Genomic DNA, 552,734 nt, shown 5'->3' with positions numbered 1-552,734 from the left:
TGTAATTCCCCTTTTTCCGACAATTAATGTGTGTGTGTAATAGTTTCTTTACAAGAGACCCACTGTATTGCATTATTGCATAATGTTAAAGCACACTGACCTTGCATGTGCCTTTACAAGGTTTATTTGTGTGATTGTGTGAACTGATGGTCTGATGAGATGCCTTCGTCCTTGCATTCCCTCTGTCCAACCACGATATTTGCAGCACTTAAGACCACGGAGTATTAAAATGTTATATTCCACTGAAATGAAAATAAAATTTAAAAAAATTCTGTCTTCTTTCCGGTCATTCTCATTATATTTTTGTACCTAATTGTGTTAAGATACTAGGGATAGGGACATGTGTGCATCTGTTTTTATGTGGCTTACTGACACATTAGCCTTTAACTTGAAGTACCGAGTGCTGCCGTATTGCAGTGTGAACGGATCACTTTCTAAGTTGTGCAGTATGATGGTTGTGATGGAAGAGGTGTTGTTTAATTCAGCAAGAATGAGCCGTGTGATCTGGTGAACTGATCCTATTAATATACTAATTCTAGAGATTTAGTACACTGAAATTATCTGCTGTTCTCATCACTAGTTTGCAAGCAACTTGGTACATTACTGCCACCTTAAGTTTAAAAATGTGTTATTGGCAGGTGAAAAGAGAAAAATAATGATTATAGCATTGTATTTACCAGTTAAAAGTATTTTCCTATTGGGGTGCTGTGGTGGCGCAGGGGCAAAGCATGACCCACGTTGAGGCCTTAGTCCTTGTAGCGGTGGTCGTAGGTTCGATTCCTGGCCTGGCGACGTTTGCCGCATGTCTTCCCCCTCTCTGATTACCCTGTTTCCTGTCAAACTACTTTCAAATAAAGGCCACTAGAGCCAACAAAACCTTAAAAAAAAAAAAAAAAAAGTATTTTCCTATTGAGAAATAGGTTTGCAGCCTGTACACACATAAAATCATACCAAGACATCAATACATAGTCAAAACAATAGTCTTTTTTGTAGCAATTAACTATTTGAATACTCTGTACCTTTTGTATAGCAGACTTAATTGTAAATAATTTAATTGAGAATTAAATTAGGCAAAATGGTTAAGTACTGGCCTGGAAAACAACTAAATTCATTTACTAAAGTATTTTCCTTTTAGCTTATAAACACAAAAATATTGAAAAACCCTCCTTCCGTTGTTGAGTCACTACTTTGTCAGGCAAAAAAGACTCTTTATATTAGAAGAAGCGGTACTGAAAATTGTGCTTTTTGTTCACAAAAGTAAACTTTTCATGGAGGCCACACACAGTCACCTTTTCTGAACTGATGATTGTGGGTATTACTATGATTAAAACCTAATAAAGAAGAGGGTTATTCACTGTTTGTCTGTGTTTGCAACAGACTCATCAGGCTTTTGTGTTGCTGTTGTGTAAACCCTGCAGGTAAGCATTTCACACAGCTCTCTAAGTCCTAGCTCAGGGCCATTAATGGTTAGGAATGAGGGGGGAGAACAATGGATTTTGTGGGAGGTGTATCTTCTGTGTTTATCATGTCAGGCTCAAGAAGCATTAAGTAATTTTGTTCAGATGAAGACCTGAAAACCTGAATATCCACTAACAATGACCTAACAATGACCACTGATTACGTTCTCTAGGTCATCAAAATAAATTAGGGCTTATGAACAAGAAAAAATATTTTAGATCTTTTGTGATTCCTAGAAAAAAAATTCTTGTGACTAATAGACTAATTATGTGTATAATACTCATTGCATCAATGGACTAAAAATTAAATGCTTGGTTTATATAGAAGGTGTCCTCTACAACAAGTCTGAAAACGTTTGAATGCATGACGTGACCTCAAAAAAGTTGCTATGATTTTCAGTTTTCAGCACTAAAGAACTGTCCAATTTTCTGAGACATCTAAAAAACAGTTTTGGGTCATTTCAGAAAAGCAACATTAGATCAAATGTAGCAATCAATTCTTGGTCCTAAATAATAATGAAAAACGGAATAAGACTCTTCTTTTCTGCAAGATGCAAAAAGACAGTAGATTTTGTGTTAACTAATCAAAGGCAGAAAAGACAAATCTGAAAATCATTTTATATTCAAGCGGTGGGTTTTATTCCATTAAGCTCTCCATGTAGAAGTTTTCTGCATAAAGAGGCTTAAAACAACTAAAAATAGAATCAGCTAACCAAGTTCATCACAGTTTCAAAAGTCTCGTCCTTCAACTTTCCTGGATTAAAAAAGAGATGGAAAATTTTGTTTTTTGTGATTTGAAACAAATATTGATGTGCAAATAAGACTTCAACAATTCTCGATACCCTGGAAAAGAAAATGTAATACAATCTCTAGGAACGAAGAAGTTCATGACCAAGAAAATGCAAAGAAAATTACCTTCAAGTTTAACTGTAAGAGAATGAAGGTGAGAAAGGAGATAGTGTTCCATCATCTGCAACCGTTTGTGTTATGAAGGACCTAAAATTGTATTTCAGGTATTGTTAACAAATTTTTAACATGAACTTTTAGCAAGTACAGTGGAGCTAAAACTGAAATAAATCAGTGTATTTTCTAAACTTCATTGTATCTGTTTAGCATACCTTGAATGGCATTGATGTTATTTGTTAAGATAGAGAAAAACAATTATATAAATGTATACTTGTGTTCCTTCATTGGTTCAAGCAATTTAGAGTCAACTTCTCCTCGAGTGACATGGAGCAGTCAAAACTAAATTCATGCCACTTGATAACAGAGATGATGATTATTTCTTTGTTTTTTCTGTGTGAAATAAAACTGGAATCAATACTCAGCTTATATCAAGAAACCAATTGACTAATGTGACACATAATTTGTTTCAGTGGGGACATATATAAAGTAAGCATAAAAAAGGGTTTGAGGAACCTTGAGGAAGTTAATATGACTTCATATTTTCATATTCATGGCCCATCTCACCCCAGTGGCTTTGAACAGTGTTTTATTCTCACATTTCACAGAGAGTAGGCTTCAGAGCAAGCTTTACCCTTTTAATGCAGAAATTAGAATGTTTTGCCAGCACAGGATGTGGATGAAAGTGGCTCTCCCATCTCAAACCTCATCAGTGGGCAAGTGTCACTAAAACAAAAGCTCAACTATTTTACATAGGTGAGAAGAAAAAAAGCCCTATAAAAGTAAAAATGCTGAATAAATGTCTTTACATTCCTCACAAGGTCAATTGATTCAACACTCCCCAGTGACAATAAATGAACTATTTAGTGACAATTAACATTTAACTTTAGACAATGCTAAACTCTAGAGTTACTTTTAAACCTCTGTAATCAAAAGAAAATGGTTGGAAATAATGAGACACAGGTCTATAAAGTAGGACCTAAATATAGAGCTAAATAAAAAATAAATGTAACTTAATTGCCAATGTTTTTCTTTATGGAAACAAATTGAAAAGCACAGATCTGGAGAGCAACTAAAGAAGAGCAGAAATCTCAGTGGAGACTGAGAATGACAAACAGTTTGTGAATTACAAGCTGATGAAGAAAGAATGGCAATGAGAGATGTTAGAAAATTGTTGGGTGAGTGGGGATAAACAAAAACAAAATGGAAAATGGGAGACAGAGGAGAGCAGGCGTTGATAAGAAATCAAGTTGTGTCATGAAGATTGAAAATGTGGGTTACAAAGAGGTGGACAGTGAGGTAGAGAGGATGATAAAGGAGAAGAGAGGAAGACAGATGATCAGGGAAAAACAAGGGAGGAGGCATGATCCAGAAATAAACACCAACAGAAGGTGGGCACGAAGCCACCGGCAGCAGGTGAACCTGAGCCGAGAGCAGGAGAGCCTGGAGGAAATGAAGGCTCAAATCCACCTAATACAACCTGCTGCTGCTATACCATGCTGCTGACTCCCTACTGCTCAATGGTGGGGGTCGCTCAGCTGATTATTATGTTCTTCTGACTGACTTACAGTTGGATAAAATGTCACCAATGTCCCTTAACACCAAGTAAATGTCTGATTTATGCCTCATAGCTTCACAATGACAATCCAATGACTGAACAGAATAAAGGCTATGATATACATAAAAACATTTTTTGACATGTTTGAAAGGAATCATGCTTTTCTTTTAATTCTTTGTGTATGTTTGCTGTGGAATACATTATTTTCCTTCGCTTAATATGGAAGTAAACAGTAATTCGAATTTGTTAATGATACGATTGAATTCAGACATCTTTGAAATGTCGACAACCTGGACCTGAGCTACACATTACATTAAAACTCTGAAAGTTTTAATGCCACCCAACCACATTGCTGCTACCATAGTTATTTAATTGGTGACAGTTTGTTTGTAATTGAAGTGCAGAGCTTAGGTTTTGTTATATTACGTTAAATGTTAAGAAAAAGGTGCATCACTCTGCAACTAAAATTAATTTCTGACAGGCAAGACTCCAAAACATACTGGGAAAGCTGATCAGATATTAATTATTTTCCTGTATAAATATGGATTCTGGTGGCAGCAGGTCATAATTTAGGATTCAGGTAAACAATGTGACTGGATTCAAAAGCCACTGTTTTTACTCAGGTGCCCGCAGAGACCTCTACGCAGCTGCATGCAGTGTTCGTAGTTTGGAGTTCCAAAATAATTTGAATAATTACAACTTTTGCTCCATAAGTTAAAATCCTAAATGATAAAGCAATGAGCTCCTGAAATAATTTAGTGGAATAACTTTTTTATTGACTAATTTGTTTTCATTTTCTCATAATTCAACTCAAATACATTTTAAAGCATATTTGTAAAATAATTCACGTTGCTCAAAGCGTAACAAAATCTCCATATTAGTATAGGAAAGCACCAGACCTGAAACGTCTTTTAAACAAACAAAAAGTTATTGAAAATGAGTCTAAGTTTCACAGGAAATCAATAATAACAAGCTGAAATTGGTTTAATAGGATATTTTAATTTAATATATTAATAAGAAGCCTCCTATAGGATTTTTCTCCCTGACTTCAACTTCAAATACTTGTGAAGCAGGAATTATACCTCCATAATTCCTGCTTTAAAATGTTATTTGCTGTGTTGAATGTGAGTATCCTACTGCATCAGATAATAAGGACAATCAGGAATCATAGCTGGTAAGCAAGTGCTTTGCAGGTCAAAGTTCATGTTAGCAAAGACCAACTTAAGTGTAGATGAGTAATTGCCAAAGCACCACAACATCCAGATAAAACAGTCTTTTGAGTTGATGGTTTTCAAAGGCAAAGCAAACAGAACAAACCCATCTTTTGTTACTCTGTGGTACCATTCTGGATCTTGAACCTAATTTTGATCCTTTTGATAACTAATATTCATTATGCACATATCTGCAGTTCCATATGAAAACCACAGAAATACCTACATTTATCTTTCTGTCCATCACAATTTGACTTTAGGCACACTATTTGAAATCCTTAAGCTTGCCAGTTTTTCTGCTTGTAGCGAATGATCTTCAAAGACAAAATGTTCACTTATTGCTCAACATATCCAACTGACTGCCAGCAATCTCTGTAATAAGAAAATCAATGTTGTTTTTTTTCTAGTTCGCCTGTCAGTAGTTTATTATGCTTGGGGCGCTATGGTGTCAGATTATGCTAAACTACATGTGCAGAGCTGTGAGGATAAAAAAAGTATTGTGTTGCAAACTCTTGTGAGTAGAAGCAAAATGTCTCTACCTTGATTTACAGGGACCACCAATCAGAGTTTGTAAAACTCAAAGTTACTTGCAGGGTGGATCAAATCATGTTCAGAGATGCACAGGCAGGTTTTCTACTTGCTAATATGTCAGGGCTGTCAGAGGTCTTCAGTGTGAATGAACCATGAAAGAATTTGCCATGAATGTTTTCTCTGTGTTTGGGTCAAATTTTGAACAAGAGACATACTGTAAGTGTAAGGAGCTCTAGCAAATCAAACCAGTTGAAAATTACAGAATCTGTTGGAAAACAGACAGACTCAAATGTCAAGTAACATAATCTCATTGGCAAAGAAGTTTGAAAATGAACATCATTTTAGTGGAAATAAGTTTTCTGCTGTGATGCAGAAAACTTATTTTCTGCATCACAGCAATGCAATTTGATAACCGGTTCAAATTGCACCCTCCTGTGATATGATGTGCAGATAGAAGCAGTTGTTTCTTTGGACTGTAAAAGTAAATTGCTTCTTTAAATCCATTATTACAGAAAATGCCATTTGAACATAAGTTTTATGATGGCAGAAAAAAGGAAAACAACAATTAAGCTCCACCTTAATCTTGTCACCAACATGCAATAGCCAGAACTTATCTGAGAATAAACTGTTGATACAGCAATAGCAAAATCTAGGCATGATTCAGACTTTGCAACATTTAGTCAGAATTTTTTTGATGCGACTTTTACCCTTGGCCAATCAAGTAAAATACCCTAATGCGCAGTTCACCTCACACTTTTAAAGAACACTGATACAACAAGTAAAAACAACCCGTTTTTACTGTTTATGAAACAATAAACAACCTATTGATTGCTGATTTTTTCTAGTGGTGACAAAAAGTAACAAATCCAGAAATCTGTGTGTAATGTTTTTTTATTGGCCATAAAATTACCAATTGTAGTCATATTTTCAATAATGGGATGCAATTTAAACATAACAGCTAATTTTTGGTTTAAGTTTCAAAAGAGGACCATAGAACAATAAAAAAGACCTTAAGTGCTTTTATTAGAGAATTTAGGAAAATACCTGGAGTTAATATTGAGCTTTTGTCATGACTAGTTGACTGGGGGAAGCAAGTTTTCATTTAAGCTGATCTCTGTGTAAACGTTCAAGTTCTTCAGTTCAGCCGTGTCCTCCTCGTGTTCCACTCTGTCACATTCACATTGATGTTTAGTGAAAGGATGACTGTCACCACAAGTCTTCCCCACAAGTCTGCAGGGAATTTAATGGACCCAGAGTTTTGAATAGACCCCAGCTGACCTTTTTTTTTTAAAGCATGTCAGAGTGTCTGTCAACAAGTTCACCTCTTTGCACGCTTACCTGTCACAAGCAGCAAGGAATTCAGGAATTTAGGGTCTGGACAAGGTTAGGGGGGCCAAGGGGGAACAAAATGGAGGTTTAATTAAATGTTTTGGTCAGAACAAAAGAGGAAAGTGATTTATTCCATGGCCATTAACTGGTGCCTTTTCTTAACCTAAGACATTTCTCAATGAATTTGATTTATTTAACCACTTTGACAAGCTGTCATGTTCTTCCCATTTAAGCTTCAGTGGATGTTGATGGAGTCAGGCGCATAATGTTTTTGATCCTGTGGCAGTTCAACTGTAAACTCCCATGAGATCTAGATAGATAAACATAAAAAAATAAGCCTGAATACCTCCAGACAACAGCGTGACATTCATGGTAATGTGGTGTCTTTTTTGTGATTTCAGAACTTCTTTTACCGTGCAAACAATCAGTGATAAAACCAATGATAAAAACTCAACAAGGCCGTAAATCTGATGTGTCTCATGGTGGTGAATCTTAAATATACTGTGTGCTTATTTAAAAAAATCTATGAGCCAAAGCAGGCAAGCAATACATGGGGATGTTTCTTTTCTAAACTAAAACTTCTGTCTTTGAGTCCTTGGTAGTTTTTTGTCTAACACTTCCACACTTCTCTCACTCTATAAAAGATGTAAAATTATCAGACCTTGTAGGAGTGCCTTTGATTTACAGTTGCCCCCACCTCACCTGACGCCAATCCAGACAGCCTGATAAGAATCATGCAAGCAGCAGCAAGACCCTGTTCATCCAATAAGAACAGATGGTATTCTGGGAAACAAGACCAAGTTCTGGTCACTGTTAAGAGGTCCCTAATTTGGGGACATTAGCATTGGTTCCGAGACTCTAGAGATCAACTTGATAAATCGATTTTCCATTTTGTGCTAACTTCAAAGACTTACCTAATTTCTGCAGAAACAACATTTGACTTTAAAGCATCTCCATAATATTACTAAAGCTACATTTTTATACACTTTTGACTACTTCTGATTCATCAAGTGAAAAAAAATCTGGGGTAAGGGGTGGTACGAGGCTAGAAAAGGCCCAATAAACTTTACTTAATTTCACATGTACTGCAAAAGAAAAAATGATAACCTTAGAGCAGAGCTTTTGATTGATGGTACTCCCTAACTCCGCCTTTATCTTGTCCTGAGCTATCTCTGCGTTTATGCTGCATAGGTTTAGGCTGCTGGAGGACAAACTGACCACTTTTTCTCCTTTTCTCCTTTGGCTACTATTATTTGCTGTTATTTCACCTATTATCTTTAAGTTTTCTCTCTGTGTTTTTTTTTCTCTCCATATGAGTTGCATCTGGTCTTTCATTCTGCATCTAAGTCCCAAAAGCTATTGTTTCTCTGTTTAAAGTTTTTGTAACAAAAAGAATAATTTAGTTTCACATTGATGATCGATGGTGCAATATGCCTTTAATATTGAATTTTCTCTCCAGTAATACATATATATTCCTGTTTATTTTTGTATGATTTTTTTTCTTCTTTTTGCTGTTGTTGTTTTTGAAGTGTGTTTAAGGAGATGGTATTTAGTTTCTCTGAGGCTATTAATCATGTCAGTGTAGGATACTGCAAGGATCACATCTGAATGATAATATCAACCAGAACCACAAATATTTACACATACCATCAACTGTGGGATTAGGATATACAGGTTCTTGCACAAGACAGTATGACATGGATACATACTAAAGGTAACCTGATCGAGTTTTTTACTTAACATTTGTATGAGCTGTCCTGAAAGATCACAATCTTTCTGCCTCTGGCTCTGAGGGATAGGTGGCAAGAGAGGATGAAATTGAAGCAGGATTAAAAAAAGTTTGTAAAAAATGGCAAATAGATGCAATTTCCAAATAATTCACATTAAACTATTGCAAACTAAGAATCAATCAAAGATCAAATGTATTTGCTAAAGTGATGGAGTTTTCATGAATCATTTAAAAACAGGAATGTTGTGAATTTGGAACTTCTTGTAAATCTCTTCAGTTCCTCTTTGGTGAATGAAGTACATCCACAGCCAAATGAATGAAAGTAATGTCTACATCAAACAAAACTACTACATTGAATTATGTCTAGGGCAGATGAAATAAGACTACAACAAATTTCAAAAACATAAAAACATTGATGTTATGTTAATAAACAGCTACCTTTTTTCCAAACCAAAAACGTTTTTTTTAAATTCTCCCCTCCATGGGGTCTTTTGTAGCCTCTAGTGTCCCTTATATGAAAGTAGGCTGACAGTAAAGGGGGAAGGAGAGGGGGAAAGACATGCGGCAAATGTCGTCGGGTCCGGGAATCAACCCGGACCCGACGTCCGGCCGCGTCGGCCGCGTCGAGGACTCAAGGCCTCCAAACGTGGGTCGCGCTATCCCCTATGCCACCACAGCACGCCCTTAAATGTTTTTTTAAGACAACACTGCTTTTCATTTTCTGACAAACCTTTACAAATCAAGTTTGATACTTATAGCCTTCAGAGATCTTGCATTTCTTCACTGTCGTGAAAATACACCCTGCTGTCTGTGCAGTACCAAACAAACGCTCTCTTTTAGGTGTTATCTTGTCCTGGCTATGGCCTTGTGCTCCTCCACCAGAAAAAAACAATTTTTTTTTCCGTTTCTTGCCAATCGTCAGCCTCTGCCTGAGCAACCTGAGCATGGGATCTTACATTTCACACAATTGTGGATAAAGAAAGTGCATAAAAAAATTCTGTCTGATACACTGGAATGTAAAATAACCTCCCTCATGAAGTACTGATTCTTGAAGGTAAGCATCATTGGTGAGGCTGAAGCTTTGACTAAACAAGTTGGACTGTGTGGACACTGGGCTTATGTTAATGGTATGATGAAGTATGATGCATTAGGAGTTGGCCAGTATGAGATTCTCATTCTCTAAAATTGTAAAAATAACACTAAGATTTAATATTAGAGTATTAACCTAAACATTTTCAATGAAAATTATAACATGAAGAAATAGCCTTTGAATAAAACATGGAATAAAAAATTATTTGTATACTACAGCTAAACTTTTTTAGCAGACTGAATATTGCAGTTATAAAATTCTATGTAGATTTTTTATTTTTTTTTGCATTTGTATAAGTAGACCTAAGTAAAAATTAGGAATCAAAAACTTTAAGATTTAGTAGAAATGTTAACTCCATAAATGCATATTTTTGTTCTGCGCTTTGTTCTGCTCCATGTAGCAACACTATTTATTTTCCCTGCTGATGATTGGCTGCACCCACAAGAGCGGAGGTAAGGAAGAATGTGGATGTTATCTTCTGCAGTAGTCCCAAGACAGACAAGACATTAGTGCATATTATGGTGTTTGAAATATTAAAATAGGCAGTAATAATTCAAATATTGAATTAACATTAATGGCTGCCTCGTTCACTTGGGCATTTCTCTCTTCGCAGTGGGGGAGAGTAGTTTACAGCGCAAGCAATTTTCGCTAAGCTTCATACCATCAAAACGGCGCATTACATACAGTATATCACGTCCAAATGTAAAAAATTAAAAAATTTAAATTTAAAATTTCAACATCATCCACACCTCCGGCAAGAAAGAATTTCTCCATAGAGCAAGGGTACAGACCTTCTGTGTGAAGCAAATCTGAAAAAAAAGAGTAGTTTTTACCAGGCTATACACAGACAGTTGCACAATGCAACAACCTAGCCTCATGCAAACCCAAAATATAAACATTAATAAAGTTTGTCAACTGCTGGTAATGTTATCTCAGGTATCTACAAGGGATCCTCTGTGTCTAGTGACCTTCATTCACCATTTTGACTGTTAAAGATATTTACCTCATTCTTATGCACTGTTTTTTGTCAATAACAATACATTTCTGCTTGGAGTTCACTTGCTGAGAGGTAAAGCCATTAGTGTTCCACCTGGCACTCAGACAGAATGGGACCCATAAATATTACTAAGATACACCTGCAGGACCTCTCCAGGAGAAAACAGACATCTGTCTTAGCGTGGAACATAAATTGTGGTTGACTGACAACATTAGTCTTTTCTGAAGCCCTGGAAATGCTTTTTTAACTGCCGCTCTGACGTGTAGCTATATAGAAAGAGAGATAGACAGATGGATGAATGGACAGTGTGTCATATGTGTCAGTGAAGCAGAACTGCTGAGAATTTGCTCCTTGTTTCCTGGAACCTACTGTGTTCACACACATGGACACTTCAGCCATAAGGTGTACACTGACACAGACATTTATACTCACACACACATACACATAGGAGTTTTGGGCAGTCCTGTACCTCCTGCTTCAGCACCATCTGCCCACTTGATTTATGGGCATACCAACCCAAGGCCCCACTCTCAGACACTGTTTTAAGAAAAACTTTTATGGATATTCATAAAGAAACACTAAATCTGTTTCACATCCGAATGCATCCTACTTCTTAAACCAAAACTGCAGGTTGCAAGTGTTTGGTTTTGCCAACTCACAATTGATTTTAAGCTTAATTGCGACATTAGCAGATAGTCTGGTACAAATTTAGGAGAAAAATGATTTGTGAAGGAAATTTTTGGTCCTGGTCTACTGCTTCTAGACATAGTCCAAGAGCTAAAAATAACATCCAGCTGCTTTCCCCCCCTTATTAGCAATAAATAAATGTGCCAAAACTGTAATGAAAATGTTTTGTTCAAGAAAGCATAATGTGTCTCCTTTAAAAGAAAAATAGTAAAAAAAAATAGCTCTTTTAAAGAAAGCATATTTGCTGAAGTGACATGATCTACTGGTAAAAGGTGTAAACAAATCTGACTTTAAATTTCAGTAGTTTCATAGTATGCCCACATTCTTGTATTAATATGTTTTTGAATTGGTTTGATGCAACATTCTAATCTAAGAAATTCAATATCATGTCAACAGCTTTTGGGAGGAGTGCATTTTACAAAACTTACTTCTTGAACTTTATATCATGTTATAATGTCATTCTCTCATCAAAAACATAGAGTTTTGCTTTGAGTCATTCACTCATGTTTGAGGAGTACTTGAGTCTTCTGTGGCAGCCATTCATGGTTAATGACTTCTCAAACAATGTGGCAACTATTTACCCAAAGCTCTACCTTGGCACTTCACTCTCAGCAGCAGCAACAGTAGCTCGCAAAATTCAGATAAGTGGAAATAATTTGCACTATTGAAGGCATTTTCAACAGAACCTCTGCAGCACACTGACAGGGTCAGAACATTCGGGGTTGTTGTGTTCTAACCACAGATGAGGAGTGGACAAAAAAGTGACATTTTTGGTCATCTCTTCTTTTTCTATGACAGCGCAGGCACCGTTTTACAACAGAGGAAGCCACAAACCATCAGTCCAGCTTCAACTCATCCACTTGAGCCAATAACTGAGCCATGACATGGATATCATTATTCATGTATTAGTGTATAGATTTATAGATCAGTCCTTCTCTACCAACTGCAGTTTCTCACAGAGTAGAATAGGATGCCCCCTCTGTTATTTATTTGTACTAAAGTTAGATAACCGAAGCAGTCAAGACCATCAGTGTGATGGGAAATAACTGCAACCATTTGGGTTATGTGAGAGTTGTGCCTAAATTGTGTCAGAAAGCAACAATTGAAATGAATCTGACATCTCTAAAAGCTTGTCTTGGACCAAGCCTGCTGCCTGGCATGGGCTCAATGCCCTTTATCTCACAGTGCTTGCTGTGGAAGATATTGGCATTTTCTTCAAGTGAAGCAAAGCAGTTTTTAACCATTTTTAAAGGTCAAAGAGAGTATGAATGTTACAAAAGGGCATGTAAGAGTGATCATTACATTCATTAAGATTTGCTTTGATCAAGGCTTTCAAATCCTGCAAAAGTAGGATAAAGCTACATACTGTAGATCACTGGAGGGCTTATTCCAGGGCCAAATAAAAAACCCATATCTGGATTTGTTGTTTCACTTAGACATAATATTTAAGACACTTGCCCTTGAGGGAATATTTACACTGGTGAGTATATATCTAAATATCTATTAATATAGATGGAGTAATTTTGGTACATCAGCCATGCCTGAGAAAAATTATCCAGTATTCCATGTTTTCTCCACCTGTGGATAATAACTCTCATTGTGGCTCAAAAAACCTAGGAAGAGGTTTTGTTACAATTTTCCTACTAACAGATATCAATCATTTTTGTTTCTTGCTGATTGCTGAATTTCATTCACTGGCCATTGTTTGTTAATTTTTGGGATGTTTTAGTCTACTTCATTGTTTTCTTACAGGTTCTAAGTGATTTTCTGTTTTTTTTTTTTTTTTACAGGTCTGTGTTTATGAGAAATCTCATGACAGCTCTGGTTCATGATGCATACATTTCTGTTTTTGGAGGGTAAGATTTGATTTTTGTTTGGTTCTGTTTTTTTTTCTTCTCACATCAATTAGCTCTCTATGACATAAACATGAGGAATAGTATGCTTTGAAGGCTTCCCTTATTTTCATTTTAAATTTAAGACTTTGGCTGTTATTCCTACCACTCCTTAGATGTCAAGGCATATTTTCTCTTTTCATTCTCTTTAATTGTTAAATACCTTCTTTGAACTGCCAGCTGTGCGATTTGTATTAATGACAACACTTATAGCGCAATAAGTGCTTCTCCCTCAACATGTATCTGTGACGCATGGCTGCATGAAACAACATGTTTTTGAGTAGATAGTGGAAGGTTTTACAGATATACTGATTTATCAGATGTCTAACACTGTTTTAAGTGCTATGAATCTCTGTGTGCATAAACATTTATCCTCTTCCCAGTGTCCATATGATGAGGAACATTCACATCAGTTGCAGGAATCACTTTTTTATTGTGTAGATGCAGCTTTTCCTAATTCATATACCACCTTGATGTGTCCAGTGGTATTTTCTGTATCTTAGATGAGCTTTGACATAGGCTGCCTCTGTGGATGTGTGTAACTTAAGCCGGTTAATTCCAGTAAAAATCCTTTCTCTGTGAATGATGTGGAACACAATACGAAGATTTAGGTTTTCAGAAATAGCTCAAAGAGAACTCTCAAAGACTTGCACTTCAATACAAATTTCTTTAGGTGTCCCGAAGCCAAACACATTGTTGAACAAAAAATGTATCCAAGTTGCAAGCAGGCATCTTTTATAGCAGCAACAAAGTGGGTTAATGTCATGTTTTTCATGCATACCAAAAAAGCTGAAGCAAGAATTTGGTGTGGCAGAAATTAAGAGAGGTTATAGATAAGAACTCGTTGGTTTCAAGGAAGTTAAAACAATTTGTTGACTCAGAAAAGGAAAATGGGGGTGAGAATATTTCAAAGATGCTGGAGCCTCTGGGCCTTGTGGAGCCAACCAATCAGACTTGTTTCTTCACTGTCTCCTGGTACAACACTTGAGCACCAGGTTTTAACCTTGGACTGGTGTGGCAGTCCCAGGTTTTAAGAGGCTTGGCCAAGCAGTTTGCTCCTACTGTTGAGGGATCTTCTCAGCCTCCCTGGGAAAGTTTACAACGGGGTGTTAAAAAGGAGGCTGACTGCCAAACTTCATGTTCAGAAAACACTGAGTGGTTTTTGTCCTTGCTGTTGAAACAATGGAGCAGATTAGCTACTAGATTGTTGCAAAGTGGTTGAAAGTCTACTTTGTAAGCAATCTCTACATTTATTTTGTAAATGGAGTGTTAGTGTTAGGGAGCACAGAATCTGAATTGACTCAATGGGACATTCTGGTCTTATGTTATAATACTTAAATTATCTTTTCATTAGCTCTATATCATATTAATAAAATTAAATCAAAATAAACACATAGAATGTACCACATTGTGTGTAGTAAGGCTGAATATGAATTACAAATTAGCTTTGAAACATTATTCTTGTTTATTAAAATAAACAAATGTTCCTCACTGACTCAAAGGAACTCTCTGGAGGACAAAACATTGTCAATAGCTTTTCTTTCCCACTATGTCACTAAAAAGAAAAACTTCTCCCCCAATACAAATGTGTAAATATAATTGTGTCCCTAGAGTGTATAAAAACAAACACGCAAACACATGATCAGCGCAACTGAACACTGAGCAAACATAATGTAGTTGGAGAATGATCAAGGGACTTTTCACTTGTGCAATGTTGGTGAAGCGTGTCTGACCTTCCTGAAAACACACTTGTAAAAGATGGACAAGAACTCTGCCAACATCTCACGCACCCTCAAACACATGAGCATTTCACTGTGCTGCATATTCTCAAGCCTCTCTTGACAGTTTTAATTTTAATGGCAGCTCTGTCTTTTCAGTCAGGATAATGGCTCATATTTTTTAACTCCCTGTTAGATCAATTGTTTGCTAGAGTGTGATGAAGCACAATACGGTTCCTTCATGCAAATTAGCCTTTTATGAGACTCCTGAACTCCCTGCTCTATAAAGCTCAACAGAGTCGAGTTCACTGCAGATGAATAGGTATTAATCACCTTTATTTCACATGAACACAAAGCCATTTTAAAGTGGCAGGTGATGCTATTTTCTTAAGTTTATATACAAAAAACTAAACACAAAACTTCTAAATTATGCATTTACCCTACAGATTTCAACCAACAGTGAAAAGGCCTAATGGTTCTGAATGACAGTTTTCATACACACAATCAGAGTTGCTTAATAACTGAGAAACATAATCATTTTCTGAAACTGTCTTTTATCTTGAAAATAAGCAGTCTCTCTACATCCAATCATCAGGGAGTCATGGGCCAATCACTTATAAGGCCTAAGTTAATAAATGCATAAACAAAAATAACTCTTTGTTGCCACAGCACACCAAGACTGCTTCCATGGTAATTACATTTAATTAGTAGACATTAATTAATGATTCAAATGTGTAAGCAACAAACGCAAAAGGCTATTTAGAAAGAGAAGCTGGTGCAATGATAGTACCCAAAGTTTACAGTGTCCAAAACAAAGAGAAATTACAAAAAAGAAACAAGAGCTCCATAATGCACTCTACTGAGTTTCCATGTTAAAGGTTAAAATTTATGAAAGCACATTAAAAAAATTTTTTTTAAAAAAACATGTCTTGCTTGAAGCCAAAGCCTTTTTAATTAATATATTATGGCCACTTCACTTATGTTTACAAAGTTGCTTCTTAATGGCCTACAAATCTTCTGGAACAATGTTATTGGGACAAATGAAACCAATACTGGAGACATCTTTCAAGAAAACTAATCAAAACACAGCTGAACAAACCCTCACCACAGCTGTCTGGTAAAGTGGTAGAGAGATGATTATTTGGGCATCTGGTCACATTGTAGTCATTAACAAACTCTCTCATTATCACCACAATGATGACACAGCAGCAAATCTCAATATGAACAGCAAAAAGGTGGTGTCAGTATGGGACTAGGCACCATACTAGGCATCCACAGCTTAAAAAAATACTAATGACTGAGGTCCAAAGATCTGTTGTTTAAATGTACTTTAACACAATACTTTATGTATGTTGCTATGGTAGTAATTGATGTTTATCAGATGATGCACTGCATAGCAGCTTACTTGTTGTTGGAATGTTGTAAAGAACTTCCTTTACAGTATTGTAATGAATGATTGAAGGTAAAAAGGCTTCTGATTCATGTTTTTGCAGCTAAAAGGGGTTTCACAGGTTACTTTCTCATTTCACAGAACACTTCAAGTTAGAATAAAGGCATTTTCTTGATTTCTCATTTACCTTTTCAAAAAGGTAAATGCAGTGGGGGTGGTTGAAGTCAACCCGCATCTGTTAATTCCCTGATTTGTCAAGGAGTTAGTCACAGTCTCCTGTATGAGTTGGTGTGTGTAAAAGCAGGCTAGGGAGTGAGGCAGTGAAGATGTACGATTTGTGCAACAATCCATCCACAGGATCTAAGGGCATACACAAGAATCAGATTCATGTCCCATGAAAATGTTAGGAATATGAGAATTTATGTTTTAAATGCTTCATCAGTCAGAAACAAAATCCTTACACTGAGTTCACCCAATATTAGGACTTTGAAAATAATTGTACAGAGAGAATTCAGATACAAACTGTGTGGGATCATGTTGTCTCCAACTGTGATTTAAGAATGACCAGCGTCAGGTGCTACGGTGCTGCAGGGGGCAGAGTACAACCCATGGACAGAGGCCTCAGTCCTGGATCCAGCTTCCATTTCCATCAGCTTTGACCACCTATCACTAAGCTCTGAAAGGTACCAAGCTATTTTTCATATCATTAAATGCTAAATGTAAGTTTAGCATTTAATTGTGGGTAATAGATCATTAATCACTTCTTAGAAAGCTAAGAACAAAGATGATTCAACCATAACTACATTTTCTTACACAAGTTCTCTGAAATGGGTAAATGAGGCAGAACATTTTCAAAATGAAAGAACAACAATAACCTAGAGGGACTGTCATGTATTGACTATGCACTATTGATTCTGTGTGTAGAGCTTTTTCTCCCCTACCAAAGGTGCAGTAAATAGAGGAGAGACGTTAAACTTGAAGTCCTGTTTGTGTGTCAACAAAATGCTATGAATGATGTATTACAATAAGACTGAAAAATAAAGAGGTGAAATATTTCATCTGATGAAATCAGTTTTTTACATCATCACAAAAATCACAACTGGCTTGGACCTTGATAAGTTCTAACAACGTGGGGCAAGTATCATATTGTTGTTTATTTTGTCAAATATGAAGTAATTCATGGCTTAGACACTTTCTCCGTTCTTTAGTGCCCCCTGTCATTATGCTGTGAACTACAGGCCACAGGGGAGGAAGCCCCTAAACTTTCCTAGTTACTGCCTTGTGTTTCATCAAGTTCAATAGCTACACGACTAAGACTTGATGTCTTTCTAAACGTGATACTAATACATGTGACAGAAAAAAAGGTCAGGAATGGCAGGTCAACTGGATATGAACATCTTAATTTATTTTAGCTTCCAGAGAAAAGTCTAAATGTAGATTAACAAGATTAACAAAAATCTTGCTTAAGTACTTATACAACTAATTTCTGATTTATTTTTGATTGGTGGTTCTGTCATCACAGATTAAACGGAATTAAATTATTCAGTTAAATACAATAAAATAAAATAAGTAGCATTTTTCCGATTTTGGTGGGAAAAATGCTACTTTATCTAAATGAACACCAGGGCAAGAAATATATTGCGACCTTATGTATTGATTTCTTTAAACTTAAAAAATTTTTTTTTTAAAAAAGCATTCTGATTTTTATCATTCCCTACTGCTCTATTTGTGTTCTTAAGATCCAGCAATTGAGAGACCTGATCTTAGGACAGCATGAGATGAATATGTCCTTTTGTACTGTTTACTAACCTCTGACACTGAGCAAAGCAGTTTCTACTTTGATAATACAGCTTGTCAGCATGATTTACAATTCCATTTGAGGGTGGAATTTCACATTAAAGCAGTTGAGCTTTTTCTAAATAGCAAGAAACAGTCCCTAATTACAGCCCTTCTGAACAAGAATAATCAGCTTTTCCCAGAGAAAATTATCCTCATTGTTCTTTGTTGGTGCCCCGCAGAGAAGAGCTTAGATGTTGACATGTTGGCTCGGATCCCCTGAGCTTGGAGACAATATCTACAGTAACTATTTTGGTAACACTGCTTTTTTTAGGCATGACAGGTTTGTCCAAACCTGTTCAGTTATGAGAGCTGTCTATTTGACATTGTGAAAGAAAGTGATTCCAAATGCATTCCTTGATCTTCTGAGTCTGTATCCGCATGTTTCTTCTGGTCCGTATCGCCACTAAGCTCTTTTTTTCCCTGTTTTTGTTGGAAGGCTCTTTTAATCTTTCTGCTTCACTCAGATTTTCTTCCTCCTTATTGAAACTGATCCTCTCTACAGCTGAGATGAAGTTCCTTAAAGGGAAACTAATAAAATCTCCAGTTTGTCTCAGTTTATTATTTATATTGTCTGAAGGCTAGTTAAAATGAATAAAACACATAGCATAACAGAATAAAAGGTTCAAAGCTATTGTTATTGGTGATCTGTCGAAAGGTCACAATACAATTACATGGGAAGCAGACATCACAAATTTGTCATGTAATTCCTGCACTATAGATTTAAAAACTCTTCATTGTCGAGCAGTTGTTCCTGAAGCAGTTTTTCTGTCACACCTGACAATTCACAGCACAAATGCTGACAATTTCATTATTATTATTATGGTTTATTGTGGTTCCATCATCATGTGTGCTAGAGAGAAAGTCCGAGTTTAATAATCGGAAAGCCCCTGCTGAAATTACTGACGCTGTGAGAGTTACGATAAATTACTATCAATGTTTTGACAATGCTTGACATGAGCGTCATTTCTGGTTTTACGGGAGAGCAAGAGTGTAATTACCTTGTTAGTACAGGAACAAAAAAATAGGTAAGTGGATGAAAGAACGTTGCTGTAGCTACATTCACAAATAGCTGATATTGTTATATGCAATTATAATGATAGATTTGTTAATAATTAGCACTGACTGTTTAAATACTGAAGCTGGAGATCTAATCAGCAAACATTATCTGTACAAATTAAAATAAATTATAGTTTAAAGAGGTAACAAATTAATAAATTCCTGCTTATTGCATTCTGTTGCTTATAAAATTAATTGTTTCTGCCTCAGAGGCTGACCTGTTTATAAGGAATGATGGGAAATTATAAAATGAAGAAGACTTTCTTGAACAGACTGACATTTTTGATAAACCTGCACCACAGATAAGTGTAATGAGATCATTTCTTTTAAAGCTGGTCAGGCAATGACACCAATCAAACACAATGTTGTAATTACATTTACTAATTTATTTATAAGGTGCTTGTGTTTGATTTTTTATTTAAATGTTCTAAGACATTTACAAATATACCGGTATATTAATCGAGGATTAAAGGGACAACAATAAACTGGCATTTACAACTTCTGGCCAGGAAAAACATTGAAGACATGTATAACAACAGGCACAAAATACAATATAGTGTCCAATTAACCTAGCATACATATTTATGAGGGAAGTCAGAGTACATGAAACTGCACATGCATGAGACTGGATCGATAGTTTCCCTTCCAGCTCCTCATATGCATCATAATAATATTTTATGGGCAGACTTTCAATTATCTTTGGTTGAAAACTTTACTACAAAAACCTGTCTTGAATAACAGAATCAGAAATTGGTAAAAGATTTGAGTGGATCACTGTGTGAAATGCCATACCTTGCTACAACACAGTCTCATGCCACTAATGCTGTATAAATTTCAAAAATGCATTTTTTACTTTGACAATTATGTGGCTTTTTTAGGTTTTGGTCTTGTGTTTTCCTTTTTTGATGAGTAGACAGCAGCAAGTGCTGACTGCCATCTCTGGCAACAGTTACTGTACATATCCCCCATTTTAAAAGAGTGACCCATTGACAATTAACAGCTGTTATACATGTTTCCTCAGTTTTGGGTAAACAAAGACGACAAAAAGACCTATTTAATATATCGTTAATAGACTGAGCACCATGTGAGTATCATCATAAGAAACTAAAGATTATAATCTGAGAATGTAAGACATTGTTAATACCCACTTTACCTGCCATTACTTGACTTGCATTTTAAATGTTTTGTTTCTTTTGAAGAATACAAGCAGGACGAAAAAATAAATTAAGTAGGTTTGAAAGATCTAGGGATGTTTTTCTCAAGAAAAAAACATTTTTGTTTCATAGGAATATTTTTAACATCAGCATGATTATTGCAACGCCAGTATAATGATCCCACCTGCAGAAAATCGTATGGGTTGCCTTTAAACTCACTTTCTTAATCTCCCTTGCTTCAATAATATTCAAGTTCCACTTCATAACACAGCTTATCCAGGTCCAATGCTAATACAAACAGATCCACACTGGAAGCTGTAAAGTTAAACTACCCTTCCTTGAGGTTGTTTTTCTGCTGAAAGTGCCCCCAATGGCAATACTGCAAGAAAAACTTTCCCCCATAATCTGTTTTTTGAAAGATCAAAGTAAACTTTATTCAATAATCACATTGCTTTGGGCAACCAGAAACACTAGCAAGCAGAGGTCTGAGGATTTTAAGCTGGAACTCTCTCCTAGCTGCAGGCTATAAAAGTTCAAGCAAACACATATCAATATAAAGAATAAATGCTACATTTTGAGCCAAGTCATCAACAATCTATCATTATCTTTCTTTTGGCAAGTAACCTTAGGTTTAATATGATGTTTAGAAAATGTCATTATATAAATATCAATGCAGAAACAGGATTTATTATGTTCTTTTAGATCTGTACACAGGAAGACAAGCTTCAATCTCCCTCCTATCATCAGTCAGTGTTTAACATTCACTAGATTACACTGAGCCAAGAAGTAGATCAAAGTGTGCTTTCAGTAATGGAAACAAAGAAAATCGTACCTAATATTGCCAGTGATATTAAATCCTAATGAAAGACATGGAAGTTTGTGGTTGTAAAGTGCGATCATACTTGAGAATGTGGCTGTCTTGAGATACCAGCTTAAATCGTCTTTGAGACTTAAACCTGTAAATTTTCACATTTGTGTTTCTCAACAACTTTGCATCACAGTTCTTTCAGAGTCCATCTGGTCCAGGTAATAACGGCGTTTTTGGGAATGGCTATGATCCGAACTGGCCTGGTGAGAATTCAGGCCTTGGAAAGAGCAGCTGCAAGTGATTGGGAGACAACAGTCTGTGGTTTCTGCCCAGAAAATGTTCTGAATCATTAAGTGCAGTTACGGTTTGAAACTCACAAAACAACCAACAAATTGAAGCCTGTTAAAAAAGAAAAGAAAAAGTCTCAATTTCAAATAGTTGCATAAAACATACCTGCAATGTTTTGCAATCCCATTTGCACAATGCAAAGCCTTTTCTGTTTGAATTTGTGAAAAAAACTCTGCTTCCAGCATTTGATGTTTCCTCACCTCCATGCTGATATTTAGTCATCCAGCAGCAGTAATAAATTCTCTGATTAACGCATGTAACATCTGCAAAATAAGACCTAATTTTATGCCTGAATAATGTTTGTTGTCAGATCGTAGCATCTGCTCATAAATTCTGATTTTGTTTGATATTTTTCAAATTCCCTCTAGTTTGTCTTTGAAGAATTTTCTTGCACTATGTGATATTTGATGCAATACCTTGATTGTACTTGTGGTGAGAACGCTCTAAAAATGATATCTCAGTTTTGCAGAGTCTTTTTCAAATTCATTTAATTTGTTCCTAAAGAAAAATCATGAAATCTTCTTCCATTTATCTAAAAATATTCTACAATATAAATGTTTTTAATAATTTTAATATCATAAAGCAAATGGAGAATTACACCATAGGTGTGTACATTTTTTAAAAAAATTATCTTCCAAATCTGGGCAAAATTGTTAAATATTTTTAAAACCAGTGAAAGTGTTTCCTGCATTTTTACAGCTATAAATAACAGAAGTGCTTCAAAGATACAAGGTCATGTTGCTCATGTGATTATTTCTAAAGGTCACAAACTAATTTCCATGCAAAAAATAATCCATTTGTACCATCAGCATGGCAGCAAACTAAAACTTGTCAAACCATATGTTTTTCCATATGGAAATGCTTCAGTCTTTGCCAGGACTGAAAGAGTGGATGCATATTGTAAATGTCACACAGAGAGAGCAAAACAATTTCAATGCCATATTGTTACCTTGTCCTGAACTGTTCCAGTTTAAGTAAAAATGAAATCACAGTTTAAACACATTACATGAGCATCTTTATCTCTGTGACCTGTTATTTTATTCCTGAACCTTCCATCAGTGTATTTCAATTTTTCATTCCTGCAGAACAGCAGGATATCAACCACCACTGCCAAGTGCAACCCAGCCAGTATGTCGCAATAATTGTTTTACACTGTGGATTAAAATTTCGGATAAAATAATGTTACAGTTGCAAATTTACCAAGACAAAATACATGTTCAAAAAAAGCAATTTAAATGCAAACTGACTTGAAGTCAAAACTACATTGAAATAAAAGTCATAAAAAAAATTATTTTTCTTATCTGTGCACTATAAAACAGACCAAACCTTACCATTTATACTTTACCTACCACAAAAATACTGTGAACTAGTGAAGAATATCCAAGATATACTATCAATAAAAAAAACTGTATAGGGGTCAAGTAGATAGTTTAAACACACACAAGGATTTCCTGCACTGTTCACATGTACCTGTATGTCAAATCTTAGTTAGCAGATTCTAAAATACATCATTTGGCCTTCAAATATACGTTTAACAGTTATTGAGCAAGACAGCAGGACAGCAAATCAGCCGCGAGGCAATCCGTCACCACCTGATGACTTCAGCCTGACAGGGTAGTCAGGTGTTGATTGGTCAGTGGCATCTTTAACCTTTTATTGCATTTGTTGGGTCTTGTTTTTCCAACTTCACCTGTTAGTAGCATGTGTCATCCATCAGTCATATGCTGGACTGCTGAGAGCTCCCAGTCAATCAGCTTTTGTTTAAATATGAGGCAGACACCGTGTGAAAAACAAGAGGTCAAGAATCAAGGAGTGACGAGGAAGTCAAGATGGTACAGCCTGTTGGGAGAGGATGGAGAGTTGGGTGTGAAATTAAAGATGGAAAAGACCAAATATAGTATTTTATTAAGCGCCTCGTCTTTCCCCAAAGCTCATTCTTAGATCTGCAGTTTTCTGCGCAGCTTCTGGCTTACAGAGCACCCCTTCCCCAGGACTCGATATGATCAGGTATACTCGTTTTATTAAATACCTTTTAGCACTTACTTGTGTAATTTTTTGGATGGCTGCTTTTTACTTTTACTAGAGTAGAAATATGTTGAAGTAGTACTACTGTTATTTGAGTAAAACGTTTGGGTACTATACCCACTCCTGCCCAGTATTCTTCAGTCCAACATGCACCAACCCACTCTCACACTCTCACACCTCTTCCACTGGTTCTCATAAATAAGAGTGATGGAAGAGAAGTTGTTCTGTAGAGTTATGCCGAGAGATTTAATGCAGAGCATGACCCCACCTTCACTCCTCAGCAGCATCTGTCAGTGCAACTTAATGCAGTGCAGGGACAAACTCGTTTCCTTACAACTTGTTTATCACCTGCAGTCATGGGTACTGCCCATGGACCTTAATCAAAGCATTAAGGCAATATTAAATAAATGATTTATAGATAGACGTGTTACTTTTTTGATGGAAAAACAAAGGAAGTGGAGATGGTTGAGTGAGCCCCAGGTTATTTGATTGTTGCTCCGACATTGATCTCGTCAAATTTTATTGGAGCCTAATCCATATCCATGTTTTACACTTGTCTAACCCTTTTGACCACAAGAAGCTGGTTTAAAAAGATGCAAGAGGACCTCATCTGTGATTATGAAAATATATTTAAAAACGAAAACCGAATTAAAGCAAAAAGGAATGCCTGTTTTAAGGGCAGAGGTAGCGGGTGCTGTGCATGTAATACCTGTCTCATTCCAAATATGTCTGAATACATATAATGATCAGTATTGTATACTTCTTATTCACACAGATTGGAAACAGATGAGGGTTTGTAGAACAAGCCGTGTCTCACACCACAGAGTTTGCTTCCCCATAAATAAAGCGAAACATTCATTTCCTTTCCTTATTTCACACCTGTATTATCTGCCATCACTTTCCAAAGAAGATGACATATTTTATTTAGTTTTGAAGTATTCTAATCTCACAGTAAGTCATAGCTGAAAATAAACCACAAACCAATGGGCACATCCTCCTAGAGCAGGCATGTCCAAAGTCCGGCCCGAGGGCCAATCACGGCCCGCGGTCAGATTTCATACGGCCCGCAGCTTCGGTCTTATAATGTATTATTTATGGCCCGCCTGCACTGTGAAACAGAATAAATAAATCATAAAACTTGAAACTGTAATTCCTCCTTTCACCAAATGGTGGCAGCACCACTTTAATACTATCAGTCTCTGCCTCGGTGCAGCGAACCCCTCTCCACTCATTTCTGCCATGGCCACTGCAAAGAAAACGAGGAAAGTTTACAGTGAGGGCCGCCGCTTTCAAGAGAGATGGGAATTAATACTTCTTTTCTGAAAATCAAGGCAATTATGCTTGTCTAATTTGTAATGAGACGGTTGCCTTGTTTAAGGATTTTGACGTAAAGAGACACTACCAGACTAAACATGCCAACACATACAACAAGCTAACAGAGAGTGACCGTGCTGAAAAACTGAAGCAGCTCCAAGCTGCACTGGCATCACAACAGCGATTTCTTTAGGCCTGAGTCAAAAGAAAATACCACCAAAGCAAGCTACGATGTTAATGTTAATAGCTAAACATGGCAAACCTTTTACTGAAGATACATTTATCAAAACTGTGTTATGAAAATGGTGGAGAACATTTGCCCTGAGAAGAAGCAAGAATTTGCAAATGTTTGCCTGGCACGTAACAGTGTGGCACTGAGAGTTGAGGACATAAAACTGAGTGTTTTGAACGGTAACGTCTGTCACTATCAGCAGTGAAGAGCCAAAAGAACATTTATGCATTTGGGTTTATGGCACTTATTTTTATTAAACTCTTGAGTAAGATTTGGTTATGAACCTGTAGATGTGATACAAACTATTACTTTCTGAAAGATATTGTAAATGACAAGAGCAAAATTCACTTGTTTTAAGATTTAATAATAACAGACAACTTTGCATTACTTATAACTCCTGTTTAAAATGTTCTTGAGGCAAAGATATTTTTAAACTCATGTAAATTTAAAGTATTTCATACAGTTTGTTCAATGTTATCTGACTCTCCAGATATGAAAGAAAAGCAGAATTTGTGTTTTTAGAGTTGTTCTCATCTGCCTGAGTGGCTTATATTTGGTTATTTTGTCATTTGAAAAATAAAGATAATTGTGACAATGAAAATTGTTTTATAACAGTGTGTATTTGCATGACACTTTTGTAGTTAAAAAATGTCCGAACAAACTATTGGCCCCCGCGCATCTTGACTTTATCAAATCTGGCCCTCTTTGCAAAAAGTTTGGACACCCCTGTCCTAGAGGTTTTGAGCAGTCCATCCATTTACAGTCTTTTTGCTAATGGAATAAACATATGATTTTGCTCATCAGATCTTTATTTGCCAAATAGTTTCTCTCATCCTTACTGGAAACAATTTACTGGCTGACATATCTTTCATGAAGCATTCAACCTTCAAACACTTTGACTTATTTTCACTTATAAATAGTTAGACCATTTTTGGAAACTTTTGGAAACATAAAACAAACTTCCTGTCTACATGCCTGGACTTAGTTGAAGACACCTGAGTTTAACATACAAATATGTTTTCTTCAGGGGACAAAGAGGCCAAGACCACACATTCCCTCTTTCTGAGGCAGTCTGTCCTCGAGGCACATTCACTTCTAGTACAGTCAAACATGTCTACACGCACCACCTGAAACCTTCTCAAATGTTGCAAGAGTTAGACTCATAAGCTTGAACCCTAAAATCATTATTAGTTTGTTGGCTTGGACTATGATGTGGCTCCAGTTAACAGCAGTAAATAAAATGTATGTCACCATTTCTGCTTGCATCTGTTTGACTTCACATTGTTTGACTCTAGTCTAGTACAACGACCTGCTCTGACTCACCCAGATCAAAAGGCTGAGTACCTCTTCAGGATGTCATTATGTTCTGCAGAGGCCTGTTAAATAATCCACTAATGTGATTCTGGAATGTTGAAATTGGGACACATTTCATCATTAAAGGACACTGGTGCCTATGGACCAGAGCTTAACACTGTGCTGTAGTTCATGAGAGAAGTGCCAGTACATTACAACATTACATAACATCCACATTTTAGATAAATGATAAAGTTTGTTCTCAACCGAGAACAGCAAGAACTAGTTTGGATGTCTACAGGCACCTTAAAGCCAAGTTATTATATAATTTCTATATCATTAAATTTCTGTTTCCTCCTTCTTTGTATTGTAGGCAGTTAGTGTCCATCTACACAAATTGCCATATAATGTGCATGACAAGAAATGATTAACCTCATGTCAAAGTCATGTGACTTGTTGCTTCCTGCGTTTTTTGAGGTAGTAAAGTCAACTTACACTGATCATGCATATCAATATGACCATCCACTCAGTGGTATGTTGGTTCCCTTTATGCTCCCAAAACTGGTCCCATTGAGGCTCTGACTTTACTAGATCCTGGGATTTGTGCTGTTGCATCTGGAAGCAAGCTTTTAGCAGTAGATCCTTTAAGTCCTGTAAGCTGTGGGAGGAGTCATCCATAGATTGGTGTTTGTGCAGCAGAACCCATTGGTGATTGAGTGGATTGAATTTTAGAGAGTTTAGAGGCCAAGTCAACACATGAGATTACTTATCCTCTATCAAACCATTGACAAACAATTATTTGTTTTGGATGCTTTATAGTTATTATAGTGGCCACACGTAAGGATTTGAGTGAGTTTGACAAGTGCCAAGTTGTTTACAACTACATTCTCATTGGGGGATATAGTTTTTAAGAAAGTCTTAGCATGGTTAACAACTTGGCACTTGTCAAACTCACTCAAATCCTTACACATGCCCCCTTTTAGAACATGAATTTTAAGTGCAAAATGTTCACCTGATGCTAAGTATACTCACTAACAGGTGCCACGATGAAGGGATATTATTCACTTCACTTGTCAGAAGTCATCATTTCAAGCTTAATTGGTGTAAGTAAACATTGGTGTTCTGTTTAAAGTACTGTAAGTATCTGGGTTGAACCCATCTATCTACCTTGATGAGGAGCTTGTTAAAAATAGAACCAGTTGCATTATTTGCTTTTAGACCAAAATGTGGACTAGAGTGCAAATGATCAGTCAGCTGATAATTTAGATGTATTTGTGTTCCTTTTTTTTGGTTTCCAATGTTAACCATATATGATCATTCTCAATCTCAACTTTACCTATTAGCATCATTACTGCTACACTTGACACCATGTTCATCTGTTTGTATGCACCAACCTTACCGCAAATTTGCAGATATACTTGTAATGTTTGTAGGCCTATTATATTATTGCTTTAAATGATCTCACAGGAAAACAAACACATTTTTGAAATGCGGTTGTAGCATATTTATAAGAATAACAATATTCTATATTGTTATTCAATATAATTGGATTTTGACCAAAAAGGTAAATGGCTAGTTTTTTTCCTCAGAAGATTAGTACCACTCAAAAAGAGCAGGTAGGCTGGAAATTGTAGTTGCAAGTTGTTTATATTTGCAATGTGAATAATATATATACATATTTACAATAGCATTGGGAACATCCAAATGGCCATTAACAACATAAGGGGAAAAAAAATAAAAAACACAACAACAAAGGAAACTAAATCAATCAATTGTTCCCAAAGTTCCACAATTGAGAGGCCACACCTGTTAGTCCATTCATCCCAAATTGGGATTAATTAGGGCTCTCAAGATAATTATACTTTGCTTGGTTCAAATCCTTGTAGGAAACTGACGTCTTCGATCACCCCAAAAAAGTGAATTCTTTCTTTGGCTCTATGCCCGATCTTCTAGCTCGCCATCAACCTGGCCTGAATAACAAAACAGGACCATTTCCTTAATATATATATATATAATCTAAACATCTAGTGTATACACAATTCAATAAATAGCACTCTTTATACTATAAATAATTCTAAACAATCATGTTTAGTCAATTGCAATAAATCTAAAATTCAGTATAAATTACATTCATGAAATATTCAATAAATATACACCATGTAATCAATAAACATAAAATATAAAATCTAATTTAAACCAGTGTTTAATAAATACTTAAGCCACCTTTTTGCTTATCAAAAGCAGTGTACAGTCAATAATTTAGCGGCTACACAATAGCAGTGATTATAAGCCAACGCCAAGTCACTGACGAAATCACCAGTTCCGCAGTTTTATCTCACCCTACCGGGTTTTTTCATCTCCCTTCTGGCTCACACCAGTTGGCTCCTATGGTTTAGCACATTAAGTGAGCATCGTACAGATTTACGGGAAATGAATAACAAAACACTTAACTGACCTGCAGCTCTGCTCCTTTCAACGTGTTCTAACCTTCATGCCTCCCCGCTCCAGCTAATCTGGTAACGCTGCAGCGGTACACGTGACCCCAATACTCAATCCCAATTGGCTAATTAATAGTCTCGCGAGAATCGCCAATCATTCTATTAAAAGCATCGCGAGGTTTGAGATATAAAAAGGTTAAAAGACTGGAAAATCGGAGAAGGAGGAAATAAAGGTTAAAATTTACACCCGGGTTACACCGTTATTGGAAATTATTGACTTTAAATATCCATATGATGTAACTGAATTGAACGTTCAAATTGGTTGGATTTTTCTTTTCTTTTTTTTTTAAGCAAAGAAGCCAGACTCTTTGTATCTTGTGATGGTGGAATGGAGTGGGAGTTGATTAGACATACTGAAGCCTCTTTTAACAGCAATTTGTTCAGGTCTGTCATGTTGAAGAGAGAGACTACAGGGTATGTTTACCTTCGGTCATCAGATATGATCACATTCCAAGGCTGATTGGTTGTAAAGACTCTCATCATTATGTGGTTCTGCAAAGCTTGCCTACCCATACATGAGTGGACTGCTAAGGTGCTGCCACTACTTTGCTTGAAAGGACAACAAAGCTAACTTCCCTTCAGTCTTCTTAAATCCCACAGAGATGTCCAGAAAGTATTCAAGTCCAACATAAATTATTTTTTGAAATGGCTAGCACTGCATGGAGCAATAAGCAGAATTTGATTTAGAGTCCTTGTTTCACCACCATTAACAGTGTTTCAGTACATATTTGGTGGAATCAGGGAGAGGGAACCAACTTTAATGGTTTTTGATTTAAAGCAGTCATTAAAAAATTATTACTTGCTTACATTTATTTGTGAACAAACTAAGCTCAAACATAGAGATTAAATTCATAACATCAGACTCTATGTTAACATCACATTAGAAGCTAAAACTTACTAATTACTTTAAATATTCACTGTAAATTTGATAAAGTTTTATTTCTTTTAATTTATCTATGCTGAACAAAACTTAAAGCATTGTCTTTACTTAATAGACACATAAAAACTATATGTCAGAAGTATGGTCTGTGTTAAAATGCAAGTATTTGTAGGAGGTCCCTGATAATTACTTTACATTGAATATGATTAAAAAATTACGTGGAGTTCCCCAAGGCTTCATATTGGGGCCCCTCCTGTTTAATACCTACATTCTCCCATTAGCTCAGGCTATATCAAATAATTAATAATTACACCGCTTTACATTACAATCTCACCAGGGGACTATCAACCCATTCAAGCTTTGAGTAGATGCATGAAGCAAATCATTGTATGGATTACAAAATGGAAACAACCAAGAGTCAGAACACAGTTTCAGTTATCATAGAAACAACTGATCAAGCCCCAAATCTGGGTGTAGTCATGTAGAGAAGATAAAGTAGTCCAACTTTAACTTCTTTTAATATTTTACTGTAATTTACTCTTTTATGTTTTTATCATGTAAAGGACTTTGAATTGCCTTGTTGCTAAAATGTTAGACACAAACAAACTTGCCAAGCCTTAGCAGTGGCTGGTACACTTCTGTCTACAGCAGTTGCCATCAACTCTTATTTTATTGCTACTAGAATAAGATGCAACTAAGTCCAGTGCAATAACAAGTTACTCAAGCATTCACATATTTATCAGGTCAAAATGTGACACTATGGAGTCAATAGTTTTATAAAATGCCTATACAGTAAAGGTTTAGAAATAATTTATCACACTTTGAGGTGTCCTGGCTTGACGTCCTATAGCTTTTTGAATATAAACTGATTTTCAAAGAAACATTCAATAGTCCTTTAAAAAATGTTTGCTGACAAGACATTGAGCTCTGCTCTCTTTTGCCTTTAAAATTTCATCAAATCGAAGTTTTCAAATCATCAACAATCACTTGGTTCAGTCAGGGCTTTGCTCTTTAAGTGGATTCTCACTGAATTATCAACAAAGAAAGGATTTCTGCTCTATCCGCCAAGGACAAAAATGAATGTCCTACAAATAGAAATGAGCTCACAGCAAGTAGCACCAGTTAGAGTAGGCTACTGTGTTTATTCCATCAGCCTGCATCTCTGAAGGATTTTATACAACTTAAATCAACTGGGAAATAACTGGAAGAAGGAAAAAGTCTCAGCGTTAAGTAAAAAAAATATTACATTTGCACCTAAAATTGGGTTTAAGAAGTGAGGATTGACTAGATCAATATAAGATTCTTAAAAAAAGCTACAGACAGATGGACTAACCTTAAACATTAACTAGAAATAATGGCACAAGCTACAGAACCTCAAGTGAAAGATTTAAAATGACTGTCTCTATTGCATGTCATTAAAAATAAAATGAATCTGTTTTTCATACTGTGACTCATTCCAAACAAATTATTGATATTTATAAAATGTACTCTTGGATGGAGCGATTCATGCAATTGCAGAATAACCCGGAGCTCCAGCTATGGATGTAGCATGTGTCTCCTCTGTGCCTGGACTAAAATGTCACTGTGGCTCAGGTGGAAAGGTTTAAGCCATCGACCCGAGGCTATAGCTTGCTCTGTCAGTCAGGCTTCCAGTCAATCATGGCTTCCAGGTATGAAAGTGGCCATGGACTACTTAAACTGCTGCCTCCATCTCTTTCTTTCTCCTATGAACAGCAGAATACATTCAGCGGATGCATTGGAAGCTGGATTATTAGTCTATGAGTGCTGGGAGGCTGCACTGTGGTGCTGGGCTACATTGTGAAAATTCAATAAAGTGCCTCAGTACACCTTTAGAGTTGTGAATACAGTATGGGAGAAAGCAGATGGAGAGATCTCCAAATGACCTGTGAGTTCCAGAGGTCAGGAAAGGATACATGAGAGGAAAGAGTATTGAGTTGAAAAACTACATTTAAAATTATTGCGATGCCTTTCTTTACTGCTCTAACAATGTTAAATAAATGCTTCCTGAATGCTTTGAGTTGTTGTCCAATTACCCTGCTACACCAGCAAAAGCAGAATTATTAAAATAAATTTATGATGTAGGATATAAAAAGTCAAGCACTATGAGCGGGAAAAAAGAATGCAATTGTTAAAAAAAGAAATTACCTTTGGCCTACAATATTATTAAAGTTACTGACTGAAAGAGTAGTGTGATTTTTTTCAGTCTTGGAAATTATAAAATTTTAACAACATCTCCATCTAGTGGTTAAAAGAAAAAAACTAACTCAACATGTTCAGAAATTGAAGGAAATTTAAATGTGCATTTTGAAGTTTACATTTAAAGTTATGATTATAATTTCAGTTTAATTGATCATGATATGCAAGCATAAATAAAATAAACATTTTTATCACAAATCAGTTTTGCAAGGGCTCCAAAAAGACTCACATTAAAGAGCGCAGTGGGAATGATCTAATATTGGCTTTCAATTATCGGATGAAAATTGTAGTTGAAATTACTTTTTAACTTGATTGAATTTGAAAGCGATGCTACTAAAACTTATAGATTTAAAAAATGGATTTGAATTCAACTTGTTTATATGAAGATGGCTCTGAGATGACTAAAGAAAATATAGCTCTATACAAACAAACAGAATTCAATTATAAGACCGGCTGGTTTCCTTGAAGTACAACTTTCTGACTGTTACTATGGATGTTAAAATAAATAGAAAATATTTGCTATAAAAGACTTGAAAATGAGAATCAAAGATTCAATAGTCCATTTACATACAATAAAAAAACCGGGGAAGGTTCACCACTCTCCAAAAAAGAAAAATCAACAAGAGAACTACTGCTTTTTAGATATATAAACTCAGTTGAAAATTAGCCTATCAATTTTAATCATAAAAAAGTTTTAAAACTTTGCTTCTTTGTAAATTTAACCATGTGTTTCTAGAGAGCAATAGTTAACGCTGTTTACTTGACTAGATCCACCATAACATTTGCTCAAGCAGCCAGGATAGATGCAAACAAAAGGAAACTGCAATCATCCCAATTAAATTTACAAACAGTTACTCAAAAATACTTAAAACACAAAAGATGGGTTTTTTTCAGTTTTATTCATTATTTCTGATGAGTGGAGCCGTTTCAAGTTTCATCACAAACTAAGCTGACATGGCAAGAAAAGTATTTGTAGTCAAAATAAAAGATGCAGACATTATGAGCTTCAACATTCATGAGTGCAACAATAAGTCATCAATTTAAGCTCTGATATAGTTAGCTGCGATTTCATGATTAACACTGTATTAAAGAATTCACCAATAGGAATTCAACATTGCTGACTGGGGACAATCACATAATGACGAAAATAGGAAAAACAATTAACAATTGGGTTCGATAGGAGGCCTCATGAGAGATTAATTTCATAACAGTTTTAAATCAAACAGTATTTTTATAGCAAAACAATCTAAAACTCTAAATTAACGCCTTTGCACTTATAAGGGTTTTGCAAAATTTAGAATCCAATCCACATACTGATGTCATTTCAAGATAAAATAAAAATAAATCAGAAAATCCTAGCCAACACACAGCCATACACATTACCGTAACTAAGAAGCTTCTAAGCACACACACCCTTATTCATATTACATCCGTTAGTATAGGCAAACTGCAGAAATCACGAGATGATTGTGTGATTATTATAAATTGACAGCAGCTCAATTTCCCTTTTTCATGTATGAATGTTCTGATAAACGCTTTCAAAAAAAAGATGCCTAACCATCTTTACCTTTTTTTAGAGATTAAACCCAAATTCTTTTCAAATGCCTTTTTTAATATTTCTAGATTAACTTATTTTCCAGCCACTGAGTTAAACATAATTAGAAATAGCTAGATGCTGCTTTACCCACTTCTTTCTAACAGTTTGAAACAAAGAAAAATTAGAACTAAGAACTGCAGACTTTAAACAGTATCCATCCTTTGACACTTTAAGCAACAACGCATAAAAAAAAAAAAACAAGCATGAAAACCCCAGACAGCTACTAAAGTTTGTTCCAACACAGATCCACGTGAAACAAAACAAACTCAAAACTTCGAAGAGGAAGCTTCAGAGTTTCTGGTTTTCAGAAAGAGAACGGCAGTAACACAAAAACGCTAAAAACAAATAAAACTTGTTCTTCTCACCTTGATCGGGGTCACAGGTCAAACACTTTTTATATTTTTATTTTACTAGATTAATTCCTTTTTACATTTTGAAAGAGCAGTTTTTGCCTGGTAGAGCTTTTCTTTGTAAAAAGAAGTAAAAAACAGTTGGAAGACAAAAATAAATACCTAAATCATGATGTCATTATTAACTTTTGTAGAACAGGTGGCTTAAAAAAAAACAGCCTGATTTTTTACAGACTGAATTCCATGTTTGTTTCAACTTTAACCCTGCAATAAATGAACAAGCACAGAAAAATCAGCATTTAGGGTCACTGAAGATGTCACCACTCGTCCTCCACCTTCATCCCATGATTCACTCGTAATGCAGTGCTTTAAAAGTTATAAACATTTATACAATCTCCATTAAAAAGTTCACATTGAATGCGCTCGTTCTGTCATCTGGGAACAGTTCATTCCACAACAAAGCTCCACCTTTGTGACGAGTTTCCGCTCTCTGCTCAGTAGAACCTCTTGTTTCTCTCCTGTCTCTTCTGGAAAACCACAGCTCCTACCACCGCGCACACGACAATTCCCAGCAGAGCGCACAGCAGGAGCAGGAACACCTTCCAACCTGTGAGGGGCGTGCCCCGGAAGTTTCCAGTAGGATCATCAATGTTGTCTGTGGAAAAACAGGAGAAATAATCAATTTCAATGCACTTTGTGATGTCTTATCATTAGTTTAAACTTCCACTACTTCCATGTTATCAGTGGTTTTGCTTTTATTCTCATCCTTTATTTATCATTTTGACTTTCATGTTAGAAATCTCAAATGATTGCTTTTAATCTTTGTATTATTAATCTCGGTTTAGTTTTAATTTGTCCTCTAGATGGTTTTGGACAAAAGTTTCTATGCAACTAACACCAACTTATCCACAAATTTGAGGTGAAATTAAAGAATATGAAAGCAGTTCTCCATAAATAAACCAATACTACAGGTGTAACAAAACAAACAGTTCTGATACAATATCAATACTAGAAAAACTACTCCTATAATGATCTGTTTACATTCAGGCAGATTGTTTTCTCTTTGAAGCAAAAATATGAAAAACAAGAAAACCCTAGTTTTTTTTCTCCTATGTTCAATTATTGAGCCGCCAAACAGATTTTTAATTATACACTACACAAAATTGGAAAAAAGGCATAACCATCGTTTACTTTCTATTTTTTTTTCTTTTCATTTTTTTGCAAGTGGCCTGACCCGGAAGTTCCCTATGCCCTGAACACACCATGCAAATTTAAGTACTTTTACATTGAAGACATTTTTGAAACGACTTGGTTATTTGCTATAAATATCAAAAAACTGTAATTAATAACAGTATGATTATATCATCTGATTAGTGCAAAACCAAGATGTAGCAGGGAAGTCATCAGCCATTTAGTTCACAATGTAATAACTCAAGTGTTAATTTACTGTATTGTTAGACAGAAAAGAATGGATAATAACCTTGATGGAAGCATGTACCTTGGATTCACTTCAATAAGTAATTGGAAAACAGATGCAAGTATTGATTTCTATTTTGCTAAAAAATTATGTTTGTTTCTCTGAAATCCTGATCTACCTTTGGGGGACTTGAAAAGGCTGACGCTGGGCTCGATTTTAGTCCAGTCTAAGTTCTCCTCTTCAGGGGAGTGGTCCACCATCAGCTGGTAGAGTTTCATAGAGATGACATCATGATTATCTGGAACAAATGAGAATGAACTGTTAAGTATACCTTCAAGATTTAAATATGCAATTTCAAATAAAATGTCTCCAAACTAAAACCATGGAAGTACCACAGAATTGCTTTAAAAGGTCAATTAAATCATACTTATTTTCATCTTTGTTGTCGAACGTGCCAGTTCTGACTTTACCTGAGAGATCTCCAGTTGCTGCTGATGCACCGAAGAAATATCCAGTAGGAAGACGAACACCTCCGATGTCAATGCACTCTTTCCACTCGTTCTTGTCATCCACGTCAACCATCACCTGCAGACATACAGAGACATAACATTAAATCATTTAGGTATATAAAAAAAGACGTGGTTCAGTGATTTCCCTCATTATGCAATAAGTAAAGATTTTACACTTTGAAACCCAAAGAGCTCAAAATGAAAAGCTGCTGTTTAGATTTCTTTATATAAGAAAAGTGAGGATCAACTTGGGCATAAACTGGCATTAGCATGGGAGCCTTATATAAGTACAAGGCTCCTTTCATGTGTTTGTAGAAATCAGTGTAAGAGAACTATTCTTGAAAAACCCAGAATCTATTCCCTTTATGAAACCATTTCTTGACTTAAAGAAATAAAAAGGAAAACTATACAGAAATGACCGGGTGAAAATAACGTTGTAATTCTCTATTATTAGTTTTAAACATGTTTTTTTTAGCTATGGGACCTGAGAATCTTTAGATTTTATATGTGTCTCTGCTTTTGCATGTTTGTATCAAATATTTAATATATTAGAACTTGGCTGTGTGCCGAGAAGGCATCCAATCATTTGATTCAGAAAACCAAGAGAAAAAAAAGGAACCGTAAGGTTTCACTGCTTACCGTCAGTCTTCCTCTAGAATAGCGGATAGCGAGATACGTGTCAAAGTCTCTGTTTCTAATGTCAGCTGAGCAGCCTCCCAGCTCCGATGAGCGGCCATCTTTACCATGATCATAACTCACTGTGCCGTTGTTTACCATGGCCGAGATGTAAGGGAAGGAGCGCTGGTGATTGGACAAATCATTGGATAAAAAAGTACAATATTAAGGAGTGCTACAGTCAAATTAATAATGAAAATGAGACGCAAATGAATGCAAAATAAATTGTGCAAATGGAACAACTTAAGAGTTCAAGCACTCCTTTACTTATATGCAGCACTGAAAACTGATTCCAGCATGCAAAACTGAGCTAATGGTTTCAGATCTAATTTTGTACCAGCCATAACAAAAAGCAGCTGCAGTTTTTAACTAAATTATCTCGTTTTTTTTTTTTTTTAGATTTTATTACAGTTTAACAGAACTATAGTAGATAATTTTCTTTAAGTAACATACATAATAAACTTTTTATGAGTTTTAGATGCTGACATGCTCCACATTCTGACACCATGCTGCTTTACAAAAAAGAAAGCAAACTCAGCACTGAAATGAGACTAAGAGCATGCCGACAGGAACCACTCACATCCGTCGAATCATCATTAGAGTAAGTATCTATAAAAACAGCCAGCCCGTGGAAGTGAGCATTGTTGGAAAACACAGGCCCTGCAAAGAAACAAGCGGATCAATCCACAGGTGCCACACTCTGCACACTTACATCCATTCCATGGAGGTCATTGCGGAAGGTATCCAAAAAAATAGCCAGGCCATGAAACTGATCTTGGTTTCCAAACACAGTGCCTAGGATGGAGGCAGAGATGATGCAAGACATGAGCAGACAATGACACACACTGTGTGAACAGCGAATATGAGAAGAAACTGAGACAGTGGAAACAAACACCAGGATACTGTATGATGGAGTCACAATGGCAGCGAGGATCATTCAATATGATGGAAAATGATTGGATTTAGATTTTTACATCTCGGTTAATTATATATTGTCTATAATCAAGTCTGTATTTCATCATAATTGCAATTCTTTAATGTTCCTATTTTACCGTCAAAATCTCAATGACTTTTTAACCAACTTAAATCACTTATTTTAGCAAAAACACTTCAAGCTATCCTTGTCTCTTATCCAATGACTGAAGACAGGCACCAGACTCCCTGCAAGAATAAACAGGTATAGACGGATGGATGGATGAATTGTCCCCATTTTGCTGTGCCTGATAATCCATCCTGCTTTTTTTAAAAAGCTATTTTTGGAATATGGTTTTCCTAAATTTTCTATGCTAAAGCAAGTTTATTGATTCAGCACATTTCAGCAACAAGGCAGCTCAAAGTGCTTCAAATGACAAAAAAAACAACAAAAGAAAGACATAAGTTATTGATGAAACTATGTAGTTAATGCATCATATACATAATTTTTTTAATGACAAAAGTACTACTTCTAAAATAAAGGTCCTACCAGACTTTCCTCTTCAAAACTATATTAGGAAAAAAGTTTGATTTCTAAAATTTTTGAAATCCAAAAATATGTTTAAACTTTGCAGAACAAAAGCACAGTTGTTTTGTATTATTAAATCCAAACATGATTGCAACAATGACCAAATAAAAAAGCTCAGCCATGAGTTTCTTCCATAAAACACCTCGGCAGAAACGGGGAATGAGATTAAAAATGTACCTGGATGCAGTCTGTCCTTCGTGTACCAGATAGCGATGCCATCGCCATGGAGATTCTTCTTTCCTGATCCGTGAACTTTAAACTGCACATGCATCTCCCAATCCTTCAGGTAACAAGGCTGCAAGGAATTTGCATAAACACTGAAGTGAGAACAAAGACTCAGATCTGACTGTTCAATGACAATAAAACTGCTTTCAACAAATTCCTTTAAAATATTATTGACAGGCCTTTTAAGATTTGGCCTAAACCACATCATGCATGCAGACACTGTCCCTGAGTATTCAAAATATCAATATTTATTACCTCAAGCTGTTATGCATAAACGATACATTGTCTAAGCCTTCAAAAGTGAATCTTATTTACATATTTTGCAAATTCTTGACACATTTTAAAATAATCTGTGATTAGTAAAGCTTAAATATACAATATTCTGTTAGTCTGAAATATAAACCCACCTTCTTAGTCTTTAAAATTATGAATGTAAAAGCAGCTCCAGTCACAAGACAATTTTAGCTGCCCATATGTATTAATATTATTGGCTTCTCTTAAGTTTTGAGGAATGTGATCTGAACATATGATATGTAAATATATGAATTAAATATGCATATATAATTAATATATGAATATGAAGGAGGGAGAATTCCTGTTTCAGACACATTTTTGGGTCGATGTTTGACAGATCACTGAGGCCGATAGATTCAAATGATCAATCAATTCAAATGGAAAATGTTTGTTGGATTTTTACACTAATACAATTATGAGACTTATGATTTCTGAAGTTTTAGTACTTTAAATCTTTCAGTCAACATAATCAAAATCAACAAGAGTCCACTTGTTGCTCTACTTATTTGGTAGTTTAACTCTGGATTTAGTTTTTTGTGACTCCTCTTGATCAAAGTGTAAAACAAATCATGCAAGTACTTCATTTCAGAGAGCATACATTATAAATTTTCCTCACCACAGTATTCCATATGGATCCCTGTTTGCTCCGCTCATCTGGAGTAAGCCGGACATATGAGCTCGTCACCAGTGTGCTTCCCCAGAAATCCCACTGATTGCCAACACCTTTAGAAGAAACACGTGAAAACCAAAATGAAATCAGCAACCCCAGAAGGTGCAGTCTACAACAATATCATTTTTTGAGCCAAGAACCAGAGCTTTTAAATTAACAATTGTGTTTTTTAACCTGCAAGACTATCATGGCATTATAAGCTGAACACAAGTTGCTTCCACAGCAGGGTAATTTGAAGTTCTGACAATATTTCTGGATTGTAAAAACCTAAAATTACCCATTTTTTGTTCATGGAGAAGTTCAACTTCTACATTATTGGCTTGAATTTATCTCATGATACATGATTGTTATATTAGTTCAGGTGAGTTTCTAAGATGAAAATATTCGTCTTAATGATTATTAATGCCCAGAAGAGCTTATGAAACCAAAAAGATGAACTAAAGAACAATGTTCATGGTCTCCTTTCACTCTCAATGTACCATTGCCTAAACAAATATGATACAGCTGTAAATCCACAAAGGTACAACAGTTGCACACCAACAAATAAGGCTCAAGTCCAGTTGTTTTAATTTTATTAGTAGTAATTAAAGTTCTGAAAATATAAGGTACCAATGCACATAAAAAAGAAATCACAAAAACTCACTCAAATAAAATTAACTAGTTACTTATGTTTTCATTCAACTTGCATAAAGCCTTGGTAAGGCTATATAGAAAAATAACACTTAAGCAATAATATATTTTCCGCAGTACAAATACAATTTGTTTGAGAAAACAATTAAAAGACAGTTGTGAAATTAAAATACACAAACACAGGCCATAATATATTAGGATTTGTGTGTTATTCTATAACAGTAATTAGTTGTGTCCATAAAACAAACACTCGGTGTTTGAACTGCGTTTTGATGACTGTTTACATAGCCTGACAGATATGAAGACTAGATCCGCGTAGGATGGGGCTTTCACCAGGCTGCTACAGGAAACAACGCCAGGCAGTTATAAAGCTGCTCTTCAAGCTCAGCAACCTCATTCTTTAGGCTCCTGTTTCAAGTATAAACCAAAAATCTGTCATATTCAGGAGCAAACAAATAGATCTTCACTTAGTGTGAAAATAAAATTCTCCTAAACCTGCTCAGCACGTTAAAGCAAAAACAGAATTAGAGTAATAAAATACAAATATATGAAAAACACAACATAAGATGCTGTATAACACTTATTTAAAAAAAAAAAAAAACTGAATTAGAGCAATAAAATATAAAACTTAGTTACACCTGCTCTGTTTTTCTTTTTGGCAGATCTAGCTAATATACAAAAATTTGGAGTATTAAATAAAGATTTACAGATACGCCGGTGTAGATTACCACTCATCCAGATTGTGACAAACCTAAGTGCTTAAGCAGAAGGAAATTGAACTTATTTTGTTTGCTAAAAACATTTTACCTAAAGAAGCCTTTTGAATGAGAGTTTGAAACATACACACATGTACACCCCTTCTTTTTAAGCACTTAGGGTCTACACATGTGTAAAAGATAAGTACCTAAGATTAAAAAAAAGAAAAACATGTAAACTGCACTTCTATCGAGTCTTTTGTGCTATTATTTAAGCCAATACCTGGTAACTTGACTTCAAAGTTCAAACTAAGACTGCAGAGAATATGTTTGGGCAACAGAAAACACGAGTCCGTGTTGTGTTCAGCTATCTCGTGTTGTTGACGTTGCTACGTCTTTATCCACTACCTTATTATTTGACACATTCGATGTAACATGTTAAAACTTCCAGAATTTTTTTATTTGAGCAGGTGAGACCACTGGAAACCTTCTGAGACGCGGTGGAAGAAGAAAACAGTCCGACCATCCGCTTGGCTAGCTCCTCTTACCTTGGTAAGGCTTCGTCAGAGAGTGTTCCCTCTTCAGATGCTCCGCGTTTCCGTCCGTTATATCACAATCAACCAGGCAGCACTCCACCAGGAAGAAAATAAATATTGAGCTTAGAAATGTTTTAAATCCGCTCATTTTGCCAAAACACCCTCAGGTGGAAGCTCTCACAACAACTTCGATGTCCCAAACTCCTTTCGCTTTTCTCCTCCGACAAGAAACAAGAGCACCTCCTCGTTTATAAACCACGCCTCAGCTCCAAGCGATCATGTTTTCAGTTGCTAATCCGTAAGTTAAAATAGGCTTAGACATACATTTTATAATGACTAAAACTAATAATTTTTGTAACATGATTTTACTTAAATAATGGCAGAAAATAGTTCAGTTTCCGTTGTTTCTGTACGGAAACTTTAAAATTCACGGTGTGCATTTAAGAGCCAATCAGAAAGAAGCACATCGCAAATTAGGCCAATCGGAGAAAAGATGTTTTTCACAATTTTCCCACGAGATGGAGACATAGGGTAAAAAACAAAAACCAGCAGCCGCTCAAGAATAGATTCAATTTTGCCAGGCGCTTTGGTGCATTTCGCACATCAGCCTTTACATCTGCACAACAACGAGAGCATTTCTCAACCAGTTACAAACTACAAGCCCTGATTGATGACCTACAAAGTCTGTCACTTGCTCAAAATTGATCATTATTAATCAATTCCAGAAAAGCAAACATGTCAATAATAGTGTGTCAGTGTCTGCAAAGCAAAAGTCCTACCATTATGTTCATGAACAAGACAGTCAAATGGCTTGAACATATTTTTATTACGAAAATTTACTCTGTTTCCCATTGCAAAAAGTCTGATTTTGGTTACGGTACCTAAAATGTTCAAGATAGTGTATTTGCACAGCCATTTGAAATCTATACATAAGTTATGCATTACTGTATTGATGGCTGGATGGATGCTGTTTGCTACTCTGATGTTCAAAGCATTGTGCAAATGCAAAGTAGAACAAATATGTAAGAAAACCCCTTAGGGTAAAGCTGTGAACAGCTGTAAACAAAATTGCAGTACTGTAAATTATTCTTGGACATCCCAAAAGAAATGCTGCACAGTATAACCACTTAGAGCTGAATGGTTCACACCTTATCAGTGTAAAAAGTTAGATTTACCTGAGAAGAACGGTTTAGTTTGGGAAACATATTTTAGGAAAGAATGCTAAAGAAATGTATAGAATTAGCTTGACAGATTTTGTCAAGCTATTCAACATTTTTGGCTCAATCAACAAAATGAGGACTTAAAATTTTGTAGGGCAAGACCTTTCAGTTTTTGCAAGTAGATGTTGATTTTGATGGACATGAGCAAAGAACAATGCTCAAAAGCAGTAGAGAATTGTATGGAAACAATTGATGGATGTGCAAAAGCATTTGGAACTTTTTTTTAGAATGAATAAGAAACTGCCTCTGTGATGTGCACAAAAGTTGTGGAGGTTAAAGTAACAGTTGTGAGAACATATTGTTCAAATGTTCAACCAAAATAAAAATTAAAAAAATCATGAAAAAAAGCAGTAAGTTGTTAACTAAGAAAATGTATAAAAATTCAACATGCGGCAAAGCTATTTAACTTGACTACAGACTTTTTAGACATGAAACATCAGATTAAGACATTGTTAAAATGTCAGTTTTATGTATTTACATAACATTTTTAATATTACAAATGACACAGTGACATGCTTAAAATTACCACCTCTAATTTCTCTAATAATTCTTTGCCAAGTTTTCATTGACAGTGGTTAAATTATTTTGTTGCTCTAGTGTTCATACATTATCTTATCTAAATGAGAGGTGTTTTATTTTTATTAGATTTACTGGGTGACTGACATCATACTTTTGGTTCCTCGTTTGGTTCTAGACAGACAGATAGCAAAACACATAATGAAAAGAATCACCAGCTAAAGCAAATTAAATAATACATTATTTTTTCTATTTAATTAAGACTGTGCTTCCCAAATACAATCGTAAATACCATAACCCTCTGATTATCACAATTACAATCTTAGGTAAGAAAACAAACATGTCAAACTTTGTTCACGACAAATAAACAAACACACGCACACACACACACAGAAGAAGAGTCCAGGAGTGCCTCATAGGGTATACCCATAGGGAAAAGGCAAAACAACACATAAATCCTGATGACGCAAACAGTAGAAAGTTGGTTGAGACTAAGGTCAATTGATTGAGCAGGCCAACCTTAAATTTTCTCTATCTGGCTCTGCCTCTGACTGAACCATAAATGTCATTGGAGTTCTACCGTCAGCTCTGAGTCACCAGGCTGAAGGAAAATTGAGCATTTTAACAGCACAGTATCCTGATTTTATTGGACAGAACCCTTTAGGAAATCAGATGTATGATGAGAAGTTCACCAACAGGTTTCTTTAAATGATACAGCTTAACTCTGGTGTAAAAACGCTCCTTCCCCATCAGTATCTTGGTGCTATGCAACATGAGTCAAAAAGTAGCAAAGGCAGCATGGACTACCTTCGGCCCTCCTAGTGTTAAGAGTCTGCATCAGTTTGGACACAGATTGCAGAATATATTATTCTGTAAAAGATACATTTATATGGCACACTGTAAAACTGGGCAGAGAATTTTACATCTAAAACAGTTTGCAGCTCAAAATGTTCAACAGATTTCGCAGCACCTCTAGTGCTTGTAAAGTTTTGATGAACTAGTTCCTCATAAATACACCTGCTCATTTACATGAACAGCAAGAAACACTGAATGAAAACACAGTGTCTGCAAAAGTATTCAACTTTTTCCCACATTTTATTATATTACAACCAAAACTTTTTGATAGTATTTTGTGTGATAGACCAACATCCATTTAATTCAATCTCATTATTGATCCAGCTGTTCTATGAGACCTAATAATTTTGTTAGAGACCATTAGTAAGCAAACTGCATCACTAAAGATTACAGAGAACAGACGTCAGGTTATGGACTTAATTGGTGAACAGTTTAAAGCTGAGTTAGGTTGTAAAATAACACACCAAATATTGCTCATTTCACACAGCCCTGTCAAAACTATTCACTGAAAAAAGAAAGAAAGAGGGAGGTTGTTACTACTGTAAACCTATCAAGACATAGCAGTGGCCAGTTTTTGTTGTAAAATATATTGTTTAAAAACTTTGGGAGGGTTTGAATACTTTTTAAATCATGTTATGTTCTAGCATACTGCAACTGATTCAGTTCGCCACCTGTTGTAGGCTCTTTTCTTTATCAATTCTTTATCAATCAAAATGTTAGCATTGTTCTTAAGCCTATCACTTCACACACGCTTTGTGTGAAACATTTAAATGATTAGTGAGGCTATGTTTCTGTTTATTTTGTTTAATCATTACTACCAATTTTCTAATATGGCAACAATAACTTTTTTAATTCAATTTTGCTTTATTTTTACCACAGTCGTTCACAACAAAATGTTGTCTCAGTTACCTTAATTGAAAAGGTTTCCTTCTATATCAATAATAAGGATTTAAATCACCTGATTTAGTCTCTTCCATCCCAAACTAATTTAATTACATCTCACTCCAGTTCATTTGTTTAAATTTGAACTCCAAGTCAGATTCACAAATTGTCCAAGCTGTAAACAAATGTTATTGAAGACAGTCAGTTTCAGAAATGCTAACTATTAAAAATGCTCAATTAAGCAGTATTGAGCAAAAACCTCATAGCTTTAATGTTTTTAAATCCATCTTTAAAAGCTGTTTGAAAGACAACTTTGGGAATCTGGGGAGTTTAACTCCCATGATCCAGTCCAGGATAAAACGCAAAGAGCACTCTGAATTTACTGTCAAGGCAAATAGAGGACAGGTTTTGAATCACAGAAAAGGAAGGAAGGAAGGAAGGAAGGAAGGAAGGAAGGAAGGAAGGAAGGAAGGAAGGAAGGAAGGAAGGAAGGAAGGAAGGAAGGAAGGAAGGAAGGAAGGAAGGAAGGAAGGAAGGAAGGAAGGAAGGAAGGAAGGAAGGAAGGAAGGAAGGAAGGAAGGAAGGAAGGAAGGAAGGAAGGAAGGAAGGAAGGAAGGAAGGAAGGAAGGAAGGATGGATCGATGGACTTTAGCATTCCCAAGTCAGCTATGGGATGTAATAATTTCTCCAGTGGGTATGTGCTATACCCTGAGGGCTCCTCTCAGTGGGACATATTAAAGCACTTTCTGCTGGGAGTCATCTAAAAGGAATCCCTACCAGATGCTGGAACCTTCTCAACTGGCTGTCATACAACTGGGACAATCCTACAACTGCTTGAACAAAATCCACTCATATTTGTTATCCTGTTTGTTCAGCAATGAAAAATACCTCATTACCATGTGAGGATTAGAACATAAATCAAACAGTAGCATGGCAGATTGTTTGCTTTGGCTTATTTTTGCTTTATTGATTTTGACTTATCTTTGTTGCAACATGGCAGGAGCCTGGAGATGTCTGTAAATTCATATGGTATCTGACACTGCTTGTCCAAGCTTCAGACAGAAAACTAATTGCAATGGTTTTACAGCAGCAATGATTGTTTCAGTTGTAGACACTTTTGTTGCAGTGTCTGTATTTAAAAAGCTTTGTAACAGTCAGCATAGATTCAAGCTATTTTTGGGTGCATCTCTGAAAATAAATTACCATTCAGTCCAGAGGGTCATTTCATTTTTTCTTAATTTTAGACGATATTGTCCTCAAAACTTCTATATCATTGACAAGTTGCAGCAATTTCTTTGCATTCATGCAGATTTGTTATCATTTCAGAGAGTCTGGAAACTCTCATCATATATCTGTCAAGCTCTATATTTCTCTAATCGTTTCCCACTGAGTCTGGGAACCTTTGGTCTAGCCCTGATAGTACCATATGCAGGCCTGCGACCACTTTTGTCCACTCTGTATTTCCCATGAAATGACCCTGACTTGTTGTTGGGTTTTGCGTCTGATTTGAACCCTGGTACATCTGTGTAAACAGACTGGTACATTTTGATGTGGATCATAGGGAACCAGATGGTTTTGTGGCTCAGTGAGCTTGCACGTCCAACATGCCCTTGTACTTAAATTCAGTCTGGTAGAGGCAGACGACATATTGGTGAGATACTGTCTCTAAACATCTGGTACATGTATGGGAACAAATCGGCCAATCAGCAAGGTTCATTTTAATCACTGCCAGAATGATATGGCAGATGTATCACACTGATATCCTGGATCTAGTCCTGAATATTGAAACCCAATTATCAAAAAGTGATAAAACATGCTTAACATGGAAAACACTGATAAGGAAACAACTTTATTTGTTTTTGCAGCATCATAATTTTACGCTTAATCTCATGTTAAGTAATATTTCGTTTCATAGCCAATCTTGTGAACCACAATTATTTCCAGTCTTGCACTGAATAATTTGCACAAGCCGTTTTGCCAGTATGACAGAACTTAGTCGATTTGTATAACGCCTGACAGTTTTGGAGCTTTCTCAGTCATGCATCAGAAATGGCACAGAGAGGATGTTTCATTATATGTCGGATTAAGCATTTTAATGTTGATTTAGTCTGTTGAATGATCCAAATGACACAGTATACAATTTACTTTATTTTAAAATGTCATGATGTTTTAAAATTTTGTGTTTAAAGAAATATCACATGTACATGTCACCAAGGTTAAAAAACCTCAATTACTACTGATGGTCAGTGCATAGTCTATTTGTCTATCTGATCAAATAAAATCCTCTCATTATGCTTCACATTTAGTGCAATGTCCAATGTCACAAAATTACACCTGCATCACACATATCTTTGTAATTTCTCTCCTTTAATGTGTGATTTATGTGATGGAGTGTCTGTGAGAGTTTTTCATTCTCTCAGCCCTGAAGGCTCACAGAGCCATGGAAAATCTTTTCAGGCCAAATCAATTCTCTGACCTATTAGGGATAAATATTGATTGGGCCCCAGAGAATTAAAGATTGGTGTCAATTTGATGGGACTGCAGGGATGGTTATTCTATGACTCGCTCACTCTGTTTATGTCTGAGTGAACTGGCAATCATGCAACACAATTGAGTCGATAAAGAACGATGAAAAAGCAAAAATATATTTATATTTCTTATAAATTAAACAGTGAGTTGGCAAGCCTTTTTTGAGCTGTTGATGTCAGTCTCTGTGGCCTCTTCATGATTTAGTTTAATTTTAACACTGTCAGTCATGTCTAAATCAGCAGACAACCTCATTAATGTGCAGTCAACATCTTTTTTTAGAACACTTCTCTTTGAAAGAAGAAAAAAAATTGGGGAAATTGTGATTACAGCCCTTTTAAAACTCATTAAGACACTCACTGCTACCTCCAGTCACTGCACTGGTCAACAAAACACTAGGAAACATTTATGAGATTCTTTCAAAAACGAAAGACTGATGTGATACAGAAAGATAATCATATATAGAAAATTATTTGCTCATGAGCATACTTTGAGTTTATGTGGGAGTTCTGAGCAGGAAGCAAATGTACTTAAATGTCATTTTAAAACAGATTTGATTATAAAATATCTGCTCTGATATAACAATATGTCTTGAGATTGCTTTTTTACTGTTTCTGGCTACTGAGAGAAAGTAATGTACAACACAAAATAATAAATATTTGCTTCAAAATGAAATCTGAGTTGTGGTACATTGACTTTGACAACTCTACTTCAGCTTTGTGGCAGTTCGGAAATATAAGGCCAGGAGACCCTCATCAGTGTCTCAAATGAGCTAAAACAAAAACGTTCAGAAAGAAATATGTATTTTATAGGTTGTGTTGCATATTTGGTGCTGCCATGAGTAGGAGGTTCAGTTCAGTTCATTTCAATTTAGCTTGAGAAGCTAGTGACAGGAATCCATATGTGCAATACGGGCATTTTCCCAGGGCGACACATAGCACTACATAACAACCTACCGTGGACCAGAGATAAAATGTTGCATGTTGGCTAAATTTAAAACTGTTGACTCATACTGGAGTTAAAACCCTAGCCCTTAATATTTTAACCTGACTTGAATATCTACACAAAAAGCATTGAAATATATATATGTCTAAATTCCATTAATATTTTCAAGATTTTCAAAATATTGAGCAAAAGTATTGAGTGCGCCTTTATTCCTTTAAAATTTGAACACTTTTCAAAAAGGTAAAAAAAAACGGTTTAAGATCACTTAAAGGACAGATAATTCTGAAAAACATAAAAAAGAGTAACAGTGGAATAAAACTTGTATAAGCTCTACTTTTTAGGATGTTGGATTCACTCCTCCCATTCCGCTAGGGGGCTCTGTAGTTGCTTTGCATTGGTATGGGAGGGGAGGTGAAACAAGAGAAGAAACTTACGGCAGGCCAGTAATGCACTGAGACTGCCGTTAGCTGAAGCTAACAAGTTGAATCTACCATAAAATCACATCCTACTGGCGTTCATGAGTGTTGCCCTACGTGGTGAGTTATATTAATGCTGTAAGCTGTGGGGAGATGAGTTTTTGTTATCTGTTCTGAGCTGAGCTTGCTGAATTTGCTAGAGCTAATTAGCCAAATGCTAGCTGTGTTTGCTGCACTGTGATATTTGAATGCCAATGTTTATTATATTACGAAGTGTTCTAAGAGTAAACTTTGCCTTATAACCGGTTAGTCAAATCAAGCCTAGCTAATAAATCTATGTTTAAGTTTGTGTTTATTGAATACTGCAGTACTAAGTATTGATGTTTTGTTTTTACTTTACAGTTTAACCGGACGGCATGTCCGTGTAAAAGCAAATAACAACAACAACAACGGCTATCTTATGTTCTTTGTAACATAAGATTTTGTTCTAGAAGCCCAAACTTATTTTTTTACCATCCTCCATTACTTAATGTTTGCCTTTAATCCATGTTTGCAATTTTTATACAACTGGATTTAATATTCAATATTCAAATGATATTAACTGCTCCTGCAAAACTCACATGATATTTGTTTTCTGAAAGGAGAGGCAGAGTTCACAGACTGATTACTGAGTAAATTTGATGGAAGCAAAAGCTGTTAAATTAGACTGATGGTCTAATTTCACCCATGGTGAGCCCGCTGGGGATGTACAGCCTCTAGAGTCAGTCTGATCTGAGTGTAAATATTAAAGCCAAAATTAATTAAAGAAACAAAACCAGGATGGATGTGTCTGGGAGCTGTACATGCAGACAAATTGTTTCAGGCAAAAGGATGATTGATTGGCTGTAGAATCTCAAAAGGGGAAGTTTGGGTAGTATGAGTCACATATTTCAAAAAGTGATTTTGCATTTCTTATCCACTGTACTATTGATTAAAAACAGCCCTGTTTCCCTTCAGATCCTCATTCATTGTGTTCTTTTCTGTCTACATCTCTGGCCCCTCCTCAATGTGAATGGAGTTCATCTGTATATTGTCGATAACGATTATTATGTGAACTGAATGAAGCGATTCCAAGCCAGTGACCCTTTAGACATGTGAGCACGCTGTGAGCCCAAAGCCAGCCTTCGTCCTCTCATGCCAGGCCCCTGCTGCAGCAAGATAGGGCTCAGTGTTAGCTGCTGGCGTTTGATAGATGGCTGCACACATGTAAACTGGAACGCTAAGGAACAAAAGGTCAAACAGCAAGTGTGGCCATAAACAATGGTTAAATAAAGCTCATTGTTAATTATTCCAATTGCATAGGCTGTGGTGGTAGAAGAAGAGTACATTCTCTTTAATTCCTTGGGTTTTATAGATCAGAATGTAATAAAAATGCCATAGTGTTACCAGTTATACTGTAAATCTAATATAAAGCAAACACATCAGATTCTATACTCTACATTGTCAATATTTTAGCTCATGAAGACAAGGAATGATTTTATTGTGTACATATAATAAAATTAGGACTATATTATAAAGATACTTCTGATTAACATTTAGTTCTGATATTTTGATTCTACAGCAAGATATGCTATCATTTTCAAAGAAGTCCTAACTAATGCGCTGCTGGTAATCTGACATACATTTAACTGTCTCTAAATTCTACTTTCATCCTGCAAACCGGGCAAGTGTGTAATGCTGCCAAACGTGTAATACTCTACACCCAAAATTGTAGATGATGCAGCCCCAATTCAAAACAACAGTCACTGCATTATTTAGATAAATATGCTAATCCTAAAAATCCTACATCAAGCAGACAGTAACTTTGTTACATTATTTTTTTGAAACCCCATTTCCACATAAAAGATGATATGTGACTATGTCTGGTTTACTGCCGTGAACAGCCGTCTTTATCAATTATGAATATGATCTATAGAATCGATTTTTTTCAAAATGTCTGATGCTTTAAGAAGGACCTTGGACAAACACTTATTGATGTGGCTGATGTTTGGATAGGTAGTCGGGAGTTAATGACTCCAGAAAAGAGAAGGTTTCTCCTTCACAAACACATGATCATGGTGTGAACATCAGGCTTCATACTTTGAGAACCAGAATTGTTTGCAGGTTTTTCCTCTTTGTAAAATGGGTCTCATGCCTTTTATTCTTCATTATTAACCTGCAGCTTTGTTTGCTGGTAAAGAATGACGCATGTGGACTCCCAGAGGACATGATAAACCTTCTTATCTTTCTAGCCCTCCCTTTCTGCTCATCTCATTGAAGGTCTGTGCAATTTAAGCACCCCATGCAGATCCAATTTAAAGTCCAACCTCTGTAGTCATAGTGACAGAGTCCTCACTGAGCAAAGACCCTATATATGCTATCCTTTTCAATAAAGAAAAAATAAGAATTTTATTTATAAGTATGCAAGACAAGGAGTCGAGTGGCAGCTGTTCAGACTTGGAGCTTAAGTGTTTGTTTCCCTTTTGTTCCATGTCAGCTTTTATTCTGTGTAATGATGTCTACACAATGTTGATGAATATTTACACCACAGTCTACCTGAGTATTGTTGCTGACCATGTCTATCCCTTTATTACCACAGTCTCCACATCTACTTATGTTTACTTCCAATATTTTTTTTAAAATAACAGCTTGAAATGATTTCAAACTGTTTTAACAGGACAATTAGCACTCTGGATCGCTAGATCTCAGTCCAACTTAGAATGCAATGGTGATGCAAGCATGTTATTGCTTTGTAGTTAGATGTGATTCTAGTTTCATAATCATTTTCTGTTACATTCTCTTTTTGGCTAGATCAGTCTTGATATATCACCAGGAGACAACGATATTATCCTGAAAGCAAAGAGAAGGAGGAGATAAAACAGAAATGTGCCAAAAGGGAGATAACATGAAAAGAGCTGCATATTGAAGTGATTGATTGCACCATCTTTGCAGGTGATTACCCCATCTTCTCACTGGACATGATAAATACTCACATATCCCCTTGTCAGTCTTTTGTGGAGGATCAGACAAAAATTAAAGATAAGTCGATTAGTGAGGATTTACTCAACTAAAGACGTGCCTATGGTGGACTGAATTTACACCATATAGATGGTAAGTAAAATAATAAAAGAAAAAATGAGCCAATTTAAAACTGCAATGAGTCACCAGAGAATTATATGCTGCAAGAAGGTTCTAGCAGCACCATTTCTTTCTTTTTGACTAATTGTCCATATGTCCTTGCTTGTTTACCTGTACTGGCATATACTCGCCCAATTCAATCTTTCTCCTTGTCATTAGAGAAAACAATAGCTATGTTTAGACACAAATGACATGGCCTAATCTTACCATGGTGCACAATTCCCCACTGAAACACAGTCAGGACTTACTTCAGACTGCTCCTTCTTAGATAATGATTATTGAATGTCAAAACTTTTGCCCCAGAAGACCCAGACTGTGATGGATTTTTCTATTTTTGTCAAACACACGTCAGGATTCTAGCAAGGTGTCTATCATTTATTCAAATTTCTAATTACTCCTTATGCACAGACGTCCTCTACCCCTCTCCTTCTCTTTTAGAGTAGGACAAACCTCAGCAGGAAGAAGGAGAGGTAATGAGGTGTAACAGCATTCGTTTCGTGCAAGGAAAAAAAAAAACAGCGGGAAACCTCAAACTCTTCATTATGTTGTAGGAGTCAGAGAGGTAGCAGGCAAAGACAAACAAAGTTCAGGTGATGATGAGGCCCAGAAGATTTGTGGAGCTTGTTTTTAATCGGCCTGTACCTGAAGCAGTGTTCTATTTTCCAACAACATAGTTTCCCTATGCGCTAAGAAGGGGGCAAAATGGAAGCTTCACCTTGTTGTGGAGAAATTTTTACAAACTTCAGGGCTCAAATAACTCAGATAATTGACCCTCAACATAATGCTTGATACCTGCTATTTATAATGTGTTTTACTAATATGCTGTGATTAGTTTTCACCAAACATGGTGTTGCACATTAATTATGGCCAGGTATCTCAACTTTGCTCTCTACAATAGAAATTGTTCCAGAAATCTTGTTTTTAATTCCGACACAACTTTGGAAACCAAAGTTGAATTGTAAATGTGTTCATAACTGATGTGACATAATATCTTATCACTTGTTTTATTCATTGTATTTTATTATATAGTATTTTGGAAGATCAATATTTTAAGTATTTTAACTATTTGAGGCAATTTTATTTGTGTTTGTGTCCAGTATGTATGCATGTGTTGATTTTAATTTTGTTTACATATTTAAATGAATGCATGTCTCCCTTGTCTGGAAGACAAATAGGTCTATAAAATCCCCTTATGTCTCATGCGTTTGTTATGACAGGTAAGGTAATATTTGTTCATTTGTGAATAATGTCTGTCTTTAGAATGATGGACTTGAGATAGTTTGGGGCTTAATGCTTCACACATTGGTGAGTAGCAGCAATTGCTTTTATATGTTCATTAGTGATGCCTTTCCATCTTGACTCTTTATTGCCATACCTGTATGTTCCATGCCAACAAAACTACTTTTCTAGAAGTAGTCCCAAGGGTTAAATAGGGCTGGGGCTGTCAGGGTCTGAGCCCTGGCAAGTATGGTATTACTGCATCATGGGACACATCTGAGGTAATTGCATTTTTTATGTGTTTAGATAATTAAAACAGTGTATTTTAACAGTTAAGGTTATCATTGAAGCTCCTTTGTTGCAGCGGAACACCAAGAACTCATCATCAAAGATTTTTAAGCATAAGCAAAATTTCCCCTGTACATTTTTTCCCTTATCCTCTTGTTTAAGCAACGTAGAAGTTGGTGAGGATAATGGCTTGACTAAAGTACTATGCTGATTTTTAGTTGCCGTTTTGCGGACTCAATGTAAACTTAAGAGAAAATGGAAAACCCAATGTATAATTTAAGAAAAGCTTATTCTATTTCTGAAAACAACTAAAAAAGTTTTGAAGGTTGTAAAATCAATATTCACATGTACAATAACGGGCTGACAGGGCAGAAAAAGTTTCAAAATAATGGTTGAAAATAAAAACTTCAGTCCAGTTTCGACCAGTGTCCCTTAGATCATGATTAAACATAATTAAAAATCCTTCAATGCAGGGAAATAGCTTTTCACTAAAGCTACGAATAGGATGCTTTTTTTCATCACTCTGTCCATCAGTCTCCAGATGGAGAATAGGGAGCTAGAAGCAAAGGTAATATGCAATATTAATAAAAGTTGCTGCTTTGGCACATCTCTAAACTTTTTAATAACTAAAAATATTAATCTGACATCATGTCCAGCCCACAGACACTGTCTGGCTCAAGCAGGTGGGCTGTTTATACTTTGAGCCCCCCTCAAAAGCTCATGACATAAAAAAAGCTCATGCATGATTTTAAGTTAGCATGTTGATCAAATTAACACTTTCTGAAAGTCATGTCACTAAAATTATTTATGATTCTGGTCGTTTGTCATTTGTTTTGTCTCTTTGGTGTAATCTTCCCCATGCTTTTTGCATTAAACCCCAACTCTGCTGCCTTTTTTTTCTCTTCCAAACTTCCTCATTCAGTTGCTTTAACAAGATATGAGTTGTAATTTTTAACTGCTGACCAAATTTAATGTTACATACACTAGTATTTTTTTCAGAGCTTTGACATGTCTAGTTATATGTGAACACCCAAAATGTGTGACCTTACTCTAAAACAGGGTTTGCATTTTGAGTTTATAATTGATGTTTCCTACCAAATTGGTCAAATTCAATGAAATTCTTATACATTCTGCTGTTCATCAGCGTTTGTGTGAATATGACTTGCTGAAAGAGACTTGATAGATAATGTTTATATTAAAATAAATTCAAAAATGAGTATTCTTAATTTTTATGATGCCATAAAATGAAACTACAGGTGAGCTGCTAAATTTTATATTACTGCTTATTTATGGGCTGCCAATTAAATAAATTTCAGGCAGTCATAGTTATATCTGCTTAATCTATATGTTGTCATAGTTTCTTTTTCTATAGCAGGTGGCCCTTAAATTGTAATAACTATGCTGTGGATGCTTGGTGGAGACCTGTTTGACAGGCAGATATAGCATTGCTTAATTAACCCGATATTAAAGGAATCAACAAGGATTGAATTCAGATTATGTAAAATTTGTTGAAAAAAGCCCAAAGTTACCCTTAATTATGTTTTAATCTCTAGATTCTTTAGCTAATTAGATTGTTTGGTTGATTTGGTCTGGGACTTGGAGTCTGTGCTGACGGCATTTTATTCCATAAAGCTGTGTTTTATCAGGGGATCTTTGATAACACTGTTAATTATGCATTTGGATGAGTGCATTATGTTGAGAATAGTGAAGGCGGTATTTGGGACCTTGATTATGTTGTTTTTTTAAATACAAAACTGCTGTGAAAATATATGTGGTCAGCAGTTGTCATGTTAAAGGTAGGTTGTTTTTCTTTATCTGTGCAACACAGAACACCAGGGATTTGACTTTTCGCCCATACAAACTGTTTCTCTCCCAATTACCTTCAAAATATCCTTGACATGATTGGGGTGGTCATAAATATCTCTCATGCATGATGCAAGGCTGTATGAAAAAAAGACAATGGATAAAAATTAACTAACAAATCAGACCGTTTAGTATTGTCCTTGTGAAGGTAAAACATAGCGTGTCTTTGTTGCGGTCTTAAATTTAAAATACTCAGTGCTCGAAATAAATCTTAAATCAGGTGTCTGTCTTTTTAACCTTTCTGTGTTTGCTCTCCCAACATATTTCTGGGTTTTAAATTTTATGTCTGGAAACTCTTCACACAGATCTGTAATGTGTGTGAAAATTGTTTATCCAGCATCCCCTTTACATTCTCACAAAATTGGCTATTTAGTTTTATGCTGGAATTCTGTCTTAGGAGGTTCACCTTACAGACAGTCCATCTGAAAGTCTGTGCCTCTTTTTTTTTCCCTGTACTTTAAAAAGAAAGTGTCTGTGCAGAGTCAAAGGAACGTCTACACCAAATTTTTTGTGGCATCTTATTTCAAAGATGCCCAGTCCTCTTTTTATGTTTTAAGGTGCATTTATAGATGCACCTTTCTCTCCATTTGTGCAGCTTTTACCAAACTCACTGAATGACAATAACTTTTAACTAATGCAGAGCCAATGCAGAACATCTCGATGGATTCCCTACCAAAAGCTAATGGGATATTGCCTCTGGCATTGAGGCAAAAGCAGGTTGAATGTTGAGCAGGTGAAAGTTTTCTTTAAGGAATAGAAGCAAATGCACTGAAAGGAAGTACTCAAATCTGGTACTTCCTTTGACATAACCAAATATACAGCCATATATAAACTAGTTTAAGAAAACTAAAGCACAGGATGGCAGAGATTAAGGAGATTACATGGTCAATGAATATAATTTCCATCAACTATTATCTGAATTGATAAAGAGAAGAATGAAATAGGGCCACAATTAATTTTTTGCATTCATTCAAAAGGGCGTTTTGGACACCATAATGACATAAAATTTTATTTAATATGATTCTCAGTCTTTGAGTCACCAGAGTCACAGTGGAACAGTTTCACATTGTGTCACATTGTGCCTTGAGGCTGGTTGGCTTGTCTCCGAACAACTGAAGTGATGTGTGTCATTTTTGAGCTGGAGCTTTTAGAGGTGACTCGCTGGAGCCGAAAGCAGTGTTGATATGAAATAATCATCTGTCAGAGTTAATACTAAGGCCTGTCTGTTGTGTTCTGCCGTATGTCCACAGACTGACAGTAATGCCGATTTAAGCATTCATTCACAGACCTGTACAGTGATTTGAAAGGTAATAGCCATGTCACTTTCCTGAAGAGAGAACACAGGGTTTCAAACACTGATCATTGCTGCAAGTTGACCAAACACTGTGCTGCCCATGTAAAAGATGGATATTTAAGAAACATATTTAAGATAAATGGTAAATGGGCTGAACTTATATAGCGCTTATCCAGTCATTTTGACCACTCAAGGTACTTTGCACTAGAGTCACATTCACTCATTCGCACTCAAACGCATACACATTTATACTCCTATACGCAGATCAGTAGACAACTTGAGGTTAAGTGCCTTGTCCAGGGGCACATTGACATGCGAAAGCTGAAATTAAACCAACAATTTTCTGATCACAAGACAACTATTCAACCCACAGAGCCACAGTCACCCTCTGTAGTTAAAGCTTTGATGGTTTATAATGAATTTTGTCATTCTAATACATGATTTAATAAATCAAAATGTTTTACTTGCCTAACTAAGTGTAAAATCAAACTTCTTTTAGAAAGTCACAGCAACTAAACTTGGTTAAATTGATAAAATATTCTATTCATTTTTTATACTTTGTCCTCCTATAATGTCAATAATGGATCTTGCTGAGAATATTCCATAACATCAATCAAAGGTTTATTTGCATAGCACATTTCAGCAACAATGCAATTAGAAGTGCTCCAACTGCATAAAAACACAAAAATTACAAAGTCATAAAAGACACCACACAGTCAGCAATTGAGAAAACCAGTAAACATTACATTTTACAAAGTGCCATCATTACAACATCCCCCTTGTATCTATTGTTGTCAATAGATGGGGTGGAAAGGATCTATTGCTGCAATAAATTAGATAAAATTGTTTTGGAATTGTTGCAGTCCTTGAGGCCAAAGCTTGTTTCAGTGCAAACACAGCTTCCAGTTCCATTATGATTCTATGAAAGAAGTTTGACAGTGTATGTTCAGAAAAAAATATTAGCACCAGTAGTATTGCTACTTTAATCTCAGACTGTCTTAATTATATACATATACATGTTTTTTTCTCATAAAAATTTATCTCAATTGGAAGACACAAGATATCATTGAATCAGATTTTATATTTCTGAGCCATCACCCAAACTCTGTTAACCATCTGTTGAGTTGTAACAGGAACAGGCCTGGGCTCAGACACTTTGTTAGTGTAATATACTGCTATACAGATGCTCCTATTTATTCCCATCTCCTGACATGTCATCACTGCAGTTCACTTGTCATACATCATCTATTACATTTCCCCACATTTTATGTCTCTCACATAACTACTAAGTATACAAATCCACAAAAAATACCACTGCTTATTCTACTGAAATAACACAAGCTGTATGCCAAACCAGACTTCCTCCCAATCTTTGCAATGGCATGAAAAAGCAGTCCTCATCTCCTCTTGTTTTTGGCAGGGAAGAGCAACATGAGTAAAGGTAATGTACCGTTACAATTAGAGAAGTAGAAAATGAATCAAATGAAAGTGAATAAAATAGTGTGGCTCAAAAAAGGAGAAATGTGTTTTTGTTTCAAAACATCTTAAACTGTAGAAGAACAAGGATAAGAATCTTAATTTTAGTGAATGTTCGGATTTAACCTTCTGACCGACATGCAGAATCAGAGTCCAAATCATGAATTGATTTTATTTTCAAAGAAATAAACTGACAGATCTTGATCCTTCAGGAGGATGGAAAGGGTCACGAGACTGGTGGCATCTGGAATGAGTGGAATAAATGGTGGCCAGAAACGATTGATCAGGGATGAAATAAAAGAGAACTTACTTTAGAATGATTTAGAGTGAGGCGTGGAGGAAAGGATGGCCAGGGTCCTGTGTAGAGAATGGTTGATGGTGAATCCTCAGATTAGTATGAGGAGGGTGGAACCAGGGGTCTGATGAAGTAGGGTGGAGGAATGATGAACGGCAGAGCAGGCAGGTAACTTGCAGGTAGATCCACAGGAGGAGAAACAGCGGAACTGATTCTTCGTAGAAATCCAATGAGACAACCTAGAGGCAGCAAACACAAGGACTATAAAACTTCTGGCAAATGCACAGGAAATAGTCAACACCTTGTGACAGGTAACTACAAGAGGGGGCCAAAGAGACTACCGGTAAACACTAATCATCCAGCACTGAGTGCAGGCTCTGCCGCTCTTTTATTCCCAGTACTCTGATGAGCTCCACCTGTGTAGGCTGCCCAGGTTCTCCACTAAGATCTTCACTGGAAAAGATGCATCACTCGCACTCTCACACACACACAGGAACCTTGACATCTAGTCTGCTTTTTTCCCACAGGAAATCACAGCAGCTTAATGTCAGCCCAAGAAAAATAGCTTTACCACATTAAAATCCTGCAGAACATGTCAAGATAATACTGACATTTTTTAGATGAAGAACATTTTATAGATGAGTATATCTGGATATGAATAAATGCCTGTTTAATTGCTGCTGACATCAGTGTTAGATGTCTAATCTTAACACCCAACAGCAATTATCAGGCTCAGGTAGGGGTCTGCAAGAAAAACATTGTGCCACTTGTCCTACTTATGATTACCACAAGGAGGCCAATGTCGATTGTTTTTCACAGTCGGTATTAATGGTAAATTATACAGGGATGATAACAGACTCCTCAGGGGATTTAAACAATCCTATTTTAAGTTTGCAGAAACTACATAAAGAAAAGTTGACAGTTTGCAGAAAAGGGCCAATCTTTTTTGTATCTAAGAACTAATCTAACATTTTGAGTTTTAATTAGCTTTGAGTACATCAAAATAAGTTTGTCACAGCTCAATTGTTGCTGGCTGAGCTATTATCTGTGGAAATCTTGAAATTTCTCCATCAATCCATTTAGCAGACTGATTTTGCTAAAGAGATTCAGATGGGCTTTGCGTATTTGTCTTTGAGTATTGGCAACAGTTACAGCCAAAGAAAGGTTTGTACCCATCATTGTTTGACTTAACATGCTCAAATTAGCTCCACATTTAAAAACAAGATTAAGGTTTTGGAGTCTGCAGACTGAGGATTTTTGGATAATTGAATCTTCTTCAGAAAAATCAAAGTGTCATGACTATAAGGGTCAGTTACCTCTGACCTTTTTGATGATTTCACTGGCTTGCATGAAATAAATTCATATGGAAACAGCACAAAAATGGGTTTTATTCTAATAGAACTTTACAGGGTTAGGGGGGTTCATTGGGAGGGGGTTGAAGAGGAGGGTTACCACAAAGCACTTGTTGTTAGGGCAGCCAAATGACTAGCCATCCTCTATTACTGGAGACAATGATGTTATTTCTAGTAGTTTGCAAAACAAATGGAGTTGTTGGAGAGGATTTCAATGACTCTGACATGTGGGCTGGAATCCTCTTTAGGAAAACTTTGAAAATGTCACGCTAAGATCATCCAGACCACAGGGAGATACAAAGAAAGACTTGGTGGGCGGTAGAATTTTGTGTTAATTTAGTTGAATTATGTGATTAGGAACCACAAAATGGATTAATCACAGTCAGTCCAGGCATTGTTTCAATTTTCAGTCAGTGCAATTAGGAATTTTGGATTCTGGACACCATAAAGAAGTATTGTAATTTTGCCATCCGTTTATAAAGTTAGAAGTGTGGTAACCAGTGTTGGGAACTTGATTAAGCTTTCCAGTACTCATTACTACCAACTATTAATATAACATTCAAGTAAATGTGGAACTATATGTGAAGTTTGCATGGGTAATATTTTTTTATTGTACTGAAACTTATTTAGAGTACCAAAATGAGCATGTGAACCCTAACAGCCCAACTCAGATATGTTTGCAATTATGCCTTAAGAGACATCTGACAGGCCCAGATCTTGTTGCTCTGCAGAAGAAAACAGCAAGCTTAGCTCAGCAGGATGTACAGAGACACTTTTGATTTGCCCCCAAAAAAGAAGATAGACATGGAAAATAAGGAGCTCTGAATGCGAAGTAAGGCTTTTAAAATACCAGCAGTCGTAACAGGAGCCATGTCAATGAGCAGTACTAGATTTGGGCGTGTGCAGGCATGCAGAAAAAGAATAAGGAGAGCACTTGAGGCTTAAGTGCACCTTCATGATAAAAAGGGTGTCATGTGCAGCAGCACATTTGGATTGGACTGTCTGAAATAGCCTGGTGGTTTTGCTTCATTAAACACAGTCGGTAATGTGGATAATTTGAAAATATCCACCTCACACTGGCCTTGAATTAGCCTCTGAATCCCCAGCAATGGTTCGAGGTTTGTTAATCTCTCCATAGTGGTTCAATGATTCATAAATCCTGCCAGTTTAAAGAAAAACGTAAGAACATACTAAAATTAGAAGACAACATGGTAGGCTAAAAAGCCATTGCAATTATCCAAAACCTGGCAACCTTGCAAACTAGCTACAAACAAAACATGTGAAACATAAAATGAAATTCAAAATTACAGAAACACTTGCAAAAATAAACAATGTTCAAAATGTAAATATATTTAAATTTTATGCAAGAATAAATGTATTTTTTTTGTTTTTGTTTTTAAGAAGTCTTTTAGCTCCTTGCCTCTACAATAACAATGCACTCATGTTTCATTTTTGCTGCATTAATTTTTTTACATTCTTCATATATTTTTTTCTTTCAAAACAATAGTTTATTTTCTTTGTTTACTAAATAGTTTTGTAAATGTGAGAATTTACCTTTTAAGCTTTGTTGTTTTCATGAGGAGGGCCACATTTACTGTACATTGTAATTGTGACTATGGGTGTTCCAAAATTAATCCTAAAATTGTTCTACAGTCATACAAGCTTTTGTAATGTAAAAGTTGATGTTGTTTAGGATACAGATGTTACAAAACCCCAGTGGCACTTAATGACAACAGTTATAGTCATTGATGTTCATGATACACATCATATTTATAAAGGTTCATGACACCCTTATGTTACCCACTTGAAAAAAAATTGTTTCCATCATTTTAGCCATTTTTGTCACTCTTTTCAATAGAAAGTCAGTTACTTCTGCCAGTTTCACAGTTTTAGTCACTGTGTGAACGCACACTAAGACCAATAGGCAAGCAGTGAAGAGACTATTTAAAAGCAGGGTTGGATTTCTGAGTCTACCTGGGCATCATGTCCAGAGTCCTAAGAGTTCAGGAACCAGTAATCTACTGTAAAACTGGCTCACATTGGATTTGTTCATTCCCCTTCTGAATCCTGTCCATTTGTATCCACACTATTCCACAGCATCTATCATTTCAGGGGCTATTTTTTTGACATCTTTGCTTCTTCTGTCTTCTTTAAACCTCTTTCAAAATGTTTCTTAAAACTAATTTATGTTACTCTTTTTTCCTTTTTTAATGGATTTGTTGCTTTGTAACCAAAACTTCCTATACAGCCGTTTCTGCCTTTTTTTTAAACCTTGCTCTCTGTGGGGGAGCCAATTTCTTTCTGTCATACAGTAAGCTATAAAAAGCCCTTAGATTGTGGCCAGCAGTGTACTGCATTTCTTTTGACAAAGCAAATACATGCATAAACAGGAATTAGTGTGAATCCTCATAGATTGAGCTCAAAGCTCTACTTATTTCCTCAGTGACAAATACATCTTCTCTGTAAATAATTGAGCTATTTTAACAACTTTGATTGTGTGATGCTGTTTAACCCAGCAGTTCTCAGTAACTCCAGATCACAAGATAAAACCACAGTTAAATGCAGAAAAATGCAGAAGCTGATACACTCTGTAGAAAATGTAAGATATCTTGGTTGGGGAAGAAACAAGTCAGAGAAAAACAGAGAAGACAGACTGAACTTTGTATAACTTTCCAGTAAAGGTTGAAATCATTAGAACTGTAGAAAAACAACTCTTTTAAGGCGCTTCAGAGAAAAAAGTTGAAGAAACAAAATACACAATTTCAAATGTGTGATTTAGTTGTATATGAGTCAAACATTTCAAAATTCTTTAAGGAGTTACACTTCTTTGCAAAAGAATAAATGTGCAGTTTGAAAATTTCATAAAGCTTCTTTTTTATATAAGGTTTATATCAGACCATTTTAAAAGTTAAACACATCCAATTGGGAACCAGACTTCAACTGTTGTCAATGTTTACATTATGCACCAGCAGAAGGGATTTGACTACCCCAGCACCATGTGATTTGAAGCCTGTTGACAATGTCCACCACATCAGACTTGGTTCATTAAATCTAAATGATGTAATGAGTCAATAATTAGCCTGATTAGGCTTGGCCTTGTGCACCCAAGAAACTATGCTCAAAAGGATTCATATGGTTGAAAACATTTCAGAAATGTAAGAGGCTTTTTCACCTTGAAATGTATGACCTGTGTGCCAGTTTCTTTCAGCTAAAAATGTCACATACTGAGGAGAATATTTGGACATGGCAGCAATCCAGTTTTGCTTCAAGACACAGACTGTAGCAGATGTTCGCTGTCACGTTAGCTTAAATCTGACCCCCCCGATCTCTCAGGTCACTAGACATATCAGATGCAACTTTTTACCCTTTATAAAATCTGCTTCTCTGTCAAATGATGCATGCTCAAATTTCACTGGAACACGTAAAAAACTGAGGGTAAAAGGTAACATAACAATTAAAGGAGAAGCCACACAGCACATTGAACAGCTGAGAAACAGTTCAAAATGTTGCATTCTTCTCAGGGTGTCAGAAATATTTAGTCAGAACAGACAGAAATATGCCAGGAAAAAAATATCAATGCATTGATACAATTAATTGATCAATGCACTGATTTGGTTTAATATTACTGAGGCAGTTCACAATGTCAATCATCTGATACAGTTATTAAAAAGACCTTATTTACATAGCATTAGAGCACAACTGCTAAAAATATAGTACATGCTCTTTTCTTTAAAGGGATTTATTGTACATATTAGGAAATAGAAAACAAACACCACAGTTTTCAGATCTGTTTCTAGTGTGTTTTAGAATTTATACAAATTCTGAATCAATGAAAAGTTAAAAATAGTATGATAATCAAAAATTTTCATAATTTATGAAACATTTACAGTCCAAAGTGCATTGTGCTTTAACACACAAAGTTCTTCTATGATACTTTAAAGCAGAGATCCTCAACTCTGCTCCTCAGAGCCCACGTCCTGCATGTTTTATGTGTTTCCCTGCTGCTGCACACCTGGCTTAGATTAATGGGTGATTAATGGCTTCTGCAGCAGTTGGAGCCATGCTAAGGAGGTAAGGCAATCATGTGAATCGGGTGTACTGTAGCAGGGATACATCTAAAACATGCTGGACAGTAAATATATATATATATTGCTAGCTGATTGACAAACAAATTTGTCATAAAATAAAACTATAAAATAACTGAAAAAAAGGTTGGTGTCACAAAATTAATCTACTAACTTAGTAATACAACTGAAGATTTTGTGAACTTCCATCAATTAATATGTACCTGTAAATAGCAATACATACTTCGTATCAAATGTGCTCAAGTAGTCCATTGCTGGTCTGAAGTGATTGATAAGTTTTTTTTACAAATGGTTGAGATGTTGTAGCCTTTCAGAGCTTGGAGCTCTTAGTGAGCCGGTTTGGATTCCAAGTAGGAAATGTCCATTGTCAGTTTCTTGAGCTACTGCTCCTAAACTAATTGACCTTGCCACAAGAGTCAACGTGTCTCTATTGGTTGAGCTTCTGTCAATCCTGTGATTAATGAGGCTCGATTATCATTGTAATGGCAGACAGGAATTCATAACAGCAAAACTTCCACAGCAATTAAAAGTATTAAATAAAAGAGGAAGAATAAACTGATAGAGGTAATGAGGTTGTATAATGTCACAGCAAAATATTTTAAATGTGCCGTATAGCCTAAAGTAATTGTTATCTCTGAATAGGGAACACCCTATTCAAAATTGCTCTAAATTCAAAACTGAATTTAGAGAAAAATTTCCTTGAAAAACTTATTTCTCCTGTAAAATGTTCAAATCTTAATAAGCTTTGTCTGAAAGGAATGAAGTTGAAAGCTTTAATTATTGAATCATGAGGACTGCTAAATAACCTGAGCATCATGTGCAGCAAAAAGAAACATTAAAGACTCCAGTAATGAAAATTAAGCATTAGTGGCACAGCAACACAGATTCTTCATTATGAAAAGTACACTGGCATATACTCTAAGCATCCAAACGACATCTAGATTTTATCTCATGGAAATTTGGTGAGCCTAAGATGCCACCCTTTCTCTGTAGCAGTTTCTTAACTTCCTTTACTGCCCTTCCCTCTGTGCATAGTAACAAAAAAAAGAAGAATGGCCAGATGATAAGAGACCTGGACCTGCGTCTCACATTTTATTTCTAGTCCAGGAAAATAGAAAATTGTGTATCACTCATTCAAAATTCAGTTAGTGTTATAGAAGTTTATTGGAGTAGAAACTGTGCCACTGGGGATTCTGTGAAAGCAGTTATTTTTTTAATATTGGAATGTGTCCCCCTCTGAACAAACACAAAAATGGTTGGCCTTTTTTCAATTCTTGTGAGATTTCCCACATCTATACCAGGGGAGCCAATACATTTGGAGAGCACTGTATACCAAGGTTGTTTTTTACCCCAAGAGGCTGACATTTAGGAGCGTCGAGGTTTTTTACCCGGTGGAAGTGTAAATGTATTTTGTGAATTGTGTGTGTGAGACCTTGTCTGAGAAGGTTCACAAGTCACTTTAACTGAAAGGACAACAATCAAACAGACACTTGATGGTTCACAGCTCAGTGATTGACACCTGACCTCAAAGCTGCCCTGCTCAGAGAGACATTCAAAACCCTCAAACTCCCTTTGTCCTCTGAAATAATGTCTGGTTGGAAGCAGGGTGTTTGCATGCAATGAATTTAGCACTGTGAGTCACATCTGTTAAATGTCAGAGCTTAGAGACCCTCATCGAAGTGTGACTGCCTTTGCTTTCAGAGAGCCTTCACTCTCCATGCTCATGTGGTTGTCAGTGAATGTCATAATTTTCTGTGTAGTGTGTCATACTATAAACAAACTGATTACCTGCTTTTTTTGTTGTTATTTTTTTCTCCAGGTTATTTCCAGAACCAAACTCACACTGTTGGTCCGTTATCTCTAAGATGCATTGCAATAAAAACTGAAACCGTCAGTTCCAACCTCAAAATTGAATCTTTCTTCATGTTTCTCCATCTGATAGATCATAGTCAGCACTGTGTTTGACTTGAGTCAGCCTTGAGCCTCTCCTCACAAGAATATGTCGACTAAGCACAACTCTGCAGTGGCTTAGAAGTTGGTGTATACTTGAACTTTAAATTTACTTCTACAACATCCCCTCCCAATCAACATTGTAACCAGTGGCAGTTGATCTATAGGGGATGCTGGGACACTGCCCCACTCAGGTATGGAGAGGGAGAAAAAAGTCTAAAAATGATCTATATAAATGAGTAAAAAACGGTATTATACATACCAGTTTCCTTAATTTTGTGTACCTAAATGTAATCTAACAGTTTGTGGGTATTCTCATCTACAAGCTCCCAAAATCAGGGTTTCTTTGTAGAATATAAACCCCTGAACCCTGGTTTGTACAAAGCTTTCAGTGGAAAGGAAGATAGCTAAAGATTTTTTATTGGAAAAAAATGTTTCTCAGTTGAAACACCCTTCATATACCTATACATTCACTGAAGCTCAGTCCATAAGGATTAACATAGTTCTAATGCCATGAAAAAAAGAAGAAATTCTTTGACACATCCTTTTTCCATTATCTACATGTGTTAAAGTTTTACAGAAACATGGCTCTGCATTATGCAAATAGGAAAAAATCATCTCAGAAAAACTAGATGAGCTTTGATGGAAATTGAGAAAACAAAGCCCCAGGCTGCTATTTACCCAGACTCTTTGGAATTATATGATGCCAAATTTACTTTGAAGAACAGCCAATAAGTCCTGTTCCAGTAAGATGCTCAGCCCTGACATTAAACAGTATTAGCACTTCATATTAAAAACCCATTCACACACTCCTCGTTTCACATCAGCTCAGCATATGAAACGACATGACAGCCAACTGGACAGACGGACAGCTGATGTTCCCTTGAAATGCACTTAATGGGATGTCTTCTTTGAAGACTTCAAAACCCTATTCATTATAATCAGTTAGAATTTATTGGTCAAGTTGTTGCACAAAAACAAGAAATTTGACATCAGTTTCACACTCTCACAGCATACAGACATTAAATATATTTAAAAAGTTACATAGAATGATAGAAAAATATGTACACATCTCTATGTAAGAACACAAAATATGTACATACTTTAAAAAGACAGGTTAGAATAGTGCAATATGTTAATTTTTGTTTCAAAGTAGGGTAACTGTTTACTCTGGCTCTAAAGTGTCCATTGGTTTCAATTTGACACCTTACTAAAATAATGGCTCATGTCATTTTTTTTTTTGCAAAAAGTTTTTTTTTTTTTTTTTTTACATTCATTTTCTTTTGGTAATAAGAAACCAACTTGAATCTTACTTTGGTCTGTTGTAGATCTCATTGTTGTGCGATCTGACTCTGTTTTCTTTTCCTCTGAGTAGATATGTTAACACTTAAGTGACAGGTAAAATGTGGGAAAGAATATTCCTGACTTGGTGTACGGTCATTTTCAATAAATTAGAATATGCATAAAAATGAGGCTAATTTGTCCTATTTAAAGCACCTTTTGAACATTTTTGTATTGAAAATTGCATTTTTGTTAGTCAAATATTCTAACATTAAAACTCTTGGTTTTGTAAATGAAGAATCATCATAATTAATAGAAATAAAGACTTGAAAATCTGTGTGGGTAATTAATCTATAATTTGTGTTTCACCTAATGAATTGAGTTGCTGAAATAAATTGAATTTTCTATAATCAGTCATTCTAATTTCTTGACTACTACTGTAGTAATCGTAGTTCAGACAAATCTAGAAGCAAATATATTAGTCAGTTGAAAAGACCAAACAAGATGACTGAAAAACAGAAATAAAGGTTGTTTTCAAATAGTCTTTGGCAGCCATGCAATTTCTGGAGTTTCTTTACACTTCCAGTGAAAAAGGTTGATTCATGTTTTGCTATGAGGGAATCAATCAACACAGAGATACTGCCAGCTGCAGTATGAAAACTGCCTGCCTCCAATGAGCCGCTGGGATCCACACTGACAACAGAAAACATCTCGCTTATCCACAGCTTACCTCCCATCAGAAACATGTCAAACACATACTTTAATTACACAGACTCATTCACAAGCGTGTTGTGCTATATGTCTGAATGTGTATCAGATGTTTACAATCTTGTACAAACTAAGATACCAGTGAGAGATATGAGAACATGCATGCGTCATTCAAATTACAATTTTGAAAAATGTAGCTCTATAGTATGTAACCTTGAATGACAAAAGACGACTAATAAATTATCCATCTATATTTACATTTATATGTGATTTTTTTTATATGTGCTTTTACAAACTGACTTGCCCTGGTTGTTGTCTAACAAAGGTAAAGATAATTTCCCCACCCAAAAGACCTTCTCCCCTCACTTGAACCAAATTTTGACAAGGAGTGACAGTACTTTGAAATAATTTGGAGTTTTTCACTTTTCTATTGTCAAATATTTTCCAAAATGAAAACAAAAATAAACAATGAGATGAAGAATTCTGACTCCATTTTTTGTCAGTCTATAATCAACTCATTATTTTTGATTGACCTAAATGCAACTTTGTTAAAACTGTAGGAACATTTATATACAAATATGTGGTTCAGAAATGTGGGGAAAGAAGCTGTTCTACAGGCTGCGGCAGGCATCATTTTGTAACAACGGTATCTGAGTTATCAGACATTACAATCATTGTCTACCTGCGTGAAATTTTTTTTTAAATTACCCATGTGACGATTAGGCTTCTTCTTTTTGTCACCTGATGGGAACAGATGGTGTTTTGGAAGACATTTAGCCTCAGAAATACACTTGCAAACTTTCAAAAAATCTTCAAAAGTTCTTTCTTTGGGAAAAGTCAAAGCAAGTTTAAGCATTGCAGCAAAGATGGGGGAAGGCCTCCAGTTGGAAGTGTCCTCTTACAGACACTCAATCAACTGTAACTGGCCTTGGTCAAACTCTGGTTCCCTGCCTTTGCTCGTTAGAGAAAGTCATTGCTCCCAATGTGAAAATATTTGTGTAACTAGGCAAACTGAGGAAGAATAAATGGTTGGGAGTCTAAATGGTGAAATGGGAGACACTCTAAGAAGGTGGTCAGGAGTGGATGAAATTATACTGAGGACAAAATTAAAACTAGGAAAACAAAGCAAATAACTGCTATTTAAATTTGATTATGATGTCCTTCAGCTAAACTCTAATCTGAAATACTTTAAAATGCTAATGTTAGAGCAGGCCATTTTATATTTTCTCCGTTTTTGTTTTATTAGCTTCTATGGCGAACTTGATTTCTCAGTTTCTGTCCAATTAGAAGACATTTAGTAACCAGATTCTATAAATGTTTTCAAATGATTTTGTTTACATTTTGCTTCTGTTTGTTTTAGTTGCTTCAGGCTTCTCAAGGGTTGTCATACATGGAGAATTCAAGATTAAATTTAAATATATATGTTTAAATGTCAGTCCAGCAAGTCATAGGAGTTGGATAATTTCTTTCAACCATATCAAAGGGGAAACACAGATCTGGTTTTAAAACAGTTTAAAATCCTGAATTCATGCAGACTCAAAGTTTTTATGATAACATCCTGCATCATTCATCACACCTGGAGAACCAAATCCTTTTTAGGTTCTCACAGTATGTCTGTTTTTGGAGGGCTGCAAACTCCATAAACAGTAACAGCATGAGCACTTAAACAGTTTAAATTAAACATAGCGATCCAAAGAGTTGGTGCTTAGTCAGTTGCACTGACAACAAATCTCTGAGGGTCTCCCACCTGTTGTTCCTGAAGGCTTCACATTTCCAATTGTGGGTGAGTGTGTGGGGGAAACAGATCAGAAAGAGGCAGGGGGCTTTAATAGGAATACAAGTAGTGGTATGATTGCTTTGGACAAAATTGGGAACAAATTACTGACAGACAAATAAAAAGGAGAAGACAAATGAGAGCTTCTCTGGTTAAGAGAGTTCAGATAACGTGTGGGCCGGAGTAAAATTCATCTGCTGCTGTGTGAACAAAGTTCTTCTGAGTCCTTTTGTGAGATCACTTTCAGGTCTGGAAAAACTATTTCACCTTCTGTAAATTCATTCAATTTAGTATGAATTACTTATATCATCTCTGTAGATGGTATCAAGTAGCAAACACACATAAATAGGAGTAAAATTAGCTAAATATTTTCTGGTTTGTTAAACAAGACAGGAAGAACAAGCAAATGTAATCAAAAGATTTAATCAATGTTTAACTCGGGTTCTAATACAGAAGAATGTGAGGTAACAGGTCAAAATCACAATGGGACTTACTAAAATAAATCATATAAATAAACCAAACATGTACCCATGAAAAAGAATCAATCAACATCAACTCTATTAGGTCAAAGAAAATGTAAAATTAAAAAAGACCCATTAGACCTTATTACAAGACCTCCAAAGACACATCAGCCTCACATGTTTTCCTTCTTAAAATCATCACTGTCAATTATACAGCTTGATTAAAACACTGTCATTGTATATAAATATGCAAACAATGGAAAACTATGATTACTTCAGTAAAATTGCAAAAAACTGTTCCAAAAAAACTGAATATAAAACCAAATATAACATTTCAGCCTGTCTTACTTCTGTTGACCGAGTCAACGGATTGACAATCAATGTTCACATGTTATTTGCAACCCAATCTGACTGAGTCTGTTGTGCTTTACAAATGTAGGCAAGATATTCAGCTAGTAACCATGCTAACTAGTTAAAATCATTCTCCAAAAGACTTGCATCGGAATTTGATATGAAACGTAACTCTACAAAATATTGACTCAGAAGTTCTGAATAAAAAAAAATCAAGCCAAGCTTTTTCTAATTTTCATTGAGAACTAGATGAATTAAATCACAAATGGCTAAAAAGAATTTTCCAGGCACGTCCTGGAAAACTGCAAGTTTTATTTCATGCTAATATTTAAAACCACAATATATGTTTTTGCATTGAGTGTGTGTTTATGTGCTTTTCATGCCCAAATGTTTAATTTGTTTTAAACAGAGAAGCTGAAAATGAAAATCTCCAGTCGACAATGCATTTATTTCCTATTTCCATTTCATTTTAAAACTTGTTTTTCACACTGTTACAATATTCATGTTTAACATAGTTTTAGATTGACATTGATTGAAAATTTTAAATTAAATCAAGCTTCACAACTTCTTTGCATTAAATCTGATAAGACACAAAATTAGTGGAGCAAAAGCTGAGTCCCTCGTTTTATCCCCTTCACAGCCCTGAAATGTTTCCTCCTATATTGGAATATTTATTCCATCTAAATGTCCAACAGTTTCTGAATCGACTAATTGGAAACATGAGACAGGTTCTTCTCAGCAACAAGCAGCAGCAGGGAGCCGCCGAGCCCTTTCAAATCACTTCTGTTTCTGCTCAGAGACTCAGATTAAAGAGCTAATTATGTTTGTGAACAGCAGTCCAGCCGTTCAATGCACATTGAAGCAAGCATGAGCACACAAGCACACCTGCATTAGCACAGCACAACCACTAATTCATCAGTACGTGTGCTAATGAACTAACAGATGAGCACAGGGTCCTATTGTCACTTATTGGACACCCTGTCCATGAATGGATTTTTGTTTTGAAAAAGGAGCCACATTTGCAACTTCGGTTTTGTGTTTAGGATTTTCTACAGAGGTCTCTGCATTTCCAGCTGCAGTGGCAAATGCACTATTTGAAAGCCATTGCTTCCCATAAGGTGTCTGAACTGTGCTCTGTTGCACAAAAGGCTCTAGATCAATAGTGTTGTTCCTGTCAGTCTAGTGAACGTGTAAGCAGGGATCTAACGGCAGGCACAGCCAATTCTATATACAGTGACTTCTAGCTATTCTCAAACTCTGCCCTGCACAAAATTCTGGACAGCTTGTGTTTCTCTGCATAGTAATTTATGTTACTAACATGCATTGTCTACAGGGGTGTCCAAAGTCGGTCCTCAAGGGCTGGCATCCTGCATGTTTTTGTTCTCTCCCTGGTTGTAGTAACAACCTTCTCAGCTTGTCCATGTTCTCCTAAGGCCTCTAATGAGTCATCATTTGATCCAGGTGCGTTAAACCAGGGAGAGAACTATAACACGCAGGATGGCGGCCCTCGAGGACCGACTTTGGACACCTCAACACTATCAACATGGGCTGAACATTTTATATTTAAAATTATATTTAAAACTTTTCCCTTTTTGATTTTGTAAATATGTTGGTCAGTAATTAAATACACACAGGTGCTTCTCAGTAATTAGTGTGATAATGTTGCATGACATGGAGATTAGCATGTAGCACTGCTAAAGTGTTACAGAAGTCTAGGTTGCTTAAATACCAACCTTCCTCTCATCCACATTCTTGGTTCTTGCTTGTACACCCTGAAATCTGTCTGGAGTTCATGTCAGGCCAATTTGCTAGCCAGTCAAGCACAGTGATAGATGGTCATTAAACCAGGCACTGGAACCTGTGGCAGTTTGAGCAGATGCCAAGTCCTGGTGGAAAATAAAATCAACATCTCCCTTAAGCTTGTCAGTGGAGTAAAGCTTGAAGTGCACTACAATTTGCTCATAGACGGTGGTGCTGACTTTGGAGCCAAAGACATGGCTTCTCAAATCATCGTTGACTGTGAAAACTGCACACTTGACCTCAGGAGCTTGGATTCTGTTTGTGGAAGTCTAAGCCACGCACAGACATGTATTTTGATCCAACTACATCCAAACACATCCTTACATATCATTATAAAAAACAGACATGGACACTTGAAGTACATCACAGTGCTTAATGAATCTCTAAAAGTTTGTATTTATTGCGTTTTAGGTGTACTTACTTTTTTGCAGATCTCTTAACTTGGGGTTAGTTTCTGTTCATCATTTTATGATGAAACTTCAAAGTTGAAAAAGGTGGACAGTTTTTATCACTGTATCTTGTGAGCAAATATAGTGAGTGACTGAAAGAATGAGGGATTTTTTCAAGCATAACAACATGCCACAAAAAGTCTGAAGAGTGTGTTTTAGTAGTTTAGTAGTTTAATTCTCACATTGTAAGGCACAATTCTCCAACAAAAAAAAGAAGTCAGTGGAAAAAAAATCCTTGTGAAGATAGACAGACATACTCTGTGTGTGTGCATATGTAGGCGGGGAGGGGCGTGTGTGTGTGTGTTCGTGACACTTAATTACCTTCTCTATGTGCATCCGGCTGTACTGAGCTTGCTCAACTGGAACAATGGTGAACTGGTCAACTTGTCGAATATAAATTGGGTACGGAATGGTTCAGACTATTACAGCCAATCTTCATACTTCCTGTCTGCCCTTATTTGGACTGGAGAAACAAGAAAATAGAGAACCCTCAGTTAAAGAATAGAAGGTGGTTTATTTACCTCTTTCCCATGTGACTTTTCTACAAAAGCTGGTTTTAATTGGGTTATTCCTCTCCTGATACACACCAATTTCTGCTGCAGGAAAATGCACCAAATACATTTTTAGTTATATATGCTTATGCAATAGGAGAAAGAAGTAAAAACAAATAAAAATCCCTTCAGACATTGGGTTCATTGCGAAGTTAACCTTTTAAGCTTTGTACCTGCTTATCGCAGTCTTGTGATGCTGTTACATTCACACATTCTCTCCAGGAATGTTATTACACCTTCAATTAAATGTTAATGCATTTTCATCTATAAAAGGATAAAAAAGATATAAAAGGAATTTTGTAGCATTTTATAAAATAAAATGTTATAAAATTTTGCTCACAACAAACAAGCCTGCTACAAAAATATGAGCACCAGGGTCACAGCTCAGGGATGCATTCAAAAAATATTTCTCTTGAAATAAGGTTTGTGAGGAATATAAAAAAATTATAAAAACAATAAAATAATTGACAATTTATACACAATGTAGGAGCTGTTCAGTCGTACATAGAGCCTGGTTCATGAAAGTTCCTTGTAAGTTCCAGGAAAACACCTAATGAATTCCAGAAACCTGGTAACCTATAAGTTTTAGGAAAGCTACAAGAAAGTTCAAGGAAATTAAGCTGTAGTTCCCAGGAAAGTTTTAAAGGAATGACTCACTAAATTCGAGCCTGGTAAAAAGAATATATTCTAGTCCCAATATTTTACACTTTCTGATCATCATATGTTCTGCATACTCATGAAGGCAGACATTCTAAACTTATTGTGCCTGCAATAAATTTAGCAGGCACTAAATTTTCTTGTTTGTGTGTTGTCTTTAGATCATGTTTGCATGCTGCCAAAAATTTTTTATATGAACAATCCTTTACAAGGTCAGGCCCAAAGTGTTTGAAAGTGCAAAATAATTATTTTTACATAGTCTGCTGCTGCTGTAATTCTTGGTCTGGCTTTAAAAAAAAAGATTTTTGAAAAACAAACAAGTCTGCAATTACCAAAAGATTAAACTGAATTTGAAATGAAGCAGGCGTGGTCTAAATGGATTTTATAAAGCATTTCCCTAAGAACATTTACTTCTTGAAGTCATCAGTTCTCATAAATCACATGTAATTTTTATGCACGACAAGACTTTCACGTGGCTGAAAGTCAACATTTAAATGGTGAGTCATGACCTCTCAGGTTTAATCTGTTCATTACTGACCGAGTTAACATGCTGCAGGTGAGAGGCTTGCAGCGAAACCTTGCTGCATGCTGTCGAATAACAGGAATGTTCTGAAAAAGCAGAAACAAGGATAAGCTCTGGTGTTCACAGAAGCTACATGCATCAGCAAGTACAGTGACAAAATGTTTAAGAGTGACTTTAAATCTATTTTAATGAATGTTGGGAAGAATATGGTTTGCATGCCATGTATTGTGTAACTCTCAAAAAACTGTTCATCGCTTGTGCATTCCAGTTTTCTAGATGATGTCCAAAACCAAATTTTGAGCAATAAATCAAAAATGCTTCACGTTTTCAAAATGTTTGAGATAGACAATGAAAGCTGGACAGTTGTTTCAAAATGTCTTTGTTTTGAAATATATTCAAGGTGAATTTATATGTTTTACCCATCAGTTTAGCCAGTAATGTTGGGCTGAGGCAGTGATGATCTTTTCAGTAAAAATCTCACAAAAAACAACATTCGATCAGAAATCATTTGCTTTCTGTGTTGTTTTCTTGCTGTTTCATGGACACTGTATAATACATTTTTAACATGGAAATCAGAGGTTTATTTCTCTCTGACATCAGGAGGTAAGCGGACAAACTGAGAATCACAGAAGATTTTCACCAGAATCAGATGAAGAGATTGCAGTCCAGACACTCACAAAAAAAAAAAACCATGAAGAACCTCTCTCTACAGCTAAAAGTAATGTAACCAAGCTGTGTCTTATTACTTATCAATTTCTAGAAATTACAGAAAATTATTTTACACCATCCGTTTTACCTACACCAGAGAGCATTTATTTTTTGCAAACATTCAGTACATCTTAGAACAAATATTCAAGAAAATGTAATTCTAACAGCTACAAAATGTATATTGAAAGGTGATAGTTATTCAGTTATTTTAAGATCAAGCTAAAATGAAGTGAAACGTTGTCAAGACAACAAGTGCATCGCACTGTGCCCTTCTTGTTAGATTTCAGCTTCAGCTTCCAGTCATGATCACAAATCATGTTTCTTTTACAAAAACAGTGACACTTCAAATAAGATGCAACATCATTGCAGGCTTTTTTGAGGAAAGTATTTTTGCATAAAAAGCACACAATCACAGAAGATGTTTGCAGAAGCAATTAGGCTGCATTTTGGGCTGCAATGACTCAGAGCTGAGCAAAGACATCCCTGTGTACTTTGGTAGGACCACAAACCTTAATATATGTTAGTGAGAAACACTCACATGAAGTAGTGCATAGTTGCAAAGTGGAATGATAATAAACTCATGCAGGTGGAATTTCTCTACAAACCTAATCTCAAAAGTGTGGTATCCAAGTTTATTCAGCCCTGCTTTGGGCGTAATTTTTAGAGTCAGTAGTTTAGTAGCAGTAGTTTGTTTTGTTGAGATTTTACTACCATGGTTACAAATCTAGAGAAATTTTTTCCTGTTTTTTCCTCAAAATTGTCTGACAGTGTAGATAATACCAGCAATTTTTAAGTGCTGTCACAGACTGTCAGTGGGCTTTTACTGGGACATTCTAACATATGACTACAGTTTGATCTAAACCATTCTTTGTAGCCCTGGCTGTGTGTTCAGGGTTGTTGTCTTGCAACTTTAAAAGTGGAACTCTGCGTGGATTCTTTTAAACCTTTTAACCGGTTTTCCTGTATTTAGCTCCATCCATCTACCACTAACACTGACCAGCTTCCCTTTCCCCCACTGAAGGAGAGCATGCAATGCTTCACCCCAGTTTAAAGCATTGCATGCTTTAAACCTTTTCAGCTGACTGATGTTTTCCCAAAATGTTTCATCACCTTTAAGCATGCAATGCTTAAAGCATGCATGCTTTAAGCATTGCATGCTTTAAACTGGGGTGAGTGTCTCGATGTGATGTGAAGTGTTCATTTTCTGCCATGCACAGCATTTTGCACCTACGCCACCTGACCAGAGTAGTTTTGTCCACATGCTCTTTTTCATTCCTTCATAAAGGTCAGATTTGTGGAATGCACAATAGCTTTTCCCACCTGCAGTGTGAATCTTTTGCAGCTGTTCCACAGTTACCCCAGGCATCTCAGCCTTTTTTTCTGATTAATGCTCTCCTTGCTTGGCCTCAGTTTATGTGGATGGACATGTCTTGGTAGATTTGCAGCTTTAATAAACTCTTTCCATTTTCAGACGATGAATTGAGCAGTGATGTGAAGTCCAAAGCTTGATTTTAAAAACTAACCCTGTTTCAAGCATTACACAAATTGATCACAATATTCTAGTATTACTTTCTAATTAAATTTGATAGAAATAATATACAAACACCATACTTCATTTTAAATCAGATATGTCAAACTTGTTTAAACAGCAAATTTCAGGGGAGATTTCTACTCCATACTTTTTCACTCAAGGCTCTGGATGTAATTTTGGGGTTTGTTTCTTGCTGAAAGCTCTTTGCTGTCTTTGGAAGACCTTTTCAGCTGACTGATGTTTTCCCAAAATGTTTCATCACCGTTTTCTCCTAAAAAAGGAAATTTACTGCCGTAGGCTTAAAATCCGGACCACCCTAATTTTAATCCATCCATTTACAAATTCCAGTGGTGAAATCTTAGAGTTTCATTTTCTTTTTAAGTGAATCACAAAAGCACCTAGTTATACAAGCCTATAGAAAACCCCTGAGAAATGCTCATGAAGCCAACAGTGATTTAAAAAAAAGCTCCAATGAGGAATGAAGTTCCACCAAAATTGTAAAATAACTCAAACTAGAACCAAAGAATGGTGTAATTCAATTAATATTTTTGTTTTGTTTTGTTTTATTTGATCCCTTTTTAAAAGTAAAAGTTTATATAAGAAAATATTCTAAGAAGAAAATAATGGCATGAGCAGTTCAATTAACTTATCCTTTTACTGCCTCTTCACACACAATTTACTGCTAGCAAACTAAGCAAATCAAATGTCAATATGGGAAGTGTTAAATTAAAGTTCCTGTTAGTTTGTTCATATGTTGATTATAATTAGCTCAAAGTGCTGCTTTTCCTCAGCATATGGTGAGATGTATTGTTAGTAAACTATGTTTTTTCTTGTGTCTTTGGAATTTCTTTTCTTTCTTTCTGTGGTTAATAGGTCTAATCCACCTACAAGAATTAAAGGTGACCCAGTTTGAAATGACTTCACTCCAAACTAAATGTTTGCTCTGGGCTGGCTCAGTAAAAGTCTATTTCAGAAAAAGTTGCTGCAAGGTCACAAATTGGAAACTCATTTTCTGCAGAGCCAGGCTAAAAGTGGCTGAATCTCCCAGGGAAGGGCAAAAACGTACATTTATAAGTGTATGTGTTTGGACAACAGGTTCTCACTTATCAGATGCATACAGCGGCTCCAAATGTATTGGAAATGCCTTGGGGTCTTTCATTGTTTTTCTTTATTTGTTTTTTCCCCATCCCTCCATTTGCTCATAATTGTTCTGACTATGTGATTTATATTCAGAGCCAATCTCCTGAGTTCAGCATTTCAAAGAATCACCTTTTTCTGCAATTACACTTCAGTCTTTTGCTCTATATCTCTACCAGCTTTGAAAGTCCAGACACTGAAATATTTCCCCCTTAGTCTGCTAAAGAGCTCAGTAAGACTGAATGGAGAATATCTTTGAAAAGCTAATTTTCAGTCTTGCCTCAGATTACAGCTGAATGCAGGCGATGGAATGCAAGGTTATTTCTAGAGCACAAAGACATACATTATTCAAAGTGAGGAAAAATAAAAAGAGCACATATAATAGGAACTACAACCTGTCCAATGTTAAAAAAAATAGCACTATTGTTATCATTGTTGCTTTGCAGCAAGAAGGTCCTGGGTTTAAATCCTAACATGGAGCCGTTTTGCATACATTTTCGATGCTCTGTCTATACAGTATATGGATGGGTTGTCTCCTGGTACTCTGGTTTCCTCTCACAATCTAACCACTGTAATTAGGCTAAGATAAATTGTTCAAACCCATGGCAGATTTAGATCAGATTATCAGTAGCCGCTGGGATGATAAAATAGTTCAATGCTGCAAAAGAAAAAGCCCCTCTACTAAGTTCAAGTCCAATTTCAGCTCATAGAAGCTTTTTAAGGGCTTTTTTAGACGTTCTGGTTCAAATACTTTGTTTACAAGCTTATGATTCTTAATCAATCATTTGCCAGTCAATATGACCTTAATTTGACAGAGATGTTAAGTAACATGATGTGGTCAAAAATTTGGCTGCACCTAACTTCTGTGCTGGTCCACCTATGAAATAAACATTTGGTGCACCAGTGCAAAAAGCTGTAGGGCCTTGAGAACCTGAGCTACAGAATCAAACTTTACCTGATCATTTTTTTGAGATGGGAGATGGATAAAAACCATGAAACTGGAAAACTCATAATGGGAAGTCATTACACTACATCACAAAGTTCTACTTCCATTTGTGAAGATCAGGAGAGATGAAAGTTTGGTTGAGGTTTCTGTGCACCTTCCAGCATCTAATGCACTATATATTTTGGTAGTTAGGAGTCTATATGGAGCTATTACAAACCAGGAGAGGCGGAGAGGTTGGAGGTTACTACTCAGTGAAGTCAGCACAAAAAATGCACATCTTTCATGTAAGCATGAGTGTGGAGAAGAGATCATATTTTCTGTGTAGCCCAAAATAAACTTTATTAGTAATATTAAAAGTTTCCACTGCACTGAAATAATAATGGCTATCAAAGAATGGCAATATTTTTAATCAAAATTCTTCCATTTTATTAGTCTGATAATTTGACAAAGGGTTTGGGTCTATTTTTCTTTTTATTCCATCCTTTTAGTTATTTGATCTATCATGTTGTCTTGTTTTGTCCTTTAATGTCCTATAGAGCAGCTTGTATTATTGCATTGTCCATTGATGCTACATTTATTTCTATCGAGAAATACTGGCATAGGTCTTTTGATCTGACTATGCAGATATGTTACTTAAAAAACAACTTTTTCAGACCTGGTTACCTGTACAACAATTTAGATAAGATAAGATAAGATAAATCTTTATTGTCATTGTCACAAGAACAACAAAATTTAAAAAGTGCCATCAGTCAGTGCATATGCTTAAAAACAAAAAATAACTGTCTCACAATTCACACACAATTTAGAAGAGTAAAAAAAAATATTATACTGCAATAGTCTCCCTGTCTACAAGTAAAATAATTTACACAAAATGAAACAATTATGGTTCATTTAATCCACATTTCCTAAAGATGTTTGCTCTTCCCACTCTCTTTACTGACTTGACACTTGACACAAATTTCCATTCTTATTACCCTTAATGTTGGCAATAACTTAATGTTTCATAGATTTGTCAAATCTGTTCTGCCTCTTTTATTTTACTTGATTAATCATGTAATGCTTTCTCCTTTATGTCTGTGCAAAATCACCTCTGTGCAAAACCCTAGAAAATTAGATTTTGACATGTTGGATTTCTAAACACACTACACCTAAAAATGACTTGGACAAAAGTGATAAGCCAGTGCTGTAGTTCACTTTAGATGTTGTTTTCTGTACTCATCTTCAAGTAAAAAAAAGTTGAAGAATCCAGTATATTTACAATTGACATCCAGGCAGGTTAAAAAAAACAGACACACATACAAAAAAAACCCAAACCCCCCACCCCCTCAAAAAAACTCCAGCACCTTCATAGTAACTCAGAAGTCCATCACCATCAGTGTGATTTGTTTGAGGGTTTAAACTCAGACTGACTCCATGGTGCAGAGCCCTAATTTGTATTCACAGGCTCCGCCCATAAGGAGACAAAAACAAAACAGAACAAGAAAAAAAAAAACAATTACTTCTAACTCAAGTAAACTCTTATCAAAGTATAGAAAATAAATAAAATAATAATAACACTGAAAAAAGAAAACTGTAACCAAAAACAATTTATTAGAAACAAGTAATACAACTTACTGATGGCATCATAGTTATATCATCACCCGACTCTCTCCCGGCACACTTTAATCCGGAAATAGTTTTGTTTGGATATCTAGATTGGAAAAAATGTTTGACACTGAGATCTAATTCAAGCACTTATAAAATATTTAAAAGACACAAAGTTAGCTGGAAGAATGTAATATGTATTTATTTAGTGAATTACTTAATTGAAGATATAGGGTGAGTTAAATTTGTGTGTTACACCTCAGTCCAGTTGATGGAGCTAAACTTAGTTTCTAAGCTGCCACAAAAAAACGTCATGGAAGAAGAAGCTGTTTGACACTGGAAACTACAAACTAAGATGAACATGACTGAGGCAGAAACACCGTATGTGCACCACGCCAATTTGTGCTGAACCAAAAAGTAAGTTGTGTTGGGTGTGTGTGCAAGGATGTCGGCAAGAACCTTTCTGTAGGAATATGGCCCACCTCGTGACGGCTCCTCCATCACAAACTGATTACTTAAACCAATAAATATCTAATTACTTTATGAAATATTAGTAAAAGAGAAGCTGATTCCTGAGCCAATTTATTAAACCTTTGAAGATTGTGCCACACATTTATCCTTGCTACTCAATCACATGTACAAATAGACATCTCATAATTATAATTTAATTTTGTTCTCTTTGTTTTATTGCAACTAATATAGCAAATAAAATGTTTAAAAAATCACATTAGCATGAATATTTTCTAGTTTTATCACCCTTTTAACACAATTCTTTAATTACAACTTGGTACTTTTTAAATTGCATTTATGTGACCCATAAAACTGCTGACCTTATCTACATCCCTCCCAACAACAGTCCTTATTCACTTACAAAGGTGTCATTAGTTTGCCTTTGTGAAGTCTCCTTTTGACTGAATCATAAAACAAACATACTCAGAAACAGTCACAGCTTGCTTTTATTGTTTTTGAGAAGCTTGTTAGTGACTAGTTAAGCTCATTAGAATGAGATAAACAGAAATGATGTTCAGTGTTTGACCTATTGGATGAGGCACAAATTAAACAAACATGAATAATTATTTTTTGAGAAAAAAACTTCATATCTAGATATGAAGTACTTATGCACATATTTAACAAAAAACATTTTCATTGAAAAGAGGAACAACTGGGACCTGTACTCAATCTTGAATAAGTAGATAATGGATGTACGGACAGATGTAACTCTTAACTTTATTGAAGTAAACTAATTGTGCTTTTGAAATTTTTTGATTACCTTTGTACATTTCTCTTTAATTATGAAGATTTGAATGTTTTCTTTAATTGATGTATATAAATATTTAGCTCGATATTTTAAAACTGTGTTATTCCAGAGTGGAGATCAAATGTTAAAGATAAACTGCTGCTGATGATTTTAATTTAGAAACTGGAATAAAGATACCAAAAGACAAGGGCACACTGCACAGATACATTAATATCTAACCTCAAGATATTAAGCTTGAGGTTAGAATTAAGCTGCTACATTCAGATCTCAATGTGAACATAACATTTTATAGCTGAGAAAAAATCTTCAAAGAGATACATATAAAAACAAAAAACCTGAGAATAAGCAGGCAGTCAGACTTTAAACATTTGTAAGTAAATGCCCTGCTCTAAGCTCTTTCTTTTAGTTTACACTTCTCCTTCTCCCTTCTCCCTCTTACTCTTTACAAGAGTCTGAGATAAGAAGCTGACATCACTTTGCATGAGCTTATTTTACTTGAAGCCAATGAAGTTCAGGTTGCACCCAAAGAGGTGAAGCAGGAGGACAAAAAACATGTTTCTGTCACAATAATCAACCTCATGAAGAAGTGACTTCATATTTTATCGCCTGATACTGACATACTTCAGCAGTGAATGCTCAGTTTATTTGTTTTTCTTTGTAGTCTAATGAGACACATGCTTCAGCAGTGCAGACAACTCCAAGACATAGAGACAATGGTGATGTTGATAATCAGATGCTTTATGTGTTGCATTGTGGTGCATCAGCCTTCATAGAGAAATAAGTGGATGGTTATAGATACTTTAAATGCAATCAGCAGTCAAGTCTCTATTTGGATTTGATTATCTGCATGAGACATATGATTCATATCATCCAGCTCAGACGTCAGTGCAGCCAAAATGCTTTTAGTCGCACTGCACAATTTCTTATGCAAATGCACTTTCTGTAATCTAACAGTCCGGAACAGCTCACAACCAGCTGTAGCTATGAGATGAATGTCTAACTGCTGGTTTATCACCTCATTTTCCAAAATGTATATATATGTATGCAACACACATGGAAGTTTGTTTAGTTTTCTGAAAAGAGCAGGGTAGCTTTTTCTTTTTGTTTCATCTTCACACCTTCATCTCAGCTGCCAAGCTGATCTGGCTCTGAGAGGACAAAGATCAGGTTTTTCTTTACAAACATTGGTCATGTAGGTTTTGTTCTGTTTCTTTTGTGCATGTCTTGCATTCCCTCTGCATGGAGCCTTAACCACACTCCAGATGTATATAGAAAAACACAAAACAATATTTTGTACAGCCTTCTTTCCCACTTGACTGCACAATATTAAGAATGATTTTCATTGCTTTAAAGCAATTTATTATAAAGTATGTTTGAATCAGATTTTTTGTTATTGTTTTTTTTTTTTTTTTTTTTTGAATGGAGGTAATTTTGAAGTGCTCCTCGAGTAGCATGTTACTGCATGGACTAGTAACACCTATTGATTTATAGCACAGAAGGGAGACAAAGACACTCATAAATGTCATCTTTACCATTTGCCTTTAAATTATTGCTTTTCCCTTCAACAAGTCTAGCAACATTAAAGGGCTATTACTACTTTCTTGGTTTTGTAATTACAAACTCAGATCTGTTGCATAAAACAAATCTCTCACTTTCTAATCAGGATTTATATTAGTTGTTTTATATTTTTCTGCCTGACAGCTATTAGTTTTTATTTGAAGAAAGTAATATAAACTGCCACCAAATGGAATAAGTGCTGGCTAAATACTCAGTTCTTGTACATAATATTTGTTTTAGTTTATTTAGTTTAGTTGAGAAATTATTGTTTTTAAGAGTTTTAAATATTTCTCTAAAGTTTGGTTTGAGTAAATATCCAAAAATTTAAATGTGTATTCCCTAAGAAACGTTGGTTTTCCTTAAAACCGTGACTTATATTACATTGCAAAATGTGTGTTTGTTACATTGAGAATAATATACATGCATGCTGTGTACTCTACATGTCAAAAAAATTAAGTTGTTGTTGTCTAAGTCAGTTTATTTTTTCCAAATTGCTGTCACATCAGTGCTTGAAAAAAAGTCACATTCTTTTTTTTATTTTTAGATGGATTTGGCGAAAATGAGATTGTGACTCAGAGTGAGAGGAGGAAGCTTCTGCTGCTTGTTAGTTGAGGTCATTTTTTGCTATCTGTCAGGGATAAATCGTAGGTGGGACAATGAATTGGCCTTGAGCTATCTCTCCTTCCGTCATCCAGCAGACATCACTGATCAAATTTTTGGCAAAACTTTACAGAGTATTATTTGTCATTGGGTTGAACTGTTACTCTTAAACTACTGTTTGGCCTAAAGGAGGAGATAATTCTGTCACATATAACATGACAAAATGTTGCATGTTGTTATTACATTTAGACTCTTGTACTAAATTTACATTCATGTGCAACCAATTAAATTAGGTTGTTCAACCATGCATTGTAGATACAGTTGAGTTTTTATTTTATTAGTTTCCTGAAAAAATAATACAAACAAATAGTTGGATGGAGTTAAAAGACACACTGAGAGGATAACACAGATCAGATCTGTTCACACCATAAAATATGTTGAATGGAGAAGTGAGTAGGAGATGAAGATTGGACAGATGCCAGGAAGAAACTGGGACTAATGAGCCAGAGACGGGTTAGGGTTCAACAGTTTATGATGAGAGGGAGGGAACCTTTCTTTCACCTTTTCTTTTTCCTGACCTGTACAGATCTTGCTTTTATCTTATAATACCTCTGGACAGACACAAGGACGTTCACTTAATTTTCAAGTAAGAAAGATGTTTTCTCATGACTTTCATGACTCTTAACAGCAGACCTTCAAATGAAAGCTACAACAATGTAATCAAGTAAAAATACTAAAACTAAGGATCAAACCAGGATCTATATGATAACGTTTTTAAGTTGTTCCTCATTACTAAAATCTTCTCTTGCCCCTTATTGCTTAATCAGTATTCTCATAGGGTTAAATGTAAAATACTTTTTTTTTTCAAAGTCTAACACATTGTGCCACCTGGTGTTCAGGTAAGGCTGAACTAAAACTGAAGGAGAAACCGCACTGACTTTGATCTGCAAAAGGTGTCAAAGTTCCTGCTGAGAATAAAAAAGGGGAAATGTTAATAAGGTGCTTTTAAATGCATGTAACTGCGCTAATGAGCAATGCTGTCTTTAATTTAAGCCCGGAGGGAAGTTTGGCGTGATTATAATTGCTTGTCTAATTAGACATCTTCTTATTAGAGAAACTTTTAAAACTTTTAATACTGCTACTACTGTTCAGGAAATCTTCTAGCAAGAATTTGTGAAATGTATTTAACTGAATAATCAAATAATCAAACCATTAAGTGCAACACCAGCAACAATAGTTTAAGGTGTGAAAAAGTTTACTGGAATTTTTGTCGAACAGATAAAATTCTGTGGAAGCCAGCTCTTTTCCAAAGCTTTTACGTCTGTTTCAATATTTGAATGAGAAATGAAATAAAATATGTAGGTCGCATAAGGTTTACATTTCTTCTGTTAATATATGTACACTGTGCAGTAAAAAATGCTGTTCCCTTTTGGCTTTTTTGTGACAATTTTTCATGTCATAATAAAAAGCTGTAAGATTTTAAATATGAGCAAATCTGTTTAAGACCATGGCATGACTTTTTATAATCCAATTTAAGTCTGGATTTTGACTAGGCAACTTCACAACTTTTATGAGTTTTGAAGAACTTAAATTAAAATGTTTTGACAAACTGAATGTGTTTTTTTATTACTTGTGGCCATAAATGAACCAAACATAAATGGTTAACTATGTTACTTTGTAAAATACACAAGTTTCTCTTTTTGAACTGAATTCAGAAAATTTATCTAACTTTTTATTAATTTATCTGCTTCATCTAAGTGTTGTTTTCTGGACACTGACTAAAAGAACAAAATTACAAAAAGTTGCATTTTGTTGTAGATCAACAAAAATCATACATTTTTTGTACACTCAAGGTTTGTCTTTAAATGAAAGTTAAAGTTTGCCTCTTTACACGTGCACAGGTCATTTCAATCAGTAGCGCGTCAGCAGGGACAGCCTCGGCCAAATGGATCGTGTTAGTTAAATGTAGTGTGTCGGTGACGGAGACTGCGAGAAAGAATGAGCGCTTCCGTTACTTCAGGGCTGAAGAAGGGAGGAGGGACTTGACCGGAGCAGTTTAATGTCCACTGTGAGTTCACACAAAGCGAAACGGCGTCAACTCCTCCGCAGCAGACTGTCCGGACACAATCCGCGTTCCTTTAAAAACCTTCGAGGTTCCCCCAACTCTCTGCAGGGGTTTCTGCACTCTTCTTTTTACAGAGTGTCCCTCCAGCGTCCCAACCAGCAGTGCGCTCTTCAGCTCGCCGGCTTTTTGCGCACGGACGTGTCTCCAAATTCCGCCACTGGTCTTTGCTGCGCTGCGCTCCTTCCACTCAGCTGAGCAGTCCCGACCGTCAACTACAGTCAGCGGTTTCTTTCTTTTTTTTGCTCTCACTATTGCTTATCTGTTGTTTTACTGAAGAGCAGCGGGGTTTTGGCTCATGGGTATTTAGTGTCGTGACATGCTTTCAGGACCCGGCGCCTTCACAGAGAAATGGTGAGTGAACTCCACTTCTTTCTGCCAGGCATTTCTGTGTCCGCTTCCAGTTTGTTTATGTTCTGCGTGAAAGGGTGAGCTTTTCAGATAAGCTGTCGCTCACACTAAAGAACGCGTTGCCTCCACCTGTCATGTGCAACCACTTTTAGAGTGTCGGAATTCCCAAATGAGTGAACATATTAGGAATACAGAAAATTTGATTTCTTTATTTTTTTTTTGTATCTCTGTGTTTCACCAGGTCTAATTCAGGGATTTATAATCCATAAATATTTTTTCTTCATTCAGAAGGATTTAGTGGATAATCCCCTATAACGTTGAATGGTGTTTGTTGCCAAATTTCATCTCACTTTCACTGTAAAATGCACCAAAACAGTTTAAATCTAAATGCATGTTTTCCATACATTTGACCCCTGCACATCCAGGCGGACTTGTAGCTACCCTTTTAAATCGATCAGTGATCCATTGATAAGGAGGGCTGTGGATACATGCACGGAGTGAACTGTCACATGCTTCTTGCCTGTTGAAGCAGGAGGCTGTGTGGGGACACCAAATCCTGTAAGTTGAACAGCCAGTATTTTCAATTCTGTTCAATTTTTGAATAATGGATTGTTTAATGTGTAGTTCATTTGGTTTAGATTGTATTACAAGTTTGATCATGACAGGTTACAGTAGAACATTCTTCATTTATCAAGTTTTGATTGTCATGCTGATAGGACATTACCAGTGTTTGAATGAAAGTAGATGATTTGGGCTGTGGAGGTCAATCATTTTAAAATGTTTTTTTCACATTAGAGGTAATTTTATGTTTCAGAAATGGAGTATGAGGTGCTGTGATTTTATATTTTGAATTCATCACTCTGTTACAGCAGTTTTGCCTTCTCTCTGCGCAAATGTTTTCACAATGACTTGGGCTAAGGCCTGTGATTGCAATCTTTTATGTAATATTTATGATCTAATCACGCAGACAATCCATTTTCCATCGATCAAAGGTTGAGGTACAATGTGTCGTTTCATTGGCTCAGATGTTGATTGGAGGATCACAGTTTTATGATTTACAGTTTACAGTCTGGAGCTCGCCTTTAACAACTCTTCTAGATGAGCTGGAGAGCAGCCTAACTGCAATTTTACACACAAATGACTCCAGGTGTTAGTATAGGGGATAGATCTCCTTAGACAACATTTTTTTTATGTGATACTGTTGAGCAAAGAAAATTTACTACTTTCTACCTTCCTTGCTTGTGGAGAGAGCTCTGCAATAAATGCATCTGATTGTGAAAGTCCCTTAGACACAGTTCAATATAGAACAAAAATAAAAAAAGTGAAATATTGTGCTCTGCAAAATTTTTGAGGCATTTTGTTGTAAATGTTTTGTTTTATGCTGTGTGGTTAACTATGAGCTGACCCACTGGTAAGATTTTATATTGCATCCACCTTTGAATCCCTGCAGGGGAATTCTAAGCAGTGATGGAAAGTACTGTGCTGTGTATAGTGGCTGTCTGTTTCTGTGGGGATGGTACCAAAGGGTCGCACTCAGAAAACAGATGCGTCTCCAGTGGCAAAACCTTTGTTGGCTTGTTTTTGGTTAGGTAACGTTTGTGATTCATGATTGCAAATAAACCTAAGCTTGTTGAAAATATAGATGGAGTTATAGTTGGCATAAAACTGTCATTTTTATTCATCAACCATTCTTTATGCATATATTTTTTTCTGTGCTTGAAGGCTTTCTCAGGTATTCCACTAGAGGGCCCATAATCGTATATAAACTACATTTCTAAGCAGGAACTTTGTGGAAATAGGCTGTGCTTTGAATGAGCAAATGTTTACGCACTCCCTGAATGTCTGGTACAGGAGATTCAAGGATTTCTCAAACATGCATGAATCAGAGCAACACTCCAGGTGTGTTTTTGATGAGGGAACAACATTAAAACATAATATCAAGCTCAAAAAAGTTTTTGCCCCCTTTGGTCCTGTCGGAGTATGATTCCTGAACCTGAAATCTAGCAACTGACATGTTTTATTACAATGTGGACACCATTGGTTCTTCCAGTGGTGGTTGAGGATATTATTCAAGCTCAAAGTCTTCATTGACAAAGTCAACAATAATGCCCTGCCTTCATGGCCCTAAACAGTAGTTACAACTCAGACTTACCCTACTTATCTACAACAAATGGTAAATTATATAACATGATGGCAGGTTTTGCCAAGATTGTATCTTTTAAAATGACAAAATTATGAATTTAGTACCCAAAAAGAACAATGAAGCAATTTTAAAGCCACTAATTGAGTGTCTAAAGTTGTTGTATGTGGATTAAAATATTTCAGATAATTATTTTGCCCCTCTTCATGTAATGCATTTTTATACATATCTACTACTGACCTACCTATTATTCCACCTTATTTTGATTCATCTGCAAAGTAAATAAATTCAATTCAATTAGGGGAAAACTCTAAAGAGCTGCAGTATGTGTGGGCGTGCACATGTTTGTGTATGTGTGTGTTTGATAATGAAAACATGTTGAGAGTGCATATCGGCATTGAGGCTGCATATCAGTCTGAATGCTGATATGCAGTTTTTCTTATCTTATTTATATCAATGCAAGATTTAAGTTGGAGTGATTTGCTCTTTATACTAAAATGCACATTGTGTGTCTGGGATCAGTATGCAGCAACAGGGTTTAACCAGGATGCGTTACCATGTTGTTGTATAGAACTGTCAATATAGGAAGCAATAGAGGACTTTTGATGCTAAGTGGTTTGGTAACACACAGTCTGGTACACATTGTACAGAACAACAAGAAACTTTAGGGGCAGAATAACTCTGCATGCAGGGTGGATGATGTAAATATGAAGCTGACAAGGCTGGAGGGAGCCACAACAACACTGCAGATGGTGACTGATGGTGGTGGACTTTATGCAATGAAGCTCCTACTATGTTTTGATAATTACTTTATATTGCAGCTATGAAAGACATTTGTGATGCTGTTTATGATAAAGATTTTCTTACACGCATAATACCAACCTAATATTTGATTTGCGTAAAATATCAAGTTCCGCCATCTTTTGCTTAGTCATCTACAAGCTTCTGGCATCAGTCTGACTGAAAGTTTTACCACTTTTCATGGCAAAATTTGAGTTCATTTTATTTGTTAGGTTTTCTGGCACAGACCTTAACACATTTGAAATGGGGTAGGGCTTTGGGGAGGTTATTCCAGAAGCTTAGGGTGCATTTACTGTATCCATTTCAAAACCACTTTAGGTGTGTTTGAGATCATTGTGCTGGTCAAAGTTTCAACCATCTAGCTGTTGATTTTAGTAAAGTTTACAAAGATAAGTCTTCCTACTTTATTATTTAATGCTTTATGTGTCAAGTTTTAGTATATTCATCAGTAAAACAACCCCACAGCATGATACAATCACTACCGAACCAGTCCTAATCTGGACTAATCCTTTGAGATTTCAAAGTCTCACCTTAAATCATTGGAACATTGGTCTTGTCATTGGGGCTAAACTGCTCAGTCTTTCTTATCTAAGCATAAACAATTCTTCCAAGGCGCATTTGGCTCATCTGTGCCACTCATGAGCTGCTGCAAATTTCAGCCGGGCTTGAATGTAAACTTTTTGGAATATATACTGTTCTACAGCACGCGTTTTATCAAACATACAGACATGGTTCATGACGTCACAGAATATCAGAATTATTAAAAAAAGAGAGAGAATGTTGTACTGACATGGCCGTCCATGATGCCATATGGAATTGGAATATACAAACCATAAGAATGGCTTTTAAACCCTAGGTACATTTCCCAGAACTGAGGAGGAAATGCAGCTGGCAATAAATTTTTTTTTAAAGACCCTGGTATTAAGGTGTCCTCATAGCGGAGACCATCGTAAAAGCAGGTATTATTTTGTATCTCTGCGGATTACTTGTTCACCTTTGTATTAAATCAGCTCCGCTTCTGCTTGCCCTTCTGTGAATTGACCAGCTGCATCTGCAGTCACAATTTCTTATATAATAAGAGTCTTGTTTAACATGAACTTGTTTTTGGTGTTTAGAAATGCTGCTTCCTTTCCTTATCGGTCTCTTGTTTAAGGACTGTTACACAATAAAGAAGGTTTTCAATAGGAATAAATTAATAGTTTGTTATTTTTCTGATAGATTTTTTTGGGTTGATTTGACAGAGTTGCGACCAGCACAGCAATAATGGCAACAGAAGAAGAGTTTGTCTCAGTATACTGTATTATACAAAATACTTTCTTTGTTTACAGACTTAATGGCATGCATTTAAAGTGCTAGTAGTACATTAAGAAATAGTAGTTATTTCTTGTGTTGAAAATTGGGGTTGTGAGCAATTGTATTTTCACATCAAGCCCCTCCTGAAACATTTCTCCTGTAACTCAGTTTTTTGGAATGCACGGATAAAAACTTTATTTGACGTTCTTAGATGTTTGCAGGAATGGGTGGGCTGAAATATCATCACAAAAGACTGATAAAAGTAGTCTTGATTCCAGTTCTTTTATTGTTCAGTTTGACAGTGAGCTCATGTTTGTTGCCTCCAGTGTGGGTGGGTGGCACTGTTTCTGTCTCTTTCACGGTTTCATTTTAAACTCTGCCACAAACTTTCAAGTCAAGGAGGCATCTCGTTTTGCTAAATTTGTGTGGAAAAATCCTCCAGTGAAAAGGAAAATGTCTTTCTGTTATTAGATTTTGACAACTAATTTTATAATAATTTGTTTTCTGACAGCTCTGCTGTGTAGGGTGAGGCCCAGGGTTTAAATGAACAAAGGTTGTGGTCTATTGCTGAATTATCAATAATTTTCGGTGCCAATCATTCTGTGACAAACATGACTCACTCACATCCATATCGGTTCCTGCAGTCTTAGCTTAAGCTTGAACTACATTTTTGTAAATAGATTTCAAGATTATGCTTTGTTATTGTTGGTGGTAACAGTGGTAGGAGCTTGTCCCATAATTGGTGGGTTGCTGGTTTGAATCCCTGCTCCAGTTGTCTCAGTTGTTGTGTCTTTGGCAGACACTTCACCAGCCTTGTCTGCTGGTGGTGGTCAGAGGGCCCGGTGGCACCGGTACATGCCAACCTCACCCTGATATGAGGCAGGGGTTTGTCAGACTGCCCTAGGGCAGCTGTGGCTACTATCCAGTAGCTTTCTACTTGCAGTGTATGAATATGTGAATGACTGAATGTAGTGTGAAGCTCTTTGGAATCCCCTGGACATGAAAGAGTTAAACAAGTACAGCCCATTTATCATTTGTTGTTGCTTATTTAGCTCCAAAATGGAGATATAAATAATTTGGGGCTTGCATTTTAAATGCATCGTGGAGGAAAGACACTTTCCTCCATGGGGATATGAGGCAGGGGTCAGTTGCTTATTCTGGTGGACACACACAAATAATTGACTATCTCCACAGGATCAATAGTCACTTTCTTTACTTCCCTCATACCAATGTCTTAATTGCCATTCTATGCTTCTGTGACAATTCTGTGTAACACATCTGGCTCTACATCTGCTGTGTCCCAAGGAGCTATTCTGGTTAATCAACTGTATTAAATTCACAATCAACTGCAGTGTCTGCACTTTGATAAAATGCATTTTCAGCACCTGCCAGGATGTAATAGGCACGTCCCATAGAGGTGACCGTACAAGAATATGATGGGAGTTTTGTAATCAGAAATTTAAGCAGTTTTTCTATAGCTCCCATCAGGTATAAGTTTATGAAATTCAGGATTCTCTTAAATGCACATTCTGTGAGAGCTTAAGGTGAAAATTCAACAATATCTCCACCTTAAACTATAGGCATTCTGCACTTCAAGATCTATAGAAATTATTAGCACAATCTAAACTAACAACTTTACACTATATTTTGATGAGTCAAAGTGAAATGGTGCTATCAACAAAAATACAATATAACATAAAGATCATCACCAACAGAATGAAGCTTGTAAGTGTATTGACATTTAAAGTCCAATCTAAAAAAACATCTTACTGCTTGCAAAAAAATACACTTTGGTCCTCAGTAGGTGCAATTGATTTTAAATCCATGTGGAAACAGAGTATACCTTATTCTTATCTAAAGTTTTTGCAAAAAAGTGGCTTAAAAGATTTTATTGGGGGCATTTTTAAAGTGACAACCCAATATTAAATTGTTCAAAAATAAAAGAACAAGCTAATATTTCAAATGACTTAAGTTTTTTTTGCCAATTTTGTACAACTCAGCTCCTTTATTCCTTTATATAGAAAATGAGACAAATGTTTTTATCTTGTTTTTAGACAAACTAAAAGAGGGAAATTGAGCAGAAAAGTTGGAATGAATTTAGTAGAAGTTTAGTTTCTGTGTTGACTGCTCTTTCTTGAAATCTGATAGAATAGAGAGGATTGGCTTCACAGTAGCAAATGTAGCATAAAATCCTTTCTGTGCCATTGTCTGAGTGACCATTATTATCGCTCCAATCGCCAAGAGTGCGGTTATTTCCTAGAGCAGCGAAAGGTGGATGCTCATGGCAAAACAATAATGTGTCTCACCAGGGAGCAACGAGGCTGCAGAGACATTCCCATTAAGCCTAGCAGTCCCGGTTTAGGAGTCTGTCAGAAGCATTGCAGATATGAAAGAAATGAGACCAATCTAGGCTCCAACGCAGCCTATGAATGGATTGATTCTACTCTCCAGGCTGTTCGGTTTCCTTTTGGTGGAAAATTCAAAGATTTTCGCCATACTTCTATTGTCGTCTGTCTTTTTAATGATGTGATGATGAACATGCATCATACTAACAGTAAACTTCTAGCAGTAGTGAAAAAGTTGAGTAAGGATATTCACTGAAACTTAAATAAAATATGATTAATACTTCTGAAATATTATGAATGCATACAAACATACAAGCCATATAATTTAGATCAACATCAACAAGACAGCTGGAGTTTTTCTCCCTCTTATGCACATCATTTGTTTAATTTGATTACATTGCTGGAAAAACTGTTTTTGCTCATTAAACTAGTCTTTGTAGTTATGATTATCTTTGCCTGTAATGCACTGACAGTGTATTTATACTTTTATCAACCATTTATCATTTTGCTGTAAAGAAACACATCAGGAAAGCACCTGAATGCATCAGAAATGTAGAACACTTAAAATACCAGAAAATGTTGTCAAGCGTACTTAATTAACAGGATTTTATTGAAATATTGAATGGATTAATAATAGTTTCATTTTTCTTGGAAGTATTTCTTCAGAATCTTTCCAGATTTCAACAAATATTATGAGTAAAATGTCATTACCTGCAAACATAAAAGACAATCCTGACTTTTTCTTAAAAATCACCCAAGTCATTGTTTTTTACTGATTTTTTTTTGTAATTAAAAAGTGCCATATGAAATAGGATATAAATTTAATTTTAACACTTCAAGATATAACAATAATGTAAAGGTCAAAGAACAGTGAAAAGCCAATGAGTATTAATGTGTTTCAGCTGTGGTTCATAAACTGTCTGGGCATTTTACTAACACTGTATTTCCACTAACAGTTTTCCAGATTCTCAAATGAATTCAAGATGAGCACCTCAGTTGCAATGAAGAAGACTTTACATTGTCTTTTGACACCAAAATCACAACTTAATCAAACCGGACTGATCAACAAACACCAACGCAGTCTCCTTCTGAGTAGTTTACTTTGGAATAATCATACCATTAATGTAAAGCTTGCTCAGCTTTGGCATCAGGGGGATGTAAGACAATTTGCATGCACAATAAGTAAAAGACTTTTGGAGGGCAGTCATGTAACAGGAAGAAAAGCAGAACAGCCACCTCTAAGACAAACATCAAAGGCAAACTGAAATTCTGCAAAAGCTACAAAGACTGGTAGAAAACTGGTGCAAATTAATTTTTAATATAAAATCCTTAATCTGATTGTTTGGTCCATCTGAAAATGTATAGACTTCTCATGAACACTAACATGAAACATTTGATTAAAAGATTACAAAAGTGACAGAAGAGGTTTTTTGTAGAAACATAAAAAGATCAAAATGCTAAAAATAGTAGACACAATATGTGCAATACATCACTTGACCCCAGCTAAAACATTTAAGATGTGCTACATGGTGCACACTAGAGAGTGGAACACTTGGCCAGATTCCCACGATCACCAAATTGTTATGTGGCTGAACATCTCTGATGTGTTTTTGAGAAGATAAATAACCACTTCCTCTTTCTATCATCTCTGAAATAGCTTGAATATGTTATGCTTGATGAAAAGGTTAAAACTCCCTGGAACCACTGGCCAAAATCACAACTTAATCAAACCGAGAACATAATTTAAACGTGTCATTTGAGGATTTGTAAATGTGTTAAATCGATTTTGCCAAGACTTAGCTTGAGATACTAGTAATCTTCTGTTTAGCGTAACAAACACGTTCACTACAGCTTCACATGCAGAGGATGCGATTTGCATGTTGTTGAGCAGAGTCAAAATGTTAAACTCTCTCCCTGGTCCTCTGTTGTCTGTGCTGGAGCAGCTGAATAGGGGTAATTAGCTCTATTCAATGGCTGTCAGATTGGCCTCTGAATGGAGCCTCAATGAGCCACACTCAATGTCTGGTATAACGAATCTGAATCAAAGCTGTATTAGAAAAAAACAGCAGAAAATTAAGATGGATTTTTTTCTTTTTTTATGTAGCTCCTTTTCAAGGCATAACTGGGACTTTAAGTCATAGAAATAAAAACAGAACATGTCAGAAAACCTTTATGTCCTGCATGGAGCCACTTACTGCCATTATATGTTCTTTGGAGCACTCTGGATGAAATGTGTGAAGCGTAGGTGAGCCACTACAAAACACTTCAAAAGTTGCATGTATGCTGCGACAGACACTTTTATAAACATACCTCCAGACATATTTTTATAAATGTTTTCAGAACTAATGTATACAGATGGGACTTAAATGGCCCAGACATAAATGAAAAAAGTAATATATCTTATGCTCTAATACTTGCAACATGTAAACACAATTATCAAGTAGTCCAGCTTTATGCCGGAACATCTGTTCCAACGCATGAATGATCTGGGTTATAACTGCTTGAATTATTGTCAGAAGTGAAATGGAAGAATGCAGATGTTCACTGTAGAAAGCTCTCATTCACAGTTTTATTGTTCAAGTAGCTGAACTGAAAGAAATGTGCAAAACATATATCATTAAAATATCATAATATAGCATAGGCTCATTTGGAATGTGGTATTTGTTGGCTGCTCTTTTTAAGGTATCGTATACAGTGCTGTCAAAAGGGTATTTGTCCCCTTACAAATTTTTTCATTTTCATTTTGCCACATTTTTCCAGGTCATCTAACAAATCGTGATCAGTCAAGGGTTAGGAAAAACAAAGGACAGTTTTCAAATGATGAATACACTTAATACGGGAAAAACACTACTAAACCAATTAATTAATTTTTCTGTGGTTAGTGGCAATAGCAGCTGTAAAGCCTTTGCATTGCAGATATGTTTTAATTTAGTCATGGCATTTAAGTTTAGACTTTGACTAGGCCAGCTCAAAACCTTAATTTTTCTTGGCTTTGGCATTGTCTTGCTGAATATTCTGAGTACATGTGATTTTAAAGTCATTAACTAAAGGTCTGACATTCACCCTCAAGATTCTCTGGTACAGATCAGAACTCATTTTATCAACTTGCTCAAGTCCTGGAGTGCCAAAGATGTCCCTGGCCTCTGCACTACTCATGTTTGATTGTGAATATGCTGTATGTGTTTTATGCCAGATATCACAGAATGCAAACCTTCTGAAAGGTTTGCATCCTTTTTTTATTACATGTGAAAACTAGGGTTTGGATTTTAAATAATTCATTAAATAGATTTAAAGATATTAAAAATCTTATCTGAATTAATTGCATATTTTTACATGCAAAAGGTAAGAGTGGAGCACTTGCGTGTTTCTGGTATGCCTGTAAACTTGACACACAAGCGACAAATGCAAACAACAGCAATCAATGACAAAGTTGCTACTCTTGGCCCACCGAGGGTTAATTTTTTCTTCAAAAACAACCTGGAATGACTCTGGAAATGACTTGTCCTGTGCAAAGCTATTTAAGGCTAAATTACCATCACAATGCACAACATGTTCCAGCAGCACAAACGTCCCCAATGCTAATGTCAGAATCCAAAAGTTCACATTTATTTTTTTCAAATAAGTTAAATGAAAGCTAAATAGGTATAATAGCACTTTGTACCAATCTGATGGTTGAATAACCTAAATAACAGATTAAAAATAATAAACATTTTTGATGTTGTTCTCATGTGATTATTTATTCAATGATTTAGCGTCACAAAGGGGTTTTTAATTGAGAATGCTTATGGTTTCAATATGATTTTAGAGTCCCACCACTAGCAAAAATATGGCCAGTACCATTTCACGGAAATCCTTTGAAAGTAAAATAATAATAATAATAAAAAAAAATGAGTATGAGGGATACTATTGACATGCCTGGAGTTGTTTGGTTCAATGACAAAAGAATATTGAAAAGGAGAAAACCAGAAGAGCCTGTGAAAAATACAGAACATGTATGTCACTCAGGCATTCAGAGAGAAAAAACCCAATGAGAAACATTGATTTAAAGCTAAAAATGTTTGGAAAACCTACAGAGGGCATCAGAATTCATTGAAAGGCAAAGAAAAGAGACATACTGTAAATGTAAGAGCAAATGAAATACAAACTTAAAAAGGCAGACACAGAGGACAGTGATGACAGGCAGCTTTAAAGTAGAAGTAAACCAGCTTTTAATTTTAGTCATCTGAAACACTTTTAGTTGAATATTTTGTTTATAAATTGTTACAAAATGTTAATTCTCCAATTACTAGATAACTTGTAACATATTTAATATGTACAAGTTATTGTACATATAATAACTTGTACAGGTTATTATACAATAACTTGTACAAGTATGCTATAAGTATGCTTTTCATATATTAGATGAAAAGCATATTTTTCATCTAATATATGAAAAGTATGCTATACAAATATTTTTTCTATATCATGGATACATTTGTTTTTTGTTGCAAATTAGTTTAAGATCTTGTCTCCAGGGAAACTACATCTTGAACAAATGTCCTTCTAAGTGACATATGTGTAGAGATGCAAGCAATCAAAGCATTAACCTTGTGAACTGGTGTAACTCATTTAAGACATTAGGAATTGCATAAATGCTGTTGTTTTAGAGAAGTACCCTGAGTTTGATAGTTTGCACACTCTGTCCTCAGAGGCCAAGCAGTGGGAAGGTAGCAGTTTCAAAGTTCATGCCAAATAATTTATGTGTGCAAAAGAATTATGGCAGCTGTGAGAGTCCAGTTCAAAATGGGAATCCAATCTGAAACACAGAGTAACACATTTAATCCTAGAATTAAATGTGACTGAAAGTGAAAGCTGTGTTGGTTGGGTTTAGGCTATGCAGTTAAGACTGTGCTGTCAGATGCAGGGAAAAAATAATAATTCACATACGACTGATGCTCTAAGCATGGTGCAGACATGGAGTTAGAGCATAAAAATGCAAAAAGCATGATAGAGTTTTTTTCCCCAGTGTGTTAATGCCTCCTAATGCCTCTGTTAAAGGCTTAATTGCTAATCCCTGTTGCAACTTTTTAAAAATTTCTTCTGACAAGTTCAATTTCAAATCCAGTCAATGTGGGCAGATCTGTTGCTTTATCCAAAAATGGAGTTGCTCTATCCCTTCAAAAAATTCTCAGGTGAAAAAAACCTCAGATTAATTCAAGTTTAATTTAACTATTTAGATACAACATATAATTTACTGTAAGCTGAGGGAATATGTACATTTAGCAAGTCTGCAAAATGTACCAAACATCCATTATATTTCCAAATGTCAGTCATTAATGTCTTGCCTGCCAGTCATATATTTGGATGAAAATCTAATTACCTGGATGCTTCTGCCTGATTAAGATAAAAGTGGCCAAGATTTTAAGGACAGTGTTCCAAGTTCCTCAATGACAAATCAAGAATGACATTTTGTATCACATCCCAAGTCCGATGCTTCTGATAAACAACTTCCTCCACAATTTGAAGCCAAATACTACCACGGTAATTTTGTATGTTTGGGATTGGATTAACATATAAAATTAATTTTAAATTTAGGTTAAATTTAACCTAAATTTAGGTTAAATTTAATTTAGGTTCAATTAAATTGAACCTAAATTAATGCTGTGATGATTTGATGTGTGATCATAGCACATCAAACTGTGCTATGATTGCACAGTTTGGCAATCATAGCCAAACTGTGTTTGAAAATCCTGGTATCTATGTGTTTGTTTACTTTAACCTTCCAATGCTGAGATGTTTTAGTTCAGTTTGCTCTTTAATCTTCTTATTTACAGTTGTATTAAAACCTTTCCAGTCATTCCACAACACTGCCTCTTCCCACCACATTCTTCATTTAAATTAATAAAATAATTCACTTGTCATTAGCAAACTACAAACATTACCTTCTTTTTTGTAAAAGAAGAAGAAGAATATAAACACTGGTGTTTTGAGGAGTACAATTAACATGTTTTATGTAAATCTGTGAATTGAAATACAAATTTCTTCATATTTAATGCAAATATGGCTTTCATGAGTTATTTTGAAATATTTATGTATGCATAATTTATTTGTGCATGTTTCTATCTGGATGATCACATATAAGGATCATCATATATCTTTTTATGTACCATCTTATTTGGTACATAGAAATAGGATCCTGATGCCTATGCTGCAGTGTAGGTTTCACTGGAACCACTTTACATGTGACTCAAAATGCAGAGCTGATTCAATGATCCTCACAGACAGAGATTGCTCTGCAAAGAGATAAAAATAATCTGGTTTCCTCCAGTCATCAGTGGGTGAAAAAGGATCAAATTCTTCTGCCTGAAAACATTAAGTATAGATTCATCGCACAGAGAGATATGTTTCAGTTGTTTATTTCTGGGAATTTTAATAATTATGGTGTATAGCTGACAAAATCACAAAATTCAGATACTTAGAAAATTAGAATATTAATTTTGATAAATTTAAATGTTTGGCTTTTGAAGTATTGACTCAAGCTGATCTCTAGACTCCTTGTAAATCTCACTAGAACTCTTAAACTTTGTTTTACCAGTTTCTCAGGGCCACTGATTTTCCTCTAATGATAGACGTTTTTCTACCAAACCTTTTGCTTCCACTCAACTTTCCTTGAACTTGCTGTTACCCAACCAGCCGACATCCGCCTTCTTTCAAGAAAGACTTTCATAGCTTACCATCCAAAGTTTTTGAAAGGGCAAAATGGCTCAAACTGTTCAACAACTATAAAATATAGTGCCATATTTATTTCGATTTAAAATTTTCTCCATCATGTTATGGCTTTTTTTTTTAACAAAATAGATTGACTTTGATATGCACTCTTCTTTTCTGTTCTTGTTAAGGTGTTAACCTTGCTGCTTGCTCCGTTTTGATGCTGCTCCAGATAAGTGCATAAGCCAAGTTCCCTAAATGTGAAAAAGCAAATATAGTTCCTCATTATTTATGCATGCATTCAGGCTTCAGGCCGATGGAGCCTGCCTTCACCTCCAATAACACTCAGACACCTTTTTAAACTGAAACACACAATTATATTTTGCTATGTGTTTGTTTCTTTCGTGCTCTAAACATTCTGCATTGATATATCTTCAAATGTAATTTTCAAATGCTTTGCATTAATTTTTTGGAGCTTCTCTAGTTCCATTTTATTCATGCATTTCTTTTTTTATTGTTCAAGATGAGCTGATTAAAAAAACATGATTTGTCCTTTACAGCAATTCCTGCGAAAATGTCAGCTGAAAACTCAGCATTTTAAAAAACCATTGGAATGGTGTAGGTGGAGTAAACCTCTGTAATGTTGTTCTGGAAACCCATATTTTCTTCCTTTGTGCATTTTAAACCATTTTAATTTTATTTTAAGTAATGCAAGAGCCTTGCCTACATTGCCAAACCCAGCATATTCCTTAAGAAAGGATGAAACTGACCAACTTTGGTTTAATATGTCCAGCCTCCATGTTATCTTCTGGATACCTTACTCTCACTCTGTTTCTCTCTCATTGAAAAAAATGGACTGCAAATATGTCTTAACATGTAAAAAATATATATTTTTTACATAGCTTCTTGCACTATTTGCGTGTCTTCTAACTTCCTGTTATACACTTTCCTATACTAACTACAAATTTGTCTTATTTGTAATTACAGCAGTTACATCAAAGGATCTTGTTACAACCTTGTAGTATGGTGCATTCACAAAGTAGACAAAGATCTGATTTGTGAGTTACTGATAACCAGGTCAGCAGTCAGGGTAGATTCAGCTGAAAATTGGATGACTTGTTTGTATATCGTTGTTGTTTTTGTAGCAAATACTATCAGAGCTGGAAATGTAAGCTGCTGTAAGAGATATATCCATGGAAACTTGTTTCTGAATGACAAAATGATTGCAAAAGTTGGATTAGGAAGATTTATATTTTCCATACATGTGTAAAAAATATATTGGAGTTTTTGCGGTTCCACATGTTTGTATCCATGCATTTTATCAAGTGAGAATCAGAATACATATAGCAACTTTAAGTAACATAAAAACTCAGTAGGAAAAAAAATATTCTTAAACATTTTGCAGCCATTGCACATTCTCTTATCTTATGATTATATGGACACTCGGTTTTTATCTCAGAGTGGAATATTTCCACAAGAAGTCTTGAAAGAATTCTGCAGACAATTTTGTTTCACATTATATTGCTCTGAGATTTTTGGGAATGTTTCTGCAGTGGACATATGGAAGTTGATGCGATTTAAATTCATGCACCTTGTGAGTTTTTTCTGTTCTTTTGGCTTTCTGTAAATTAAACTGCAGCTCTGTTGACTGATTTGAGTAACTTCCATTACTGTGAAATAAATGTGTTGGCTCTACTTTTCTTTAGCTTACATGTGAGATATTATTTTTGTTGTAGATAAAAATGTTTTATTCATTATGGTGCTTGTGCAGCTTTGGCTCAATTTCCCATTCTGTCTATATTATTGTTATTGTACAAACAGAATCCAACCACTTGGACTTAGTCAAAAAAAAATGAAGCTTCTTATTTTGTAGAAATGCTGATTAATGTTATCTGTCCTATTTTAACTGTTATTCTGATTGAAATATTGCATTGACTAAAAATGTTGTTGCTTCAAAACTGTCTTATCAGTATTTGACAGATAGGCAGAAAAATTTGGACATGATTGTAATTCTGATTTCTGACCTTGTTGGTAGCACAAATTCTGATTAACAACCCAGACGCCAGCTGGTGATCTTACCTCTGTTTCACTTCCAAAAACACACAGATAATCTTTAGTTTGGCTATGTACGTTCTAACACAAAATTAGCCAATAAGTACAATTTATGGTTTTTCCATAGGTTATAGGCTCTCTTTTTATGTGGATGATGACCTGAGATGTTGATGGTTAATGAAGTGAGTTTTATGAGCACTTTGCTTCATTCACATAGCAAATGTTGCATGGTGATGTGATCTGAACAGCAATCCATTTACTCCTCTCCATTTCTGAGGAGATGCTCACCCTGGGGAGTAGAGTCAAGATTCACTTTGATTTTTGACAAGCTCCTCACATTAAACCAGAAGCTAAACAGAGCAGAATGAATCCGCCAAGGCGGAAGGAGAAATGCTTTCGGAAGATTCTGGAGGCAAATTTTTTTTAAAAAACTTTGCAAACAGAACATTTAATATTTTATACAATGTTACATTTAGATTTCATCACTATTAAATCGAAATATTCTTATGTAAATAAAATTAGTTTTAATGCTCAAAAATTTTTATTCAATAACTAAATGTGTTAAAATGGAGGCTTCTCTGCTATATCAGATTGTCGCCATCTGTACGATGGTTTAGCTTTGTTTTTGTTGCCTTCTGGCTCAGTTTGTGTTAATCAAAATTTCAGAGATTTAGGTTCAGCAATGTCAGGCTTGGCAAGCAAAATGTACTCTTCCTACATTTACAAATAATGAAATGCATAAAATCACAATGATATGCAAAACTATAACCATAATCTTTATGAAACAGTTTTGTCATATTCAATAAATTAGAATAAATATCCCAATAAGTCTTGTTTGTGTTAAACACATTTTTTTAAGCTCACAGTTTTGTTTTTAAAGTAATATTTTTATTGATTCGTTATGATATTCTAATTTTAAATGCTGTGTTTTCATTACCGTTGAGCAGAAAATCATAATGATTAAGAGAAATTGAGGTATTAAAACATCAGCCTGTGTAATTAATTTACATAGTGTTTCACTTGATGATGGCATTACTGAATTAAATGTATTTCTCAGTAATCTAGTTTTTTGAATGGGTCTGTGTTTTTCTACGTCTGACTTTCTGCAGTACACCTCAATTATCCGAGAAAATATCAATCTTTGACTCTTAATGTGTCGGTCAATAAGTTCATCTCTTTGAGTCTTAGTGGCGTTGCAGTGCTTACTTATGGTGTGTGGTTCTTTTTTCGTTACATCTCCTTTTGGGCCCTGATCGGTGACTGGACTGTCACCGATCAGGGCCAGGAAAATAGACCAGTTCCTGTGACCCACTGGTTTTGCAGTTCATATCTAGTCATTTACAGTACCTGGCTGCATATCTAAACATTTAAACTTAAAGCACACCTGTGGCTTGAGAGAAATAACGATATAGAACTATCAAGTGACTACAAATTTCTGGGAATTGAGTGTGCGTGCGTGTGGATGTTTTCTCAACATGGTGGACCATTTATCATACTGCTGAGAACAAATGTCTCCTTTTTTCACATATTGAAGAAAAGAGATATAAATATTTCTAACCTATAACTTAGCTTATATGTGCTTTTGAACATATTTAGTCTTTTTGTCAATTAGTTTCTATATTCCTTATCCAGATGCTTAAAAAAGATCAAAAGTCAAACATTAAACTCTGCCCTATTTATTTTTCATAAATGCCAGAGCTGTCCACATAATGCAGTTGCAAAAAAGGCAAAAAAATAAGTAAATAAAAAAAAAAAAAAGTTTAACAGTGGCTATTTTTTTCATATTGTAAGAGTTATTATATGACCCTGAGAAGCAGTTTGATTTATAGTATTTAGTTGTTATTCCAGTATGTTAAGTGTCTGGGGAAAATGCAGACAAGGGACTTATGGTAAAATCCATGCTGGCATAAAAAGAAAAAAAAACAAATCCTCTTCAGAGCTGTTTTTAGTTAGACTGGTTTAACCAAGGGCTGATACTGGGAGAGTGGATGTCTGGCAGGTTCCTCCTGGAAATCTCATAAAGATAAAATCAAAAGGTTTAACTTTAGACCTTATCTTTTTTTTTTAATAAGAATAACCTTACATTTTCAATGCCTTTGTCTGGTGAAATAGGCAGTGAACAATCCCTTGCTACCTTTGAGTTGTTTGCTCTGCTGTATCTTGGATATCATATAGAAACAACAAACATTGACAGATTGACAGATGAAACAAATGTGCTGCAAACCCAAAGCTTACAAACAATGCTCAAGGTGGCAAACACTTTTCAGGTTGTTTTTAACTGCTAGTGACAGATAATTTCACTACTATTCAAGGATATGGATTTCATTTAATTTCACTGAGTCCAAAATATAAAATACTTCACTGATCAAATGTGACTTGGATTAAAGAGAACTAGACCTCTTTATTCCAATGATTATTTCAGTAATCGATTATTCTATTGATTCATTCTGACCATTAATCAATTAATCAGATGCAAAATTTGGAAACATCTGTAGATTTCTTTATTTAATTAATCGTTTAATATTTTTTCTTTTATCAGAAATATACTGGGCCATTTGTAGCATAATATATGTGGAGGTTTGTTTGCTTTGTATAGTTTGAAGTTAAAATTACTTATTTTTTTAGATCTTGGGAACAGCCTCTTTAATATTTGTATGCCAAAGCTTTAGGACTGACTGAACGTGTACGTTCTTCTTACTATAACAGTATACTTCGAAACAAAAACATTTCCAGTCACGGAATTAAACCGCTCAGTTGATTGTGCAACAATGTCACATCTGAGTGCTTTCTCATTTTATGTAAGTCTTTTCCAAAGTGCTTTGGCCTTTTTGGAAATGAAAGAGAAAAGGATGTAGTTCTCTCTAATAATACAACCAACATAAGAAATATTGAAAAAGCCAAAGAGAAAGACGACACAAACAGAAGTGAAATTATTCCAAAAATAGATGAGATGGATAAATATTAAGACTAGTACCTGTGCAGGAAATATGTGTTTGCAGTACATCTGGCAGTGTGGAATGCATTTAGTTCCAAATCTTGTTTGTTGGCTGACAGGTAATCAGAAAGCGATCATCCAGATGGAAAAAAAAAAAATGCACAAGAGGATTACAATCCAACCCCATAACCCAGTTCTGGAATAGACATGAGTGAAATAGAAAATCATAATAACAAAGCCGTTTTCCAGAATTCACCTTACAGTTTTAATGCAAAAGACGTGAAATCAAACTTAACAATATACACATTTGGAACTCATCTATGACTGTTTACTAACATATTTGTATGTATTCTTATGGCTTCATGTACTTTCAGGAACTTGCCTTTTACATTATTTAAATTTATGGCTGTCTTTACTACGTAATGACCCCATTACTTCAATTTAAGTACCAAGCAAGTTTAGAAAAGTACCTGGTAAGTTTAGGGGAAGTACCTGGTAATTTCCACAAAAGTACAATTGAAGTTACTGGAAATAATTTCATTATGTCACCTCATAGTACAGATTGTCAGCTGACAATTCCCTGTAAGTTGTAGGAAATTGGAGTCAGTTCCAACAAAGTACTTACCATGTTTCAGAAACTAGCTATTCTTGCTTTCTAAATTAATTCTACCCAAATATTGATTCATATTTTCTTTTCTTAATAAATCTGAATATCAAAGAAAAACCAAAGTTTTGGTCTAGGCAGAGTTCTTGCCAAAATGAAATTGCATTCATTGCTCTTATTTCTGTTGCAATCTAATCTGTACAATGGAGCAGAAACATTAGTCTTTTTTCAGAAACATATTTTTATGCTTTTGTCTAATATATCAACAAAAGGGACATTTATGGTTATGCATGTTGTTTGTAACGGTTTGAAATTGTCAACAACCTCTACATTGAACATTTTTCCAATCAACTGCTGAAAACCAGCTCTAGACTTTTCCAAACAACTCCACTTGTGGTTGGAGCCAAAGTGCTTCCACTAGTGCAGTAGGAGAGACAAATAGTACTCAACTGGCTTCAGCTCAGGGCCTCTCTTTGTTAGTTGTCCAGGTATAATTTCCATGACTGATGGAAAATGTTAGCTATGTGAAACATGGAGAGTACATAGAGCTTGAGTATAACTTTATTTGACAAGTGTATGATGAGAGACTGTGATGAGAGTTGATGTCATTTACTCTGGTGAATGTGAGCTAAGAGAGTTTAGATTCTGGTTAGGTTTTTTTTGCAAATATAATGGCATTGTATGTGGTTGTGATGAAACATAAAAATGTTTTTGCACCATTTTATATCATAATAGATATGATTCTATATCTATGTGATGTTTGATTTGATTGTACATTTAAATTAGTCATTTAAATCAGCACATTTAATGTCACTGTCACAGACAGATGTAATAAAAAAATTGTATATATATTTCTCTGAATGTGGAGAAATCTAAGTTTACTCAGTATTGGCTGAAAACATTTTAAAAGAAATATGTCAAACTGTAAATAAACAGCTAATGTTGAAGACATTCCAAAAAGATAAGGAAAGCATTTGTATAAATGAAAACATTTTAATTCTTTGCAGATGACAGGTGTGCTCTAGATAATTGGATAATATTCAACGATATGTTTAGGTCCTAAGAACAAGATAAAAAACAAACTTTACATTTGCACATCTCACTGCAGGCTCAGTTGATTACATACAGCAGTTTATCACAGATGGCTGACCTTTTCTTTTATTCTTTAATTTTTTGAAAATTCATCCACACAGTGGAAATGCATATTTTTTCACTGAAAGTAAAAGAAGAAAGCAGATAAAAACAATTTTTGAAAAATGCATGAAAATCAAAACATACACAAGAGAACAATAAAATAAATACTTTTATGAAATGTTATGTCAGTTTTCCTGGTCACTAATGACATCACAGTCACAGACTGAGTTTATTGGTCTTACAGACACAGACAGAGTTTATTGGTCAGTCACACTGGGTTTCTGCTTCACATGAAATTCGGGCCCTCAGAAAACTGTCAGTGCTCACATGGAAAGAGATCACTTTGAGGAGAGACTTTACCCAAGGAAATGCAGCACTTCAGCTCTTCAAGTCCCTGGAGAGGAAAAAACAGACAGAGAGAGAGAAAAGCATTCCTCGAGCTGACACTTGAACATCAGTTCCTGAATGTCCGTCTGCAAAGGATCTCTATTTACCTTAGGCTGCAAGGATGGTGAGAACTCATCAGTGCATCTTGCCAGCCCCTGTCTAGATAGTCCATTCATGAGGCAGTAATAATATGTCAGAATCTGACTGAAAACAAAACACACAACCTCAAATCGCAATTTCTTTTTTGTTTTAGGCTCTTAACATTAAGACTTTTGTTAAATATACAGAAACATGCGATACAAAGAATTAAGATATTTCTACTAAAGCATGATGTAGAGGTAAGGTAAAATCATATAAAAGTTAATAATTTCTTACTTGGGGAGAGTTAAGAGAATCGGAAGTGACTGTGATGGCGACAGTTATAAAAAGGTTGTTAATATGTTTTACACATATGGACAACAATCTAATCGATGATCAAGTAAAAAACAAACAAACTGAGTTGCAGCAAATGCCACTTTATGCATACACCTGACTTTTCTAAGGATGTCTTTGGAATTTAAGAGATTAAAATAAAATCATTTTATTTTATTTTATTTCAATAAAATGTATTAACTGTCCTGGTTAAGCTTTGATTTTAAATTGATTCTTTCATTAAATATAAATGTAAGCAAATTATGTAGACTTTTGCATCCTTTGTTTATTCATTCATACTTGGAGTATTACACTGTATTAATCAATTAGTTCTCAGATATACAATATCCAAGATTGCGTAAATATTATTTCAATGTTTTACCTTTTAAATGAGACAGTATTTTGTCCTCAGTGATTAATCAAATATGCATAAATGCTCATGTGCTGCCTCATGATTTTGTCTAGAGACTGCAGCTGCATCATAATTCATCTGACAGGTTTGATCATACAACCCTGATGCACATTTCTGCCATTGTTCAAGTTCCAAACTGAATAAATCAAGTGTTCCTCAAACACCCCTGTTGTCTGAAACTATTTTCAAAAGAGTACAGAGAATTGATCATGAAATAAATAATTTATGTTGCGTTAAATGCTTTTAAGAATGTTGTGACCAACACACATTCAGCCCCAGTCTTTCTAACCATATCACTTCTGCTAAAGTGTCACAAAAAAACTCATGCTGATTACCACTCAACTGTGACATTTTGTGTGAGACAGGTTTGTAGGCTTTATTCTGAATGGGAATTTATTTTTATTTTTCTGTATATGTATGACTTCATTGTGTTGAAAACTGCATTTATGAACATTTCAACTTCCAAAGTAAGAGTTTACAAACAAATGTAATCTTTGAATTGTTTTAAACAAGGAACTATCTATTTTCCAGGCACATAGTTCCATTTTACAGCACAATCAAGCAACTTTGCTAACCTTAGTTGTTGAGTAAAATGACATAGGTATCAAAAACAACTTAAAAGAAATTTGACTTTGCATCATACCCTTTCTGACCTACAATGCCCCCTACAACACGTCTCCATGCTGTCCTTTGATGCTGCTTGTAACCGTTCTTTGGAGCATTGTAGTTTGTATGATGAGCAGACATGCAGTTCCAGCAGGTGTTTGGTAATTGGTGCTGCCACTAGTCTGGTAGAACTGAGTTTGGTTGAGGGTTGCTTTCTGGGGCCGGAGTTCGGCTGGAAATTGAAGGTCCAAGGCAGAGCTTTGGATAAATAGGTTGCTCATTGTATCAGTAAATGTTAAGGCACCCCTGAAATGCTGACATGCCGCTCCATGTAATCATGTGTTTGATGAGGAAATGACATTATAAGATGATAAGAAGGTGAAACATGTCAGTTTTGCACAATATGCCCCTATAAGCAAATCAAATAATCATCTCTGTCTCTGTTTCCATCCGAGCAAATGACCTTTATTAAATTGATCCTTTATTATATATATCTAACTGTTTGACACATTGATTGAAAAGCAGTTTATCATGCCTATGTATGCTTTTGTTTCTCAAAGTAAGCTTATACAAGAAGTGTCCATGTTTCCCCCTAGGAGAAGACTTGCTACAGACAGATGTCATCTCCTTCTCACTCAGTTTTCTCACTGTCAGTGACACGAACAGTGTCTGCCAGCTGTCTTCCCGCTTTGCTCCAAGAATGTCAGAATCAAGTCATTTATGGTACGTTAGGCTAAAAATTGATTTTCCTAGCACTTGATTTGAATAAATATGTTATGAAGGTGGTTGTCCCCTAAAATTTTACGGCTTATTATTTAAATGTTGCTGCAAAAGAAACTTTTTTTCTTCTCTTTTAGCATTTTAATGACTCACTCCTCAAACACCCTTTTATGGAAAGATACACAAAGTCTTTTAAAAGAAAATACGCTTTCACAAAAAAAGTTATTAAGTGCTGTCATGGTATCCTTTAACTTTAATAAGGGTTTGAGATTTAGTCGAGGCAGCTAACACAAATAAACCATGATTCTGACATCATCGTACACTGCTCCAGTTTTTCAGCAGAACATTTACTTTCCACAGCAGCCACTTCAGTACTATCCCAATATGTTTTTTTATCATTTCATCCCATAAAGTTAAAAATGTGACACATTTACTGAGTAACTGTGGGTTTTTGAAAGCTTCTCTATTGGATCCACCTGGCGTCTATTAACATCTTGGATCATTATCAAGAGGAACAGTTTTACCTCATCTGACCCTTTGAGGGTTTACTTTTGTGTTTGTAAGACAGAACAGTGTGATGATCCTGTGCATACAAGGTACTTTTATGCCCCATTGAATATCAGTTTCTATCATTTGACTTTCATAGAAGAAGAAATGAGACGGTTTAAGTGTGATTGCTAAAACTTTTGTTGTTTTTAACTATGCATCTGATCTCTTTAGTAATATATTTTGAAGTGTGATTTTAGGTATCAAATTGCTTGGTGGTGAATAAAGTGAAAGTTTTTGGAACTTTGCATGTTTCATCTAGCATAAAACTAACAGATGTTCTCTGAAAGGGAATGCCATAGCAACAGTGAGGTATGGTGGAGGTCATGTGACCATCTAGGGGTGCTCATCTGCAACAGGAGCTGTAAGAGTTTGTGGGTGATATTTACTTTTTGTGATATGGATGGTGTCTCACTTATGGAAGTTTTACTTTGCACATATCCAAAAATAATTGCACTGTTGTGACAATACATTTAATTTCCAGTGACCATTGCTGGCCATAATAATAAAAGTGAGCCTTTCAGTGCTGCTAATGCTACTAATGTTTGTACTGCAATCAGACCTGCTGGCAGCATGTTGTGGGTCAGGGGCAGAGAGCATCTTGCCTCATTCAGCTTGCAGCTGATTTTGCTGTTCTTGACACTCAAAATGGTATTGCAATCATAATCTCAGCACAATTGTGCACAAAACAAATTCTGCAACCAGGACTTCCAAAGTTTGCTTTTTCTGCGTCTGTGGTCTGTCCCACCTGTGGAATGGAAGCAGTGATCATCAGCTGCTTCCATTCCTATAATTTTCTTTGTTTTCCAATTATAGTCCACTTGCAAAAAAACACAATTTGAATGCAAATCGCACCAAACAACAACAACAACAAAATAATTAAGTCTGCTTTTGATCCAGAACAAACAAGTGGGCCAAAGGACTTTCCTTGTGTGAATACACCCTTAAGCAGTATGACAGAGAACACACATGGCTAGAGTTGCACACTGAAATGTCAAGTTTGCATCACTGCTTGAGTGTTTAAATTGAAGTCTGGTGAGCGGTGTCTTATTACTGACCAGTTGGAATGAGTCAGCCTGAAACCCCAGCCCATGCACTTGTGACAAGCTGATGTAATGCATCCTATTTTTACCTGAGATACACTCTGTCCACTTGTCTACTTTGCATATGTCCTGGAAGTCTGACAGTTCTGTTAAAATAACAAACGCCTGCCTGCTGGATATATTTTAAAAAATGCTCATCAGGAATGCAGAACTATGCACTTTGATTTATTATATTAACAGAAGCTAGATGTGTTTATTCATTTGTGTTGCAGTTATCTAGGACATAATTTTGTTTTTATGACTCATGATAAGAAGGAAGTACAACTGTTTTCTATTCTTTGCTTTTACATATGAGAAAAAAAATCATGTATTTGTTTATCTGGTTATGAAATTTTTTAAATCTATTCTGAAGTTTACCAAATAGACAATATATTCCTCACTGTTCTTACAATTGATAAATGGCGTCACAATTGAAGATGTACGTGTGAAAAACAATGTCCATATTTCATGTTTTCAGATGATTCAATAAGTATAGTAGCAGTTAGGTGCGACTGCACCTATAAAAGCGGAAGTTTTGGCAAGCCGCTGATCAAGATCATACAGGTTACAGTGTCAAGGGGGAAATACATTAGAGAAAGAAACTGCTGGCATTCAATCTGGAAAAGATTACATGGTCATTTCCAAAGAAACTACAGTTAATCATCATACAGAGAAAAAACAGACATCTAAGACAGCTGACAATCTTCCATGGGATTTATGTCAAAGTAAATTCACCCCAAGCTGAAGCTGTGTACTGCAGAGAGAAATGACAAGAAATTAATCGCCTGCAGCATCTCAGTTTAGGCCTCAGTCAGCCTGTATAAATGTTACAGGCTGACTGAGATTTGCTAAATGTTAAAACACATGACAGCACAATTTGAAAAATACTCAACAGATACTGTATGGCTTGTTTGGAATTGTTTAGAAAGAGTCTCTTCTCTATATGGCAGGAAGACATTGGTTTGCAAAGCTGCATCTAAATAAACCACAAGACTTCTGGAACAATTTGTTTTACACACGAGAAGTAGAAATTTTAAATCATTATATGTACAGTACAATATTTTTAAACAAAAAGCATCATGCAGATAAGCAGAATAACATCACAGCAGATGTCACGGACAGTGGTGGAGGGCAGATGATTTCAGCCTGCAGTCATGGAATCGACAGTGAGCTACTCTGCAAACATGACATGCAAAAGAATTTCAGAGTCAAATATGAGGCCATCTGTCTGACAGCTTAAACTTGGCCCAAACTGGGTCATCAACAGGTCAGTGATCCCAAACACGGCAGCAAATCTACAATAGAATGGCTGAAAAAAAAAAAAGTTTTACACTCAGAGCTTTTTCTTTTTGGCAAGATGTTTGTTTAATAAATAATGACAAAATGGAATCCTTTAGTTTCTTGATACAAAAACATCAGAACTGAAAGCGGGTATTGATGTCTATTTACCATGACTGCAAATATCTAGGTAGTACCATCACAGGATCTAGTTTTAGCAGCAACATGCCAAGCGCTAAGCACCTCTCAGACATACAATGACTAAATTATTATTGATTTATACCCAAAGAACAAAAATTTGAATGCGTCATGCCAGAGTTTTGTGACTATTTTATAAGTGAGGTCTAAGCCCTGACCTTTAACATCACTTTGGATTTGAATTGCATTGGAGTTTTCCTACAACTAATTGAGATGTAAGTCAAAGAAACATGGTTATTGAAGTAAAAACAATCTTCATTAAAACCACAATTCACTTGAAAAAGTTGGAGTTATTTGATAATCTTGTGGTTTTAGGTAAATATCCTCATAGTGAACTGCTTTTAAAAGATATGCCAGATGTCTGTGCTACCACACTTGTAAAGTCTAAGTAGCATATTCACCACAATGACCATTTGTTCTTTTTTTTTATAAAAGCCTTGCTGGCAAAGGCAAGATAATTTGCACATTTTTATGTTTTTATTGGTCCAAGTTTCCAGTTCTCAGCAGATAGAGAACATAATCAAATAGCGAGTCATTGCTTTGTAGATAGATGACTTATAACATTATCTCAGACACTTGGAGGTGCACTGAGGTCAAATTTAGGTGATAATTTCTGAGCCACTGTGCTAGGAAGTAGCTTCATAATAATGCAAGAATTATAGTACTATAATAAAGATTTGGAAACACCTTCATGAACAAAAAGATAGTTAAAAACAAGGAAACAAGTGGGAAAATGAGAAGATAAATTGACTAATATAAACACACCTATGTTTCGACATGCATTCACATTTAAAACTAAACTATGCTTACAGTACATTTAAAGTAACTTACTTTTTAAATTAGAAGTGTCACTAAAAAAATAATTTGAAATCATCTACACATCAGTTTTTAGTTACACCTAGCGAGTTCCTGGATTGGATCATCTTTTGCTTTCAGAATTGCTGTCATTCTTTATTGCTTGGAAACAAGGTAATGGACAAGGTAGTGAGTCAACATAATGAAGTCATGCAGTTGTGGCAGATTTGTTAGACTGATAGTGCTAATCTCCTGTTCTGCCACATCGAAGTACCTCTTTTCTGGAACTCAGTGTCATGTTCCAGAAACAGGTTTGAGATGATTTGATCTTGCATGACTTGCATTTTTCTTCTACAAGTAGCCATCAGAAGATTATTACACCGGTGATGTAAAGCATAGATGTCAAACTCCTGTCTTCAACGGCCAATGCCCTGAAACCTTTGGATACGTTCCAAGTCCAACACACCTGAGTCAAATGACTGAATTATATTGTCGTGCAGCCTAGTCCTGCAAACTCCCTCTAATGACCTAATTATTTTATTCTGGTGTGTTGAGGCAGAGTGACATCTTACCCTTGATGGACACTGAGCTATAAAGACTGGAGTTTAACCTCTGACAAACAGCATTAATACAAAATTATAAAAATAACATAAAATAAAATAACCTTCTCAGATCTTTTCTGATTTTTTTTTTATTCTAGTGAACATTTCAAATGGTTAAATTAAAACTTATTGGCATTTTGGCATTGGTAATAATAATGCAATACATATATATTTTATTCAACCAGCACCCAGAATCTTTTTCCTCATTCTCTCAGAGATTCTTTCTAGAGCTGGCTAGACGGCACTATCTAGGCCAATTTCTGATGGTTCCAAACACCCTCCAATTAGTATTCCAATTATTTAGGTCACTGAGGTCCTGGGAACATTCAAGGCTTTAGAAATAGGTTTACACTCTTCTCCCTATCTCGTGGATACAGTTTTGTCTGGACTTAGTGAGAATTGTAAAACTGAGCATCCACATACATATATCATATGTATTCAAACTAAAACTGTAGTCACATCAATTGTATTTATAACAAAACATCTCAAAATTAGTACTTATGACTTTACTTTGTATAAGGGTTTGAAATTGCTGCCTTGATAACATTGGTTATTTAAAATTTCTTTATCATATATTTGCTTATTTCAAAAATGGACTAATTGGTTTATTAATTTAATTTAAATGTACAAACAAATATGTTTAAATATTTGTTTGATGTTAGTTTCCTTTTATATTAATTTATCTTTGTATAGAAGTAAAGAGGAAAAACATGTTCCTTAAAGGTTTGTGTTGCATTCAGAGGATTGCTGGGTAGCAATTTAAAAGGTGAACAAATTCTTGTCTAAATAAAAGGCGTATCTGTACAATTTATTCAAAAACTGACTGCACAATTTTCTTGCCATGAGTTTTTTTTTTTTTTTTTACTCTGGCCGACTTATTCAGGTACACTTTTGATGGTCACTAATGAGCTGTAGTTGTCTGCAGGCATGTCTGTGACCTACATGCTTGTAGTTCCTTTTGATGCGGGTCAAAAGAAACAACCAGTGAAGCTAATGGGATTGGGAACACATGCTGACTGTGGTTGAACCATCCCCGCTGTTCTCTTGTGTCTGTGGATTCTCTTTGTGTTTACAGGCCTTTATGTCACTTTCTAATGGTTTGCTCTGGTTGAGTCTTTAATGGGCTTTTGGTTTCCAAACAAGTCTTTGGTGACAGAGTCACTCTGCGGCAGAATTCATCTTCATGCTTAGAATAACTCTGAGTAAAAAGTTGTTATTTTAAAATAAGATTGCACACCTTTTAATTCTGAGAACAAACCTGATGTACTTGAAGAAGGCTACATTTTTAAAGTGCTATGATAGTTTCCATAGTTTTTCAAAAGCTTCAAAGAAAGAAATAGAGTTTAGTTTGGTTGACTAGCATGCCTGTTAAAAAAAAAGTCAGTTGGGTGTTTTTTTTTAGCAATTCATTAGAACAAAAATGGTTTAAAAATGCATCTGACTTTCCATCCATTGGATGTATTTTCATCCTCCTACATTACAATCAACCAACCATCTGTTTATGTATCTGTCTGTCTGTCAATCCATCCATCCAGCCCACTATCAGGTGCTTCCAAGGATTGGATACGGACATCCAATAATAGAATTGATGAAAGTAATTTACTCTCTTAGTTCTTATGCAGAAATTCACTTGTAATGATTTGTTTATGGCAATCAATATTTTCTTTAGATTTTTTTTGTTAAACTTTACACTGTAACTGTTACTCTGCTAGTTTAATTGAGAAATTAATTCTTTTTCATCTTAAAGTTTAATCACTTCAAGGACTTTGCAAAAAATAATAATGGTTTAGAAGAGTAATATTGTGTTAGAAGATTTTAGGTAATGTTACTGAGTGGACAAATTATGTCTTTTCATCATTTTATAAGCAGTATTTTATTTACAGTGCCTCCTGTCTGTCTGCTACCATCCCAGATATGAAGAAATTCTTGTCTTTATCTTAAGGGAAAAGGAACTCTGTAAATTTTTTATTATTATTTTCAAAGACACAGGGGAGGCGATGACTTACTACATAACCCCAACCTACAGAAGTGTCCTGTAAAATCATCATCACATTCCCTAACATTTGTCTTCCATCTGCTGTGCTCTTCTACTCTTCTCTTTATGGTACCTATTAAAGTTCAGCTTTGCTTTTACACCGCAACTAACTGACCGTGGCATTTATATTACTGATGCTTCAAAGGTGTTGTTTTTTTCAGTGTGTATGAGAGGCTCTCTGGTTATAGATTTTACAATCCTCAGTGACAAAGTTTATATGGTTGTGAGTCACTCTCTCGTTGTGCACTTTGGACAGTGGAGCAGCTTTTTATGGCCTCTTTTGTTTAGGTCTCTGTTTAGGTGGCATGCTGAAGTTACCCTCCAGCATGGCACTTAGAAAGGTCCTGTGGATTTACACAGCAACCATCAATAGACAGACAGTAAGATGGACAGCCAGAGAGTCAGTTTGTAGGAAAGGTCAGATTTTTGATGTCTGCTCAGAGTGCATGTGCCAACAGGTAATAACATCTGTTATCGAGTGTTCTGACATTCAGTTCAAGCCAATATCTGAGCCAAATACCAGCTGACGTACATTTTTGCCCTTGGGTGTTTTTAGGTCCCCAGCATATAATGAAGCAGATAATGAAAAATCTTCTAAATGTTGTCAAGAATGATGGTACAAAACAAGACTAAGATACACAAAATTATTTTCTGACACTTTTATATCAGAAGAAAAAAGGACATGAACAGGTGTTTTATACTGAAACAGGTACATCTCATTGAATCAGAGTATCATAAAAAATTTCACTGGTTTCAATAATTCTGTCAAAAAAGTTAAATTCATAGTTTATCTGCCATAGAGTAACATAATGTTTATTTCTGATAATATTTATGATTATGATTTAAAGCAAATACTGAAAAGTATTGTATAATATATGTACTCATTCTTTGGTTGTGGTTCTTTGGTTGTGGCTTCTTTTGCATGAATGTTTGCATTAATGTGGCAAGGATTAGAGGTGGGGGCATTAAGCTAGCCAAAACTGCTTTAAAATGTCCTTTTTTGTGTTTGTGTACACTATCTTTCTCTTGAGTATGCTCATAGATTATATATGGAGTTACATTTTCCTGGTCAGTCAAAACTATGAAGTCATAGTGATTAAGCCAGGTGATTGTACTTTTGCCAAGGTGCCACGTCCTTCTGGAAAATGAAATCAGCATTTCCATGTTGTCAGCAGAGAAGAGCATGAAGTGTTTTGAAATAACCTGATAGACAGCTGACCTTGGAGTTAATAAAACACAGCGGACCAACACCAGCACATGACACAGCTCCCTAAACCATCACTGACAATGATGACAAGCTTGAACTCAATCTTGTATTATGTGCCTCTCCACTCCTCATCCAGACTCTGGAACCTTAATTTTGAAATTAAATGCAGCATTTACTTTAATCTGAAAAATAACTTTGGACCCCTGAGCTACAATCCATTTTTTTTTTTAACAAAGCTAACTTATATTAGCTTCTGGTTGAAGAGTAGCTTAATACAATGAATTTGACAGCTGAAGCAGATGTCTTGGATCCATGATGTGAAATTGTTCTTGAAGCACCGACTCCATCTGCAGTCCACACCTTGTGAATTTCCCCACCATTTTTCAGAAGGCCTGAGATGGACGGTTACTCTGTTTATGCTGACGAAGACACCACATTATATACAACCCTTGTTGCTTTACAGACAGAAATTAACTCAAATGTTCATTTTACAGAGTATCCTTTGCCCAATATTTTCCACTTTCTGATGTCCTGCATGTATTTTGCATATTCATGAAGGCAGACGTGCTAAGCTTATTGCAACTGCCATTCTTCTCATCATAATGTCACAATCCAGTTTGTAGATCAGGTTTGTGTGTGCTATCAAGTTTGCATCTATTTCAATGATTTTCAGCTTGTCGAGTATAAAAACTATCTTTGTAATGGAAATTATTTTGTGTAATTATAACAAAGAACACATACATGACGTATATTACACCAATATATGTCACTCCTTATGTAATAATTAAAAACAATATGAATTTCACTTTTCTACTAAATTATTGAAATAAATGATATTCTTTTTTATTCACCTGTAAAGCTTTGTTATCTAATGCTCCAGTAGTCATTTTAAATGAGCAATTTTTGTCTTTCTGTAATTGAAATGTCTCCTATGACATTTTGTCGGCAAATTCTGTGTTGGAAGAATTCTACTCATAAGTAAAAAAAAAAAATCTTTAATTACATGACCTCTTTTTTTGCCATCAAGTCAGAGTTTATTCTCAGTCAGAGATCTTTAACGGAGTTCATACTGACATTTACAGGGATCAGTGTCCTTGAAGCATAATACCATGTCGGGTAAAATTAGAAATCAATAGCATGAAAAGACACAGACTCAAATAACTTCTGGTTACCTCCAATGTGTTCATTTCAACCCTATTGCCCTTTTGCCCCCTGTCTTTTTATTTTTAGTGCCTGTTTCCTCATTGATATTTACTATCTGTGGCTCTATCTCCTCAACTTCTACTGCACTTGGTATTTTAAAATTTCTCTCCTTTACCCTTTTCTATCTCCCTGTTATATACGTCCATAAATGATTCAGGAGCTCATTCCAATTCTGTGATCAATACTTAAATGAGTATGGAACAGCAACATACAAATATAAATTGTATAAAAGACTCAGTAGATTTCATCAGTGGAGGTAAAGAGACTATGAGCTGCACAGCATCCTAACATGTACCTAGAGACCACAGGACGCTCGTTATTATCCGTTTAGCAAATTGGGCGTAACACTCCTACTGCTGAGGCCTCCATGTGAAGAAGAGGTGCTGAAGGAATCACCAGAATGAAAAGAGGCTTACTCAAGCTAAATACAACGCAGCAACCAGAGGAGGCGCATCCATCTGCTTATTCAAAGAGAGGAGCCCCAAGACTGCCATCAAACTCAAATTAGCATTTAAATTAAATTGGAAAATTCATCAGAAGGTGTGGAAGTGTATTCAGGAGAACAGCATCCTCTCTGCCAGAATGGCGGCATAGGGTAGCTTTGTGCTGGCCATGTCTGTTCACACTGTGTCACTGCCACTGTGAAATATTACCCAGGCTACAAGTCCACACAGTTGACAGCTGAACTGTGCCTCCCCAACAGTCAGACAAATTTAATTACAGCTGTCAAATGCAAACAAACAGAGTTATAGGTGTCCCTTTACTTTGACAGAAACTCTGTCCAGATGTCCAGTGGGTAATTACAACTGCCTCCAGGAAACTGTGACAGGGAAAAGGATAGGCGATGAGAGTTTGCTCTGGTTTTGGCCTTCAGACCATTGGAGCCAGATGATAATTGATCTAGTTAGAAATAGGGTTAGGATCCCAGATGGTTTACTAAACAAAACGCAAAGCAGATAATATATATAAAATGCAAATGGCTGTGGTCATTTGCATTGCTGTTTATTATAAGCATATTTACTTTAAGATTGAAAGCATTTGAATATTTGATTTTGATATTTAGTGTTTAAACACAGTCTGGGTAGGTTTCTTCTTTCACTAAAACATGTTGTAATAGTTAGGTTTGTGGAGAACCCCTTTTACTGTCTGCTAGGATTTTCATTCTGGTTGATTACCCCCTGACTGCCCTCAGGTCATTTCACTCCAACAGTTCAGATATTTAATCAGTGCTCATTGGGGGGATAGACAAACGATGGTGTAATTAAAAAAACAAACAAAACAAAACACATTGGTGGAACATAAAGACAAACTCATAAGCAGGCATAAGCTACATCAGGGTAATTGATGGGTGCATACAGTATGTGAACATGTAATTTGAGTCTGGTATTTGGCTACCGAAGAAATACCTGCCCACATTTACATTTAAGATCAACATTAGATTATTTTGCTCATTTTTTGGTTTGTTATTTTGTTTGTATTTCCTTTTAATTCTTGTAAAGCACTTTATATTGCCTCATTGCTGGAAATGTGCTATATAAATAAAAATACCTTTTTTTTTTTACCACATAACCAATGTTTATATGCAGAATTGAGTGCACAATGTAACATTCTGCAATGCAACTTTTAAAAAAATCAGAACTAAAAATTTGGAGAGGACTCATGAATTAAATGTTTTATCTGGTAAGATAAAGGTCTATCGTGCAGCTACAGTGGGGAAGGAATGGTGGACCGAATGGTTTTCAGCTGCTTACTGGGTTCCAGTGACATGACCCGGATGACGTGCGAAATTCAGATGGAGGTCCGGAAGTGGATTTCTCTGTTTCAAAACATAGCAAAATGGATCTCAACGAGTGCATTAATGCCCTAAATAGGCTGGAAAAGACAAGGCATCTTGTAAAAATATGTGTATATTTAGGATATGATCCATATTATTTTGGTAAAAAAAGACTTCTCTTACATTCTTGAGGATTTACCTGGTGTCGAGGCGATCCACATATCTAACTAGCAGGTTCTGCAGAGTTTATATTATACAAGTCAGATGAAAGTTTTCAAAACCCTGGAGCATTCAATTATTTTGTTTCAGGTAGAGTTAACCAATTAGGATCAAAAGAAGCATTAAATGACTGTCGACTTGTTTCTGCCAGGTGAGTAGTGAGTTGTACTATTTTAAGTAATTAGTCTATGATAACAATGCTATCGCTAACAACATGTTATTTCTATGTGGTTGGATCTCCTGGTAAATAATTTATTTAGCTCTGTAAATATGTATTAAGTTCTGTAAACTCAAATTCATGCTGAAGTTGTACATTAATATTGAGTTGATGTGGGACGCTGGATTCAAGTACGAAGTAGGTCAACCATTAGCAGCGTTCTACAAAAACCTCCATGTTCGTGTCTGGCCACGAACTATATTCGTGGCCAGACACGAACCATGTCGGGGAATAGTCACAGCTCACTGTGACTGTATGGCTGGGTAGGTTATATTTATTTTCTGTCTGGGACTTGGCACTGAGTGAGCTGCTAACAACATTAGCACTCTGGGGACTACCAAGCTAGGGCGTAAAAATAATATATCTTACCTTACATATGAATGCTTGTCCTTCTAAGTAACTGTCCAATAAGATATCTGAAAATACACTTTAAACAATGAGATTGTTACCTGTTAGAAAGTGGACGCTGAAAACTCTGACATTGTTAGTTTTCACACCGCCTGGTTTTAGCCTTAGATTGTTGATCCACTTTTCTCCTCTATTTTGGTAGCTTTTTAAAATTAACTCCCTTGTGACCAACTACCTTCGAAACACAAAAATAACGTTCGCCTTTCTCTCTATTAGAATGGTTGGAACAACCCTACAGGACACTTTAGACATTTTGATGCTAGATCAAAAGAAATAAATGGGCTGCATTTACTTCCTGCCCTCCATCTGCATTGGGTGACGTCAATGCTACGAGCAATATGGTATAATGGGACGTCCACCCTGCTGATGCAGTTTTTAAACTTTTTCAAGCCTTTGTATACTATGACACCTTAGAACTGGCCATTGCCCAAAATCTCCAATTATTTAGACATTAGTATTTAGACATTTGGTCTTCCCAGATTTTTGCAGAAACCAGAAGTAGCAGAAATTAAAATGTACTCCACTGTCCTCATCAGATGGCTCTGCTGATTGCTGCTTCCATGTAACTTTAAAGTTAGTCTCCACTTTCATTTTAAGTTTTATGTGACTCTAGTAATTCTGCAGCCAAATAGAGAATGTTTACACTTTCTTACTTATGGTGGGGATTAGGTTTTCATTGCCGACATTTAAAAATGCATGAGCATTTGTGGAGACAATTAAGAAGGGGAGCATTTCCATAAATGTCATTTGACTCATCTCATTAATGCAGAGTGCCACCCACTGTGCATGAAAGTACTGAGCTGTGCCATGTTTCCGCCATGCAGCTTGACTTCCAGGAAATAGAAATACAGAAGTCACTGCAGATGTAAAAAAAATTTCAAAGAACCTGGTTAGGTCTGCTGGTTGCAACACACATGATGAAAAGGAGTGAATTGGAAATGAAACTCACGCTGACATCAAAAGAAAAGTAGAATAGATGAATAGAAGGTGGTGGTGGTGGATCGGCAACTGTTCTAGTCTTCACCGGTTGAATTTTGGCCCCACAAGTTTAAAAAAATAGAAAGGTAAAAATAATTTTTTTTGAGAAGTTACATGCAAAAGAAATTCTAAGTTTCCACAACTGATACATTAATTTTTAACATAGTTGCAGCCAATTCCTTTCCACCACACCTTCACATTCTATCAAAAATATTTATAAAGAAATAATAGAAAAAATATGATGAAAAAAGCATAAAAAGTTTTAAAGACTCAATTTGCCTCCAGAAAAATAAATGTTGGTGAATTTAATTAGAAATATACATAAAAAACAGAAATAAGGGTTCTTATATTATGTCTTTTTAAATTTGCTGTTAAATTTTCATTTATTTAAATTTCCATTGTTTAACTTGCCTTTTATGCTTTTATAGAGAGCAATTGGTAACAAGAACACCAAAACAGATGCAGTAAATGCAGAAAAGTAATGACAAAAATGCATATTTGAAAAGTGGTATAACTAAGCAATGATGAGATATCTTTATCTGTATTCAAGTAAATTTTGTCTATGAAAAAATAGACATAAATTTTTCATAGACAAAACTTTGAATGCCTAATATTTTTAGGCATTCAAAAATATTCTCCATATTTTGAATGCCTAACTTAGGCTTACTTTTAATGCTTTATATCTTGTCTTAACTTTATATCGTAACTTAAAGACTATCTTGTCTTGTATCTGTTCATATTGTTTTTATTATTCACTGTAATCTCTTCTCAGTTAGTTTTTTCCACTTCATCTGTTTTCATTTTTAGTTTATACTTTTTTTTGTTTTGTTTTTTGTCCTTGGGTGTCTTGAAAGGTGCTATCAAATAAAATGTGTTATTCTTTTTAGCTGCCAACCACAATTACATCTCTTTCTTACACCTAGATTTGCACTGCTTATTTGATAAAAGATGTAATGAAAGACAGATTGTTGGTTTAGTCTTTGAAGATGCAGCTTTTTTTCATGTTGTGTTCTGTGAGAGCACCATTATTTGGAGAGACTCATTTATTGGGAGTCATTTAAAGTCTTCTCTTAATTTTGGTTGCTGAAATTAAGCGTTCAGTCTAATTTAAATTTCAGCTGGCTAATCAGTTGTCTTCAGCTACTTAATTCATAATTGGAAAATAAAAAGATTGATAATTAACATATAATTGGCATTGTGCTGTTACGTTGAGACCAAGTACTTCACTCTCCGGTTAATTAGGTTGCTTCTGGCTGTAGGAGGCAGGAGATTGACCTTCAGATTTTTATTTTTGTGAAGCATTGAACATATATTATGCCTTCTTACTTCCCTCTTCCTATTGAAGGTAAATCAGAGATTAATTGCATTAAAGTTATTCAGAACAAGAGAAGATCTTAAGGAACAAAATGCAGATTATACAATTATAAAATACTAATAGAGATAAGAAAATGCATAACATTTTAATTGTAATTGATGCTTTAATTTTTATGTGATTTTCTAAGCTTGGGAGATTCTATTTGAAATACTTTGTAATTCTCAAGTTATGTTGTTTAAAAATACCATGTTATGATGCATTAAACTGAAAAACGGTTGACTGTTATATCTGACATTTGTTGAAATAATTGATAAAATATTGTTTTATATTTCTATGCTTTGTTGATCTGTACTTGTGTTAGAACTGAATTCTGAGTTTGTCTCCCAACTGTGACTGAGATTTAGTCTGAAAGCTTCTGTTTGACAAAGAGCTGTTCCCGTCACTGGTTAATGTTTTCTAATGTGATTGGATGTTTCTCTAGAAAATATAATGTGTACACTTCTCAGTTGTTCTTTAATGCTTTTTCCCATGAGACTATTGAAGCCATGATAAGTTTTGAAAAAAATAATTTAGTACTTTCTACTAGCTAGAAAAAAGTTTTGCAGCTCTTTGGTGTTGTGAAGTAAAAGTAATCAAATCATCAATTTTGATCATCACAACAATTGTTGATTTCAAATTGAAAATCAACAATAATCACAACATTGCAGAATGATTAGGTTATTACAGTTATTGCCATTGAAATTATTACCGGAATTGTCATGGTATTTATATCCAATATTTACTGATGTGATATGATTTTTCATAATGTAGATACATAAACAAAATCAATATATTTGAATATGCAAATGAAAAATGTTGCATATGTTTGTTATTTAAGAAAATATGCTAAAATATTCTAACTGTACATACTACTATACTTTTTGCTTTTCATGAAATAATAAAAGTATAGCCAATCGTTATTAGCTGGTTAATTAGTCAAACTATCTGCACAAGTACCCAGTTGCTTAACCAACATGTCACTCTAAGCTGGTCAACTTTAGTTTTAATCTATATATCTGTATTTCCAACAACCAGAGGAAACTTCAGTTACTCATGTACTTTCTCTGCCATCTTATTGTAAAGACTTTAAGCCCCATGAACAATACATTGTTTATTATTAAAAAATAAATAAATAAATTTTAAAATATCTTCATAAATTTGAAATCTACCAGAATTAAACTAATTCCTATTAGGAAGACACCAGCAGTGTGTGTGAATTATAAATACTAAAAAATTTGCACAGTGTATGAGTCATGCACTATGTTCTTACAAAATAACTTTTAGTGTGTAAAAGTTGTCTGAATATTGATTGATGATGAAATTGGTCTGGAAAAAGTGAAATTATATCTTAAATTAACAGATTGTGCAAAACATGTTTATATTGACCTGTTGTAAATGGCAATGTAAAGTGTTAGGATATTGCAGCCATATGCTGTGTACAGGAGAGTGCATAACTGCTTGCTTTAATTCCTTGATGAGGCCTCTGTATTGAGGTCAGGCAGTGTTTGCTGTGCACAGGAGCGTAGTTTTGATAATTACCCCCATCTTTACTAGAAACCTTTGGCTGAACCTCAGGAGACCTGAACTCATTCCAAGCTGGAGTTTGACAAACAGAGATGAACTCTCCACCCACACAATATTCCAGTCAGTCAGTCAGTCTGAGGTTGTCTAGAGTTTTCAGTAATTTTGCTATTTGTGCTCACAGCTTCTGTCCTTTGGTAATTTTCTCATTCCCTTTTAGTTGTTTTTCAGCAACAAATGTTTGATTTTCATTCAGTAAGTTCAATATTTCTCTCTGTCCTCTGCCACTTTGTCAAATTTGCTATATAATCCTGCAATTGTGGTGACAGCACTATTCATTTATATTTATAACTTCTAGGGGAAGTTATAAAATATAAAGAGTGTAAGCTGAATTGACAAGGGATGAGATCATAAGGACTAGATTATTTTATGTTTTACTGAGACATTGCCGCTGAAAAGTATTCCATAACCTAGCACATCTCAAACTTGTTTCCAGAATATACAAGCAGACATAAACTGCAGACAAGCTAGTGATGGTAAAGTTGTAGTGTTTGCAGAGATTGGCCGGGAAAGATGATGTCATTCTTTCAGATTTACTGCGAAAGAAAGTCTCTGGAGCCCAGACGTTATGTTTTTCGCTTTGGGTTTACAAGAGAGTCCCACATTTTTTTCTGCAAATATGTCTTAGAGAAGGAAAAGACCCATACCTCTCAAGTAGTTGTTGACCTGAGTTGCTGAAGTTGCTGAATATTGTTGACGAGCCTCTTCAGTGTTACCTGGAAAATGGCAGGGGATCACATCTCTCTGTGTTCTTTGGAAAATCTACTTAAGGGTGTTAAAGAGAAGGCTCCAATCAATTGTTTAACTTCAATTAAGGAGGAGCAGGTTATTCTTTGTAGGTTATGGAACAGTGAACCAGATCTGTATCTTTGTTGTTCTCTTAATTAGATCATTTAGGTTAACTTTTAAGTTCAGGTGTTTTTTGTTGTTTCCAAATGGCCTTTCAACCATTTCCACTTCAGCCATTTCTGTGGGTGAATTGTTAGTTTTTAAATTGATGGTTTAATTTTAGGGTATCATCGAAACAAGAGCCATGTCTGCCTTTTTGGCACAATGTTGAGCTGATGTTTTTTGTTTGCACTTCACCTGGACTTCGCTTTGTCACTGATGATATTTGTTGTGCTCATAATCATGATCTTCAGAAATAATCTTAGAGTGAAAGGTGTCTGGTTTGGAAATCTATGCATATTTATTACTTGCAATAACAGGAGTACCTATCCATCCTGTCAAAGTGAAGAAGAAGGTGAATCGAAAAGCAAGGCTCTTGATTTTTATGTGCCCATATTAAACTAGCAGAGTGGTCCACAGTGATTGCTGATTCCTGTTATATATAAAGCTCTTGACTTACCGCTTCATTTACTTTCCAGCTCTACCCTTTGGTCATGATACATTAATCATGTTTAGAAGAACATGATTCTGTATACAGGCTACTTAAATGGGTTTCCTGTGTTGGCTGGTTGGGCTGAACCTTAGTGATAAGGTGCTGTTCTTTCTGCTTGGTAATAGCACTTCTGAATTGCACTTTGAAAGGAGTCTATTGAGGTGGTTTGGACAGGTGGTTTGGGATGCTTCCTAAATGCTGCCTTTTGTAGGTTTTATGGGTTTGCCCCACTGGGAGTAGAACACGAGAGCAGACCCAGTCCTTAATGGAGGAGCTTCATATCTCCACTAATAAAAGTATAGCAAGCTGATCCACCAGGATACATCAGAATTCCCCTTAAGGATAAAATTTAGATATTTAGAAGATAGGGATGACTCGGATTTCCTCCTCAAACTGTAATATCTTCCTTTCCACTTAAATATCAAGTAAGTGGAAACAAATATTACAATTATTTGTTTTTATCTTAACTTATACCTTTTTAAACTTTTTAACATTTCACTTCTTAGAATTTTATCAACTTGTGCCTCAGAGAAAACTAAGTATTTATTTTGTACAGAAAAAAAATGAGGCTAGTGTGTGTTTAGTTCAAGTTAAATGAGGGTCAGTACAGTAGGTCATCATTTCTACCACAATATCCTTTCATAATAAGTCACTTTGGTATTGTATTTTGTAAAAAACAATATGCCTTCCTCTTAAGAGTTATTAAAGGGCCGATAAACAAAACAACAAAAAGCAGATGTACAGCTGGCACTTGGATCCATTTCTCTAGCAGAAAACGTAGAGTAGGATTAACGTAGTCTCTGGATAGGAATATTACATCAATCTAGGAACATCCTGGCATGACTTTATTCAGACTCAGAGGAGCAGCTGCTGGCTGAACGTTTAATATTGTATGTGATGCTGTCTGCCAGCTTGATTCTCAATTGCCGTAGGGAAAACAGTGTGCAAGGTAAACACACTTACAGGTTAACACAAACTCATGCTATCAAAGGCTCTTTACTATTACAAACTGGAAGTTAGCTCATCTGTTTCCAGAGATGGTGTCAGGGATTTTTTTTAAGAAAGTACTTTTGACAGCATCTTTGCAAAATATTTCCGTCTAGTTGTGAGTTTCTAACAATGTGTTCAATGTGTGTTTCATCAATTTTCTGCTTTAAATTGTTACAGTGGATTCTGTTGGCATCAAAACTAGCCAAAAATGCAATGCAGCACTAGCTTTAGCAATAAAATGGGAAACCAAATATATATCCAACAGGTCGTTTTGCATATACATTATCCATAATGTATGCATTCACCATAAAGTTGTTGGTGAATGCAAATTCCAAGCCATTCAAACTCAGCATTCCTTTTCACTTTCCCATTTACCTCATTATCTGTCACTTTCCTCAAATATCATATTTTTTTCTGAATTCTACTTTCTCTAACTTTGTGTGATTGGATCAGAGCTGACAGGCTCCAGCAAACCCTCTGAGCAGCCTCTCCCATTAGCTCTGTCATGCGTTGAGCTTGCCTCCCCTCCCCTGTCGCGTCTTTTATAAAACATACTCAGTAGGACTGGTATGACCTCAAGATGGGTCCAAGGAGAGTTCAGGCTTGTGGAAACTCCTGGTCTCATGATCAGATTTCTTTTTTCTGCATCATTGTTGGGTATGTTGGGTAGCTTCACCTGTATTTTATATGTTTGGAACTAAAGAGAATTATTATCATATGAATTGTACAAAATAGGGTTCAGCCTAAGAAAATACAATTTTTAAAAGAAATGTATTCAACAATGAAATGTATAACTTTTGAAAAATGAAAATAGGTTTCTATCTGTACAAAAATAAATGTAAAAAGACCCTCTAATTTCACCAAGAACTTGTTGAGAATTAAGGAAGGAAAAATAAGGGGCACCATGTGCTTCAGTGACAGAGCACATGCACAATATGCAGTACTAGGTTTGATTCCCAGCCTTGGGGCCATTTACTGCATGTCTGCCCTTCTCTCTCTGCCCTTTTCTCTGTTGAGCTACTCATGAATAAAGGCCACCAGTGACAACACATCTTTTAAAAAAGAAAAAAGAAACAGTTTATTTGTAAGCAGTTTTGATAGGAATATCTTTATTCTGGCAATGTTTTAATATGGCAAAAGGGGGATTTAGTAAAATGCTTTTATGAGTAAGAAACTCCAGATATGATCTTTTCATGCCCAATTAAAAATAAGTTCTGTTTAAGATCCAAACCAACCTAGCACAGTGCCAGACAATCAGTGAGCATCTTATGGCCAATTGTGTGAAACATTCATGATATCAGCGAAAATGCTTCTGTTTGCAACATAGTTTCACGGGTCACTCTCTATTGAGTTTGTTAGAAATGTTTTGCCACTGTAGATCAACAACAGGTAAACCTTTATGATTTTCTTAACGTCATTTATTCTCGAGGACATTCCTTTACAAATTGACTATTTCTCATCAGGCACATTATTGTGGCAGACAGAAATTTGTTCAGTAAGTGAAGACACTTTTATTTACTGTTTCCTTTAAAAGGGTTGGGAAGGTGGGTTCTTGATTCCACTATAAAATGGCACTGTGTGCCTGGAAAATACAAAATATCTCCCCTCTAATTATTTTTTCAAAACATAAATATACTTTACTGTAACTAAGATACAGCCTTAATTCTGTGTTTTGGGACATTAGTGGAAACATGGCGTACAAAAATTACAAAAATTAAAGCACTGACCCCTAAATTGGTGTAAATATAAAAAAATAAACTGTCATTGCTTTTACTAAGCAGGTTGTGAAAATGGTTCAGGAAGTTACTATCTGACTCTTGTTCTCAAGCTATATGGTGATGCACTACAGTGATAGATGTGTTGCTGCCAGTGGCTTGTTTCACATTTCTATCCAGCCATATAGTTATCAGAAAATGATCTGACACAGCAGAAAGAAACTATTATGCTCCTGGCATACCATCCTAGTTTCTTTTACCACTCACCATTCCCATACCTGACCTTCAGTTACAATTTGTAAAGCAAACATAGATGGGCTATTTCTTTTTCAGGATTATGTTAAAACCACTTCAATATGTGATACATTTTTTATATCATTATAAAGAAGCTATCTCTGATTTATTTTTTTTGTACATCACTCTTTAGACATAAATCTCAGGTTCTTTATGATGATATCTTGTATGTCCAGGTATTAAGGATAGGAATTTCATTTCCTCTGACTTAACATAGATTTACCCTATAATGCCATCGGCTCCTGGTCTTATCTGATTTTTAAGCTCGGACCTCATCTCTTTCCAACCTATGGGTAGAAAATCTTTACTGTCCTTTGTCAAAGAAAGCCTAAAGGTTTGACCATTCCTTTCTGTTTTCAAGTGAATCAGTCATTTGAAAGTTGGAGGAGATGTTTATTTCAGGTTAAAAACTGCACTTCCCTGTAAAACACAATATTTTAAGAAGTTTTTCTTAAAACAAATAGGTTTTCCCCCACTTACTTTTTATTTGGAATGTATTTGTTTACCTAGTCTTACTGTCTATAATGCTTAAGTTTCTTTTATTATTTTAAAAGTTTCTTTGTTTAAAATTAATCTAAAAATAATTATTTCAGGTAACAGTTGTTAATTCAAGCATGCTTGATAAGCTATCTCAACTTGACATGTGCTCCAGTTGTCATTTCACTACAAATTGTTTCACTCCCAGAATAAAATATGAAGCTTTTACACTAGCATCACAGTAAATTCATCTATGTGCATGCACAATTTTCTACATAAAATATTGAACCAACTTTTGATGGCATATTTTGCCATCATCAAAATCTTAGGAATGTTAAATCACAGTCATTTTTGAAAACTGTATTTTTTTAGTTTTATTTTAAGCAAATAAAGCAGTGTTTCCAAAAGCAACTTCAATTAAACTGTCATAAGAGCAGTTGGTGATCAAAACCAAAATATTTCTTTACTCAGGCTCGGATAGAAGCCACTTGGAAACTTCTGATTGTAAGAAATGTCTTAATCCTATAAAGCCACAGCACCCCCATATGTTGCTGACATTGGGTACATTAAAGGGACAAAAGCACAAAGATATTAGTAGGAGAAAATCTAAAACTCCAGTTAAAGATTTAGGTAAAACTTGAATTTGCACATTCAACTTATTCCAAACCTATGTGCAAAGGCAGATTGGCTACACAAGAATATCTGCAAAGCCAAGTGCTGATGCAAATTTTATATATTTAAATGAGGCACTTTCCTTCCATTTAAAAGAAAAATCAACCATATTTATGTAAATCATAGCCAGAGCAAACAACCTCTCTTTCATGAAAGCCAAAATTGTGGCATGAATATTTTGCTGGAAAAAAAACAAGAGCTGGTAAAAACCTTTCACAATTTTGGCTCAACAAAAAATAAAAACACAAAATTGGCCACAGCTGTATTGGTTGGGGAGTTTTTCCTGTCTTCTGGTAAGGTTTCTCAGATATTTATAAAAAATATTATAATATTGAAACATTTCCTAAGTCTTTCTTAAAATTGTTGGTTTATTTTTTTTAACCAGAATACAGCTCTTATGATTGTAAAATGTTCCAATAGTACTTAACAAGCTGAGATTGATAAATTCAAAGCAACTCTGCAAAGAACAGAGTTGCTTTGAACAGTTTATATTGCTTGAGTTAGGGGAGGTGCTCTAATGAATCTATGCTGTATGTCAATATTGCACTGTATTAGAGATTAGGGACTGGCAAGAGCTTGGTTATCTGGTGGAGGTTTTCATGATTTATTAAGTGATACTAGAATGGTTTAATTGGACACAAGAAGGCATGCTGATGTGAGTGAATCATCATCACTTCCAACAGTGTCTACATATTGTTGTATGGAACTGAGACTCATTATTATTGTGTCTCTGCTAAGAAATTGTATCACACATATATATTTTGCGACAGTGGTGACAAGCTTTTGGCATGTTTAAAAAATATTTTGCTATAGCTATAAATCTAATTGCAGATGCTACAGCATTAGATTCCTTGGAAGGCAATACTGCAGCTTTGTTTACGTGAAGCTGTTTATCTTTATTTGTGGTAGAACACAAAGCAGATATGTAACTATGTGATGCCATGACATTATATAAGAAAGATGATTTTGAAGGATGGTCTTTAACTCCTAACCATGTCTTAATTACACATGAAATACACATAAATACATTTTTACTTCTGGAATTTCTTCCTGTGAAAAAGATTGAATATGTAAAAGTAAACTTTGGATATACAGTACTTCCAAATTCCACTGGTGCACCTGGTTGTAAAATTTTGTCTACAAGAATAGTGTAGACGTGTTCCAATAGTACTTAACAAGTACTATTGGCAACAGCTGTATTGGTCTGTGTGAAACTTGACTGAAAGGTCTCGATCAGGAGCTCAGATAAAGCTCTGAGAGAGCAAAGCTAAGTTAGTTTTCTCTTGGTGACAGCAGAGTGCTGCTTCGGCTTGTGTTCAGCTACTAGGGAATCTATGTGTGTCTGCTTGTGTGAAGATGAGTCTAAACTGGAGGAGGTGGAGACCACCGTGTTTTCATCACTATTGCTGCAAAACATTGTTCAGTCACACTTATTTTTATTAATATCTGGCTTTAGTTTTATTGAAAAACACCCAGTAAGCAGTGTAACTGTTGAGAAAATATTTCCATGATTCTACCTGCATATTGTCCTGGTCTGTAGGTGTTTTTCCCCCCTATACACCATTTCACATGAATTAATCTATCTACAATTTTTTTGGTGGAACTGTGGACTTGTATCTTTGTCATCTTTCTCTCCATGCTAACCCTGTGCTGAACTTGTGACACAGCCAAAGTGTATCCTGCCTCTTTCCCTATTACAGCTGGGAAACGTTCCAGCCAATGCATGATACTAAACAGGTAGGGAAATGAATGACTTAACAAAAACAACCACAGGAAAAAGCCCCAATCCATCTAGATTGAGACTGTTGAAAATCACCCAGAATTTGGATGGCCTTTACAAAGATGTTCAGATAGCCGTGGGCTCCCAGTTACTTGTGATAGTGCATTAGGTTTCTCTTAAGGCTGGATTTGATGCTTTGGGGAAAAAAATAGATACATTTAAATGGATAGAGTTAGATATCATGGTAGCTGACATTGTGTAGTTTAACTTGGAATGCAAAAACACATAATCCTATAGTTAACTGTTATACTTTTAACACCTAATAAATTCCTTTAAATTATTGCACCAGCACTTTAGTGGGAAGGTGTGCTTTTGGACTGTTTTTGGAAGACCTCTCTTTAGTATCCTGCCAGATCTTTTTTGTCAGCAAAACAAACAGAAAAAAAAATGAAGGAGTCTTATAGTCCTATTTAAATTAAGAGTTTTTTGAAGAGTGGATATTTTACCTTTAGTTTTAAAAGTCATTTTTATTGCGACATGAACACAAATATTCAAGCAAAATTCTAAAATAACTAGTTGGAGAAAATTACAAAAACTATTCATTATTTGTAAAAAAAAAAAAAAAAAAAAAAAAAAAAAAATGAGAAGCCTTATTTTCAGATTTTATCACCAAAGTTGCTCATGTTGCCAAGTTCAAATGATGAAAATAAGAAGTTTATTTTACAAAATATTGCAGTACATGTGAGCCCATCCTTGAGTCCATTAGTACAAGAAGTAATTATGCAATGTACAGCTCCATTGAATGTGCTGTACATGTTTTATAGCTGTTTCTTCTTTGTTGTTTATGTCACAAGTTGCATAACACAACATGCACCATCCTCTGCCTGAGGCATTACGGTGTATTTTGTTACACTTTATAATGCAGATATAACAAGTTTTTGCTCATTTTGCTGTCGGCCTCATACACAGGAATGTTAGCTTTAAGTGACCACATGACGTACCGGTTCTGACAGCTACCCATATGGTTGAAGCATAACAAGATTTTTTATTCCGGGAATGAATGAGGTCAGAATCCTCCGCTGTCTCCAACCTCTCCACCAGGCTGACCTTCCCTGTCCAAACTCTGTATCTCACTTGCATGTCACTGGAAATGTTATCAAAGGGAATGTCTTGTTCAGTCTCTGTACTGGTTGACTTTTACACATGAAATATAAAATATGAGGAGAAATCTCACATGTGTTTGAGCTATGTGAGTGTAAGCAGGCTTGCTGATTAATTTATCACAATAGACATTTTTTTTTGCAGGCGTAGATATTGTAGTATGATTTAGCATTGCGCCTTAGGACAAATTGTCTACTTTAAAAGCAAAGATCTAATTTTGCAGTGAAAACAGATTTACACAATGTGGTACTAAAATGTCAAACGGAGGTATTAAATTTGCATAATCGTGATGCAGTTTAATACATTTATGTTAATGCAATCTTCTGAGAAGGAATTGCTTGATAATAGCAATTTAAAGTTCTCTTTTAATAATATAAGTGATTATGATGATTCTTTAACTTTCACTGTGTGTCTGCAGGGACTCTCTGCATTTATGGTTACATGAATGCCAGCGCTGCAGGCCAGATGCCGGTGATGGAGGAGCTTGTCAGTGAGAGGTAAGAATTAATCAACGTTTATGTTGTGTAATCATTGTCATTGTGATTAAGCTTCCTAAAAATGATCACGCTGCATAATGCACCACACACAAAGAAAGTTACTTATCTCCGATAACTTTTACAATATATCACAAATAGTACAAATAATTTCCCTGCTGGGATGAATAAAGTAATTCTATTCTATTCTATTCTATTCTATTCTATTCTATTCTATTCTAAATATGAATAACTACTGATCATAAAAGAGAATGTGTACAGATGGTGACAAGTTTGTTGGCTTCCTAAGTAAAACCATATTATCAAATTCAGCCATTACTGCAGTTGATAAATCTCACACAAAAATAAATAAATAAATTGAAGTTCATTTATTTAGTGAGGAAAAAAAACACTAAAGTAGTACTACATTGCGTGGCACAATACAATGTATTGTACAAATGACAAGTTCTCTAAAACATACTAGTTTTGTAATCACATTTTACTTTTTTAAAGTCTATCAAAGTTTTTTTAGAACTTCCAATCATGAGTTTATGATTTTCTATTTCCTCTGGGATATAAATTTGATGTGGCACAGAGACCCATTTCCTTTAATAACTGACCAATATTCAGGACAAGGACTTGACAAGGAGTTTAAAATGAAGCCACCCACATTGAAGAGGATATGCGGGAGATTAAAGACATCTGCAAAGATCGTGGTTAGAAAACTGCACCAAAAAATAATATTTTGATGTCACCAATTCTCCAGGAAGCCAGTAAATGATATCTCCATGCCAATCAGTTAAATTTTCTTTTAGATTTTTTCCCTCATTGAATAGAAATATTGTAATCAAATGTTAGGTTTTTCACTGAGAGTAAGCTACTGCAATTGAACATTAATAAAAATAAATCACTTCTCAATGAGAATCAATAAATTGGTCTTTGTCAGCTACATGCGTGAAATTGTCTGATATGTATTTTCATGTAGTCCATTCTTCCATAATGTTGCTATTAAACTACCATATAATAGCACGCAATATGTAAGTGGTCATGTTCTTATGTCAGCTCAGCTCAGTGACCTTAATTAACACAGATGCTGTGAGATACTATTTCTTGAGATCTAGATCTCTCTGAACTGAACATCCACACTGATGTTCACATGCTTACTGGGTGTCAAATAAAATATAAAGTACTATGCTATCGCATCTCTGTAAGATGTTATTGCAATGTGCAAAACAGCTTGTTGTATGGCATATCTGTAAAACTTTACCAGGGGCAGTTAAATCCGCATAGCTGTTGAGCACTTGTTTGTTGTTTGTTGATGGTGGGAGCTGTGTAACACATTCCTCCACACCATAAAATTCCCATTATTGTCATCCTAATGTGACCAGTCACTGACCCGTAATGGTCTGTATTCACTCTCAATGCAACTGCAAACAGGTCAAAGAGGGAGCTTTCTAGTTTTCAGCTTAAGAAACAAAACAACTCTTTAAATAGTTTCATTTGTTTACTTGCGTTCTTTATTATCAAGGAGCTTAGATGAGAAGCTTCTTCTCTAGTTGTCCTTTGCATTGAAAGAAAATCCTTTTGTTCTTGTGTTGAGAACATATACTATATAATGCTACAAGCTCAACGGGTCAGAAAAATGTGTTTAAATTCATCTTAATTCATAATAAGATATATGTGGTTTTTAAAATGTTAACATAGGCACTTATAAATGTTTTCAGTGGGAGATTCAAGTATTCATAGATATTACCTGGGGTCTGTGATCACTTACTTCTGCAAATACTGGGGCTTACTGGAACTTATATCTCATCTGCTCTTTTTCTCTTCTGAGAGCAAGTAGTAAATTTGTATAATCACTTAAGTGTTCAGTTCACTTTAAAAGCTTAGCTTGTTACTTGTTTTATTCTATTCTATTTGTTTGCAGTACTTGTCAAACAAAAACACTAAATGTTAACTGTGTTCTTTTTACTATTTAATATATGTTAAAGTGATCAAGTTTTGTTATTCATAGGGCTGCCTAAAATTAAAAATGCCTCAACTGCAGGAATTTGGGTTGTGTATTTTTATTTATTTATTTATTTTAATCCATAATCATTCATGTCCAGATCTCAGTACCATCAAAAATTGATTTTATAACCTATCCTCAATCTTTATGGACATAAACTTGTGTGCAGAAATAAAGCTGAATATGTCCTTCAGCAGTCATTTAATTTCAGCATAAAAACACAAAATAAATATATTATATGTTAAGTTATTTATTTTAGTGAGCACTTACTATCTTTGTCTTTGTGGTAAAACTGCAGCCGTTGATAGTGTAGTGTCAAGTACAGCAGTTCAGAAGTCTGCAGCTCAAAAATGAATTGGCAGTCCTGATTCCTGCTTCAGGCTTATTCTCATCTTCTTAAGGAGCGTTTGGCTCTGCTGAGGAAACAATGGGCTTTGTGGGATTTCTGCTTCACTACTCACTGCCTCTGTAGTCGTTTTCCCCCTCAGGCTTGTTGATTTCATTTGAACACAGATCACGTTAAAACTGTTGGGTGGTATTTTTTCTGCTTTGGATTGTAAAAATAGCAGTTTCCTCTGCTTGGTAAAGTTTCAAACATTTCAAGGTGCAGATGAGACATGAGAACTTTTTTTTACTAGCCACAGTTTGCCGGTATTTTTCTTACTGTTGCTTTGATACACAAAGTGATGTTGAAAAGAGAAACGGGTAGAGGGCAAAAGCGATACACATTGCTACAATACTCCAAAGGTATATTTTTGAGCATTTTATTCTAACACTTATCCCAAGTGTTATTTTATACTACGGAGCCCTCTAGGGGACAAAAAAAATTCCCCATGTCCCCTAGGGGGCTCCGTATTATACGGAGCCCCCTAGGGGAATTTTTTTTCTTTTGCGTTACCTCGCAATACTTTTGCGTTACCTCGCAAAACTTTTGCGTTACCTCGCAATACTGTACTGGTCAGTTATGCAGCATAATTGAATACTGCAAGCCTTTCTTACGGTGGGCGCCGTATTTTCTGCTTTAATATAAGGTTATGTGAGGTTTTTCCATCAATGTTAATATCTTTTTGTCAAATATCTGAAGTTTTATATCTGTCTTTAGGATAGAAAGGCGCCACAAACCTACGATATAAACAGAAACTTTCCGTAAGTAGGAAAGAAATAAAAACACATCCTAATTTGGACTATTTCTGAGTTATTATCGCGGGGTAATAAATCATCTGACAGTTTTGATTGTGTCTCTGTTGTGTTCGTAGTCTGAATGGTTTAAAGAGCTGCTTTCAGTGTCGCTCCATCTTAGCCTTAACAGACATAAACATACAGTAATAAATCGATTTTCAATCAGTTTTTTGCACCAAACAGTTTTTACTATTAACAAGTTTTTATTATTAAAAACACGACAAACTAATGATGGTAAAGGGCCGCACTGGGTTAACTCGGGGAATCTCATCTGTCCGTGTATCAATCAACTCCAAACCTCTTCTTTGTTCTGTCACAATTATCGATTTATTCCATTTTGATGATTATGCTCCAAACTTTGTAAGGACTGACCGCCCCGCTCACCGCTTCCTAATACACACAAAGCCAGTATCCTTTCCATTCATACCTGGTGACGTCACTCCCACTTCGACACACCTAAGTGCCAAAGCCGCCTGCTCCTGTCATATCAATAATTACTTATTTCATTCATATGGCTCTTACAGAGCCTCAGTGAAAACTTGTTTATTATTATTAACTGTTTGGTGCAAAACACTGATTTAAAATCGATTTTTTTTACTGCGTGTTTATGTCTGTTAGGCTAAGATGGAGCGGCACTGAAAGCAGCTCTTTAAACCATTCAGACTACGAACACAACAGAGACACAATCAAAGCTGTCAGATGACTTATTACCCGCGATAATAACTCAGAAATAGTCCAAATTAGGTTGTATTTTTTATTTCTTTCCTACTTACGGAAAGTTTCTGTTTATATCGTAGGTTTGTGGTGCCTTTCTATCCTAAAGAAAGATATAAAACTTCAGATATTTCACAAAAAGATTCTAACATTCACGGAAAAACCTCACATAACCTTATATTAAAGCATAAAGTACGGCGCCCACCGTAAGAAAGGCTTACAGTATTCAATTATGCTGCATAACTGACCAGTACAGTATTGCGAGGTAACGCAAAAGTTTTGCGAGGTAACGCAAAAGTATTGCGAGGTAACGCAAAAGGTTTTGCGAGGTAACGCAAAAGTATTGCGAGGGAACGCAAAAGTATTGCGAGGTAACGCAAAAGAAAAAAAAATTCCCCATGTCCGGCTCCGTAATTTTATATTCAAATGTGAAATTATACTCTCATATCATATTAAAACAGTAAATAATGTTTTCATACTGAATGCAGTTTTAAGGTATTCATTATTTTCAAATATATGTTGTTGGGCTATGACCAGCTTTGGTTACTACCCTTTCCCTGCTTTACCAGGAAGATGACAATCCCTGACAAACATGGAAGTTAAATTTTTCATGCATGTAGTTTGAGGAGTACAAACATTCAAATGACCACAACTTCAAATATTTTAGGATTTCCTTATATAAGACATAATAAAACCAGACCTTCAAAATGTATGTCTGTCTGACACTGGATTCTTCAGTAGCATATGAGGAAATTGAGTGACTTGAACCAGCAGGAGTGACTTATTGTTTACTTTCATCTCAGTTGGTCCATTTTCCATCATATATGCATATTAGTTACATTTTCCCATTTGTCCTTCATATTAATTAAAAATGAAAAACAAAATGATACTCATTCTTCCTGAAAACTGAAAATCCTTTCAATTTTGTTAATTTGGTTAGCTTTAAGAATAATGTGATGGATACACTGAAGTGTATGTATTAATGAAAACTGTGTTTGAGGAAATGTTTGTGTCCTTTAGTCTGGTGGCATCTGAATAATAAATGTAGGAGTGATACCACACTGGTGTTAGTTTAATTTTATGGAAATCCTGCTATTGCCTTTAAGAAACCATGACAGACAGTTTTGTCACAAATGCAGAAGCACATATATAGCACTGCAATGCACTAATAATTTATTATTTTATCATTAAAAAAACATTTACAGTGCAGTTATTTTTGTGTTGTGGAAGTTCATCCCTCAGAAATTTCAAGTTTGGTTCATACAAAGTATAGCTGAATAATTTATGTTCACAATTTCTAAGCCTAATTCTGAGCTAAACTCACATCCCTGACATAAACCATTCAGGTTTATTAATTTTTCACAAAATAAACTATTCTAAAACCCCTGGTAACTGTTAGCAAACGCTATTACCAAACCTCCAAGTGCAGAGCTGGGCATGTTTATTGGCACCATTGGTAAAGATGTTTAGTGAAAAAGCAGGAAGTGGTCTCTTCTTGCTAGGGTATTTTTTTCACATTGAACATTTTAGAAAAATCTAGTTTTTTTTTCATTTAAATGCATTTATTCAGTGGATAAAGAAGTTTTTGCCTATTGTCTTCTGTTCTCTCCTATTTATAGTATGCAATCCTTTCTCAATAGAGCTGCTACTAATCAGAATTGCTTTCATTCTATCACCTATGTGTTTGCATTCAGTGTCTGAGACAATATTTCCTCAAAATCAACCATCTTATTTTATTTCATAAGTTGCAATTTTTTACATACCACAAATCAAAATGTAAACAAATATTTGCACTTTATTGTATTAAAAGCAACACCTTCAGTATGGCAAAAATAATAATTTTGCATTTTACTATGAATGAAAAACCTGGATATGAAGAATGACACATATCATAAGTAACTTTCAAATGGCCACATTTTCAGACATCATTGTAAAGCTTAGAAACCAGATATCTAGGATGTGCTAGTAACTTCATTCTTGTTCCTGATTCCTTCATGGCTGGACACATGTACTGTATATGCATCAATTATTAACACAGTAATTATTGAGAGAGAACATATTCATTATTTATGTAGTTTGTAGTTTTAAAGTTTGACATTTGCTGTATTAGTAACTCTGTGATTAAGTGATGAAAACAAACTTGTCCATTAAAACTGGAACACCACTCAGCCCTGGGGTTAAAGGTCAGAGAGCTGACTACATCTTGTGATACCACTCTTCTGCTTTATGCACAAAGCGCAGAGTAAAATTTTCCATTGCAACACAGACCAAAAAATCTGAAAGTCTCCGTTACGTAAAATATTGTCACTCTTGTACAACAAATCGCTGTGGTTTACCCAAAGATTCTATCACTTTACAGCAGCTTTTCACACTCAAACAGAACTAGATTTAGTTACAGTACCAGAAGCTTTGCTGAGCTTTTCAATTTAAAACACAGCCTTGTTAAGTTAAATAATGGCATAAATGCTCAAGGTTACTTATTATTGATCTCCCCAAAACACATTTGTGCACAGCACGGTTTCCTTTTAGCATATAAAAGTCAGTAACTACTCACAAAATTATTTGTTTTTTCAGTTTAGCTTTAGTTGCAGCATCATTGAGTTTACATCTAAATACAAAGAGTCTATATTAAATTTTGCATTCAAAATAAGAGATCTAACAAGAACATTTACATATTTTTTGCCATCAAAGTTTCATTAATATTTAATTACCCAAAATAGCTTACAACGCAAAACATGAATCTGATGTTTATGAAACGACACACCTGAGCTTGTTAAGTAGGTGAAAATATATATTTTTCATGTCTCATATTTTTTAAACACTGTTTATGATCACAGTCTCTTGTCACCTTTAATTCACAAGTACATTGCATACATAGGTAGAAGTGCAAATTATACAGCCCTGCTGAGTGGGGGGAAAAAAAATCATGCATTAGTTATTGATGATCCAAAATTTGCATAATATACACTTTAATAGGAGAGGTGCAGCATTTCTTCTCAGTTGTCTCATTATTCAAATGTCATCTATTGCTGGTTAAACCTGTATATCCTAGCTTCTGTTTTATAGCAAAACAAAATTAGATTTATTGAAGTTCATAACATCATTCAGAATCCAAATTGCACCGACACAGGTGTTAAAGCTGATTACCAATGGAAATCACAGAGGTTGTTACTCAGACTCATTGTTTCTGTTAAGGCAGTAGGATGGTGGAAAAAAGAAAACAATTCTTGGATGTTTTATTCATAGCAGAATATAACATGATCAAAACCCTAATTTGGAAGATACTTCAAGCTCCTTACCTACAGATAGTAGGGGGAAACTTGATTTATATGTTATTTAGGTGAAAATAGAACTGTTTGTATGCACTGATGATCAGTGCAGAGTCTGATATAAAAAAATGGAAGCTGTAAATGTCAGTCCAACATCTGGAAAGTCACACAGCACAAAGAGTTGATGCCTCTGCGGGAGAAATGATGACACAGCTGCCTGTTTTAAAGAAGTCCATGACACGCATTACGTAAGATTAGCTGCAGATTGTAAGTGTAGAGAGATTCATTGCTACTTTCAAGAGGAGCTTATTCACCCACCTCTTACTGTGGGTTTTATGATTTTGACTGCTGATTAGACACATATGAATGCGCTTAAGTTGCCAAAGCCAGTGGTGTAACAAATTAGTTTTTATGTTTTACATGCAGCAGTGTTGAATTTGCTGTGGTGGTTGTGGCTGCGTTAGAGCCCATTTTTTCATGGGCAGAGTAGGTTCAAATAAAGACAAATTGCTGCTGTGCGTTTTAGATCAGGAATGTGTGATTAATTTCAGATGCGTATCTATCACTGTATGAACTAAATCATTCTGATGGTACATTTGCTAATAAATTCTGAATGTAATTTTCTATAAGCTGCTAGTATCAGCAATAAATGCATCTGAACAATAAATTGCCTGTTATTCTGACATCTGACACCATACACTACCTATGATTAGCTATGCTCTGAATACTGATTCTCCAGAAAGACAATAAAAATAAAAAATATGCAAGTTTTTGTATTTTACTGTGGGTATCTTTGGTTCTGACAAAAACTATTTAGATCAACAAAAATATATATCTTAGATATAAAAAGAAAAATTTAAATATGCAATAGAATAAAAACACTCACACCTCCAGTTCTAAAGAAAAGAAAATCATAGATTAAGTTCAAGGCCTCTTATTTCACCTGAAACTAAATCCTTCTTATGTGCAGATTATCTTCTACATTTTTATGAAGATATTTTAAAGTGGTTGGACCACTTTGACTGTATGATATGTAGGTCAGTTGTTTTATAAACAGAGACACTTTACCTTTGACTTCAGGAAATAAATACAGAAAAGTTGACCTATTTAACACTATGAAACACTTCTAATGCTTCTAGGACACTAACATCTGTGTTAATTGTGTGGTATTTAGTACAGTAAAACTCCATCCAACAGGCTGGATATCTTATTAGCACTCTAAATGCATTACAATACGAACTAAAATACTGACAAATTATAAAACATACTTTTGTGATATTATTAATGGATAAACGTACAACCTTAGCTTAAAGGTCAATACTTTGTTAAAGACTTGTTTCTGTGCTTTATTTTTACAATGAACTGACATTGACAGGCACACAACTATGCTACTGTAGCAACACAGACAGCATGACTGGTTTTCATATTAAAACCTAGGTTTTTAAAACAAATGTATGTTTGATTTTAGATTTTATGTTGAAAATCATTTGCATAGGGATGTAGTTTTTCCCAGAGTAGTTTAATTGTGACTCCTCAACACTCCTCTGTTTTGCACAGGTTATCTCAGCAGAAGTTAATGTTCTCTAATCTAAATTTCATATTCTGTCAGTCTTGCTTGAGTCTTGATTTCATTTCAGCTTATCTTTGAGTGCATTGATAAACTGAAAAAAAAATGTTTTCAGCAGAACTCATATTATTGGTTCTAGTATTAGAAACAGCACTCTTACCTTTGACAGGAGTTTTTGGAAGCATTTTTTTTCCTTTCAATAGCTGTTCTCTACAGCTGACTATAGATTTCTGTTAGGCTATATGGCTGAAAAATAACATTTTTTGAGTGTGTACTCAAAGTAAAAGTAGACAAATATATGCTACTCACTCAGCAGATTCTAGCATAGAGGTTGAAAGAGCTGCTCTTTTGTTTTTGGGCCATGCTGTTGGTTTTGGATCTCCTTTTCTAGCTGCAATTTAAGGAAACACAGTTTCTTGGCATCCTCCTGCCCCTTGATGCCCCATAGGGTTTGTCTGCAGTCTTCTTCTCCTCCCAATCCACCTTCATCCATCTTTGTCTTGATGAGATTTATTGGAATAGATCATCCCTTCTGGATTAGTTCTCAAATTTATCCATTGTAATTCCTTTCTTTCTGGGAAACTGCATTAGACTCAGATTAAACCCTATTTGCAGTTTGCTCAACAGTGGGGGTTTTTCTGTGGAGGGGCTGGATTTGCTGAGACATCTGTAAGATGTGATGTGGCACTGTGAAAGACATAATGATGACTAAAGAAAAGTAGTTGTCTTTGTAGATATTAAAACTAGTGCAGAGCAGGAAGTCACACTGAGTGCCCAGTGACATACAAAACCAGATTCAGCTCAGGTGCTCATCCACCCTGCAGCTGCAGTTCTTGGTGTGGGATGGTTTGATTTACTTTTCTTCTTCTCACCACATTTGATATGTTTCTGGAAGTTATTTTTAAACTTTTGACTGCATGCTTCATTGTAGTTGTTTTACCTAACATTTAATCCAGCCTAAATGTTGTTTCCAGCCTCAAAGATCCAGTAGTTTTTATTCATAAGTGGCTTCAGGACATTTGAGAAAGGATCCAAGGGTTTCAGTAAAGAAACTGATGCACTATCCGGTTTAAAAATCCTATATATGCATAGTTAAATTCCTATCTACATATTGAGAAGAAAGTAATTTATAAAAACACCAATCTTTTTTTACACATTGTACAACTGGAATAAACCAAAATGTACACTAAGACTCATTTAATGCTTCTAGTAGCTACAAGTTTTTGGCATGAATCTGAGGAATCTATGCCCTCCTCTTTACCCCTCATCTGTGAGATGTTTGAGGAGTGTCTTGTATGTAAAGCCAATTTCAAGTCACCTGACAGCACCTCAAAGTGATCAAGATCTGGACTCTGACTTGGTCCCGGAATTTCAATTTCTTACATCTTGGCCAGTCCTCCTTGGATTTACTGCTATAATTTTTGTAATCAGGAATGATGCATGCAATCACGTTTTCATGATGGCAAATTTAAAGTATGGCAACTAAAACAGGAGGCGACTCACTGGAACAGGCAAACCTTCAGAAAACCTGACCTGCTAATCAAGACTGTTAAAATGAAACAAAAAGCAAGTGTATAAATGTGTGTAAATATAGTGAAGTTGGATACCTAAGCACTGAATGTGCTGCTGTGATTCAATGATGTCTGTCAAAAAAAACAAACATATTTATATATAGGCTGCACAGTGGCGCAGTTGGTAGCACTGTTGCCTTGCAGCAAGAAGGTCCTGGGTTCGATTCCCGGCCGGGGTCTTTCTGCATGGAGTTTGCATGTTCTCCCTGTGCATGCGTGGGTTCTCTCCGGGTACTCCGGCTTCCTCCCACAGTCCAAAAACATGACTGTTAGGTTAATTGGTCTATCTAAATTCTCCCTAGGGGTGTGTGTGTGTGTGAATGGTTGTTTGTCCTGTATGTCTTTGTGTTGCCCTGCGACAGACTGGCGACCTGTCCAGGGTGTACCCCGCCTCCCGCCTGGAACGTAGCTGGAGATGGGCACCAGCAACCCTCCCGACCCCATTAGGGACAAAGGGTGAACAGAAAATGGATGGATGGATGGATATTTATATACAATTCCAAACCTTCTAATTACTGTATTATATAGACGATACAACATCCAGCAATGCCCCGCAGGTTCTCACATAAAATCTTTGCATTTTCCTGTAAGATGCATTCATCATCCATCAGCTCAAACAACACATGGATTCTTCACTGATTTTCTCTCTGTACATTCAATTATTGTAGATTTGCATCAATTTGTTGAACCTCCATTTGTGCTATTTAGTGTCTCTGCTTCCATCTACAGACTGAGGAGGCAACATTGTGCAGTGTCACTTTCATTCACAGACTCTAATTCATTCAGCAGCTGCTTACGTAAACTCAATAAGAAATCCTCCATACATGTAAAAAGCTTTGGTGCCTTTTGAGGCTGAGCATGCACATGCAGAAGAAAAAAACAAACAAAAAACAAGCAAACAGGAGGCAGTAGCTTTCATTCAGCTAAGGTTAGATCAGATCTGTGGAGCGAAGCATGCTAAACTCTCCAGTGACAAAACTGAAATCTGTCAAGCCAGCAGATCTGTTATCCTCCCTAAACAGGGGAGAGCCTGCAGGAGGTGCAGAGTGTGTCTGGATACTTTCGGTCTGAGCGCTTCATTATACACTGTTGCAACCGGTTTCCATTCATGCCTGACAAGGTGATTTATCCCACCTGTCACTGATAGTAATTCCAGGCACATGCAGCTTCAGGCACCAGTTTTCTCCTCCTCTTCAGAGAGCAGCATGAAGCTTTAAAAAAATCTCTCTTAGGCCATTCACTCACACATCCCATCTCTTGGCATCCTCTACAGAATGTTATGGTGATGTGGGTGTATTTACCTATGCAGGCCAGTATGTGATAAATTTGCAGGCATAGTTCAAAATTAATAGAATAGAAAATAATTCACAATAACATTTGTATTATATTTAACTTTATAAAAACTTTTATTGCTTTCATAAACTGCAAAAGCTGTTGTGTTTTTTACCAACTTCTTACCTCAACTTTTTTCCCGCTTTCAATTATTTTCTGTCTACGTTTAGCAACAAGAGTTGAGTCACCCTTTGTTTGAAAATGCTGCTAAACTTAGCCGAGTTCAATGAATGCATGTGCAGAGGGCTGCTTTTATGAAAAGTGGCTGGATGTTTGTGATTTTAATTTTGACAAATTATAAGACTTTGTCAAAATGCATTATTAATAAAGGACAAACACTTGACCCAAAATTAATAAAAATAAAAAAACAAAACAAAACATCTGCTTCAAGTGCCTAGGCTGACAGGATTTGTACTGTCCTTGAATTGTTGTGGACCACATGAAACTATTCACAGGACTGAAAATGTTCTTTAGGCGAGACTAACCATCCTCGATCTACCTCAAAACATAAGCTTGTTTCCAAATGCCTTTTTAGGACTTTTTCGTGAAATGCTTTAGGTCCTCTGGACTTGATAAAGCGTTGTACAAACACAGACCATTTACCATAATCCATAGTAAAGTGACTTGGTTTTTAGTATTTTATTTTCTTAAGGTTTTTATTTCAATAATGAAGACTGGTAGCAAAATCTTCTAATATGAATAAGAATTTCTTTATGGTGATGTTGATTGATCATGTTGCTGTTCATTGATCACAATATAGCTGTTATTTGTGCCATGTTTGTTGTAACACCCAGTCGATACTATTTACAGTCTTGTTGGTTTGTGCAGCTCCTGCTCAGTACAAAACATTCTGCATATTTTCTGGAGTATAAATCACTATTTTTTTCCATATGCAGCTGTGAGGAAAGCTAATCGTGGGCTGAAAGCTAGAGGGCCACAGCTGTAGGAACGAGTCCACATTTGGGTACATAAAAAAGTGTTCTGACAATCTGTACTACTTTGTCAATTTTTTTTTACCAAAGTGTATCTAGATAGCTATATCTATCTGTGGGTGCTACCTTTCCAAACTTTGAGAACACTGGTTTGGCTTGTGAACAGAGCATGTAACTTGTCCACACCCGGGTAACTGCCAAGGAAGTGAATGTAAATCATTTTGTTCAACTCAAGCGCCTCTCTATCATCTCAGATTTATGCTGCATTTGTCTCCTCTCTGCTATGCACTTCATCGGTAGAGGTGTTCCTTACTACCCTGATTTAGAGCTTGAACATTGGTATATCAGATCAATCTGTGAGCTTGTTGAAAAGCAGGTAACTGAACACGTCACTGGGTCATATAATTTACACGGACAAATAATGCAACTTATTCTTAATTGTGACCTGAAGTGTTTTTTTTTTGCCCACTTCATAAAACAATTTTTGACTAGTTCAACTTGAACTACGTTGTAACTTGTAGCTCGGAAAATACAGTAAGTAGTAGTACAGTAGACGCTGATGTTTTCTTTTATTTTATCTGTTACAGATATCAGAAGATAGATGTGAAAACTGCTTTTCCATCTTGAAAATACTCTGAATAGACATGATGAACAAAGAGAAGTGAAAACTGGCAAATATTCCAAATATGAATGTGTTGTACCTGACAATGTTGCACATCATATTAGCAGAGCACAAGTGATTTATTGCAATCTGTCATAACCAAATAAGCACTTAAATAAAATGTGGTCTGTTTATCCGAGTAAGACATTCACCAAGTTGTTACAATTGGCAAACGTGCAAATTACTCTTTTGAATGTAATTTCATTTTTGAAAAAAGACAAAGTCATATCTCAGGCTAAAATAGTTCATCCAAGTAAAAAGGGTCTGATAATGCATTTCAGATATTTTATGCATGAATCAGAGGACAGTTATCTGTATTTAATCAACAAACACAGATGTAGATAATTAGTTTCTGCTGGGCAAGATTTGCATCTTTATCTGCTTGTATTTTGTACTGCCTGCCTTGTGAATCTGAGGCAAAAATTAAGCACTTTGTGCAAAAAGGATTAAAAAATTGCAGAAAAAATAGCCTCATAATTTTCCATATTAGCATCTTATTAAGTAGCAGTGGTAATACTTCTGAGACACTGGAAGAGTTGACCGTGATAAAAGAAGTTTATACTTCAGCTTCCTATTTTTTCATTTAAGAGAAGTTATAAAAAAAGATTAGCTGGTAATGTTATAAACCTGTTTAAAAAATAATTATTGCAATAAGCACATTTCTGATTTCATGTTTTACAAATTAACAAAATTGCATTAAAAGATTGACATACTTGCAACAATTTATAACTGTTATTTAAAGCAACAGCTTAAAAACAACATATTTCTTTCTGTGAGCCGAAAGAAATAACTGACCTGAAGTTATGACATTTCTTTTTCCATTGCTGACATTTGCTAATGTTAGCCTCTAAGCCCCTGCAGCCTCAAGGTGCCCTGCTCCCTTGCTGATCTCACTTAGTATTTTACAATCTAGACTATTTCCAAATGAAAAGTAGTTTCCTAATGAACAGGATTTTATTAGTTTAGAAATGGCATTAAATGGCCCTTCTTCACATTACGCATTCCAGAAGTAGTGGTAGTTTTTCCTATTTTGTGTGTCTGTTTTAAATGGACAAGAACCATTGTACTGTGCAGGAACGTTGTGAAAAGGTCAGTTTTAAATGTTAAATGCATGACTGTAAAAAATAGTTCCTCTAGACTGTTGGTATCTAACTCCAAAATAAGCATAAGCAAAAAGTAATGAAAAACCTTACCTATGAAAAAACTTAAACATTTTTACCAAGATCAAACAACATCAACATGAACCAGAACCTTTTTGTTTCAACCGTGTTATACCCATCAGCTTCCTGAAAATCAGTAATCCAACCTAAATAAAGACATGGTAGAAATATAGTTCTGAGAAAACAAGAATAACATTCTTTGCAATTATCCCTTTTTATTTTAAATTGTTGGAATTTGTAAAGTATGTGTTTATATAAATATTATAATTAATTTGATTATTGGTCAAGCATGAATTAGGCGATTACTAAAGCTCATTATGAGCCCCATTAAGTGGGAAGGACTCAGGTTTTGCCAGATAACTCTTCAAACTAATGACTGAACTCCACAGATACTGATGCAGCAATAAAACATACTCATTTTTATATAAAATATCAACGCACACTTTTCCTTTGTGTTGCCGTGTCCTAATTATTCACAGATTGCAAACTGTCTTTCTTCATTTTTGCTCATAATAATCAAATATGACAGGTCTAAATGAGGATGTTTGTTTTTGCCTCTAATTTGTCATTTTACCATTCTGGGATCCATTATCCTCATGTGCAAGACAGGTTTTGGGCTACCAAAGCAGCGTTTTGGTCTGGCGAAAGGTGCACACTCCAATCTTTTTCCTGACGGCCGTCTGTTCTTTAATGTGGTGAAAAGTCAGCTTTACTGCTGCTGAGTAGGTGGAAACCTGCACCTTGGGTTTTCAGGATGGATCAGGCTGCACTATGAAGCTCTGAACTGATCCAAATTTCTCAGTGAGAAGTAAAAATGAATTATTTCTGATGCAAACATGAGCAGATCCTTGCAACGCAGTTCCTTTTATAAACATTATAAATCTGTGAACATTACTGTAGTGTGGACACTTGGAAATTCCCTACACAATAAAAAACAAGAAAGATGATGCTCGAGTACATCGCTTAATATTAAAATAATTATTAATCCACCTCAGCAGTTATTTTTAAAATTACGATTTTGACATTAGAAAATATTATTATTTTTTAGTAGAGTGGTGGAGACTCAGTTGTGCCTTATTAATGGACTAAGTATGCCAGCAGATTAAAAATGAATTTTTTTGCTAATTTGTAGTCCACCCTTTTTATCTGTGTTTGTACAGTCACCCTGTTTGCCATAGTTCGCTTGGGGAAAGTATTAAGTTATGGAAAGAAAAGCTAAAACAGTCCAAAACCTGGTGGTTTGCATGATCTAAAATTTTCATGGAAAAGACAAATGTTGACAACATGATGTAAATTATTTGACTGAAAATAGAAAAGCAATAGTCATTCTTAAAACTCCCAAAAATATGAAGTACTTTATATTTTTTTGTAGCTTTATTTATGAAAGCTACTCAACACGTAGCTTTCCAACTAAGGTTTTTGTATGAATTACCCTAATATGAATGATGGATGGTGAGTGTTCTTTATGATTCTTGCAATTAATGACAATTTTAGTAGCCTTATTATTAGTGCTGAACAGAAACAGCACTCCATATGCTCCACTCAGAAAGATAGATTTAAGTCCTTTACTGTCATTTTGTAGCAACTCTAAATTAAGCAGTACTATAGGAAATTGTAAGTTTTTAAGCTTCACCTCCGGTGTAATAAAACCCAACTATGCCATTATACTGGTATCACGCTCATGTATAATTGCATAGTATTGCACTATCTTGTTAAGAAACAGTAAAAAAAATGCTTACAAGTTCAAAGTATAAGTCAGTGCGAGCCACTCGGAGCTCATCAACCTCCAGCCATGACTGTGCTGTATACTTCTGCCTCTGAGGACATGTCAAAACAATCAGTGAAAGACTGGGAGTTTTCTTTTCAGATTTTGCTACCCCATTTTATTAAAATTTCCTCTTTTCCCGCTAAAAATATTGTTGGTTAAATACTGAAAATATTAATTTAGTTTTTCTTTTAAATAAAGGTAATGAAACTGAAAAATCACACTTTTATTTCAGTCTATAGACATACAGTATGTGCATGTGGCATGTTTCTTTATTTTCTGTTTTACTCAAAACCGATACATCTTTGGCACATTTTTCTTCCATCATCGGTGTAAGTTGCATTTATTGAATCAAAAGTTACTTTGAACTATGTTATAATTAGGAAACAAATATAAAAATACAGAATTATTCGAAATTTGCTTATCAGTCAAAAAAGCCAAAAATTGCCATTGGCCACGTCATCCCTTACTGGTGCGTCTTTAATTGATGAACATTCAATCTTTAGCTTAAAGTTGACTGAAATATTTTTTCTATTTCCCTACAACAGCAATCTCTTTATATGCAGAGAATATTTTCAGCCCCTCACTGATTTGAAAGCTTACACTGTGTATTGATTATGTACCTTCATTAATCATCATCTCTACTGCAGAGTTTGCTGTGGTTTATTGCTGACTGAGCTATAGGTTGATATGATCAGTGGCTTGCGATGAAAGAGATGGATAAATTATGCCAAAAGCAGCTGGTACATCGACCTTGTGGTTAAACATTTGTTTGTCAATAAAGGCCACTAATGCTGCAGCAGCTTTCTTTTGTTATAGGCTGCCTACTGTTCCGCTGACATAAAATTATTTTGATATAAGGTTTAAACTGGTGCATCATGCAGACATTGCTTAAAAATATATTTTACCTGACATTTACAGACTCATTGTGTATTTTGATTCGATTACATGAAGAAATCATAATAACATAATTTGACTGGCATAGGGCACTTGTTATTGTGTTGGATCTCTACGATTTATTTTCTTAAAAATATTTTAGACCTGTTTCATTGATTCATATAACAGTGAATAAATTAATTACACGGAAGTTTAATGTAACAAAATGTCCAAAAGTTAAAGGAGAGTACATACTTTTGCTTGGCACTATGAATGTGTTTGAGGCTTGACTGTGGCTTAATTAACAAAAGTACATTTGTTCCAATACAGTGGGCAGATTTGGTTTGTATGCACTCCGGCCCCTACAGGTTCACCATGAGAGGGATGAGAAGTTCACACTTTGCTTTTGTGGCTTAGCAGCAGGAATGCATGCTCTCTGTAGGTGGTGCAGCTGCTTTCATTGATTATTGGGACAAAACTGGGTTGTTGCACGCTGAGAGTAAACGCATCGTGTCTGTGATGTGTGCAGATCCCCAAAATTCACCTATTCCCCCAGATCTTTAAAAGCACTGTGATAGTGACTCAGCCTATAAGCACACATGCCTTTTTGTTGCCTAACAGTGAATAAAAAGAAAGTTATCACCGTATATTATGTAGGAAAGAAAAAAATATATAAACTAAAAGTTTGTGTTCCTGACGATGCAGCGTGTCCGCATTAGTAGTTAAAGGAAAGCAACTTACAGACCTTAAAGAAATAGATTAAAATATGTTGTAATACAACACATGTAACATAAGTTTACAGGACAAACTATAACATTGATAACATTAATGGCATTAATGTTATTGTCCACAATAAAAAGCTTGGGTTTTTCATATTTATTTAAATGGAAAACAGAATGTTTCTTTGTCAATAGCTGCATTTCCATTGACCGTAAAACTGCTCAATTTGGAATTATGAAAAATATATTTGAAACAAGACAATTTTGAAAAAATCTTGGGTTTTTGCAATAGGATGAGGTGGATTTTCGGCCGTATCGAAATTTGTGTATTTCGAAAAACTGTAATGGAAACACACACCTCATATCAGCAACGCATTTTTGTTCACATAATTACATCTCGCTGAATATTTTTTCTTTCCAACCTTTTTCAATTTTTGGAAATCAAACTTAGTGTTGTGTCCATTTTATCACTTTATAACAACTTTTTTACTCATTGTTACATCAGTCTTATTTTTATTTTGATCATTTTACCTGTGTAAAAAAGCCTTGTTGGAATAACATATATTGCTCTAAAGAAATAATTATTAGTCAGCATGTGGATGTCTCTGAATATAAAAGAACCGAGGTGTACATGGTGTGAAGGCTTTAAATGAACTGTGAAGAATGAAGAAGAGATTTTATCATTACCTTGAGCCTGTTTTATTTCCCTTGAATGTGCATAACTGCCTCACAGATTTATTCTTTTGCGCTATACATTTTCTCCACCCTCTGTGTCTTTGTCATTGTACCTATTGTTTTTTTCTTGCCATTCATTGGTCCACCTTTCTTTCTATCCCTTTCTTTCTTATGTCAATTAATTTTTGTCTTCAGCTATTTTTAATTTTCAGAGCTCTGATTGCAGAAAATTAATTATTTTATATGCCCTTAATATTGCACTTCACTCAGACTTTAAAATCGTTAACAGATGTTCATCTCCAGGCAGATGACTGCGCTGCCACACATCAGTCTCCCAACCCCCCTACAACATAAACAGCTCTAACAGGAAAGAGATCAACATGAAATAGAGAGGTCACTGTTGCAGTGTGGGCTTCATTCTTTATAATGTCTCGTCAGTGCAGCAGATTAGTAGAGCTCAGATGTTGTAGTATATAGTTTATTATCATCTAATCCACAAGTTTCTCCTGGAAGTTTATTTTAAAGTATTTATGGCTAGATGTTCTGTTCTCTTTTAACATTCTTAAAACATTTAAAACTGCAGCCAAAATTGGAAAGGCTCCCCTCAGCATGATGATGTCGCCACTAACTTGTTTGTAGGCATAAAAAATTCAGGTTTCATTTCATGTGACCAATGCGCCTTCCTCCACATGTCTGATGTGACTCCTGTATGGTTTGAGGAAAACTGCAAACAGGAATTCTCATGGTTTTCTTTTAACAATTTGTTTAATTTCCTCGTTATTCTTCTATAAAGGGTGAATGTATGGATTAACTGAATAGGGACACTGTAGCTTGAATAGTGCTCGTGGCTGTTTTTCTGAAAATGCTGCCCTTACCCAGCTGTGGCTTGTGTGGAGCTTAGAGTTTGTCCCAGGAGGAAGGTGGCTAACACCTGGAATAGGCTACGTGTGCATTTCAGTTTATGTAGCGTACTGGTCTATTTCAACTTGATGCTTTGACAGTTTTGACAAAACCAACATCAAAGAGATTTTCTGGACTTTTTATTTACTATGCAGCACGTATATTTTATCGTTGCAGTGACCTTTCCTAGAATGACCTGTGTGTACATATTCTGCAAATCAGGCGCTGAGAAACTTTAATTACAAGGTTTTCGGTGTGAGCAAGTGCAGGTGTGTTGTTGACCATCATTTACCTTGGTCAAAACATGTTGCCTAGCAACCCAGACAGGCATTTGACTATAACCAACAGCACCACATTTTTTTCCCACAGTAGAGATCGAGGGAGTTTCTTAAATCCCCAAATTTATCACTGAACTAATAGGGAAAAAAATCTATTTGATTTCAAATCATGTTTGACTGCAAATAATGTTTCTTTGTTTATCTGACTTTTAAACATATGATTGATGGAAAGCAAAACTGGGTTTTGATTCTCGGTTCTAATAAAAACAGACTGAAGTGCCATCAGTAAAGGAAAATAGAAATTCTGCTACTTTATCAAATACATTGAACATGAAAAAAAAAATAATTATTATTTTACCTTTATTCTATAGTCTTTCTCTTCAGTGTCATTAGCGAGGCAAAGAAGACAAGTCAGGTGTAGGACATTATTTTTTTCCAAAGAAAAAAAAAATTCAATTTCTTTCTGGAAAGAAGTCATTAGGTAATTAAAGCAAGTATTGGAAGGGAAAAGATTGCACCGTCATGGACTGAATGAGTTAATTCCAGCTCTGCATCAAACCTGAGATCTGGCCCCAGGTGCAAACAATTTTCAGAATTTCCCTGCCGTATTAAAAGGCAATGCCAGCATCAGGAAGAAGCCAGTGAATGACTGATAATTAAAGGAAAATGGATGCTCTAGCAGAGAAACCGATGTAAAGTAATTGGATGAAACCGAACTTGTATTGAGCTGTCTGAAGATTGTTTCCTAGACTTTGGGATGTGTGTGTGTTGGAAGCTGCCAGAAGAATGCTTAGTGCCTTCAGGGAAATTGGTATGAAGATAATTAGGCGAAAATGACTCACAGCGTTTCTTATTCCATGTTAGCTAACAATCCTTGCAGTGTTAAGTCACTAATTTGAGTTTAAATCGCGCAGTGAATTGGTCAGTGAGTGTTAGAAAGAAGAATAAGGTGTTGCTGATTGTTTCCCTTCTGTATTTTAAGTCTGACTAACAATTATTTGTCTTGTATGCATGTTTTTAGGTTTTTTGAGATGCATTACATACCTTATATTTTTGTAGCTATTTTTTTCCCTTTATGAAAAGACAAATAAGAACAAGGCTCAGTGCACCATATACCTAGACAGTTGAGATTAACAGTCCAACATAAAATGAATATGTATATGTACATATCTGCCTATATATGCAATGTCAACTTAATCTTGACAAATCAAGAGTTTTATTCACTATGACCGAAATGCTTTTATTGCTGCAGTTTATCTATCTCCTGTTCCATTCTGCCATCATCTACAAATGTAACACCAAAGTAATTGAGTCTCTTTTCTTGTGGCAGAGACTGACTTGGAAGGAGCAGGTAATCTTTTTAGACTAGGAACCATTGCCTCAAAGAAAACATTTTTCACAGAGAACTTCACACGCTAATGCTACGCAGTCAAAATGTTGTGGCTAACAGTTACCAGGAAAAAAAACAACAAAAAAAACACATGAACCACAAAAAAAGCAAAGATGATACTCTGGATTTTCAAATGAGGGAATTTTGCCTTGAGATCCTGTTCACCACAAACCGGATCAGTTGCACCAGAAATAAGCTTGACTTTGTACAAGAAGACACAAAATTGTTAATTCCGATGACTTCACATTGAAAACAAGTCTAAATGGCTTTTTGTTCAATAAAGTAACAAAGCACACAGAGAGAGGGGTCAAAAAATTATTTTGTTTCTCAGAAAATCACTTCCTCTGCTGTTAGGTTAAACCTTGCCTGTCAGACTGGACATGACTCTGTAGAAATGGGAACTTACTCAAACGTTGTTCAAGTTTTTTAGGCTCAGACCACACTCTATGGTTACAGCTTACATTTTTTTAAATGTTTCAAATTCTCATAAAAGCTCAAGCTTTAAAAGATGTTCTAACTACCGTTATTATTTAGAGCTCTGCTTGCATTTAAGGTAAAAGAACACCAGGGCTGGTGCTTCTCTTTCAGTAAGAATAGCAAAAGAATGGCCTGCAATTTTAAGATACTCTCAGGTCAACCATAATTACCAACCATAATTGTAATGAGTCCTTTAAGTGATAATGATAATAGAATAATTAACAAAATGGAGCAACAAAATAAACGGTGCTCACAGTATAATAGAGTGTCAGCTCTCTTTAAGCTGTAAACCCAAGAGTAATCAGATTGCAAATATTACAGTTCTTACTTAAAATTTCAGTGTGTTTCATTGTGTATCCTTAACATTTATAATCATTGATTTGTTTTCAAAAATATTTTCAGTTTGGTCATTTGGCTGACTTTTGCTGTGAGATATTTCCTCATAAGAAAAAGTTTGCTATATTATAATGTTGCAAGCTAATGATCAGTCGATAATCAGGCTGTGGATGTAAAGTCACTGGCATCCCTGCTGTTGCTATGGTTTTCCACAGTTTAATTTGACTCAGCTTCAGATTTAGACCCTGGAAGAACCTGACTGAGCGTTCTGGTGAATTTTAGCAAGACGCCTTGAAGCCAATCAGCTAAAAGAGGCATATCCACCTCAATGTTTAAGCAACGAGAGCTCTCGTCACGGATCTGACAGTTGATTAAAACTCAGTCCAATCACCTGAGATGTGACTTTGATGTATGAGGGCTGACTTCGTAAAATCTGCGCCTTCACCAGAACTGAATAAGTGAGTTGAAATTTGCATAATGCAGAACTGGTAAAAAATAAAAAAAAATCTAATCTCACATGGAGATGCATGGAAGAATGGGACTAATAAACAGGCTTATATTGGACATGACTACAAACTCCACTTTTATCAGTTGTTGGTGCTTTCTCTGTCAGTTTATATTGTGAGCCATGGTTTACATTTGTGACCTGCTGACATGGAAGAGTTAATAATCAAAATGCATACGCCTTTGTGATATACTCTTACGTTGCTCCTGTTTTGTCACTGTCGAGGTTTGAGTGACATGCAACAGTGCATCATAATGGCTTTGACAGGCAGATGGCTTGTGTGCTGTTGTGGCTGACTGATTGCAGTTGGTTGATTGCGATTGCACCACTTTAGTAAACGTTACATCTCCAGATCATCTGATGCAGGTGCTGTTTGCCTCATTTTCAGTTTCTCAAAATGACTTTTTTTCTCTATTTTCTTGATTATGTGATTTTCCACAAACTGCTTAACTGTGCATTTCTGGATAAAAAAAATTGTACATTTGTATTCAGGTGCCTGAAATTGATCCAAAGCCATTTTCTTCAGTATTGCAATAAAATACTTTGACAGTAAACTTTGTGAAACACATGAGACACATTTGAAGTATAGACTTATCTTTTGGACAAGAAAATGCAAGCACCATGTGCTTGCTCATGTGTTTCATACCATGTTGTCAGCTCTCTCCTGCACAGCCACATGCTGTGAAACTCCTGTCAGAGGGGAGGTAAAGATAACAAAACATAATTGGAGCAAAACTCAAGTTTGACCTGCCATGTCAGGATCTAAAAACTGAAGTAAACTTTTGCTGCAAGTTGTGCGCTCTGAAAGGGTCTGTCACAGCAAAGAAAATAATCTGCTGGGATAGAAAAAACACAGCCCACTTATTGGGGAAATTTTAAGACCAAAAGGGAACCTTCATCATGAGTAAAACATCTAGTCAAACCAGACAAGACCGGCTGAAAACATATCTAATTTGTATTGCCAAATGTCGAAGATGGTGTGTTTTTTCTATGTAGTCATCTCAGCTTGACATCTTTTATAGTGTTTATTTTCCTGTCTTGTTCAGTGATAGAAATAATCTCTTTCTGGAGCCCAGAGTGTTTAGATGATTACAGCTGTGCAAAAGCACTTAACTTATAACACAGTGGCAGAAGATTTTGTAGATATGTGGGTTAGTTCAGCTATAAAGTGCTTCACTGACTGCATTTTCGATAATTATTGTAAGATTCTTTTGTTCATAGCATAGATGTCAATTTTAGTAACTAGATGTCAAATTCAGAGACTCTAAAACTCCATTAAAGTCCAAGCCTCCGTCCAGGCATCGTTAGATTTTAGAATGAGCATACGCTAGCTTGTTAAAAGGCTCTGCACTCTGATGGTTTTACTTTTGTGAAAAAAAGAGATCCTTTGTCGACTTAGTCACCTGCATCCACAATTCAGTTTTACTCCAAAGCTCTCAAACATAATTAATTCTCCTTTTTGGCTTCAACTTTCCTTCCATTATGGTTTTAGGCAGCAGGAGTCTGTTGTGCCCTTGTCTGCTACGCCAACACATTTTCCCTGTTTCTGTTGACGATAAACAGTATTTGATACCAGTTTGAACAATACCCATGGTCTCTGGTGTTCGTCTGCACAATGGAGCACTTGTCTTTGCCTGCTGAGAGAGAACGCCAATGGACAGACAGCTGTTGTTTGCAATTAGGGAGTCCCACTGAGGCCTTCAAAATATTTTTTTCTGTTAAATTTAACTGTAAAATTTGAAGGCTTTCTACACATATGTAATGCGTTGGGAATGAGCATCCGTGAAAAAGCAAGCAAACTGAAAAAAGTCAGAGTTTGGCAGAGGAGAAGACTAGTATTTCATTTAAATAAAAACAACAAATGATTCTTATAGTTTTCTTTGATGAAGAGTTATTTTTGTTGTTTGAACTTAATAAGGATTAAATGAAGTTATCCTCTTACTCAACTTCAATGAGATGAAAATTTATTTTTCATTGCACAGCTGTAATCATCTAAACCCTCTGGGCTACAGAAAGAGATTATTTCTATGACTGAACAGGACACTAAGGAAGATAATAAATAAAAAAGAAACATCTGCATTTAAGATAAAATCCTGACTGGCTGTCATTTTGGCATTCTAACAGAATATATCTACCTACAAATAAATATATGAAGATAAAACTGAAGATTTGAAATTTGTTTTGTTAACTATTTCCCATTCATTTTCTGTTGGAAAATTAACAGAGCAGAATTAATTTGTTGTGGCGAGTTCAAGAGAGGACATCAGTGCACATTCAGGTCAGGGTACACAAACAAAAGTATCTTCATATAAAGAAAAAGTATTATAAGTTGTCAGACTTCAACGAAACAGAAAATGGGAGATAATCTAGACGGCTTTGAATAATCAAGATGAATGAAAACCTGGAAAACATTGCAGCAAATATGCTGCATTCCATTAAAGCATAAAGATTTTCATTGTGACAAAAAAGTAATATATAAACTATTTAAATATTCTAAACAAATGGCCCTCATGTGTTTTGTTTTAAACTGTTCTTTTGTTGTTGTTTATTTAAATACTTATGTATAGTGCCACAAGCATGACAGAAATTTATAAAATTATCCCCTTATTATTTCTATTATTTATGTTTATTTGTGTATTTACTGTCATTGGTGACTCGTTCCCTCAGATCATCCTCCTCCATCCATTTGTCTGTCCCCTCTGTTCGTCTTACTACCATGGGGAGCAGAGCTTTCAGTCGCTCTGCCCCCCAACTCTGGAACTCATTACCATCTCACCTTAGAAACATAAAGTCATTCCCTAAATTTAAAACTGAACTTAAAACACACCTTTTTAGATCTGCTTTTTCAATATGACACAACTGGTTTGCTTGATTCTTTATATAGATTTTTTACATAGCTTTATATATAGATTTCATATAGATACATTGTTGTGTATTTATTTTATCTATTTTTAATTGCTACATTTTATTGTTTCTGTTACTTTTGCTCTTTGTACGGTGTCCTTGAGTGCCAGAAAGGCGCCTTTGAAATAAAATGTATTAATATTATTATTTGGCCCCAAGGGACTTTTCTTCCAAATTTTCTTGAAGCTGTGTCCTCAGTTGAACGTCTGAAGGGACGTTGAATAAGGCATTTAAATGATGTATCAGTGCTGGATGTTGCACATTAAGGTCCCATGTGCACTCAGGAAGACCAAAAGCAGAGTGAGAAAAGTACTCTGTTTTAATTCAGGCTCTCTGGACCAGATGCACTCAGTAAAGATTGGAACATTTTCACGAATACAGCCTGCAACAGTGACAGTTATGTAGAGGTGGGAATAGGTAGGGACTGACAGTTTCCGCAATCAGCTCACCTTTGATGAGTCAGAATGCTCGATCACTCTGGTAATTCTGTCAGACATGTAATTTCTTCTGACTCAGAAAGGTAGTTTCAGAACAACTGGGACCATGACAGAATTTGGCCCAAAGAGACTGGGTGTCAGTCATTATAGTCACTGCTCTTTGGGTCTAATCAGTGTCAGCTTAATCGCTCATTTCATATCGTTACCCGATAATGGAACGAGTCTCCAGAGGAGAGTTTCTATGAAAGCTTTGAATGGAAAATGTATTTTGAACCAGTGAGGGCAGTGAGTAAGCAGGGTCTTAAAATAATATTAAAAAAACTAACAATATTTTTTTTTGTCTTTATTTAAAAGTAATTTTCCTTTTTTGCACTGTGGGAGTGTGAAAAAGAATATACCCTCTTACTGATTTCCTATTCTACTGCATGTTTGTTACTCTTCAGTGTTTCAGGGCATCAAACCAAATATTAGTGAAAGACAACACAAGTAAACAGAAAATGCAGTTATTTTTTAAATGTCATTTTGCTTTCTTGCACAATGACAATAAAGGAATTCTGATTGTGATTTATTTCAGAATTGCATGTTGTGTTTACTCGGGTTGTCTTTAAATTGGTTTAATATTCTGAAATCGTGAATTGTGACAAACATGCAAAAAAAAGGAAATCAGGAAGGAAACAAACACTTTTTCATATCACTTTAGATTAGTCACCTTTGTTAAAAAAAACCTTATGACAAAACATTGAAATACACTAAAGTCTTTTAAACCTTGTAAAAAATAACAGCTATTTTCCCAGTGAATCTACAACTCCATTGTGTGTCTGTGGGCCTAGTTAAGGTTTCCGCCTGCTGATTACACAGCAAATCAAAATTTAGCTACAGGTCAAAAGGTCGGGTGTAAATAAGGGCTACAGAATTACCTTTCTCTGTGTCTGTGAATGTTTACATTTGGCCATGCTCACTGACAAAAGTTGTAAGTTTATGTGACACTTATGTAAAGAGTTTTTGTTTCACATCTGGAAATTCAGTTTTAAACTCACCATGCACTGTAAAGACGAGAAACAGGAGAAGAAATAGGGGAACTGCTCCTTTAGTTATACATGTATTATGGTCAGTTGCACAATATTTCTCACAGTTATTTTTTTATATTTTGTACATATTTTTGTAGAGCTTGTACTGAAATTAATGAAAACTCTAATTACTTTGATAAAAAAAATAAATTCAAGTGGCTTATTTGAGTCTTATAAAACATTTAATCTTACTGTGTTTTGCTCAGTGTAATCAGAACTCCACAGTCAGTTTGTCCTTTTACTTAGGAGGCTGTACTTTCAAACCTGCAAGTAAAGTTGCCACACACTCTCAAAGTTTGAGTTTGTGCTTCCATTTATAAACAAAATGTTTTTTTTTTTTTTTTAATTGTCTGAAAATACAAGACAATTTGAAAATTAGTATCTTTAAGTGTTGAATTAACAGAATGTGATATAGAGGTGACCAGAGTGAACTCTCCCTCTCCTTCAATGACTACTAGAGATAGACATCTGAATTACCCAACCTTTCAGAAGTTTCAGGCATGAATGTTGCAAGTCAATGACTCGATGAAAACTGCTGATTTCCTGTACTCGATCTTTGCTTAAAATTTCAGGAGAATTTTTGGAGATATTAAAGTTATCTGGGTAAATAATGATCAACCTAAGCTTTGGGATGCCCTCCATACTCACCATCTGCAGCTTCTGGATCTGACTGATTTGTCATCAAACCCAACAACTTTTGTATGGAAAAGTATGCTTAAACTATATGCTTCACGTCACTATTTCGATCACATTAAAAGGTAGATGCTGCTACAATGACATGGCTATCTGAGTCAGTTATCTGAGTCTCATTTAGAAGAAATGCTACGCTTTGTGTCCTGCAAATTTAAGATCAAAGAATATTAGTGGCTTTATTGAGCCTGTGTCTTCCTTTTTCAGTAATAATACATTTGCTGAGAAGCTGTCAGAGTTCCCATTTCATCTGATTAGCGCGTTGCAAACACTGATCAAAGAACAAGCCTCATTTGCATGTGATCACTTCAGCTTTGAACTTTAGACGCTGAGAGTCAAATAATTTGGCAGACAGGGATCAGGCACGACTTCTGCACCCATTGGGGAGCTAAATTAGCATAACACAGTCAACACTGACACAACATAAAATCCACAAAGACATTGTTCCATCAATTCTGGATTTGTGTGTGTGTGTGTGTGTAGGCTTGTAACATAAAGACATATAAAATAATGTTGATAGAGACATTCTGACTCGTGCTGTTTATTACTACGTAAATATATTTATTGTTTTTTTTTTATCACTGTCACAGTTCACTGTTCTTCTTTCCTGTCAAGTCTTTAAGTGCTACAGATGGCAACCCTCAGGAGAATTACCTTAATGCATTACCAATGTCAAACAAGTCTCAGATTAAACACGCCATTTAAATAGACCTCTTACTCCACGCAGCTCCCTCTGTGAGCTTTAATTCATACCAGATTTTTTACTGCACCTTCAAATATCTTGTTAAGCCAGGCCAACGTTATACCCATAGTTACAAATTCTACATCTGCACATTTATTTGTATTTGGGGGGGGGTTATGAAAAAAAACATTATATCTGGCCTGCCTAAATGTTACCAGCCAAGGTCAGGAGAATAACAATAAAAAATTCCTGCCATAGTAACCAAGTAGGTAGACCTTTCTCTTTGACAAATGTTTATTTTATAGTGAACTTGCATGGTCTGAAACTATATTATGTAGCTGTTCAAAAACAAGTGTAATCTTGTTTTTGAACAGTTTTGTGTCATTATTAAGCTTGACTTTAACAGCAGATATTTGATTTACATTCACACAACCTGATGAAGAAAAAAACCTTTCCTTTATGGTAATGGTACATGTTATGTACATGTATAGTGTTTTATTAAGTCTAGAAGATCCCATAGTGATTCACATATCCAGTTACTCATCTGTTCACACATACATTCACATACTGATGGTGTCAAGCTACTACATTGTGGACACAGCTCCCCTTTAGCAGTCTGACAGAAGTGACGCACCGGAGCTACCGGGCCGACTGACCACCACCAGCAGGAAGGACGGGTGAAAAGTTTTGCCCAAGGATACAACGAGACAGACAATTCAGGGGCTCAAACCGGCAACCCACCAGTCTCAGGACAAACCCCTAAGGCTTGTGCCAATGTTGCCCCATCACTCTTTACTCCTAAAATCTGAAAAATCTGATCACCAGGATACACCCAACCTCTGCAAGATCATGGAACCAAAACACAGATCTTATAGCTTCAGTGTTCGATGGTGATGGAATTTTTCTGTAGCTTAGCCTTTAGCTGATCTTCTTGCTATGCTGAGGCAGAAGGACTTAATCTTTCCTGAAACAATGGTTCCAGACAAAAGACTGTCTTCACTGTGACATCCCCCTTAATTTCATTTTCTGATGCTTCTACTTTCCCCAGCAAAGACAGTAAATCTCTACAAGGTCACATCACGTTCAACTCCATCATTTATGTTTGAAAATTCTGCACTTTACAATAGATTAACATTCATTTTTTTTATTTTACAGAATAATTTTCAATTAAGAGAGTAACATGAATGTGCCCTTCATTATTGATACACTGCACAATAGCCTCATATTATTTAATAAAACAACAATTAAAGATTATTTTAAAATGTAACATTCTGTGGATTACTGAAGTAAGTTTGGATTTGTGTATGATTACCAAAACTCAAAAAGTATGATCTGCCATAAACAGGGTGTTTTGAAAGCAAATGAAATCTAGTATTTAGCAAAGAAATCTCATAATAGTGCAGCAACCAATGTAAGTAGTTTCTAAATAAATTAAGGAATAAACAAAGGCTATCATACTGGGATAGGTGCTCCCAATGATGAATTCACAAACATTTACCTATGGCATTTAGAAACTTGCTGTAGTTTTTTCCACAGACGTTTTGCACATTAAGTTTTGTGTAAAATCTTTCTAAAAATGCTTTTACCAAATGTCACAGATGAGAGTTTTGATTGCCAAACCATTCTGAGCTGACTTTCCTGCAGGTGTCTCTGGTTTCGTCTTTTTCTCAGGTTCAGCTGCTATAGCTGCTAATACTGCCACATCTGTTTACATCTCAATTTATTACTAATCAAGCACAAATGTGAAACCTATTACTCTCCGTGGTATTAAACTTTTTGAGTGCCTATGTAGGTGGAAGCAATCAGTAAGAGCAGAATAGCAGACTTTACTTGAATAAACATGTATCTCACTACACATGATAGCAAATCACAAAAACACATCATTTTTTGTCTTCACATATTTTTCAGCATTTTTACTTGCCTAAGTGCAGCCAAAATAAACTAATTTCATTCTCAGTATTTTATAAATAGTTTGTCACTTTCAGCATGTAAAATAATGTGGGTTTTTCTGTGGTTTTCAGTGACAGCATGCCAAAGCGGCTGGCACTCATCTGCTTCCTGTCTCTGGTCATGCTGATGAGCGTCTTGGGAAACCTGCTGGTCATGGTGGCCGTCTGCAAAGACAGACAACTCAGGTGGGTTTGGGCTTCATCACCTTTTCACGTAAAGATTATATAGATTTGATTGTTTATTTGATACAATCTTGTTTCTATATAGTAGATTTAAATAAAAAATACTCTAAGGACGATCAGGAAGCTCCTTTCTCTTTCCAATCCATTATTTTCCATATTACATTTTGTAACAAAGTATCTCTTGTGTACAGTTAGTTTTTGATCCCACCTAAGACAAACATCTGGAATCTTACTAGCAAAACGTTTGCTTTTAATGTTTCAATTCAATAAGGAGATGAAAAAGATGAACAAAAACATTTTATATGAAACACTTTTGTGTTTCATATAAAGATTTTCTTTAAACATTGAGGACAAATCTCGGCAGGGTTTACTTGAGGTAGAAAAATAAATTGACTTCTGTTATGGACAAAATGGATTACAGCAAACTTGGTTCTATAGTCTTTTCATTCAGATAAGAAACTCAAGCGGTGCGCGTGAAGCTGTGGTGACTGTGATAGAGCTAGCAGGCAGACCTCCTCACATGGGAGCCGCTGTCACTGTGATCTCTGATTTTTTTTTTGTCCCTCACTCTCCTCCTGTCCTCTCTTCTGCTCTTTTGTGTCATCTCTTTTTTTCTCTCATTCTCTCTCTCGCTTCCCATCTTTGTTTTTTCTTATCTCATGACACCTGATAGCTCAGGGTGACCTCTGTCTTGTCATGTTGACATGAAGGATTGTCTGTTTGCAGATGCACATTGAAAGATTGCAGTGAGGCCAGATGTTTGTTTATTTGAACAATGAAAATCAGTTGACTTTGAAATTCATTCAGTGTGTATACAAAAGCGTTCATTTAAAACCATTAATTTAAAGTCACTGCTATGTTGTCTCACCTCCCTGTGGAGAAAATAATTATCCAGGGTCTTTGTTGCTCCCATCATCATTGCCCTACTGCCTGCTGGGAAATTTCCACAGGGACACACACTTACACATGTGATGCACATCTGCACAATAGGGGTATCCCTTGGGTGAAGAATCCTTACAAAAATAAAGCTGAACTCGGAGCATCTCATTAAGAACTGTTAAAACTGTTCTTCACTGGAAAATAGGATTTACTGTTTCCCACCAAACATGCAACAGAAAAGCAATTGATAGTTGAAGAAAGAAATTTACTCTTATCTTACTGTACTCTAATTTTAAAACTTTTTATGTATTTTATTTGAGTAACAAACAGTAAATAAGAGTAACAGTAGATTGTGCATAGCTGTTAAGTGAAATAAATGGATCCATCTTTTTAATAAATGATTATCTGAAAATTGTAGCATGCGGCTTTTTTATTCTGACATGTCCACTTGTTATTACCGTAATTTAATTTTGATGTACATATACAGCTGTTCTACAAACTACTAAGGTCTAATTGGTGAGATTTATGAAGTCCAACATACATACCAGACAGGTCAGGAATAAAGTTGTGAAGGAGTTTAAAACAGGATTATGTAATAAAACAACATCCACATATTTAAACATCTCGTAGAGCACTGTTTAGTCCACCATTTGAAAGTGGAAATGAGTGTAGTACAACTGCAAACCTATAATGGCCGTCAACCTAAAGTGATAGACCAGTCAAGGAGAGCATAATTCATGCAGGCAGATAAAAGGCTATTTACACAAAGCTATTGTGGGGAAATCTCTTATATGATAGGACATCTATCCACAAATCTGCCCTTTATAGAAGAGAGGCAAGAAGACAGCCATAGAAAGTTTAATTTGCAAATATGTTGAAAAGCTCCCTTTGGTTAGATAAAACCAAAATGGCATCCATTCAAAAATGCTAAGTTTGACAGAAAACCTACACTCCACATTCCCTTGAAAGCACCATCCCCACATAGTTGTGGTAAGCTCATGCTATGGGGTTGCTGGTTTTAAGCAGTTATAATAGTAGAGAAAAAGCTGTTAGAGGCAGAAAAGTTTAGGCTGGGGTGGGTATGTAATGTGTACCTTCCACATCACATACAATAATGTGGAAGGTACAATAATCTGAAAACATACAGCCGGAGCTACAATGCAATGGCTGCAACAAAGCATATTCATTTGTTACAATGGCTCAATCAATAAATGATTGAGCCATATGTGTAACTTATGTTCATATATGTTACATATCCAATATGACTTTGTATGATCTTGTAGAGAGAATCCACAAAAAAACTGGAGCTGTAATTGCAGCAAAAATATTATTCTGTTTGGGATGAAAGTTGTAAAAACTATGCACCATTTTCATTCCACTTCACAATCATTTGCTTCTTTCTGTTGGTTGGTTTATCACTTGAAGATGGTGGTTGTAATTTGAGAAAAAAATGTCAAAGTTCAATTGGTTTGAATACTTTAGCTGGTACTTTAGCTGTCAGTTGGACTGATGTGTGTCCAGCTTGCAAGAAAGGGAAGCTGCTGAAAAACCTGGAGGCATTTTCGTCATAAACCCCCCAGCTTCTTCTGCAGGAGCTGATACCAGCAGAAGGTGGTTCAGAGGGTGTTGCACTGCTCATCAATAACCACCACACAAACACAAGCTCTTGTTTCTCTCAGAGTGACATGTTGAGGGTGTGGAGAAGATACCCACACACACCAAAACATGCTGCCACACAGTCTGTTTATACCGGACACTGAACAGATCTGGAAGCAGTGACACTGTTGTCATGTCAGGAACTTTTGGTTCTCGCAATAATTTGGACTTCAGTTAACAATTATTCTGTTTTTTTTTTCAGTGTTTTCACAAGAACTACTGTCATGAAGAAAATGTTTCATTCATATTATACATAAGTGTATGCTGATACTTTCATTAATTTTCCTGAACCACATAGATGACATGATTCATGTGGAAGCTCTGTCAATTCAACAAGGGAAACCTTGTCAAAGTTAAACAATTGCAGATATATTTTAGCATTCCAAATGCAGACACAAAGTGTCTATCTGCAATTGTTACAAGTTTTATAAGATTAGGATTTATTTTCTGTCTTTTTATGGATAATGTGGTCTTGCTGGCTTTATCAAGCAGAGACCCCCACTGAATTCAAAGTGTGAAACCACCAGAGAGAAGACAGGTACTCAGCTGGAAAATGGTGGGCTTCCATATTTAAGTGTGACTCATACCTCAACCTGAGTTGTGTCTTGGAGTTATGTTCACAAGTAGGGGTGAAATCAATATCTGGATCACTGCAGCATCTGCAATCATTCACTAAAGGTGGCTAATATGGACTTAAGAGATTATCACATTATTTCATTGCATTTATTGTTGACAGAAGTGTTGGAAAAACAACAAGTTCTGTGAATGTTCCAGTTATATAACTTGTACATTTTGAAAAAGTAATTAGTCACTATCATTAAAGTTTCTTGAAAGTGCCTGGTAAAATCCAAGAAAGTGTCTAAGGTGCACGGGCAAAGTACGCATTAAGTTCCAGGAAATTTGCAGGAAAGTGTCAGGTAAATTCATGAAGCTGTTGTGCAATTTTTTTCCCAACTTCAATTTAATGTACCATGTGGATAAGTAAAAAGAGGAAATCCAGCAGATGACCAAGTTCATGTTTGTTTTACAAAACCATGGATGTGACTACAGTATTAATAAAAATTTCTTGTTTTGTGTTTTGAAAGTTGTTAAAGAAATGCTCACCAAATGGGGGTACAGTTACTGTCTTTGGAAACATTTATTTTATTTTATTGTTTACTGGTCTAACTTTGGAGAAAATGTTTCATAATTTATTTTATGAAAATATTTAACAGAAATTAAGATGTTTCATCATTGGGCATCAATTAAATGGGGCTCATGTTGCAGTGCTCATGTGGCGTCAAAGATAAAATGTTAAGTTGTTTTATAGTGAAGTATTCTAGGACCACTTTTCAATGTTATAGGAAAAAACAGGCAACAAAACAATCCTCCCAAACATGTAGACAGCTGAGTTGCACAGGATTATAAGTATAGAAAAACATTTTCAGCTTATGTGTACTCAAATGCAGTGTTGCTTCTGTAATCATAAAGATAATTTAGTAAAAATAGAAATTACTTATACATGATCTCTGGTGTGTTGATGTCTTTCCTCTTCTTTGTTCCACTCTGTTTTAATCTTGCACTACAGCATTACTCATCCAAAACCATGTGCACCCATAATAACTCCAAACTCACTCTAAGTCTTTTCTATTAAAGTTTATTTATTCTGGAAGCAGTACCACAACTTGTCATTCTAACTAAACACAACGCCTCCCCTCAGGACTTGTTAAATGTTACTAAACTGTTCTAAATTACTGCCAGCTTGACGGTCTGAGCGCGTAATGGATAAACATCTGCTACTTCATCTACAATTTGGGTGTGTGCATGTGCAGCATTTCTCTACATCCTTTTGCATTCTCTCTTGTGTCTCACATGTGTATCTGTCCATGCTCAGTAGCGCCACCAGCAGACTGCTGGTTGGTTTCATCACTAACTGCTTATTTTAAGGCACTGTTTTGGATAGAGCTGAGCAGATGGGAAAGCCTTACGGCACTCAGCTCTTGCTACTGCTATTTATAAAATGAGAGCATCCACAGTAGAGACACTGAAGAGGACAGGGCATCTAAATGAACAACTTCTTTGCATCATTGGTTTTCTGGTTGAGTGGCTAAAAACAAAAATTAGAGATCTGATGAAACAAACTCATCAACTGAATTTGTGTTTTTTTTTTTTTTTTTTTTTACTGATGTGACAGATGTGATGTGTCAGTAATAAAATAATCAGATCAAAATTGGCATCAATAATAGGTCTCTGACTTTTTGGCTGGCTTATAAGGAGACCATATTTCCCTGTATCAGCAGTTCTGCTTTTTGTTGCGCACATATCTGGGACATCTCCAAATATCTGTTTTTCTAAAAGTAATGGAGAGTGTGCATCTATATTTTAGTGACACAGTCTCTAAAGTTAGCCTGGAATAGGAATATTTTAACTTTATTTTTAGTTATTTGCCTTACTTTGTCACTGGAGTGTGGTTTTTATTTAGACAGTACTCATTGTTAAGTGTAGACTATACAGCAGCTCAAACAGGGAGGCTTTGGAAAGTGTGTTAATACCTCAAATGTTTGATGAAGACCTTAAAGCTGCAGTACAAAACTTGGAAAAAAATGTTGTTTCTCTAGCACAGCTTCAGCAAACTGGCAATTTTCAGCAGCACATATACAAGCATGTTTGACAAAACTAAGACCTTCCTCTTAACTGCGATTGGTTGGTTCTGACTAGGGGTGGTGCATTTCTTCAGATGGCAGTAGGACCACTAGGAGGAGGCAAAGGAGCTCATATTTTTTTAAACAGATTATGTCTCATATTATACTGTCAGGACATAGTTACACTTTTAACAAGTATATAAAGAATATCATTTTATAAAATGTACTGACTGCACCTTTAGTAAACAGTATTAGCATGTACAAATAAGGAAAATATGTATCATTCATGAAATATAATCTAATTGGTTTAAAAAGTAAATACAGAGTGTTATAGGTTCAGACAACTTTTGTTTCAGTAAAATCAAGTCTTCTGAGGAATGCCTGATGTGTAGATATTATATCACAAATAGAAAGCACTAAGTTTGATAATAATCTTGCTAATACATGAGTTAATAATGTTTTGTAAAATGTTTAAACAGTATGATGTTTGGAATTCTGTCTAATGCAAAGGCCTAAAAACAAAACCAGATTGCCAACTTCATTGCGTCAAGAAAACTTTAAAAGATTCACTGTGACATCTCTGCCTCACTCAATGTTACTATTATACAACTCTTGCGGTGGACAAAGTCACTTTTTATTTTTTGTGCAGTTTCCTTTTCCTCTTTCAAGTAGAGTCTCGCATCGAACAATGCTTCAACAAACAAAATCACAGTTTGTCACAAAGAAAAGGCTGAGTACTGTACTGTGTAGGTTGTACATCTGAGCAATCAAGGTGTATTCAGTTTTAGTTTCTGACCTGTTTTTACTTGTCTTTTTGCTCTCTGTTGGACAGGAACATGGATGCATGTAGTCTCCTTCTTATTGTCTGTACTTTTCCACACTTCTCTAAAGACTATTGTCCCTGAATTTTCCTTGGGACAATAAAGGTTACCTCTAGCCTTTTCTTGTTCATAAAGGAACCCATATAAATTTGTTATATCTTTTTCTTACTCTTTTTTAGGTCCTCCTAGGTTTGCCATACATTTTTATTTTTGGGACAAAAACTTTATTGTCCTAATAGTGATAACAGGTGTCAGTGTGTTGTAATATTTCACTCTTCTGGAAGGCTCCCCATGGGTATGAAGATGTACCCTGCAGTGATTTGCTCCCATTTCATTGCATCAAGCAGTCCAGCTCTTATGATGAATGACAAATTATCTTGATTGCATTTGGTATTTCAAGTTGATCTTAATTAATAGTAAAGTGGAGGACACTCTGGTGTGGAAGAGGTCATTTGTCTATGTTGAGGGAACTGTTAAGGTCTTTTGAGACTTTCTGTGCCATATTTGATCTTACTCAGCCCCTGTTAAATCCACAAATGTTTGTTTTGTAAGATATATGTGGTCAAAATAAAATGTTTCAAGAGACACTTAGCAATGTCATACACAGTGAGTTGCAAGGTTTAAATGTCTTTTTGTTTCGTAATGTTATAACCAAAACTCCTACACAAAGTTGCATTGAAAATTTTGAAGCTAATGTATCATTTTCCATTCACTTCACAAATCTGTGGTGAGCATTAATGTTCAGCTCCTGCGAGTCAATACTTAGAGAGATAATTAAATAGATGATTAAATAATATTTCACATTTCAATTAAAGCTACCAATCTTTGGTTGTATGTCTTTGCACATTCCACACAATTTGTTTCGAAATGTCTGCACATCTGGAAACTGAAAAATGTTACCTTTTTTAATTTCACATTTTGTTTTATGTGAAATTTAGAGACTTTATTTTTATTTTATTTTTCTATTCAATCATCTGGCAAGAGCAACCTCTTGCAGACATGGAATGTGCCCTCAATATGGCTTGTTCTGGCTTTCTTTCAGCAGTGCCTGAGTTTTATTTAGGGATGTATGAGATAAGGGCGAAGACTCAAATTCAGAATTTTATTGAAAAATATTAAATATCACTCTGCTTACTTCACAGTTTCATACCACTTTGTGTGAAAGTCCTTTAAAAATAGATTAGCTTATGCATATGTCAACATATGTCAACATATGCATAAGTTTACAGGTTAAAAATACTTTTGAAATGCAAAGTAGATGTCAAATTATTCTCAGCAGTGTTAACTTCCTTCTGGACAGTTATGTGAATAACATCTTTTTCCATTTATTTAACAGGGTAAGTACTATGTTTAGGCTTTCTTTTTAGCTTTTTTTATTGAATAAACAATTATTCTATTTTTGTTTTTAAACTGAAGTATGTCATTTTGATTTTTCCTGAAAAATACAAATTTAAAAAACAATCAGCTTAATGAAAAATAAAACAGCCATTTCTCTTTTGTGTATTTATTTTTGGGGGGAGATTTTTGTCACCATGAAGGCTTTGTTTGAACTGTTTCTCTGTTTTTCCATAATTACATTTAATTTGTTTGTTTAGTTGCTCCCAAAGCACCATAAATAGGAAACACTTAAAATTCTTTGTTCATTCCAGAACAATAAGGCTGGTTAACAATAAGTTGCTGGTTGTGGCCCCTCAATTTACGCAGTATTTGACAATAGGTTTTGCACTTAATTTTGTTCTGGTTCGCTAAGATTAAACAACAGAACAGTATGAATTTAAACTTGAAGTTTTAATAATCTATTTTGACTGACCACTTGATACATAATTTTGTCATGTTGGCCCTTGAAATAGTCTATTCTTAATGATTGTTCATATTTTATCCCTTTTTTTCTACTCCAACAGGAAAATCAAGACCAACTATTTCATTGTGTCTCTGGCATTTGCTGATTTGCTTGTGTCAGTGCTTGTGATGCCGTTTGGTGCCATCGAGCTGGTCCACCAGCACTGGATCTACGGTGAGACGTTCTGTCTGGTTCGGACGTCGTTGGACGTTCTTCTGACAACCGCGTCTATACTCCACCTGTGTTGCATCGCTCTGGATAGGTGAGGATGTTGTGTGCACTTCTAACCTCAAACTCTGGCAGATTTCTTATTTCTAGTCAAAATAATTGCAATACTGCATCTTGCTTACAGACGCTGTATTGCATCTGCAAGGGAGATGCAGGCTTATAGCTCAGAAAAATAAAACAGAGAACATTTGTTACAATACTTTCTACTGAAGTCTAACTCCCTGTTTAAGCATATCAGCCTGAAGAAATGTGGCCTTCATAAAAAACCATTTCTTTTTGAAAAGCTTTTTAATTCTCTGTTTGCTGAGAAAACAGAGAAGCCATAAAACCATCCAGCACACTACAAGAGGAATTGTTTTTGTTGTTTTCCTCAAAAACACACTGGGCAAACTTACATGCATCTTTCGGTGTTCTAACAAGGGTTTTGCCTGCAGATAAAATAAGATGCCTATAACAACTTTTCTTGGGCTCACACTTTAGTGTTTAACTACAGAATAAAAGTGAGTAAAAACACAATCTAACTGATATCTGATTTATTCAATCACTTTCTTTTTGGCAGCTGTGTGATTACCTCTGGTTAATCTTCTGTCTATCATCAGAAGATTTAGCCTTTAAACTCCTTCTTACTGCTTCTAGATAGCCAGCTAAATTTATTATAACGCACATTGCAGTTCTATAGCATACAGAGAGTGTGTAAGTTGCTAGGTACTAAAGGCATTGTGCCAAAATTTTAAAGGCTAGAGGTAAGAGGGAAAAGTAGATTTAGGACTGAATAGACTTAATTGCCATCCATACTCCTCAGAGACAAATGTTCATAATAAATATTCCCCAGTATAGTGTTATTTTACAGGCAGAATTTTATTTCTGTGGCTTCTGTGTGTACTGTGGTTGCAGTTGTTTGGTTTGTAAAAAAAGCATTTTGTTTATTGGGATTATCAACCCTTTGGTGAAACATCATCTCCATATCTTATTATTGTAGCTATATTGATTTTTCAGACTATTATTTAAGTATAAGTTAACCATGACAACTGTATATTACAGCATATTACAACTGCATATTTTTTGTAACAATATATTTAAGCTACAATTTCTAATTCTTGTCAAAAACATAATACATGTTATGTTATGAAGTGAACATTTGTGCTAAGGGCACAAACAAATTTGGGAAGTACTGAATAAAAGAGATTAAAAATATATGAAAAAAACTGAAGGAAGATTTAGCTGAACTGACTTTCGAACAAAGTCTGATTCCTAAGAAACTGAAGTCGAATGGGGATGGTATGTGGGTGGCTCATATCAGCTAATAAGAACCAAGGACAATTTTCAGCTAAGAAGCTACGGAAGAGGAAATGATCTTTTCATAAAATTGCCTTGCTGGAGGAGCCTTGTCATTTTTTATACAAGCAGCTGCCTTCACATACTGGCACAGCAGTGCTTCCATTTCTAGTTTATAGCAAAAACAATCACCACAATTTCCTTGTAAATCATGTCACATCTTCCTGTGAATCCAATTTCCGTTCTTACTGTAATTGGCTGCCTGTTTGGGTGTTTTTGTTGAAGCTTTTATCTTTGTGCTATTAAGGAACAAGATGTATTGTCTTTGCACATCATCCAGTATTTCACACTTGAATTAATTTTCTATTTTACTTGCCCTTCTTTAACTTTGACTTGCACATGCTTTTCATCTGAATATTGCATGGTAAACACTCAAAGTAAGATCTCAGACATGTCAAAACAGTTTTAAAAATTGTCAGTTATTTTAATTTAAAAACAAAATGTAAAAACTGTTTTTGGTTTAACATGTGCACTGAAACCTGATCCATAATTTTGTTATACTGTCCCTTGAAATGACAGTTCTATTCTGTGTAGTGACAGATCAGGCTTTTCTTTATCCGGTTCCTCTTCTGTAGGAAGTGTCGAAGTTCCTTCAGGACTGATTAAATATTAGCAGCTTTGCTTGTTCTCAACGTCTCAAGTCAAATGAATGAAAATTAATAAAAACATTTGGGAAGCTTATCTTACTCTATGCACACAAGAACTCATCACATATCATTTGCTTTAATATTGAAATATTGCTTTTGACCATCGTATTTTAAGCTGATCTATGTAGTTTAATAAAAAAATATCTAATTATTTTTGATTTAAAAATATATATACTGTATATTATTCTAGAAGACAACCCATTACAGTTTCTGTACTACTGACTCAGTGGTTAGTTTTAGAATATGCAGCTTTAACAAACTACAACTGCAATGTTATTCTGGCTTATTATTTCTGAGTCTTATCAACTTTTTTTGTAAATATAAAAGACTTACAGAAATAGAGAATGAAAGAATATTCTTATGTAAAACTGCAGGATTTGACCATGAGCTAATGAAAATGTCCTTTAAGCCTTTGAAGCAAAACGTAAGTGTGACTCTAAGTTGATATGTAAAGCTAAGTAGAGGTCTAAAAATATTCGAGACACACATATATATTAATATTAAAGAATAACTAAAGCTGGCACTGGCAACTGGAACAAGTTTCATCAGATTTAACACTGGTTTTGCTTAATGTCTCTTAATCAGAGTCTTTTGGAACCAATACTTCCTCCTTGTGCAAAAATTTATCTGAGTTTGTTAATGTATTACTGATGCTTTAAAGTCTAATAAGACTTTGTCTTATTAGATAAACAATTTGTTTTGACATTAATTTAATTACATCAGATAAACACATCTGAAACATGTCGTTAAGGTTCAGAAATAGTGCTACAAAATCAAAAATGTATTAAGTTTTCATAAAGAGGCTGCAAAACGTTAGCTCTGAAAACTCAAGAATACAGGGTTCTTTCTAGATAACAACCTACTGATTAAGTTTTTAGTTTTTCTTTCAAACCTCAGTTGAGTGGTGCTTAATTATATGATTAATCATTTTGCATAGCAGTATACAATCCACCGCAGAATGATTGCATCATTCTTTACCACGTTGAAACACTGGTTAGAAGCATACATTTCAAGCATTTTTTTAGCTTCAGAGACCATCTTGTGGAGAAAATAATTATCTGATCATTGATTTGGGCAGTATTCCCAGAGGTGTTTTATTTAGTTTAACTAAGAACTGATATCCTTTAAGGATCTTGTGAACTTTGATGTTTATTTTTGGTGAAGTAGGTCAGACAAACATCTTGAGGCAGAAATTGTTGTTTCAACCGCATGCTAGTGATTTTTTCTGTTTAAAAGAAAAAACAAGGACAATTTTATTATTATTATTACTTTAGTTGAAGCTCATAAACCTTTTGCCTCAACTTTTTGCTCCCTTTATACTATTCGGTGTGGAACATTAGATGGGTTGGCTGGCAAATGGATGTTTAATAAAGTCGTTCAGCCCACAGACTGTTTAGGACTCATGACAAGGCCGTGGCTTGGAGCAAGGTCTTATAGATGATAATAAAAGCGCAAAGGCATTTTCTGTGACATGCAGCTCTACCCTGAAGGCACAGATAATGGTAAAACATATCAGTGGAAACCACTGAGTTGCTCTGTGGAAAAATACTGGGGTTAAGTGCTTTAGGTGAGAACCTTCTAATCACATATAATATGAAGTATATTCTGAATTTCAAAACTGATGTGAGGTTTTAGATCGAAGTTGTCCAAGAGGCAGAGAGGTTTGACATTATTATTTCAGGAAGAGCAGCTTGCTCAGTGAAAATAAACAAACAAAAAAAAGCATCTTGTTTATCTATCTCCTAAAAGAAGTGATGTAATTACCAGTGAAAAGCAAAAATTAAATATGCTTTACTAATAAAGCCAACAATCTAAACAAACAAAAAATATGCATATATTATATATGTATGTATATACAAAATAAATTGTTTCACATTTAATCACAGATACTTTCCAATTTATACTAGTTATTACACAGTGCATCAGTTCAGTTTATTATTCAACTTAATTTAAAGAGCTTTCTATGTAAGGAAGCCCAGCATATTGCCTTGACTTGCAGCATTCCCTCTTCCTGGACGACCATGTAGCGTCAAAAGGCAATCAATTAAGATGAGTAGTTGACTTTTACAGAAATATATAGAGAAATCCCTCATAGCGGGCATATATATAGCGATAGTGGAGAGGAAAAAGTTCAGTTTTTAATGCATGATTCAATTTTTCTTATTTTCTTGTGCTAACATATTCACCTGGATGGAAGAGGTTCTGGCTTTAATATCAAGGATGAGCACTTTATAAATTATATGGTTAGGTCAATGTTCAATGTGGCTTTAAACAAACAAACAAAAAAAAGAGAAAAAGTGGAATCTGTTCACCGTAGAGAAAACCTATGATTGACTTATGACAGGTAGAGAAGTGGCTCAAAGATCAGGCCTCTAGACAAATTTTCACACTCTGCATTGTGGACTGCCAGATGCCACAGGTTTCTCAGAACAGCCAAGAAAAAAAAACAAAAAAAACTGTTATCCAGAGGGCTGACCTCTGCTCCTGTGGTAAATCAGGCTCAAGAAGCACATTTTGGACACAAACCACAATTTAATTCATCTGTATGCTTATCCATTAAATTACAGAAGGATGGAGCATGTGTTTATAACAGACTTTAAGACAGCCTGTTTGCCATCTGGACAGTGTTTATATTTGTCTCAAAATGTTTTTTTGCAGTAGCCTTTAACAAGCAACTATTGCAATAGCCCTATTTATGTTCAAAAGCTGTTTGGCTGTTTAATAAAATGAACTGCTCTTATCTCAGCTTTGTCAAGGCAAATCTCTGTTTCAAGCATCATAATTGATAGATGTTGATGTATTTATTTTTATATCAGCAGCTGCTTTATGATATTCCAACCTAAAATAATCTAGATATTTTAGAGCTTCATGTATCAACTGAGTGAAATGCAGGTGGAAATGCCATTTTCAACATTTTTATGTTTTAGAGATTGATGGGGAAGAAGGATGTTGTTGTCATCTGTAGCTTACAGCTTCCTAAACAAAACAGTCAATGAAGAAAGAAAACATTTATCCTCTGCTTATAATAAATCTTTAAAAGGAAGCATATGGTGAATGCATCACTGAATCACAACAGAAGAAGGCAAGAGACTTTTAAATGTATCACGTAAAAATGAACATCTTTTACATTCATAAAACTGTGTAATATTAAATATGGAACAGAAGCTCAATGAAAGGTGAACAACACATGATCAAATTAAATACAAACTTTAGATATATTGCCATCAAACAAGTCAGTTTAGTGTCAAATCAAGTTTTGAAAAACTAACTGAAGCACCAAAAGATAAACAAAATGAGTGCCATGAAAGCAAAATTATTGTTCAGTTTGTCAAAGAAAAGTAAAGTAACAATATCAACACTCACATGCTTCTGTTTTATTCTTCATCACTTGGCTGACAAACAACAAAGGTTTTCTTTGTAAGCGTGACAAAGAAAACAAAAAAGTCACACTGAAAGACTGAGAAGAAAGAAGAGAAGGCAACTGAACAGTAGCATGAAATAAAACTGAGCAGCTGCAAATAAAGCTTCTTATTCATAATTTAAGCTGACGATCCTGAAAAAGCCTCTGAATAGAGGCTGAAAATAACAACTGCTGCAAGCAGGATGCAGCAACATAAAGGCATTCAGTAGTAAAGTGGCTAACTCAGAGATGTTCACAATATAAAGCACAAGGAAATCAGGAAATGAACATTAAAAATAAGAGTCTTTTAACAGAATTGAAATACAACTGCATACTCATTAGAGTATCTTTTTTGTTCTGATGAAGTGGTATAGCAAAGTAAAATCCTCATTTGTGCTGTCTAACAAACATTGAAGATGAATGCTGTTTACAGCGTTTTATGGTGTAGAGCAGAATTAAATGAAGTAGAAGCAATTCTGGTGGATAAAAGATAAATACTTTGTCTAGTACCTAACATTTTATATTTTCATACAGGCATATTTCCAAAAGGCATTATATTGGTAAATATTCAAACAGCTTTGCCATGCCATGCCCTAATGTTAAAGCGTAAGATATTTTAAATCTAGCACCTTATGGACTACATTGGAAATTTCCAATAGCCCACATCTACCTAAACATCAAAGTATTCATCCTAATCTACTCTTTCCATTAACTAACGTTTGTCAGGACTTATCACACTGCTCCGAAATCAGGTACGTTTCACATTTTAACATGTGGTGATGGTGGATATCTTACGCTCAGTTGTGACAAACATTATTACATGCTCATATAGTCACACTAACATCAGTTCTGCATCAAAGTTGACACATTTTTGATGAAGTTTGTCATGACTCATACAAGTGTATGAAAACAAAGTTTCCACATGTAGTAGTGAACTTTTTGGTTCTAAAATTTAAACACTAAAGTACTGTAACTTCATTTGACATTCTCTAAAACACTACTCCCAAATGTTCATTAATCGTTACAATGTACAGCAGTAATGCAAAAAATTAAAGCAATACAGTTTTGTTTACTTCCTGATAAGAATAATTACATAGCGTTCTGTATTCGAATCTGTAGACAGTTGTCCTTTGCAGATGTCACATGTGCTGCAGCTGCATGCGAATGTAGAGCACAGCAGTACACTTTGGGTTTGGCTGGTCTCAGAAACCAGCTTTCAAGTAAATAATGTCAGAATAAAAATGTCAGAAATAAACAGAGCGACGTGTTTTGCGGATCAAAGGGAAGAAGGGGCCATTTAAAGTGCCTGTGGTCATGACATGCTGCCATTCAACTGTGCTTTGCCTGCTTCTAATCTTACTCAAGCTAATGTGTTGAAGAATAAGAATGTGCTCCTCTGTCCACATCTAATTCCTTTCTGTGAGCACTTAAGCTGCGGGGGTTTGCTTGGATACAGCGTGCTGGAAGTCGTGTGTGTCTGTGGTTCTGGGCACTTGTATTGACAAAATTCAAGGATTCACATTTGCAGACATGAAGAGGAGTTCTGTCATTCAGACCTGCACATCCACCATTAAAGAATCAATCTGCAACCTTTCAACACAACTACTTTGGGAATTTAAAGAGAAAAAGGGCCTCTTGACCTTTTTTTTCTTAATGCCACAGCACATGGAGACCACACACAGTACACACAAGCTCTCCAAATTACTGATGGCTGTGAAATGCCACGCACTGCAAGTAGGTAATGAGTTAGGATCACAGAGGAGCAGGCAGGGAAGCATCCACAGTGACTGACGATGGCATAAACTGGATTAGCTCTAATGCTCCTGCAGCAGAGCATAGTGTTCACTCAGCCTCCTGAGAAAAGGCAAAGGTTAAAAAATGTATCAGCTCAGCCACTGTGGAAAAGGAATTTATGAGCTAGATATCAAAACTTTCTTTTAAAATGTTCCCAAGCTTAATCAGATATTCATGTGGATATTTTTAAAAATGAAATAATTTCAATAGCAGCAACACAACCAACATAAATAAAAAAAAACACATATTTTTGCTTATCCTTTATTTTCTAGAAGGTAACAACATTATAATAAATTTATCACCTGTTGACATGATCAATACAAGATTTTTACTTCTTTATCTTGGATTTATTCCCTTCATTAAAACAATACAACAAGAGATGGTTATTTCTTGTAGAAGCATGAGTTCAGACTGAATCAATCATAATTTGCTACAATACTGGTATATCATTTGTGTCTTACATAATTCAAGGAAGTGAAATGGTAATCTTCCCAGTAAGGAATTTTGCTTCATTTTTTGAGATTTGGGGTTGACTAAAACTTGATAAAAAAATTTAAAACTAATATCCAACTTTTGGCGCAAAAAAAAAAAAAAAATCTTAAAATTAAGAACAACATTGATGGGATTTTTTTGCTATGTGTAATACAATTGACAACATAATCCACATTTGGCAGAGGAACTAGACTAGATAGTTCTCTCATGCAAATGTCCTTCATGTGGGGCTTACAGACATCACAGTGGGCTGATGTTTTAACGGGGCATGGATGGTGATTGTGGAGGCTTTGGACTTCATCATTCAATATACATACGTCCATTGTTTATGCGAGATTGAGATTCAACAAAATCAGGAGAGGTACTCAGACATACCTTTCCTCAGATGCTCACTCAGTCTCATTTTAAAAAATCCCAAGACTTTCCCTGACTGGAAGGGACATACCATCCTGCTGATCTGAACAGACTCTCTCGTGTTCATTGTGAAGCCTTGTGAGCCTGCCCAAGAACACCACAAACAGGAATGCAACCCACATGGCAAACCACCAACTCTTCGTACTAAGAATCAGGTCATGGTTCTTTCTTTTGGTCATACAAGGATCTTTCTAAGCATTCACTATTCCACAACAAGGAAAAATGCCACACTAGTTATTCAAAATATTAGAAATGAGCCTCAGGGTCAATATTTCAGAGTTGGCACAATATCTAAATGTACTCCATTGTCCTAAGACACATAGGTTTAAGTTTTAAAATATTACATCCATCGTATACTACCAATGGCTTCAAAAAACCTGCTTGCCTTTTTAAATGTGAAAGAATTTTTGTAGGTGATGCCGTCTGTAGTGAGTATACCTTAAACCATAGCTTAGTACAAGAAAAATTGATTTAAACTAAAATAACCCTCGTAGCAGCTGTATTCCACCTGCACATATTTTCACCCATGTTGCACGTCATACATTCCTCTATATTTATTTTTGCTGCAAAAATACACAATACATGCCCTGATGTGGATGAATCAGTGCACGTTTACATACTGTGCCCCACATGTGATGCAGTTGGACATTATTTTTGGCATAGCTGGAATATTCAAAGGCCCACACAAATAACCTGTTTGCAAATATACGCCTACACATCGAAACATCAGGTCAGAAAGTTTAGCCGGTTGACTTTGTCAGTTTCCTGCAATCTGAGGACAGTTAAGCTCCAGCTTGTTTGCACAAACAAACACTTCCACATGCAGAGATGAAGCGGATTTGTTACAGTATGCGTTCATCTCGTAAACCCTCTTCTGTTTATTCACTTTTTTTTTATCTTAATGAATTTTAGTCTCACTGGTTTTATTTGGTGTATTTCTGTTTCCTCCTTCTTTCTTTCACACAACTATCTAATATGTTTGCATTTTTATTCATCCTTTTCAAATAAAGTGTAGCTATTTGGATACCATTGACTGATAGCATGCTGTCTGGGCTTGAATTATACTCTGAACCTCTGAACTTTTCTGCGTGTCGTTTGCATGTTTTCCCATTCTGAGGGTTTTCTGTGGGCACTCTGGCTTCCTCCAACAAACTAAAGATGTGAATGTAATTAACTGCCCTTTAGGTGTGACTATGTTCAGCCATGGTTGTCTGTCCTGTGTCTTTCTGTAATAAACACAGGACAGACTTGTGTTTATACCTGTACGGGGTATAAACAGTGACTGCTGAAGATAGGCAGTAGTAGTAGGAGGATTGAACAAGTATAGAAAATGGATAGATAGTAGAAGTTATATTGTACACAAAATGCCTAAAGCATAGATTTTATCAGTCAAATGATGAAACAACATAGAAAACTAGATGATGAAACATTAACTACATTGTAGCAATAAAGCCGGTGTAGATTTATAGCTCATGGGAATGCATGCTTGGAGAATTTGAGCATTAAATATGAGATGGCAGTTTCAGGGCTTCTGCTTTTATTTTAAATATGAAAAAATAGCTAGCAATAACTGCAAATAAACATGTTGCCACATTATTGGCAACAAGTTGCCAAACTTGTTGCTTAGTTATGAACCCAGGTCAATAAAGTTTCATTGTCTGATGGATAAGAAAGACACAAAAAATTGGTAACAGTTTTTGAGTTTAAATATCTAAGCATAGAGAAAATAAGACAGATAAGATTAAAAAAAGAATATGAAGAATTAAGTTAATTTATTCTCACTGAAATCCGTAAAACTTTACACTGCCGCAAGATAAAGTTTACATCACAACAAATGGATAAGTAGCAGTGAATAAAAAAAGTAAAAATCTAATCACAAATAAATCATATCAACATGTTTAGCTGGTCATAAATAGAAGACATAAATTGTACACATGTCTGCACATGGTTGAAATTTGTAACAGTAGATTTCAAACTGTGGAAGCAGAATTCCTTTACAAACTCCATGCATCATAGTAATTCAATGTCATTTTCTCTCCTCCATTAGCAGGTTTGCTAATAATTCTGATCTTGTTCTTGTTTTTAGCACAGCAAGTAGCTACATCATTGTAGCTGACAGAATTCCACGTAAAAAAATAGCCCTTATCTCTTTTATGCTGTACTTCATTGTGGATGAACAGAACATAGTGACATTGGCTCCTTTTTCAGTGGAGAATCATGTAGAAAGTTCAGTGCATGTCATATTCAGAATAAAATAATTTAATATTGGTAACATTAAAACAGAAGTAAAATATTTTCTTAGTCAGAAGGTCTTTCCATCCACATATTTTAAATAATTAAAGCATCTCCTCTGTCCTAGAGGAGCTTTTACCCACAATATGCAACAGAAACAGCATACCTAGTTTCTCTTGAATTCAAAATATTTTAACACTGAGATTTTCATCTTGTTTATCCGATTTTATGAATATATTTGAATGTAAGTGCTGTAAACTCTCAAATATTTTGTTTGCACACTAACACAATGATTATGTTTAATTTTATGTTTACAGAAAATGTTAGATTTTTTTTATCCTGTAAAAAAGTTACTACACCACAGTAATTTAATTTTGACTAAATAAAATAGTGCTGCCCTAACCAAGTGGTTGATTTCTACTTGTTTGATCTGCAGGTTACATCCATTAAAAACAGCTCAAATAAACAAAATAATTGAGAAGGTATATTAACTAAAAATAAGGCATAAATAGTCAGTAGGATTACAAAGACATGACAGTTGTTGAATAAAATGTGTGGAATATGTTTGTTTGTTTTTTTCAGTTTTAACTTTTCTGTGTAGAGATCTAATACAACATGGGTTAGAATGTTTTTGCAAATTCACTGGGAACATAGTTTTGCTTATCATGCCAAGAGAGCTAATTTAAAATATAGAACGATAAACAAAATCAGAGCAGCACACTGCATCTTTTGGTATTTTCCATGGACAAAATACTTTTGATTAAAAAGCTGGGCTTCTGTCATTGGGATAAAACCTAATTTTGATACTTGTTAGTTTATTGGCAGCTTGATTTCTTTTGGCTGCTTCTGATGAACTGAAAATCTGCTAAATCTTTTGATTTGAGCTGATCCAATTTTCCTCCCTGCAATGATCTCTCTGCAGGTACTACGCTATCTGCTGCCAGCCGCTGGTCTACCGGAACAAAATGACGCCCATGCGAGTGACTTTAATGATCGGTGGCTGCTGGGTCATTCCCACTTTCATCTCTTTCCTGCCCATCATGCAGGGCTGGAACAGCATCGGTATCGACCACCTGGTGAGTTGGAGGAGTTTGAGTTAGAGCTGGAAAAAGATTTATTTTAGACTATAGGTTACTTAGTTATGTACTTTATATATTGTCAAATATGTTGAGCATCTCAGTGGGCAACAAAGCAATTGCAGGGAAACAAAGCTATAAAAAATAATCGTAAATACAAGTCTTTCAGAACATTGTTTGCATAAGAGGTTAGTGTCCACATGCAACAATGAGATAAATTGTTGTCTCATGGATCTTTGTTTACTAGACTGAAGAAATGTCTCATATGTTGCCATGAAAACAACATAAACATGCCAACAAATGAAACACTGACAACACAGGCTGTCAGTTTTTGTTTCTTCAACTAAAATGTAAATTATCTTTTCTGAATGAAGTGTTTTGTTTTAGCAATACATTTTTCTCAGTTATTTAAATAGAAGAGTTTGAACCAAAACATTTTTTACTCTAGAATCAAAATATTTTCTTGGAAGGAGGGTAGTATTTAAAAGCTGATTTTGTATTATTATAATTAGTAGTATAAAATTGAAGCTGATCTTTTAGCATTTAAAGTGACTTGTTGAAATGTACATCTGGTTTTATGTAGAGTACAGTAAGCATAGTTAAATATTCAAAGAAGTTTAAAAGGTTTCTATCTAACTCACTAAATGGAGTTACTTGCACCATTCACTTCTGGACAAGCATGCAATGAGTAGGAAATCATTTGCATTTAGTTGCTAACTTTACAGTAATCCTTTATACTGAGCATGTATGTAGCGACAGTGGAGTGGAAAAACTCCCCAAGAACGAAACATTCATGAAAGCCAAAAGGTCAACAGCAGAAAACGGAGAACGATCAGCTTATCAGCTTTATGTTCCACAATGTTTGATAATGAAATTAAAGAAATAACCTAAAATAAAAAAAAAAATGATCAAAAAGCACAAATGAAAAACAAAACCCAAGCACCCAAGAATTGATCCGTTAGACAGACAGACAATACTTTTTGTCAGGTAACATTAGCTACACAATAAAATAATTTTCAGACTTTATTTGCTTATAAGTATGATTGAAATACTTGTTATCTGACAAATTAATTGAGGTTCTGTGTGTTAAAAATGCTACATACTGTTGCCAAGACAGAAGTAAATCTCTTTAGCTCCTCTGTCTTATTGCCAGCAGAAATCGCGTCTGAGTTGCTCGTCAAGCGGGAGACTGGACCTCTCAGTTTGGCCAAAGTTTAGCTAAAGAACATTTACACACACATATTCCATTCCCTTTTTTCAAATACACACAAACATGAGTTTAGTGCAGCTGCAATCCAAAGTTAGCCCCATGCAGTGGCAGCAGATCTCTGCGGGTCTAATTAAAGCTGTTTGAATATTCTGTGAAGCCAGTCACTTTTGGCACCAACTAGAGCTCTGATACTCAGCAAAACAAACCAGAACTAAGGTGACAAGAGGCAGACTTTGCAACATTTCGGTAGTTGTTTGTGCTGTCCTATGTTATTGTTGTGGTTTTCAGGAATTCCTTGTATCTACTGACCAGAGAAGCAGGGGTTTCACCCTCAATCCCAAGACAAGTCAACAAGTTTTGAGTCGGTTTTGGGCTCTGTAATGATGTACCATGAGGCAACAGTAATTTAGCAGCTGCCAGATATTTTATTAAACTTGTTATGTTGCAATTAAGCATTGAAGATATGAGAATTCTTAGACAATTTAGATTTCCCTTCAAGAATTTCTATATAAAACCATTTAAGAAGGATTAAATAAGGTTGATTTTTTTTTTCTCTTTTTTTGCTGTTTCCAGTGGGGTGGTTGGGGGTCAACCAAATTGAAAATCTGCCAGTTCCAATTCCATAGGCCAATTACTAATTTAGAAGTTAGTCCATCCTTGACACCACTCAAGTGGTGCCATTTTATATGTCACCACTTTTTGTCGCTGGCTTTATCGCATGATTTCACATTTCCCACGCATGCTTCTTGAAGCACCTATTGGATTTGCAGCCGAGCGGATATGCATGTAATGTACATCCAGGGTGAAACTGTAAAGTTGGAAGTGCTATATGCTACCTGCTAATGGGACGTGGATGGCTGTGACCAATGAACAAGTTATTGTGTTTTATCCTGTTTAAAACCCAACTGTCTTACTTCTGTGTCTCTTTAAGCAAGAGATTCAACAGTGTTAACAGACACTGACAAACAAAATCTTTAAAATTTAATTTTTAAACAGACCATTTCCTGAAAAGAAAGAACCTTCCATCTGGGGATGGAGATTTATTTTTTATTCATCTCTTTTTCCTAAGCTGAGTGCACTACAGACGTGAAATACAAATAAAACAGATTTCACTTGGATTAATGGTGATGTGTGGAGGCTGGGTTGTAGTGAATGAGCAGGGGAGAATGTGGAATTTTCAATGGATTGTTTCAAGTCAAAAGATGTCTTATATCACAGTTCAGAAGTTCAAGTTCTCATACTAAATATGCTTTCCACTTTTGCTGTATTAAAGTAAAAGATAAATAAAAGATTTAGTTACAAAATTAATAGAAAAAATAAAAAATTGATTCTCAGGTTGCAAAGCATTTTTTTCTTCAAAACTATCAATATCTAATTTTAAAATGAACTGTTCTTTGTGTTATCTGATTTTTTTTTTCACTTTATTCATGTATTTCCCAGATTGAGGAAAGGCGCCACAATGGAAGCAGCAACTCCACTTCTTGTATTTTTATGGTCAACAAGCCATACGCCCTCACCTGCTCTTTGGTGGCCTTCTACATCCCTCTGGTCCTAATGGTGCTGGCTTACCAGAGGATCTACATCACGGCTCGCGCACACGCCCTGCAGATCAGCATGCTACAGCGGGCAGGCGGGGCTGGGGCCTGCACTCCTGGTACCTCCGGTGCAAGCCCAGGAGTGGGTGCAACATCAGAGTCTGCTGACCATCAACGCAACCATCGTATGCGAACAGAAACAAAAGCAGCAAAGACTCTATGCATCATTATGGGATGTTTCTGCCTCTGCTGGGCACCATTCTTTGTCACCAATGTGGTGGACCCATTTATAGGCTATACAGTGCCCGAACAGCTGTGGACCGCCTGCCTGTGGCTGGGTTACATAAACTCCATGCTCAACCCCATTCTCTACGCCTTCCTCAACAAATCCTTCCGCCGTGCCTTCCTCATCATCCTATGTTGTGGGAGGAAGAGGTATCGCAGGCCATCCATTATGGCAACAGGCACGACCTGCACAGCCACGCAGATCAACGGTTCAACACATGTACTCAAGTAAGTTCTATAAACCATTTTATTTTGTGATTGGAGTTCTGTGGCATCAGGCAACAGAGCATTTATATTAAAAATGATTTTATGTGTAAACTTCAAGACATGCATTTTTTGGAAGGTTTACATCATGAAACACACATATCCAATTATTTTAGAGCTCTACTGGCAGCAGTTTTTTTTAAATTATTTTAAAACATAAAAAACTGTTGTTGGAATGTCATTTAACAGTTTAAAACAATCATACTTTTGAAGAAGAAACAGATTGAAAATTATGAGAAACTTCCTAATGTTTAAATATTGAATTAAAAGGCTGAGTTGTCAAGTTACAGCACATCTAGTAATTTAAAGCTGTGTTTTATGACTACAGTATATATCTTTTGTACCGAAAATATAACTCTTGCATAACATGCATTAACGCTAATCAGCACTGACAAAAGCAAAATATTACGTCCTACATTGTCAATGGAACTATTTAATTGTTTCTTACAGTTGAATTTATAATTTAATATCTTATATTTCTACTATATGTCTTTGCTTTGGTAGTCTTATACAATTTACAAAAAGACATTAGTGTGTTGTCTGATTTTAAAAACGTGTTACTGTTGACATCATCAGGATGACACAATTTGCAAATATGAGCCATCTGCTGTGAGAACAAACTAACTTCTTTTCAGGTATGATGGAGATGACTTTAATTCCTTAAGTACTTATTCTAGTCCTTATGGGTTTAAATGATTTAAGTATCATTATTCTATAAACCTTTTACGTGGAGCTCATGTTTCACGCTGATAAGGACATTATGTTCAGCGTATTCCACAGTTGCCAGTTAAGTGTTTTTCCATCTGTCTTTATATCTCAATAAGAATCGTATCTTGGTTCATGAATGGCAGTGTGTCACTTTAGCCTTTTCATGTCATCTTCATCCTGTTATGCTGACAGAGATTAATCGCACATGTAAAGTGTAGATGTAAAAAAGGAGTAACAAAAAAGGCACTTCGTAACCTTTGATTTCATCAAGGGTTTAATCATGTACTCTATCCACATAACATTTATATAGTTGGTTTTTTTTTATTACTTTTTTCATAATGCACTTTTCAAATCTGTGTCCGTTAAATAATTATTTGTGTCTCAGTGAATGTCATATTTACATACTGCATAATCCTCTGGCATGGGAATATAATGCATCTAATATAATCTCCATCTGGTTGAATTACATCTATTGGTAGGAGTTAATTCATGAAAATGGCCTCCGATTCTAAGGAAAAGGTACATGTAAAAAAGGAAGCCTTTTCTGGTTATTATAGTAATATTTTCTGATTAATATAGTCATATCCATTCTTTTAAGAATAAATATTATTGTGAGGTTTGTATCTAATTAATATAGACCCAGTGTTAGAATTATCTGTTATACAAAAGCTGTGTTCAGAATGTTTTTCAGTGGCTTATTATGTAAATTTATTATTTTATATGTGGATAAATATTATTCAGTTAACTTTTGAATTTATTTGGTAATTAGATTAATTAGTAGAATGTGCAGAAATTCAAGAAGAGCACAGTCGACATGTGACCTTCATTTGTTATACAGTTATCAACTATTCAAGTGCTTTTCGATAGTGAACACTACATTTTCTTATGTTAAGTGGCTCAAAAAAATTATAACATTATTGCATTGCAGTTATTACTTTATTTATTTGAGGGTTTTCAGCTTTTGTTACTTGCATTATGGTTCAACCCTTACAATGAAATCTACGTGGAGCAATGAGGCTTTATCAAGGCAGATTTTTGGAAAAGTTTGAAGTCCTACTTGCTGATTATTTTCAGAGGAAAAAATGCGACAAGTTTTCTGGTGAAGTGGGTGGCTTTGATGCAACAGAAAATGAAGAAATCACAAGATAACTATTTTTTTCTACTTTATACAATGTATTCATAAGCATTATCAGTTTTCATGCCAACATAAGTGCATCAAGTTTGTGAGGATTTGAGTTTTTCTGTGTGTTTATTTTAGGTTTCTGTGTCTACTGAGTCTCTGCGTTGTCCTGGCTACCCCTTGATTGTTTCCAGCTGTGTCTCGTTCCCTGATTACCCTCTGTGTATTTAATTCCACCTGTGTTCCTTGTTCCTCGTTGGGTCCTTGTCTAATCTGTCTTTCCGTCTCGTCGCGTCTAGTCTGCCATCAAGTCTGTCGTTTTGGTTTAGTTATTTCCAGTTGCTACCAGTTATGAGTAATAGCCTCCTGCTCATCTGTGCTGCCTGGATAATTGTGTGTTTGGGATCATTAAATCATCATTTCTTCATTCTAACCTGGGTCCTCAGCGTCTTCCTCACCACCTCATACTGCACATCATGAGAAAGTTAAAGGCAAATAGTGGCAGTTTTTTGTGTTGATGCACTTAATCCACTTTAAAAATTCAGATTTTAAAGTTTATTTGTATTTTACCTGTTGGTCACTGATCTCAAGTGATTAGGCAAAAAATAATCAACTGATTTTTTGCAGCTTTAGACATGTAATATTTCCACATGAACTACTGTGAATTTGTATTCATGGTTTCTTCCAACAGGGATTACCTGTGTTACCTGGCAACACTCAATGTGATATCATCTATTCAGTTGTCGCCAGGCTGCAAACATTACACTTCAGTGCATTTGTGGAAATCCCTAGAGGCTTCAATGATTCCTTGGTCCTGCTTCACTTAGATTTTCCTAATCCTTGTAATGCAAGTATTTAATCCCAATCAATCTGTATATATATATATATATATATATATATATATATATATATATATATACAGTACAGACCAAAAGTTTGGACACACTTTCTCATTGAATTCAATGAGAAAGTGTGTCCAAACTTCTGGTCTGAACTGAGTACAGACCAAAGGTTTGGACACACAGTTGTGTCCAAATTTTTGAACACAACTGTGTCTGTATATATACTATATATATATATATATATATATATATATATATATATATATACAGTACAGACCAAAGGTTTGGACACACCTTTTAATTAAATGAGTTTCCTTTATTTTCATGACTATTGACATTGTAGATTCGCACTGAAGGCATCAAAACTATGAATAACACATGTGGAAATATGCACTAAACAAAAAAGTGTAAAACAACTGAAAATACCCCTTATATTCTAGTTTCTTCAAAGTAGCAACCTTTTGCTGTGATTACTGCTTTGCATTTTCTTGATGAGCTTCAAGAGGTAGTCACCTGAAATGGTTTTCACTTCATAGGTGTGCCCTGTCAGGTTAATAAGTGGGATTTCTTGCCTTATAAATAGTCATGAAAATATATATATATATATATACTGTACCTGTCCAAGCAGTTTCATTTTCGCTCCTCCTGTCCTTTTGCTAGGACTCTAAATTTCACTGACAGCTCTGGAAGGCTGGAGCTGTGTGCTGGTAACCATCTACTGAGTGCTGGTGTCCCCTGAGATCCCGAACCTGAATAGCTGTACTACAGAAACACTCAAACAAGGTTCTGCTCACATGATTTTATGGCTCATAGGGGCACCCTAAGGTCTGTGTACCACTTGTCAAAGTTTCTGCTTTGAATACAAAAGCCATCAACATATAGCCCTGTTGTCCAAAAGGTATAATGTTAAAATTGATGCATTAACAGAGCTTTTTGGAACCTTGTCTCGTTATTGCTTAGCTTAATAAGCCTACAATAAATAGCACAGTTTGTAGGTAAGTGTTACTTTTGGTTTAGGAAAGCTTTCTACTTCCTCAGACTGTTGAACTTATGCAGTTTTGCTGGATCCTTTCTGTATGAAAATTATAGGTTTGTGTTTTATAAGGTAGAAGTAGTTGATGATTTACAGGGAAAATGTTCTCTGCTGTGATAGAGTCAAACTTCAAGTTTAAGAAGTGCATTCTGGCTTTTGTCCTGATGAGGAACAATGAACCAGCTCCTTACTCCTTACTCACCTAGTCTTTTCTTCTGAATGGGTCAAGAGGGTTTGAATAGAGATAAATTGAGTTTGCAGTAATGTGTTTTCCTTTCGGACATGATAGCAGTATGAAATCATCTCAGATAAATGAAACACAATAGATTGATGGACGCCGCACTTAAGTAATCTCCTGAGAGCAGACAAAGGTGTGTCAGAGTTTCTTTTTGTACTTCTACTTTCATGATCATTTTTAAAACATCTTTGGTTAACTGAGTTCTGACTGTTTGTTCTGTTTTTAAAATAAAAGAGAAGAGATCATGCGATGGTGGATAGACCAAATAGCACAGGGCATTAAAAAGTCTGATTTTACCAGTTTTATGTCACATTAGTAATGTAAAACAAGGTGCTTGCTAAATAAAAAAAGTTTACTCATTGTTAGCTGTAGTAGCTGAAAAGCAAGGGACATGATTAAAAACTTTAAAATGCAAGTAAATTGTCTGCAAGCAAAGGAAAATTCAAATGGGTAAAAAGATGAGCAAAACAGATAATGAAACATTTCGTTGGAAATCACAGGGGAACACATCATATAATCAAAAACTGTTGCTAAAAGGAACAGGTTTATTGTCAATCAGCTCAGAATATAAGATGTCTGGAGGGACTCTACAAAAATACAAACTGAGGGGGCTGACAGAAGGAGTCATGATTCAAAAAGTATGAAAAATGTAAAAGGAACAGAAGCACTGGAAAAATAAACTTGGATAAGTCAAACCTACCAATTCTACACATATCTGTACACCACGCACTGTCCTCTCTGATGTCCTGCGCAAACATCACTCATCATCAACTGATAAAAAATAATAAAAATAAAAAATGATGACACTATTTAATTTGCTTTGAAATGTAGAATCTCAAGTTGAGGAGATTGCCTGGGGCAGTCACGAAAACAGACCAAAACATAACTATTTTCTCTACAGGCTCAGTCAGATGTCCATTCTACTGAAGAGCTTTATGGATTGGATCCCTTTTTATGTAAGCCTTTCCCACATGGTCCATTACAGGGCAGTCACTGAGCTGTGAGAGTCAGAGCTTTTAAAATGCCAAGAGTATGTCAGAGTGGCCCAGAATGGGTTTTAGGCTCCTCTTGAGTGAGACCCATGGTGGAGTTATTGCCGGTCAGTCTAAGGGTGTTGAAATCATGTCCCGGTTATTAGTCAGAGGAAGTAAAGCAAAAAAAAAAAAAAACTAAGGTTTTTTTTTTCATTTTATGCTATTACAGATATTAGCATAAAAGAGATGTCAAACCATTGATTGTAGTGGTGATCTCGAAACTATGACACATTCATACTCGGTGGAAGCTGATTTCAGTGTTTTATTTTCCAAAATCTGTCAAATAAGGAATTTTATTCAAGAAATATCAAGGCTTAAAAAAACTATTACAACTTATTTGTTAATTTGGACAATGAATGAATCATGCATACATGAGCACGATAAACACTGAGACCTTCCTCCTGGCTCTGACTGGTTGCTTCGGACTGGGAGAGGTGTATTTCTGCAGATCTGCAGGACAACAGGGAGGATATAAAAAATAAGTTAAAATCATAGTTTTATTAGCTACCTACTGCAGCTTTAAGAAGATTTAGACCACTAGTAAAATAACTAATTTTATTTTGGTCTTTTTCTCAGAATTTAAATTTGTAAAATTGTGAAATGATGTTTATATTCAGACTGCACAGAACAAAACTGTTGTCTTTAGAAACATTTTTTGTCATTGTTTTTTTTTTCATGAGAAACTAAGCTCCTGGTGTATTAAATTCAAATTCAATAATTGTTTTATTATAACTGTAGAATCTCCACAAGGCTTGAAATATCAAATATATTAGATAAATAATACATCCTTTCTAGGACTCTAGTTGAGATCCAAACCAGCAATCAGCAAGCTGTTGGGCAGCAATAACCACACAATCTTTCATGAACTTGTTTGCTTACAGGCAAGAAAAACAGCTTATAACAAATTGTTTCTGGTAATTGTTGGATCCAACCACTGTTTAATATGTTAGGAGACTAATCCTTAAATTAGTTTTCACAATGAACTCTGATTTATTGAATCATTATATATGCTTGCTGTACTCCAAACATAACAGTGAAATCTATGTTGATTATGATGAATCAGCCACTTAAGCTGGCAAAGTAAAGGAATGACATATGATACCTTCATTCTCCATGGCGTCTTAACACTGCTCATTATACACTCTGTCACAGACAGTAACAAAATGCCTCCTGAGTATTTATACTCTCACTGGAGTCATTTATCTATAAAGAGTCAGTCCCCAGACAACAAGCAGTATCGAGAAACAATTGTTCACTGTTGGAGGTAACAAAATGAGACACAAATAGTGAAATGGATAAAATGTACACAAAAGAGGAAGAGAAAAGACAAAATAAAAGGCAGAAAGGGTCATTTTAATGAGATGGACATTTTAATGTGAGATGGATAAATGAAGAAAATATGGTAAGTATTAAGAAAGAGGGCTGATGGAGTATCAAAAACATTTTAAATAATTAAAAAACTGAAAAAATGAAACAAAATGCAAAAGAGAACAACACATTCAAAACAAATGAGGAGAAACAACATAAAGAGAAAAACAAGGAAGGAGAAAGCAGAAAAGAAAGAGAAGGGTGAGATGAAAGCAGGAAGGAGAGAAAGTTTGGAAGAAGTGAGTAGAAGATGAGTTAATAGGTCAGAGTGGAGGTGAGAAATTAGAGAGAATAATGAGTAAGGTGAAGTACATGAGGGTTGAATTGCAAAGGTTAGAGAATGAACTGGAGAAGAAAATGCTACTCATGCAGGTAGACCAAAAAAGGACATAAATAATCGCAGACTTGAAGCACAAACATAATATTTAAAAAGCAGATGAATATTAATCATCTGGAAAGGAGGAAAGCAAATTGAGCATAAAAAAGTAAATATTTAAAAAAGAAATGCCTTAAACTTCATTTTTAAACCTCCTATACTTACTTTAATAATAACAGGTAAAATGATTTATGTTTTGGTTCTTTAAAACGCAAAGTTAATGACCAGTTTCCATCATTTGTGACAGTCAAAATGTACTGTGTGTGAGCTTCCCCCCCTGCTGGGAGATGAAGCCTTTGACTCAGACTTTGCTGGCTGGTATGCTGCTGACGTTTTTATTTCAGCTGCTCTGCAATAAAACACAGAGGTGGTTAAACACACAGCCATAAAGCACAAAAAACTGAGCCAACAACAATTTTAAAGAGAGTGGAATTTTACAATTATTTTTCCTGTTGGTTCAAATGACATATAAATTACGAAGCAAGCACAACTATTCTTCAAAGCTTTTGATTTGATGCTGGAAGAATCAGACTGTATATTAGTTTTAAAATTCCAATCATACATTCGTTTCTGTGACACTTTGGATCTTATCTTCAGTCACTCAGATCAAATAGAAGAAGCCTGTTTCAATGTAGCTTGATACACTAATATAAGATGTAGGGCATGTCTTAGGTTTTATGGAGACTTCAGTAGCGTGTGATTTTGGAACTTATACCTTCACCTCCACAGCAGTTAATTTGCTGTCACCATTTAGCACCTTCATTTCAGGTTAATGGCAAAGCAGTGAAATATATTAGTAACCATTACATATCACAATCCAAATGGTGCAACATATTTTGTTGTTTATGAAAATAACAAAACAGAAGAATTTTAGAGTGAGATGCTCATACAATATCTCCTTGTGGGGTGTGCTGTGGTGGCGCAGGGGGTTAGCACGCCCCACATTTGGAGGCCTTAGACCCGCGGAGGTCGCGGGTTCGACTCCCGGTCCCGACGACCTTTGCTGCATGTCCTCCTTCAAAAATGGTGCCGGCTCAGCTGGCTGCCTGCAGACGCAGCTCCTGTTGTGTGCTGTAACTGCGAAATAATTTCCCTGCTGGGATGAATAAAGTAATTCTTCTTGTGTCTTCAGTTTTTTTTTCTCTTCCTCCTATAGATCCAGTTTTAGGTAGTTTATATTTTTCGAAACTTTTGGAAAACTTAGCAAGCGGGAGGAAAAAAACGAATCTTATTCTTAGTCTAAGTTATACCTGGAGCATAAATTTTAATAATTCAAGCTGAATGAATTTAACGTTATCTATCTAGGGCGCCCCCTGCTGGTTGGTTGTCACAAAGAGATTAGAGAAGAGGTGATGAAGAAAAAGAATTACAGTTTTTAAAATCTTTTCTCTTGTCATCTTACTGGCTTTTTAGTAAGCTGATTTCACTGAGCAGGATTTGTAGCTGAACGACAGGTTGCAATAAAACAATAATGAGTTTGACTTTTCTTTTTAATTCCATGTTGTTGTTTTTTTTTGTTTTTTTCAATATGTGAGAAAATAGATGTATGGCTAAAAACTGTGTTGAACAATCTTGGTTTCAAAATGATGAATGAAACCCACACTACTCCATCTTTTCCTCCAAAAACCTAACAAATGCCTTTCCAAGGGAGGCTGAAAGGTGTCCATCCTTGATGCCCTACCACTTTGTAGCTTTTTAATCCATTTGCTTCCCTCTAAGTGCTCAAATTCTCCCCACCCCATGGCAGACATGGTGACCGGATTGTAGAGATTCTCATAGTGCTCCTTCCACCAACCAAAAATATTCCCAGTCTGAGTCTGCAGTTCCACTCCCAAACAAAACACAACCTGGGAAGGATCCTTCTTTCTCTTTCTGAGTCACCCAATAATTTACCAAAACTTCTTTGAAGCCAACAAAAAGTCTTTCTCTAAAGTATCTGAAGCCCAAGTCTTTGCTTTTGCAACCACCAACACCACAGCCTTTTTTTTTACCAACTCTGTACCTGTCTGCTTTATAGACAATTTAATCAGAGGTTTAATAACTTTGTCAGCAGTTAACCTGTTTTGTAACACTCATTTGAAAATACATTTCTAAAACCTTTGGAATGCCAGTAGTTCTTCAAGCAACCAGAAACATTTCCTTTCTCAAGCTGCATACATTTCATAATTAAGCCTTTAATGGAATTGCCACTTAGTGTGATTTTTTTTAGGGCATTGTATTATAAGCACGTCATTCAGTTAATTTTCTCTCTTTTTACATATATGCAGGGTTGGTTATAGGGAAACGACTTCATTCTCCTTTGTGACAGCCATAGAGCCAACACTGTTTGACTCTGCCTCAAATTAAATCATAATTGTTTATTCAAATAGAATCAATTAAGCACTTTAGCATCTTAAATTGAATTGAAACAAGCTCATCTAAATACATTACCTCATTTTATTAAAGGAAGGATTACTCTTCACGCGACAAATGGATTTGATTGGTGCCGGGGAGCAGATTACAGTGTAATATTCAATAACAGGCAAATGTGTCAAACTTGTTTAGATTGAGAGATGATTACATTTATCTGTAATAAGCAAGAGGTTTACTGTGGTGAAGTGCAAGAAACTCAGATTATGTAAGAGCTTATTCAGTTAAAAGAAAAAAATAAGGAAATATAAAGTTATTTGTCCCTAGTTCCTCACATTTTCATGCTTCTTGTATATCAGCAGATGTCAAAGCCTCTTCTCTAAATGTTTTTCTGTCTCTTTGAAAGGATAAAAAGAGATTGTACCTTCTCACAATTTAGAACATGTTCATGTATAATTCAGTGAAGCTTCCAAGCTTTAAAATCCATCCTTGCCCTTCCATTCTCCATTTATAAAGTAAACTCTCAACATCAAGGTGAATCAAGGAGGATTTTTTTTTTCTTATTTAAATTACTGATTACAGCAAATGACTGAAAAGCTTCACAGAAACTTTGTTTTTTATTGGAGGTAACTTTTAATGCAATCATCCTAAACTTTGTAATCTTCACTATAGATGTTTTATTTCATTAATCAATAAACCACAGACTGTAGGCAGACGTTTGAACAAAGCAAAAATAATTAGTTTGTCAAAACAGCTTTTATGCTGGAGAAAATTTCAAAGCCAATCCTTTGTCTCAAAGGAAATAACTGTTCTGCTTTTTATGTTAGTCTGACTGAGGTGAAAAATAAAGATTGATGAGATAAAACTGGAACTTTTGAAATGTTTGTGTCTTGTTGCAATTTGCTTAAAATTAAGGAAGTGTTTAAACAAACAGCAACATCATACTGACAGTCAACATGATGGTAGTAATTTGTCAGTCTAAAACAAAAAGGTTTCAGTAAAAATAACTATTTTACTTATTTATTTATTTTTATTCAGGCATAAATAAACGTGATTAATGGCTAATATTACTCCCTTTTTCATGCTATTGTTCCATTTGCTCATTATTCTGGAGGTAGAAGGTGAGGAACAAGAAAGGACAAAGCTTAAAAATACTCTGCTGTGTGAGAGTGCATGGTGTCTTAAAACACACCTGCTTTTTGGTCGAACAGCAGCTGCTGCATCACTACAGCTCTTTTTAGAGAAACATTATACGCCAGTGAAAATGACTTAAGGCACATGTTCATATCACGTTTTTGAAGAGTCATAACTGCACATAATTTTCACTCTTGAAAACTTGCCTGTCAACTTTGGATTTTTGAAATAAGTTTTTTTTCTTTGTTTCTTTTGCATTTTTAAACATATTCTGGGTTGAATTGTACACTAGGGTTGTTACCTATCTGAAACAATACTAGTCTAACATGAAGTGGTGGCTTCAAGCTGTTGATGTTTTCAGCTACAGTACATTCAACAGCAAACCCATAACATACAAGTCAGGCTAACACATGCTCTCATTCAGATGTAAAGACAGCACTTTCTGAACAAGATGGTAGTTATTCACATTTATTTTTAGTTGTAGGTCAAAAATGTGGAAAAGGACAAAGTTTCTGTCCTTGCTTAAACCTAAAGTCAGTCCATTGGACCCAACAACTAAGCCTGAGCCAAGCCAAACAAAGATAATTATTTTCAAATTATCCAGCTTTAGATAGTTTTACATGATCCAATTTACCTTTAATTTCATGATGTTTTTACTGGTGCTTAGTCAGAGACTTGGTTTTGAGTATGTTATCCCATAAAACGCTTGACGTTTGTTTAAACAAGAAGAGAAAGTAATGAGAATGTTGTTGCTGCGCAATTATTGATCAAGTTGTGTTCAACTGCAGCTCCCTGCTCATTTTTTCAGACTGAAGAAATGCAGCCTGCAGCCATAGGATGAACAAACTGGAGGAAGTGGGCTGATTATAGGTAACAGGTTGCCATAGTAGCCTGTGTCACCGGGTGCAAAGTACAATTACAGTGTGAACCACAGTGGTATTATATGAAAAAGGTTACTGGAGAGAAGGCAACCTTTCTGAAATGTTATATAAATGAACAACCATCTGCAGGATTAACAATGCTAACGTAAAGAGAGTTGTATCTTCACTAGAAACAAATCTTATATCAAGAAAAGACAATTATGGAATAAGATTATATTATGCAATTTCAGTCCTGGACATATATGGAGACATTATTTCTGGGAGACAAATTCATTATAGAGTCAGTCTTGTACAAGTTTCCATGCTCCCTGCAGGTGAAACAGATTTTATGCATTAAACTGCTTTTCATTTTTTTTGTCAATGTTAGTGTCTAACTTCTCGTTAAATATTTCAGTAAGATGCGATAAAAAAACAAAAAACAGGTTAGTTGATTTTAATTTGATGCACTTAATTCTCATTGATAAAATGCTTCATCTTGAGCCTTTCTTTTATTTTATCTGCAGCAAAGAAATCCCAAAGTATCTAAGATTTCTGGAAATCAAAAGAGCTTTTCCATTTTCCTCTGTTGAATGTTGGCATAATGGGAAAGAAATAACCATCCACCCCTGCCCGCACAGACTCTTGTCCAATATCCCAGCCTGATTTATCTTTCAACTCGGTGTACTATAGTCAGTAAGCTTGTGGTTGCCACATTTTTCAATCTGTTGGTCCACCTCTTTCTCTCTCATTCCCTCATTATATTCACAAACTAACTTTTTCAGTATGTCAGTACCTGCTGAAGTCACACTAGAATTTATTCCGAATGTCTTGGAAAGTAATATTCATATGCCTGCTTCACACTGTAATCAAAACCAGACTGAGGTCATTACCGTAGCTGTTAGTTGGAGACAACATCTTAGAGCTTAAAAGAAAACATTTCAGAGTTTGAACTTAGTTCTGCAAGATCTGTGTGAGCATCAATCTGCTCAGAAAGTTTTATTAAAGATAGATAATAATTTAATTGTGAAAGTCAGAGTAGGGATCGACTGAATCTGGTGAAAAAAACAGTTTCTCGCAAATGTACAATGCTTTGCAAATGTTCCCATGAGTTGAATTTTCAATGTAATGAAACTTAAATGTGCATTACAGTATTTTATGTTTCAGACCAAGCTTTTGGGGTATATCTCTACTAGCTTTGTACATCTAGTGATTGGTCTTTGTTCTCCATTCTTCTTGTCCATGCAAAATAACAAAATATCACTTGTTTTTGTTTTCTCTTACTTTAATATTAATTTCCTGAAAAATTGTGCTCCAGACTGATCCTGATAAGGGGTTAAATGTGTTTTTGTTGTGCAAATGTATGAATATTTATATGAAGCAGTATTGCTGAGCATGTGACCCAAAGCTTGGGGTCATTCCTACAGTTAGTTTTCAGATTTGACTTCTGATAATGAAGCTCATACTTTACTACTTTACATCTTAGTTTTACTACTATAAGTATTTAATCTATTGTACTGGATATAAAATATAAAAATATTATTGGTGTACTATAGTCGGTTATTTAACATTGTCTGTCTCCTTTAACGAAAGACACTCAGGTTTAATGTTGATAAAGTTTGAGAAACAATAGTAAAAAGAAAAAATATATATTTTATTGTAAATTATATTTATGCACATCAGGTTTACTTTTTCTCCCATTGTTATTGAGAAATTATCTACCATATATCACAAACATTAAGACACTCACAGATTTACACACCCATTCTGAAGTCTTTCCTGCCTGATGTCTGATGAATCCTCTTGGTGTAAACTAACCTTGTTTTTCCTTTCTCTGCTCCTCCCTTTCTTTCTCCTGGCCCCTCCCTCTGTTACCACCATCCTTAATTACTCCTTTAATCTTGTGTTTTGTGCATCTTTCTTTCCATTTCTTGGTACATCATCACATTTTATTTTCTCTGATTATTATTTTTTTCTCACATTATTGTTTCTACATTTGATTTTGCTTAAATGCTTTTTTCTGAAACTTTCCATCATTGGGTCCATTTTATTTTCATGCCCTTCCTTTATTCTCATTGTTTTATAAAACAATTTCTTCATTGTTTTCCCTATTTTATACCTTTCTGTTTTGCACCATTTTACCTGTCATTTATTTTTCTTATTCCTTATTGGGATTGTACTTTTATTTCAAATTTTCATCCTTTTGTTTGATCCACATTCTCCTTTACTTTTCCTCTTCTTCCCTCTCCATTTTCTCCAGTGGCTGCTCCTCTGCCTCCAAGCTGTTGCTCTGGTTCTGCAACACCAGACCAGTGCCTGTGTAGCTGCTGTATTTCTAGGGAACCTCAAGGTTCTGTCAAGTGAGTCTGTCAAGCCTTGCACACCGTGACACAAGCAATGAAACTTAAGATTTCCAGACGCATCTCATTAACTTTGGTGCCTTCTAAAAGTTTCCTTATTCAAGTAATTTTATTCATAAAAGAAAACTCATAGCATTCAAATTTTTGTCTGTTATGATAAGTTTTGCTTAGCACTAAGCCTTAAGTAAAAGTTGTCCAGCAGACAAGTCACAAAATTCACAAAAGAGGCAAAAAAGAAAAAAAAAATGCTGGCTGTTCAAATATTTATATTCAAGCATATTTATGAAAAGTTGAGTAGATGGAAAATGTGTGTTTAAAAAAAGGCCCAGAAAAACAGGAATAACTAAATGTCAAGTTTTAATTTGCTATAACACACAATCATCAAAATTAAAACTATCCATCTGGATTAACACTGACAGATGTTACCCATACCTTTTGAATTTTAGCTATGTCCAGAATGTTGCTTAATTTGACAAGTTTGTGTGATTTGATAAAACTTTTTAAAAATGTATGAAAACCCATTAGATTTTGCTATGATTTGCCATTCACATTATGCAAAAGATGACATTGTGTTGCGGTTTTGGCAACATTCGTATATGTTACTATCCTACCATGTGTTTATATATTTTATTTATTATAAATACTGTAGCCATGTACATATACAAAGGTATACATCAACATACAACAAAGAAATCAATTATGAACAACTGTTTTCTATACACTTAGTATCCCCTACATTCATTTGATCAGACTCCAGGCTTCGATTTAGGACATTTAATTAAGAGTTTACAATCAGACCATTTGTTGAGGATCTTTCTTGTCAATTATATTAAATAAATAATTCATTTGAAAATTATTTTTTCACAAGATGTTTGCTGAAAACTTACTAGAATATGCAATTTCAAGTAGGAAGCTAATTTAGTTATGCTAACAGTGTCCACAGTTTAAAATATAGGGTTTTCATGGCTTCAGGACATTTCAGAACAGGGAGTATATTTTCCTGAAAACCTGAATGCAGTATATTACTTCTAATATTAGATAGTACTTAGGTATTACTGAATGTGTATTATCATCTCTTGGGGTCTTGGTTGAGGTGAAGGAAGACTGACAGAAGAGCAAGCTGAGCCGAAATGAAAACTGGTCAATTTACTGGTCGATGCAGTTCTACTCTGAACTAGTCACAACCTGTTCAAAGTGAGAGGGCAGAAAATGTAAAATTGCTAGAAGGCTTAAAATCAATCGTTTTGAAGAAAATCATAGTAAAGGTGAAGCTCCTCCTCATCTTAATGTGTCTGAATGATTTAGGAGTCTGAGAAGCCTTGCAAAGTGCTCTGAGAATGATTTGAGACAAACAAAATTTGTCACCATTAATATTCGACAGCAGTTTGAACATATACTGCCAGGACATTTATTAGCATGACATGCATTTATAGTTATTTAAATAAAAGGATTCAGGGCAGACTGTTGCAGCAGTTATTATAGATTCATCAATATGTAACAATTTATTTAGACTACATAGAGGACAATGATCACATTTTATGGCGTCAATATGTTTTTGTGCTTACAATTTCTCAAATTAGACCATGTTGTTGTCCAATATATACTTTTTTATTAAGGAAATTACTGTAAGATGTGTAAATAAATTTGGATAAAGGTGCTATAAATCATGCGAACTGATTAACTTTAGCAGAATGGATGGAGCTGTCACATCAGATGGATGAAAAACACTGAAAATATTTTATATTGTGATTTATGATAATTGCAGAAGTTAGAAAAGCAAGACATTTAGAGGACATGCAGCTTGCAGCTTGATTTCAATTGAGAGGGCGATAAAATAGGGAAATTGAGAAGGATGCTAAAGAGATTAAGAGTGGTTTCATGCAATGGAAGGCAATCTTTTTACTGTCCCTCCTCTGTTAACTTTGTCCACTTAAATGTCCCTGGACTGCTCTGGTGCACTTGTGGCTACACTGGCAAGATACTTGGTTCTAATTACATCACTACTCAACACTGTTTGTCTCCCTGGAGAGGTTTTGAGGCTGCAAGACATCAAGAAACACACTCGTACATGCACAAGTATGCGCACACACCATTGGAGAACTCATTTTCTCACATTTTTGTTCATTAAAACAATCTTCTTTTAGAGTATACAATTTCATTTTTTCCAGGTTTACTACAACCACAAACACTTATCATTATAAAAAGTACATATCTGTTAAAGTCACATGTTTACATACAATATTTTTGGGCATGCATGTCCTAATAGGAAGTTTGTTCATGACAATGTTGGTGTCAAATGAATTACCCTTTTTTTGAGTGGGCTGACAGTACAACAAACAACTTTTTGAATTTTAAAAACAAAAATTGTTTTCACAAAAAATACTGTTATTATTTTATGTAGTGTCAAATATGCAGTTTCATAATTTTTACATTAGAATATCGTTGAAAATTCACTAACTCAATTCACTAAGTTAAACACGTATAGATTAATTATACACAGATTGGTGTTATATTCCTGTTAATTATGATGATTTTGTCCTTACAACTAATAGAAGCATTATATTTATATCAGAACAATAAGAACTATTTTAATAAAGAAGTGTTGGCTCAGTGAAAAAATACCTACGTAAGTACCTACTTAAAATTATTTTTAAAAGTCACATTTAATCCATTAACAGCCTAATCAAAACACATATTCATTTTTTAAAAAATATGATTAGAAACATACATCCCCACCAATATTTGGCTAAAGAGTTTTTTTTTTTTTTTTTTTTACAAAGCATTGATGACTGTTTGTTTGAATTTCTAAAAGGACAGATGATACATGGTGATACTTGTTTTATTTAGACCAGATAAAAAGTGTACAACTTTGAAATTTCTGCATTCCTGCTCTTTTTTTTTATTCCTAGATAATCTCTACGTTTAGTTTGTCAATAAACAAAAGATGCTGGCAAGTTTTAGCTGTGGAACTTTAACATAGCTTGTTGCAGACTCTAGCGCCATTTTAAGAGCTATAAGTGTGAATGTTGTCATAGCTCTTTAAATGGTACTGCAGTATGCATTCAGATAATCATCTGCCTGAAATCAACCTCCTTCACTGGAAGATATCACAACATCGTGCTCCAACCAGTAGCTGAACTGTGTTTGCTGCTGAAGATACACCTTTCAATGTTCTCCATAAAGTTCTTCAGACATTTTTTACTGCTATTGTGATGCGGTTGTTCATTCTTGAAGAAGTAAAGGTCTTATCTTTTTGCACGTTTTGAGCAAAGAGTTGCTGGACTTTATTGATCATTTTAATCCCAAGAATGTGAGAAAAAAGCGATCATGTCAGTCAGAACCTTCTCTTCTGTGTGTAGCCTTTTTCCATGTTGAACAAAAGTGTTTCACCTTTGTGCCAAAACTGTAAACTTACAGAATTAAAATAATAAATCTAACATAATGTTCGACAGAGGTTAACATGGCCACCAGTGATAATCTCTCATCAAAAGATCTGTTAGGGAATGCAGTCACCCAGTTTTTTTATTTATTTGTAGCGGAAGTCAACTGTCTTGGCTGAGCTTTGTGTTTCTCCATTGCGTAAAATCCCATTGAACTACAATGTCTGGTAATATATTTAGATCCTCAGAATGTTTCCTCATTTAGTCACATTACAACCAGAAGCCTGAGTGTTTTTAATTATGCCTTTTTGTGTGAGACCAACAGTAGCAAAATGTTTATGGAGTGGGAGGAAAGTGATACATCGCATGGTTTAAAATGTTTTGCAATAAAATATAAAAAATGTGACATCCAGTTCAACCATTTTTATTCTGATATAACTGAATGAAATCTATTGCAGCGTATTATGTTCTAAAGTAATCGAATTGGTAAAAAGAGTTCAGATGCCAGTACTTTAATCTCAGTAAAAACAGAAAGGTTAGGTTATAAATCATCCTCAGCTCTAAATATGCCAGCACTGTTAAAGCCATCATTTTAAAATTAAGAATGTTTTGCATAACTGCAAACTGTCCATCAAAACTGACAGGTTGAGCAAGGAAAGCTTTGATTAAGCCCCTTCTCTTCGGCTTGGCTGTAACTGGTTATTCCCCAATGAGCCCTGGTCGGATTTGTCTCCATTTGCAAATACTGCACTTATTTTTCCATGTTTTCTTCAAGCACCTCAGCAGTGGCACAAGCCAGACCAACCTGGGTATTACATGCAAGTGATTTGATTGGCACCAGACTGCATTTGTTGATTGGCCCGAGGATTTACGTCACTGCATCAGTCCAGACCTAAATCTAATTGAGAAAATTGCTGCTTACAGTTGCCCTCCACCCAGTTTGACTGAGGTGGAGCTTGATTTGCTTAAAAGAATTGGCAAAATCTTCCAATCCCCATATATGCACAGATTGTAGAAACCTTTCCCAGGAAACCTGCTGCTATAAATCCAGTGAAAAGTGGTTTTACAAAGTACTAACTTGGAGGCTGAATGCTTTTTAGAACATATATTTCTGTTTTGTAAAAATTTGGAGACAGTGTTTCCAGGAGAAAACATTCATATCAGCAGAGGTTGTATGGTTTTGCTGCAGTAGCTGTATTCTGTGTGCAAATAACTTCCATTTGCAAGTAGTCTTGGATTTATTCCTGTTACATAAAACGAATGATGTCATAAGGGTCACGTGGATTACGGCATTTATTGCTGTAGTGTTTCTTTTTCATATCTGAAAAATCCTTGCTTTGTGGAAAGCCAGACATGTGTTCTTTACTTAGCCTTTTTGTTCACCCTGTTGTTCTCAGGTTAAATTGTGTTTGTGTTTAATAGGTGTGTGTGTGTGTGTGTTTCCAGCTGTTTCTACTGCTCCGCTGTGTGTTTTAGCTGCTGTTCAAACATTCAGTGAACCCTGGAGGAGATGTCCTGAATTGTGGTGTGTTTTTAATTTTTATAGGCTACCCATGTTTGGTGTTATTACTGCTTGTGTTTATGGGAAAATAATTTTATGAGAGTCTATTATGGCTATTTTAATTTGTAAAATAAAATTAACAAAAACTTGAGTCTTGAACTCAGTTTGACACACCAACTTACTGTGAGAGACAAGTGTATTAGACTGAGGAGATGAAAATAACTGGCACACTGATACTGGAGAACTGATGATCATCAATTTTGTCCAAATCACCAAAACATGCCAATGTTAGAATAACATGTGTTTTGTTTTTTTAGCCAGTTTGTCAGCCAGCAACATGATTGCCAGTTTCATAGACATGATAAAAGAAATTTTCCCCTCATTTAACTGTAGGTATTTTTTGCATCTAGACTTTTTTGAGGTGTGTAAGCTTTTTATATATATAAAGTTTGCATTATATATATCTTGCTTTATATATATTTTTTCAATAACTGTGTCTATGTGTGCATGCTTCTGTGTGTTTGTGTCTGTGTGTTATACTTTAGGTTGGGTTTAGATTATAGTAGAATTTGGTGAACATATCAATTAGACTTCAAAAGCCTTCCTTACCATGATTGTTATTATCTAACATCTATTGAATTAAGAAAAACACAAATTCATCTTAATGTAACCAAAATGTTTTAGGTACATTAAACAGCAGGGATAGGCTGAACAATCTGCACAGTGGTGCAGTTGGTAGCACTGTTGCCTTGCAGCAAGAAAGTCCTGGGTTCGATTCCCGGCCCAGAATCTTTCTGCATGCGGGGGATTCTCTCTGGGTACTCCGGCTTCCTCCCACAGTCCAAAAACATGACCGTTATGTTAATTGGTCTATTGGAAGGCAGACACTGATTTCAGACACATCACTCATTACATTACACTCTTTACTAATCAAAAATCCAAAAACTGAAATATAGATTTCCAAAGAAAATTTTGTGTTAGTTTTGAGCTGGAGCAAAGAATCATATAAAACAGGAGTCCATTATTCCAGTTTTTGTGAGCCCAGTGCAATGCCCGTTTTAGATATGTCTGTGGTCCAACACTAATCAATCCCAGCACACACAAAAAATTGTCTTTGAGTTTCAAATAAATTTGTCATCAATTTATCTTTGTGCTGGCATGTGATTTATTTTCTCACCTTGAAAGTGTTTGTGGACCTCAACACACTGTTCTAACCTCTATTAACATCCTATGTATGGTGTACAAGTAGACCTTCTGGTCAACTTGACCTTCCCTGGAAGCTCTGGCCAAACTTCAGTAGGTTCTGTTGTGGTTGCTGGAACAATCTGGTCTTCAGTATTAGATCCTGATCCTATGAATTCAAATTACTTTTAAACCTATGTGTCATTACCCACCGTGGTTGGATCTGGTGGCAACAGTACATTCTAAACATGTGCATTGATCATCAAGAGAGTTGCCCTCAATCAGTAACCACATTAAAGTGGTCAGGAAGGATTTTCACTTCCTAATTGAATTGACTCGCTGTGTGGGCCGCTGCCTCTTCACCTCTGCGCCACTCCAGTCTCCCTTTTCTTTGTTCCTCTCTCCATCCTTCCCTCTGTCTTTTTTTTAGAAGAAAATGCAGCTTCACTAAGATGAAAACAACAATTACTATAAACAAGATGGATGCATCTGGCCCACACATGCATACACACACACTATAAAGTCTGCATAAACAGCCTGTAAGTGGTTTACCACAGCCACATGTGCATGTCTGTGTCCAACATCCTTGGTTCAACTTGGCATCTGTTGCCGAAGTGGTTTAATATTCTAAATCATGCCTTTTTTTAACCTAACAGTGTAAACCATTCAGAGATGTAATGAAAGAATAAAAAATGTAAGAATAGATTTGCATATGAAGCACTTTTGCCTGTGTGCCTGTGTATACTCAGAATCAAGGTTTTTTAATGAATTGTGGGACTTTGCCAATGTATTCTGCAGTTTCTAATACATATTCATGTTATTGGGTATAGTATTGATTTTAGCTTACCGCGTGACACCAGCTATTAATAAGGTTGGGCTGCTTTTTAAGGTGCTTGTCTGTAGAGCCAGAGTCGAACGCCTTCCCTTTGTTGTTGAGCCTTTCAGTGTGCTGACATTTTCTGAAATGCATTCAAAATTGTGCTAAATTCTCAAGTTAGTATGCTTTATTTACTTAGTAGATTTTTGAGACGTTCTCATGCAGTTTCCATATTGTGGGACTAAGAGAGATTATGATCTCTGGCATTCCTGAAGGAATGTAGAATGACTTTGTAAAACTACAGTAAGCAGCAGTAACAGTTACAAACAATCCTTATCTTTGCCATTTTCCTTGAGATTTGCTACTTGGGATCATTTCAAGCATCAGCTTGTAGACAGATCACCTTACATTTGACTGCTGTCAAATGTAAGGTACTCCTGTTCAGTCATTTCCTAATTGCATTTTCATGGATTTAACATGCGAACTGGGGCCCATAGACTCTGGGATGAAGCTCCCTTGGGTGTTATGCAACTTCGAGGAATATATTCTGACGCTGGGCTGAATATCCTGAGAAAATTTGAAGCTGCTCTAAGTGTTTGCAACTGACTTTAAATATATAGCTTAAAAATGTGCTTGGAATATTTTACTTTAAAATCATATATTAGCAGCAAGGGTGTTCAGCAAATGCATACTGGTTTTCCTAGGATCTACATAGCTTACCAGAAAAACTGAGAGATAAAATTAGTTCAGATAAATATAAAAATGTATCCCTTCATATACCAAATGTTGTTTTTTTATATATGAATTGCTTAACACTATGGGATCTTATATCATTTTGTGATATTTTGCTTAAACTGACAAATATCAACTAAAATTTTTTTTAAAGTAATTTTGAACATTTGTTTCATATCCATTTCTTCTTAAACTTATTACAGGACCTTAAATATTTTAAATCCCTGTGATGCACAGTCACATTTCTGCCTTCTTCCTCTTTCTTTTCCTAATTATTATTTATTATTTTTATCAAAACTCTTAGACATTAAATTACATTTTATTTCCAGCACCTGCTGTTATTAACCAATCATTTTTGTGGAGTTTGATGTGGTAAACCAAAATGTGTTTAAAGTCTGGAATTCTTTGAACTTTTCATCATGGAGTCCTGGCGGGAATATCAAACAAAGCCTTTTTTCAAACATAAAGCTGTGGCCTGTGTGGTTGGCACTACTGTGATTAGCAATTAGGCAGCAGAGACAAAGCAACCTAAGCTCAATTCCTGAGCAGTTTCTTGGATCCTTCTTTGCTTCACAAAATGATATGCAGCAAAAAAGCAGTATTTGTTTACCCCTTTCTTTACTTTTTTTTTTTACATTCCTTTATTCTTGGTTACACACAATGCTTTTCCTTGTTTTGCTGACTCACAAATGCAGAAAGCCAATACATAAACCTGTGCTCACACACATATTGACTTTCTCTGAGGTTTCATTCATGATTACTCTGCATCTGTTTATGCAGGCCTGTTTATTTTCTTCTTTCTGAGCTTCATGTAAATATGAACTTATTCTGCCTCGTCTCACGGGACTCCACACTGCAGGGACGTAATTTTTCCTTCCTGCCAGGTATAGAGCTCAGCTTGGCAGGAAATTTTCTACTTTCCCTTCTATATTATTCATGTTGCCTCAGTAAGAGATGTGTGGTGTGTGAACAGGCACATAGTCTTATATAGTGGAGCATTTGGTGTTCAAGGAGGTTTATAAAGAACAAAGGCAAAAATAGGTCCCTCTGTATCTATCCAATGTTACCTAAAGTAGGCCATTAGATTAAAGGTTTGATTAAAGGTAAGAAAGGTTTGAATACATAGTCAATGAACCAGCCAGTAATTGGACATTAATTCAGTCAGCTATTAGAGGCTTTGTACTTAATTTTCAAGCAATTAAAAATTAAAACTTAGATATTATCTAATTGTCAACTGCAAAGCGCATAAGGAAAGTGAAATTGTATTCCTCTTTTTGTTTTGGGAAAACATGGATTGTTTCTACCAGGTCCTTGCGAGACCCTTGCTGTTGCAACCAGAGCAGTGGAAGAACTTCTTTGGCTGTTGTGCTGCTAAAATAAAAACATCACAGTAAATTAGGATTCTTGGAGCATTGCCAGTCCAGTGTGGGCATGATCAGGTTGAGTGGCAGCTGTGTAACATGGACCCAGATGTTCTGTCTCCACAGTAATACACACCTAAGTCAAATAAGTCAATTATTATGTGATTAAGTCAAATAATCAGCTCATTGGATTTTTGAACTTGACTGAGGAAGTAATTCAGTCATTTGATTTTGGTGTGTTGTATCAGGGGCACATCTAAAAGTTACAGGACACTGGCCTTTGAGGACTGCAGTTGCAGAACCCTGACATGGTGCAATCTTAGTCCAAATGAAGGTGCCCTAATGCATTACTATTTGCCTGTTAAACTTAAAAAAAATAGAAGTCCAACTTTAGAATCTTACAAACTTTATTTTTTAAATCATGCTGCATTGATAGTTCTTTGGGAAATAGAAGTCATTATCTGTCCTATTAAAGGAAAATTGTTAACACAAGTTCATCTAGCAATAAGTGAGAAAATAATGCTGTAGAAGTAGTTTGTGTAGTGTTTTTAGTTCTAATTGCTGTAATATTTAACATTTTATGAAACAAAAAGATACCATTTTGATTTATTTCTTGTTTAATTCTAATGAAGGACAGAAAAATAAACATTTAAAGAGCTTACCAAGTAATTAACTCCACAAAAAGAAGTATTAAAACTCTTAATTAATCAAAAACACCACATCTGATTTGTACCTTTCCTGGGCTTGTCTTCCACCAGGCAGAGGAATCAAATGAATAAAGCAGATCTGGTTTGTGACCCATTTAGCCATTTTTTTCTAAGCAAATGGTAAATGAGTCTTACAAGAATCCCTTTTCAACTGTTAAGCAAACATAATTCTCCTTTAAACCTTTGTTTTGTTTTGTTTTGTTTCAAAGTAGCAAGCTATTTAAGGATATGTTTTCTAAATGGATTAAAAAGATCAACTTGCTTCAAATTGCTTCAAGTTAGGTATTTTTCCAATGTATCTGAACAGTGAAAACTATGTATACAACATTTTGGTTGAAGGAAGCAGAGACCAAAAGAACCAAGCCTGTCACAGCATAATGCTCACAGACTATCTGGTACATGGGGGATCATTGTTCAGACACAAAAACAAATTTTGGTTTGTGGACTTTATCAAATATGAAATATTTACTAGCACACAACCAAATGAAGTTTACAGTAGGATTAACTCAGTTAGTCATTCTGGGGATGATGTGTACTTATATAGAGGAAAGATCTAGTGACACCAAACATGTCATTGATTTCTAAAATTCCTTTGGTTGTGTTCGAGACAAGAATACAAACAATGGATTGTTGTTTATAGAGAAAACCAAGTCATTTCTGTTCTAATTCTGAAAGTTTCTTTCATATCAAACCAGATATATTTACCAAAAGTTGCAATCTTTATTTTTTATCTATACAAAGAAGCAGCAGAATGATGGCATCATGAAGAAAGATGCTTATGCCAGATGAGAGCCAAAACAATTTCGGAAGCTAGTGGAAAAAAAAACTCTTGCTTTAACATCCATTGTAATTATATTCAGAGCTTATAATCGATGGAGTAATGAACCTATCAGACTCAAACATCAAGTCCTTGCAATGATAATGAGCTCAAACCATGCAATGCTTGAAAAACAAAATATAAAGGACTACTAACTTCTCAGACCTGTGTTAAATTACACAAATTATCGACACAACATTTGAGCTGATAAAAGTAATAATCTCAATTAATGAACATAGCCTTAACTATACTGAGATAAAATTGAGTAAATGAACATAAAATATGCTAGTATATACTAAGCTGTGCTAAGATAAAATAAACTAAGGTAAGATAACAGTTTAGCCAGGTTTAACTATGATAAGCAAAACTCAGGGAAGCTGAGCTCAAATTAACAAAACTAAATTATGATAAGAGGAGTTAAATCAATTGAAATTGGCTGAATTAAGATACAAAAAATAGGATGAGATGAGATGACAAAAACAGCAAGTAGAACAAATACAGTACAAAAGCGAAAACATAACTTAGGAAAAAACTGAACAACAGCAGGTTGTTCAGAAGCACTGCCTAGAGAAAGTTCTACCTTTGTAAAATTAATATGACAATATCACTGCGTTGTTACTTAAACCACACAACTTATGAAAAGATGTCTTTTGGACAGATGAGTTTAGATGTTTGACTATAACGCACAGCAGCATGTTTAGAGAAACCCAAACACAGCATGTCAGGACAAACACCTCATACCATCTGTCAAACATGTTGGTAGGGAACTGATCTGGCCTGTTTTAGCAACCACACAATGTTTTCTGATGTCAAGTGTGAGACCATCTGTCCAGCTTCACCCAAACTAGGTCATCAGCAGAAAAATGTTCCCCAAAACAGCAACAAATCTTCAACATACTAGCTGATAAATAAAACAACCAAGGTTTTGTACTGACCTAGTGAAAGTTCAGGCCACAACCTAATCAAATGTCATGATGGGAGATCAAGAAGGCTGAGCAGAAACGATGACATTACATTGCTGAAACATTACAAATCAATGTAGAGTGGCAAGGCTTGGAAAAAATGGCACTATGTTGTGAAAGACTGATAAATTTATTCAGATGACATTTCAGTGTAATGCAGCTAATGATGATTTATTTCACTATGACTTTGTCTTTTATTTCTAACTCAGTATAACTCCATGCAGCTTCACAGAACTTAGCAGTTGCTTCCAGCCCTTTTTAAACCTTGAACTCTTTTGCTGCTAATGGTAGCTGAAGCCACCTTTATCCCTCCAGCCAGCTGCTTTGCAATATTTTGTCCAATTTTCATGGCAGGTTGAAAGGGAGGTGAAGTTAAAACGTTATATCAATGCTCTGTTGTGACATAATGAAAGAAAAAATGTCTTTTGTCAGTGTAGGTGACACTCATTTGTCCAGACAAGCACACTGGCTGGTTAGCTAACAGGAATAAGCTCCAAATCAATAATGGAAAAACAAAACACTGTCATTCCACAGATGTTCATTATTTCTACTTTAAAGAGAACTGTTTTGAAGTATAATCAGTGTACTGTGAAACATGCTGTGGCAGTCTGGGTGGGGTTTAACACAAGTTGTCATGATGTTTCATTCTGTTTCAGATCTGGTCTTTTAATTAAACATGCTGTACTCCTAATTGGCTGTAAGAGTAGCAAATTTAAAGAGTTTTAAATTATCTAGTCTAGTACTATTGGGACATCACTATTTCTATTACATTATTACTATTAATATTTCACTATTCGTTTAAATTAAATAGGTTTTATGAGAATGAATTTATGGTGTTTTTGTAAGAAGAATCATTTCCAGGTTTCTGCTCTCCTTTCAATATGTTATTCACATTGTGGATTCATTAACTGGACACATACTGTATATACACCATGGAGGTGGAAATTATGCATAATAAAAATATACACAAGTTTTTTTAGGGGTTTTTGGTTTCCATGGACGCCTAACTTTCACTTGAGATAAATATTCTCAGCCATGCTCCTTTCTAGTTATTTCTGCATTACCCTTTTTTGCCTACTAATGTGGAGTTCATCCACCATTATTCAGGCACTGTTTGTTCCTAGTGTCAAATCTGCTAGAGCCTGGGCTGCAGTTCACCACTGACTTGTATAAAACGGCAGCATGTGGCACACTATGAATGAAAACAGGTCAGACCTTCAGGCGAGAAAAACCCACAGCATGATAAAGTATCTTAAAGTAAAAATGATATTACTGAGTGGAGAATTGGAAACTGCAGAAGAATTGGAATAATTTGTATACAGACAGATGGCTGAATTTCTGTGCACAAAAGTTGGTCAATTTGTAAGACACACATACAACTGGCATACTTATGTGGCACACTGTGTACTTTCAGCCCCACACATACACAAACACACAATGTGGCGATTTCTTGTCATTCCAGTCATGTAAGCAATTAGCTGAGGAACGCTGTGTTGCAGATATCAGCCATCCAGAAATAATCAAATGAGATCCAGCAGTACACCGATCTTAGTCCTAAAAAATACACACACTCTCTCAGACACACATGACATTATCATGACATTATTATTATTGCTCTGCTTGCTGGAACTCTGTATTATTAGTATCTCTTCTTTGAGAATTCACCTCCCACACTCTTGTTCTGACAGTTGTATGCCCAGATGTTGCATGGTATACACACAAGCAGGGACATGTGTTGTGTTGCCTTGTGTTCCCTGGAGTCCTGCAGATTTCACCCCTGTGCCCTTGTGAATCTGTCCAGGCAGAAGCCTGGATTAATGTTCTGAGACAAACAGAACAGGAGGCTCAGTGTTTTCAACCTCAGTGCTGCTCACCTCAACACTGCAAGTCAGTGTTCACTACTGTTGCCCGAGAAAAGGTCATTCAGTGTTTTACCTGTTCAGAATGGGAGTTTAAAGATAAGGTGAAAGGTATACAGGCAGCTGGTATAAAAACTGTTAAATCGGACTCAGCAATAATTACAGTACTCTCAACAATTACAGACTCTCATTGAAAGACAATTGTAAATAATTTGTACATTCTTTTGAGGAACATATTTTTGAGGAATAAAAAAGCACAAAAAAATAGTCATCTTCAGTAACATTTCTGAGCAGAAACGATGTGGAAAAACAAAATTCCAAGTTTTGTTTTTCCACAAAAACCTGAAGTATTTCTTGTCAAATTTTATTTGATTTTTTTCAATTTTAGTCAAATTTGAACAAAATGCTCAACCCTTCTAAAAATCTGTGTAATGTTTAGCAAATACGCACATTTATGTATGTAATGAGTGAACAGAAAAAAAAGCCTTTTGCCTTTCAAACTACTGACAAATACTAGAATTTGAATAAGGTGATTGTAGAGAAGAGATGAACAATATATCACTTGCAATATTAATGTGTGCAATATCACAATTGCAAAGGACTGGTTAAATCCAATATTTGGTAGGTAGCTGTATTTCATGTACAATGCATGTTAATTCTGCATGGCAATAATATTTTTGACCTGTTGGACGGACCTCCCCTGCCATCAATACCCACATATGATATTACTAGTGGTTGAGTGGCTATAGCTCAGCACAATTGAAGTGGAGGAAATGTGATGAAGAAAAAGTATGAAAATATTATTAAAAATAGATGTGTTTGTGACCAAAATATGTCACAGTTTACAGCAGTTCCCTAACAACCACCTTTGGAGATGTATTTTACATCTCTCACCATTGTGCTCACTGTGTGGTGGCAAGATAAATTTGGAACCTCATTCAGCCTCGTCTGTCACAGCTCCAGCTTGGATTATAGACCTTCAATAGCACTTTTGTTAACTTCACCTATTGACAAACTTTATTCAAACTTATTCAAAGTTTACCATATATATACAGTTATATATATATATATATAAAAATTTACATTTTTATATAGCAGTATTGGCTGGTAGTTACTGAATAATTTCATACAAGTAACGAAAGAACAAAAACATACTATCAGAATTAGCAGAATAAGTTCTTGAAATACTTGACATACATCACTTTGTGTGTGATCAATCTTTATAATATGTAAGTTTTACTAGAAAGTTTAATTTATCAAGAAGCACTTAAAGAAAGTTAAGACAAAGGTGACTAGTACACCCTTGGTACCTGCCCAAGCTTAACTACAAGGAATGGCTTAGCCTTTACCAATCCTAACTATAAGATATGTCACAAAGGGAAGTTTTATTATTGGCTGTATGGCTAGAGATTTCCCTCTTGTGCTGTCTATTTTTATCACAGTGTTGAGAACCAGCGTCAGTCTCAGTGGAGTTTGGACAGAGTCAAACTGTTCCCTCTGAGCCAAAAAACATTTCCTCAAAGACAGGAAGGAAGAAATGAAAAGTAAAATAACAAGCTGACCTGGCTCAAACACTTTGATGCGTCTGATGCTTTACCTCATCATGACCCCAGAAAACCAGGGTTTCAAAATGCCTCCTCTATTTTATTTGTCTGTCTAAATTGTTTGTTTGACCAAATAAGAATGTTTTTGTTTGAACTAAGCAACATTGTGCAAATTAGCTGCTTTTCCACACTGCTCAGTGGGGAATTTAGCTGTCAATTGATTATAATGGGTGAAGAAGGTGAGAAAGGACTGTGATGTTTTACATACTGATGAAGAGTTCAGGCTGAGAGGAGCATCCTCTTAGCGCTGTTTTAAACTTTCAGTTCCTTTTAAGGATTCTCACCTACATTTGTTTCCTCTATTTAATGCTATGCAGAGCAAAACCACATCAGATTCACTTTTCTGATTTTCTTCTTGTTACATCATTACAAGTCAAAATGCTTTTAGAATTTGTGAAGCTTATCCATTTTCAGTCATTCCAAAGACTCAACACTGAAACCTCTCTGGCTACATTTTCCAAAAGGTGATCTTACCAGGGCTCTCTAATTCAAACAAAAAAACTAAGTGAACCATATATTATTGGTGTAGGTTGGACTTTTTTTCCAAGTCTGTTTTAAATATCCGTGTCTTGGAGAGCTTATAAGGAGTCCAGATTTACCAAAAAGGTGAAGTAGGTTTGTCCACATCTCCAAAACCTCAAATCCTCTTCAATACATTTTAAAATGTTATGAAGTTGAAGAAAGGTGATTGAACAATTTTGTTGAATTAAATCACATTAAAAAAACAACAAACTTAAATTTTGGTTGTTGAAATTATACAGTTTCAGAATTAATTGGATTTTTTAAGCTTAAGGATATTGTAATATCATGTCAGTAAATGCCACCACCATATAAACTTAGCAATAAATTTCAGTGGAGTGAAAATTGTCTGGCTTAAAAGAGGAGCTACTTGTAAAGACTGTTTTAGGGAAAATGAAACAACTAAACTGAGAATGGAAAATGCAATAATCAGCTCTCTCCAAGCACTGTAATGCTTCATATGACAGAGGCTCATAAAGCAGCAAGAAGCTACAGTATGTTGTCAGAGATAGGTAGAAGTACAAATTCAACTAATTAACCATGAGCTTTAAGGGTTTATTTCATATTTTCAGGTGCTAATGTTCTTTTAAGTCTTCCAACGTCAGCCCCAAGCTTTTTAGAACAAAAAAATGTTGAAAGTTTTGAAAGAATTGAAAAACTTTCTTCCTCAAACCATATATGAAATGTTTTTGGTTCTGAACCACTGAGAAAATAACACAGACCTGTGCTGCGGCTTCCCTTTGGTATTTCACTTTTTCAGTTTATCTGCCGCAGATTGGTTTCTTTGGCCTCAGCAATAAATCTCCAAGGTCTTCTTAATGGTTTTTGACATCCTTCCAGACCAGCTTCACCAAACAGTGGAGGTGGAAAAATTGCCAGAAAGATTACATTTTCTGAAAGTCCTCTTTCCTTAATTCTTCAGGGTGGTACTTGTCAGAAAAGCTGCTTATACTTAGTCTCAAGTCTAAGTTCATCCTTTTCTGAACTTAGATTCGAGAGTGAACATTCTGGCTACAAAGATCATCAAATAATATTTGATTGAAGTAGTAAGCTGTTTTAAATTCTTCTTATTTATTTTTGACACCTTGAAAGAAAGTCTACTCCAGACTCCGCTTTTTTCAGTTGTCAACTATATTTTAAATCATCTAAAAGTAAATATTTTCACTCGCTGACAAACTATTGAGCAGAAGAACTGCTAAAATCAGGATAGAATTGCAATTTATTTGATTGGAACATGGGAGTAAGAAAATTGGCAAGATTAGTGGGATTGATAGCTCAGCAGTAATTGGGGAGTAAGTACTCTACTACTTAACCAAGGAGGAATAATCTCATAATATGCAATGACAACTGACTAAAAGGGTTTACTGTTTTATACTTGTCCTATAATTAACATCAGAGAGCAGACATCTGTGTTTTAAGTGGTCTTCCCATCAATTCTGACCTAATAATCTTTCTATAGTGATGTAAAGCAGGGATTAGTTTTTTGTAGCACCACATGCTACCCTCACCATGTTGATGATGATATGCAGAGTTACTCTTCTACTACATGTTGACCAAAATGCAGCTCTAATTTCACTGGAGCACCTGTGGTTTAAAGTTGTGTCTCTAAAGCCTTCAAGGACAGCTCTCTTTATATTAAGATTAAAGGATCAAATGCCTAACCAGATGACTTGTGATTGCAATTGTCAAGACTATTTTATTTAAGGGTATCTGGTTTTGATTAGCACTATTTTGGAATAAAAAGTATAATTTTATGGGCTGCATGGTTGGTAGTGACTTGCAGCAAGAATGTCGTGGGTTTTCTGTGTCGATCTGTTTTATTTTAGTATGGATTTTTCATGATGTACCCATGCGTGGATTCTTTCTGACCTTCTTCTCATAGCCAAAAAACATGAAAACCAAACCCTTTATTTTTTATAAGACGTTGATATAATGCTTCCTTAGAGGTAATGGTACTTTTAAATATAATTAATTGTACTATCAAGACATATCTTCTTTCTTGCAAACTTTTCTCAATACCTTTAAGACAAACCACTTCACATACTTTGGGCTTAAACTATACTTGCTTTCTTTCTTCAAATTTCTTAAAAGTTGCCAAGCTCTTTGTCAAAATAAAATGCATATTTTTCTATTGTGTTGTTGCACTTCAAACAGACTTCTTTTCACTTATCTTCTGCCATAATCTCTTTTCTCCTTGAACTCAAGGCTTTTGTACTTGCTGTTCTCCTTCTTCCCTATCATCAGCATCACAGCAGGATGTGAATTCATTTCTCAGTAAGATGCTCTTGTTTCAAGTACTATGTGGCTGAGAAACTTAACTTGTCTCTTAAATGTTTTCTTGGTCAACAACACACACCTAACACCACAAAGGCAAAAAAAAGACAGAAAGAAGGAAAAAGCTTTCTGATTGTGATGCTTTAGTCTATTCAGACCTGAACAACTTTAAACCACTGCATAGAGAATGTGAGAGAGTCATTTCTAACACAGCATGAAGCAGAAGTATAGGGGAGGATAACCCTAAATTACACCACTAAACATGTGTATTCTGTTGTGTAAATTTTTGACGACTTTCAGTGTTGCTCTTTTCAGTTAGATTTGTTTTCAAGATTAGTTCAGGATCCACTTTTGTAAATTTCTTCCCAGGTAGCTAAAATGCAGCACAGGAGGGTTAACTTGACCTCACTTATCTTCCCTGATGAACATCTTGGTTGTTCTCTAATTAAAATATCAAGATGGACCTCAGAGGTTCATATCATTTGGTGAAGTAGCATAGTCTGAATGAGAGGGACCAGAAGAATCACCAGAGGAGTTTGACAGAGAGCTAATCAAAAGAGTGAAGGACTAAAAAGAAAAAAGGACTTTCAACATTTACCTGTACAGACAGAAGTTGGAGTTTTAACCACAAGTGAGCAAAATAGGCATAAAATAGTTACATTTCAAACTTTTCAATTTCACCACAAATATATACGTATATATGAATATATATAATGAATATATATATATATGGTCACAAAGGCCATATATATATATGAGCTCATCACCAAAAATAAATTATCAAAATACCAGTGGAAACATGCAGCTAAAAAAGGGTTTAGTGTTGCAGGTTTAACCATCCTGGGAAGTATTTTTTGTTGTTTGCTTAGGGATTAGGTACTACATTTCAAATTGCAGGTTTGGTGGGCAACTCTGTTGCCTCGTGTTTCTGGCTTTAAGTCTTCTTTGTCTGCATGGATTGAAGCCTCGGCTGTTCACCACACACACAAAATGAATCAAGATTGTGATGGGCTCCATTCTTCTCTGATCCACTCAGAATAAAGTAGATATGGTAACATAAAATCTCAGCTCTGTGATGCTGAAATTTTGAGTTTGAAACCATAAACAGCTTATGAAATAAGTAAAATACGAGGGTCACATTTAAATATAAAATAACAGAACATTGGCTGAACCACAAGTGTTGGGTTTGTGTCCATGTGTTTGTGACTTTTTTAAAAGTCATGGACTTTTCTATGGATTTGAAATTAAATTAAAAAATAATAATGACAAACACCAAAATTATCCCCATTATAGTTACCTCTTTAGCATATTTGTTTTACAATGAATCCTATATTTAGGCATGTCTAGATATGGAAATTCCCTGCCATGTTTAATCTGGTCAGATTGTTATCCCATTGTTTGTTCCCACTGCATTAACCCATACATTAACCTTGGTTAAGCATCTCCAGGAGCACTTTTACCATTTAATCATACTCTTGATGAACGGACTAAACAACATTGGACAAGAGCTGTGCCGTTTCATTTCCAGAAGGTTAATCCTGAGGTTAATGCAGCTGAACGAGAGGACCAAAAAGCCTATGTCTATGAAGCTTATGCATGAACTGCAATAAATCTGACATGAGACAGATTATTATATCACTAGGTAGTGTCATGCAAAGTTGAGCAGGTCGTAAATGTATCTTGCCTGCTTTTGTTGCTTTTAATTTTGCATGTCACGGAAGAAAATAATACCTCTAAAATGTTTTAGCTTTTCATCAAATATATCCAATATATTAAAGAGGAGCTTACGCTGTAGGCCGGAGGGTATTGTGTGTTCATGGATATTTATAGGAATGAGGCTACAAAAACAACTGATTTTATTTAGATTGCTATGACTGTGTGGGACAAATAATACATGTTAGTAAAATGATATCAAGACTAACAATTGTTTTCTTATTTTTCTTTATTCAATATCAATTAAGAATGATGAACATTGTTTTGCAATATTAATATCAATATTACTACTGATATTAAATTGAAGTGAGACTGTGGACTTGATTGTATTTATGACTCACTTACAATACAGTTCAGGATAAAATGTTATATAGTGAGTGCTTAAAATAATTATTATGTCAGAAAAGTTGTGGACAAAGCAGTAAGTGTCAGATCTAAAAGAAGGTGCATCAAAAAATCTTGTATTTTGGATTAAGACCTGACACAGAACAGGAAAAATGCATCATTTTTCTGCTGTTATCTACTGTTTACCAACAGCTAAAAGCTATTTGGGAATCTCTGTGCTAAAGCATGGTCTATGATCTCAAAGAACAAGGAAGTTATTTTTCATAGTTTCAATCAAAAAATGGAACAAACTGTTTTCACATATAAACACAACACTGGTCCAACTATTTAATTAATTAATTATTTAATATTTAAGAAACCAAACAATCCTTTGAAAATAGTTAGACAGTGATCTAAAAATACATCACAAGTTCCGTTTTATAAAACCTCTAAACATTTTCCAGAAAGTCGTGTTTCCTCAGTATATACAAGACCAGCAATTAATAAAAACTTTTTCATAGTGTTCTTTGTTTGCATTTAAATAAATGCCAGACTGCATCTCAACAGCTTAAAGAATTGATAATGTAATAAGTGAATAATGTAAAACCAAGCTCTTTGCTTCAATGAAGAGGATTGCGCAGCTTCTAGAACTAACTTCTTGCTCAGTAGATGAAATCGGTGTCATTAGGAGCCAAGAATATGTGATTATGTGGTTTAGATTTAAAATCACCTTCTATCAATTTTATTTAAAATTACATGACACTCATCTGGAGGTAATGTTGTTGTAATAGACAGATAGATCTCTACTTCCCACCTCTTCCACATGTAGCGTCAGATGTCAGAGTCTGCTGTGCAGACCGCTCAAAGTCTTCATCAGCGAGACTTCATCAAGATGAATGTTTGCCACATTGCTGCCTGAAATATGTAGAACTGTTTAGTCTGCTTGTGATCCGGGCCTTCTGTCTCACTGTGTCTCTCCTCTGGCCTCATTAAACAAATCTCCATCCTGTCTCTTGCTCTGCCAGTTGGCCTGTTGGCTCAGCTGTGTACAAATAAAACCACGAATAAACACTGTACGGATCGAGCCACATGTCCTGCTTTGGAGTTTCATTTGATCCAAGTATTAAATTAAATATATGCTCCAAATGACTACACATAGTCATGATGTCCTAACCAAATTTTGTACCCAGCATTGCTCATGTACACATATGATAGCACTTATGCCTTCACTGTTTTTTTGCTGAAGTTTGAAGTTTAAGTTTTGTTTTTTTGGCAAATCTATATCCTGGAAGTCCAGGTCCTGAATGATAGTGTGTCAGTCCCCCTTCTCCTACCAAAACAGCCCTGCTCTGTCAAGTCATGGACTTTCCTCATCTGTATTGAAAACAGTTTATGTTGCGTGTAGAAACAGGGTCAAAGTGCTGACAAGAGCTTGGAAGCAGCATAGTGAATTGAGGAATTTGAAAAGGGGGTATTATGTAAAATTGACTTTTTGAGCTTTGATGAGGGAATATCATTCCCACATCAAACACACACTCAGAGTGTTGCTTTGACTCATTCGTGAAAGTCTGAGGAATCCTTGAAACTCCCATGGCAACTATTTGGGGGTGCCTTAACGTCTGCTGATACAATGCAATGCATATTTAACAGCTTCGGTCTCCAGCCGAGCTTCTGCCTCACAGAGCAGCTGTTCCCCACATCTTCACCACACTGCCCCTCCAGACTAGTGGCAGCAGCAATCTGCAAACATCTGGTGGAATTACATGTATGCTGAGCTTGACAAACAAGCTGCAGTACTCCTAAGAATGGTTGTTGTGATGAGTGTCTTGAAGACCAATTTCATGGTGTCATATATGGCTATTATGCAAAGACAAATTTCTTTTAAAGAGGCAGCATTATGTATTTTCCAGGCACATAACTACTTGATTTTATAGCAGAATCAAGCAGTTCTGTTACTTTCAGTCATTATTGTCCTCTGATTCTTGAAGAAGCTCCTGCTCTTTCCGACATTAACATCCATTCTTAGGCGTGTTGGACTGAGAAGTAGATCGCTCATCAGACTCACAGTTCTACCAGGTGTTTACTAATTGCTGGTGGAACTAGGCTGGTGGAACTGAGTGGGAAAGGCGTGGGGGATGGGTTCTGTGTGAGGGTTCAGAGATCCAAAACAGCTAAGGGAGAGGGCTGAGCAGGGAAACAGAGAAAAATAGACTAATAAATACATAGAGAGCATGCAGGGAGCTAAATTATACCACAGATTGATGAACCAAAGGGAAAGGGCAGGACACTAACAAAGGAGTTAAAAAATGCATGAAATAAAAAACTCAGTACAAAGGCGTAACTACTTTGACAATACATAAATAACAATAGTAAGCGACCCTGGAAGAATCAGAATGTAAATACAAAGTAACAACCACAACATGACACTGTTAGCCCAGTTAGTAAAGGGGAATTTTCTTGTTGAGGTTTTTTTTCCATCCACTTCGCAATCCACACATTTCTTGTTAGTGTTGTTAAACGTGCTGACCTGAACTCTTTTATAAGTATCCATCTGTCAGAAACCTTATAAAAGAGTGCAAATCTTTGCCACATTTCCTGTTACCATTTTTTTAAAGTTAAATGTCCCATGCAAATACACCAACACTTACCCACCACCACTATTTTCCCACTCAATTGCTTGAGTTTATTTCAGACCTCTAAAAGTCACATGGCTATATTGCGGTAACTACAGGATTAAATTTGATTCTGCAGGACTTACTGGGTCAGTAATGTGTTTTTTTTTCCCATTCAGCTGACTCTAACAGAACAGATCACTGCATCATTTCATTTATAGAATCACTTGAGCTTGGTGCAATGTTTCTAAATACATTGCACTACAGATTAGCACACTGCCAAAGCAATTTTTATTCAATTAACAAAAAGCTAATCCCTTATATATCAGGAGTTACATAACATATTACATATTGCTGTGAGTGCAGCTATGTGACATGCATCTGGTCGAAAGCTCAGCTGAAGCTTTTCAGAAATTTACTGGCAGTTGCACTGATTGTGACTGGGTTTTTTTTAAGCATCAGTGTGCTCACTTTCAGAGAACAACAGTGAAACCGTTTAAAGGTTTAACGCTGCAATGTGGGAGCAATTTTGTGTTCTGCTTCGGTGAGAATCTGAAGCCTGTTTCTTTCAGCAAAGCCCTAAATGTTGGTGGCTGTCTGAAAGGTGTATTTCATGGCCAGTTTGGCAGCAGGAAGTGTCTTTGGTTGGGGTGTTTGTCTAAACAGCTCGTAATGGTTTTAGCCTGAGGTGAGCTCTTTCTGACACACACACACAGAAAGAAAAGCTAGGTTGCTATTTCCAGCATTCATGTTGTATGTATAGAATAACATGTAAGCATGCCTGTGTGTTGTTTTCTTGTACTCATAATACTAGTCATTTTTAAAATACTACTATCGTCTTTTTCCCAGTTTCTTTTTTTCTAGCAGACTTCTCAAAGCTATGTGAGAGCAATATTTCATAACATATTCACGCATCATTTACACCCTGTTGATTCTGGAAATTAATTATATGACAATGTGGGAAAGTTTCAATAAAATAAAACAAAACAGGAAGTTTATGCATGTTCAAGTATTGTAAATATTTATTTCTTTTTATCCTAAAAGACAAACTCTGGTTTAAACACACAAAAATGTGACAATACCAGCTCATGCCCTCGATATGGCTAAGTGATTCAGTTCAATTAGTGAAATAAAGAAACTTTTTTAATCTTTTGAGATTCAAATGACATGTACAGGTTGTTATCTGAATCTGTCACAATTTTCAGATTGCACCTCTGTCCGAGTGGGAATCAGCGAGCTTACAGAGCACATGTAGATATCAAATTGAAAGGATGATCTGAAGTTATGTCTAGATGTAACATAAAGCGTGAATTTTAGATTGTATCTTCAGCCATATGCCAAAGCTACAGTAACACACTTTGACAGGCACAAAATAAAAAGCACAAGGGAGTGTCAGGAGTGACTACTCTATTCATGAGAGCACAGAGAAGCACTGTAGGCATTTCTCTCGTTCGCGTTTCTCTTCATGTACTCTGCTTTTTTAAATAATTTAAAGGATTTCTTACTATACTGAACATAGAAGACATCTCCCATGAAAATATTATGAAAGTTGTGATAGGTAGCTATTTTTGGATTTCAGTTTTTTGGCTTGAAAAGTTGTGAATTACACATTCTTTAACCTAATTTTTGTGATTTTTCTTTGTCCCATCACTTCCCTTCCCTTTTCTCCACTCAGGTATTCTGTTCTTCACAACGGAAATCACAAAGAGCAGAATAAGAAGTCTCTGCACACAAACATCGGCTCCCGCGAGTCCTGCTTGTGACAAACAGCGACCCCACAGTCACAACTCCAACAGCCTTGGCTCTCACAGTGTCAACGCAGTCCTGAAAGGAACGCAGCAGCCTTTGCACACCCAGAGTGGGACTGCAACTCGGATGACAGGAAGGACTGTAGGGATCCAGAGAATGAGCAAGGCACTGCCACTGAATTTACAGCTCAGTCAAAACTTAACCTAAGTTTCTCTGAGGTCTCTTCGTGTGCAGGGTGCTTGAAACCAGCTTAACGTTTCTCTAATGCTGGGTAATGTGTTAGTGTTCTCGTCTGCAGGACTGCAGAGCCTGAGCTGGCCCAATCACACTCTGTGTTCATCTTGTAATGTGCAGAACCAGCAGCTGTGGTGTAGTGTGGGGGAGAAATTCTCAGCTGATGTTGATATTTACTGTGCTGGAGAGTTGTAGAGGTGAACTACATTGCCAAAGTGATTTTCATACACATACATTGGACTTGTTTCTGATTATTTTATGATGCTCCCTGTTGTTTTCTAGTGACAGAAAAACTTTACTTTAGATTTTTAAAGGTTGTTCTTTGGTATTTGACCGTGTAGGTTGGGAGAAATGAGCTTCAGAAGCAAGAAGAGATAAGTCCAGAACATTTTTTTGTCTTTGCTGAACATCACTTAGACATCACATGTGTTTTCCTTTCCGGGAACAAAACGGTTTTTTTCAGAGGTCAAAGCTTCCTAGCTCTGTTGAATCCTCAACAAGATAAAAGGAAAACAGGGTTTCCAAGGCTGAATTAAATCCTTGATCTAAACTGTCCAAGTGCATTATCATAAAGACCGCTAGCACTCCTGAGTTTATCACTCCCCACGCTCATCTGAATGTTTTAAGTTTCACTGCAAAAAGTTAAGAGGACCATGACCTATGGAAGCTGCTGATGAATGATTCAACAGATTTCTGAACGATGTTAGAGCACTGTGTGCTTGTTCTTGTTATGTGATTACATTTCAAGTTTTTTTTTTTTTGTTTGTTTGCTGGTTTGTGCATCTCTTGAGATGCTTTCAAGTGGATTTCAGGTGTGTGCATACACCTCCTATAATGTGATTCATGTGTATGTATGAGATTTGTTTTTTTTTTCATCGTCCAACAATGCTTTGCTCCTTGTAGACACACCATGTACTCCCCTGGATCTGTGCTCACCTTGGAGGTTAAGATAAAGAATGTACTGGAGGACTTTCAGTGTGTTTTATTCAAGGAAACGTAACACTAAAGCAAAATGTTTTCTTGTACTCATAATACAAACTTGTCCTTTTTTAAAAACAGTTGTGGTCTTTTTTTATTGTCATTTCCTTACATGCTTCATCTTTTAGTCAAAGTTTCTGGGACGGGGGGTTTAACAAGCCATTCGTAGTTATAAGAAAGCAAAATGTCATAAGAAACAACAGGAACCATTTGCACCTTAGAGTTTCTGCTGCTTAATTGCATGAAAGACATTCTGGGGTAGTTTCTTGATTTCAAAGAATCAAATTACATGAAACAATTGGAACCTTCTGCACATTCAAATATTTTAAAGCTTTGATATCAATTGCTATCCATTTGTTTTTTCACTGGAAGACAATTGTGCAGTACTCTTGCCAAATTAAACATTAGTACATTTGGTCTTGTTGCAAGCAGTTAAATATGTGATGATGGAGATCGTGAGTAAATTTCAAACTTATATTTGTAAACAATTTTGTATACTTTTCCATCCACTCATGTATTTTGCTTTATTACATAAAATTCCAATAAATCTGTTAGATTTATGATTGCAAAGTGACAAATGGCAAAAAAAATTAAGGGTATCAAAGCATTTCAAACATTTAGTCAACCTATTTCCATACATATTTTGAGAAACAATGGAAAAATAGTGAAATGCTTTTCCAGTAGTTACCATGGTGGCATAAATTAGCAATGATTAGGGGTTTATTAGAGAAGATTTCAGAATTTTATGTTAAGGTATCAAAGAGTAAAAAGCTTGAAACAAATGCAAAAATCTTCACAATTTTATATGGAACAAAACACATTTGAAAACCTTGTATCATGTTCTTTCTTTATTGTGTCAACCTATTTCATAGAATCCTCATAAAAAACACATTGAAATTTAAAGTGTAAAGTGATAGTATTTGTCATTTCAAAGTTCAGGATACACTTGGTCAACAAACATCTTTAAACAAAGGCACCACATTTAATTAAACTACCTGACAACATGCAAAAAGATGGTGTTATTTTAAAAACGACTTTGTGATTTTTTTTTATTTGTATATAAACAGGACGTAAAAATCCCAATGGCAAATAATGACTATTATGTCTTTTCTATTGGGTCATTTAATGACAACCCTCTTGAGCAACTGCTCAAGAGGGTTGCCTCTTGAGCATCTTGAGGTTACGGTTGAATGTCAGTCTGCGTGTACATCTCTGCATTTTTCCCTCATGCTATGTGGGAAGTCAACAGTCTAAAATTATAAGCTCATGCTCGCCTACCTTAATGAAGTTTAGTAAACTAAAGATCTTGATTGAAGACAATTTGTAGACTCAATATACACATCACGAGATGGAGATTCGGTCAAGCCGAAGGATTCAAAGGGGTCATCCTGCAACTTGAGGCTGACAGGAATTGAGAAGACAGTGTTACTCTAAATGGAAACACGTTCAGGTGAAAAGTCTTCATTTTTTTCATTTTTATTACCACTTCAAAGAGTTTTCATCCACCGAGAAGATCTGTGAAACCCATTTTGAGTCTTCAAAGCCTTTGCTTCATTAGAGATAATTCTTTGAGCTTAAGGTTTTCATGTGATGATGACCTGGAGGTGAGTGGTGTTCAACCAACAAAGTCTGAGAGTTTTCTTCCTGGAAAGACAAAAATCGGTACATCTCTCCAGATTCTTGGCTGGCTTTGCAAAGTCATCCAAGGAACTAAATCCATCCTTTATTTTCATTTGATGAGCAGAACAATCTCCTTAAATCCTGTTAAAAAGAACAGCAGAACTCCATGTTGTTCTGTTTGTGAAAATCCATCAAAAACTCTATTAATCTTTCTCCTTAGTAAAATTTGTAGAGAAACCAGTTTCTTACAGTTCTATCATCTACCAGCTAACTGATAGAGAGGAGGGATGTTTTTTTTGGCTCCAATTGTTATGTTTTCATCGCCTTCTAACATGACCTGTATCTGTCTCTAAAATATTCATCAAAACTAACACAGTATTAGAGAAATTAGACGCATTATTAGACCATCAAATATAACTGGAAATATTTTAAAATGTACTGCTAACAAGTTCTCTAACATTAATTTAATATGAAAACCCAGTAAGTGTAATCATTTATTACTATTACTGTCAATCAGTTATACATCTCTTATGTTACTTTATTTACAAAGTAAGATCAAGCTTGATAGTTATTGTTTTATCAGCATCCACGAAGTTATTTTTTTTCAAAATATTTTAATCTAAGACATTTGATAATAAATGTATCCTAATAGGCATTATTTAGAAAAAAATGTAAATATGTTGTAAAATTGTCTAGTGAACATCTATGTTGTTTGATTTTTTTATCAGGTATTTTACAAAAAACATTGTAAACTTTAATCTTTTAACTTACTTTTTCATTTTACATCTACAGAATCAGAGGTGTGACCAAGTCACTGTGTTGCAAGTCTCAAGTAAGTCTCAAGTCTCTGTCCTCAAGTCCGAGTCAAGTCTCAAGTAAAGACAGGCAAAAGTCGAGTCAAGTCTCAAGTCAGGAACCTTTAATTTCAAGTCATTTCGAGTCGTTTTTATTTTATTTTTTTTTATAATTTGCAATTATACATAAAATTCAAATAATAGACCATTTGTTCTTTTTAAAATATGTATTTGAGGTTCATTTGTGATCCTCTTATTCATCTGGTATTCTTCAAATCTGTCAGAAATAAACAGATGTCAGAAAATAAATTACAGCCATTCATGAATTACATTTGACTTCAGTTTACTCCTTCTATTCATAAATAAACATCAACACTACAACAATCATAGTTTTCAAAAAATGAAATAAGTATAAATGAAGTTATCACAAGTAAACTCAGGAAGGTCTGGTGCATTTATTTTTCTGCTTTTATTTCTAAGTATGTTAGTTTCAGTCCTCTGTAAATATGGGACAGATATTCTAAACACAAAATTTATTTGGGACAGTCTCTGTATTTGGTCTTTTTTTTTTTTTTCCCAGCAAAGCTATACTACTTGGAAATGGGTTCTGTGCGACATGTGACAGTCACGCCGGTCAGTGCATTAAGTCAAAAACAGTTGACTTAATGCACTGACTGCAGTAAACAATATATTGTCAATATAATTTCCCAACGTAGATGTCTTCAAATACACCAACCATCCTTAGATGATACTAGACCCGGCTCATCATCATGATGGGACAGAGAGACTCTGTTCCCTGTGTTCAGGTCCAGAATCTGCTTTCTGTTCCGGAGCCCCGCTCACTATCCACCGGCTTCCTGAGCTAACACGGTGCACATTATTTGTGGAGGCATTTGAAGGACCGGATTTATGGTAAATCATCACCAATTTAACCCGGAGTACACATGCTAACACGAAGTTAGCTAAAGTCAACTATCTTACAGCAAAAGAAAAGTGCCACCTACCGATCTTTGTGAAGCTTCAAATGCCGGACAAAGTTGGACGTCGTGGCATCTCCATCCGATATTCTCTTCTTGCATGTTTTACAAGTTGCAGTTCGTTTTTTAGTCGAAAGTTCATAACCTACGTAGCCAAAAGAAATTACTCGCGGAAGCATATTCGAGCGGTGTAGCTTTGCCGCGTTTTTTTAAACGTCCAGATCCTGTTAATTTGATTGGTTGTGCTGCAGCTACGTACACATACATACATAAGGAGAGAGGAAAAACATAGTGACGGTCTGCGCATATTGATACGGAATGAGTGAAATTAATTAATGACGCCACTTTATAAATAATGTGTTTTAAATTTTAAGACTTTGAGTAAAAAATATCAAGTCTTTTCAAGTAAACAGCTTCAAGTCGAGTCAAGTCCCAAGTCAATGGCATGAAAGTCAAAGTCAAGTCCGAGTCTTTGAGCATTTTTTCAAGTCAAGTCTCAAGTCGTGATTTTAACGACTCGAGTCTGACTCGAGTCCAAGTCATGTGACTCGAGTCCCCACCTCTGTACAGAATTATTCCAATCTATCTTAAGTTTTATTCCTGCTTGTTCTTTTGCTGGACAAACTTAACAAACATGCAAAAATGTCTTTCAGAGATTGGAATTTCTTTCTAAATCCACAAGTTCTTTTTCCCCCTCAATATTCCTTCTGAATAAATAAAATGAAAAAGAAACAGTTGTCCTAAGGAATCTAATAATTAATTTTATAGACATCTTCCGTGTTTATTTTGACAGCACAAAATAAGTATTCTCAGGGAGATAAAAAGCTTCTATTTCGTGGAGCTGAAATGTGTAGGACTTTATTCTGTTGCTATTTGACAATTCGACTAATTAAAGAGTAGGGAGGTGCTGATAAGCCTGATGTTGACTGTCTTTGTGGCTTCAACAACACTGTTGGAGTCAGACATACCTCGTTGATGAAAATGTCATTAATGGGCTTATTTCACCTGAGGAGACTAAGGCAAGATCTTTCTCTCAGTTTTCACTTTTCTGCAACACACCGTGACACCATGAAGGCTCTCAGAAAGATTAAATCAGCAGGTCAGCAAGGAAATCTCATAAAGATAACGCACAAGAAGGACAACTTCTTAACAGAGATGCTTAACGGTAATGGATGAAAGGAAAACATGTTACATTCCATTTCACAACTCTGAGAGAAAAAGCTCATGCATTCTCAAAATAATTCAAACACATTTTGTACTCTTGAGCCGAAAATACCTTGGTTTCATAATGCAAAAATTATAATTGCCTTATACTGGGTACCTGTTTGTATGCCTAAAGTGTATATCTTCAGTTGTGTTTTTTGAACTGAATATGTGGCCATTTTTACCTGGAAAGAACTTTCTCTTCATGAACTTAAAGATTAGCACTGCAGATCCTATTAAAGCAAAAGGCCAAATTTTATTATTTTGTTTCTTGGAGAATGAGTCATGACTTCATGTTGTGACTTCAGTGATGACTCAGTTGTGACTTTCTGATCACAAAGATGTGCTGCACTCCCTGCAGTTCTTCTCTTGAACAGCATAAATCACTGCTAAGGCAATTACTCTAGTATGCGCCAGAAATGGCTCCAAGGAGGAATTACAGACTTGGTTTGATTTTGTTTGTGCTTTACAGATACAGAATAAATGGAAATAATCAGTTCTACAATACTAAATCCACAAACTTGTTTTAAAATACAGAAATGCAAATTAGTAAGCAGAAAAATAATTCAACAAATCATAGTTGCCAAATAAAGAGTTTAGATTTTAATATATATTTCATCATATCCAGACACATTGCTGGTGAAAAGTTCACATACCCTCAGGTCAATTAATAATGTAGAGACCTTATTTTGTGGAATAGGATAATCCATAATACAATTAAAAAGAAAGTGGTGTACAGGTTTGAATTAGAGCTGAAGTAGAGAAAAGTACATATAGAGTTATATATACTGTATATAGACCCACCCCACTAATATATGAGTAAATGTCCCTTAGCAAGTTACAGAGGAACTGTATCTCTTTAACTCAACTTCAGGCCACATAACTGAAGTGATTAATGTGAAATTATATCATGGAATTTTTTTTTTACAAACATATATTTGCTGTCCATATGAGGGCAATACGGACAGCAAATTCAGCTACTATAATCTATAATCATTTGACATGAACATATTATATATAAACCATTACCACACTATAATCCATTAATATCACAAGTTGACAATCAGGCGCATTCTTTCACATTAAAGATTGCAAAGATAAGCATTGTCAGTCAGAGCTGAAATCTGTTGCTAACATAACAACTTTCCTTATACATGTAACTAAAACTCGAGTCTCAGACTAGGAATCCAAGTTTAATGCAAAAGTCTTTAGACCACAAGTCTAATTCAAACCTGAAGTCTTTTCACTTTGTAACTTAAGTGTAACTCAAGTCTGAGTCTCAAACTCCACTTGTTACTGGTTCAAAGATCTGTACATAAAATCTTCATAATAACTCATTAATTTAAATCAGGTATGTTCAACCAAGGAAAGATGCAGGACTCTGGCACTTGAGTAATTGCACCTCTGCTTTAAGTTGAGGAAACACAAAATGAAACACAGAGTCTTCAGGATTTGGAGTCCAAACTAACAGACCAGGAATTACACACCTGGCTGTGGGAATTTACAGATAACCAGAGGTAAAATCAGGCAAAACTGATATGTGTCCTGAACATCAATGCTGGAGAGAGGAACAGGTGAGTGTAATTAACTGAATGTGCAGCATCTGTGAAAGCAGAATAGAATAACACAAAGGAGAAACTACTGTATGTCTGTGGTTTTATTTAGATTATTGTACTTGTTTATTTCCTCTTAACAAGCAAAATCAGTTGGCTTTACTCTATCATAAAACAAAAAAGAAAAGAAAACATCATGCACATTAGTTAAGTAGAGTAGAAGATGCAATGACAAAATCATGAGAGAGTAAAGACAGGGAAGCAGCATAATCCACACATAAGATTAATTCATTTAGGAAGATCAAATCGTTCTTGGTGAGGGTTTTAATTGGATACAGATTGTGGACATCTTTCTGTGGAAGCCACCCATTGGTAAAGAAAAAAAAAACATATTTTGGTACAGACAGGTTCAGCTGGAGAATGAATCTTTCAAACTGATTCAAGACCATGTAAGTTTTATTTCAAAACCACTTGAATTGAAATCTACAAATAAATTCATTTCACATTTTCCACCATTTACAATTTGTGGAGGATTAAATTATATCCCCCCAGCATTAGAAGCTGAGGTTATTTTTGGTAACCCTTCTGATTATTCAGTGCTGCTGGATTTATTCACCTTTTTTTCTGTCATTTCTGACCACAGAAAATCTACTCTACAGCACACTTTACTGTGCACGTTTAGACTTTGAGAAAACCTTTTGCAAAACCTTCATTCTTTGTGTCTAAGCTGAAAAAAAAATCTGCAGGTCAAATTATGTCAGGTGGAAATTGCAAGGTAAACTGCAGCTTTCTTTTGATAAATTCTTTAAGGAAAAACAAAAAGAGTAAAAGAATGGTCAAAGCAAAACTTGCAATGCAAATAGTTAGCAGATGGTTTTTCACTGTAAGATTTAAAAATTATATATATAATTCTACGTGCAGCAGACCCAGCACATCAGTTAGGTATCTATAACCGCACAGAAGACGAAGGAGGACATCACAGCACTCAGCAAGAATGAATGAAACAGGCAGAAACAGTTTAGTCTACTTTTGATATACAAGAGGAAATGATTCCCATCACTGTGCTCCAAACAATTGAGTTTTCACAACGGAGCCGTAGAAGATGAAAACAATTCCTTATGTGAGAACTTGATATTCAATTAGCAATAACTTACGATCCCTCTCAGATAGATAGACTGTGAAGGAGGAGAGCAACGTGTGGGAATTCTCACCTGATTGTATTACTGGAGTAGTGCCGTAAGAAGCACAGTTCAGAAGGCTAATAATGAGTGTGGAGATGGATAGGTGAAAAAGATCAGCAATACAGGAGGTAGCTTAAATTAACTGATTATTAACTGATTTTTGAATTTCAATTGATTCTCTATTATTTTTTTTTACATTTTAGATGTAAACATAAAATTATATTGTAAAAAAAGAAGTGACATGCATTTTTTAGTATTTAATAGGATTACCTACATAATTTTTAAATTGTTTGCATGCTAAAGCTCAAGACAAAAAATAAGATATAATTTATTTTTTAACAAGTCCATAAAATAGAATGTCAACACATAGTAACTCTGTTTCAACTTTGTTCTCAAATTGGTAATGTACAAGATCTGTTCTCAAAGTGAAAGAATGTAAAACATTACTTTCAAGTGGCTCAAACTTGATCTACATTACTGTACACTTAAATAATAAACACACGAGATCATGTAGAATGTGGCCGGTATTACAGCTGATCCAGCGATATTACAGCTATCTAAAAAATGAACATTTAAAATTAGTTTGATTGTATCCAGTAGGTCATGTCTAAGATACAGCAACTTAGCTTACTAACGTCTTTAGAAACCTGAAAAGGAAAATTATTTTAGCACTTATAGTGAATTAATTGCAGAGGCAATCTTGATTTTCTACTCCTTAAATTTCCATCTAATCTGTCTGACAGACTGACAGTGGGTCATTATTCCTTCATCTGCAAATCATTCCAAGTCTAGCCTAACATTTTAGATGGATTTTCACTCAAGACCATTCACAGCCCACACTGTAATTGCTCTGCTTTGAGGAGGCTGAGAAAAGTTGACAATAGCTTTGGGGGGGAAATGGAGATATGTCTCAATTTTCATGCACAACATTTCCAGTGTGGTGCATGTGATAGGCAGAGAAGAAAAGCACAGCGACAAATAATCTTTCCTGATATTATTGTGAGAAATAAAGGAACAAAGTCAGGGTTTTTTTTAGTGAGAAGGTTTTAAACGTGGCATTTGTAGATTAGATGGACTGATGAAATGGAATTCCTCCAGTAAAATAGAGCTGAACATGAATCCTATTGAAATAACACACTCTCTTTTGTCGAAAGTTATAATGTCATTGTTTTTTCTCCTCATATATGTAAATCTTTACATGCTATATTGGACTGAAAAGAATAAATTGTTAATGCAAAATTTATTTAAATGAAAAAGCTATTTTTGTTTCTAAACAAGATGCGTATCTGAAGAGATCTATTTTCTGTTTCTGCTTAATGCTAACAGAATGGGTGAATGTGCCTTTAACTGAGAGTTGAAAAGAAAAGAGAAGAAACAGCAGTTTGTTTCGCTCTGTTTTCTGTTGATGACAAATTCAATCTCACCGAAATGACAAAACTCCTTCCCCTCTAGGAAATAGATGGATTTTGTGAGACCACCCACAGCAGCAAAATACAAGTGGCTCATGCAGGATTTTAGAGACTCTTCATAGACAACTGACTGAGATCTCATCAACTCTCCTGTGTGTTTTCACTGTTTTCTTATCAACAAAAAAATACAAAACAGCACTTCATGTGAAAAAGCTTGTCAGCTGTAGATTTTAGTCTATTCACACAAAAGTGGCGTGCCTCATTCCAGTCATTGCATCTGAAGAGAATCATTTGTTCTCCACGCAAATTTCATGATGTATGAGGTTGAAAAACAGTCAGGGAGCTGAATTCATGAATTCCATTTATTAATACCAAAATACAGCAGGTCCATTCTGACATGTTACCTTTAAGAGCTAACAGTCAAATGGCATTGCACAAGGGTTTCCCATTCGTTTTGTCTCTCTGAGCTACACCCCAAAGAGGGCGTTACCTAGTGTGTCATCCCTTATCCCGGCTCACTCTTGCATTTCCTAACATGTGGTTTCCTTTAGCTTTAGCTTAGCAACTAGCTAATAGAGACAAATGGAAAACAGAATTATTTATTCTCAACACATCACAGTGCCTTGCAAAAATATTCATGCCTCTTAAACATTTTCATATTGTAATGTTACAGCTAATGTATTTTATAGGGAATTTTTATGATAGACCTACACAAATTAATGTTTTACTGCTAAGTGAAAGGAAAATTATATAATTTTTTTCTGAAATTGAAACCTGAAAAGTGCGACCACTTAATGAATACTTAGTAGGACCACCTTTTTGGTGCAATTGAACCCAAAATGATTCATAATCCTGGCAGATTTAGATTTAATGTTATTTTCATTAAATCAGAAAGTTTGCTTCTGGTACTTACTTTTCTAAAAAACAAACAATAAAGTAATGTAAAAGGAAAAACAATTTTAAAATAAAAAATATATTAAAAATGTATACAAGAATTTAATTTAAAAAATACTTATACCTTCCATTATAATACATAAGTTACAGCTCTTCATAATTACTGCCCAATTCTTCAAATGCTACCACCAGTGATTAGAACCATTTATTTCTGATGATGAGCTCTGAGTTTTTGAGGTTGGAAGGCCTCTCTGAACATTGATGGCATAGTTACTTTGAAAATCACATTACTGATTACTCCTTGAAAAAGTAACTTAGTTAGATTACTGATTACTTGATTTGGAAAGTAACTAAGTTACATTAAAAGTAACTTTTTTTAGTTCCTTTCAGCAACTGCTAACAACAACGAGCCGCCATCTCTGACAAGCTGAGCTAACCGTCCATATATTATGAGTTTTAATCGATTTAAAAAAAAAACTTACATGATCTTGCCACAATGAAGACATAAGAAAAGTGCTCAGATTCTAATGTTTTTCAAAACAAACATTCGTAAAGGTGTATTTACCAGACTTTTTTTATTTTGAAGTGTTGATTTTATTTTCCACCAATTTATTATTTTGATGTGTTGATTTTGTTTCCCAGGCCACACATATTGTTGAGTTTTCATCGATTTAAGTAAAACTTACATGATCTTGACAAACGTGCTCATATTATAATGTTTTTCAAAATCAACATGTGTACTGTTTAAATTTAAAACCTTCTGCTGTTTTGAAGAGTTGATTTTCTGAAAGACTTAATGTTTTAATTGGCCAGTATGGGGATTGAACCCATGACCTTGGCATTATTAGCACCACGATCTACCCAGCTGAGCCAACCTGCTATACATATTGTTGAGTTTTCATCGATTTAATTAAAACTTACATGATCTTGACGAAAGTGCTCATATTTAAAATCAACATGTTTAATTTAAAGCCTTCTGCTGTTTTGAAGAGTTGATTTTCTGACAGACAGTACGTTTCAATTGGCCCGTATGGGGATTGAACGCATGACCTTGGCGTTATTAGCACCACATTCTACCCAGCTGAGCTAACCTGCCATACATAATGTTGAGTTTTCACCGATTTGACTAAAACTTACATGATCTTTACAAAAGTGCTTATATTCTAATGTTTTCCAAAATCAACATGATTAATTTAAAGCCTTTTGCTATTTTGAATAGTTGATTTCCTTAAAGACCTAATGTTTTAGTTGGCCAGTATGGGGATTGAACCCATGACCTTGGCGTTATTAGCACCACGCTCTGACCAGCTGAGCTAACCGGCCACACATATTGTTGAGTTTTCATTGATTTAAGTAAAACTTACATGATCTTGACAAACGTGCTCATATTGTAATGTTTTTCAAAATCAACATGTGTGCTGTTTAAATTTAAAATCTTCTGCTGTTTTAAAGAGTTGATTTTCTGAAATACTTCATGTTTTAATTGGCCAGTATGGGGATTGAACCCATGACCTTGGCGTTATTAGCACCACGCTCTGACCAGCTGAGCTAACCGGCCACACATATTGTTGAGTTTTCATCGATTTAAGTAAAACTTACATGATCTTGACAAACGTGCTCATATTATAATGTTTTTCAAAATCAACATGTGTACTGTTTAAATTTAAAATCTTCTGCTGTTTTAAAGAGTTGATTTTCTGAAATACTTCATGTTTTAATTGGCCAGCATGGGGATTGAACCCATGACCTTGGCATTATTAGCACCACATTCTACCCAGCATTCGACCACCCGAGCTAACCTGAGGTGGCGCTATGCCACCTTAGGGAAGGCGTCATTACCTATAATGATAGGTTTTCATTGATTTAATTAAAACTTAAATGATCTTGACAAAAGTGCTCATATTCTAATGTTTTCCAAATTCAACATGTGTAATTTAAAGCATTTTGCTGTTTTGAAGAATTGACTTTCCTGAAGACTTAGTGTTTTAATTGGCCAGTATGGGGCTTGAACGCATGACCTTGGCATTATTAGCACCACATTCTACCCAGCTGAGCTAACCTGCCATACATAATGTTGAGTTTTCATCGATTTGACTAAAATTTACATGATCTTGATAAAAGTGCTCATATTGTAATGTTTTTCAAAATCAACATGTGTACTGCTTTAATTTAAAGCCTTTTGCTGTTTTGAAGAGTTGATTTTCTGAAAGACAGCACATCTTAATTGGCCAGTATGAGGATTGAACCCATGACCTTGGCGTTATTAGCACCACGCTCTGACCAGCTGAGCTAACCGGCCAGTCATAATGTTCAGTTTTCATCGATTTGACTAAAACTTACATGATCTTGACAAAAGTGATCATTTTCTAATGTTTTTTTAAATCAACATGAGTAATGGTTTAATTTAAAGCCTTCTGATGTTTTGTAGAGTTGATTTTCTGAAAGACAGCACGTTTCAAAAATCTTACATGATCTTACCACAATGAAGTTTTGTGGTAAGATCACAAAACTTCACTTTTTTGTGATCTTTTTTCACTTTTTTACTTTTTTACTAGTGAAAAATCAACTAGTATTCATGTTGATTTTTCAAAATCAACATGAATACTAGTTTATTGCCCAACTTTTTTTTTATTTTGAATTATTAATTTTATTCTCCAGCCTTTTTTTATTTTTATGTGTTGATTTTCTGAAGACTTTAGAGTCCAATTGGCCAGTATGGGGTTGAACACATTACCCTAATCTCAAGCTCATCCATGGATGCATAATTAGATTACAGTCTAATTATGACTTAATTTTTCTTTCAGTGAGAAGGTGCATTATGGTAAAATATAACTTTAAATTTAAGTCAATTTAGGAATAATTAATGCCACAACATTTTCATCATGTCCAACAACACCAAACTAAAGTTGATACAATATAAAATAATCCATAAAACACACTTCACAGCACAGGATGCACATCATGGGACTTACAGAATCAGACATTTGCTCACACTGTACACTTAATACGACTGATGACCACCTCCATGCATTCTGGCTCTGTCCACCAATACAACACTTCTGGAAAGAAACAATCACCAAACTGTCTCAAATCTCTGGCCACAACATCCCACTATCCCTTTCTAAACTGAACATAAACTCCAAACAGACCCAAACCCTGCTGCTTGTTGACCTGACTATAGAAAGAAAACAATACTGCCTAACTGAAAAAATCAGAAAAAAAATGGTACCTCACAATGGCTAGATCTACGCACACAACACATATCAATGGAGCAATACATAAATACATAAATCAGCAATACATAAAAACCAAGTGGAAAATTCCAATAAAATATACTCCATATTTTTACATTCCATTGCCAGTGAGTTAATACCTTGGCGGAAGCAAAGACCAGGCGAAAGAAGGGAAATGAGAGAGTCAAATTATAAGACTCATAGTGTTTCATCCTTATCATTTATTTATTTATTATTTATTCATTATTTGTCCTGGTATGTACTTTCATTTACTTATTCTCTTTTCGTTAGCTTTCTTTTTTCCCTCCCTTCTACAGTTTTTCCCAAAATATCTGAAATGCTAGATTAATTAGAGAACAGCAAAATAATTCAAATTAGAAAATAACTGACAAGTTTAGAAATAAAAGCATATCCTAATTCACATGTTAATTTCATTTTTGCCGTGACGCCAATTGACGATGTTCTGTTTTGAATGTATCCTTTTTAATGTATACTTCCTTGTTTGTGTTTTTTTGTTTGGCTATTTGATTTCTATTGCCGTTATTCATTTTATTATCTGGTTAATTATTTTATAGATCAATACCCCTTTTTTGCTTTTTGCCACTATATAATGTTTGTTGTACATATACACCTGCTGGTGAATTAAAAAAAAGGTAAATCTCTGATGTCATGAATAACATTTGGTTCAGCTACAAGTCTGGAATTTGACCAAGCCGTTTTAGCACATCAATATGCTTTGATTTAATTTGGTTCTGGCTGTATGTTAATTATTATTTTACTGTTTAAAGATGTAGCACAACTCTGATCGCCAGTCTTTAAAAGCCTCTAATGGTATTCCTTCCAGAGCTTCCCCAGTCTTTTGCCCACCCATCTGCCCCTCTTCTCTCAACAGCTCCACTGTCCCTAATGAGAAAAAAGAATATCTAATACAATAATGTATTCAGGTTGATATGTAATTTTGAATTCCTACTACACAGAGAGTCCTGTAGTGTCCTTTGTAGTTATAGATAAGAGTCTGAAGATCTGCTATTAAAAGTTTTACTGTTTTTATAATGCATGACGAACCAATAATTTATTAGACTAAGTTAGTTAGTGAACATTATGTTTTGAAATTAAATATTGGAAAAAAAAATACAGTACATACAGTAAATGTCTCACTAACATACTGCAGATTTTGGTATGTTTATTAGGAGCTTTTAATCATAACTGTCTGAATATGTTTTTACTTAGCATCTTTCAAGTGATGGGGCGAATTTTCCAAAGAGTTCCACTTCACCAGATATTCAATTTTCTTCTGGTTGAATCTAAACATTTTTTTTCAGCGTCTGTTGGTTGAGGTTAAGTAATTATATTAAATAATGATTGCTGAAGAAGGTTTTCATGTGTGTAGATGGTGTGGGAGTTCTGTGGGATCTTGGTGTGGGAGTGTCTTTTGCTTGGCTGAATGTGTGTTTGAGGTTTTATGGAAAACACCATCTGCAGCAAGTAGAAAACACAGAATCAGCAGGTGTAATAAATCACAATCATTTCTTTCTCAGCAGGAAAAGATGATCCAGGAATGTGAGAGAAAACCTTGATTTGCAATTCCTTATTTTTATGCATCTTCTCTACATGTGCTTTCTTGATTTCTTCCTTGTGCTCCTGATGTTAAAATTGCTATTTTAAGGAGCATCTCAATGGCCCTGGCTCTTGATAAATTCATGTGATAAATTTCACTTTCTTCTTTGAAATCTCATTTAGGTAGACATTTTTCATACATCTTAGTGCTCTAATGTTTTGCTGACTCATTCCAAAAAGTCTGTGGAGGAAACAATGAGGGTCTTTAGCATCTGTTTCAAACTTATTTGTGGAATTAAACTTCCACAGCAGCAACCAATAAATTACTAAAACAAGCCACCATGGATGCTGCAAACGCATTGCCGCTGTATAATTAAAAATCTTTTTAACTAAATCTGTTTGCTAGTGTTATAATAGCATTGCAATGAAAATAGAAAAATACCATTATTTAGGTTAGGTTAGTAAACATTGGTTTTAACAACATCACTGGTGCCCAGCAATTTTAAAACAATGAAATAAATATTAATGATGTATTTTTTAATTTTTTGTATTTATTTATTAGAGACATTGTATTATCAATTACAGACAATGACTCCACTTCTTCAAATTGGGAAACAAGAGACCATGTCGTTACAATGAAGCAGATATTTGTAAAGCTCCATAATTTGAAAAAAGCCTGCAAGAAAAAGACAGAGTAGAATAGAAAATGGTGTAGGTTTATGTTTCCGACATGCAAAGTAAAGTGAGCAGAAGAATTAGAGCAAAGCCTCCCCAGATGCAATTTGTTTTGAGGATTTCGGTCTGCTTTTACCAGGTGTGCAAGTAAATGTGGCAGGTGCCATAAAAATGCTTTCATGTCATTTATGATGTCATTTTCTTTGATAACTTCACACCTAGCATTCAAAGGTATGTGTCATAAATGAAACCTTGTCGAAAGGTGTTCAGTCTCTCTATGTTAATTTTTTTTATTTTTCATGTTGCAAAAATAAAGGAATGACTTACAAAGAAAAAAGTGAAAACTATTTTTTTTCAAAAGGTCAAATGTTTCTAAAACTACAAATTTAGGGATTTGCATCAAATTGGGACAGCTGGAGTTTCCTCTAATTCATGTCAGAATAAACAAAGTGAATCATTTCTCCCTATGAACTCATAAGACAAATTGAGTTTTTATTCTTATTGTGGGTCATCTTAAGACTCAGCATGAAAGCATCCCAAACCACAGAACAACACAGTGGCTCATAAACAGAACATGAATTCCTGAGGTGGTCTGTTTATTATGTGGAGCTTCAGTTACCTGACTTCATGCCAAATCAGAGGTTTTGGCAGTGAGTTCTGACTCTCTGGTGTTCTGTTCATTGAGTTAAAATCTTAACGTATAATCAAATTAGAAACTCTTGGTCAGACTACAGTAAAACCCAACCACCCACCCTCATTTCATCACATCAGTCAGGATGATGTCAAGCTGATCAAGAAGAAGGAAATTCATGTATGGCCTATTAATAAAACTGTTTCGTTTGTTAATATGTACCTAGTGGTTGTCTGCTGGGGACTGATGTGACTTCTGGGAGCAGAAACTACCTGCAGTGAGATTTATGCCCTTCTAAATATTATAACCTCTAATTAATTCCAGGTCAAAAATTATAATTCTTTATAATTCTTTGCCTGAAATTCTGAGGCAGGACACAAGTGAAAAAAAAGTTTAAAATGTGTAGTATACTGCATTTATATCTTCATGTTTCATTCTGTAATATAGATTAATTTCTATTTATGCAGATTAGATAAGATGTCCCAAATTTTTGGTTTTATTTTCTCTATAGTTGATATTAAACAGGAGCCTATCTGGTGGTTTTGAAAGAAAACTTTTGAAGATATTAAAGGATTATTTGCACATTTTTATTGTCACTTCAGTTGAAGAAGCAAGCATAGTGTACACTCATAGTACATGTATATACTATGAGTGTATATCTAATTATATACACTCATATATATATGTATATATATACTATGAATGTATATTCACTCATAGTATATATATACTTACGTATGTACTATAAGTATATAACCACAGATACTATAGTTTTGCAATTCTACTGATCTGCTTTCATCTTGAAGCTAAGTTTGTGTGATTTTCCCTCCCAGCCGAGGGAAAATTAGGAGTTCCAGTCATAGTCTTTACACGGGAATAATGGGACATCCCAGTGGGAGCTTCAGTAAATGGATTCTTGTTGATGTCCCAGGTAATGGCAGAGCACAGCTGGCATTACTTTTATCTTGACACTCCTCCACCATATCATCCTGGCTGGCAACAGAAGACACTTCTTCTCACCAATGAGAAAGAAACAGTGAGGCTGTGAATGTGTGTGTCTTAAGGCCAATTTTCACATCATTCATGTTTTCAAAATAAACAAAACAATAAGTGTTTTATAACTGGTTCGTAATTACAATAAAATCCTTTATAGACTGGCTGATAAAAGTGACTAAGAGAGCGTAGTTAAGCCAGTTTAAATGACTATCTTAATAACCCAAACAAACACACTTGATGAGTGTTTCACTGGTCTCAAAGGTCTTTAATTAAAAAATATGATTGTTAGGTTAATTGGTCTCTCTAAATTGCCCTTTGCTGTGAGTATGTGTGTAAGCATGGCTGTTTGCTCTGTGTGCATCTGTGTTGCACTATGATGAACTGTCCAGGGTATACTCTGCCTCTTGTCCAATGAATGCTGGAGATAGACCCCAGATCCATCTTAACCCTGGGCATCGACGATGCATGGATAGATTAATTAAAAATTGCTAAGCATGTCTGGAAGTTATGGAAAAGGTTTGGTAGAGTTTGGTTCAAGGACATTCAGGGAAACCTCTTAATAACTCAGAAAGTCAAAAGACTATCCCAGACTGGATTTAGTCTAGATTGTGGAAATGTAGACCGAGAATAAGGATATTGTCATCAAAATGAAGTGAAGATCTTCTTCATCTTTGCATTCTCTACAAAAAAGTGGAGACAACACATCTATTTGATTATAACGCTCAAATTAGACATTATGGCTCTGCCTAACTGAGAAAGATGAAATATGCACACCTAAATCAAATGGTCTTTCCTGAAAATGTAATTACAGATTGTGCTTTATTCTCTTAATTTTAATAAAGAGAACTATTTTCTTTGGTAACAGGCTTTTTTTTTTTAATTTAGAGAATAAAAAAAAACACTTGTATGTTTGCATGCCTTTTATATTTAATCAAATTATCAGAAAAAAAGTTTCTATCTTGTTTTATCAAGAAACACAGGATCTATCTATCTATCAATAAAAATAGTTGTGCAAATTGGACAGTTACATGATAAAAATATCTGCCAACTGAATTTGTTTTAACAAGGATGCTCTGTAACTTTTGACATCCCTAACTTTACAATCAAACATACAATATATGCATAGTTTAAAAAAAAATTAAACTATGCATATTATGTAATTTTTATTAAAATTACACATTCAGTGGTAGACATTATTGCATCTAATGCTAAACAGAGAAAATAAAAGTTTAAAATGAATGAAAGCATAAAAAGAACTATCTTTTCCCCCTCCAGCCTCCTTATGTGTAATTTTAATAACCATAATAATTCTTCTGTGACAGTTTCAGTCTTGTGAGATTTTATGTCCATATGAAATTATTTTTCTGTCAGCATACACAACAAAAGGCTATTCATAACAGCTGTCAAAGTATGACAGGAGACAATAAAAAATACTGATTATTCCTGAAATCAAACCAGAATGTATGGTTTGTGTTTGACCTTCAAATGGCTATACATCATTGATTGCTCCGGAAATTTTGAAACACTTTTAGTTTACCTTTTGCATGAATTAGAGCTAAGGTAATAGAAGGACGTAAGACATGACATATACTGCATTGTTTCTTTAGCTGCAATCATTTAAAAACAGTATGTTTTTTGTAAAATGTATTTGAACTGTTCTTTAATATTCAATCTTTTAAAAAGTGGCACACTTATGGAGGGGTATTTTGTTATTACTGTTTGCTTTAAAATTTTTCAGAACCTTGTTGGTTATATGCTTTGTCAAAATTGGACATAAATTAAAATGTAGGTGTTTCTGAAGACTATTTCTGACAACGGAAAACCTTTTAATTAGACTTTATCTAAAGAAAAAACTAATTTGGAAAATAAAATTATTCAAAAAGTCAACAAGACTTTTTGAATAATTTTATTCAAAAAGTCTTGTTGACTCAACAAGAGTCAACAAGACTCAAAAAGTCTTGTTGACTTTTTGAGAGTCTTTGGCCCTGTAGGGTAAAGGTAAAGAGGTGGTAGGACAGTGAAAGTAAACAAAGCTGTAATTCACAATATCAGTGATCCTCTGCTGCGTCTTCTTTTTCTATATTAAGCTATTTATGCTTAGCATTTCCTTAGCTCAGCAGATGTAGGAGATAAAAAAAAACTGTATTTAGACACTCCCTTTGTGAAACTGTATCCTGAATCTTCATTGCCTTAATCAATCACACTCAGCAGGCAGATGGTGTACAAGCGCTGAGGGATAACATGCACAGCTGTGCCAAAAATATTTCTCATTCCACCAGACTGATTTTAGAATCTCTCAAAATTAAGGTACGGTAAATTCAAACAGCTACTTTCAGAATCAGCTGTGATTCAGGTCACTCTGATAGGACTCAAGCTAACATCCATCCATCTATTCATTTTCTGCAATTGCTCAACCCTAACAGAGTCCAAATTAAACAATTGATATATATGATACATCAACTGCACACTGTTTTCATATTACAGAACAAACTATTATGTCTGAATGTAAAACGTTTTGCATTCTAACACGAAAACATCTTTCTGGCATTGCACTGTAAATTACCACATTAATGCAATATATGTTACATTTTGAGAATGTGAAAAGAAGTATGATGTGAAATGTATAGTCTAATATCAATATATTATGCAGGCATGAAAAGTATGTCATTAGTAAATTAAAGTTTTTATGTTTTAACATGACGGGGGGGGAGGGGGGGGGGGTTCTTTGGATTGACAGCGCTGCATGTCTGCTAATGCCTAAGGAGAAATTCATTTCTTAGGTAGGACTACTGGTGGTATAAACATTAACAGGGATGTTAATGTAATGTGACTGACAATACTTGACCCTTGGTTTCTGAAATTATTTCTAATTATACATAAATTATTTTTGCTGATTTTTTGCTTTCAAGCAACGGCTACATTAAAAAGTGACAGTTTGAATATAGTATATGGTATAAAGTATATACCATATACCATGCATGTAAAGTGTGTGTTTGTTTCCATGTGTGTATTTGTATCTGTGTGCTCTGATGCCATATACTATTATGCCATATATTGCAAAATAAAACTGAATTTTGCATACCTCCAACCTCCAGGTGGCAGCAAAGTGCTTTCAATGCAATCCTTGGTTTGTGTGGAATATGTGTCAACTGGCACAGCTGCACATGAATTCACAAAGAAAGACATGTTGGCTGTGTGGAAGGACACACTTTGTTTTGAGCATTAGGGGGCAGTTGTAGATCCACACATTCCAAATTACAACTTCATAATAACTATAATTAAACTATAAAGCAATTACAGGTCTCATAATGTACACAGCAGGACAAGGTGGAGAAGTCAGCTGCTTAAGTCAGCTGGTGCTGGTGGAGAACTGGAAACTCCACTCACTGAGCCATAAAATAAGCAGCAGTTTTGCAGCAGCTCCACTGAAAACATGTTTTTAATCTTTTGATTTACTTGATAATATTAGACATCAGATTATTCAAATTTGTCTTTCTAAGCTGTGTTGAATACAAACAAGCTCTTGGATCAGCCTATTGCTTTTTATATGTATGTAGATTGTTCTGTTGGCCAGAAATAACACCAGATTATGTGGGTTTTATCTATGTAAGAAATTCATGACCACTGTTATCGTCTCCAAAGGGAATTTAACGTCAAGATAAGAATATCCCTCAGATTGCCTAATATAAACTTTATCAGATAAATATGTCAGACGAAGGAGAAGGCAGAGAAACAAATGAGTCACATCTTCGTACCCAGTAGGAAAATGACTTTCCACTTTTGTGAATTAGCAACACTTTTTATGGCTGCTGATATTGTGCATTCAGAGACTGAAATGGAACCTCCTCACGTATTTCGTCAGCAGAGAAGGCAGCCAACTCATAAACGCCCGACTGACTTTTTATTTGGCAGCAATGCTCTCAAAGCGTCTGGTGGTCAACTGACAGTGTTTGTGTGTTCATTCCCTAATCATTCTGTAATGTCTAGCTGTTGGATGGTACAGAGCATTTGGTGTTGTTGTTGGGAGCACAGAGGGGTCACCATGCATGTTAAAGTGTGTGTTTGTTTCCATGTGTGTATTTGCATCAGTGTGCTCTGATGCCATCAGCCTACTCTGTGCCATCTGCTTTGTGCAACACAGTTGCCTTCTACCTCCCTGTAGGCCACTTTAACAGAGTCCAGTTATGGTTCAGAATTATTATTGCACCATTTCAACACATCTTGCTTTGCCCAGTTAATAGCTGAGAGAAAGGCTTCAGTTACAGCTAATAACTGATGAAATGGGCACTTTGTGTCTTTTATCACAAGTAAATTAGGGAATAGAGCAGAATGTTGGCCAGTGAAATTGTGCAGTTATGAGTGTGTACTCATATAAGATGAGAGGATCTTTTTTTGAAAAAAAAACACCAAAAAAACATTTTTACATTTCATTTTTCATGTGCAAGTAAAAAATAAAAATAAACATACATTAACTTATGATGTGCAAAGTTTGATCAACTGTGTTTTTCTGTAAAGTATTTCTGACTAAAAACAATATTTCTTATTTTCTACAGAAAACAACCAAAATAGTGGAAAAGAAAAAGCATATTAAAGTATTTTTATGTTTTCATAATTTTTTGTTGTTTCACTTGAGTTGAAGGGCAAGTGAAGAAAATCAGTTGTATGATTTTGCAAAGTCTTTTTTTTCTTCTCCAGCACATATGGAAAAAAAGTTATTTCTTTTTTTCTCAAAGTCTTTTTAAATTCATTTAATTTTTTGCTTAAGCCCTGAATGGTAAGTGGGAAAAAACTTATGTCATGCAAGTGTTTTTGGTTTTCTTCTCTTCTGACACATAAAATTATTATTACAAAAAAACTTATAAAACCCCTTTTCATATCCACTCTGTTGTTTGTGGTAGAAATGTTTAGAATTTTGAACATTTTATGGCGACCCTAATTTGAAGTCACATGCTGAAAGTGTAGGCCCTAATACAGACACTTGCAGAACAGAAAAAAACAAAACAAAACACTGATCTGAATATGCCCTTAAAAGCAGCTTGTTAAATATAGTTCTTATATTTGAAAGTCTACCAAGTACGATACTTTTAATTACATGTTTATGGTAGACCGCATGGTTTTTGACCATAATACTTTTTTTTCTCCTGTGTACTCACTGTAACCACAAAAACAAAGGAAACCGTGTCTAAGTGAGTAATAAATAAATTAAGATATTTATTTGTGGAGTATCTTCATAGCAAAAAAAAATAATAATTAAACCAGCAAAACAGTGTGAAGGATGTGTTTTCCAGGGTTAAAACGATCAAAGACTTTAGGGAGAGTGGGAATAAGGCTTGACTTGTCTTAAACCTTAATAGAGTTAATTAATTAAATTACATTTTCATTACATTAAGTTCAGATGAGTACTTTAAGTTCTTCTCACCTGCACCCAGCCACTCATCCCCTCCATGGATTCCCTATCACTTCTCCACAGCCTCACTCTATAAGACAGACTCTGCCATATTACTGTCTACCTACCTTAGTGAGTCCTTTGTCATCCACACAGATCAGGCTGCTCTGTAAGGACCATGTTCTTTGATTTCTCTGGGGCTTTTAAGGCAATTCAGCCAGCCTTGCTGTGAGACAAGTCCTGAAAATACCGGCCCATGCCTCCACAACTGCCTAGATTATTGACTATCTGACAGTCAGAACACTATTGTACCTGGATGAATGGGAGTGAGTGGGTGGTAAACAGTCACGGTGCACCACAGGGACCTGTACCTTCACTGTTTCTCTTCACTCTGAACTCCTCAAACTTGCATCAGAACTCTGAATCCAATCATCACTCACAAAAGTACCCTGATGATTCCGGTCTGTGAGCTGTGATAGGAATAGGCAAGAGGCAAAGCAAGGAAAATGGAAGAAACTTTTTTTTGATGTGGTGGAAACAAATGCCCATTTTTAACTTTAAACTAAACCAGTGCAAATAATTGTGTATTGTAAGAAAGTCGGGATGAAATAATGTTAGTATAAACAATAATGCTACCTAACCTCCACAAAATCTTCCAATTAAACTAAAATAAATTTATTTTAGCTAAATACAAACAATCATTTAGGTTCATTTTAACAGTATCCCGCAATAACTGTCTGTGCTAGTACATCTTATGGAAACCAACTGCCTTTTGTATTTACTTTATTTTTACATAGTCTTTTGATTAGGTTTGGTTGAAAGATTATAAGTGTATAATTGTAAATCACAAGCTGATAAGCAGTAGTTAAAATCATGACTAAACTAATACAATTTTTTTCATGCAAAACAAAAACCACCAGGCATTCTTAAATGGGCAATCACATTAAAATATAAGTTAATTTAATTAATTCAATTCATTCCATTTCATTTATAAAGTGTCAGTTTTTAATATATGTCATCTCAAGCCACTTTAAACAAGCAGGTTTGTCTTTTAGCCCCAATTGATAAATGTGGGGTTTGGTTCACTGCATCAAGTCCTTAACTGTACCTCACCCAATGAAGCTTATGGAAACAGTGGAAAGAAACAGCTGCTTTTTAAAGAGATTAAACCATCCAGGTGAACCCGACTCAACCTTAATAGCCATGAGCCATAACAAGATGAGGGTTGAGAAAATAGGCAGAAAACACATAAAAAGTACTTTCTATTAAAAACAAAGAGTAGACATAATTAGGCAGCAATGGCAAAGTCAATAGCACCATTGAGAAAAGAACACAATAAACAAATAATCCCTGTTGTAAGAATACTACAAGCTGTCACATGGACAGCCTGTGGTATTCCATGTGATTACAACAGCCTGTAGTAATCACATGGAATACTGCAGGCTGACTCAGTAGTCAAATAATCCTCAGTAGGGATTATTTGACTACTGAGGCTAATTAGAACTGTTAGGTTGTAATTATTATATAAACCAACAATAATTATAATAAACTAGGAAAAAATTGGTGAAAAATAAAATAAAATGGAAAGTATGGTTAATACCTGATTTTTTTTCTAAAGGTATTTTAATTTCACAAATGAGATCAAAACACCTAGTTTATTGTCTTAGTTTTGTTCTCGTTTTTTTTTTCTGTAAAAGTCAAGCAGTCAGTACCTCCATACAGGAAAAAGACACAGCTACAAGAACACACCCAGGGCCAGAGGTATTTTGTAGAAAAAATAAACAAAGACTTTGCATCATTAGAAGCAGCAATAGCTTGTTCAATGGCTCTGTTCAGGAAACAGACAGAACTAAACACAAAACCACTCGGCCAGATGTATCTTCTATAGGAAGAAAAGGAAACAAAAAAATCCTGCAAACTTAATGGCAGCATTTGCAAATAATTCAGAAGAAATCACTGACAGAGTAAATATGCTGTGGTGTTTAAACTCACTGAAGGCATAGTGGAAAATAATCAACAATTTACTGCTGAATTTTTGAACGCATATGTTTTTGTTACACTTTGACATTCTACAAACTTGCCTTTTGTTTTGGCAAAGAACTCTATGGGCTGTTTTAAGAGGACTGTTATTCTAAACTTCTTTTAATCGGAAAATTGTGAGGCAAAGACTTCCACCAGAAATCTAATTTCTTCATTTCTTTATTTGAATTTTTTTTTTCTTGTGTTGGAAACATGGATTTGGCAGATCTCTGAGCTTCATCTGGAAAGAGCATTATATTTAAGAGGGAAAATAATATTACAAACTGATGCGTAAGGTGGTTATAAAACTGTTTTTGACAGCAAACATAAAATACCTGCTGGCTGATCTTGTTGAGCCTCAGTGAAATGGAGAAATGTCTTTTTCACAGAACATTAAGAATTTGACTAGTTGAAACAGTATTTCACCAGAAGAAAAGTGCCTATCTGTAATCCTGCCATCTTCTCTGTATGGAAAAACAAAAAGAGGGAGTCTTTAGTCATTTACGGAAAAAGCAGATTCAAACAGTAGTTGAAAATGAAGACAAAGGAAGAAGAAGGAAGCATTGTGCTAACCTTTTGTCAAAAGTTTCTCCAAACTCCAGCTTCTACAGTGTTGCGTTTTTGATAAATGACAATATGCATTCCCATGCAGAGTAAAATTATGTAAAAAAGCAGATTATAGGAGTCTGAATAACTTAGGTCTCATAAATCAGATTTTTCCCTCCAGAGAAGATTCAGGAACCTTCTCCACTTTCAGGGAATAATTTTGCTCCAGGTGTTATTAGTGAGAGTTGTATTGGGAACTGGTGATAGGAAGACATGTACAGACTGAAGGTGAGCATATATTAACTTTCTGCTTCTGGTTTGGGAGTTTCCACAGTGCACCAATCAAGACAAGTGCCATTCCATGGTAAATGTCATTTGTGAGACGCATCAAGCCGTGAAAGAGCCCATAATCATTTCTGCAATTCTCACTTTGTCACAGACAACTGGGATTTTCTTTCACTACTCAGTTTTTAAACAGATTTAAAGTGAATCTGCAGTTCAGTTGTTTTTTTCAGCTTAAAAATATTCTAATTAATTCATAACTTTTTAAATATTAAAGAAACAAGAAACAAATAAGTGACTTTACTGCTGTATGCCAGATAAAGTCCTGAATTTGTGTGTTTTCAGTATTAGTCTCCTTCAGCCTTGACATACATTTTTATTGGAGAATAGTAGCAACGTTGGACATCTGAGATTAGGGATTTTTAATCTTTTCATTATGCTGTCTGGGTTTGTATGGAGTTAACTCCATAAGTTTCTTCTAATTAGACTGTTTCTTTTTGATTTAATATTAGACTTGAAAAGGGAAAACAAAATGGAAACAAAATATAAAGTAACAATGGACCAAAAAGGTCAAGGAAATGTGCAAATGATTTTCTAAAATCATGCAGATGAAGATTTCAAGAAATGTAAATGCTCAAAATGTAAAACCTACTGTAGTTTAGTGTTGAATATGGTTAAGGCTGCTTCAATGTAACTTAAACCCGTTCCTAGACTTTAGTGCCATCTAGTGGTCAACTAGTCTCAAGAAATTGTATGCTCAATACCTCAACGTGAAACAGATACTCAACATCAACCAAGAATATAATTAATATATGTCAATACTTAATGTCAAGAAGTGTCCACAGATAAAATATACCTTTCATCCGGCAAAATATCTTCTCACTTTTGAAAGGTTTCTAATCATATGGAAAATAAAAGGCAAAACATTCATTAACACAATCTGAGCCTCAAATACTAAAGCATAAAATAGACACCAATCAGGCATAACATTATGACCACCATCCAAGAAATATGCTCACCCCCCTTTTGTTGCCACATTATTCCAGACTCACTGAGATACAGAGTCCATTGGGCCCCTGAGGGTTGCTGTCATTTCTGAAAATGGGTTGTGACCAGCAGGTCTTTTAAACAATTTGTTTAGATATTTTGAGATGATTAAAGTTATTGGTAGTGGTTGACTAACCTTTAATAAAAAGATGTCAAGAGTTTGTTGAAAATTCAAATCAGTGGAATACATCGTATTCCGCCGATTTTCAACCAAACCTACATACGATGTATTCCACTGATTTGTCTAGAAACTTTTTGATTGTCAGCTGAGTTACATGTTTTTCTATGTGGATTAACATTGCCTGAACCTATCAATCCAGTCACTGTATCAATTTGCCAGATCAGCTTTCTCCATCTTTCCTTCTTGTAACATATTCAATAATGGCTTTTTTTAACAAATGGTTTTCTTTCTGCCTATTAGATTCAGCTCAATAACATAAGAGACAATTTCACTCCACCTGTCCACAGTCATAATGTTATGCCTGATCAGTACAGCAACTTATTATTTCACCTCCATGTGTAAGTGAAAAAGGTGGAGCAAAAACAGATGCTTAAATGGACACTCAAACATGCGAAGAGGAGGCCTGCAGTGGAGGATGAAGATGATAGAGAACGTGATAAAGACAAGCCCCAAATCTAGAATTCCTGCACCGTTAAATCCCATCTACCAACCTGCAAAAAGACCAGCATCAATATTGACAAAAGTATCAGAGAGGAGAGTCATGGCATCAAGAGATCCCCACTCACATCAATATCTGGTATTTTGTTTTGCCTGATAGGATTGTCTGTTATCTGAATGAGATAAGAAAAGTGTTTAAAGAGAACTGGCATAAACAACAATACGTGTCTAAACACATTGATGTTTTTTAGAAGAACAAATTAAAAGTAATGATTTCAGTGGCAGTTTAATCCATTTTTAGAAGGAAGGAATGTGGTTTACCTTTAAATGTAAGAGTGATTTAAAAACCAGTCTGTCTTCTCTCAGTGTCCCACATACCACAGCACAAACATCCACAGAGCAAACTGATTAATAAATGAATTAAGACTTTAGATGATTATTTTAAGATGATCATTTATTCTTCTGATTCATCTCTATTTTGGCAAGGTCTTAAGAAACTCCCAGATGAAAGGAAATTGGGCAGAAGGTCTATTTAAAAAAGCAAATGCATAAAGAAAAAGACATATATAATTAAAATACATCCATCCATTTTCTGTACATCCTTGTCTCTAGTGGGGTCAGAAGGGTTGCTGGTATCTCCAGTGAGACATTTCAGGCGAGAGGCGGGGTACACCCTGGACAGGTCGCTAGTCTATTGCAGGGCAACACAGAGACAGACAGGACAAACAACCACACACACACCTAGGGAGAATTTAGATAGACCAATTAACCTGACAGTCATGTTTTTGAACTGTGGGAGGAAGAACATGCAAAGTCCATGCAGAAAGACCCTGGGCCAGGAATTGAACCCAGGACCTTCTTGCTGCAAGGCAACAGTGCTACTAACTGCACCACTCTGCAGCCCCTACTAAAATACATATTTTAGTTAGATATTTTATATCTAACTAAAATGTATAATTTTTACTGCTGAAACTGGTTTGCTCTTTTACTGGGTCTGCCTGACTTATTTAATGCAACAAATTTTGCATTATTATATCTGTACCTTCTCAATGAGCACAGACTCTTTAGCACTGAACAATTCACAAGAGAAAATGGAGGGTAAATTGAAATCGTGATGTCTTTATTTAATCCTATAAAAAATTTAACCAAACTCTTATGGTTACACAACATGGAGTGACAGTTCTCCAGAAAGCTCCATTCCACAGTTTCTACAGGATTATAAAAGTAGAAGTTATCATTTAATCTCTGTAAAACACAAATTTTAAGCTAATGCGAGACACAATTGGTGACAGACTCATTTTAGACTGGAATTTGGGGATTTTATTGGGACTAAACTACAAAGAGAAACTATAAAGAACAAGAAAACCAATTGCAAAATTATGCTTTTATTTATTTATTAAAATATCACAACCATATAAATTTTCTTGTCAAGCGTAACATTGTGTTCCACATCATACTTTCTGACTTCTTGTCTATTCTGAGTAATAAATAAACCTGAGCCTTAAAGCAATAAAAAATAATTGTGATCGTCTTTTGGTTCAAGGACTTACATTAAAAACTACAAAACTATATACAAGAGAAGGCTGTAATATGTATTTTTGCATAGATATTTTGTTTAAAGAAATAAAGTTAGATAATAATGGTTTTACAAAATAGCATACAAAATAAACAGTTTCACATGTCTCAATTAACTAATACTTGTTTTTGAGCAAGAGTGCAACAACAGTCTCTTCAATATAATTCAGCAGGGGAAGTCCTATAATTTGTTATAACAAAAGAAGTTAAACTGGTGAGCCCACATTTATTTACAGCCCCCACACCCAAAATTAAATGCCAATGGAATGTGAACAGTCACATCAAAACAATGTGCATACAGCCATTACAGACAGTATTATGAGTGCTACATATACGATCGTACTTTGTAATTTAAGCTTTAGGCACTTCAAACATGAATAGTACATATTTTAATGTGCTTTTAAACCAGCAATAACTTTTCCTTACTTTTTCTGGTGAGAATAAACCTGAGGTAATTTTTCTTCCTCCATTTTATAGCCCAGGTCCTGTGCTACAGCGCATGATAAGAAAACTATTTATACAGCAACTTCCTAAACGTTTTATTTATGATTGCATAACAGCTGTTTTTCATTCTGATGACCTATAGTAAACCTTTTATTGTATATTCACCCCTCACCTTGTTGACTGATCAAATATGTGAACCGAACCCATGACGACTTACCACGATAATGAAACATACAAAACTCCGAGGAGTACATAGCATTCACTTCACTACAACTTCAGCTGCATATTTTACATGTTACAGTAAGACACTGTCCTGTTCAGAAGTGTTTGGAAACCTCAAAAACTTACTTTTGCTATTGGCTCTACTTTTTTGCCTCATGGCTTCAGCAAAACATTAATAAATATATTTAAAACTATGATCAAATTCAACAGCTGTGTGCTATTTTGTGGCAGATTTACACCACCAAATGTAACCGTTTGAAAACCGGTTTAGGTTTAAAATAATATTTGAGTTTTTCAGTGCTACAGAATACCAGGAGAAAGTTCAAAGTCCAAATCCCACATCCTTAATTTAGATTCAAACAACTGTATAGTACAGGTAATTAAAGTTTACTCAAGAGCCTACTTTAGTCTAACATAAACCAATCCTTTATCTCTAACCTGAAATGTTATAACATGCTTAAATGTTTGACTACCTGACTATATTGTTAAATTATTGCTTAATGCTAATAACATATGTTTTATGGCCTCCAAGATAAAATTGCACAAGACACCTAAAATGAAATCCCTTTTCACCAGCAGTATAATTTCACACAAAAGCATTTACCTTTAATTTATGTGTATTTATTCAGTTGGGATAAAAACCCTGTAGAAAAATAGAACACTTATTAACACCTAACTTCCTACACTTATTTTTAGATGACTTCCCATGTAGTTAGTGCATTACTGAGGTCTATTGAGATAATGAGGCCAAGCATACAGTATTTCTGATCAGGAATGCTTTGAAGCATTTGCCATAGTGGACAAATACAAAAGCGCAATGTTGTGATGAGTAGAACAGGAGTTCTCAGACATGAATTATGGCTTAATAACGTGGGAAGGATATGTGATGAAACCATAGTCTAACTCTAAAAATAAAACAAGAATTACTACAAAAACAACAAAGAATTTGTAATAAGGATTGGCTTCAGAAATCAAACTAAACTTTGTTCCCCAATGGACAAAAGTAAACACTTCCTGTTAGTATCATCACTTTTCTTTTTATGAAGGCACAAAGTAGTTTGACTGGAATGACAACTAATAAGGAAGGGTTCTTATACAAAGCATGTTTTCTTTAATAAAGAGGAAGGCAGTGATGATGCAATTTTATTTACTCCAGATCATCTTCCTCAAGGTGTTTTTATCTCTTTGTAAGCAACTGTCAAATTTAGAAACACTTTCGAAACACTAAAAAAACCCCAAACTATTTCATGTGAAAAAAAATCACTACTAGATTTAAAATAGGTAGAATAAAAATAAGGTTGAATAGATTTTCATGATAGACTTAGCAATACATAAATATAAATTTTAGACCTCTCCCAACTGATGAAGGGAGAACTCAACAATTCATTTGAATGTATTTGCTTACAAGATAGACAAATAAGATTATATTGTAACATCATAACTAAGGTTTCTAGTAACTCTTCTCTAAGCTTAATTTGACCCCCTGAAGGTAAAATAAATAATTCTGATCTACACCTGTAACACCAACTTTCATCAGCAGCAGCAGAATTATAAGGCATGTTGGTGACAAAGAGCCAGATGTGCTGGTTGTATATCACATATAACCAGACCTTTGGATGGATTATTGCATCTTCAGGATTTGTTATCACAATCTCCATTAGGCACATTTAGGTTTTGCACGTAGCTGACGGCATCCGCGATGGTGTAGAATATCATGTTGTTTTTTCCTACCTCACCATCTTTTTTGCTGTCATAGTAACCGCCTCTTTCCAGAGAATCCAGTACTGAAGTATTACACTGAGCCAAGACCACTTCGACCGCAAGTTCTCTGTAATCTTTGCGGACCTCTTTCAGAGCGTTCACTCCTGCCGTGTCCAAAAACAAGATGCCGCTGCAGTCGATTACCAAGCTGCGTACGTTTCTGGAAGATTTTTCATCCAGCATCAATATTACGGATGAAGAAGCCTCACTCTCCTTGTTTTGTTTATCTTCAGACATCCCCTTTGGTATCTCTTCAGTGTCTTCCTGATTTTTGTTCTTTTCGAATTTCAAACGCTGAGCCCTCTCCTTCACAGGTTTAAGATTTGCACATTTGTATAGAGATTTTTTGAACAAGCTCTGGTTGGCATAGTAGATCGGTGCACCGTATCTGAATACAGCCACTCCAAAATGTGTCTGAAGGCCATGGTAGGATGAAACATTCTCATAGTGCTCCCTGGAGGCAGCGCGGCCCAGCTCCAGGACCTGGGCTTGCTGGGTCCGGCCGAGGACGAAGAAGGCCGACACCAAAACACCAACCAGGAGGCCGAGCTCTGTGTTGACCAGCGCTGATGTTGCCATGGTGATCAGCCAGATCGAGGCATCGATTTTGTTGACGCGCCACATCCGGGGAACGTCCCTGAACTTTCTTAAAGCACCACGTAGGTTCACCACGATGATAACTGCTAAAACACATCTGTATAATGCAGAAGAGAGAAAAATGTCAGGTTAAACAGTTTTCATAGGACAGAATAAGAAAGACAAAAAAAACCTCAGAGTCGTTTGGCCCATCTGCTACTATAGATAAAAATTGCAGTTGCTAGTGGAACTAAGCGGAATATCTCTCCTTAGCAGTTCACCTCAGTGTGCACTAACCAGGGTTGCCAACTTTCAAGGGGGTTTGGAGTGCAAAGTGAGCCAGTGTGAAAAAGAGGAAAGGCGTGAAACATGTGCCAATTGCAAAAGATTGTCAACTACATAAAAACACATGTAGGGTGTCAAACTGCTGTCCAGTTTCAAGCAAGCTCAGTCTTCACTGATTCGTATCCCCATTTCAGGGGCACGTTTTGCCATTTCCTCCCTTCACCATTTCATTTTATAGCAGTTGTAGAAAAGCTAATTGCTTAAAAAGATGGTTATTTAAAAATTGGAAAAGTATGTGGCTGCATGTCACATATTTCTGATTTTTATTTACAAAAAAATGTGTTGGTTAATCATAAAAGCACATTAAAATACAGCAAAGGTTGTAACATGACAAAATGTGAAAAACTTCAATGGGTATGTGTGCAAACTAACGCAGAGCTACTCCTTATTGAGAGTTAATTTGTATTCATTGATGGTTTGCTTGTACTTTCCTTTATTTTACTGCCTGTTTATTATTGTAAATGAATGGCTATGTGGGCATGTCAAAACATCTGTATCCGGGGTTTGTACTGAGTAGAACTCCTGCTGACTGAAAAGCAGGCGAGTCAACATGGGATCGGAACCATAACCAGAGGTTATCCGTATTTGTCAAAGTTTACCTTTGAAACCTCTTTTCAAAATGTAAACACAAGCAAATCCTATTGTAAACCTCCTGTTTCCTGAAACACTGGGAATGTTTTAAAATGCCTATGTCATGTTAAGGTTTTATACTCTACGCCTGTAGTGTGTGTATTTTTTTAAAACATGTTTTTAGGAGAATCTAAAAATTTGATTAAAAGCAATTAAAGCATTTTCACTCTATGGAGAGAACACAAAAAAATAGCAGAGATTTTAACTTTTCCTAAGATGCAATGTTGCTCAACAAACATTTTCCAGACAAATAGATGCTAAATGTTACCTTGATTGCAAGGATCATAATTTTTAGGTGAAATATGATATTCATATGTAAAAACAATAAATCACATTAACTAGAAATGTTTAATTTATTTAGAAATTTCGACATACTTACTTTTGAAGGGAGTAAAAGAGTGGAGCAATAACCAGAAGAACCAATAGCAGAATAATAGCCGTGACCAGGCCCGACATCTGCGTTTGACACCCTGTCGATTCCTTGACGAGGGTTTTCGTCAAAGCAGCACTGGTTGTGAAGCAGCGGAAGAAAGAAGGCAGGATGTTGCAGAAGCCAATGGCATACATTTCCTGGTTGGCATCCACCGTGTAGCCGTGTTTCTTGGCAAACATCTCGGATAAGGAGACAGTGATGGCGAATCCTACGATGGCAATGGAAAAGGCGTCCACGGCCACATTGGGGATGAGCGTCCATGTTGGCAGCTGAGGAGGCAGGAAGCCTGTAGGGATGTCTCCAGCCACTCCAGAACCATATTCACTGTTGAAGTGACCGAAGTGAGAGGCAAGGGTTGCGATTATAACCACAAACAGCTCAAATGGTATCGGAGCCTGGGAAAGAGAAAAAGGAGTAAAATAAATCTGGTTTAAAAAAAAAAAAGAATATATATATATATATATATATACTTTATATATATATATACTTTAGGTGTTTAACACTTTAAGTGTTAAACACCTGTTTAAGTGTTCCCTTTATTTTTTTGAGCAGTGTAAAAAAAAAAAAATATATATATATATATATATATATATATATATATATATATATATATAATCAAATTAAAAAGTTCACATTTAGAGCCAAATGTGTAGCTTTGTTCATATGTTTTGAACCTGGAATCATGATTACTACAAGTCATTTTCAAACATGGTTAGTGTTTAGGTGCATCTTGAATCACTCACTTTAATTCTCAGTGCCGAGATCATACTTAGTGTCTATAATCGCTATCCGTCAGGGTAATAGTAGTAGCATACAGCAGATACAGGAAGAATGGGGGACAGAGGGTTGTCCAGACAGGTTCCTGTTGTAACTGCAGATATTTTAAGCTGTAACTAAACTAGGACTTTTAACTGAGAAAAGTTAATCACTTAATGTTGCAGCATATCTGAGATAAACTAACATCACAGGAACACAACCAGCCAACTAAAGTTCCTAACTGATAGCTCATAGCACAAACACACCAAAATAGACAACCTAGAGTTTCTACAATTCAACCATCACTTAAACACATCTATCGTCACAGACCAAGTCATAATCTGTGAATTGCAGAATCAACGAGAAGAAGAAACTGAAGACAAGACTTCAAACTTAATGCAAACCAATTGAATTTGTATAGGAAAGTTGATTGAGGGACTGATAATAAGCCGCATATTGAAGAACTTTTTAGACAATACATATATTTTTACATTTCTGTCATCTTGAAAAGGGAAAAATAATCATCCATCATGATTTCATATCATTGTGATGACTTTTTCAGTGTCCCTGAATGCACCTTACCAGCAACATTAACATTTCTAATTATTTAAAGAAATGGTGAGAAAATCACTTTTATTTTACTGTTGTTTATTTATATAGGTTTGCTGTGCCTTGTATCTCAAAGGTCATGACTGCTTGCCACTTATCTATATGCACCACCAAGTGGCAATCCCAGTGCATAAGGTACAACATTATTTATACAGTGCCTGATAGACACAATACTGTCTGATTATCCATTTGGATGACTTTCATATTTTTCTGAATGCACAATTGTAGGGTTAACATTCTTTGGAATTTTTTTTGGTCATTTTTTCAAGCCGTTTATGATTCTTTATAATACCTTTTGAGATTAGCATGCACCTGAAACATGCAGTATATCAATAACCACATCAATTAGGTTAGCATGAGTAAGAAAATAGCAGGAGAGTAGCTTGTCTACCATAACCCAGACAGGATCGCAACTTTTATCTTACTATAGAGAAAAGAGTGTGGCTTGCTCTCAGTGATTAAACAGTGTAAGACATGCAAATAGAAGTACAAATCTAACTCTTAGTATTTTTACCTTTAGCTTGGATTTAAAGCGATCATTCAGTTCCTTAGCTGGAATCAGGACAGCCAGGCAAACCAGGCTTGTGATTAGATCACAGATATTGGTTTTTGCCATATTGGTGAACAGACTATACCAGGTCTTGAATAGAGTGAACCAGCCCTGCGGCCGGGGGATCTTCAGCCCCAGAAGGTACTTGATCTGGGACGTGAGGATGGTCAGGGAGGCCCCTGTTGCAAAGCCACTGAGCAGGGAGTCTGACAAGTAGACAGAAACAAAGCCTACCTGCAAAAGGCCCATCAGAACCTGAGAGAAAGAGATTAAAAAGCAGCCAAGTTAAAAAATACAGCAGTAACTGATGTTTGACTTTAATAAAACATTTGAAAATGTAAGGATTTACTAAAAACTATACAGTAAAATATGCCTAATTTCACATTAAGAATTACCTTTATTTACTTGGACAACTGTGAGATATTAAATTTACCTGGTAAATGCCAGCAGTGAAGGTGACTGTTGCTCCCACTGTGATCGCATAGCAGCTTCTATCACACTCTACATTACTGCTGTTCCCCTGGCCAGCCAACAAGGCATCACTGTTGTTACTGCCAAAGCTGCTTTCTGGGAGGTATCCTGCAAGAGCCAACTCTCTGTCCACAACCTGACCCACAAGCAGGCAGAGCACTCCAAATATCCCCACTGAGATGTGTCTGGAGGAACCCAGGATGGCATAAATGATAGATGAGAAGAAGGAAGTGTATAAACCATATATAGGATCTTGACTAGCCAGTAAGGAGTAGGCAATGGACTGAGGAACCAGCAGGATTCCCACTATAAGTCCTGACATAATATCACCCAGAATCCAGTCCTTTAGCTTGTAGTGGGGCAGCCACTGCAGAATTGGGACAAAGCTCAGTATTTTGGATTTCACCTTCTCCGGGGAGCATGAGCAGTGCTTCTTCACCCGATCTGATACAACAGTATGCCATTTCTTCTCAGGTTCCTTCTCAGCTCTTTCCAGAATCAGTGGCTGATGTGGATCAGCCTCCACAGCTGTGCAACAGTCGCCCCCATCTAGCATGTTGAGCTTTAGTTCCTGCAGTGAGAATGTTCAGTGATCAAACAAAGATAAAACCAATCAGATATTATGACCATCTGCCTAATACTGTGTTTTGGTCACCCTTTTGATGGGAAAGCAAGTCTAGTCCATACATACTAGACCACAACAGGTGTGCTGTGGCAACAGGATGTCAGTAGTTTCTTTAAGCAGATTAGACTTTTGTCCAGCACATCTCACAAGATGCTTGCTTAGAGATTTGGGGAACTGGAAATGCAAGTTAACACCTTAAAGTTGATGTGCTCCTCAAACAATTCCTGAAACATTTTTTTTTTCTTTGTAGCTAAGTGGATTATCCCTCCTATAAAGCTAAGCTTCAGGTTGTAGTATTGCCATGAAATAGTGTCATAATAACATCCACATGAATGGAAAGTCCTAGTAGAAGTATACACAAAGCATCACACTGCCTCCGCCACATTTAATTCTTGTCATAGTACTTGTCTCTTACCATTGCCAGAATAACATCAGAATATTCTTTTATCATAATATCATGTTTAATAAATGACTTTTACAATTCATCTTAACTTAAACCTGCTTATTTTTGCACGGTAGCAGGAAAGCTGGTGCCCAGTTCTTGTGGCATAGGTCGCCATCCATCACAGAGCAACACAGGGACCCAAAGGACTAACAACCATGCTTGTACACAGTCAAACCTGGGTGTAGTATCAAGTGATCAATTTACCTAACAGTCAAGCTTTTGGACTGTGGGAGGAATACATAACGATAAATTGCAAACTTTATGCAAAAAGAACCAGGGCTCAAAACCATGGATTTTCTTTCTGCAAGGCAACAGTGCAGCCCCGGGAAACCTACAGAAAATATGAAAATTCATTTTGCATATTATTGTTACTGTAATAACAGTCACCGTGCAGTAGAAAAGCACGGAAGTCTCTCTATCATGACTTAACATTTTGTCCATACCTAAAAGCATATGTCCTCCTATTTTATGCGTATATGAGATATGAAGAGTGCTGCGTATGCTTACAGTCCAGGTTACACATAAAGCGACACACCAAGAAACCCTGGCACAAACTTTCAGTGTTTGATGGCGAATATACGGACCAAAGTAAGGACAGAGAACGAGGAAAATGACAATAGAACGTGGTTATCGTTCCTGTGCAGTTATAACTCATAAATGTCACTGAATAAAAGTGACATTTATGTTAGATTTTTAACTATTGGTAGTTAAAAAATAATATTGTATACTTTCTTCGGTAAGCATGGTAAAAGTTCGTATTTTCAAAACGTTAAAAGCAGAGCAATGGTGTTAGTGCTTAGTCTATAGTAAGTTTATATACTGCCACTTGGAAGTTGCCGAAATTTACACCAGCACTCTCAACAACTTCGTTGAGTACATCGCTATATCAACGTTTGCGTCCCTTTCTTCCTCCTTTAGCCAACTACCAGAGTCCTATGAATGACCACCATTGTAAACAAGTTGTCAACGTGGACATGGAAGGGAACTTTAATCAACTTGCGTAAGTTAACGTGACTGGACGTAATTCAGAGAGGAAAACGTTCATGTTAAATTTCACTAACCTGCCGCCGAATGAAGCGCTGTTACGAACAAGTTTTTCTCCTGTTACTTTCCAACAGTCGAATTTTATTCCGCCTCGGATTCATTTTACGTTTAACTGTAATGTCGTACGTCATGACGTCTTAAGAAAACGTGTTTGCGTCATGTGATCTGCCGTTAAAAACAGATAGAAATGGAGTTGGTTTTGACTAGACTGTGTATTATATTTGGGAACAGACACTAAAAAAGCACAGTCGATCGAAAGTCAAGTATCAGAAACTTGACGAGTTTTTAGTTACATGACACCCGACACCCTTTTTTAGATTATTATATCATGGCACTCTACATTGCATAGAAAACAAAAACAGAAATCCCCAAAATTCAGAACCTTCGGCCCGCTCTCTGTCGCTTTTTATTCTGTCTCTCTTTTTGTATTATTATCTCTTTCTGTTTTTATTTTATTTATTTATTTTGAGTTTGCATTAAAAAATACTAGAACAATGCTTTCAGTCAGAATTACAACTGGGGAGGTTGGTGGTCATACATCATTGCTGCCATGCATATAAAACAGTAACTTGTTCTATATTTCAATAAATTTTTGATTTGTAATTTTTCCGTATTTAAACAAGACACTTTACAGTATTTATCAAATTCAAGTCTCTTTAATAAGGTCCAATACCCATATCTGTTTGGAGAAAGACAGCCGAATCCCCTATATTGTTATTAAACTTTGGTCGGTTTTGTAATCCGCATATTTATAATTGGATGCAGGATTATGTCCACACATGACCATTTAAAGCCATCCTTGTAATCCCTTTTCTCTTCTCAGACACCTGTGTTGGTAAGGAGTACAGAGGGATTAAACACTTTGCTGGGGGACAATACAAGGACTTAACAGGTACAAATGTTTCCTTTAATTTGGTATTGTCATTTACACTCATGAGGTGTACTTGTGATTAACAATGCTGTTATTGATATCATAACTTTAATTTTTAATTTTAAGTAACATTAATAGTAAGATATAACAGCACCAAAGTGAGTAGATGCTGGTACAAAGCTAAATAATTGCTTTCTTTTAAATTAGTGAGATTTATTCATTTACTCCAGTAGAGATATTAAAAAGGCTACTTTTATTGTATTTACTGCATGCTACATTACAACGCTGACTCTGAATGGTCCAAAAAAAAAAACCTCTAAAATTAGGTGGTTATTTCCAACTTGTCTATTTTTTGTATTTTCAGGTAATATTGTCTAACCTTAACAACAAATTATCCAGTAAAGAAAATTACATATTTTATAAAGAACAAAAACCTTAAAATAGAAAATAACTGAATCAAAGACAACTGACATGCAAAACTAACATTTTTCTGATCATTCTTCTTTTTGTAAATATGTACATGCTACTCTTACTAGGACTTCTGCTGTTAATATGTTAATTTGAACAACCCCCTTTTGCCAACAGTATTTAATCTCCTCCTGTAATATTTTACAAGGTTAAAGCATATAGAGGGAATGGAGGACCGTTCTACTATGAGCAATCTTTCTTATTTTTCATGTTTATAATGTTTATTGCGTTTCTTCTTTAACATGTTTATCCTTTGTTGTATGTCAAACCCACCTGGAGTGTTTGTCACCAAAAAGCTCCATCTTAATGGCATTCCACCCAAAAACACTATTCCAGTTAAAGTTCTTTGTATTTGGCAGATTACATTTGTTTATTTGTTTTGGTGGTATAGACAAGACTTTTTTTGTTGCCATGCTTTCTCAGCCAGTTGATAGTAAGATTATCTTCAATGGCTGTCATGGCTGCTTGGCCACAGTGAGCTTAACTTAACAGTGAGCTTTGGAGAGTGTTTTACTTCCATTGCCATTCTTCATGTGTGGTGGGAAGATAAACTAGTTAACGGTCTGACTGCAGACATGGGCTAAATAAGCTGAGTGGCAATTGTCTAGTGTATATTGACTGGTTTATGAAGATCAACACATTTCTCTACTCTACATCAATACCATGTCTCTTGTATTTCCTATTTTGAAGCATGATTAAGAGAAATCAACTTCTCTTCTCCTTTTATAACCCAGGAATTCATGAACTGCTAACCTCAAGGTCTGACTTTTTCAAAACAATTTAATTTGGGATTTTGCTATTGCAATAAAAATTATGTAATTTTTTTAGCTTCTATTGCATCTTAACCAGGGGTGCCAATATATGCAGGCACATATGTAGTCATTAATACATGTGTTGAAACAATGTTTTTTTGTTGCTGTATTTGACAGCAGCAGCCATGGTGGATGCAGCTGCAGCAGAGCAGTTCCTGGATGCCAACCCAGCATTCGCAAAGCAGTACTATGACATGAATCTGAAGCCCCAAATAATCTCAGACTTGCTGAACAGCAACCGGCAGCCTGTGTTGGACATCAAAACCTACCATGATCTGACCATGGTGGATGAGAGTGAGATTCTTTTTGACCTGGTACGGGACATACAGGACAACTTGCAGACTGAGCATTCGATCTTCAAGCTCATGAAGCACCTCAGCTTCATGATGAGGGCTGACCGGATGAGCCTCTTCATGTACCGGCAGAGGAATGGCGTGGCTGAGCTTGCCACAAGGTCACTGAAGCTTTTATTAATTATTAATGTTTCTTTTTGAACAACACTTTTTTAGTATGTATACTCTACTCCATTTCCTAGCAGCTATGTAGATGCTAGCTGGATCTGTGAAACTTGAGAACCTGAAAACCATATTTAGCAAAAGGATAAAACTCAGTTAAAAGGTTGCTAAAGTAAAGTTTCATTTCCTGATCAGTTTTATTTTAAGTTTTCCACACCAAAGTTTAAGGTTGTAGATTATGATATGTCCAGATATATTCAGTTTTTTTTAAACTTACAGGCTTTATGTAGATCCACTCCTACATTTCACATTCCTCTAGAATTCAGCACAGCAACACACTTATGCTAGTGCTAATGTGGAGCGTTTAATCAATTGCAGTGCTTCAGGGCCCACATTTAAAGCAAGGCCTTAATTGCTTGTCTTTAATTTAGTGAGTTTCATCAATTTTTGACACTTTAAGTTTCCCTTTGCTTTTTATGAAGGCAAGACAAGTTAATTTGTACATCATCATTCATAAACAAGGTAATATATTTTTACAGAAATGTAAGCAAGCAAAAAATACATTAGGAAATTAAATGCAACAAAAGGCATAGAGAATCATCCCTCAACTGCGTCATTTATTACATATTTCCTAATGTTTTCTCTGTGGCTTTTAGATTATTCAACGTCCATAAAGATGCAATATATGATGAATGCCTGGTGCAACCTGAAAGTGAAATTGTATACCCACTAGATATGGGCATAGTGGGTCATGTGGCCACGAGCAAGAAGATGGTCAACATTCCAGACGTGACACAGGTAGGCCAATTTGACTTTGGTTCATTGGTTTTCTGATTGTCACTTTCAAATCCATACTTTGTCTAAGATAAACTATACAACTCTGGTACAGTAAGATAAAAAAAAATCAGCTAATAATGCTTCAATATCTTTGGTATGATTGATAAAACAGTTTAATTATAATGTTCATGTTGAATATTTCTTTCTGTTTGACCACCAGAGGGCGCCAAGATCCCACCGTTCCGCCGACTTAACTTTCATTTAACCAAAGCTTGCTCAATCTCATTACAGTGAATACTTTTGACATTTAAAATAGCCACAAAGCTTTTTTTTCTTATATACCCATCATGCTCCCACAGATCCTCAATACATCCACCCACTATGCCCACACCTGCCCAAAGTGTTATTGTGACATTTACTAGTACGGTAATGAAGCAAAAGACAAAACTTAACTGATGCATTACAAGTACTTCTCTGTATCGTGTCCTTTCATGTGAGATTAGAGAGCTCAGCTGCTGATGTATGAAGACAACAGACCAGGGATAATTGTTGCCTTTTTGATTTTTTTTTCATCTGGCACTTCATGCTGTCAGGCCTGCCTGTTGTGCCTTTCCTTGTGAGCCATAACAGAACAAACCTCATTCTGGTCGAAACCTCAGACCATGAAGTCACAGCCTCACATGAGCAGATAAAAGAAAACTGTAACGATCAAAGACTCCAAGGCTCAATTTTCCCAGTGGCAACAAAAGAACAGCTAATGTTTCTATTTAATTGATTGGCTTTATGTTGCTAATGCATGAAGGATGGCTTTTTAGTAACAGACTGGAAGTCACTGTCTCTGCATGCTATTTCCATCCCAATCCAATCTAGCAGAGGCCTGTGCTGCATCGTAGGTGGGGATTATGCAGTGAGTGACTAAGCGCTGTCCTAAATTTCCCATCATCATTTGTCTTTCCCTCGTACAACTGAACTTAACAATCCTATCATTTACAGGATGGATTTAATTCATAATTTAAGGTGTAGTTACTCAATAACTGTCTGTGTGTTTGTGCCTTTGAGGAAGTAAGACAGAGAACCTGAACATGGAGCAAGTTAATCTGTCCAGAATTAGAGCGATCCCAGATTATTCCCATAGGTCACACAAGTCCTGAGCCACTTTCCCCGACTCAGCACAATAACACCTTTGGGCTGCTCTGCTCTTGTTCTCATCATTGTCTTTTGCTGTGGAAATAACTTGAATTTGTGACATTTTTACAGAATTTAAAAACCTTAACTTGTAAAGATTAAGTGAAGAAATGTGACTCTTGACTTTAAATTTTGAAAGATGCTGCATAGCTTCTGTCTATCTTTGATTTTCCACCAACACAGTCTCAAAATGTAATTCAATTCAGAAAATGTTTTAGTGTAAATCATCTGGGAAAAGCTGAAAAACTGCCTGACAGAAATGTGTTTTGTGGTAAACTGGAACAAGTTAAAATCTTTCCTCTACAAAGCTGATTCAAGATCATCCAAGACTTCCTTCTAATGATTTATCATTTTGTTTTCCACTACACAGCTCTGCCTACTCTACAGCAGAAAATAAAGTTTTAAATTGATTTTCAATGTAACTAAGTTGTCAAAACATATTTCCATAAAGAGCTATCCATAACACTAATTGTTTTGGCTATTTCATTCAGCTTTTTAAAAGCATTATACATTGACTAAAAGGTTCTATTTGTAATTAATACTTTAGCACAGTGTTCACCAACACTATGCTGCCACCTATAAATGCTGTTCACCATTATAGCTTAAATGACCTAAGACTGAAGGAGTAAGATATCTCTTGTGTGCTTCTGCTCATAGAGTCCACATTTCAGTAATTTTGTTGATGAACTGACTGAGTATGAGACCAAAAATATCCTCGCCATCCCCATTATGAATGGTAAAGATATGGTGGCGGTCATGATGGCGGTAAATAAATTGGATGGACCGTGCTTCACTGCCAAGGATGAGGAGGTAAACTGTGTTAATCTTTGCACAAATAGTTAAATAAATGTTCTGAAGCAAAAAGTAGAACCGCTGTAATGTAGCAAGAAAATGTGTGTTTTTCAAGGTTTTCTTAGATGTTTTTCAAAAGCATGTTCTCCCGTCTTCATTTTTAAAATGTTAAGAGTGCAGGCATTAGTGGTTGACTGGACGCCGGAGACATTGAAAGCAAAATAAAACTATAAAATGATCTGCTCCACCTGTTCTTATTTCTTCCAGACTCTAAACAAATATCTTAACTTTGCTAACCTGGTGCTGAGAGTTTACCACCTGAGCTACCTGCACAACTGCGAGACGAGGAGGGGTCAGGTAAGAATCTGACTCATAAAGAAGAATTTGATGCATTTGAGATTCATAAATGATGGACAAAATAATCTGACTACAAAACTAAAGGAAGTCTAGTTGCCATCTTTTCACATATACACACATATAGAGATAAACTTTTGTCATATATAGAAACTATTATTAGTCAGTATATGGAAAAAACAGCAGCTGAGCTGGTAAAAATCCATCTCTTCTTTTATTTCATTATTCAGGTACTGCTGTGGTCAGCCAGCAAGGTATTTGAGGAGCTGACAGACATAGAGAGGCAGTTCCACAAGGCCTTGTACACAGTGAGAGCTTTCCTGAACTGTGACCGCTACTCTGTTGGTCTGCTGGACATGACTAAGACTAAGGTAGGTTTTCACTAATACAAACTCAAAACATTCCAATCTGTTGTTTGTAAGTCATATGTGTCAATTACAGTAGTATAAATTCTTTGTGATCAGATATAAAAAATAGATATATTTTGTTTAATTAAAACCTTCAAAACAAGAAAATAAGGGCCTTCATTTAGGCAGGAATGGTAGGTAAAAGACAAGTTCCCCTGGATAAATTGGACTTTCAGGGAGATTCGAGCTTTTTATCTTCAAAAAATCTCCAATCAACTATTTTATGAACTTTTTTTCTCTCATCCTTTCTCTAATCCTCTAGAATTACTAAACCAAAAATGCAAAATTTAAGACTTGCAAAGTAAATGGGCCAAGCGAAATCCTCCCCATCACATGCATGTCAAACTGGTCCAGTCAGAACTTTTTTAGCACAATAAGTATGTAATGCTTTCAATACAGCAGTTTGTAAAAAGTTTGAGCAAAGGTTTAAATTCCGTTAATATAGCAGGGAAACCGTTTAATGTTAGTGTTCAGTTTCCCCAGTTGTAAAGACAGGTACATTAACTATATAAAAGTAGGAACGAAGAAGTCAAGTCATTCGAACTTATGTATCAAAGCATACCTATGTGAAGCAATATACAGTATCTTTGGATTAATTTGCTGGGTTATACCAACATGTTGTTGCTTTATATAATACTAATCCTTTATGTTCCATTCCTATATTTATTTTAACTTTCGGGAGGTGATATTTTTTCCTGTCCAATCTACAACTCCAAATCTGCTTAAATGTTTAATGAACTTCATTGTGTATTTCTGATAACCAACACATTATGTTACTTGTTTGCATTGCCTCTCACTTATTACAAGCTGCTGCCATTTTATTCCAAACACCTGCTTAATGTGAACAAACACACGTCTGACTGCACAGATGGTGCATGCTGGAACATCATTATTGAACCAGAATAAACAAGAACAGAAACATCTTTAAGTGCTTTTCTAAACACAGAATTATTTTTTTTACATCCTTGTAAAGCAATGCAGTTTTTAGCAGTCTTTTGTACACAAAGATTTAAATGCATCCAAAAAATAAGAAATAACCCACAGGATCATCTGTTTTTGCTCATGTTTAAATCCCTTTTTTTCACTTTGTGTCTGCCTGCAGGAGTTCTTTGACTTGTGGCCAGTACTGATGGGAGAAGTTCCACCATACGATGGACCCAAAACTCCTGATGGCAGGGTACGTATGAAAGATAGCCACTACAAATACTTTTCCTTTACCTTTTAATCAGAATGTCACACCTTCTCTTGAGAAAACCTTTCAACATCTACAGAGCCAGTTCCATATTTTACATCTTTATCATTTTAAGGTTTCATAAAAAAGGTGATGGATTTTCTAGAGGTTTGTGAAGCATCCATGGCCTTGAAGCCATTTTGATTTTGCTAACTCTCCATGGTCTCTTAACTCTACAGCATCAATCTTGGTAGAGCTCACCTTTACACTGTTGCTTAATCATTCAATTATTATTGTACATATCAACAACAGACTAGATCCTACACCTTAAAGGGTGATATATAGAATATGTGTTGCTGTTCTTGTTTGTTTTTTGTTAAGTATCACTAAACAAGTTTATTTTGCCAGGAACATTTGGAAAATATTGAATTTGTTCTGTAAGTAACATTTGATCATGTATTTTAAACTATACTAATTTACATTAAATAAACCACTCTTTCATCATTGATTTCAATATATTTTTCAGATTAAAATGAATTTAGCATCACTAAAATGATTACAATTTTAGCTACAACACCAGCTCTGTTGGCTGAGGGGGATAAAAAGGGAGATTGTGGTTCTGGCTTTTATAAAGTACAGATGGCCCTCACTTTGGATTCCAAATGGGGAGACAATAAAAATAAAAATGTTTGGGCGTGCCGTGGTGGCGTAGGGGATAGCGAGACCCACGTTTGGAGGCCTTGAGTCCTTGACCGGCCGACGCGGGTTTGACTCCCGGACCTGACGATATTTGTCGCATGCCTTCCCCCTTTCCTGTCACCCTACTTTCATATATGGGACACTAGAGCCCACAAAGACCCCCTGGAGGGGTAAAAAATAATGTTTACTTTAACTGAATCTAACAAGTTACAAAGGCCTAAGGAGCCATTCAGTGTCCTGGTCCTGTTTCTCTCTGTGTAAACCTCACAAAATAGCTGCCTTGGGAGCCGGTAGTTTCTGGGAGGAGTCATCATGACAAATTGATCAGCCAATCAGAGTGGGACATTTTACAATGCTTGAGAGTTTAACACATTAAGAATTGTTAAAATTTTAAGATGGAGATAATAGGTTGTTGTATCTGTGATACTTTGAAGGAACTTTGCAGTTCTTGTAGGTGAATGGTTTGATCTATGTGTTCACACTCACTACATGTAATAAAATGTCTTGGTAAATTCTTTGTTTCTTCCTCAGGAAATTGTCTTCTACAAAGTGATTGACTATATCCTCCATGGGAAAGAAGACATTAAAGTCATTCCGTAAGTCAAGACACTGATTTAGGTTTGAGATGCAGCAAATAGTCAGCAAAGAGCAAAGAGTGAAGAGTTTGGAAAGATGAAAGACATGCAATATGGGCTGTGATCCATTTACCCTATCTGACAGCATTCCCATCTGATCTAAAACGAAATAAAATAAGGTAATTTCTATTTAGATTTGAAATGTGTAATTAACGGACATTAAATAAGGACACTTAAGGACACTTGCTGACCCGAATTTTTCAAAAACAAGATACTGAAAGTTGTTTGTTCAGGGATGAGGCCTGGGTAGACACAATTGTTTCTGAGGCTTCTGAGAAGAAGTGTGGAAACAACAGACAATATTACGGGTCTTACAATAAAAAAATGACCACTGTGACTAACTAACCATAACGTTTAAAACAATTTTTTTCTCTATATCGACATTTTTATTAAATATCTTTTATTTTTCATATTTTTCATCCCCAGGAATCCTCCAGATGATCACTGGGCTCTTGTCAGTGGTTTACCTACTTATGTTGCAGAAACTGGCCTGGTGAGTGACTCAGACTCTTATTAAGGCTTTGACTTGCAAGTCTCAATTAAGGTTAATTTGAGATTTATTTCAAACATGATAAAACATATTGATCATAAGAAAGTCACATCCCTCTTTACCTCTATTTCAATAAGTGAAAAACGTATTTTTTGTTGATTTTGTTATTAATGATAAAAAAATTCTTTTTAATATTTTATTGACTAACAAACTTCCATGTCTTGATCCAATTTCTGTCCAAAGGGAGATATTTGCCAGTGTCCCTACAAGAAAGTTTACTTTCTTGGCAGTAGACACAAATGTACTCTACTATAGTAGAGTAAACTAGAATTAGTAGAAAGTAGAAAGTAAACTGGAATTAATTTCGAAAACTAAACAATTGGTCAAAGAAGTGTCTCATAAAAAAATTAGAATTGTCTCACAAAAGAATGTATGGCTACAAATGATCAAAACATTTCTCATTTTCATTTGATTTAACTAAGCTTTTATTTCTGCTGAACAGAAGTCTTGTTAAATTCTGTCCTCTAAAAAGATGTTTAAAGAAAACCTGAAACCGCTCCAGTGGATGCTGCTGGAGGTTTGATGAACAGGACACCATTAGGCATTATTACACAGCTGTCAGTGTAAACACTGCTGTAGAAATGAAAAGTGTGACGCGTCGTACCACTCTGATGTAGAATTGTAATTTCTGTGGCTATTGTAATTAATCAAAGAGAGCTTTTCCTAAAGTGCTGAACCTGACTTACTCGTCTGTTCTCCCCTCGCCATCTGTCTTCCTTCCATCCTCTCATTTTCTTTGGTGCTTTTCATTTTTCAAGTCTTCATCATCTTCCCTCTTTGCTATCATTCCTGTTGCTATTATGTGAAAGGTGAAAACTTAAAGTCTCTACAAAGCCTCATATTCATAAATTGGGGATAAAACGACAAGCCAAAGTGACACTGATGGTTTTTGTTCTGACACTGGGATGTGAATAAATTAGAAGTGGAGCGATAAAACTTTGTCAGCTGCTAGAAATTATATATGAACATGTGTTTCTGTCTGAAAAAGTGAATCTGGAGGATTTATCATGGGAGAACATGCTGATGTATTTTCTTCGTAGCGTAGCAACCTATTTTTTTCAAATCCATATGTCTATTTTGTTTCAGCCACAGTTACAGTAGATATTAGTTTTAGATTGTAGACTTAAACATACATTGAACCTCTCTTCTTGCTTTTTTGTTGCTTTTGTCCAGATTTGCAACATCATGAATGCTGCTGAGGATGAGTTTTTTAATTTCCAGGTAAGAAAACATTTTTCAATGTTTGTTCCTGATGTCTTGGTTTGAATCACTTAATGTTCAATTATAATCTACAGTGGACTTTAGACGCTTACATAGCCATGTCATCCGCACAAATATTCTGTGAAGTTTGAACTTTTAAGGACTTATTTGAATACTTCTTTTATGGAGTACATTGAATGTACACCAGAAAATATCAATGCTATTTAAAAACAAAAAATTAGAGCACTAATATAAATTTATTATGAATTTTGTAAAATATACACTGTCAAGATAATACATACAATGTTAAATATATACATATATCTGTACTAACATATGTCTGTTACCAAGTTGAGAAACCACATGTTTTTGTACAGAAATGTCTGCTTTAATTCTGGATAAATGTTTGATCACTCTTCTTGTCAGAAATGTTAGAGGTCTGGTCGGTTTCCTGTTCCGTCTTTGAAACGGCTTCAACTTTTAAATAGAGTTGAAGCCGTACAGTGTTCTCATGTCTGAAGGTCTCTCGAGTATTTGAGATTTATATTGTTTGATTAATCAGAATTAATATTTTAATATTAATTCATTGTGTCACAGTTTCTAGTATATGCTCACAATTTCAACACATATGCAAGTAAATGAAAAATGTACATAACAAACATTAAAATCATTTCCATATTATTGTGAAAATGTCTTAGCTGTACAGTATGTTCATATTTTTTTTAACAAAGATTCATATGGCTGTGATAATATTACATATATTAAAAATTCAAAGCCTCCCTTTAAACAATAATGTTTCCTCTTAGGAAAGAATCCAGATGTAGCCTGTGTTGATGCATTATTTTGTATGTCTGTGTTGGTGTTTGTGCGTGTGGCTGTATCTTTATCTGCAGACAGAGCCGCTGGACGAGTCTGGCTGGACCATTAAGAACGTCCTGTCCATGCCAATTGTCAACAAGAAAGAAGAAATAGTGGGTGTGGCCACGTTCTATAACAGGAAGGATGGGAAACCCTTTGATGAAATGGATGAAACGCTGATGGAGGTAAAGGTTCTGCTTGTGTGTGTGGCTGCACTGAGTCACTGGTTTATAAATATACTACAGGCCATTCAGACACTCTGCATTATTTATCACTGAGCCTGAGGGCTTTCCACTGACGTTTTACTGTGCAACTCACAAACTTAAGTCATGACAGTTTGATCTTCAGCAGTCTTTTCTCATCAAATTAAGCTTTTAATTCTTAATTCATCTTTAACTTATTGTCTGACTAAGAACATTTCACTATATGGGCGAAGCCAAATTTAAGAAACTCTTTATTTCCATTTTTATTGAAGATCCTGAAGCTGTAGTTGCAGGGAAAAAGAGACTTTCTGCATATTCCATCAGGGAATTATGCTCCACTCCTCCATAACATTAGTTTAATTTTATTGAGGTGTGAGGATAGTTTTGTTGTGATCTCTACTCTATGAGGTTAGGGCCTGCACTTTGACTAGGACGTTGGAATATCTTCATTCTTTGCTTTCTCAGCCATTTTCTTATAGATTTTCTGTTCTGTTTGGGGTAAATGTCATGTTAATAACCCATTTTGGGCACAAGCTTCAGAAGACAGAAAGATGATTTTATGGCTGACTTAACAATACTGTAAATCCCCAGTATTTGTGGAAGTTAGGGACCACAAGTACCCAAGAATAGCTGAAGTGCACAAATACTTAAGATCTCCTCTAAAAACACATGCAGATGCCTATTTCAATTGTTCAAATAATAAATATACCTTAGCATGGATGAATATGCACAGTGGAAAAGATTATGGCACTTGCACAGACACTAATATTTATAGTCATCCTTATCTCCTCTCTTGAGGGTACAGCCAATAAAACTCAAAGAAAATTAATGGTTCTCTTGGCATCTTGGTGATTGGATGATTTGCAAATAACGTAGCATTGCATCTAGGTATTTTAGTTTATCAAGCTGCATTCTGTTTTGAATATTTTAGATAATCAAATTCAATTCAAACTGGCTTCTCAAACCTAGATTGAACTGTTGTCAAATCTTGTCTGACAACAGTTCATTGTCAAATCAATAAGCCATTTTTAAGTAATGGCTTATTGATTATTTTATAATTTATTTGCTCATTTTTGTAAGGTAACCTTGAATCTTAAAAAGACATGCTCAAATAAAATCTGTGATTGTTAGCATTATTAGAGCAACAAACCGAAGAGCAAAGAGGAGCATGTGCTCCTCTTTGGAAACAACAGAAATTTGCTTCTTCTTCCCCAGTTTTGTTCTCGCAACCATTAAATTGTTCCAAATTCTATTACTGTACACAAGACTTAGAAAACAAAAATTCGAACATCTTTCCAAAATGGGCAAGTTCTAACTTGACTGTTTATAAAACCAGTAATACAGCAATAAGCAACAAAATGGTCAAACTGACAAATAAATGAAAATTTATATTAATTAAGCAGCGGCTTTCAGTGTTCTCTATTTGCACAAATGCTGCTAAATGTAAATTTTTCCACCCAAAATTTGGAACATTAATTCTATCATGTGTAGAAAGTGAGAAGTCTTTGCTTTTTCTCTCTGTCACACTTGTGTCCAGTCTCTGACCCAGTTCCTGGGCTGGTCTGTGCTGAACACTGACACATACGACAAGATGAACAAGCTGGAGAACAGGAAGGACATCTTCCAGGACATGGTGCTGTACCATGTCAAGTGTCGCAAGGACGAAATCCAGAACATACTGGTTAGTAAATAAATTAAAGGAAAGAGACCTGGTGTTCATTGTCAAATTGAGTAGAGGGGGTTGGGAGGGTATTAACAGAAGGCACATTTAAAATATAGCATTTTATTAAAAATGTTTAAATTCTACTAGAATTCAACAGTTTTCAATGCCTCTTGTCCCATGTGAGTAACAACTATGAAACTGATGAGTGATAAAGAAATTAGTTTTATGACATAAAAGGTTCAGATATTTTGTGGAATGATTTCTTGCTAAACACAAAATAAATGTGTTTGTAGATCGATGAGTTTTACATTTAAAAATGCCACTATTGTGATTTCAATTATTTATATTATTTTATTAAGGCAATGCTATGAAATCATAAAACATCAGTTTCACAAGACTGTTGTGACACTAAGAATTTAAAAACTATAAGCTTCCCTGAAACAAAATCAACCAAGTCAGTTTGGAAGCAGCTTTTTGATGTAGGTGATATAAATTGGAGGCAAGCATCATCTATAAGATGAAATAAGCTGTCAGATTTTCTATGAGGTGATTTGTCAGAGGGTAGAAAGAGAACAAAAGCTAAGGGAGATCACCTATTTTGACCTTAGATCAGGAGTGAGCTGATTGATGCTGTACAGTTTCATCCAAGGTGAGTGTTTATGATGTATGTTTCTGCAGGACACCAGAGCAAGATGGGGGAAAGAACCAGATGAGTGTGAGGAGGAGGACCTACAGGAGATTCTGGTAAGCACTGAGCATGTCATTAAAGGGAAAAAAACAACATGCAATATGTAGTATGAATATATAGCAAAGATTCATACTTTCCTGTCTAACTTGCAATTTCAGTTGTAGAGTAACAAGGATTTTACTTCGTTTCTGGTGTTACATCCAGAAATTTCAATTTGTGTTGCTTATACTTTTAATTTGTGTTTTACTGTGACAGACCAACACAAAATGGCACACAATTATGGATGGAATATGACACATTATTTTAAGTTTTTACTACACAAAATCTGAAAATTTGAGTTTTTTACTTCATCCTCCTCTGGGTAAACACTACAGCTACATTTTTTCCTATTTTTCCTTGCAATATGGCTCAAGCTCAATCAGATTATATTAAAAGAATCTGCAATCATTAAATTGTAACCCAACTGAGCCAACGATTCTCAGTTGAATTTAGGTATTGATTTTGACTTGTCCATTCTAAGACATGAATATGCTTTTGGGTAAAAGATTACATTGTTGCTCTGGTTTTGCTGAATTTTCACCCCAGATTTAAGTTTTCTTTCAGGCCTGCCCTGTATTTAGCACCATCCATCTTCTGATCCACTCCCTGATACATCTTGAATTAAAGCATTCCCTACAACATCTTGCTGCCACCAACATATTTCACTAGCATTTGTGTGTTTATTGCCTTCTTCCATGTTTCCTGTGTCCCCTACATGGCTTGTAGCAAACTGTAGCTTTTTCTTTTAACAGTGACTTTCCTTTTCAGTTCCTAAAAGCCAGATTCACGTAGTGCACCACTAATAACTGTCCTGTCAATGGACTTCTGCAGCTTTTAGAGTTAACATGCACCTGTTTGCTGTACCCCTGATTTATGCTCTCCTGGATAAGGAAAGTGAAGAGACTTAATACAAATGCTTATAGCTCATTTTCAGTTCTTTTTTAAATTGAAAAAACACAAATTTTTATTCTTTCTTTTCAAAAATGTGTTATATGTGCTAGTCTGTCACATAACATCAAAATAAATTATGTAGAGGTTTGTAGATTAAACATTAAAAACATTTTCAGAAGTAAAATGTTCATATTTATGTTTTATTCCACAGTCTGAAGTTCTCCCAAACTCTAAGAAAGCTGAGATCTTCGAGTTTCACTTCTGTGACTTTGATCACAGTGAGTTGGATCTGGTGAAATGTGGCATTAAGATGTACTATGAGCTGAAAGTGGTGGACAAGTTTCACATTCCCAGAGAGGTCAGTGCTTTCTTTACTGGTACTGCTGCATGTCTTAATTATTTTTAGTGCTAAGATGGAGGAAATTCTTTCTTGGCACAGAATTTTTAACATCAGAAAGGCAACAGGACTCTGCAACACACTGAAATTTTCTTTAAAAATAGCAGCCTGTGTTCTGAAAGTTACAGCTGTAGAGCTAGTCATGTTCTAGCACTATTTTTTGCTAATTTTACCCAACTGGATAATTCCAAGACTCACAGGGACAAAACTAGATTCTCTACAGAAGGGCTGAATGGAGATCATGCAGCCGTATTTTCCTAAGTGTGTTGCAAGCAAATCTTAAATTTATTTTTAAGAATTACTTGAAAATACAAAGAAGTTACCAAACAAACTTTATGATAATATCAGTATCAATGTGCTGAATTTAAAAATGAATAAAAAAAAAAATAGAAATATTTTCCCAGCTGTGCAGGCTTCATAAGAGCTATGATAATACATAAGTAATTCTAGCAACAATGCTAGCTTTATGCATCAAACATCAGTGTTATACAATTAGAATAAGAGCTTTACCTTATTTTATCTGTTTTTATCGCACAGGCTTTGGTGAGATTTATGTACTCTCTCAGTAAAGGCTACAGGAAGATCACCTATCACAACTGGAGACACGGATTCAACGTTGGACAGACCATGTTCACATTGCTGATGGTCTCACACAGCTAGTCTGACTCATTCCTCCACCTCCTTCCTATTTCCTTCGTTCCTTAAGTGCTCATCAGTTCCTCACCTCATGCTCCCCTTCCTCCTCTCAGGCTTTACACCCACTCTTTCATTTAGCCTGCCCTTCATTTTTTCCCTGATTTAAGGCTCTTTAAGGTGATAAAGATAATAATTTCTTCTCTTCCCTGCTCTTTCTCAGTCCTTACTCCTCTGTGATTTCCTGTAATGTTTTGTAAAAAAGAGCATGAATGGGATAATTTTTATGTGCATTTAGAAGACTAAGAAAAGGGAAAACGATAAAGGTAATGGATTATGTCTTTAAATGAGAAGTCTTGTCTGAACAGAGCATTATTTATTGTCATTGTTGTTCCTACAATCTGGACCTGTAAGGAAAACTCTTATTTGTTCGTGAGACTGAATCATGTGTAGTTCTTTGTATTGCTGGCCCCGTTTTAACCCCGCATTTCTATTTCTGTCTGACTGTTTGGTTGTTTGTGCTCTCAGACAGGTGATCTGAAGCGTTACTACACAGACCTGGAGTGCATGGCAATGGTGACTGCTGGATTCTGTCACGATATCGACCACAGAGGAACCAACAACTTGTACCAGATGAAGTAAGAGCTGCAGGACTGAGGGGGAAACAGCACAGAAGCATGATGGGATTAATCTGCAACTAGTTTCATAAGCTAAGAGAGGACTGACATCAGAACATTTACACATACTGTGCGTTATTGAAAATGACTGTATGTCTTGGAGCACATAATTTTCACCTTGTGAGGATGAGACAAACTCCATTATAAATTCAAACCTTTGCAACCAATCCTTTTTTTTGTTGTTATTAATTGAGTTGGATGCTGTTCAGTCATTATGTGACAAAAAGCAAATTGTTCAAATGAAACCAGTACTGAATGAAAAAGTAAAAGGAGTGTTTTCAACTCACAATCCAGGCTTGTGCGATATAAATTGAAGTCAAAAATTGTATGGAGTATAATAAATAGTTTAGATTTTTTGTTGTTGCTCTAATGACCCACATTTTTCATCAGCAGAAGCTACATCCAATAAAACTTTATTGTTGTCAGATTGTTGAGTTACTCTGAGTCAGTTTGATTGAGTCCAACATACACCTGTCACTCCTTCTGTCCTTCATAAGGATGACCTGATCTTGATTCTTTAGGCAAAGGTAATGACACACAGAGGACATCTGTTATCTGTTATTGACTAGATACACCTCCAGCTGCTTCGCTCCACCTGCTGATGGATGAGCTAATGAGTATTGCCGTTAGCTGTGAACACACCAGGCCAGGCCCTCCCTGAGCTTTAACATGCATGATTTATCACAGTGTAACCTCCCTTCATGCTATTTGTGTGTGTGTCTCCAGGTCGGGTAATCCTCTGGCCAAACTTCACGGCTCTTCCATCCTGGAGAGACACCATCTGGAGTTTGGCAAGACTTTGTTGAGAGACGAGGTATGCTGGCCCGTGATCTTGCACACCTGATAGGTCACCTGTAAAACATGCAGTTTTGAAGGTAAAAGTAAGAAATTTAACCCAAACAATTATTATGCATGATTTTTATTATGCATAATAAAAATGAATAATTTTATTTTGTGGGGTGATTGACTTAAGACTTCTCATTTTGTTCCTGAAAAATAAACTCGTAATATTCCCAACCAGGCTTCTTATACCCCAACCACTCAATATATTCTCTTTCTCCTCGCCTGAGTGACATGTTGGTACCATCATTTGAAGAGACGTTTTCTCTTGTGTTTCAGGCATTAAACATTTATCAGAATCTGAACCGCCGCCAGCATGACATCGTCATCCACCTCATGGACATCGCAATTATTGCCACAGACCTTGCTCTCTATTTCAAGTTTGTACAAAAATATAATTTCTAAGTTGCATTTACAAGGAAAAGACCACAGCCCAATATGGGTCAATTGCAGTAATTGGAAGTAATGTAGAGAGATTAGGCATATGCATGGATCAGTCATTTGAGCTTCATCCGGAAAGTCTCATGATTTTAGAGTAGGAATTTATTTGTATTGCAGCAACTAGTACGACTCCCTTGGAATCCTCTGATAAAACCTTAGAAAAAGCTAATTGGAATTGACTGATTAAATTGATAATGATAGAATATTAAGGGAGGGCAATGAAATGGATCAATCTAATATTACAATTTAATATTACCTAAGTGAAACTGAATTAAGGTTTAGATTTCAGGGCATATTTGTTGAGAATTAGTGTAGTATAAGCAAACAAAAACTAAACAAACTTGGATGAATGCATGTGAAAAAGTTTTTATGTCCACACAAGTAGGGATTGTCATCAGAAGAAGTCATGAACATGTTTAGGAAAAAATATTGGGATGAAGGGGGTAGCAAAAAATGAATGGGAGGTGATGAAGATGAAAAGGCTTTGCATTAACAGATAAGGGTAACCAGTGTAAGAGGATTAACGAGGTGGAAAGGAAATATGAAGAGCATTGGTGAGAATAAATGGTTCCAAAACTGGTCATTAAAATAGATGAGAAGGACAACAGGATGAGAGGAAGTTATAAACAGGGCTGAGAAAGATAAATATATTGAAAAAGGTATCATGAAGAGGGATCAGTAGGATGATGGGGCTGGAAAGAGGTTGTAAAGATGAATTAGGAGGATAAATGGTATGAAAAATGTGCATTAAAAAGTTATAAGGATGATGAGTGGGATGAAAGTAAGGTAAGGTCATGTAATTTTATTTACATAGCACATTTTCAGCAACAAGGCAATTCAAAGTGCTTTACATGAATTAAAAGGAAATACAAAAACAATATAATAAGCCAAAAAGAAAGAGCAAAAGAAGAAAAAGAATCTAATAATGTTGATCTAAAGTATATAAAATAGATACTCCTGTTCTGAGGTAGTTTTTCTGGATTCTAAGTTTGTTCTAATCCCTGTTTTGGGTTGCTAGATAAGTATAAATAATTATCCTCTGTACTTTCGAAGTACGTTCTAAATTTGTGAAAGTAGTGAGTACTCCCTAATTTCTAAGTAAAAATAGAAACTAAATGATAAAAGATAAAGATTAGATAAAGTGTGGTGAATGGAGAAGGCAGATATAAATATCAATGCCAAATGATTGATGTATGGTTGAAGCATGACCTGGCTCCCAGATCAGAAGCAGCACCTTTACTTCATTTTAAGAGGCAATATCTGTGCTTATTTCAAAATATATTCAGTCATGTCTTTGATTATCACTTTTAAAAAAAATCACATCTCATTGTTATAAAATTCTTTAAATATTTAAGTAAATCTTCCTTAAAATAGCTAGGTCAAATTTGTGTATAAATTAAATGAGAACTCTTTATTCTGAGGAAGTTTCCAGGTATTCTCTCATCTCAGCTGTCAGAAATGAAATCTGTCTGTTGTTGTGCTCCTGTGCAGAAAGAGAACGATGTTCCAGAAGATCGTTGACCAGTCAAAAACCTACGAGAACTGGAACGATTGGACCAAATACATGATGCTTGAGACCACCCGCAAAGAGATTGTCATGTAAGCAGAAATGTGCTAAAATAAATGTTCCATAGGGAAACAAAGACAGTTAGGTCTCTGTACTGTGTCATGTTTGCAGGGCCATGATGATGACTGCCTGTGATCTTTCTGCCATTGCCAAACCTTGGGAAATCCAGAGCAAGGTAGATCCATGGATGATCTTCTTACAGGGAATTTTAGGATTGTAGGTATAAAGTAGCTCTGCAGTGTAGCTCACAACTATCTCTTAATGGTGATAAAACCCACACTCAGGCACAAACTCTGCCAGAACCTAAGATAGAGTAGGGAGCGAATGGTATTTTGTCAGCACTACCATTTTTCTCAGCAGCGTTCAACGGTGGTTCCTGATGGCCTCATGCATCAAAAAGCAACCTGCTGCTTTTCATTCTCCTCATCACCGCCTGCCAGTCTCAGCATCTTATTTTAGTGAAATATGTAATGTGCACATTGCCTTCAAGCCAGCAACTATTGCATATCAACATGAACAGCAAGCCTATCTGGCCACTCGACAGGCAGTGCTTGATGGTCATTTTTTACCTTTATTTGGCTGTAACAGCCTCACAAAATGTGTTCATTTTCAGTAACACCTGCTTCGTATTATTCATTGTAAACACAGACTGAAGTTTTATGGCAAATGCGTCAGTGCTGCATCTAAAGGAAAATTAGGTGGTCTTTTAAAGCATGGAGATTGAAAAATTACAGTTAAAAATAGATGCTTACATACACTGCATAACAAGTAATATTTTTCATCACTGTTTGACATTGAATCAGACTAAACATTTCCTACTTTAACTCAGTTAGGATTTCCAAAAGTGTATCTATTTCATAAATGCTGCAATAATGAGAGAGATCTCTTATAATTGCTGCTGCTAATCAGATGGTTACATACACTAGGATAACTATGTCGTTGTCAAATCTTGCTCAAAAACAAACAAAAAAATATAGGAACAACTGAGCTTTCTCATCATGTTTAAAAACTGTAGTTGCTGCATAACAACCTCTGTAATTTTGTTATTGAACAGAGACTGGATAATGGAACCTAATATAATCCAGACTTTAAAAAGAAACATATAAAACTAACCCCACATCTTAATAACTGTTAAATATCTGGATGGAAATCTCAAAAGATTTTCAGATGGTAGACAGTCTTGTTCATAACATTACTTGGAGACAAAAGCCTGAGCTGCTGTGCAAGAAATTTTGCTGCTGCCATTGTATTGGGTGATATTTTGTGCTTTTCATCCGGTTCTGGATAAAAAACTGCAGTGTCTCTGTACAGGCCTTGGAGCAATTGTTCCTTCAGAACCGGCTTGATGACTAACTCTTTCAAAATGGGTGTGCTGTCCTGAATACAGAATTTACATATTATTCAACAGATCTTGCTCTGCAGAGTTTTTTGGTTTGCGAGGGCAGATAATATGGGCTTTCATTTCATCAAAGACACAAAGCCAGAAAGCTGCCTCGTGATCTGCAAATACCCTTCTCATTGTGGACTATTGTAAAAGCTTTAAAGAATGATTTGAACAACATGGAGGGGAAAGATCTATTATATCATCATTGTATAAATGTTGGTCCATTTACAGTTTTATATCTTTGTTGAGTACAAGAGCCCCTAAAATTCAAACATATATCAAAGGAAATTGAGATGGGTAAGCTCCAGTTTCTCAAACAAGAGTATTCTTTATGCTTTAAAAATTATATGCTTCCTTTATGCATGCATTGGAGACCAAAATATCGGCAAGATGACTGAATACACATCTCAACTCTTCCTCTAGGTGGCGCTGTCTGTGGCTGCAGAGTTCTGGGAGCAGGGAGATTTGGAGAGGACCGTCTTGGAACAGCAACCTATTGTAAGAATTCAACAAAAAATACCCCAAGCTGGATTTACAATACAATAGTTCCACATATGCTGTGATATGGGATGATTGATCTGTTACCTTTATGTCAAATTTGCTGAGATTTCTTCAGCATTTGCACTTTGACATATTAGACCTGTTGCTGTCAGGATAATTCATGCTGCTAAAGATTCTGAATCTTAATGGCTTTTCTGCTATCACAAAACTACAACCAAAGTCTTTTTTAGCCAAGCAACAGTGACTTTAGTTGGATATATCAATAATCATGTTATACATGACCTTTAAAATAATTTATGTGCAAGACTCTTAGTCTGTGAAGACTGTTTTTCTCTTCTGCTGAGAAAAACAGTTCATACAAAGCTTAAAGGTCATTCTTGTAACACCACAGTTAGAACTCCATGTCACAAACCACATACAAGGAAAACAATAAACTATGGACACACATTTACATTCCAGTCATATTTTTTAGCTTCCTGGTAAAGAAGTATTCAAAGCCTTAGAATACTGAAAAAATATTTTCATACAAAAATCTAATCCAATGTGACTACTTAATAACAACATTTAAGAAACAAGGCGGTGAGGAGACCTTGCACTTAAGTAAAATATTTTTTTCTCGTATTTAGACCTGAAAATCTCAAACTATGAAGTATTTCAGTTATTTTTTTTATAATTAGTTTTTCCAACTGACTTACTTTTCTTCTTTTTAATAAATTTTAATGAGAGGAGAAAAAAATGACTGGAAGGGCTCGTGGGTATAAAGCAGGATAAGGCCTTCTTTTAGCTCCCCAGCCAAAGACAGAGAGAAAGAGAAGGACACGATGAGTACAGAGAGTAAGCGACAGAAACACAAACCAAATGAACAGACAGATTAAATTCCCTATGGTGGCAGTGTTGAGCAGAGAGAAGCCATTATGTGGAGCACTGATTCAGAAAGATCGGTCACCGTGGCCTTGACCCAGCCGACCGTACCTTCCCTGGCTCTCCACAGCTTCCTCAGTTTTGTTCCCTCATGTCCTTGAGATGTTCCGAGCGTTCGAAGCGCCATCCTACACGTTTTCACCTCCAAATTTAATAGCATCTATCAGGAGGGAAAACTTTTCATTTTGGTACAGTTTGCACTTTTCCAGGAGAGAAATCTGTGACTCACCACTGCCTGATGGGACTTTGCAGAGGCTGGGGCACTTAAGCTGTTTCTTTTTTTTTTTTTTTTTAAAAAAATGTGTGGGTGGTAACTTTTACTTGCAATTGTGTTCAGGTTGAGCTTGTCACAGAAATTCAAAGTTGAATGTGCTGCTCAAGTACATGTTTTTTTTTTCTTATTTGAGGGAAGATAAGTGGTCTGCTAAATCTACATTTGAATAAACATTGTAAGTACTAAAAGGCTACATGATAAAACATAGCTTATTTTTCAGTTATTTCTTTCTATCTGGGTACAAGTTTAAGCTGTGAAGGACCAATATATTTTAACCATCCTTGCAGATTAACAAAATTACAGAAAGGACAGTGGATAGACTGCAAAGACAGTCTATCCACAGAACCTCCATTCCTCTTGTTCTACTAGAACCACCACTTATTTACCAACCCATCTGCTTTTCTGTCGACCTCTATCGGCTTCATTTAAGCGTATTATTAAACAGCTTACATTCTAAAGAGAGTTGCCATTGACTCTGGAGAACGAAACACAGAAATAATATGTTATTGACAGTAAAAAGAATCTTCAAATAGGAAGTAATTGGTTGTGAGTGGTGGTATTAAAAGTTGATGTTACAGGCAGTTTCTGGATCACCTTTCAAATGTTGCAGTTAATGTAATTGACATCAGTCTAAGGTGCAAACCATTTCTCATCCGTTGATCTCTGGAGATGCGTTCCCCACTGTTAACTCTGAACAGGCTGTTTTAGATAAACTTTCATTTGAATGGGTTGAAGTTTGAAGAATGAAATGATTCATCCATGCCCAACATTAAATCCAGACATTTAATGTAAAAGTCCTGCATTTATAAATTTTTTAAAACTCCAAACTTTTAAAGCACAAATTGTCTATCCAGTGAAATATTTTGAAAATGTTTTAACCTTGGTAACAAAATGTCTGTTTTGCCCTTTCAAAATGCAAGACCCTCGTCCTCTGTCTGCTCCAGATAAAAGAGCTACAGCTTCAATACTAAGAAAATGCTAAATGAGTACTGTGCAGAAAAAAACCCAAGATAGATTGTTGAAACTTATCTTTAAATACAAAATAACTCTCAAACCATGCCTCATTTAAATCCACCAAACTAAAAAGATGAAGGGTTTTCTGGTAATTTATATAAAATATATCCCACAACCAAATAAGAGTCAGATGTGGTAATGTATAAAAAAGACATAAGATATATAATTTCATAATTATGTACTAAAGCCAGAAACTGCATGAAAAGATTCTACTTTATTTATTGAACATCACTGTAAAAGTAATGACAAGAGTTTAGTCTTTGGTTCATTGATATGTTACCTTCTTTCTCTCCTTCAGCCGATGATGGACCGAAACAAAGCGGACGACCTTCCAAAGCTGCAGTGTGGTTTCATTGACTTTGTTTGCGCATTTGTATACAAGGTCACACATCATATCTTAGAAATTCAAACAAGTTATTCCTTTAAGTTTGATGTTCCTTATGTGGCAACTACTCAGAGTGTTTTTGATCCCTTTCTAACTTACCCAGGAGTTCAGCCGTTTCCACGTGGAGATCACGCCCATGCTGGACCGTCTCATGAACAACAGGAAGGAGTGGAACGCCCTCAAGGAGCAGCACGAGGCCAAACTGGCGGCCATCGAGGCAGCTAAGAAGGCCAAAGAGGAGGCAGCTCAGAGCGCTGCAGCAGCTAAGCAAGGTAGGAGAGAACCCCAAATGGGACCAAAAAGTCAGGTGTAGCATGTTTAAGATAAAGTTCAGGATGCAAACTGTTTCAAAGAGCTGGAATCATGAAAGTAACTTCTCATCTGTCTTTCTTTTTTTTCTTTCTTCCTTCCTTTTTCCAGCAGCAAGTGCATCCCAGTCAAAGACTTGTGTTCTAAGCTAGGAAGTCTGTTGTAACCCCAGCTGTATGTTTGTAGTGTATAGCTTGAGGTCTGTCTAAACTCACTCTGAAAAACAAATTATCTTCCAGAAAAGTCATTTGAGCTTTCTAACTTACTTACATCCTAAATCAACTTTTTACTTTTTCTCTTCTGCTCTTTCTCTGCGCTGTTTTTTTTTCTTGCCAGAATTTAGCTTTTTTCTGAAAATCATACATAAAACAGAGAACATTTATCATGAACGGAGCCTTTTCTATACTCCAGTTTTTTGATGCAGCAATACTTTTCTGGCCTCTATGAATTGATTATAGTTATGTTGTGACATTAACCAAAACAGTGCAGGCTATTAGATTTTTTTTTTTCTTTCAAGATGCTTTAAAAACAGTTAGGCTACCAAAGTTCAGCTTAAATGTCATTCATTTTGTATTACTGACACATCTTGATACATTTGACATGTTTTCATGCTGTAAAATAAGTAATATTTTATGTTTTTGCAGATAAAAGGTAATGGCTTGTATGAAGGGCATTTGTTGAGTTTTTCTCAGCTTTGCGTCATTAATGTTTCTGTGCTCTGTATATTAAAATCTCTTCTCTGATTCTATTGACTGGAGCATCTTTAATGATTATATGAACAATTCATCATATGAGGAAAAAATAAGCAGTTAGAAGCTGAATGTTTTACAGTGATGCAAAACTTTTTTCATCACTTTGTAAAGATAGTTTTTCTTGCTTAGTGTGGTTGATTAACTGAACAAAATACTTTTTATCAGAAATAATATGCTTCTTTGTCCATTAAGTGCATATAAAGAATATGTTTTCCATCGGCACCTAGGAAGGACAGACCATAAAAATAAATTAAAATAATGAAAAATTAAAAAAAGTCCACTGCATATTTTTTTGTATGAAGAAATGATGTACAAACATTCAGCTGCTACACCTGAATGTTATTTATACTGATATACTGGTAACATAGGGCCATTGTTGTTATCCACATGTCATAAGAACCTGTTTACACACATATTCACTTAAACATGTAGTAAATGAGCTGTAATATAACTGATTACCTCCAGGTAGAGAAAATAAACCTAGGTGAGAAAATACACACACACAAAAAAAAACCCAAAAATCGTAATGGAAGCACTTAATGGCAACTGGTTATTTTTTTTTTCTTGTCTTACTTTCTAAATTTGTAAAAATGATTATTTTCATGTTTTTAAAGAAAAACATTTAATGATTTGTTTATTTATTTTTTAAGCTTATTTAATATGGGATTTTGTAATACCGGTTCCTTCCACAAGAGGGACTAAAGTTAATATCTCCCATCCACTAACAAGCAGCTCTCTAAATCAAATTGTCAAAGGTCGTAATCCAAGAAATCACAACTGCTTCTTCTAAGTAAGAATCAGTGACATACATAGTCTGTCTCAGGTACGTATTACTGTCATATTTTTAGCTAAAATTACATCCCTGCTGCAGTTACTATACATTTAAAAACCAAAATAGCCGTGCAAAATATTACAAGCATGCTCATTCATCCATGGTGCCTATATCCAGTGGTCATTAAGTAATAGGCAAGTACGTGTTGGACAGATCTAGAACATTATCATATGAATTAGAAAAAATCTTAAGCCAATTTTGATTGAAGGCCAGTGACCTTACCTTATTTCTGTATTAGAAAGTCAATGGCCAAGTGCAGAGGAACTGCTGAAGTGTCAACTAGTGAAAGTATGTGGAAAAGCTGACAGTTTTTGAGGGATGTAAAAACCTATTGTAAAAGTTCCCTAAATGTTTTCACAGCTTTAAATAAGCCATCTGTTCAACATTTTTTGACCAATTTCAAACAGGTTCCTGCAGTCTTACAGAAAAAAACCTCACAACTTTTAGTGGCTAGTCAAGTGAATAAGTTTATATTGCATGCATGTATATCAGATTCAGTGCATTAAGTATAATGAAATAAACATGATTTGGATAAAGGTTGCACTTAAATGTGTTGAGACAGAACATAAACAAAAACAATATCACTTATATCCAGCTCACTAAATAAAAGATACACTACAAGTTCTGATTTAGAAAAGAAGTCTTATTTGAAACTGATTTTAATTTTGTTCTCAGGCCACATGTTTTCAGGGTTAACTCATGAGTATGGGTGGATGTGGTAACATTCTTTATTTAATGTAATTACAACATGCATGGGTTAGACCAAGCTTTTGAAAACAAGGTTTTGTTTTTTTCTTTGGAAATATTTCAATGTTTACTATGATTACTGATGGCAGCTCACACTAAAAGCAAAACAGAACATATTTTTTGAGAATAGTAGTGGAAAATAAATGCTTGTGTTACTTAAACCTCACAAGTGTTTTCTGGGTTAAACCATAAAACAAGTTCTGAGATGGAGTCATCTGGTATGAATTAAACTAAAACCACAACACCATTATAATTTAAACTATGGAAAGTTAAGGTTGTGTGTCACACTTTAGCAACTAATGAGTAAATTGGGTAAATGGCTGAAACTACGGTGTGTAGGGCTGCGTTTGCTGAAATAATGCAGATTCCTGCAGGGGACATCTATAATATACAGCATCTATCAGCAGCACTATTTCCTTCTATCAGTGTGTGCAAACTTTAGTTAATGTTCCCACCAAGAGCCATATATAACACTGTTACAAAACTCCACATGATGCCAGAGATGGATAATGAAAACTGATTGCTACAGGATCCTCCACAGGGGGGCAGTTCATGTGCTAATTTCATCACACTCATTCCCCCATCCTTCCCTCCCTTAGAAGCAGTTTTGCAATAATAGCGTGGATACATAATCTTAAGTGTGTCGTCACTGGTGTATGACGTAAGTACCCGTGATGTAAGGGCTGTGCTGGGAGCAAAGGATTGCCGTATACGGTGCTGATGATCAGCGTAGCTTGTAAGGCTTGGCTCTGACGCAGGAACATCCCGTGACTGCAGAGGGGAAAGGCAGGGGGAGAGCAGCGGCTGCAGTACACCCAGAGAGCCAATAGGAAGGAAGACTCAGCCTCATTCTAACTGTTCAGGGGCAGTCGTGACTGCAATGCTGGCAGCCAGTAAGTCAGAGTGGAGAAAGCAATGCAAGACTATTTATAGGACAGCTATGCATAGGCTGACTGCAGTTTCCAAGCAAAGAAAGTCACTTGACTAGTTTGCCCAGGGTTTCTGACACAGCAATGCATTTCATAATGCGCTGAGCTCAAGGTTTATAAAATGCCAAAGTTCAGAGTGGATCACATATTGAATTGATTAACCCATATTTACCCAGGTGCATTGATTTAATACATGTATTAAGTTCTCCAAATGTACTTTCTGTTTGTTTTTATTCAGTTTTTTTAGGTTGTTAAATTTAATTTATCATTAATTTAAATACATAATCTTCTTATATACATTTACAGGGAACACAAAGTACAACAGCTTAAAAATTTAGGGTTTTAATACATTTATCATTGTTTGATAATGAATGACATTGTGTAATTTGGTGTGTGTGTTTTTGCATGCTTTACATTAAATTTAACTTCACTTAGAGTCAGGCACACATTCTAACCCTAGAATTAACACAATGCCCCTTTTTTAAAACATGATCCCACTACTGAAAATAATTTTATTCATAAAATTAACAGAAAATAAAATGATTCAATACACTCCATATTTTACCATATTTTATTGGGGCCCAAATAAGAATCAGGGCCCTGGGCTACTGCCCCTCTAAGATCTTTCTAGCATCTGGCCTGGTTCACAATCATCTTGAATTCCTCCGTTTTAATGCTGCTTTACTTTAAATTCGTGTGATGTTTTGCATGTGAGAAAGTGTGAAGGATCTGAACAAAGTCACACCATCAAAAAATAGAAAATTATATTTGTGTTGTCTGTGTTGAGAAGGTTGTAAAATCTCCAGTTTTATCCAATTTCAAAAGTTTTTAAAAGTTTTCAAAAGTTTTAAATCAATCTTTTTCAATCTGTAACAGAACTGACAAAAATAGTATAACTATTAATCTGTCAGTCTTCTGTAAGACTGATAGATTTAGGGCCTAACAATAATTAAAAGACAATATTTATGTCACCTTTGTGTCACAGCTCATGAATCCTGACTGCAAAGTGGATAAAAATCCCACCTAAGTGTGAAATGACGGAGATGGTTGGCTTCCAGTTAAATAAAAAAGGAATATTAAAGAAGCAAAATGAGATTTCAGTAACATTATCTCTAGATGGGATGTGACCTTTTTATCATTGTCTCAGATTTTCTTTGCACAAGCACCAAACCAAGTCAATTTATCTCAGTCTGAGCATGTTGTGTGTGTGCTGGTGGGTGTGTGTGTGGGGGTGGGGGAGGGGGGTGGGGGGGGGGGGGGGGGGGGGGGGGGGTGGGGTGGCTGCCTGGATCAGCATGCCTCATGAGGACAGTTTAAGAGGCTTATCCAACAACTCAAGCAATAAGCAGGATCTATGCAGAAAGCAAATGTATCACAAACTAAAATACATCCACTCCACCTGCATCTGTTCAGCATTCTAACGCCAGCGCTCCATGAATCAGCTTTAAAATCCCCTGAGGGGTTCTCAGATATTGTTGGGTTAATATTATTTATAGACAGCAGAAAATGCATTTCAAACAATGCACAATGACAAGTAATCAGGTTATAGCTTAATCTGTTTTTTTATTTCTGACTATATGACTGGATCTCATATTGTTCTGCTTTTTAAAACATAGGTACAAAGTCAATGTGCTTTAAAAATACATTTACCAGTACAATGAGCCATAAATTCTGCAAACCAAAATATTTAACCTTTTTAGACATAGCTGAAGATGACACGTTTAATAAGATACCATCTAGTTTTTATCTTCAACTTGAACTGTTGAACCTTTATTACTCCACAGGACTGATTTACTAAAGAAATCTTGGTCCGTTGGTTCTAACATTGTCTTGACACATTCAGAAATTTAGGAATGATTCTTCACAGTAGTTTTAGTTAAGTTGGTTTAGCTAATATTTTTTATGTATTAAATGGCTCATTCAAAGTCTAAACTGAAGTCCATCTGAGAATCTGTGACAAGAGTTAAAACTGATGTACACACTCTCCACCCAGTCCCAAGAGCTATTTAGTTCTTGGAATGGGTAAAAAAAACTTTAGCAAAAGAATGATTTCACAAACCACTGATAGAATACAGTGGACACTTTTAAGATATGGATTTTCAAAACCATATTCTTTACAATTTTATCGTCAAAATCAGGACATGAAAATATTACATACAACAATATTTTGTTTCCCTATGTAAATTTATATTATTTTTTAGAAAACACTGGAAACAGAAGCAAATAACATATGCTTTATGTTGCGGAACAAAACCCCTCCAACTCATTTATTAGTATTTGGAAAGATATTACTCATGCAGTGGCAGGTGCTGAAGCACCTCTCTAGAGAAATATATGAGTGAAGCATATTATTGCTCAGATGAGCAACAGTGCTGGGTATAGTGTATCTTGATGCTTCTGTTATAAAACATAATGTTGCACATGTCATTAGGGCAAATTTGCACACGATGTACTCAGTTTTTGCCAGATGGTATCAAGTCAATATGTAAAGCTAATAACAGTAACAATGAATCTGGGAATATAATATAGAAAGAGCAAGAACTGAATTAACCACAGCCTCATGAACGGCAAAGGTAAATACAATGGACACTGAAGAAAACTTAAAAAGTCGAGCAATAATTAACTTACATGGCCAAAAATGTATTTGTCCTGAACAGATTTCTTATTTTTTTGCCTTTTCAGCTATTGTTAAACCTTCTAGTTCACAAGACAAATAAAAACAAAATGAGTAAATACAAGACAGTGTTTTTAAATTATGATTTTGTTTACTAAGGGTAAAAAAAACTCTACTAACTACTCACTATAACCCAATATCTGCTCAACCTATGAAACCATTTAAATAGAACCTTGTCTGACATCTGGAAGTAGGCCAGTGGCTCTAAAAAAATTTTTTTCCTCCAGCTAATGAAATTCAAGAACCCTTTCAAATGGTCCTTTAGCTCCTTGATCCACACGTTTAAGTTTCACCTTGCCTTCAAATGAAAGGTCCCGACATGTAAGGGGGGATTAAAGTCAATCCATATTAATCTGATGCAAAATATGCTGACACTCATCACTCTTGCCTTTGTTTAAAGTACTGACTGCATTAGAATCACAGGCCTGTATGAGGATCGTGACACAGCGGTCAAATCAAATCACAACTCAAATCTGATTCAAAAGGTGTGTCATGACCTTAAATGGACTGTTGAAGCTAAAAACTCATTGCTAGTTATTTTACAACATCTTTGTTGATAAAACCGGTTTGATAATCTGAATCACAAAAGTGTGACAAAAACAGGAATATCCTAAGGTGGCAAGTACTTTTTCACAGCAGTATAAGTCTGACTGCCATTAGATTCTATTTTTAAAGGACTTTCAAATTTGTTTACAAAACAACATGGGAGTCCATGACAGGCAAAATTATGAGGTTTGGATTTCGAGGTAATGTCCTCCTCCTGATGTTTCTGTCCGTTACTTCGAACCTCATGGGGGATAAAGCTGTGTGTCTGATATCTCTGCAGTGCAGAGCTCCTTTTTTTGCTGCAGTCACGACTACCCCACAGTAACAGCTGTACAGAGGATAGCAGGACAGGAAATGGCTGACAGGATGATTTCTAATCTCCTCTGCCTTTGGCTTTACAGTCACTAGATTTAAAGGTTAATACTTCTGCAAATAGCTGTTTTAACATGACTTTTAATATATCATGAATTACTGTTATATTTATCTGAATGCATTAAGAAATTTAAAAGAGATTATAAACAAGTAAGTAAAAGACACATTGCTGAAACTTAGCGGTAGTTTGCCTTGCTGTGACTCAAAAAAGTTGAAAGGGTCACATTTGTTTGGCACCTAAAGTTACAACAAATTTCACATGATAAATCTGTATTCCAGTTTCTGGTAATGTTAGTTGGACAAGAAATAAGAAACCATCCATGTAGCATTGCTGGTGTAGGGATCTTCTGTGCACTCACTTCATTGGTGAGGTCACTGACATGTGAATCACTGTCTATCCAGGCGGAAAATTGCCAGCGGCCTGTTAATAGGGTGTTGTTAACCAAAGGAGGACTGGAATTAGTGAATGTCTGTTAGCGTGCCATTGCGTGTGCTTGAACACCAGAGAATGCAGATTTGTGAAGACAAACCACAGACATTGTGAAGTTGATTCTTCATCCAGTTGTTCTTGCAGTGTGAAGAGCATCTGTAAACAAACAAGCTAAAACTGTTAGCATTTAAACTGTAGAAACTGTTAATGTGACATTTAACCTCTGCAAATTCTATCAGGTTTGCAGTTTAATAAACTTCTTTGCTGCTTATGTACTGTTATCCATGCATTACCCCTTCTGAGACAGTGTCTTGCCCACAGCTAAAATGAAATGGATTAAAGATTAACCTAAAAAGAGCAAATCATAAAAATCTCACAAAAAATAAGGCTCCAACTGAAGAGGATTACGTTCATAAAAACGGTTCAACTCCTTCTAATTATTTAAATTTTTACATTCCTCGAAGGACTGGGCAAGGAGGCATAGCAATCTTTTTTTCATTCATATTTATTAATTAATCCCTGACCAATTAATAACTACAGTTCTTCTGAATATCTAAGCCCTAGGTTTCCTTATCCAAATTGCAAAGCACATGAGCCACTGCAGGTTTTTGTTTTGCATTACAAGGCCCTCTCAATTTATAGATCAGATCTCAAATTTTTTAACTGACTTAGTGTTAAATAGTGTTAACTGTTTTTTGAAGTGGAGGTACTTAGCAAAATCCACATTTTATAAATTTTTGTACTTCCATTTGGGTCTCTAATGCTTCTAAAAACACACAGCCACTTTTTGACAATGAATAAGTTAATGGTTTTTGTTGTGTGCAAAATGAGCCATTTCAAAATCCTTCAGAATGTAATGTCACAAATCAGCAGGTACTGCCTATCACCTAGCAACCCCAATGAAATACAGCCAATCACATAGCGAGCCAAACTGAGCTTCAGAATGTTTGGTCAGGTGGTTTTATCTATGTGCTGTAAAATGAGTGCTAGAAAAGACAAGTGTTTTGTTGTTCAATTACCACCCAGAAGCCAATTATTACAGCCTTGATGGCTGTGCAGGAGGCTCTACTTCTGCTTTTCAAAGATGTCTGGTTGTATGAATTTGTTTGCAGCAAAGTTGTTTGCAGTCATTTTCATGTGCGAGTGTAAACATTGAGTTGGGGGACCAGCAGCAGCGTATTTAGGCAGAATATATTTATTTATTGCGTTTCTTGATAAATAAACAAAAGCAAAGCCATAATGTTGTTCATTAGGATTTTATTTTTGGAGGCAAATCAATGAATATATGTACTTTATACAGTATATGAGGAGCACATCTCTACAGTTTCATAATGTAAACAATCTCTGAAGAGAAATGTATTCAGTTTAAAAGGAAGCCATAGTTGTCTGTTTTAAACTATTTACATGAATTAAAATATAATTTATAACATCAGATACTTTAGCTTCTATGAAACTAGATTTTAACAATTCAAAAATACTGAAATGCCTTTGTCTCCACATTCTCAAGAAATATGAAATTACACAACAGAGAGAAAAAAAACACCCTTTGAAGACATCAAAACTAAGTGGCATATAAATAAAAAAAGAAAAAGAAAACATGAAATAAAACAAACATATGTAAAAATATAAAATCTCACTAGCAGTATTTATTTTTTGTTTTACCAAAAAAAAAACTAGGTTAAAAAAAGAAGAAAAAAATCATTTTTGAATTTGATAGTCATTAGATGTAAAGAGACAGTGAAATGAACAGTAATGAAAAACAACATAAATATATGCCCTTTTATATCCACCCCCAAAAAACATAAAGAAAAAAACACTCACTCATATTAAGCAGATTTGACAGTTTGCAGTCCCAAATGAGTATCTGATTGACATCAGTGTCACCTTTTAATTTGTCAGATTAGCCATTAAGTTCTTTGAACACTTCATTTTAACTCGGCCCATATTGCAAGCACTCCTGTCGTGGTCAGGGATAATTTCATGGCTTAAAACAAACAGTGAGTGACGCAAAGTTTTACTGAGCCATGGCATTAAAAACGTAACATCTAGAACTGAATCTCAGGACGTTTTTATATTTGTTCACAATCCCTGGTGAATCATTGCTCTTCATTTTAACTTTTTTTTGGTCAGCTTGCCTAGTAAGAAGTTTGTTTTCTCACCATTTTCCATTTTTTTATGAAATGAAGAGTGGAAAGAAAGATATTGCATTCTTATGAGGGTAATTCCCTTTGGAAGTTTTTTTTGCTTAAATAAGTTTTTTTTTTTTTTTTATTTGGATTCGCTGCCTATTGACCTAGCACCTAGACCAAATAGACAGCAGTTATTAATGTTGAAATGTGTCAACGTGTTCTCAAAACACTGCGAAGAATGACCCACATCAAAGTTTTCTATAAGAAAGTATATAATAATCTAGATATCTACACAAACACACAAATATATATATATATATTCATATATATGTATATACCTTTTTTATAGTATGGCTATTGAAAAAATTACGTCAGTAATTATTTAATAATAAACCACGTTGGATTGGAAAGAAGTTTAAATAGTAATATTAAAAGCTAATGATAGCTTAGTTTCCCCCAAACTGATTTTTAAGGCTTGCCATGTTAGACATGGGATTAATCCGATTCCATTTAACCCTTGAAAAGCCTCACAGGCACAGAGGCAGTCACTGTAGAAACCATAGCAGTACTGCAGGCTCAAGGTTGAACTTTAATTTACATGAAAAGACAGTATATCTCTCCTTTACATTATCGACTGGTCATCTGCAAGGAAAACCTGAACTGGATAATTGCCTGAATGTTTTTCAAGAAGAATGTATCCTCCCATGATCTCCTTTTTTGATCCAAAGTAAGGTGCAGCAGTGAAACTAGGATTTCTACAGTGCCAACATCGGCTGTTGGAAAATATTCACCAGCTTTTCTTCAGCACCTCCCTGCCACATTCCTTTACCAGAGATATACATGAACTGTATAGTTATTGGCTGTAAAGTAAGCGCTTTAAGCAACTCTGATTCAAACCAAATCTGTGCACCATCAAAAGGTGGTAATAATATAGTTACAACAGCTTACAAGAAGAAAATACAGTGAAGGTAGTTCACCAATTAGGACGATTTGTGCAGTGAGAACGTTAGAACAGCGTGTTCCGTTTATCTGCTTTTCTGACCACATTCTTCCTGTAGATTATTTTTAAAATGGCAGTCTACGTACAGTACAGCAGCCTATTTAATCCGCAGCTTAACAGTTGCCCATGTAATAGCTCAACAATCAACCACACACTGTACATTATTACCTCCGTTTTTCACAAAGGCTGTCTTGAGATTATTACGTATTGCATTGGAAAATTGCTTTTTAAGAAAACAAGAAAAACAAAATCCATATTAAGATACAAAATACAGCCTCCTACCGTGATTATCTATGGTGACACCTTTTCATTTGTTGTTTTTTTTTCCCCTTTTTGCTACAGTGTTGTGTTGGACTTTGTGTGAAGTTGTGATTTTCCCTTCATTTCCTCCCTGTATACTGAACAAAATTAACATACTGAAACAAAATAGACCTGAAATCTCCTGCCTTATTAGTAATCAAGTGTGACCCACCACCAAAAAATAAAATAAGAACACACAATAAATTTCATGTTTACAATGAGGCATAGTGCTATATACACATTATATATTCATATATTATCTTTTTAACATGTAAACCAGCACATTCTCTCACTTTTTAGTAGTATACATACTAAGCACAAAACCTTACTCAGTTCACAAGTTGTTGTTTTTTTGTCCTTTTTAACAGACGACACCTTGTTTTCAATCAGTATGTATAGCACTAAAGTGTTAGTTTTGGACATCTGTGAGCCTGGAGAGGAAGGCATCCACTCCAGAATCTTGACTTGCTGTTATTTCATTTTTAAGCACTGAATAAGGCGCCTTTGTACTTAGTGTGCGTTCCTAATAAAGTCAAAGGAGAAACAAGTGATGTAAACATTCAATTTTTTTGTGTATGTGTGTGTGTTACCAAGATGTGGTTTAGATAGAAAAGACAAGAACCAGGATGGGGAGATTATCGGGTAAAAAGTGGGAACTCTGTGAGGGGAGACCTGGAGAAGATGAGGTCTTGAACCCACAAAGAGAGAGAAGTTAGGGATGGAGAAAGAGTTAGGCTGCGTTTTTACTGGATGTCCTAGGCAAGGAGAGGGTGAGCAGATACAAACAGGGGGAGTGGCACTTCCTTGATGACAACATGAAAACAAGTGCAGTCGGAGAAGATTTTGAATCTTCACCAATGAAGTACATACAAGGAACAACCAGTCCACCAAATTGCTGTTCGACCTCTCACTGACCCGTAAGCATCAGCAGTGTCCAACTCAAACACGAGACAAAGACAAAACATTCAATTACAGAAGGATACAACGTTGAGACTCCAACAAACGGACACCGTTGTGAGGCAAGCGGAGGACAGACTACAAAAAGAGATCACCTCTGTCACAAGGAGCTTAGAAAACTAAACCTATACCCCTTATAGGTTCTGTCCATGAGTCGGGTTTCAATCCTACACCCTCATCAGCTGTGAAAGCTTTAATCTTCAAGAAAACAAACTTTTGATGCTGTGATAATAGAGGAGGAGGGAGAGCGTTCAGGAGAACCGCTAAACAAAAAGACGGTCAGGACCTGGATGAAGGGATGTGAGGTAGAGACGCTCATCTGACCCGGTAGATGACGAGAAATTGAATTCTCAGCCAGTTACTTTCTTTGTTCTTAATCAGCTGATCCCTTGCCAGCTACCTGGCTGCATTATTGGTGGGGAGTTGATGCCACCAGATTGGCAGGATTCAGAGACTCTCTTTAAGTTTTTCAAGGCATGCTGCTGCTGGCTGCTGCTGGAATGTAAGCTAGCTGCTAACCAGATCCAGTCTGAAACTATCAAGCAAACCCATCTTTTGAAGCACCACATCGCTCCACAATCTTTGTGTGGGGACAACACGATGATTACATTCAGCTTCTTAAAATACATTCCTACTCCATCTGTGACCATAGTGTATTAATGGGTAATGCATTTTGTGCTTATAAAACCAAACAGTTCACTAACCCTAAATAAACACAATATATTTAAAGACCACTACTTTATGTTGTATTCAGTATTAACTCAATTGAATGTGATAGATGATTGGATTGAAATGGACTGGGATAGAGAACACCTTGCATGGCTATAACATGCAAGCAGGCTGTGAGGAAGGAGGCTTTACAGAATTTTATTTGTATTTTTCCTATATATCTATACATTTTTGTCAGGTTTATTTGCAAATAGATTTTTTTTAATATATTAATATTGACCCAAATTTTCATATTGGTACCTAATTAAAACCTTTTCCTATGTTTGAACTCATTACAAAAATCTCAGAAATGGCAAACTACCTTATGTTGCTATAAAATAAATTCCTATTGTGCTTGATGCACTTGTTTCTTTTGCATGTTAAACTACATGTAATTGAAGTGATGCACATTCCAGGGAACAAAACGTTTTACTCACAAATAACACCATTATTTGTCTTTACCTTTAGAAGAAATAACAGACATGTAAGGATATCATCACAGTTGAAAAGATTTATAAAGGATTTGTCAAAATGTTGTCTAAATTAAGGCTATGTAAACAAGTTTAATGTGTCTAAAGGATTTTTAAAAATCTCTTTAAACTCAGTCACATAAGGGAGTTTTGTTTTACTACCTAAAAATAGATATGTGATCCATAACCCAGCTTTCCTTTAGTTTAGTTCTGTCCATGAGTCGGATTTCAACTTGCGATACACTCATAACTCCAAATGGGTTATTTTCCAGTAAAAAGTAAGCCAATATCAGCTGTTTCTATAGTGTTAAGTATTATTATTGAGATTCCAGAGAAAGTGCCCACACTGATTGTCAGCTGACTGAAAAAAAGCTACTACGATTCTCCCATGTACAACAAAGACAAATTTAGCTGTAAAGATTTCCGATCATGAAAACCAATGACAAGAATGACATGGCAACTAAATGAGTCCAAGCTATCTCTGTTAGTATAGTAGTTCTGCTTTAAACTAAAGTTGGCAAGCTAAGAGAGATGGCAACAGATGGCAGGATAGCTACCTCAGCAGACAACCCAACTAATCATTAATCAGCTCATATCAGATTTTTATACTCGGGTTACCCTACGAAGAGCAAAACATTGAAAAGGGATAATATTCTTTACTTTTAATCTAGAGCTAAATTTATTGGGCGTTAAAATTATGTCAAACATTTTATTTTAATGTTTACTATGAATGGTGGTCTTTTTACTCACACTGTTTTAAATCCTAAAATTATTTCAGGTTATGAAATTACTTGACATTTAGTTGCAGTCAAATCCAGTTTTTTCACATTTCTGTCTTTAAACATAAATCAGAGAATCCTATTTTTTTCCAAATCAATGGCCATCTTAATCTATTTGTAAATCTATTCAAAGGTAAGGTTTTAACCTAAGTGGTTTTTTTAGAGAAAACTCCTTCCTCAGTCTAAATTGGTTGTAAAAATATGAACAATGTTTAAATAATAAATAGTTTAAATAGGGTCTTTGTGTGTAAAGCATTCACTAAACAAAGCCTACAGCAGCCAGTAGCAGAAGCTAAATATTTAGCATGGCAGAGTTAGACACAGAAGGGGGACAGAGGAGACATTTACCTCTGTTACAGTGCATAGATCAAATCAAGGAAGCACTACAGTTACAAAAAAGAAAACATGACTTTTTTTCTTCATTTTAGGTTTGTAAACTTTTATCAGTCATCCGTTGATTACATTAAATGTGTTTGTTATATACTTTGTCCATGAGACACACACAAACACACGCCCTCACGCCAACACGCACTCACACAGAGTAAGTTTAAAAATTTATAACATACACAATTATTTGCTAAAACAAAACAGACTATTTTTTCACATCCTGGTTATATGACCAGACAAGCAAACACAGCCTGCAGGTTCACCATTTGTGACCAGAAAAAAGGGAGGTTTTCTCTTTTCTTTTTTTTTTTTGCTTACAAAACAAACAGAGTGAAGGACACGCACACACAACGACACACACTACAACGACCAACGCAACGCAGGGATAGCAAGGATTTGCTACAGGTTTTTTATGCCCGTTCTTCCAAGGCAGGGCAAAGACGACACCAGTACAGACAGGAAGCAGCTTTGTTGTTACCTTTGTTCAGAGAACTGTATCATTGTTTTTAGCTGTTGTACCATTGCTGTTTAAAGTCCCTTTTTCTCCCTCCTGTCTCTTAACTCCTCGCAGTGACTTCCTTGTTTTTTAGCAGAATGCTCCGGTGAAAGAGACTTACAAAAATCAAGGTCCTTGTTACGTTATTCCAACAGTAAAAATGTAAACATTTTGCGAGGTTGCCTTGCACGGAGGTACTGTGGGCAGACCCTTGTTGTCAGAGGGGTTCTGCTGCAGTTTACTAAGGCTGGCCAGCCAGCAATGCTGGACTGTCAACGGTGCAGGGACTTCTGGGCCTCCTTCAGCAGAGTGTCAAAGTCCAGTGCATCATACTTACTCTTGACAGGGCCAGGGCCAGCCTCATCTGAAACACAGAAACACATTGAGGTCACAAAAGGTCCTTGTAGAAATCAAGCCTGAAACATTTACAGCCTCAATAAGGTCACAGAGCTAACGTAAAAATCTGCATCATCAGTCAAAGTCATTCTGCCAACTTCTGATAAATTCATTTTTTGATGAGCAAAATGTACCACACATTACAACAAGTCTATTTTATTGTCTAATTGCTTCATTAGCTGACACAAATATGTTATTAAGGTAGTAGGATGGATGTATAGATGCTTTCTAGTATGAATAGACTGTACGTAAAACTGTATGCAAGAATAGCAGGAAGAAGTTAGGAGTTCCTGGACACAGGCTTTCCCAGATATTAGCAGTTTGCTAATATATTGTTCAAACTCAGGCATATCAACATTTTTCAGTTTTAGCTGTTTGAAATGGCTAAAAACAGCAGACATGTCATAGCTCTGAAGATTTGTTCACTTTTCCAAAAACTCAAGTCAAGCTGCAATGAGACATGAAATTTGTCTGAGTGTTTTTTTAAACCTAAATTTTAAAAAAAATCAAAGTACTCCTTTGAATTTAGTTTCTATTTAGTTTTTTTCCAAAAACCTTAAGAAAAACTTTTACGCTTTGTACTTGACTTGTTACTATAGTCTCTACTCAGTTTACAGTGTTGTTAGCTTTGTGTTCAATTATTATCAATATTCATATTATGAAAATGATTATTTTCCAAATAAAAAAATGGGCAATGCATTAGGAAAGGGCTTCTTATTGATTCACATACAGTTTTTTTCTTAATGTGTAGCTGTTATTCACATACACCACTCAATAGTTCAGTTACTTCAGGACAAATACTGGTCCAATGGTCCATTTCTCAGTTTAATACAAGTTGAAATAACAACCTCAATGAAAAAAAAAACATGAAGTAAATAAGATATGTACAAATATCTTCCAGTGCTAGGATTGGCTATAATAGATTTGAGTGTTTATATTTTGGTTACCAAGGTCTATGTAGCGTTTCCTTGTTAGCCTCCTAAGGCCTGGAGGTGCATTCTGGAAAACAATCTCTCGTTCTTTGCGATGTCTCTGAGGCCCCGACTGACGCATCTTTATCACTCCACAGCGCTCCCTTCAGCCACACAGAAAAAAACACACATGAAAGATATTGCAATAAATCCTATTACTAAAGAGTGAGAATAGTGTGAACTGAAAGTTCATTGAATTGTAATGTCTAATGGTGTATTAGCTTTAAGTGAGCATTTTATCTTGAATATGTACAAGAACAAATTCTAGACTACAAAAGTTTGGGGTTTTCTTTAGCAGTATTTTTAAATTTGTGTTTGTATTTAACAAATCCTGAAAGAAAATGCCACACTATGCCCGGTTGTTAAGAAGCAGTATCTGACAACCATCTCTAGCTCTGAGGTCCTACTCTGAGTCAAGGACAGCAATGTGAACAGAACCTTTAATATAGACAAAATCAATTGCTTTTTTTATTTTGTGCAGAATCTTCTTCATCCGCCGCAACTAGCACCATTGCAAAATCTGCTGTGTCTCTTCAGAAAAAGTTGATCCAGATTGGAACACTTACTCGTTGCAGATGATGACTTTGCAGTCCTCTGCATTGCCAAAAACTTGGAAGCGCCTCCTTAGCATGTTCTCGGTCACCCTGCTTGGTAGGTTATGGATGTAAAACACCTGGCAGTTGTCCTGGCAATAAGGAAACCACAGCAATAATAAGAACAAATGACAGGTTTGCAAGCAGTTTAGATCCAATGACAATATGTTTGTTGTTCTTTTGAGGAACTAAACCGTTGACTAGCATTAGGCTGGGCCTTCGTCAAACCCAAGCAGACTTTAATCAGACTTTCAAAGGTATTTTTTTGTTTGAATGAGGCTGCAGAATGTGAAGGGTGTGTACCTCGTCAGACTTGTCCTTGTTCTCCTGGTTGTCGTCCATACAGCTCTCAGAATTCTCACTGAAGGAGAACAAAGAAGACAGGGAGGATGACAGTGAGTTGGTGGGAAACTGTAATGTGAGACATGTAGAAACAGGTGAACCACATCCAACAAAAGTCTCCAACTGATGGCAAAAAAGTATCTTTCTGTTTTATGTCTCTTACCGTTACATTCCCTGTCATAATGTATAAGACATAACATGACTGCTGACCTCATTCTGTGAAAGGCCACCTATTCAAACAGTTCTGCCTGAAAATCTGAGTGATGCTCCAGCATTTGCCTGGTTATATCTTCACATTCAGCAGAAACAAACATGACTTTTGACCTTATTAACTTGGACAGTACAGCTTCTGTTTGAGTGTTTTTTTTCTTATATGCTACAAATCACAACACATTTACCGACTGAATTCCTCTGCTTCACAATGCACAGGGCTAAATGCAGAGACTGAAGGGTAAAAACATCAAATGTCAAGTGGTTATATGTTAAATTATGAATCAGAATGAGGGGCTGGACAATCCAAAAGAAGTTAGTGTGAATATAATTGGAACCATCTCTGTCAAAGAAAATGTTTACTTATAAAAACAGGAAGGCACCACCATATATGGATGATGATTCACAGTCAAACAACATAGTCTGCAGCAGCTTTTTTTCCCCTCTGTGACAGAGTGAAGTGAAGAACTGGATATTTAGGTGCAAATGCCATCTGAGTATTTTATCTTCCATTCCATCTGTCATGTATGCAGCATTTATAGTGAAACCCAAATTATTATGAGAAATTAGTTTATTAGCTTTTTGAAATAACATTGACAGCTACAATATTGTAGTGCAATAAAACATGAAACTTAAACTTGCACACAAAGTGAATGTATTCCAAATTTAAAGCATTCTGGTGAAACAGTTGTTGGCAAAATAAGAAGGGCTGATGTCAGAGTAAAAATGCATGATCAGAACCAGAGCAGAAGTTGTTACCTCTGCCTGAATGTTTTAAAATATATGGTTTGTAATAATTTTGAATTAAAGTTTTTTCACTTTAATCCAACCATTCTGTAGTGAATTACAAGCAGAACTTGTAAGTTCCTCCACTGGTTTGTTAGGTCTCCAAGCTATGGCTTTTAGGTAGAAGTTCTCCTTACTTTATTTTCCTCCATCAATAAATCACATTATACATGTGCATTTTATGAATTCAAATTGAAGCTGGGGATTATGTTGTCACCACTGGCCATTGTATTTTGCATAGATACACAAGTAACTTCATTAGTCTTTGGCAACTCTCCTCTGTGTTTCCAGGTAATGTGTGCTTGGTTTAAAAAAAAAAAGGATGAATATAGCTATTGTCCAGAAATAATTGGAAAGAATTATTTAGAAAAAAACAATACATGCCACTTAAAGTGTTTGTGTATGCTGGGTTTGGTGATGGTGGTGTACTGCATATGATAATCAAAATACCCTAATAACCTTTGCGTCTGTGCAAAAAAGTGAAGATTTTGTTTTTTGAATCTAGTCCCTTGAAATGTTTCTCTTTATTCTGAAGTCTGTCTCACCTGGAGTCTGTCTTGCTGGAGGGAGAGTCAGGACACATGTGAAGGATGGGTGAGGGAGAGCGAGACGCCGACGAGCGCTCCGCCTCTTCCTCAGAAACTGGAGGCGTTGCAGCAATTGACTGGCAGTCTGATGGCGGTGATGATAATAACACCATTGTCGTCTGCTGCTCCTGCGTTTCTACCACTTCTGTCATCACAAGACGCTCCTCTTCGCACTCTTGGACCTTTTCATCTAAAACCTGATTATCCACCACACTGGATGATTGGGTGCCATCTCCCTCACTGCCCCCCTGGGTCTGGAGTATGGCGCCAAGCATGGCAGCGCTACGCTTGCGGCTCTCCCCGAGACTAAGTGCGCAGTAGTCGTGGTCACCGAAGGTGCGCTGGGTGTCACCCTCTCCCGCCTGACCCATGCGCCGCAGCTGGGCATAAAGCTCTGTCTGCTCTGGAAGCTTCCTCTGGTGGTGGGAGCGACTCAGCCAGGTTGAGCCCTTTGCGGTAACGTTGGTGTTAGTATTTGAAGCTGGGTGGACAGACTCACTGCCACCTCCACCATCACTGCTGCTGCAGCACTTTCCTCCGTCTGTCGGTTTAAAGAGCTCATCCTCCACAGATTTATGAGGTGGAGTGGTTGGAGGGGTGAGACCTGAGTGAAAAGGAAAGATATACAGTTTAAATGTTGGTTGGTTCCTCTAAGACACTGACTTGCACATAACCCAAATCTTTTTATATTTACAAAATACTTAATGGCGCATTTGGCAAAAATGCATGAAAAATGTTTAAAATAAATATCTCTGATTGCAACACCATAATGTCATAATGAAACAATTGGAAAAAAAATCAACAATTCATTATTTAAATCAATTCAGAAAGTAAAAATCCTACTGGTAACCCTAACAATTTCTAAAAACTAAATGTGCCTGAAGTTTTGTAATTAATATTTATGGGTCGCTAATTCATTGAGCTCTGAATTAGTTCACCCATTATTTGCTGTTTCCATTTGATTTTATAGAGAAGACCTATTTTTCTTAGCTACTCTTCAACATCGGAAAGAGAAGAGAATATGCCGTTCTCAGCAAGTACTGTAGATATGTGGTGGCTTGTGTTGCTACCACACAGTGAGAAGGGATGTGAAACAACTCTCCAAAGATCACAGTAGATCTGTGCTGGTAGTTTTACTTTTGTTTGGGGAACCTTGTCTCCATAATGATCATTCAAAACCCATTTCACAAAATGCTTCAATGCAGCACTAAGGAAACAATTATCAATGAGAAATGTACGATGGTGAGTTATGCACTTTAAAAGAATTGACTGTTAATAAATAACATACGGGAAGACAGAGACGGAGTGTTGATCTTGATCCCGCATTTTGTTCAGTAGTTCTGTGCTGGTAGTTTTATTTTTGAAAACCAACAGTAGATGTTGCTGCTTGGTCTTGGCTCCAGATTTATGATGGGAATGTTTTCTAACAGAGGTTACTATCTACAGTGCATGCCAAGTGAGAAGCATGCCAGCAAACAAATACTTTTTTTTCTTCCTTTCATCACAAATGATAAACTTGTGGAATTTGCTCAATACTACTGAGTGCATTGGTCAGATGAGACTAAGATTATACTTTTATCAGGGCAGATTTAGCCTGAAACAACCCTGAATGATGAACATGTTGTCCACTGTAAAGTATGGTTGATGGTCAGCGGTGCTGTTGGGCTGTTTTTCTTCTCAAAGGCTCCACTAGCTCAGTAGTTCCCAAAATGTTCCACTCCCTTCCACCCAAATAAAAGTAGGAAATAACCCTGAATATTGGTTGCTTACACAAGACAATTAAATAAGAGCATAATGAGAACGCAAACACCAGAAACAAAAACAATACTGGATTTACCTGTCGTGTAATCTCTTCTTACATTTACAGTAAAAATATGCTTTTTACCATTAGAATTTTTGTGAATTAGTTTAATTATTAAAGAATCTCAAGACCCAAAAATTGTTGATTCATGACCCAATGTGGGGGCCTGATCCAACTTTGGGAACCCCTAATATCACATTGAATCTTGGACTCTTATTTTGAGTGTTTCAGCAGGTCCTTTGACTTAAATCCTAACTTGTGACTCTGGATGGACAAGAAATTGTTCAAAGAGGAATATGTGGTCCAGTCTTAGAAGAATAAGTGTTGCCTTTTTAGCAAAAAGGGGTTGTAGCATTATCAGCCAGGGTGCCAGAAAATACAGTACGTGCATAAGTCACATGGATTATTTGATCAAGTATATTCAAGTAAATGCTTCATTATTCTTTCAGATCCATTGAAGCATCCAAACCTCTAGAAACAACCCCTCTGTGACTCACAGTCACCTATTAACTCCATCACAAACCATTTTGTTTTAGATCTGTAACCAGCCGACAGCGACATGAGTAGTTGGACAACAAATAAGCCATTGAGGCTGAGATGAGATTACCTGCTGTTCCACACAGATCCACACTGAGCGTCTGCTCATAAGGCCTGGTGCTGAACTGGGGCTCTCTGGTGAAGAGACAGATCAAAGCAGAGAATTTTCAGCTCGCTCTGTCATGTCTGAATATGTTGCAGGCTTAAAACAGAAAACACCAATCCCTCAATAGGTTCCGAGTCTCAGCTTTTTGCCTCTTTAAATATAACAGAACAGTTTAGGCTGATGTCTGCTGAATTTGAATTATTTGCCTTTGTGTGAACAGTACTGGCACTTTGCTGCGCATCTCATTTCTTATCAACACAGCCATATGTGCAATACTGTCCCCACTGTTTTTCTTCCTCCTGCTGTTGGTGGCTGTCAGTTTCTGTTGCTCTGGTTGCAATGAAAGGAAGTGGGTGTGAAGACTGGATTGGCTTCAGGCAGGGAGATCAATTACCCTCCACAGAAAACACCAAATATAGGAAAAAGTTTTTTTTTCTTCTCTTTTGATGTCCTTTCGAGTGATTTGTTTAGAAGATGGATGGATTCTTGCTGAGGAAAAGGTTCAGGGTTTAAGACCAAAAGTGTAAATAAAATGTACAGTTTCTGATGTAAATTTTGTATCAAATAGCAAATCAGAAAGAACTGCTTAGGTCAAAGTGAATGACTATATTAGGGTTGAGGATTTTATTAAATCTGAGCTGAATCTGTGACTTAATTTTCTTTTAGCCCTGTGAGAATAATCGAACGACAAGGACAGATATAGCAGTGACTTACTGCATAAAGATAAATGGCAAACAAAAACAAAAATAAGGACATGCCTGCAAACCATGCAAACAGATATTAATGAAAAAAATCATTATTACTCTAAGTTAGCAACAAGCTTGGAGCTGTCTTTGATTTGAGTCCTGTTTCAACTCAGAACTGATGACGTGAAGCACATCTAAGGACAGTGCTTCCAGTTTTGTTTGTTATGCCCCTAGTCCTGCGTTATGCTAATTACTCATTTATGAAGAGCCTTTCTCAACAATACCCGATAATTAAGAGTTGCATTATATTTCTGAGGCTGTTTAAGGAATGGGATTTAACACTGTAATTTATGTTAGAAAGCTTAATATAATTTCAGGATCAGTGGAACCTGCTCCATATTCCACTAAATATGTGGAATATATTCCACTGAATATATTCCACTGAATAATAATCTAATAATACAGTATTAGATTAAATTAACTCCATTTGTTGGTTCCGGTTTTCAGTAAATAAGATATCAGGAAGAAAAACCACATAGGAAAAGATCCGCAAAAGTCTCAAGACTACATGAGACCAGAAAGTGCTTTGATTTTTTTTTTTTCCTTTTTGCAAAATTTGAAAAGTCAATCTTTGAAAACCAGTGTAGATAGGTCAGTTTTGTTTGATTTTGTACAAAATTTACCTTTATAGTCAAATCTAGGAAGAAACCCGGAATTTCAACTTGATTGAAATTGGTAGTGGTACCAATTGAGAATTGAGAGTGGTAAGCATATTGCTTACCACTCTCATGGGACACCAAGGTTTTAAGAATTGACACTTTCATTAAACCATTAAAATTTTGAGTGCTGAAAGAAGTCTTGGTAATGAGATTCCAGCACTGCAACTCCATCAACTGTGGCTGTGCACTGCCAGCCTGCTGACTGAAACAAGGCTTCCACACTTTTCCCTTGGTTACAAAATAGAAAAATTAGCTGTTCGGAAGTAAAATGGGTTGCAAAAAACAGCCAATATGTGAGAACTAAAATAGCTAGCAAGCTATGTTAGCAAGCTAATAGCGGCAGTACAGCAGCTAATTGTGGGCTGAAGAGTCAATTGAAAACTACTACTAAATTAATATTTGTTTATATTTTTGCTGAAGTGTATATTAGAATTAACAATCAATATCCTATATAACTTTGGCACTAATAGAGAAATTTTCACCTTTAAAAATTCAATGAAGAATACTGGCAGAAATATTAGTCAATATTTCACTAGGTTTGGAAATTATTTGCATCTAATAGACAACACAGATTCCAGTGAATTTTTTACTGGAAATCCATATTTTGAAGGGGTGTACTTTTTTTTTACTCTGAGTGTATGCTGTGTTTGTGTCTATGTAAGAGAAAGTTCTTATTCTTCCACCAAACTCTACACATAAAACACCCCTGGAAGATAAAGCTATACAATATACTCTAGAAGCATAATTTTAATATCAATGTGTGTAATATTACAACTGCAAAGGACTGGTTGGATTTTATGTTTCAAGTATCATGCATGCAAATTCTGCATGCATGATACTTGGGAGTAGTTCTTTTGGTCTTTAGTCCTTCACTGTTCTTGACGTCTACACTTGACGTGTAAGATGCTTCACAGAGTGAAGACCAACATGATAGTCAAGAATAAGATTTTTTTTTTTTACAGAAATTAATATCTTCATCACAATATTCTGCAATAACAACTTAATTACATGTTTTCCTGATAGCTCCAAACTGAGACGTATTTTATCTTTCAACCCAGGTACTTTCTAGAATGTGGACCATTTACTGTTTGTGGACCATTTAGCAAGCCTGCAGGACTGTTTGGACGAAAAGCACCTGAAGTCAATGATGCAAAACAGCAGGTACTTTTCACAGATACTTACCCTGTGGACTTTGGGTTGAGAGGCAGACAGAGACAGGCTCGCTTTTCTGAAATCAGAATAAGACCTCAGTTAGAACAGGGTGACAGTTACTACTGCTCACCTGTAAATATAAGGAGAAATACTTTTAGTCACTATTTTAAGCGGGAATGACCGAATAAATGGCCCACAGTATAAACAATAGCAAACGACAGCAATTTAGCAACATGAATAAATAGTGAGATACTTTTTAAATTTTTAACAAGTAAAGCAAAATGTTTGTAAAAAAGTTAAAATTCAACAACATAAATTCAGTCATTTTTGTAGGGTCACTGCTCTCTGCCTACTATAAAAGTTGACAATAGCTAGTTGACTTCAGCTCAGGTTTTCATGTGTTTGTCAATGTTATCATGAATGCACCAAGAGAAGGAAAATCTCATCAGAAAATCTTATTTTATTAATCAAAATATTATTTTTTCATCTCAAAGCATCAAATAAGAAAATATTTTTCCCTTTAAAAAATTATTGCTCCAAATTTAATATTGCTTAGAGTGAACTTGGCTATAAAGTGAGCGGTGCAGGCGCAGCCATTGTGTGTGTTTGGTGATCTAACCATGGCAGCAGGATTTGGTCAGCCCAGAGGGATTGCTGCCATCATTAGATGTCAGTTTTTCTGGCTGCGCCTCCGTCGTTGTTCCCCCTCCAGCCTGGGTGGGCAGGAGTCTGTCCATGTGATTCTCATCCTTTTCCTTCCCTTCTTCCTCCTTCGCTCGTGTAGGCCGCAACCTTTTGGCAAAGCGGCTGGGAAAGGATGCCAGGCGTCTGGAGCGGCGAACAGAGAAGGAACCGCTGGTTTCTGCCGACTCTTCCAGGTTCTGCTGCAGCTCGGAGGAAGAGTTTCTCCTCTCCAGTGAGGAAGAGTCTTTCCAAAACTCTGGGTTAGGGTGAATGGAGCTGAAGGACTGGGCTGGGGGGTATTTATTAGCTGGGGCAGAAGGAGCAGAGGCCGTGCCCCTGCTGGGACTGTGTGAGTGAGCGTAAGGTGGGCTGTGCAGTCTGTAAGGCTTGCTCACATCAAAGGAGCTGCTCTGCTGCAAGAGCTCACGGAGAAGGGAGTTGACCTTCATCTCCCTCCGTCTGGCGAAGGGAAGCCTTCTGGGGGCACTGCTGCTCGTCCCATTCAAGCTCCCGCTAGTAACAGGAGCACTAACTAGTACAACTCTGCTGTGAGAGTTTGTGTTGGCTGGGCGGGGCACGTCGGGTTTGGTCCGCTGCCTCGAAAGGTCCCTGTCTTTGCGGTCCCAACCCTGCTGCTTGCGCATGGGCAGGCAGTATGTGTGCATGTACGTGATCAGCTCAACAACGGACTGCAGTTCTTTCTCCGAGCTGAACTGAGGCGCAGCAGGCTCTGCAGGGCCAGCGGCTACTGCCACTGCGCCCTCGACCTCACTACTGGAAGACTCTTCTTCTTCCTCCTCCCCTTCCTCTTCTTCATCCTCCTCCGACTCACTGTCCTCGTCCTCCTCTTCATCCTCGCCCTCGTCAGTGTCGTGAACCGGAGCGTCCTCAGTGTCCTGCGCCGTGGTGAGGTGGCGGTGGAGTTCGGTGCACAGGCGACTCGTGGGACGCACTGCTCGGGGCTTCCGCTCTAAAGGGATTTCGCTCTGGGGGAGACAAAGAGAATATTTAGGAACCAAACATGAAAATGCCTTGGGCAATTATTTAAATATAAAATGACAAGAGATTTCTATCTCAAGTAAATAAGATTAGATTTGTCATCAAACAGACAATAACCATTGTATGACATTATGCTAAACATATGTGAGTTATATTGTATTGTGGAGTTTGCTTTGAAATACTCAATTTTGACATGAAGTTTGGGTGTATTTTAAATGTATTTTGGTTGTATTTTCCCAGGAAGCCTTGGGCTATAGTCCACTTCCTGCTTTGTGAGTAGTCTGTGGTCTACTTGGTTTGCATTTTGATTTATCTTCAACCAAACCGAGACCTAAGTTTTTAGATGGAACATAGTTCACTTTTTCAGTCTGCATCAGAGTTCGATTGCACATTTACATCACCCCAGGCAAACCGAACTTTCTGTGCAAACGCAATGTAGTTCAATTAAAGCAGAACAAAGTGCTTAAAGAAAAACAGAAAAAAAAGAACTGTATTTTCAATTTCCTGCCTTGGATACATGATCATGGAGCACACAGCAGTAAATTTTCCTTCCGACTTCGGGATGATTCAGTCTGCAGCTGCAATAAAATGGCTGATCTGTATTACTCAGACAGATAAAGAATAGAGTGAGCGAATGTGATTCACTGTTGCCCTTCTGCCCTGTCAGTCAATACTTCCACCATCTGCCATCAACGGTGACTTTAAGAAGACCATGTGACAGACACAGGCCAGGCTCTTCCTGAGCTTCCTCCTGCAGCGGTTCTATATGCTCCTTACTTAGGCAACAACCTGCGCGAAGGCTTCCCGTTCCCTATGCTCGTACAAGATAAATGACCAGTGTTGTAATCAATGACCACTTGAAGCACAATGCTAGCAGCCATCCAATTACTGCTAAGTCATACAGCAGTAGCCATTGTAGATGTCCTCTCATCCCCAACACTACATTTATCACAAGTAGCAGCTGAAGGTCTCTGCAAGCTTGACGGCTCAGGGTTTTTATTCTAAAATGAAATATCTATCACTGGGAAAATAAAAACTGTCACCATACGGGATGTACTGCTGCTGCATTCTGGACAGCTTTGATATTGTTTCCCATTTTTGTAAACATAATGGAGTATCTGAGAGCTGTCAGGAGACGCATTAAAGCCTCCATGTATGCTGACGAGACTGGATTGTCCTGAAGCCTCTTTTTATTTACAGTCTGACTGGATTTATTTGATCATTTCTTTTTCCATGTTTGTGTTGCTTAAACTCTCCAGTAGAAGACAATTTAAGAAACGATGTTCGGTTCTGTTGATGTTAAAAAAAACACACTACTCACCATATTTTTCAAGACAGATACTAAACTGCTAGGACGTTCTGTAAATACTTCAAGAAAAGTCTGATTTTTCCAGCCTGATTTTAATGATGCTTCTAAAGCTAATTACCAAACTAAAGCACTAACTTCTGTTTATATAGAGCGACATACAAACAAGAAACAAATGTAATGAATCCATGGTGGCAAAAAGAGAACAGCCACTTTGGACTGAGGTTCTCAAGATTTGCTATAACTGCTCCAAGTCTAAAACACAGCTATGCAGGAAAATTTGCGCAGCCTAACAATTATTTTGGTACATACATTCCTTTAATATTTATATGTACAAGACGGAGAGAGATACATTGTTATCAGATTGCATGGTTAAGAGTAGTTTGCACTTCCGCTGGAAATGGTCAAAATGGGTGAGGTGTTTTCATTACTGAGTCAAATAGAACGCAGCATGAAAACACTTAAGCAATAAAACGTAACATCTAAAGCAGCATCACTAACAAGCATCTGTTTTGTTTGTATGACTCTACACTTCATTGTGAAACTTTTGTTTCAAAGCACAAACAAAAACATTTGCTGGGTCTTTATCCTTACTGACTAACTCATAAAGAAGTGGAGAAAATGTAGTTAAACTCATCAGGCTGCCAGAGATCGTACAATAAAATCTGTTTCTGGATGCTACTCAGCACACAAAATCCTGAAAATTGTTCCATCTGTTTCCGCTGACTGTCATGCACGAGAAACTTTTATTTCTGAAATTTGTATCTGGTTTTATATCTTAGCAAGTGATGACACAAGTAGTTTTCCATCTCTAACCCTCATTGAGCAACGTTTTTGCTAGAAATATTTAAGCCTCACAAATGACCAAAAACAATCCAATACAGATTTAAGTTCAGAATCATTTCTGTGCATTAAAGACTAGGCAAAACAAATTAATGCAGACACATGTAAAAACACAACTCCTGCAGTTGCAGTGATGCTGACTGCAAACACTACATATAGCTGTAAATTACTTTTGCCTCAACTCGCCACCCTGAGAGGAAGTGATTGGAAAAATCCAATTTCGTTATCTCACCAGCTTTAAGAGAACACAGAATGAGGCATCATGCAGCAAATAGTGAAATGTGCGTCTGTGTTTTTGCTTCTGTTCTACCTCAGACTCCTGGAAAGTGGGTATTTTTACTAAAGTATATACTAATGATAGAGTTTTTTATATGTATGAGATCATATTGTCCTGTCACTTATTCACAGTAATTCGCACCTCACCTTAGTCAGAGGTCTGACTGTCCGTAGGCGCAGACTTCTGTTGCTGTAGCGATGGCTTTGGACTCCATCTTTATGCACATCGATGCCGGTTGGAACATTGGGAGGAGTCAACAACAACTTCTTCAGCTGCATAAAAAAATACATATGGTATCAGGACATTCTCTTGGTATTTAGTAAGTAGAATACCTTTAATAGTTATTAATTTAGTTCATATAGTAAAACTCAGATGTTATAAAGATTCATTACACACAGGAATATATACTAGGCATGGTAAATTAGATGATTATGGTTGATGGCTAGAGTCATTGCTTTATCAATGTGTGACATGGCACAACTGCAAAGCACTGCTTAGAAGCAATATTTTGTAGTATGCTATATAATAACAGACTTTGGTTTCCCTAGATGCCCACACTAAATGTATATTTTTACCAGGCAAGGTAGTAAAGCTTGCAAAAAATGGATAGGAACCTTTTGAAGAAAGAAAATATGTGGCGTAATCATATTGTCATTGTGATACTCAGCAATAGTGTCACATATACAAAATTTCCCTGATATTGTGAAGCCCTTCTGTCCAGTAGTTTTTTTTTTCCATTGGCCAAGATGTGCTGCTTTTGCTAATGCTTCATGCCAGTTCAACTGTACAAATCTACAGCAAACTCTTAAATCCCACTGCTGCTTGTTCATGTTTTTCTACCAGTTTTTCATTCCTCTCAACTTTCCATGAGATGCAACAAAATGTGAAAAGTAAACTTCCTTAGCATTGGCCTTTTGTGACTTGACCTCCATGGGAGGGTGTCAGTGATCATGTCCTGGACGTCTTTCAAGTCAATAGTCTTTACTATGATTGCATAGGGCATAACATTATCATAAAATCACATTTTTGCATAATTTTTTTCTATATTGGTATTATATACTTAATTCCTGAGAAGTTGATGATTTATACACTGCCTGGCCAAAAAAAAAGTCGCCACCTGGATTTAACTAAGCAAATAGGTACAAGCCTCCTATTGGATAAGTACTGCATAGGCGATTATCTTTCAGCTGGCAACAAGTTATTTAACCCCAGCTGATGCAATGAGTAACTCCTCATTTCTTAAACAACCATGGCAAAAGACACATCCTGTGGTCGTGGAAAAGACGTTAGTCTGTTTAAGAAGGGTCAAATCATTGGCATGCATCAAGCAGAGAAAACATCTAAGGAGATTGCAGAAACTACTAGAATTGGGTTAAGAACTGTCCAACGCATCATTAAAAACTGGAAGGATGGTGGGGAACCATCGTCTTCCAGGAAGAAATGTGGTCGGAAAAAAATCCTGAATGATCGTGATCGGCGATTACTTAAACGTTTGGTCAAATCAAATCGAAGAAAAACAACAGCAGAACTCAGGAGTATGTTTAATTGTGAACGCAAAAGCATTTCCACACGCACAATGCGAAGGGAACTCAAGGGGTTGGGATTGAACAGCTGTGCAGCTGTAAGAAAACCTCTAATCAGTAAGGCTAACCAGAAAAAAAGGCTTCAGTTTGCTAGGGAGAATAAAGATTGGACTCTGGAGGAATGGAAGAGGGTCCTGTGGTCTGATGAGTCCAGATTTACCCTGTTCCAGAGTGATGGGCGCATCAGGGTAAGAAGAGAGGCAGGTGAAGTGATGCACCCATCATGCCTAGTGCCTACTGTACAAGCCTGTGGGGGCAGTGCTATGATCTGGGGTTGCTGCAGTTGGTCAGGTCTAGGTTCAGCAACATTGTGTGCCCAAAGAATGAGGTCAGCTGACTACCTGAATATACTGAATGACCAGGTTATTCCATCAATGGATTTTGTCTTCCCAAATGGAACGGGCATATTCCAAGATGACAATGCCAGGATTCACCGGGCTCACATTGTGAAAGAGTGGTTCAGGGAGCATGAGACATCTTTTTCACACATGGATTGGCCACCACAGAGTCCAGGCCTTAACCCCATTGAGAATCTTTGGGATGTGCTGGAGAAGGCTTTGCGCAGTGGTCAGACTCTCCCATCATCAATACAAGATCTTGGTGAAAGATTAATGCAACACTGGATGGAAATAAATCTTGTGACACTGCAGAAGCTTATTGAAACAATGCCACAGCGAATGCGGGCTGTAATCAAAGCTAAAGGCGGTCCAACAAAATATTAGAGAGTGTGACCATTTTTTGGTGGCGACTTTTTTTTTGGCCAGGCAGTGTATGACACCCCTCTGTGTGTTGTGATGCAATATATTAGTGTACAATAAATATTTTTGAAGACATTCTAATTTATTGAGCTGCACCTGTTTGGATTATCAGATGGAAACACATTAAGGCAAAATCATTAGGATGCAAATATAGTGAATAAATATGTGATAACATACTTTAAATAGTAGGGTTAGGGTTAGTAAATAGAACAGGAGGAGAAAAAACCATTCACATTGACATGAAAGCATTCAACATTCAGTTCTTTTGGCCTTTCACTGCACTTTCTAATCTATATTCTGTCAGTGGTTAATGCTCTGCAGATGGATGTTTGTATAAAGGAATAATGTGTAGAAAAGGTCATGATACTGTACATTTATCATACCACTAAAGCTGACAGCTACATGGCACATTCACATTTCCTATTAAAGAGCCAGATCCAGCTGTTCTTTTCTACATAATAATACGGCGTGACCAATGCCCCTCTTTCTCCCTCAGCCTCCCTTTCTCAGACTCCTGATCTTCCATCATCCCTCCATCATTTTCTACCTGTTCAACATTTTCTTGTTGGATTTATATATATAATCTTGTTTTTTTTTTCTCTGATTTCTTTGTGACTCCTTTCTAAATCAACCTGTGTGATCCTTACATATTTTATCTTAACTTCTAAACTGTCATATCAACTCTGCCCTCTTTTCTAACATCCTTTCCTCCTGCTCCCATCCTTTTGTTGTTCAAACACAAAGCCCAAGTTAAGGCATAAAGCATAGGAAACCTCTCCTTAGACCTTCCCTGGGTATTACCTTTGAAATGGATATTAACACAACCGCTTCTCTTTCTCCAACTATCCTTTCATTACTTTTTTTCCATCTGTGTACTCATCCGTTCAATCCTGAGCGTAGCTTCATGGCAGCCCTATCAGCTGATATAAATCAGCTTAGGAAGAAAATCCCCCTCTAAGCTTTGCAGCCTTTGCTCTAAAAGATGATGCAGAAAATACAGAAATGATAGAAATGAGGATTCAAAGGGACCCATTATAAAGACGGTCGACCTAAAGTGGGGGGCAATTCAGCAATATTGGGGGTCTGAATCACTTGGGAGATGGTTGTGGCAATTTATATAGATGTATCAAAGCAGTCAAGCATCACTTTTGATGCTGTTGTTCTCAGAAATTATGGAATAGTGTTACTTGTATGCCTTCCTTAAAGCTAATAATGTTATGAAGGAAGATTCTTTACTTTTTTTGTAGCAATTTAAAGAATTTGCATAAACAGGTGAGCTGAGTATATTGTAAAGAACAATAGAAAAATGTTTAGCCTTTAGCTTTATAAAAACAGTAAAGAAAAAAATACAACATATCTGGCTGTAAATATAGCCAGAGTACTGCATCAGGAGGCAATACATACTACTGCATTTTCAGAATTGTATTTGTTAGAAAGTATGAAGACCTTGGATTTTGTTTCCTTGAACTTCACAATAATAGCTGCTTTTTACACAAAGCCATAGCAAATACAACAATTTTGTCATGGCTGAAATGTGACAAAATGACTGCAAGGGACATTAACATGGCACTGAATTATTGTTAGTACTCTATAATCAAATCATGTCATTGCATTCTGTTTATTTACTAAAACGTTTTTATGATTAAACACTTTACTTTAGTTTGACGTGTAGTGTTGATATATTGGTCTATTCCCTATTATTGAAATGTTCTTTAAATGTCCTTTTAAAGGTTTCTGTATGGTCAGAGACCACAATAATTTTCTTAGGTAGGGAAGAGGCTTGAATATCTAGAACAACAGCTTGATATGTTTTATACTTAATAAACAACAATTCATTTGTGAAAAGAAATAAACACAAAAATACTAATAATAGTAACATTTGTTTTTGGGGGGTCTTAATTTACTTATTAAACGTTTTTGAATAATCAGTTGCTGTAATTTAGACAGTTATCAATGGCATTAGCACTATGTTACAGATTAGCCAGCTATATTTAATAAAATGAGATAGATGGATCTGAGAAGAGCTGGTAGTCATGAATCATACTGAGTAAATAGTACATAAATTTAATTTATCTAGCACCTTTCTCAGACAGCAGTCACTAAAAAAAATGTAATTATAGCTTTTTATGGTAACATCTTTATGAGAAAGTAATTTGAAACATTATTGGTAGAACTACTTTTAAAGGGATTGGGTTTAAAAGTGCACCAAAATTTGACATATTTATATTAGCAGTTTATGCTGTAAAACTGCTGAGCCATGAGTCAAGGTATAAACAACTTTCATCACTGTTATAGTACTATAATGCTTTAATGAATACAACATCACCACCCGACAGCGCTGGCTGCCACCAAAGAATACTATCTGGGTCAATTGACTGAAATGGGACGATTGCCTGTGCCGCTAATGGGGCTACTGTGGCCCTTTGTCTGAGAGCCAACTTGGCTTAGAGTGTGTGATGATGCTCCTCTGAGAGTCCCATTGAGGAAACTGAAGAGTAGACTGAAGGTTTGAGTCTGTGTGAAACGTTGCAAACTCTTCGACAGCATGGGGGCCTCCCTAACAGTATAGCCCACTCTTCTACTCTACTCTGCTTTGGATACTTTCCAGAACTGCGCTGGCATCATCAATAGAGGCCTTGTTTTACGGTGGAACACACACATGCACGAAAAGTGGAAGTGGAATTGCAAACCCAGGTGATGAAAGAAACATACAGTACAGACCAAAAGTTTGGACACACCTTTTAATTAAATGAGTTTCCTTTATTTTCATGACTATTGACATTGTAGATTCACACTGAAGGCATCAAAACTATGAATAACACATGTGGAAATATGCACTAAACAAAAAAGTGTAAAACAACTGAAAATACCCCTTATATTCTAGTTTCTTCAAAGTAGCAACCTTTTGCTGTGATTACTGCTTTGCACACACTCTGCATTTTCTTGATGAGCTTCAAGAGGTAGTCACCTGAAATGGTTTTCACTTCATAGGTGTGCCCTGTCAGGTTAATAAGTGGGATTTCTTGCCTTATAAATAGTCATGAAAATAAAGAAAACCCATTGAATTAGAAAGGTGTGTCCAAACTTTTGGTCTGTACTGTACAAAGGGAATCACACACGCATATGAACAGATTGTATGGAATGCAATCTGGCAGAAAACCAACACCAAAGGAAAAAGATAATATGCTTCCTCAGAACAACTTTTTTTAATCAAAATAATCTTTTGATAGCATACAACTTCTTAATCACTTACTCAAATAAGATGGATAGGAATACACACATTTGATAAATAAATGTTTGTCCAAACACAAACTCTGATTAGATGTTTGATCTTTGTAAAAGTTAAAAAAAAAAACCGAAGTAACCATGCAATTTTTAAAAATTTATTTTCATGTATTTGTTGCTAGTCCCTGAAGAATTTCAATAAGAAATGATTCTGGCTTAAAATAATGTCTCATTCAACCCATTCAGTGTAGTCTATTCCAAGCCAACAAATATAAGATCCTGGAAAAGCCAAGTCAATTCTTAAAACAAACAAAGTTTTGCATTTTAGGTACATGTCAGTAAATTTACAATGTAAGAAAACATATTCTGTTTATATTGATGATTAAGGCTTATGGCTAGCTGTTCTGGATTTGGATTATGGCTAAAAAACCCTAGAACTTTGTTCCTTAGAAAACTTAAATATTACATTACAGCAATATACATAATGTTTATTACAAAAAAATGTTTAAAAATTGTCCACGTACTTTGCAGTGTATTGTGCACTAAATACTTGGTTGGGACTCATTTTAATTTAATCACTGCATCAGTGCAGTGTGGGTGGAGGTGACCAGCCTCTGACTCTGCTGAGATGTTACAGAAGCATTGTTGGTACAGGTTAATGTCATCCCATTCCTAAATGGGTTTTACATAGGTTGTATGTGCACAATTTTCAACTTTTTCATTCCACTCAACTTTACATTAAAAAGTTGAATACAGTGGACAGTCAGTTTCTTTAACAATAATAATAATTTTTTGCCTTCATTCTATGTTGGGGCTGTTGATTGTCAATAGTCTTCACAATGTTTGTGTAGGCAAAAGTTTGTCCAGAACATTATATAAATCATATATTTAATGGTCTTTAAAATATTCAAACCTTCTAAGAGATGCTTGAGAAACACCAATCTGTGTACAACAATATAGCTGTATTACTTTTTCAATTAAATTACTTAAATAAATTAACTTTCTCAGTGATGTTTTTTTCTCTTTGGAGATACAAAATAGTACAAAATGTTTACTATATTCTTCTTTATCATTTTCAAAGTCCATAAAAACTTTTATGTGCAATTATGAATAAAATGTGTGCAGTTATTCCAGAATAATTACACTTAGAGCATTAAAAGCACAGACAGCAAGCAGACAGGCAAAGAAGCACTAGAAGGTTCAGTGAGGCCATCTGCAGAGCCAGCACTTAACAGTAGAGGGCAGCGCCACACTCGGACCTGAGCACATGAGTGACAATAAACATGTGACAGTAAACCACTCAACTGAAGGAAGGAGGGGATGAATTACACACACACGGATCCACACACATCTGGCAGCTTCAGTTGAGTAAAGGCCTAATGTTATTACAGCAGGCTTTTCTGTGTGAGTGGATGTGAATGTCAGGTTGCTATATTTGCCACTGATAGTGCACTCAGTGGAAACAGAGTCGGGATTCAGGATGATATGATTTATATTTAGTACAGCGAAATATCCTGCTTTTTTCCAGGGGTGCTGAACGTCACGGCTGGATTTGCATCAGGGATTTTTGAGACACTGCACTCTGAACAGACGCACCACAAACCTCTTTGAAGGGTTGAGGAATGATAGGAAAACTTGCTTGAGCAGCTCAAACTAAGTTACGAAAAGTGTGAAGTTTACCAGTCTTTCTGCATGTAAATGATACGATTTCAGGCAAAGAAATTCCTAGAAGCGATGGGTCTTAACTGGCTCGTCACAAAATGCTTGCCTGCAGGTACAAGAAAAAGTTACGCCTGTGGCAAACTGATTCAGAGTCAGGGTAGGAGCAGAAACTCTGCAGAAGAGTTTGTGGAGAGGACTAAGTGTGTATGAGAGTTATCTGTTACCATGAAAAAGAAACAGAGCCAAGCTGTCAGAGTTGAATCCATAGGGAGAGAATAGGTTTTTACAGATCTGTGTTTTGAGTGCATAAGTAGGGCAATGTTGAGGGCTAGGTGCTGGATAAGTTATGGTGAATGAACTTTAAAAGAAAGGGATGTGAAGAAAGTGCAAAATTTGTACAAGATCATAGAGTTCACATCAACATATAAGGTATAAATGGAGAAAACATGTAAAGTGATTCCTCTTGGAACCCGAATGAGCTTCTGGTTTGACCCTTGTTGTCTTTCTGTTGCTCCATAAGTCTGGAAACAGAGACATGGGTAACTCAGTAACAGCCTACTTCGACACTCGTTTAGACACACATCAATTGATAACTGATGGATACATCACTGTCTGTGCTTTTTCTAACTGTGGGATTTCAAGGATAAACGAGGACAATTGTGGGTTTTTTTTTTCCATACACAACAGAAGTGTGACCTCTCTGTACTGCTGACATTTTATTTAGATTAAAACAATACCTTCATGGCATTTATCAGACTGTTGCAGCAGTCACCTCTGTGCCCTGATGTTTTGCTGAATGTCTTTGCTTTGCCAGCTTAGAAAGTCCACACAGTAATTGTTATTGCTGCCAGGCCTGACTTTTTGGAAATGTCTTTCACTGACACTATAATGACAGGCAGTTGAGTTCAGATGTTTACATATATATATACATATTTTTAATGGGAATGAATGTCATATTAGGCCTCAATTTAAAAAACTATTTTTTAAATTACAATTTTACATCGTAGAGGTACATCAAAATATTTTAAAATAGTTCTGCACAGAACATTTGTGTCCAAGTTTATATCTTAGAGGAAAAAGTTTATAGGTAGTGTACTGTGTAAGATTATTATGCCATTCACTCCTTTATTATGTATATACACTTAAGGATCTTTTCTGTTTTGACAACTTATTAATTGCATTAGGAGAGGAGATGTCACAATGTAAGAGAAAAAAGTTTTTAGAGAAAATAATAGCAGAATTTTGCCTACTTTTATATTAGTGATAAATATTTGACTGTGTTGGAAATGTGGGATACACCATCTATACAGGCAGCAAAACAGTGCTACAGCATGAAGCTGCCACTACCATGCATTGTAATTGAATACCCTCAAATAAACTGAACATCTTCAAATAAAAGTCATACAAATTGCAGTTAAGCTTAATTGCTTCAGTTTTGGAGCAGGAGCTTCTTCTTTAGTTTCACACTCAGTCCACAGAGTAAAACTTTACTTTCTGCTTCTCTATTTTCAGATTTTCCAACAATGTGGCTGCCAATCACAAATTTGTTTGTATATACTCTCCTTTAGCCCTGTTGAACTTTCACCTGCTCTTCCCTATGGTGCTAGTGATTATTTGTAATTATTGGTTCACCATCTTTTAAGTGCACTTTAAGATGGATGGAGGCTAATTAACAAAAACAAGTAGTGCACAGGCCTTTTTTCTGCAACAAAAAAACACAACACTGTGAAACAGAACAGGAAAGAATATAAGACCCAAACCGACAAACATTTTTTGCTTTGCTCTTTTGGACTGAATTATAAATGAACCCATTCAATATAAAAGAGGTTCTTGAATCTTTCCTGCAGAGGAAATTTACGCTGCAGGTATTCAGCCATCCAACTTGACTCGTGACTACCAAACAATGGCATCTTTGTTGACAGGCACTTACTCAGAGGACCTTAGACGCAGACCCTTATGCTGTGAAATTTAAGTCAAATTAAGGACGCAGGGTGGATTCAACTTGGCAAGTGCAATAAGGTCATATTACAGCGCTAATCATAAGTCGTTTGTGGCAGTGAAATAGCTTCCTGCTTTAATTAGGCTTCAGAGCTGGGTACAGAGCTGCATTCTTCTGACAGCTGAGCCAACACAAAAGAAAATGGGCCACAATATTCCCTGTAAAGGGATACAACAATTTGTTGCTCCTGTATGATAGGATGGGGGGGGTGCTCAGGTGCAGGCTGATAACAGGGAGAAGCCAGAGCGAAGAGAGGAAAACACGGTTTGTTCCCAGAAATGTGGTTCAGGGAATGATGAAGGGAGGCATGCAGCAACACAGTGTGAAAAGAGAAAAGAGGGCTTGAAAATAGGCAATCACACAAGCATTTATATTAGTGTGCTAACAAGCAGGTGTGATTGTTACCCAATCCAAAAATGTTCTGATCGTCAATGGCAATCCTTAATTCCTCAACAGGGATATTTTATCACACTTTTTGCTGAGATATCTTATCCTCTAACATTTCTTATGCTTCTACAGTCTTTACTCAGTAACATACAGCTGAATCCTAACTTAGAATTAACTTAGAATATCTTTGAAAAAGTTAGTTTATCTCAATTAAATCCAAAAAGTTAAACTGACATGTAAATTCAGTACATGTCACCCTGTTGTACTTCAATATTTGTTTCTGTTAATTTTGATGATTAATTAACAGATTAAAGCATGCAGCCTCTTTCTCTGAAAACTTTCTCCCTTTTCCTTGAAGAGACACGTGGGTCTTGAAACTACAGCAGCCCACGTTCACTGAACAGGACCGGATGAAAGGTTACTTTGTGCCTTGCGCGGCTCTTTCTTTGGGGGAGTTAAAGGCAGACTTTGAACCTCGCAGGCCAACTTGAGGGGAACATCAAGGTGCGGCGCGCGATGAAGATTAGAATGCCGGTGAGAAAGAAAGTGGGGGAGCATGGGAAAGGAGAGGCACGTCGCAGAGCGGTTGAGGAGGGGATAGATGGCGTTTGAAGCCCGAATTAAAGGACCCACTCTGACAGATGTCGCTTTCAGGGCTTCAGGGGACTTTTAATTTTCAGATCTTTGTAAACAGAACCAGGAGGTAGCATTAATGTTCTCAAGCAGGCACTCAAAGGTGTGCTGTAAACTCAGGAAGATGAAAGTGGATGTTCATAACTGATGTTTTTGTTCATAACATTGTTATCAAAATGTATCCAAAATGAATATGACTTTAAGTTAACAGATGTTCTTACAAGAGATAGGTCCTCTGTCTCGGCCCCCAGTGACTGACTGAAGTCCTCGGCACTCAGAGGAAGACTCCTCTCATCTTCTTCCTCTTGACTGGGCTCTTCCTCCAGAGTTGGAAAGACAGAGAGCCCGCCCACCTCAGCATCCACCATGCCATCCAAACTGTCTGTCAGAGCAGCCAGTAGTGCCGCATTCTCCTCTTCTATCTGCGAACACAGAGAAAAAAAAGGTGAGAAAAGAAAATACAACAAAGCAATACAGAAAAAGACTGGATTGAATTCTTGGAAATGTTTCTTAAATAGTTGTGGAGATGCAACAATCAACCAGTCAGTCAAAAAACTGGCAAATAGTCCCTTATTTGGTCCTAATGGTGAATTTTATTCCCTCTCCTTTCATTACTCATTCAATGTCTTCTGTTCACAATCACAATGTTCGGCCTTAGTTCGCCCAAAACTCCTTGGGGGAGATTACAGAATTAATGTGTGTGCATTTAAAACTGAGAATATCACTGGGACTTATCTGAGGACTAAAAAGGATAGTTAGTTGTGCTTCTCAACTAAACGCCTCCTTTGAGAAGATATTCTTATTATTTATCATGAATGCAGGATGCATAATTTCTTCCAAACTGATGCATTTTCTGTCTATAAATTTATCACCACCTCTTATTCTTCGTCAATTAAAGCAATGAATCAAATGTTTCTAATGTTAAAATGAACTGTTTTAAAACAATTTTTACTTTGTAAGAGAGCAACAAAATTAGTTGTTGTACTAAAGATGTTATTTGTAAACATGATTGCCTAAAATATTTTTGAACAATTTGCATTAGACTGTTACTGAAATAATCTTAATGGTCAACTTGGAAGTAATTAGGCTTGGATGACAAACCAGATCTGAATCTGAATTGACCAATTTGGATTTCCGCCTAGAAAAAGAGGCATGCAGCATCTTGTTTTCCTACATTATCCCTATGTGGAGTCACCATGACTAAGCAGATTAGCGTGTATCTCCTCTGGCTTGGTGCAGTAACTTCCAATGACAGTTATACAACGGAAACACTAAAAACAGACAATGCTAGCACTTTTTTCACAGATTTTCTCTATATACGTTGGTGATCTAGAGATCTGACTCCACCACTTTGTCTGATAAACTCAAAATGGGTATTTCACTCTCAAGAGCAAAAGGGTAGAAAAGGTTTAAAGCTTGGAGTTTAGTCTCTAAGCAGAACAGAATCAAGTTTCAGCAAGAATTTTCAGCATTTGGATGAAAATTGCTTTCACATCTCACTCCACCCTGCAATCATCACCCATGAAGCATCCACAACATAGCAAACATTTTGACCATGAAGTCATAAAGAGGGACAGAAAATAGCAATCCTTTGAAGGATTTATATACATCAACCACATTTTGAGACTGAAAATGAACTTTTGTTTTTTACATGCAGACAACATTTAACTGTTGACTAAATCCTGTTTCTTCAGTCAGCCTTCTCTAAGCACTAATCAGTTTGGGTTAATAGTTTCTCTGATTTCTGACATTTATAAAGAATAATATCAGTCTGGCTATCTTGAGAAAAACACAGTTCTGCTAAAACAGGATTTTTATTCCTTTTAATTCATCATTACTGGTGTGGCTCAGTTTGAACTCTTGCTCATCTGTTTTGCGTTTCCTGCGGCAGGGACTATTTTTGTTTTTCCTATAGTTTTCAAACATGAAGAAAATAGTGAAAGTAGCAGAAAAGATTTCAGTTTGAACATTTGTTTGCTTTTTAAATCCCAGCACCCCAGCACAAAGAGGCTGTTTACCGATGAGGAGTTGCCATCTTGCTGAGAGCTGCGTCTGGAGGAGAGGTGATAGCATGGCTAGCCTACAGGAAGCCACTAACTTTTATCATCCAGCTTAATATGTCCCTCACTGCCAAAGTATTTATCATAAAATGTATTCATTGTCTCAGGCTGGCTGCCGCTCTACCTATGTGCCAGAAGCTACTTTTCAGAATTTGGAAAAGGAAGAAATACTTTAAAATGTCATAATAAAGCAAGAAATCAAACAATAATTGTCTTGGGAGTTACTATACTGTATATCACAATTATTTGTTTGGTTATTTGTTATGGTTAGTAAATTTAATTATACAATGACATTTTTTTTACTTTAATGTGACTAAAAGCTCTTCAAACTTATATAACTCCCAGTGACACACTTACCGCAGCCCCAAACTGTCCCTATTACTATAAAACTATGCAACTTATACATTAAGTTGATTAGATTGCTTAAAAACTTCCAATTATTCAGATATAACTGGGGATATAAAAATGTTGTAAGACATGGCCTACTCTTCAAAAGACAAAAAGACAAGAGGACATGTCAGATGTTTGAGGATCTTTGTAAGTCAAGAAATGACTCATTTCTACAGTCAGAGCAATAATTTAGAAGTTGAAAACAACAGGAACAAGTTTACCGTTCCATCACACAAAGTGAGAAAGATGTTAAAGGAGGTGAAAAAAATCTCCATCAGAAACAGTAAAAAGTATTTATTCCCTACCACTGCAAATCATAACCATGTGAACAATTGCAAAAAGCTACTGGGACTTTGCATATGGCCAGATGAGGATAAATTATATAGAAAATCACCTCATGCCTGCTAGTAAGTACAGTGGAGGATGTGTGATGCTGTGGGTGTGCTTTTCTTCAAAAGGCCCAGAGAACCTTGGCATCATGACAGAAAAAATAGCAAAAATGGTTTTTGGCACTGGAGAGATTTCTTTATTAATATATTTAATCCAAATAAAGGTTTATACAAAAAAACATAGAAAACATCTTATTTATGTATGTGATAAATTAGATGTATAGACAAGCATCTATATTGCTACAGTTTAAAAACAAATGATGAGTTATAATTGCTCTAACCTTTAGAAACAATCTCTTTGATTTAGTCTCCAAGGTTATATTGAGTCTTCCCACGGAAATGCGATCAATAACTTTCAACATGGGATTAAATTCCAATATGCTGCTATAAAGAAATCAACTGACAGGAAGCAGAGGCATAAAAGATACACTGACAATAGCTTCATTTGTGTCCTTATCACTGTATTCAGAGATAATTAAATGATGCCTGACTGTCTGCAAAGTTGTATCAGTCTGACATACTATGCGGCCAAAATGTGATGTTGCAAAGGAGGAAAGGGGGCGTATAAGCACAGAGGTACAAAATACTGGGCTTGAACGGTGCAAATTTAAAGTGTAAAAAGACAAAATCAGAGAAATGAGCAAATGAGATATGAAATATAAAAACAAAAGATTAATTAATAAAAGGAAAGCAATGGCAGATAAATAAATAAATAGAAATTCGTGTATAAAGACATTTTCATATTAGATTAGGCAAAGTGAAACCAGGAACCTGCGTAATGAAATTATGCATTAAAGAAATCGACACTAAGTTAAAAGTCATATGAAAGGTTATTAACTTCACATTTTTAACAAAAGATTCAACAAACAAAATGAGATGAGGAAAATAAAATATTAATGCAAAATGTGGACTTTTGTTTTTAAAAAGGTCAGACTTTACTATGAAGACCTGTTTTGTGTCTGCAATGAATAGGCACTAGCTTGGTGTCAGCTAAAATTAATCAAAGTAGTGATAAAGACTGAGGCACTCAGAGACGAACAGCAAAGACAGACAGTAACTGTTTACTTTACCAGCATTCCCATCATGCCTTGCCTGTCTTCATTTAGGCAACACTCTGCGCTGCATCACAGGATCAGAGCAATTTCCACCTGCAGGGCTGGATTACATGACCCACAATCTGCACCAAAATGCTATGTTATTTCTCAGTTGTTCCTTTTTATTCGCAAAGTGCACTCGATTTATCCTTTGTAATGAGACCACAACACCTCGCCTGGTCAATAATGAAGTATTGGTTTTTAGATATGGGAAAATCAAGATGGGGATTCTCCGAATTCCTGGAGGAAGGGCCCCAGGAAACTGAAGCCTGAAGGTTGTCGCCGGCCCCTTGCAGAAGCACTCGGCCAGTTCAAACTGATGGACTGCCTCCATTATCATGTTACACAGTGTAAATGGGAATCAGTTTTGTTGGCAGTGCCCTCTGAGGCCTGCTGCATGTCTGAATCTCAGAACAAGGATCAAGTGAAAAGTTGGGATCATGCACGTGTCAACAAACCGAAATGCTCTGGCGACTGCACAAGTTGTACTGGAGGTCAAGAACACAGTACGCAATGTTTAAGTGAAGTAGCATAATAAAGTATTTGATTTAGTTAATTAAATTACAGGATTAGCAAGGAATAAAAAGTATAAACCACACCAATTTTCTCAAAAATTCAATTTCTTATAAAGCCATTAACCTGAAATTCACAAGACATGATGGGATTACCCAGGTAATAAGAAATGGACACGTGAAGAAAAGAAGCTGCAAAAAGGCAGAGAACGCCATAAAACTCACTGAAATCTATTAGAAAGAAATCCCAACCGCTTCAATGCAAATTAATAGTAACTGATTTGATACTAATTTGTGGCCTATAAAAAGCTTTCCTATTACCAGGGTATTGCACAAGAGTCATCTCACAATGGGTAAAAAGAAAGGAAGGGCTCTCTCAACCTTGTTGCTGCAAAACGTAGCGATTGCTTTGGTTGTTCACCTTTTTCTAAACTTCTCAATGTTCCTGTGAGAATCTCCTAGGTCATAATGAAGAAAGATATTTCACCATAAAAGTCAAAAGAATAATAATAAGAGTCGGTGAATCATAGAGAGGTTCCAAGAGACATGAAATTAGCAGGGTTTTCTGTGATAACACTGCAATACCACTTCTGAACGATAAGCACACAGAAACTAATTTGCTACAGGAAGAATTAACACACCAATGTTATATTGGAAGAATATAGTCCGACCAGGCAATATGTAAAATTCAAAAAAGTGAGTTTTGTAGGTGGGAGCATCGTGCTTTGGGGATACCTTTCAGTAAATGGCACTTGATGAAAATGTGAAGTGTCAGGATCTGTGTTTTTCTGTGTTTATTTAGAGTTTTCTGTGTCCTTACGTCTCTTCGTTGTCCTGTCCTCCCCTTGATTGTTCCCAGGTGTGTCTCGTTCTGTCATTACCCTCCCATGTATTTAACTCCACCTGTGTTCCTTGTTCCTCGTCGGGTCCTCGTCGAATGTGTGTTCTCTCTTCCGAGTTTCTGTTTTGTTTAGCGGTTGCTACCGGCGTCGAGCCCTGGCTTCAGCTCGGCCGTGCGGCCCGTTCCTAGAGTGTGTTTACCCTTCATTAAAAACATCATATTCATCTTACCTGGGTCTACAGCGTCTGCCTCACCAACCCTCACCACACCGCATGACATGAAGATTTAATGAAGGTGGACTTTTAATCAAGATAATGATCCCAAAGACACAGAGAAGCAACTCTAAGTCGGCTTCAAAGAAAATAAAGCTGACAGAGTGGTCCAATCAATCACCTGACATGAATACAATTGAAAATCAATGCAAAGAACTAGAGATCACTCTATGAAATAAGTCCTGAGACTAGACTGTCGACACAGGAAATCTCTTTCAGTTAAGTATTTAATCTACTTTAGAAAGCATGTTCAAAATTTATTCATTGTGCTATAACCTTTATTATATATAACCTCAGTTTAGAATAAATTGCTTTTATTTATTTTTATCCATGGATTACTTGGATTATTACCAACATTTGGTGTGAATCTTATTTCAATACAACCATTCCAAATTTCTTGAGAAAAGAATTCACTATGTGTTTTACAATTTTTCCCCCTGCTACCTATTTGAAAAAATACAACTTCTAAATGTATTTATTAGGAAACAAAATAAAATGTACGACAGTAGTTTCGATGCAGAATATAAAAGTTTTCACCCTGAACAGGACTGCAAAAATAAAGATGCAGGACTGTTGTGCCTTTCAACATGCCCTCATTTAACAGAAGGAAATTAATTTGGAGAAATTGAACAATTTGTAAACATAATGACTATTGAGGAAAAAATCTGCAGATCATCTGGTAAACAGAAACATAATGGAAAATTTGACCTCACTGTTTTCATACAGAAACAAAGTCTGTGTTTGTGACAGACAAAGATACAAAAAAAATCTGCACTGTTGTACGACTGATATTTATTGACTGACACTGCAACAGCACACATTAGGTATATGTCACTGTCCCTTAACTATTAACAATAAAATAAACCAAATATTTCATTGTTAACAGAGCAAAATGAAATTGTGCTATTATAAAAGCATTCTACACATCTATGCTGATGTGCATTCTATGCTAGAATGCACATCAGCATGCATTCTAGTTGAGTCATCTGCAGTCCATGACTCAACTGCAGATTACATGAACTTCACTTCGGTGGTAAAAGCTCACCTCAAAGAGCTCATCTGCCGTACTGTAGTGGATGGAGGCTGGTGACACATCCGCTGGATGATCAGTGCACCACTGCAGCTCACTGAGGCAGTTGACGCTGTCAAAGTCACTGGTGTCCAGCTGGGAGAGGTCGATGTCAGGGAAGTCTGTGTCCAAGCGGTCCGAACACACCTCCTCCTCCCCATACTAAAGATGGAAACAAAGAGAGAAAGTTCACATCAGTACTGAAATTCACACACAATTCCCAGGCGTTTGGGTCTTCTGAGACACAACAGAGTCGTCCCCCCCCCCACACAAAAAACCAAGTCACTCTCTGAAACATGAACCCAGAATAAATCTGGAGCTGCTGATCACAGCTGGATAGATCTCCTGTGAGATATGAACAAATATGAACCTTTGCAGTTTTGTGTCAAAACAAAGAAATTTATATCCCCCCCTGCAACTCTTTGAAACATGCTACCAAGCATGAAAATAACCCTGCTCCACCTTTGATACATGCTGCTGCAGTTGGTGTTTTTTGTGAAGAGTCACATTGTTAGAACTAGAGGTTTAGCTAGTTCCCTTTCTAAAATATGCATGCAGGCGAAGCACAGCAAGGCACTTTGGATAAAAGCCCCCATCATGTGGCCAATACTGTATATTATTACCCTGTTCACTGTCTGAGTCAGAAGGAGCTCTCATCAACAGCTCTTCATCTTTCAACAGCCACTCATTAGAGATAATGAGACTTCCACGTTTAGAGGTTCAACACAGAAACCGACAGAGGCAGTCAGAAAACGCGACACAGGCATCGACAGTTACCGTAGAGGTTGCATTATGCATTTATTCTGCAAAATCCCCCTGTGGCTCAGAGCAAAGTTACCCAAGAGGTCCTAAGGTGATTAGTTTTCTTTTGTCGGCTGAGGGGATGTTTATCTGTGAAGCAGACTGCATTGTTTCTGTATTTGTTTTTCAGATTGTGAATCTTCCTCTTGTTCCTGTGTTTGATTTATTTTGTAAAATCTGACCAAGTATTGTAAACTTTGTACAGGGATTTGCTTTATGTTCTTAAGACATTTTGAACCGTAAACTGCTGAAAATGAATGGCCAGCAGAGACAAGGACGAAAGAGTAAGAAGGCAAGAAAAGTCTTGGTTTAAAGTGTAAAATTATACATTTGTGGCATCGCCACATTCATATTTTGTTTGTATTTTAATAAACTCAAATGCTCATGAAAACCATTAAGACCATTTGAAGTTAACAATGTGGGTCCTATTAGGATTCTTGAAAGTTGCAATGACCTTAAAAGCCTCTCATGAATTGATGAAACCTCTTAGAAAGAACTCTTCAATCTTCATCAATTAAGAATTCAAACAACTTGCTATACAATTTTACTGGAGTAAGTTTAAAGGGTCTACTAGAGAATTTCTGAAAGCTCCAATGACCCTTGAAGGCCTCTTAAATCACATGAGCCAACTGTTCTAGACATCTGGATCCTCCTAACAAACCCCTTCTTTAGCCCTATAACTTAAGAAGCCCCGAAACTCCTTAAAAACATATTAAACACCTCTACATGACATAAAAAAACCTCAAGAACTTTCACAAATAATTGTTTTCTGAAACATTTTAAGAGGCTCTTCAAGAAAACCTGCCAACTAAACTCAAGCTTTGAAAGCTCAAGAACTCCTTGGACATCTCCATTTGTATCAATGATAGTCTCAATGACCCTGGAAGCTGTCTCAGGTCACATTTACTCCCGAGGAAGAACTAAAACTCCTACATTTGGCCAATAAGCACTTTTGCACAAAACTGTTTCCTGAAAAGATCTTTATGACGCAACTGAAACATGATCCCATGTTTCACTACAGTACCATTTGCTGAAAGGTATCCCTTTTTAGATACCCTGAGGAACCCCTAAAGTTCTAAACTGTACTGTTGTTACACCCATAGCATCCACACATCTTAAAAAAGAAAGCAGGTTAGACCCCAGACACTATTATAACACTTGGAAAGAATCATAAAATCTCACATCTTCTAAAAAACATCACCTCATGGCATCAATTGCTCCATTAGAGCCGTTATTATGCAATTTGACTTGTGTGTGCATTTAACTTTAAAGCCTGGGGAGAAAAATGGATTGCATCAACCTTCTTAAAAACATGTTTGATAATGGCGAGCATACATTTTACAGAAAATTCTGAGGCTTTGGAAGTTGTTTTTCCAACTTCCAAAGGTTGTGGTTCTCAAATTACAAGTGCTTAAAAACTTGAGATTCTTCTAAAACCATATGCAAACTTGTGGCAAACCCAAACAAACTACGTCATCTATAAAACTATGATAAATGAAGCTAAAACAGCCACATGTTCTGCAGTGAACAGATGTTGGTCTCAGATGGGAAACTTTTTGCCACGTCACCATGAGAACAGCCTAAAAGACAAGCAGGAAGTGTGTACGTGACTTGCTGTGACGGAAATCAACTGCAGACTCCTGGGGAAGGAGGATGCAGGAGGAGATTTTAGGTGAAGAACTGGGAAAGAGAGAAAGGAACGTTAGAGGCGGGAACATTGACGTAAACAACGTAGTTCAACCCGTTTTTCACGATCGCAATGACTCAGCTAAATTTATTTACATCCTGAACATGTAACTGCACATCTGAGAGCAACTAGAGCTCAACGATCTATTGTAAGTTTTAAGGGGGAAGTATGCTTTGTTTCCGGAATTCAAAACGCCCACAGAAAAAAAATGTTTCTTGTCAGTTCTCTCTGTGGTGAGCAAACAGGGCTGATGAGTTAATCTGCTGCTTAAATAAAACTTTTGCTACCTAAAGTACAAATAATCTTTGTTTTTTATATCCCCTGTATTTCTGTAGAACCATCAAATAAAATTTAAGCAAAGAGTTGCACTTTACAGTTTGAAATAAATGCATACAGTGCAACGTCATGCAACAAAACATCTTTTTGTTTTACAAATATTAATTTTACAAATAAAACAAGCCTGAGCATTCAAAGTGCCAAATAGGAGATTAAAGTGAAAACAAGAAAAAGTTCTGTCAAGAACGTAAAAGGAAAAAATGGATCAGATTTCACTTAAACATAACACAGAACTTAGAAATCACTTGAATCTATTGAGTGTAAGTTTGTGACACTTAAACATAATTCATTTGGATATATCAACAGCTCAGTTTGATTAATTGAAAAAGCTGATTGTGAATTAAATTAAGCAAATGTATGCAAATTATGTTGATTGCTTGTCCTGGTTGAGCTTAAATGTGGTTGAAAATGTCATCAGAGAAGACAAACACATTGATGCAACATTTTCATCCATTCAATCATCACAGATTTCATTAAAAAACAGCCATTGTGTTTATCTATAATGCACAAACAGAGCACCGGCAAAAATCAACAACCACAACAAATTTATAACAAATTACCATTAGGCCATCATAATTAATTGTCTTTTCTTCTGCAAAGTGGTGTTTGATTATCAGGTTTTTCGCTTTTTTTTCTCACTCGCTGCAGCATCATTACTTTGTTTTTACCACCGTATTTAAAATTCCTTGATGCTTAGAGGTTTATGATTACTTTTGCAAACCAATTTAAGGGGCACTTTAAATACTGTTGCTGTTTATAATTAACATAAATCATATTACCCCATAATGGGTTATTTTCTCACTAATATATTTCACAATTTCAAGCTGTGTTTTTTTCCTTTCTCTGCACACAGTAAAATGCACACATAGACAAAACAACCTTCCCAGTTCTCATGAACAAGCAAACCACATTTGGTCAGTTTCAGTTTTTTTTTCTCTATCTTAATTATCACGTTGTAAAAATATTTGCTGTGCATAGAGCTTTAAAATCTGCCTTTGAGTTACTTATCGTGCTGCTTTGCAGGGTGGGTGAGTGTATTATGTGTTTATTTAGGTCAAGGAATGGATAATGCAGCTGATATCATTTATGGTTTCATAAATTAGAGGGAGTAGAGTCGCAGTAAACCACAGAAGACTTGATCAAAGCGTGGACTGGATGAAAAAGAGGTACAGAAGGAGGGAGAGAGGAAAATGAGAAAATAAAGCTGGGAAAAATGATACCGGACACTTGAAAGGTAAGAAAAAGGGAATCCAGGTGCAGGAATGAAGACAAAGAGGGAGAGAGAAAAAGAAACATTTAGGTCAAAGGAGAAAAAAGATGGTCGCTGGGGATAAGGGAAGAAGAAAAGCGAGGAAGAAGGAAAGGATGTCCTCTATAAGACCCTCCTGCTGCTTCCTTTCTTTCTAGTTGCTGATGCAGGTGTGTTTTCACCTTGCTGTATTTGTATGTTAGTTAGCATGCAGCTCACACACAAAAGTCACATGGTTTCCACTCTTCCCCTCAACCACTTGTTTGCTGCTCGGCTCATATTTCGTATTTTGTTTGCTATTTTGCTTTCCCCTGCATATCTTCCATGTTTTCTAATCTGCCCTTAAGTGTCTTTTTTATTCCTTTTTTGCCTTGTGACTCTGTAGTCATCAATCCCACACCATGTTCAACTTTCTTTCCTACTTACACAAGCCTTCTTCAATGACCTTCCTCTCTGTTCTCCATCTTTCCCTCATCCCTCCATTTCAGTCTTTTCTCCTTATAAACTCAAAGAACTGGCTGATTGATTCCTTTGTTTCCACTCAGCTGCTGGACCTCTTTCATCATCCCTTTATATCTCCCCTCTTCTGTCCATTACAACTAGTCAATCAATAAAAACATCCTTGGGCATGGGACACACATCCACAAGCACACAGATGCATAGAGTGAATGTTTAACCTGAAAACAGGAATAAATGTCATGTTTTGTTATAGGAGACCGATTCACATACCAAAGCAGAGGTTCTCTGCCTTATATTGGTAATGCTCCGCTCTCCTGTATCCTGTTCTCTATCACACACACTCACAGACATAAGCACTGCAATGTCACTGATTAATATATGTTAACAAGTGCACACTATATGCCAGAAACACTAAAACCTCCTGAACATTTTTCAAAATTTGCAAGATTACAACAATAAAACTCAATATATTTTAAGGCGATTTAATGTGATAAACACACAATAATGTCTTTCTGTGAAGTATTAAGATTTTTCACAAACAAAAATCTCATGAAGTTGCTTGATAAATTTCTGCCACTTTCTTTGGTGATAGGAACCATAAAGCCCGCCACTATTTCTTGTCTTCCTGCCATAGCAGTGGTTTCCATGCATTTTTTTTTTTTTTTTAGGTACACCTGGGTCAACCCCCCCGCCGAACCAAAACTTTATAGAACCACCGTCCACTACAATTGCAGCTATATTGTGAAGTTTTATATAAGGGTATCTGAATAAAGAAGAATGAAAATGCACAACAGATTACTCAGGTCTTTGATGCGTCCTTTATCCCAATGAAATCAGTAAAAAATTATGGTTATGATATGAAAAAATGTAAAGAGAGACAGTAGAACTACTTGAAGAATAATGTCTAGAACACGTGACGCTTATTCTTATGTCTTTACTGCTGCAGAAGTAGGCTAAATGTGGCCGACAGTTGTGGCTGCAGCATGTTTGCCATGCTGTGTGCTATAGAGTTCTGATGAAGCCGCTGACAACTTCACATCATGACTCACAGGCACCAGGAGGAAGAATCAGAGGACTGAGCAGTTATTCCTCTGCATGCAGCTCTTCTTTCATTTTTCCATCTGGGTTGATTGTGGAAGATCTCTAAAGTTCACCATGATTAAGAGCAAAGGCTTTTAAGGAGGTGGAAACTCCTAAAGTGTCTTTTTAAATATTTATGTTACCTTATTTTAATGTTACGAAAGGACAGATTATACACTGTTGAGATTCTTACCAAACTTGTTCAGCAAGTTTGCGAGATATTTATCTCAATCTCATCTCAATTACACACCTCTGAAAAACATAAAGCATTCTTTGTATCTAAGCTGAGTGTTTGTTTTTTCATTCCATTATCTTATCCCGTTGACATTTACAAAAAAATAAGAAAACTCCTTTTAGGACGATTCTGTGCTGCCATTGGCATCTAAAATTGTGAAGTTAAATGCATGGAAGCATTGTTACTGAAGCCCAAAAGCTTTGAACATTGGCAAGTGAAATTTTAAGTAATCAATTTCACTTTTTAAAAAGTACAACAAAAATATGGTTTCACAAAACATGCTGGATGTGAAGTCAAAGCTCTATTTGTGTTTTAATGTATGTAATGTGTCACAAAATATTGTGTCACAAAATGTGTTCAACTGGGAAGCAAATCTAGCAAACTATCATGTAGATCAATAAAGACTCAATGCAGACTTTGAACAAGATAAATCTTTTTACTGAAAAACACCACTGTTAAGTCAGCAGTTGAATTAGACAGTGGGATCCTCAGAAATGAAAACATCAGTCAGAGTGTCTCTGTCAATATCGCTAAATCTACCAAAAGCTTAAATGAGGCATTAGAACTGGTAGATTAGGCCAATTAGTATGAAATCAATATGTAATAAAGACTTCATATTAGTTACAAAAAGGGCATTCATTGATAATCCCAGTAAATTTGGAGATAGTTTCAAGGACTTTAAAGCATTTATATGCCTCAAATGCTTGATTCTTGTAGCAATGCTTGTCCATGTTTTGTGAACTCACTTTCCACTTTATTAGATACACTTGTGGATTGATGTTAACACAGTGTATGAATCAATCTGAAAGGAGCAACTCAATGCACTTAAGCAGTAAAGATGATTTGTTAAAGTTTAAACCAAGCATCAAAACGAGGAAGGAAAGGAGACATATGTGACTTTGAATGTGGGATGGTTGTTGGTGCCAGGCTTGAGTATTTAAGAAACTACTGATCTACTGGGATTTCACACACATCCATCTCTCCAAACCAGGTATCACTCATGTCAGCTAAGAGCAGGAAACTGAAACCTGAATTTACACAAGAGCTTAACAAACAGCAACGTAGTGGAAAAACATGACCTAGTCTGATGAGCCAAAATTTCAGCTGAAAAATTCAGTTGGTAGGATCATAATTTTGTGCAAACATCATGGAAGCAGACCCATCCATTCTAGTTTTAATGGTTCAGGCTGGTAGTGGGAAATTATTTGGGGAATATGTTCTTTGTTCACTTTTGGGCCTTTTAGGAGCCACTTTCAAAAGCACAGCCTACCTGACTATTCTTGCTGATCGTATCCAACCCTTTATGGGCACAAAGATCTCATCTTCTAGTGGCTACACCCAGCAGAAAAATGTACCATTTTAAAAAGCTAAAATCATCTCAAAATGATTGGACTGTAATTGAATGGCCATTCAACAGAGCACTATAGTGATGTGGTGAAACGGGAGAGTCAGGTCCTGGATGTGCTGTGGAAAAATGCAGAGTAACAGCAATTATGTCATGTCAATATGCAGCAAAATCTCAGAGGCATGTTTTGAACATCTTATTGAATCTATGCCACAAAGAATTTAGGCAGTTTTCAAGAGAAAAAGGGGATCCAACCCCGTAACAGCAAGGGGTACTAAATAAAGTAACGATTGAGTGCTTGCTCCAACACAACCGCTTTGAGCCAAAATTGACAACACAGTGCGTTAAAAAGCAATTGAACTCTGCTTGATTTGTGCATCATTTTGACGGCTCAATATTGCTAGAGGCAGAAAAATGAAACTAGGTGAAAACAATCAATGGCTGCTTGGCTCCCAATTAAACATACAAACATTTCTATAGCTTAAAAAAACCCAGATATAAAATATCTTTAGAATATCATTTTTAGAGCTGTGGAACCCTTAATAATATCATCTATATAGCATAATAGCTACACTGGCAGAATTGAGTGTAAGGAGAAAAAATCAAGTGCAGTGACTTCGTCTTGTGGTTAATCTGTGCCTTAGTAACAACGCAGAGGACCTACTGGCCCATTCAGTTGTAAAAAGCCTGCTGGGATGATCGCACATTAGACCCTCCTATTAATAGAAAGCTTCCACATGGGAAAGCTATATGGAGTAAAATGAACAAATGGATGTGGGAAAACCAGGCAGAATCTGTGCTGATGCCCTCGCATATGGATGTACATAATTGAAAACTGATCTTCTATAAACATACATCAATGCAGGGGTCATACTTGAAGTTGCAACTTCCTCTGTGAGTTTTGACCATGGTACTGGGCATTAAGTGGACGTGTTTCCATGTTTGAATGAGCAATAGATGCAAGTGCAGCTCAAATGGTCTCATTAGGGGAAAACCTTTTCAGATAACCAACTTTTGCACAGGTTTGGAAACCAAAAGTGAGTTTAGGTAACATAACCTTTTATTAAATTTTTCACAAGAGAGTAACAGAACCAACAATTCTTGCAGAAACATTCCATAGACTCAGAATACAAGGGTAATCTGCAGGGCTGTATTTGTGTAAGCACATTTTATTGTTTAATTTATGACAGCCACAGTCTGATGTATCCAGGTGTTCGACTGTTTAAAATAAACCATTGAGCTGCAACAGAGCTGTAATAATGATGTGACACTTTATTGATCCACAAAAAAAAATCAAAGCCCTGGCTGTTGCTTTCCTGGCAGCTAGGCAGCGGGGGCTATTGTAATGTTACGTAAGGTCAGTCACAAGCCCAGTCATGTGACATTGGTCTGGACTGTCCAAACTTCCCTTTAGGAACAAACTGAGGCACAGGCATGCTTGTTCAGAAGCAACACCATACAAGGCCTCACTCCCTCAACTCTGTAGTGCAGCTCTAAGGGTGGTGGAAGTAAAAAAAAAAAAAAAAACTTTAAGTCTTAATTAAAAGTGCAAATCAGTTTCTCAGGTAATGCTACCACCTTGAAAACACCTACTGAACAATCTAGCAATCCAGAAAGTTTAGGATTGCAAAAAATTGACTAAAATGAGTGTATTGATGAAAGAAATGCACTCAATAGTACATTTTAGTTTGAGAGTTTCATGGTTCATTATCCCAATTGAATTTAGAGATTACCTTAACTTCTGAATAACAAATTTCATTGGATCAAAACAAAATTGGAGGAAAACAATGTTAATCTCCAAAGCAAACAACTTTCTCGTTACTGTTTGCTTAAGTGGAAAAGTGGTTTCTCACCTTCTGAGTTTATGTTTTCCATAAATATGTGAAATATCCAAGAGGCAAAACAAACCAAAGTGGCTTTCCAAACCAAATGTGAAAGTATAGTTTAGTTGTGCTCGTACAATTTGCTTTCAAACTTCATGTTACATCTACACCTGAGTCTCCATTAGTCAAGGGGCGAGATGTCCCAACTGGTTTAGAGATATTTGAAACTTCAAGACAGCACAGAAGTAGAAAGGCCTGTTCAATGCCAGTTGGGATAGACCCAACTCCAGCAGGACAATTTAACAATTTGAATACATGTAAGCACAGATTTGGCTGATCAAAGAATAAAGACTAAGGTCAGCTTAATTTTCCTACTCTGAGTATTAACATTTAATTAGGAATTTTAAATAATCTAAACAGTTGCCACACCCTGCCTCACAGAGATGCCATAATATAAAAAATGGAGAGGGGAAGGAATATGTGAAGGTTAAGTGACAAGAGCACAGACCATATAGCTGAAGGATGGTTATGAGGGGAGCTGGAAGGAGAATCGTAATCACCTTCAAGCCTCGAACATTGAAGAGACATGGAAGATATAAGGCAGAGCGCCAAGCTGGGGACTCCGCTAAGTGTGCCACTCCTTTAAGTCCCACTTTCTTGTAGGTCACTTTGACAGGGAGTGGATAATAAATGACAATTCAGAAAGTTACAGTCAAAGATTGAGGGTACTGAGCAACATAAAATCCTTTCGTTTTATTAAATTTGGAATATCTGGAGCCGTCTGTATCCGTCATTTCTGCGGCATTTCCAAGCCACAATCCAAAGATATTCCCTTTTTAATTGTGAAGCTTGTAACTTTGGCATATCAAGTTCTAACCCTAGAAAATTTCTACTGTGACCTCCTGCATCGCTTTATCCTTTAACAAATAAAGCTTAAGTTTTACAAGGGGGACTATGGGATTGTGAATAAATTACTAACAGCTAATGGGGAGGGAATGCTGAACAATTTATACTTCAAAACTCAATTTCCCTTTACACAGCCAATACGAAGGAGATGTGCTTAATTAAAGTGAATAAAAAGGATGCCCCCGTCCATCCATCGTCCCCCTTGCTGTTTAATAAGGGCCACAAAAAGCCAATTATGTGCCGTTTGATTATTGAGGCACAAAGTCCGACAATAAAATCTCACCAGGGATACAGAAAGAAGCTAAATCAGGGTACAGATCAATGCACATCATTATCTTGTAGCTTTTAATCTCTTTTTTTCTTTGGAAAGCGTAACATAGTATTTAAATGCTTCTTTAGCTTCAGCTTTTACATTTACAGGTTTAACGTCAATTAATGGCAAATGCAAATGGCCAGAATGTTTAAATAGCTACTCTAATACTCATTTGCAATTTCCATCAGTTTAGGTACTACTGTTCCAATAATTGCACTTAAAATTAATGACACCCAATGGTGCCGTTATCTTTGTGTTCTCTTTATGTTATTATTCCCTTCTGTGAGTTGCTCTTTTCTCTGTCAACTCAGTCTTCTCAACACCCAGCTTGTGAAGGCAGATGGTTGCTACTACTGAGCGTACTTCTGCTGGAGGTTACTTCCTGTTGACAGGGAATCCTCTCTACTGTAGCCTCATGCTATACTTTTCTAATTAACATTACATTATGTAATGAATTTGACTGTTAAGCTGATGACTGGATTGCATTGAAAATGATTAAAATTAATTTTATATAACTAAACATAAATTAGGCTTGTTTATCTTGTACAGTGGTTTGAGATTGCATTTGTTGTGAAATATCAAATTAACATAATTTAATTTCTGAAGAAAACATGTAATAGTCAGTGTGTAGTGTAAGTTTTTCCAGTAAGACTTGGGAGATGAGTTGTAAAGAAAGATCTACCACTTAACATTGTGATTTACTGTTTTTCTCTGCCTGTTGATGGGGTTATACAAAACTGTATTGACAGGAATGTTTGACAGTTTAAAAATGTAACAGTGTCTCTATAAATAGGACTCAAAATGGGATTGAAGAAACTTAATGGCATCTGCATAGCTAAAGTCTAATGGGCAATATCAGTGTTTAAAGAGCTAGGTAGGGATTTTTTTGTTTTTATCAAACATCACTTGTCAGGATTGTTGATGTCCAATAATTTTTTTTTTTTTCACAATGAATACCCAACTTGCAAATAGCTATGAGAAAAATGTATTTAGAAGAAAGTATCTAATTTCAGTTTTTTACAAATGCACAATTAGTAAAGTGTTGCACAATAAATCAGAAAATTTTCATTATTGCATTATTAAAGAGGAACTGCTTGGACCGCAAAAGATGTTTAGCTTATTATTTAGGAACCATGCAGGCTCTCCATACCTGCAATATATTTGGTGACACTATTTGTTTAATGCAACATAGATATTTTCTGGAGATAAAGAGGCCATATTGTGGTAAGGTCATTAAGAAAATACTAGACAGGAGCAACTTTTGCAACAAAACCTTGTTGACGTGAATATATGTATTTACAATTGAATAAACTACTCACAATGAATTAATACAGTTCATTGATTTATTAATTGCAAGTCATATTGTTATCGCAACAAGCTCTTTGCGGCTCTTAATGCCATTTCTAAATGAACGGTTTATAGTTGGTTGGTTTGAGATTGTTTGACATTTATAGCCAGTGATGCAACAATCACATTTGGGCAGTAATGGATATCAGAGGATTTTTCTTGATTGCTGACCGTGGTCAGCAGGTCAAACATTTCAAAAGCAGAATTACCCAGACTGATAAATCAAAACTGAAAATGACTAGTTCATTCATGAACTGTGTCTTGAGTTTAATAAAACTCTGATCTATCAAAACATAAAGGAAGAGCAGAAATTGGTATCAAATGCTAAATGTTTGAATGATGTCTTCTTGTAGAACTAAACCTTCTCAACCTTTAACTGAACATCCTGTTCACATCAAAAGAACAATTAATGCAATGACAATAAAGCTAAAAAATGTTAACATGCGTTTCAGACAAAAAGGCCATCTCTCTGATGTTGTGACATGTCAATATCTCTATTACTTCAGGAGATACTATTCAAGTTGGAATAAAAGAGGAACAGGACAGGAGAATTAAATTAAATAAAGGGAGACACTGACCAGAATGTTAATATATCTTTGATAAGCTAATGGTTCACGCAGACACTAACAAACAGATCGAGTCCACTGTGTCTGTGCCTCTATATTTAGCTGTTATCCTGGTCTCATGACCAGTTCTTCCACTGGCTGCCAATGAGCTGAGGAACAGTGCCAGACACCGCTGACCCTCACACACATGCACACACACCTTAAAGCTTGATGATGCAAGTGAACAGGGATTATTGTGGGATCAATAAAGTCTAATCGGACAAGCTCTGGTGGTAACCGCCGGCGTGGCTGAGTGCGTGAGTGTGTGCGTGGCCTCGACCTCGCACAACGCTGCGACCACATGCCACATTAAGTGATTTACTTGAATGAGAGCCTCTTTCTGTCACATGTGCACATAAAGCAGCTATAATGAATGGATGAAAGGCTAAATTGGCAGCTAGTGTTGCTTATTACATGCCTGAGCAGCGGTCAGAGCATGCGCTTGAAAGAGAGACAGCTTGGAGAAGCAGACAGCTACATTGCAAGTTTTGTAACTAGAAGCATGAAAACGTCTTTTTAAGTTCATTTCCTTGTATTTAGAATACAGTGTGGAGGTGACCAGTTAGTGAGTTACATGATTGCGGTTTGTTTTTGTGTGTTAAAACTGTGATAACTGCAAGCGAAATGTAAGTATGATGCTCCTGAAAACAGCATTTTAACTGCTGGCTATTGTTCTCTTGGGTGCATTTATGTGATAATGTTCTAGTGGTTTGATGCAACAGAGCATATCTCTGTGTGCAGACATTCTAAGAGACTCCCAGTTCTTACCACCTAAAGCAAGATCATAACGTTTCATTGTACTGCAACTGTGATCAGTTGCAGTCCTGATCATAGTACTGCAACTTTAAAGCTACATGAAAGCTACATTGAAGCTTTAAAGATTTATTAAATATTTTAACATTTCAGTTATGATCAGAAAGGCTGAATGAAACATAATCATTCAGCCTTTCTGATCTGTAAACATATCAGACAGAAGTGCTGTCAGAGCATTTATCTGTGTTGATGTTGCTACTGAATGAAGTAGGCTCAGTTAATATATTCAGTATCTGTCAGGTGTTTACACTGAAAGTAGAAGGGACATTTGTACACATTCCTGTGGTTTATCCAGGTTGCAAGAGAAAGTTATATTTTCAGGAGATAACAGGAAGAGTCTAATGTATGACTAAAACTCACAATTATTAGTGACATGCTAACACTGTACGTAGAAAAATGGATGCCAAATATCTAAGACACATTTCCACTAAATTCTGCTTCATTTCAATCTAATGGCATCAATCTGCATTTAATTTCATTGAGTTAATAGTAAACAAAATCATGCTTGATTAAATTCTGGGTTCTTCTTTAGCTGTATGGAGGTTTAACTGACTCAATCAAAGAAGTGGCAATACAGGGAAAGATTCCATCCATTGCAAGTGAACCGGTTTATAACATCCATCCATCCATTTCCAGGGTTTTTTAGGAGGTGCTGTGAGGCAGGTGTACCATGGATAAAGCTATACACAGAAACAGACTAATAACCATTCTCATAAACTCACTGGAAGCAGCAATTTAGTGTAGCTAATGAACCTAAAAAAAACAAGCATGGGTTTTGGACTGTGGTAGGAAGTCTGAGTTCCCACAGAGAACCCAGGAATGAACACAGAAAGCATTCTTGTTCATATTTCAGATCATCACTGAGTAATTACTCAGCTCTGTCCAGATGGTTTGATGTTAATCACATCTAGTATCATAAATCTGCTTGAACATATACAGCATTCCTGCTATGATCATGGTGTGATTTCAAAGCGCTACAGTTCAGTTTAATAACCAGCTGTTCGTAAATAACGTTGGAAACTTTGTTTGTTTTGTTGTTTTGTTTTTTTCTTCAAATCAAAGTTATTCGAGTTCAAACTCCACAGGGTTTAATGTATACTGTACTGATGAATTGCACCAACTTAAATAAAAATGTTTGGTCCTAAGATTAACTGGTATTTTATTTGCTTTCTGGAGCTGATGGTACTATGACTGTGAACATTTACCTTTCTCATTACTGGCAGATTTGAAAAATTGGGAACAAGCCAGCAGGAGAGCAGGAGTGAAAAAAAGTCCCTAATAGATGATGAGGGTTAAGATGTAGGGAAGTACTCAACCTCAGTCACTTGCATTTTGACTCAAAGTCAAAAACCCAAATTTCTCCATGTGGATTTACTTTCATCTCTGTTTCACAAAAACGCACATGATCAAACACTCCCTTCCTCTGTCATCTTTTATCTCAGGAACAAATTTTCTTTCACTTCCTTGGTGTAGCTGTCTCACACACACACACACACCCTCACGCATACAGAGTTTCTGAACTCAATGATCTGAGTCAATACCACAAATGATATTGAGTGCTGCTGATGCCACTTCCAGTCTCACCTGAAAGAAATGCTCAAAGAGTTCAATCTAATGCTCATTTTCTCTCTCCTGAATTCGATGGGCAATCCATCTCTTCCCATAAAGGATGAAACCCTTAAAGGGATGTACTAAAAAGGGGAAGTGTGATAAAAACCTTTTGGAGCAAGAAAAGTACGTCAGCATCCACAGAGAAGTCTTGCTTTTTAACACTTCTCATTTCAGTCCATTTGATGAAAAAGTACATATTTGTAAAAATCATGGCTTTTTTTGCGTGTTCAAACATAAGGTTTCCCAGAAGAGAAAAGGATCCTGCTAAAATGTCCTCACAGCATCATCAATTTACATTCATATAGATAATTAATTATTAATTGTGATGTTCTAAAATTGGAAAAAAGGAAAAAATACTTTCCACAGAGTCGCTTCTCAACTCTGCGTGTCTAAGGTTACTGACGACAGGGAATCAAGGCTGTCTGCTTGCCTTTCTTCCTGCTGGCAGATCCGTTACACTGATCTCACCTCCAGCCAACCTTTGCCACTCTGCAACCTAATCTGGCTTTATTCCTCCCCCCTTTCACCATCTCCCACTCCCCCATAGGGTGACGGAGTTATCGTGGCAAAATCTGGAGCAGTCCTGGTGCATCCTGAATTAAGAGGCTGGCCGGATGGAAATAAACTCAGAGCGACAAACAGTCTTTATTCAGCTTGAGAGGCGCATTAAAACATAGGCAGGGTGTGGTGTATTTATTTCTGTTGTTGAAAATGTTTTTCTTTTCCATCCAGCACATGTGGCACGATAGCAGCTGTTCTTTCAGTTTTTGATTGAGCCTCGTCCCCATCAACATCACTTCATCACTACGCTAAGCACTTGCTTACTGTCAGATTAGCACTGACAGCTAATAACATCAGTCTGACACACTGGTCGATGATAAGTCAACAGCCAATCAAGCGTGAGAGAAGTGGAAGGCAAGAGTTCTGATTGGACGAAAAGGGAAAACATGGAGCAGAGTACATAAAGGAAATAGAAAAATCCACTAAAATAAAGGGAATCAACATCAAAACATTCTGTATTAACTTCCATGACAATTAAATTGTAGTGAAATGTTTAAACATGAAAGACTGTTTTCCAGTTTTTCAAAGAACCACTAAGCACAATTAAGTTGCACAGTGAGAAAAAAGTCTTTGGTGTGGGTGTTGTTACTGAATGAAAAAAAAATCTAATTTAACTATTTTATATAATGGAAGGAGTTATTTAGAAGGAAAATGTGCATTCTATCTCCTGGAAATAAATATCTGTAGTTCACTGAGGGTCCAAGAGAGCAACACTTTCAGCAGATAACAATAAGGCTAAATCAAGTAAAGTTGTTTCATTCCATCCTTTTGAGCTTTTAACCTCTTAGAGGAATCTGTAGATCTTAAAGATTAATGAAAAGCTAAAGCAAAGACCTAGATGTTATTGGCTCTTACAGTTTATGTAATGATAAGTAAGGTAATTGCTTACATGAGATTCTTAAATCAATATTGTAGTGTCAACTCCTATACAGTTTTCCATTGAAATAATAGATAAGCATTGTTTTTCATTGGTTGGTATCTAACTCCTGTGACATGAAGTGCCTTCTGCTCCTATTATAAATAATTAACAAATGGTCACAGTATTAAATCTGGCAAAATACACTTGGAGTGATTATTTCATCCTATATCACAGTTTCTAAGGAGTCAAAATTCTAATCTGTGCATCTCTAGTTATGATCCTCAAAAAACTACTGATCTAGCTGAGACTAAAGTTAATTATTCATAAAGATTTAAAAATATAGGCTCCATATTGAACCCTGCTTTTAGTCAATATTGTAAAGATCTACACAAGGTCTCAAAGAACAGTTTGGAGGGTGGAGAGCTGCCATCTTGACCCACAGGTTGAGGGCCAACCCAGTAATGGGATCGAAGAGGGAAAAGCCGATTCAAAGCTCAGAAATAAGAGCGTTGGTGGCAGCTAAGTCGACATGGTGGCCCTGCCAGCCAGGTTCATGCAGGGCACAAGCTTCAGTGTGATAGGAGAATGGTGAAGGAAAAAAAAGGAAAAATGTTGGGGCGTTGAAAGGAAATAAGAAAAGAAAAACTGAGAATAGAAGCTCGGGGGTTCAAGAGAATTGGTTTGGAGTGACTGACCCTCGAGCCGAAAAAGACAGAGGACACGAGATGTAGGCGAACAGCCAAGTGTTGATACAAAAATGGATTTTTTAAAAATTGAATAGTAAAGATTCTGTTTGGATCACATTTGAACCCTTTGTATTCTGTTTTACACTGTTGTGTCAGCGCCTTCCAACAAATAAAAGCTCTTTGTCTCCAAATTCCTTCGCCAGCTTGCTTAGTTGTAGTTTGATGAATTTGCAGCTGAACTGGTTTCAACTTAAGGTGCCCCAGTCTCAGATATCCTGCTATACCAGTATCTAATTCCAGAGCAGTTGGAACCAGCTTTCAGCTCCACCAGAACCCCTAAACTTACTTTTTCATTATATCAAAGTTTATTTTGTAGGGATGTTCATTTCAGATTTAATCCATGAATTCACAGCCACACATGTGCCTTTTATTTTACTGTTATCACAGGTGAGCCTGCAAGATATTTTGAGGTTTAAACATCTGATGCAGCATTGCAGTAATAATACAAAAAAACAACAACATTCCTTCTGAGTCTTTTCAAATTATGATGTCAAATATTACTTTAGAGGCTAAATTATGGACACTAAACTTTAAAACACTCAGCTTTATCCGGACACAGGTCAGCAACAATTGCTGCAGGGCAATCATCTAATTCACCCAAACAATTGTGGTGAGTTAACTAAAAGAAACGGTCCAAACTGCCTATTCTGTTCCTGAAAGCCACTTCCTTTTATCATTGGTGACAAATCAAATTGGGAGCCAATAAACCTGAAAGCGGCAGTTGTTCTTTTTGTTTTTTTTTCTTTTTCCTCTGTTTTTCTCCAGGTTGTAGAGTTTGAGGAATCCATCACCTTGAGATCCGTGAATCTGATGGTATCCCAAACCACTCCAGAGGCAAAAAATGCTGGGTTTGATCTGGGATAATAACTGAATTGAAATAACAGCAGCAAGTTCAGGCAATGCAAAGTCTAACAGAGCATCATTTTCACTCTGAATCCCTCTTTCAAAACCACTTTTATCTACCCGTCTGTGTGCAGTAATGCATGTCTTGTCACCCACTCTCATGTTCTGTCGATCTCTCCATTGGATTTAAAAAAGCAATGCCATCCACTGTCCCTCACATGTTGACAGAACACACATGCATGTTTCAACACAAGAGGAACAGAGGTCAAACCAACAGATTTCTCACAATAAGTTACTCATTAAATTTAGTCTTGTTACTAATTTGTCTTCATTTACTTCCTCCTCTGAGCTCCTCTGAGGCCTGAACATTGTTACCAATAGGAACAGATTCTGGATTGGCCTAAATATCATGGGATGGACGTGTAAAAATTCAATTAACAACAAATAACATAACAAATCAAATGAAATAAGGGGCTAATAGATGAAATTAAGTGAAAATGAGAAATAATGCAAGGAAAATGTAAAAATATGTTTAAATCATAAAAAAAGGAGAAAAATAAATGAAAGCTCAAAGAAAAATAAAATTTTCCACTAATATCACAAACTGTCACTTGGGGTGACAAATCTATAATTAACCCAAATTCAACAACCTTTAACTATAAAGGCTATGTCCATCATTCTTGTTGTCTATGCATCCAATAAACTCTTCCTTTGGCTGGGAATCAGGAAGTTTTTAAAGCTTTTAAGAGGATTGAGCAGAGCTGATATTGCATTAGGTGGGGTCAACTATTTACAGCAACATACTGACAGTGTGCAAGTTTTTGTTAATTATTCTGCAATTCTGTCAGCAGAAATAAAGAGCCATGTTGCAAATTCAATTTAGGTATCCAAGGTATCCAGGCAGATCAATTAAAATAGAACTAAACTGTGCAAATTTAATTTAAAAGTTTTCTATGAAAATTGAAGGCATCCTTTGGCCCTAATGCAGCCTGCTTATGATTCTCTTCCCGCATCTCCTTCGCCATCCTGACTCTAGACTAGCGACACTGTCTGCTGACGCCGTGTTTTCCATCTGCTGCCGACAAAGGACGTTGCTGCATACGTTTTCTGCTTATTCTGACTGAGGAGCAGCTAAGGCAGCATGTAACGTCAGACGAACGGAGAGAGAGGGTGGGGAATGCAAGGAGGAGGAAGAAGAGGGGGCAGCCGGAACAGAGAAAGGACACCGAAGGGAAATGCGATCCTGCAGTCTGAAATATGATATCACGGAGTAGCGATGAAGCTTCATCAATTATCAAGAGTCCAATCAGATAATGCCACAGCATGCAGAGTGACCTGAACATTCTCAGCATTTTTGGGAACTTTTAGTTGCAAACTGTAATCCTGAAAAAGGTGGGAAACATGATTCAGCACTTTAAAGTCAGATCCAGACCTAAACAGGTAACAGGTGGCGTTCCTGCGTGGAAGGAAGAATACTGTAAAGTTAATGAGGCATGATGTTGTAATATCATTAAAGTCTGAACTGAGATGCACTGAGTTTGCAGCAATAACAGTTAAGTGCTAAAAACGGTAATAGATTTGTTTTTACAAGTGTGTAAAATGTTGAAATCCTTACTAAACAGCAGGATTCTCACACTTAAAAAAAATTCTACAAATGATACCCAACTCTTTAAGCAGACAAGCAAACCAATCAGTCGATCAGTGAGTCAATTAATCTCCTAGACAAACCACAGTCACGGAGCAAACTCTACCAAGCAACTGTCTTTCTGTGCAAAAGCATTTTCATCCTGCAGCCTGAACAGAAGCATAAACCTGATGAAAACCTGAGTGCACGCAGCTAATTACACAGCCAATCACATCCTATTTGCTCCGCCACGAAAACATAAACAAACTTGTGGCTTGCTTCACGGATGCGTGTGCATAAGACAGAAAGACAAATAGCAGCTGATTGTGTTTTATCTGCTGGCTGCAGCCCACTGATTATTGGTACGTTGCTGCACTTTGAAGACTAACGACCAGACCAAACTGACTTCTCATGGTAAGGTGACGGTCAGATGTATTAACAGACACACACACACACACACACACATGCACACGCATAAAGAGTCAATTTTACATAATCATGCTTATATCTAATAAATTACCAGCAAACTGTGGTCATTTTTATTTTTCCAAATTGGTTTAGTTAAAACAACTTTGCAAAATATAAAAAGCAAAACTATTTACATATTATTTCATAAGCAGAGAAACAACTGGTTTTAATCAAACCATAACCATTTCCAGAAAATGTTTTCTATTTCAAGTACATTTTTCAGTTCAACCTTTGTTTTACCTGAACAACTAACTGCGATAAACATCAGCCATAAAAGAAAATAAATACCCTGCAGTTTTCTTGATAGTGGTAGTGGTTTTAAATCCAGCAAAGGTATATGATGTGATTAGGTGAGGTATATGATTATGCACCAAAGCGTATCTTATTGATGTGTTTACAGACTGGAAAATAGTGGGAATTCCTAAATACCATGTATCTGTGAATATAAAATCAAGACAAAATTGGCCCATTTAAATCAGTAATTGATGGATTGGTGTGAGTTATGAAAAGAGGCAGGTTTTATTGAAATGTTCAGCTTTTCTGCTTCCCATGACACTCATAGATTCCATATAATTTTGAGAAGCCTATAAATCTATGAAAACACATTATCAGGAATTACATTATCTGTGAGTAAATTGGACACTTTTCTTTTCAGCTCCACCAGTAAGTGTCTCCCCTACACCATCCTGGATGTCCCTATCAGTGCCTAACAGAGGAAAAAAAAAGCTTATCACAGCTTGGAAACACAAACCAACACACATCGGTGGTTTCTCATGGACGAGATAGCTGGGAAATGTGCAGGTAGGCACAACTCAGCATGTGAGCTGTGAGGTCAGAGGGTTTGAAGAGAATAGGTGGGAAAAGAAAAGAAAGGTGGCAGAGCACAAAACGATAAAAAAACTGATGATGAAGAACCTAAATTAAGTGTGATGTCTGTGTGGTCTTTGCAGCTAGCAAAAGAAATCCAGCCAAGGATAAAAGTGTTCTGGTTATCATGGTTATAAAAATTATTTTAAAAAGCTGACATTAATGCAGCTGTACCCCATCCCCACCTGAAAGGCTACTGGAAAGATACAATTGAATTCATCAGCTCAACCGGTGCCTGCATTTTTACCTAATTAAGAATAAGAAATGTTATAGAAAACATTACTATGCACTACAAAATCTTACCAAGTATTTTTTACGATTGATGAAAAAGTACTCGTTACTGGCAGATTATTTCCCCTACAACAAGATATTTTTTCATGTTATAAGTGAAATAATCTGCCACTAGGGGTGGGAATTTAATGTATTGTCTATAATTTATTCATTTTTTCTGATAAATTACTTATCATTATAATAACTTTTATTATTGCAACAAAAAATTCAAATTAATGATGTTTGAAACCCCCCAAATTGACTTCACTAAAAGCATCAACAAATAGCAATAACTTTGAAAATAAAGTTACGGTGTGTAGGCTAGTGATACTAATTGCACTTTTTAACACGACTGGTGTCTTAAAGAAGCGTATTACAAATGGAAATATTTTGTTAAGACCATTAATTGTGCTTGTGGGGTTATAATATGGTCATGCAGTTACCTATAAAAGCTGTAATAAATACTTCCTATCATCACTTTTATAGTTGTCACAACAGTACCACAAAATATAATGATAAAACTTTAATTCCATATCGCCCACCCCTTTTTCAGCAATATTAAATAATTATGGACTTAAACCAAACGCCTATAACTTGCTGAAAAGTTACTTGTAAGTTAGTTTATCTCAAGTGTATTACGATATTTGCTCTAGAAAAGTGCTACCCATTGTAATTTTACTTATCTCATCTTCGTATATCTCACTAATAATTACCAACTGTTGTGAAACACCCTCTCCTCTTATTCATGGCTGCTAGTTAACTCTGAAGGAAGTTGCCACAAACGCATTGAAAATATCCACTCACATGTACGACATGCTAGAGGGGATACCCTATCTATCGCCCCGTCGGTGTCCTTTACAAAAAGACAATGACAGCAGGTGTCTACTGTTACAGCAGGCTGCATAATGACACACCTGTTCCGACACATACAGATACTACTCTGCAGGTGGTGCCGCCTTGTCGTGAGGTCGAGGTAAATTCAGGGTTTCATTCGTTTCCTGTCCTTGGACCACAGTCTGCACTCAGTTCTTGCATGTGTGGTTCAGGTACTGTATCTGGGCAGATTAAGCAATGAAACCAAATGGACTGGACACACACAGACACACTCAGACTGATTTATGGTCTTTTTGTAGTGCAGTGGCTCTATTAGCGAGAACAGCAGCGAGTTTCATTAGTGAAGACCCCAACGAAGGAAGGGAGCTAAGCTGAAAGAAATAAGAAATGAATGAGGTCATGTTATGAGAAAAAGGAGAGAATGAGGTGATAAAATTAAAGGACACAGAGAATGAACGAGGAGAAGCAGGTAAAAAGTAATGGACCAGACCTGGGTCACCTGATCGAATGCCTCATCTAGCAGATGCATCACGACTTTCTCTATGCGTGTGTGTGTGCGCATTTGTGTGTGCACCCCATCTTGTCTCATTCTCATTCAACGCTCGGTGTGTCTGCAAACTTACCCTCCTATCCTAACCCCTCCCTGTCACTCTTTATTTCTTCATCCCTTCCCTCCTCTATTCCATCCCTTCATTACATATTTAAGAAATCGCTTCCCTTTTTTTCCTTGCCTCTTAAAAGCATTGCATCATTTCTGTGCTCTTTAACCCTTGCTCATGCACCCTCTTTCTGTCAGTCTTTCAGTCCCCAGTTTTAATCCACCCATCTCCATCCCTGCAGAAAACAGGGGTGAAACTGTAGATCATGGCACACCCGTTTTCCCCTCTTCCACCACTCCTTCTTCTTCCCTTCATCCTTCCTGCACCCATTCAGTCACGACTCCATAATTGCGCAAAGACATCAACCGACAGGGCAGAAAAACAGCCAGGGAGGTACAAAGAATTATAGAAAGAAACAAACATAGCAATGTAAGCAAATCTAAGCTGTTGCCTTGTCCTTTATGTGGATTTATGTTTATTTCAAAAGCTGATTTTCCAGCTTGGCATAACACTACACAAAAAATAACCTCAAATAACAGATGACATGTTGGTATATGTGATGGATTACCTTTTCTTCAATCCTAACAAGCTGGTTTCTTTTCTACGCAGCAAAAAACAAATAAGAAAATCTGAAAGATTAATGAACTAAACTTTAGTCTTTTTTTGCTACAAACTGACACAATGAACTGTAAAAGTTTCAAAAGACGTTCCAACTTACATTAAGAGATTTTTTTTTTTTTAATTTCTACTAAAGTTACTTTACTGCTGATTTAGAGGCAACATTATTGTGGAATTAGTGGTAGGCTGTACTATGTTGAACAATGTTGTATGACTTCCTATATGAAAATGAAATATTTGAAATGCTTAAGGTATCTCAGTGATATTATTCTAAGAAAAGCTCCTTTATGGGTTGCTGTAACTGCTTAGCTCCCAGAGCAGATAGTGGCTTTTTAGATTTGAATGTCTGGAAGATCACTTGTAAGGCATTATAGTGAAGAAAGTGATCCAACATTTATTTATGTCGTTAAAATAAGAGAAAACTGAGCTTGATCTCGTTACCGATTCTGTTCAGAGCATTTATGGACAGAATTTCAAGACTAAAGGTGTTGAGGGATCCATTATGGTGATCTCAGGATTGCATCTCTGCTTTTTACAGATAATGTGGTCATTTTGGCTTCATTAGATTGGGATCTCCTGGGATTGCCTTAGGATTCTCCCAGAGAAGCTGGCTCAAGTGACTGGGGAAGTCTGGGTCTCATTGCCTAAAGCTTAAGTATGTAACTTTTCCAAAATGTTTTTTTGTTTTTTTTCGATATTTGCTAAAACTGTCCCCAGGCTGCAATGTGGTGACAATATGGTATAGTGATCTGTGAAAAGATCAATCTCCTACACTTCCTCCCTGGGCTACCATTGCCATCTGAAGAAATGCACCGCTCTGCTCAAAAACAACCAATCAGAGACAAGATGAAGTTCTTTCAATCATGCTTGTGTTTGTGCTGCTAAATGTGCTAATGGCAGAGAAGCAACGGAACATGCCAGGAAAACCTGTTTATCTATTTATTTGCCTTAGCATTTTTAGAAAACTATAGTGTGGTGAACCAGCTGTAGCGTATTAGAGCCCAAAGGGGAGTGTGTGAGCGGCAGATACATGAGGTTGATTGACAGTGCTAAGACCCACCTCCTGGCTCTTATTGGTTATTGATGCAAGAGCATTGTATTTCTGTATATAACTGGGGGAAGGCAGGACCTCATTATTTTTTGAACAAATATGTAAAAAATATATGAATAAATATTTTTTATAAAAGTTAATACTGTACTGGATAACCAGAAGACAATGGATGGATGAAATGGCAAACCACAAGTGACAATAAAACATTAAACAAGTGTAATTATATCATATATTTTAGTTTCACATTGTTGTGGAAATACTTTGGTATTTTTATGGTTATCATATTGTGAGAATCTCATTTTGGCCTAAGCCTAGAGGATGTATATAACAGAGACATATGTGAATGTGTGTGTATACATACAAAGTAAAATGCCAAAACAGGATAAAGGGGGAAATTTTACTGTGATTATGGTGTGGACCATTTATGCTTTTGAACTTTAGATGGCGAGTGATAATACCTATTTGAAAGGTCATTTTGCAGCAAATAAAAGAAATGAAATTCAGAAGAGAAACAAAGCGAAGCTTCTAAACAAGGTCTGACAAGTATTCATTACCAAACATCTATACCAAACAGAGCAGCAGTGACACAGAGACAGAAAAAGGAGAATTTCTTCTCCTTTCATTGATGCCTCATTTTAATTAATTTGGTTGCACTTTGCTGATAGCTCTGAAACACAACACCTTAGCAACATCACATGTTCGCTGTTGGCTGTTTTTAGCCTTCAGTGCTCCATTTCAGCTCCTGATGGACAGGTCTTGCAGGGTGATTTAGGACCAACAATTTAGCTCACAATTCCCCCTGAAGCGCACAGCAGAAAAGCCTAACAATCAGTGCTGCTCCTTTCTTAATCGGTCTCTCAGAGGATCTCCCCTCTGTTAGCCTCTCTTCCTTTTCATCTAAATAAGGAAGTTGTTTTGCTGCTATAGTCATCATCGGTCTTTCTTTCTTTCCGTCTCTTCTCCTCGGGGAGAGTGAGAGTCGCAGACAGACTTCTGAAAAAAATCCCTTTGACAAACACTTTCCTGCTCAAATCATTGCCGCTTTTTCATGACAGTCACACGGGGGTGAAAAGGTAAGAGAAGGTAGTGAGCTGCTTTGATACCGGAGAATTACTAGATCACAGTTCGTGGCAAACAGGTCATCACTCGTCTAAATCCGCATCATTCCATCTCGTCTTCAAAACAACCAGCCAGACTGTGTGTGTATAAACGTGGGAGGGTGTCTGGTGATAAGTGTTACTGTACACAACATGTCTCCTTCCTCCAATCTTTAATAAGGGGGTGGATTTTGTTTTAGCAGAGGAGAGATGGGTGGAGATCTGACCTTTACATGAGACTGTCGGGGGTCTCTATGTGTGTGAGAGTGTGTTCAGGTGACAAACAGCCCAACCAAGCAGCCTTCTCTCGCTTTTCCAGGGCTGAAAATATTTTAGGCTCGCAAACATAAGCATGCATACCAAAGAGGTGGCTGTGGACTCTCACACTCACTCACGCAGAAAAAACTAGGCCTCAGGGCTGCAATGCTTGTCTCCCATTGACTCCTCTTTGTTTTCATGTAACAGCCGGCCTGTTTAATATCAGAAAGGTCACCCGTTCGATCCCAAACAGCCGACACATAGTCAAGCAAATTTAAAGCTCTCCTCCAGTTGATCACAAAATAGAGACATAAACAGGTTTTAAATTGCAATGTGAATCTACGTATTTATAAGCGATGATGTTATTTTGAAAGATTTTCCAAATTCCACACACGTTATATTATACTTGTACTGGAGTTCCCCACTAGTATTTCCCCCTTGCATATTTCTTTTACTTTCATAGTTTTGTCAAACAACCAAAATTCAGTTTTCAAATTATAAATTTGTGTATTAAGCGGAAAAATCTGTCCACTGGGCCTATGTGATGATGTAAATGGTCCCTTAACTTATTTCTACTGTGGCAACCGCTGTCAAACATTTCTGACATGTTTATAGTCTTCCCACAGCACCCAATCAGTCCTAGACTTTGACTAGGCCAGTTTAAAAAAAAATCTAATAGTTTTAGGGGGTTTTTTGTTTGTTTTGATTTCTTTTGTTGTTTTGCACAGAGGTCCACTTACCTGTATACTGTGGATCAGTGTGTTGCTACAGAAAAATTAGTGTTTGAACCTAAACTCATAATCTGCTGGCTCCTTCAATTAAAGAAAGTCTTCTAGGTATTGAAACAGCAAATAAATCCCATAACATCACACTACCACCACTAATAACTGTGATTCTTTTTTTGTTTTGTATCTGTCTGGTATTAAAATTGTTTGATTATCTAAAACATTTTGTGTGACATAAAAGCAAAAACCAACAGACATCTTTGAGGGAAACATACTTCATCACAACATGGCACACATGTAGAAACGGAGCAGCAGTCTGGCTGATGCTGCATATTTGGAGATATTAAACAGCCCCATTGTGCTTTTTTTATACTGTTATAACAAAGCACCTTCTTAATGGGTACAAATGTTCTCTGATCCACATTAGTAACATTGCACAAAAAAACAGAGTCCAAAAACTGTAATTCAGGAAGGTTTTATTCCAGGAAAACCAGATCATTGAACAGGAAATAATGAGGCTCATCTTTAAGGAAGGAATTGTTTTCTCTCTTTCTGAACAAAAAGCCTTTTGTCTCTAAAAACAAAGAAAAACTCTACCTTGCTAAGGCAGGTAGATTTCTGCTGCCTTGCACTGAACTTTATTCAAACTGTCGTGTCGTCGTGTTGAACAACAACTTACCCCCCACCTCCCTGCAAACACCATCCAACTTGAGAATAACAGTGTGATCTGAGCTGGTCCCTGGGTGAGTATATCTGCTGAGCAGCCAGTTAAAGTAGGATCAAAGCAAGCACACCACTATGTGCCCCTTGTTGCACCACACTCTGACACCAACTCATATTCACCACGTGCCTCCTTTTGCACACCAAATTGTATTTTGAAGCCAAATATATTTTGGGTTGGTTGACCTGGAAGCAAAGTGTCCTTGAAAACATGAAGGGCGATGGTCGTGGTAAGAAAGAGGCTTTAGGTGAACAGCTCTCTTTAACATACTTAGTGAAGTTTTGTAACTTTTAATATTTATTAACACAAAAACATGGTGAGTTGCTGGTGGACTGCTCTGGCGACCCAAAGAATCAGCTTAGTAGATTGTTTTGTGGGGGAAACGTTCTAAATTTCAACTAAACCTGGATGTTGATGAAGACACATTATTCCACTCAAAACATAAGAGTTCCTCATCAATTGTTTCTACTTGTGCTGCCTTTACACTGTGTTGCTTAGCTTTTGTCCAAGAGCATAACTTTTTCCCATCAATACTGATATCGCACAAGCTGAGATTTTATTAAATAAGCAATACGATGCTCAAAAGCCCAACACACCTCATAGATTCACTCTGCACCAAGTCAACTCTATGTGCTGGTACAGCTGGTAAGAAGTCTTCTTGTTGACAGCATTGGTCGCTGCTTTTCTCCACATATGCACATCGGCATCACTTCCAAACTCCCAAATGATCCATGGAGCTGTGTAATCACTTCTGCATTAAAATACACAGCAACAGAAGAAACAGCAACGGCATTTTCCAGGGACAGAGCGAGCACAGTCTAACAACCCCCCCTTCAAACAAACACACACACACACACGCCTTCCTGAACACTAACTGCAACAACATAAAACATTAAAGGCAGTCAGCAGCTACTTCACATCTCACCTCTGACATTTCTGCACTTACATCTTTTCAGATGTACTTCTATGGAGAACCAGCTGAGCAGAGAATTTTTCTGTCCCATCACACTGAGAGTCATTTTGGGTGAAAGTACTACCAATCCAAGTTACATAAATCTAATTAAAAGCCTCATCCAACTTTATTAAAATGTAATGTGCCATTACAAGCTATATTTTGTAGCTGTTAACAAGATTTTAGACATTTCAAAGATAATATTACTTGTAAATTAGATTGGAGAACCACTTTGATTATAGCCTTTAACCTTTGGTAAGAGAAACTATATGCCACTTAACATGATTGTCCCTAATCTTGTTCCACAGATTAGGAACAGCCTTAAGTTAGAGGTTAATAAAGCGGGTTGAGAGGATTAATTTGTTTATATTAATTCTAAAAAAGTCAAGGATGCACTTCATCTGCATTCATTGCCTGAAGAAAATTGTAAAAAAAAAAACATGAATCGAATGATGGAAAACAAAAACTCAAGTTTACAAATCTTCAACTGTTAAACATTAGGTTCGGCAAAATGTACAAGAAGGGTTAATTAAAGATTTATTCATCAAATTTTTCTTGCTGTGAGGGGTCATTAGTTATTTTCCTAAACAGTACAGCCACTGTCAAAGTGTGTGTGGGGGTTAGAGAAAGCAGTAACTGTAAAACATTAGCATTTCTAAAACAACAGTCTCTCTATGCTTTTGCTTGAAAATGTAGTTCATTCCCTTCACTCAAATTCATCAGAAATTGAGATACAAAATTTGAAAGTTTCAAAGAACACAACAGAGCAATTTTACTGTTCCTGATTTAGCCTTCCTGTTATCTGAAGAGTCTTGCTCTCGCTCACTGTCTCACAGCCTGAACAAATTGCCGACACGTCTCAACATATGACTGAAAATGATGTTTGCTTTTAAGTATTTTCTTTTGTGCTCACTCTGACTTAATTTTAATCACCACACTGAAACTAAAAAAAAAAACATATTTTGTGTGTTCTTAACTCAGTAACAATGTCCACTGAAGGGCATTCTTAGCACAACCTGTTAGCACTTATTTGTGACTGTTTGGAAGATGACTTGATTTTTGGGTTTCAGACCCAATCAAGCTTAGAAATTCAATCCAATCTCTTCATCCATCTTAAGGTCAAAGATTAGATATCAGACAGATTTAACCCTCTTATCAAAAATGCAGCTTTATCATCTAATGTGGCAGTAAATACATAATGAGAGCAGATGATGCATTCAAGTGGAAGGAGCTGACTGCAGAATCCCACCATGCCATCAAATCTATATGCTGAGGGCTTATCCTCTCAGCATATAGACACAACCACACACAAGTGATGTTTTTCACACCTGTGCTTATCTTTGACTCAATGTTCAAAAAACACAGCATTCAATCAAAAGTGGAGGATCTTCTATCAGAAAAAGCTATTGCCTTTTTGACAGCCCATGTATTTCACTTGTTCTCATTGCTGCTGTTGTGTGTGTGTGTGTGTGTGTGGGGGGGGGGGGGTGTTGCAGTGGACATTGTGAGTCAGCGATGTTCCCTGATGTCTCAGAGGAAGCAGAACAGAGGAGACTTGGAGCAATGACACACACACACACACACACCCACACAAATAGGTATATGTTTAAAACAAAAAAAGGGATATTGAACAGATATGCAGCTTCTTCATCTGCTCAGTGAAATACAGGCACAGACACAGCAGGGAAAGTGTGTGTGCTAACTGACTCATCTCATCAGTATCTTATTAATGTGGAGACAGACGGCAGGGCCATCTGTTGTCAAGCCAATTGCACAGCAGTAACTTTTTACATCAATGCTTGTCTGCAACATTGAGACCAGCAATTGGTTGACTGGAGATCCAACTATCAAACCAAATTTTGATGTTAACCTGCATTTTTTTTCTTTATCATTCTGACACTATTTAGCAGGTGTGACATTCCAGTCTAAATGAGGGTTATCAACTGGCTTGGTTTCAGTTAAAACCAAGCCATGGAACACAACCTGCAGACTGCTAATCTTTAACCTGATTTTGATGCCATGGCTTCTAAGGGCTTTACCTCCAATGAGGCCAGACAGTTCAGCCGAAGCTACATTTAGAGCTACATGCTTCATGGAGACGTGATTTAAATTACATAAGAATAAAGAGCTCAGGTATCTGGAAGTTCAATGCGTCACTGAGGGTTTTTTGCTAATTTTGACATTTTTAATTATAAATACAGCTCAAGATAAAGGAATCCTTATTTGCAGCCTGCATCTAATGCTATACAAAGTCACCTTTGTGCAGGGCATGTTTTGAATTTCTGAGAACACACCCTCCTGTCAGTGGAAAGAGATTAAAATGAAACCTTGTTTGGGTGAGATAGGAGATTTACAGCTTTAAAAGGAAGCTGTAAATGAAGGAAAAAATTATTTTAGGCCACATAGTATTAAAAACTCAAAAGTAAGCAGAAAATAGGGTAAATGTGACAAACAGAAAAAAAAAATCTCGAGGTATAGGTATACAGCTTAGTGATGAGTTTCTTTTTAACTGCATAAAAACACTCAGTACAGATCCAGACAGGAGGGTTAATCATGGTCCAGTCTCAACTCTGGCTTTATGCAAAATGCCTCTAATAGTCATACTGAAGATACTTGTGAATTAATGAACTCAACGGTTTGGAACAATTATGCAAATTCTTTATATAAAATGTCTCTTTTGATAGTTGTTAAAAGAGAAAATGAATTTCTTACTGACCAAGATTGTATTAAACCCTAAACATGATTTGTCCAGTGATTAAGTAGGGCACTTGTGTAGCACCTTAGTTTGCTTATGGCCTAGGAAGGTTCTGTGTCTACTTGTTGCTAGATGCATATTAGCACTAAAAATACAATTAAATTCCTTTTAGTAGCTGTCTATAAACTTTCTACATTTGAAAACTTTCAGATTACAACAAAAAAAAATGTGCTCCTGGCAGTGTTTTGCTAAACTGACACAAACATATAATTTACAAAACTGCAAAAACTACTATTCAACTTTGGAGCTTCACATACTCAGTGGGTCTACAAACAGGAATTATTATGGTGAACTACGTATAATTCCCACCACTGGCTGCTTGCCAATTCAAACCTTTAACAGTCTTCATCCGCACACAAACACTCAGTTTGTACACACTGTTAATTACAGCACTCCAGACAGCTACAGCAGAAACACCAATTTGATTACTAATTTGTCTCTGTCATTAGGATGATAAACAACCTGCAAAGCAATAAGCAAGCAAAGAAAATATGAGATGCTCTCTTATATCCATGTTATGCTTTTGTTAAATAACTACAAATAAAAAGCCAAGTGGGAAAAAAAATTCTCCCACTGAACCTTCAAGCTCAAAGGAAATCTTTTAAATCTGATTTTAAGCACTATGTTTGCTTCAAAGAGTAGGTTTTTGCAACATGTGCTTGTGTTGACACATTCATATAACAATATAACAGCCTTGTCAAATATAGAGAAAAAAAAAGAGTATAAAAATAAGTGTTGGAATTGTGTTCAACTTTTCATTAACCTCTGCAGGAGAAGCGTAATCGCTGCAACTTACACAGCAAGCTTTTTGAGACGACTCTGACAGTCTGATTGGCTCAGTTCACCTGGTCACTCTATGCGTAGCTGTGAGGTCACGTTGGACTAAATACAGAGTGACACCAAAAAGATTAGTCCCAGCACAGACATCAGAGTGTCTCTAAGTCTGGGAAGCTGAATCCTACCCGACGCAGGACACAAATGGTATTAGACACCAAGTTATAACTGCTGCTTCTAGGTTAAACATACACTTGGTAAAATTTGTTCTGCAAACTATGCTACTAGAGAGTCTGAGAAAACATCCAATTTTAGAATATTATTTATTAGATTTGTGTCTGAATCCATTTTGATTAGGTATTACTTATTTTTACTTTTGCAAGTTTTGCTTGGACTAAAAATATCCCTAAGCTTCATAAGTATTTTGCTGATAAAAAAAAAATTAATTAACAGAAGAAGAGCAGTTAGGATTGAGGTTCAAGCCCTCCTTAGCAACTCCTTCCTGCTGCTCCCATTTTTGGACTCAGCAAATAATAAATATGAAGACAAGTTTAATGCCAATGAAAGTGGATTTAAAATAATCCTTCAAAAGCGAGTTTCTTGGATTAGAAATTTCAAATTGCCTAAATATCTTGCATTTCACAATTTTCTTCACTTATTGACACCCCCTAATATATAACTGAAAGTAACTATGTAAATGATAAAATTATATACAATGTTCATTTACAAGACAACATTGTCTTATAAACAATGTTGTCCTATAACATAGCTGAGGAAATAGCCATAACACAAGCACTGATCCAAACGCACCTGGGATGCCATTGTGATTAAACAAGTATAAAGGTTTTATAAATGGCGAATGTACAGGGTTTCTTGGCAGCAGAAACACTGGTAAGGACTCAATTCAGCCACATTCCTCCAAACGCAAATCAGACTTGGAGAGAGTGACATTTTTTGGGTTACAACTCCTTGCTGGCTTGTCCTCTTGGCTCCTGCATCTCCTTGGAGATGATGAGAGCAGCGGTCCTGCATGTGCAGAACACCCATATGCATAAACACCACTGATTACCCGCAAGCTCTCCTTCAAAGCTGTGAATCGTCTCAAGCAACATGGCGAAGAAAATGAGGAAGACACAGCCTTCAAGCATCGTCCTCAAGTGACCCACGGCAACACAAACACATGAGGGGATGCACACTCGCGTGATAGCGTCCCCATGTGGGCGCACACATGGAGTCTGGACGTGCGAAAAGGAAAAAGAGACAGAAAGTGTGAGAGAGGGGAGGCCAACTGCTTGACAAAAAGGGAGCTGGCTCTGCATTCTAATGCACCGGAGCAGGCCTTCCAGCCACTGCACTCTAAAGAAAAAGGAGAAAACGCATTAAGTGATGAATGGAGTCTACTTCCCTCTATCTTTCTCTCGGCTCTTCTCTCTTACCTAATGCTCTTCCTCTCATTTCAATGCTCTTCTCGTTCCCTTTCTCATCTATTGCATCTCAGTTAACCATCTGTGTTCTTTCTCGCCTCCGCTGCAGTCTTCATTTCCTCTAATGCACTCTATTTTTTCTCTTTTCTTTCTCTTTGCGCCTGTTAACTACTCCCTAATTTCTCCTACCACATATTTTTATTTCTTTTGATTCTCATAATCTGGTAAGATTCAATTTTAGGTTAGACCCATGTTCTTACTTCTTTCCCTGCCTGTAAGTCCCTGTAAAGACTTTACATTCATGTGTGCATTTATGGCAAACTATGTCATCAGCTTTAAGTTTTACATGCCAGTCCAAAATGTGTCGATAATGAGCTGGTTTTCAACTACCTTTATAAATGTGAAGAGTGTTGACAATTTTCACAGTCTTTTGACATTTCTTAGAACTAACCTAAAAAAACATTCTAGTTATTTGCCTTCTTGTTAAGCTTGTGGTTATCTTCTAGTGTCACTTTTCAGAAGTAGTAACTCAACATGTTCTGTCAGCTTATGCATTCAGTTCAGTCAAAACTTCTGATGAGTTTATAACACTCAGACTTGGACTGATTACCAAGGTTTTAAAAAGTTTCGAAACTCCAAATAGTAGATGGGTATTGGGATCAAGGGTGTGGAATTCTGTGATCTGCCACTTGTAATCGTATTAAGTTTGTCAAACCTGCTTTATATAGGTTTTGTTCAACATGTCAACTTCATAAATATAATATATTTTCTTGGGTAAACCTAATTTGATTACTTGTAACAAATTATTCAATTAGTTTAAGTTGGATCACCTGTTTTCTTTTTGGTATCTAACAAGCCAAGAAAATACTCAGAAAATAGAAATAGCCATCAATTTCAAGCTTCCAGCATGTTGAGGTTAGAGAATCTTCATCAGTGCAGACAGCAAACAGCAGCACCACCTGTTGCTGCATACTGCCAGTCTGTTAGCAGCAAGTCTGCTAAACAGCTGATAGCCCAATTAGTGAATCAATTAAAGTCAGTATTACACTATAAAAAAGCATCAAAACAGTATAAAATGAGGTGAAAAAAGAATATTCACTAAGGGTAGCAAGTATTTTAACATTTCCCCCTTCTGCTCACTTTAAGGCCAAGCAAAGCAAGGTAAAATTATTTGTGTAGCAAATATCCTCAAAAAGGCAATTCAAAGAACTGCGTAAAACAACAAATTTACAGTATAAATAAAATCTGTAATAATGCACAGATTTTTTTAGCAGTAGATTTTTTTATTTTATTTTTTATTTAAAATAAAATAAGTTAGATCATATAGACTTTTATTATAAATAGAAATCCTTTTATTGCCCAATTTGATCAAACTCTTAGGATCTCCTACTGGCTCATGCCTGATCTTCATCTTTCTTGACATATCATTTTCCTTCTTCTCTCAGGTTTTTCATCTTCTTCTTGACTTTGCCTTCTTCAACTTTGCTCTACTTTTCTGTCTCCCTCCCATCACCCCTTACCACTTTGCTCTGGTCTGTGTCACCCCATCATCTCCTTTCATTTCACCGTCCCTCCCTCCCTTGTTGTCCATATCTGCTGATATGCAGCAGTCATGAAGGGCACTGAGCTCCTTGTCTGAAGGACACACGGTGAATGGCGGTGAATGCCGCATATGCCGCTATGCAGCAGAACATGTGAGAGCTTAGCATGGAAACAGAGCGGCTATAAATATAGCAGTGCAACCTGCCTCTCCTCTCTGAAGAGCTGCTCGCTCTACCTGCAAGTGTAATGGACTAAAGAAGCAGGAATACAATGAGATTTATTAAATTCAGTTTTAAGCTATGTAATCTGTTCCCTGTGTCTGTTTATTTATAGACCTGAAAGGCCGTCAGTATTATACATATAAAAGTTCTGAAGGTCAGCCTTGAGAGATTACATTACAAATATTAAATGTGTCAGGCTGCAAAAAGAGGCGTTTTTCCATAACAGACTGTACATTGCAATGAAAAATGCTTTATTCACAAACAGATTATTGAAATACATCAAACTTTTAGTATGTAGTTTGGTCATTCATCTATCTGCAGAAAGACACACATTGAATAATGACCATGCCCTGCAATCTCATTCTGCTCTTCAGATTCTTGTAGCAAGAAATAAATGGATAAATCTAAATTTCCATACTTAATTCAGCTACAAATTTTAGGCTAAACACCAAATCTGCTGATAGTGAACTGAGTTTGTCATGCTCTATTTACCTGAATATTGGCTATAATTAAATTTATTTGTTCCTAACAGTTTGATTTATTAAAGTGACAGTTACTTATATTGCCCAAGATTGGCTGAATGAAATTACTTTCACCATTCTGTCTGAAACCCTCAAACACCAGATCTTATCTTGTTGCACAAAACATCACCCTACAGAGATATTTTTATTAGCAGTGTTTCCTCACTTCAACTGAGCTATTCAAGGAAATATGGTCAGGAGAGATCTGAGTTACATGAACATTATTGCAGTCATTGGCCTCATTGGGAAACATTTGATTGATTTTGGTTTGATGTATTTCATCATGTCTGAGCTGGTGTCAGCACAAAAGTTGAAAAACGCTCAAAGGGATTCGGTTTATGCAGCTCAGCATTTCACAAAAGCATCTAAGACAATACTTAGATGTTTTCAGATTGATGAGGCCAAGTATTAAGTGCATTACAACCTTTATCTGAAACTCTTTTCCTGAAACTCTATTTTTGCAAAGGTCTGATGGCTAGGAAACTGTTTCTCTTCCCCAGGGCTCAGCACTGAGCTTGGCCCAGATAGACACAAGGCTAACCAACAGTAACAGCCCAGTGTGGTGCAATATGATACCAGCACTGCAGTCTGGTAATACAAACCAGCAGAAGTAGTTCATGATGAAAAGAAATCTTAAATATCCAAAGTTTGTTTCCTAAGGCAAGTATTTATTTACAAAATCATCAAAATTGGTCATAATCCACATTAGTGATAGATACACAAACCTGAACTATGGTTTAAATGCAAAAGGTCGATGTTGCACATGTACCAATTCCAATGAAAAAACTTAAAAATAAAAAACTGCCAATGAAAAAACTGGCAGAATAATCCTGTGGGGATGCTATTTTTAGGGGCATGGAAACAGGTCAAGGTTGATTTGGGGAAATAGTAAGAAACCTTGTTATGTTATTCCACCTTCCAGTAAGACATCAGAATACAGCCAGAGCTAAATCAGAATGGTTTAAATCAAATCATATTTGTGTTTTAGAATGGCCCAGTCAAAGTTAATTCTAAACCAAATGAAAATGCGTGGAAAAAAATGAAAACGAATGGTGTGTATTCAACCTGACTGAGCTCAATCTATTTAGCAAATAAGAATGCAAAGAATTTCAGTCTCCAGTAGTGCAAACCTGGTAGAAAAAAAATACACCAAAAGACTTCCAGTGATATAATTTATTGAGTAGAGGGGACATAATTTCAGGAGATGGAAGACAGGAATGTGGAAGGAAGCTTGTGATAAAATATTAGAAAAAGAAAATCCAAAATCATCAATGCCACAGATAAGATCAGGCAATATGGGGCAAACTGGGTTGAAAACAGTCATGGACCTGGCAAGGAAATTGCTAAACAAAGAGGCATAAATTCTGGGAAGGCCGGTTACTGAAATGTGAATCAGGTGGCAGAATAAATCACGCACAGCAGCTGTTGAGGAGCAGGAATCTAAAAGTAACGGAAGAAGCATGATGAAAGGAAACACAGAGAAACACTTTTAGAGGGGATACATTATCTAAAGAGAGCTTTACAAAGAATACTACTGACTCAAACAATAACCTGAAGATTACAATTTAAACAAAAAAGTGAAATAATACAAACTTAAGAGACAGATTGATGTCACAAAATAAAGAAACAATGTCACTGACTCAAAGGGCTGAATGCAAAGGCATGCCACACTTTTCAGATTGTTATTCAAGAAAAAAAAAAATCTTTTTTGAATGACTATGTTGACCTACTGCATAAATTCACAATAAAATTGAGTTCTGGTTGTGACACATCAAAGTTTAATGTTTTGGTTTTTTGCAAGACATTTTATATAAGGTAGTTAGTATGTAATTAGCACATTATGACAGACTACATCAGATTGCTTCTAAAACGCCTCGAAAGAACAAACTTGTCAGGAAACTGAGCAACGGCAGCTGTCACATGTTGTCATCAAACAAAGTTAAAATCAAATAGATCCAATTACATAGCGCCCGCACACTATAATGACCAAACAAAATGTTAACTAGATGTTGAGAGAATGAAATGGGCTGTAACTCTAAATGACGACAGTTTTCTCATTTAAGAGCCAATTTAAGCTGAACCAATTCTAATCATCTGGCCGCCGCTATTATGCATGACATGGCAGCGACTTGAGGCTCGGCGGAGAAATCAACAACATTAAGATGTGCACAGCGTTAAGTGTCCTGGCAGCTTCTAATGTATTTGCCTCTGAACCTAAAAACACCTTGTGAAAGGTTCATGATGGGAAACCAGAAGAGGCCAGTGGAGCAGCATTTGTGTAGTCTGGACTTGACTAGCATTCTAGATAGTTGCCTCCCCTCCTGCAACATGCACCACAGAGTTACTCAATTCTGGATTAGGGTCCAGGGTTAGTGGACGCTGTGGAGAAATCAGGTTGACTTTGAGCAAAACACAAGCGAGTGACGACCTTTGAGCAGAAAGTCATCGTCTGTATGCTTTCACTTTTCACCTTCCACCTTTGATCAGGTTTCATCACATGATGTGTGTCCCCTGGCGACACACACAAAGCTGGTCAGACTCTGACCTCATGAGCATGCAAACAGAAGCTTTGAGGCACATCTTCGAGGTCCACTAAGAACTCGTCCCATGCCAAAATAGAAAGCTGATATAATATCCCTCCTCACATGCGTGCACTCATACGGCTATAAATAGGCAATGCAAGTGCGCATGTGCGAAAGGATGTCGGCAGATGAGGCTCTCGTTCTGAAGCCCGATCCATCCGTCACTGTCAGGACGGCCAGGTGAACGGAAACACACGGGAAGAAAATAAAAGCCTTTCTCTGCATAACACATCGACTTACAGTGTGGCTTAAATTGCTGACACAGATGCACATGATACAAAGCGGGCTTGCATTAACACAACACAAAGAACATTCAGAGCCTTGACTGCTGACCTCTTTAGCCCTTCTCTGATGCAGCTAAGGCAACAAGAAATCCTTTTCATTAGGACTGCGCAACTCAGATACCGGCAGCAAAAGCTCTGCAGGGACAAACAAAGCTGTTCTAGTGCTGCTGCAGGTATGAAGCAGTTGTTAAGAAAGCATGCCACTAAAGGGCACGTCAGTCAGACTCAAGAACACAAGGTCTATGACTTATAAAGCACTTCCTCTGACCGCTTGTACATGACTGAGATGGCTGGGATGGTTCCAGTGGCTATTTTAGAAGAACACCAGCACCTCCAGCTAAAGGCTTTTGTCAGGACATAGCTAAGGTTATCTCTGTTAGGACCAAAACAAACGCCATCACTCAATCTGTACCATTGAAAAAACAAAAAAAAGCTAATTTTCTGCCTTTAACTATGCTCTGGGGGTGCCAGAAAAAGAAAAAAACATCCTTCAGGATGTAACAAGCAGAAATGCACTGATCAGAATTTTCTTTAAGCACCCATCCCAATTTTCACATATTCAGAGTTTTATTTTGAATATGTAACTATCATGTGAGATATAAGCACAACATGAAATATGTTGTTCCTAGATTTCCTGCGGTAAACATAGCTGACAGTAAAAAGCTAAAAGCCTAGAGGACAAAGCAGAATAACGTTGCTGTACTCCATGACTTCATCCGCTTTACCTCTTGCTCTCTCTCGTAGCCTAAATAAACTGCCTACTTGTCTGTACATATCCTAGAAAAAGAGATATTATTTCAATAGATTATTAAATGCCTGTGCTTCCTATGACTTTACCTTAAACATAGCTCTGATACTAAATAATAATAGCTATGTAACTTTGAGTCTCCTGTGAAAGGTTTAGGAGACACAGGAGTGTTGATGTCAGCCCGACTGGGTAGCACACAAGTATAGTGCATTCACTGATCAGAAAAAGATCGTCTGGTGCCTTTAATGGCTGATCAAGCAGAAAATCATCTTTTTTTTTTTTTCATTATCCAAATTCTTGGTACATTTCCACTCATGTGACGAATGTCCTGCAGAGTCCTTTAAAAATAAACAGGCTTAATGTCTCACACCTCACTTAAGAAACCTAATGCCTAAAATTATTTACAACTGGTTTCAAATTATGTATATAATTTCAAAACATATTTTTCATGAGCGCTGCAAAAGGTTGTGCCACATGCTTATCTTTTTTATAGCACAACTAATGCTATTTTTGCTGTTTTGCAAAAAAAAAAAAAAATCTGTTTTAGAAAAGTCTGTAAAGGAAGAAAGCACTACAAAGTTGGAATAATAAGTGGGATAATTTTGTGCTTATTTTACTCTGGTTATGTGTAGAGAGCTTCAATGACAAGAAATAATACAGTTGTAATTTTTGTATAGTTTTTTATGCATTTCTATGATTGTTTAAAAGTAAAAGACAACGTGCGTTATATATGAGTTCAAAATAAATGTCAAAAACATGAACATGAACTCCTGGAAAATTAATCATGTACATGGCATTTAGATCATTGTAATGCCTCAGTTGTGTGCAAGTCACAACCCAGTGAGCTATGAAAGACTTAAACCAGCATCCTCCATCTTAAATCACTGAATGTGTCTTTCTGCAACATCCTTAAAGAGTTGCATGCATGGTTACATGCAATCTGTAAAAGTCACCCCTCCTCCTTCTACCTGCAACCTGTCACTGCTGAACACACTCTAACCCATTGCATAAGTACACAAAAAAACAATAAATACAAGAAAGCAGAGAACAGGATCAGCAGGCATGCACTCATATTTACTTACATACACACACTTTCCCACACATGAACACAGTGAGTGAGGCAGTGGAGGATGACCGGTGCAATCAGAGACTCCGTCCTTGAGCTGAGTGAGGAATGCCGGGAGTGACACATCATCAAGCAGACATGACACAAACACACACACAATCACATACATGGTTCTGTTGCTCATGCATTACACACATACATGCACACCATGCAGGAATATGTTATAAAGTCTGAAGAGTTCTGATATGATTAAAGTACAAATGTATTCAGAATCCTTAACATTTTCCTCTAATCCTCTGACATTTTCTCTTGTTTCATCACAGAGAAGGAATCTTGCAGACTCATCTCTCCTTTTTGCCATTTTCCCCCTGATATCTTTTTTACACGCTCTCAGTTTTCAATTAAACTCACGACATGCTTCATCATCCACCATCTTTTACTAACTTTTTTTATTTTCTCTCCTACTTTACTTTGGCTAACATTCTTTTGTGCTGCTGCTTTTAGCAGCTTCTAAAGGTGTGTGGGGGACAATCTTATGCCTTTTCAGAAGCTGCTTTTAGATTCAAATTCAGAAGTCTTTAAAGTAGCATTTTTGATTTGAAAATTAATGCATGCCTTTCTATCTGACAGGGAGGCAATTTTCATTTCATTGTCATTTTTCTCTAATTTATTGGCATTATTAGACTCCAGTTTCAGTCTGAAAAGGAAGGAAATGAGTGAAAAGAGTTTAAAAGGAGTTTTGAGCAGAGCATTAGCATAAGAAGTATTACCCCTGCAGGTACAAGCTCCTGCCACCTCTCACATAATGACCAGAGAGGGCAGGTGCATCTGAATTCAGTCCAGACGTTGCCTGGCTAGGCTGCTTAGCCAAATGTGAGAAGATAACCATGGCTTAGTGGCTTAACACATACAGAATTAGTCCAGCACAACCAGTTGCAACGCCCTGCAAACTCCAGTCAAGCGCACACATTTGCTTTATGTGGATTCTGAAAAGTCACAGAACATTTTGAGTGTTCTGGGAGTATTTTAATGTCGACTTTAACATTTATATGAATAATATTTAGATAGCACAACAATCAGACTTCACAGGGTGGTTTTTGTAAAGGTTTGACAGGTTTTAGCTAACCTGCCCATTAAGAGGCAGGGAGGTGACCACACTGCTGTGTGAGGCAGCATTCACTGGAAATCATGGCTTTACTATTTTGAAACACAGAGAAAATTATTTCAGAGATGACATTTTAAAGCCTCTTTTAGAATTTAGCACAATTGGCATTAAAAAAGGTTCGCTCCAAGCATCTTCCTTAAAGAAAGAAGACCTTAAGTCAAACTGAGGTTTTCAAAAGGCTGCCAACATTTCCAAATCTAGAATACTCCATGACAAACTACAACTTTTCTGTGCTCCACTTAACCTTCCTGTTATCAGCCTGACTCAACTGCAGACATCTTGCTATATTGTAGAGAATGCATTACCCTTCAAAGTTTAGTTGATCTCTGAACCCAATTTTGAATCTTCTTAATTTACAAAAAGTGTTCACCCAGAAGTCCCTTAGCACTGTACACTAGCAGCACTTAGTGTGGTCACTTATGAGAAAATCAATGGATTTTTGAGTTTCTGACCAACCAGTCAATGTTCAAGGTAGATTAATGTTGCTACTTCTCTTTTTTTGTTTGTAAAAGATTAAACAAAGCTGCAGAGGTAATTTATCATCCAATGCTCTGGAAATACAGGTAATTAAAAGTTAAAAATGGCATTCTAATAGCAAATGATTATTTTTGTTATTTTTCATTAAGGGAGCACAGGACAAAATTAAAAGAAAGGTTTACTGGCTGTCACATTTTGCAAAGGAAGTCTGAAGAAGAGCACTTATTTGCATGCGAAAGATCATTCTACATACTGTCAAAATAATGACTGCCTAAAACAGACCTGAAAATGAGGTTGCAGAAGATAAGGAACAAAATCTGTAAAAATAAATAAATAAATAAAAAGATGATAGTTCAATATGAGCAGAAAGAAGAAAAAGAAATAAGAGAAAAAAAGGAGTCAAGGAACGAAGAAACCAGTATTAAACAGGAGTCCTTAACATTTACAGAGCGACATTAATGTTTCTGAACTACACCAAGCAAGAACCCCAGCATGTGAAATGCTCCGTTTTTAACTGTATTTCTATGTGTGTCTTTGTGCATGTGTGTGTGGTCTTGCAGCTGGATGACACACGTGACTGCAAGGCTCATGAGGCAGTAGATCCATATTAGGCAGGGAAGACAGGGAGGGAAACAAAGACATGGACTTTGTACTGCAACCTTTGACCTCCTAGTTTATCTCTAAATACAGCTCTGCAGAAAGTGAACCTGCTCTGAGAGGCTGATGAAACAAGTGTGCGCGTGTGTATTTGTGTGTGGGTGGTTGTGTGTTGCTGCAGCTGTGAACTATACACCAGAATATGTATATTTGCATGCGTGTGTTTTTATAGGAGCATGTGTGTTCATCATCAGACGCAAAGCCTTGCGGGCTTTGAACTTCCCAGCTGTCCCATCAAAAGATCTGCTTCCTCTTAACATCTTTCTCACACACTGCACCACACACAACATCCTTTTTTATTTAGGCCATTATGTCCAGCCTGGTCCGCAGGATCATAGTGTAACAGACGCACGCTGCATCTACAAAATCACATGAACACACAAATGTCAGGTGGTGTCCTCTTTCATTTTTCCATTACGACTCAGTTTGGCTGCACAAACATAATGCTGTTTCGTTCATGTGGCTTTTTTCCGTTTCCTCAGAATAATTCCTGAATCTTCTGTCTAAACTGACCACTTGAAACTAAATTTGTATGAATGATTTTGATTTTATGATATTGCAATAATGCACTCATCGATGTACTGCTGCTCACAAATAATTTATAAGATATTGACAAAAATGTACATACATACATTTTTGCAACATGATCTGCAAGAGTTTTGTTTTTCTATCTTATGCACTAATAACTTCTCGAAAGGTGACGTAAAAGCGTTGCTTTCAACAAGTGATCAATCGTTGTTATTAAAAATTATGATGCAACACATTAAAAGTTAAAGCGCATGCTTAGTGACAAGAGAGAACTTCAGCTGTGTTTTAACAGGCGACAAAAAAAATAGCTCTTAAATCTGTCAAAACATTTTTACACAGCTTTTTAAAAAAGTGAAAATGCAAATGTTTAAGAGTGGGAAGATGGAAGAAGAACTACTTATTAGTGGCAGGTTGAAACTACTCAGTTAAATGTACAAGAATTTTTTATTTTTTTCTCTCCAGTTGCTGCTGCTTTGGTCCATCCATGACAACATACCTACAGCAAATCTTTCACCTTGCAGACTGAAACTGGCCTTCACACACTCCACCACACACTCGGACAGAGCTCGGTCCGTGGGCCCGTTCTGAAAATGTGGCAGTAAATAACAGGCAGGCAGAGTGGGACAGGCGGCTGATGGGAGGGGGTGTGTCAGGGTGTGCATGTGTGTGTGTATCATATCATGTTTATGGTGGCAGAATGACCTTCACACCACCACCTCATTCTATTACTATACTACCGTCATTCCTTTAATACACACCCATGCACACAGGTGTGTATGCAGTTTTTGTGTCTATTAAGCTTCACAAATCAAATGCAACCAACTTAAAAATGTTTTAAATAGTCTGTGGAATATTTTGGAAATATTCCCGGTAGTATGGTGTGTTGCCCTTGTCTCAACTGTTCTTAAGGCCAAAACACAATTTAATATAAAATGAAAGTTTCATAAATCTCAAACTTTGTTTTAAAAACAATATCTGTTTAGTGTAGAATAACTCAGTTGAGGCTAAATCAGCCTAGTTATTCCAGATTTTGAACATGAGATGATGCCTAACATCCTAGCTACTAGGTACCAGCTAATGTTAAGCCAGAAGAACCACTTCCTATACAACATAGTGCCAAATTTTAAACATTCACCTTTATATCCAGGCAATAATTAAAACATCTGAAGAATTACTTCATAAAACAAAGTGACACCGGCCGTAATATGATAGTCCTGCAGATTGACTTCCCTTTTTGACAAGAAATGTTGTGGATTTTTATTGGGAAATCTTAAGACACACAACGAGCTGTGCATAAAAGTCTTAGTGGTCAATATGGCCACCACATTTATTGAAACGGCTCTAGTCAAATCCTGCTGAAACTGGGCTTTTGTTATTAGAGCATCAGAATTAGTAGAGAGGCTACAAACTAAAATGTGAGGTGCAGCAATGCAACTACAAAAAAAGATGTTTAACTGAACAGACTTTTATGGCATGTACAATAAAATTTACTAGTCTCTAGTCCCAAAGTCATAAAATAGAACAATTTCAGCTTTAGCAGTAAGAGAATTACAGATGGCCATAAAAAGACAGTGACAGCAGAATTTCGGTAGTGTAATATATATTATCAGTTTTGCAAACTCAAACTGCACTTAAAGCGCACATCTTTTGAGAAAAATGGTACACAATGTAAGCGTAGATTCTGTCACTCAGCAACTTTGCAAAAAATGTGATTGCTTGATGAATCATAAAGTGTGCAAGTATGTGTTGTGTCAGTGAGATGAAGTGTGTAGGAAGTTCTTATGCAAGTGTTAGTCATGACAGCAATTTTCAGCATTTCTATACATGCAAAAAAAATTACAGCAGGTTTTCTTCCAATTAATCACAGAGAGCTCGTATTCACATACTTTACAGTACTTCACTAGTGTACACTGTTAAACTGTTCCTCGTGTCAATAATGGGACTTCTTCATGGCAAACAAGAACACCTCAGGAGGATGCTCATTTGTTTAAGAGTTGCAAAATTTTGATAAGATGTACTATTGCACTTTTGATTTGACTTCCACAGAAAAACATGTTTTTTCTTGTGAGTACCAACCTCTGTTAATTTATCTTCTAAAAGAGCTACAGAAGTTTGAGTCACTAATCTCTTGACAGTCGTGTCAGACTCCATCATCAGATCCAGATGGGAATGGCTGTTTGGAGATCCTGCCAGACCACTGTCAGAACATTTAACATCTCACACTTTAAAGGGTTTTGACACCTTCACATTAAGCTGGGACAGCTTGAAATCTGGCCTGCAACAGAAAGCATTCATTAAAGAAGAAAAAATATCTTGCTTCATATTATGTTATTCATTTCATTTGTCTCCCTTCACTTTTCCCATGCGGTGGTTTTAATAACCTACATCAGGCTGGGGGACATGAATCAATTTAAGACTTCTCAGATGATTAATTAGGCAATGTAATGAATAAGAAACCACACTAACCAACCAAAGTTGATCTCTCTCCTGGAAATCTGTTGTTTTATTCAGGTTCTCTTCTCCGGGGGTTATTTCCCCTCAGTAAACAGCACAATTCTTCACTTCGGCTGAACGGCTCAAATTAAGATCCACAATCAGACTCAATCAGCTCTTCAATGCCACTTTTTAGGACTTAAAAACCTCCAACATGGCTGCCTGAGAAAAGCTTTCCACCACTTAATCACTTCTCTTTGCTTTGCTGCTGAACACCTTTTTAAAGTGGCTTCATCTGGTGACTGCAATGCTCAGCCATCTATTCATGCATATACACTCAAATGTAAGCAACACAAACAATACATAAACAGTGGAGTTTGCTATTTGCTTTAAATGATGGAATTATTTGTAGACAATTCACCAATTATTATTATTATTTTTTTTGTATCTATCTAAAATATTCAAAAGAATGTTAGTCTTCTACTGTTGATTTCGAAGATGTCCAACGGGTCCACATTCAGGTCCTGGCAATAATGCTGATGAACTAAACCAAGATTGCCATTCTGATGGGACAAGAACACAGAAGTGTATACACTGGGTGATCATTCAGTCTTCTTCGTGGGCAGTCTACAACAATATCAAACAATGTGGCAGTACTGCTACCCAAACACACAGCCCCAGGGGGAAGAAAGAAGACCTGAATATTAAACAGCACTGTTCAGTACTCTGAAATACAACCAGACCAGGAGAAACATGAATATCTAACTAGTGTGATTTCTGATGAGGAAACCAAAAGGAGCTCATTCATGTAAATAGCAGAAATGTAGAGCAAACATACAAGCTGGGGTGTAGAATTTGGTCTGGCTGATGTGTTCACATGCCCTTCAAAACGGGATTACGTCAATTTTTCCAGAGCAAATAAAGCACACCTACTTTGTAGCATAAATATCAACTGAAGAGGTACTGCCAAACATTCACACCCCATCCAAGGCACAACCAGGCTTAGGGGAGTACCTCATCAGCCTGCTTCACTCCTAAATAGCTGCAAAGAGCTGTTTAGGGCTTAACTAATTAACCTAGTTAAAACTACAGCAGAAATCACAACCATAAATGGCTACCTCTCAGTCTAAGCATCCGCTACAGCTAAAATGTGACTTTTCTAAGACTGATTACAGATTAGCTTTGTTTCCTGTTGAGAACAGAATGAAGTCATGCAAACCTTTTCTATTTATAATATATTTATACCTCGGAATATTGATTGCAGCTGTCTTTTATATAAAGAGTCAGTACAAAAAGTGATAGACTATGATCTCTCTCACCAATACATGTTTCTTAAGAGTTCAGAGTTGAATAAGTGAGTGAGTTCTCAGAAGGATTGTGTCCCTTGACTAAAATAATATGAGTCTATCTCTGCTTCACTATCTGCCTCACCTGCTCTGACTCTTTTGTCTACTTCCTCCTTCCCCTGCATTCCCCGGTCGTCTTCTTCCTAAAATCACCTGCAGAGGAATCGATAAGCTATCAGACCACGACAACTCGTAGACTCACTCCTGTCTCTTCGGCCTGTATTTCACGCTGTGTAAATTGGCTATCAGCCTGCCTGAGCCGGTATTTGTGCTCTTCTCTGACCAGGTGTGTGTGTGTGTGTTCACACGCAAGTGTGTGCTGTCAATTCAAATCCTACATTTGATTGACAAAATCTCTATCACTCACTCATGACTGCTTACCGGTCACAGTGAGGGGGCATGCATGTGTGTGTGTGTGTGTGTGTTTGTTGCCCCAGTATCTGAAACATGACTAACTGTTAATAGAGCAATATTCAAGCTGAGTGATAAAAAAAGATAGAGCAGGCTGCAGTGACATCAAAGCCAACAGGAATAAAAAACGCATTGAAAAGAGTAAAATGGGAAGGAAATAAAAGGAGGAAGGCAGTTGAAAAAAAGGTCACAGACTCCAGCAAGGAGTTCAGAACAGAGGAGCGATTATGGAGAGCCAAGAAGCACACAGAAAGAACACAAGTGAGGTGAACAAAAAATGGTGTGAAGGGTCTGTAATGACCGGATATGCAGCTGTATTTGTCCATAGTCCAACTTTACATTATGTGTAAGAAAATTTGCATAACCCTGCCAACTACCAAACAAGCAAATCACATGGATCTCTTCTACTGTGTGCTTGGGAAACCAAAACGCAGCACTGACCTTCAAGATGCATCACTTTAGAAACCATATTGTGGGTATCTGGTTAGTCCTCCAACCTGAATTAATAACATGGGTTCATGTCACATTTTCAGTCCCAATTCTACCATTTTCCAGATTCTCATTTTGTAAAATAATCAGTACTTTTATGGCTAACTTTTAAAGGTCAAATATAAAATGGTTGCAATGGGATAATGGTAGCCATTTTGACCTTTGCCAGGCTTTAAATATGGGACCTGCAAAAAAATATAGACTGGATGGACCGACGGAAATTCAGTGGTGTATGTTTTTAAAAAATGTTATGTTTTGGAAAGTCAGAGCATCAATGAGACCTACAAAATATAGAAGAGTGACAGCGCATCAAAAAGTCAACGAGTATAGATAAAAGTACACAACACCCGAAGGAGACATTTAGTCTACTAATGTGTGTCCATCCATCACCTCCACACAATTACCTGGTGCTGAAAGGTCCAAAGTTTGGATGGATCAGGGTTGGTTTCACTCTTTCCAGGCTGCTAGTTTATCCATATAAGCCTCCAATTTAGCTAACCTTTACTTCTTTGTACTGTGATGGTAACAAGCCTTAAAAGAGCAGGGCATTTTCATCCCAGGAAAAAAAAAACAGACAGTTGTGGATGTGAACAGCATGAATCTAGAAAATATATAATAAAAGCCTGTTTGTAAATATATTTTTTACAATATGCAACTGTAAATTATTAAATAAACATACATAAAAAGTTTACTTAAGATAAATAAAACCCCAGTCAGACAAATATGCCAATACCAAGAACAAAAATAAATCTAAAGCTGGAAAACTTTGGGATTATGTCAGTTTGTGAGATAAAGTTTGTTGGTTTTACAACGCTGAATGTAGACAAGTATGATGAATTTGTAGACGTAACTATTTATATATAAAATAGTAGTTAAGTGTTCACACCTAACATAACTGTGAAGAACCACCAGCCAAAATTGAAAGAGGACGAATTTCAGTTAATGTGACAATAAAATCAGCACAAACTGGTTTAATGTGCAGCTTTTCACTAAACTATTGAACTTTTTAAGATTAATTTATAACTAATTAGCACAAAGAATAAATTCACCAAAAACATTTCCATCCAGATACAAAGACACACTCACCAATAAAGTATGTGACTTACTACTCAACTGCCATTATAATAGTAATGTTCTTTATGTCAACAGTCCCGCATTGCAGCAAAACTGGGAACCACTGATAGAGAGCAAAAAAGGAAACAAAGGTGCTGAACTCCACAGTGTTGGATGTGCCCATATTTTCAGAGCGCAATCAACAAGATGCTTCTCATTTTTCTAATCTGTTGATGGAGATCGGATACTCTCCCAACTACTGACAGACTGAAGAGGTGAGAGAGGAGGTCTGGGCACATTAATATGTCAGAGTTGATTAGAAATCATTTCCTCATTAACTCAAACCTGATGCTCCCCAGAGGCTCGTCTCAATTTTCTGATAAATGTGATTAATACAAAAGTTAGAAGAAAGTTGCTTAATCTATCCGCGCTGCATCAACAGAGCAACAACGGATTTTCAAACTTTAAATTTGATTCATCTCACTTTCTTGTGTTAGCTGCATTGATTTTCAAAGTAAAGTTAAATCACAAAAGAAAATGTTTTCCTCTCTGGCTCAAAAAAGTCAGACCAACCTAAACATTTGCACAAAGTAAGATGCTGAGTGTTTGCATGCTTTAGTTGCAGTATGGTTTTTATAAAAACAGGACAAAGAATGCAGGTAAAACACTGAACATGTATTTATTTATTTTCAAGCTATTTATGGGGCATACATATAATGTGCAGTAGAGGAGTAACAGTATATGTACTTGCTTAGGCGATGTTCACATGAAGTCCAAAAAGAATAAGTCAGTCAATAGGAATCACGCAGAACAGGACTGGCATTGTAAGTATCAAAACAGATGACAGATTAGGCTGCTATCTAAAGCATTGTACCCCAAAGCATTTTAAGAATAGCTGGTGAGATGCAGAAGGTTGAATATCCACCACTTGTTTTTATTTAGCAGTGCTCAAGATGTGATACACCATGTGTCATGTAGTGGAAGCAGTGGTGTATTGTAAAGCCTTATAATTTAAATCTAATCTAAATCATTTATATTGGGCATCAATCCACCAAACTGTTTGCAGTAAAGTGTGGCAAAGTTTAACAAAGACAAAAAACACCAAAAAGGAATCACTGTTCCTGATGCACATCATCTGCTATTCAAGCAATGTCCGATCAGTTGTGAATGTGCCTTATAATTTATTGTCTGTTGTAACAGATAAAGGCAATAAAATGTAATAACAGATAATGGCTTTCAGTAGTTTACTACTTTATGTTTATTGACTTTGAATAAAAGTAATATGCACCTTTCTGATTTCAATCTGAACAATTTCACACTGGGCTCACTTGAGTATATTTAAGAATTACATTTTATTATTGAATATAACAACAATCATTTTATTAATTTTAGTTACAATGTTTTGTCCAAACTGTGACTGAAAGTTTCTGGATTTTATTAATGATACAGAATCCAGAAGCAGATCTGTACTTCCCAGCAGCAAATTTGGTTGTAGACACAATACTGTATGTGTGTAATGCCATATCACCATGGCACTGAACTGTGGTCACGCAATCCTAAGCGGCCTTTGGGATGTAGGTCAATGAGCAGCAGGCTGGTGAATGGCAGGAGGTGGAAATAAGTCATGCTCAAGACAGATATAAAATCATAATAAAGAAGTATGATTGCACAAAAAGGCGGGAAACGGATGGAAATTTCCAGAAGCAGGATGTCTGTTTAGCGGCAAACATGTACTCACATGTTAGACTTGGTATGAATGCTGACATGTGTGTGCCAATGAGGAAGTAAGCACAGCTATTAACAACCTCACCCACCTCTATCAGTGCCTCCATTCAGTGCAGGTAGACGCCTGCTTGCTTACAGCACACTCACACACACCTCTAAACTTTCCATCACTAAGCCCCAGAGAGCTTCCTGAGCCTATTACTGAAACTCCACTCTAATGTATTCATCATTAGAAATGATCAGAGATATTACATTAGATTATCATCAGAATGCATCACAAAATCAGAGTGATTCAATTTTGAATTTCTGCTGTGGTAATTTAATACATTCTGATGAGTTACAGCATTACTCTGCAATTTTTCTGTTATTCTTTTAACAAGCCCACATGGAGCTCTTTTAGTAATTACATCTGAACGCGTGATCGTCCACAAGTCTAAGTGTGTATGATGTGACAGAAAGGTGTGCACTTCGAAGCCAACAGATCTATTTATAACAGTCACTCCCTGCTGGATCACACACACTGAGGTAAAGAGAGACAATAATGTGCCTTTTATCTGAGGAAGCAACAAAGTTAAATCTAAAAATAAAATATATTTTAAAATGGAGTAAAGCACAGGGAGAAACACTAAGCTATAAGTGCAGGAGTGTGTGTGAAATACTGCACTGAACCATATCCAATAATGCTGCGCTGCTTGTAATAGGCTGTGTTTAAAGCAAACCATGGTTACCTGTGTTTGCAGAGGTGCATGATCATACCAGTCTATGCTTGCCTTCCCCTGGCTCACTGTTGCCACAGATATATGTCATGCTGGCACTCTTGCATGTGACTGTGTGTCCTTTTGTCCCTAAGGTCTGTTTCGCCATTCCATGGAAATTTCCTTTAACCTTTTCCCTCATTTACACCATTGCCCTTGAGAGATCTCTAAGTGCAACAAAAACTTTTTCTATCTCCCCTGTCTCTTTGTTGGGGGCAGTAAACGGTTCAGTAGAGATAAAACCAACTGCCATGGAGACCGTTTAGGTGTCCAAACTCCTAAAACATTGAGTAACATGATGAGTATTATCGCTGCTTCGACTACTCTATTAGCCTAGCCAAGACTACTTCTAAAAGTCTGTAATAATCTGTGAAATTACTAAAAGTCTCATCCCTGCTTTCCTTTCACAACACAAATGCTGTAAAATTCCAAATCAAGTTTTAAGTCATGTTGTGGCTTGCACAAAATAGTCTTTGCAGTAGTTAGGCACACTAGAGTAATGTGTTCTTTGACAATAGACTACACTGGTAAACAAATCTACCAAACTGGTTTCAATGTTTGAACTGGGACCAGTAACATTTTAACTTCTGTTTTTACTGTTTCCCATGACAAAGGTACCTCAGCAAAGCCACAGGAAAGGCAAACTTTCAGTAGGAGCATAACTCATTAATGAAGACCAACAACCAATCAAAAATGTTCTTAAACATGTGTTCAAGGAACCAAAAGATGTCTTCTGGTGGAGTCGTGGTATAGTTATTAGTGTCAGACATACTGGTCTGAGTACTTCAAAAACACATACAAACATTTCTCAGGTTTATAGAGAATGGTACGAAAAAGAGAAAACAGCAAATATGTTGACCAAAACCCCTTGTTGATGTCAGAGTCAAAGAAATTGAGCAAGCCATTTTTAAAAGTTGAAGAAAGACAGCATTAGCTTAAACAGTTACTCTTTACAACCAAAGTATAAGGAATCCTATGTCTGACCACAACAATCAGGAAGCTAGTTGCAGCAACAGTAGACCTGAGCAGGTGGCACTTATTGATTTAATCACAGTCAAAACTGGACTGCTGAAAATTAGCAGAAAATGTTGCTTGGCCGATGAGTCTAAATTTCAAGTGAGACAGTCAGGCAGTAAGGTCACAAATTTGCATAAGCTATATAAAGTCATGAGTTCATCAAGGTTCAGTTTAAAAGTGGTTGTGTTGTGGTGTGTTTTAATTTAAGGAATCTCTTTTAATCTCTGATTTTGAGAGACCCTCTGCAAGAAAGACTTATGTACTCTCTGCAAATAATCTTGTAATCACAGTTAATGTTGCAATACATTTTATAGCTTTAAATGTTTCCTTCCACAAGCACACAACATTTCTGCATTTTTGAGCAATGCTATTTCTAGCATTGTGTCGGTGCGACCACAAGCAGAGTAAAGGAAATACTACAGGGAGTGCAACATATGCACTGATGTTGCATCACTGCCTCCTCAGCTCTGGGTGGCATTACCCCAGGAAGCACCATGTAATCCCTGAAGTTGTGGAGCATGGGTCATAATCTTACACATTAATCCAGGAGGATGAGTGGATTATTTGGAGGGAAGAGACGCAGTGGTTTATCAGTTTTGTCTGCAAGTATGTTCCGTTATTTGCTTGTCACGTTTCCTACCCAGCAAGATTAAACCTTCTCTTTTATATTCCACTCATTTCAGGTTTTGAAAAGAGATATAACACTGGGTATGGGTCTTTCTCCCTTAAAATAAGGCATTTCCTATGTGGCTGCCCCCATGATAAATCAGGCAGCGGTGGAAGAGAGCTTTAAAGAATTAGGGCATCCAGCGAGTTCTTGCCTCACTACAAAGCCCTGAGCAGCAGGGTGAGATTGAATTCCCCCTGTACCAACCCCTTCACACCTCCATCAGGTGATGTGGACATTTACTGTGTGTCTATCTGAGTGTACAAGGGATGACAGCTGCACTTCTTATGTTGACACTATCAATATAGCCACCATGGCAGTTGTGATGAATACAAATTACCAACAAAGGTTAGGAAAGGACACGTAGAACACAAGTGAATATCATTGAAAAGTTTGTTTTATTCATTGCAAACAGAGTAATCCATTTGAAATGTTTATTCTTGGGTGATTTTGATTGTTATGGTGTAGAGCTACTGAAGGCCAAAAGCCAGCTTCTCAAAACTTCAAATATTACACCAGTCCAATCATTTTTTTAAGATAATTTTTGTTCATTGGGCCACTTAGGACCTTTTCTGGACACCTTAAAAGTCTGACTTACAGACTTTAGTCAGCTTAAGAATATGTTTACTGGCTAATTAAGTACAGTGGTCATGGCTAGTACAGCAGGAATTGGTCTATTTGGCAGTGTGAGCAGAAGCCAAGTCCTGCAGGCATATGAAATTAGTATCTCTATAAACCTTATTTATAGAGATGCTAAAGTCAATTTCTTGACTGTAGACAGTAAAGTCATCTGAAAAAAGAATATTGCACCACTGAGCATCAATCTAATTCTTTTTCTCATTGGCTCAGGCAAGATTCTTTTGGCATTACCTCTGATTTGACAGTGATATGGATATGGTAGAGTTATCCCAGAGTGGGCTATGCTTCACAATCCTTTGCAACTTTTCCTACCACAGTTTTTCCTTCTACTCAACTTTCCACCAAAACACACTGAACAACGAGCTTCTTTAGTAATGACCTCTTGTGGCTTACCCTCCTCATGAAAGTGTCAGTTACTGACTATCGGATAACTGTCCAGTCAGAAGTCTTTCCAAAAATTGTGTAGTTCGAAAAATTTGTAAAATCCATTTTTTGGTGATCTAATGTTAAAAATTTAACATTTTCAGCTGCAATTATCAAATTATCAAATTATTTCCACTTAAATTTACCAATTTGTGGTCCTAAGTATGAATACAAATATAGATTCAAATAAAAACATCAGAAAGGAGTTGATTGAAGGGAAAGCAGCTTCTGAGGTTGTGGCAAAGCTTGCAGAAAGTGGACATGTCGATATGCCATGAGTCAGAGAGCGTCTACCTTCCTCCAAAGCCTTCAAACCATATGTAAGCTGAATAATTATTTAATTAATATATGGAAAGCAATTAACGCATATAAACATATATTTTTAGTAAATGTTTAGCTTTGCGAGATGGCAAAGTGTTATAAATGTAATACAATGTAAGATATTGAGTGGGTGAGGTTTTATAGTCAGGGTTTTGTCTAATAAATGTCTAATTAGCCATTTATGAGCCAATTCAGCATCAAATACTAGTACAAAATACCTAATGACTGCCTGGGGCCTACAGTGACAGGAGAAAGCAGCAAAAAGATTTATTCAAAGAAGTTTCTCAATGACTTTAGCGACTGATAAATTACTCAAATTGTTGTAATTTGACTCACTGATGAATCAGGGTCTTTGCAGGGGAAAAGCTCTATCAGATCCAACCGAGAGGCTTAACCAGCTCACCAGTGTTAAACGGTGTGTAAAAGATGATTTAACAATAAAACACTGAATATGTTTAAACCCTCGGAGGTGGATTTCAATGTGCCATAAAGATAAAAAGCATAAATTTGAAGAATAATCAGCAGCATGAGGAAATGGAGAGAGGGGATACCAGTGAATCACAACACTAACTGAAAAAGCTTGGACTGAGTGCAAAAGATGAGATGGAGGAGAAATTTACATCTTCACATCCCACTCCGGTTTGAGTCACAGCGGCAACAACATGCAACACGGCGACAGTTTGAATAGATTTTCATATAAATTAAGGTGGAAAAATGCAATAAGGAATTCCTAATAGGATCTGAATTCCCCTCGAGTCTCAGTCATGTTAGATTTTTTTTTCTGCTTACCTGATTTCTCCAGCATCTTTCCTTTTGCTGCTTACTGCAATACCTAACAGAAAGCCACTGTGTGAAATTCTGCTGCATGGAAATTGGATTTCAGAGATTCATCCATAGATCCACGTTTCTTACAGGTTGCAAAATAAGAAATGCAACCTGTTATACTCCACTTCCCTTCTACAAATAGCATTTATTGGATCATGAGAAAGCTCAGTGCTCAAACTATCAATTGAAATAGGCAGTTCCACTAACACAAGGTCCTTCAAATGAAAGTGAACCTTGTGGTGATGGGGGGCGCAGCTTGACATGCATTCAAGCGAAGCAGGAACAAAACTCATGTTGATTTGATTAAACCTAAAGCAATAATGTACAGCTCCACTTTGCCCTGAACCATGCAGGTCTGTAAGCCTTTGCTAGCACCGTTTATCCCTGTTTGGAAACTGGACTAAAGGTTAACACTGCCCAAGAGCCTTACTGTGTTCTGTTATGGGATACCAAAGACAAAGCCACATGATTAGAAGAAGAAACTGCATCTGATCTTGACAGATGGATAGACCGTATCAGTCTTCCAGGACTGCCAGCAAAGACTTAATGAGTCTGGCTCTTTAGCAATAATCATACCACTTCTGCACATTAAAACTGTATCCATCAAGGCCTAATGAAATCTACTTTGCTATGTTTTAATTAGCATGGGTGATTTGTTGCATCTAACCAACACCTTCTGATTACTCCCCTGCAAAATTAGGATCACATGAGATTAGGTTATAGGTAAAACTTTCCAAAACCATTGTGGACAAAAATTGAAGGCAATCATACAACAAACTTGACAAGCAACATTTAATTTTCCATCGTTGTGTTTAAAAAAGTCACAAACACAGTTATGGAAACAGGAAGAGCAAGATCTAATGATTCTATAGCTATATTTTGTAGCATTCACTTGAAGTAGGTCGTAGTAAATTGTTTTCACAATATGACTCAATATGACAAAGTCTAGAGTCTGGACTTTGACTGAGTTATTGCAACACCTGGAGTCACGTCATTTGGGCTGTGCTGATGCAGATGTGCGGCTGTGTTTGAAATCATTGTCCTCCCAAAACCGCTGGCTATTTAGTGGTGAACGGACTGGTGGTCAGTTAATCAACTGCATTTGATTTGGATCACCTGGCTGATGTATACTTCATGAAATCTTTTGGACGTAGCAAATCTGTACTGGATCTTTACTCAACGACTGATGTATCGTGACTAAAATTGTAAGAAAAATCAAATGCTAATCATGTTTCTTGATGTCCAGCTTGGAGTGCAGTTATTAGAAAATACTCTGCAGTTTTTGTCACATATTTACAAGAACACTATCAATGGCGTAAAACAGTGTACGCAATGGTGCAAAGTTGAGACATGCCAAGATGTCATGTTACAAAACAACTTGGTTAATGCATTGCCGAAAAGTTAATAAACAGTTAGCTAGCTGTTTTCCCTAATAAGGTAAAATCAGTTATTAAAACTCTAAGTTAAGCTATTCTGAGTTGGATCAATTTACTGTACCAATACATTTTCAGTGATACTCAAATCTGAGTGGTGACCTAAGTTACCAGAAAAACTGACAATGCAAATCATGACAAAAAAAGTATCTTAGATGAATGAGAAAAAGAACAAAGAGTTACTGCGATTATAGAGACGACACAATTATAATCTGAATTCAGAGACAGAAGTCCAGATTTAATCAGAGATTGCATGATCTAACTGAGAGTATGCCTGCATGAATTTTTGCTGTGGTGCCAAGAAAGTCTGAGTGAGCAGCTGATGAATCACCACCTAATTAATTATTGAACACCCCCTCCACCAACCTGCCTCTGCTAGCATGGTAGCTAGCAACAGTCAAACATGTGATGGGCTGAGAGATCCCTTCAACACACACACAGGGTTTAGTAGCGTGGTTAACGGGAGCATGGGCCCCTGGTGTCTCAGCAGGAAGCCTGATGAACCTCAGAGGGATTTCAGAGGAAACAAACATATTCCCAACGCCATCACAGACTAACACAGACCCAAAGGGAATTAGCCAAACATCAACACACTTTCATCCCTGACAAAAACTAGGTGATTCTTATCAGGTGCAAAGCACCATAATGGGGTACTTTAAAAAGACCAGTGACTATTTTAATACTACTAAGCTGTGAATCTGACACCTGGGCAACAATTCACCTAAACTTTCTCATTTTACTTTTGTACTTTATGTCAGGCGGACATATTGTTCTGTCTCCAACAAGGTGGATACTCCACCAGCTGCAGCCTTAATTGCATCATCCCCAGCTATATTAAAATATTTAAAAGACAAAACAAGTCAGCTTATGTCATATTGGACACTGTTTCCACACAATTGTGTGATTATATCCAAGTGCTGCTCGTGATGTGAGCAGCACATAGTGACAGAAGGGACAGGTGAGTCACCGCGGGGCTGCAGGCTGAACACATTGCACTGCAGCACTGCACATCACGACTCGCACAGACAAGAGAGGAACAGCAAGAGAGCTAATGGCACGGAATTGGGAATAAAACACAGGATGGTGGACACAAACACACCAAAAGTAAATGCAGCGGAGACACAGCAAAAAGCCTAAATCACTGAAAAGTAAAGAAACAACTCAGGATAGAATATATATTGAACACTGTCAGTAACGTCTGTATCAAAGATATCCATCACACCTGGGAGGATCCTTAATGCCTTGATATCTATACTCGTCTGTCTGCTGTCTGTGCTGAGCCTTCACTCCTCAGTCACCAACTAGTTTAAGGCATATTTATCAGTCTACACAAAGAAGGTGATGTGCCAGCTGGCTTTCTGCCCCCATTCGGCTGTAAGTAACAAATCAAATAGAATTTTATATCCAAATTAAATCACAAAGATCTTATATAAATCTTTCATCGAATTGTTTTGTGTATTAGTATCATCTTGTTCCTATAATCATACAGAAGCATAGAAAAACAAAGAATGAACACATTAGAAGCTCGTTTTTAATTGGCTGGAATTAGAAGTAAAGTCTGCTTGAGCTCAAGACAACATTTACATCCACAGATGCTCCAGGGTTGCTGAATGAGGTTGGTGGCTGACTTCAAGATTAATAAAATTTCTTACATTGGCAGACTCAAATATATATCCAATAACATTTTCCAACATTTCAAAAGAAACCATTTGCCTGTCTAGACCTTCCATAAATTATGAAAAATCAGAATGCTGAATTTCCAATTGGGCAATGAGGTAAAGGACAATTATGTTTTGAGGGGGATCTTACCAAACCTAGATTCACTCCAATTTAAAATATAATTTGATGCAATTTTAGAACTCAGTAATCCTACTTTATATAATTTTTTTCAATTCACAATTGGTGAATTTATTTTGTTTGTTAAAAAAACATTCTCAATGGAACAACAAGTCAGAGTGCTTTGCTTGGCATCTACAAAGCACTCCTACTTCGGTTAAGATCCACATAAGTAAGACTAGTTTAACTGGTTTCAGAACATATTTTGGTGGAACCCAGAGGGCAAAACCACTGAATAGGTGCTTTAAGTATCTTAAATTAGTATGGATTTACCAAAAATAATAAACATATTCAATAAGAACTCAGGTTTTGATGTGGCAAATCAAAAATAAAGGGCATCTTATAAATGTAAGCTACTGTTAAAGGAACTGTATTTTTTAGATGTTTACTACAAAATACATAATCAAGAATGACTTATTGACAACATTCCAAAGATTTCTTTGTCTGAAGTTTAATTTTTGCATTGCAACTTTAAGCCAACACAATTACAAAACAAGGCAAGTTTGTCACTATTCAAAGAAAGGGCAACTGAAAGTGCTTTAAAAGCACACAACGCATCATTAAAATTCAATTTTGTAAGTATGCAGGAAAGTATTTTAAAAGTCCACAATGTCTATAGATATAAATGTGACTATGGTTTTCAAATATCCAAAGAACATCAAAATACTTTGACAAAAAATGCTTCTCACAACTTTATGGTGCTGTTTAATGAATGATGGTTGGCCTACTGTATGGTGATCAAAGAGGCAGCAAGTGCTTCTGAGTTCACCTTCTTTTTACTGGAAAATAACACGTGTGCGCTGAACGCGCATGTGATTTTCTCAGTAGTGAAGCGAGTTTGCCCAACCGGTGGTTTGAACAGCAGAGTGAACTGGACGTGACAAGGCTAATATTTTACCAGCATGTGTCCCGTAGCCGGTTGTGTCCTGTCAAAGCAAGATGTGTTGCTGATGGTAAGTCGGACTGATCTCCGCCAAAATCCCCCTCTACCCCTGTTGAGAGGGCTGAGAGCGACCCTCGACACCCGGTCAGTTATAAGCCCTGAGAGAGGTCTGAGAAGCTTTCTGTGATCTAAAGCGACTTCTCTGTGGGTCCGGTCAGGTCAACGGAAACAGAAAAGTTTTAAATACATCATGTTGTCTTTGCATTAAACCTCCAGAGAAGCAGCCGGTTTGCAAGTCCAAAAACATACTGTTATCCTGTAAAACCATAACACATTTAAAACTTAGATTACACAGTAGTTCTTCCAGTAACTTTTGTCATAGGATAATAATGTTAATGTTTTGATGTTGTTAAGTTTACATGAGCATTAGCATAATTATCCTGTAGTGTGCTGGCGCTATGAACTACAGTTGTTAAGCTATGAATGTGTCTGTTACGCAGTTGAGTGCAGGCTTGCTAATCAAACAGACAAACTGTGCATTAAACACATAAATACAATAAGAAAATATAGTGGGGGGTTGTTTATACTGTTACTATATATAAATTCAATGATGTTGCGAATTTTTCTAGAATTTTGCCAAAATTGTTACACAAATGCAGCAATACTTTACTAAAGATTTGTATGAAGTGACAATTTAACACTGTCTGATGCCTGTAGGTAACTGTGTTTATATGTAATAACAAATGGGGATGATCTGGTCATTTGAAAGTAGCTTGGGATGAAAATAGAATAGAATAGATAGTAGTAATTTCCCTGCTGGGATGAATAAAGTACTTCTATTCTATTCTATTATACTTTCTTGCCCCACAGTGAGGAAATTCAGCAAAATACATAAAGGAAAAATCATAACTTTTAGTTATCCTGTAGTTGAGTGCAGGTTTACTCATCATTAAAAGAAGAGGAAGAGATTTTGCAAAAAAGATTTCAAACCAACACTTCCAGAATCATCTTGGGAATTTCATAATCTTAATAGGCTGCAAGGTATAACTGTGAACTTGGGCCTGTTTCTGCCTTTACTTTAATATATGCAGTGTTACTAAGAATCTACTTGTTCTCTCTGTGATAAAAAGCAAAACACACTGACATCAGCAGAAGCATCTGCAGGAACATGTCATCAAAAACATTGTGATTTTGCAAGACAAATGTTTGAAATGCCAATGTTGTAGCAACTTTAAGAAACTATTCCTTTCAACCAGAGGCAACAGCATATTTTGTGTAAGACTAATCTCTAATTGTCATATTATGACAGAGAAATGAGCAAATACTCCAAACTTGACTATATCGTGATATAATAAACAGATATAGGCCTAAACAACATTTAGGAGTTGTCTCCTAAATGTGTCATTTAGGAGACAACTCAAGAGAAATAACTTTGGGGAGTTTGAATTCTGCAAATATTGCCAGAGAAAATCCTAAAATAAAAAGCAAAAACCTAAGTTTGTTGGAAAGCCAATTCCTGTCTACGTTTGTAGAAATAGAATCTAAGCCCAAACAGCAATTTATTTTGATATATGTGGAGGTGCATGTGCGAAACAGACAGGAAGAGAAAAAATGAGGCAAACTGTGCCATGCTTGTTTATGTGTGTATGTGTGAGAGAAAACTAAAGAGACAGCGAGACAAGGAAGCAGTCACATGTTAGGAGGAAGTAGAGAAGAGGAGGGAGGCGAGACAGCCCATCCCTCCTCTACGTCACGGTGACGCCTCCGTCCGCCCCTCCCTCCACTACAACTCACATGACTGCAGCAGGGCAGTTCTGTAACACCAGTCACGAGGATAGAGTACTACAATAACCAGCCGGCAGGGGCAAGTGTGCCTTTTACAAGCACAACCCAAATACACACACACAGCAACGGGGAGTAAAAGAAAGCCATAAGTCCGCCTTAATAACCAGTAGTAAATATTAACATATAATGTGCCGTTTGCACTACAAATAACCTTATCAGACTGAACATAAAGAAAGGACTTCACACTGCGATACAGTGCACAGTTTGATTCCGTTTCTGACTCAAGTTTATCTTCTCTCTTCCGTGCCAGTCAAGGACTTAGCAGCAATCCAGCATTAAAAGCCTCAGAGCAAAGCGTCGGTTAGACGTAACAGCATGCCTATTTCCATCTGAGCACTTTTCTCCCTCGCAGTTGTCCCATTTACATTCCACATCCACATCTTTATTGGATCTGCACAGCATGGATATACTTTTGTTTTATAGTCACATTTTCCGAATCGAAATGTGTATTAGGTGTCTTGTGCATTATTTTTCCCCCTTGTGCTCAGCATGATATGCATTGCCAACTCCCTTCTGCTGGTTAACTGATGTTTGATTGTGTGGGTTTGTAAGGCAGAGGTGATTTTTGAGCAGAAATGATTTGGTACACCACTTTTTGACTCTTTCAGGGAATTTTATTCACAACTGTGGTAACCTGATACACAATGGTGTTTTGTCATTTGGCCGTTAAGGCTCATCGCCAAGGGAGTCACTTCAATTTGGGGAGGGACAAGGACAAAGACAACAAAACTTGTATCATATACACCGTGAATATGTCTTTTATTCCAATTTTACATAACCAGTCAGTGGGAAAATAATTATATCAGAATATTGTTGATTAATGTGGCATTAGTAATAGTGACTGCTAGTAATAGAGATATAATTTTGTACTGCTCTTTTTCCATGGTCATGATATCCCCACTATGGTCCCTGAGCTTTAGACTCTTGGTCAATAAAATCTAGATTTGGTACAGATATAAGCTATCAGTTCATTGAGCCAAATACCCACCCATCAGGGCAAAACATTATGACCAGCAAGGCCCCTCTTGATGTAATTTCTTCCAGATTTGCACTTGTAGAGATTAAAATTATTTCCAGTTTTTCATTGCAATCTATCTCAACCTGTTGTTTATTTATTTCAAAAGGGGACAATGAATATTATATAATATATAAGAGTTAGCTATAGTCTCTCAGGGTACAATCATTAAAAATACAATACATGTCAGTGCAATACAGACAAGTTAACAAGCTTCTTCTATCAAAACAGAAAATAATAATGATGTATAAAAAGCATTTTTTTAACTAAAAAAACATATCAAATTACAAATTTAACAAGAATAAAAAGCGACTGGATGGAGAACATATGTGAACATCAATTTTAAATTATTTCCACAATTTTTAATTTCGATTTAGGTCTTATCTTTGACTGGGCCATTCTAGGCCATGAGTATATTCAAGCCATTCCATTTTAGCTAAGATGTGTTTATGTGTTTAGAGTAATGTTCCATCTGGAAGATGAACCTTAATTCCTGTTTTCAGCTTTTTGCATAAAAAGCACAATTGCCTAATTTTAGCTCCTTCCATTGTCCCATCAACTTTGCTTTTCTCTCCCTGCTATACAAAAGCATGATGCTGCCATCACCGTGTTTCATAGCTCACTACTATTCAGTCCTTGGACCACTTCTTATATTTACAGATCCATGCAAAGCAGGAAGGCTGCAGTTTCTGACACAATTTGACTGTCACACGCTTGCCCTTATGAAACTCACTCAAATTCTTACGCTTGTCCATTTTTCTGACTTTGAGGAGAAACTTTTCATCCACTTATTGGCAACATGATGAGGAAAAAAATCTGAATAATTTACAATGCTAATTGGTGTTTGTACCTCATAAGGATTATTGGAAAGCAGTTTGAATGCATAAAACATGAAATATGATAGGCTACAAAATATTGCAGTGTTTTGGAATAGAGATATTGCATACGCTGATAATGCGTGATGACTTTGATTCAATTAATTGTTGCAAAACCAATTTAAAGAGCTAAATATGTGATCAATTCCAGTGAGAATACATGAATAGTATAGCTCAGTTATGTGTAACATAATGTTCTGCAAATATAACAGACATTGTTTTGCATCTCCCTTTAATATGCATAACATTGAGATGGCTCACATCCACAGTATGTGTTAGGTGTAGGCACATGTCACTGCTGCGGCTTATAAATAGTCCACAGTCTCCCTACATCCCTCCACGCACTGATTTCAACCTGCTAGGGCTGCCAATCAGCTGTGACAGACCTCCCTTCTTCCCCCACTTCACCAACAGCAACGCCGATACCTCCAACCCACACACACAGCGCATCAGATGCCGCGATGACCCTGCATCATCCAGAGCAAAAACAATCACCGCAATGCAATTATGTCACGCTGCGCTGCGGATCCTGGATTGACAATGACAGACCCCTGAGGGGGTCTTTTCCTGCAGACTGCCTGCTAGGAGATTAATCTTCGTGTGTTGCGACTTTAAATTAAGAATCAGCAAATCTTCGCTGATTTCCTGACATAACTGACCCCTTTATAGCGCAGCCCCCCGCGACCCTCCTCACCCATACATAAAATCGGTAAACGATAATCACACTTTCAGGTAAACTGTCCAAGAATCGCTCAGATTACAGTCAGTTTTTCAGCCAGACGCGTTTTGTAATCGTTTCGATTACGGAAACCATTACGAAAACGTAAAACCGCATCAACGTTCCCAGCTGACTCGGAACTCTGCTCTTCTTCGTTTTGGAGATACAAAGTCTAATAACCATAATAATGAGATGTCCATGAACGCATCGTGGGAAAGGTGTTGCTCAACTTTGGAGAACTCCGACCAGCATGCATAGATCCGCTGGAGATCCAAAGATCCTCCAGCGCTCTAAGCCCGCCGTGTCGAGGCAATCAGCTTAATAATGAAGTAGATACATACCATTACACAGAATTAATGTGTTGCAATGCCACAACAAGGGACCTCTTCAAAACATTTCATTAGTGTTAAAAAGAAAACAAGGAACGCAAACACATGGATTAGGCACACACAAGTTCGACTTTCTTCACACACATTAAAAAAATAAACAGTCCAGAACCCAATTAATACGTCAATATATCACAATAATCCACCGGCTTCGTCCACGCATGAAGAGGCGCACCACGTGTTCCGAGTCCCCGGCACTGAAATTAAAACTTCCCTCAAGAATGCGTCTAAAGTTTCCAAAGCGCCTCTCTGCATACCAAATAATCCCGGCCGAGCAGCAGCACACCGGCTGCTTTCCGCCTCCAGGTCTAACACCAAAACAATCCATTTTCATTCATTGAATTCCCCTATTGCCGATGGCTGATGACATTTCCTCCAAGACACGTGAAAGCCAGACATCAAGTCATTGTAGTCCACACACACATAGACGCTCACGCACGCACGCATGCAGACCGAGAAGCCGGCTTGCACTGTGCCGGGGAGATGCTGCTGAGCAGCCCAGAGAGAGGCTCCCATCAGCCGGGCACAGCGTGCACCAGAGCCGGCGACGTGCAGAGACGCGCCCCGCTCTGCAAAGCCCGGCGTCCCGTGTGTCCTCCAAGGCTGGGGTCTTACCTGGCTGCCGGAGTTTTCTGTCAGGTAACTGAAGACAAAGGACGAGAGTTCCTCATCTAATAGTGGAGCGCAGTCCGCCATCTTCTAGTGAATGAGGAGCTGCGGAGTCAGAGAGTGGAGTATAGGAGGAGGAGGAGTGAGAGCGGGCCGTCTGTAGGGGGCGCATCTATTTACTCGTGGAGACAAACATACACATTAAAAGACATGCGGCTCTTCAAAAGCGGTCTCCGGGGAGCACCAGGGGGTCGATGCTTGGATTCCCGCAGCTAAATCAGGACTGCTTCACTGCAATGTCACTGCCCTATATGCTTAATAAAGATCTGTTTATAGAAATAGATAGACATATTCTCAGAAGAAAGCAAAATTTCTGCAACATAGTCAACAGTTTACAGCAGTTCAAATGTGTTGATATATTTTTGATGTAGCTGAGAAAAACTCAGAGAAATTAGAAACACGCCATGCAATCCTTTCATATATTTTTGTTGAACTAGTAGATGAATTATATTTCAAACATGCAAATACATCTCATCCATAGTTTCAGTTTTGGGGCTTCACTTTTAAAGTTTATTGTTGTTATTGTAGAATGACCTGTTCTGTTTTTTCCTTGTATATTTATAGAGTTTCAGCAATGTCCAGCATCACCACACATGAATTAGACCTAACATTATGACCGGCTGCTTAATAGTGGGTTGGTTTCTCCTTTGCTGCTAAAATAGCCCTGACTAGGGCAGCTGTGGCTACTATCCAGTAGATTGCCACCATTAGCATGTGAATGTGTGTGTGTGAATCGGGTCTTCTGGATTGAAAAAGTGCTATACAAGTACAAGCCATTTAGCATTAACTTCTTGAGCAATTTGAGCGCACTACACAAGCCAGCCTTTGCTCCCAATGTGCATTATGACCAAGACATCAGTCCTCTATGCTATTTTGACTGATGTTTTCCACTGCAGTATCACCCTATAAGGGCTGCAGTTTTGTAGATACTCTGACCAAGTCGTTCAGGCCTGGTCAAAGTCACTCAAATCTTCACACTTATCAATTTTTACTCCTTATAACAAATCACCATTTAGGACAAAGCGTTCCATTGCAGTACAATAAGGAAAATGTGATCAGTTTCATTCACTTCAACTCTTAGTGGTCATAATGTTATGCCTGATCTTTGAATACATGACATCAAACACAAGTGTAATCTTGGCATTAAAACTAAGAATAAAAATGAACGCCAAACTAATATGCATTCATTAAGGACATTGTTTTGTAACCACAGAAAAGAAAAACACAAAATGTGGGGACATGTATTGTACAGTTAAAAACTCTTGAAACATTCTGCTTTTGTCTCAGATCCACAGCTATAAGTGGCAAAATCCTCTTGCTGTTGCTGGGAAACAGCAACATCGACGCCTGTCAGTTGTCTATTCCAACACAGCTGATGTTCTGCGAAACCATTCTAACCGGGTACCGTTTTTCTTCCACACACACGGTTTTGTATATATTTATATATTTGTATTGATTCATATAGTGACAGCCCCTTTTTCCACATATTTACTGTGTCCCGTCCTGCATGAGCGCATTGGTTTCCTGCTAACAATAGCTTTTTTCTCATCAAAACCTCTACAATGTTCTCAGACGAGCAATATTAATGCTAACATTAAATTACACTTACATTGAGTCTATTTATTAATCAGGTGGCCTCTGAAAGCAGTTGGTAACACCAGCTTTTATTTCATACTACACTTTTCAGAATTCTCTGTGAAATAAATTGAAAAACAATTGAAGCAATCCTTCTGCTTCATAATTATATGCTGATTTGTGTTGACCTATCAGATAAAATCCATATGAAAACACTGTACATTGTTGTTGATGGTGGTTGTAACATAACAAAAGGTGAATGAGTTCAAAGGGTATGAATACTTTTGCAAGGGACTATGCTAAACTGTTTGAAACGCAATTTAAGACTTTGTTCTGCAATAATGTTTTATTTTTATGAGCCATTTGTTTATAATCTGATAATAAAAGGAATGTTATTCAACCTTGTTTTTTGAAAGTCAGCATGACTTTGTTTTATTGGCCTGAATTAACCGGCTTTACCTAGCTTTCAACCTGACACCTAGCCTGAAGCAAAATAGCACGCTTGAGTAAATCTCGTCTTTACTGCACACAGTCAGTGGTAATTGGATGACTTAATTCTTTACAGTTTCCTCTGGCAGTTTGTTGACAGGCTTCTGCACACAGAGACACTTCTAAACAATATAGTTTAGACACAATTCTCTTCTTTGCAATTAGAGGCAAACTTACATCTTAATTCTTTATGGCTGTATCATCAGTGGATGAGCACAATATTTTTTAAGTTCATTCCAGCACATGCCTTAACTTAATCCAAAGACTTTTCACTTGATAATAGACAGTCAGATCCAGGTAATGTTGAATCTGCTCTGTCAGTAGATTTCCAGAGTTTCTGAACTCATAACAGCCTTTCTATTTTCCATATGAATGCATCTGACAGTGCACATTCATAACCCGAGCAGATGCAAATATGTTAATTATACCACAAAAACACAAAGTTTTCTTCATACAGATGCAGAAACTAGAAACAAATCTGTTGCCTTATTAGTACTAGTAAAAGCAATTATCTAAACTAGGCCAGCTCCTTGGATGCAGTCAGAATGAATCCAGTTGTACATTCCCACTACACACTCGTTACTGTTACATTTTTACTATGCGTTTCTGAAATTGCGTCAGATCCAGATGCAGAGCAAAACAGAATGGAAAATACAGCTCAGCATTTGTTTGCTGGCATCAGTAGCTATGTATTATTGCAGTAAGTAGCTTTGCTGGAAGGCAAGTTTGTGTTTTGTTGTTGGTCAGGGGGAAAAAAGTAGCTATGTAATGCAGTTTTCCTTAAAATGTTCGAGGAAAAATTATTGCATTGGACAGATTCCCAATTATCCAAACCATCATGAAGCAGATAAATCCCTTTGTAGAAAGGTGTTGCAGAATTAGATCTTAAAAAGAAAATGGTGCAACTCCTTTGGGCCTGAAAAAAGAAAATGAGGATCAGCTCAGGTAAAGGTAGCAGGCATTGCTTTCTGTAAAATCAATCAAACTCATTTTAGACATAATTTGTCAGCTGTAGGATATCATGTCTTAGTTGTATTTATTTATTTTGCTATTTTATTGTCTAATCCAAACAATCTTTGACACACATGCCTTTGATGACATCACACAATATATAAGACAAAGGATGAGACCTCCTCTATGGAAGTGTCAATTTGTATCTTGTTTTTTATTTTTCTCTCCTTGCTCAAAGACAGAAAAAAAATGGTACAATTTCTGGCTGCACCAACATGTTGGAGCTGTAGATGAGAACATTTACTAGTATTACAATAAAACATGTATTTAAATAGACAAAAAAAAAGACTAAGAACAAATTTCTTATTTACAAATGTGGCCTGGCAGAAGGAAAGTTCTTCTTAGTGGGGCTAAGAGGGACTGTAAAGCAAGACAAAATTTAAAATGACACAAATTACACAATAAAAAAGACAAAACCAATAAATGAAATACAACATTCACAAAAACATGACATGTTTTTGTGTCATGTAAGGGCGATTAAATAGTGGAGCAGACAAAGAGTGTAAGAATGGATAAAGACAGCTTGGTGAAGAGGACAAGGGTTGACTGGAATGGTCAGATTTAATTATTAAAGACCATCAATGATTATTCTGAGTCAAACTGCTAGAATAACTCCATGAAGGGTAATGAGTTTTATCAACAGGACTTTTTAAGTCCCAAAAATGTTTCCTGCATGTTTGCTGGATCAACAACTACTTCTGTAGAAAATGATTACCTGGCAGACAGATTTACTGAGCCTGGTACCACCAGTTAACACCTCCACACATGCATCTGAGAGAGAAAGAGAGAAGCACAATTTGACAAGTACTCATTTTGGAAGCTGTGAATATATGCTGAAGTACAAGTTGATAGACAGTTTCAAATAGAGTATATTTGGGGGCAATAGACTGTTACTTGCAAGAGACAGATGGGTTTCATACATACACTATATATTATGGCAACTTGGCAGAACTTATTTCCAAACAACATATTAACTAACAGTGTCAGTTTTGAAAACAAAGGAAACAAGCTTAAGCATAATATTTGTCATGTTGCTTCACACAATATTAATTAAATCAGTGCCGAGACTTTATAAGTTGAGTCAAGTGGCAGATTAAAAAACTTATCAAATTTCATTTTGCTTCAACACAAGAGTAAAAATAGCTCTTTATGTCTTTGATTTTGATGTTTTCTCCTTAGCAGAAACCAACTGAAAGGTTTTAGTAGCTAAAGGTTAATTTGGCAGGTACAGTATTTAGGTCATAACACCAAAGCATGAGTCACTGCGAGTGAATGGCTGGAAAGACTTATCAACTTACATGAAAGAGGCACGAGGATCATGTTTTACAACCATGGGAGCAGGAAATACTACCTTCTCCTTATGCACAGGGAATTACAAATGATGTTTTTTTTTTGTTTTTTTTACCAAAGGCATTGATATACAAGTATCTTTTGGGTGTGATGTAGTAATGCTGCCTCATTAACATCCTCATCATGAAGGAGAAACTCATTAACTTGCAGTTAAGGTTGTCTGAATACCAGTTCATCTCAAGAAATGAGAATATCATTGAGAAGATAATTATTTTCAGTAAATTTTATTTTAATATGTTTATTTCAGAATAAAATTAGTTTTACACATAGTGATATAGTAAATACAAAAAATGCTTAATACTGTTGGTGATTATGACTCACACCTGATGAAAACTCAAAATTCAGTTTATGAAAAAGTAGAAAGCTGCAGAAGCCCAAAAGAAATTTGATACTAATATAGAAATGCTATGTATGTAATGTACTTTACAGTGCATGTAGATGTGGCCGAGTTTCACCCAATTTCCTCTGGCTGAAGCACACCTGAGAGACACAGCAGGACAATGATCTGAAAAACACAAGCAGGTCCACCAAAGTTAAAGATTTGTAGTGGCCTGGTCAAAGTCTGACTGAAATGCTGTGCCGGATTAGGTTGAGTTGCTTTTTCACCAGGATAAATGAAATTTGAAAACTTCATCTGATTTACTTGGTGTTAGTGTTTGATGTTCAACTCGTTTCATAGTGTGAAACATTTAAATGTGACAAGAAGGAATGCACATATTTTTCTTTAGAATATCTCAAAAAGGTGTCTGTTGTCAAAAAGGGCTACATGAACTAAAATAATCTTTGCTGATTTTGAAGCATTTTAAGATCAAAACTTAAGAAATGGAAATTTTGTGCAGTACAGGTCTGTTCAGCTTTGTAAGCATTGAAGTCCTTTTGGGTCTTTGGAGAAGAGGGGCTTGCATGGTTCAAGTATTGCCAGTAAAGGTGACATAAACAGGAATTTTTGTTGATGTAAAGTTTTTTCTCAACTCATAACTTACACAGAATGCATTTTCAGTGCTTCACTGAAATAATGAGGCCTTTAAACATACAAGTCTAATGGCACCACAGTTAGGCTTAACACCTGGAAGTTCTAACAAAGTGAAGGTATGGCAGACAGTGAGAATCAGAGGCATTTAGTGGTAGGTTTTATTCATGGCTACATATTTTTATCTTATATTGTTGTGTAACTGCAGTAAAGGACCCAAAGCCAACAGCAATTTTATTTTAATGTATAGCATTACTCATTCCTCATCTGATTTCAACACCCACCAGCTTACACATTACACCACATACTCTTCCTTTTTCTTTTGGGCCCGAAAAAGAGAAGTAGCAAGGCTTTAAGAATTGATTACTCCAACGACAGAAACAATGTAAATATGAAAACACAAATAGTAAGGGAGTCACATTAGACATAATGTGTTAGGTTTGCTTCAGGAGAACTAAACTAATGATATAAGTCATAACAACTGGTTAAAATAGCAACAACTGTAATTTCTTCTTCAGGGTGTTTTGTCGGTAGTGTTTTAAAGAAGCCACCATAGCTGAAATGCCAACAAAGTACTCTAAATCAAGTTCTGGTGATGCCTGGTTCTAATATTACTGCATTTTGGTGTCATTAAAGAGCATGTCTCCAGTCAACTCCTGGACCCTGAAACACAGCCAAGGAGCTCAAAGACAAAGTAACCTTCAGCTTCAAAACATCTAGAGCATGTACAGCAGCATAACTAAATTGGTATTCTTAAAGATGGAGAGGAAGAGAGAGGAACTAAACTGCAATGAGATCTCTTTTACTTAAAGGGGATGTATTATGCAAAATTCACATTTTGCATGTTTTTGTACTTTCATTTGGGTATCCACTGCTCCTAAAAACAGCCCAAGTGCTTAAAAAAACCCACCCAGCTGATTTTTAGTTATAAGTTAATGTTTCTCTTGTCTAGATCAGTTTCCAGTTTCAATGAGGAGTTTCATAAACCTCTGGAATGTAACGCCACAAATCAGTAAGCACTGCCTGTCACCTAGAAACCCAGCAAAGCCCAACCTGTTACCTAGCAACCCAAGTTGAGCTCCAGTACATTTGGTCAGCTGGTTTACCACTGTACGGACTGTACATTGGCTGCTGGAAAAGACAAGTGTTTGTTGTTGGTCTGCCATAGAGAAACCACTTACTGGATTCTTGTTGGTTGTGCAGGAAGCTCCACGTCTGCTTTTCAAAGATGTACAGTTTTATAATTGGATCTGTTTATAGCCATTTTTGTGTAAACATTGAGTTGGGGGGGACAGCCGCAGCTTATTTAAATTTAAAGTGACAAGAGGCACTACAAGACAGCTCATTCTGAGAGGAGGTCAAAACAGGCAGAACTGAGCAGATTAAAATCTCATTATCTAAGGATCTTTTTGGTGCAAAAAATGTAGTGAACATGCTTCGTCCATATCTATCCAAATCAGGTCAAGGAAGCATGGGTCACTTTTAAGAGCATACCACAAATAACTCAGAACTACGTTTTTAAGTTTTCTGTGTACAAAATGACTAAACGGGAACTAGAATGGGCAGTGAGACCCTAACACTTACAGGAGTTTTACACAACAAATGTCATGCTGTCTCAATCAAAGCTCATGATCTGAGGTCAGGCTGTCATTGAGCTGGGCTGGCAATGTGAGGCGGTTCTTTAGATAACTGATGTATTTTATTGAAGCCGGCTTTCTAGCTGCACTCAAGCCTATGTTGTTAGCTGCTCCTGTGCCTTAATGTGCAAATGAGAAGATAACAGTGAACTCCTGAACTTTTTAATGTCACTGAAACAGTCAGACTGACCTCAAATAGCTTTAGGGGTAATTGGACATTCCAGAGGCTACACCTTCATACTAAGAAGGTGTAGCCTGATAAAGGATTTTATTAAAATTAGCTATTTATTTCTTTTAAATAATGCATGCATGCACAATTTCAAATGCTTCACAATTTTGTACTCTACTAAACAATGTATGCTTGTACACCCTTTTACTATTTGTTCATGCAAATGGTCAGTGTTTTGATCATAAAAACATCTCTAAAGAAACCTAAAAACCTTTTATGAAACCTACCAAAAACAGGTGTTTGAGGACTCACAGCGGACATTTTGAATTAATAGGACAATAAATCAAAGTATTTTTTCAAATGGTTTGTACCCTTTTCTTTTGGTAGACATAACTGTTGATGGAACTAGTGCTAATATTAAGTTTTGTTCTTTGTTTTCAAGAATTTACTTTTGACTGACAAAATTTCTGCAGGTTTCACCCACTCAAATTTAAGAGTTTATAAGATCTTCTTAAAGTTGTTATGAATTCAACTTAATAGGACAGAAATGTACAAAAAATTGCACATTTTAGACAGCAGTAATGCCAAGCTTTTTTTTTTCTTTTTTTTTGCATAGAATGAATGTAGCATTGTACGGGTTGACAACAGAAGTGAGCCAGTAGGAAAAACAAACGTCATCCAGAAAACTTACACTTACAAATAATAGATGTAAAAAGACAGCTAGTAAAGAAATGTTAGGAGCTAGTTAGCAGTAGTCTTAACCACCTAGAGTCACAGAACGCAATGAGGATGTCTGTGCATGGCTCAAAAAAGTTCCACAAGAAATATTAACTACATAGAATATATGAGATAAAATTTAAAACTAAAGACCTGTGATTATGTACGGCCAAAAAAAGATGTTTTTTAAAATGGATTTAAGACATTTTAAATCCTTAATTTTAGATACATTCATTTAATATTCTAATGATACCCAGACACTGGAGTGCTTTTCACATGTAGCTGTTCCTCTTTCCAAGGGAGAGTTCTGCTGCCATTACCTATGTGCATTGTATTAGGCTTTCCTCTCCTGAAGAAGCGTATTACTCTGTACTTCTTTGTGTACGTAAACATTTGTAAATTTTAGATTAACAAGTGTTATAATCCGTAGGACTTTCAATATGTTTATTTTGAAGTTTGGTTTCATCCTTTTACTCTTTGAAATTTATAAAGTCGTATTCATTGTTTCTGATTGAAGCAGTCCCCATTCTCCTGTATGTGCTCTGTTTAATTACTTCCTGTTTTCCTTTTCCCACATATACACAAAGAGTTGTCTTTTTGTATATGTGAGATTTTGGACTTCTGCTAAGTCATGTCCTGTTATATTTATTATGTCCCTATGTTTTATTTTTCTGTTAATCTATTTTGTAGTTTCCTCCAGTTCTCTTCAGCTCCTTGCATTCAGTAGTTTCTCCAAATGTGAGTCCAAGCTGCAGTAAAGTTAAATCCAATCTACAGAAGAGCCAATAATTATTGTAACTTAGCAAAAAAAAGGTAAATGGCTTTTAAACTTCCTACTTGTGGTGTTAATTTATGATTACAAATGATCACTTCTGATCATTGCTGGAAAAGAGCTAAGGCTGGAGACAGTAGCAATGAATGTATGAGATTTTAGTCTACCAATATTGTCTAACAGATTTTTTAAATTTATATGTAAAATAAAAATCTATGAGTCTACAAAGAGTTCTGACAACCTTTAATATTATGTCTAAATTTCATGGCACAATGATCAATAGTCACATTGTGTCCTGGGGACATGTTGTAATTTCATCATGTACTACAGACTTGATGGATAAAAGAAAATGTGGAGCTGTCAACATAATTCACCAAACTAATTATGATTTGTTATTATATACTTACAGAAATATATACAGCTGTTCCATCTGAACTTTTTCAAAGGTTCAAAAATAGAATAATTTATTAGTAAAATGACACCATTACATTTCTGTAGCGACATATTTGGTTCAGTAGAAGGGGGAATTGTAAATGACATCTTGACAGAATCAATTAAGATCCTTCTAAGGTTTTCTCTTTTTTAATCTTCTTATCTGATGCAACAAGTGAGTCTGGAAGCAAAAGTCAGGAATGACTGCAGGTTTTTCCCAAAGTGTCCAATGGTTCAAAACAGTCTAAAAATGAGAGTACTGTGTAAAACCCCTACCCTACACAACTCTTCCACATACTCAGCATCCCAATGTCATTGTGAACAGTGATTTCGCTCTGTAAGCACACCCCAAAAACAATAGTTAACTTCTGTCTGTTCTCAAATTAGATTCACATGCAGAAAACAAGTTGTTATGCACTTTTATGAAATTACAAAAACCCACATCAGAAAAGTCCAGAAAGTTCAGAAAAAGAAAAAGTCCAACTGACTGTTTGACTGTTGACTGTTTTATGATGTTGAGATCAAACACAGTCAGTGAGGAGCTGGAAAGAATCTCGTCATGTAAGAAGGATGTTCCAAATATAACCGTCCAAGATATGGGAATAGGCTGGAACATTGTAAACCAGGCAGTGCACTTAGCCAGAATATCACACTCTGCTACGCTGCCTTCTCACTTCAGACACACAGGTTTAGTTTCCACAGGAATCAAGTTGAACGCTGTTTGCAGGATTAAGAGCCAAGGATGTTAATATGTCAGTTCCATTATCATGTTCGTGTGGATTATTGAGATTAAAAGAAACTTCCAAACTCACAAAGCTGAGTTCTTCAAAACCCTCAAGCTGATGTTAGACGAATCTAAAAAAAAAAAGCTCAAACAGGCACATTGTGTTGCTTTGTTCTTTTGCTGCTCTGTAATTGAAGTTTGGAGCGAATAAAGAATTCAAACTCTAGTAAACTTTAAATAGAAAAGCAGTTTTCCAGATTAACTGCAGTCAGTCTTTGAACTGCTGACCTTGTTGTAGGCCACAGAAACTCAGATATTTACAGTAGATATTTACAGTTTGAGTGATAACAATGTAAAAAAGAACTATTAATTACTTATCAGACATTTTAGGGTCATTATTGAGCATTGATCAAGCAGAGCTTTCCTGTACATTTGGTATATAACCTCATGACAGATGTCTAATGTCGCAGAGTTTAAAACAGAACTGTACTGGATTTAGGAAACTTGTATCTGGTAAATTAATTGCATAGATTTATTATTTGTGTTATTTTGAAGATCAATGCAGCTGTTTCTCCGATTGAATAGCTGCATTAAAACCCTCTTGTACGGGTTAATGTTAGCTTGTAAGATTTTATATTTGTTTATTGAGAATGAAAACGCTATTAAATTTGATTTGATTCTTCAAGCATTGAAAAATCTAAAGATAGAAATTTATTTTACATTTAAATTTTCAATTTAAAGAAATTTCCAAATATATTTTGTGAAAGCACAGAAAATAATCTACTGCTGTGTTAACATAGTTACAAGTTGAAGCTTTGAGTTTAGTCTCTCTTTGTGTTTGAGTTCAATTGGTCCATAAATATACTTCCCTCAATTAAACGTGGCCCCTGGAATCCACCAACTATTGTGTAGGGCAGTGGTGTTTCTAACAGGAAGAAGAGTCTCAAATAAAATTCTTCTTAAGGCTTCATATAACGTTAGGCCAGTCCAATTAACACTACTGACTATACAGTTATTAGCAGTACCTTATAGTCAAGGATTGCATAAAATATCATCATCATATTGTCAATTTGCGGATTAATAATATTTCAGACAACTATTTGGAATGCATTATTTATTTGTTGTGATTTTAGGAAAACATGCAACCCGTTGGATGGAGTCTTACTCCAGTAGATGCACACATGTGACACAAATAATGGTTTCCACGATTGTAAAGGTCGCAGAGGGTGCTGAAGGCAATAGTTTAACAAATCAGTTATATAACAGTGTGAATTCCTCTGCTAACTGATGTCATTGTGGTTCTGAACAGATTCACCTGGGTTGCCTCTTCAGTGATCATTACCAGGCTAAGCATACACTGAAATACTCAAAGTTGGGCATCTCCTCCTTCTTTGACCATTATTTATTCTACAAGATAATTATTTTCAGTAAGATAATTGAACGTTTCAGTTGTCAGTATGATTTAGTGATTTATTTTTGCAGCAGATGAAAATGTATTCAGAGTTTATTACTAAGTATATTTTTGGAATAATTAAGTTCAGCTAATGAAAAAAGGCTTTGTAAAAATGCAAGTTATTTATGTGGCCTTTTGGGAAAACCACCCACATCCTGTTTTAATCTTGGGACACAAACACATCAACACACTACAGACAGGCACAGAAAATTGGTAAAGTTATTTAATGTGATCTTAATAAGCTGTTTCTTCAAAGATACCCATGTACTCCACCAGCATCCTAAATTCGAATGGTCTTAAAATTAGCAAAGCTCCTGGGAAACAACCTTGATAGAATAAATTATCTGATTATTGAGTTTAACTTGTGGGCAAGTGATTACTGAAGCTCACTAATCTACAGCTGGTGTTGTTAAAGAGAAAGGATAATGGTGATAAGGAGTAAATAAAATTTTTAGTTTTTGCATATTGATAATGGTTGCATTACCGCAACAATAGATGGGAATCGTATTGGTCCTCCTATACTGTGGCTTAGTGTATCAAGGACTTACAGGTGGGTAAGCTGCACAGCAGGAACATGTCTGGAACATAGGATGACAACTGCTGGACCAAGATGAACATTGAGAACAGGCCAGCTTCTGCTTGTCCCCCTGTGCTAATTATTTTGCAGGTATATTTCCTTATGGATGCATGGTCAGTGTAAAACCATTTCCATTCCTCATCCTAAATGTACATCACTGAATGACAAGCATCTTGGTTTACAGGAATATGTTATTCAAGGCAGCCGGCATCATTCATTTCTAACCAGGGAATTTCATTACTTGCTTGGTCAATCTGGTGAAGAGCTGCTGGAAAAATTGTGTGTGGTGTGAATCTGAGCGATGTAGGTTTTAATTTATCCTGTGCTATGCATTATTCTCCTGTGCACATGCTTCTCCACGCCTTAGTTCACTCACTTATGTTCCTCATTGGTCCCTCTCTTTTTCAAGCTGACCTTGACTTTTGCACTACATATCACAGTGGGGCTGACAGATCATGTGTGTGTCCAGCTAAATGCCAGTGCATCCAAATACAGTTACTCTACAGCTGTTGACCAGGACACAACCTTGCTTCCCTTACATCCCTCCCAACATCCTTTAAATATCACCAAAGAATCTTCATGTTTAAAACAGAAAACGTAACTGTTCTTACTTGTTTTTATTTTGCATTTATTGCAACAAAATCTCTTTTCTCGTCTGGTAGTATTTTCAGAAATCCATGTTATTTAATATTTCACTCTCAACTGACCCATAAAGATTTACAAAATCCCACAAGGCACATGAAATTTTATAACAAATCAAATATTGCTTTCCAGCAGTCATTCATTGATTGCATTACTGCTGATAATGTGACAACATTAGGATTAAATTTTGTGACCTATATGTTGTGTCTGCTCTAAAGAGTGTGTAGATATATATACTCAGTAAATTGTAGAAGTACTTCTAGAATTAGGAATAATTAACAACCCAGCTCAGATTGGCCTTTTTACCAAATATTTTTTTTACTGCTTTCTTCAGTTTCATACTATGAACAAGCCATTTTGCCATTGTAATGAAATATTTGTATAGATTATGAAAATGGACATTCAAATGCCATAAATATATTTTATGTTTATGTTTTATATTTTTAAAGTTTTTTCTACACCATTTTGTTTTATTTTGGTCAAGATTCCAATAAGGCTGGTTAAGTTATGCATAAAATCTGACAAAATATAACTCCTGATCAACCAAAATAAATTCAATCACCTCCTAGTAGTAGACTGGAGTCATAAAGCAGCAGTTCTTTTACAGCAATTTGTCATCAAGTTGGAACTGAAATATTTCCAAGGCAGTTGCAAATTTATGCCTGGTTGACATTGAAATGTCCCGAAAGAACACATTTTTGTTCACACCTGCAAAAAGAAGAGTGTCAAACAACCAATTCTGCAAAACAAAATAGTAAAAAAGTGAATTTTTTAACAATGGCTTTTCTTTGTTTTGTATTAAACAGCTAGTGGTTGGCCACAGATTACACACATACATTTTATATTGTTTGAGGATTTAAAGTAATTAATTTAAACTGTACATATTAATTATTATACAACCATGATAACTCTTTACAAAACAGCATGTGTGGGCATGCTGTAAATAGTCTTCCTTTGCAAATGTCCTCCCAGTGACCTATAACACACTGTCGCTGTATTAATGACTCCTCATGTAATGTTTGCTACTTATGTCACTGTGTGTGCACCCCAACACTCCCTTCTGCCCCCACTTGCGGAGGCGGGGGGGAGTTGGGTGTGTTACACATTGGGATTAACACACCCTACTCCGTGTGTGATTTTGTTGACACTATGTAATGTCTAAGTACGTTACGTTTTAAGGAGTGTCTTGTGCCAGGTGTTGCAAAAGCACATCCAACAAAATACAGTGGCTTGGCTACATTTCCTGAGCATGTATCAGCTATTACCGTGCAAGACGTCCAAATGTTGCAATATTTATTTCTTCTCACTGGGGATGTAGTAAAAATGGAAAATATAAATGCTATAACTGAAAAATATGCACATTTTAGACATATTCCTGCTTTCAGCACATCTGATGTAGAATAACAGGTAACCACACAACCTGATGCTGGGGAAGAAATGTTTTCTTTTAAGAAGGTTTTGTAGGAACTGTGACACATTTAAAACATGTGAAAAAGTGGCACCTGAGGACTGGTGTTTGGGACCAGTGCAAGCTGTACAAGTGAGTGAATTTTACTCTTGTTTTTTTAGGATTGATTTTAAATGGGTATGTTCTAATATATGGTGGTTGGCTACTTCTACTTATTTGTCATATTTCATTTCTTAGTCATCCTAACCAGATACTTGTAGTGGCTAAAAAACCCAAGGGATCACACAATTTCCATTGTTGCACCTAAGCCTTCAACTGGATTAATCCCTTAAATCAGATCTGCCAGAACACTGTCCAAATTTAAATCCTTTCTGGGGACTCTGACCTGTGAATAACCCTGCTTAAGTATGGAGTTACAAATTGTTTCATCCATTTACAGAATTGTCTTGTACCAAAAAGGTTCTGGTTTCAAATTTCAACTGGAGTCGTACTGCTACAGAATGCAGTATTAAAGTAAGTTGTGAATAAAATGACAGGCTCTGTTACTCTGCCAAACTGTATTATATAAGAATGAATTAACCGGAATAACTTTAATTTTACTCATCTGCACAAATATTTTACAAAGTGAGTCCTTATTTGAGCATTAGATTTGACTTTTCCCAATGACTGTTTTGAGACTGAACAGAACTTCCATGGTGAGTTTATGGTGGTTCATTGTTGTGTTGGCAGCATATCCGGGTCCTGGACAGAGTATAAAGGAGCTTCAGGGAGTGTGTTGGCAGTAGAGGCATTGTATCTATTCTGTAGAACCCATAGGCACAGAGAATTTAAAGCAGAAATGGCAACATTGGCCTGATGCCAAGGCTACAACCTGACAACTATTCTGGAATCTAGTGTGACTCCAAGTTGTTGCTGTTTTTGCTTCAACCAAACAAATCTCAACAGACAGCTGCAACAAACAATCCCCTTTCTAGGCCAAAGAGCAAAATATAACACATTAAATGTGTCATATCCCCACATTTAATCAGTATGCTCTTAGTTTCCCAAATGCACAGTGGGGCGCACACCTCCAAATTGTATGTAAACCTGGCTGTGCTAGTTGCCAGGAGACCAAAGGAAGTTGTAAACTTTTCAGGATGCAGTGCAGCAAGTAGCAAGAGTAGCTCTGGTATTAAGTTTGCTACCAGTGAGAATGAAGAGGAAAATGCATCAGCAAGCTGAAGCATGACCAGGAAACAAAAATGTTCAGCTCCAAAGAATTATCATGATTGGTGCACAAACAAACTTATTAGATTCCATGTGCATGATTCCTTCGAACCGCACCCTGCGAGTTATGTGTACAGAGTGATGAGCCCAGTTTAAAATGGTTTGAACAATTAACTCGGGTGCAGCATTAACAGAAACTTCTTGAATTGCATTCCCTCATGTTGAAAAGCCTGAAACTTATTGTGGAGGTTCAGACACCTTTCACTGATTTAAGGAAATTCTGCAGATTATAGCAAGGTTGTAAAAATTTAAATCTAGCATTGCTTGATGTTCTTGTCGTGAGGGTGAATCATGTTAGTTCACGGCATTTGATGCAATAATGAATGTCTGATCTGGAGATCATCTGGTCCAAAATTTTGGGGTTCTGATTTGGTCCTGACATCTATATTTAAATATTTTTATCATATATGTTGCCTTCCAACAAAATGTCAATATTTCCAGATTTGTCATGCTTTATGGCAGAAAGAGGGTTAAAGCTCAATGAATAATGTAAATTAGTGCTCTGCATTGCAAGTAGCCTTCCTGTTGCTTCTCAAGTACTTTGTTTCTCCTATAGCTGTGTGGCATAACTTCTTTCTCTAATAAACTTCTATTTTTGCTTTTTCCAACACTAATATATCTCAGGTTCCACTAACTGTAGGTTTCTACACAATATCATTGTGTTATACTTTTTACCTTAAATTAACCTGTCATATCCCAAAACATACCAATGATATAAACACTGGCCAGGTATAATATTTTAACAATTGCCAAGTGGATTACATATAATAGTACCAAAAGAAAAGAGGATAAAGTTTTTAACAACTGACGAGTAAAGATGTGGCAATTAGAGGATTAAATGTCATGTTTTGCCAGATGAGTGGTGGATTGAATTGCGGAAGAGCGTGGCAATTGAATGATGGTTTATTAAGAGTATTCAAAAAACACTTACAGGACAACTTGAGGATACAACACAGGAAACAAAGGAGGACTGGAGTATATGAATGGGGTTGAGCATGATAGGACACAAGAATCCAGCAACAGGAAATGGGAACTAGTGGGGATACACACACACACACACGCACACCCCCACACACACACCACACAGGGGTAATCAGGAGAATGAGGAACACCTGGGGCAATTACTGGGGAAGGAACAGAGGAGTAAACCTAGAGGAGAAATAACATGATCCAAAACACTTCACAAAGAATAAAATATCACAGTCAAAGAGGCTAAATACAAAAGAGATGAACAGGAGAGGCAAAACCTAAGCTGAAATAAACTATTAAATAATCAAAGTGCAAACACAAATGCAACCCAAACCGCAAACCCCCCAGGTTTGGGGTTTGGACCAGAACCAGGACAGTAAAATGACATAGTTTAGAGTCTTCTACTGTTATTGCACATTAAAGGTATGCTCAGCAGATTTGTAAATCATGTTAACAAGTTTGCAAATTTGTTTCCACCGGCATAACTAATTGGCCCTGATATATACTGTATTTGCACCAAGGACATGTGTGTATGTGTGTGTGTACATATTTGTCCTCTTTGTATCTGTGGTGTAAGATGGACCATCGTCCAGAATCTACCCTCAACCCTCCAAGAATAAGCGGCTATAGACGATGAATGGACTGACATACAATAGTAATTTTGCTGTTTTCTTTTATCAACTTGAATTGTTTCAATTGCTACCTTATGTGAACATGATTTAATGATAGTTTACATAAAGAATTATGAAATGACAGCAAAAAGTCACTGAGTGCAAAAACAGTTTGAAAAAGTTAATTAGAAAATGCTAAACCAGCTATAAATTACACTTGCACAATAAACTGCAAGTGATATTTTTTAAAACAGAAGCTAGGATAGTTTTCTTTATAGCACCTTAGGGTGGCATGAAAAGAAACAACAGTCTGACCTTCACTCCCATTCTCTCTGGCCACTCCTCTGTCATTGTTTACTTCCCAGCAGTTCATAATTTACTTCAGCTGCAGACTGCCCAGAGCTATTCACACATGTAGTTTCCCTTATAAAATCTACTTTCCCAGCTACTTCAGTTTAAACTACAATGTCACAATGTAACTTGTTGTTTTATCAAAGCCAAACAAAGTATATTGATTTAAATTGTTTTCTGTCATAGGATTGGTTAGTAAAAGGTACAGACCAGGTAGCTTATGTTGCTCACTCCTCATTATGATCACATATGAATAATTTCTACATTTCTGTTGTGAAATGAAGCCTGAACACACTGACACATTGAGACAAGGCCCCAGAATGGGATCGTAAATGTGCTGACTTGACAGAAAATGTACATTTTCGCAGACAGCGCCTGAACAGCTTTGAGGAGCATATCACATGATGCGTTTCACAACACAACATGGAGGTCTGTGGTGTGCTAAGACGTTAGGAAAGGGTTTGCTTTACCTCCTTTTGCAACTCAAAGAAATGTGAATTTGTAAGGTTAAGACATAAAACTTTTTCATCATGCTTTTGGAGATGACCTTTATTCCACAGGAAAAGGCAAATATTGAGTTCACACTGATTTTTTGCATGAAATCAATACTTGTTAAATATTTGTGCAAAATTCTACAATTCTAGAAAAAATACGTATCAAAAATCCATGTTTTTATATACGCCTGTTCTGGGAGACCTTTAAATTACACATTTTCTCACTAATTTAATCAGAGATCATCTTTGATAACCACAAGAATAGTGGCCTGATTGCATCTGTGTCAAAAAACTTGACATCATGGTATCATGCCACTTCAGAAAGTGTTTTAGCCAACAAAGAAACCAACAAACTCTTCATGAATTTCAGAATTTTAGTAATCACTTCAAAAATTATATTCTAAATGGTTATTTTTTTGTTTGTGGGATCATTTTGCTTAAAACACCATAATGACGCCACTTATAAAGTTCTTCATTTCACTGGTTTCATTGGTTGTAATTGACTTTTCTGTAATCATACTTTTTTGTAATCTTGATGTTACATAAATCCTTATTCTGAGAATTAAACAGGAATCTTTTGGTGCTCTGTTCTTATGTGTCTTTTAGTGGAAAGCTCAAGACATCACTATCAGATAGGTCATTAGACTGACTGCTTTATGATCACTAAAATGACTAACGGTAGTAAATCTTTAATAATTGCAATTAGAGAACAGCAATCCAAGTTGGAGAATCTGGCAGGACTGATGAATCTATCTGGTCCCTGAGCTTTGGCTTTAATTAAATGATTGAAAACAGGTGAGTGATCATGGATGATATTTTTATACAGATCAGTTTAGTGATCTACAGATAAATAGTTTTATGGTACAGAAGTTACAAAGAACAAAAGCACAAAAGCAAATCCACATGATCCAAATTCAAAGTGCCATAGAGCCACTTTTATGGTCTCACTAGATGTTTATTTCATCATTTACTTTTAATCTGTTGGCATAATTTTAGATATTATTTTCCTCCAACAGATGTAACAAATATTTTATGCTATTAAATGCTTGTAAATGTTATTTAGTAATTTCAGTATTGTGTAATTTTGTCAAATAATTTCCTTTATCTGAATGTGGAAATTCACACTTTTTTCCTTTTACCTGATACAGCAATTCCAAATCCTCTCAGTCTCTATCACAGTTTTCCTCTTCATCTCATTTAATGTTTCATTTATGCTCTCCTTCTTCCCATTTCATCTCAGAAATCTCTCTCTGCTCCCACAGGGTGTTGTTTCCTCACTCTACACAGCTGTGATAACAATGCAATTAAATTTGCACCAAAACAACATTATTCTCATTCCGACTAAGTCCAGTGATGCAGTTTTGCTTACAAGCTCCCGCTGCTTGTGATGTCTAGTTTTTATATCTGCGTATAAAACAAAAAATGTTGCTTGTTTTAGAAACAAATCCAGAGAAAAGCAAAACTGTAGCACAAAATTCTGCAAAATACATTATATGTTAATTTAACTGATATAGTCTCTATAAACAGCTGGAGTTTTCTTGGTCGCATTCAATTTCAGTCAAAGTTATTAGAGAAAATTACAGTAGAGTAAGAAAGCATAATCTATTGGCTGTTTGTTTGATTTGCAGTTATCAGTCTTTTTGGAAGACCTGTTGACCAATTACTGAGTCTAGTGGAAAATGTTCTTTACTTGTGTTGCCATCAATTTTGCAAAGTGTACCAGTCCCTCTTGCAGCAAACAACAACACATCTTGAAGTTGCCATGCCCATATGTTATAATTACTCAGGGTTGCAAATTTACTCCTTTGTCCTCTAAATGAAAAAGTGGTCATTAAAGCCAAACAGTTCAATGTTTGTTTTTAATCAGATTACTTGATTAAAATGCTAGTTTTTGTCCCTACATGCATTTGAAAACTTTGATCCTACATTTTTATGTTGATTTTGGACTAACAACTTAACATCACTTCTCATCATGTTGCCACTGTATTGTTTATATTTTCATTATGTTATGTTTTTATCATATAAAGCACTTCAAACTGTGTCCCATAATATTATACAAGATGACAATGAACTTAAGGTGTGTCTCTATTTAACTCATAAATTGTGAATTAACCTATGTGAAGCTTACTAAGCCATAACACCATTATCCAGGCTTTCACCAATTCCTTAAAAGCATAACAATTTATATAAATAAACCTGACTAAAGTAAAACAAAAAACTCCAAAAATTCCCTTTCTTAGTACTTTTTAACAAATAATTAAAAATAATCATTTTGATAATCCTAGCTAACTTAAAAAGGAAAAGTTTGGATTTCTTTAATGTAAAACATTTAGAAAATTAACTTATACATCTTTTTATACAGCATAAATATGTGGTTCTAACTGTATAGAGATGTGTAATTTAGTAGAGTTGTGTGGTTGAACATCTCATTCATTTTAGGGAGTGCTTATTTTAAGTTCAAAACATTAACCAGAACTACGGGCTAGGATGTCACTCACTTCAGGCAATGAAACATCCAACTGTATCTACTTATTCTGACATTGTTTCTTGTTTTAGGCCAAATATTTCAAGCTTCCATGAGCAAAGAAGCGACTGTTGGATTACAAGACAAACCTCTTCTGACAATCGTCTTCAGCAATGGAGAACTAAACGATAACTGGATCATTTTAGCCTTTGTGAGCTGTATCTCTAAAAGCCATCATATAAAGTGATACCTGATGTCCATTGAGAGGAGTCGCATTCCTAGTTTCAGATGGAAAATGAGAGTTGGTGGATTTCTGTCAGTCTGGCTCAGAAGAAGGCAATGCATGAAAGCTTTTTATGTATCTTTATGAAACATTTTACAAAATATGTTTGTGTCTTCAGTTCTTTCATGTGTAGTTTTAATTAAATTTCTTTTTAAATGTCACCTTTTTCATTGCCTATATGAAGGGCCTTGAATAACTTCAGCTCCAGACACTCTTTAGTTTGCCATTTGATGCCTAAAAACAGGACAGATGGGACTGCTTTGATGTTTAATTAAGGTGAGATGTTCTGTTGCCTTTACTCGATCAGCTATTCACCATGAAAGGCAGTTCCAGTTTAATGGACTGTGAAACAATAACCCCTGCAGAGAGTAATACAAATGAACAGAACGGTGGGATCTGAACCTTGTCCCCATTTGGAAACCACATGTCCAATTAGTCAAAATTGATTAACTTTGGATTTGTTCCCTTAGACAGCTTAGCTATATTAAAGAAAGTGTTGTTAGTCTCATCACTGAGATACAAACCAGTATAATCCAGACCTCTAAGTTTTGATGGTTAGGCTTCAGTTGTTGTTTATTATTGGTTCTGCTGTGTATGAATATACGGAATGGAAATGATTATTCTTTAAGTCTACCTGGTGTCATTAAACATGCTCTTTGCTTTGGAGTCAATATTTTGAGCTAATAAAACGTTTTAAAATATGAGTATTTCTTGGACAATGATTCCTTTTCAATATATTAGTAACTGCATTTTCCCTCCAACGTGAGAGTTTGGTGAATGATGTGTGTTTCTATTTCTGTCTATATGTTTTTAAGCAATACCAAAGCTAATATTGATCTTTATGAGATCTTTATGACCCATTCCAAGTCATTTAAAATGAAACTTTTAATTATTTGAGGAAATAACAACAGTGTATTGACAAGGATTCTAATAAAGTGGAAAATCAATTATTGTGGTGCTTTATGAGTGGCCTCTGTTAACATTTTTAATGGGAAAAATGCACACACAATAAAATATGTGGATGAGAAAAAGTAACCTCAAGTATAAAATAGAGCCAACACATGCATATATAACCTTACTGCTTCTATTAGATTTAAGAGGGAATTAGGTTTCCCACCAATCTGGAAACAGTTATGAGGTCATTTCCCATTGGACAATCATCATTCTCAGATATAAAAGATAACAAACATTTTGAGACAGCTGTCAGTTATCCCACCAATACTTGGTCAAGCAACTTCCCTCTGTGGGAGACCAGGATGGAAAAATACTTTTCTCTATAAAAAGAATATGGTAACATGGCTTAAGTTTGTAAAGTTACACTAAACAGAATAGGTTTAGTAGATTTTCTTTATTGTGTCTTGAAAAAGACACAATAAGTAGTTAATTGTTCCTGTTGCTGTACTTAAACTAACTTGGTGTGTGTGACACCTGAACACATACTGCAAATACCATCACTGATAATTTAATCTTAGAAGATATCAGGGCATATTTATATATTTGCTTCATGTCGAGTTTTAAATGTACATTTTCTTTCATCTCACAGTCAAATCTGTATGTTTCCAAAAGTTGAAATAATCCAAGTGAAAAGTTGAAATAATCCAAATGACTCATTGCGTAGCAATGTATTAGCTGAGCCACTAAATCGTGCATACATGTAAATTCCTCTGGAAGTCTCTATTATGTGTCTTTCGCTTAACAGATAGCATATTTTTTATCACTGCATCTTATGAAATAACTTGATATTCAGGGTGTTCTAATAAATTTTCAGTACAGTATATATATGTGATTAAATCCAAGTTGTGGTTAGATTGTAGGAAGCGTAGGACTGATTTTTCTCTCTCCCCAACAATTGTGCAGTGTTCTTTCTCTTGAATCCCAAAGGATCTCATAATGTACCTACATCAGATGAGCTGTCTCATCTGTTTCTGTAACCTATTGTCTTCATTCAGTTCACTTGTAATCTGATAAACACTGAACTCTGTACAAACTTTAAAGGTTCAAAGTAGTAGAACTGATGCTAAAACTTTTCTTTTTATCTCAAAGGACCAGAAGATATTTTCAGCTGAACATGATCTTGCAATCTCTTCAGCCAGAATGCCAACTGATTTTGAAACAATGTCTTGTTTTATTGCAAGGGGAAAAACAACCACAAGGTTCCATATGTGGAAGTCACAAATTTGCATCCTTAGAGACAAAACAGATTCTTCCTGCGTGGCATCAACAGACTTGGCAGCTGACGGCAAAGTCACAGATGTGCAAGGTGCGTCTAGGTTGATGAGCAGCAAATGATGCATAAATAACAGATGTGCAAATTACAGTGACTGAGAGATGTATGTTACTGAATGAACTCAGTCAGAATCCTTGTAGATTGAGAAAGTTATTTAATGTTTTAAATCTGGGATAACCTTTTTGTATGTAAATATGTTGAACTGTGGAGCATTTTAGTTGTCAGAATTTATGCAGTGATTAGGCCACATCATATTGTTGTTCATGAATCAATCAATTCTTTTTTTATGCAACTTAAAGCTGGGGAAGTGCCATTTTGAAGGTGAGCAAATAACCATGTGAAACAGGCATAAGAAATTGTGCTCTGATTGCCTTTTGTACTAACATATACTTAGTTTACGAGATCTGCACAAAAAATAAATGCAGGAAAATGTTAGAATAATGAAATATGCAGAAATGTACATTTAGAAACACAAATTGTGTTTGCTAGATCCAGAAGTTTAGCTTTACAGTGAGGATAAAACATAATCAACACTAACGTAACTTCCCCACTTATGATTTTGAAGATCGGAAAAAAAAACCGTTTGATTTATACTTGGAAAAGCTTTTAAAAAGTCTGTTTCTAGGAATAGGTCTGTTAAGAAAAAAGAAATAAGAAAATACACAAGTAAAAATGTTATTTTTAAAGAGTAAGGTTGATTCAAATGACTTCAAACTCTACATGACTGATAACCTCTGTAGGAACATGTGGTATTTACATTCAATAAAATGATCGCATTGTACGTCTGTCGCACACACTCAGATACCATCACCATAAACAAGCTCTCCTCCATGTTACATAATATTAACTCACATAACCTGTGTTGTAAATCAATCATGTGAGTATTGATCTGCTTGCATAGTGATGGTCATTGAATTGCAAACATGCAACCCACTCAATTAACTGTAAACAAGAGGATCAGCTGAGCATTGTCTTGCAAGGCAAATACCTGTTTGTTCAACTATGTCTCTCACTCCCGCCCTCTTTCTTCTTCCATCTGCCACATAGTGACACAGAGGCTTAGGGAGCACCACATTCAACCAAGTCATCCCAGTGTGTTCAAGTGTGCAATGCATCAGCTTTTTATCCACGACTGAGCACGCTGCACAAATCTGTACGCTAGACTGAAAGACAGATGGAAATATCTATGCAGATTTAAACAGCGAGTAATGCTGGGGATAGAGAGAAAGAAGAGAAAAATAGAATGGCTGAGAGAAATATTTACCTCATTTAAAGCTTCAATAAAAAGAACATTTTTAAACAAACTCAAACACTTAACATGTACTCAACTAGCAATGTGCTTGTTTTACATTAACTGAGAGAAAGAATAATGAAAAACTTTCATTTTAATTCTGATTTATGTTATTCATGCCCTATGACTGCGCAGAAGTACAAAAATCAGAAACAAAATGCAAATGAATCTGAAACTAAAATGCATGTCAACACTGATGCAGTATTTGAGCTTTCCCTTTTCTCCCACATGCTTATTATTTCCCTGAACACAACCACGCAGCACTGTTTAGAAAGCATTTGACCTCAACAGACTTGTAAACAAACTGTAGGTGGATTCTAAACAGCTTGTCTGTACTTATTAGTATAACTTTCTAATATTTACTGTAACATCTGTAAAAAGACTTAAGATAAATTAAGCAAAAAAACATTATTGAATGCTGTCACGATCTCTGCTGTTTTCTCTTTGTATTTTCTGTTATGGTGATCACTCACCTGTTTTCAATCATTTAATTACAGCCAAAGCTCAGGGGGACCAAGTAGATTCCTCAGTCCTGTCAGATTCTCCAACTTGGATTGCTGTTCTCTAATTGCAATTATTAAAGATTAACTACCTTTAGTCATTTTAGTGATCATAAAGCAGTCAGTCTAATGACCTATCTGATAGTGATGTCTTGAGCTTTCCACTAAAAGACACATAAGAACAGAGCACCAAAATATTCCTGTTTAACTCTCAGAATAAGGATTTATGTAACATCAAGATTACAAAAAGTATGATTACAGAAAAGTCAATTACAACCAATGAAACCAGTGAAATGAAGAACTTTATAAGTGGCGTCATTATGGTGTTTTAAGCAAAATGATCCCACAAACAAAAAAATAACCATTTAGAATATAATTTTGAAGTGATTACTAAAAATCTGAAATTCATGAAGAGTTTGTTGGTTTCTTTGTTGGCTAAAAGGTTTGCATGACTGTTAGGAAAATTGTATTAGTAATTATCAAATATTTGTTGTAGCATGTAGCTTTGTAGTTACATTTTAGATAATGTTTCTGTGTGTTAAATAACTTTGATTCTATCCTGAGACTTCCCTGGGAAATAGAGGTGACAGCTACTCTCAGCAGCTGTTGCCTTGCAGGACTTCCTACAAGACAGAGGTGTTAAATGCTCCCAGCAGAGTTTTACATGCCTGACAATAAACTCTGCTCTGTGCTTTTTTGTGATACTGCTCTGTGCTTTTTTGTGATACAAAGCCGTTGCTTTGAAGCTATGCAAACGTGCCTTATTCAACACCGTGCCTGGAGAAAGAAAGATTTAGAATATAGATAACATGTGTCTAGAAGTGAATGTTATTTAGCGCTGCAACCATGTGATGAATGCTTTGACTCCACCCTTTTAGAGTTGCAGCGCCCCGTGTGGCAGGGTTTCCTAAAGATCAATAAAAGAGAGGAACAGACAGATGTGTGGCAGAGTGGTTGGAGATTTGTGACTAAAAGCACATCTCTGTCTGCTCTCCTCGCGAGTATAACAGAATCTAACTCTCTTGTCTTTCCTGTATTTGTTTAAATTGTCTCTAATAGGTATTTAGACCTGACAATGACCAGCTTCTGAACTCTAATGTCTCATTTTAAGCTAAGAGGGTAAAGAAAAAGGGAAATGAATTCAAAGTCCTGTGATGGAATAATGACCTATGCAGGGTATACTCCGCCTGTCACTTATTGACAAACGGTAATCAGCACCAGCCCCACTGTGACCCTGCAATGATTTACTCAGTCTAGAAAATAGATGAATGGTTGGAATTCAAAGTTTCTGTGTCATCTGGACCTTTCAGCTTTCAACAACAAAATTGCCACTAAAGAACTGAGGAATAAATGTCTTCCTTCATCCGTTGTGGTCTCTCATGGTCCCCGCTTGGTTTTCTTGATGTGGGTTTTCCCACATGTCCATGTCTTGGCTTAGAGGACGAACTGGGTCACTGGTCAAACAGCTGGGCCTGTCAGCATAGAGGTCACTCGCAGACTAGTAGGTGGTTAGTTCTGATACAGGCTGCTGGCTGTTTCCTTTCTTTGGATTCAGAATAAGGTTGAATACTAAGAGTGAACTAAGCACCTCACATCCATAGTAGGTGGAATGAAAACTGAAATATTTTTCAACTTTACGCAAACACAAATTAACATAGTATAGACTATGATGTAAACAAAAATATTTGATGAAACTGAATCTGAAAGATTGTTCAGACCATTTTCTGACTTGGTTAAGCAAAACCTTCTGCTGTTGTTCTTTGTCTCTGACTCAGCTATGCTCCTCTGCAGTGTCCTCTGCTAAGGGAAGCAGCGTCACGAGGGGCTGATCAATCAGTTAGAGGTGGACTTAAGGTAACATGGGTGATATGTCACATAGGAGAGAAAGTGAAAAAAACCTGACCTCAGTGTCTTTTCTAAACCACTGTCTTCAGACTGAGAGAAACAAAACTGATATGTTACCACATAATGCATATCCCATGACTGGAACATGACAGTGGTTTAGAAAAGACACAGAGGTCAAGTTTTTTTCACTTTCTCTCCTATGTGACATATCACCCATGTTACCTTAAGTCCACCTCTAACTGATTGATCAGCCCCTCGTGACACTGCTTCCCTTCGCATTTAGAAAATAAAGTCAACACTGAGTATTGTAAAGTTTAGCAGCTATAGTTGAGAGTTATTCAAAAGCTTCTTGGGATTTCAAATAAGCAAAATAAGATAATCCACGCAAGCCAAACAAATATTTGATTTGTCCAGGGTTAAGAGAACTCTCCAGTTGATTTTGATAGATGTTTGCATGTACTAAGATTTTGCTGGAGATTTCGTTCCACTGTCGCTACATGCATGCTTAGTATGAAAGATTGCTGTAAAGTTAGTGAACCATGCAAGAGTGAAGTCTTAAAAAAAATAAGCTGAAGTACAGAAACACTGAAATTACGAACCAGAAAAACAATTGAACAATTTGTTAATGGGGGAGAATTAAAAGTGTGCATGAAGTTTATTCACGTTGGATGAATGTACTGCTGGGTGTCATAATTACATTCAGAAAAAGAAACAATCCACCATGTTGCAGTTAAAGTAATGCATAGAAGTTATTTGATCTCTGATTCAACACTTTTTGCTATAAATCTCAAAATCTTAGTCTTGTTTTGATTTGTGGTCATATTTTGAGTTTAGGTTGTGTTGCCTTGGATGTTGCCATTACCGTCATGGCTCTGAACATTAAAATTGCAAAGAAGCCTTCCCATTAATTATTCTGTCACGAATAGTACGACACACTCACACAGAGACACATAAACTGAGCAAAACAGAGTTGCTGTGTCCTGATTGGCTGAGAACACCTCTTGTATCTGAGTGGAAAGAAGGAGAGTGAGGAAGAGGAGGAGAGCTGACACTACCGGCCGACACGTGCTGCTCTGTCACATGACTCTCAGCGCTGATCTCTTTCCCTCGCTTGGGCTTTTTCCACACTCTCCTCTCTGCTCTGCTCCATTTTTACTCTCATCTGGTCACATTCCTCTCTCCTCCCTGCATTATATATCCTTTTTTCCTTCTGTCCATCTAGCTTCATATTCCCTTTTCCTCGCAACCTCTTCATCCTCTCTTTGCTTGTATGGTAATTATGAACTTGCAGCATATGAAGCAAAACAAATGAAACTCGCTAATGAACCCACAAGCCATTCCTTACATCCTTGGATCCTCAATGTTTGTTCTCTGTGTTTCAGAAATGTTTTAATTATTATCTTTTCGGGTGACATAGCAATGATCATGCCTGGTGTTTCTCACACTTTTCTCTCATAATCAGTTTTGTCAGACAGCCACCCGAGGCCCCTCCTTTCATCTCTCCTTTCCTCCTCTAAGGTTTTCCCTCCATCCTTGTCTCTGTTGCAGTCACTCATCCTGGTTCAGCTACTAAATCTGCGTGGCAGTTAAGTTTTGTAGCTGGGACCCTTTAGACAAACCAAAAGGCGTATGTGTCAGCCCACTTGTGTAAAAAATAAACACACATCAACTATATGCACCTATGAGCTACTGTTAGACAAAAATGAGGAGAGAGCATTTCCTCCTGTGATGGACTAAAACATCCTGTCAGGCATTGTTGAAAGACATGAGAAGGTCCAGCGTTTGAATGTTATGTAGCCTGCGGTGCAGACACATGCATTTAACACTATATTTTACCGTTTCTCCTCAATTACTTTATAGTTTAACCTCCACAACATTTAGTCAATTATAATAGCAGTTCCTCATTCTTTCCAGCAACTTGCAAATTCTTTTGGACATGCATCAGTTACTTCCATACAATTCATTTGCTTATGTTATGTTGGTCAAAATGAACTATACTTATGAATGCAGAATAGTCATTTCCTATGAAACAAAGAGTTCACATTTCGTTGCTTGAGTCTTTGCATTCAAAAATGAACTAGTTGTCAAAATCTTTCAAGCATATTTTCTGCATTTCTTAATCATTCTTTTATAAAATGTCTATTTCTCAAGTGAACCTCAGCTTTTACTGATGATATTCAAGTTGTGCACAGCTTTACTCAAAGGATGTTTCTTATGTTTGCTATAAATAAGCTTGTACTTTGTTTTTGTGCAACGCTGTAAACAAATTAGAATTGCAAAGGGGAAAAGCAGTAAAAAAATGAAGCATAAAAATTCTATGTTTTGTATTCATTTATGTGTAACTTAACTGAGCAGATTTTGTAAAAAAAAATTTATAAATAAAAAAGAAAACCACCAAAAGCGAAGCCCACACCTCAGACAAAGCAGTTAATTGACGATTTGTGTGAAGGAGTGTCAATAGAAACAACCTTTATTGTCCCGCAAAGGGAAAATTCAGGTGTACCAGCCGAAACAGAAATAAAGGTTCATACAAAAAGTTCTTAAAGTGTTAAAAACAGTATACATATTTAAAAATTAAGATTAACAATAGCAAATAGGTGCAAAATGTGTCTTCTGCTCTGCTGAGATAGTAACGATGACAACTGAGTGGATCCCAATTTCTTTAGCAGGTCAAGGAAATCAAGAAAAACTGCAAATACTCTGAAATGTCCTGGAAATTGGGAATAACAAAACAAATACTTTCACGTCAGATGAAATAGACTAAGAACATACTTGGCATTTACTATATAAAATATCCCCTTTCTTGCTGCATACAATTAAAAAAATAAAAAGAATGCATTGAATTTGGTTTGGGTTTTTTTTTCTTACTGCATTTCAGACTAAGTTTTCCCAACTTTCAGTTTATCACTCATCTAAAAATATTTTCATGATTTAGAAAACCTTATCACAAAGAGGGAATTGATGAGAAAACTCTTTTCAAAACAGATATCCACAGTAATTAAAAGTTAAACAGACAAAGAAGTTTCTAGTCAGATGAAAATTTTTGCTATGCTAATTTATGGTTCGAGTTTCTTCTTTCTGTTTGGTTAATGCATGAAGGGAACCTAAGATGGCAGCAGACTTTTACTAAAAATCAATCTCTGACCCTTGCTATGTGTGTGTGATTTGCATGGATTATAAGGTTTGCTGGTGTGTACAGGACAAAACAAGCATAAAGAACAGTTTCTCACATATAGGATTTTCGGTCATCACAACACATCCTGCAGGTAAACAGCAGCTGCACTGATCCATATTCCATTGTTTTCATTTCACGGTTGTCAAAGGGGAGAAACGTGAGCAAAATTGCGCTGCATGTTCGGGCCACAGAAAGAATATTAAAAGGAATATTCACACTTGCATTCCTGCCAACTCATGCACATGCATGCACACACATGTCAACAGTCATATAGAGGCAGGGTTGCCCACGCAAAGCAGACAAGCTTGACAGAGTGGAAGGATATGTTTGTGAAAGGTGGTCGGAGGCGCTGCAGTGAAAAGAAATTCTCTGTTTATACAGCACTTTCTAGGTTCATTCAACACTAAATCCTGCAAACAAGGAAATGCTTAAAAATACACACAACCACTCTTGAGTCATCCCTCGTTTAATTATTTTCAAGGAGATAGTCTTTCTTTGGTCATTACCTGATATTTGTCAGTCTATTACCAGAAGATTTATTAAAAAATTTATGTGGGTGTTATCGCCTAATCATTCAGACATAAAACAACATGGTTCATAAAACAGGTTCAAAGGACATATTTTTGTTGAGTCAACAGAAAACTAATCTGAAAATGGGTTTTTAAGCAGGCCTTAAGCACTTTTTTCTTGCTGCAGGACAGTAATTTTTGTGTGAATTTGTGTTAGTTGCATGTTCTAGGATTTTGAAGACTTTTAATATGAATGGCAGCCATATTGACTTGAAACTGGGAGTTGCTCACAGTCCTCTTAACTTTCCAAGTCAGACGTCCATCTTTAAAAGACATTGTGTTTGAGTCTTTTTGACCATTACATATCAATGCTCAATCACTTCAACAGATGACTTTTACTAAGCAACATTTTAAACTCAAGGAAGCAGTAGGTTATTCCTTTTTTAAAAATCTAATTTACATACAGAAAATTAGATGAGTCTTCCTCAAAGTTGTGTCTTCCACCTTTATGTAATTACCAAGGTTTATTGAGTTCTGAAGTCATATTTTAGTAAAGGAAAATTTCAGCTGATTACGCCCTCTTCTTTAAAATATTTCTTTTGCATTACTTTTGTTGTGAATTAAATAAGTTTTCATTATGAAGTTTTCAAAGCAGAAGAGACAAAAGCTGCATTTTCAACATTGAATTAAAAACCTTGCCTTAACTGACTCACTGTTCCAATAACTTGTATTAGATCATATCTGACCAAGCCAAAGTCTAATGTAAAGAGTTTGCGAAAAAAAAAAAAAAAAAAGCTATTCACAGACACTATCTGTCCCTAATCTTGAGCAATTTGGCAAAGCAAAAAAAAGGGCATAAAAATTTAATTTGTATCATGTTTATTCTACTTTTTGTTGTGGTACCACATAATATCACAATAAATACATAAAGATTTTTGGCTGTAGAGTAACATAATGTGACAAAGTTAAAGAGGCATGCTTTAACAAGGTGTTCCAGGTAAAAATCCAATACAATTCAAATTAAAAGACTATCAAAACAAAATTATCTGAAGCAATTTTCTGATCTCTAAACTCAGAGTGTTTGTGGGAGTGTATGAATTTGACCAGGGTGTTCCTGCATTGGTTAAGTGTTCCAGTAAGGAATTTATGTCTTCAAAATAAAAGTTCGATTTGTGTTTTTTTATGCATGACAAAACACAAAACAGCTTTTGTGGGAAACCATGTGCAAACACTGATTCATCCAAACTCTTGAGTTACATAAAATGTATTTGGGTGTGTGTGGCGGTTTATGTGTGGGGGTCTGGCCTGTGTGAGAGTGTGAGGCTGACTCAAAGCAGCGGGAGTGTTTACTGTGTCGCATTCTTGTCATTGATGTTTCAACTGCTGGTGTCTGTTCAGGGAAACTTCTGCTTTTCAGCGCTCAAACAACAGAAACACACACCGACATGCATACACACACAATCATGTTTTAGAGTATTAGGGTAAACAGGACACACCAACATGCATACACACAGTCCTGTTTATTAGGGTAAACAGGACTATGCATAAAATCTGTCAAAAAAAAAAAAATCTGCCTGTAAAGAAAAAAGGAAATTCTACCATACTTCCTTTAAAGGGGCAGTATGATATAAAATCAACTCTTTTGAGCTTTACATCATCGTATAATGTTGCTCATCAAAACATACCTGGAGTATTGTTTTGATTCTTTCTTTCATGTTTGAGGAATCCTTTAATTGTCATGGCAACCATTTAGCCGAACAAAACACCTTGCTGGACCTAGCCCCGCCTTCGAGATGAGCTTTAAGGTTGTAAACTGTTCACACAGAAGTCTGGTTGTATTATTTAGTAGTATGAACGGCAATAAAAAGGAAAAATCAGGTTTCGGCAGAAATATTGGAATTGTGTATCTAGATCTACTGTGTGAACGAAGTCTAAGTTATAAGTAATATATGGTAATGACGACTGCGTTTTAGAGAGGCGATGCTTCAATTTATTTTTTTGTTGCCGTACTTTAATTGCTGGTTTGTAAAACAGCAAAAAGGTAAAATATATATATTTTACACTTTGAGTTTTTCTTACTCAACAATGAAATGAAACCTCTTCAAAGCAGTTTTGTATTCCTAAGCTGAATTGTAAAACATTTGGTGCAAAAAAATTCAAAGACAGGGATTTATATTCTCATAATGCATTCTTATATTCTGAAACATTTTCTGTAACTACAGCTGTGTGTTTAGCTGAAGAAGCCGAAAAGCACATTTTCTCCCAAAAAAAAAAACTTGAGCAGCTAAGCTTCCTTTGCCCCTGATTTTTTTTTAACTTTAAAGTATGTCCAAAGCATGCACACTTTATATCTGCAGCTGTTGGCCCATCGTTCCACTCCACAGTATGCAATCTGGACTGCTGTTTAAATGGTAGGCCTACTTGGTCTTCCACCAGCTGCTTCATTCAATCATTATCCATTTTCTCAAGAAAATCCTGCAGCAGAAGTACTCAGCTGGAATTGTTCATTTTTCACTGCTAAATAATCTCAGAAAATGCATGACCCAGAGCAGTTATATGCTGATAAACAACACAGGAGAAAATAGGGACTTTTCTTCAGTTTCTGTATAATTATGGGCGGTTTGGCTACAATAAGTATCATATTGGAAGAAAAATAATGAAGTTACAAAACTTTTCCTATGACAAATTACAGTACTTCTTTAAAAACATAGTAAATGAAATTCTTGGATTTCAAAACTGACTTCTCTTCCCCGAACAGGAACTCAGAGTATAGAGATGACACAATCTTACTGTCAATATCACAGACTGATTACTGAAAGTAATGCAATACATACTGTATCATTTAACATGAACTTTCTGTCAAGTCTGCAGTCAGAGAAATCATGCTGAAAAAATAATCTGCATTAAGAAGAGAAAGTTCAGAAAGGTTTGCAGACAGATCTAGACAGACAATCTCTGCTACAGATACATTGTGAACTTAATTGTTACTAATAATTACTTTTGTAAAAGTTTGACAGTTTTGTCTCAACACCAAAACAAATGTCTAGTGGTCTAAGCATAATCTTCTAAGTCTTGATATGACTGTTTTTCCTTTAAAACCGAAAGTAAAATATTTTTAGTAATTTAACTTTTAATTCCAAAATCACCAGCACTTTTGAACAGACATTCATTCAGAATATTGTTGACTATATTCAGAAGAAATCATGTTTTTCAAAACTCTTCTCGCACAAATAAAAGTGCTAGGGTTCAGCTGTGGTAAAATTTCAGTATCAACCTTTTTTTGCTGATGCAACTTAATGTGAGTCCACAATAATCTGTTATCATGTCAGAACTGTACTTCATTATGCCCTCGGTTTTCTTACAGATAAGTTTCATATTTCCCTTTATGAGGAAGAACCTGTAATCTGAATCCCTGTATATCATTACACAGGGTCATCTTTAATGTTTCATTGAACTTCCTTGAAATTTCCTTGGACAGAATCCAGGTCATCTGTCTCAAACTAGACACACTGACAGATCTTGGAAGCTCACAGCACCATCCACATGCTGGCCCTTGTGGTTAAAAGGTTTAAGTAATTTTCAAAGAAAACAGTAGTATTGTAGTAGTTTATTATCATAATCTCATTCAAAATGGCAGAAAAAGCATTCCACTGAATGAAGGAAAAAAACTTCACACGTTAAAGTTTTTTTCTTCTTACAGTGAAAAGTAGATAAACTTATAAGAAATCCCAAAAATATTTTAAGACAAATGAAATTGAACTGTTTGTGAAAAACGTTTGTTTATAACGTAACCTGCATTTCGGCACCTTTAATCAGCAATTTATTACTCTCTATTTCTCAATACACAGAGCCCTCTTTCTCTTAAAAATGACAAAGGTAAGTGCATGCTTCATTTAAAAAAAAGTCAACAAGAAAATAGCCCTTTCTCTGAACTTGCCCATCTCCCCAGTCAGAGGGATAGTTAAAAGTTTAAAGTTTAAACAACTGGAACTGTGACAAACAGGGCTGGGCCAGCACACAATTAAAAAAAGAAAGCTCTCCCAATTACATTTTTACTCAACTGCAGCAATAAATGACATCCTGGGTTCACCAACTCTAAATATCTGTTATGATGTGTGTTTTGCTGATGGATCCAAATGCAGAAAGGCAGACACGTCGAGTAAATTAAAAATGTTTAATAAAAAAAATATGGACAAACTTACAAAGATCAAAGGGACCCAGAGCAGAACAAAAGGCATAAATCTAATGAAAAAGCCAGCAGGGACCGTGAGGAAGAAATGGAGAAAATAACAGGGTATATCAGGAGGAACCTGCAAGGAGTGATTGAAAATGAGGTGCTGAAAATGATGAAAAAAGACCTGAGCAGATGAGCTAACTGGTTGCAGGTGTGGGTGTTACCCTGCAACCTCGGATGGCTGAGGGTAATGTAGCAGATGATCTTCCCTCAACGTGTGATGCTGCGATATAGAAAAGACGAGACATACATGTTGAGCTCCTTTTACCTTCAACAGGAAGATTTATTCTTCTGGTGATGACCGTACTCCATATACAACACTACATATGCAATACTTCATATCAAATACTTCAGGTATCACTGTATAACTTCAACAAATAACCCTTCGATTCAGTACATTACAAATGACTGCAATATCCCTTTAAACCAAACGAGAATTATTTTAACATGCGCCATCATGAATTTTATTGAATGACAAAATACTTTAGATAGCTTTTAATTCTCCAAACCAATTAGTTTTGTTTTAACTCAAATATCTTTGTCCCTTTTCCTCAGACCTTTTGTATTTTTAACTGTCAAAATAAAAATATATGGATTTGCTTTTAACTATTTTAATAGCTTTTACAATTTTTATTCTGCACAACATATACATACTTTAATATTTAAGCAATGTAGCTTTTAACTGTATCCACTGTTTTAACAACATTACAGTATTTTATCTCTTGCACAAAACAACTACAAACTGCTCCGTTAATACTGTCTCTTCATTCAACCATTTACTCATTGAGTTTGACAACAACATTGTTTCTGTGTTATTGAAATAACCCATAAAGAAAAGACACCAGAAAAATGTCTTTTACCATTTCAAAAGTGAAAAATACAATAAGTTCAAAATGAATTCAATCTTTAGTCCTTCAACTGTTTCTCAGCTCAACACATGTACAATGTTCGCTCGCATTAGCATTAGTTAGCCTCCCGAAATACGTCCCGTTTTCTACACAATGTCAATCCAAAGCTGTACAAAGTGACCCACCAGTTGATTCTCGAGTCTATAACCTCTTAACTCTTAAAGGACACCACATTTATGCATCAAAATACATTTTTACTGACCTGTGATATAGAAAAGAAGAGACACACACGTTGAGCTCCTTTTACCTTCAACAGGAAGATTTATTCTTCTGGTGTGCTCAATCTTTTCTTGGTCACTAACGCGTCATCGCCCCTAGCGGCCATGTGTAGAATTGCACGCACTAACTGAAATAACACTACAGAACTTATTACGATGAGAAATTAAAGATACAAAATGAAAAATTATGTTGGGGTGCTTATTTTCTTATTTCTTGGTTTTGTTTACTAACAACTTGTTTTCCACCCCTGTACATGGGGAAAGAGCAAAAAGCAGACTGTGTGAGAGAGAAAGAGACACACTGAGGAATAAGACACGACTCTAACAAAAATAACTAGATATAAGAAATATAATTACACTAAAGTAACAAAAAATAACTAGAGACCAGATATAAACATTACTAGAAACACTGAGAAGGACTGAACTAAAGTAAAACAGAAACAAGACTGATCTAATCACAGAAAGAGACCAAGGAACAAAGAATAAACAAACCCCAAACAATTCAAAACAACCCAAAAAGGCAAACATTAGAAATTATCTGCATTAAATGTTTGGGAGATCTGACAGGAAAACTATATTTTTCTTCTCTGCCACCACAAATGTAAAGGTGTGAAGTTTGTAGAATTGTTATGAGTCTTTAACTGGAACCAAGTGCTTTGGTCAGATCAGGCTAAGATTCAGTTTTTCAGGAATAAACACTGGAGTGGGCACACCATGCCTGCTGTTAAGCATGGTGGAAGACCTCTGATCCTGTGGGCCCATTTCTCTTACAAAAGCACTGAGAACTTTTGAGTAAATGGCATCATGAACTCTTGCAAACACCAAAATATTTCACATAAAAAGCTAGTACCCTCTGGGAGAAAAATGAAAAGGGGTTTGTCTCTGGGTCTTTATTTTTTATGGCCATATTAACACAGAAGCAGTTCACCAGAACAAAAATAAAAACACTTCTAGGAAATCTTTCACAGACATTCGGAAAACCTGTGAGGAACGATAAAGAAAAAAAGAGCAGATTAAGATTGAGGGATTGTGCAAAAAGGGATGGTCAAATATTCCCTTCAGCAAACTCCAAACTTGTGAAATTTCATAGAAGAGTAAGTAAAAGGGAGTTATTAAAAGCACTAACAGCAGAAACAATGTCTAATTTTCTCTACCAAATAGCTGTATTTGTAGCAAAAGAATTATAAAATGATACATTTTTAAAAAGTTTAATTTATATCAAGGCTTCTTATATATCTTTCTGAAAGGTGACAGTAAGCATAGATTGTGTTCTATGTGCAATAGTTAAGTGCATCTAAACACAAACATTGCATTGTGAAGACATGCAAGGCTTAGGAAAAATGCTCTGTGAAAACATGAGGAAAGCAACATTTTAGTGACTGTAGTTTCTGGAATAAGAGTAAGAAAATCATTAAGACAGGAAATCATTAAGATTTGAGCTCCATAAGAAACCAATGAATCACTGGAGTAAATAAAGAAAGAAAAAAATTAATGAAAGAAAATTACAGAGTGAGAAAAACAGGTTTTATGTCACACTAATCACTTATGGCATGAGAGTAATGCTCTTTGTAAAAAATGAAAGCAGAAAAATCATTATTTAGGGAAACAAATATCATAAATTTTAAATACTTTTAATGAAACAGAAGCGCAAGCTCGTACATTTTATAAATACAGGTGGTTGTTGATTATTAGAAGGTATGTTTGTCCATGAAAATATGACACTGTGCCGAGACAGACGGAGAACATCATGGACCCAGAACTCTCAGTATACAGACCAGGTAAAAATGTAATCACTTAGGGTTTTTATAAAAAGTAAGCATTGCTAAAGGCTATGCTCTAAACACCATGTTGCTTACATTATTAGTGATGGGTATTTTAAACGATAATTTGTTGCCTTTGCATGTTTGGCTAGCTGACACGCTTGTCCAATCAGACTGCCTCAGTAACGCAGCTAGTCATGTGAAGACACTGGTACATTTTCTACATGAAAATTGCTGCACAACACAGAAATAGAACATGACTCATGAGAGAGAGCACAGGACACAGAATCATACAGTTAGTAAAAATATCCACACATAATAATGTAAACATGCCCACAGAAACACAAGCAGGCCTCCTAAAATCACATATGCAGAATTTGCATCTATCTTTAATTTTTTTAAAATGATTGTGATAGTTCTTTTGATTTGTAAATGCAGGAATAAACATCCTGTTTTCACGTCAGCAGTAGATTCCCGCCCTTTAAGGACATTATGACATAGGGAAGCTGAGACTACTGAGAAGTGTGTGGAGGTCAATTACCGACTGATTTAACCAACCCAAGGCAGTGAAGGAAACTATTAGGCCGGTGGGTGGAGATGAGTAGCCGTTGGACATAGAAAACAACTTGTACGTCGAACTGTGTAACCTACAGTATCAGCAACTGGCTCAGTTGGACATTAGCTTGCCAAGGCTGGAAATTTGCCCAACAAAGCTGGCAGAAAATAGTACAGGGCTGAAAAGTCAGTTAATTATCAATTCTAATCTTCAGATAAACTCAGTGAAAATTTAACTGCTTATAAATCCAGTATTTTTGTGGACAAAGTGTCACAAATTGAGATTTGATTTCTTGACAATACATTTCCACTATTTGGTGAATGTTTAGTCTTACTTTCTAACTTGGAGCAATGGCAGTTTAGTTAGAGGACAGGGAAAAATATAGAAAATATGCTAAATCTAATGCATGCTTGTTTTTGTTTTTCTGTACTTGATAGATTAAAAAATTTAGGTTACAGTCTTCCTGTGTCAATACCAAACTTTAAAACACTTCCAAGCTATTTATGAGTCATAATTACTCCTCATTATAAAAAATCCAAAATCATAAATGTATGTTTAATCAAATTATTTGTTTGCATAAAAAGTGCTATATCAGCTATCTACAGACTAGATAGAGAGCTTATGGACTCTTTTAGTGTCATCTGTAATATTTTTCAAGTATTATTTTCTCTGCAATGCTAAAGGTAAAATGCAGGCTCATACACAATCACCCCCACCGTGTGAATTTTATTTATTTTGGCTTAGCAATTCCTTCCCTGGATGGTACAGCACCACAGTTCTCTGTTCCCTTCGAGGTCCTGGGCTCAATCCCGCCCTCTAATTTTATGCATGGAGCTTGTATGTTCTCTCAGTGCATCTGTGGGTTCTCCCCAGGTACTCCAACTTTCCCCTTCTTTCCAAAAATATAGATACTGGGAGGAATCTGTCCTATGGAGAGGTATCTCCATTAGGAGTTAGTGTGTGTGTGTGCACAAGGTTGTGTGTACTGTATGTTCATTTCTTTTTGTGCTGCCCCCTCCCAACTGCCCACTCACCATGACCCTGCAAGTGACACAAATGCGGATATGAACAAATGATGGATGGTTGGATTCGTTTCATTAGATTTCCTCAGTTGTTTCATTGGATGCACCTCATTCCTAGCTCCCCATCTGTCATCCATTGGTAATCAGCAAACACTCATGTAGTAATCACACTCCCCTGTACTTTTACTCCCCAATTTTCTCCAATCAGTGTCAGATCTTCCCTTTTTTACTACATGGTGCTATTTATTACTTTACTTCATATCCTTTACTGGTCTTCTAATTGTTAGTACAGCATTTATGCAGATCATCTGAAGTAAATTAAATTTACACCAATGTAAACCTGTTTCTGTCAGATTATCTATTAAATCTAAAAGCTGAGAGATACTAGTAAGGGAAAAACACAAACACAGATTAAGGCAGCTCATGATACCATCCTGTGAGCATGCAAATGAGTGTACAGTGGGAAAAGCACTACATGTGCAGCATGTAAATAGTCCTAGAGTATGTAAGTACAGATACAAACACAGCAGCCCTCCTCTCAGAGAGAAGCAGTGAGTGTGTGAGTCATGTAATGCAGAGTGACTGCAGGGAACTTGCTGTGCGGCGTGATGTTACACACTGTGATGCTGCTGCTGCATCAAGAAGATTTCACACATACTGCTGTTTACAGAAGCTCAAAACTTTCACCTCACTGTCATGTCCTGCAGTTTCTGAATGTGGGTGTTTTCCTCTTAAATATTGTTAGGATAGACAAATATTTTTTGTCCTCATCAATCATTTCTGCAAGTGGTGAGACCTTCTTCTATTGCCCCACAATCAATTTCACACCGGACTATCTCAAATCGAGATAGTCCGATTTGTTGCATTTTCAGCTGGTGCAGTTTGCTTTCACACTGCATTGTGTCAAATGATCCAAAACATCAGTAAAACTGTTTCCTCCATCACTTGTGATGGTGCTGCACCAAGACCCCCTGAAGGAAATGACACAAAAACTTCAGAAGAAGACATAAGCGCAACTTTCTTCTTCACAAAATGAAAACAAAATTGGAGTAGTGTCAGATTTTAGCGGTTGGAGGATTTCTCTTCTGTCGTTGATAAAAGACTACAACCCATTTCTCCCACTAGCGCTAGACTCTCAAGTTTGCTTTGTTTGTACTTTCCCAGAATGCCCATACTATAGTCCACTTCTTGCTTTTGGAGAGGTCTCCAGTCTGCTTGGTATTCACATATCCAAATGAATCACACCGGAGTTCACTTCAACCAAACACAGACCCAGGTTTCTAGACGGACCAGATTTCGCTTTTTTGTTCCGCATCAGAGTCCAAAGGAACCAGACTTTAAAGGCAAACGAACTGAGTTTAATTAAAGTGGACGAAATAGGGCAGGTGTGAATGTACCCTTGACTTGCATGAGATAATATAAACTCTGTGGTGAGATAAAATGCTGTATAATCCTGTGTCAAGCAGTAAATAATGTGAGAATGAACACTTATGAACTTTTGGTAGAAATGGTAAAGTTTATTAAGTTTGAGATCAGAGAGCCAAGATGCAAGCAGGAAAGAGAAAATGTCAAATGTGCAGGAGGAAATTCATGAAAAAAAACAACAATTGAGAACACAAAAAAAAACATAAACATCGGAGAATCTAGTGAAGAATGACAGAAAACTAAATGCTTAAATAGAGAGGGGTAATTACTGTAATTTTTCACAGGTGAGGTAATTGTCAGCTGTGTGGGGAACAGAACTGAAAGGCTGGCAGAAACTGGCAAACAAGGCAGAGCAATGAAAACAATTCAAGAAGTGACAGAGGAATAATTAAGCACAACAAAACACAGAAAAAACAGGAAAATAAATGAGTAATCTGGATGCAGAACTCAAAATCCCAAAATCCACGAGTTCATAACAAGGTTGGGTCCAGTAGTACCTCAAGAAATCAAAAAAAACTTCTGATTTGATTTAAGATTTTGAACCTTTTTTTTTGCAGTTTTTATTTGTCCTAGTATCTGTTTTACTTGCTACCTTGCAGGCTCATATCACTCTTTCTGTTTTTTTTGTGAAGGTTCACACTCTGACTAATACTGCAGCTCTTTGCCGTTCTTTTATTTCACTCTGTTTTTGCTTTACTCGCTCTCCTCCTCTTCTCTTTCAGCTTCTCTCACTCTCTCAGCTTTATTCTAGAGGAGAGAAATAATCCCTGAGTCACGTGTGGCTGATGGAGAGCATTTCTGAAATATATCACTGGATTCATGAGGTCCACACACATGCACACACACGCAACTCTGAGTCTCAGTTAGAGGCAGAGTGTGTATAAATTCTGCAGTGGTTACCGAGAAATCATGCATCTGAAGCCTGTTTGATCTGAAAGGAGATGGTGTGTTAGTGGATGAACAAATGAGAATCTGATTTGTAGAGTTAATGATCACACAGATACACATACACACACTCGCATACAAAACCTTTGCCAACCAACATAAACAGCTGTTGTTGGACAGTCACCAAAACATCCGCTTAGTCTGGCAGAGGACGAGGAAAGATAGATGGGAAAGAGGGAGAAGGAGGTAAAGAGGTGGAGGGAAGAGCAGAGAGCAAAAATGAGGGGCATATAAGAAAGGAGTTAAAGGATGAGAGTGAAGATACAAACAGAAAGAGTAGGGGGTGGGAAACAGAGAGAGGGATGAGTCATCATTGAAAGGGACGAGTACTGGGAAAATAAAGAATAAAGACAGCGTGCAAGAAGTTTAAATAAGTTGGAATTAATCTGTTATAACAGCAAACCTCCTTTTTTGTATATTTTGTTTTGTATGTCTGTTTTTTCAAACATAAATATGTGTTTTGGACTGTAGCTCTTTTGTTGCATAAAAAAGTCAACGTTTCACTGTAAAATTCGATGTCATTCCTCTATTACATTTTCATTGCACATGCAACACACTTTGCCTTTTCACAACACATTTTAAGGTTTAACATGATACTTTGCAAAGTGCCTTGAGATTAGATTTGTTGTGAATTGCCATTATCTAAATGAATTGAATTAAATGTAATCAACCTAATCCCTAAGCCAATGTGCAAAAAAACACAAACTTTACTGTTTGTGTTTTTGATTCCAGTGAGAACATTAATTACAGAAACAACCAAAAGCTTATGGTAACTTTTCAGGAGCTAGAAAGATAAACAAACAAACTGAACAACAATGAACAGTCATTTGTTGTGAGTTGTTGTACCAGACAATCATACTGGTGGCACAAACCAACATGTGGTTTGTTCAATCATGCAATATGCAGAACATATTGTATGTACGGTGCTTAACACATGCATAGTACGGTGTTATGCATCGTACTAGATCAGAAAAAACATATTATATAGCAAGGAAGAGGACATAAAATAGATTTAGTATTAACAGTCTAGTTTATGCATTTATGACAACTGACCCTTAGATTTTAGATTACGTGCATTTGTTCAGGAAATATTAACAAACTGATATGGTCTGACAGGAGCACTGTGTCAAACAAAACAAAGGGAGAAATAGAGTAGCAAAAAATAAAAGGTGAGTTGAGGAAAGAGGAGATAAAGTGAAAGAAACAAATGAGATGAGAGAGACTATTCCTTAGGCTCCTGCTTCTTATTCGCTCCATTGAGGAAGAAATCTCTGTGATTAGTTCAGTGCCCCACAAGACCACACACACACGCATGCAAACACACACAGAAAGGGTATTAAAATCCTCCAATAATCTGAGTAAATTCTTCCAAACATGCTGCAAAATCCCAGCTGCTCTGCCATTCAAGTACTTGCACTCACACATGTAAACACGTGGGAACCCGAAGAAAATGTTGAAGGCATAAAAAGCAACATCTGAATTTAACGGGAGAAAGAACAAGCAAGATCAAGACAAGGAGAGAATCAGATCAGATGAGTAAGGAATAAATAAAATTTATATAAAATAAAGTATAAATAAAATAAAATAAAAGTATAAATAAAATAAAAAGATACATAATTTTGGTGTGTGCACATGATGAAAACTAAAAATTACTAGAAGACTGATTTGGAAATAAATCTTAAAAGGTTGAATAGTAGAGAAACATTGCACTAGATTTGCTCCAGTCAGTAAAGTTGAGGTTAATTCAAAATATCTCTATGTACTCAGATAATCATTGCAACATCATAAATTCTAATCAGTCTCAGAGTCTCACTTCATGCAGAACAGAAACACAGCAGAGAAAAAAAAGAAAAGAGACCAAGTTAAACACAGAAAACATGGCCACTCATCTATGTTAAGAAGACATTTTAGGTGACTGATAGCAATAGTTCTTCCAAAGGACTTCTTCAGGAAGACGGCACAGCTAAACAAAGAAAGACCAGGTCAGCTCCAGCTCACTACAGAGGAGAAAACAGAGAAAGAAGGAATAACATTAATGGACACTATAACTGTTGAGGAGAAAGCAGCAGAATGAGAAAAGTTGTCAATATTTCAACCAGAAGCATACGCCTATAGCAGTATGTCAAACTTACAGAAAGTTTAGGGTATCTTTAGACTCTTTAAGCAAAACCATTATCAAAAAAGGAATGTTTTAGCCTCGTCTTGAAAGTAGGCCATGTGTCTTTCTCAAGGAGAAAATTAGGCTCAATTATCATATAACTGCATTTAAAGCTGAATCCATATTTCTTTCAAATTTCAATGCCAGAATTGAAATCTATTATCCAAATCAAACATCATTTAGATTGTTTACATTTAGATTTGTCAAAACATAACTTTACATCACACCAGATAAAATACATTCTGATTTAGTTTTTTTTTCTCCTTAATTATCAGCTTCCTCTCTTTTCAATGATATAGATTGTTCCAATGGCACAAATATGAATAAATGAATTAATTAATCCATAAATGAAACTGCTATTATCAGGCATGGTTTGTATAGACATTAATGGGGGTCAGTTTCAGTTCAGCTTCTGTGGATTTAATTTTCCTAGCCTCTGTTTTTCACTGAAATACCTGCAAACCAATTGATCAGAAAATAGATGGGCGTTATTAAATGATAATATATATATATATATATATTCCTTCAAGTGTATTTTTGTTTTTTACCTTGCATTTACTGGTAGGTACCACATTTAAACTAGTGAATGACAAACACACACATGTGCAAAGAGGAAATTGTGTGCAGTCCATGTGAAGAGAAAACGTTCTAAAGATTTCCAGAGAAGAAGACAGTGTTCAATTTTTACAGTTAGACTATTAATCCAAACACTTAATTTAACAAAACCTGCATCACTAACATTAGAAACACAAGAATGTTGCACTGTAGAGTAACACCACATTGACATTTAGGGAGAACGTGTAGCCTGCAGTGTTCCTAACCTTCGACTTGTGAATATTTTTGGAATAGATGTGTGGAAGCAGAAGCTCTGTCTGCTGCAGACTGAAGACAATAAGGAAGTGACTGTAAAGGTAAAATATGATGTGTATTGAATAAAGTTGGCTGCTGTTTCACAATTTCAGCTCCAGTTATTCTTCTCCTGGCCCATTTATCAGCTACCTTGTCCCTTTGTACTGGAGACTTTAAAAGCAAAAGTCACTGAGTACAACTGGAGTACAAAAGAGATAACGTGTGTTTATGAGGAGCAGAGATAAGAAGAAAACACAACCCTTGATATCTCTTTGAAAGTTTAAACATTCAAAGTGCTGTGAAAAAGTATTTGACCCTTTTCTTCTGTTTTTGATTTTCATCACATTCATTTTTCAGATTATCACAGTTTCATATGTGTATATAAAACATCCCACGAGTAAATACAAAATTCAGTTTCCAAATTACAGTGGTGACTAATTACTCCCAGGCCTGTAGAATCAAGAAAAGACTTGATCTGAACCTATCTCACAACCTGAAGTAGGCAATTTCCCACATTTAAATAAATACAGTAACAAACTTGCTAGCATCTATCATGATGTGATAGGCTTCACTATGAAAATTCATTTGAGAATCTTCACTTGAAAATTGCATTTTGCATTTAAAACATTGATATCAAAATCTGATAGTCTAAAACATTTAAATTTAAATAATCTGATCTTTAACTCAGCATTCTGTAGAGAACAATCTGCCTTATTACATCGATTTCAACACACAGGAAAGCAACGACAGCTGGGAAATCCTGTAAAGCTGCTTTTAGTGTCGCATGCTACACTTTTGTTTCCCACAATAGGGAAATAAAGTGGTTGGCTGCCTCTTTCAGCAAGACACAGCAGGTTTCATTACATATTTTACAGGATGACTTCCTAAAAGCTGTGAAGTGAAAATGCTAGACAAAAGGGATTTTTCTTTTCAGGTGATAGACACGAGAAGAAGCAGTTGAGATTTGTTGGTCCCAACAGAAGGTCAGATCATGGCAGACTTTTTTATATGCAGCGGAAAAAGAAAATATAAGATATCCAAGCTTTTGATGAAACACCATTTCTGATTTAATCTCCAATTATTTAACTGACAGGAATGAAGGGAGGGTTTCTTCTGAGTAACAGATTACATTATTTTACAAACACAATATTTCACATAAAATTGGGATTTCTAATGCATCATACACGATGTATTAATACAAATGAAAATGCAAACATTATCGTGAAGAGAAAGGTTCGTCATCATATATGATCTACATTTTTTTCATGCCTTTGCTTTCAACACCCTTTACTCTGTAACTCAAATTAAATCCAGTACAATTAAGCTATTTAAATCAGTTATGTTGGAGCACCTTAAATATACAGGATGCCCGCCCATGAAGACTGAATTTGGACAAGTCTTGAATATTAACACAGATATTTTTCATTAATCTGAGTTTTACTTATTTTGTAAAAGAAAAATGAGAAATATTTCAGTCTCTTGATGTGCAAGACACGCACACACTCTGAGATACTGGAGCTGTAATTAAAGGAAGTCTGGTTCTACAAATCATTGGCTATGTGGAACTGATTATAAATGCATGCCACGCTATCCAGATTATTTGTTACAAAATTAATAAATAAAAAAATCACAATTATTATGCATTACATTGTGTTGGCTTCACAAATGAAAACCAATCTACAGTAAAGCTTGTGTTTTTAATGAGACAACATGTACAAAGGAGTTAGAGGAATTTGGAAGATATTGTATCAACGATTTGTAGAATCTGCAGAGGAAATTCATCAAGTAAGCTGGAAATTGAGACTGAAATCTATACACCGTTACTCTCTATCTTCAGAAAAAGGTGTAGCCCCAAGTAAAGAGATTAACTTTAAAACAATAATTAAAGCAATGTTCATGCACTGTAGTTTATTTAAAAAACCTATTTGGCCTCAAAAGATTCAATTAAGTTTGAAATGAACAGAAACAAGTTGGAAGCAAACAGCAGTTCTCAGCTGATGTGCACCAGCCCTTTGGCTTCCTGCTGTTTTTAGCAATAAAACGTGTACAGGCATGTAGACTAGTTTGAATACCACAGGGCAGTAAAATATGAAATCTGCAAAAAAAGGGGCTACACTGTGTGTTTTGTTATGGTGCAGAGGCTCTGTAAATCACTATCAGATAAGTTGTGGGAAAAAAAACATCTCAGTGTTTTATGTTTTTTTTGCGTGCTGCCTGCAGCAGCAAGCCCAAACGATTCAGCATGATGACGCAGTTTTCATACGTCTGATCATAAAACAGCATTATTATGAAGTCAGCTGACAATAATGAAGATGCCTCGAAGTGATTTCTAACAGTATGTCAGTTTAACAGTTTTTACATCAATCAACCTTTTTCTTTTATTCTGTACAGTAGAGTAAAAATACCATAAAGAGTATTTACGATATTTTACATTAATACTAGATAATATTTAATTGTACCTTATTAAAAAACATTTTGATTTGTATGTGATATGTTAAATTGCAAAAACACCTGAGAAAGACCTTTGAGCTCAAAGACTGTTGCTGAAGACATAACTGTATTCAGAAAACAAAACTTTTTAAATCACTTAATAAAGTGGCACTCTTTTGAGGACACGATGGCAGATTTCCACTCAAAAGGACACCGAGGGACGACGATTGTGATGGATTGAGCACTTTGAGGATCGTCTCAATCTATTCACCATGACTTCTGTTCAGCAGGTGGAGTCTGACGTCTAAGGGGAAGGCATTAAAGCTGCAGTTTGTAACTTTTACAAAAAGTGTTTTTTTTCAAACTGTCATTTTGTTGTTGCAGTATAATGTGAGACAGATAATCAGTGAAAAAAAAAGCTCCTCTGCCTTCTCCCAGCTCTAACTACAAACAACCAATCAGAGCCAAGAGGAGGGTTTTATCACTGTCAATCAGGCCAGTATGTGCACCGCCTACCAGCCTCCCCTCCTACATGTTCTCCCCATCAACAGAGCTTGTATTGAATGCTAATGCTAGTTAGCATGGCCATCAATGATGGCAGATGAGCGGTTTTCCTGTAACAGTGACTTGTTTTTCTGCCATTAGCACATTTAGCAGCACAATCACATGGAGGATTGGCAGCACTAAGACGTACCTCCTGGCTCTGGTTGGTTGTTTTTGGTCTGGAGCGATGCATTTCTTCAGATGATAATAGCCGTTTTTTTGTGTTTTTATGATGTAAAGAACTTCGAACTGCATTGTTGCTGAAATGTGCCTGTGGCAATTCCTCCATCTTTTCCCCAGTGTAAGTAATTATTTAAATGTTTTTACATAATATATTTAGAATTTTTCACACAATATATTTATAATTTCACTTTTTTTGTGGTGGTTATTGCTTTAGGTTGCTTACTATTATGGGTGCACACATTTAGTAAACACCTTATGCTTATTTGAATCATTAACTACTTTGTTTTGCAGAGTTTGAAGGACTGGCTGGGGGAGAGGACTGGTTGAAAGGCAAACCAGGAAGTGGAACAATCCTTCAGGGTGCTGGAAGCAGAGGACTTGATGTTGAAGATACTGACTCTCTCTCTAATAATAGCACAACTGCTAAAATATTTTTGGTGTTAGATTGTTTTGTTTTTACAGTTGTGTTGTAGTCAAAATGTTTTGGTTTGAATTGCTTATTTATGTTTATGCATTGTTTGTCTTTGTCTCCTTTTCCACCCCTCCTCGTTTGTGTAGGCTACCCTTTGTGTATAAATTCCCCTGTGTGTTCATCGTGTGAGGTCAGTTCTGGTTAGTTATCTTGAGTTAGGTATGTCTTAGTTGATTTCTTTTGGGCCCATTTTGCTATATTTTTGAGATTTGTTGTTGGAAGCCTTTTGTGAAGAATTTTTGGAAAAATAAATAGAAAATATTTTTTTATATATGCCTTTGTCCTTGTGCTTTACTGGTCGGACTGTAACAGTGCCATACAAATAAACTTGATCTACTTATTGAATCATTACTGCAACCCAACAGCAGTTTCTTTGTTACCTGTAAGATTTTACCAAGTCAAAGATGCATACCAGAGAATATATAAAAACATATGTATTTGTTTGTTAGCAAATGTTTGAAAATCCAAAGCTTTTTTGCTTTTTGAAATTTGATCACACTGAATGGAAGATGACTATAGATTGCTTGAGGATGATCACATTTTCTTTGGTTTCAGGTGAACGCCCTTTTGACATGAACTGGTGCAAAATAACATCACAGAAGTGACCAGAATCTGAATGTCTGCACTTTATAAGAGTAAAAATACAGAGACCTGTGCTGCTGCTGTGAATGGGTGATTCAATATTGAAGGTAGGAGAATAAACAACCAAGAAAGCTGTATTGATTTTCTATCTTTCTGCGACTTTATAACAAGCTATTAAAGTGATATAAAACCACTGTGATGGTAACTAAAACTCAAAGCACAGAAGACTTAGACATTTAAAATCTGTACAAATCAACACAAGCAAAATCTCTCTCAAGCACAGCCTATTTATTCAGTTAAAATCTATACTGTTGTCAATGGCTGATTACTCAGATTATCTTGGATCAGCAAGTTTAGCTTAATCTGTTTGTTTCAATCTTGTACAAAATGTTTTATTTGACGGCTCTTATGAGCAACAAGGGAAATGAGGAGAAACTTATGCAGCTGCAGCTTTGTGCCTCCAAGCTAGAATAAAGAAAAGGAAGAGATCAATTAAAATGTGTGGAAATTAAAAAGTTGCGTTATTATGTTGAATCAGCAGCATGAAATTGTGTAAAGAAGGAGAAAGGAATTTAAAATCAGAGAGAGGTGGAAGGTGGTGGGAGAAGAATTTGAAGATGTATAAACTATAAAGATGTTCAGGGAAAAGAGGTAAAATAGATCAAATGAGAAAGAGCTGGAAAGAGGTTAGGGAAGAAAACATCCCTTTTGTTATTTAAATCTTTACTGAATTGCTTGATCAAACCTCAAGACAATCAGGAGTCAGAAACAGTGCAAAAAAGATTTCTCAACAGATCCTCCTATATAGTTAGAGAAAAACATTTGGACTCTGCAATATTCTGCTCTTTATAGCGGACTGGTCACATATCATCTAATTATTTGATCTCAGGAGAAGAAAATGATTTAATTGCAGTTTATTGTATATCACATTTAATTAAACACCAAAGAACAAACAAACATTTTACTCAGCGAAGAGAATAAACAGTGTCTGCCAACTGAGGAGAAAGTATGAACACTCTAATCCCCATTAGTTAGTCTTGACGAGAAGTGAAAAGAGACCTGGTTCAAGACATTAATATATAGAACATTTTTATATTTATGTATCTCAAAGTTTAGTTTTCTAACATAATCTATCATTGTTTTTATTCAGTGGGCTTTCTCTCACAACTTTGTAAGGTTTGATATCAGTTTTTGACAACAGATTAAGGTTGACAAAAACTGATCAATCACTGTTATTACAAAAAAGAGTAACATTTCTGCTACTTGAAAAAGTGTAAACATTTAGTTTTTCAGTTCGTAGTCTTTAAGCTATATTCATGTTGCAGTAACATTTGACCTATACAGTCTATATGTGATACCAGTGAAACAGTCTTAAAGGTTTTAGTCTAGTGCTGCAGTCGTTGTCTGAACAGGTGTGCAAGATTAAAACGCTCAGCAGGTTAGCTTTTACATCTACATGTAATGTAATTTTTAACTTCTCTCCAATCTGTTTCATGGGACTCAAGGACACGTATCAGTTGAAGGTCAAATGGTTCCACATGAGTGACCAGTGTTATACTGGAGCCCTCAGCTGTGGGTGTGTGTATGTGTGTGTGCCTGAGTCAGGACCAGTTGACCTCCAGGCTACATTTACATTTTACAGCCCAAGCTGAAGGTCTTTTAGTCAGTAAATGTGTGTGTGCATATCATATTAAAAAGTGTGCATTCATATGTGTTCGCTTTGATCCTGTGGCTTGTCATGAGTTCCCATTAGATCAGATATTGATCAGTGTTGTGTTTTTAGATGTCTGTCAGGGAGGATCTCTCCCTACCTTAGTCTATTCTTGTGCACTTGGGCAAATGTAGCTGCCCGCCAAGTTTTTACCATTTGTATGCATGCTGGACATGTGGTGTGTGTGTATGTGCAGTGGTTGGAGGGGGTTAAGATAATAAGCCTCCATCTAATTCTGCTGGTACCAAGGGCATCTCAAAGGCACATCAGCTTCCTCTGGAGTGTTTCCTGGTGGATCGATGCTCTCGCAGAAAGCTGTGGTCACAGAAAGAGCTCAAATTATCTTAGCTAAGTTTACTGCAGCCGGGCGATATTCGTGGTAATTGAGTGTTTGGAAAATTGCTTTCTCACATTCTTTAATTTTCAACCCATTTACCAATCCTTTCCAAATCTGCTGTATTCAGCAGGTATTCCTCAGCTTTTAACAGCAAGCAGGTTATTTTTATTCATGTCTGTGAAAAAGCAGAAAACAGTTGGAAATCGTTTTCTAACGATTTTCTGCTTTAGAAAACAGTGTACTGATATTACACCGCAAAAATACTATGCTGAATTAACCAAATAAAATTGTCATTTGAGTGAATTCGTTTCAAAGAAACTAAAAGTTTGATATTATTGGAACTGCTTTGAATTAACATGAGCCGACAGTATATATTTTACCACAACCTGATTAGTGCACAATTGATTTTATTTAATAAAGAAAAGCAACATTTCTTACAACTCCTGCTAAATCACATAACCTAATCTAATAATCTATAACTTGGCTGCTTTACTGACTGTCTCTGCTGGCTGCCATGACTTTGCAGGATTATTATGACAAAAAAATATTATCAGTAACTTTTTTTGACCCCTTGTACCTAAACTCCAAAAGGCTTGAAATATTGTGAAAAAAAAGGTCAAATAAATGGAAGATTTAATCACAAATAAGCTAAATGTGTGAAATTGTATTTAGCTGAAATAGAGAGAAGGAGGGACAGAGTTACTCTGACAGAAAAAAAGCTGAAAAGAAACTAAACTGACAGACCATTTCTGTTTGTGATTTACTAAATTGTCTTATCAGACTCATAATTGGACATCTGGTTATTTGACATTCATCTCATTTCAAGAAAAAAAAAGAACTATACAAAACCGCCAAACCAAAATTGACCATTTTGTCATCAGTAATTAGGATGACATTGAACATATCCTGTAACTCATAGTAGCTCAAACTATGACCAACAACAATTGAATACAGAAATAAAATTTAACCAGGCAACACTGTCACAAAGAGAAAATATTTCTACAAAAGAGGAAAACAGCTTTAACCTGATATTTTGATGTTAGAATTTAAAATCGGAGCCTCACTAGACTAGCTGGATGATCCAGTCTGTCGATATTTTAGCCTCTGCAGTTTTGGGGGCTTGATGTTCTTTCTTCAAAGGATGATTTTTACCATTTCTACAACATAATAAAAGTATTTCTAGTTACATATATTCAAACAAACAGAACTTGAATACAGAGCAGTACAAGGACAAATCCCAATGGTAATATTTAAGTTAAAATGACAAGTCATCATCATCATTATTATTATTATTACCAAGTAAGAAACATCAATTTGTATAGTTTCTTTCCTTTGTGCATCCGACAGCACAATGGATTCCCCACAAACTGTTGATTCACATTTTGACTTCTCTTTGACCTTTTGCTTGCAGAGGTGCATCACATGTAATTGGGTTGATATGGGGTTTTGGTTTTTATCGTATGATGCTTAACAGGGGTCACTGTGAGGCCAACACTCCCCTCAGAGGTTTCATATTATGAGTCAGTGTGCATGCCCACAACCAGCAGGGAATTTAATGATAGGGAATATAATTGCAAGAAAATTACACGAGTAATTGCAGTGAGGATAAAATGTGCAAAAAAAAAATACATTTCTGCTGCATAAAATTTTGGGAAACAGGTAAAAATCACTGTTATCCACACAGACAAGCTGTTTCAGCTTGAGGAGTCATTCATCTTTGCAACAAAAGTTTTGGGGGAAAGTGTGTAAAGATTTAAATTTAAGGTATGTTAGCACTAAAACATGGAGCAAAACCCATGCTAAATGGGTTTTATTGTGTATTTTCCAGGCACATAGTGCCATTTTATAGCACAATCAAATAACTGTTACCATCAATTGTAAAAATGCTCTATCAAACATAACTTAAAAGAAACTTGACTTCACTATCCAACACCTGGAAATTTGCCTCTGTCTCTTTAAGAAGCTCCTGGTCTTTTTGACATCTTTCAATACGTCATCACAACAATGTTCGTCTGTTATAACATTTATAGCCATTCTTAGGAGTGTTGTACTGAAAATTAGTTTGTACGATGAGCTCAGCTGAGTTCAGTTCCACCAGGTTTTCACTTATTACTGCTACCACTAGTCTGGAGGAGCTGTGTGGGGAAAGCACAGCTGGGGACTACAGCTCCGAGGAAATTCAGAGATTCAACAATTTCTCAAATATGCACAAAGAATCAACGCAACACTCCAGGTATTTTTGATGAGGCAATAAGATTATAACATAATATAAAGCTCAAAAAAGTCGATTTCACATAATATCACCCTGCTTCAAAATAGATAAAGCTAATCAGGAGAATATTATTTGCTCGGAAGAGATAGGTTTGGGCAGTGAAGGGCTAAAATGTAAGGAAGATACATTTTATTCAAAATGTTATTCAAGTGTTGCAGAGTGCACACAATTTTTCTTCAGATTTGTGGGGTAGAAATCCCAAAATTCAATGACAAAGAAAAATGGCTGTATTGTTGTGATAGTTTTCCTCCCCTCACTTCTCAAACTTCTTCTATACAACTCTATTATGACAGTTGGCTTGAAGGAATTCAAAACAAGAGCGCCTCCAGTCTTCCCCATGGGCAGCCAACCTTCATAACACACACTCAAATTTGTGCCTGCATAAGCTCTTATATATACAGATGCACACACACACAGACATGCTATCGTCACATAGACCTGCAAAATAACAGGCACAAGCATAGCTTAGCCCCCACCTCTTGTGTTTTCATAACAGGGTATAAAGGTTAGGTCTGATTCCGCTTGTTTAAAGTGCACACACGCTTACGGACACCGCTGCCGAAGTGGAGAAAAATAAAAAAAAGTCCTAATGCTTCCCTTAACTGCTGGCAGGTGCAAGAGGGTAGATGCTTGGATTCAGGGGCTGATTGGCTAGAAAACCCCCAGGCTAGGGCCAAACATCACCATGAAGATCAAATGGAGCATGCTACTCAAAAAGAAAGTAAGATCAACCTAAAAATATTATTTTCTTCTGATGTTTTCATATAATTGCATGTTCACAACTAAGAAAACTAAGAAATTCACAGCAATACATTTAAAAGGGGCAGAGTTTGGCAGTAACTAGTTACATTTACTCAATTACTTTTGTCTGTGTAACAAAGAAAAAAAACCTTTTTATTAATATTTTCACTACACCATATTTTTTGACTTTTGCTTTTATTATGAAGTCTCACTACTCTTACTTGAGAAAAATTTCTGGATACTCTTCCCACTGTGAGTAACTTTATTGAATGAAAACCAAATTTGTTTTCACAAAAAGTTCACAAGATACAGACACATCTGCAGTTTCTGTTGAATTTTTATACAGAAAAAATTGATTTGGAATAATGTTTATTTTGCCTGATTTTGTAATTATGTTGTTTGAATTGTTTTCATTTTGATCTTTAAAATGCCAACATTTCCACATAATTTGAATACTAAATGACTGATGTTTTGATCAGTTGCTCAGTACTTGAGTAAACATTTTAACAAATAATTTTTACTCTTACTTGAGTAATATCTTTTTACATAAGTAAAAATATGTTGAAGTAGTGCTACTATTTTCTTCAATACACTATTTGGGTCTCTACCCACCTCTGAAAAAGGATAATAATCTTATTTGTTCTTAAAATATATATTTTCTGGAATAGGGTATCCCTTCTTTCAGTATATTCCTCATGACATGTTCGCCTATTTATATCTCATTCCCTTGTTTAATAGATGTGACATTTTCCTGGGTCTCTTGTGCCTTTTCTCCTTTTCTGTCTCTCACAGCATGTGGAGATGCCAGCCAGGTCTGATTCAGCCTGAAGCTAGCTCCCAGGTTGTACAACACACAAAAACCATACATACACACACTACATGCAGCATGGAGACAGAAAAAACTGTTTCAGCAATTAAACTCACATTAGTGTTATTGGGTTTTATCCACTACTTTTCACTAAAAAGTTTAGAAATTACATCCAGAATATAGTGTCTTAGAATATCACTTACCATTTGCACATTTTGTTACATTGCAACCACAAATGCTGGCATATTTTTTGGGGATTTAATGCTTCAAAAAGTATTGAAACTCTGTATGAATAAGAACTTTTAAAGTTATTCTAAATACATAATATATTTCAGTGAAATTTGTGATCATACCATGGGAAAATGTGCAACAGTTCAAGAGGTGGGCATAGTTTTCCAAGGCGCTGCAGTTACAAAAAGGAGATGAATGGATACAGTACAGGAAGCAGTTTGACATTGAATTACTGCAGCAGAGGTCAGGAGAACAGATGGGCAGAGAGATTTACCTCCCAGTTTTCCACCAGCACAGCTTTAACATAAAACTGCAGTGCTGCTGACTAAATATAAACAAATCCACCATTTGTCATGACATATCTTTACATTTAGAGTTAGAGCCGAGTTATCCATGTATAAATAAAACTGGTATCAAACTGATTTGAGTAAATTTTGATAAACGTCTTCCTGCCTAAAAGGAGAAATGTTAGGAATAATTTTAAAAAAGATGAGCAGCGTAGACTGGTGTGGGAGTGGTGAGTCCCACAGGACAAGACGCTGTTATGCATGCTGGTGGCATTTGTATACGGTTCAAACAATTTATGTGTGGACGAATGGGGGAGCGCTCTGAATACCTGCGTTTGTAACTGGAGCATGTAGTGTGTGTTTGACTGCATAAGTGTCTGCAAATTTCAGTGTCAGCATCTGTGTGTGTTCAACAGGGGAACTGTGTGTAAGCACGTGTGTGAAGGTCACTGTGCGTGTGTGTGTGTGTATGTGTTTGTCATTGTGCTCATGTGATACACTCTGTAAATAGCAATGGACCGCAAAAGAGAGCGGACACCGCGGCTGTTCCCTGTGGTATGATAGTAATACAACACATGCACCCAATCACCTAGAGTAATATTGGAACAAACAGACAAAAGAAGGAGAACAAATACAAGATTGTGTTGGAACTATCTAGAGGATGAGAGAAACAAAAATAAAATATAAAAGAATGAATAAGAACCACAGCTTAGAATATATAAAGATAATAAAAGTGAAGACTAAGATTGATCAAGAGAAGGTGGAAGCCAAGAATAGATTTGCTCCCTGAATCATTTATCACCTTTATTAACTGCCAAACACAGGAAGAGAGCCAACAGCGTCTAAAGCCAAAGATGTCAACAGACATTTCACAATTTCACCAACAACATGGAACATGGAGAGTGTGTGTCTCCAAATATGATTCTGATGGTGAAGGCCACTGGCAGCTTCTAATGTTTGCTGTAACAGAAATTTATACAGTAAGTGACTGTGACCTTTCTTATCCAGCGGCCGAAGCGCTTCGTCAGCTTTGTACCGTGGAGATGCAGTGGCTTCAGCAGATGCAAAAAGCACCAAGCTTATGTATTTAGTAAATTCAGTCATATACAGTACATAACAGCCAGTTTTGAATTATACCTGTTGTTTAATTCTTCCAGATGCTGAAGGTGCAGCACTCAATATAAACGGCAAAAAATTGTCTGTAAATTATATGAAAGGTTTCTGCCACAGATCAAGGACTTTTGGTGTGAATTATGTGTACCAATCCCAAAATGAAAGCAAAAAATTCTGAGAAAGTTCTAGCTGAAGTTGGTAGGAGAGTGATTATCCACATGGGTTAAAAAAAGCAACATAAAAGAGAAAGAGGGTTTGGCCATGACAACAATTGTGACATTGAGGGCTGTTTGGTGGGTTATTTGCTGCAGGAGGGAGGAGCCATCTCAAATCACTGATTTCAACAGTGATTTTCAAACTGCAAACATGACAGTTGCACTAATTCTGTCAGGAGGAATGGACAAAATTCCAGCAAACCAGCATTTTGTTGAGGGTTGCCCACAAATACCAAGAAAATGTATAAAAACTTACAACTTTGAAGGAAATAAAACTTGTCTTATGTTTTGGTCTGGTACTTAGAGTATAAAATAATTTTGGTCACCCTAACTGACCTCAACCAGGAAAATGTCCAACAGTAAGAAATACAAAATACTGTAGTACCTCAATCAGGTCATTTTCTACTAGTAATAAATGAAGATCCTGGCCATGTTCTGTCAGATATAAGACTATTGTTAAGAATTTTTTGCTTGACTGGAGGTTTAGTTTCCCTGCGACAGACTGGCAGCCTGTCCAGGGTAAACCCCGCCTCTCGGCCGAAACGTTCGCTGCAGATAGCCACCAGCACCACTCCCGACCCTACTAGGGACAAGAGTGTACAGAAAATGGATGGATGGATGGATGGATGGATGGATGGATGGATGGATGGATGGATGGATGGATGGATGGATGGATGGATGGATGGATGGATGGATGGATGGATGGATGGATGGATGGATGGATGGATGGATGGATGGAGGTTTAGTTAATGCGATGTCTGCAAACTAATGACTACTGCACCTACATATTTTCTTAGTTTATATTGATGACATTATTGGCTTTTTTCTTTTATTTATTTGACATAGTGTATATGATGTTTTTATTTAATAAAGTAAAAAAGATAAAGAAAAATACAAAGGGATGTAGTATAAACATTTTCTTGCATATTTTCAGCTCCTTTCCAAACCACAAGTGGTTTGGTTGGCTCAAATAAGTTTACAACTAGGATAAAGAACTTAATTCAATTCATTTTCAGTTTGTTTCTATAGTGCCAATTAAGAGCAAATGTTATCCAAAGGAACATTACAAAAAAAGTCAATGCAGTCCAATCATATCACAACCAGATTCTAAGTCAATTTCAATTTGACTCTAATTATCAAACAATTCAGTTAAGTTAATTTTGGTTTAAAAATACTGTCTGTCCAAGCTGAGAAACTGTGTCTGTATAGGCCCACCTTTTCCAGGCCATCTGTATTTTTCTGCTTTTAAGCTCAGTAAAAACATTCTTCACTGCATTAATGTAAGTCTGTAGAAGATTTGAATGTTTACTGCAGGGTTGTAGTTGTGACACTCCGTTTTTGGTAGTCTTTGGAAGAAAATGCTCTAATACTAATTAGTCCAGCTTCAGTCTGCATCACATGCAATCTTATGTTAAAGCATGTGCAGTACATGTGTACAGAAACTAAATAGTAAAACCTTGAAAGATGTCTACAGAAAAAAAATACTTAAGGAAATTTTGACCCTGTTTAACTCCCTGCCACAGTTGTTGTGTTCTTGTAAATCTGCCTTAATTGGAAAATAAATAGGAATCCACACTCACAGCAAAGTTAGCCACATTTTGATTTGACATTTTCTATTTCTACTTCCCTAAAACATTTTACTGTGCACAGACCTTAGCCTATAGTTCTGACCTTTTTTTTTTACAGACATGCCTGTTCGCACTAAAGTTAGCTGACCAGTTATTCCTGACTCTCCATTGAGCCTGAGCCAGAGGTATCCAGATTTCTGGAATAGTTTGGGAGTAGATCAATCAGGAATAGCATAGCCACTAAAGTGAACTATGCTTTTTAAAAAAACATTTCACACACTCCTCCCACTTAGTGAACAAACTATGTCCTGTTTCTCACCTTATGCTCTTTGTGTGACCTTAGCTTTGACTGGCTGCTGAAAGCAAACCATCCTGTTCACCTAATGGAGGAGCACTATGTTTTGAAAGATGTGCAATTTCTATTTTTCAAGATGAAATCAACACCTACAGTAAATGCTAAGTTTAATGTCAACTCTGACATTTGAGTGATTCTTGAGTTGTTAGCTAATTTCTAATGATAATGTTGGGATTTTGATTCACTATCTTCTTATGTAAGTGACTGGAAACACTTTGTTCCTTATAAACTCTGTGTGAACTCTCTTTATTGTAGCGCTCTTTGTGTTTTGCTGCAGTACCATGAGAATGCAGTACAGATACAGTCGCTGCTCTTCTTTTTTTCTGTTCTCCCTTGAGTTCATGTTTCAGAGACAAAAGCTTCAAGATTCCCAACCTGACCAGTTCAAACAGTGAAACACACATAGAAGGACGGTAACTTCATCTGTTCTTGTAAAAAAAAAAAATCTTTTGAAATGTTTGGCCTTACATTTCTGCTTTCAAATAACCATTCATTCTTTTTCATTAAAAATACATTTGTTTTTTTATTTTTCCAGGTAAGTAATCCTTGGTTGAAAGTTGGAGGCAACTTTAGTAATAAAAGAGCCAGTGACCTGCATGTTTTAGATATTTCCCTGGTGCCACAAACCTGAATCAAATTAATGATTTATTAGTCAGCTCCTGCAGAACCTGATGACATGCTGAGGAAGTAATTTAGTCATTTGAATCACCTATGTTGAAGCAGAGACACATCTAAATCATGCAGGACAGTGGTTTTCGAGAACTGGAGATGAAAGCCCCCATTTTAATACTTTTTTTTTTTAAATTAATTAATGAAAACGTATTAAAATGCAACCCTCTCTCTGCAGCAGCAACTTACTATTAATGGAAAACTGCATGTTGCCTTGAGGTGGAAGACTGTTCAGGCATCTCCATGGCAGCATGAAGTTTTCACTGTGTGTGTTCAGGTATTTATAATGTTTTTGGGCATACATGTTTTGATCTATGCAGTTGGATGTTGTTTGCTGTAAAGTAAATCCTATACTCTGTGGTTTGGAGTGTGCTGTTATAATGTACAGGATAGAAAGCACTGGTACAGTTTAATGTATTGGATTTAAGTGGTGATAAAGATGAACTCCTGCAAAAAAAAAAAGAGAATTAGAGAATTAGGCAATAAATGACAGAAATTGTGACTTTTCTACCCTCTTATTTAAATGAAGGAGGCTGGCTTCATTCTGTAAATGGTTTCATTAAATTATGAGCTAATAAGTCAGACTATGTGCAATGCAAATTCATCCATGACCTGTTGAGTAATTTTATGATCTGAACTTTATTTTACATTTATGTTCAATGAATAGTAAAGATCAACATGAAACTGTGATGAAACATTCATATCAGTGATGATACAAGTTTCTCTAGAGGGCAACATTAAGACAGGAAACACTCTTCTAAAGCACAAAGAGTTCCCTTATTATGCTATTGTCATTTAAAATGATACATTACAATCTGTTGAAGCTATTGAAAATTCCTTATTCAAAAAATACATTTTCCAATAGGAATTAAACCCCAAAAGCTTAGAAAAAAAATTTATACACTTCTTTGAATGATTTTTAGTTCATCTAAACAAATCTACATCACTACAGACATATTTTTCATATGATATTGTAAAATGAAAGATGCAGTTTAAGTGAAAAATCTCTAAATTTGGTTAGCTGATAACTTATTATGAATCATAACTACAGATAGAAACAATCATTGAGATACAACAGAATTTCACATTTAAGTTACTATACAATATTCAAAGAATATAAATGTTTATGTTTTTAAAATCTTCAATACCTGTGCAGCATTTGTTGTATTGATGTTGACTTTTTTTCTTTAAAAACAAGATGGCAATGTTCATATGACAATATTTTTTATTGATTTTATTAAAGGAAATATTTTTGTTCTTATATACTTTTTTATCTGTCTAAGTTTGTTCACAGAGTTACTGCATGACTCATATTATGGAGAACAGTTTGGTAAATTGTGACCACATGCACAGTATTTCTACCTACCTACACGGTGCATCACCTGTTCTTTCTCTTTTCAATCCCTCAACTTCCAATCCATCCTGGCATTTACAAATCACAACAAACGGCTGCAAGAAATTAGATTAATTTCCTGAGCTGAAAAGCGTTTTTCCCTGAGAGGTGCTTCACTGTTTTCAGCCACCATGTCTAGGAAAATAAGGTGAAAAAGGGAAAGCATGTTGTTTGGTTAAATAACCACAAATTATAATGTGTTGCATGCAAATTACGAACAACCGCAGTGACATTCACACGTCCTTGAAATAAAAAATGGTTCCCCTCTCCAGGAGTCCAACAGTACTGCCTTGGCAGCTGAAGATATATTTTTTCCAGTAGGGTGCCCCAGGGTGTCCTCCCAGCTTGATGTGACTGCAATAAAGTAGCTCCTCAGAGATATCTCTCGAAGACAGACAGAGTCAATGCACAATATGCCTCTGTTTATCTACAGTGTCTTGCAAAAACATGAATACCGCTTGAATTTGAGGTAATAACAGAATAAGCAGAGATGTTCTGCGAAGGTGTCAGATGTTTGTTATTTATTCAGTATCATAAAGATCAAACACACATAAGACTGGTCACAGATGACGATAGACAAATAATACTTATGTCACATTAATGTTGGCAAGTTTTATATGTTCAATGAGTATTCTCTGTCATGCCAGATTTTTACCCATAACTTCATTTGTTGCTTTCATTTTTTTCTATGTGTGAGTTCCTAGAGTTGCTATTGAAATCTGTTTTATGTCAGTCCTGTTGCAAACATTTAAACTCAAAGACATTGACATGTTTTAAAAATCAACAGCAACAATAAGTAGCTTAATTGAGTTGGGTTTTGTAGTTCTCTTGAAATCTACGATCTGAGTCTTATGCGTGTATTGATCCACATCTCTCATTTTCTATTTACTACTCATCTTCCCTAATTTTCCTGGGATTCTCCCTCAATTGTTCTGCAACACTTTGTCTAGACTCACCTGGTTTCCATAATACTTCGTCATTATTTAAGCTCCACGCTTTTGTTAGTTTGCTGGATTCTCAAGTTACTGTCACTCTAGTTTCATGGCCTGTGTTCTTTGTGCCTTGTCTGTAACCTCCCTCTTTCGGTTTATTAAATAATCTCAGGCGTTTGCTGCTTTAACATTTGCATTTGGGTCCACAGCAACAGCACAGCATGACTATTATTTCTGCAGAATCAAACACTTAGCTGGTTCAATAACTGTTTGGCACTCAAACATCATCAACTACAGCAAATCAGAGTTCTTACTTTCAATCAGAGCACCATGTTTATCTGTATGTATTCCCTTTTCTGCTACTCATAATGACTCTGCTGTTTCCGTAAACCGTTTTGTTCATGATGACTTCACTTTATTTTTTCATCTTTTCAGCTCCACCTAATCTCCTTACACATTAAGGTCCTGATAAATCCACCCTCTCCTGTGTCTCCTCTGTTATTCTGCACCCCTTGGAGAGAGAAAAACATGTAGATTCTTTATAGCAGTGGTGAATTTCCTCTGCATCTCTGTCATGCTGCAGATCCTGCAAAACTCGCAGGCAAACAGACATACAGAGACTCAAAGTAATTCTAGCTCACAAATGTGTTTCTAAAAGAGCTATATGTCAGTCATTTTCCCTGCTCTTGCGCGTTCATACAGACATGGGTTAACTTGGGCACTCATGCTCAGTTTTCCCTCATAGGAGCAGTACAATCTATAATTGAGTAGATGGCTGTTATTTTAAGGCCTCAAGGTCACGAGCATCAATAACTCTGCTGGACCACCACACATAATTCACACATACTCACATGCATCTGATCCAATGATGGAAATTCTGTTTGCTACCCCTCATCTAACTGAAACACAAAAATCTAATCTGTAGCATCAACCGGATTAATTTGGAGGAATTAGATTTTTCTTATAAATAAAAATTTAAAAGTGCATTTGTTTTCACCCATGTTCATTATTTATTCCAGCTAGATGTTGTATGATCCACCCTGGAAAGAGAACCTTACAGAGCCCAGGAGTGTATGCAAACTGGTTGACTTTACAATGTCTTAGGAAGAATTTACAACTAAAAAAAGTGATTTGGTGCAAACCATGTAAGATACAGAATCTCTTTTAACTCCTTCTGTGTTACTGTGATCCTTCTTAAACAGGACTCGGGTCAATTGGAGCTTCTTATCGTAAAGCATTTAATCTTCTATCAAAGCTGTTCATTTCTCTCTCTCTCTTTGTTTGTTGGGAATTTAGCAAGATGTAACATGGTTATTGGGAAACCACAGTGTCATACAGTGGGGATGGTGTTGCTGTTAATGGTTTGCCTTTGAGGAAGCAGAGGGGTGCAGTAAGCATATCAGCAGCAGGATGGGTGAGAGATGCTACGGCAAAGGGCAAACAGGAGAGCTTTTACAGAGGTCAGTGGCGAGATGGACAGAGCCGGAGTTACTGGCTGATTTTACTCATCTGTCAAAACCAAACATCAATAAAAGAACATAAAATAATTCTTATTTCTTTATTAGCAGGAATATTTGTATAGCTAGCTTCAGTTTCATTAACCATAAAATTGCACAACTTGAAATTGCAAAAAAAAAATTGTTTAATGGAAACATGCCAATAAAAAAAAGAAAAAGACTTTTTTGATAAAAAGTTTTTGCGCTAGGACGAGGTGGTTTTTCAGCCAAATCGATGTATTTGACAAAACTGCGATGGAAACACTTTTTTGCATCACATGGTTCATGTGATTGACAGCTGGATGTTACTACTGGAGAAAACCACAAAGAAGACAACAAAAATCTGAGGAGAGAACAATGACTGAGATCTCTTGCCTTTACTCCTCACCTCACAGGACAGCTGGTGACTGATAGAAATCTCATATAGCTATACACAATTGAGTTTTTAAAGTAAAATGGATAAAGGCTGAAGGAGGAGAAAGAGCAAAACTTAATGTAATAATAGTATGTCAAGGGCCACGAGGATTATGAAATGAACTACTATGTGCATGTGCAGAAGAGTGTGTATTTGGACATCTACAATTGAGAGGTTGAGTAAGTAATGTGAATGAGAGAGAGAAAGAGAGAGATTACATTTGTCTTCATGTCGCTATTTTTTTAAACAAGCATCCAAAAAGCTGAGTAGCTTTGTTGTGTGCTAGAGTATAAAGACAAGAAATGCCAAATGTGAACAGAATTGTCCAAAAAGAGATATGTTCATAAATGCGTGCATGTGTGAGGGCAGGGCTGGGATTAAACTGTCATTATCCGGCTATAAAGGTCAGAAGGTTCAACAGCAGACAGCTGCAGATTAACTGACTGACAGACTGTCTCCTTTGTTTGAATTTACTACAACCACCATTAATTTACCTCAGCTCAGTTTTATGTCTGCCTGCTGATCTGCTTCAGATTATTGTCTCTCTACACAACCCAACTATGCATAAGCTTAACGTCATGGACTGTTCATTGGTGAGCATTGACCTCGTCAAAGGTTAGTGAGGTCTGAAATGCTTGAGCTGTTTTTTTCCTGGTACTTCTTCGACCTCCTGGATAAGTCATTAATGTGTTTTTGGTGTATTTTTGGCAGAACAGCCATTTCTTGGAAGGTTCAACACTATTCCATGTTTTAAGGAATCACATGGTGTCTGTAAAGATTGCTGCTGTTATCATTCACTCACTTTCTATTTTGGTTCCGCTTACTATTTGTTTAGGCTGTGACAAGAAAGCCACTTAATTGAGTTTAGGAAAATGGAATGCTCTTATTGTAGCTTATTGTAAAATAAAAATGTTGGTTTTTGTTATGTTAGCCCTATAATTTGAAAAGCATCTGCAGAATTTAAAAATATTCTGTATGCCTGTTTCCCAGCTTCAGTGTAGTTTTTTGTTGCTCAAAACTGTCATCGTTTTACTGTAAAAAGACAAATTTTTAATATTTAATGGAACAAAAACAACTTTGTAGAAGTATTTTTGTTTCTACTTGAAGGAGGACTTGCCTAGAAATGACTGTCCCTTTTGCCAGAAATATGGTCTCCTGTCAAAAAATATTAGTTTAATAATCATCTTGACTCATTGCTTTTGGCTTCGGGCTCTTTGCCCTCATGACTCTCATCTCACTTTCTCTATATCGGTGCTGCTTCAGTGACAGCTCAGTGGTATTCTTCCCCATATTATTTAAAACATAAGATAGATAGTTTGTCTTGAGGAAAAACTTGTTAGACATAATTTAATAGGACTCTTTTGATGAAGGCTTACCAAATCTTGTTTTCTCTGTAGTTATTGCATGGAGTAAGGATGGACTTCCCATGTATATCAGAAGTTTTGATCCAATTTACCTGGTTCTACCTGCAAATACACAAGTTTTACAAACTAATATGTTATCCAGCAATCTTGGATGAGCTGAGGGTAATGTGGAAATTTTGTTCTCTCAACATGTGATGCCGTAATATAGAAAATATGAGATACATACATTGAGCTTCGATTAGCATCTAACAGGAAAGTTTATTCTTCTTCTGTGTAATGAACATACTCCATATATAATACTTCACATGCAATACTTTATATCAAATACTTCAAGTATCAAATACTTCAGGTATCACTTAGGAACTGCAAAATCTAGCCTTTAGATTCAGTAAATCACAAATGATTATCAAACCCCTTTAAACGGAAAGATAATTATTTTAACATACATGCTCCATTTAACAATATGAATTTTATCAAATGACAACTATTAAAGTAAAAATATGTTAATTAGCTTATAACTATCTTAATAGCTTTTACAACTTTTATTCTGCACATATAGAATATACTTTAATATTTAAGCATCTTAGCTTTTAACTGTATCCAGAATAACAGTATTTTATCTCTTACACAAAAACTCAGCTCTACAAAACTGAAAAAAGATGTAATGCTCCTTTAATGCTGTGTCTCTTTACTGAGTTTCACACATAGGCTGCCATTATTTACTCACTAAATGTCATAATAATATGGTTTCTCTGATTTTATCAACAACGCATAAAGAAATGTCCATTTTACGAATAAAGATACCAAAGTATTGTCTTTTGTGTGAGAACCGTTTCAAAAAGTGCAAAATACAATAAGTTCAAAGTGGATTCAGTGGTCCTTCAGTTGTTTCTCAGCTAGCTGAAGACACATGTACAAAGTTCACTGATGCAAGGGCGTTCAACAGGAGCTGTAGATTTCCATGGTTAAAAAAACATGAATATTTGGTTAATTGTTCATTCTATGTGCTTTATCTCTGTACTCTCTGTGAACTTTGATTAATAATTACTTTTAATGTGGTTAAGGGTGTTTCCTTCATAGATATCCTTAATTTATATTTAATGGGTAAATAGGGTGTGGTTTATTCGCAAGTACTACCTCCAAGCTCTTTGTCATGATCATGTTGGCAGAACAAGTCTAAACCACAGACCACTGCTTCCCAGTTTGTCAGTCTTTGATTTGCCTTGAGCCCACCAGTCCTGCTTGTCTGTTATGGATGTCAGACCAGAGGCTGCCCAGACACTGGGCCAGAGCTGTCACTCACTGCCACCTTTGACCCTGAATGTGTCACCCATCATCAACTCTACACTTTTACTGTCAACAAGCTACACAAGACACAAGCTTTCAAACCTTTTTTATTCTTTCTTTGATTTTATTTCCACTTCTTAGTCAGGAGCCTGGATAAGGCACAGTCCTTCTGCACCCCAAAAGCAGTTTTAAAAATTTAAATATGGTATTTAACTGACCACAATTGAGGGATTAGCAAAAAACTCAGACTGGCTGCACACATTGAACAGATCACTATAATAAATGTATTTTGATAATGTCACATTCAGCATGAAGTCTAATAACCAGCAGGATTATCATTAACAAAATCCAATTTTTATATGACAAATAACTTACAGGTGACGCATTTCCTTAAACGGACAAGGATAAGTATGCCAACAACAAAACAATTGTCCTTTCCAGCAGCTTTGTACAGCACATTCAATGTTGAAACCAGCTAACCAGGCATGCTGGAGCTCTGCTAGGGCTGGGCTTCGCTGCAGTTGCTAGGTAATGGAACAGTGCCTGTCAATTGTGACTTAATAATCGAGAGGTTTTTGAAACAGCAAATTTTTCAGACACCTAAATACAATAACTTAGTGACAAAAATAACTGAAGTTGACTAAAGTGCTGAGCAACAACAACTTATGACAAAAGTCCTCGCCCTATTGCCAACGTTAAGTGCAGCCACTCTTCTGTGGAAGCTAATTTTTGAATCCAAAGTTTTATTTCTTCACTTACAGTGCATCGCTCATGACTACAGATGAGTTGGAAGTTAGAAGTTGACTGAACAGTATAGTTTTAAAAAAATATAGAAGAATGAATTTTGAATTTTTGTTTTTATCATCTCAAGTTCTCTCTCTGATGTGTTGCATATTGAATTATCAGACATATTGAATTCAGGTAAAACCAGATTGCTCTCTTGTTTGCAGTAAAAAGGGCGCATACATTTTTTGACTACAACAACAGCAGCCTTTTCCCAACATTAAAAGACTTGCATAAAATCTGCCCCCGTTGGTCATCTAGTTTTGCTTTAATAAGTCAGATAAAAAAATGGTTTGAACTTGCTTGAACTGTAAACCTCCTCCTCTCCAAACAGAGCACATCCTCAGCTGTCAGCAGCTTGCTAGGCAGAGCCTCACACGTATGTTTATCTTTCAAGAAGAGCAGCAGGATTTCAGTTGTACATGAGAGCTGTCAGCAAACACGCATGTTGACACATAAAACCATATGCTCTGATTGCATGTTATTGACTTTGGTATAAATTAGTAAACCAGGAGTTGTCCACACATACGAGATGCTTTGAAGAAAAACAAACACATTAAGACATACGAAAGCATCTTTTCTTGAACATAACATTTGGTTATGCATTAATTTAATTGGAGCAGTTTTATTCTGTCATCAAATATTATTTGTTTTGTAGTCACAACAGTCCAGTCGCCCGTAGACTTCTGAAGTTCTGCTGCGGTTTCTGACACCACGCTGTAAAGGACAGATCCTTCAGTTCCTGATGTCTGAGATGTGGTGCCTGCAGAAATCTGGAACTGTTTGCAAAGCACATCCCACAAATGCCATTAGTGTACTCCTAAAACATTATTTTTGGTGTGGATCAGGGTGTAGTATTTTACAAAAAGGTCATTTAATGTGCACTGATGGTATGACGGCATCATCGTTCAGGCAGGTATTGTATGTCTGACAACTACAACACTGTCCAGAGAAAGCAATGATCAGTTTTAAGATAGATAAAGTTCTACATGCTGGTTTATCTGTTTCATAACTTTCACTGATTGTTTAACTAACCAGTCAACCAATGATATAGATTTGTGAGTGTAAATTAACCCACTCTTTTATAAATATTTATGGGCTCATCAACACAATGGTCACTCTGAAATATATTTTCTAAACTTTTCAAAGAGGAATTTACCTTTATTCTGTGAGTGAGGCCTTCTTTACAGGCATATGTGAGAGTTGTAGCAACCGATCAGAAAATACTTATTAGAAGTCCATGTCAGGAGATTGGAACATCACACACTGTTTCAGTTTCTCACATTCTTGACTGACAGTAAGTACAACATTCAGTGGCATGCGTCAATCTGCTGAGGACAGAAATACACAACTATACTCAACTCCCAAAATGGTGACAGCTGGGCAAAACAAACAGAAAGAACAAACTTTAAAACACATACTTCCATCAAAATTGTAAAGACTTGCTTTTTTCTCAAGCTCCCAAGGTATGTGTAGCCCCAAACAGCCTCATCAGTCTTTGTCAGTGCCCGGCATGCACACTCACTCACAACTACACAAAGAAAGAGTAGAGAGAGGACACAGCAGCTCAGCTTGCCTGTGTAGAAGACCTACCAAGCAAGGAAATGTTTGTCTTGACTCTTTCTACCATAAAAGACTGGAGAGTAGTGTAAAATATTCCTGCTGTGTTGTTTTTGAAGGACACAAATACCTCCTGGAACAAAGCCACACATTTGACTCTGACTAAATAAAATTATATTTGCAGTAACAAAAGTAACTCTGAATGCATTTGAATTGAGATGTTTTGGTATATTTCAGTATGGTACGTCACATCAGAACAGTTAGGTTGACTTAATTGCCTTTAAAAGTATTTCCCTTTTTCCATTAAACACATAATTCTTTGTTGCATTAAACACCTGGACTGCTTATTAAAATCTCCATCAAAGCTAAATGCCACTTAAGAGCTGTTCAACATCTTGTTCAATGCTACAAAAACTAGTAGCATTAAGAAATACGATTTCATGCACATGTTGTTACACTAATTGCCTGACTTATTTCCTTATCAAAGTATATGATTTTCTTGAAATAAAAAAACAGAAGGAAATCCTTTACTGAACATTATGATTTCTTAATGATTCAGCATTCAGTAGGTGAAATGATGTGGGTATATAAATGTGTCCTCTTTTAAACCTGTAACGTTGAAACTAAGAATTGAAGAGTGAGAGACTATACTTGAAGTGAGGTCATGAGAAACCATCTTGTTCATTTGACGATGGTAAAAACAGCAATTACAAAGAGCGTGTCTGAAAAAAATTACTGAGCCATAAAGTTTTTTTAATTAATTGCCAAATGGAAAACAATAAAATGCTTTCCTTGCTGTGTTGCATTAATTACCTCTTTTGAAAAACAGATTGCACTTTGTTCCGTGTATTTTTTGTTTGTGATAATATATTATTATTATATTATATAACATATTATATAATATGTTATGTTATGTTATATATATATATATATATATATATATATATATATATATATATATATATATATATATATATATATATATATAATCAACTTTAATAACAGGCGTTGTGCACCATGCTCAAGCTATTATTCAAACACTGGCTATTTGTTATTCTGACTTTAAAACGTAATGTTATAATAAGTCTATTCTTCTATGTACACTTTTTGTGTAATTTGTGTTCTTGCTATTGAACATACACATTATACACATGTAAGAATATATCGATACCCCAACAAAACGCCTACTTTTCAACCTTTTTTGATATTTCATAGACTGTTTCCTGTACATCCTAGCATCCTGTATGAATGAGGCTGACGATAAGGGTTGCATATAACTCTAAGGATCATTCAAAGGACTCTGTATGTACACATCACCTCCTGTAAAATGACAAAAGGAACATGGTTGTAAGATATAAAACACATGTGGACTGTATGGATACCCAAACTCTGATGGCCTCCCATTGAAGTTGTGCATGGATAAAGATCTGGTCCACAGTTCCATAACCAGGACAAAACCCACTCTGCTCCTCCTGGATCTAATATTCAACATCAGCGCCTGCTCTCCAGCACCATAGGGTGAACTTTCCCAGAGAGGCTGAGAAGTGTGACCTCTCAACAGTTGAAACACTATTTATAAAATAAATATTGGTTCAACATCACACTTCACTATTTTGGGAAATTGATAATCTGTGAACATTTTTCCTTTGTAAACAAGAGAAGGAAACTGTTCTACCAACATGAGATGTGTCAGTTAGTGTCACAATAAATCACTTTTTCCACTCCCATGTTTCAATGTAAACAATGAAGATGCAACATTAGTTAACATGATGTTAACCAGCTACCATATGTGCATTCTTAGGAACATTTCTGGGCTAACATACAATTTGTATTTTCGGAGTGAGAGAAAAATAAATGCTTCAAGAACTATAAAAAGTTTGTACTTAAAAAAAAAAAAAAAACAGCGTTCTCTCATGCAGCATGAGAGAAAGTGGAAAACAGTATCACTTGTAGTGTTTTACGTAATTTACAACAGGTAATAATATTATTTCTAAACCTTTGCTTTACACTTTCTCAAACAGCCTGCTACAATAACTGTAAGCTGATTTATGTCCCCAATCGGTTTCAACCTGTTTTTTTCAGACATGCAATTAAGAAGAGGGGAAACACAAAGCAACACATAAAAGAAATAGGACATAAGTGTGTTGTCTCGCACAACTATGCTGCAGAACAAGAACCCGCTTTGTGCTTCGTTCAAGTGTTTAAATCAATACAAAACAGTAATCCAAAGCTAGGAGACACAAAGTTTTGGCTAGATTCACATTGTATTAAACTTAAAATTTGTATATTTTTCAAAAAACATTCTAATTTCAGTGAAATGTGACATTTATATAAGCCTTTTCACCTTTTTTTTTGCAAAACTCCTACAGAGGAAAAGATAATGTTCTGTGGTCTCTAAATCAAACTCACCCTTCATGTTGGGATTCAGCATTTATATTTTTAGGACATTTTTGTAGCTCAAAAAGCAAAGCTTGGCAAGTTTCCAGGGGCTTTGTTACTGATTTTGCTGATGCCAACATAAACAGACTTAGTCAGTACAACCGGGAGACGGGCTTATAAAAGGGTAAGAAGTGATGTGGAGTTCATGTTGGAGGGGTGAAGTCACAGATTTAACCGAGAGTAAAAAGAAAATCAGTTTCTCTGAAGAGGATGTCCAAGCAGAAGATAACTGCAGTGCCACAAAGGCATTAAAATTAGGAAATAATCAGCTGGCTGTTAAGAATCAACTTTTTCTGCATTAAGACACCTGATGTTAGCAAGCAACACAATGTGATATGTATTTGTTTTGAACAGGTGTGTCAAAAAAACTCAGTAGTAAAAGGTTGAGTCAGTTTCATGGTGCTGCTTCCCATGCACTCTGATTAGATCACTGTTTCCCCTACCATGCTCTGCACTGTTTGGGTTTAGGTTCAAATCCTTTATGTTGGCTGCTTACACTGTCAACATGTTTAAATGTTTGTTGATGAAGAACAACTCTGTATCACTGTTGATATGTAAGCCTTATTATAACAGAGTATAAACAATGACTAAACAGAATATGTGTGTCATCACACATCCAGGAAGTTTAATTTTGAGGAATTCTTTCTGTCATACTTCCGCAGAGTTATTATTTCTGTTTGTATATGTGTCAAAATGCCTTAAAGTCCTTGGATAAGTACTTGTGTCAACAGTCAACATTGTAGTATTGTCTGCTAGGGGTTGTACAGACAAATAGAAAAACCGGAACAATACAGCACACATGAGACTGTTTACCAGCACATTTTTAAAGTTAATTTAATTCAACCGGCTAAATTAGGAATATTTACTGCACAACCAGGATATATATATATATATATATATATATATATATATATATATATATATATATATATATAGTTTTACAGTTAATGAGGAGTGCAGAAGAACAATATTCTAGCAGTTTGGAATTTTATAGATCTTGACAAGTACTGGAAAAGCAAATAAAGTTTGAAAAATAAATAGTATTTCCAGACTTTTTATTTCCTTTCTCTTTCCATACCTAATGAATATCTGAATTTCTGAAATCAAGTGTGATTTTTCTGATTGATTTTATATAAAACTGCACATAAAGGTGTTGTATCCCTATTCTGACATGTTTAAATTTTAACCCAATCCTTTCCATAATGTTTTGGTTATTGTCATAAAAGCATATGGAATACAAAGCATATGGAATACCTACTGTAAAGCTCCAGTATTAATGCAAAAATATATTGATCATCCATTTCTACTGTGTAAATAAATATCTTGGGTCCTCAATCTTCAAAAGCCAGAAAGTAACAAGAAAAAGCTTTTACTTTAATTCTATAAGCCACTATTTTTTTTCCTATGGTTTATAAATGAGTTTAGCTTAAATGGGTAGCCTGAAACACTATATCACTGAATAAGTGCCCAATCTATTGTTCAGCAGTCTGAAACCGATCTTTTAGAGTCTCACTTATATTATGATGAAATTAAGGTTTTATTAACAGAGACTACAGCATAAGAAAGTGCTACATAAAAATATAATTTTGCTCAGCTAAGCAGCTCCTCCTGACTTGCTTCCTTTTTATTGTCAATAGTGTTGAATCAAACATTCATGTTTCTCCTTCTAAGTCTGGGGCTTTTTTGCTACCTAAAACCTGCACAAACATAAATTTTAAACCAAAGAAAGTTATCCTGAGCTGTTAGCTGTCTTTTAGTGTCTAGTTGTTGGCCATCCTAACAATAGATGGTGAGAAGGGAAGGAAACGTAAATCACTTCTGACCTTGGTGGTCCACCCAATAAACTCGCAATCATAAAAGTATTTCCTGATCTAGGAAGAAAAGAAGGATGTTCTAAGATAACCTGATGTTGGATCACAAAGACCTCACAAGAACAATCAGGGATTCCGTGACTAATCTGCAAAAAGAGCCCCAATAAAACAAACAATGAGGAAGAAGCCATAAACAGCACAGGGATCCAAAGCATGATATGAATGCAGAAGCAGTTCTTTGGTTCCTTCCTCCCTACATGTACTTGTATTTTACCAGCAGAGGTCAATATATGCAAAGTGTTTCATCCCCTGTGATCTTTACCTGTTTTTGTGCCATTTGCATTCTCAGTGTCTCAACTGTGTTACAAACAGAACCTTTATTTACGTATTTATTTATTTATTTATTTTTGCTCATCTGGAAATTATTTAGATCATTTTACCCCTAAAATCTTCCATATGTAATTCACAGACTAAAACTTAGCAAACAGTGTTACCAAAGTTTGGATCGGAAGCTGCAGCTTGCAGGATGTTAGGCCCCTGATGTGAATGACTCACTGATTCTGTTGACAATTGGCTGTTTTTAGTTGCTTCTCCGTGTCTTGTTCCTTTAGGGATGGCAGCTATTTGTGCTTGACAGTAAGCTGGCTAATTGCTACATATATGTGATGGGCTGCTTTTCTAGGAAATGGGTTTGTCAACAAGATGTTAGCAGAGATCTGCAGTTGGGGCTCATTTTCATGTTCTTCAAGCATGGCATCATGGTGACTGATGTTTCTGCTGACCAGTTTCTAATCCTGTATGCATTGGATTGCATACAAGATTTGTAAAATAAAAAATTAGTTCCTTTGAACTTTTCACATTTTATCATATTAGAACCACAAACTTTAATGAACAGCTGAATCCAGAAGTTTACATACATATCAAAAGGCATATTCACCGTTTTTCTCAGTTTGAAGTTAAATCAAACCAAACTTCTCTTGTTTTAAGTTAGTTTGAATTTTCTTTTTCTATTTGTTAAATGCCAAAACTATAAGAGAGATTCATTTATCGATTTATTCAAAATCAAGTTAACATTCAGGAAGAATACTATCTGTTTAAGGAATCTGACAAAGCACAGATGATTATGTCATCGCTTTTGAATCTTCTAATAGCTTAACGGAAATATTTGAGTTATTTTGAACCACACCTGTGGATGTATTTAATGCCACACCTTGAACTTGGCTTTCTTGTTTGACACAATGGGAAAGTCATAAGAAATCAGAAAGAGTGTTGTGGAGCCGCGCCAGTGTGATTCATCCTTGAGAACAATTTCCAGATGTTTGAAAGAGCCACATTCATTTCTGAGGCAAGGAGGAAGAAATTCCTAAAAATGATTTTATCTTTTTGAAAAAGCAATGAGAAAAAAAGCAGAAGGCTTACGTTTGGGGTAGATGTTTACCTTCCTGCAAGACAAAGACCCTAAATATACAGCCAGAGGTGTACAAAGACTCATTTAGATGAGTGGTGCCCAAAGTTGGCCCTGTATAATGCATGTTTTAGATCTCTATCTGGTGGAAATAACAACCTTTTCAACATGTCAATGTTCTTCTTAGGCCTTCTAATGAGCCATCATTTGATCCTGGTGCGTTAAACCAGGGAGAGAACTAAAACATGCAGGAATCCGGCCTTCAAGGTCCAACTTTGGGCACCACTGATGTAGATTAAAGCATATTCGAGGCATAGAACATCACCTTAGACGTCCAGATCTAAATCCAATTGAGAATCTGTGGCAAGAGTTGAGAAGCATCATCTACATACAGTATGTTCACCGTCCAATTTGACTGATCTTGAGTTATTTTGCAAATATGAATAAGCAAAAATGTCAGTCTTTAGATGTGTAAAGTTAGTGGAGACATTCTTGCACAAAATCATGATTCTAAAAGAATGACTACAAATGCAAGCGACACTTTTCAGGTAAATCATTTTCTTCCCACTTCACAATTATGAGCTATTTGTTGGTCTATCAACTAAAACCCCCCAATAAAATACACTGAAATTTAAATTTGTTGTCATTTTCCAAGAAAAAAAAATTATTTGGACAGAAGTCCAGTGCAGATAACTGGAATGTTGGAATTTACCTGAATTTATGGTGGCTGTTCTTACTTTTACAGCTCTGGCAGGTTAATGGTGCATCCAGCTCATTATTAGCTTCATGGTATCTTAGTTACTGATTGTACTCCTTTGAACTGAACGTTACAAGAAATCCCTCCGGCTGGCTAAGCGGTTAATGACTGGAAGTGAAATTTGATGAGGTTGTAGTTGGTTTGAAACAGGTTGGTTGGATAAGCCTGGTAAGTTTATAATTGAAAGCTCTGGGCTGTCTGTCAGATGTTTGGGCAGTTTCTCATTGACTAGCTGCTTGGTTTAATGGCTGCAGGACTCAACAGCTGGTTATGGTGCTGGAGTTACTCAGAGAAGTGATTAGTGACAGAGTGGAAGGTCATGATTCTTGGTATGTAGGTCTAGACATGTGGACACTGAAGATTACAGATGCACTGTATTCATCTGTAATTTGGAAAAACCTCCATAAATATATACTTTAAACTGCATTTATACCTTAAACTGCAAACAAATAACATGTTTCTGACACATTTAAAAGATGGATAACCCACATTTAGAGTTGAAATAGATTAGATTTATTGCAATTTATGACAAAACATGTTGATTAAATTTTAACAATATATAAAAAAGAATTTGTTTTTAACATTTATGAGTTACTGTTTCAAATTCAAATTTCAATTAATATAATTGGGTTTATGGGTATTTTGTAGGATATTAGTGATGCAGATATTGTGGGGTCTTAATTCTGTAAGAAATGGTTTACCTGCAACTTCCTGGTAAAATGCATTGCTCTGTCTGTGATTGGCTAGAAGATGAAGGTCAGTCTTGGCTGTTGTGTCTCCAAACACTGTGTGAACTGTGTCCTTTAAATAGAAACAGATACTTGCTACTCTATTTTTTGTTCTTATCCTTCAATCTGTTTTCTCCAATCCAGCAAAAATTGTAAACATTTTCACACAGAAGACAACTTTTAAGGTTAAGTGGCACATGTGACCTTTTCTTTCTCCTCTGTGATCTTGTTTTTATCTTCATCTGTTTATTTTGTTCTTCATCCAGTGAAGATCTGACTTATCTGCTTTCACACTTTCTCACTAATTCATTTTTCTCCTCCAGTTAATATACATTTTCCTCTCTACTTAAAATTTTCTTGCTCATCTTCTTGTTAAATGTCTTCGTCTTCTCCTGTTTTACGGAAAATACTTTAATGATAATTTGATGATTAAATACGTTGGTAATCCTCTGTCGTAATTTATTTAAAATGTGTAGTTCTGAGAAACACACAAAAACTGACCTTTGACATCCTAATTTATGCTCACAGGAAAACACTTTACTCTGAACACATCTAGATATACTGTATGTCTGCAGGTGACATTGTCTTGAATAAAATATTTTAACTCGTAGATTGTGCTTTTGAGAGTATCCAAATAACAATAACAATGAAGATTTAATAATGTTTTAAAGCTTTTAAAAAAAAATTAAAAGCAAGTGAATAAATGTCAAAAGCAATTATCATTAAGCTAATTGTGTTTTTTGCACTAAGAAAATACTGCTTCAGATGATAAAATTCTTACAGATTCTCCAAATGTGAAAAGGCAAACAAAAGTTTTTCAGAAAATAAAATTGAAGAGTAAGTTTCCTTAAAAAGGTAATAAAATCAAGTACTATTAATTTTGAGACAGTTTTGTGGTTCACATTTTTTAAGATTATGCTTGAGGGCTTTCAAAATATCAGGATGACTCAAGTTAATTATTGCAACGTTCCTAAACTAAGATACTATTTAGACTCTGTCATATATTCACTCGGCTGTCTTCCCTTTCTGAGGAATGTGAGATGCAGTGAGGCAGCTAATGAAGAACGACAGGTCAGGCTGTAAGTTGATAAGCCATATGTTTGTAGATGAAAGGGAAACTGTATATATAAATCTGTGCAGATGCTTGCGTGAGTTAGGGAGAGTGTATCCGTTTGCTGTCGGGAGACTTCAGATCTAATGGCAACAATCACATGATATGTGTGAGAACATGAGGGTCTTCTGTCTGAATATGGCCTGCACCGCATCATCATGCCAGCAGTAATGTGTCAGGAGTGTCTGCACAAAATGTATTGTGAATCAGTTTAATGAGAACGTGAGTGAGCTATTATTTGCTGATGTTTATTTATCATGATAGCAACAGTGTTATTATGAAACAAACATCATCTGATCTGCCCAGCACGCATTTTGAAATGGAAATTCATCTGTGAGGCTGCTGTGCAGGCAATTTACTGAGCCACAAAGAGGGAGCAGTTTTAACATGCAAAATAAAAGGGAATAAGTGATAACACTTAAACAGTCATGAAGAAAGCAGAAACCATATTTTGGAGATCAGTTTTATGAGATGACTTTGAAGGAGCATGGCATCATTACGGAAACAGATTGTAAGAAACAAGACCCAACGATGACCACAAACGCCTTCAGAAAGCTTTCAGAGAGATTGTCACACATTCACACACAGACTTAATTAGAACAAATTGGCACCTCAGTGGCACCCATTGCTAAGAAGATGATAGCTGTTCAGCATTTATTTTCAGCACTGAAGAGACACCACATTTGAATGAAGCTTCAACGATAAAATCCCAGGAGTGACTTTGTGTTTGTTTCTATTTTGGATTGTTTTCATGTGTATTCTTAAAGGAATTTTGAATACAACCACAAATAATAATACTGATTTTATTTTGCCAATCTTAACAATTTCATTAATATCAGCTCCTTTCCACCACAGCTCTTTGTTACTGTGGAAAATATTTCTGCATTTTCACAAATGAGATTTTGTAATTTGCCAAGTTTGACATTAGCAACTTGGTTGATATTTTGCTAATGTCAAAAAACACAATTTTGCAATTGTTGTGTTTTTCATTAAATAAGAATCCCAATTAAATTCACACATGAGTAAGCTTATTCATGCAATAAGTTATGAAACAAACATGCCGGGCCTTCGTTCTCCTACCACTTCCTGTCATCTTCTTTGTCTTTTCTGCCAGTAGTAACATCTTGATCACATGACTTGTGTGATGCAAAAAAAGTGTTAGTTTTGTCTTATTTCGAGTGTACTAAGATATTTGTACTACTAGAAGTTAGACAAAAAATACAGTCCCAGAAAACCAACACTATTTTAAAATTAAGCTCTCAACATCAACAGTTGTTGAATACCAGCCCACAATTACAGTAAAAGATTGGAGTTGACCACAAAAATGTGGTTTCTCTGCAACTTGATCTCGAAATTTTACACAAGATTGTTGAGCTTATATGTTGAATTTTAGGCATGTGTGGATTATGAATATCCACAATAAATTACATATGTGAACATAATTCTTGTTTTGTAAAAATCCTCAGTAAACTATCAGCTCCCATCAAAAAAAGAAAAATTCAAATAAAGCACTAAAAACTCAAAATGAGTACATATCTAAAAAAAGGAAGATAATTCTAGCTTCGTTTCTTTTTTCATCCCTCTGAAACAAAAAAAATAATAAATCTCATAAACGATACAACTATATAATAAACATTACATTACAAATCCAGCTCCAAAAGCATGATTAAAACCAGAGGGCATTGCAGCAGTTCTGCTGTTGTCCTCTAGGTGCTGCAGTGAGCTGTAGATCTATTTTTAGCTCAGCCTCAGCTGGAGGACAGGGTATTTATAGCCGTGAATCTGTTCACTGCTGGGCTGTTGAGGTTCAGCCTCACACACAAACATACACACGACAGGATGTGCATCCTCCCACACACACTGCAAGGCACACTTTCCAGGACCAGGACTAATTCATTAATACACTCAAACATGCAGTCATTTAAAGGCTATCAAGTGCCTGGAGGGGCTTACGTGCATCAAATGGCTGCTGATGTAAGCATTAATGGGCATGACACACATCTTCACACTGAGTTTTAAGTGAGGGTGCACATCCTGCAACACATGCAGTATGTCTAGCAAGAATGCTAACAAATAAAATATAAAGTATGGTTGTTCAGAAATGTAAATGGACCAATAAAATAGCCATGCATGCAGGAGGCTTCAAAACACTTGTGCTAGCAGCATCCATACAGAAAAAGAGGCAGCTCTTGTTCTCTAAGTGCGCCCTTAAAAGCCACAGAACCAGCTCTTCAGTTCACACTCGAGCGGCTGCTGAAGCCTGTTAATGCTCTCTATGGAGGTGGTTGGTACACACATTCGTCTGCCCGGATTCCACTGGAAGCTCTGGCCTTACAGACAAAACAGTCAAATACAGCTGGAGCTCCTGTACAAGATGTGTTTTATGGTGTTAATACGAGTAGAAAATCCCAAACTGGCAAAATCACAAGTAGAGTTTGGAAAAACCTCAAACTAAGCGGTGAAAACAGTGTTGAGCTGCAATATTTATCCATCCATCGTCTATACACACTTGTTATTTTTCAAGACGCTGTGATCACCTTCTACCATCATCTTTTACCAGGTTCTGGTTTATTTCTTTTGTGCCATACACCTTAAAGGTGTCCAGTCCTCGTTGGCTTATAAAACACACAAATTTGTGTGTCTTATAATGCATTTATGCATTCAAAGATGCAGACAGAGACCAACATCAGCATCCTTCAAACACAAAGCGTCATCTTTCGAAGGTACCAAGCTTTTAAAACATACTGAGCTAACTGAAACACATGATGCTTAAATAAGTGCTGTAGTTTATCTTCATCACATTTATAAATAAATTTCAGTCATGCCGTTCAACAATTGAAACCTTAAAGAGATTAATAACAGATTTATGTTTTTAAAGCTTTTGTTTCTGTTAATTCTGATTATTTTTGACTTGCAGGTAATGACTTTATTCTGACAAGCAAGTTTAATTCGACGACATTGACTTCAATATTTTAGCTACAAACTAATTGTATCCTGAAAAAGAAATTTCTGAAATCCAATGATTTTTTTTCCTATTTTAGGTGTAATTACTGTCATATTTTTCTTCCTTGCTCAGCAGAAGTACATCCTTGTAGAATCTAAAAATATGATGAATAAATATTGCCGCTTTGCACCCTAAAAACAGTGACACTTTGACACAAACACTAAATCAGCCTGGATGTCCTGCTGTGGATTAAACAGCTACATGAGACTAATCATTGGTTTCAGCTCCAAGTCACACTTACACCCTTGGCATAAAAGCAAACTCATGTAATCATTGCCAATTCACTACTAAGCTATGATGAAAAGAAAAAAAAAGAAAATCACACTTTATGATTTATTTTTCAGTTTATTGTTATCATCAAACACAATAAGGAATCATCTTCAAGACGAAAGCATTTTTCCTGATCAACCACAAATTAATTATGTTGATAAACTTAATTACCAACAAAAGTATTAGCAGTATGACCTTCTTGAATTAAGCTTTGGTTTTTCTCAGTTTTGGGAAAAAAAAAAAAAAAGTAACACAGTACCTGCAGTTTGTTTCCTGCATATGTACTTTGACTTCCAGTTAGCATGATTCATATTTCACCTTTCTGTTGGTTTGATCAGTTCGTTAATTCCTGCCAGCTCAAGCATTTCAGTGAAAATCAATCACATTATGTCTTTTTTTTACCTTCTATTAAGTGCACCTCATCATGTTTTTTCCTCAGAGTTAGCTTTATTAAAAAAATCTACTCAGCTGATTTTCGAAAAACCCATTAGGACTCCTTGTGTTTTAACACAACAAAACATGAGATAATGGCAATCAAGAACGACCATTCACTATCCTGTGGGTACCCAGTGTACTTTATGTATACAAACAGTAGGCAAAATAATCGTGAAACATTTCAGTGTATATATCTCTAATTCTTACAGTGACTTGAAATTCACACCAGATGTCGGTAACCAAACTAACCTACATAACACAATCAAAACAAAATTAGTCCACAAATGAAGTTGGACTCATTTATTTACTCATAATAACATTTGTTGTTTTCCTCATGTAAAACAATAAGTAATGCACTTAACCACAATTAACTTGATACAATCACTGCTCAAAACTCCACTGCTAAAGAAAAATCATACTGGAGCTATAATTTTTCTTCAGTTTAACATTTGCTGAAGATTTAGAAAAGCCAGTGAAATACTGTGAGAACATTGTCTGGTGAGGTTGAGGTTGAAGTTGAACTAATGGATGTCTGTGGGGGAAAATGGTTCTGCACATCACCCCAAAAAATACCTAGCCAAAAGTAAAGTTTGCAGATGAGCGCATCATACTGTGGGCTATCTTACAACATACAATAGACTTCATATTCTTGAAGGAAGGATGAATTAGAAAATCTTCAGGACAGTATGAAATAAGAGAGAAAAGTGGATGAACATACTACTAAATAAGAAGTAAATTGTCAGCACTGCAGGACTCCTTAGTCCATCTTGGCGATAAAGTTTTCTGAATCCAGAAAAACACAATAAAACAGAAACATAATAATACAAGTGTACCATAACATTTTCAATAAACTTCAGAAGATGTAGAGACAGCTGCTGTGCAAACAGTCTTACCAGTGAGGACAACAGACCTCCTCACCTTGCAGACTCAGAAACTGTGTTTACTCTGAAAACATTTCCAGTCAGTAACAGACTGCCACAACTGGTTTCCAACAGAGATGAAAAATATTAAGAGAAGGACTGCAGGATTTGGTGTCTGTCAGAAATGTGTGGAGACAGATTACCATGTAACCCAAAACAACTCAAAGACAAACCAGGTGTTACTTCATTCTGGTTTCCGTTTCTATCGCCTCAGTAATGTTTCTGATTTTGCGCTCATGTGAAATGACATAAGCACACAAAACAGGTTTCAGCGCTGTTTTATTGAAGCCTCAAAACCAGATCACAGCTGCCCTGACACAGTGCTGCTGCACTGCAGAAACTCCCATCTGCTGTGCAAATACATGTGTGAGTGAATGAGCTCAACAGCGTAACGCCGGCAACACTTCCAAGGACTTCATGCTCCAGAATGGCCCTGCAGCAGCCAATAAGTTAAAATCACAACAGGGTTTAACATAATTACATTATAATAAATTACAAAGAGCACTGCAGTACAAATTAGAAAGCAACATTATCAGCAGGTTAATTTGTTACATTAATAGTATAAACAGAAATTACATAATCTAGGTCATTATAGAGCTCAGGTCATGTCAGGATAAATACTGACAATGGTAATGATGTTGGTATTAAACGCAAACAAAACTATATAACACAGTAACACTGTGTACTCAAAAAGATTAGGCACAAACAGTATCACACACTCCCTCTAGTGATGGAAGTATGGAAAAACAACAGCCGTTTCAGGTCAAAAATCTCTTTAACTCTGGTATTAACTAATCCAGTTTTTGGCAAGTGGTTACAGATGTCAGCAGTAAATAACTTTAGGTTGCACAATGTACATGCAAAATATATGCAAAGACACAAAATACAATCTAAATTTAACACAACTTTTTTGTCATCTGCATGATTTACACAAATGTATCCAGTTTGAAGTCATTTTCTTAACAAGCATCCTTCCTGTTATGATGGCCTTTGATGAGTTAAAAGCAGCCAACATTCTCAGGGGTTGAGTGATTTCCGTGTTCATCCTGCTAACCTTAGGGACATTTGCTACTGTGGCATTTTGCGGAGTACCATTGCAGCATGCCTTTCCTGAGCCTCCTGCTGCTCTGCTCCAATCTGACATTCAAACTGATGGAGAGAGATGAGATCCAGCTGAGCAGCTCGGACTCCGCCGAGGCTCCCTCTGCTACACAGCAGCAAATGCAACTTGTCAGAAGATTTTTATGAACACAAAGTCTGGTTACCATGTTGGCTACTGAAGGCCTGTGCAAATGTCTTTCTGAAAGAAAGAAACTGTTCCAGTTTAAAGGATTATCACTGCTTTTATGTCTTTTAACCCACAAGGTGGCAAAATCCACAAGCCTGACTGTTTCTAAATTTTGAATAATCAATCCACTCAGCAATTAATTATTTATCTACAATATCAGCACAAGTACTGTATATATTCATATTTAAATTAAAAAAAGCTACTATATTGTTTTTACTATTTATATAGAAAATAAAGGTGAATGTTATTGTAAAATCTTTCTTTAGTTGTTATAAATTCTTTCATGTTGAGAGATTGTAAGAATCTGCTGGAATTAAATCATCTTTGGCCTCAATACCTGACATACTATATCAAACGTAATCCTGCAATGTCTCAACAACTTGAAAATAAACACTAGAGAGACACATGATCTACTCTGATTAAACTGTATCCATAGCAACAACCATTATCAGGTGTGTTTGAACACAGAAGTAGGTCACCTCTGTCCTGCTTGGACTGTTTTATATCCATTACATAAACCTTGTTAAGTCAAATCTGTCCAAGAAATGACAATCTTTGCTGTAACGGGGGGTGAGGGAGTTTAAATAAAGATAACAAATCACCTCCTGAAACTTTTCCTGAGAATAAATCTCGTTTTCAGCTCCCTTCAACTCAGCCGTTGAGATATTTTGCATTTACATCCCATTACATCGTGTGAGATGATGAGAACGTTGTGTACCTGCCAGTCTTGATACAATGCTGCCGCTGCTTCCAGGTGAGGAGGAGGGAGAGATTCCCACACACACTCACCTGTCAGCACACTTTCACATTAGACGGGACCGCACACATCAACTGTTTGCTCTCAATGTCTAGCTGTTGTAGTTCCCTCACTGACACAGAGAGCCTCTAATGAGAACATGCTGTCTATCTTTTTCAATTGCTATGCTCTTCTTTCCTGCTGAGGATAATGGGAAATGAGTCAAGGTTAGTCCTAATATTCTTTATTTTTCTTCAGATCAGAAGAGCTTTCCAAACTGTCCTCTGGCACTAATAAAAACCACCAGAATTTACCAGAGTTCAAGATTGTACTTCATGCTACATTCACAGTAAGCCTCTACTCTTTTTAGTGCCCATAAGCAGGGCATCCGAAACCAGTTAGCTAAGGAGCAGCAGCTTCCTTCATTTTTATCCAGTGTCATATCTGAAAACTTGAGAATCATAAAATAAACCAAAAAAAAATCCACATTGAGGCATAACAAAAATCAAGATTTTCTATTGCACAAATTCTGGCTACTTGAGCCTGGACCTTTCTAGTTTGTTCACCCTCAAATGGCAGACTGTGAGGTTTAGCTACAGTGTATGAGATTTTGTGAGATGGCAATTTCTTAAAAAAAAACAAAAAACAATAAAAAGAAAATATTTTATACATATTAAAACAAAACAGAAAAAAGCTTAAATACTGAAAATAATAGAATCTGCAAGTTCTACAATGTGCTGCACTTCTGTTGGTTACAAAAAAGACACAAAATTATGTCTAACTTGTTTGAATTTGTTTTTGATATTGCATGTAGTTAACTTTAAATGTATCCACTTACCCAGACAGTGGATAAACAAAGCCATAAAACTTTCAATTTAAATGAAATTTTCTCCTGATGTTGAAGAAAAGTGTTTTCTTTATGGAAGGCTGTGAGGAAACACCTCAGTGGACATTCATTTAAACTAATGAAAGATGTAGTTTAAAATTATGTTTGACACAAAATAGACCTACTTAAAGTGTTTTTGAGGATGCAGCTGCAGGTTTATGACAAAATGTTGTAGTATTCACAGAACATGGTGTTTTCTTAGTGGAGTGGAGGGGCCAGTGACCCTGTGCCAACAGGCATCCTGGTGAGGTAATTGGAGGGCACATAGCCTCTCTGACCTCTGGCCTCCACCAGGCTCCACTCGGAGTTCCCTCGTTTGTCCTGCGACTCCAGGACCCGGACGGGTTCACCGGCACGGACCGATACTTCATGGTTTCCCCTCGCCATGAAGTCATAGGCAGCGACCACCTTAAAAAGAAAGTGAAATACATCAGTTTTCCAAGAATAGATGAGAAAATGTTCAATGTAACATGACTGTGTCATATTAAATTTATATTTGACCTTTTATGCTTCCTTGCTCAAACATGTCAATTACATTTTTAAACAATATCATTCTTAGATTAGATTTTACTCTGCTCAGTTGTGTCTGTTGAGCTCAAAACAAACTGTTTTAGGGCCTCTTGTCATTCTTGTCAACTATACATGTACACTTGCACATGAAAACGGCTGCACAATAAACAAGAATGCAGCAAGTGGTTTGTGGACGGTAAGTCAACAACAAAACACTTGTGATAGAAGACATATTAAAATTCATGTCTTGCTTATTAAATTATTTTGTGTTAAGTAACTTTCAATTAGAAATTTGTGACTCTTCTTGGGTAGAGACGTGCTGTGTCACAGATCCCTTTATTTTAGTCATTTTTTAAATTAATAAAGACAGGGTACATTACTTGAAAAGTAAGGATGATACGTGCTAATGCTGATACATCAAGAGTTGGCTACAAGAAAATTGCTACTGGTCAATATTGACAGTTGGAGCAATAAGCTGGAACTGAACATGGACCCTAGTTCATTGTGTTACTAGAAAGCTCATTGTTAGAAAACAGAAACAGGTCACAGTCTCCATAAGTACCATTTGAAGTGATCTACATTCAAAATGTAGGCTGTGCTAGAAGAAAAGCTTTTTATCATGACATATAAAAACATGAGGAGTTTACAAAACACACTGCAAGTGTGTGCATTGTTCAAATGAAACGACAACTGTGTTTGTTGGCAATATACTTTCCAGGTGGTCAGGCATAAAACAAATTATGACAATATGAAATGCACACAAAGCACGCTGTTCAGAATGGTGGACGATCTGTTATGCTTAAATAACCAGGGGAGCCAGTAAGTGTGGAGGATGCTGTATATGTGAAAGAGATTTGAGTTTTTTAAACTGTGGAGCAAAATTTCCTGCATTTTTACACCTGTAAAAAGTTCAACTGGAATAGTTCCCTGTAAACAAAATATGGCGAGAACTGGATGGCTTGTACAGAACAGGGATATACAATAAATCAATAACAATATGTATAATGACATGATCAATCTCAGCATACATCTGACAGAATATTCAATCATCTTACTTAACTCCGATCCAGAACTGCACAGCATTTTGGGGGATTTAGGCAGAGGAAAGACTTTAGCTGCTCAACCTCTCTGAGCAAGGTTGGTGGAATCAACTAACTTATTCGCTCTTTGGTTCCCTAGCAACTCACTCACTCTTTGATTACCTAGCAACAACCTGCTGAGTAACTGGTAGCAGTTTCAGGTTTCACTACCATGCCTGAAAACTGCCTAAAAATAAAGAAACAATACAATGGAGTGAAACCTGTGGATAATATAGGAAAATTCACAGTATTTCACATATTTAAAATAAAAACTAATCAATAATTATTGATATTGACTGGCATGAAATGCTTATACTATGATACGTTTTTCACTCTAGCCCTAGAACAGAAATACTTTTTACTGCTTTTTAAGCATCTGTTTATGTTGTGATAATTTTGTACTAAGCAGTTCTTTGCTAATTCATTTAAAACACACCTTTTCAAGCAGCTGAAAAAAAAAATTGCAAGCAGAAGAAAAACTGCACACTTTCTACAATTCGTCATTGTGATATTCTCTGGAAAGGTTAAGCCCACTAGTTATGTCTTGACAAATCCCAGCTCATCACCCACGCTCACACATCCACAGACCGAAGGCTTCCTAATGAGCCTCGTGTTGGTATGACAGAGCGCCCCACCAGCACTAATAGCAGAGTTTAGGTGGCTGCTCGATGTCATTAACAAACCCTTCCCCACAGCTCACCTCTGGGCTACAACATCCGTTCTGTCCCGACAGTCCACACCAATTACCATTTGATTAGAATTTTGCCTTACAGCAAAAGGAAGTAAAAAAAAAATGTGAAGGTACCTTGTCTATGGGCTGAAAAGATATTCACATTGAAAAGAGAGAGAGAGAGAGACAGATATCTTCTGCAGCTGAATTTCAGTACAAGAGAAAAAGTCAAGAGGATGATGGTAGGGCTAACATATACCGGTAAGTGTGGTAGTAACAAACTTGTCTCGATTAGAAATGCCAAACATGTTGCTGCTTTTGAGTCATTTGGGATGTTTTGCAACAGTTTTTCCTCTGAGATTTCTGAAATAAATTTGTAAATATAATAAATAATTGCTGTGAAGAAGTGAAGATTTGGTAATAGATCCATAACTTGATGCAAGTTTATGAGGCTGACAAGCTAATCTCCTAATTTTCAAGACAGATTTCTTTAATAAATGATCAAACAACACAAGGTGAATTTAAGAAGATCAGAACAAAATGTGTTGCTTTTTGAGCACTGGAACAAATATTCAAATTTTCTGAGAATTATCTATACAGACTACTGCTGTGAATGTGTTTTAAACAGCTTCTGATCTTAATGTATCCCACTAATGCTGGCTGATGCATATTTCACACATACAGTAATAAGCATCAAACTGGATGCACTTTGTCAACATCTATAAAGGTCAATTATTACAATTTTGTCAATTTGCATTCTAAATACCTATTATTTCATCTATTTAAATATTCAACTTGGCAGCAAAACATTTCTTTTGTTTAAATCAGGCAGTCACTCCAGATTGTTTGAGAGGAAGAAGAGTAGAGAGACAGATCAGCTCACCGGGATAGTCAGAGAAGTTTCAGGATAATTTTTGTTGAGTAAAAATCCTCGATGTTGCCTTAAGCTATACTGTTAATGTTCACAGTTTGCAACATTTTAGATCCAGAAAATTTTGTCTTGAATAGACCCTGCTCTGAGTTGCTGAAATTTCTCCAGTATTTTCAAACTCAAAATTCTTCTGATTTCCATTTATTGCAAATAATATGCTGGATGTTTATAAAATTTTCTTCCAACTCCAGTTTGAAACAAACTTTTGACACAAATAACATATTAGAACTCTCTAATGGAAGGCTGGAAATAAAATTGTTTCTCTTCTCTAACAAATTAAGCTGCAATGAACGTCAGTATTGTTGATACATCTTGCTTTTCAGGACTAGCGTTTTGCCTCAGTTTCCATACGGCATAACATCACAAGGCTGTGTGAAATCCTAAAGCTTGTGACCAGAAAACAGTGTCTGGGGATCTGTGGCATGGTCAGGGTGGAGGTGTGAAGGTTGTGTGTTATGAGCAGATTCTGGTTTATGGAGGATGCAGGAAGGCAAAAACATCAACATACCGTAGGTCACTGGAGCAATTACTCATTTTTACCAGCATGACATATCTCAGTCACATGTGCATAACTCCCCATGTCCACACACGCACACACACACATGCCCACACCCCAACAGGAGTCAGTCATGTACACACTCCCATAAACCATCCCAAATGTAGTATCCTGACACTCCATCTCTCAGTAGCGCGGTCTCAAAAGTAAATCAATCGGACAACATGCACACGAGGAGAGAGGAGCTTTATCTCCGCCTGCAGTTCTGCGTCGCATAAATTAACTGGCAGCCGACTTGCAAGGTTAAACAGCTAATTATGGAAGCTTCCATTAATAACACACGTGCATTCAGACACCCACCCCTCTCTATGCAATCACTGACTTAATATCACTGATCAACTCTTAACTTAGGAGCCCTCTCTTGTGAAAAAGTGACTCAATTCTGAAGTAAAATACTAATGATAATAATAAAATATACTTAAGCTGATCCTCATTAAGAAGGATTTATAATGATCAGAGTGCACGTTTAATGACTGATGCTTTCATTGCAGAGAGCTGTCACAAGAGAAAGCAGAAGATCTGAGAGGATCGTTCATTTTACAAAATTAATTAAGCTTTCAAATTTTGGTGTCAGAAAATTTTAATCTCATAGATGTGACCGGAGGTCTAAGGCATAAATATCTGAACCATTTTCTTTTCATGAGCTTAGAAATTTATATAATATGCATAATATAACCAATGTCATCCTGCAGTTAGCATCTGGTTGCTTTAAGACAATGTTAGATTTCAGTCTATGAAATCGTGTTTGAAAACCAAATCCTGAGCAAAGAAACACTGAGCTAATGGTTCATCAAAACATGAATTTTTGTATTTGAAATTTAAGCTAAACCTGTTTGTCTTTAGTAGTACATAGACAGCAATGGCAGGTAGAGTAACACACTTCTTTCTTTCACATTTTTTATAACTTCAGGCAAACTTCAGGCTGCACATCTAAACAGCAAACATTTAGCTGTTTAGATGTGCAGCTAAATTTCCTGAAATATGCCTCTTAATATAGTAGTTATAAACAACTGAGCTATGTTATCCAAATAAAAAGTAAAGGAGCATCAGACACACAAAAACAGAAAAAAGCACTACAAATGAGGTAAATGTGTGGAATCGGTCAAAAAAGTAAAATTGTGAATTACCTGGAATAAAGGCTGACTTGTGACGTGGATGAGTTGGGGATCCGGGATGCAGGAGTGTCTCCTGAACGCCATCATGTTTCCCGACGTAGGAAGGAATGGTGAGGGGGGCGGGTCCTCTGCTGCTTGGTGATAGCGAATGAGCTTTGATGAAGGAACATAACCTCTCTTTGCTGAAAACACACAATTTAAAATTTCATAATATTAATAATTTCTTCTATAGAGGATCTAAAACATGTTTTACATTTATTAAGGTCTAAAGACAGTCAGATTGAAATAAATAATCAGCATTTGAGTTAACTTATAATAATAATCTTAAAAACACATTTAAAAATATAAATTTTATTCAAAATTTAAAAAGCTGACATTCTCAAATTAACAAAAGATGGCAAAATTTAACTGTTTCTCTATGTCTCTTGTTGGTGAATTAGATTTTATACAGGAAATTTATCCAGCGCAATCTTTTAATTGTTAATAATAAGAGAAAAAATACATTTTACAAGCCAAATCCATTTTAATGCAAGGCTATTCATTGATGGGATGTGCTGTGGTGGTGCAGGGGTTAAGCTCAACCCACATATAGTCCTTGACACGGCTGTCGCAGGTTCAATTCCCGGCCTGGCGACCTTTGCCGCATGTCTTCCCTTTCTCTCATTACCCACTTTCCTGTCAATTAACTATCAAATAAAGGCCACTAGAGCCAATAAAACGTTTTAAAAAAATAAAATTGTATTGTTTTGTGTCATAAAAGCAAACCATTAGTGTAATGTGTAAAGTCAACCAATAGGTGGCAGCAAAATACTAAAATAAAAACTACAAAAAATCCCAAACAACCCTTTAAAACTTGATCACAGCAAGAAACCACTTATGACCCACTGTGCTTCTTTTCTCAATTACTTTTTTTCATCAGCTTAATTGGTTAAATTTTCTCATTTTTAAGCCAGTCAAGTTTAAAAGTTCCTGATAAAAATAGTTTTTACCTCCTGAATCAACCAGCCACCTCCGTTTGTCTCCGCGGGTGTCAAACTCGCTGATAAGGGCAACAAACTCCCCCTTGGTCAGGTTCAGGTCGAAGTCCCGGGTTCCCACCACCGTGTTTGTGACCTGGAAGATCTTACCGGAGCCGTGCTTATCTGTTAGATGCTTCAGGAGCCGCTGACACGACGGGCTCAGAGGCTGAAAGAATAGAAAAATACACACATGAATAAAAAATAAAGCAAAACATAAATTAGAAATTAAATGAATAGACCAACTGAAATTGTTTCAGGCATTTTGAAAGATTTTAATACTACTGCATGTGGTTTTTACCTTTACTGAAACAGAGCAGTCTAAAAAAGTCTGAGCAGATCAGTGAGTAATGATCACACGAGAATGGCCTAAAGCCACAGGTATCATTGTTCTGACTGTCCTATGACCCAAATTCATTCAGCAAAACCTGTTGGACAGCAAACACTTCTTTTTAAGGTATGCTTTGTAAGCTTCAAACAAAACATGATGTGTACATTCCACTCTCTTAAAAGGTATTTTTATGCAAGTTGTTTGACAAGTTAGTATGATGAACAAGTAGAACAGCAGGAATTGCAGCCAGCTGTGACTAAGGAACAGTAAAGTATGTAATTAACACATATAAACGAGCAGTGATTTGGAGTTTTGAGCTTCCTTTGGTGCCAGATATAAATCATCTGAAATTAAGCTTGTAACTCCTTTTCCTGTCGCTCCATTCCCAATTATGGTCAATGTATAAAGGGAATAACTTATGCTAGCTTGGTAGCAAAAATGAAGCATCTGTCAAGTTGTGGTCAAAGGTCTGCACACATTCAGTTTGTAAAACAAGTTGCTCATCTTGGAAAAACTTATTATAACTGGTTACAATAAGTTGGTAACTAGGTTTTCAGCTTGGAAAAACTACATGGCTGGACAAAATGGCTAAAAAACATATCACCATATAAGCATTTCAGATCAGATCAATTCTGCCAAACTGGTGACTGGTTTTATTTTTAAACAGTTATGAGGCACAGTGACAAAACCTTCGACTGCTGCTGCGCAAGTTACTCAGCAGGTTGTTGCTAGGTAACCAAAGAGTGAGTGAATTGCTAGGTAACCAAAGAGCGAATGAGTACACCTAGCTTAGCTAGCCATGAGATTGGCTAAAGTCTTTCCTCTGCCTACATCCCCCAGAATGCTGAGCGGTTCTGGATAGAAATTCAATGAATATTCTATCATATGTACTATCTATTGATACTGATCACATGTCTATTGTGATAAAGATATTGTTATTGATTTTTTTTTTGCCAGTGCTAATTATATAAGTGCAGTAAGATTAAAGACGGCTCTGACCACAACATTTTATGTTTCAGCTACATTGGAGAAGTTATGTTGCTGAGCTGCATTAGCATAAATATATTAGTCATCAAAAAATAAGAATATTTATCAATGAATAATAAAAATATATATTTCAACCTGGACAACTGGAGAATTAAGGGTTTCTTGCACACTTTGGCATAAAATGTCCAAATTTCTCGCTCCTTCAAGCACAGCAGTCTCTACCCACTCCTGGAATTCCTTTGGATGACAGGAACTGTGAGGAAGCTGCAGATAAGAACATCAGTGTGAATAAGCGTTAAAGTATCAAATATTTGCCTAGTTAACAGCGTTATCATTAAGTATGGAAGCTTGTACTTGTAGTGCAAAGCCTTGAAAGAGCTGCTCCATGTCTGCAGCGAGGTCTCTGTGCAAGCAGCTGAATGTCCCCAACATTCCCCAGATCATCTGCAGAGCGAGGCCATTAAAGCGAGGAAGCTCATTGAGGAGCAATGTGTTGATTGTCCTGGAAGTGAAGAGGGAAGGGGAAGAAATGTGGAATTCAAAACTAGAAAATGGCAACAAAAAAAAATAATTTAATACCATTCTGACAGTACAGAAGAAAGCGGATATTTTGTATTCAGACCTACGTTTTTGTGGATGATTAAGTATTTTGCTATAATGTTACATTTCAAGAAAAAAGGTTGAACCTTTCAAACCTGCGAACATCATTCCAGTATAAGCAGAAGCATGATGTTGTGTTGGTGTTTGCTGCAGAAGGAACTGGTGCACTTTACAAAACAAAAAGCTCCATGAGCAAAGACCATTACACTGAATTAAGCAACATCCAAAGAAATCACCCCAAAAAGATAACGTTTGGGGTAAAAATAGGTTGTACCTGTAGTGCAACTCCAAGCATAACATCACATTACTAACAGAGTGGCTCAAGCTCAATGACAACAAAATCTGTTTTTAAGTGGCTGTCGCAAAAATCTGATCTCAATTCAGTAGAAAATTTGAGAGAAGAGTTGAAATGTGTGTGAGAAAGTTGACAGAAAAAAAAGTAACCTAAATCTAAAAACTGTGAGAATCTTGTAGAAGGATATCCAAATGGCATCCATTTTAAAAGGAAGGTAAAGCAAGCAGTAAGGAAATGCATGTGGACTTCGGTATGTAAAGAAACTTAAAGGAAACTTTCTCAATCTTTATTCTGGCATTTAGCAAAAATAAATCATTCTTGTGATCCTAGCTCACTTAAAACAGCAAATGTTTTGCTTAATTTAAAGTCAAGCGGGGCAAAAAAAAAAAAAAAAATGTTCCCCAATTTATGTAAATATCTGGTTTTAACTGTATGTAAAGCAAAACTGACCAGCCAAAACTGAGAAAAAGTAGGAATTTTGACATGAAACATTCTAATGGTGATTTAGATGTTTTAGACTGAATCCATAATCTGCAGATTTCCTTTCCACATTGTAGCAAAAAGGCTTCTGGACGCCATATTTCTGGGAGAAAAGGTGTTCCTGCCTTTTTGTCATTATTTACAGTTTAGCTAAAACTGAATTAACCTAGTTACAATATTTACAGCTATCAGCTGGTAAATTAACTCAATTTTATTTGTCTTTCATTACTTGTATGCATTGGCCACAGCCTGTTCCTCGTAGCTCAGTTTGGGTTTTCCCTCTATCACTTCATAGTCAAGCAGCTTGTGGAGTCTTTTTCTAATTAGGTTCTTCGGTCCCACCAGGAGATCCCGCAGTTCACAGAGTGGCTTGTGAATCAGGGTCCTCATCCTTTTTTCCTGAAAAAAATGGCAAGAGTAAAAGTTGATGTCAAACACTTCTTATATCATGTATCAAATATTGAGAACTTTCAGAATGGATTGTTTATTTATTTGATTTTTTTTTTTTTTTAATTGAGAAATATTTTTGAATTTTTTCTGTAGTTACTCTAATTTCCTTCATATGACTTACAAACATTGGAAGGATCCACTGTCTGAGTGCAGTATGGATCTCCTTGTAGCAAATAGGGGCCTTTTCGCCATCCATGTCAAAGTCAAACTCTTCTGTCTTACATTCCAGGAGCCTCTGCAGACCAACACATAAACATTTAAATCTCAATTGGTGTATTCAATTATGTTTCTGTGGAAAAAAACATTAAAAGTTCGAGTAGTTGCTGAAGCAACAAGCTGTAAGGGAAGAATTTTTTTAAAAATCACTTTGAAAGTAATAATGGCCTTGTTATAAAATAATATTCCTGGTAAAATACATCCAAGACAGAGAATGGTGAAAAAACAGAAAAACGGATAGGAAGGAAATGTTAAACAAAAAAGACATAGGACAATAAGTAGAAAAAAAAACTACAGGGAGAATAATTTTAGACCGTAAAACACTGGACTCTAGTGTTTGTCCTAAAATGAGCCCCAGGTTTTACTCAGTGTGACTCAAATGGCAGCAGGAAAATGTTTATTCATATTCAACTTCTCCAGCCACAGCTACTGGACTGGAAAGTTCCAGTATGTGAGTCAGTTGGTCCAGTTTGAGCTTCAGAAATGAACATGTGGTACTTTTTCACTTTTAACTGAAATTATTTAGATCAATGTGAATCACCTCAATCTGTTGCTGTAACATTTGACAAATTGAAGGAGCAGAAAATAGTTAAAATAGTTATAAGGAAAATGTATTTCTAAAATATTTTCAAATAATTCTCAAATGGCATGTCAGAAATTACACAAAGCAGCCTGGAGGAAGGTAAGTAGATCATGAGTTAGGAATGTGATGACCCATCAATGTGACTGTAAACAAAGAAACACATGTTTTACATTCAGTTTCTGTCTTGCAGCTAGATTTGGTCAAGGGCAAACAACAGATAATAAGGGGTTATTATGCCCAGGATCTACTGCATGAAGGGCAAAGTGTATGTCTAATATATGTTAATCTTCATTCCTCCGTGTCACGCATTATAATAATTAGCTTTACTCTTATGGAGGATATCTGATTAGAGCTGAAAATTACACATTCCTACTATTATTTGTCTATGGTAGAATTACCTGTAGGTGGAAAAGGTAAGTTTCCACATTCTCCAGAAGCACCAGGATCCCATATTCCAGAATGTTAAAGAAACCTTCGAGGGTATCAAACTCTTCATCCACCAGCTGCAAAATAACACAAGAAGAAAATACAGTAAAATGTGCATGAGTGCATGACAGCACAGTAATATTTGTTTATTGTTCATACAAGTCAAGGGTGCACAACCTTTAGAACTGAAAGACCCATTTTGTCCCCAGTCTTGCTAAATACAACTTGTTAAGAAATGCAAATGTAACACGACCTTTTGAAAAAAATACTGCTTATAATTTTTCATCAATATCTGCGAAAGAAAATTTGTATTCATGCTTAAAGAACCATAATTTTATTTATGTTTTTATGTTTTAAAGCACAGAAAGACAACATTTTTGCAGCACTGCAATCCAGGATGGATACATTTTCTTCTATGGGATGATGACATTCCTGAAAAATGCTATGAAAAAATCCTTATTTTATTTCCTCTGAAATGTATTTATATATATTTAGTGTCTGTGCAATGTGAGATCTTGAAATCAAAGTCACAATTTTTGCTTGGGCACACAATTTTGCCCTACATAAAAATTATTACTGATTTTGAATGCATACAAATTTCAAACCTAATGACCAAGAAGTAGATTTAAAAAATAGTAGTAGTTCCTTGTGGAAATTTGCTGCAATTATTCACTAATTATCTATCAAAAAACTAACAAATTGATCAAACCTGATATGAAGAGCCTCTAGTGGCTCAAGAGCTACAGGTTTCAGATATGATGAACAGTTATTAAATCCACTTGTGTGCAATTCCATGCATAGATATTAATACATTAAAACAGGGTTGCAAACGATAGCTGCTTGATGTTTTAAAAAGAAGTAGTGTTGGAGCTGCAGCCAGTCTATCACTGTTGCAATACAGATGCTGAACATATTGGGGTTACTATAGCAACTGTGATTTTGCAGATGGAACTGAAAGGCCAATACGGTTTGTGGTGTCTTCCCTGATATAACCAGAGCCTTTTTCCACATTTTGTCATAAAGTAACATCACAGGATCCATCTACTTATGTTAATGGTAAGTATTCAAAAGAATTACTTTGGATGCATAAATTTAACTCAATATTGTAAGAAGTTGGTCTTAAAATATGTACTAATCATTCATTCTTATAACAGCATGGTCAAGCTTTTATTCACAATTATAAAAGGGAATAAAAGCAAGAGTGATTTTACAAATATGTTATGAATATATGTGATGAATATATGTGAAGTCTGTTTTTATTGTCCTTCATGTAGAACTTCTGCCCTGATAATCTTTTTCTTCCTCTGAGCAGAAATTATATTTTGATTATGCAGAGAAAAATCACACAAACAAGCCATATTTACATCTATTTATCTATTTAAGTGATGGGATGTCAAAAAGGGTCCAATATTGCTAAATCTGTGTTGAATTCCTATCCAGGAGTATACTTGTAACTCTGGTGTGGAAACATATTTCCCAACATAAGTTTCCACCTACAAGGTGTGTTTCTACAAATACTGTGCTGGTGGAAACTTAAACTACCACATCCAGGGTGTTTTTCATGTTCTTTCCCTTTAAGGCTGCTCTGCAAAGTGTTACAAATAACTACAATCAAACAATGCTCTGATGTGTTATGCTTCTTCTGTCCAAACAAACCTCAGAAACTTTATTATTATTTTAGATTCAAGTCCCATTCTGGTGGAGTAATCAGAAACTTCTTTTTCCAGATGAGAAATATTTATTTCAAAGCTTTGAACTCTGTTGGTAAAAGCTGGATTGCAGATGATTATCCAGACTTTTATTTTATAATGTTGGCTCAATAACAGGTCAGTTCATACCTTTCTCTTGTGGATCATTAACTAATGAGGCACAGCTAGAGATAAGGTGTGCACTGGTAAAGGTATTTTACTGCTTCAAGGCTATTTGTTTTGAAATTACCCTCTCATGTGTTGCTTCATTCATCTTTGTGGGTTGGGCTGCTCTGTCTAATACCTGATGTGGTACTGGAAGTCATCTTGGTTCCTACCTTTGGTGCCATTCCAGTCTCATGTTTGATGTACTGACTGAACCTTGCAGTCTTCTTTGCGATGCTGTGTGTGCTGAGCCGGTTGATCTTGTCCATAATGGTCAGGTTTTCAGTCTTCTTGTATTTATCGGCTGTAAAACATTAGAAACATTATCTCACAGCTTCTTTTATAAATGTTTAAAATTAAACTAGATTAAATCTTTACTCTTCTCATTTCTAGAACATTACAAAAGTATCTAAAAGTACCTAGAACATCTGCATTTTGCAACAACTACAAATTTCACAGCATTTTATTGGGTTTTTTTTGTCATAGTCTCAAACAAATCAGTACATTGTTATGAAGTGGAAATCATTCAGAAGATGTAGCTATCATTTGTATTCAGCCCTCTTTACTCAGATACCCCTAAATAAAATCTAAATATTTGTCTAGTTTCTAGTGAAAATATTTTAGTACACTTGAAATTAGACCAAACTGAACTTTAAGAGCTTGTTTTAAGTCAGAAATTCCTAAATATTGATGAAAACGTATTCATATATGTCTTTATCCACTCTCACTGAGCTTGAGCTGTTTTGTAAAGAAGAATGAGTTAAAACCTCATTATTATGAGCTACTTTATGTAGGTTTTTCATATAAAATCCCAATAAAATACAGTAAAAATGTGGTAGTGACAAAATACATTGCAATACTCTGATGTGTAAACAAAAACTGTCTTACCAACTTCTCTGAACCGTTTGTACTCATTGATATTACAGTTCAAGGCGATGGAGGTGTTAGCAGTCTGCTCCAGGAGGGCGTACGCTGGGTGAGAGGGGTCAGTGTGCTTCTGGATGGTCTGCAGAAGGAGAGGATATCGCGCAATCCGCTGCACTGGCATTACCAAGAAGAAACTCAGAGAGGTGGCATTGACTTCAGGTCTGGGGTGGAGAAAAAAAGGAAGACTATGTAACTTTAATGAAAAACAAGCTCTATTAAAGACCAGCTTGCTATTTGAAACTCACGCTGCTGACTTTACGACTTTAATAATGTCACTCCAAAGTGCCTCGTTCTGTTTGTAGTCATTCTCCACTAACGAGACATGATTGTAGTTCCACAAGTATTCTTTGTATGCTGCTTCGATTTCAGAGGAGAGGCTGAGGAATGAAGCACCTGCCAGGAAAAACAAAATGCATAAGTACGCTACGACTTAACATACAAGAATCACATAGAGGGTAAAGATACAGCTAAGATACAGCTAAGGGTAATAAGGTAATTCAACTGTTATTAACTTTTTTTAATGGTTGAGAAAAAATACATCTCGTGGGTATATGTTAATTACAGCCCTCTATAATTACTCCCACTCCTCTGTATGCTCTGACCTTAGAAATGTTGTAAGAGAAGAGGTTGCATATTGAAAAAAAAGGATTGCACATATTAAATCACCAGCATACAGTAAATTGTGGAAGATATTTAGTTGACAAACAGAAATACATGAAAACTATCCCAGGAAGAACATTTTCAACTTTTCATCTTTCAACCTTTCAAAGTTTTATACAGTAAATCCTTGGGCACCATGTTCTCACTGAAACTGCAGTTAGTCTAATACTTAGGAGAATAGTCTCACTGTAATATGAACATATTTCTCTTTGAATGTTGCTTAATTGGGAACAACAAAGGTTTGGGTGACTTACAGAGATTTTCTAGAAATTCTGGGTTTTGAGGCTTGAGCTGCTTCTGCTCCAACTTGCTGAGGAGGCGGCTTGACACATTCATCACTTCCTCTGTGTACAGAAACAGACTGTCCAGGTCTGGTGGAGGCGGCTTTGGAGAATATGAGATGAAAACAACTTTTAAAAACAAATAAAACCCTGATTAACTTTTCTATGCGGCAGAAAAAGAAAAGTTTGCAAGATATATTGCATATACATATCTTGGGTGAAATATGCTAAACTATTAAAGTCATAAATTATCCTCCTTATTGTAGCATGGACACAATGTATATCTTGCACTTTTTCTTTATGCACTTTTAAAAAGCTGGCTAGCATTACATTTACATAGCCATATACTTATAAAACAGAGTTATTGGCTGTAGATGTGACAAATAGAGTTATACACATAACCTGCATCTTATACACATAACCTGCATCTTAACTCGAGTCAAGCAAATCTCAATCTCGTTGTAATCTGTTGATGACAATGACAAATAAATCTTATCTTATCTTAGTATCCCCATTTTTTTACCTTTTGACAGAAGCTCGTAACAAACTTTTGCATTTAAGAAAACCCTCAGACTAACATTCTGACGCTGAAATTTATATCAAAGTCAAAATGTAATAACTTCATATGTCAAAGACCATCTTCTGCAACATGTCCACTGCATCTCATATATTGTAAACCGACAACAGGCTTTGTTTCAACTTGCTCAAACCTTTTCCCCAAGTCGTGCAGTACATGACTAATGTGGATCTCTGCAGCTCCTCCACAACTAGACATTTTGAACATCACCTTGATTGATGCTCTTATTGTCTAACCAGACAGATGGGATGGTAGCTATGCCTTTGTAGGTTTGCAGTTGTGTGAAACTATTTTTGAATAGTGAACAATGAGAGCCTGATAAGTTGATAAGGTGATCTGTTAAGCTCCAAGCTTTCTTCACCTTACTGCTGTGTTCCTTGAACTATATAATACTGTTTTTCACAGCACAACTGTATGTATATCCACTTTATATTACAGAATAAAGAACTCCATCCAGTTGGTTCCACTTTTATTAGGTGATACAGTAAACGAGACTAAATAAGATGCATGCCACAATTTTAAGATTTTTATGTGAATAAAATCTTTCTAATTTGCTTTGCTCTGTCTTAAGTCACTTTCTAAAACAGATGGAAGTAATTCAAGTAATTGTTCTTCCAAATAACTTAAGGAATTATAATTCTAAGTTTTGGTTTAGTTGTGTCTGCAGAAATCTAATTTGTCTACTTTGCTGTCCAGTTGTTGTCAAGATGAACATGACAAGTAAAGTATACCGTGAAAATGTGGAACAGCAGCCACACTTCATTACACTTAATTCAGATTGTATTACTGCACAGTTTAAATCTGGTGATGTCACGCATGTTTTACAACTGTGAAGTCATATTCAGTTTTTAAAAATAGATAGATAGGAATTAATAGCAGAAGCTGAAAAAACATGTTGTCCCTCTCCATTTCAGTCAAATGAGAGCAGAGTGGGCACAAACCATGGCGGCAAACAGAACAATGTGCACATTTCTAGAGAAAACAGGAGACTTGTCTGTCATACAATGGCTGTATTTATGTGGCTGTTTTCTGTTTTCTGTTTCCAGCACCCGTCATCTCTGCTGCTTCTGCAACCCTCTCCATCCTTTGTCCATTGTCATCTAAATGTATTTTTATGCCTTTCTCATTTCTTTCATATTTTATTCCCATAAGAAAAATCTTCACTAAAACATAATGAATCCACCAGATAATTTCATTCCTTCACTAGCACTGCAAGGTCTTTTCATTTCCTGCTCATTCTCTTTCTTCATCTTCAGGCTCATCCATCACCATATAAACCTTAATATGATTATGTTTTATGAGGCTTCATTTCATTACTGCGGGAATAATAAATTATTATTTTGCTGTAATAAGCAATTCCTCAGCGGTAATGAAAAGCTGAAAATGGCAAGTCATTAGGAAGCTGCAGCAGACCTTTGGGATTGTGCACAGCAACTTCAAAATAAAATTATTTTTGAGTTATTATAGCTTAAAATCAACTTTTTACCCACCCCGTTTGATATACTTGTACATTACTGGAATGCAAAAAATATAACTAGACTGCTAGGTCCTTAATACTCAGACACAGCATTTGCTAATCAAATAAAGTAATAAAATTAATGGATCAAGGGATAATAAAGCAGTTATGGAAAGTAATAATAAACAGTCAGTCATAAATGATCAGACCCTGGCATATCTAGTAAGGTAAATCTACATTAAAACTTCTATTTAATTTGAAAACCAGTCCACTTTGGCTTGGTGGTCTTTTCACTACAATAAACAAATAATGTTTCTAGATTTCCTGTGAAGTAAATAATTATTCAGATCTATAATTTTAAGGTCTGAATAAAAAGAGGAGAGTATAAATCACTAGATATCAGGTAATTTATGATACTTACAGGGGATGAGTACCGTAATTCAACTAATAGTTACAGAATGCAAGTTCAAATTGTTTAGACAAATTGTTCAGATTTGCCTGATTAGACCTATTTACAGCAAAAGTTTTTGATAAATTCAATGGTGGATTTGGAAAAATGGAATATGAGAGAAAATATTAGATCAGTGGGTGGTCCAAAGTGTCCCAAGATGGGTCGCTTTCCTCTCCAAATATCGCCTTACATAAGCCACCTTTTAATCTGTCTTTGGTGCTTTCCAAGTGTAATATGATCCCCAGGACAGATGTTAGTGCCAGATTTGAATATGATCTAAGAGTTTTTTTTTTTTTTCACATATACATTTACAATTACATAGACTGTCTAAATGTAACTAAAACTATAACACTTCCCATGACAAGAAGGAAACCTGATATAAGCTCAAACAACATCTGACTGTCTTTTAACAAAATTTTACAGGAAGAAAGTTTTAATGCCGCCAAAGTATTTGTTGGAGCCTCTTGCCTTCCCAACTGTAAGTTGGTAATTATGTGAGTGGATGGCAGTAAAATGTTCAGATTTTACAGCTTACAGAAAAAAAAAAATTAATAGTATAAACAGAGGTGGGTAGATTACAAAAATTGTACTCAAGTAAGAATAGCACTACTTCCAGATATTTTTGCTCAATTAAAAGTACAAAGTAGCCAACCAACAAATTACTCAAGTAAGAGTAAAAAAAGTATTTGGTAAAACGTTACTCAAATACTGAGCAACAGATCAAAGCATCAATTATTTAGTATTTAAAAATGCCATCATCAGACAGACCAAAATACAAAGTTACGAGGAAATTTTGGTATTTTAAAGACCAAAAAGAAAACCACTTTATATAAATACCCTAAGCACAAAATAAAATCAGGCAAAAGAAACACTTTTCCAAATCAGTTTCTTTCAATAAAAAACTAATAAAACTTTAACGAAAGCTGCAGGTGTCTGTCTGTATCTGGTGAATTTTTGGTTAAAACACATTTGTTCTTCATTCAGTGAAGTTACTCACAAAGGTCAGAGTATCCAGAAATTTTACTCAAGTAAAAGCAATAATACTTCATAATAAATTAGTAAAAATACTCCTGAAAGTACTTTTTTTTTAAATAGTTACTCAAGTAAGTGTAATAAGTTACTTTCTAACTATGGCTGTAAACAACCCAAAAATGTGAATAATCTATATTCCCTAATCTTTTTGAGTATCTTTATCACTATATTTCATAAAAATGTAGTTACATGCTATTTATTCTTACCTGGAGGTTGTTTAAGCTGTTCCTGATATTTACAGTGCAGATCTGCAGCATTTTGAGGTAACTCTTCTCTGACTGGACAAGCTCTTCGATGGCCATCATCTGTCTCTGAGCTTGCCTCTCTTTTGCTGCTGCTTCTTCCTCTTCATTCTTCTTTTTGGCTTCCTCTGCCAACCTCTCCTCTGACACCAAGGTTTCCTCTGAGAAACTGTCCTCTGAGGGAAGTCTTAAACTTATTCGATGAGCACCTGCATCTGCAAGTTCTGAGGAATCAGTAGTTGGTTTAAGCACTAAATCTTCTGCTGTCTCCTCTTCAGAGCTAGCATTGTCATATTCAACTTGTTTGTCCTTCTCTTTATTTCCACTTTCCTTTGTTTGATTTTTCTTGGCAACCTTCTTCACTGCACCCGAATAGCGGAGAGGAGTAGACGCTGATTTGTGGAGTTTGAAGGGCAATGTGTTTGGTCTACCGGACACTTCCATGATGGAGATTGCTGTCAAGAAAAAACACCACAAGCTGTCTTAATCTATTTTATACACATTTTATTGTTGTCTTCAACATTTAAAAAAATAATAAAATACTTTTACTGGAGACTTCATAATCATTAAATAGATCCAAAAAGGTGCAACTTCAAAAAGTAAATCTCATCTTTAAACAGACTGTAAAAATACCCTAAATTTATTAACGATCAGAAACCTGGATGTTCATATTCAGAACTTTGCCATGTTTTCCTGAAATTAGCAGACTTACAGAAACCCAATAGTGTCCAAATATTCAAAGCTTTAGCACAATTAAAGAAAAAATAAAATACTACCTTTTACTAAATAAGTCACTGTAGATAGCAAGTCACTTCCAACTAATAATCAAGACCTGTATTGGAAGTTAAACCAATCCCAAGAATCAGTTCAGCGTAATAATCCAAGTCTTTTTAAATGATGGGTATTATAGTTCAGAATTACACTCCTCTACCGATCACTGTTGTTGGTGTGCAGTGTTATGACCAGCTTACACAACACTGTATTATGACCATGAACATTATTTTGGTGAGCAAAAGAAAAGATTCTGAAGCTACCACTATGTATCAAGAAAGAACTTTGTTACCATTTCACAACTAGGAGCTTGTCATCATACCTATAAATATTAAATATTACAAAATTTAAAGTAACTGTTTAGAGCAGAAGAACAGCATGTTCTATAGATTTTGTAGCCACACAATTAACTGCAACTAAACAGAAATATTTTAGAAGCCAATTTATAGAATGGTCAGATAATTATCTGTTATTATCTTACTTTAGAAGTAAAAGTTATATTGATACATTGTCACCAAGCTTTGTTGGAACAGCATATTAATGTTAATCTGCATGAACAAACATTTCTGTAGCAGAGGGAACAAAAGTATCTCAAATACATTCTTAATCAAGTAAGTGGGGCGCAATGACAGCATTAACAAGGAACACTGATGAAATGTAGCGTGTTATTTTAGTGAACTATAAACCTACTGCGTTTTTAATTACTTTTAGCTGAAAGGGTAAGCTATAATTGTAGAACTGGATTTGGGCTTGTATTGCAATTGAAACAGGAATAAAAAATACTCAGGCGGCACCCCTCTATCCATATGCTTTATGCTTTAATAACTCTGAATTCAAGCTGTGTGCTCACAAAAAATCTTTTATTTTTGGAGAATAGAGTGAGAGAAAATAAATATGCCACCAGAAATCAGTCAATATGTTTATCTGTTGGACAAGAAGTCTGACTCCCAAAAAGTACAGACGACTGAATATTTCTCAGAAAATCACATATGAAAGCAGCCTCACATTCTCTTCTGTGTTTTCACAGCTGTGCCGTTTCAACAGCCCACATCAAAACCTGCATATTTACAACAAAATATGAAACAGCTGTATGCATGGTCTTCATCATTTTTGCAGAGAAGAAATATTGCAACACCAACAGATTTACAGATGGGGAGGATGGCTGGACTGTGGACTTATTTTACATTACAACATCTGTTTCACATCTACCTAATATATCACTAAGGCAGCTCTTTAGTCATAATAAATCCATTTTCAATCATTTAGCTACTACCTTCTGAACGTGACAAAAGAAAGAAAAGTTAATATAATTGTTACAATTACCTAACGATTTTTTTTGCAATACAATCACAACTTATATGGATAATAATAATTCATTTGAAACAGACATTTGTTGCTCAGTAACACAGCAGATGGCAAGAGATAACGGGTCATTGTTTACTGGTGACTTCCCACAAGCATACAGACGGTGGGAAGGTATTGTCATGGTTACGCTTAACTTAAGCACCACTTGCTGTGCCACTAGGAGGCTGACGAGTTGCTTAAAGGGTGATAAATGCTGCCACCAGCGTCACAGAATAGCTATTATGTGGTTCAGCTGGATGATCTGTGGTTTTGAGGGGAAAACCTGAGAGAAAATTGAGTTGACAATTGACAATTTGTTTCCGCAAGTTCTAAAGAAATGTAAAGGAAGCATGAACTGCTTGATTCATATGTAGCCAAGCAACCAACTAATGCTTTATTTAGTTTATTCTATACTTTTGATATCATAAAGAGCTAATTATTGAGTCTACAAAAATATTTTAGAATTAAACAGGTATTTCTTTAAAAAATGTAATGTCATTCAATTTAAATCTTGAATATCGAAGTATAGGGAATTAACTATTTCTACAAAGTTACAATCTAACTCACAAGAACAAAACATTAAATTATAAATAATAAAAAGGCCATAAGCTGCACCAATAAAAGTCACCACCATCACCTGACAATAGCATGCTGTATAACAGAGACTATTACAAATACTAAGAGGTGAGGAGGCTATCATTACCTTCTGCAAAATCCTGAATCAGCTGCAGTGAACTGAGATCTCCTCTTTTTATCCCGCTGTCCTCAGAATGCTGAGCTGCAGAGGAGAGCCGTTGCTGTATGCAAAACACAGACACACCAGTGTAACTTTCTCCAGTGACTCACACACAGCAGGCTGCTGCTGGGCCTCATGTGGCAGGAGTGTGTGAGTGTGTATTTACGACAGGGTGGGAGTTAGGGGAAAAACCTCAGAGTGCAAAGAGAGGGGGATGGGAGTGGAAAGGAGGGTGGGATGTCTATTTTGTAGAGGAAATAGAGGGGAGGGTGGCCACGCAAACACAAACACACTCACACACACCCCTGCTGCAGAATAAGCTAAGTGACTGCAGCAGCTGTTCAGAGGAGTAAACTGCACTCACCAAAACTAACAGCGATTGGCAGATCAGTCCTCACAGGGGTCTGAAGGTCCAATCAGATGACTCGGTGAGAAGCTTTGTGGGACACTAAAAGGGGCCAATGAAGACAGAGCAGAGAAGTGATTGAAGTTTTCTTCTCACAGGAAACAAAAGCACGGTGGGAAATCCCATCCTCTTCCAATTGCAAAGGGATTGTCTGGATTTTCTGGTGGATGGAAACAAAAGAAGAGTTTAGTCACTCCTATTTTTTGTCATTAAAAATAAATTATTCAAAATATTGTTTCTAATTTATAAAAAAAATGACGAAATTTTCAAGTAACTTTATTTTCATTAACAAGATTTCAAAAGCATAAACATAAAAAGGCTTTTCTGGGACTGATGCACATTTCTACAAGAAGAAACCTATTCAACAGTTCATCATTTTGTTTTCAGCTACTGTGAAAGCTAAGCTGCATCACATTTTGTTTAAATTTTGGCATTTTAAAGTAAAACAAACTTTAACAGCCATATCCTCATATGGATAACAAGATGCACAACTTTACAGACTATGCTTGTTTATCTTGTGCTTAGAACAAATCAATGTGTGGATGTGCCACAACTTTCTCCAGCTGGACAGAAACAAAACAGATTTATCTTTGGACCAGCAAACAGTTTCAGTTATTACGGCTAGAAACTAGCAATCAGGTCAAAAAAAAATGGTGAAGGACACGACCTGAACCTTCAGAAACACATAAAGACAGTTACACCTGGACAACATTTCTAGGACAAGATTCTGTTTTTATACACCACAAATCTGAAACAAACTTCCAGAAAACTGTAGAACTGCTGAAATACTTAGTTCATTTAATCAAGGATAAAAACCTGCCTGTTTAGAACTTCCTTTGATTAATAACAATGTGAATGTTGATCAATACATTTGATGATCATCATTCTTAATTAATTTGATTAATTCATTCATTCATTCATTCATTCATTTTATTCGACAAAATAAAAAGTTTATTGCTTGTTTTACAATTATTGACTGCATTACATTTCTATCATGTAAAACAAACTTGAAATGACAATTGATACAATGAGTCTATTAATTCTCTTGTCTTAAAATTTTGAAATAACCTTCAAAAATTACTGCAATGTTTAAGAAAAAAAATAATCATAAAATAAACACAGTCAGTCAACACAAGTCAGTCATTCCATGTGTTGCTGAGCTTTGGGAAAAAAACTGGAATGTAGCAGCTCAAGAAAGGTCAGACAGAAGTGAGGCGTTCACCACAGTCAGACGCTAAGGAATGAGGAAGGATAAAAGACAGAAGCTGATCTTATTCATCAGGTCAGAATGTCTGGGAGGAATGTGGCATGACTGTATTCTCTCATGACATGACACCTGCTTATCTGGAGCAACCCAAGGTGTAGGTCCAACAAAAACTGGTTTGAAAGAAAAAAAAAAACATTCATCCTTGACTTCATAGAGACCAAACATCCTTTAGAGCCAAAACCTGCTCTTCCAAGAAAATACCTAGGAAGATAACGTTGTGCTTTAGAAACTTAAAGTCTAATCACTTTATCAGGTCCAGAAATGCAAAGTAAATATGTTGTTTTGGTTGCTGGTTTCAATATGTTTCAAACACAGTAAGTGACTCATACCATGACTAAAGTGGAAAGGTAATTACAAATAATGATGAGCGAAGTTAGATGTGACCAATAATAAACCTCTAATCTTTTTATGTCAGAGCTGAGCAACCTGCTGTCATCAAGATTTACAGGATGCAGATCACAAGTAAGTGATGGAGGAAACATGTTAGGGGTGGTGTGACACTCTAAATGTAGATCAACATTGAAAAACTATGAACAGCTTTATTTATACCTGTTCACTACAGTGGCAAAGTGTTCAATCATTTAGCAACAGTCAAACAAACTGCACATGCACAAGGTGAAAAATGCAAGATCAGATATTTTTTTTTGCTAAAATAATCTTTCATTTTGGATCACAAGTTTTTCTCCAGCTGAACTTGCTAAGCTTCCTGAATTCACATTGGATTGACTCAGCTAAAAATAGTAGTGGCAATAATTGCATCTTCTTTGCCAAGTTAGCTTAAACATTGATCCTGTCAAACTTCAGTGCTGCAGCAGCCTTACCGGCAGTGAGAAGATGATAATTTCACAACTTCCTTTACCCCACAGACAAATGTTTCAACTTGAGTCATCAGCCAAATATCAGCGGTAAAGGTTTCAACCTCATCGGAAAGAATTTATTCTTATAAGTGTCTTCACCAACTACAAACTTGTTTAATTTACACTCTTTAGTTCCTCTTTAGTTGTAGACTCAAATTCTGACACAATCCGTTGTTCAGCTTTCTTCCTGAAACTGCAATAAGAGTTTCACAAATCAAAACCAGTCTTATAGCTGGTCATTTAAGATGAAAAACTTTCTCTCCAAAACACACAAAGGCCCTTTAATATTAAGTTAATCAGACTCAAGGTGAAAGCTGTTTTTTATAACACAGAAGGAAATTGTTTGCACTTGCTGTGTTGTTTCCTGCTTAGCATTTCTGGATAATGACATCTGCCAGCATGTACTCATCGTAACTCCAAATAAGGTTCTTCATAGGATAATATGTTTCCTGAAAACAACATGAGAAATGTTCCAACTAAATGTGAAACTGAAGTGACTTGCAAACCTATTCATACTCCTTGAAATATTTAATTTTGTCACGTGTATTTCTGTGAGATTCTGAAATGGTGACATGTGATTTAAAAGACAGCTGATTGTTCTGAAATTTGCTTAGAGGTATCAAAATGAATGATTATGAATACAAATGTCACATACTAAAATAAATAATTTCCTTCTACTTCACTATATTTCACTATTCTGTGCTGCTTCATGACATTAATTCCCAACACAAATGACGATTGTGGATTTATGATGACAAAATGTGTAAAAGATTCAAGAGCAAAGCACTAAACAACTTACATAGCCCACATTTAGAGTTTAATTATAGACAACAGAATCCACAATGACAGTAGGCACTATAATAACACATAATTACAAATATGTGTGATTAGCTTCAGATGACTATTTGTTTTTCTGTCATTTTTGTTTGGCCTTGAAAACCAAGAACAATAGAAGGAAGAACTTTAGCATTTAAAGGCCTGGAGAAGAGAAACAAAAATCACAAAGGCAAAACAAATCTAATGTTTTTGTCTACAACCTGAACAACCAGGAATTGTACATTTACGAAATAATGGTAAACTGTAAAAACGAACTCAGACCATTTACGAAAAAAAAGAAAAAACTATATCAGAAAAAATATCAGTTGAAATAGCTTATAAGAAAATATGTTTCGGTAACCAGCCAAAATGTACATGTTATTTCATTAGATTGTAAAGCATGTGAGCAGAACTATATATATTAACAAATTTCTTACAACCACCTCTATTTTTGTTCTTTTTTTACTGTTATATTTCTACCACGCTGTTCACATGTCATGTATTTCACGATGCTAAGTCAACCGTTCACTTACAATTATTTAAAAATAACTTCAAATGAGAGAGGACACGAACAGGAACATTACAGTGTCGTAAAATGTCAAAGTTTTCCACTTCCACGGAGCACACACTTTTTAGTGGCCCTTTAAAAATCCCCACAATAACATTAAAGCAAAGAGCAATAAAAAGCTTAACGCTTCGTTTCGGTGAGGATTGAGGAACGTCACGATCCTTCTGCTGCCTCGCCTTCAAGTAAATAAATGCTGAAATAACAGAAAATGTGAAGAAAAGAGTTTTACCATGTTGTTATCTTTCTGTCATCGCGTATTTACTCCAGCTCAGATGTCAGAGGCTCTCCACGTTCCACCTGTTGTCAGAAGCAGCTCGTCAAAACACTAAAAGAACTGGATAAAGCTACTTCCTTTTTTCCTTACAAAATAAGAGTCCGCACAAACCTGCACATCCTTTGTAGTTTCAGAATAAGGCTCTTCTGACTTTTGTTTGTTTTTCCCAATCAATTTGGAAACATATCGACAAAACTAAACATTTATGATAACATTTCTCTCACTTTGTTTTAAAAACCTTTTATGAAGTTTAACGTATATTGATATTCATTATTCTCTCATTTTTAATTATCTAACAAAAATTGGTGAAATTTTCTGAAAGTGTGTAAATTTTTTGCATTAAAATCGTACCATAAAATAAATCTTAATTCAGTTAAACAAAAAAGACAACATAACACTGCAGCATTGTGTTTTCTACAAGTCTCATTTATTTTAAATCTTCTCTTAAATAAGTCTAATCTTGTTTGAGAATAAACCCACAGTTAGACTACAGAGACCAGTATCAAATAGAAATCGTATTTGTCAAAAAACCATGAGCAAATATGCATTACAGATTATTTTTTAATTGATCATTTGAATCTGTTAAAACAGAGATTTTCTTATTTTCCTCTTATTTTCTCAGCTGAGGAGTATCTTGAGTGATTGTAAAATCAAAGCTTGTGTTTTAGTAAAAAGATTAAATTGCTATTTGAAACAATATTACAGAATGTTATTTGTCCTGTGCCTCTCAGTGATGTAGTTATGCTCCAAGTCATTAGAGGGCGACATCACCGCAGCGTCATCAGAATGAGCCAGGGGTGAAAGGGGAAGAGTTGGACAGAACCACATGTATGTTGTTGTGGTGTTGGCTGGATACCCCGGAACTTGGTTTCCTCAAGTTACATCATTTCGGTGAGATGCACACTTGTATTTCCATTTATTAAAATGCCAAAGATGTTAGTTTTTATTCGGCGAGGTTAAATTTTGTATCCAATCCTCAAGCTAACACACCAAGTTCCATTTTCGGACTCAAATTATTTTGCTTGTAAACTCAGTCGTTTCTGGACCCTAATAAATCTTTGACATATTATTTAGCTTGTTATTGTATTTATTTTATTATCGGTGACTTGTGAAAAACCGCTGACAGAGCTCAGAGAGGTGTTCATTTGAAACTGCTGAGCGCTAAGCTGCTATAGGATCACTATGAAACAGAAAAAAACTTTCCTCCAATCTTTTTGATTGTAGCAAATGTTTTTGTAGCTTCATTTTATGAGATTTCAGAGGCTTTCATTGAAAAAAGATTCAACATTTTCTGTGTTGTTACTGTACTGAACTGTACTATATAACTTGTATACTAGAAATCAACTTCTAGTCTTTAATCTGACTCTGATTGCAACCTTTTTACAATCTGACTAAATACGTTTAAACAGATTGTTAGATCAGTAATTGTGTTTTAACTAACTAATTAACTGATTCTGATCATTTCAAACACATTACTTACGTTAAACAGATTGATGGAGAGATGTCAGAGCTCTTCTTATTTCCAGATAAAACCTAATGAGATTCTATAACAATGGTTCCCAGGTAGTTTTCTTCCTATCTAGTGGTTCTTATAGGAAGAAGGTGAAGAACTTCATTATAAAAACTTTTGTTCATTTTTGTCATGTTCAACATATGAAATTATAAACTAATGGAACAAAATAGGTTCACCAAATTTTTGGATTGATGGTGTGATCAGATAAAAGTAGGTTTGTCATGTCAAATGTTTCAGTTTTTAACATGTTTCACTGACGTTGTTTCAGGTTGTCTTGAGGTAAAATGAGGAATCTGAAGCTGCTGAAGAGCCTTTGTAGCTCAGAGCTGCAGGGTCCTGGTTCTCCTCAGTGTTTCTCTGTGAGGTCCGACACTGGCTCACTCCTCATCGCCTCTCAGTTCTCAGTCACAGAGTACGACCCACACACAGGCGAGGTGCGGTACTCCTAATTTCTGTATATTTTAAGATGGGAGAATTTCTTTGATCCGATTGATTATTTTCCTCCCTTTTTTCTTTTTTGTAGGTTGTCAGAGAAACTTCGTTAACAGCTGATGGTTACCTGCCAGAAGATGGCAGCGGAGTGGTGGTGGGACTGCAGGACCTCGCTGAGCTTCAGTCTGCATGTTTGGCCACAGCAGGCGGAGACGTCGTTCTCTTCAACCTCAACACCAGCCAAGTGTGTTTTGTTTTTCCACCCATCTTTTTCAGAGCACTACTTAATGTGTTTTAGGATAATGGTTAAAGGGAAAGCAGATTAAACAGCAGTATGTTCCACAGTTGGAGTGTGTTGGCAGTGTGGACAGCGGTCTTACGTCTATGAGCTGGAGTCCTGATGAAGAACTCGTCATTCTTACAACTGGTCAGTATGTTACAGACACGTCACATGTAAATAACATAGTTTAAAAGGAAATTAACACGTAGAACGATTAAAAGCTATAAAGGGACTTTCTGTCATGTAAAAGTTTGAGCTGTACACAGGCATCTTCATTGGTTCTATGACTCCTCTATCTTTACAGTTTTTCAGTCTTAAATTTCAGTCAAGCTGGCATTTAAAGGTCTTAAAAAATCTTACATTTTACTGCTGAGACCAGCAGATATCTTGCAAGGGACTGGAAAACTTGAAAGTTTGCATAAATTGGGAAAAAATGTTGTATTTTAAGATTCCATTGCTTATATCTAAAAGATTCATACTCACACAGAAATACTTATCAGTGCTTTGAATAAATAAATAAACAAACAAATAAATAAATAAACAACTGTCTTTGTCCACAGGACAGGAAACAATCATCATGATGACCAAAGATTTTGAGCCGGTTACTGAGGTTGGAATCCACCAAGATGATTTTGGTGAAGGTATCCTGCTTCAGATTAACTCCTCTCTGAGTGTTCAGAGATTAATTGTACTAAAAAAACCCGCCTGGATTTAAGTTAGTCTCATTAACCACTAGTGTGTATGACTTGCTTTATTTTGTTTGTTTTTTTAGTGATGACTTGTTTTGTGTATTATGTTTGATTTGAATATTTTTAATTGAAAACTTTACATCTACATGGTTTGTTTTATAGGGAAGTTTATCACAGTGGGTTGGGGGAAGAAGGAGACTCAGTTTCATGGCTCAGAGGGAAAACAGGCAGCACAGAAGAAGATTCAGGTTGTTGATGATTCTCTCAAACTTCAGACCTGCTTTAAAGATGAGATTTGATTGAACAAATGTTAAGTCTGTCCCATTTACATGTTTTATCGCAGGATGTGCAGCCAGCCGTGGCCTGGGATGACCGCAGACCCAGAGTCACTTGGCGGGGAGACGGTCAGCTGTTTGCCGTCAGCGCCATCTGTCCCCAGACTGGAGCAAGGAAGGTCCGAGTCTGGAACAGAGAGGGCGTTCTGCAGGCCACCAGCGAGCCCATCAACGGCCTTGAGCAGGCACTGTGCTGGAAGTGAGAACTCCTTAAAATTCACAATCTACAGTTCTGTAAAAATAAAAAAACTGTATTTCTTCTCCTTGAATATCAAAGCTGTACATCAGTTTTACAGCTTCATGTGTCGTTTCAGACCTTCAGGTAGCCTGATTGCCAGCTCTCAGAGACATCCCAACAAACACAGCGTTGTGTTCATGGAGAAGAACGGACTGCTTCACGGAGACTTCACACTACCATTTAGCAAAGACCAAGCCAAGGCATGTTCTGATTAAGTAAATTAATAACTTTTGATTAATAAATATTTGAGCTGACAACATTATTAGATCATTATTATAATGTGTGTGTCTTTAGGTGAAGGAGCTGGTGTGGAACAGCGACTCCACCGTTTTGGCTGTTTGGTTGGAAGACTTGACTGCTGGAGAGGATGGAAAAGTCAAGAGTTACAGTAAGCACAACACAGACATAAAAAAATGACATTTTTCAAATAACTACATATATCTCTACATTTAGCATTAAGAGAGATGGAATTAACCAATTGAGTTTGATTGACTTCAGCCAGGCTGAGAAAAGGCTTTTAGATTGAAATCTTTCTATTGAGCAGAAAAAACAGGAGACTTTTGTCACATTCGAACGCAGCTGCCACTCGCTGTAATGTCACTGCTGTCCCAGATTTTTGTTTTTTGTAGATATCTGTCTTCACGGTGATATTTTGTTTTTCTATTCTTCCCCTGAGTGATACCTTTACAATTAGTGCTTTGTGATGTTTCTGTAAACCATGGCTTTTAGGGCTAAAATGATTAATTCTGCTGAATCGATTGTTGAAATAATTGTAACTAATTTAGTAATTGACTAATCAATAACTAGAGTATACAAACTAAAAGAGTCCATTTACTGAAAGAACAACACACTCAGAGCAGTAATTACATCAAAATTGTACAAAAATATACACATTTTGTATTTTAGATTAAAAAATACTTTTGTCTGTAAATTTGTTTGATCTTGTGGTAGCTTTAGCTTCACCTAGTTCAAATTCAATAAAACAAATCTCTCTGTTTCTTCTTGCTGCAGTCCAGCTGTGGACGGTGGGAAACTACCACTGGTACCTGAAGCAGAGCCTGGACTTCGATGGAGACCCTCAGAAAGCTCCTGTCTGCTTCTGCTGGGACCCAGAACGCCCCCTACGCCTCCATGTTGTGACCCACAGCTGGACGAGCATCGCCTATGACTGGGGCTGGACAACAGAGCGAAGCCGTGGACTCGACTTGACTGATGACGCCAGCGTGGCGGTGATCGATGGAGGTGAATATGAAGAAAAGATTTTATTCTTTACCTTGTTGTTTCTATAACACGAGTTTAATGTTCTACTCATTTTTTCAGAGAAAATTCTGGTCACGACCTTCAGGCAGAGTGTGGTTCCTCCTCCCATGTGTTCGTTCGAGCTCCAGCTGAAGTCACCAGTCAACCAGGTGACTTTCCTCTGTCAGACTGAACGGACCAATCAGATTGCTGTGTTCACCTCCAATGGACAGATCTCGGTGTTTGGAAAAGGTAAGCTGCAAAACTGTGGACTACTTTACAGTTTTCATATCATATTCAGTGTTAAGAAAAACAGAATTAAGAAAATAAAAGCGGATTTTAAATCTTAATCAACCTGTGAGCTCAAATAACTGATTATTAGAAAACATTTTTGTATCTTATGATAATGAGAAAATTAAATTATGATGAGATGATGACTTTATTCCAAAACATGAGATGATATTCCCTTTTTCTTAAAAACCACTGAAAATATATTTATAGAATGACTTCTATACCGGGGGGGGGTTAGGGGTTTTTTCTAGCTGATGTTTTATATGTACATCATGTTCTTATGTAAATCCAGTTTCAAAGAAAGATTTGGACAAAACTGCAGATGGGTTCAGCATTTTGTCCCGTCCTCTTGTCCTCCAGAAATCCTTCAGGTAATTAAAGAAAACAGGTTGTTCTGACACATTTCTGCTCCTCATTCTTTCTTGAAAAAAAGAAGTCAACTCTTGTTTTGACTTGACATGTCCTTCAGATTGACGGCTCCTCAGGACGATCCCCTTGCCTTGCGGCAGCTGCTGTGGCTACAGGAGGAAATGTTTTTTGTCGTCACTTCTGGTGTTGTGCCCAACACCTCCACCCTGTTGATGCTTCGTTCTGCGCAGGACGCCTCTGACACTCTGGCTGTTCGGTCTGCAGACTTTGAATTCTCCTTCAATATTGTTTTAAAATATTCATAATGAATTTTCAAATTACTTTCTTTTTTCCTTCTCATGCTGGTTTTCATCCTCAGGTCTCAGGTGGAGGTTGAAGGTGTTGTGATCACTACGGTTCACTGCTCTCTGACTGGAACTGTGGCTCTGCAGCTGGAGGACGGACAAATAAGGAAACTCCTCTGGGGTGAGAAAACAAAACATAATCTGCTTCTTCTGATTTTTATGCTTTTATTCCACTGATACTTATAGCTTATGGAGAAACTACATCTGTAACTTGTGTTTTCTTATCTATTCATTACTGTGGATTTTTATGAGATTCACTGAAACATGTATGGAAGCATATATTAGAGACGCATAAAATGTATTTTCTGTAAAATATTTTCTTTTGTATGTTTTTTTGCAGATTGTCCTGAGATGTCAGTGGAAGAGTGGCGTGACTCCAGCGGCTGCAGCATCAACTTTCCTATTTCCTGCATCCAAACTTCTCTCTGCTGCATAAGTGGAACGGTACAAACATAACTACACAACACAGGCTGCTTTACTTTTTTAATATTCATTTAGGATTTATTAATATTTATCAATGATGGCATTCTTTGCAAGAATAAGTTAAGAGTATTTCTAATAAAACCTGGAAAATTCTTCAAGTTTTTGATATGTATGGAAAAATTAAATGGAAAATATTTTTAGACTTTTTTTTGTTTGTTTTTTCCGATCCTATTTTACAAAAGTTACATTCAAAACGGACAAATACTAATTACTATTACTAATTAATATTTACTAATGAAAAACCTAAATATATTGTTAGTATATTTATATTTAAAAGCAGTTGGTTATTTATGGCCTTAACCAAAGTTATAAAGACCCATTGTGGAGGATTCAGAGAGCCGCAGGTTGCAGACCCCTGATATATTCTCTTCCTTGTCTGTAATCACAATCTGAATAGTTTAGAAACATAAACACCATAAATTCACTGTAATGTGAATTTTTATTTCTCTTTCAAAACCTGGCTAGAATTGTGAGAAATTTGAAAAGTTTTGAACTTTGGTCTGAAAACTGTACAGGTCTTAATGTTTCTGCTTTCTTTGCTTGATGTTTGCAGGAATACCTGCTTGGCCTCACAGACAGATCCCACCTGTACGCTGGAGACACAGAGGTGCAAAGTCAATGTGGTTTATTTGTGTTCAGTTACTGTTTTTTCTTTTTTAGCATTAACATTTTTATAAAATCTTCTTTGTCCTCAGCTTGCGTCCAACGTTAGCTCCTTTGCCGTTTGTGACGATTTCCTGCTCATCACCACTCACTCTCACACCTGCCGCTGCCTCCAGCTGAGCACACTGACCCTCAAAGGTGCGACAGAAACAAATAAAATGCTCTGAGGCACCAGAAGTGATCGTCATCCACTAAATGGTGATTTTTTTTCCCTCATGAAATTAAAAGTAAAAATCGTCTTCCTGCAGGTCTGCAGGTGGCTTTGTCCTCTGATGGAGGTCAGAACGATGAGACGCATCGGCGAGTGGAGCGAGGCTCCAGGATCGTGACTGTGGTCCCTCAGGACACCAGAGTGATTCTACAGGTCAGCTTAGTTTATATTTACAGAATACTCCGAATTTCCTCCAAATGCGCCTTTCTGAGAGGTTTTTCCAAAATTGCTAATTAAAAAAAACTTTTAAAAATGTGATTCATGGGTTTATTGTGTTTTCAGATGCCTCGGGGAAATCTGGAGACCATTCATCACAGAGCGCTGGTTCTGGCTCAGTTAAGGAAGTGGTTAGATAGGTAAGTTTAATATCCTTCCAGTTACATTTAGATTTGTTGCATATTGCTTAACTGAATCTTTTTGTAGAGCAAGGAATTTTTTTTCCACTCAAGGAACATTTTCCAGGATCAAGGATAGTTTTCTGCACCCATACTTTTCATCTCTTGTTTTGCTTCATGTTTAAAAACTAATAACATTGTTAAAATGTTGATTTCAACAGCGGGCACTCCTGTAAATCATCATTTTAGCATTTAATTTTCAAGAGTGACTTTTTTTAATTAATCTAGCTGTTGTTTTTTTCACAGCTTCAGATTCAAAGAGGCATTTGAGTGTATGAGGAAGTTAAGGATCAACCTAAACCTTATTTATGACCACAATCCAAAGGTATGTATGGATGTTATAGAGAAATGTCTCTAAAAATACTGAGGAAGCAAAAGTTATGTATATTTTGTGGCCAGTTATGTATATTTTCATGAATTACATGAGAAATTAAAAGCTCTTTTGGGTGATTTTAATGGGATTATCCAGCTTCAGGCCAAAGATCTTTCAGTGGTTTCCTGTTTATAACAGTTTTACCCTGAACATCAATATATAGAGACGAAAAGGAAATGGTTTAAGGTTGCTCATAGCTTTTGGTCATAATGGGGTATAACCTAAGAAGAAAATTAAAAGATGTATATTTTTAAAACTATTAATAACATGTCCTACTTTTTTGATTGTTTCTTCTCCAGGTTTTTTTGGAAAACGTCGAAACCTTCATTACACAACTCAACTCCATTAACCACATTAACCTCTTCCTCACTGAGCTCAAGTAAGATGTTTATAAAGAGAAGCTTGTCACTTTGAGGGAAAATCTTCTCTTTTATGATAGATATTTTTCTTTCCTGTTGTGCATAGAGAAGAAGATACGACCTGCACCATGTACCCCCGCCCAGAGAGCAGCCCACTGCAGAGCCAGGTTGTGTCAGGCCAGAAAAAGGTTGACGTTGTTTGTGATGCTTTACGGAAAGCCATGGAGGCAATGGATGCAAACAAGTCAGTGATGTTTCAGTTTTTTGGTAATTTGTTGATTGTTACTGTTAGAAGAGCTAACAGAAGGAGGGCAATTGAGCAAATCAATACGGAAAGTAAAAAATATTAATTTATTTTTAGTTGCTTTTCAACAAGTATGTTTTTAAAATGTGTCAGTATTGTAAAAATATTTCATATTTTCATGGTTAAAAAAGCAAATATTACATTCAAGTAATTAGTATATGTAAAGATCCGCATAAGATATATTTTTTGCTTCATGTTCAAATTTTTCCTCTTTAAAGGTTCTGTCTGTCCATATTGACTTCTCACGTGAAGAAGACCATTCCTGAGCTTGAGATCGCTCTGCAGAAAGTGCATGAGCTGCGAGGTGAGCTGTACTTACTGATACTCTGCAGGATATGAGTTATGTGTAAATGTGCATTAGTTGTTTTTTCAGTTATTTCACTATGAAAAGATGTGTTGGTGTACTTTTAGAAAAGCCACCTGAAGCTCCGGGAGCTGTAAGCGCTGAAGAGGCCCTAAAGTACCTCCTCTTCCTCGTCAACGTCAACGATCTGTACGAACACTCACTCGGGACGTACGACTTTGACCTTGTTCTCATGGTGGCTGAAAAATCACAGAAGGTACGAGACGTCACTGGAAATATTATTCTTAATACAACTGAAAGATGATCCGTGTCCATATGAATCATAGTTGTTTTTCTAATATAGTTTATAATTAAGATAACTGACTTTTGTTGTGTTTTTTTAAGACAAGTAGCTTTCAAATATTTTCAAATAAACAACTTTGCTGTGAGAATTTATTTTAGATAATAATGATGCAATAACTTAATAATCTATTAAGTTCCCTTGAACAAGTTAGGATAGGGCTATGGGCTATACAAATCATGGCCGCTGCATTTTTTTGCATAAATTCATTCTTAAATAATGAGATTTTAGCTGCTTGAAGGCCTCTTGTCACTTTAAATCTAAATAAGCTGCTAGGTAACACCACTAATCAGTGCCTACTGATTTGTGATGTTACATTGCAAATGTTTTTGAAACAGCTCGTTTTTCAGACGTCAAAATATAAGAACTTATTGCCAGAATCTGCCTGGGTGTTTTTTTTAAGCACTTGGTGTGTTTTTAGAGAAACCAAGTGAAGGTGCAAAAATGCTCATAATGTGAATTTTGCATAATAGATCTCTTTTAATCTACTTCACCAGGCTAAGCAAAAACAAACATATTAATTAATCTAGAAAGTTTTTTTGTTTTTTTTAACCAATAAAATAATGTAAAGAAAAACTTTTTAAGGTTCTTATTTGATAAAGTATTTTCTTCTCAATCTTTTCAGGACCCAAAAGAGTATCTTCCTTTCCTGAACATGCTGAAGAGCCTGGAGCCAAACTACCAACACTATACCATCGACAAACACCTAAAACGCTACAGGAAGGCTTTGGTGCATCTCAGCAAGTCTGGTCAGTCAGCTTCTACTGGACAGTATGATTTAATCTGGAAACATGTTTGGGGGTTATGATGGTTATTTCTGGCCTGGATATTGTTTGTTTTGCTCAGGAGAGGAACATTTCATTGAAGTTCTGCAGCTGGTGAAGGAGCAGAAACTCTACAGTGAAGCTCTGCGGTTGTACACAGCAGATAGTCCTCAGTACAAGGTGAGCTGTTATGAATTAAATCCCGTCACTAGTCCACATTTCTCAACAGTTTTGATATCTAACTAGAGCAAGTCAATCCTGAGTGATTTGAGTCTTTTTGCCTTCAGCTTGTGAGCTCTGCATATGCTGAGCACCTGGTGGAGCAGCAACAGGCCGAGCAGGCCGGCTTGTTGCTGTGGCGATGCGGCGAGCCAGCCAGGGCGCTGCAGGCTTTCACCAGCTGCTCCAGTTGGAGAAACGCCATCTGTGTGGCACAGCAGATACCGCTACCGCTGGACCAGTTAGCTCTGCTGGCCAGAGACTTGGCAGGTAACCATGACAACGTGTAGTCTGACTGATGGAGAAAAATGCAGTGCCACTCAGAAGTTGGTAAACACATATAATAAAAATTAATTTCATGTGACTTATACTTTTAATGATTAGCTTTGAAATGTTCTTTTTTTCTGAACAGACTAATTATACAGCTTGCTTTTGAAAAGAACAAGATGCATATTAGAATATTTTAGTTTTCTTTTAATCCAAACAAGGTCAAAATTATACATTCAGACCAAAATATGCTTTTATTTGGTTGCAGAGAAAACATACAATTGTTATTGACATCAACAAGCTTTTGTAATAATTCTGGCTGGATTTGTTGATTGCAGAATTATTCTTGAGAATTAGGGATATTGTGTTATATTTTTGTAACTTTTACTCTTATTTTTTCCTCTTTTTTCCACTTTAAGATCACAGTCACTAGAATTCATGTCAGATCAGATATCTATATCTATCAAATATGTTATTGACTATCAGAGTTTTCATTCATGGCACCTGAAACATTCTTAATAATGCATCCATGCAGTTGTTTGATGTTGTGTTCAGTTCTAGTTCCTTGGCACAAAATGGTTCTAGTGAAGGATTTGTTGTTAGTCAGTGTTATCCATTCCAAAACCAGTTTTAATGTGTGTGTTGTCATTTTTCTTCTGCTGGGACAACTGGTTCTGTCCAAGTTTCAACCATCTCTGACAACCCAAACTCTGACTTTAAGAGGAAAAAAATGGTTAGCGTGACCAGAAACATATGGGGAAATGTCAGTATCACTTAGGGCTGTTGTAAACGAATATTTTAGTAATCGAGTAATCTATCGATTATTCTTACGAGTAATCGGGTAAAAAAAATAATAAAATAAAATATTGGTAAATCTGGCATAACACCGGTGTTACTATCAGATATCAATATCAGTCCAATTTTTCATTTTTGAGCTTCCCTACCAGTTACTTTTTTGTATTTTAGAAAACTAACCTGTAACAATAATAGATCACTTTCTAAGTTAACCTGAAGAAAAGTTATACAAAGATCTGAAATTATATTCAATTTAATAATAAAGAGGCAAGCTCACAAATACGCTTATGAAAAATGTCTATGATCCAGCTTTTAGTTTATGTATTCATCTTCAGTCAGTTTAATAGATGAACTCTCACCTTGTCCCATACCTGTCAAGCTTTGGGTTTGAGAATACAAACAGGAAATGTCGCCTGGAGTTGGGGGCTTGGGGTGGTGGGGGTGGGGGCAGGCGAGCGAACGAATCTAAGTCCGGGGACCGGTAGAGCAGGGCACGAAAGTAAGAACGGGGGTCATTTTACCCTTAACCCTAACGCCAGTCAATTTAAGGATGTTTATTGGTCCCCAAAAAAACGATGGAAACCTGAGCATTATCATGAATCAATAAAATCCCCACTGACCGAACTTGAAAATTGGACATTATGCCGCCAACACTTAGCTTTCGACAACAACTCAGAGGCGGAAGGCAGAGCTCCGCGCAACGCATATAATGTTCCGGCCTGAACACGGTGCGCTAAATAATAAAACATAGATTAACTAAACTTCGAGGCAGGTAAATTTTCCTCGAGGAATTTTAATAATCGAGGTACTCGAATCATTCGAGGAATCGTTTCAGCCCTAGTATCACTGTACAGAATGATACAGGGTCTGTTTTACTAACAGTGGCTCTCCTGCATCATAGAAACTGAGTGAAAGACTTTCAAATTTCTCTTAAAACTAAAAACTAGGTGGTTGAAACTTGGACAATAATCCCAAACTTACATTCAGACTAGTTTGGTAATCTTTGAACCACAGAAATTTGGCTTCATGAAATTCTGATGAAGTTTTTTCTTCCTTCTGTCACAGAGAAGCTGACCGAGCAGAGGCGGTGCTCAGAAGCTGCTCTGCTTTTGGATCAGTACGCCAAAGTAAGATTTCACTTAACTAGCCTAGAAGAATTTGCATTTCCTGTGAAGATGCAGTGTGAATGTATCTTCACTAAAATATTTTTAGTAAAAATTACAGAAGCATTTGAGGTCCACTATAGAAGACTTGCAGACATTTAAGAAATAGACAGAAGCAGCCAAATAAAGCATAATCTAAACTGAGCTAAAAAGCTGTAATACTAATTACAGCCTATAGGTTAGGACTAGCATCTTGACCTACAGTATTATACTAAGGGTTGGATTAGGGTTAGATTGGGAACCTTCAGATTTAGTGGGCCAGTGTTTTTTTGTTTTGTTTTTGTTTTTTTTCTGAAGACTGAGGATAATGCAAGCAAAATCTTGAAGAGGGATTTTATGAAATACATAAAAGACATGAAAAGCTCAAATAAACAAAAGTAGTTGAAGGATATGACTACATTCTAAACTTTGAAATTTGTTTCTAGCTGAAAATACGTGGAAGTAGTGAGCTGTGAAAGAGCACAAAGTTTTTAGCAGAACTTTTCATGTTGTATTAATTTCAATGGGGCCAAAAACGGTCACAAAAAGCTGAATATTTCCTAAACCGTATTAGATGTCAATACCAAAAGACATAACCGTAATGTCCCGACTGAGCAAAATATGGTATAAGTTAAATGGTTGAAGTAGCGGCACAATGTAGTTAAGTGGTGAAAAGTGAACGACAAACAGTGGAGGACTCTTCTAACAAAGTAAAATGACTTCTCAACCAGCAACAGAGGTTGCTTTATGGTCTCATTATAAACATTTTTATTTTTTGTTTCAAACAGGATTGTGAGGAAGCCATCTTGGCTCTAATCACTGGTGCAGTCTGGGAGGAGGCGCTCAGACTGGTCTGTAAACAAACTCATCTTCTTTGTCAAAGTGATTTTTTTTTTCTTTTTGAGTTGTGTGGCATTAAAATATATATTTTTTATTACTGAAGATTTATGTGCACAACAGACAGGATATCACTGAAACCAACCTGAAACCGGCTCTGTTAGAAGGTAAGATGAAAGACAGTACAGTGATTGTCTTGTGTTGTTTAAAAAGGTTTATGAACCATGCTGAGGATAGTTGGAGAAAATGTTTTATTTTTGTTCTCCACAGCTGTGAACTCTCAAACAGGGTTCTTGGAGGCTCAGGTTGTAACATTTAACCGGCACCGGAGCCGTTTGGCTGTGGTTCGAGAGCAGAAAGAAAAGGCCAGACTGGATATGCTTGGTGAGAAAAACTCTGATAAATCCATTTCATTCCATCAAAATATGTTTAAACATTTGAATCTAGTTGTGTTTTAAACCATTTATGTTCCTTGTTAGATGAAGAAGGTCCAGACTGCCCTGATGCTGAGCTTTACTCTGAAGCTAGCAGTGTGTTGACCGCGTCTAAATACTCCCAGAGTAACTCCCGGATCTCCTCGTAAGGGGCACACACCTAAAAAAAAAAGTTAAGTTAATATAATATTTATATTGTTTTTGGTTTCAGTGTTTGGATTTCTCTTGCAGAAGGTCGTCAAAGAACCGCCGGAAAGCGGAGAGGAAGAAGCTGAGTTTGAAGGAAGGAAGCCCAATGGAGGACAGAGCCCTAATGCACGCCCTGAGTGAAATCATCACTACTGTAGACAAGATGAGAGGTACAAACAAGTCTTTATTTTACGTGTTGTCCTCCTTCAAATGCAGCCTGCTTAGGTGCAGATTTTTGTGTCTAATACAAAACCAGGATCAGTCATGCTGTCTAAAAGCATTTGAACTGATCAGGCTTTTTAGGTCAGGATTAAACATAATTTTTTGTTTCAATGAAATGCCATACATATTTCTAATTAAAACAATTGTGCTGTAAAAAGGTAAAAAGGTAAGTAAGTTGATAGTATCCCTAAATTATATTTTTATAGGGTAAGTCTCAAATTTAACCTGCTGAAACATCGAGAAACTTGAAAAAGAAAGTAGTGGAGTGCAGTCTGCATTGGACATGCTGCAGTAAATAAAGCAGTAAGAAGTTCTGGTGAAAGATAAATCTGTCCCTTCATCTTCCACAGAGGAGATCCACAGCCTCCTTAAGGCCTTAGTGCTGTTCCAGTTTGATAAACAGGCCGGGAAACTGCAGCTGGCCTATGAAGAAGCCCTGCAGGCGATGGAGGGAGCTGTTCCTGAGGTGTGGCCTGAAGGCCTGCTGAGCGGCAACGCTCCGGTAAATATAACACCCTCTTCAAAATCCTTCATTCATAATATGTTCTTTTTATATTTCTGTTAGACACCAACATTTTAAAGTTTATTAAAGGTTTTATCTAAATGACTGGATTCAAGATCCTAAATAATTTGCCTACAAAAGCAACAAAGATGGTTGTATTAAATTCTTCATCTCATCTGTTTTTTCCATTTGCATCCATGTCTACAAAATCTGTTAATCATGTATTAATTTGCTGCTGTGATGCCTGAATTTCCACACTGTGGGACAATAAGGGATATTTCTATTATATTTCTGTACTTATTTTTGATTAAAGGTAAAACATCAAAGCAGTTGATACTGCTAAAATGTGATGTTGATTGAGTGAACTATAATCAATATTAATGACAAATAAGAAGGCAGAACTGTCTGCACAAATTTTCTAAACATAAATTTTGCTTTTTGACATTTTTTAACTCTAAAGGTAACTGGTCCAAACTCCACAGCAAACAGCATCATGGCTTCTTTCCAGCAGCAGCAGCAGCAGAAACCTGCAGCATCACAACTAGGTCGGTACAGTTTGTGGTGTTAAGATTTGTGTTTTTTATTTTTTTATCTCCACCTCTTAACTCCTGTTGCCTTCAAAGTAATGCTCAAACCCAATTCCATATTTTATTTTTGTATTTGTTTAAGGATAGCATAGTCTGGAATTTAAATTTTTAAAATTTTAATGATGACCATTTATTTCTGGTTTGTCACATCAGAAGTTGATGTAAAAAACTTAAACTTAAAAACTAGGCCCAAAGTTCTTGGTTTAGCTTAGATGAGATGCCAAACAAAGTATTGAAATTCTTTCCTTTTGAATAATTAAAAATCATGGTATAACTGATCATCTTGTGAAAAACTGCCAGAATATTCTCTAATCCAACTCTTGAGATATCTAGATATTGTTGAAATATAAACAGGACTTTGCTATGTGAGCAAACATTTAGAAACACTTTTTTTAGAGAGATGTGTGCCAGATCTGCAGATTGGAGAAGTGCTTATATACAGTATATACTGTGTATATTATATATATATACAGTTAGGGCCAGAAATATTTGGACAGTAACACAATTTTCGCGAGTTGGGCTCTGCATGCCACCGCATTGAATTTGAAATGAAACCTCTACAACAGAATTCAAGTGCAGATTGTAACGTTTAATTTAAAGGGTTGAACAAAAATATCTGATAGAAAATGTAGGAATTGTACACATTTCTTTACAAACACTCCACATTTTAGGAGCTCAAAAGTAATTGGACAAATAAACATAACCCAAACAAAATAGTTTTTTTTCAATATTTTGTTGCGAATCCTTTGGAGGCAATCACTGCCTTAAGTCTGGAACCCATGGACATCACCAAACGCTGGGTTTCCTCCTTCTTAATGTTTTGCCAGGCCTTTACAGCCGCAGCCTTCAGGTCTTGCTTGTTTGTGGGTCTTTCCGTCCGAAGTCTGGATTTGAGCAAGTGAAATGCATGCTCAATTGGGTTAAGATCTGGTGATTGACTTGGCCATTGCAGAATGTTCCACTTTTTTGCACTCATGAACTCCTGGGTAGCTTTGGCTGTATGCTTGGGGTCATTGTCCATCTGTACTGTGAAGCGCCGTCCGATCAACTTTGCAGCATTTGGCTGAATCTGGGCTGAAAGTATATCCCGGTACACTTCAGAATTCATCCGGCTACTCTTGTCTGCTGTTATGTCATCAATAAACACAAGTGACCCAGTGCCATTGAAAGCCATGCATGCCCATGCCATCACGTTGCCTCCACCATGTTTTACAGAGGATGTGGTGTGCTTTGGATCATGTGCCGTTCCCTTTCTTCTCCAAACTTTTTTCTTCCCATCATTCTGGTACAGGTTGATCTTTGTCTCATCTGTCCATAGAATACTTTTCCAGAACTGGGCTGGCTTCTTGAGGTGTTTTTCGGCAAATTTAACTCTGGCCTGTCTATTTTTGGAATTGATGAATGGTTTGCATCTAGATGTGAACCCTTTGTATTTACTTTCATGGAGTCTTCTCTTTACTGTTGACTTAGAGACAGATACACCTACTTCCCTGAGAGTGTTCTGGACTTCAGTTGATGTTGTGAACGGGTTCTTCTTCACCAAAGAAAGTATGCGGCGATCATCCACCACCGTTGTCTTCCGTGGACGCCCAGGCCTTTTTGAGTTCCCAAGCTCACCAGTGAATTCCTTTTTTCTCAGAATGTACCCGACTGTTGATTTTGCTACTCCAAGCATGTCTGCTATCTCTCTGATGGATTTTTTTCTTTTTTTTCAGCCTCAGGATGTTCTGCTTCACCTCAATTGAGAGTTCCTTTGACCGCATGTTGTCTGGTCACAGCAACAGCTTCCAAATGCAAAACCACACACCTGGAATCAACCCCAGACCTTTTAACTACTTAATTGATTACAGGTTAACGAGGGAGACGCCTTCTGAGTTAATTGCAGCCCTTAGAGTCCATTGTCCAATTACTTTTGGTCCCTTGAAAAAGAGGAGGCTATGCATTACAGAGCTATGATTCCTAAACCCTTTCTCCGATTTGGATGTGGAAACTCTCATATTGCAGCTGGGAGTGTGCACTTTCAGCCCATATTATATATATAATTGTATTTCTGAACATGTTTTTGTAAACAGCTAAAATAACAAAACTTGTGTCACTGTCCAAATATTTCTGGCCCTAACTGTATATATATATATATATATATATATATATATATATATATATATATATTTTTTTTTTTTTTTGCAGATCCTGAGATCCCAACAGCACCAAAGATGAGAAACGGTGTCAAGTGGAAGCTCACTGTTCTTAAATAAACAAATAACGTAATATTGTTTGATTTTGTTTTTTTACTTTACAACAGCTGTTGTAAATTATACAGTTTCACTTGTATAATAAAGATTCATTTAACATCTTCTGATACTGAATCGGTTTCCTTTTTTTATAGAAATAAAACAAATATCAGCGATTTATCTCCATTCCTAGAGTTATAGATATGCTGCACCACAGCAGATCATTAAAAAAAAGTAGATTGTTGCCCACCTGCTCTGCCCAGATAAATATATTTTCAAAAATAGAATCTAATGCTAAATCCAGTGAGTTTTGGTGTCTCTGAACCAAGCCCTGCTTTGCTCTCAGACCCGTTTTGCTCGTTTGCCAGCGGCCGCAGCACGCCGCTGGTTGATGGCCTTGGTGGTGACGCGGAGTTTCCTCATTCGTAGCTGCCGCAGCCTCAGCTGCAGGTCTTTGGGAAGTTTCCCCCCTTTTGCCAGAATGTCCTTTGCTCTCCGTCTGGGTGTCTTGGTGAGGTTGAAGTCGCAGATTGTAGGGAAGTGGTCGTACATGACGTAACATGTACGGGAGGAAGGGAAGTAGCCTTCAGCGCTGACCGTCAGGCGGTACTCACCTGGATTCAGCAGGCGCCAGTAGTCTCCATCAACCACTGCAGCAGGGAAGACCAGGTATAAAGCTCAGAATGATAAAAGCAAAGAATAAAAAAACACTGCTGCAAGAGAAAAATATTATTTAAGCCTTAATCACTTCTGTATACACTAGAAAAGCACAATATTTTACTAAGTATTTGTATCTAGTTTCTAGTGCAAATATCTTAAAACACTTGAAATAAGACAAAACTAACTTACAAGTAACATTTCAACAGAATAGGACCTTTTTTCAAGTCAACAATTCCTTAATATTGATGAAAAGTACTTGTTGCACTGACGGATTATCTCAACATGGGAAAATGTCTTGTTATAAAGTAAATAATGTCAGTGAAACTAGTTCTTCAGATTTATCTAATGAAGGTATAAGATGAACATAAATGCCGACATTCTGCTTTTGGTCAAATACAGTACCAGTAATTGTAACGCAACTCTAAAAATAATAAAGAAGTTGCAACACACAAAAGAAAAACAATAAGGAAAAAAAAAGTGATTTTGTTGAACAAAAATTAGAACCCAATAATCTGGGTCTGAAGTAGAGAGATCATCTCAAAATGGAAGGTAAAAGGTGCCTGTCTCTGTAAAGCTCCAGTTATGTTTAATGTCATTATTGACAGCAGGAGTACCAACTGTTCTAACTCTAGAGGGCGCTGTGTATAAAAAATAAATTTAACCTGATCTGATGTGATGATCGATGTCCTCGACTTTGATGATGGCGTCTGCTATTCCCACCCCGGTGTCTTTGTCCCGTATCACACCCTTAATTCCACGATGGATCTGAACATTCAAATGAGAAATTTACAGTTTTCTGTAGGCTAAAGTCCTAAAGCATTACACGTTACACAGATTATGTTTTATAATGTAAAGTCAATATACAAATCTCAAGAAGCCAAGAAGATGTGGAGAGCAAATCAGGTCAGAGCATTCTAGGTCAAGTCAAAAATTGCTGCTTTCAGTCTGGCTTGAAAGGAAAATCTTGATTTTTGTGAAGGAAAGTAGATTCTTGTCATTATTCTGTAAAAAAAGTTCTATTAGTGCCTTTTTTATGTTTACATCATAACTATTAAATCGAACTTATTAACTTCTTATTCTGAGTTTCTATTTGTTGCACAACGCCAGATACAGATCAGTCAAAACCAATTGTTATGATAGAAGAGCAGTAACTATGTGTCCCATCAGCATGACCTGGTTTTACTGAGCAGACTCATGAGGAAATTATGACTCATCAGCTAGATTATATATAACTTCAGACATTTTTTGTTCCCTTTAAAAAGAAATGCCTTCTATTTTCCTGAGACTTTAAGGTTTAGTCTATAAAAACAGATTTCAGTACCAAAAGTCTCTTAGGTACAGTATTAACAACCTTCATGAAGCTTCTTCTTCGAATAACTGCTGTTTTTTTTTTAGAAATTATCTTAACAATTGATTAGGTAAGACGTACAGAGACATTTGACTATGGGCCACCACAACTACAGCTCAGTCATAAATGTTTGTTAGTGACATGTGAGTAAATATGTTGAGATGACCCAGGTATGGAGTCTGAGAAGGGCAAAAATTATGCTCAATTAAAAAAAATTAAAGGCCAGGTATTGATTTTATTTACATTTCTGAATTTGTATAAAGTTCCTTTATACCCATATATATATATATATATATATATATATATATCTATATATATATATCTATATATATATATATATATATATATATATATATATCTATATATACATATAGATATATATATAAAAAAAAAAAAAAATTCCCTTCTCACCCACCGCGGGTGGTTCTTATCCTCTGAGCTCGGGTCCTCTACCAGAGGCCTGGGAGCTTGAGGGTCCTGCGCAGTATCTTGGCTGTGCCAAGGACTGCACATTTCTGGACTGAGATGTCTGATGTTGTTCCTGGGATCTGTTGTAGCCATTGGTCCAGTTTGGGGGTGACTGCCCCGAGGGCCCCGATGACCACAGGCACCACTGTGGTCTTCACCTTCCAGGCCCTCTCCAGTTCCTCCCTGAGGCCCTGGTATTTCTCTAGTTTCTCGTGCTCCTTTTTCCTGATGTTGCAGTCGCTTGGTATTGCTACATCTACCACAACGGCTTTCCTCTGTTGTTTATCCACTACGACAATGTCTGGTTGGTTCGCCATTACCATTTTGTCTGTCTGGATCTGGAAGTCCCACAGGATCTTAGCTCTGGCGTGGTAGATCTGGGCCTCTATTGCTCTGGTGTTTAGGGCCTGTTCCTGGGCAGCCAGGATGAGGGCCTCTGTGCTGTCCTTGAGTCCAGCTTTTTCCAGATATCTATCTATCTATCTATCTATCTATCTATCTATCTATCTATCTATCTATCTATCTATCTATCTATCTATCTATCTATCTATCTATCTATCTATCTATCTATCTATCTATCTATCTATCTATATATATATATATAGATATATATATATGTATATATATATACATATATATATATCTATATATATATATATATGCCTTTTTAAGTTTCAAATTTAAACACTTTGCAGTTCTTAGGCTCCATATGAAAGTTATTGATACAAACATACAGTAAAGTTATAAGACACTGTTGATCATGCAATGCAGGTTGTAGTGGCATTGTAATAACTCCCTTTTTAAATTTACAGTTTGCAGTTAAGGAATATCCTGGAAAAGACAAATAGGAAGAAAAATAATGACCAAAAGCAACAGAAATTACTGAAGCCTTCTGACCTGCTCCATGTAAACCAGCAGAGACTCTCTGTTGTTCTCCCACTCGATGGGAAGTTCGCTGGCGTGAGGAAACTTATCGCAGGACAACTCCACGGTTACCTCGAAGCAGTTGGTGTGCAGGTAGCTGAAATCATTCATACCTGGAAGAACAGAAAACATCATCTCCAAGTGTTAGAATAAGTTATTTCAGTTTCAGCTACAAAGAGATATATTGATAAGGATTTAGAATTATTGTCAAAATTATTGTTGCATTATATTAAATTGTATATTCAACTAAAATCCAACTAAACATGGGTTCTTACTTCCAGGTACGTTGTGCCAGTCGGCCCCATTGATGATGTTGTTGTATCTGAGGAAGTCCTTGTTGTGGCATGGCCTTCGGTCTGGGTTGGACATCACCTGGTTTGATCAGACAACAACTTTCCTCAGTCACTTCCCAGAGGGGGAAGTTCAAGCAGGGAAAAGTGAGAGAGACCTGATTGGTGCTGGCATAAGCTGCAGCCAGCCAGCGGAAGAAACTCTCATCAGGGGTGGGTGTGTGTTCGCGTGGCGCCCAGTCCCGGGTCATGTCGTACGGGTAGGTGACGACCAGTTCTCCTCCATGGAGGTTTGCACCCAGAGCAAACGGGATGTTCTGCATCCAGCTGATCACAGCTCGAGTTTCAGGTGCAACCTATTAAAGAAAAAAAATATCATTCATGCTAGCTAACTGTGCAAGCTAGCACTGCTGCATTGCAACAACACATTCCTGAGTTCAAATACCTTTCTTCAATGGCGTACTAGGGTCATTGTTGATAGAAAAAACAAAAAAAGAAGTAAATTACAGCCAAAATCTATCAGATATTTTCTAAAACTTGGACATTTCTGAGCAAGAAAACTCAGAAATTTTTAGATTAATCACAGAATTATAAACGTGAAAATTTAAATAAAGATTAATATAAACATTTCCTTGTTTTTTTTTTACTCAAAAAGTTTTTTGAGTTTTTTGTCAGAAATGTACTCTTGTACTTTTGTTTTTTTTTATCTAGAATCTATAAGAATGTGAAGAAAAACTTTTGACAAATGGTATGATAGGAGTTTGACGGGTCAATGCTAAAACGCCGCAGATTTATAGAAATGCTTTACATCAACAAGTTCTGAAGAAAGTTCTGAAGTTTTAAATTTAAGTCAAGAGCATTGGCTTAATCTTACTCAGTTCATTTTCACGTAAAATTGAAGTTGATGTACAAGTTTTGGCGAGTTTATTCAGGCAAACTGGATGAAGTCTTTGAAACAAAAACAAGATGTCTCCATTTCTTACAAAAGCCTCTTCAGAGGTGTATTGTTCAGGGATGGGGAAATAGTGGTTGATGAGTTTGGACTGGTCTGTCTCCAGCTCGATGGCGGTCCACATCACTGAGTTGAGATCAGCAAAGTTGTGGTTCATGTCGATGCCTTCGTAGCTGTAACGTCCCAGAGCCCAGCCGACCAGCTCGGAGCCCTGAGGATGAAAGGAGAAGGATTACATTCTGTTTGAAGCTCTTTTTAAGCTCAGAATGAGAACATTAAATCAGGTTTTCTGGCACCTTCTTAAAGGCCATCTCGTATCCATCGGGGTTCATGGAGGGCAAAAGGTGAATGCGAGTCTCTTTGACCAGATGGACTATCCGCTGGTTTCCTCGTTTGTACTCTTGGCACATGTACTGCATCAGGTTGAGAAGAAGCTCCCGACCCAGCACCTCATTCCCATGCATCCCTGCAACGTACCGAAACTCTGGTTCTCCTGCAACGAGCGCCAAAACATTCATGCAAAATTAAGAACAATGCTCTTTGCTTTCCCTTAAGAAACTGCAATCCACTGTAATCCACTGGCAATTTTTTTCCTTTATTTTCTGTCTGAGTATTTAATCAGCCTCCCTCAGCTCGACATTGATTGCTTCTCTGACGTATTTTTAATTTTTTTTTTTAATGGAAAAATCTCTCCCAACCTTAATGGGCCAAAGAAAACATTTGTACATCTCAGAGCAAACATAGAGGAACTCCAGGCAGAGCAGCTATAGGTTTACCACTGTGCTTGACTTGACTGTGGAGATACAACATCAGTATATTTTAAATGTTTGCCCATGATTAATTTAATCTGGTCAGGAAGGAGCTGCAGGGCTCTGACTTAAAAAAAAAAACTTTCTGCAGGTTTCACCAACTCAAATTTAAGACTTTTAAAGACCATTATCAAAGGTACATATATCTCCACAGAAATCTATAAACTGTGTCCAGGCAAGCAGCAACAGGTTTGTACTTGGCCATGAAACAAAACAGTTAGCTAGCTAGCAACTGTATCTTAGCAGTGAGATTCTGTAGACTTGAGTCACAGAACGCAATTAAGATTTCTGCGAGCGTCTCGGCAAGACAGATAAATCCCGAAAAAAACAATACAAAGCATTTACAAAATTAAATAGTCCTGCCAAGCCAAAATTTATGACCAATTTACTTTTTTAAATTAATCTGAAATCTGTTTGACTTTAGCCGACAAAATCACCAACCAGGTTTGACTGATTTTAGAGAATCTGGACCATATTTTGGAAAAACGCTTGCAACCCATAATCTCACCCAGTTCATGTTTTCCAGGATTGTCTGAGATCTCCATGACGTAAAGCTTCAGATCCTTGTAGCTTTTCCCGATGCTGTAAATACGTGTGATGTTGGGGCATTCATCATGCACAGACTTCATCAACTGGAAAAGAAAATAATTGTACATTTAACCACATACTGTCTGAGAGAGACAGAAAATTTAATTATAAAAGCATGAAAAGGGCAGTAAGTCAGGAGAAAATACCTAAATGCAACATGAAAGTTGAAAAATGGGAAATTCTTGAAATAATTTCCCAAGGTCAGCTCCTTGAGGAAAAGTTTGGTCAGGTGGGTTAAAATGATGAATTAGAAAAAGTGGGATGTTGTAACGTGTTTGATAGGAAGTAATTTATAGAAAAGTCATGCAGTGGACAATATCTGTTTCTTCTGCAAATTTGTTCCAGCAACAAAGTGGAGGTGTGTGACCATTACCCCTGAACAAAGAGATGCAGCATTTATAATAGAAGCAATCAATTTTTGTCCTCAGTCCTGCTAAATAAGACTTGTTTTGAGCTGCAAACCTTATGTGACCCTTTGAAACAAAAAGAGATAACATAATTTTTGATAAATATCTACAATAGGACATCAGTCTCTAGTCTATACTATGTTTCTCTTAAAGGACTGCCAGACTAAAAGCTGCATCTAAACCCATTGTTTGAGTCTCGCTCCAAAAACTCTTTCAGAGCTTTGTTGTGCATTTCTTCAACTTTATCCCTCTTGTTACTGCAACTCTGTTCATCCTTTATGCTGAAAACCGGCAAGAGCACATTCCTCCTCCAAACATGTGGCAACTTCATGTTTCAAAGATCTGATTTTGGCTTTTTTTTTTTCGTTTCACAGAAACCCAAAAAATAAAAAATATACATATGAAGCATTAAATGAGTAAAATGACCACCACTGAACAGGAAGAAAACACTTTCAAACAGCTGGACCCAATTTTCCTCATGTCAATTTGTTTTTTTTTGTGTGTGTAGTTTACATGAGTTTTGTAATAATTAAGGAGATGTGGATCCAATTTATTCCCAGTTTCAGATTCAGGAAAAGGGTCTTCAAGCAGACACTTTTATAAACATACATAAGTTTTCTATAGTACTAAACAATAAGAAAGAACATTAGCAGACAGCAGGGTGGAGTTGATGGAACAATGTTTTTACTGTAAATATAATTTCTAGACAGATTTTTGTGTTCCATCTACCTTTCTCATCTCCTTATAGTTGTGGTGCTTGAAGTCCAGTTTGTCTCTGGACTCTGTTGATTCTGTCTGCCATGCATAGACATTACTGGGATCTGTGGAAAAGGAAAGAAGACAGTTAATGTTTTTCAACCACTTTAGATTTTGTGAAATTACCTAACTGAAATAACCCAACTGTTTTCGGTTTTATATGGTGTCAACCTCCCCTCTTACTCAAATAGCCCAAAATAAAACCCAATACAACTATTGGCCAGAACATACAGTGCACCGGCTTAAATAAGGTCTAGAAAATGCTATCAATAGTCATTTAATTTGTAAATAAAGTACACATTTTTGTAATTTATGATTAGCAGACAGATAAGGGATGAATTTCTGCAAAAATGTTTAACAGGTTTTTAGTTTATAAACAATATTCAAAGCTTTGAACATCTCACAAAGTTCTGCTCCACTCATTTGAAATTGGAAAAAGGAAGGCTAGACTAAGTTGATGGAAAGATGTATGGAGATAAATACAGGATAATCCTGGAGAAAAACCTGCTGGAGGCAGCAAAATTAGAAAATGGCCTTGATGTAAATACGAGTGAGAATATTAGGGTTGTAAAAAAGTTATTGGATTAATCTTGATTAATCAATTATTAAAATAATAGTCAACTTATTAATTTATCAATCAATTATTACTTGGCGTATACAGACTCAAAAATAGACAATATTCTGATGGATCAACATATTCTGGAAAATATTTTTTATAAAAATCATAAATCATTTTGAAATGCACTGACGTTTGACGCTGACATTGCTAAAGAGTTAGTACTTTTGAATACAAATGAATACTTTAGCATGCTACTGCTTTACAACCAAACAGACATATAAAAAATAAAATGTTTCCTGCTGTTTCTTTTCTCGTACCAGGAAGTGTGCATCCCAACACTTCTGCCCTGAGGCAAATGTCTCCCTCTGTCCCGTTCTGATACCACGTCTGAGGGTTGATCCGAATGTAACGTGCCACTGTGGGACTGTCGAACAGGGAGAGGACGGGAGTTTCTGTGTCTTGGTTTCCTTCAAATATCTGCAGCAGAAGGAGGTGTGCTGATTGTTGGTGATACTAATGGTACATGTAGAAGGTGGAAAAACGGTTTTCAGAAAATCAGATGCTAACTCACAGCCTCTTTGCTCCCGTTCATGCAGGGCTTCCAGAGCAGCGTGTCGTTACTGAACTGAACCTTGTACGTTTGGACCATGTCCCAACTGCATGCAAGTGAAACAAATATGCAAAGAAAAGAAGAGAAAAAACAAAAGAAAAGAGCATGTGTGACAGATGCAGAAACTGCCTCTTCCATCCTCTTGGAGGGAACCTCCAAATATTTTCATACTTGGAGGTTCATATTTTATATATGTATATTTGGAGGTTCCATCCAGTGTTATGAAAATATAAAATGCTTTGTTTTTTTAAAGAACTTTATGTTTTTAAAATGTTCAACATGTACCCCAACATAGCAGTCAAAACTCCCTTATTGCCACAAGTTAATGGAGTATTCAAAAATTGTATTCAAGTAAGAGTAGAACTACTTCAACATATTTTTACCCAAGTAAACGTAAAAAGTAGCTGTCTAAGAAATTACTCAAGTAAGATAAAAACGTATTTGGCAAAACGTCAGCGCAAGCACTGAGTAATCGTTTAATATTTAAAAATGACAAAATCAGATGGACCAAATTATAAAGTTATGTAGAAATTTTGTTATTTTAAAGATAAAACTGAAAATATTTTATATAAATAGCATAGTTTCAAAAAAGGAAAATCAGACAAAGGAAAGATTTTTCCAAACCAGCTTCTTTCAATATAATTTTTTTTACAAAAACTGCAGATGTGTGTCTAAGTCCGGTGAGTGTTTTGGTTTTAAACAAGCTTTTTGTTTCCACCAGCACTGACCTCCAGATGGAGTTGCGCCCCTGCAGGATGACCCCAGTAAATCGGATCAGCCTTTGGGCATCAACTTCCAGCCATTGGTTCTTGTCTTTGTACCGAGCGCACCAGGCCCCATCATAGATATCCCCATCGTCTATTCCAGACTGTAGCAAAAGAACAGCGGTAAAATGTAAAGCAGGGTTGAATCTGTAAATAGAAGATGTGTACCTGGATGTTGAGTCGGCCGCGGTGAGGACCCAGGCCTCGTCGCTTGTAGGATGAAGCCCTCAGATGAGTGTCTTTCACCCTCAGTGACTCCAGACCCAGAGGAGGACATTCTGACAGTCAACAGATCTTTATGAATCATTTAAATATGAAATTTGTTTTCTTAGATCTAATTTTGAACAGGTAGTGTTTGGATATGTGCAAAAGCTTTAATAAAATTATTATAAAAGTTGTGTAAGGTATGACTACACTGCAGAAACATAAAATATTACCAAGTATTTATTTAGTTTCTATTGCAAAGATTTTAGTTCACTTGACATAAAACAAAACTCATTAAATAAGCTCTGTAACTGTTCAACACAATACAGGAGCTTGTTTTAAGTCTATAATTCCTTAATAGAGATGAAAATTTTAATAATTGGCCAGAGGAACAAGACGTTTAAACTTATAATATGGGAAAAATGTCTTGTTCCTCTGGCAGATTATTTAACTTATAACTAGTTCTTTTTTTAATACTTGGTAAGATTTTGTGTTTTTGCAGTGTAAGTAAAAGCAATATAATCATGTAGTGTTTACAAAATCTGAAATGGCAGCAGGTCAACTTTGGTTGGTAGTTTGAATAGGATTACTTTTTTGAACATATTCTCTTTAAACAAACTGAATAGTTATTGTGTACTGTATTAATATTCAGTAAGGCAGATTTGTTTCTTAAGCCTACAATAGAAAGTTGTGATATTGCACTGCTGCCTGATATCTGCCTGTAGTATCCATCACCATTCAGAACACACTGAAAACTCTAAGGTAAAACCTGAATTAAAAATTTTGGAATATATACTTTATATAAATTGTATGATCCAAACACTGACACATAACTATATTATAGAATATATAAACAAACACAGTAAATTGCTGAGAATCAGTGGATTAGCTCTGGAAAGCCTGCAAAATGCAAAAAGGATGGAAAGAAATTTGCTTAGATGGTTGAATTAGTAATAGTACAGCAAAAAGTACAGTACATGCTTTTTATACTCATAGTTTTATGTCGCATAGTACAAAAGAACAAATAAAACTTAAAAGAGCTTCTTCAACATGCTGCCATTCTTGAATTCACAAACAGAAAATGTTCAGCTGTTATTTTTCATATTGAATTCATCCCAAAAATCTCCAATCTCCTGTGTCAAATAGACTCAAGAATAAATGCATCGCGTGCATGACAAGTAGAATCTCTCAAGTTAAAATAAATGTTTTGGGAAATATATCTGTTGAACTCATTTAATGAAGTCCAGATTAGGGAGGGGAAAAAAAGAAAGAAAGCAGAACAATCTCAGATCTGATCTTTATGCCATCCCAGCATCTTTTGCTGTTGCACTGAAGCCTCAGACTTACGTAGACAGGCTTTTCATTGTCTGCAGTATTCAGACATTGCCTCTTCCTGCCAGGAAGATCCCCTAGCTGCTAAAAAGTGTCAGACTTTAGAGCTGAAACTGTGGAAGTGACTGCTAAAACCCTGTCTCCATTTTGCCCTGTAGTCCTGAGGGATCCCTCCAGTTTCTTGTGACTAAAAGTGGCTGTTTGGTGTTGCTGACCTCTGGAGTCCAGCCAAGCCACAAATATCTCCTGAAACCACTGAGGCTGAGCTGGAGAAACTTGGCAGAAAACACAAGAATCCTCAGCTTAAGCAGCTGATTAACTCGATATATATAGAAAAATCCAAAAATAAATAAGCAATATTGTGTTTATAGTAAGGTCGTTTGAATATCAGAAAGGAAGAAAATGTATTTCCCTTTTCCCTTAACATTTTTTATAGTAAAACAAATAGCATGATTTTCAACTTCCTTAACAACTGAAACAGATTTTGTCTTTCTTACTTCATATTTTCACATTAAGGTCTTTCTTTCATTTATTAACACAAAATACAAAGGTGATATATGAAAGGGAAATCAGAACACATGCATCTAAAAAGTGATGCCAACTTTAGAAATAGAAAAAAAAGCAAAAATCTGGCACATGAAAGACAGAAACATCGTTCAGCTGATTCATCTACTTTGTGCCAAGTTTTTATTCTGATAATCAGCTTTTAAGTTGATGTTTCTGCCAGAATAATACGAGTTAAACTAAACACAGCAGGTTTAGTCTAAACAACTATATGATCAGCTTACAATATACAGTATGTCTCACATCAGCTCTGGGGTAAGAGTGAAAGTCACTATTATTGTGTAAAGAGCAAATATCATCATATTTCAGAGTCGTTTAGAGCATTAAAGCAGATAAGTAATGTTAAATTTGCTTTTCTGATAAAAAAAGCCCTTTTCTGTCACGCCTGTTAAAACTTAGCGGCTAATGGTAAAGTCTGGAAATCTTTCTCTGCAATGACAAGACTGATTGTTTTCATTACTAAAAACCTATATTTTTATTGGAGATATGCCAAGCAGAAGCCTGGCCGCTTATTGGCAACGCGGAAAAATGATGGAGCAGAGTCAACAGTCAGACCACCAAGGCGACTGTGAAAATTGTCTAATCCCTTCAATTCAGTTACATTTTTTTAGATACCACCAATTCGAATGTCATCTCAAAAAATTTCACAAGAGAAACGGATCAAATTAATCTACAGAAAGAATCAAATAAATCAAATCACACTGTCAATTTTTTTTCACAAAGTCATCATAAGTTCTTTACTTGAACAATAATTAGTTGTAGCAGCATTATTTCTTCCACTGTGTCTGAGCCAAATGGAGGCAAAAACATTTCACTGCAGATGCCTCCTGACGAGACATTTTTCCATATTCCAGATCTGCATTTTAACCCTCATTAGTAAAGCACAGACTAATTCTGTAGAGAAAGATAAATTATGCACAATAACTCCATGTTTCTAATACAAAATATTCTGGCGACAGTGGTTTGGAAAAATTAGAGTGTCGGCAGAAATTATAACGTCCATAATTTCATGACAGTTTTTGCTACTGGGAGTCCTTTGCTACTTTAGTGAATTACAAACAGACTGGACTCACCATACTGCCTGTATAGGGTGCCAGTTAGTTAGATCTCCACAGTTCTCCTGACTTTCTTTGTCTCCTTACTCATTAAAATCTTCACTCTACAAACTGAAACGAAAAATTACTGGAAGTTTTCTTTGTGTACTTCTACTCTGTTTATATTATTTACTTTGGTTTTGGGGGATTGTTCTTTTATGCATGACTCAGGTTTTCAGCAATTTTCTGCAGTGTACTCAGCTGCCATTTTTTCTTTCGCGCTTTTATACATTCCTCAATCCAAATGATGAATTGAATGAAGCAGAATATAAATAAGATATAAGCCTAAACATAGCTGGAAATAAAAGAAAATGATAATATATGCCCTTAAAGAAATTAGTCATTTCAGAATTTCTTCAACAAAAAGCTCATTTGCTGTTTTCTTGTTGGATTTGCTGATAACTTTGAGACCAGATCAGTTTGATGTTCAGTAGATACACACTTTTATTACATAAACTATCCATGACTTGATCTTAATTGACAACAAAGCAAAACCCATTTCAGAAAAGCAGCAAAACATAATCAGCATTAAAATTTGATCCTTGTCTGATTGTCATACTGTATATTTCAGAGCCTTTCTAAATACATACGTGAGGCAGTTTTTGTGGCGGCTGACTGGTGATGAGTGACCTTTTTGATCTCTGGTTTTGGTGTTTTAGTGACCTTTGGCTTCCTAGGAATGACTTTTGGTTTCTTCAGGACATTTTTGAGCTTCTTTGCTACCATAAGGCTTCTTGTGGATCTTTTTGCTATAAAAAAGGCAAAACACCTTTTAACAAGATTTCAGTACAAGACCATACACCCTAGAAAGGATACACATGAAATGAGACTAAGATACAGATTTTTCGAAGGTCCTGTGTAAATAGAGGATAAACATATGGAGAAGCAGCTGCCAATCATTAAGCATGGATGGGCAGCAGATAATGGATGATCTGTGATGTTGTGGGCCTTTGAAATACTAACACTTTGTATTAAAATATGCTGTGCTCAGTCTGAAAATGGATCATCATTGGGTTTTGGGAAACATTTGACCAAATCAAAAGAGAAACTGTTCAGCAGACACTAGTTTTCTTTCATTTACATCTCAGACCCCAAAGACTGGGAGGAAAAGAGCAATTTTTCCCTGATAACTTAGACTCAGTCATTACAAAGACCATCTGGGTTTCATCAGCATAAAACGTGACCTACCTCCAACACTCGGACACTGATTACAGAAATGCAAATAAGACCTGCTTTTTATACTCCTTTGCAGCTACTTAAGCTTTAAGTACAAATCAGTGACTCTATTTTTATAATGGATCTTTTTCCTGAATCTGTTCCGTTCTGAGCTTGTCTAAGATTGTTGCATCCAAGTTTAAGATTAAAAGCATGCTAAACTTTAGTTACTGTCATGCATTTTCTTCACATTCAGAGCAATAACATTTATTACCACAGTGGTATATAGCATACAATGCATGCATATTTAATATAGACATTTTGCAAAGAAATAATAAACACATGGACATTAGCAGTCACTTTAAATTTGAAGACTGATTCAAATGCAATAAAAAAAAGTTTCCTCAGATAAAATTGTCTGATAAGACCTCACCCAATTCCATGGGACCTTCATCTTCTTCTTTTTCCGTTTTCAGGACTTTCCTCACTGGTTTCTGACCTTCCTTCCCAGTCGGGCGCTCTGTAGTGGTTTCAGCTGTTGACTTTCTGTAACTGGTTGTGAATTCTGTGGTGGGAACCTCAGATGCATTGGAAGTCCCTGCAGAAAAAAGACTCTTTGTGGCAAGATCTACACCTGAAACCACACTGGGGTTAACTGGTAATGTGAAATCTGTCAAGTGGCCACAAACAAAGACAAAGAATCCACAAGGTGAAAATAAAAGCAGAGAGATGGGAAGAAATGCTGCCATAGTAAGCCTTTCCAATGGAAACCCCCCACACACTGAAGACTCATTCAACCTCCCTGACCTGGAGCTCTGCCTCTCTGTCAAGCTGCTACCAGTGGAAACTGTTTCCTTTTACACACAAGCCAGAAAAATCCTCTTGAGAGGGATATTAGTTGTAATAAAATTGCTTTCAAGGGAAATAAAGCAATGTGACCAACTTTGTTAATTTCTACCATAGTAAAAAATAAAATTTAAAAAATATATTTATTTTTGTAGGGAGAAAACACGTATTATCAGAAAGCAAAGCCTAGACTGGCTAAAAACTACGCTAATGCTCTTTTTTTAACACAACGGATGCGCGCGCAACTTGACTGCGGAAACAACACTGGCCTTTAAACTGTCACTGGTTGCCGTGGTTACCCGCATTTATCTTGCTGTTTTAACATTAGCCAGCATGCTGCCAGCATACAACTAACGTGATAAAATAAGATATGCTACCAAATTCCCTTTAGTGAATGGGATACGTCTTAATACATGTTGCATGCATGAATAAATGACGAGAAAAAATGGCTCAAACTTCAGTGGCCAGAAGACGTCACATACTTAGAATATTAAATAAGTTTTGTTAATGGTAATATTGTCAGCTCTCAATGAGAAACGATTGCTTTCTGGAGGTGTGGATTCTGTTGAAGTGTTACATATTACCTACTTGCTAATTTTTGGCCGTGACATTTGTAGTGCACCAGTAGGATATTCTGATGTTTACTGGAAATTGCCCGAGCTGTAAACAATTATGGAAACAAGCATCCCTTGTTTACCAAAAAGGATAGACATTCATAAACACAAATCATTAATGTTTCGATTTTAGTTATGATCAAGCTGACCTTAAAAGATTAAATTTGGAAGAAAAATAGGTGTTCATGCAACACATGCTTTTATTTTGAAGCTGTTGCTGAAAAGCCTGACACTTTTCTCTGCAGAGCAGCTGCTTTAAGAATCAGTGGACCAGTTTGTTTTGGGTTTAAATTCCACCAGGCCTCTCCTTCATGAAAAATGGCTGAATGTAGGCTCCTTTCCCCCCCACAAAGACTGGCTAAGAAAGTTGAGACATGTTTCAACAACTCAAAACTTAAAAAAATCAAAACACAATTTGTTTGTTAAATACCTTACAACACTCTTCCAGGTCTTTTGTTTGATTATACACCAAAATAATTCAGATTGCACTGTTCAGCTCAGAGGGCTTTAATGGCAGACAGAAAAATGTTACATGGCATTTATACTTCCAGTAAATCTTCAAGTTTTCAAGTGATTTGCCAGAAATGTCCTAAATTCATATGAAAACATTCACATTTCTTTGCACTGAGCAAGTTTTCTTACTGTCATCTTTGGAGTTCTGTTTTGAACAAATGGAAAAATGTAAGGGATCAAAACCTTATTTTAAGATGAGGAGTTCCTGTCCAGCTGTTACAAAACATATGTGACGAAAAACTGAAGCTAAAACATTTCTCTGTCTAATAAAGAACTTTAGTCCCACAGGATACATTAAAATGCCATAAGCTGTTAGGTTTTAATGATACAAAAACTTAAAAAAAACCCAAAAAACTGTACACTTTTTTTTTTTTAAATGAACTACCTTTCTATTATTCTGAGTGTAAAAGGCTGGTGGTTCTCCTATACATCAAAGTCCATTTGATCCTGGGAAGGATTCACCAGAGTGAAAAAACAAAAAACAAACAAAAAGAATGAAAAAAAAGAGAATGTCCAGGTTCCTCTCCTGAGGATGCTTCAGGGTCTCCAGAGTTTCAGCAAGCCATCCTCGCTGTAAGTGGCGATCAGGTTCTGGTGGGGGTGATGGGCGATGCCAATCACATCTTTCTCGTGAACCTGAAGAAGAAAGCAGCAGGACCAGTCACTTGGAGCAGAACTTCACTGTTGTGCTAAAGGTAAAACTGGGTTCCTACTCAGTTTTCATTTCAACTTAGCAGTGGTCAAAAGGAAGCTGCAAAAACTACAGACGTCAAAGAAGAACAGATTATGGTTGGTTTCTTTTCAGATCTGAGTTGCAGATCATCTTCTTCATAGAATTTTTTTCTTATCCAATTCTAATGTTAAAGGTTGTTTACTAAATTAAAAATTACTGGTCTTTGAGTGGGTGATCTTGCATTATTAAGCTATTTTCAATATATTACTTGAAAATAGATTTAAAACAACATTATTGTTTATCACTATAATTACTGAGAATTTATCATCCAGCAAAATTTGTTACTGTGACAGGCCAACATGGGGGAAGGTGTCTCCTTTTGTTTGTCTATAGAGTTTTGGAAGTGCTGACTGGGTAAAATCCTTGTAATTTTGGCTTTTCTTCACCCTGAAGAAACAGCTTCAGTTTGTAGTAAATAAATTCTGCAGTAATTTCCGGATTTGATTTGAGGAAGAGGTCTGGATTTTATCTTTTTTTAAATGCAGTTGGGTTACCTAGGTTGGCCATAATACAGGTGGATATAGATGGATAGAAGAACAACAGGATTGACACAAGACTTGAATAGACATGAAGACACAAAGAAAAGGCATAACTTTATGACTAGTAGCAGGTGAAGATAGCTTCATTAATATATATACCCAAGAAACTTGTTTGAGAGAAAATCTGTTGCTTTTCAGTCAGTGTTGCAGAACAAAATAAAGTATCAATGTGGTAGATAAGAAAAAGCTGACACTACAGCAAATATCTGCACAGTTATTTAAAAAAATGAGTAAAAATGTTCTGATCAAAGCATTAGTTTCAGTAAATTATACATTTTAAAAACAAAGCATGGATGTCAGGGTTTCTGCACACATTTAACTATATTATTAAAGCTACTTTTAAAAATAAAAGTAGAGCAGCAAAGCAAGTGGGGAAATTTGTTTAAAGGCAATCAATAAATAACAATAAGCTTAATTTAGAAAATCACTGATTAAGATACAACCTTGAGTATTAATCAGTTTGTGTTTGCATCCTGCAGGTTTACGTTCTCACCATCAGTACCTGTGTGGATATTTGCCTGACAAATGCTGCACCACAAACGGTGCAGAGGGTGTGCTGTGATATTTTTGGACTCTTTGATCTGTGTTTGCGTGCAGCATCGTACCGTCAGTGTTCTCTCCAGTTTGCCTGTGACGGTGCTGAAGCAGTAGAGCACAAAGTCTTCACCTACGCAGTATATCCACTCGCCGCGGGGCGACAGAGTGCAGCACACAAAGTCACCGCCTTCCCTTTTACCGGAGCTGAAACTCCTCACAATCTGTATTCAACAAGAAAAGCAAAAATGCTCACATAAAAAGAACATCTAAATGCTTAAAATATATACTTAAAACTTAAACTTACCTGTCCCTGCATGTTCATGATGACCACTGTGTTGGAGCGGTTACACACTACGAAATGCTCAGGGTTCTTGGGCAGCAGGAGGACATTGTTGACGGTGATGTCTGTGCCAGCTGACGTACCAAGAGGCTTAAATGTGCTGCTGCACTCTGTAGTTTTCACGTTCCACACCTGAAAAGAAAACACAAGGAAAGAAGTCGGTATGCTGCAACTGGACTAGAGGATTCATGTTAGGAGCTCAATAAGTTAAAGAGAAAGTTTGCTGTACTTTTTCAGACTCAAGTTCTCTTTCATGTAGTATTTATTGAAGGAAAGAATATTAACTGTAGGTAAGGATTAATAAATTAATTGTGGTGACTAAACAAAAAAATTAATGGAGGGAAAGACACATGGATAGGGAGACAAAATAATAGGTGGATGGAAAATTAAAAGGAGGAGCAAAGTAATGAATAGATTGCTAGAGTGTTAAACAAATGTATAGCTGAATGGTTGAATACACATATTTGGATGAGCATCTTTTAAATAAAAAAAAAAAAACATGATAAAAAGGTGTCTTAATGGAGCAGAAAACTGATCTGAAAATCTGGATGTACATAAATTCTCCCCATAAATATACAGACCTGGAAAAACAACTTAAATCACTCTTTTTTCTTTTCTTTTCTATAGTTTATAAAATCTTAACTTTTTTCAATATCTTACTTTGACTGTTCCATCTGAGGAAGCACTGATGATGTGATGGCCATCTGGGGTAAATGTAGCTTCGTTGACAAACGAGGCGTGGCCACGGAACTCCTTCAGTGATTTACCGGATTTCAGTCCATGGATTCTTGTGCAAAACAAAACAAAAAAATGAAAAATGAAAAGAGTTGAGCATGTGTGTTCAGCAAAGTCTACAAAGCCACTTGAGATCTTAAAAAGTTGCACTTACAAAAAAATTTGGAGTGAAAGAGAGAAGTTTAGATGAGTTTACCTGATTGTCTGATCGAAGGAGGCGCTGAGCAGCTGGCTGGTGTCTTTACAGAAACTCACACAAGTTACTCCTTTGCTGTGGGCGCGCTCGAATCTCCTCAGACACTGACCACTCTGAATCTTCCACACCTACATGCAAGTATACAAAGTATTTAATGATGACTCAAGACAGAGAGAACAGAAAATACTGCTCCATCATTTTATGTTTTTATGCTTTTTACAAAATAAATGTATTTTACAACAATCAGGAATGAAATAAGAATGCTGAATGAAAACAGTAAGAGTTAAACTGTGTTTTAAAAACTTCAAAATACAACAGAAACAAAAAGTGACCTTAATCTTTCCATCTTGGGCTCCAGTTGCTAACATCTCAGTGTCTCGACTGAAGCACATACACAGCACAGCATCATCCATCATCATGAAGTTATCTTGAGCCTGATATTTCAGATCCTGGAAAACAGACAAATTAAGTCTTGTCAAACAAATACACAAGTTCACTGCAAAAGCACAACATCTTATCAAGTATTTTCTGTCTAGTTTCTAAGGCAAATATCTTAGTACATTTGAAATAAGACAAAACTAACTTACAAGAAACTTTTCAGCAAGATATAGGAGTTTATTTTATGTAATTAATTCCTTAATATTAATTTAAAAGTACTTGTTCCACTGGCAGATTCTTTCAATCATAACTAGTACTTGCACTAGAAGCGAGACCAAAAACAGTAAGATTTTGTGTTTTTTAAGTGTATTGTACCTTCCTGATTTTTCCAGTGGTGAAGTTCCACACTTCAATGAATCCGTCCACAGACCCAGTGACCAGGTACTGACCATCAGGGGAGAATCTAGAACACTCCACATGAGATTTCTGTCCAAACTGCAGAGAGAGAAAATGACTTACACCCCAGCTCAGCTAAATGAACAGCTTTGATTAAAGAGTGGCCAAAATAACCCCCTCTGCAGGCCATATTTCTGACAGTGTGGGTACCTTTATGTGCCTGCTCAACTGAGTGGGGAAGCGCTCCTCCTCCACGTCTTTCACAGCTGCTTTACCTCTGAACAAGTCGATGGTCATACCAGGCGGCAGGAGACCTTGATGCTGCTGCCACTTCAGAGACTGAAGAAGGAAATTTAAGAGTTGTGAAATGTCAGCAACTTGTGTATATAATGCAAGTTTAAAGGTTTTAAGGTTACTAACCTGTCCCAGCAGAGCCATGAGACGGGAGGGCGGCACCACGCTGACCTCTCCTGCCAGGGCCTGAGCGATGGCGGCGCGCCGCTTCTCTTTACTGCTGCCATCTGGGTAAGCCTGTACAGAAACACATCCAAGTAAGTTATAAAGGGAAAACGCTGCAAAATTCCACATTGTGCATTAGTTCTTCAGTCAATTTTTAAAGTGCACATATAAAAGCTTAAAAAACACATGTAACAAACTAGGGCTGGGCAATAAATAATTAATATATATCACAATCAATATCAGCAGAAAATGCATCCAACAGGATGTTCAATGATTTTACTGAACTCCAATCCAGAAGCAGAGACCTGACTCGACTTGGAAAACTAAAATCTCCCCCAGATCAGTAAATAGGATTTAACTAGGACACTAAACTAATACCGTAACGATAAAACAATGCTGCATCTGCTGCACATGTTGGACTCACCTCTCTAGGATCGAAGTAGGAGCGAGCCAACAGGTTCTCCAAGTGGATGTATCTCTCTGGCTGCGTCTGTTTGAGCATGATCATGGGATCGGTCTGTCTGAGGAGTGAACGAGCAGCACCGAGCTCTCTCAGCTCAATAAGCTCCAGGACAACCTGGTTAGGAAAAGGATACCCAGGTTAATAATGAGCTAATTTTATAAACACATCTAATATAATAAATGAATAATAACTTGAAGCTAGTCTGCGATAGGTCAAAATGAGCTAGAATAACTATTAAAAAACAACAGTTCTGAAAATGTTGATAGGTAGTAGGATTTAATGTAACAAAAATAACAAATCCAAAACTCACCTGTTCATAAAGATCTATCAAGGTTTTATCTGGTAGCTTGAGGGACTGGATGGCTTGCAGGACGGTATCCCAGTGGCCACTGTTGATGTCCGCCACAAAGCTTTCTATGCTGTCCACTGTGTTTAGAGACACTGTTGTCTCCTCCTGCAACGTGGCCAGGGTTCGGTGCAGATTATTTTCCTTCAAATATTGCATAATCAGACGCACCACGCTGGGAAGACAGAAATTATACTGGTGATACAGCTAATATGAATTCTGAATGTAATAGTTAGATACAATGTGTGCTGTCGCTGTTTTTCATGTTAACAATATAATATACTGCTCAAAAAAATAAAGGGAACACTTTAAGTGTTAAACACCTGTTTAAGTGTTCCCTTTATTTTTTTGAGCAGTGTATTTTACATGATTTATTGTGCACATTTCTTTTTTAATTAAGCCATTTTTTGACATGCAACTTGTTTGGATATTTAGGTAGCATGCCCAATATTGCAAATCTATCAAATCTATGGCGTCACTCATATACTTCATTTAATGGGCTCATAAAATCACCAAATATATACTAAAAAAACGCTTTATTAACAAACCTCCTACGTTAAAACGTCTCCAGGAGGGAGACGTTTCAGGTCCTTACGAATTTCTATTTAACAGAATTATGAGGGAACTACGGAGCGCATCAAATTACAAAACAATATGTCTACATATTTAGGCAAAACAGTACACGTTGCATGATAATGTCTTAATTTGCCCAAGTTTGACAGTTATAGCTGAAGGAGCGGAATACTAACTCATGCTAACTTTAGCTTCATTTAGCCTTTTCAAATTAGTTGTGTGGGGGGTAGTATAACTATGAAACAAGTGAGCAGTTTAAAGCCCATTCCTGCACTACAATTATATAAACATTCTAGTTAGACAAGCTGATGAGCAGGATATACGTTTAAAGTGCTTGAAATAGTTAGCAAGCTAGCTTTGGGTGCTAACATCGGTCGGTGTTCTGCAGCTGAGGATGAGCGAGGCCTCTCCTTAAATATAAATATTTGATATTCAGTTATTATTCCGCAAGTTTTCATCAAACACGTGGAAGTTAACTGTTGTTTCAAAAACTACTTACTCTGCAGATTCCACTTCAATAGACATGGTTATTTATTTCGATGAAGCAGCCACAAAACACTCCTACCGCATGAAAAAACACGAAGAAGAGATACGGAAGTTATGGAACGAACTGTGGCTCTTCAAAATAAAAGCTGCAAGCAACGTCGTATTTGTTTGTGTCAAAAAATTATATTTAAAAAAAACAACTATAAAATATTTTTTTATAAACCTTAGGCTGAATTCGGGTGCCAAAAGAGAAATAGAATAATAATTATATTATAAAAATATATATATATCGTTGTTGTATGCATTAGGTATGTATCAAATAAACAAATTAATTAAATAAACAAAACTATGTTCATAATTGTTTAAAGGTGCTAATCGTTACATAGATGAAAATAGAAATAAACAGAACTAAATGAATTAAGTAATTACATGTGAATTAATTATCACTTTCACATTTTTTCATAAAATGTCCATCACTTGGTGACGTTAACCTTGGAATACATTACACTTTAGTTTGAAAAAATGTTTTTCAATCGTCGTCCTATTCAATTATTTGCACCCCATAGATCAATATGCATCCCTTACTTGAATGTCATGTTTATTTTGTCTTTCCCATTTGAAGAGTAGATAAGAGAGGTAGGCCTCTATGTCGGATCATGTCAGTATAAAATGGAATACGTACATTTATAATATTGTCAACAATTACTGTGTCACTCAATAAATCTGAAATTAGTTTCGATCTTTCTAAAATGTTCAGTGTGAGACTATACTATTGAAATAAAAGTTGAATTTACAGTATTCTCAGCCTTTTTATTGATAAAGGCTGTGCTATTATTTATGGAGCAATTTGGTCTCTGATTTCACTCTTTCTGGTAGCCTTCTAAATAACATCAAAAATTTTATGTATCTATTAAAATTACGGTAACATAGCTTCTATAAGAATACAACTAATTATGTAGCAGCACATTACTCCTGACTCACGTTTACTCAGATCATGAACAAGGTTATTAAACCAGCTGTTATTAATGGACTATACATAAAATATATTTCCTTTAACCTAGAGTTGCTGTAGTTTTAGCACGTGTAGCTGTTGTCTTTTTCTTTTATAAAGCACTTGTTTATTTCTCTGCATGATCAACAGGGGCTGCTGTCTGCACAGTTATGACACAAAGGCCCTCTTGACTCCCTTTTCTCTGCCAGTGAAGGTCTTTCAAGGTTATGATGATGCACCACTTCAATCTGCAGGGTTTGATTGTTTTGGGCAATCATGACATAATCCTGCTGTGAGCCCCATCCACATTCGATGTGAATTTGGCAACAAGAACACAGCAGATCCCGCCTGGTTGTATTTGTCTTTGCAGATGGAGAAATATATTGGAAAGTGATGAGGAGCAACAGAGAGGATGGGGAGGGGAGGAGCAATGAGGAGCAGCAAAGTACCATAACACCCCAGTGCCTCAGAATACATTAACATGAAGGCAGAAAAAAATCCATCAATGTATTTTCTGCCCTATTCTCTCATGACAAAGCAGGAGCTGTTTAGAGAATGCTTTCCAATGAGGTAGCTGCCACCGCGCTGGAAGACTGACAGCAGAACAAACGGCTGTAATTTAATCGCTTCATCCTTTGTGGGAAAAAACAAAAGATGATTCTAAATTTATGGCCTTGCCAGTTTTTGACTATAATAAAATCAGATCTTTGCAACATATTTGAATATCATAAGCAGCACAATGAGGAAATGTTCTCACCTGACTGCTAAATTCATGAGTAAAGCAGTTTATAAATACATATTATGTGATCTGAGGTGTTGTTGAGTTGACCGTGCAGAAACTTCCTCAACAACAAATCAAAGTGCAGCAGCTTCTTTGAAAGATGAACAGATGAATGAATCAATCGATGGCAGCGCTGCTGCCCTGGCCGGGCAGCAGGAGAGATGGATGAACCTGAGGAAGAAGTGAAGGAAATAAAATACATCAACACAAGGTTGCATCTGTTTATAGGTTGTTCAGAATGCATGGGAAAAAATAGCTTTTATGGATTTCACAGATAGTCCCGATTATCAAGGTGAGATAATCAAATCATCTTGCAAATGTGCATCCAATCTTAGCTAACTGTCTTTGTGATTGTTCATTCATTAACTTTTTCCATATATTTTTATGTATTTTATGACTTGTTAAAAACAGATTTATAATTTTTCAAAATAAACTGGCAGATACTACAAAAAATGAAAACAAACCCACTTGAGAACATGGGAAATCTTACTCCAAATCATGAATGAGTTTCAACAGAATTTATTATAATGGAGAAAACAGATTAGCACATTTTGCTCATAACAGTAAATCTTTGAAGCTTCTTGTCAGATAAAGAGGGGATTACAAGTACAATACTGCTGAAGGAAGAGGATTTGGATATGAATGAGTTGGAACAGGGAAGAATGTTTGCATGTTATTTCATTTGAGCCTTTAATAATTGCTAGAAGTAGCAAGAGAACAACAAAATTTAATAACGAAAGTTGGATAAAGTATTAAAATACGCCAGATTTTTGATCCAGAATGTTGATCGATGATTGTGTAATATAATACTGAGGCAAATAACAAGAATATTAGAACACTAATAAATATTGTGAAGTTAATTAAAGAGTTCTGTAAGTAGGGACTCTTAACAATCTAATACTGCATAAGTCATGGTTCATTCATTTCTCTATACTGCTTCAAAGAATACAAACTTTATATATTTTCACAGCAGTGTTGATTCAATTTTTTATTTTGTTCAAAGATAATATCCTTGATGATGATGCAATCTTGAGATATTTTGTAAAATAATCTAAAATGTTTGTTCAAATAATCCATTTAAAAAGGTTCTTTCATAACCTGCTAAGACATGTAGGTTGTTTCCAGTTATTTATTTTATCTAATAAAAACCTCAAACTATTACATATTTTGAGAGAAATGCATTCATCCTTTAGTGAAAACGCCCAAAGGATTTTCTGAAAGAAATATTGATCAGGACTCCTTTAAGACTCTTATCTCAGTCATGATTCAGATGGTTGAAATACAGATGGAGCAGTAAATCAAAATCTTTCCATTTAGCACTTTCTTTGCAGCTTCAGACTGCGCCACCATGTCTTATTCCATCCACTGGAGAACAAGACACCAAGATATTTGAATTTCTGTTTGAGGCAGAAACTGATTTCTCAGATCTAAAGAAAGAATAGCTCACATTTTCCAAACCAGTAAGCTTCTGTAAACCATTCGTTTGAAGACACCAACAGATCAAGAGGATACCAAATCAGATTCCCTCCTCTTCATGATTACATCTTGAATTATGATGAAGAGTTCCAATAGCAAAGTCAAGCCTTTCCTGGATTTAAGTTTGACTTTAGTTGAGAACTGCAAACATAGCTCTTCTTTGAGAACAATATTTCAGAATTTGCAAGATGATTGCAAAATACCTTGTATCTCTTGGGTTGTGTCAGGTTGACTTTTTCCATTTCTGAAGAACTTGACTGTCTTCCACTTACACAGATTTCTACATTTTTAAACACATCCTTTACAAGAGGGGTATTCAAATCCAGTTTTTGAGGGCCGGTGGTGCAGGACTCTGAACTTAACTACATACTGAAGATGGGATTCAGTCTTTTGATCTAAGCCTCAAGGTCTAGATTTGAAAACTTTTCATCTACAATATGTTAAGTACAAGTTCTGACCAAAGTTTAATGAAAAGCAATAAAAAAATACTACTGAAAAAAGCTTTTTTCAGTAGTTTTTAGTAGATCTCTATAAATGTTTAAATGAAAGCCAACCTTGTTCAAAGTCAAAATTCAAGGAAATTCAGGACAGTTCAAAAGAAACATAATGTTTCACACCAGATTAAAGCCTTCAATCTGTTTTTCACATCAAAGTTGACTGTCACAATGAGCGGTAATGTGAGGTGAGGCAGACGCTTGGAGACCAAGGTAAGCTGAATAATGGTGGTTTTAATGATGAAATCCCAAATAAAACAAACAGTCCAAAACCCAGGCAGCACTGCTCAGCAGAAACCAGGGCTTAACACAGGTAGCGCTGGGTGAACAAATGGACATCCAGACAGAGACAGCACAATGACACCAAATGAGACGAGGACCCAACGAGGAACAAGGAACACAGGTGGGGTTAAATACACAGGGAATAATCAAGGAAACGAGACACACCAGGGAGCAATCAAAGGGTAAGACAGGACAACAGGGAGACTCAGAGACAGAAACTCGAAATAAATACACAGAAAAATACAGAACATAACATTAACATTTTTGATCTGAGTTAAAAGTGCATCACATTACAAATAATAAATTCTTAATGATCTGTCTTCATAAATCCTAGCTCCTTTGTTTCATTTTATTAATGAAATGTGAGCTTTATGTGATCTTAATCTCAATAAAAGTACACTTTGCTGCAAACATTATGAAGACTTCATTGTTTAAACAAGTAATCTTACAGGAATGTATCTCAAGAAAAAAGTTTTAAGCATCTCAGATTTAATTTTGTTATGCCAGATAAAGTTAGGAACAAATATCCTTCTGTAATAATAAAACTGGAGGTACATTTCATTGACGTGTCCAGAAACTCGTCCATAACATTTGTTTACATTATTGTATTTTGTTTCGTTGTGGTTCAGTGAAGTTTGAATTTCTTTTATTGGCTTTTTCAAAAACATGTTTTTCTACTAGGGCATTTTCTAGATGGAAGGGCTACACAGAACTCGTTATAAGGAACAAAATACGTAACCCACACTTTTTGTTTTTGTGCCACAGAAGGTCTCAGAGATAAAAAGCCCATATTCGAGCTGTTGAAGGAAGATGCAAAAACAATGAAATCATGACTTGAGCTGCAGATTGAAAATCTGATTGGTTGGGCTTGAAGGCAAACATATACACCCTCTCTCATGATTTATTTATATTTCCATTTCTATCATGATTCTGTAATGTGAACTTATATAGTGCATACAAGTTAAATTTTTATGTCTTTTCAGTACTCATTCCATAACTCAGAAACCAGCTCCTGCAGAAACCCACTGAAATCTGAATGAAAAATATATGCTTCTAATAACAAAGAATTGCTGCTTTATAGGGTTTTGTTTGAGTCTTTTTGAGAGCTTTGCTCTTGAGTGTACCTGGAAAATACAAAGAGCATGAGTCCATTGATTTGTTGCTAAGCTTCTTGTAGCTAAGTGCTAATGGCTGATTTCTGCTCCAGTCAGTCAGCCCTTGAGTCACAAGTGGCAGCTTGTAGAGGCGATCAGGCAGTTAGTGTACGAAAGATGTAGATCTATAAACATAGAGCCGGTGGAGGGACGAGTTGTAAATCTTGATTTTCCCACAGGGAGTTCTTCACCGAGGTTTAAGCATCTGTCATAATGACATCCATTATTCCCAGTGGATCAATAGGAAAGCCAAAATTAAACTCTAAGACAGGAATAGTTAAACTGTATGTTCAAAAATTCAAATCTGGATTGTGGATCAGGTAAAGACTGCAACTATGGAGGGATACAAGGGACACAATGTAAGAAATTTAAGAATCAAATATATTGAGCTAAATAAATAAGGTTAATTCTGCTTCTAGGATCTGTTTTAGGTGCTGTTTTGTCTATTTTTACAACAAAGTTGGATATTTTTGATAAGTTAGTATATAAAACTATTTAAATCCTGAAATAGGACTACTGATTATTTTCAGTTAATGTTTTAAGGGTCTTCAACAATTCGGCTAAACTGCTTTTGACCCATTTGTTTATTTTTATGATGTTTCTGACATTGTTTGAAATGCTAATATTTGGGGGGAATTGGTTCTGCCATTGGTATAATTTTGACTGTATGTAAATATTTGATCTTCATTTATTATTATAATTTATTTATTTATACAATGAAGTTTTTACAACTTAAATCAAGTTTATTGTTCTGCCTGTTTATTCACAACAAGCTGACATAACTAATCTAAAGCATGTAGACTCCACCATATAAGGGAAACATGTAGATTGGAATGTAAGAGCAGCACAAATAATTTCTTAATATTGTTGGAAAAATTATTACTTCCTCTGGCAGTTTATCTAACTTATAACACTGGGAAAATACTTTGCCAATGGAAATAATAATAATTAAGGGAAATAATTTGCCATTGGAGTTTCAAAATCAATATTAAAGGAATTATTTACTTAAAACAAACTCCAATATCTTGCTGAGAAGTTACTTATAAGTTAGTTTTGTCTTATTTCAAGTGTACCAAGACATTTGCAGCAGAAACCTGACCAAAAATACTTGGCAAGATTTTGTGTTTTTACAGTGTACACTTATCATCTAATCCTCTGAAGCAGAGCCAGAAAAAGAAGCAATCCTGCATCTCAGGAATTCATTGGAATGAAGGCGAACAAACCCACACAAAGACGCTTAGCAGGGTTTTTTCATCCCACATGAAGCTTGCATTGAGGCGAGATAAATTGTAGGTCATCAAGGTGATAAAGCATGGAGCTTGAAATGGGATTGTGGCTGTAAGGCAGAGTACCAAGCAGCTCACATGTGAACTAATATATGTCAGTGCAGAGCAGTCTGGATAAGAGAGATACGCAGCAGCAGGGCATGTCTCCACCAGTGACAATGTAAACAGAAGCAAGCCACTCACTGAGTGAATGCTGCTGCCTCTGCTCAGCTGAATAGCTCCAGCGTCTGTTGTCTGCTGCTACAGAGGAAAAGCCGCTGACACAAGTGGATAGTTCTGAGAGGGCTAAGCTTTCTCTTTTAACTGACAGGCCTATCTTGTTCCACCTTTTACTCGTTCCAGTATCTGCTCTCATGTAAATCTACAACCTGAGGCCTCTTGTTTGTCAGCTCATTTAACTACCCACTGCAGAGCTTTATGGAGGTTTCAGAAACATACAGGGCATTTGTGTAACCAATAAAGCAATTCAAAAGAGGGTTTTGAGATTACTTTTTTAGGTTTTGGGTTGCAATGCTCATTTTGAGTTTTTGAATTGTTCAGTTACATCAAATCAAATTGCAAAGAGGAAAATGAACATAGAAGCTTTTTGAAAAGTAGAGCTTCATTGCAAAAACAGAAAATTTTACCAGGTATCTTGGTCTAGTTTCTTGTGCAAATGTTAGTACATTAGAAATAAGACAAAACTAACTTACAAATAACTTCTCAGTAACCTATAGGAGCTTGTTTTAAGTCAATAATTCCTTATTTCACTTATGAGACATTTTTCCTATCATAAGTAAAATAAATGAATATTTATATTATATATATTTATAATAAATATTAAAGAATTATTGGCTTAAAACAAGCTCCTATATCTTGCTGAAAGGTTACTTGTAAGTTAGTGTTGTCTTTTCTCGAGTACACTAAGATATTTGCACTAGAAATCAGAACAAAAATACTTGTTAAGATTTTCTGTTTTTGCAGCGTGGGACTCAGAAAAGCTTTGGATGTCTTAACAAATTATAATTACTTGGATAAAATGTTGAAAGTTATTTTGTAAGTTAAACATTTCAGGCATAAGAAAAGATTATGCAAAGAAACATTTTGTATTTCAGGAGATTTTATTGCTTTCTGCACCATGCATTTGGCCCAGTAGAGAGGGATTAATTACCAGTAAGTTAGAAAACATAATATTGAGTATTTATTTCAGATATTTGGTTTTATCATCTTTTTTATGTTGTTTAAATCTTTTAACTCCATCCATCCACAGGGCAACACAGAGACACACAGGACAATATACAAAAATGTTTCTAAAAAATGTAAAAAAAAAAACAAACTCAAACTTTTCACATTTTTATTCTACATTTGTTTAAAAACCATGTTTCGTTTTTCTTCCACTTCAGAATTGTCACTACTTTGTATTTGACTATTAGATGAAATCCTTATTAAAAACGGTATAGTTTGTCATTATAACAAATGCAAATTTGGAAAAGTTCAAAGGTGAATATTTTTTACACTGAGAATTATAAATTAATTAGTTTTAGTGACTTATTCAACTAAGTAGTCTCATTCTGCTGGGTCAAGTGGGTCTGGATAATACACATGCATCTTTTGCATACTTTTAATTAAATGTATCCTGTTCAAAGACACAATCTTATGGGATTAATTTGCTTCAGAAGTTTCTTTTTTCAAATTCACATGTTAATTGTGGTAAACACAAACTGCACAACATTATCATGGTGAGAAACAAAGCTGCATATAAATCTAATGGAAAAAACAAAGGTGGAATAATTCTTTTCAAGACATACAGCAATTTTGGAAGAAAAACAATTTTCAACTGCAGCAATCCAGCCCACCTACTGTATTTCATGGATGAATTCATGCTTGTTGTTTTATTCCAAATAAATTGCATGGGTGTTGCTGACAAGCACTTTTATACTACATACATTAAAAAATCTTGTGAAGTGTAAAGCCAGAAAGGATTAGGACCATTCCTCAGAGGCCCACAATTAACGTCCGTTTGTTTTCAGAAACCCATTCATCAGAGCCCACAGTGGGCAAATCCAGCAGGTTGGAATGAGGTTATTATGCTAAATGCAGAAAACAAAGAGAGGCTATTTATGGGTAATTAACATGGTAATTTCTTAGCAACTCCAACTATTTGCACAACGGAAAAGATGCTGATTCTGAGGATTTCCTTGCCTACATTTTTCTTATTGCTTCATTTATAAGCTGACCTGACCTTTTAACATAACAGCCGTCACCCTTGTCCTGGGGACTTATTGATTGGCCTACGCAGACAAGTTAATAAGTAAATACATCTTCTTTCAGTTCCTGCTGAGCAGAATGCCATTCTGAGGAAATGAGACACATTCAGGTTTAACTTTCCATTTTTTTTAAGGATTACCTTCATATTGCACAACCTCCATCATGACAACACAGCATGAAGAGCAGAGGGACTCAAATAATTGTGAGAGTTTTGCTATGATAAAGAATATAATAATGGAATCCAAAAGATGTCTTTTCAAACATACAAATACTGTATGAAACATTTTAATCTCAGAAACTTCTATTCCATATGGGATATATTCCTGCAAAACTAATGTGCTAAGGTTTGTCACAGTGATGTTGGTAAGTTGTCATGTAGAAACAGAACTGGATTCAATGGTTGTTCTTAAAATTTTAGATCAGGTGGAAAATCTCAAACTTTTTCATGAGAGCAGCTGCAGAAATAAAATAAGAAATCTGAAATGTTTTTCTGCTCTATGCCCTTCGGTTTAAAATAGTACAAATGGGCCTGTGAGTTAAACTAAATAATAATAATAATAATAATAATAATAATAATAATAATAATAATAATAATAATAATAATAAAAATACACAGTTGCTGCAATTGTTATAAGTAACACATTTCACATTTTCTGGCCAAATCACTAAAGCTACTTCAAAGTAGTTACGTTTTTCTTTCTCTTCTACATCAATGTATTCTATTTTGAAGAAAAACATAAAAACCTAAACCCTTCAACATTTTAGATAATTTTATTTCAGTTTAAAATGCAGGATAGACATGATGCATGATTCTCATCTCCTTTCAGTGCTCCTCTGTATGAAAACAAGCGTAGAAATAGCGGTTGATTTTTACCAGGCTGCTGGTTAAAAGGAACTTCAAGGTGGAAGAGAAACAGCAGTGAAAAGATAGAAAACAGAGTTGATCAGGGACATAACGAGATAGAAAAAGGAAGAAAAGAAAAACGTTAATGAGAGTGTGGAGGACATGGGCGATCAGGGACAGGAGGAAGTGGAAGGACACGAAGAGTTAGAACAGCATTTAAATGACTGCGACCTTTTAGATAATAAAAAACTTATCGAAACAGGAAACTGTGCTTCAAAAATATAAATGGGACAGACATGAAAGAAATGTAGCACATATTTTAAAATGAAATTGTGAAATAGACTTATATTTGATATTTTAGTAGATTTTTATTTACCACAGAGCGACCTGCCAAGACTTTACCATAATAAACTCTGTGAGACAGAAGCCAAACTACCCAGTTAGTTAAATAAAATTTAAAAGGTTGCTTTTTTGTTGCTATTTAATTTCAAAGATCCTCAGCATAAACCTCATAAAACCTCTTGCGCCCGCTCTTTATAATACATATGTTTCTAGATCTACTCATTGTTGTAATGAATTTTTCTTAAGGGGTAACATATTAAAGGAGGCTGAATACAAACATAATTAGCAAGACTCAACAACTATAAAACTAAAACCATGAGTGAGATGTCCAAATTATCACTTCCTGGAGCGAAACCATTCAGGTAGGTGGGCAATACAAAATTTGATCCCCATTTAGGGTGATATACCCTACATTGTAACACATGTTGTGTCATTGACACATTTTGGGTATCAACATGGAGAAATTTAACACTTAGCTTCTGCTAAACACAATGTTAGTATGGTGTGTTAGCAGAACTGTGCTTTAGGGTTAGAGCAACTAGTGGTGCTGATTATTTTGGGAATAAAAGTAAAAACCATTTATCCATTTTCTTCTACTTTAAAAGTACTTTATGGTAGTCTATCACATCAAATCCAGTCAAAAACCTTTGTGATAGACTAGATTCAAAGCTATCATCATTAGAAAAAGCTACTGAATTAGCTTGCTATGAATCTGATGTATTAAAAGAAAGGGATTTAGAGGTTAGCTGACACAAAAAAACAATAATTTATTAGAGAAAGACTGAGAAGGACTGGCATCTACTAGTCTACAGCCAGATGGCATGTGAGAAAAGACCTTCCCTTTCTTCCGCAGGGAGAAATGGAAAATCAACACCTTTAGAAGAGAGGAGCTGAGAGGAATGACAGTACCTCCTCTGCTTCAGGCTGCTTCCTGGGCACCAGAACTGCTGACTGCCCAATGCTGGGGAGCTCATAAGCCTGTAACATGCAGCAAACCCCTTGCACACTGTAGAGTGACATCGCTAGTTTCTGCAGTGGTTTCAAAGCTAATAGGACAAGACATATGTATGTTTGTGTGGGTTTGAAAATAACAACCCTTATATGCTGTCATGGTATTTTAGGAATCTGTCACAAACTGACTACTTAGCAGTTTTAAAAGGTGGACGAGTGAGAAAACAAGAGGTTCTCATGGTGTGTGTGAGGAAGCACACACCCCCCACACACTTTGGATGTGAACTTTAACGTGCAGAACAACCTTTTCACCGGTCTCTATAAAGT

At 36.1% G+C, this 552,734-nt stretch overlaps 9 protein-coding genes, 1 long non-coding RNA gene and 3 other non-coding genes across 21 annotated transcripts; 4 read left to right on the top strand and 9 right to left on the bottom strand.

Moving 5' to 3' along the window:
* Positions 1–33,036: 33,036 nt before the first annotated feature.
* lman2 (lectin, mannose-binding 2) lies at positions 33,037–41,492 on the bottom strand. 2 transcript variants are annotated; one of them, XM_032555152.1, is made up of 8 exons: positions 41,268–41,492; positions 39,341–39,447; positions 38,383–38,500; positions 37,285–37,364; positions 36,669–36,830; positions 35,991–36,105; positions 35,699–35,818; positions 33,037–34,758 (listed from the first exon to the last, which is right to left on the bottom strand). In XM_032555152.1, the coding sequence occupies exons 1-8, from the start codon at positions 41,401–41,403 to the stop codon at positions 34,598–34,600; spliced, it is 999 nt and encodes a 332-aa protein (XP_032411043.1). In that variant the 5' UTR covers positions 41,404–41,492; the 3' UTR covers positions 33,037–34,597. The 2 variants fall into 2 exon arrangements, with proteins under 2 accessions (XP_032411043.1, XP_032411042.1); XM_032555151.1 differs by lacking the exon at positions 37,285–37,364 and adding an exon at positions 37,417–37,499 and having other exon boundaries at positions 41,268–41,491.
* Positions 41,493–85,462: 43,970 nt separating this feature from the next.
* Positions 85,463–224,607, top strand: htr4 (5-hydroxytryptamine receptor 4). 3 transcript variants are annotated; one of them, XM_032555749.1, is made up of 8 exons: positions 85,463–85,944; positions 132,774–132,852; positions 162,944–163,057; positions 170,933–171,133; positions 182,336–182,489; positions 185,140–185,747; positions 199,103–199,202; positions 223,242–224,607. In XM_032555749.1, exons 2-7 carry the CDS (start codon positions 132,797–132,799, stop codon positions 199,164–199,166), a joined length of 1,197 nt encoding a protein of 398 aa, XP_032411640.1. In that variant the 5' UTR covers positions 85,463–85,944; positions 132,774–132,796; the 3' UTR covers positions 199,167–199,202; positions 223,242–224,607. The 3 variants fall into 3 exon arrangements, with proteins under 3 accessions (XP_032411640.1, XP_032411639.1, XP_032411638.1); XM_032555748.1 differs by lacking the exon at positions 199,103–199,202 and adding an exon at positions 86,367–86,499 and having other exon boundaries at positions 85,464–85,944; XM_032555747.1 differs by lacking the exon at positions 199,103–199,202 and having other exon boundaries at positions 85,464–85,944.
* A 10,800-nt stretch (positions 224,608–235,407) lies between these two features.
* On the bottom strand, positions 235,408–235,481 carry trnai-aau (transfer RNA isoleucine (anticodon AAU)). The gene has a single exon. It is a non-coding gene; the product is annotated as a tRNA-Ile (tRNA).
* Positions 235,482–235,642: 161 nt separating this feature from the next.
* trnai-aau (transfer RNA isoleucine (anticodon AAU)) lies at positions 235,643–235,716 on the bottom strand. The gene has a single exon. It is a non-coding gene; the product is annotated as a tRNA-Ile (tRNA).
* A 667-nt stretch (positions 235,717–236,383) lies between these two features.
* On the bottom strand, positions 236,384–236,457 carry trnai-aau (transfer RNA isoleucine (anticodon AAU)). Its single transcript has one exon. It is a non-coding gene; the product is annotated as a tRNA-Ile (tRNA).
* Positions 236,458–252,518: 16,061 nt separating this feature from the next.
* Positions 252,519–261,755, bottom strand: slc26a2 (solute carrier family 26 member 2). The gene is made up of 5 exons (XM_032555431.1): positions 261,653–261,755; positions 259,484–260,092; positions 259,015–259,305; positions 257,082–257,530; positions 252,519–255,845 (listed from the first exon to the last, which is right to left on the bottom strand). Exons 2-5 carry the CDS (start codon positions 260,075–260,077, stop codon positions 255,023–255,025), a joined length of 2,157 nt encoding a protein of 718 aa, XP_032411322.1. The 5' UTR covers positions 260,078–260,092; positions 261,653–261,755; the 3' UTR covers positions 252,519–255,022.
* Positions 261,756–262,125: 370 nt separating this feature from the next.
* Positions 262,126–286,441, top strand: pde6a (phosphodiesterase 6A, cGMP-specific, rod, alpha). 2 transcript variants are annotated; one of them, XM_032555430.1, is made up of 24 exons: positions 262,126–262,527; positions 263,904–264,240; positions 264,898–265,039; positions 266,861–267,013; positions 267,263–267,352; positions 267,580–267,720; positions 268,859–268,933; positions 270,158–270,222; positions 270,688–270,754; positions 271,985–272,032; positions 272,905–273,054; positions 274,610–274,753; positions 275,414–275,479; positions 276,565–276,711; positions 277,288–277,395; positions 277,912–278,021; positions 278,787–278,874; positions 279,180–279,280; positions 280,833–280,940; positions 281,020–281,083; positions 282,716–282,790; positions 285,301–285,384; positions 285,491–285,659; positions 285,811–286,441. In XM_032555430.1, exons 2-24 carry the CDS (start codon positions 263,912–263,914, stop codon positions 285,846–285,848), a joined length of 2,562 nt encoding a protein of 853 aa, XP_032411321.1. In that variant the 5' UTR covers positions 262,126–262,527; positions 263,904–263,911; the 3' UTR covers positions 285,849–286,441. The 2 variants fall into 2 exon arrangements, with proteins under 2 accessions (XP_032411321.1, XP_032411320.1); XM_032555429.1 differs by having other exon boundaries at positions 285,808–286,441.
* Positions 286,442–294,218: 7,777 nt separating this feature from the next.
* On the bottom strand, positions 294,219–394,344 carry ppargc1b (peroxisome proliferator-activated receptor gamma, coactivator 1 beta). Its single transcript, XM_032554759.1, has 12 exons — positions 394,231–394,344; positions 330,050–330,235; positions 323,668–323,868; positions 313,346–313,471; positions 309,710–310,760; positions 309,121–309,166; positions 306,498–306,562; positions 304,048–304,693; positions 302,468–302,525; positions 302,138–302,256; positions 301,548–301,675; positions 294,219–300,568 (listed from the first exon to the last, which is right to left on the bottom strand). The coding sequence occupies exons 1-12, from the start codon at positions 394,309–394,311 to the stop codon at positions 300,477–300,479; spliced, it is 2,799 nt and encodes a 932-aa protein (XP_032410650.1). The 5' UTR covers positions 394,312–394,344; the 3' UTR covers positions 294,219–300,476.
* Positions 394,345–446,145: 51,801 nt separating this feature from the next.
* LOC116714060 (uncharacterized) lies at positions 446,146–449,527 on the top strand. Its single transcript, XR_004337988.1, has 2 exons — positions 446,146–447,521; positions 448,334–449,527. It is a non-coding gene; the product is annotated as an uncharacterized LOC116714060 (long non-coding RNA).
* A 25,631-nt stretch (positions 449,528–475,158) lies between these two features.
* On the bottom strand, positions 475,159–502,635 carry arhgef37 (Rho guanine nucleotide exchange factor (GEF) 37). 3 transcript variants are annotated; one of them, XM_032554984.1, is made up of 17 exons: positions 502,526–502,635; positions 498,747–498,948; positions 498,350–498,443; positions 497,308–497,359; positions 495,496–495,986; positions 491,747–491,876; positions 491,078–491,225; positions 490,794–490,993; positions 490,079–490,209; positions 488,025–488,129; positions 486,949–487,062; positions 486,607–486,776; positions 485,357–485,504; positions 485,138–485,266; positions 483,658–483,853; positions 482,681–482,850; positions 475,159–478,215 (listed from the first exon to the last, which is right to left on the bottom strand). In XM_032554984.1, exons 5-17 carry the CDS (start codon positions 495,973–495,975, stop codon positions 478,006–478,008), a joined length of 2,331 nt encoding a protein of 776 aa, XP_032410875.1. In that variant the 5' UTR covers positions 495,976–495,986; positions 497,308–497,359; positions 498,350–498,443; positions 498,747–498,948; positions 502,526–502,635; the 3' UTR covers positions 475,159–478,005. The 3 variants fall into 3 exon arrangements, with proteins under 3 accessions (XP_032410875.1, XP_032410874.1, XP_032410877.1); XM_032554983.1 differs by lacking the exon at positions 497,308–497,359; XM_032554986.1 differs by lacking the exon at positions 497,308–497,359 and having other exon boundaries at positions 498,747–498,830; positions 502,526–502,622.
* A 711-nt stretch (positions 502,636–503,346) lies between these two features.
* Positions 503,347–520,049, top strand: elp1 (elongator acetyltransferase complex subunit 1). Its single transcript, XM_032555425.1, has 36 exons — positions 503,347–503,461; positions 504,352–504,517; positions 504,607–504,759; positions 504,861–504,942; positions 505,356–505,436; positions 505,647–505,732; positions 505,828–506,018; positions 506,134–506,257; positions 506,352–506,445; positions 507,069–507,299; positions 507,378–507,548; positions 507,880–507,958; positions 508,057–508,212; positions 508,315–508,421; positions 508,641–508,744; positions 509,337–509,390; positions 509,479–509,584; positions 509,695–509,810; positions 509,940–510,013; positions 510,299–510,377; positions 510,725–510,804; positions 510,891–511,028; positions 511,307–511,392; positions 511,500–511,648; positions 512,358–512,481; positions 512,579–512,676; positions 512,784–512,985; positions 514,843–514,904; positions 515,708–515,770; positions 515,863–515,923; positions 516,027–516,140; positions 516,236–516,335; positions 516,422–516,549; positions 516,952–517,103; positions 517,564–517,648; positions 519,878–520,049. The coding sequence occupies exons 2-36, from the start codon at positions 504,368–504,370 to the stop codon at positions 519,943–519,945; spliced, it is 3,948 nt and encodes a 1,315-aa protein (XP_032411316.1). The 5' UTR covers positions 503,347–503,461; positions 504,352–504,367; the 3' UTR covers positions 519,946–520,049.
* Positions 520,050–520,164: 115 nt separating this feature from the next.
* On the bottom strand, positions 520,165–534,234 carry LOC116714704 (probable carboxypeptidase X1). 2 transcript variants are annotated; one of them, XM_032555427.1, is made up of 15 exons: positions 533,839–534,234; positions 532,841–532,999; positions 529,225–529,334; positions 529,021–529,160; positions 528,254–528,338; positions 528,000–528,159; positions 527,097–527,188; positions 525,881–526,004; positions 524,860–525,056; positions 524,595–524,774; positions 523,770–523,967; positions 523,597–523,693; positions 523,295–523,434; positions 521,244–521,346; positions 520,165–520,571 (listed from the first exon to the last, which is right to left on the bottom strand). In XM_032555427.1, the coding sequence occupies exons 1-15, from the start codon at positions 534,152–534,154 to the stop codon at positions 520,264–520,266; spliced, it is 2,409 nt and encodes an 802-aa protein (XP_032411318.1). In that variant the 5' UTR covers positions 534,155–534,234; the 3' UTR covers positions 520,165–520,263. The 2 variants fall into 2 exon arrangements, with proteins under 2 accessions (XP_032411318.1, XP_032411317.1); XM_032555426.1 differs by lacking the exon at positions 532,841–532,999.
* A 1,122-nt stretch (positions 534,235–535,356) lies between these two features.
* smu1a (SMU1 DNA replication regulator and spliceosomal factor a) lies at positions 535,357–541,684 on the bottom strand. Of its 2 annotated transcripts, XM_032555524.1 has the most exons (12): positions 541,573–541,684; positions 540,465–540,675; positions 540,116–540,268; positions 539,653–539,763; positions 539,443–539,571; positions 539,212–539,331; positions 538,791–538,907; positions 538,459–538,586; positions 538,188–538,314; positions 537,492–537,659; positions 537,256–537,408; positions 535,357–536,014 (listed from the first exon to the last, which is right to left on the bottom strand). In XM_032555524.1, the coding sequence occupies exons 1-12, from the start codon at positions 541,596–541,598 to the stop codon at positions 535,916–535,918; spliced, it is 1,542 nt and encodes a 513-aa protein (XP_032411415.1). In that variant the 5' UTR covers positions 541,599–541,684; the 3' UTR covers positions 535,357–535,915. The 2 variants fall into 2 exon arrangements, with proteins under 2 accessions (XP_032411415.1, XP_032411414.1); XM_032555523.1 differs by having other exon boundaries at positions 539,443–539,763.
* Positions 541,685–552,734: the final 11,050 nt, after the last annotated feature.

The sequence above is a fragment of the Xiphophorus hellerii genome, chromosome 23 (genome assembly GCF_003331165.1).
Source record: "Xiphophorus hellerii strain 12219 chromosome 23, Xiphophorus_hellerii-4.1, whole genome shotgun sequence".
Lineage (NCBI taxonomy): Eukaryota > Metazoa > Chordata > Actinopteri > Cyprinodontiformes > Poeciliidae > Xiphophorus > Xiphophorus hellerii.
The sequence above is the reverse complement of the archived record's forward strand: the minus strand, read 5'-3'. Positions and strand labels throughout refer to the sequence as shown.

Bases quoted from the DNA above. Each gene is read 5' to 3' on its own strand.
- pde6a (XM_032555429.1), top strand. From the start codon at position 263,912: ATGGTGGATGCAGCTGCAGCAGAGCAGTTCCTGGATGCCAACCCAGCA. The intron at 268,934-270,157 runs GTACGTATGAAA...TTTCTTCCTCAG, and splicing joins CCAAAACTCCTGATGGCAGG to GAAATTGTCTTCTACAAAGT. The intron at 277,396-277,911 runs GTCTCACACAGC...TTGTGCTCTCAG, and splicing joins CCATGTTCACATTGCTGATG to ACAGGTGATCTGAAGCGTTA.
- arhgef37 (XM_032554984.1), bottom strand. From the start codon at position 495,975: ATGGAAGTGTCCGGTAGACCAAACACATTGCCCTTCAAACTCCACAAA. The intron at 490,210-490,793 runs GTAAGACAGTTT...AATGTTTTACAG, and splicing joins CAAACGGTTCAGAGAAGTTG to CCGATAAATACAAGAAGACT. The intron at 486,777-486,948 runs GTAAGTCATATG...CATTTTTTTCAG, and splicing joins AGTGGATCCTTCCAATGTTT to GAAAAAAGGATGAGGACCCT.
- ppargc1b (XM_032554759.1), bottom strand. From the start codon at position 394,311: ATGGCGGACTGCGCTCCACTATTAGATGAGGAACTCTCGTCCTTTGTC. The intron at 301,676-302,137 runs GTAAGTGTTCCA...GTGTGGCTGAAG, and splicing joins AAAGTCATCATCTGCAACGA to GGAGCGCTGTGGAGTGATAA. The intron at 300,569-301,547 runs GTAACCAAAATA...TCTGTGTTTCAG, and splicing joins GAAACGCTACATAGACCTTG to ATGAGGCTGGCCCTGGCCCT.
- LOC116714704 (XM_032555427.1), bottom strand. From the start codon at position 534,154: ATGGCAGCATTTCTTCCCATCTCTCTGCTTTTATTTTCACCTTGTGGA. The intron at 525,057-525,880 runs GTGAGATTATGG...CGCTCGTTGCAG, and splicing joins TCCTGGAAAACATGAACTGG to GAGAACCAGAGTTTCGGTAC. The intron at 523,435-523,596 runs GTAAGAACCCAT...CTGTTCTTCCAG, and splicing joins CTGGCACAACGTACCTGGAA to GTATGAATGATTTCAGCTAC.
- elp1 (XM_032555425.1), top strand. From the start codon at position 504,368: ATGAGGAATCTGAAGCTGCTGAAGAGCCTTTGTAGCTCAGAGCTGCAG. The intron at 508,422-508,640 runs GTGAGAAAACAA...GTTTTTTTGCAG, and splicing joins AATAAGGAAACTCCTCTGGG to ATTGTCCTGAGATGTCAGTG. The intron at 510,014-510,298 runs GTAAGTTTAATA...TTTTTTTCACAG, and splicing joins TTAAGGAAGTGGTTAGATAG to CTTCAGATTCAAAGAGGCAT.
- htr4 (XM_032555747.1), top strand. From the start codon at position 132,797: ATGAATGCCAGCGCTGCAGGCCAGATGCCGGTGATGGAGGAGCTTGTC. The intron at 132,853-162,943 runs GTAAGAATTAAT...TGTGGTTTTCAG, and splicing joins GAGGAGCTTGTCAGTGAGAG to TGACAGCATGCCAAAGCGGC. The intron at 171,134-182,335 runs GTGAGGATGTTG...ATCTCTCTGCAG, and splicing joins TGTTGCATCGCTCTGGATAG to GTACTACGCTATCTGCTGCC.
- smu1a (XM_032555523.1), bottom strand. From the start codon at position 541,598: ATGTCTATTGAAGTGGAATCTGCAGA. The intron at 538,908-539,211 runs GTACAATACACT...TCTGTTTTCCAG, and splicing joins CCACTGGAAAAATCAGGAAG to GATCTGAAATATCAGGCTCA. The intron at 538,587-538,790 runs GTCACTTTTTGT...ACTTGCATGTAG, and splicing joins CCCAAGATGGAAAGATTAAG to GTGTGGAAGATTCAGAGTGG.
- slc26a2 (XM_032555431.1), bottom strand. From the start codon at position 260,077: ATGCTAGATGGGGGCGACTGTTGCACAGCTGTGGAGGCTGATCCACAT. The intron at 259,306-259,483 runs GTAAATTTAATA...TCTTTCTCTCAG, and splicing joins TCACTGCTGGCATTTACCAG to GTTCTGATGGGCCTTTTGCA. The intron at 257,531-259,014 runs GTAAAAATACTA...TCTCTTTCCCAG, and splicing joins GCTTTAAATCCAAGCTAAAG to GCTCCGATACCATTTGAGCT.
- lman2 (XM_032555151.1), bottom strand. From the start codon at position 41,403: ATGAGCGGATTTAAAACATTTCTAAGCTCAATATTTATTTTCTTCCTG. The intron at 39,448-41,267 runs GTAAGAGGAGCT...TTTCTTCTAAAG, and splicing joins TCTGACGAAGCCTTACCAAG to GTGTTGGCAATCAGTGGGAT. The intron at 38,501-39,340 runs GTGAGGAAAATT...AATTCCTTGCAG, and splicing joins GATCCATATGGAATACTGTG to CCTTGTTACCTGAAGGATTG.